This window comes from Musca autumnalis, unplaced genomic scaffold, assembly GCF_047663935.1.
Source record: "Musca autumnalis isolate F117 unplaced genomic scaffold, ASM4766393v1 scaffold_3, whole genome shotgun sequence".
NCBI lineage: Eukaryota > Metazoa > Arthropoda > Insecta > Diptera > Muscidae > Musca > Musca autumnalis.
This window is the reverse complement of record NW_027411866.1, coordinates 61,544,046-62,120,761: the sequence shown is the minus strand read 5'-3', so window position 1 is coordinate 62,120,761 and position 576,716 is coordinate 61,544,046. Positions and strand designations below refer to the sequence as shown.

Below are 576,716 nucleotides of genomic sequence, written 5' to 3'. Positions count from 1 at the left end.
GTTATACAACAAGATAATACATAACGGTGTCTTCCCACATGATTGGAAATTGGCTATTTTATGCCCAATTCCAAAACAAGGTAAAAATCCAAATTCTTTGGAGGGCTATAGACCGATCTCCTTATTACCCGTTCTTTCGAAGGTTTTTGAAAAACTTCTGGCTAAACGTTTACTACGTTACAGTCAGAACCGTTTTTCCAGAATTCAACACGCTTTTCTCCCTCATCACGGGGTGCACACACTATGTCACAACCTGGAATGTACACTACGTGAAAACATAACCCGTAGAAAACATAGCGTGGTTATCTCAGAGGATTTAGAAAAAGCCTTTGATCGGGTAGTATACACCATTATACTAACTGAACTTCACAACTGGGGAGTACAAGGTCAATTTCTATCATTGATGCGATCATTTCTATCATTTCGACGAATGTCAGTCCGAGTCGACGGTTATTTTTCGCACTCTTTGCCTATGGATAATGGGGTACCACAGGGCTCGCCTATCTCAGTTATGCTTTACAATATATACTATGTAAACTCGTTATGCAGAGCTTTAGAAAATGTTTCAGGAATTGATTTTGTAGGAGTATTCGCAGATAACATATTTGCAATATCATCAGGCGATCCACAATTTGTAGAAGAAAATCTAAATAGATTTAATGGTGTGGTACAAAGCTGGGCTAGAGATGTAGGTGCTGTTATCCCTTCTAATAAAATAGAACTTCTTCATGTTTGTCGTAAGAGAAAATGTCAATGTAATTCAATACGCCTCGATCAAAATACCATCAACATTCATAAACGAATGAGAATATTGGGACTTGTATTCAGCAGAAATTTATTGTGGAATGACCATATAAAAATGTTACAGACAAAGTTAGGCAAAATCAACAATCTACTTCGTTTAATCTGCTCCAAATCAAAAGGTCCTCATATTGATATAGCAATAGATATATGTAAATCGTTAGTGTATGGCACAATTGCTCACTGCATTACAATTTATGGATTTACCTCCAAAGCAAATATTTCAAAATTAAATGTTGCCATAAACAAATGTTTTAGAACCGCCACGGGTCTTCTCCGCTCTACACCTCTAGAGTCTCTTTATATAGAGGGAAATTAATGCGACTTCCAAACCCTACTGGAGAAATTTTCTTTTAGTCTAAGCAGCAAAGCTATTACTATATGTGCCCATGGACTCCACAACACATTTTGGAAATACGCTAACTCTAACAACACATCAAATACGACACCCATTGGACATATCTTGACTCTATTTTCGACTTTTCAAATTCCCTTGCCTTCAAAGCCTAGCCCAAACCTAACAATCGGAAGTAATTTCGTTTTGATTGATACAAGCTTATCTTCATTTCAAAAAGGTCATACCAGTGAAGTTTGCTATCAACAACTCCTACTCGAAAGAATTTCTTCATTTAACCCGGAAACTATCCTTTATACAGATGGTACTTTTAATGGTCATTCCACGTCATTCGCAGTTATCAAACAATTGACAAATAATAGTTTCATAACAATTTCCAAATCTAGATTGCCAAACAGAACAGGAATATTTTCGGTGGAACTGAGTGGTGTAAAATCTGCTATAGACTACGCCAAACAAAACAAAAAAACACTAATCTGTGTTGATAATCTGAGTGTCGCAAGAGCTCTTCAAAACAATAAAGGTGGAATCTTCAGTGACATGATGAAAATTCCATACAACTGTAAAGTTGTCGTGTTATGGATACCCTCACATTCACATATTAAAGGAAATGATTTTGCTGATAAGATGGCAAAAGAAGCATTGAATCTTTCTCAAATTGCAGAAATGCCCTGTTTTCATTTCACCTTAATGCATTTTTACAAAAAGACACAGTACTCTAAAAACTCTATTGCGTGGCAGTCATCGTCTACATTTCTTAGACTTGTTAATCCAACACTACCAAGGACTCGCTACAACCCTAATTTTAGTAGATCTGAATGCATTTTTCTGGCCCGACTGAGAGTTGGAAAATGCTTGTTTAATACAAAGCACTACTTCGAAAATGTCATGCCTCCCCGGTGTTCATTCTGTGGAGACTTTATATCAATCGCACACATTCTTGTTGAATGTCATTCTTCTGCAATTAACTTGGGCATCGATAAGATACTTGACTGTTCCACTAAAATATTTCTACCCCAAATCCGATCTGTCCTTAATATTCATAATATTAGTGATATCTAATTCAGAGCCTTTTTGTATTAAATAATAGAATATACTTTTTATCATAGAAATTTGTATACCTCACATTGTATTAATTTGTATTCCTCACATTGAATTAAACATAACACTTGATTATTACTCGTGCGCATAAGGTCTTAGTTACCCGGCGCCTTTTTTTCTATATTTTATAAATTTATTTTATAAAGTATTTTGTAAATAAATAAATAAATAAATTTACTTGACAAACTGTAAATCTCAATTAGCGGCAGAATTAGACATATGTCCAATTTACATTAGCAACTTTTTCGTCATTTAGAGCTGATTCGTCATTTATTTGCTAAAACAGGCAACATTTTGCGTCATTTACCATACAAAAATAAATGACGTAGCTGTCGTAGTTTACATTCGGCGTCGTTTCGTGATTTCGAAGGCGTTTCGTGATTTCGCGCGGAACCAAGCTAAATTTATCATGATTTCGCATACAAAAATGAAATCATCTCATTTCGTGATTTCAGCGAAATCAACATCAAAATCACAGTACACATGATATACAACCCTGTTTTTGCCTAAAAAAGTACCAAAAGTTGCAACACTTTTCACGTATCACAATAAACAAGGTAGATGGTCAATTGCTGCAACAAAAAATTTTAGTATCAAAATTTGTGAACAATGCTATTTTTCATTGTGTTCCCGTACTTTTTTAATGGTAATGTTAGAAAAAAGAGCGAATTGTCAAAAATTGCTTCCCCATACAAATTTCTTAAAAAATTCGGGAACGGAAAAATGACGGAAATTGCATAAATGTCAAAATCAACGTATCAGCTATCATATAAGATGCCAATGAAAATACTTGCTGCTAGTTTCTACTAGGCCAAAATTGTATAGCAGAAAACAGGAGAGGAGGGTGTTTGTTATTCAGCGCTATTTTTGTTTAAAGAGAAGTGCAAGTCTTGCTAGATTTCGGAGTACAGGATTTGTAGCACTAAGCGGGAAAATTACTGCAAGTAGTAATATTTTGCAGGTTCTTAACACAAATTTTATCTATCATTTTTTTTTTTATTTTTTCATTTGTTAGTACTATACACAATTAGTACAATATATAGACAATTTTACGATAATTTTCCAAATAAAGTTGTAAAGTTCTATATTTCTATATTTTTTATGATTAATTCAATTTACAACAACTTGTGAAAATTCATGTTCGATTAGCTGCGCATATGCATCTACCTTGATCATTGTGATATATTTGAAATCAACAAAAAATAAGTGTAAACACCGGGTTGTATTTCAGGATTTCGTGAAATCCAGTGGATTTTGGAGCGCTAGTGTAAACTTGGCATTAAATTTTTTTTAAAGTTTTATAATTAGACTGCTTTATTGTAAAGACATCGGACGTGGACGATAATAAATCCTAAGCAGCATCAATGGGCACAAAATTCGACAAAGTCCATAAGAGAGAAGAAAGGTTAGTGACAAATTCTGTTGATAAATTTAAAATCCGAAGAAGTGAAGTAGAAAATATCTATTTTTGAATTGTCAAGCATAAAGTCCATAAAAAATTGTCAATAAAACTAATTACGACGGGCCAGCAACACGGATCGGGGTCAATACAAAATGGACGTTGAAATAATTTTGGCCAGAAAATTTGCTCTTGAGACATCAACATCAACAATTTTTCGAAAATAAGTCCACCTTTAGTTATAGCCCCCATATAACGGTACCGCCCTATTTTAGATATTTTGGGGGTTTTAGCGACGCTATAACCGATTCGGCTGTAATTTGGTATTTCGACATTTTGGAAGGTAAGAATCCTTCGTACCAATGTTTTGGTTTAGACCACATACAACGGGACCACCCTGTTCAACGTATTTTTACTATTTTTGGTAATTTTGGGGGAAAAAACATAAGAATGGCTGTTTTTACACATTTATTGTAAATAGTAATAAATTTCAATACAAAATGGATGTTGAAATAATTTTGGCCAGAAAATTTGCTTTGAGACCATAGTGCTATTTTTGTCAAGAATAATATTAATGTTACTAATAGTACCATATCTTCTGGAAATCTACTATTCCAGTCTATAACATTAGATTATGGATTTCCTCTACACATTATTAATGTATATAAGGAATATGACATAACTATATCCTCAGATCTAGTTAATTCCATCAACATACCAACTTCCCATCAAACTCTTTTATTAAGTATTTTGAACGCTCAGAACACCCTATGGGGCTCATCTGGGTCCTCTACCGGAGGTCTCATATAGGAAGAGTTTGCTGAATCGCACGGTTTAGTCATCCTTAACGACGGTTCCCCTACCCTTTTAAGTACTCGTAATACACTTACAGCTATAGATGTGTCTATGTGCACCTCTTACTTGGCCCCTACACTGTCTTGGGAAACATTACCCATACCAGAAGTGGGAGATCACTTCCCCATTCTCATAACTAACAACATTCCCGTCGCAAAGAAGAAATTCATTTCCCGTTTTCAGGAGCAAACTGGACCCTTTTTCAAAACAAATTGTTACGTTTCAACTCCGATTTCGCTGAATCGGATAATATCAATAAAGAGGCAGCGCAAATAAAAAGACTTTTAAGAAAATCGGCTAATGAGTCAATTCCAGTTACCCGTCAACCAAAAAATAAAATAAGGCCTATATGGTTTAATAATGAAATCTCAAGGTAATACGTATTAGGCAAAGAGCATAGAGAACATTCAGAAGAGTTAGGAGTACAGAAAATTGTGAATGAAAAGCGTGAATGCAAGAGAGCCAAAAGATTAACATGGAGCAGATTTCTTAATTCTCTTGACCCATCTTTGGATGTTCGTTGTCTATGGAATAAGGTAAACAAACTAAGAAATCCCAAATTTGATAGATTTTCAAGCATTCGATTTGACACTGGCAATCTTACCCACCCCGAAGCCATAGCTGACGCTTTCGCGTCCTTTTGGAGCTCCATAAGTTCTGATGCATCATTTGATCTCTCAGTTCGCTCAGCAAAGCATTCGTTTTCCATTAACCATCCTAATGTTGTAAATAGTAACAACATTTTTCTTACAGAACATATCGACCTCCATGAACTCGATGCCACTCTCCAAACCCTCAAAGGTTCCACCCCTTCTATGGACAAGATAACGTATTCAATGATACGCAATGCTCCAGCTTTAGTAAAAAAACGTATATGTAAGTTATACAACAAGATAATACATAACGGTGTCTTCCCACATGATTGGAAATTGGCTATTTTATGCCCAATTCCAAAACAAGGTAAAAATCCAAATTCTTTGGAGGGCTATAGACCGATCTCCTTATTACCCGTTCTTTCGAAGGTTTTTGAAAAACTTCTGGCTAAACGTTTACTACGTTACAGTCAGAACCGTTTTTCCAGAATTCAACACGCTTTTCTCCCTCATCACGGGGTGCACACACTATGTCACAACCTGGAATGTACACTACGTGAAAACATAACCCGTAGAAAACATAGCGTGGTTATCTCAGAGGATTTAGAAAAAGCCTTTGATCGGGTAGTATACACCATTATACTAACTGAACTTCACAACTGGGGAGTACAAGGTCAATTTCTATCATTGATGCGATCATTTCTATCATTTCGACGAATGTCAGTCCGAGTCGACGGTTATTTTTCGCACTCTTTGCCTATGGATAATGGGGTACCACAGGGCTCGCCTATCTCAGTTATGCTTTACAATATATACTATGTAAACTCGTTATGCAGAGCTTTAGAAAATGTTTCAGGAATTGATTTTGTAGGAGTATTCGCAGATAACATATTTGCAATATCATCAGGCGATCCACAATTTGTAGAAGAAAATCTAAATAGATTTAATGGTGTGGTACAAAGCTGGGCTAGAGATGTAGGTGCTGTTATCCCTTCTAATAAAATAGAACTTCTTCATGTTTGTCGTAAGAGAAAATGTCAATGTAATTCAATACGCCTCGATCAAAATACCATCAACATTCATAAACGAATGAGAATATTGGGACTTGTATTCAGCAGAAATTTATTGTGGAATGACCATATAAAAATGTTACAGACAAAGTTAGGCAAAATCAACAATCTACTTCGTTTAATCTGCTCCAAATCAAAAGGTCCTCATATTGATATAGCAATAGATATATGTAAATCGTTAGTGTATGGCACAATTGCTCACTGCATTACAATTTATGGATTTACCTCCAAAGCAAATATTTCAAAATTAAATGTTGCCATAAACAAATGTTTTAGAACCGCCACGGGTCTTCTCCGCTCTACACCTCTAGAGTCTCTTTATATAGAGGGAAATTAATGCGACTTCCAAACCCTACTGGAGAAATTTTCTTTTAGTCTAAGCAGCAAAGCTATTACTATATGTGCCCATGGACTCCACAACACATTTTGGAAATACGCTAACTCTAACAACACATCAAATACGACACCCATTGGACATATCTTGACTCTATTTTCGACTTTTCAAATTCCCTTGCCTTCAAAGCCTAGCCCAAACCTAACAATCGGAAGTAATTTCGTTTTGATTGATACAAGCTTATCTTCATTTCAAAAAGGTCATACCAGTGAAGTTTGCTATCAACAACTCCTACTCGAAAGAATTTCTTCATTTAACCCGGAAACTATCCTTTATACAGATGGTACTTTTAATGGTCATTCCACGTCATTCGCAGTTATCAAACAATTGACAAATAATAGTTTCATAACAATTTCCAAATCTAGATTGCCAAACAGAACAGGAATATTTTCGGTGGAACTGAGTGGTGTAAAATCTGCTATAGACTACGCCAAACAAAACAAAAAAACACTAATCTGTGTTGATAATCTGAGTGTCGCAAGAGCTCTTCAAAACAATAAAGGTGGAATCTTCAGTGACATGATGAAAATTCCATACAACTGTAAAGTTGTCGTGTTATGGATACCCTCACATTCACATATTAAAGGAAATGATTTTGCTGATAAGATGGCAAAAGAAGCATTGAATCTTTCTCAAATTGCAGAAATGCCCTGTTTTCATTTCACCTTAATGCATTTTTACAAAAAGACACAGTACTCTAAAAACTCTATTGCGTGGCAGTCATCGTCTACATTTCTTAGACTTGTTAATCCAACACTACCAAGGACTCGCTACAACCCTAATTTTAGTAGATCTGAATGCATTTTTCTGGCCCGACTGAGAGTTGGAAAATGCTTGTTTAATACAAAGCACTACTTCGAAAATGTCATGCCTCCCCGGTGTTCATTCTGTGGAGACTTTATATCAATCGCACACATTCTTGTTGAATGTCATTCTTCTGCAATTAACTTGGGCATCGATAAGATACTTGACTGTTCCACTAAAATATTTCTACCCCAAATCCGATCTGTCCTTAATATTCATAATATTAGTGATATCTAATTCAGAGCCTTTTTGTATTAAATAATAGAATATACTTTTTATCATAGAAATTTGTATACCTCACATTGTATTAATTTGTATTCCTCACATTGAATTAAACATAACACTTGATTATTACTCGTGCGCATAAGGTCTTAGTTACCCGGCGCCTTTTTTTCTATATTTTATAAATTTATTTTATAAAGTATTTTGTAAATAAATAAATAAATAAATTTACTTGACAAACTGTAAATCTCAATTAGCGGCAGAATTAGACATATGTCCAATTTACATTAGCAACTTTTTCGTCATTTAGAGCTGATTCGTCATTTATTTGCTAAAACAGGCAACATTTTGCGTCATTTACCATACAAAAATAAATGACGTAGCTGTCGTAGTTTACATTCGGCGTCGTTTCGTGATTTCGAAGGCGTTTCGTGATTTCGCGCGGAACCAAGCTAAATTTATCATGATTTCGCATACAAAAATGAAATCATCTCATTTCGTGATTTCAGCGAAATCAACATCAAAATCACAGTACACATGATATACAACCCTGTTTTTGCCTAAAAAAGTACCAAAAGTTGCAACACTTTTCACGTATCACAATAAACAAGGTAGATGGTCAATTGCTGCAACAAAAAATTTTAGTATCAAAATTTGTGAACAATGCTATTTTTCATTGTGTTCCCGTACTTTTTTAATGGTAATGTTAGAAAAAAGAGCGAATTGTCAAAAATTGCTTCCCCATACAAATTTCTTAAAAAATTCGGGAACGGAAAAATGACGGAAATTGCATAAATGTCAAAATCAACGTATCAGCTATCATATAAGATGCCAATGAAAATACTTGCTGCTAGTTTCTACTAGGCCAAAATTGTATAGCAGAAAACAGGAGAGGAGGGTGTTTGTTATTCAGCGCTATTTTTGTTTAAAGAGAAGTGCAAGTCTTGCTAGATTTCGGAGTACAGGATTTGTAGCACTAAGCGGGAAAATTACTGCAAGTAGTAATATTTTGCAGGTTCTTAACACAAATTTTATCTATCATTTTTTTTTTATTTTTTCATTTGTTAGTACTATACACAATTAGTACAATATATAGACAATTTTACGATAATTTTCCAAATAAAGTTGTAAAGTTCTATATTTCTATATTTTTTATGATTAATTCAATTTACAACAACTTGTGAAAATTCATGTTCGATTAGCTGCGCATATGCATCTACCTTGATCATTGTGATATATTTGAAATCAACAAAAAATAAGTGTAAACACCGGGTTGTATTTCAGGATTTCGTGAAATCCAGTGGATTTTGGAGCGCTAGTGTAAACTTGGCATTAAATTTTTTTTAAAGTTTTATAATTAGACTGCTTTATTGTAAAGACATCGGACGTGGACGATAATAAATCCTAAGCAGCATCAATGGGCACAAAATTCGACAAAGTCCATAAGAGAGAAGAAAGGTTAGTGACAAATTCTGTTGATAAATTTAAAATCCGAAGAAGTGAAGTAGAAAATATCTATTTTTGAATTGTCAAGCATAAAGTCCATAAAAAATTGTCAATAAAACTAATTACGACGGGCCAGCAACACGGATCGGGGTCAATACAAAATGGACGTTGAAATAATTTTGGCCAGAAAATTTGCTCTTGAGACATCAACATCAACAATTTTTCGAAAATAAGTCCACCTTTAGTTATAGCCCCCATATAACGGTACCGCCCTATTTTAGATATTTTGGGGGTTTTAGCGACGCTATAACCGATTCGGCTGTAATTTGGTATTTCGACATTTTGGAAGGTAAGAATCCTTCGTACCAATGTTTTGGTTTAGACCACATACAACGGGACCACCCTGTTCAACGTATTTTTACTATTTTTGGTAATTTTGGGGGAAAAAACATAAGAATGGCTGTTTTTACACATTTATTGTAAATAGTAATAAATTTCAATACAAAATGGATGTTGAAATAATTTTGGCCAGAAAATTTGCTTTGAGACCATAGTGCAACGGTTTGTTTTTTCTTTAATCTTTAATCTTTTTTTTTATTCTATGAAAATGTGTAATAATAAGTGTTAAAATCTACTACTACAGCTTACTTAATTATACCACTTCCTAAAATTCAAGTATAAGCATTTATCCACATTTCATTTTTATACCCTCCACCATAGGATGGGGGTATATTAAGTTTGTCACTACGTTTGTAACTACTCGAAATAATCATTGTAGACCCCACAAAGTATATATATTCTTGATCAGCGTGCAATTCTACATCGATATAGCCATGTCCGTCCGTCTGTCTGTCTGTCCGTCTGTGGAAATCACTCTAGCGTCCGAACGGATTGACGTAGGTTGATGAAATTTTGGGAAAATATGTTATATTTACGTAGGACTTTTGGTATTGAAAGCGGGCTATGTAGGTCCACGCTTTCGTATAGCCCCCATACAAAATGACGCGTGACGCGTCGTCGTTTTAAGGAATTTTTAAGATATTTGGCCCATTTTACCACCGAATTGGTTGTAATTTGGTACTTTGTGTCTCCAAAGGCCAAAAAATATTCCTACCAAAGTTGGGTTATATAGGTCCACGTTTTGGTATAGCCCCCATATAGGGCCCCATATAAAGTACGCGTCATTTTAATATATTTTGAATGTATTAGACCCATTTGACCACAGAATTGGTTGTAATTTGGTATTTTGTGTCTTCAGAGGCCAGAAAATATTCCTACCAAAGTTGGGTTATATAGGTCCACGTTTTGGTATAGTCCCCACATAAGACCCCTTATAAAGTACGCGTCATTTTAATATATTTTGAATGTATTAGACCCATTTGACCAAAGAATCGGTTGTAACTTTGTATTTTGTGTTTCCAGAGGCTAAGAAATATTTCTACCATAAAATGTTTATATAGGTCCACGTGTTGATATAGCCCCCATAATACAATATCTCCCGATTTTCCATATTTTGAACGTTTTAGCCTCATTATCACACCGATTTGGCTGGAATTTGGTATTTAGTCTTCTTTAGGCGTATACAACTTTCCCCCAGAAATTTGTAGGTATAGGTCCACGCCATCATATAGCCCCCATAGAACGGTACCTTCCGAATTTCGGTACTTTGAAGGTTGTGGCCACATTAATCCACCGAAATGGCTGAAATTTGTGGTGGAGGGTATAAAAAGTTCGGCCCGACCGAACTTAACGCTTTTCTTACTTGTTAATATACTAGCCAAGTGCCCGCTACTTCGCATGCGGAAAGGATACAAAAACAAATAAACAATATTTAATATGGAAATGGTGAACATTGAAAATTTTGGTGTACTATTTTATATTTTATTTTTACAGTGTTTTATTTAACTTGCTTTGGTGTCCGTTTAGTTCAAATCTGGTAATTCATTTTTAACACAGTTGCAGTTGACCAATCGAACTGAAACTTTGCACCAGGGTTTAAAATGCTAACGCCATATTAGCAAAAGCACCGAATATTTGCAGCTTTGCCTGCTAAAATTTCTTCGAAATATGTTTAGCAACAATGAACAACGGCAACATGTAGCAACAAATTTCACAAAAATATTGCTAGCGATGCTGATGCTATTTGATATTGTTACTACAATAAAAAAGCGTCGAACACGCATACTCATATTTTGCAGCACACATGATCAACACATATCAGAAAAGAGAATAAGCAACAAAGTTTCAACGGCTTAGCCATGTTTTCAGCAAACAATTGTTTTTGAGATCAGGGTTACCAGTGTAATGCATTAAAAATCACGATATAATTAATTCCACTTTTTGCCCCTTTGGGGCAAAATGATTTCAGTCAGGTAAGAGTTTTGATAGGGCAAATTGAAATATTTTCGGAAACAAAACCCTTTTCTATAATGTATTTAACAGATTTAATGATATAAGTGAATAGTATTATCAGTGGTTTTTTGAAAATAAAAGTTTTGTGAAGGCGCCCAAATTATCAAGGGGACATATAATTAGCACACCCTAAGATTTTTTAATTTAATTCAATTAATATACAAAAATTAATTTATATTGAAGTTAATTCATATTCAAAACGTATTGAACAAATAATTTTTTGAAAGAAAAAATAATTTATCACCCCGGAATCTCAAAATATATCCCAATAGCGGACCATTTTTCGTAATGTGCACTTAAACGTCAGGAAGTCGCCAAAACTTTAAAAACAAATGTACAATTGGATCTGAAATTATTGGAACTGTTAACCGATTACTGAAATTTAAATATAAAGTGCAAAAACTTATGAAAAAGTGTTTAAGGTCGATGATTCATTCAAGAAAATTTTCGATTTGGAAGGGGTTTATAGGAAGAAGATCAATAAAATCCACCCTTATGTGAAGAAGGATCAACTTATAACACCATGTGTTATTCAAAATTACACGTCTGAATAACACCAAAGACCTACCACTACAAAACTGTCAACAAAGCACTAGGTGAACACGTAGCCCATGAGTATGTTTAAAGGTATAACCCCTTTCTAACAATAAAGGATTTTGAGGTTTGCTAAAATTGGTTAAAATCCATGAAAGTAGGCATATACTATTCAAGATAAATGTTTTCTGGATTATTGATTTTAAATTTAATCGTTTTAAGCTCCGGGAAACCTATTATTTTGCGGTCTCACTAGACTATCTCCCATTTCCCTTATGTTTAGAAAATTATTGAAATTTGCGTAGGTCCCATAGAGATGAACATAGGTTTATCATGGCATACATCACGACATATCGGTAAAATTCAGTCCAGATGGATAAGTATTTATAAAAATTTTAAATGAAAATTTTTGTGTCAAACGGACTTTACAGATGCACACTGCTGGTGGGTACATCCCACTATTCGCAAATTTACAAAGATGAACAAGAATATGATGTTTTATTTGATGCTTTTATGAACTACTTGCTTCAATGAATTTGTTACCATGTGAAAAAATCGATAAAAAAAAACACTAAAAAATTGAAATTTCCATCAGTCCTTGGGACCCCCATATAATTCCTTTCTGACACTGAAATTTCGGAGACTGGTGGAGAGTATAACTAGCAGAATGGAACTTATTCCCAAACGAAAGGGATTTAAAACTGAATATGGACAAAAATATTGAAACTATTCACAATATTAGTGATTCTTTTAAGGTGTGCTAATTACGTGTCCAGTGAATTTAGGACATTTTTTAAATTTTTGGAGGTTATTCAAATTGACAGTTATGTTTCAGTTTCTGTATTGCGTTGTATTCTTTAAGCATACTACTGAGAATATATTAGTACAAATACTTTATTAAATACAACTACTTTTGAAGGTCTTTTTAGGGAAAATAAATGTTGGTAGTGGGGTGTGCTAATTATGTGACCAACACTGTAGATGACAATACATGAATATGGAATCAAAACCAATATTGGTCCATTTTATAGTATTTTAATGGTGTTTTATTTAAATTGCATTTCAAATCTGGTAACTCAATTTTGACACAGTTGCAGTTGACAATTCGGACTAAAACTTTGCACACTTTTCAGATTTGGATGACAAAACATGAATATCCCAGCAAAAAGTTTGCCTCCAAAGAGGCAGTTAAATGATATGTACAAGTGATCTGGAAGTGCATCAAATTACGCATTTTCACTCATGATTTTTACAAGAGCGTGACTACTGAAAGAGGCACTCCAACTGCACTGCATTTTAACTGAGCCTTTGGCACTGCATTTAAACTGACCATCTGGCACTGCATTTCAACTGACCCTTTGGCATAGCATTTTAACTAACCCTTTGGGGTAGAATAGGAGACAGTCCAAAGCACGTGTTTTGATACAGGCATTCTGCGGAAATTGTGCAAGCCATTACAAAATATCCCAGAACAAAAAACTGCATTTATTATTTGTGTAAAACAAAAATATTAACACAAATTATGAAAATTCTCCATTGAATTCAATCGCAAACATGCGTGTTTCCTCCGCTATCCATTTAATCCAAGCTGAACTGTTTTTGTTTCATCTGCTAAATGGGTCTTCCCATCACCAGTTAAGTTTTCGACATGTACTCCAACAGCACTCCATTCGGAAATTTTCTTGTCGTGAGTTACCGGAAGAATGTTCACAAATAAAATATTATTTAGTTTGTATTAACAAATGTTTGGAAATGTTAACACGCTTATCTCTTTTTGTAAAATGTATCCGCTGCCTGTAGAGATGTACAAACTGATTTATGTACATGTAGGGATCTCTAACATCTGCTAATAAAATGTAGCGAACGGAGTGCCTTTTTCAGGACTCCGTTTGGACTGCATCCGGATGTTGTTAAATTGTGACAAGTGGATGTGATTCTTTGGATTGCATCTAAATGCAGTTAAAATGTGAGGACTGGAGTGCCTTTTTCACGACTCCGTTTGAACTGCATCAAAACATGCCGTGACAGAACTAGTCCACATTGCACTACTTCCAATTTATTTTGCTGGGATGAAATTAAAACAAAGATGGGTCCATTTCACAGTGTTTTAACTTGATTTATTTAAATTGCCATTTTACAGTGTGTAACGGTGTTTTATTTAAATTGCATTTCAAATCTACAAAAAAACAAACATTGTTCCACAACATTCCATACGGGACAAGGGAGACTTCTCTCATATCAATGAGTGCACCCCGATTCATATTTAGCTCAATGATATGGGACCTACTGTTTATCGCCGAGTCCGAACGGCGTGTCTTAAGACACCACTTATGGAGAAGTTTTTCAAGGCTGAAATACTCAGGAAATGTCGCCAACATTACCGTGGGGTATTTTGCCACCGTTGAAAAATGTTTTGATGTTGCATGGCCGGGGAATCGAACCCCCGACCTTCTGCGTGCAAGGCGGGCGTGCGTACCATTGCACCACGGTGGCACCCGCCTGTTAACTCAATTTTGACACAGTTGCAGTTTTCCAAACAGACTAAAACTTTGCACACTTTTCAGATTTGGATGACAATACATGAATATGAAATCAAAACCAATATTGGTCCATTTTTACAGTGTTTTTACGGTGTTTTATTTAACTTGCATTTCAACTCTGGTAACTAATTTCCACACAGTTGCAGTTGACCATTCGAACTGAAACTTTGCACACTTTTAAGATTGGGATGACAATACATGAATATGGGCCCAATGTTTCCTACAGCCCCCATATAGCGGTACCACCCGATTTCAGGTATTTTGAGGATTTTATGAAAATACATGAATATGAAATTAAAACAAAGATTGGTCCATTTTACAGTGCTTTAACGGTGTTTTATTTAACTTCATTTCCACTCTGGTAACTCATTTTCCACACAATTGCAGTTGACCAATCGAACTGAAACTTTGCACATTTTTCAGATTTGGATAACAATACATGAATATGGGCCAAATTTTTCCTATAGCGGTATCACCCGATTTCAGGTATTTTGAGGATTTTTTTCATTTTTGCCCGAATTAGCTGTCATTTGTCATTTCCAATGATATAGACATTTCCCCACCAAAAATTGTGAACATAAGTCCAGGTTTTGGTATAGCCCCCTTATAGCGGTACCACCCGATTTCAAGTATTATGAGGATTTTATTTTCCTTTTTTAGGCCGAATTGGCTGTAACTTGCCATTTGGAGTCCCCAATTGTACAGAAACTTCTCCACCAAAATTTGTTGACATAGGTTCAGGTTTTGATATAGCCCCCATATAGTGGTACCACCCGATTTCAAATGTTTTAAGGGTTTCATCTTCATTTTTAGCCAGAATTGGCTGTAACTTTGCATTTGGAGTCCCCAATGGTACAGAAACTTCCCCACCAAAAATTATTGGCATAAGTTTAGGTTTTGGTATAGCCTTAAATAACGGTACTACACGATTTCAGGCATTTTAAGTTTTTATCTAAATTTTCGGCCTAAATTGACTACAGTTTTGTTCTCTGTGGTCAAAAAAATGTATTTACTAAAAAGTTAAAAATAAAATATAATTTAAAAAAATTAAGTTTCAGTGTTTTGTTCAGAGTTCGAAAATAAACGGTACACTAACATAGTGTACCGCTCCGAGTACAGTATCACTAAAATATTTTTAGCGTTAGTGTTCCGGAACACAAACACTAAAAAATATTTTAGTGATACTGTTCCGGAGCACAACGATAAACGTAGTGTACCACATTTTGGTACACTAAAAACGTTGGGTACCGCAGTCGGAACACTAAAAATCGTAGTGCTCCGCAGTCGGAACACTAAAAATCGTAGTGCTCCGCAGCCGGAACACTAAAAATCGTAGTGCTCCGCAGTCGGAGCACTAAAAATCGTAGTGTTCCGCAGTCGGAGCACTAAAAATTCGTTGTGTACCACATGTTGGAACACTAAAAAATAACGTAATGATAATGTGCCACACACGAGTTTATTATGATTTACGATGAAAATTAAATATGAATAATTTTTGAGATAAGTACAAATTAAGACATAAAAACTCAGATACACCTCTTAAATCCATGTATGTATACATATTAATTAATAACGTTGGGAACTTAAGTAGAAAATATGAAAAACATTGATTCGGTTGTTGTACAATGGCGCACTAAAAATTGTAGTGTTCTGACTGTGGATACATAAAAAATACCACACAGGAGTTTATTATGATTTGTGAGGAAAATTAATTATTTTATATTTATATTATAATTTTTTTTAATAAATACAAATTAAGAAATAAAATATAATAGAACAGGTGAAAAACGACTAATTTGATTTTTGGACAATGGATCAATAAAAATTGTAGTGTTCGGCTGCGGAGCACTAAAAATCGTAATGTTCCGACTGCCGGATCACTAAAAATCGTAGTGTTCCGACTGCCGGATCACTAAAAATTTTAGTGTTCCGACTGCCGGATCTCTAAAAATCGAATCAATGGAACAATAAAAATCGTAGTGTTCGGCTGCGGAGCACTAAAAATCGTAGTGTTCCGACTGCCGGATCACTAAAAATTTTAGTGTTCCGACTGCCGGATCACTAAAAATCGAACATTTTATCTTAATTTTTATTAATAATATTTAACCAAATATTTCATTTTCCTAAGAAAACATAATTCCTTTGTTATTTTTTAGTGTTCCAACACGTGGTGCACTACGATTTTTAGTGCTCCGACATTCGGAACACTACGATTTTTAGTGTTCCGCAGACGAACACTACGATTTTTAGTGCTCCATTGTCCAAAAACCAAATCAGATGTTTTTCACATTTTCTTTTAATTTTTATTTATTAAAAAAATATATATAAAATATTTAATTTCCTCGGAAATCATAATAAATTCATGTATGGTTCATTACCTTATAGTTTCAAAACGATTTTTAGTGCTCCGGCACGACGATCTTTGTGCTTCATTCCACAAAAACTAAATATTGTTTTTTCATAATTTTGACCAAATTTCGCAATGTATTTAACTAATTTAAACATACATGAATGTAACAGTTTATCTTAATTTTTATTTGATCAAATTTAACCAAATATTTAATTTTTCTAAGAAAACATAATAAATACCTTTATTATTTTTAGTGTTCCAACACGTGGTGCACTATGATTTTTAGTGATCCGGCAGTCGGAACACTAAAATTGTTAGTGCTCCGCAGCCGGAGCACTAAAATTTTTAGTGCTTCGCAGTCGGAGCACTACGATTTTTAGTGCTCCGGCAGTCGGAACACTAAAATTTTTAGTGCTCCGCAGTCGGAACACTACGATTTTTAGTCCTCCGCAGTCGGAGCACTACAATTTTTAGTGCTCCGGCATGCGGTACACTACGATTATCGTTGTGTTCCGGTACAGTATCACTAAAATATTTTTTAGTGTTTGTGTTCCGGAGCGGTACACTATCGTAGTGTACCTATCCACCTTGGTACGGTACAGAACGGTACGGTACGATACCATAGTGTTTATTTTCGAACACTGGTTTTGTTTAGAAATGCACTTAAAACTAGGAAATAATTTGTCGCTTAGCTTCAATAAATATATTTTCTTATGATGGAATCTCTCAAATAAAACGCTTGCATTTAAATTATAAATGGTGGCAAAATTAAACGGCAAGCGTTTTATTTGAGAGATTCCATCATGAGAATGAATATATTTATTGAGGCTAAGCGCAAATTATTTCCTAGTTTTAAGTGAATTTCTAAATAAAACACTGAAACTTAATTTTTTTAAATTATATTTTATTTTAATTTATTTATTTGCTTTGCAATTGAAGCCGTAGCACAATTTTGAGGCCAATTTATATAATAACAAAGAAAAAATTTAGTTCGATGTTAAAAAAAAACGGAATATCTCATCCCTACACATCAACAGCGAGCCACATTTTTGAGTCATTTTAATTAGGTAATTTCTGTCCTCAGAAGTAAAACATTCCTGTAAAAAACACACAAAATATCAAATTTAGTACCAATTAGTACTTTTCCTTATTCCAAATTTCAGGATTCCAGTACTGTCCGTTCACCTAAATCCACATTGTACCACATTTAGTACTTTTCGTACACATAAGTACGATTTTCCAAAACTTCCTCGATTCTAAACTCCAACACAAATATTAATTCCATATCTCAGGATTCCTGCTCTATCTGTTCGCGCAAAATGTACCAAACTTAGTACCATTTAGTACTTTTCGTACACATAAGTGCGAATTTTGAAAACTTCTTCAATTCTAAACTCCAACAGGATTCCAGCTCTATCCGTTCACCCAAATCCAATGTGTACCATTTAGTACGTTTCATACTCATAAGTACGAATTTCTAAAACTTCCTCAATCCTAGACTCCAACAGTATCAGTCGGCTTTGCCGACAGAGATATACCCTCAGCCCGTGTGGATCGAAATACTTTTTTTCCAAAAAAAAAACGTAAAAAAAAATTTTGGGCGTATGCACCGACAAAATTATGGATAGGATTAAAGCTCAAAAAAGTGCGGGGAAAACAAAACATAATATCGCTGTACACAGGGCCACTAGGAAAAAATGTCGAAAGGATCCTCGAACCACACAAAATTGTTGAACATTTGTGTGGGTGGTACCACAAGGATTGGACAGATATGGCCCAAATTTGAAGATAAACTAAGTTTCGACAATATTTAGAGATCCAAAGTTTGGACCAAATCGGTTTCTACGTCTATGAGAAATAGCGCGTACCATCTTAGCGAATATTTTCGAACTTTTGTGGGGGAGGTACCGGAAGAAGTGAATTTATCGAAAATTTTGTGTGGGAGGTACCCGAAGGAGTGGACAAATATAGTCCATATTCGAGCCTGATCTATATCTGGTTGTTATTTAAGGATGTGTAAAGTATGTACCAAATCGGTCACTCCCATCAACAGTTATCGTGCGCACAATTTTTACGAACATTTTTGAACGTTTGTGGGGGAGGTACCTGAAGAAGTGGACCGATGTGGCTTATCTTCGAACTTAAACTAAGTTTGCACAAAATATTACGAAGACCAAATTGTGGACCGAATCGACAGATCCGTTCGAGAGTTATCTTGCGCTTCAACCACTACACACGGTGTCATAGGGCTTTTTTGTACCTTTCAGGCTATTTTCATAGTTAGTTAATTACTACGTATAGACTATTCATTTAAAAATAAAATTATTTTAGTTTTTATAAGGTCTAGGCTCATGGCAAAGTCTACATTACAGTATATAGAATTAAAATCAACACACATTTTGTTGATAGTGTCTCCCATAGAATAATTCGTGCGGTGGAAGTATATATATGAAAGTTGGTAGTTTCTACTTGCTCTAAAAGGAACATTTATTCTAATAGATGAAATTAAGAAACCGATTTGACCGATTGAGTCCATATTGGAACCTCATCAAAGTCTGGTAGAAATTTCACGATGTGCAAAGTATGGACCAAATCGGTTACTTCTTTCAAGAGTTATCGTGCGCACAAATTTTTCGAACTTTTGTGGGGGAGGTACCGGAAGGAGTGGACCGATATAACCCATCTTCGAACTTAAACTAAGTTTGGACAAAACATTACTAGAGCCAAATTTTGGATCGAATCGGTTTATCCGTTCGAGAGTTATCGTGCGCTTTAGCCAGCCAGACGGACGGACATGGCTAAATCAACTCCAAATTGCCTGAAACACATTTCGTCCAAAAATACTTGGGGTCTAAATCCATTATTTCGATGAGGCACCTTTTGCCAGTACGAAATTGTATATACCCTCGTTAGCATATATGCTGAGGGTATAACGAGATCTTAAAACATTTTTTAAGACTGTCAAAGTAAACATTTAATTTTTTAGCAAAAAGTTGTTTTGTAAAAAACGGCCACTTAGAATTCTGTGTAAAACGGAGGAGGAATCCGATAGCTTCGGCAAAACGAACACCACCGTTGTGGAAAGTGAGCGAGAGCATCGCAAAGCTCACGACGAAAAGAGTGCAGTGGTCTGGGGCCCAAAGGAAGAAATATAAGAGGAACCAGGCTAAACTAAAGAAGGAACAACAGCTGGCTGCTTCAAAGGTTACCACAGACAGTCCCTCCACTTCTTCGGAAGCGGCGAAGAGGATAAGGTCTCCTGAGGAGCAGAACGTGGCAAAACCCAGTAAGAAGAAAAAGAGCTTCCCACCTTCAATTGCCCAGTACAAAAGCCAAGGAGACTGCCAAAAGGATCCTTCAAATGAGACTGAAGAGGCGAGTTCTGACAAAAAGAAGGTGAGCGCGACGTCGGAATCTTCTGCGGTGGCCAAGGACTCAGTAAAGAAGCCTACTACCACCCAGAAGAGGAAGATGGACGCTGAAACCGGAACGGAGCCGCCATCGACTTACGCCAATGTAGCCAAGAGATACTACAAGAACGAGCTGTGCTACGCAATAATCGATACTAGTAAAGGATCTGGAAGGCTACACAAAGAGTACTTATCGGAGATCGAGAAATCGATCAACGATAAAATATTGGAACAAATCCTGCAAGGACGAGTCTCAATAAAAATAAACTGCTGTGAGCCAAGGGGGGACCTCCTATTGTACCACCTGGACTCACACGCAAACTCTGCAGCTCTCGGGGAGTCAGCAGTATAGCAACTCCATGGGAAGGTGGCAGACTAAAACTGGTGAGGAAAGACGAAATTCCTCATCTAACCAAAGCATCGGTGCACGTCAAGAGGTATGGCTGCAAGCTCGAGACGGAGCGCATGCTCGAGGCCCTAAAGGTGGAAAGATGGGAGGTCTTCCACAGGGAGGAGAAGGAAGACAAGAAGAGGTGATGGGGATCGACTATCTCTCGCTAGCCGGGCTCGTCAAAACCAAGGGCAAGGCATTCTGCGTCTCGAACTCGGTCTTCTTCAAAATTGGAAAGGCAAGAGTTGGTGAGGAGAGATTGCCAAACCAAACAACCAGGACGTCAACCTACCAAAAGGCTTACAGGAGGGAGGAGCAGACGAAATTAGCGACTCCCAAGAAGCCAACCTACTGGAGGACCAATGATTGAGGTCATCCAGATCAACCTCCATCGGAGCGAAACGGCAACACTAGCCCTGATGGACAAAATAACTAAAGGTAATATACATATTGGTTTAATCCAAGAACCTTGGACCATAAAAACAAGGTTTCTGGAATTAACCATATAAATTATCAACTTTTTTACGCAAATACGGGATCCCGACCGAGGACCTGCATTGTATGCCACAAAAACTTATGCTTTCTTTTTTCTCCAGAGCTGTCATCGTCGGACGTCACAGTATTGAAGCAGGGGAATGGTAACATATACCTAGCATCATTATACCTGCCGTTCGACTCTCCGACATTACCACCTTCGTCGGAATTGCAGCAACTGGTGAGAAGGATAAAGCAAACAGGTAGCGAAGTACTAGTAGGTAGCGATGCTAACTCTCACCACATCTCGTGGGGTAGTACTAACACTAACAAAAAGGGTCAAGCCCTTATAGATTACTTAAATACTAACGACCTGATTACACTTAACACCGGGAATACCAACCTTTGTTAATAGAATTAGGGAGGAAGTACTAGATATAACGACATGTTCAGAAAATTTAATAAACGAGGTACACGAGGAAGGAGGAACACTCCTTCTCAGACCATAAGTATATTAGATTTAAAATAGCTAGGCCATCGCCTAACCCGATAACCTTCCAAAACAAATTGGAAAACGAGTAAAAGAAAGACTTGGGCAACCAGATGAGGAATGCCTAAGTAAGGAGGACATAGAGAGAGATGTCCTAATGTTAACTGAGACACTAGTAAAGTCTTTCGAGGAAAGTTGTCCCCTTCGAGAGAGGAAATCCGCCTACGAAAACCCTGGATGACAGGGGAAATTCGGAATAAAGGCAAGGAGGTCCGCAGACTTTATAATAGGACCAAACGTAAAAAAGCAGCTGTATTCTGGGACAACTATCAGGCAAAATTAAAGGAATACAACAAAATAACAAGAAACGCCAAACTCCTGGAAGCTTTTCTGCGAACAGGTGGATAGTGTAAATGACGTTTCAAAGATTAAAAAGTTTCTATCTAAAACCCATACACAGACCGATCAATTGGTCGATAGAAATGGAAAAAGGATTGAAACAACAGAAGAAACTCTAGGCCTTCTGATTAAAACGCACTTCCCGCAGAATACCATGGTTAACACTGAGGCATCGACGGAATGTATTAACTCATCGGAAGAGACACCAAAGATCGACAGCTTAATGGTCCAACAAGCCATTTTAAGCTTTTCACCATATAAAGCAGCTGGACCAGATCTTTCCTGCTTTACTACAGAGGCAAGTGGACATTATTGCGTCCAAACTGGTCGGGATCTTCAATGCATGCTTAAAACTTGCATACACTCCTATAGCCTGGCAGGAGGCAAGGGTAGCCTTTATACCCAAACCTGGCAAGGCATGTTAAGCTAGGTACACATTGTCAGTTTTGAATGACAGCTTTGTTGTTGCTTGCTAGTATGGCCGTTCATTTTTGACATTCATCATGCAACCACAACATATTTTGTGGTTGCTGGACGGTTGGACAGTTATCGATAATTGCCAAAAATCGTCATTCAAAACTGACAATGTGTACTGTACTTTATGCAACACCAAAATCTTATCGACCGATAAGTTTAACTTCATTCTTACTCAAAACATTGGAACGGACAGTCGACTCCATGATAAAGAGTAAGATCCCCAACGATATGCTTAAATTCAAACAACATGCATACGTTAAAGGCAGATCAGTGGAAACCGCATTGCATGAGGTAGTACACCACATAGAAAGAACCTTGAAAATGTACTTACTTGCTGTATGCATCGACATCGAAGGCGCTTTCAATAACGTAAGCACCGAGACACTTATCCACTCCTTAGACGAGTTTCAGGTAGACAGGGCCTTAAGGAACTGGATAACCACATGCTAAGGAATAGATGGATAAGCTGCGGGCTATACGATGTGAAAATAAGAGACAAAGTTGGACAAGGAACGCCACAGGGAGGGATACTTTCACCTCTGTTGTGGGTTACCACCATAAACAGTCTCTTGAGGACCCTAACCGAAGAAGGATTTGACCCAGTCTGCTACGCAGACGACGTTATAATACTTCTGAGGGAAAAGAATCCGAATCAACTCTGTCGAAGAGCAGAAACGGCTCTAAAAATTGCTTTTAACTGGGCCAGGCCGAGAGGTCTGAACGTCAACCCGGAAAAAACAGAATTATGTATATTCACTAGGAAAACCAAAATGGGACAATACGAGGAACCATTTTTTCTAAATAAGACAATAAATATCTCGTGTACAGTTAAATATCTAGGAGTAATTCTGGATAGGAAACTTAAATGGAAAGACCATATACAAGAAAGGGCCAACAAGGCCCAAATATGTTGGTCAACCTGCAGAAGGGCGATAGGCTCAAAATGGGGGTTCAATCCTAGGATGATACACTGGCTATACAGAAGCGTAATTAGACCAATTCTAACGTACGCGTCTGTGGTATGGTGGACAGTCATGGACAAAAAATGCAATGTGGAAATATTGCAAAAGGTCCAAAGAACATGCTGCCCAAGCATTAGCGGAGCACTGAGGACCACACCGACTACGGCTTTAGAAACAATTTTGTTTGTACGCCCAATAGATATTCAGGTAAGGTATGAGGCAGCCATCGCAGCTGCAAGGCTAAAGTCGATGAGCGAGTGGATCGAAAAGAGCCACCAAACATACCACCAAAACATATTAAAGGTCACAACGGGTGAATCTATAAATCAGGTAGTATCGGACCGTACACCTGAAACTAGTGAAGTAGCCTTGTGTGAAGGTCAATACCTGACAGAGACATGTGGATCGGGGGAGCTCTAGCACAGATTCCCGCTGGAAGCTGTGGGTTTACGGATAGGGCTGTGCTAGGGGGGAGAACCGGACTGGGTTTTTATATAATGGAAACGGAAATCTCCCTCCGTCTGCCGGATCATAACATGGAACTTCGGGCGATAACAGAGTGTCTGCTTTGGTTTGATACTCACACAAGGCCTACCACTGTAAATATCCTTACGGATAGCAAAGCAGCCATTAGAGCTATATCAACCAAGACAGTGAAATCTAGAACTGTCTTGGAATGTATTAAATCTATAAATAATTACTCTCAACACGGTAAGGTAAACATTATATGGGTACCAGGGCATACCGGGATTAGGGGTAATGAAATAGCAAACTCCTTGGCAAAACAAGCCAAGGAGCAACCCCCGGTAAGTCCAGAAAACGCTAAGCCGTTTAAAGCTACGCGACTAGAAATAAAGACACGGGAAAAAATGCACATATATCCCTCTGGAGTAGTAGAGTAGAGAAGGGAAAAAACACAAAAATCCTATGGGGAAACCCAGACGAGGACAAAACAAAAGAATTACTTTTACTAAGTAAAAAAAGATATTAGTAGACTGACAGGAATCCTTACAGGTCACCTAGGTCTAAAAGCACACCTGCACAAAATAGGTTGTGCAGAAAACAGTGAATGCAGAGCATGCGGAGAGGACGACAAAACGTTGGAACATTACCTCTGTCATTGTCAAGCCTTCACAAATCTGAGAACCCAGTTACTAGGGAATGACATTATACCAGGACTCGACCAAATAAGGGCAATCGAATTCAAAAAGATCAGAGACTATGTAAATAGGACAGAGATCCTACACTAAGTCAAAAAAGATAATCTTCCATAACCCAAAATTAGAGCCCACAACAGGCCTACTTATGGCTTAAGTGTATGTCCACATGGGCATGTGGTGATCTAGTATCACCCCTCTTATCAACCTAACCTAACCTAGAATTCTGGATAATGTTTATCGTGTTACCCCCGGACGTACAACTTTTTAGCAAAAGGTTTTTGGTAAAAAATTCCCTCGTTTAAAAACAAGATTTTGATGTACTTAATAAGCCAACAAAAATATGTGATGATCTGTACAGCGGTTTCGAGCTATTGTGGAAACCGATGTCACAAATAGTATGAAAACGCAATTACTTCAAAACAAATAAAAAATTGTGGGTGACTCCATAATATAAATATTGAATCACAGATTGCAGAAAAAATTAACAAACACACAACATTTTGTTTTTTTATTCGTAGGCAAAGAGAAGTACGTTGAAGTTAATAAACAAGTTATTGAAAAGCAAAATATTTTATATTTGTGCGTTTTCATTGCTGAACAATGTTTGTACCTACTTTGGAGTCATCTTGATTATTATATGAGATCTTCTACCATAATGAAGCCTGCCCCAAATATGTATGATGAGCCGGGGAGCAGGAATGGTATGTAAAAACAAAAAATATACATTAAAAATATTTGTTCGAAAACTAACATTTTTATTTATTTGTTGTTTCTTTTTTCCAAAATTTATTTGTATTCTTTAGATACCGTCGATGATTATAAGTATAGCAGCGATGATCTGGATAAATTAAAAAAGAAGCTTGTCTTAGTTTTTAATGAAACTTTTTCGAAGCAATTATGCGCTACATCCGATACGTTTGAGACCAAGGAAGCGCCATTTAATGTTGCACTACTGCGGAGAATTAAATCACTTATTCAATATTTCCCTTCTAAATGAATATGTTGTAATTTATATTAATATCTTGAGCGATCTTTTTTAATAAAACTATTTCTGTTTTCAAGTTGTGTATGATGAAAGTTTGATGGTGGGGAAACAATAAATTTCAAATCAGCCAGTTGGTGTAAGATACATAAAGCCGAAAACACATTAAACGTTTGTGTAAAATTTTCAAAGTTAAAAAAATAATGAAATTTGGTTGGTGTTGTTTTTCTTCTTGACATTTCTTCAATGTGTTTAACATGTAACACATTAAAGAAATGTCAAAAACAACACCAACAGCAATGTCAAACAAACACATTTCCTATTTTTTACCTATATAACAAGTAGATGTGTATATGATGATTGTATATGAAGCTTCGTTAAATTAAAACAAAAAAAAAACATTTTTATCAAGCATTTACTTTAATTCGAGTCAGTATTATCATGGTTTAATAATAAAGGTTAGCTAAAGCTTCCTGTCAATTTAATTTTTTTCTTTCGACTGTTCCTAAAACGTCAAAACAATATACACAATCTTTGTATGTGTGTGTGATGTTTGAATAATATCCCAGCCAGCATTTTTTGGAAATTATAACCAAATTCGAGTCTTTTTTGATCCGACTGCACGATTAAAAAGCTGGAATATGAGCTCATTTTCTGATCATAAATGATTCCTTTGTCGGGAGGAAAACGTAACCTCAGGCGACTCTTCTAAACAAATCACAAATGAGTCTTCCTCTGCATTAGTTTCGAGACATTTTTGCCCATTTTCGTATTTCAATAACACTGCTCAACAAAATTGAAAAAGTTGAATGTTTCAGACGAAGTTGCAGTTGTTTCTAGATGAAATCGGCGAGTTTTTTCAAATCCGGTCTCGGTCTTTCTCCATCAGCTGCCAGTTCTGTGTTAGTCGTCATTCTGAACGGTCGCAAACAGAATTACGCAAAGCAAAATACAAAAACTCTGTGTTTACATATTTACAAAATAACAATAACAAATTATTCGTTTCGGGTTATACGCGCGCGTAGCCTATTGTAACGAAAGTATAAATACTAAGATGCCCCGAGGGGCAAAACCTCGGCATAAAGGCAATTCGCCTTTCAAAAGGACTAAAATGCCAACTCGACTTCTCTCGTCTAGTACAGTTGGAGCTACTTCATCATCTCACAACAGATTTAGTTGTCTGTCCGATATGGATGTTCCGGAAGATACATCGGAAATCAGTGTAGTGCATACGACAAAGGCGTTCAAACCGTCTCCAATTGTTACAGACATCAATATTCCTCTGAGGGAAATTCAACATATCTTGGGCAATGACTGCCTTTATAAGCGTACTTCCATTGGTACTAAAATATTTCCAGAAACTCAAGAAAAATTTGAGTTCTGTATAAATGCTTTGAAAGAAAATAATATAGAATTTCACACCTACAATTCTAAATCGAATCGATTATATACTGTCTTCCTCTATGGACTGAAGATATCCATTCAGAGCTGGTAAACTACAACCTAGATCCAAAATCAGTCACTGAAGTAAATACTAAATTCTCTTCTGCAAATGATGCCGTGTACAAGGTACAATTTTTACGCAATGCATTTAACCCGAGATCTCTTCATAACATTAAAACCGTATGTAAAATAAATGTCATTTGGAAGAAAAATAAACCAACTCAATGTTGGAATTGTTTAATGTACGGTCATGGTGGCGATCACTGCAACCGTAAACCAAAATGTATGACCTGTGCTAAGGAACACAAAACAAATGACTGCCCATTTACCAAAAACAACAAATTACCAGCAGCTTTTTCTTGTTTCAATTGCAAGAAGAATGGATATGGGAGAACAGACCATGCTGCTAATGACGTCAACTGTCCTCTACGTGCCCTTTATTTAGAAATCAGGTCTAAGGCAACAAGTCGTCAACAGCGAAAAGTGAGTAATAACTACGCACATCGCTCTCACAGTAAAACTGTTCCCACAGTCGCCCAGGCAACAACAATGAACGCACCTGAGTTCGTTTCAAACAACAGACCATACTCAAGTGCAGTGCGACCAGCTGCTAACGATCTATTTAGCATAGATCAACTTTTTGATATATTCTCTGCGTCTCTTGAAGAACTAAGCAGATGTACATCCAAAGTACAACAAATTAGTGTTGTAATGTCGCTACTGAAGTATGCTCATGATATTAAATAATAACAAAATATTCAAAATCGTTCACTGGAATTCTAATGGCTTTACTGCGTATCCTCAAATAAAACAATTTGAAAACTTACTAACAACCATGAATATCCAAATTGCCGGATTAAATGAAACTTTTTTAAATGAAACCCACAAACCCTTTTTTAAAGAATATAATTTACTTAGAAACGACAGATTAAATGGAAGCGGGGGTGGGGTTGCTCTTTTGATTCATAAATCTATCAACTTCAATCAAATCCCCATTGCTAATACCTCAAATATAGAAAATCTATCTATAGAAGTTTATATTAACAACAGGAGGACAATAATTACCACAGCTTATTATCCAAGATACATAGCTTCATTTAAAAACGATCTAAAAATATTCACCCACGGATACGGATTTCATTTTACTTGGAGACCTGAACGCAAAACATGAATCCTGGAATTGTCCAACTCATAACTCTGCCGGCATAAATCTTAACCAATTACAACAATCACGTAATTTTTTCGTTTATTACCCCGATGAATACACCTTATATCCTCATCGAACTGGATCTTCCCCCTCCACGGTTGATATAGTTCTCAGTAACATTACACTTCCTATAGAAATTAAAACACTGGGATACGAATTGCCATCCGATCACCGTCCAATTATTTGCTCAATTAAATGTTCCTCCTTTAAAACAGATGAGTCAAACATATTTGATATTTGATTACAAAAATACTATCTGGGAAACATTTCGACGCATCATAGAACAGAATATTTCTTCGAAATCGAATTTGTATAGTTCACGAACCACAATAGATAACGAGATAAACAAATTTATCCAACTTATTCTTACTGCAAGAGACATTACCACTCCCATTTCTAACAAGGGAAAGGCAAAGCCCTTACCAGACGATATATTGGGGTACATACGCCAACGACGATTACTTAAACGAAAGCAACAACGATCCACTGATAACCAGTATGCTATGATTCTCGGACAATCCGTGCAATTTCTTACTAAAATAATAAACAAGAAAATAAACTCTTTGAGAAACCAAGAATGGTCAAACCTTTTAGAACGACTGAAACCAGGAGATAAAAAATTCTGGAAAATTAGCCGTAGCCTTAGAGGTAAAGGTAAACAAAATATAGCTTATCTAAGAGAAGGAAACAAAAAGTTAATAACTGACAAAGAAAAATGTGAATTGTTAGCAAACACGTTCTTGAATTCTCACAATCTCACACTGGATTACTCTCATTCTATAGATACAAATGTCAACTCCGTTGTTCAAAATCTACGAATAGAAAATGCAACAAGCGAGAATATTGGATACATCTCTGCAAATGAATTATCGGCCATACTTACAAAGCTAAAACCGTCAAAAGCGCCAGGCTTTGACGAAATACCCAACATTATACTTAAAAAGCTCCCAGCAAAGGCGATAGATTATTTGAAACGAATTTTCAATAGCTGTTTGACACTTAATTACTTCCCTGCAGTATTTAAAAACGCTAAAGTTATCCCGGTTCACAAACCAAATAAACCAACCAAAAATCCTAGCTCTTATAAACCCATTAGTCTTCTTAGCAATTTAGGGAAGATCTTTGAAAAACTTATATATTCCAGAATTGAAACATTTGCTATGGATAACAACATTATCTCCGACAAGCAATTTGGTTTCAAAAAGGGTCACAGTACAATCCACCAAATCACTAGAATAAAAAATATAATTCAGTCAAATAAAGATATGAGAAGATCAACGGGCCTAATTCTATTAGACGTTGAAAAAGCCTTCGATACCATATGGCACAATGGGCTTATATATAAACTAATCTCATCGAATGTACCAAAGTACTTATGCAAAATAATAGCTGATTTCCTGGAAAACAGAAAATTCACTGTCTCCATAAATAACAGCATCTCGTCTCCAAAAATCATACCAGCAGGTCTTCCTCAAGGTTCTATTCTCTCACCGATACTCTATTCAATATATACTTCGGATTTTAAACCAAACAGATATACGGATGTAGCGTATTATGCTGACGACACAGCTTTAATCACAGAAAGCAAACTGTCCAACGCACTTGTAAAGAAAATGGAATCAAGCCTAAAATCTTGCAGCAAGTATTTCAAAAAATGGAAGATCAGTATAAATCATTCTAAAACACAATGTATAATATTTCCTTTTAATAAATCGCCAAAGAGAATCCCGACGAGACACCTTTACTTCGACGGAAATCTTATTAGTTTACGGGATGAAGTTAAATATCTAGGTGTTACCCTGGATAAAAAGTTATTATTCAGCAAGCATATACAATCAACTTGTGACAAAGCATTAAAGTCTTTCCGTGCTTTGTGGCCGCTCCTGAATAGACGTTCAATTTTAAATATAAACAATAAGAAGCTGTTATACAAATGCGTTATAAGGCCAATACTCTGTTATGCTTCACCAATATGGAACAGCGCAGCAAAACGTCATTTAAAACAGATGCAAATTATCCAAAATAAGTGCCTAAAAATGATATATCAAAAACACTGGAGATACTCCACATTGCTGTTGCACGAGGAAGCGGGATTTGAAATGCTACTGAACCACATTAATAAACTAAACGAAAACTATTTCAATAAGATTCATAATTCACCCTATTCAATAATAAGGGAATGTACACAATAACTCTCACCTATAATGATAAGTAAAATAAAAGTCATCAAACAGAAAATATTGTGTCTATAATAGATTATAACATAATATAATCTACTTATAAACAATAATTTTCTAATTTATGTTTGAATTGCTATTAAAATCTTAAATAAAGGTTTTTTACCCTTTTTACCTTTGAATAGCTATAAAAAAAATAATATGATCTCATAGTAAATATATTTTATATTAGTTACTGTAATATCCTTAGGATAATAACTCAAACATGTAAATACGTATATAAGTAAATGTAATTTGGAGAAATAAACATGAAATGAAAAAAAATTAATTCTCCATCAGCTCTTGTTTTTGAGATAAGGAGATTTTGTACGCTCGATACGATTTTTAGGTTATGGCCGAATCATGAAGGCTATGAACTTTATATTATACATTTGAATACTGGATTATATAGTAGACACCCTAAGCATATCCGGAGTACCATATGAAGATCCTATGACTTCTCCCGAAGACGTAATTACAGCTTAAAGTACTCAAAATAAGCAATTTTTACAAGGTCCGTCGTATATTTTCTATATTTTTTTGATATATACTCGCCATAACTATTTGTATCGAGCGTACAAAATCTCCTTAATATATTAATATCGAAAAACCCACAAAAAATATTTGTTTGTATCCGAAAATAACGAAAGTCTGGGTTAAACTCGTAAAAACCGATTTTGAGCTATATCTCAAAAACAAGAGCTGATGGAGAAAAACCGGGACCAGATTTGAAAATAACTCGCCGATTTCATCTAGAAACAACTGCAACTTCGGTTGAAACAAAAGTCCTGTTGACCAGTGTAATTTATTGGTGATTTGTTGATAATTTGGGACTCTTTTTCTTCGAGTCTTTTTAGAGTCATGTTTATAATCGTTTATGAGTCTTTAGGGAGTCATTTATGAGTCTTTTTATTAGTCCGTGTTTAGACACACGGGAAAGTAAATTCAGTTTTTAGGCAATATGGGGTAGGAAAGAGTATTGAGGAGCTCTTTCCTCTCCGCTCTCTCCCAAAAACTCAATTTACTTTCCCGAGAAATTTGTGTGTCTAAACACAGACTTAGACGAAATAAATTAAAAGAATTTTATTTTTTTTTTTGTTTCTTTCCTTTGTTGTCTTTTCTGCTTTGTTATTTCTTTTAATTATCCTTTATGTTGCGAGGTGGTTAGTATACTGCTTCTTCATTTCACTTGGCAAAACCTGAACATTATTGTGTTTGTCTATACTCTTTATATTATACGTTACATTTATATCAAAGTTTTGTAGAAAGTGTATATGAGAATTATTTACAACCAAACAAAACAATAAGTTTTTAATCACCTAACTGTTCAAAATATGATCTGAAGATACATAATTATAATCACTTTTCAAACACCTGCATGACCCTTTTTTGATTAAGCATTTTTCAATCTTCATGAAGATCAAAATGTGACAATAAATAACGAAAAATAGTCACATTTTAAACGCCTGAATGATTTATTTGTGATTGCTACGCATTTGTTGTTGTATTTTAAATTGAACTCTTTTTTAATCATTACAGGGAGTCACTTTCGAGTCCCTTTCTGATCATACAAGCGACTTAATCAGTTTTTGATCACCAAAAAGACTCCGCAATGTGATTTTTGAAAAAGCAATCTTCCAAATGCTAGCTGGGATGCCAACAATTTTAAAAACAATGGAATTCAATGCTTTTCAAAATTGTTTTTAGAGCATTTGTATGGAAGAAATCCTTCAGCTTATTATTGAAACAATCATTTTATCATATCCACAACTCGACCATGGCCCTTCATACATTTTTCGCGTTTTTTATAAAATGCTGTGCAATTTAAGAATTAAACTTGCTACCGCTCACAAGAAAAAGCCGGAACCAAGAATCAATATTGAAAAACTGAATGACCCATTAGCGAAACAAACGATAAAGGAATAATTAAATGCCGATCTCACTGAAATAAATGCAACAATATGTAATGTCGAAAACCTATGGAACCAAGTGAAAAAATCCATAAAAGATGTCACAAAAAATATAATCGGAACCAACATGCACAAAAAAGAAGATGAAATTCGAGCACTTCGGAAAGAAAAAGTAAACACAAAAATGTAAACTATGAAAGATATTGAGAGATAAACCAAGAAATTAAAATCGCAACACGTGTTGCAAAAAATGAGCAAATAAATAAGCAATGTCAGGAAATTGAACGACTTAAAATACTTCATGACGACTTCAATCTCCACAAAAAATTAAACGAGACATCTGGTATTTATCCAAAGAGATCGTCAACATTTATCTACAATGATAATAAAGTAGCAATTTATGAAACTGCAGAAAAGAAAAAAACTATGGAAAGAATATATTAAGCAATTATTTATCGATCACCAACGAACATCCTTATCCAACTCTGGGGATGAAATTAATTTTACAGGGACACACATTACTGAGAATGAATTACAACTAGCTATTATGTCAGTGAAAGATAAAAAGGCAATGGATCCAGACGAAATACCAGCCGAGGTACTTAAGTTAATAGACGGAAATAACACCAAGCTTCTTTTAAAACTATTCAACAATATATATAAAACAGGACAGTATCCCCAAGATTGGCGCAAATCAACATTTATCACAATACCCAAGAAAAATAATGCGAAGAGCCACGCTCTTAAAATATTTTTAAAAATAATACATAGACGAATCTATCCGATCTGCGAAGCACACATGGGACAAACAGAATTTGGATTCAAGAAAAGCATGGGGACACGAGAAGCGTTGCTAGCTGTACAAGTATTAATACAAAATTGTCGAGAGGTACAAAAAGATGTATTTTTATGTTTCGTAGACCACGAAAAAGCGTTCGATACGGTAAATCATGATAAATTGATAGAGATCCTACTTTCAATCGGATTGGAAGACAGTGACATAAACTGCATTAAAAACCTATACTGGAAACAGATAGCAAACATTCAAGTAGATAATGAATAAACTGACGATGTTCCAATTTCAAGAGGCGTAAGACAAGGCTGCATATTGTCCCCTCTTTTATTTAACATATATTCCGAGAAAATATTCAAAGAATCTGTACGTGGAAAGAATATTGGTATCCAACTAAACAACACCTCAATAAATAACATACGCTATGTCGATGACACCGTATTAGTAGCAAGCAGCTTAGCTGGACTACAAAAATTAATAGACGCAGTAACACAAAATAGCGAAATATACGGATTAAAAATCAACGTTAAGAAGACAAAATATATGGTAGTAAGCAGGAACCATGCCGACAATAATACGCCACTAAAGATAAATAACGATGTAATAGAGCGAGTGACAACCTACAAATACCTCGGAATTCAAATCAACGATAATTTCAAGAGAAATTAAATGCCGAATAGAAATGGCAAGAAAAAATGTTTTCAAACATAACAAATTTTTACTTAGCCACGACATAAGTCTTACTACAAAAATACGATTTGTAGAATGTTAAATATGGTCCGTTTTTTTGTACTCTGCGGAAACATGGACTTTGAAAGCTGTAGATGAAAAAAGACTGAACTTGTTTGAAATATGGATATACCGTCGAATTTTAAAGATCCCATGGACCGAGCGCATTACAATCGACGAAGTGTTATAACGCATGCAAGTCGAACGCCAATTAATAAAAAATATAAAAACACAAAAACCGCATATCTTGGTCACATTATGAGGCATGAAAAATATACAGCCCTATTCTGAACATTCCCATGGGAACTGTTTCCCATGAAATGAAATTTCCCGTTCCCATGTTTTCCATATTCTCAACGACGTGGGAACAGCAAACGATGGGAGCTGAAATTTCGAAATTCGAAATCAGTTACACCAAATTATTATAGCATACTTTTGGGCTGTAATTATGTTTTGTAATACAAAATGCCTATTTGCATTGAATTCGCGGTTTTTGAATTAGATTAGCAAAGCACAACTCACTTAATTCAACAACCGTGCATTGATTTATGGATTTTTTAAGTGAATGAAGTCAACGATGTGTGGTGTTGTTCTAATAAGCACATTTTATTTTCTTCAGAATTTGCGAATTGGTGTAAGCATTTTTTTAATTAGTAGGCAAACATAAGTTTTGTGTATAAAGTAATAGTAACTTTTTAAGTTTGCAACGAATTTAAAAATTGTATGTTGATTCGGAATAATTTTAGTTAGGGGTTTAACGCGTATATCGCTAGTTTTACTTATTCCTAATGATCGCTAGAACTCGTATTTTGCATATTTAAAAAAAAAAAATCAAAAAGATAAATTCGGATATTTTTCTCGATTATTACATATTTCAGAAGACGAATCTCAAAAAAAAAAAATAATAATAAATAAAATACGTTTTTGATTGAATCTAAAACTAAAACGCATGCCCTTGCAAAATTTCAAGCTTCTACGTTCAAAAATAACGATCCTATTCAAGAAAAGGCATTTCGGAAAATGGAATAGCATTGCAATAATTTAGCATATATGTATGTACGTACGTTTGTGTGATCGTTGTCGTGTCGTTGAGGAGACTAACACGTTTTCAATAGAACGTTAGTCGTCTGATTTAAAAAACCCAAAGGTTATTTTACGAAAATGAATTAAAGTTGTAAAGATTGTATATATTATGGTTATTTTCCAATACATTTTAATAATTATTGCCAAAAATTTTGAAATTGATTTGTTTTTACTTGCTGTGCTGCGTTAATAGAATCAACCATGACTCTTTTTCTCGTATTTCAATACATATGGTCTGTTCCAGAACTGCAAAAATCTACTAATGTTTACTACTTTTTGTTTTGTTCGATAACATAAAGGACAATTTTTTATCGGTGTAAAACATGTTAGATTCTTGCAGGTTTTTGTATCATATTAGAATATGCAAAATCCGAAGTCGTCTAATGACATATTTTACAGTACATTTTGAAGGCTTTTATTAAGCAAACACATGGCGATTATAAATATTTGCAATAATTTTGTCGTGTAGATGTCTTAAAATATGAAATTACATAAAAATATGAAATTTCTTGAAATTTTTTTTCAAACTCCCACACTGTTTGCTGGGGAGATTTTTCCCACAAAAAGACACAAAATTCTCCCACAATTCAAGATAGAGAATGTATACTTTTTTCCCATGGGAACAAATTCCCAATTCGAGCTTCATTCAGAATGAGGGGAGATGGGAAATGGGGAAAAAACTCCCACAAAATTTTATTCAGAATACGAAAATGTGGGAATGGGAAAAAATTCCCAACTCCCATGCGTTCAGAATAGGGCTGATAAGCTTCTGCAAACAATTATCCAAACCAAAATCGATGGGAGAAGACCGAGAGGGCGACGGGAAACATCACGGCTCAAAAACATTCAAGACTGGACTGGACACCATAATGAAAGAACTCTTCTAAATGCCGCCAAAAACAGAAACCTATATATAAATTAATAAACTGATTTGTTAAATATACCAAATTATCATTATGTAATTGTATGATCGCTAAAACCCGAATACGGAATGGCAAATAAAGAAGAAGAAACAAACCCACTTGTTGCCTTTTTGTTTACTAATTTTGAAGTTTTATGAATTCAGGAAAAACTAAGGTTCTATAGTTTTTCTTCATTTAAATCTACCTCTTTACTTATACCATGAGTATTATAACAACGACTAATGTACAGAATTTACTACAATCATGAAATTATTGCTCAGGTCTCAATTTTCCGTGTTTATTTTTCCCAGCAAAAATGTTTGGAGGTAGTGCAATGCAGAGTTATGATTTCAATACATCTTTCGATGAAAATGCACTGCGCTCGATGCATTTTGGAAGCACTCGCATAAAGATCCCTAGCCAAGCAAACCAATTGTTTGATCCCTACAGTCGCAGCCTTTTTTTCTGAACACAAGAAAGAGTGTTAAAATTCTAAGAATTTGTTTTATAAAAAAAAAGAAATACAAACTAAAGTTATGAACATTGTTGTAATTCACGAGACGCAAACTATTTTTGAAGTGGAGTTGGAGTTTTTTGGAAATCTGAACTGAAGTAGGAGGAAAAATGAAAAACCATTTGGATGATAAAGCAATATCAATTTCGATGTCATAAAAAGCAAAGTAGAGAAAGTAAACTTAGTTACGATCAAATTTAATGGAGAGTTTTTATAATTTGTGTTAATGTAATAAAGTTAATATTCTTGTTTTACACGAATAAGCAATGTATTTTATTTATTTTGGGATATTTGCAATGGCTTACATTTTATAACATCTTTAGACTGCATTTAAATTCAATCCAAAACACTACATCAAAGGCTGTGATTTGGATCGAAAATGGAGTGCATCCTAGCTGTGTGCCGTGGAAGCAAAATAGAGTGCATCCTAGCTGCGCGCTCTCTTGTAAAATTCATAGGTGAATTCATAGGAAAAGATGTACTCCAGCGGCAATTGTTCTAGTGATTTAACTGCATCCGCGGATGCAAACTTTTTGCTGGGTTTTATACATATTTGTTTTTGCCAATCTTTCATATAATCTTTGTATTTTTATTTATCTTTTATTTTTTCCTTACTTTTTATTGCCATTATTTCTAAATTCGATACTTATTTATTTTGAAACTGCATAAATTTGAATATATTTTTGCTAACCTAGGAATGATTTATATACATTTTCTTTTTGTCTCTTTTTATTTTTTATTCCTGCTTTTATAAACTATCTTCAAAGCAAATACTTTGGTTTTTTCTATTTTTTATGTTTTTCCTTGTTTTGGTTTATTTTTATTTTTTGTTTTGTTGCGACAAGAGTGATCGTCTCATCTCCTTCTTGCCGTTAAGGTTTTGTTCTTTTCCTTCATTTTATGCATATTTTCTTTGTTTTATTTACATCTTCAAAACTCTCTTTGCTTGTTTTTATTGATGCGCCTCGTCGAAAGTACAAACACACAAATTATGAATTATATTGTGAGCTTCATAGAGAAATACAATCGACAATACGCATTGCAAAAATTGAGCACTTAAATAGACAATGTCAGGAAATTGAACGTCCCCAACAGCTTCACGATGACTTCAATTTACACAAAAGACTTAAGGAAGCCGCTGGAGTACGATTTAAGTCAATACCGAAAGTACTATACGTTAACAACAAAGCTGTCTTTGATACAAATGAAAAGAAAATAGTGTGGAGTGAATACATAAGACAGATATTTAATGACAATAACCGATCGGTCAACGTTCCAGCTAACCAACAATCGCTCACTGGGAACCCAATCACTAAATCTGAGGTGGAATCTTGTTACGAGCGAGTCAATACAAAAAAAAAAAATGATCAACAATTATTTTCGACAATCTCGAATACAGGGCATGTTTCAAGTTCTAATCGGCTAGCTCTGCCGTGGCGAGGTTACTGTATCCCGGGTTATCGCCTCGTAACGTAGGAGTTTACATGCCTATTATATCAAAACCACATAATTAAATTCTACAACAAATACACATGCAGTTGGCTTGAGAAACGAACATCATCAACTCATTTGTGACCGATGTAGTTGTCACATGGAGTGCATTTTCCCCGCCCTAAAAGTACGCCTATGGTAACTTGCACACTCACAATTTTAACAGTTACCCCAAAAAACAAATTCACCGTTACCTACCCAACATTACGGTAAGTAACGCCGTTACTCAAGACCGCCCATGGTACAGCTACTCTCTCTCAGAAATAAAAAAATTAGGGATTCATATTTAATTCAGATTTGACACTTATTTAATATAATAATTTCTTATATCTAACTCTTATTATCTACTTACAAGCTAGACCTTATAATTAATTTCGCCATAGCTGCTGCTGGGTAATTGTAGTTTTTGTTGTTGCTGGATGATTGGTTCTTCCACCAGATAAAAACAAAACTCATCTAACGTAACTAACGTCCCTTTTCCCAAGAGGCAAAGGGTGGGAAGTGCCAAAACCTAGTTGTTGGGTGCGTTGCTTGACAATATTTCTTCACAAATATGTGGTTAGGCTGTTATTTCGTATTTTCAGAATATATGTTTTTAATTTGTTTCTTTTGTCTTTGGTTTTTAAGTTTAAGTAATTTCTTTTTATTTTTTTTGTCTTTTCAAGTTGTGTTTTAATTTTCTTTATTTACTCATATTAGGTAATAATTTAGATTGTTTTGTATGTAACACAATAATGTTGCACTTTCCGTACCAGTTTAAGTTTCTTTTGTTGCTGTAGTACAGTCTAATTTAGTGATGCTTTAGTTGATTCGGCTTGCTGATTCTGTTCACATCAGAGGCTCTTTTATTATTTTTAATTTGTTTGTTTTTTCTTCTTCTTTTTCCTCATATTTAATTCAAACTCCAGTTCAAGACAATTTTATTTAATTATTTTAAGCCGTCAACTCTTTAAGAAATTGTCTTTATTCACATTCTGAAACAATGTTTATTATGGATAGACCACCACACAACGATCGACCACCGTGTTCAACAAGTAGTCTTTTTTTCTCTTGATCGTCCGACAAATAACTAATAACCGACTGCCTCTAATCAACGCTCAATATCAAGTGTTTTTCCATTCTCGAAAACAAAACGTGTTTACCAAATCACGTTACACACACATGTGCCCAAACAATGCAATGCAAACCTAACGGCAATAAATTCTTAGAGCAATGTGTGAGAAAAAAACCATGGATTGGCCAATCAAATCATTGCAGAGTATACCAGGTCAAGGCACATGCAGCGTTTTTTCGTAGTTTTAGCGTTTTTGTAGTAATCGTCCAAAACTAATCCCTAACAAAACTGCTTCGTTATGAAAATGCCTAATTGAGGAACGAACAGGAAAAAGGATTGTTTTGAATGAAAGGTACGTGTGGCTCGACCCACGAAAAGCCGGACAAAATAATTAAAAAAAATTGGTTTACACCAGTATACTTTGACGATTGGCTAGGTTTTAATTAGATCAAACGTGTGGCTCGACCCACGAAAAGCCGGGCAAAAAATATTATCGTTTTACAGTAAACTTCTGGATTGGATAAGTTCAGGTTAGAAAAGTACACACATTAAAAAAAACAGTGGTGGAATCCAATTTAGGATGGAAGCTAGTCATGAAGTCTACTAAAGAGTCGACCTTGAAGGTATTACACATCAGACAGGGCTTTATTGACTTTTGCTCGTATTTTGTCTCTATCAGATTTCGGGGTAATTTGCGCATTAACACCCTGGTAAAATTTACTAGTAGTGGGGAACTCTCTAAAAACTTCTTTACCGGCTCTATAAGGTATGGATTTCGCTCTGGTATTGCAGATTTTCATAACCTTTTCACATGACCTCCCCAAATTGTTAGAAGTCTGATTTTGAATGTCAGAAATCTTGCCTAACGGTACAGTTGAATGTTGTGAAGTCTGTTCGGAAGGCAATGCATGAAAACATGGAGAAGTATTGGTTTTGAGAGGTTCTAATTCGACCGACTTGATGGGAGGTATGATCTCGGGAGCGATGGAAAAGCTTCGCCAAAAATCCAAACCTAGATAAATCTCTTGACGCAAAGATGGAACAATATAAAAATCAATGTCTTTAGTGACTCCTTTATATGTAACAGGTAGTTTGCAGTGTCCTAGTACAGAGTTTTTTGATCCATCTGCTGTGGAGATTACAGATTTAAAGGGTCTAATTTTTATGTTATTACGTTCTATAAACTCCCTACTTTTTGTGCCTAGGACAGATACACTGGCTCCTGAATCCAATAAGCCGAAACAAGTGTCATTTAAAATCGAAATTTTTGCGTAAGGCCTTTCATCTGATGTTCCACTTAAAATAGAGGAGTCAATGAAATGACGATATTTCTTACGTTTCTTGTATCGCTCGCGGCAACTTAGAATACGTTTGGAAATTTGGGGTACAATCTGGGAATTTTGGTGAATTGGTAGTAAAGCATCATCACATGGTAGTGGCAATGCAGATTGGTCTTCCTGTGGAAGACTAGTCTTTAGCCCTACTGCAATCTCGGGTGTGTGTCCCCGGTAGCCAACTCGCTCCGAATCCAGTTTCCCGGATGGGGGTTCTTGCAACGAACTGTTGCAACACCACGTTCACCACACTTATAACAAAATAGATTCCGATTTTTTTCGGGACAGTATGGATAAGAGTGCCCAAAGGATAAGCAATTCCAACATTTTAAATGGAAATAATCATGTTTGTTGGAACGGGCTGAAATTTGGATAGCCTCTATATGAGGGTCATCTTCACTCTCTAAATTGTCATCCTGAGAAGATTCTAAGTCCAATTTGTGTACCTGACGAACAATTGTTTTTATGGAATTTACCGATTATGTTTCATTCATGATTGTTTCAGCTTTACGTGCTACTTCTCTAAGAGAATGCAAATTGGATACTTCGGAGTTGAAAAGCATAAACTTTAGCTCAGTACAAACATTCTTTTTTATGATGTTTACCAATCGCTCTTCGGGCAGAGGCTCCTTCATTTTGTAGCTAATAACCAACATAGCTGAGTGGAATTCATCGTAGGATTCGCGAGGCAGTTGCCTTCTGGAATGCAGTTTCAATAAAGGTTGGTCATCAGATTCGACCACTGCAAATTCCTTAAGCAAACTATTCCTAATAAGACGATAAGGTGGATCATTATTCCTCTTAACAAATTCCCAATACCATTTTTCTGCCTTTCCGCTAAGGAAAATTTGAAAACTTGCTTCTAATTGTTCCTGATTGCAACGAGTCCTCTCAATTAGAGTGTCAAGTTTAAAAATAAAATCGTCTACGTTCCATGTACCGTCAAAATTTATCTTCCATTTTTCCAGATCTATTTTGGGCCTATTCGTTCTCTGAAAAGAGTTGAAATCCTGAATCTGTTCTGTAGGTTCCTGGTTAAACGGGTAGTTGTGACCAGTAGGCATATCCAAGGTTGATCTACCTTGAGAAAGGTCTGATACCGTTGTTCTCAGTGAAATCAATTCTGTTGCTAGAGTGCGTTGTTCATCTCTAATTCTTTCTAATACAGATAACAAATTATTGACATTAATGTCTTGTTCGCCTGACCCCAGGTTGTTTTTTGTATTACTACTTGGTACTGAAGTCATTATATGGTGAGACAAAGTTTGAGTTGTGCCAGAGTAGGACAAAATCTTTAAATGCTTTATACACGTTTTTTTGTGCTAATGAGACCAGCAAAGAAATCGAAATAAAATCAAATTTAAATTTGGAAAAAAAATATTAATTGCCTGGAGTTGGTTAATGTGTTGGTTTGCCAAATAGGTATTATTAATTCTGTTAGCAACAAAGTAAATCTTGGCTTTATGTTTTTAGGAAAATATTGACAAAATCTCGCAACAACTTATAGCTTATATGGTATGTGTATATTTTTGTTTTGTTTTTGAACAACATAGAAACGTATTATAAATTATAATTACAGTAAAGTCAATATTATGTTATGAATAATTCAGTATGCTATTTTGGTGCAACCACACTTCACTTATAATGGATTTATACAATAATATTTCTTTCTTTGTTTTAGCTAACTATAATTATTCATTAAAATGAATTGTATTTGTGTATGTATATTTGTATTATCGTGTAGTTTTTTTTTTATATTCGATTCTTATATTTTTCTACACTGATATGTTTTGTTTTATATGTTTACAAAATTTTGTGCAAAATACATATATTTTCTTTTAAAAGAGAGATAGAGAGAGAGCAGTTGTCCACTTGTCCGACAGCGTTGAGTAATTGTAGGATATACCTAGTCAGGTTTTGAAACGAAAAACTACTTAAAACTTCTGTCTGTAATACCGAATCTTATCCGATATAAAGCCTAAATTTTTTTTTTTTTTTTTTTTTTTGCAAATTGTCATGGAAGTAATGATAAATGATTTATGCAGCTTATAAAGCTTTTCATAATGAGTAATTTGGAAAAATATACTGCTATAGAGTCTTAGCTTTTAAGCCAGGTACTCCAGACTCGAACATTTATCCAAAATACATTGTTCATCCATTCGGGTTGGTCTAGTCATCGCAACAGTATAATCCATACAAGAACTAAGACCGAACTTATGCTTTTCCAACAGAACTTTTTTTGAACGTGGTGTTAAATTAAATACATGACAATTTACTGCCGAAGGTCATTGGTTTTACTTATAAGCGAAAACTCAAGACATTAAGCTATGAAATTCTCTTTAAACACTATGATCTTTCATATCATTTCCTAAATGCAAAAAAATCTTTAGTATTGGAACTTAAACATTTCCGAACCCTTTCAAATATTTACAATTGATATTTTGGTAGACCTAGATGCTAAGCAATAGATCCCCAATTATTTTTAAATCTCGCCTCATTGGCCGCAATAATACTTAGCAACTAACATTCACTAAGCTCAGACTGATCAGTGAAACGAGATTTGCCACTCAACCCTGCGCAAAGTGTATCTGCCGCAGAAGCACTTCTAACCTTTTGTATCTTTCAAAAAGAACCGCCAGCAGACAAAATTGAGTGTGTTGAAGATTTAAAGAAGTTCAGAAATGTGATGGCTGGATTTAAATGATCCTATCCTTCGAAGAAAACATCTATCCTCAGCCATGTTAAAGAAAAATGTATGTAGGTTGTTTCAATTCGATCTCATGTTAAATTTATGTTGTTAATTCGCGGCCCAAGCTTACCCTAAAATCTACAACGTTTTCTTACTAGGTGACTTTGACGTCAGCCAGTTTAAAGGTAGGGTAAACTTTGGCTTTGAATTAAACAGTCAAGGCCTCACGTTGGTTTAATTACATTATGTTTTTGTTGCGTTGGGCGCCATCTATGTTACGAGCGAGTCAATACAAAAAAAATAATGATCAACAATTATTTTCGACAATCTCGAATACAGGGCATGTTTCAAGTTCTAATCGGCTAGCTCTGCCGTGGCGAGGTTACTGTATCCCGGGTTATCGCCTCGTAACATAGGAGTTTACATGCCTATTATATCAAAACCACATAATTAAATTCTACAACAAATACGCATGCAGTTGGCTTGAGAAACGAACATCATCAACTCATTTGTGACCGATGTAGTTGTCACATGGAGTGCATTTTCCCCGCCCTAAAAGTACGCCTATGGTAACTTACACACTCACAATTTTAACAGTTACCCCAAAAAACAAATTCACCGTTACCTATCCAACATTACGGTAAGTAACGCCGTTACTCAACACCGCCCATGGTACAGCTACTCTCTCTCTCAGAAATAAAAAAATTAGGGATTCATATTTAATTCAGATTTGACACTTATTTAATATAATAATTTCTTATATCTAACTCTTATTATCTACTTACAAGCTAGACCTTATAATTAATTTCGCCATAGCTGCTGCTGGGTAATTGTAGTTTTTGTTGTTGCTGGATGATTGGTTCTTCCACCAGATAAAAACAAAACTCATCTAACGTAACTAACGTCCCTTTTCCCAAGAGGCAAAGGGTGGGAAGTGCCAAAACCTAGTTGTTGGGTGCGTTGCTTGACAATATTTCTTCACAAATATGTGGTTAGGCTTTTATTTCGTATTTTCAGAATATATGTTTTTAATTTGTTTCTTTTGTCTTTGGTTTTTAAGTTTAAGTAATTTCTTTTTATTTTTTTTTTTTGTCTTTTCAAGTTGTGTTTTAATTTTCTTTATTTACTCATATTAGGTAATAATTTAGATTGTTTTGTATGTAACACAATAATGTTGCACTTTCCGTGCCAGTTTAAGTTTCTTTTGTTGCTGTAGTACAGTCTAATTTAGTGATGCTTTAGTTGATTCGGCTTGCTGATTCTGTTCACATCAGAGGCTCTTTTATTATTTTTAATTTGTTTTTTTTTTCTTCTTCTTTTTCCTCATATTTAATTCAAACTCCAGTTTAAGACAATTTTATTTAATTATTTTAAGCCGTCAACTCTTTAAGAAATTGTCTTTATTCACATTCTGAAACAATGTTTATTATGGATAGACCACCACACAACGATCGACCACCGTGTTCAACAAGTAGTCTTTTTTTCTCTTGATCGTCCGACAAATAACTAATAACCGACTGCCTCTAATCAACGCTCAATATCAAGTGTTTTTTCATTCTCGAAAACAAAACGAGTTTACCAAATCACGTTACACACACATGTGCCCAAACAATGCAATGCAAACCTAACGGCAATAAATTCTTAGAGCAATGTGTGACAAAAAAAAAACCATGGATTGGCCAATCAAATCATTGCAGAGTATACCAGGTCAAGGCACATGCAGCGTTTTTTCGTAGTTTTAGCGTTTTTGTAGTAATCGTCCAAAACTAATCCCTAACAATCTGCAATAAAATTACTACGTAATAAAAAAAGGTGCGGGCCAGACGAAATTCCCTCCGAATTGTTAAATTAATAGATGACGAAAACCTACAGCTTTTGGTGGTGCTATTTAATTACATATATTACTCAGGCCGATTCCCTCAAGACTGGCTGAAATCAACTTTCATCACAATTCCAAAGAAAAGCCACCCAAGACAATGTAGCGACTACAGACTTATAAGTTTAATGAGCCACGCTCTCAAAATTTTTCTAAGAATCATTCACTCCAGAATTTATAAAAAATGTGAAGAAGCCATGGGACTATCTCAATTTGGATTTAAAGAAGGCATGGGTACAAGAGAAGCCCTACTCTCTATTCAAGTGTTAATACAGAAATGCAGAAATGTACATAAAGATGTTTACCTATGTTTTGTGGATTACGAAAAAGCCTTCGACACCGTACAACATGACAAAATGGTGGAAATCCTCACATCTAATGGCATCCAAGGAAAAGAATTACAATGCATCAAGCAATTATATTGGAACCAAACAGCACAAGTCGACATTAATGGAACACTGACAGAATGCATTGCAATATCGAAAGGAGTTAGACAGGGTTGCATATTGTCGCCATTATTATTCAATATCTATTCCGAAAGAATTTTTGAAGAATCAATGTCCAACGCTCGTAAATGCGTATATATTAGTGGAAAATTCGTCAACAATATCCGATATGCAGATGATACCACTTTAATTGCGAGTAGTGTATCAGAACTACAATTTCTTCTGACTCGGCTAAATTCCTATAGCGAAAAGTATGGGTTAAAGATTAATATATCAAAAACTAAATATATGGTGATAACCAGGTCTAGAAACCAAAGTACAACCGAACTATATATAAATAATACACATATCGATAAAGTACGGAACTTTAAATATCTTGGCGTCAAAATAAATGAAAACTAGGACAACTCAAAAGAAATACGATGCAGAATAGACAAAAACAAAAATACGATTTATTAAAACTTATGTCTGGTCGGTTCTGCTGTACGGCTCAGAAGTATGGACACTAAAAACCGCTGAAATGAAGAAATTGGAAGCCTTTGAAATGTGGATCTACCGTCGTATCCTAAAAATTCCATGGACACATTTAGCTCCAAATTCAGTGGTTCTCTCGAGGGTTAACAGTCAACGGGAACTCATTGGAACAGTAAAAAGAAGAAAAACGTCATATCTTGGACATGTAATGAGGAACGCAAAATACAAACCGCTCCAAACCATAATCACTGGAACAATAGAAGGAAAGCCATCGAGAGGACGGAAAGAAATATCATGGATTGACAATATTCTTAAATGGACCGGCATTGGAAATATCTCAACCCTACTGAGTGCAGCCAGAAATAGAGACGCTTTTATGGAGATCATGGAAACTATATGAACATACCTTAAAATTTGTAACAGATAATTATATATAATTGTATTGGTCGCTTATATTCGGAGATCGAATATGCAAATAAAGAAGAAGAGATTGATGCGCCTTATATATTTTATTACGAACGTTCCCAACGCCACACACACCCACCCCTTCCGACCGAGAGGACGACCGTCCCCATACGTAGGGACCGCGTATACACCATGATCCGAATCATAGTGGGTTATTTGTTAGCGTTTAACGACCAGCTACAGAAAATTAATTCATCAGCTAGTTAACTACATATATACATACGAGTATATTGTATAATTTACTACCTATTCAAAAACATAATTATTCTAGATTTAATAACGTCTGTGCTCATTCCAAAATCTATAATACTATATAAAGAATTAAAGTCAACACTCATTCTATAGTGGGGATCACACATTGCATAGTTTGAACGTTGGAAATCTAAGTATGCATAACAATTGGTAGTATCTACTGGATCTAAAAGGTATATTTATTCTAAAAGATGATATTAAAAATCAGATGAGATGGTACAGAGCCATTTAATATCTTCAAAGTTGTAATAGCATTAAACATTATACGTATACTTTTTAAGGTAGGTAACCTGATAAGTTTTAGGGGTCGATCATCGATAACAACTATCGTTGAGTGGCGTTGCCAGTTGTCAAAATTGATCCACGTATGGAAACTCTCAACTGAAGTTGCGAATCTCAGTTGACGAAGCGGCTGTTTTTCAGCAACCACCAATTTTAAGCTGCAGTGAACATTTTTGAAGAAACAAGAAGTAAAATAGAAGGAAAAATAAACATTTTTTTTAACAATTATTGATTCTTTGCATCATTAATTAATTTTGTGTATCAATATGGTGAAAATAACGCAAAGCAACAGTTCGAAATATTAATTGATAAACTGAGTGAAAATCCAAACTTAGCCCGAGGAGTTCGGGAGTTTTGGTGAAACCAAAGCCTCAGCGGATGAAGCGTGGAGGTCCATTTCGGACAGTTTAAACAGCCATGAACCTCCAACACGAATACCTGAAGGAGTGGCAGAGCCTGGATTCACTTTAAACCAAAGTTGAAAAAGAAAATGCCTCAAAATAAAATAAACTTCAACGACACTGGTGGTGGTCCATCACAATAAGTGAATTTATCGCCTTTGGAGCGGACAGCAGCAAATCTTTTGCAAATGAATTTGGTGACAAGTACAGTAGGTTCAGTTTAAGTACAAATGACGAACATCCTCCTTTGGACCATAATGTGCACATGTGCTCCATCTATATAGCCAACTACACCAGGGAATTTCGTTTTTGAATAAAAATGGCTTTTATTTTGCCTTTTTTCTTCCTCTGTCAACTTCGAAACACACAATTTGTCCTCTATCAAGTGGACAATTTCCTTCAATACTCTCGACAATGTAGATTGAGCCATGCAATTGTTGAAATGATTGCCATGGGACTTTTGGAAACTTCCGTCCTCAAAGAATTGCAACGCTGCGCACACTTTTAAAAGTGGGGGTATTGCTGTTGATCTGTAACTTACTTTGAAGTCATCCTTTAACGTTTCCACAACGTAAACTACGGCATTCTTTGGCAATCGAAAATACGCCTTAAACCTGAAATAATTTAATGATTATACATATCTTTCCACATGATCATCAGCTTACAGTGCAGATGGCAATTCCAATGGATTCGACTTGTCCCTCAAATTTCTTCTAATAGATGCAATGTCCTGTACTTCAATGTCCATTCATCATCAAAAAATAATTCCACCGAACTTATCTTTTTTGGGACAGCAAATAAAACTTGACGATCCGAAGATTCAATGGGCAGGTTATATTCCAATCTTGGGTTGTTTTCCAAATTTGCTCGAAAACTCAGCCAAAATATTAAAATATTGTCCAGAATACACAAAAGAGTTATCCAAAGCGCAATTATTTTTAAAATGGTTTTTTTTTTGGCGAATAGAGGTCACGAGTTTGAAAAAACACTGATCGATAACATGTTTATCGTCTCAGTCGCGCAGACAACGGACAACGCAACTCAAGTTTAGTGGCAATACAAGATAGACCCATTAGTCTACTAGTATAAGAGGGCAATTCAAAGTCACTACTCCAATGTAGATTTCGTAATGCAAAAAGTAAAAGCTGTTTCTGTACAGATTCAATTTTATCTGAATAGATTGCATAATCAGAATCCCATACCACAGACCCGTACTCTAAATTGGCCTAACAAGAGATGTGTATAATTGTTTAGTTTGTTTTAGATGTGTATAATTGTTTAAGGTTCAGAAAATTCTTTCGCCCAACGTTTTATAAAACCCAAAACACCATGAGCCGTATTTACCATAGTAATAATGTGATTATTAAAATTTAACTGCGGATCCATCAAAAATCTACTGATGATAGTGCATGTCCATTAATACAATATTGGTATAATAAAGGAGAAGATCGAAAAAAGCACATTTTTTAAGTTTAAATTCATACAGTTTATACTATACCACTGAAAAAGACTGTCTAAATCGTTTTGGAGCAAAACCACGTGATATTGAGACTTGTGTGTCATAAATAACTTGACATCGTCTGCATACATTAATAATTTAGAATATTTTATTGATTTTGGTAGATCATTAACAAAACGGATAAATAAAACTGGTCCGAGGTGACTTCCTTGGGGAACAGCGGATGGAACGTTGAATGATGTTGAGTGACAGCCTTCAAATAAGACTGACTGAGATCTGTCATGTAAATATGATGATATCCACAACAGCAAATTTTGATTGAAGCCAATGCGTTCAAGTTTATAAAGAGGAAAGTGATGAAGTTAAGCCAATGGGGAAATACTCCAGACTTAAACAATCATATGATTGAATCTTCAACTAAAACAGAACTAATAGCTCATTTAGACTAGCCATAAATCCTCGACTGGATTTAATAAAACCAGTACAAGTCTCATTGCATTTAGATATACATTTTGGAGGATTTAAATGGCAGTCAGCTGATTTTTGTTCATAGCACAATTACCAAGGTAGATGCATCAGCCCATCTGAACGAATTTGAAACGTTAAACGAATTTTTTTTAAATTGAATTTGTCTCAAAAAACATACGTCAAATTACAAATTTGTTGTTTAATACTGAAAATGTTAGCACATTATGCTACTAATGCTAACTAAAGAGCAAATCAAGAATTATTTTATCGCAGTTTGCCCATCTAAAATAAACAAACGAATTATTTTATCGTTTAGACATCATAAATATTAGTCTTGGTTGATTAAAATCAACTTTGTATATCAAAACAAATTTAATTTTTCCGCCTTGTTTACAAATTTTTACATTTTAAATTATTTTTAGTGTAGCAATTCACCGATGCATCTACCTTGTTTCTTGTGCCAGCTTGCAACTTTTTGTATTTTCTAGCAACATGTTGCAAAACACAGAGTTGTATACGAGGATTTATGCCAGATTTAAAACAAATCCACTCAATAGGAGGATTTATTTTTGTATGGGAAATCTGGTAGATTTTGGCTGGATTTAGCAAATAAAACCTGATAATGGGCTAAATCCGGCTAATGGTGTCATATCTAAATGGCATATAACAGCGAAGGCACGCGCAAAAAGGAATTTTGTAAATAAAATTCCAACAACATACTCACAGGTAACTGTGCTGATGTTATTTCAACTTAACAGAAATCGATGATTTCTTAGTTGAATCGTGCTGTCAGCTTGCAAATATTTTGTTCTGGTGTTTTTTGGGAAAGCCGAAAAGTGAGCATCATTCTCATTAACATGAGAATACTCGATGCTTAAAGAGTTCAGGTTTTCACTAAAAAAATCATCATTTCAAAAACTGAAAAGCCAATTGATAATTCCCTTCGCCGGGATGAAATCATGATATTGGTAGCGATCAGTAAATTTTGCAAGCTGTCAGTGCGTTTTGTAAACATTTTTCTCTGCAAAGAGGAAAGTGATGAAGTTAAGCCAATGGGGGAATACTCCAGACTTAAACAATCGTTTATAAAGTAATATTCTATGATTAACCCTATCAAAGGCCTTGCTGAACTCAGTGTATATAGTATCAGTTTGCTGAAGCTGAACAAACCCTTTTAATACTTCTGACGAGAATTGAATCAGGTTGGTAACAGTTGAAAGACCACTGCGAAATCCGTGCTGGAATGAACTCAGTATTGGTTGACCTTTGTGAGCAATGATATCAGTAACTAGTTTCTCAAATAACTTCCCAGCAAAATGTTTGTAGCCGAAGAAGTAGTTGAATCATGAGTGCAAGTGATTTCGGACTACATCTTTTTACGTGAAAAAGTCATGAGTTTTACAAGGGCATGATGCAGTGAGAATACTGTCTAATTTGCTTCTTAAGCACACATTTTGCATTTGTTCTTTGTAGTGAATAAATATGCATTCCATGGAAAGTATTTTGAATTGATTTTTCGATTTCGATATGTGAGAGTTAACATCTATTACGCGAGGATTTTTCACTGATTTGAGATCTCAGGCCCATTTGGAAAAATTATTTAAGAGTTGTGGTAACTTTTAATTAATATTTATGACCTGTTTCTCTAGGACGCACTGTGGGCGAAATCCAAATCTAGCGGGGAAAAATTAATAACTCCTAAACTAATTGAGGTAAGCGGCTATAATTTGGTAAAGATGTTACTTATTTGTATAGGTATGATTACACTGAGTATGGCGAATATAGCTCACCGTTAAAGCATATCGTCCTCGTAACGGTACCTCCGCATATAAGGTATTTTGGGTATGTGGACCACATTTCACTGTTAATTTTGCTGTATTTTGGTATTTAGGATCCTCAGGGGATATATAACATCAGATCTAATGATGGGGGTCTTAGGTCCACGTTTTGGTCTATCCCCGAGATTTTCGTTATTTTGAATGTACTCTTTATATTTTCCAATCAAATTGTCTGTACTTTGGTATTTCGGGTTCTAAGTACACACAAAACCTCCATACCAAAAATGTTCGACCTAGATTAACGTTTTGATATAGTGCCCATATATATGTACATAGGTATCTCCCGATATCCAGAAATAAGAAGGTTTTAGCAACATTTTCCAACGGAAATGGCTGCAAATTTTGTTTTCGGGTTTTTAATAGACAAAACATCTACACACCAAACATTATTCACTTAGGTTCACGTTTTGGTATATCCCCCATACAAATGTCCTACTTTATATTACGTATTTTCATGTAAAAATGGGTTTAGAAAATTGTTGATAACACGAAAAAAGGCAAAAAAAGGCAGACGAAATGTTGGGACTAGATACCTCGGAGTATGTAATTTAATATTAAAAAAGTCCTGTAGTGTTTCCCATAAGTTGCACTTTACTCAAAATTCTCTAAGTAGAAAAAATCTCATATAAATGTTTAAAGATTTTTTTCAGAATATTTACAACATCAAATAATGCTACAATTATTTTTTTTAATAAGCACTACTTCGAAACTATCTGAAAAAATTAAATTACAGTCATATTTATTTTTATTTGTCCATATTACTTGTCAATATACAAGTCATCAAAAAAATCGATTTTATCACTTGCAAAAAAACTCCTAGTAAATGTACCGTTATAACGGCCAATAACCATTTAATACAATACTGATTGTTATTTTTAGGTCTACCAGTATTACCAGTATGTTTGGACAAATACAGCCTTAATGATTTTTACTTAGCTCTTGGTCAGTTTTCGGACTTTTTCCCCGCTAGATTTGAATTTCGCCCACAGTGGGACGATTCGAATTAAAATTCGTTCAAATTACTACCAAACTCATGTTTTTGTAGAACATTTTTGTGTGAAAAAACTGTAGTTTGATAATGGTTCGATCGTCTTAATGAAATTGAAATATAATGAATATAAAACAATGAAATATCTCAAATAAATCATTATAAAAAGTGACTGAGTGCAAAATCAAATTCTTTTATTCCAGAAAGTTAGCTTTTATTACTCAAAAATACCAGAAACATCTTAAAATGCTTCTTGCATAGTCATCTAAAATTGATTGCATTCTAGCTGCACCATGTCGTTGCAAAAAACATGACTTCTTTCACGTAAAAAGACATAGCCACTTGCACTCGTGATTCAACTACTTTTTTGTGGCTACAAACAAAGATGGAGTCTGATATAAACATTTTGCTTAGTAATTAAAATGCCATAAAATAAATTGTTTCCTGTGTTCTTAAGAATTTTATTTGCATGTGAAAATTTTATGAAATGTATTCAAATAGGACATTGTCAAAATGTGAAGAACGGAATGCATTTTTCATGACTCTGCGTGGACTCCTTCTAAAAAAGCTATTCAATCACTTCTTCACATAGAACAACTTTAAATAAATTTTGCTGGGTTTGGAATGGCACTCAACTTTGCTATTCCTCTATAATTTGAAACATCTGCTAAGCTACCCGATTTATGTAAGGGGACTAGATAAGATTTTTTCCAAATAGAAGGGAAATGACAAAATTTGAGAGTATAATTAATGATTAATGTTAAAGGACAGATAATATATCCGAACAATATTTTTAATATTATGCTAGAAACACCGTCTGGACCAGGACTTTTTATTGCTTTTAATTTACGTAACCCTTTTGACACATCGTGGATTTTAAAATATGGCACAACTACATTATCAAGCTGAGGAATATCATGTGGATAGGTGCTATTGATTGCGGAATTGTCATTTGAATAAACTTATGCAAAGAAATTAGCAAAACTTTGAGCAATTTCACTATCAGAAGTATGTTCTACATTCTTTACTTTTAATATATGAGGTTTAGAAGATTTCCTTTTAAGATTTACAAATTCATAAAATGATTTGGGATTTGATTGATAATTATCGTTGACTTTATTGAGATAATCTTTATACAACCTGCGAGACTCAATAGTATACTTAGACCTAGCGACTGAATAGTTGGTATATATATTGTATCATTGATAAACGCAATGTGGGATGATATTTATCCTCAGGAAATGATATGGGTGGAATTCTAAAGATTTCAGAGTATTGCGGAATGTTTACAAAAACTAAATCAAGAATTTTATTATAAGGATTTAATAAATTATTTATTTGATAGAGGTTCATTTCGCTACGTTTATCTTCCTTAGTTTTGTTTGCACTTTTCGTGACGGTTTATATTAGCGTCGCCCAACAGAATACCATCAAACTGAAGCAAGTGTTTATGTATGCAGTGGTGGCCAATACATTTGCAACAAAATTGCACGTTTAGGAATTTTTATTTAAAATATTTTTTTTTTTTTTTTTTTTGAAAGTAAAATTAAGTATTTTTTTGCAATTATTAATAGTTCACTGTTTCAAATATAAGAATATAAAAAGCTTTGACACGTTAAAAATTTAAAAAAATATGAAAATACATAACACGCCTTAAAATTTAATGGTCAAAACATATGCAACTGAGCTAAATCCGATGCAAAAATCTGCAATATTTTGTAAAATATAATTTTTTTGTATGATTCAAATCATTTGTATTTGTTTTGGGAAGATTAAAAGTGAATAAAATTTTGAAACTGAGATCAGTCATACGTACTTCTTCGAAGGAGTGGCGGGTCGTACGGGAGAAGCTTGGATATGGGTTCAAAGGTCAACATTTTCAAAACTAATGGAAATTTATACACATTTAAGTTGTCAATTTAATAAAATTCCAAGTTTAGAATGCAGTTGCATCATTTATTTGCAAAAGCCAGAAGTCTGGGTCTTAAAAAACATATGATTGTAGGGATTGGTTTCATATCAGAATGATGGATACTGATGTATTGAAGTTATAACGGGCGGTATCATTGGAAATTTTGGATTCTATAAACTAAAAAAGTTTTAGAAAGCTCATCAAATGATAACTTAACTCAAAAATTGAGTATATAGACACTTTCAGAAAAACGAAACGCCGGTAACAATAGGAAAATCTTTCAAAACATTTAGAACTCGCCAGAGCCCATTAACATTAAGTACAGTACACATTGTCAGTTTTGAATGACGATTTTTTGCAATTATCGATAACTGTCCAACCGTCCAGCAACCACAAAATATTTTGTGGTTGCATGATGAATGACAAAAATGAACGGCCACACTAGCAAGTGTAAGTATCCTCAATTTTTGTGTTTAACGACCAGCTACAGAAAATTAAATTATCAGCTAGTTAACTACATATATACATATATTGTATAATTTACTACTCATTCAAAAACATAATTATTCTAGATTTAATAACGTCTGTGCTCATTCCAAAATCTATAATACTATATAAAGAATTAAAGTCAACACTCATTCTATAGAGGGGATCACACATTGCATAGTTTGAACGTTGGAAATCTAAGTATGTATAACAATTGGTAGTATCTACTGGATCTAAAAGTTATATTTATTCTAAAAGATGATATTAAACATCAGATGAGATGGTACAGAGCCATTTAATATTAATAGTAATAGCATTAAACATTATACGTCTACTTTTTAAAGTAGGTAACCGGATAAATTTTAGTCTACTAGTACAAGAGGGCAATTCAAAGTCACTACTCCAATGTAGATTTCGTAATGCAAAAAGTATAAAGTATACTCTATTATATATATATATATATATATATATATATATATATATATATATATATAAATGTTTAATTAATCACTATTTATCTATTGATCTAGAATCAAAAAAAAAAAAAAAATTCTATAACAATCCAATTAATCATAATAGACAAATTAATCTTTATTATCCATCTATTTATCTATCAATAGTAATATAATGTCTAATATATAGTATACATCATATATGTATTATATCCACGATCAACGACACATACGAGTGGAAGAAGGTTTGCTTTGTTTCGTAAACACTTTCGTCGGAGTTGTGTTAGGTACCCAAAGAAAAACTTCTCATTGAAGGGTTTTCTTTGTTTATGTTTATACTTCGAGCTGACGATTGATGTTTGGGTATAAAAAGTTCCTTGTTGAAGAAGTTATTGAAAAATAACTTCGGTGGAGAATATCGACAAACAAGAAACAAAGGGAACTGATGAGATCCAGTGGCGTGGATCGAAACTAGTCTTCCTTGCCTTACCCCTTGGCGAACAATGCCAAACCTTCTCCACTAATAAACTTGTTGTTTTAAATATTAAAACAACAAAAGGGATTAAGCCAGACTATTTTGAAAAATCAAAATTATAAATTATTTATATATATATATACATCTATATAATATAAATAATATAGATATTATTAAATATTGTATATAGATAAATCTATATATATATATATGCAAAAATTAATTATCTATATACATATATCTAATATATAACACATTTTTATTATATATATATATATATATATATATATATATATATATATATAATTACATTAATTTCATATTATAAAAATAGCTAATAGATTAATTTAATAAATAAATAAAAATTGGTACTAGGTAATATTTTTAACTCTTAACTATAAAAATTATATATTAATTTTTACATAGAAATAAATCAATTATATCCCCTAATATAAAGATACATTCTATTGTAATTTTATTTAATATTTTAATAAATAAATATTAAATTTATTAATTATAAAATAATTTAAATTAGTAAAAAAAATAAAAAAGTAAAAAATGAACCATCAGAATTTTTTAAAAATTCATAAATTTTATCAAAAATTCCGATTTTTTTTTAAATTTTTGAAAAATTTTAAAATTTTTAGTGTTATTTTTTCATATAAAAAATTTTTATAATATATATTTAATGTTTTTAATAACATTAATTTAATATTATAAGGGGTATCTATTTTTTATTTGAAGCGTGCAGAATCTGAAATTAGGTCTATATACTCTATTATATAGATAAATATATATATATATATATATATATAAATGTTTAATTAATCACTATTTATCTATTGATCTAGAATCAAAAAAAATTTCTATAACAATCCAATTAATCATAATAGACAAATTAATCTTTATTATCCATCTATTTATCTATCAATAGTAATATAATGTCTAATATATAGTATACATTATATAAATAATTTATATATTAATACTTAATTAGATGAATATAGTTATATATATAAATTATTTATATATATATACATCTATATAATATAAATAATATAGATATTATTAAATATTGTATATAGATAAATCTATCTATCTATATATATATATATATATATATATATATATATATATATATGCAAAAATTAATTATCTATATATATATCTTTAATATATAACACATTTTTATTATATATATACGTATAAATATAATATATATAACTAATATTATTTTTATTATATATATGCATATAAATATAATATAAATAGCTAATATTTATAATTACATTAATTTCATATTATAATAATTTATAATATATATATTTAATTTTTTTAATAACATTAATTTAATATTATAAGGGGTATCTATTTTTTATTTGAAGCGTGCAGAATCTGAAATTAGGTCTATATACTCTATTATATAGATAGATATATATATAAATGTTTAATTAATCACTATTTATCTATTGATCTAGAATCAAAAAAAAAAATTCTATAACAATCCAATTAATCATAATAGACAAATTAATCTTTATTATCCATCTATTTATCTATCAATAGTAATATAATGTCTAATATATAGTATATATTATATAAATAATTTATATATTAATACTTAATTAGATGAATATAGTTATATATATATAAATTTTTTATATATATATATATATATATATATATATATATATATATATACATCTATATAATATAAATAATATAGATATTATTAAATATTGTATATAGATAAATCTATATATATATGCAAAAATTAATTATCTACATATATATCTTTAATATATAACACACTTTTATTATAAATATACGTATAAATATAATATATATAACTAATATTATTTTTATTATATATATGCATATAAATAGCTAATATTTATAATTACATTAATTTCATATTATAATAATTTATAATATATATATATTTAATGTTTTTAATAACATTAATTTAATATTATAGGGGGTATCTATTTTTTATTTGAAGCGTGCAGAATCTGAAATTAGGTCTATATACTCTATTATATAGATATATATATATATATATATATATATATATATATATATATATAAATGTTTAATTAATCACTATTTATCTATTGATCTAGAATCAAAAAAAAAATTCTATAACAATCCAATTAATCATAATAGACAAATTAATCTTTATTATCCATCTATTTATCTATCAATAGTAATATAATGTCTAATATATAGTATACATTATATAAATAATTTATATATTAATACTTAATTAGATGAATATAGTTATATATATAAATTATTTATATATATATATATATATATATATATATATATATATATATATATATATATATATATATATATATACATCTATATAATATAAATAATATAGATATTGTATAAGTTAGATACTTTGTCCCACAACTTCCCCTGGCATCTCCTCTACAATTCCCTCTGCGGATACCGTAGTGTGCGGATCGCCGCTGGGCATCGGTTGTTGTCGGTTTGCTCGCCTTGTTACACTTTGCTCTCACTGGAATAATTGTAATTGTAGTAGTATATGACATGGGATCCTCTGCGATCACTCAGAACCTCTGCGTTCACTTGTCATTAGTCATTTGTCGAAGAATAACGTCTACGCGTTATTACTTAAAGGCCTCTGACGCCACCACCCGATTACAAAGGTAATCTATTTTGTTGTATGAAAAGAGTCACAAATAAACTTCCAGCATACTTATTATTATATTTAAATTGATACTGCTTGTGTTTTTATTTCTTTGGTTCTTTTTCTCCATCCACTGCTCAACATACGGTAATCCTGAGTTATCGAAGAAACCTATGGATTTCCCCTCCCTCACCTAAACATTGGTCGCATCGAGCCGGATAGAAGCCAGCCTTTTTGTTGTCGCTGCTCCAGTTGCCTATTCCCTCCCTCTTGTATTGTGATACAACGAGATTTGAAGCATTTGTTGTTGTCTTAGAACGGACAAATATTGAAGAAAATTGCATCTCCTCTAAACACCAACAAATTACCATACTAACACCAGGTACGTAAACTCAGATTTCTATCAAAAGTGAGCTACCGCGAGTGTTAATATTTTTCGTTTGAGCAGTAAATAAATAAATCATTGGTCGAATTTCAATTATCCTACGCGAGTGAATTAAATTCGTTGCCTTATTTCGCCTATTATACAGTCCACACAAAACTTGTTGAAATCGTTGTTGTACTGATCACCCCCAATCGCGTTGATCATACAAATCATTATTCGTGTTGTTGTTATTTTTGTTAGATTTGCTCCAAATCATTTGGTCTCACCATAACAACACACTCATAAAACCAATTGCCTTTTCTCATTGCAATTCCTAATTGTAGCTAAAAATCACTCTGGTCGACTATTAACATCACTACGTGTGTTAATTATTTCGTTCCTCCATTTGAAACCCTAGTTGTTGCTAGTTTTATTTTGTTGTACTGATCACCCTACGTCGCGTTGATCATACCTACAAAACGTCTTCGTTTTTCTGCATAGTATCACACAATTCGTTTAGTTGTTGATCTCATTTGAAAGGCCGATACCTTTAGTGAGAATTCGCTGTGATATATACAAAAACAAAACCCATCAAATTTCCAATCGGATTTGCATCGGTTATTACACTCTCCCTTTGGTAAATAATAACTCTCATTGCACCGATTGTTGTTGTTATTCCCCAGGGTTTTTTCTATCGAAGCCCTTCTGTTGAGAATTTGCATTGGCAAATTTACACTAACAACATAACATACATTGTTACACTTCATATACATATTGTTGTTTGGTTTATTGTGTTGTTGCGATCCCCGCCAAGCAAAAAATATTTGGCGTTGTTTTCCCCCTCGGTTTACTTAAAACCCTTTGACAATTTGCACTGCCAAATTTACAATAACAACGCACCATCCAAATTCTCTGCATTTGATTTCGTTGTTGTATAGATCGTCCATCACCAACCAAACACATTCGTTTTTCTATTCTCCTACCTTTGTCGGTCAGGTATTTATTCTAAGTTGAGAAATTACATTGTAATTATACCAACAACTTTCCCGCCCTTTTAAGCGTCCCTTAAAAACCTCTGCTGATCCTCAGCACTCACTTGCTTGGTCGTTTGCAACGACTGTTGTTCAGTGGGAGCTTCACTGTTCACACATAACCATTTCTCTGCTAGCGCCACTTGTGTTGTCGAGTCCTCTTTGTGCTATATTCGTTGATGTCCCAGCACAGTGGGGTAAGATAGTACAAATAGTACAGTGGGGCAAAAGTACAAAAAGTTTTTTTTTAATAATTAATTTTGAAAATTATTTTTCGATAATTTTTGAAATTTAATTAATTGGCAGTAGGGTTTTTGGAATTTTTGGACAAATTCACCCTACACTCGACATTTATTCCTCATATTTCTAGCAGAGAACATACGTGGAAAATATTTATATTTTGACATTTTTGTATTGTTTTTGGAGTCTCTACTTACAAATTTTGGAAAATTGTTTGACTCTCCGTAGGGAATTTCGTATTTTAGGACAAATACACCCTACTTTTGGCATATCTTGCACCAACGTATCAACCAAATAAGATATATTTCTTGCAAATCTTTTATCTGCGTTGATTTTCTTGGGCAAACATTTCTTTTTCGTACAAATACCTTATTTGTCGTTGGAATTTCAACAAATACACCCTATCATTGACATAGTTCACCTCAACATACACCCTACACTTGGTAGCACCATATACATTCTTGTATATTTGAGACTTTTTCGCATTTTTGACCAAATTAAAGTAGTTCTTGTTCGCCCTGAGGAAGTTTCTTTAAATTTTCTTATATTTCGCCCTACTTTAATTTCAATTATCATTACATCTTGATATTTTCTGTGGTATTCGTAGAAATTTTGAGGTTTTTGTGGAAATATTTCCTTTGAGCTATAGCATTTGGTGCTTCAACTGAATTTCCTTTTTTCAACATTCGTTGCAAATTCAATTGTAGATTTTCGCTGATTTTTGTGCATTTAAACTTGGAAATGTCAGTCACTCCACACACTCGTTTTATTAGAGCTTCAGACATATTTTTGAAATGTGTAGCATCCTTTGAACGGATTAATGAGTCCACATATAATGTCTATAATCTCGAAATTCGCAGTTCAGAATTTCAAAAATTGTGGCACAAAGTCAAGTGCGCTTATGACGAGTGCAAAAACTACCTCACGACATCCGAGGCTGCACAGGATGATGTTACTGATGTCGTCGAGGAAAAGTATGGTACATCCTACATGGCCTATATCCGCTGTTTGTCTAACATTGACAAACATCTTAAACGCCTTAGGTCTTCAGGCACTGAAATTCCTTCACCTGATATAGTTCCACTAGTCTTACTACCTCCTCTCACTTCTGGTTCGCACAAGAGTTCTCCACCTAGTGCTTTGTTGATGGGTCCTGAAGTAGGAACTCCTTCCAATTTATCATTGGACGAATCTGTCTTATCGGTTCCTGTGCAGTCTGATTCTCCCATCGTTCTTGCTCAGCCAGAAACTTCCTCCTCCACAACTTGTAGTAGTGACTCTTTTGAAAATAATCGTTTCAAATCTTCACCTCAATTGCCACCAATTTCAACTGACGTTGATCACACTTCTATAGCTTCTCACAAATTGCCTATTTCAGATGACAATTTTTCATCCATGACAGATTCTTCCCAGTCTGCAAGAAGTCTGAATTCCAATGCTTCACCTTCAAATATTTCCAAAGAAATATCACCTCCCAATTTGCTATTGGACGATCCTGTTCTGTCTTCTTCTTCTACGCAGTTTGCACAGCCAGAAATTTCACCACTTTCCAAAATTGTCAAAACGTGTAGTACCCAGACTGACGACATCACCTTTTATTCTGAACAGTCTTCATCTGGTTTGTCTTTGAAGGAGTCTGTCCCTTTACAGATTGATACATTACATGTCAGTCCTTCACCACCACAAATTGTTTCTCTTGCTATCCATTCCAAGTCAACTGTCGATACCCATAGTCTGCCCTTAGCACCTATCGACATTGATATTTTTGCTGGCGATTTTATATCTTGGCCATCTTTTAGGGATTTATTCACCACTATATTCGTCAATAATTCGCAGCTCTCGAATATTGAACGTCTGTACTACTTAGTACGGAAAACCACCGGTGAGGCACGCGAAATCGTTTCGAGATTTCCACTCACCAATTGTAGTTTCCCTTTAGCGTGGAAAGCTTTGTCGGTTGCCTATGATAACAAACGCATCCTGGTGGATAGTCACATAAAACAATTGTTTGCTCTCCCAGCTCTAGAAAAAGAAACAGTTTCAGGTTTGAAAATTCTTCAGCGCGGTATCATTAGTTGTCTAGCTGCAATGACCGTCTATGACGTCATCACGGATCATTGGGATCCACTAATTGTGTATATTTGTTTGCAGCGTTTGCCTAAATTGACTTTGGCTCTGTGGGAGCAAAGCATCAAAAACAAATCGTCTTTGCCTTCTTGGAAAGACTTAGATGCCTTCCTTACAGAGAGGATACAAACACTGTTGTGTATCCAGAACATGTATGGACATCAAGTCACAAATTCGTCAACTAAGCATATTTCTACATCTTGTCGCACCAATAACTCGTTGTTATCGAATGCTGTTCCTAAATCCTCCAATAAATTGTTGTCGGTACATAAATCTGACGATGTATCACCCCCTCGATCCACCAATTTATTGACAAGGACTTGCCCAATTTGTCCTAATCAGAGACATGCTTTGCGCCTCTGCCCCCAATTTTCTAAACTTTCATTTGAGGACAAATTTTTGATTGTTAAAAAGTATAAGTGCTGCCTTAATTGCTTATCTCGTGGTCATGCAGTTAAATCTTGCCAGAGCAAACATAGTTGCAACTGGTGTAAACAACGGCATCATAGCCTTCTCCATCGGCCACAAGTTAGAAGAGTTATTGCTCCGGCCACATCAAAACTGTCTCCGTCTTTTACTGATGTCAAAAGTCGAGATCCCAGTTATGTTCTGTCGCAGCCCAGACACCTCCCAGGCAGTTCTACTATGCCATGCACTTCTCCGGCTTTTACAAATGTCAAAAGTCGAGAGTCTAAGAGTACTGTGTCGACTTGCTCTTCTTCCAAACGCCAAAGCAATCATACAGACACTAATACCTTGCGCAATAGTAAAGTTCTTGCTGCGCCATCTTTGTTGAAACCCACTCCGGCTTTTACCAACGTCAAAAGTCGAGCATTCACTTCTTCATTGTCGAGATCACACGCATCTCCGGCTTTTACGAAGGTCAAAAGCCAAGTATTTAGCCCTTCTTTGTCACGCTCGAATACCTCTCCGGCTTTTTCCAAGATCAAAAGTCGAGTATTTAGTCCCTCTTTGCCGCGTTCATCCTTCTCTCCGGCTTATACTGATGTCAAAAGTCGAGAACTTCGTTTGTTGGATCGGTCTTCGGTCAACGCCAAACTCCTCCTCAGATAATAATTTGCTTTTGGGAACGGCCAAAGATAGTTTTGAATTCGTAGCTTCACAAAAATCTATTTTCGGGTACCTCCTTACGGGTTCAGTTCCTACCGTCTCTAGCACATAACCTCGCAATCGATAGTACTATTGAAAATCGACCACTATAGTCAATTGTAGAAACATTCAGCACTATTATGTCTTGAAAACTAAAATTGAATTGTTCAGTGACTCGTCTCCATATTCTTGAATCAAGCGAATATCGGAGTCGATCCTTTCTTAATTACTCGTTTATTGACATCGCTTGTTTGAACTATAGCTCACTTGAAATCTGAATTTACGTTCATGAATCTTCTTACTGACATATTGATATAATATTATTAATCTTCATTGTAATTATTCCTAGCTTTAATTTGTTGATCCACGCTTACGTGTATCAAGGTGGGCGGCAATGTATAAGTTAGATACTTTGTCCCACAACTTCCCCTGCTCGATCAATCACGGATGCTGATTGGCGCACTGGCATCTCCTCTACAATTCCCTCTGCGGATACCGTAGTGTGCGGATCGCCGCTGGGCATCGGTTGTTGTCGGTTTGCTCGCCTTGTTACACTTTGCTCTCACTGGAATAATTGTAATTGTAGTAGTATATGACATGGGATCCTCTGCGATCACTCAGAACCTCTGCGTTCACTTGTCATTAGTCATTTGTCGAAGAATAACGTCTACGCGTTATTACTTAAAGGCCTCTGACGCCACCACCCGATTACAAAGGTAATCTATTTTGTTGTATGAAAAGAGTCACAAATAAACTTCCAGCATACTTATTATTATATTTAAATTGATACTGCTTGTGTTTTTATTTCTTTGGTTCTTTTTCTCCATCCACTGCTCAACATACGGTAATCCTGAGTTATCGAAGAAACCTATGGATTTCCCCTCCCTCACCTAAACAGATATTATTAAATATTGTATATAGATAAATCTATATATATATATATATATATATATATATATATATATATATGCAAAAATTAATTATCTATATATATATATATATATATATATATATATATATATATATATATAATTTTTAAAAAACCTAAATCACATTTTTAAAAATTTTTAAAAATTATACTAATTTTAATTCACTATAAAAAAATAAAAATATAATTTTTTTCCAAAATTTCACGAAAAAATTACTATAAAGAGAGAGAAAAAAGAGTCAAGTTTCATTGAATGAATTGCCTGATAAAAGGGTTACCTTGATAGGGTAAATTATGTAATTAATATTACATTCATTAATTATATTTAATAGAATTAAACTATTTCTAAAAGTATCAAAAACTTTTGTGCATCGTACACCAAAATATAAAAAGATAAGCTAATTAAGCTACTGGGCTCATACCCCATTTATAAAGGTTCTAATCCTTTTCTTTTTAATTTTTAATAATTCATCAAAAATTATATTTTTAGCTATTTTAATAATAGGAACTTTAATTGCTATTTCAGCTAACTCTTGAATAGGAGCCTGAATAGGGTTAGAAATTAATTTATTAGCTTTTATCCCCCTAATAAGAGATAATAAATTAATATCTACAGAAGCATCTTTAAAGTACTTTTTAACGCAAGCATTAGCTTTTTCTGTATTTTTGTTTGCAGTAATCCTATTTTTATTAAATATAAATAGAGACTCGAATTATTTAATAGAAATAATTATTTTCTCTGCTCTTTTATTAAAAAGTGGATCTGCTCCTTTTCATTTTTGATTTCCTAATGTAATAGAAGGGTTATCATGAATTAATGCATTAATTTTAATAACTTGACAAAAGATTCCTCCTTTAATATTAATTTCTTATGTAATTTTTAAGCCATTAATTATTATTAGAATTATCTTATCAAGCTTAATTGGTGCATTAGGAGGATTAAATCAAACTTCTTTACGTAAATTAATAGCTTATTCATCAATTAATCATTTAGGATGAATATTGGCAGCGATGTATAACAGAAATATCTGATTAGTATATTTCTTATTTTACACATTTTTAACATTCTCAATAGTATTTATGTTTAATATATTCAAAAATTCTTATATTAATCAATTATTTACACTATTTTTCCATGAAAAAAGAATTAATTTTTTTTATTCTTTAACCTTCTTTCATTAGGAGGATTACCACCATTTTTAGGATTTTTACCTAAAATATTTGTAATTCAATCCCTTACTATGAATAATCAATTATTTCTATTGACTTTTATAGTAATAATAACATTAATTACTTTATATTTTTATATACGATTATGTTATAGAGCTTTCATATTGAATTATTACGAAAATAACTGAATAACATTTTCATTTTATAAAAGTTCTAATATAAAGTTATTATTGATCTTTTCTTATATTTCGACCTTTGGGCTATTTTTAACTTCTTCCTTATATTTCTTTTTTTAAGGTTTTAAGTTAAATAAACTAATAGCCTTCAAAGCTATCAATATAAGAATAATCTTTTAAGCCTTAGTAAATTTATTACTCCTTTAGAATTGCAGTCTAATGTCATTATTGACTATAAAGCTAATTGATTAAAGAGAATGATTCTCATAAATAAATTTACAATCTATTGCCTAAACTTCAGCCATTTAATCGCAACAATGATTATTTTCTACTAATCACAAAGATATTGGTACCTTATATTTTATCTTTGGAGCATGATCTGGTATAATTGGAACTTCATTAAGAATTTTAATTCGAGCTGAATTAGGGCACCCTGGTGCACTAATTGGTGATGACCAAATTTATAATGTTATTGTAGCAGCTCATGCTTTTATTATAATTTTCTTTATAGTTATACCTATTATAATTGGAGGATTTGGAAATTGATTAGTTCCTTTAATACTAGGAGCTCCTGATATAGCATTCCCTCGAATAAATAATATAAGTTTCTGACTTTTACCTCCTGCTTTAACCTTATTATTAGTTAGAAGTATAGTAGAAAAGGGAGCTGGGACAGGATGAACTGTATACCCACCTTTATCTTCAATTATTGCTCATGGAGGAGCTTGTGTTGATTTAGCTATTTTTTCATTACATTTAGCTGGAATTTCTTCAATTTTAGGAGCAGTAAATTTTATTACAACCGTAATTAATATGCGGGCTACTGGAATTACATTCGATCGAATACCTCTATTCGTTTGATCAGTTGTAATTACTGCTCAATTACTTTTACTTTCTCTTCCAGTTTTAGCCGGAGCTATCACAATATTATTAACGGATCGGAATTTAAATACTTCATTCTTTGACCCTGCGGGAGGAGGAGACCCAATTCTTTACCAACATTTATTTTGATTTTTCGGACACCCAGAAGTTTATATTTTAATTTTACCAGGGTTTGGAATAATTTCTCATATTATTAGCCAAGAATCTGGAAAGAAGGAAACATTTGGATCTCTAGGAATAATTTATGCAATACTAGCAATTGGTCTTTTAGGATTCATTGTTTGAGCTCATCATATATTTACAGTTGGGATAGATGTTGATACTCGAGCTTATTTTACTTCAGCAACAATAATTATTGCTGTTCCTACTGGAATTAAAATTTTTAGTTGACTTGCTACATTATATGGTACTCAATTAACTTATTCTCCAGCTATTTTATGAGCCTTAGGGTTTGTATTTTTATTCACTGTAGGAGGACTAACAGGAGTAGTGTTAGCTAATTCTTCTGTTGATATTATTTTACATGACACATATTATGTAGTAGCTCACTTCCATTATGTACTTTCAATAGGAGCTGTATTCGCTATTATAGTCGGTTTTGTCCACTGATACCCATTATTTACAGGATTAACCCTAAATAACAAGCTTTTAAAAAGTCAATTTGTTATAATATTCATTGGAGTAAATTTAACATTTTCCCTCAACATTTTTTAGGATTAGCTGGGATACCTCGTCGATATTCTGACTATCCAGATGCCTACACGACATGAAATGTAATCTCAACAATTGGGTCAACAATTTCATTATTAGGAATTTTATATTTATTCTATATTATCTGAGAAAGTTTAGTATCTCAACGTCAAGTAATCTTCCCAATTCAATTAAATTCATCAATTGAGTGATTACAAAATACTCCACCTGCTGAACACAGATATAATGAATTAGTTAATTTCTAATATGGCAGATTAGTGCAATGGATTTAAGCTCCAAATATAAAGTATTTTACTTTTATTAGAAAACTAATGTCAACATGAGCAAATTTAGGTTTGCAAGATAGTTCTTCCCCATTAATAGAACAATTATTTTTTTTCATGATCACGCATTAATAATTTTAGTAATAATCACTGTATTAGTAGGTTATTTAATATTTACTTTATTTTTTAATAAGTATGTAAATCGGTACTTATTACATGGACAAACAATTCAAATTATTTGAACTATTTTACCTGCTATTATTTTACTATTTATTGCTTTCCCTTCTTTACGATTACTATATTTATTAGATGAAATTAATGAACCTGCAGTAACTTTAAAGGCTATTGGTCATCAATGATATTGAAGTTATGAATATTCAGATTTTAATAATGTTGAATTCGATTCATACATAATCCCAACTAATGAATTGCCTGTAGATGGATTCCGTTTATTAGATGTTGATAACCGTGTAATTCTTCCTATAAATTCACAAATTTGAATTCTAGTAACAGCTGCTGATGTAATTCATTCATGAACTGTTCCTGCATTAGGTGTAAAAGTAGATGGTACCCCTGGTCGATTAAATCAAACAAATTTTTTAATTAATCGACCAGGACTATTTTTTGGACAATGTTCAGAAATTTGTGGAGCAAATCATAGTTTTATACCAATTGTAATTGAAAGTGTTCCTGTAAATTATTTTATTAAATGAATTTCGAAGAATAATTCTTCATTAGATGACTGAAAGCAAGTACTGGTCTCTTAAACCATTTTATAGTAAATTAGCACTTACTTCTAATGAAAAAATTAGTTAAATATATAACATTAGTTTGTCAAACTAAAATTATTAATTCATTAATATTTTTAATCCCTCAAATAGCACCAATTGGTTGATTAAGTTTATTTATTATTTTTTCAATTACATTTGTAATTTTTAATATAATAAATTATTACTCGTATATTCCTTCAATACCTAAATCAATTTTAAGCAATAAGGCTCACTCAACAAAGTCATTAAATTGAAAATGATAACAAATTTATTTTCTGTATTCGATCCATCATCAAGTATTTTTAATCTTTCCTTAAATTGACTAAGTACTTTTTTAGGAATTTTGATAATCCCATCTATATACTGACTAATACCTTCTCGATATCATATTTTTTGAAATAATATTTTATTAACTCTTCATAAAGAATTTAAAACATTATTAGGCCCTATAGGAGCTAACGGTTCTACATTTATTTTCGTTTCATTATTTTCTATAATTTTATTTAATAATTTTATAGGATTATTCCCATATATTTTTACTAGTACAAGTCATTTAACATTAACTTTAACATTAGCTCTTCCTTTATGACTATGTTTTATATTATATGGTTGAATTAACAATACCCAACATATATTTGCTCATTTAGTACCACAAGGAACTCCATCTATTTTAATACCATTTATAGTATGCATTGAAACAATCAGAAATGTAATTCGACCTGGAACTTTAGCTGTACGATTAACAGCAAATATAATTGCCGGACATTTACTATTAACACTTTTAGGAAATACAGGACCTTCTTTATCAGTTATTCTACTTAGTTTCCTAATTATTACTCAAATTGCTTTATTAGTTTTAGAATCAGCAGTTGCTATAATTCAATCTTATGTATTTGCTGTTCTAAGAGCGTTATATTCTAGAGAAGTAAACTAATGTCAACTCACTCAAATCACCCATTTCATTTAGTAGATTATAGTCCATGACCGTTAACAGCTTCAATTGGTGCTATAACAACAGTTGCTGGAATAGTAAAGTGATTTCATCAATATGATAATTCTCTTTTCCTATTAGGTAACGTAATTACAATTTTAACTGTTTATCAATGATGACGAGATGTTTCCCGAGAAGGAACTTAACAAGGTCTTCACACTCTTTCTGTAACAACAGGATTACGATGAGGAATAATTTTATTTATTCTTTCAGAAGTTTTATTTTTTGTTTCATTTTTTTTGAGCTTTTTTCCATAGTAGTTTATCCCCTTCAATTGAACTTGGAGCTATATGACCTCCTATAGGAATTACTCCATTTAACCCATTCCAAATTCCTTTATTAAATACAGTAATTTTATTAACTTCTGGAATCACTGTTACTTAACCTCATCATAGTTTAATGGAAGGAAATCATTCTCAAACTACTCAAGGTTTATTTTTTACTGTATTATTAGGAATCTATTTTACAATTCTTCAAGCTTATGAATATATTGAAGCCCCATTCACAATTGCTGACTCAGTTTATGGGTCTACTTTTTTTATAGCAACAGGATTTCATGGTCTTCATGTATTAATTGGAACAACTTTTTTAATTGTTTGTTTAGGACGACATTTAAATAATCATTTTTCAAAGAATCATCACTTTGGATTTGAAGCTGCTGCTTGATATTGACACTTTGTTGATATTGTTTGATTATTCCTTTATGTATCAATTTATTGATGAGGAGGATAAATTATTATCTATATAGTATATAAAGTATATTTGACTCTCAATCATATGGTCTATTATTAATAGTATAGATAATTTTTTTCAATTTTAACAATTAGCTTAATCCTTTTATTAATTTCTGTAGTAGTAATACTATTAGCTTCACTTTTATCAAAAAACTATTGTTGATCGAGAAAAAGCATCTCCATTTGAATGTGGATTTGACCCAAAATCATCATCTCGACTTCCTTTCTCTTTTCGATTTTTTTTAATTACTATTATTTTTTTAATTTTTGATGTAGAAATTGCATTAATTTTACCAATTATTTTAATTATTAAATTTTCAAACCTTATATACTGAACAATTACATCAATTATTTTTATTTTAATTTTATTACTAGGACTTTATCATGAATGAAATCAAGGTATATTAAATTGATCAAATTAATGATAGGGTTGTAGTTAATTATAACATTTGATTTGCATTCAAAAAGTATTGATTTTTCAATCTACCTTGAATATGAAGCGATATATTGCAATTAGTTTCGACCTAATCCTAGGTAAATTTACCCTTATTCTTTAATTGAAGCCAAAAAGCGGCTTATCACTGTTAATGATAGAATTGAGTCTTAAACTCCAATTAAGGAAGTATGATGTTCAAGTAAAAGCTGCTAACTTTTTTCTTTTAATGGTTAAATTCCATTTATACTTCTATTTATGTAGTTTAATAAAAACATTACATTTTCATTGTAAAATTAAATAATTTTATTTTATAAATTACTAAAAAAAATTCAGTATATTCAAAGATTAATTAATCTCCCTAACATCTTCAGTGTTATACTCTAAATATAAGCTATTTGAATAAAAACAAATTATATATATAAATACAATAACAATCCAAAAAACAAAACTTAATAAATAAATTTTTAAATTATTATTTTGTAATATTTGATTTAATTGAGAATTCTTTGCAAAATTATAATAAAGTTGTTGCCCACCAAAATATTCTGACCAACCCTGATCAAATGACTTAATACTTAACTTTCCTAAAATTAAAGAATAATTAATAATTCCATAAGTAGAAATATAAGGTATAAATCATATAGAGCCTAAAAATAAGAACTATTATAATTTATTAAAGCCTTATTTATAAAAAATAAAGAAACATTAGAAATTATATAACCTATAAATCCTCCAATTATACATACAAATAATGTTAACAATTTAAAGGTAAAATAATAACTTCTGGTGTAGGAAAAATTAATCAATTTAACATACTTCCCCCTACAATTCTTAAAATTAATAGACCTATTATACTCTTTAATATTACTCAACCTTCATCATTTAATATATTCAATGAAGAAAAATTAGAATCCCCAGTTATTGTATAGTAAACTAAACGAAAAGAATAACAAACTGTTAAACCGGTAGAAAAAAAATAAAGGAAAAAAGAAAATATATTAATATAAGAAAAATATACTATTTCTAAAATTAAATCCTTAGAATAAAACCCAGCTAAAAAAGGTATTCCACATAAAGCTAAATTAGCTACATTAAAACAAGAAGATGTTAATGGTATTATTAAACTTAATCTACCCATTAAACGAATATCCTGATTATTATTTATATTATGAATAATAGCTCCAGCACACATAAATAATAATGCCTTATATAAAGCATGAGTTAATAAATGAAAAAAAGCTAACTTATAAAAACCTATAGATAAAATTCTTATTATTAATCCTAACTGTCTTAAAGTAGATAAAGCAATAATCTTTTTTAAATCAAATTCATAATTAGCACCTAATCCAGCTATAAATATAGTTAACCCAGATAATAATAATAATAATTCAACTTATTCTTAAAACAATATTAAATCGAATTAATAGATAAACACCAGCTGTAACTAAAGTAGAAGAATTAACTGAAGCAGGTGTTGGAGCCGCCATAGCTGCAGGTAATCAAGAAGAAAAAGGAATTTGAGCACTCTTAGTTATAGCAGCTAATATAACTAATAGCCCTACAATTATTATTTCATTATCAGATTGTATTACATCTAAATAAAAAATATAATTTCAACTCCCATAATTTAATACCCTACGGGGAACCTGTAACCCCTATAGGGCGCGTCCCCAGGTGGCGGATAGGGGAATGCTTCCCAGATATGGGTGGTAAGACGGAAATCAAATACGTCTCGTGGACCAACAGGTGGCTGCGTCTGTCTTCAGGTGAAGCGGCAGCAAACAGCGTCTGAACTCCATGAGGAGCGGCTGAAAAATGGATGGAAAACTATAAACCCTTCAGAAGGCAACGGGAAACCACTAAAGTAATTTTCCCTTGAAAACCATACAATATGAACAACACAAACCAAAACACACGGCCCTCAGTCTCCGGCCAAACGAGGGTGCTAAGAATCCCCGGAGGTAAAAACAACCAAAAACTAAACATTGGAACGTGGAACGTCCGAAGTTTATACGAAGTCGGTAAATTAAACAACACAATCAATGAAATGAATCGACTTAATATTGATATACTAGGTGTGAGTGAAACCTGGTGGACAGAATCCGGCGATTTTCAGTCCCAAAATGTAGTAGTATATCACTCAGGAAACATGGAAGGGATACACAGGAGAGGTGTAGGCATTATTGTCAAAAGAAACATTGCAGACTGTGTAATTGGATCTATCCCAATGTCTGAAAGGACTATGATGATAAAAATATCAGCAAAACCCTTGAATTTAAATATAATCCAAGTATATGCCCCTATATGTGATGGAAATAATGACGAGGTTGAACATTTCTATGAAGAAATAAGTCAATTATTAAACATGACGAAATCACATGAAATAACAATAGTTCAAGGCGACTTCAATGCCAAAGTGGGGAATGATGAAGTAAATGGTATAACTGGAAGATATGGACTTGGCGAAAGAAATGAGAGAGGAGACAGGTTAATTCAATTTTGTCAAGAGTTTAAGATGACCATCACCAATACAACATTTCGATTACATCCCAGAAGGCTTTATACATAGAGATCACCATTAGATAGCAGAAGGAATATCATTCGAAATCAAATTGACTACATTTTGATTAACAGCCGATTTAGATCTTGTGTGACCAAATGCTCAACGTACCCAGGAGCTGATATACCATCCGACCACAATCTGCTGATGCTGAATATACGGTTGAAAATTGCACGAATTAAAAAAGGGAAGAAAAAATATAACAAGATAAATACTGAGATACTCAATAACCCATCAACCAGGAACGAAGTGAAGGTGCAAATGAATAATAAACTCGAAGCTATCGATACAAACAATGTAGAAAATATATGGAATAATATCAAGGACACGATGTACGAAATAACAAAAAATTATCTTGGAAAATGTACGAGAAGAACACAGCAAGAATGGATGAACGACGAAATTATGGAGCTTCGTGTGGAACGAAGGAAATATAAAAACGTTGACTACGAACGTTACTGGGAAATCAACAAGGAAATCCGTACCGCTACCAGAGCAGCAAAAAATGCACTACTAAATCAAAAATGTAGAGAAATTGAATATCTGCAAAACATTCATGACGATTATAACCTACATAAAAAACTAAAAGAATCCGCAGGAGTGTATAGGAAGGCATCACCAGCAGTACTAACGGATGACAACAACCAGCCCATTTTCGAGACATCACACATAAAGGATCAATGGAAAAACTATATTGAACAATTATTCACTGACGACCAACGATCAAGATATGACCAGGACATAAATACTTTTATAACAGGAAATCCAATCACTAAATCCGAAGTGGAATATGCGATTCAATCACTAAAGGACAAGAAATCAACCGGACCTGATGAAATTCCTTCTGAAATCTTAAAACTTATAGATGAAGACAACATATCACTCATTGTACAACTTTTCAATCATGTGTATGATACTGGTCAATATCCAAACGATTGGTTGAACTCAACTTTCATTGCGATACCGAAGAAATCGAACGCAAAAAAGTGTTCTGACTACAGGCTTATTAGCCTTATGTGCCACATATTAAACATGTTTTTGAGAATAATTCACAAAAGAATATACGCCAAATGTGAAAGCGCTATGGGAGAGTCACAGTTCGGCTTAAAGGAAGGTATGGGTACCAGAGAAGCCCTATTATCCCTTCAAGTACTGGTACAGAAATGCCGGGAAGTCCAAAAAGATGTTTATATATGTTTCATCGATTATGCAAAGGCATTTGATACCGTCCAACACGACAAATTAATCGATATACTGAGGGGAATAGAAATACCGGAAAAAGAGATCAGATGCATACGAAATTTATACTGGCACCAAAAGGCAAGAATTGAAGTAAATGGAGATCTGACAGACGAAATTCCCATATCAAAAGGAGTCAGGCAAGGGTGCATATTATCCCCGCTCCTCTTTAATATATACTCCCAAAAAATATTTCAAGAGTCAATTGAAGGAGAACGGATCGGGATAAGAGTTCAGGGTAAAATTATAAATAACATACGTTACGCTGATACCATAATTATTGCTAGCAGTATAACTGGACTACAACAGCTCCTAGACAAGCTCACTCTCGTAAGCGGAAAATATGGCATCAAAATAAATATAAAAAAGACAAAATACATGGATGTAAGTCGAAAAGATGTAAGTTCTGAAACGCCACTAATTATTAAGAACGAAAATATCGAACGCGTAAAATCTTTTATATACCTTGGCGTTTTAATTAACGATCAATGGAACATATCAAACGAAATTAAGCGTCGAGTGGAGATGGCCAGAAACGCATTTTTTAAATACAAAAACACACTTACCAACCACGAAATAAGTCTCGCAACCATGATTAGATTTGTAAAATGCTATATTTGGTCTATATTACTATATGCTGTAGAAACTTGGACCATCAAAAGTGCAGATCAAAAAAAATTGAAGCTTTTGAAATATGGGTCTATCGAAGAATTCTAAAGGTGCCCTATACATCGCACACTTCAAACCAAGAAATTCTAAGACGAATGCATCTCGACAGACAACTCTTCCACACTGTCAAATCAAGAAAAACCGCATACCTTGGACACTTGATGAGGAATGATAAATACAAGTTTATGCAATGTATTATTAAATGTACCATAGAAGGACAACGACCAAGAGGCAGAAGAGAGATATACTGGCTAAGTAACATCCAAGAGTGGACAGGATACAGATGTGAAACAAATCTGCTACATGCTGCTAAAAACCGAGAGCTGTCAATAATTTCATAATATAAAATATTAAAACATATTCAAATGTAATACTATAACATTGTATGGTCGCTTAATATCCGAAAAACGGATCCGCAAATAAAGAAGATAATTTAATATTCAAGCAATAGCTAATAAAAGAGCCACATCTCCAATTCGATTAGAAAATGCAGTTAATATACCAGCATTATATGACTTAATGTTTTGAAAATAAATTAATAAACAATAAGATACTAACCCTAATCCATCTCACCCTAATAAAATTCTAATTAAATTTGGGCTAATAATTAATAATATTATTGATATAACAAATATTAATACTAACATAATAAATCGATTAATTTTATAATCACTTTCTATATATTCCTTTCTATAATAAATAACTAAAGAAGAAATCATTAAGACAAATGATATAAAAATTAATCTTATTCAATCTAATAAAATTTTTATTACAATTATTAAAGAATTTATTGAAACGACTTCTCATTCAATAAAAATTGTATAATCATTTATAATAAAAATTAACCCTATCGTAAATGACAAAAGACTACAAAAAAATAAACTAACGAATCTAATAGAACAAATTGATAAATATTTCACGATTTAAAAAGATTTACTCTTATCATTGACACCACAAATCAATATTTTTATTAAACTATTTAAATTATAACCATAATATACACATATCCCCCTTTAAAATTAATAAATTTAATGGAAATCAATGTAAAAATAAAAGTAAATATTCTCGAATCTTACCTCCTCTAAAAGAATAAATACCTGAAAATAACTTTCCATGTTATCTATAAGCATATAAATATAATGTATAAGCAGCTCTAAAAAAAGATAACAAAGATAGTATTAATATTGTTACCCAAGATCAACTAACAATTCTATTAATTAATGAAATTTCTCCTAATAAATTTAAAGTCGGAGGAGCCGCTATATTTGCTGAACTTAACAAAAATCATCATAAAGCTATAGAAGGTATAAAATTTAATAAACCCTTATTAATTAATAAACTTCGACTACCTAAACGTTCATAAGAAATATTTGCTAAACAAAATAACCCTGAAGAACATAACCCGTGAGCAATTATTAAAGTATAAGAACCACATATCCCTATATAAGTTATAGTTATTAAACCGGCTAATACAATACCTATATGAGCAACCGAAGAATGAGCAATTAATGCCTTAAGATCAGTTTGGCATAAACAAGTTAATCTCACTAATACCCCCCCTACTAATCTAATTCTAATTCAAATAAAACTAAATTTTAATCCTAAAAGTTGTAAAAAAGTGAAAACCCGTAATAAACCGTACCCCCCTAACTTTAATATAATTCCAGCTAAAATTATTGAACCCGAAACAGGAGCTTCTACATGAGCCTTAGGTAATCATAAATGAACTAAAAATATTGGTATTTTTACTAAAAATGCTATAACTAATGAAAAATATAAAATCTCATAATTAAATATATAATTATTTAATAAATAAAAATTCATAGTATTTGTAACCTTATATAAATAAAAAATACCAATTAATATTGGTAACGACACTAATAAAGTATAAAATAATAAATAAACACCAGCTTGTAAACGTTCCGGTTGATACCCCCACCCTAAAATTAAAAACAAAGTAGGAATTAATCTTCTTTCAAAAAATAAATAAAACATAAATAATCTTATTCTACTAAAAGTTAATACTAATATTAATAATAATAAAATAATATTAAATAAAAATAAATTAGTATAATTATTATATTTAAAGACAGATTCTCTAGCTATTAATATTAAACAAACAATTCATAAACTTAGTAAAATCAACCCATAAGAAATCATATCAGAACCAAATAGGTAAGAAATTGACATAAAATAATTTGAATATATATTATTTAAAATAAAAACAAAAGAAATTAAAAATAAAAATCTTTGAACCATTCAATATGAATTTTTAATAAAACATAACGGAAATAAAAATAAAACTATAAAAATAATTTTTAACATTGTAAAATATTAAATCTTTGAAAATAATCATTTCCATGTGTACGAATTATTGAAATTAAAATTGAAAGACCTAAAGCTCCTTCACATACTCTAAAAGTTAAAAATATTATTCTAAAAAAATTCTCATAATTATATATATTTAAATATACAAATAATAAAAGAAATAATCTTAAAACAATATATTCTAATCTTAATAATATAGACAATAAATGCTTTCGATTAGAAACAAAAGTAAATACTCCTATAATAAATAAAATTCTAGGTAAACATCAATTTAAAATTATTAACATTAGTTTTAATAGTTTAACAAAAACATTGGTCTTGTAAACCAAAAATAAGATTAATTCTTTTAAATCTTCAAGAAAAAAGAAATTTCTTTATCATTAATCCCCAAAATTAATATTTTATTTAAACTATTTCTTGACATTATACAATGAATTTTAATAACTCTTCTATTTATTTTTAATTTTATTTTTATAAATATTAAACACCCACTAGCAATAGGTTTAACACTTTTAATCCAAACTATTTTAGTGTCAATAATTTCAGGATTAATAACTAAAACATTTTGATTTTCATATATTTTATTTTTAGTATTCTTAGGAGGAATGTTAGTTTTATTTATTTATGTAACTTCATTGGCTTCAAATGAAATATTTACTTTTTCTACAAAACTTTTAATCTCTTCAATTTCAATTTTTATAATTATAATTATCTCATTATCTTTTATTGATAAAAGTATTTTACTTCAATATACTAATTTAGAAATTCAATCAATTTCAAACTTAAATTCTTATATAATAGAAAATTCTTTATCATTAAATAAATTATATAATTATCCAACTAACTTACTAACAATTTTACTAATAAATTATTTATTAATTACACTAATTGCTGTAGTTAAAATTACTAATTTATTTAAGGGCCCTCTACGACCTATATTTAACTAATGAACAAACCTTTACGACTTAAACATCCAATTTTAAAGCTGTAAACACATACAACGTTTGATTAAAGTTTTGTGTCGTTTTGGCCGTTTTTACACTGTTGGGCATGATGCCGAAAAATTCAAATTCATTTGAAATATATGCCGATAAACAGATAAACGCTGGACTTTGGTATCGTCGTCGCCCTGTTGTTGTTGTTTTTTTCTCGACGCCCAACGCAAAACTTTAATCAAACGTTGTATCTGTTTTTAGCTTAAGAATTGCAAATAATGCACTAGTAGATCTTCCTGCCCCAAGAAATATTTCATCTTGATGAAATTTCGGGTCATTATTAGGCTTATGTTTAATTATTCAAATTTTAACAGGATTATTTCTTGCTATACATTATACAGCAGATAGTAATTTAGCATTTAATAGAGTAAATCATATTTGTCGAGATGTTAATTATGGTTGATTATTACGAACTTTACATGCTAATGGTGCATCATTCTTTTTTATTTGTATTTACCTTCATGTAGGACGAGGAATTTATTATGGGTCATATTTATATACCCCTACATGATTAGTAGGAGTAATCATTTTATTTTTAGTAATAGGAACAGCTTTTATAGGATATGTTCTTCCATGAGGGCAAATATCTTTTTGAGGAGCTACTGTTATTACTAATTTATTGTCAGCTATTCCTTATTTAGGAATTGATTTAGTACAATGAGTCTGAGGAGGATTCGCTGTTGATAACGCTACATTGACTCGATTCTTTACATTCCATTTTATTTTACCTTTTATTGTATTAGCAATAACAATAATTCATTTATTATTTTTACATGAAACAGGTTCAAATAACCCAATTGGATTAAATTCTAATATTGATAAAATTCCTTTCCACCCTTATTTTACTTATAAGGACATTGTAGGATTTATTATTATAACAATGATTTTAATTTTATTAGTACTAATTAATCCATACTTATTAGGGGATCCTGATAATTTCATCCCAGCTAATCCCTTAGTAACACCTGTCCATATTCAACCAGAATGATACTTCTTATTTGCCTATGCAATTTTACGATCTATTCCTAATAAGCTTGGAGGAGTAATTGCTTTAGTATTATCAATTGCTATTCTAGCAATTCTTCCATTTTACCATTTAAGAAAATTCCGAGGAATTCAATTCTACCCAATTAATAAAATTTTATTTTGAGCTATAGTAGTTACAGTAATTTTATTAACATGAATTGGAGCCCGACCTGTAGAAGCACCATATGTACTAGTTGGACAAATTTTAACAGTAGTATACTTTTCTTATTTAATCCTTTAATTGTAAAATGATGAGATAACCTTTTAATCTAGTTAATGAGCTTGAATTAAGCATATGTTTTGAAAACATAAGATAGAAATTTAATTTTCTATTAACTTTTACTACTAAATTTAATTCATTATAATAAATATAATAAAAAAATTTTAAACCCTAAAAAAAATAATAAAAAATTTAACGAAAAAGGTAAAAAACTTTTTCAAGCTAAATATATTAATATATCATATCGAAACCGAGGTAAAGTCCCACGAACTCAAATAAATATAAAAGAAACAAAAGTTAACTTTAAATAAAATATAAAAGAAAATACATCACACCCCAAAAATATTACACAAAATAATATACTTATAAATAAAATTCTCGCATATTCAGCTAAAAAAAATAGTGCAATCCCCCCTCTTCTATATTCAACATTAAACTCAGAAACTAATTCAGATTCCCCTTCAGCAAAATCAAATGGAGTTCGATTAGTTTCAGCTAAAGAAATACTAAATCATACTAAAGCTATAGGAAATATTAAAAATAAAAATCAAATAAATAATTGATATTTATAAAATATTAATATATTATACCCTCCAATTAAAAATACAAAACTTAATAATACTAAAGCTAATCTAACTTCATAAGAAATTGTTTGAGCTACAGCTCGTAAACCTCCTAATAAAGCAAAATTAGAATTAGATGACCAACCAGCAATTATTACTGTATAAACTCCTAAACTTGTACAACATAAAAAAAATAATAAACCTAAATTAAAAGAAAATAACTTAATAAATATAGGTATACATATTCAAACTAACAATGATAAAAATAAAGAAAAAACTGGTGAAAAATAATAAGAAATATAATTTGATAATAAAGGATAAGTTTGTTCCTTAGTAAATAATTTAATTGCATCACAAAAAGGTTGAGGAATTCCTATAATTCCAACCTTATTAGGACCCTTCCGAATTTGAATATATCCTAATACCTTACGCTCAAGAAGAGTCAAAAAAGCAACTCTTACTAATACACAAATTACTAATAATAATCTACCAATAATAAATAATAAATTTTCTAAATAAAACATGTACTATTTGTAATATAAATTACATATATAAATTCTAAATTTATTGCACTAATCTGCCAAAATAGTAATATTAATTATATTCAATAACAAAAATAATAATTTATTAAATATTAGGTCCTTTCGTACTGAAATATTTTAATTTTTTAAAGATAGAAACCAACCTGGCTTACACCGGTTTGAACTCAGATCATGTAAGAATTTAAAAGTCGAACAGACTTAACATTTAAACGGCTACACCTAAATATATCTCTTAATCCAACATCGAGGTCGCAATCTTTTTTATCGATATGAACTCTCCAAAAAAATTACGCTGTTATCCCTAAAGTAACTTAAATTTTTAATCGTTAATAACGGACCAATTAATCATTAATTAATGATTTAATTAATTAAAAGTTTTTTAAATTTTAATATCACCCCAATAAAATATTATTAACAATCATAACAAAAAAAAATCCAAAAAATTATAATTGCCTAAATATAAAGATTTATAGGGTCTTCTCGTCTTTTAAATATATTTTAGCTTTTTGACTAAAAAATAAAATTCTACTATAAATTTTTATGAAACAGTTAATATCTCGTCCAACCATTCATACCAGCCTTCAATTAAAAGACTAATGATTATGCTACCTTTGCACAGTTAGGATACTGCGGCCATTTAAAAAATATTCAGTGGGCAGGTTAGACTTTTTAAATAATTCAAAAAGACATGTTTTTGTTAAACAGGCGAACATTAATTTTGCCGAGTTCTTTATAAAAACTTATCATAAAAAATTATTTATACAATAATAATATACTAATTTTATCATTATTACTTCATTTCTAAAATTAAAATGAATATTTTAATAAAAAATTAAAATTTAAATAAATAATTTAATTTATAAAATAAATTATAACACTTTTACTAATAATAACTATTTCTAAATCTATATTTATTATTTTATTTAAATATTTTTAATAATTTATTTTAAAGCTTATCCCATAAAATATTAAAAATAAATAATTATTTAATTAATTTAACTAACTAAATAATATAAAATTTCTAAATTAAATTTATTTCTTAAAAAAATAGATACCTTTAAAAACGAATAACATTTCATTTCTAATATATTATTAAAAATAATTTTGCCACATTAACTTTTATAATATATTAACTCTTTTAAAATCGAGAAAATTAAATTTTTAATTTTTATTTAATAAACCCTGATACACAAGGTACAATAAATTAAATTTTCTTTTAAAATAATAATTTTTCAAATTATTTCAATTTTCTTTCACAATACTAATTCACTATAATTAAATTTATTTTTTCTTTATAAAATACTAAAACCAATCACTATATAATTATTTTTAATAGAATATACATATGTATATAACAAAAAAAATTAATAAATAAAATCTAATCAATTTATATTGATTTGCACAAAAATCTTTTCAATGTAAATGAAATGCTTTACTAAATAAGCTTTAAATTGCATTCTAGATACACTTTCCAGTACATCTACTATGTTACGACTTATCTTATCTTAATAATAAGAGTGACGGGCGATGTGTACATATTTTAGAGCTAAAATCAAATTACTAATCTTTATAATTTTACTATCAAATCCACCTTCAATAAACATTTCAAATTTATATTCGTTTAAATAAATTTATTGTAACCCATTTCTACTTAAATATAAGCTACACCTTGATCTGATATATTTTCTTTTTAAAAATTTTGAAAATTAACATTCTTATAAAATATTCTAATAACGACGGTATATAAACTAAACAAATTTAAGTAAGGTCCATCGTGGATTATCGATTACAGAACAGGTTCCTCTGAATAGACTAAAATACCGCCAAATTTTTTAAGTTTCAAGAACATAACTACTACTACCTAAGTATTAATATTTACATTTTAAATAATAGGGTATCTAATCCTAGTTTATTGCTAAAATTTCCAAGCTTCAATTAATTTATAATAAAATAATTAATAATTTAAAAATTTCACCTAATAAATTATATTTTATTTTAAATTAAACAATTTAACTTTAACTAACAAAATTTATTTGCATTATTCGTATAACCGCGGCTGCTGGCACAAATTTAGCCAATACTCTTTAATATTACTATTTCTAGATTTCTCTAATTAATAATACTAATTACTGCGAATATAAATTTATTTATTTATTATTTAAATAAATAAAAACTCATACAAAAATTTACATATAAATTAAACTAATAATAAATTTATAAGCTAAAATAAAACTTTATACTTAAAATTTTATTAACAATAACAAAGATTAATAATCTAAAATAATAAAAATAAGAAAAATATTAAATTTATTTAATAAATAAATAAAAATTGGTACTAGGTAATATTTTTAACTCTTAACTATAAAAATTATATATTAATTTTTACATCGAAATAAATCAATTATATCCCCTGTTGGCGTGATACCACTGACCGTCGATAGCTCAGAGATGAAAAGAGAAGAAATAAAAAGACAAACACGAGTGTATAAGTTTCAAATATATTTTCGGTTTATTGTTGGTATAGGGTTTCTGCGATTGAGAAACATTACCTTTTGTATGTGAAGCTACGAAACGATATTGCAATAGGAGTGTGACTCCTTCGAAAGTTAAATAGCAAGTGTAGTTGCAGGTGAGCAGAATAACGTTCACAAGGCCGTGACATCAACTACGACTGCAGCATTGGAAAGCGCCCCTCTGCATCCGAACTATGCGAATAAGGCTTCCAGGAGAGGTAGTAGAAAAGAGCGAACTCTCTCCTACAATGCGAACTAGGCGAATAAGGCTCCTGGAAGAAGTGCAGAGAAGATATCCCCATAGGGCTCGTGAGAGCGGCCAATTAGCGTGGGTAATTGGAATGCTGCAGAAGGGGAAACAAAGTATCGAACGTATACATTGGGGTAACCAATGTATCGAACTTATACATTAGCCGCCCACCTTGACGCGCTATCTGCAAGGCAACAGGGTTAGACTAAATTCGCGAGCAAACTTAAACTAGAGTTAGTAGGTTGTGTTTTAAGTTAGAGGTACGCAAATCAAGTTTCTAGTGAGCATGTTCAAATAATGTGCGAGATTTTCAAATGCAATTAAACTACGATTTAGTTGAAAGTGTTCGCTTTGATCGACTATGTAATTTGACTACGAGGTATTGGACCGGTAATGATGTAACCGAATATAGTTTTCTGAGCCACCAATGAATTCGATACAAAGTGAGGCGACTCAGCCGACAAAATTTTGGAGTATAGATCAGCGCCCAATAACAAATCAATTGGCTTGTCTTCGGATGTATCTGCTAGTTCGAGGTGAGGCAAATTAGAACGCAGACTCGATATGGAAGACAAAGACAATAGGCTTTTCGAAATGTTTGGTAAAATTAAAGCATCTGTTGGTAAAGTAAGAGATGGATCTTTAGGAGACGATAACTTCAGAGAACAAATTTCTTTTGAAGTGCAATTACTAGTTACGCCAGAAAGAGTGGCATTAGCAGGACGAGTTTTAACTCCAATTGTGTTTTGTAGTCTCTTTGTGATGATTGAGACTTCCGACGAAGGATCAATTATGGCTCGAACAGCATAATTTCTGTGACTGTGTACGATATTAACGATGGCAGTTCCCAAGAGCACATCTCTATTTCGTGTTGTGTGCAGAACTTGCCGGTTGACGAAACGAGATTTAGAATTTTGATTGGAATATAAGCGACTAGAGGTGGATTTCGGTGGAATAGAAGGATTGGATGAAGGAGAAATCAACGAGTTTGTCGAAGTGTTACGATTTTTACGATGGAGTAGCGTGTGATGTCTACATTTACAGACCGAACAATTGTGTTTGCTATTGCATTTTTTAACTTGGTGTCCATTCGAGAGACAGTTAATGCAAAGGCCATGTTTTTTAACAAACGAAAACTTGTTCTCAAATGAAAGATTTTGAAAGCGAGAACAGTGTCGAAGCAGATGATCTTGATTTGTGCACATCACACAAGAATGGTTCACCAACGATTTCGGAGAACGAAAGGACGACGAGTTAGTTTTAGAATCTATTGAACGACTAATTGATGAAGAGGATTTTAAAATAGATCGACTACTTTGAGAATATGATTTTACAGGAGTTTCCATAGCAGTGAAGTTTTGAATACACGACAATGTTTGTATTCTTTCCGTTAGGAACGAATTTAATTGTTTCCATGTCGAAAGAGACGACTTCTCTTTGACACTTTGTTCCCACAGAACGACTGTCTGTTTAGGAAGACGTTGCATGCAAATATAAACAAGAATTGGATCCCAATGATCCGTTACAACATCATAAGCAGACATAGCGGAAATGCAACTATTGATTCCGCGCTGAATTATTTTAAGACCAGAGATCGATTCCTTTTCTATGGCGGGAAGACCGAAAAGAAGATTGATGTGACTATGCACGAGGATACGTTTATTATCATACGCATCCGTCAATGCCTTCCAAGCCAATTTAAAACTACAATGGGTGAGTGGAAATTTCGAAACAATTTCCCGAGCCTCACCGCTGGTTTTTTGAACTAAGTGACATAATTTCTCAATGTCACTCAATCGAGAATTTTTGATATAAATTGTACTAAACAGATCTCGAAATGTTGGCCATGAAATGAAATCTCCACTAAAGACTTCGATGTCAATAGGAGGCAAAACTAAATTGTGAGAAGGTGGATCGACCGGAGTGAAACTACTAAGTGGATTTGGCTGGGTGGAAATCGATGCGAGTAATTCGCTTGTATTCAAAGGAGGCGTTTGACTTTGTTTACAAATATTGGAAACAGAAGGTATTGTGTTCGAACAAGTGGAAGATGGAGCAGACGTACTTACTGGGAGTTCCTCCGACGGTGATACAATTTGGAGAACCGTTGGTGGATTGTTGTGTGGGGTTGGTCCATTCAAAGATGGAGAGGACTTGGACGATTTTAGCTCGTCTAGCTTCTGATTTATTGCCGAAAGGCAATGTTGATAAGCCCGAAAGGAGCTGTCGTATTTACCCTCGACGACATTTTTGTCAGAGGGTTGAGGACTCTGGGATGTCGCCAGATGGTCAAGACACTTCTGATGAGTGCTTTGGAATGTTGTCCATAACTGAGAAAGCTCGGAACCGTGTATTTCGAGACTAAATACGGTGTGCTTCTCAGAATTTATACGTTCGAAAAACGAGTCATATTTAACAAGAGCGTCGGCAGCTCGAATGAAACGCACGAGGGGATTTATGGACATGATTTCAACGAATAAGAGAATGGGGACGAAAGAGGGAAACGAATCAGTTCCAAAAAGGAATGTGGGCTCAGAAGTTTAGGACAAGACTAATTAAATCCAAGCGTCGCAAATTTAGAAAGGCGATAACGAGCGAAATGCTGTAAAAGAAGTTGAAGGTATGATCAATACCAATCCAACCAATGGGGATACAAAACAAAGGAAGTACAAACGAGTGTGAATACTCAACCAATGAAAGGGTCGAAAACTATTCTAATTTGCGACAATTAATTGTAAAATGCAAAATTCCACCAGTAGAGTACGTGAGTAGACAGCAAAGTTGCAAGATGGATAAGAAATTGAACACAAGTACCGAACTGGGACAATTTGCCGACTAGAGAATATAGAAATTATCAATATTGTTTCTAAAAGAATTGAAGAATAACGACAGATATGTAATTCGAAAGGAGAATTTAGAGCAACAAACAAAAAAACGAGAAGAAAATTTCCAAAAAATTTCAATTTTTTAAACCTAGATTGAAGGGTGTAGGGGGTACAATGAACAAGACGTCAAAAAAGCCAAACAAATTTCAAGAACGAGATTTCTAAACAAAAGCAGCGGGTAAAAATCGAAAAATGATTAAATTGGTGGATTTTTTACAGTTATTTGCTTTGACCAATGATAAAATGTACCAGTACCGACTGTAGGGTACACGATTTGTAGATGCAAGATTTTTTTCAAAAACGACTAATTTGTATAAACAATATAGATAAATAATATCGATATTATTTGCAATTCAATTCAACCAAATTTAATATAATTTTATTTATAAACTGCAAAAATGCCGAAAGTAGGGTGCCTTAACCGAAGATAGACAACAACAAATGGTATTGTAGCACCACACGAAGTAAAAAGCAAAAAAATCGAATCGAAAATATTCAAAAAAAAAATATAAGAAAAAATAAATATTTTGAGACGATATGTCCCACTGTGCGAGTGTCTACTACGAATATCCGCACAAAACGTAATAAAACAAAAGCAGAGAAATGGCTCTGTGTGGGCAGCGAAGCTCCCACTCAAGTACCGACGCTACAAACGGTCAAGCAGTGATCGACAGAACTTTGTTGGTATGTTTACAATGTAATCTAACCGACGCTTTATAATTGTGCGTATCGAATCGAAAATATTCAAAAAAAAATATAAGAAAAAATAAATATTTTGAGACGATATGTCCCACTGTGCGAGTGTCTACTACGAATATCCGCACAAAACGTAATAAAACAAAAGCAGAGAAATGACTCTGTGTGGGCAGCGAAGCTCCCACTCAAGTACCGACGCTACAAACGGTCAAGCAGTGATCGACAGAACTTTGTTGGTATGTTTACAATGTAATCTAACCGACGCTTTATAATTGTGCGTGGAAAGATGTACGTTGTTATTGCAATTAGAATGCAAATTCTCAAATAGGAATATTACTTCCAGGAGAATAAAAACGAATGCGTTCGGTTGGTGAAGAATGATCTATACAACAAATAAACCAAAGGTGCGAGAATGAGTGTTGTTATTGCAAATTTGGAAATGCAAATTTTCAAAGTGTTTTTAGTAAAACGAGGGGAATAACAACGTCAAATATTTTTTGGTTGGAGAGGATTGAAACAACAAAATAAACCAAACGACAATGTATGACAGTAGCAATGTGTGTTATGGTAAATTTGCCAATGCAAATTCTCAACTAAAGGGCTTCGTTCGAAAAGACCTTGGGGAATAACAACAACAATAACTACTAAGAAAAGAGATCGATGGTGTTAGAAACGAGATTTCAAAATGTAGCCGCAAAGTTATTGGAAGAAAGGGGTGTCGTTATTTCTCACTGCTGGCTGTGGATATCAACAAGAAAGCGGGGGGGTCTATGAAGCCTTTAAGTGAGAAATAAATAAACACTGCGAAATGAATAGCGAATAATTGTAGTGATGTTGTTGTAATTATTTCTCTAAAAGGGTTCTGTCTTAGAAAGCAGAACCAAACGAGAAAAGTAGAAAACAACAAATTCAAAGGAACAGCACTGCTTGAAATGATCTCTGAAAAGATCAACGACAAATGGAAATTTGTTGTTGTGTTAACTATTAAAGTGTTTTATTTTCGAAAATAGAACCAAAATAATTAAGGGACAGCAACAAATTGAAATAAGCAGCACTGTTGGCGAGGATCACTACAATTACTGCTACGACTAAGTGAGTGGACTGTATTTTATGCGATGAAAGCAAAGAAATGACGATGTACAAACAAAAGGACAATATCAAGGCGACCAATGCGCGATGTAGCGAACAATTTTAAACCGAAAAATTTAATATTTTCGAGAGATTATTTTTTTGAAAAACAAACACTCGCGTATGCTCAATTTTTTGCACAGAAACTGATTTACGTACCTGTATTTTGTTGATGGAATGTATGATGATGGATGGATGGATAATCATATGAAATGATGAGTTAGATCCACCACAACTATAGCAAATTGCTCTAATGGCAACAACAAAGAATCCAATGTCCGAGTTTCTTCTCTTCTTGAACAAATGTAATTTGTTTTGCGGGCAACAACAAATGGCTTCGACTGGAACAGATCCGGCTCGAAGGACCAAAATGTTGGCGTGATACCACTGACCGTCGATAGCTCAGAGATGAAAAGAGAAGAAATAAAAAGACAAACACGAGTGTATAAGTTTCAAATATATTTTCGGTTTATTGTTGGTATAGGGTTTCTGCGATTGAGAAACATTACCTTTTGTATGTGAAGCTACGAAACGATATTGCAATAGGAGTGTGACTCCTTCGAAAGTTAAATAGCAAGTGTAGTTGCAGGTGGGCAGAATAACGTTCACAAGGCCGTGACATCAACTACGACTGCAGCATTGGAAAGCGCCCCTCTGCATCCGAACTATGCGAATAAGGCTTCCAGGAGAGGTAGTAGAAAAGAGCGAACTCTCTCCTACAATCCGAACTAGGCGAATAAGGCTCCTGGAAGAAGTGCAGAGAAGATATCCCCATAGGGCTCGTGAGAGCGGCCAATTAGCGTGGGTAATTGGAATGCTGCAGAAGGGGAAACAAAGTATCGAACGTATACATTGGCGTAACCAATGTATCGAACTTATACATCCCCTAATATAAAGATTCATTCTATTGTAATTTTATTTAATATTTTAATAAATAAATATTAAATTTATTAATTATAAAATAATTTAAATTAGTAAAAAAAAAAAATCAAAAAGTAAAAAATGAACCATCAGAATTTTTAAAAATTCATAAATTTTATCAAAAATTCCAATTTTTTTTTTAAATTTTTGAAAAATTTTAAAATTTTTAGTGTTATTTTTTCATATAAAAAATTTTTATAATATATATTTAATGTTTTTAATAACGTTAATTTAATATTATAAGGGATACCTATTTTTTATTTGAAGCGTGCAGAATCTGAAATTAGGTCTATATACTCTATTATATAGATATATATATATATATATATATATATATATAAATGTTTAATTAATCACTATTTATCTATTGATCTAGAATCAAAAAAAATTTCTATAACAATCCAATTAATCATAATAGACAAATTAATCTTTATTATCCATCTATTTATCTATCAATAGTAATATAATGTCTAATACAGTCGGACCTCGATTATCCGTGATGGTCGGGACCGGAGGCATTACGGATAATCGATTTTCCCGGATAATGGAGGCAATGTCTTTATGCAGTTTTGAACATATTTTTAAGTAAAAATGGTATAGTATTGTACAATAATAATAAACTATGCAATTTTTATTATATTTGTTGAGGTTATCCACAAATTTCAGAAGGATACATAAAATTATCATCATCAGATTCATCTGAACTGACTTTGTCCCATGGTTTTTGTGATACCATAAATACAGAAATTGTGTTAAACGACAGAATTTCCAATTTTCTTTTGTTTGCTTAGTCAAATTTATTGGAAAGTGTGTTTTTAATCCCGGATAATGAAGTTTATAACGAAAAATATTGGAAATGGAAAAAAGATCAACATTTCTTTTCTATCCCGGATAATGGAGGTTCCCGGATAATCGATTCACGGATAATCGAGGTTCAACTGTATATAGTATACATTATATAAATAATTTATATATTAATACTTAGTTATATATATAAATTATTTATATATACATCTATATAATATAAATAATATAGATATTATTATATATATATATATATATATATATATATGCAAAAATTAATTATCTATATACATATATCAAATATATAACACATTTTCATTATATATATATATATATATATATATATATATATATATATATATATATATATATAATTACATTAATTTCATATTATAAAAATAGCTAATAGATTAATTTAATAAATAAATAAAAATTGGTACTAGGTAATATTTTTAACTCTTAACTATAAAAATTATATATTAATTTTTACATAGAAATAAATCAATTATATCCCCTAATATAAAGATTCATTCTATTGTAATTTTATTTAATATTTTAATAAATAAATATTAAATTTATTAATTATAAAATAATTTAAATTAGTAAAAAAAATCAAAAAGTAAAAAATGAGCCATCAGAATTTATAAAAATTCATAAATTTTATCAAAAATTCCGATTTTTTTTTTAAATTTTTGAAAAATTTTAAAATTTTTAGTGTTATTTTTTCATATAAAAAATTTTTATAATATATATTTAATGTTTTTAATAACATTAATTTAATATTATAAGGGGTATCTATTTTTTATTTGAAGCGTGCAGAATCTGAAATTAGGTCTATATACTCTATTATATAGATAAATATATATATATATATATATATATATATATATATATATAAATGTTTAATTAATCACTATTTATCTATTGATCTAGAATCAAAAAAAAAAAAATTCTATAACAATTTAATTAATCATAATAGACAAAATAATCTTTATTATCCATCTATTTATCTATCAATAGTAATATAATGTCTAATATATAGTATACATTATATAAATAATTTATATATTAATACTTAATTAGATGAATATAGTTATATATATAAATTATTTATATATATATATACATATATATATACATCTATATAATATAAATACTATAGATATTATTAAATATTGTATATAGATAAATCTATATATATATATATCGGCCTTTTTGTAGAAAATTTACTTCTGTTGAAACTGAGGTATGGGGTATTGTATCTCGCGAATTGTTGTAATATACCATAACTTTTGAACGCATTTAGGTAAAATAAACTGTTTTAGCACGATTCACCGATGGATTTCTTAAAATTATAATTTGAGCGGAAGCTGTGGTCATATTAATGTAAAAAAATAGAAAAAAATCGTTGAAGGAAACGAGTTTTTTTAAGTCAGTTTTCAATTAGTGGCTGTACAATACAATGTAGAGTATAATGTTCAAAGAAGAAGTTAAAGAATACACTTCAGAGATGAAGTTTCTAATGTATGATTTTTTAATATAAACACCGCATCAATCTCAAACGGATGCTGACATTTTGAAGACTGAAAAATTGGGTTTTTTGAATTTTTGCTCTAATCGGAACGCGCAACTGTACTTGTTTAAAAACTGATTATGAGATTGTAGTACTCGCGATTACGCATTTTTTGATGTATAACTAGGGCGTGTAGCCTTCAAAGGTTCACGACAATCTCAGCTTAAAGTCGAAATTTTTGTGCGTATTTTTTTTAAAAAACCAGTTTTTTGGATTCAAAACTTACAAGTGCCTTTCGATTTCAGTGGAAACCCGCGTGAATTTAGTTTTTTTACGTTCTGAATCTAACAAGCCTTTGCGCGTCTAAATCCATCCACTAGATCGGCCGATATGATACCCCTCAAATTTCGAAAATATGTAAAAAATATTTTTGATAATATCCCGTATTTAGACGCGTTTTAGATGTGTGATACCTACTTAGATAAATAAAGCGAAACGCATATTTAAAATGTGCGAAAACAGATATTGAAAAACGTTTGCGAATCCGGAGATATAATAGATTTTTTCTAAAAACTGAGTGCGATGCTACATCCACGGTTCTTGATGGATCGCATTGAAATGACATAGGATGATGTATTTTTTAATGGTGATCATTGAAATCGGATGCGCATAAAATGCAAATATACTTCGTGGAAATTATGGGCATTTTACTGTTTTTTGCACCCTAACATGCATCTTATGCTACATCGTGGTCGTCAAATGGAATTTCACAAAGTGTATATCAAATAAGAGGGATTGATTCGCTGTTTAGGAAAATCGAATGCGCATCATGTCATTTTCACTATTACGCGGTTTATATGCGTTTCAAATGTTGTAATATTCAATATAACATTATTTTAATGTTATGCCACAATTGGAATTCCTTGTGATTTAATATAATGTTCTAAAAATATTCGCCAATAGGAAAACTATAAGTGAAAAAGTTGTTGCAACGGAATATCTTGAAATTTGGACGAAAATGACGAAGAACTCAATCATTTTTTCTTCAACATTTCCTATAAAACCATAAAAAAATAAAATTAGAATAACATAATTTTTATTTTTTTCGTCACATTTTCATTGTATTTTTGCAAATAACACGAATACTATAGCTCCAAACTTCACGACTTAGGTTTTATTTTATTCCTCACAATGTCTGGATGCTGCTATAATTTTTTATATATTTTTTTGTAAGTATAAACGCTATTGTTTCAAAAATATGTTTGTAAATACGTGAAATTATTTAATAAATTTAATTTTTCGCGAATCCATTGAAACTTTTTGAATTTTTTTTTTGCATATTCTCAAAGGGTGCGAATTCAGTTAACGACAATTGGATATAACAGCTTACTATATTAAGCCGCGATTTTTTTTAAAATTTTTTCTAATTAGCATAATTAAAACGGTCATATCTTTTGCGCGCAACAATCAAAGTTGGTAATGAAAACAGATTTGGAATGACGATTTTTTTCTTAATCTATGTACCAAAAATCATAGATGTAGTATCAAAATTTTTTTTTTGATTTTTTTGAAATGGAAAAAACGATTTTAGACATTTTTGCTGATATATATGCAAAAATTAATTATCTATATATATATATATATATATATATCTTTAATATATAACACATTTTTATTATATATATATATATATATATATATATATATATATATATATAATTACATTAATTTCATATTATAAAAATAGCTAATAGATTAATTTAATAAATAAATAAAAATTGGTACTAGGTAATATTTTTAACTCCTAACTATAAAAATTATATATTAATTTTTACATAGAAATAAATCAATTATATCCCCTAATATAAAGATTCATTCTGTACAGATTCAATTTTATCAAAATAGATTGCATAATAAGAATCCCATACCACAGAACCATACTCTAAAATTGGTCTAACAAGAGATGTGTATAATTGTTTACTTACATATGGTTCAGAAAATTCTTTCGCCCAACGTATTATAAACCCCAAAATACCATGAGCCGTATTTACCATAGTAATAATGTGATTATTAAAATTTAACTGCGGATCCATCAAAAATCTACTGATGATAGTGCATGTCCATTAATACAATAGTGGTATAATAAAGGAGAAGATCGAAGAAAGCACATGTGCTTACACTTTTTTAAGTTTAAATACATTCAGTTTATACTACACCACTGAAAAAGACTGTCTAAATAGTTTTGGAGCAAAACCACGTGATATTGAGACTTGTGTGTCATAAATAACTTGACATCGTCTGCATACATTAATAATTTAGAATATTTTATTGATTTTGGTAGATCATTAACAAAAAGGATAAATAAAACTGGTCCGAGGTGACTTCCTTGGGGAACACCGGATGGAACGTTGAATGATGTTGAGTGACAGCCTTCAAATAAGACTGACTGAGATCTGTCATGTAAATATGATGATATCCACAACAGCAAATTTTGATTGAAGCCTATGCGTTCAAGTTTATAAAGTAATATTCTATGATTAACCCTATCAAAGGCCTTGCTGAAGTCAGTGTATATAGTATCAGTTTGCTGAAGCTGAACAAACCCTTTTAATACTTCTGACGAGAATTGAATCAGGTTGGTAACAGTTGAAAGACCACTGCGAAATCCGTGCTGGAATGAACTCAGTATTGGTTGACCTTTGTGAGCAATGATATCAGCAACTAGTTTCTCAAATAACTTCCCAGCAAAATGTTTGTAGCCAAAGAAGTAGTTGAATCATGAGTGCAAGTGATTTCGGACTACATATTTTTACGTGAAAAAGTCATGATTTTTACAAGGGCATGATGCAGTGAGGATACTGTCTAATTTGCTTCTTAAGCACACATTTTGCATTAGTTCTTTATAGTGAATAAATATGCATTCCATGGAAAGTATTTTGAATTGATTTTTCGATTCATTTAAAAATTGATTCTCAAGCGAGGATATGTGAGAAGTTAACATCTATTACGCGAGGATTTTTCACTGAATTGAGATCTCAGGCCCATTTGGAAAAATTATTTAAGAATTGTGGTAACTTTTGATTAATATTTATGACCGGTTTCTCTAGGACGATTCGAATTAAAATTCGTTCAAATTACTACCAAACTCATGTTTTTGTAGAACATTTTTGTTTGAAAAAACAGTAGTTTGATAATGGTTCGATCGTCTTAATGAAATTGAAATATAATGAATATAAAACAATGAAATATCTCAAATAAATCATTATAAAAAGTGACTGAGTGCAAAATCAAATACTTTTATTCCAGAAAGTTAGCTTTTATTACTCAAAAATACCTAAAACATCTTAAAATGCTTCTTGCATAGTCATCTAAAATTGATTGCTTTCTAGCTGCGCCATGTCGTTGTAAAAAACATGACTTCTTTCACGTAAACAGACATAGCCACTTGCACTCATGATTCAACTACTTTTTTGGCTACAAACAAAGATGGAGTCTGGTATAAACATTTTGCTTAGTAATTAAAATGCCATAAAATAAATTGTTTCTTGTGTTCTTAAGAATTTTATTTGCATGTGAAAATTTTATGATGTGTATTCAAATTGGACATTGTCAAAATGTGAAGAACGGAATGCATTTTTCATGACTCTGCGTGGACTCCTTCTAAAAAAGCTAATCACTTCTTCACATAGAACAACTTCAAATAAATTTTGCTGGGTTTGGAATGGCACTCAACTTTGCTATTCCTCTATAATTTGAAACATCTGCTAAGCTACCCGATTTATGTAAGGGGACTAGATACGATTTTTTCCAAAGAGAAGGGAAATGACAAAATTTGAGAGTATAATTAAAGATTAATGTTAAAGGGACAGATAATATATCCGAACAATATTTTTAATATTATGCTAGGTACACCGTCTGGACCTGGACTTTTTATTGCTTTTAATTTACCTAAATTAAAATTTTAAAATATGGCACAACTACATTATCAAGCTGAGGAATATCATGTGGATAGGTGCTATTGATTGCGGAATTGTCATTTGAATAAACTTATGCAAAGAAATTAGCAAAACTTTGAGCAATTTCACTATCAGAAGTATGTTCTACATTATTTACTTTTAATATATGAGGTTTAGAAGATTTCCTTTTAAGATTTACAAATTCATAAAATGATTTGGGATTTAATTGATAATTATCGTTGACTTTATTGAGATAATCTTTATACAACCTGCGAGACTCAATAGTATACTTAGACCTAGCGACTGAATAGTTGGAATATATATATATTGTATCATTGATAAACACAATGTGGGATGATATTTATCCTCAGGAAATGATATGAGTGTAATTCTAAAGATTTCAAAGTATTGCGGAATGTTTACAAAAACTAAATCAAGAATTTTATTATAAGGATTTAATATATTATTTATTTGATAGAGGTTCATGCCGCTACGTTTATCTTCCTTAGTTTTGTTTGCACTTTTCGTGACGGTTTATATTAGCGTCGCCCAACAGAATACCATCAAACTGAAGCAAGTGTTTATGTATACAGTGGTGGCCAATACATTTGCAACAAAATTGCACGTTTTAGGAATTTTTATTTAAAATATTTTTTTTGAAAGTAAAATTAAGTATTTTTTTGCAATTATTAATAGTTCACTGTTTCAAATATAAGAATATAAAAAGCTTTGATACGTTATACAACAAAAAAATTTAAAAAAAAATATGAAAATACATAACACGCCTTAAAATTTAATGGTCAAAACATATGCAACTGAGCTAAATCCGCAATATTTTGTAAAATATAATTTTTTTGTATGATTCAAATTATTTGTATTTGTTTTGGGAAGATTAAAAGTGAATAAAATTTTGAAACTGATATCAGTCATACGTACATCTTCGAAGGAGTGGCGGGTCGTACGGGAGAAGCTTGGATATGGGTTCAAAGGTCAACATTTTCAAGACTAATGGAAATTTACACATTTAAGTTATCAATTTAATAAAATTCCAAGTTTAGAATGCAGTTGCATCATTTATTTGCAAAAGCCAGAAGTCTGGGTCTTAAAAAAACATATGATTGTAGGGATTTGTTCCATATCAGAATGTTGGATACTGATGTATTGAAGTTATAACGGGCGGTATCATTGGAAATTTTGGATTCTATAAACTAAAAAAGTTTTAGAAAGCTCATCAAATGATAACTAAACTCAAAAATTGAGTATATAGACACTTTCAGAAAAACGAAACGCCGGTAACAATAGGAAAATCTTTCAAAACATTTAGAACTCGCCAGAGCCCATTAACATTAAGTACAGTACACATTGTCAGTTTTAAATGACGATTTTTTGCAATTATCGATAACTGTCCAATCGTCCAGCAACCACAAAATATTTTGTGGTTGCATGATGAATGACAAAAATGAACGGCCACACTAGCAAGCAACAACAAAGCTGTCATTCAAAACTGGCAATGTGTACCCAGCTTTACATTACAACTACAGAGTTTTATAATTTTCTGATTGAATTTTTGATTGTATTCTTGTTATTTGAGCATTAAGTAACTGTTTTTGTCATCCTATTCCATTATAAACACATTTTTTAAATTTTTTTGGGATTCCACATGCATACTAGCGAAGCGTAATTGTTTTAAAATATTTTCCGTTTCGTTTTTCTGCAAGTGTAAGTGTCCTCAATTTTTGTGTTTAACCACCAGCTACAGAAAATTAAATTATCAGCTAGTTAACTACATATATACATATATTGTATAATTTACTACTCATTCAAAAACATAATTATTCTAGATTTAATGTTGTATTTGTTGAAAAATGATCGAGTGGAATAATGCACGCTTTGATTATGTAATATCCATTACTTTATTTAATCCAATTATTTTAATATAAAAACGATGTTGATCTTACTAGTGTTGGTGATAAAAGAGAACGATATTATATGTAAATGTCATAAAGAAAGAACAATGATAATGAGAATGATAAATGTCAAACTAATGGCGTTGCCATATGTACAATTATTAGTTACAACAATTCTCCCTCACTTAACTAAAACTTATTTTTAATGTCGAACATAATCGCTAAAATACTGTGGAGCTCTACGCTGTCTTCTTGATGTACGCCGACTTGGTGTTTCTGTTACTTCTGGTTCTTGATTAGCATTTGGTAACTCCTCAGTTTGTTCGTTGTTACTGTTTCCAGTGGGTGGTGTTGAATAAGATGTAGTGGGTAAATCGTTGTCTAAGATCGGAGAATCATATGTTGCACTTGATGGTATGGACGACTGTAAGCTCGGCTGCTGGAACAGTGGTATATAAATTTCATGTTCATTGTTTGAATTCGAATTAGAATGTGAAGTTTCCTCTATCTCTGGAATTGTTGCTCTGCTTGCACGTAGTTGGTTTATGTGGCGTTTGAATATGAATCCATTATCGAGCTTTACAATATAATGAAGATTACCTAATTTCTTGATTACGACTCCGAATTTCCATGTTGATTTATTGGCTGTGTAGTAACGAGCTTGAACTCTGTCTCCCTCACTTAATTGTCTTGCCGGTTGTATATTTGATTTTGTTTTTGATAATTTCGATGGTTTCAATGCATCCAATTGAATCCTTATTTGTCTTCCTAAATACATTTCTGAAGGAGTTTTTCCATTTCGAAGGGGGGTTGCCCGATATCTAAATAAAATTTCTCGAATTTTTGTTGAAATTGATGAAGGATCAGCAGACATTGATGATAATCGTTGCTTTAACGTTTGTATGTTCCTTTCTGCTAAACCGTTTGTAGCTGGATGCCCAGGGGCAATAAATTTTTGGAAAATTCCGTGGTTTGTACAAAATTTTGTAAATTCTTCACTTTTGAAAATAGTAGCGTTGTCAGAAACGACTACATCTGGAAAACCATTCCTTGAAAATATATTTTGTAGAATATTAATTGTTGATGAAGATGTTGGTGCTGAAGATAATACTCCAACCTCAGCCCATTTTGATTTTGAGTCTATGACGACTAAAAAGTAATATCCATAATACGGTCCCGCATAATCCATATGAATACGCTGCCAATTATGTTCTGGTTCTTCCCATGGGTGTAAAACCACCTTTGGGGGACTCTTTTTAACAGCTGCACACACAGAACACTTTTGTACAAATTGTTCGATATCTTTATCGATTGACGACCAATACACATACCTTCTTGCTAATTGTTTCATCTTTGTGATAGCTGAAATTTGTTATTTAGTCTTCTTTAGGCGTATAACACTTTCCCCCAGAAATTTGTAGGTATAGGTCCACGCCATCATATAGCCCCCATAGAACGGTACCTTCCGAATTTCGGTATTTTGAAGGTTGTGGCCACATTAATCCACCGAAATGGCTGAAATTTGTGGTGGAGGGTATAAAAAGTTCGGCCCGACCGAACTTAACGCTTTTCTTACTTGTTTAATTTCTCAAACGATTCATTACATTTGTTTGACCATTTAAAAATTGAATTTTTATGTAAAAGCTGTCGTAACGGCGCTGTAATCGTAGACGTATTTGGTATGAATCTAGCGTAATACGTTACCATTCCAAGAAATCGTCGAACATCATCTACGCACTCTGGTTTTGACATTTTTAAAATAGCTTGCACTTTTAATGAAGACTTCTGCACTTTATTGTGACGTATAACGTGACCCAAAAACTCGATTTGTTCTTTAAAAAATGTACACTTTGAAATGTTTAAATGCAGATCGTACCTCCGCAACTGAGTTAAACATGCTCTTAAATTGGATTTGCACTCTTCCAACGTTGAACCATGGACAACAATGTCATCAAAATAAGATTCTGTTTTTGGGACTCCACGTAATATTTGATCAATGATTCTATTAAATTCTGCTGGTGCGGTTTTGATACCGAATGATAGACGGTTCATTTTGTACGTACCCTTATGTGTTGAAATCGTCTGTATCTCACTGGACATTTCGTCGACAGGCACGTGTAAGTATGCCTTGTATAAATCTAGACGACAAAAGAATTTAGAGTCTCTAAGACTGTTGAAAATTTGATCTATTTTCCGAATTGGGTAATGCGCGTTTACTAGCCTTTGATTTACGCCCACTTTATAGTCCACGCATAGCCGTACACCGCCATCTGCTTTTGGAATTACGACTAATGGTGATCCCCAGTCGCTATTGGACACTTTTGTAATTATTTTTGCTTTTTCCAGCTCATCCAGTTCTTTATTTACGAGCTCTGTTAATGCATATGGTATTTGACATTCTTTAGTGTATACTGGAGTAGCGTTTTCACGTAATTGTAGCGTAACTTTGTAATTGGGTATGCATCCAATGCTTTGTTAAACACACTTGAAAATTCGTTAACAAATTCCTGCACTTCTGTTGTGTGCTTCACAGAATTAATCACCTGGGGAATAATATCACCATAATCTACTTCATTTAGCCTGATACCTAACCGTCGTATCCACGTTCTTCCTACTAAAGCGGAACACTCATCTGGAACGATATAAATCTCATCGGTTTTGTTTTGTACCTAATATTCACCCGAACTTTCCCATCGAATATATCGAAATACTATGTTCGTAGAAGTTATTTTGTTGTTCAGGTTTAATTTTGCAAATTGACTTCTGGGTAAAAATTAATAACCAGAACCTGAATCAACTTCGAATCGCACCAATTTACCTTCTATGAAAATATTAGCATAATACCTTTGCGCATCTGTATGGTCATTTTAATAAACATCCACAATTCTGAAAATTCCATATCCTGAATCCACTCGTTGCACTTGATTTGTGGAGGTTGAATACCTGTTGTTAGACTTACATTTTTGTCCGGCATTAGGACTATCCGCCAAAAGAGAAGCAATGCAGACTTTAGCTACATGTCCTTGCTTGTTGCATAATCTACATTTAAGATTTTTGTTTGAACGGCACTCTCTCGCAAAGTGGTTGTTTTTGCCACATCGTAAACACAAACCGGAAATTCCTAATTGCTCGTAGTTAACTCTTGCTTTTTGTGCTGAGCGTCGACTATTAAATTTCTGTGGCTTGTTTCTGCCAATTACTTTGATGATATCCACGGTGCTGTTAAGCTGCGACAATTCTCTTGCATTAACCCTCGCCGCTTCCAATGCTAATGCTTTTGAAACAATGTTTTCAAATTCGGCTGCACTTGATTGCAGAAGTTGCTCCCGAATACTGTTGTCGTGAATGCCTCGTATAAACTGTGCCCTTAGGAAAACATCAGCAATAGACTTCCTGCATTCGCACGGTGATAAAAATTCACACGACTCAATACCTGCACGTAGTGATGCCACAAAATCAGCTATTGATTGTCCTTCAGTCTGGTACTTCGATAAGAACCTGTGTTGAGCTACCAATACGTTCCTCTTTGGTGCTAGGTGATCTCCCAAAATTTTTAATAATTCATCGTACTCCAATTTTGTTGCAACCTTTGGTGCCGCCAAGGCTGTCACCATATTAAAATATTTTGAACCAATTGAGTTAAGGAGTAACATTGCACAGTACGCCTTATTCTCGTGCACGCCTTTCATGGTTACGTAATTAGAAAACCTTTCGATGTAATTTTGGTAAGTTTCCTTTGATGCGTCGAACATTTCAAAAATTGGCACTAACGCTGTATTGATACTGCTGTTGGGACTGGAGCCGGTGCTACTGCTTTGTTGAATTTGCGTAGAATTATTCCCATTTGTTAAATTTGCCAATTGCGCAATCAACGCCTCCTGCGTCTTTAAAAAGGCTTGAGAATGATAAATGTCAAACTAATGGCGTTGCCATATGTACAATTATTAGTTACAACATTTAATAACGTCTGTGCTCATTCCAAAATCTATAATACTATATAAAGAATTAAAATCAACACTCATTCTATAGAGGGGATCACGCATTGCATAGTTTGAACGTTGGAAATCTAAGTATGTATAACAATTGGTAGTATCATGGTACAATAATACAGGTAGCATTATCAAGCCAGCTGATGGTAACATAATGTGTCAATTGCATTGAATTGATGTCAAATTTTGACATCTTATGTTACCAACAATTGCCGATGCGGCTACCTGTGTATTTGTACCATGGGTAGTATCTACTGGATCTAAAAGTTATATTTATTCTAAAAGATGATATTAAACATCAGATGATTTTTAAGGTAGGTAACCGGATAAGTTTTAGTCTACTAGTATAAGAGGGCAACTCAAAGTCACTACTCCAATGTAGATTTCGTAATGCAAAAAGTAAAAACTGTTTCTGTACAGATTCAATTTTATCAGAATAGATTGCATAATAAGAATCCCATACCACAGAACCATACTCTAAAATTGGCCTAACAAGAGATGTGTATAATTGTTTACTTACATATGGTTCAGAAAATTCTTTCGCCCAACGTTTTATAAACCCCAAAACACCATGAGCAGTATTTACCATAGTAATAATGTGATTATTAAAATTTAACTGCGGATCCATCAAAAATCTACTGATGATAGTGCATGTCCATTAATACAATATTGGTATAATAAAGGAGAAGATCGAAAAAAGCACATGTGCTTACACTTTTTTAAGTTTAAATACATACAGTTTATACTACACCACTGAAAAAGACTGTCTAAATCGTTTTGGAGCAAAACCACGTGATATTGAGACTTGTGTGTCATAAATAACTTGACATCGTCTGCATACATTAATAATTTAGAATATTTTATTGATTTTGGTAGATCATTAACAAAAAGGATAAATAAAACTGGTCCGAGGTGACTTCCTTGGGGAACACCGGATGGAACGTTGAATGATGTTGAGTGACAGCCTTCAAATAAGACTGACTGAGATCTGTCATGTAAATATGATGATATCCACAACAGCAAATTTTGATTGAAGCCTATGCGTTCAAGTTTATAAAGTAATATTCTATGATTAACCACACGCAGAGAAAAAATATTTTTCGCTTTTGTTGGAACAAAAATATCTGTTTTGGTTCCAAAAATGTATTTGTTTTGTTCAAACATTGTAATCCAAATCCAAAAATACCATCTTTTGTTCCAAACATAGAGAACGAAAACAACTTTCGAATTTCCGCAATATTGTAAAAATCGTTAACAATACCGATTGTAGGAACTATCATAATCTAATTTTGTTTACAAAAAGTATTGTCAACCCAGAAAACCAGCCCAGAAATTTTTGATTTGAGTGTATATACTTCTCATATACACTTTTCACATAACTTTGATATAAATGTCGCGTATAATATTGCAATCATTGATGAACACAATACATGGTTTGCTGCATTGGCTGACAACAAAGACAAACAAAAAGCCACAAGCAACCAACCACAACATAACGAATAACTAAACACCATAACAAACTCCGGTATAACACCAAACCTCAAAGCACAATGAAGATAGAAGAATGAAACAAAACAGAAACAAATAAAAACAAGAGTCTCATTGTTGGTATAAATACACACAAAAACAAAGATAAAGGCATCATGTCATACAAACAAAACTCACCATAATTGTTTTTTTCAACACGGCATCGAATAGCGAGAGAAGAGAAAAATTATCGAAGAAAAGAGAGAACTATTGTCCAGTTGACAAAGACTTTTTGGATTTAAGAAAACCCAATTGTTGGAATCATAATACTACATTTGGAATTTAACAATATCTTTACAATACATATTTTGCTCTTCGAGTATTGTTGGATCAATCATATTTTTTTCTCTGCGTGCAGCTGAAGCTGAACAAACCCTTTTAATACTTCTGACGAGAATTGAATCAGGTTGGTAACAGTTGAAAGACCACTGCGAAATCCGTGCTGGAATGAACTCAGTATTGGTTGACCTTTGTGAGCAATGATATCAGCAACTAGTTTCTCAAATAACTTCCCAGCAAAATGTTTGTAGCCAAAGAAGTAGTTGAATCATGAGTGCAAGTGATTTCGGACTACATATTTTTACGTGAAAAAGTCATGATTTTTACAAGGGCATGATGCAGTGAGGATACTGTCTAATTTGCTTCTTAAGCACACATTGTGCATTAGTTCTTTATAGTGAATAAATATGCATTCCATGGAAAGTATTTTGAATTGATTTTTCGATTCATTTAAAAATTGATTCTCAAGCGAGGATATGTGAGAAGTTAACATCTATTACGCGAGGATTTTGCACTGATTTGAGATCTCAGGCCCATTTGGAAAAATTATTTAAGAGTTGTGGTAACTTTTAATTAATATTTAAGACCTGTTTCTCTAGGACGATTCGAATTAAAATTCGTTCAAATTACTACCAAAATCATGTTTTTGTAGAACATTTTTGTTTGAAAAAACAGTAGTTTGATAATGGTTCGATCGTCTTAATGAAATTGAAATATAATGAATATAAAACAATGAAATATCTCAAATAAATCATTATAAAAAGTGACTGAGTGCAAAATCAAATACTTTTATTCCAGAAAGTTAGCTTTTATTACTCAAAAATACCTAAAACATCTTAAAATGCTTCTTGCATAGTCATCTAAAATTGATTGCATTCTAGCTGCGCCATGTCGTTGTAAAAATCATGACTTCTTTCACGTAAAAAGACATAGCTACTTGCACTCATGATTCAACTACTTTTTTGGCTACAAACAAAGATGGAGTCTGGTATAAACATTTTGCTTAGTAATTAAAATGCCATATGTTATTTAAGACCCAGACTTCTGGCTTTTGCAAATAAATGATGTAACTGCATTCTAAACTTGGAATTTTATTAAATTGACAACTTAAATGTGTATAAATTTCCATTAGTTTTGAAAATGTTGACCTTTGAACCCATATCCAAGCTTCTCCCGTACGACCCGCCACTCCCCCGAAGAAGTACGTATGACTGATATCAGTTTCAAAATTTTATTCACTTTTAATCTTCCCAAAACAAATACAAATAATTTGAATCATACAAAAAAATTATATTTTACATAATATTGCAGATTTTTGCATCGGATTTAGCTCAGTTGCATATGTTTTGACCATTAAATTTTAAGGCGTGTTATGTATTTTCATATTTTTTTAATTTTTTTTGTTGTATAACGTGTCAAAGCTTTTTATATTCTTATATTTGAAACAGTGAACTATTAATAATTGCAAAAAAATACGTAATTTTACTTAAAAAAAAAAAATATTTTAAATTAAAATTCCTAAAACGTGCAATTTTGTTGCAAATGTATTGGCCACCACTGTATACATAAACACTTGCTTCAGTTTGATGGTATTCTGTTAGGCGACGCTAATATAAACCGTCACGAAAAGTGCAAACAAAACTAAGGAAGATAAACGTAGCGACATGAACCTCTATCAAATAAATAATATATTAAATCCTTATAATAAAATTCTTGATTTAGTTTTTGTAAACATTCCGCAATACTTTGAAATCTTTAGAATTCCACCCATATCATTTCCTGAGGATAAATATCATCCCACATTGTGTTTATCAATGATACAATATATATATACCAACTATTCAGTCGCTAGGTCGTAAGTATACTATTGAGTCTCGTAGGTTGTATAAAGATTATCTCAATAAAGTCAACGATAATTATCAATCAAATCCCAAATCATTTTATGAATTTGTAAATCTTAAAAGGAAATCTTCTAAACCTCATATATTAAAAGTAAATAATGTAGAACATACTTCTGATAGTGAAATTGCTCAAAGTTTTGCTAATTTCTTTGCATAAGTTTATTCAAATGACAACTCCGCAATCAATAGCACCTATCCACATGATATTCCTCAGCTTGATAATGTAGTTGTGCCATATTTTAAAATCCACGATGTGTCAAAAGGGTTATGTAAATTAAAAGCAATAAGAAGTCCAGGTCCAGACGGTGTTCCTAGCATAATATTAAAAATATTGTTCGGATATATTATCTGTCCCTTTAACAGTAATCTTTAATTATACTCTCAAATTTTGTCATTTCCCTTCTATTTGGAAAAAATCTTATCTAGTCCCCTTACATAAATCGGGTAGCTTAGCAGATGTTTCAAATTATAGAGGAATAGCAAAGTTGAGTGTCATTCCAAACCCAGCAACATTTATTTGAAGTTGTTCTATGTGAAGAAGTGATTGAATAGATTTTTTAGAAGGAGTCCACGCAGAGTCATGAAAAATGCATTCCATTCTCCACATTTTGACAATGTCCGATTTGAATACATTTCATAAAATTTTCACATGCAAATAAAATTCTTAAGAACACATTCTTAAGAACTAATGGAAATTTATACACATATAAGTTGTCAATTTAATAAAATTCCAAGTTTAGAATGCAGTTGCATCATTTATTTGCAAAAGCCAGAAGTCTGGGTCTTAAAAAAACATTTGGCATTTTAATTACTAAGCAAAATGTTTATACCAGACTCCAGAAGTCTGGGTCTTAAAAAAACATATGATCGTAGGAATTTGTTCCATATCAGAATGATGGATACTGATGTATTGAAGTTATAACGGGCGGTATCATTGGAAATTTTGGATTCTATAAACTAAAAAAGTTTTAGAAAGCTTATCAAATGATAACTAAACTCAAAAATTGAGTTTATAGACACTTTCAGAAAAACGAAACGCCGCCAATGGTACCGCCCATTATAACTTCAATACATCAGTATCCATCATACTGATATAGACCGAATCCCTACGATCATATGTTTTTCAAGACCCAGACTTCTGGCTTTTGCAAATAAATGATGCAACTGCATTCTAAACCTTTAATTTTATTAAATTGACAACTTAAATGTTTACAAATTTCCATTAGTTTTTAAAATTTTGACCCTTGGACCCATATCCATGCTTCTCCCACGACCCGCCACTCCCCCGAAGAAGTACGTATGACTGATATCAGTTTCAAAATTTTATTCACTTTTAATCTTCCCAAAACAAATACAAATGATATGAATCATACAAAAAACATTATGGGGTCGATTATCGATAGCAATTATCGTTGAGTGGAGTTGTCCGTTGTCAAAATTACTTTATTTATGGCAACCTTCAACTGAAGTTGCGAATCTCAGTTGACGAGCCGGCTATTTTTCAGCAACCGGTTATTTTCAGTCGCAGTGAATATTTTCGAAGAAATAAGAAGTAAAATTGATGGTAAAAAAAACATTTTCTTAACAATTGTTGATTAATTGCATGATCAATTAATATATATATACCAACTATTCAGTCGCTAGGTCGTAAGTATACTATTGAGTCTCGTAGGTTGTATAAAGATTATCTCAATAAAGTCAACGATAATTATCAATCAAATCCCAAATCATTTTATGAATTTGTAAATCTTAAAAGGAAATCTTCTAAACCTCATATATTAAAAGTAAATAATGTAGAACATACTTCTGATAGTGAAATGGCTCAAAGTTTTGCTAATTTCTTTGCATAAGTTTATTCAAATGACAATTCCGCAATCAATAGCACCTATACACATGATATTCCTCAGCTTGATAATGTAGTTGTGCCATATTTTAAAATCCACGATGTGTCAAAAGGGTTATGTAAATTAAAAGCAATAAAAAGTCCAGGTCCAGACGGTGTTCCTAGCATAATATTGTTACGAATGTAACTGATAGGTTTAATTTAGTTTAGTTTAATTTCCGTTAATTTAAAAATTTGAATTGTAACGTAAAGTTTTTATTACGCAGTTACTTTATTTAAGCAACAACAACTACCATGTAGAACTCTCTTCATTATTCTAGATGTTACTTTACCTTTCATTAATGTGCTTTTATTTTGTTTTGCCATAATCATGTAATTATCGTTTAGTTGCTACTTCTTTCTTGCATTTGTTTGTTGTTGTAATTACGTCATTACTGTGTTTGTCCACTGTATTGCTCTTTCCCATGTATGTGAGTCTGGTTGTTCGCTTAGTGCGAATGTGCGTCAGTGTGTTCGTTGTACAGATTCGAGGTGTTGCCATATGTTCTAGATATTTCTCGAACAGGGAGACTTTGGGATATAAATACAGGGGAACTGGCAATGACGAGTGAGTTGTGTTTTAAGCATTGAACTGAACAGATCGGTTAAAGAGTAGCTGCGTGCTAACTAGAGACTTGCTGTGTGCTTAGTAATTAAAGTCGGTTCTGAATAAGTGTAATAAAGTAAATAAAGCATTGTAGAAACGTAATCTAAAACGAAACCTGTTTTATTCGGTACGAATCGTATCGGGGAATAAAACAACGTCTACACGGAGATTAGTTAAACCTAATTCCGTAACAATTGGTGTCAGCAGTGAGATTACGATCATCCTACAATGAAGTTTAAGGATCTACGAATGGAAGACTTGAAGAAGGAGCTAAGTAAGTTGGAGTTGTCTTCTACTGGCAACAAGGCCGAACTACAAAAACGCTTGTTGGAAGAGTTCGAGCGCCGTGGAATGAACATCGATGCATATGAGTTCGACAGTAAAGAGGAAGTCGAGTTATCGGCAAAGGGCGAATCCAGCGTTATGGAAGTTTCGTCGTTAGCTGCCAGGGGTGACGATTTGAAATCAATGCTGGCTATGATGATGGACAAATTAGATGCTAAAATGGAAGAAAATTCCAGACTTATGATGGAAATGAAAGCAGAAAATTGTCGAATGGTTGAAGAAAATTCCAGACTTATGATGGAAATGAAAGCAGAAAATTGTCGAATGGTTGAAGAAAATTCCAGTAAAATGATGGAGAAATTAGATGCTAAAATGGAAGAAAATTCCAGAAAGAGTGAAGAATATTCCAGGAAATTAGAGGTAAATTCTAGAACAATTAACGAGAAACTCGAGAACATCACGATGGTGATTGAAAAGAGAGTAGAAAACGTGGAGGTACAAATTAAAGAGTTGGATAAAAAGATTTTGTCTGTTGACGAGAAATTTCTGGCTCAAGATGAGAAGATTCTGGGCATAGAAAAGAAAATTTCGGAACTGGAAATTAAAGGCGGTCCAGTGAGAGCTATCCATAACGCGTTAAAAATTAAGCCTCCAGTGTTCGACGGCTCTACCTCTTTCAATGTGTTCAAATTACAGTTCGAGACATTGGCTGCTAGAGATTCTTGGAACGACAACGAAAAGGCGGTATCACTACTTATGGCATTGAAGGGTGATGCTGCTGACGTATTACAGAGTATTCCCGCCGCTTCGAGAAACAACTATGGAGATATAATGGCTGCTCTTGAACGTAAGTACGGTGGTGCACACAAGCAAGAGATCTACCGAATGGAACTGAGGGGAAGAGTCCAGAAGCCAAATGAGACCTTACAAGACTTTGCGGCTGATATAGAGCGATTGGCGCAGCTGGCATATCCAGGAGAGACACATCCATTGGTGGACCGCATAAAGATTGAGACATTTGCTAGTGGTGATCCAGAGGTAAAATTTGCGACGTATGCGGCACCGATAGGAACATTCGCAGAAACCGTGTCATTTGCCCTGGCCCAAGAAACCGCGAGGATGCTGGTGAAACCTAAAGCTTACAACGTGAGGAGGCTGGACGTTGAGGACTACAATTCCCAGACCGTTGTCGACCCGCTGAAAGATGCACTAATGCATGTGAAACGAGGGGCTGCTAGAACGAAAAAGACTTGTTATAACTGTCGGAAAACTGGACACATGGCCCGAGAATGCAGATTGCGGCAAGCAAGGCCCATATCCACCTCACCGCCTTCAAAAAGCGACGACCGACCGGTGTCCAAGAATCTGCAAAGAGAGACATCAGGTGAATCAGATACAGCAAGTTCTGCTAATCACGAGGCGCCGCCGGTAGATGATGAAAACGATGGTCCCACAATTTCTATAGCCATAGTCCAGCAGAAGAATCACAACTTAACGGTTAAAGGCTTCATCAATGGTGTATAGCGCACCTTGACATTGGACACGGGTGCAATAAAGTCCATTATTAGACCGGATTTGGTAAAAGGGAAGGTATTGCCGTTAAATGGAGTCAAATTGCGGACGGTCACAGGCGAGACTACAACGGTGCATGGAAAGGCCTACCAAAGGCTGAGCATGGGTAGAAAATCGGTAAATTTCGATTTTATAGTGGCCGATATTGTGGACGAAGTTATACTTGGTGTAGACTTCATGATTGCCTTCGATATCAACCTGGACATAAAGCACCGTGTGATGACTTGGTCCAATGTGGAAATACCGATAAGTGTGGGCTACAACGAGAAAAGCAAACATCGCCCGAAAGCAGAATCCAGAGAGATCGCTGTCGATGTCCGTACGCTGAAGGTGGAAGCCGCCGACAATTGGTCCGTAGGGAAGCGGAAAAATCCAGCAACGAGGGCGAAAAAGCGAAGATGTACGTCGAGGAAAGATCCATCGAAAAACGGCTGTACAGCAAGGAAGGACAAGTCCGAGGAAGACCAGTTGGCACTTAGGAAGGTGACCACGAAGAAAGAAGGTATAGCGTCGCGATTCCTGGAGAGAAAGCAACGTCGTCCAGAAGAGCAAAAGTCCAAAGCTGACGCAGTAGAGGGTACATCTAAATTGGTTGCCACCACTACAGAACGAGAACTGCGTCTAGTCAAGAGGAACAGGCTTAAGCGGGAGGCAGTGTTACCAATGCCCATACCACAGAGAGGGAACTGTGCCTATTCGGGACGAACAGGCTTAAGCGGGAGGCAATGTTACGAATGTAACTGATAGGTTTAAGTTAGTTTAGTTTAATTTCCGTTAATTTAAAAATTTGAATTGTAACGTAAAGTTTTTATTACGCAGTTACTTTATTTAAGCAACAACAAATACCATGTAGAACTCTCTTCATTATTCTAGATGTTACTTTACCTTTCATTAATGTGCTTTTATTTTGTTTTGCCATAATCATGTAATTATCGTTTAGTTGCTGCTTCTTTCTTGCATTTGTTTGTTATTGTAATTACGTCATTACTGTGTTTGTCCACTGTATTGCTCTTTCCCATGTATGTGAGTCTGGTTGTTCGCTTAGTGCGAATGTGCGTCAGTGTGTTCGTTGTACAGATTCGAGGTGTTGCCATATGTTCTAGATATTTCTCGAACAGGGAGACTTTGGGATATAAATACAGGGGAACTGGCAATGACGAGTGAGTTGTGTTTTAAGCATTGAACTGAACAGATCGGTTAAAGAGTAGCTGCGTGCTAACTAGAGACTTGCTGTGTGCTTAGTAATTAAAGTCGGTTCTGAATAAGTGTAAAAAAGTAAATAAAGCATTGTAGAAACGTAATCTAAAACGAACCCTGTTTTATTTGGTACGAATCGTATCGGGGAATAAAACAACGTCTACACGGAGATTCGTTAAACCTAATTCCGTAACAATATTAAAAATATTGTTCGGATATATTATCTGTCCCTTTAACATTAATCTTTAATTATACTGTCAAATTTTGTCATTTCCCTTCTATTTGGAAAAAATCTTATCTAGTCCCCTTACATAAATCGGGTAGCTTAGCAGATGTTTCAAATTATAGAGGAATAGCAAAGTTGAGTGCCATTCCAAACCCAGCAAAATTTATTTGAAGTTGTTCTATGTATATATATATGAAGTGATATATGAAGTGATTGAATAGCTTTTTTAGAAGGAGTCCATGCATAGTCATGAAAAATGCATTCCATTCTCCACATTTTGACAATGTCCGATTTGAATACATTTCATAAAATTTTCACATGCAAATAAAATTCTTAAGAACACATTCTTAAGAACTAATGGAAATTTATACACATTTAAGTTGTCAATTTAATAAAATTCCACGTTTAGAATGCAGTTGCATCATTTATTTGCAAAAGCCAGAAGTCTGGGTCTTAAAAAAACATATGGCATTTTAATTACTAAGCAAAATGTTTATACCAGACTCCAGAAGTCTGGGTCTTAAAAAAACATATGATCGTACGCCACGCCACTGGTGGTGGTCCATCACAAGAAGTGAATTTATCGCCTTTGGAGCAGACAGAAGCAAATCTTTTGGTGACAAATCCAGTAGGTTCAGTTTATGGTATTGTGGAACCATGGGATGAAGATAAAATAGAAATAATGCCAACTGTTGAAGCGGAGCAAGCCGTTGTTTCTTCTACCCAACCAAAAATGGACAGTGTTCATCCCACTCCGCGGAGAAGTTGCAGAAAACAGCACAACAAAACAAATCTCCTCAACTTACAGTGCAGATGGCAATTCCAATGGATTCGACTTGTTCCTCAAATTTCTTCTAATAGATGCAATGTCCTGTACATTTTCTTCATCATCAAAAAATAATTCATTTTTTGGGACAGCAAATAAAACTTGACGATCCGAAGATTCAATGGCCAGGTTATATTCCAATCTTGGGTTGTTTTCCAAATTTGCTCGAAAACTCAGCCAAAATATTGAAATATTGTCCAGAATACACAAAAGAGTTATCCAAAGCGCAAATTATTTTTAAAATAGTTTTTTTTGCGAATAGAGGTCACAAGTTTGAAAAAACACTGATCGATAACATGTTTATCGACCACCCAGTTGAGTTGACATTAATGGTACAACATTTCATCTCAGTCGCGCAGTCAACTGACAACGCAACTCAAGTTTAGTGTCAATGCAATATCGACAAATTAATTGATCATGCAATTAATCAACAATTGTAAAGAAAATGTTTTTTTTTTACCATCAATTTTACTTCTTATTTCTTCGAAAATATTCACTGCGACTGAAAATAACCGGTTGCTGAAAAATAGCCGGTTCGTCAACTGAGATTCGCAACTTCAGTTGAAGGTTGCCATAAATAAAGTAATATTGACAACGGACAACTCCACTCAACGATAATTGCTATCGATAATCGACCCCATAATTTTTTTGTATGATTCATATCATTTGTATTTGTTTTGGGAAGATTAACCCCCTGGTTTTGTAACTTATTTTTGTTCGTTCGTTTATTTTCGTAATAATTTAGGCATCCATAGCTCTGCCCCCAGGTGACACACTGACCTAATTTTTCGTAGACGCGTTCCATAATTAGTAGAGAATTCCTCATTTAAAAATCAGTGCTGTAAATTTACGCCAAGGCGAGTAAATCGATCTACAAAATTTGACAATTCGTGCGAGAAGAATAAAATTCTTTACAAAAACTGGGGGTAAAAGTGAATAAAATTTTGAAACTGATATCAGTCATACGTACTTCTTCGGGGGAGTGGCGGGTCGTGGGAGAAGCATGGATATGGGTCCAAGGGTCAAAATTTTAAAAACTATTGGAAATTTGTAAACATTTAAGTTGTCAATTTAATAAAATTAAAGGTTTAGAATGCAGTTGCATCATTTATTTGCAAAAGCCAGAAGTCTGGGTCTTAAAAAAACATATGGCATTTTAATTACTAAGCAAAATGTTTATACCAGACTCCAGAAGCCTGGGTCTTAAAAAACATATGATCGTAGGGATTTATTTATTTTTTATTTTTTTTTTTCATTACTTTGCAATCGAAGCCATATGGATAATTCAATGGCCAATTCAGACATAATTACAAAGATTCCACCTTACTTCATAGCTACTCTATAAATAAAATATTAAACATTATTGTTCTTACAAACTATACATAAAAATTAAAAAAAATGATTGCATTGATTATAATTTGCCTCCTTTACATCATAACTACTCATATGTATATTATCAACATATTATAATTAATATAGAATTTTCAAAAATATCATCTGTACAACCAATATTTTCTTCTTTATGCCATAGCTACTCGAATAAATGTTATGTTTTTGTATTTTTTTTTTTTTGTTTTGTGAAGTTTAATAACAATGAATATATATGCTATAAAATTTTAAGTATTTAATTTAATAATAACCCGTTTTTTGAAAGGCGAAATAGGTAAAAATTAATATAGAATTTTCAAAAATATCATCGGTACAACCAATATTTTCTTCTTTATGTCATAGCTACTCGAATAAAAATTATGTTTTTTGTATTTTTTGTTCTGTGAAGATTAATAACAATAAATATATATGCTATAAAATTTTAGCTATTTAATTTAATAATAACCAGTTTTTTGACAAGAAACTCCAAACAGCTTACGGAGCCATAAAATCAAAGAGAATATCAATCCATTGTGATTCCTGAAAAGTGAGTAAAGAGCTTTTTTTTTATATAGACCATTGGAATAGCAGAAAACTTTGAGGTCGTTAGGAAGCACATTAAATAGCCTTACTACTCTAACAGTGAATGATTCATTCATATGGGTTCCAACTCTAGGCAATATTATTTGGTTTAGGCGAACTGAATGCATGAATGAGAAGAACTTTGTTAAAAACAGAGGTGATTGTTGTTTGAAAACTTTGTAAAATAACAATAGCAGTCTAAAACTTATAAATGAAGAAAAAGAAAAACCAAGAAAGCGTTGTACGTATGAGGATACATGCTCAAAAAGCCGAAGAGAATACAGGTAAGGTACAACTCTATTAAACGCAAGTTCTAGCTTTGACAAGTATCTTGCATGTGTTCCTGAATATACCTAAGCAATACAAAATATTAGGCATAATGAGAGCATGAATAAGTTTTTTCTTTATAGGCTGAGGCAAAGCTGAGTCAGTGTTAAAGAATTGTCTAAGAGCATAATTTGTATGAGCGACAACTGTATCAATATGTGGTTCAAATGTCAGTTCGTCATCTAATATAACACCCAGGCATTTCATGCTGTGAACCATATTTATATCTACTCCACGATACTTTAGTTGCAAATCTGGAATAGCCCTATTAGAAAACATCATCGCCTTAGTTTTCGGCGGATTCACAGAAAGACGGTTTACTAACATCCAGTCGCTAAGATTTTTCAACACCAGATCTATTTTTGATTGCAATACTGCAACATGTTGATAATCACCGGCAAACAACAGTTGCACGTCGTCTGCATAGGCATATGGAACACACCAGTTCTCTACAGTAGCATAAAGGTCATTTAAAAACATGATAAATAAAAGGGGTCCCAAGACAGAGCCTTGAGGAACTCCGCTTTTTACAGGGAGAATATCAGAAGATAGCTTTTTGAAATAAACAAATTGCTTCCTACCATGTACGTAAGAATATAATTTACATGCACTTTGGTTGAACTTATATATGTTGCAGAGCTTTTGTATCAGGCAGAAATAATCGAGCTGGTCAAAGGCTTTTTCTAAATCAAGAGATATTAATACACATAATTTGTTATTGGAGAGATAACTTCTTACCGTATCAGTTAAACCTGTCATCAACAAAGAGGTACTCCTACCACATTGACATTGACGGAAACCACATTGACAGTCATTCAGCATGGAATTGCTATGGATGTGTAGAATTATTTGCCGTCGCAAAATATATTCAACCATTTTGGATAAAACTGGCAACAATGCAATCGGACGGAATTTGCACAAAGAATTATCACCATTGGATTTCTTTTTAATAGGATTGATTTTTGCTGTTTTCCAATTACTTGGGAATGTTGATGTACTGATAACAGTATTGATTATGTGCAAGAGGAAAATCGATATATGGGGGAGAACCAACTTTAAAAACTTTTTTGTAAAACAATCACTACCGGCAACATTAGATTTGACACTTGCAAATGCCTCCAACACATCATTTTGTGTAACACATGAAAAAGAAAACCCACCCTCATGATCTGGGAAATTTAAAAGTTCCTCTATTTGACCTTGAGGGTCTGATTGATTATTAATAAATTGCAGATTCATTTCGTTTACATTAACCTCATTGTTTAAGTTAGAATTGATTATTTGATTTAAATTGGCCCTATGAATTGCATAGGCATATTCGTTGAAATCTCTTCATTCCCATTTATTACATCCCTGTAATAGTATGAGAGATTTCAACGAATATTCACTTGACAACCGCCCTTTTGAAGCATCTATGCAGATGTCAACACACAACATAATAAAAAAAATAAATAAGCAAAAAGATTGATCGACCGCTTGACTTGCAAGCAACACCCGCGCTTTATCGTAAGCATCTCTTGTACATATCGTTGTACATAATTATTCGAAAGGTAATATTGTTTACCATTAAATAAACACCGGCAGTTGAGCCAAACTCTTTTACTAAAAACTATCGTGTTTTATTTTCTATTTCGTTTCTTTTTTTATTGACGGCCAATCGTACGCATTGGGCGTACTGGCTCCATTGGGGAGTCTTGCTGCACTTGTTTTCCCCCCAAGTCCCTATAGTGCGGACTAAACATTTGGTCGCTTCGGGCCGAATAAACATTTGATCCAATCGAGCCGGATATTCCAGTTGGCATAATTTTGGAAACCATTACAGTCCACAATCCCATTGGAGCTTACTATTATTGGTACGTATAGTGCATAGTGAGCATCAAAATAAATAAAAATACAAGTGTTCGTTTGTTTGTTTGGTCGTTTTACAACGTCATCGATTCCCTTTCTTGTCGGTCGGTCAAAGTCCAAATCGTGGACAGACGTACATACATACCTACGGGAATAAGAAACCAAAACAAAAATAATAATTTTCGTTTTAAAAATTTCGCATTTGTTTTTGTTCTTCGAAATTGTCATTTACTTTTTTTTTGTTGTTGCAAAAAGTGTAGAAAATATTCCCTAATATATTCCTAATCTACATTGATTTCGTTTTGGTTATCATTAGTAGTGTAAATATACAAACATATATTCATAAATACACTGCTTACATATTTATCCTGCACGGCCTATTCGTGGTCCCTTCTATGCTGGTACACACACGTTTGTATTGATACATACTCCAGCATCGTCGTTCTGTTGCTCTGTCCAGTCGGTCAGCCAGTCAGTTGCATGCGAATGTATACACACACGCATGTACGCGTAAATATTGCATTTTTGGTTATTCCTCTTTCTGTCGTGTCCGTTTTTGTTGCACAGTAACCCGCCGGTGTATTATTACACAGTACCCGGTCAGTAAATTAGTACTGTGACACATATTATTATATTTTATGGTAAATATAATAAATCGGTGTCAGGGAACATTTTAATAATATTTTTGGACATTTTGGAATTGCGTGCACCCTACAATAGGTCAGTTAGATCTTTTCTTGTGTAGGGCGTTATTTAAAAATATTTATTGCGATTTGTATATATTTTGGAATTTCAATATAGTTTGAAATTTTTGTTGCATTATTGGACACATATACACTACATTCGGTAGCTACTTGCACAAATTTAATATTGCATGCACCCTACAGTCGGTCAATTGGAGTTCAAACAGAATTTTCTGAATTTTATTGGAATTTCAACATATTTTGAAATTGTTGCATTTTTTTGGACACAAATACACTACATTCGGTGGTTATTTGTAAATATTTAATATTGCATGCACCCTACAACCGGTCAATTGGATTTTTTCTTGTGTAGAGTGTATTTTAGAAGTTATTTGTGCTAATTTTGTAATTATTTTTCTGGAATTTTGATATCGTTCGAATTTCCCCTTGCATTTTTGGACAAATATACACTACGTTCGGTAGTTATTTCGTGTAATTTTGGTCGATAGTTGGATATTATTTGTTGGTTTTTTACACATATTTTAGCGAATTCTATATTTTTTTGGAATTTTGATATTGTTTGAATTTCCAGTTAAATTTTTGGACACAAATACACTACAATCGGTAGCTAGTTCGTGTAAATTTGGTCGATTTATTATTAGTTTTTAATGCAAATTAATATCGCCTCGAACCGTTTTTGGTAATAATCTTGTAAATTAAATGGTAATTTACAAATTATACATAATTTTTGGATCTTAAATTTCCTATTGTACCTTTTGAGTTGTCATTTGTATTTTTAGTTGCTTTTCGTTTGCAAATTTTAGAGAAATTTTATTAGAATTTTGATATAATTTGCATTTCTAGTTGAATTTTTTAGAAACAAATACGCTACATTCGGTAGTTGTTTGTATAATTTTGGTGGATAAATATCTGTGCTAAATATCGCATATCGCCTTTTTTGGTTTTTTTGTAAATTTATTTTACAGAATTTTGATATTAAATTTTTGGTTTAAAATTATTGTCAATTGCATTTTTGGTTGATTTTCTTTAGAATAATTTAGTGCAATTTGTGGGATTTTGAATATTGTTTCAAGTTTCTGATTTTAAATCAGCACGCTACAATTGGTAGTTTGAGAATTTATCCTTTTGTGGAAAGTACTATATTTAATAGACCTTCATTTTTACTCTTAAATTTCATTCACCATTTTGTTGCTTTACTTTGTCTTTTTTGACTAATATGGCTTTCACTCCTCCATATTTATTAATTCGTGCTTCCAAGTCTATCGTGACATTCACTGAACACTTCAGTATATTAAAGGAAGACGAACTTGACTTTTATGGTCTCGAAGTTTATTGTGAGGAAATTGAGAAATTGTGGAAGAACTTTCAGGAAACTTTTAGTAAATGCCTCTTTTCTGTAGAAAATCCTGAAAATCTTAATTCCATATATGAGGAGTCGCATAAGAAATATACAAGTTGTTCTTCAAAGATAAATAGTTTGTTGTCCAAATTTAGTAGTTCATCTAAAATATCACCGAACACATTGGGTAGTTCGAAAGACTTCTTAACAAAACATCCAGGCGACATTTCTGTGGAAAAGCAGTCCTGTGATGTGAATGTTAAAAACGTGAGTTTGCCGTCCCATCTCTCTCGTGATGTGGGAACACAGGCGTCTAGCTCTTCAATATTGAGTATTGGGAATCCTAGAATAGGCACAAACTTCGTTGATGATCTCCCAGAATTTGATAGCATTCACAATCTTGCGTTACCTCCATGTGATATTGAGGTTTTCGATGGAAACATTTTAAACTGGCCCACTTTTAGAGATTTGTTCAGTGCGGTCTACGTCGATAACTCCCGGTTGACAGATATTGAGCGTTTGTGTCATCTGGTGAGTAAAACTAGTGGTGAGGCTCGAGAAATTGTCTCGAAGTTTCCGTTGACTCATCGGAGTTTCAACCTTGCGTGGAATGAATTGAACTCCACATACGATAATCCACGTTTGCTTGTCCACAGCCAATTGAAATCGTTGTTTTCGCTTCCTGTGTTGGATCAGGAAACTAGTTTGGGACTTAAGTCAATACAGCGTGGAATAAATAGTTGTCTTTCGGCAATGGCAATTTATGAAATACCTACGGATAATTGGGATCCGATCGTGGTTTTCATTTGTTTACAAAAATTGCCCAAGATCACACACGCTTTATGGGAACAAAGAGTAACAAATAAGTCTCGTCTTTCAACTTGGAAAGAATTAGATGCATTCTTGACAGAGAGAATTCGAACCCTTCTGTGTTTGCATGAAATGAGAAGTGTTGGCACTTTGTATAATTCGACTTGTAAAGTGTCTCCTAAATCTTGTACTTCTCCCCACTCTTCTCCCAGTCCCAAACACTTTTCGGCACCTCTTCGTTCGTTTCCTAATTCTTGTTGCGTTCTTTGTTCAGAGCAACAACACAAATTAAATATTTGTCAGCGGTTTGTAAATTGTACACCGTTGGAGAGATACCAATTGGTTAAAAGGCATCGTTTGTGTGTGAATTGCCTTCAGAAGGGACACGAAGTCAAAAATTGTGCTAGTCGTTGTTGTCGAAAGTGCAACCAGAGACATCACACTCTGTTGCACAGAGATCGCTCTATGGCGAGCAGTCCGAGTCAAATTGTGACTCCCAGAAGTTCGAAGGTGTCTGCTTCAGCTTCCACTTTTCGGCCTAGAACTCTAAATGGTAATTGTACTTCTTCCTCAGCTTTTAGCACTCCTTCGACATCGGAAGATAATGTAGTACGACAATCCTTCCACGTCAGGCAGAAAAGAAAAGTTCTATTGGGAACAGCACTCGTGAATATCGTTCATCAGGGAGCTTCTTTTCCTGCTAGGGCGCTGATCGACCCGGCTTCTGAGTCGTCTTTAATTTCGGAAAGACTTCAGAAGGATCTGAAACTCCAAGTTCAATCCACCAAATCGACCATCTCTGGAGTTAATGGGACTGTCGCAGCTACATGTCCTAAAAGTTGTTCACTGAAACTTCGTAGTCGTGGTGACAGCTCGTCTATTTATGAAATTTCGGCATTAGTTGTAGATTCGATATCGGGAAATCTTCCCACATTTTCGGTCACTTCGGACCTTAAGTCGGATTTGTCGAATATAGTTTTAGCGGTTCCTCAATTCGGCGAATCGCGCCCTGTGGATATTTTGATAGGAGCAGATTTGTACCCGAAGATAACTAAAAATCATACTCTTCGACTTTCGTCCGGTTCGCTGCTCGCTCAAAAAACATCATTTGGATGGATTGTTACGGGTCCTGTCACCTGAATTTGGTTTTTCGTAAATCGTACGGAAAAATAGTTGTAAAGCGGCCTCAAACAAACATAACGAACGATAGCTCACGTTGCACTATCGTTCGCAGGGTCCCTAATGGCCCTTTCGTTGGCCAGGTCTATAGTGATCTGCACAACAGCTGGGTCCCTAATGGCCCACTCGCTTGAATGGTCCCTCATGACCATATTTACCGCGGGGTCCCTAATGGCCCGGGGTCCCTAATGGCCCAATCGTTTAGTTTGTAAGCCTATCACATGGTCCCTAATGGACATATTTACCGCGGGGTCCCTAATGGCCTGGGGTCCCTCATGGGCCATCGTTTAGCATGTAAGAATGTTTTTGAAAAAATGATATGCTAAAAAAAGAAAAACCAAAAATTGGAAAAAAAAAGTAAAAGGTTATGCTCACGCCTGCACTATACCAATACTGAATACTTACATATATACATTGCACTTATATCGATTTTGTTAAAACATTTGGATGTTTCAAGGGAGGCGGCAAATGTTTAAGTTAGAATTGATTATTTGATTTAAATTGGCCCTATGAATTGCATAGGCATATTCGTTGAAATCTCTTCATTCCCATTTATTACATCCCTGTAATAGTATGAGAGATTTCAACGAATATTCACTTGACAACCGCCCTTTTGAAGCATCTATGCAGATGTCAACACACAACATAATAAAAAAATAAATAAGCAAAAAGATCGATCGACCGCTTGACTTGCAAGCAACACCCGCGCTTTATCGTAAGCATCTCTTGTACATATCGTTGTACATAATTATTCGAAAGGTAATATTGTTTACCATTAAATAAACACCGGCAGTTGAGCCAAACTCTTTTACTAAAAACTATCGTGTTTTATTTTCTATTTCGTTTCTTTTTATATTGACGGCCAATCGTACGCATTGGGCGTACTGGCTCCATTGGGGAGTCTTGCTGCACTTGTTTTCCCCCAAGTCCCTATAGTGCGGACTAAACATTTGGTCGCTTCGGGCCGAATAAACACTCATTTTCTTCATCATATTGACTGCCCTTGTTGATTAAACCGAAATTTCTGATGGTATTCCACATATGTTTCGGACTATTGCACGCATTGAACATTTCAAAATGTGCCTTTCTTTTTAGCTTCCTCTTGAGTTTTTTAGTTCGATTTCTTAGTTTGCAATACGTTAGCCATCTGGCATCAGATCTATCCTCAAGGAATGCTTTGTAAGCCAAATCCGTCAAGGACTGACTGTTACGGATGGTAGGGCTATTTATCCAATTTTCGGAATTGTAATCAACTTTCCTTTTTTTCACGGGAAACATGGCGTGAATATAATTTAGACATTCCATAAAAACGTTCAATTGATCATCCACAGCGTACTCAGAAAACACTCTGTTTAATCCTGACTGATTTACCCTTTCTTCTAACTCCTCATAAGAAAAGTCACTGTAATCAATGAATTCGAAAAAATTTTCGGTTCGCCTAGGAAAATACCTGAGAGAAACAAAAACAAGAGCATGTTTCGATATATTTGGATTCATGACTTGACCTGATAGCTGCACAGAGTCCCGAAATGGTACAAGGAAATAATCAATGAGAGAAGTAGACTGGTGAAAAGTGTCAAAATGGGTCGGACAATTATTATGAACGATTGACATATTCATTCTTGAACATGCCTGCCGTATAGAAGAGGCCAAAAAAACATCGAAAAGATTGTTATTAAAATCACCCATAATGACAAAGTTATTATAACGTACGAGAAGATCAGAAATTTCATCTTCAAAGGCGTGGAAATTTCCATTAGGCAAATATACCACTCCAACCAATAGTGGGCCACTGTTCACAAAGACTTCAACAAACAAACATTCTACGCAACCAAAATTATTGCCAATATAGACCACTTTGTATTTAATTTTCTTTGATATGAGAAGACCCACTCAACCACCTCTACAGTTGGGCCTGTCGCTCCTACATAACGAATAACCACAAATGTTCACCATGGCGGAGGGTATAGATGGTTTCAACCAAGTCTCGGATATACCAATGATGTCTAAGCAACTACCTTCAACAATATTTTTTATTTCTGAAAGCTTTGACGAATGTGGATTGATGTTCAAGCTTTGGGAATTAAAATGCATTACATTTAAATTGTGCTTCAAATTGAAAAAACGGGAATGAAAAAACTGGTTATCATGAACAATTTCACCTATGTTGTTTAAATCCATAATGCAAAAAAATATATATATAATTTGGCATGGTGCTCAGAAAAATATTAAAGAATTACGAATAATATTTGCATTTGTTAAAACTACTCCCACATTAAGACGTAATTAAACATCTGCTGAACGAGGCACGATTGTGACAGAACCAGACTGATCTAGTAAATCAGCGCATTGAACTATATCGAGCGTACTATTAGTACCATTAGGATAGGTAACAAAAACTTTCGGAATATCTGCATTATTAAGTTTATACTTGACTATCTTATTTTCTCTCCTAAGTTTGCGGCACAAAAACAATAACTTTGAGGCAGCTTGATGCAAGTGATCGTTAAGATACACTTTATTCCTTACTTCGCCACCGATAATATCAGAGAGAATTAAGTGGTTACCGCTGTGATAATTGGCCATGATTGTGTCCCTCATATACACGGAATTGAATTTGACCAAAACAGATTTGCCCTTTGCCATATAGCAACAATGCTGAATGTCTGTTGGTCCGATGACTACATTGCACAGATTGCCAATCTTCATAATTGGCTCTCGAAGATCGGGAATGGCATCAGGAAGTCCATTAATAACAATATCCGCCCTATTTAACCGTCTACGCTGTATGTCATGTTGCAACTCAAGGTCTTGTATTTTCCTCGCATACATGGCTTCAAACTGTTTCGTAACGGCAAAACAATTTCGAATGTCTTCCTCCATTTTAGTCATTTTTGTATTAAATTCAGATTTAACAGTTTCGAAAAGGTCATCCATTTTCGTTTTTACATGAATCATCTGCTCTTGGATGTCATTTGTTAACGCAGAATGCTGCTTTTCCAAAGACGATGCAAATTCTGAAAAATTCCTCACGCAGGTCGACAGTGCTGGATCCAGCTTGGGAACTATTAAGACTGGAGTTAAGGACAACTTTATTGTTCGCGCACTTGGTACATCTATATAAAAACATTTTACTTTTGTGCTAAAACGTGTGCTGTTCTTTAGTTATCTTTGCACAAGCAATGTGGACATATTCATCACATAAGAAGCAGCCAATACTATTTTCGTTTTCCTTAACCGGTTTATGACATTTGGGGCATGTGTATATTTTGGCTGGCATTATTATCAATAAATGTAAACTCTTTTAATGGGTGTATAAAATCAGTACCAACGGTTAAAAGCCAATAATTAAAGCAAGATGTAAAATGTTTGCAACAACAATATCAGAAAACAAACAGCAGCACGCCACAGTGCTAAGTATAAATTGGAAGATACTTCTCCAATAACAACAACAACAGCAAATGCACCAACGCCGAACAAGTATTCAGTATAGATGGATGTTGGCTTACTACAACAACAAGTGTTCCTCAGTAAACAAACAAGCAGATGGGCAATCCAGTAGAGTAAGCAACAAACGTATGACCATATGTTCTGTATAAATGCAGCACAACAATAATTTCTAGCTTCAGTTGTTATTTACACTCCTTATAGTGTTCAGCAAAACAGATGGCGGTGAATAATTCTTTTGTAGTTTCTTTCTCTTCTTTCTTCTTCTATTTTCATGCAGACAGCATAGCAGAAAAGTTCTCCTCAAAAATTTAATGCCATAAAAGCAATAAACAACTCGGATTTCAGTTTATTTTGACAACAATTTACTTAATTATTCGACTTTACTGTATTTTTAGACAGTAACCGATACTTTTAATTAATATTTTTCGAATTTTCTTTAATATTTTACGGAGCGCGAGATTTTTACTTTTTGCTCATTTTAGTGTTGCCAGATTTGTTCCATATCAGAATGATGGATACTGATGTATTGAAGTTATAACGGGCGGTATCATTGGAAATTTTGGATTCTATAAACTAAAAAAGTTTTAGAAAGCTTATCAAATGATAACTAAACTCAAAAATTGAGTATATAGACACTTTCAGAAAAACGAAACGCCGCCAATGGTACCGCCCCTTATAACTTCAATACATCAGTATCCATCATACTGATATGGACCGAATCCCTACGATCATATGTTTTTCAAGACCCAGACTTCTGGCTTTTGCAAATAAATGATGCAACTGCATTCTAAACCTTTAATTTTATTAAATTGACAACTTAAATGTTTACAAATTTCCATTAGTTTTTAAAATTTTGACCCTTGGACCCATATCCATGCTTCTCCCACTACCCGCCACTCCCCCGAAGAAGTACGTATGACTGATATCAGTTTCAAAATTTTATTCACTTTTAATCTTCCCAAAACAAATACAAATGATATGAATCATACAAAAAAATTATGGGGTCGATTATCGATAGCAATTATCGTTGAGTGGAGTTGTCCGTTGTCAAAATTACTTTATTTATGGCAATCTTCAACTGAAGTTGCGAATCTCAGTTGACGAACCGGCTATTTTTCAGCAACCGGTTATTTTCAGTCGCAGTGAATATTTTCGAAGAAATAAGAAGAAAAATTGATGGTAAAAAAAACATTTTCTTAACAATTGTTGATTAATTGCATGATCAATTAATGGGTCGATATTGCATTGACACTAAACTTGAGTTGCGTTGTCAGTTGACTGCGCGACTGAGATGAAATGTTGTACCATTAATGTCAACTCAACTGGGTGGTCGATAAACATGTTATCGCTCAGTGTTTTTTCAAAATTGTGACCTCTATTCGCAAAAAACTATTTTAAAAATAATTTGCGATTTGGATAACTCTTTTGTGTATTCTGGACAATATTTTAATATTTTGGCTGAGTTTTCGAGCAAATTTGGAAAACAACCCAAGATTGGAATATAACCTGGCCATTGAATCTTCGGATCGTCAAGTTTTATTTGCTGTCCCAAAAAATGAATTATTTTTTGATGATGAAGAAAATGTACAGGACATTGCATCTATTAGAAGAAATTTGAGGAACAAGTCGAATCCATTGGAATTGCCATCTGCACTGTAAGTTGAGGAGAGTTGTTTTGTTGTCCTGTTTTCTGCAACTTCTCCGCGGAGTGGGATGAACACTATCCATTTTTGGTTGGGTAGAAGAAACAACGGCTTTCTCCGCTTCAACAGTTGGCATTATTTCTATTTTATCTCCATCCCATAATTCCACAATACCATAAACTGAACCTACTGGATTTGTCACCAAAAGATTTGCTTCTGTCTGCTCCAAAGGCGATAAATTCACTTCTTGTGATGGACCACCACCAGTGGCGTTGAAGTTTCTTTTATTTTGAGCCATTTTCTTTTTCAACTTTGCTTTAAAGTGAATCCAGACTATCTGCCACTCTTCAGGTGTTCGTGTTGGAGGTCCATGGCTGTTTAAACTGTCCGAAATGGACCTCCACGCTTCATCCGCTGTGGCTTTGGTTTCACCAAAAACCCGAACTCCTCGGGCTAAGTTTGGATTTTCACTCAGTTTATCAATTAATATTTCGAACTGTTACTTTGTCGTTATTTTCACCATATTCATTTTCACTGTTCACTGCAACTGAAAATTGGTGGTTGCTGAAAAACAGCCGCTTCCTCAACTGAGATTCGCAACTTCAGTTGAGTGTTGCCATACGTGGATCAATTTTGACAACTGGCAACGCCACTCAACGATAATTGTTATCGATGATCGACCCCTAATTTTGTGTATCAAAAATATGGTGAAAATAACAAAACAACAGTTTGAAATATTAATTGATAAATTGAGTGCAAATCCAATGTGAAAATGGGTTCCAGCTATACAGACGACAACACCAGGGAATTTCGTTTTTGAATAAAAATGATTTTTGTTTTGTCTTTTTTCCTCCTCCGACAACTTCGAAACGATCCAATTTTGGAACAATTTGTCCTCTATCATGTAGACAACTTTCTTCAATACGTCCCTCCGCAAAAAATCTCAACGCAGCGCACACTTTTAAAAGTGGGGGTATTGCTGTTGATCTGTAACATACTTTGAAGTCATCCTTTAACGTTTCCACAATGTAAGCTACGGCATCCTTTTCAATCGAAAATACGCCTTAAATCTAAAATAATTTACTGATTATACAGATCATTCCAACATGAGCTTCAACTTACAGTGCAGATGGCAATTCCAATGGATTCGACTTGTCCCTCAAATTTCTTCTAATAGATGCCATTTTCTTCATCATCAAAAAATAATTCTACTGGACTTATCATTTTAAAACAGTTTTTTTTTTTGCGAATTGTGCCTTTTGGATTTTAAAGTTCACAAGTTTGAAAAAACACTGATCGATAACACGTTTATCGACAACCCAGTTGGGTTGACACCAATGATCAGTTTCATATGTTTTGAAAATTAAATTTTAACGTGTGTTCTGTATTTACATATTTTTTCAAATTTTTTGTTGTATAACGTGTCAAAACTTTTTATATTCTTATGTTTGAGTCAACGAACTATAAATAACTGCCAAAAACTACTTAATTTTACTTTCAAAACTTTTTATATTCTTATATTTGAGACAACGAACTATAAATAACTGCCAAAAATACTTAATTTTACTTTCAAAAAATATTTTAAATAAAATTTCCTAAAACGTGCAATTTTGTTGCAAACCACTGTAGGTGAAAAAACAACAACCACATGATGTTTATCAGTCGTGTTTTGCTCACGTATACTGTGAATGAGGGAGAATGACAAAAGCAAAACAACTCAGTGGGCGCCCGCAGTATACAGATGGGCGACCCTGGTTTATATATTATATTTATATTTTTTTCTGGTCTCGGTTAACAATTGTTATTGTTAATTTCCTTTCGACTTCATCATTCTCCTTTTGTTATTTGGTTGCATTATTTTTGCCGTCCGTATCCATCAACGTTACTGATGCTCCTTTTCGTACTCTTATTTTTGAAATAATCACTAAATATTCTGTTGCATCGGTGTCCAATGTCAAGGTACGCAATACACCATTGATGCAGCTTTTAACCGTTAAGTTGTGATTCTTCTGCTGGATTATGGCTATAGCAGCAGCATTGTGGACCATCGTTCTCTTCATCTACCAGCGGTCTTTCGTAATTGGCGGAATTTACTTTATTTGATTCACCTGATGTCTCTCTTTCTAGATTCTTTGCCACCGGTTGGTCGTCGCTTTTTGAAGGCGGTGAGGCGGATCTGGGCATTGGTTGTGGCAATCTGCATTATCTGCATTATTATTATCCAGTTTTCCGACAGTTATAGTAAGTCTTTTTCGTTCTAGCAACCCCTCGTTTTACTCTATCTAATAACCGCTTTAGCGCATATTTCAGCAGGTGGACAACGGTCTGGGAATTGTTGTCCTCGACGTCCAGCCTCCGCACGTTGTAAGCTTGGGGTTTCACCAATATCCTCGCGGATTCTTGGGCCAGCGCAAATGACACGGTTCCTGCAAATGTTCCCATCGGTGCCGCATATGTCGCAAATTTTATATGTGGATCAGAAATACAACTAGCAAATGTTTCGATCTTTTTTCGGTCCACTAATAGATGTGTCTTTTCAGCCGCAAAATCATGTAAGGTCTCATTTGGCTTCTGGACTCATAACCTCAGTTCCATTCGGTAAATCTCCTGCCTATGTTCGCTACCGTACTTACGTTCGAGTGCTGCCATTATATCTTCATAGTTGTTCCTAGAAGCGGCAGGAATACTCTGTAATACGTCAGCAGCATCACCCTTCAATGCCGTAAGTTGTGATACAGCCTTGTCGTTCCAAGAATCTCTAGCAGCTACTGTCTCGAACTGTAATTTGAACACACTAATGGATGTAGAGCCGTCGAACATAGGAGCTTGATTTGTAGCGTGTTATCAATAGTTTTCACTGGACCGCCTTTGATTTTCAGTTCCGACATTTTCCAGAAATTTCTTACCCAGCTCCTTTATCTGGCTTTCTACATTCTCTACCCTCTTTTCCATCACTAGCGTAATGTGTTGACAAATTCTGCCTTAATTTCCGTCATAACTCTTCTGGAATTGTCCTCATTCTTTCAAGTCATCTCTTCTAATATTCTACTGGAATTTTCTTCACTTTTCCTGGATATTTCTTCTAACGTTTTACTGTAATTTTCTTCGCTCCTTCTAGACATTTCCTCACTACTTCTGCAATTTTCTTCCATTTTAGCATCTAATTTCTCCATCATTTTGCTCGAATTTTCCATCATCATGGCCAGCATTGCTTTTTAATCGTCACCCCTGGCAGCTACAGATACGCGCCTTTCCGATAACTCGACTTCATCCTTACTGTCGAACTCATATGCGTCGATCTCCATTCCACGGCGCTCGAACTCTTCCAACAACCGATTTTGTAGTTCAGCCTTGTTGCCAGTAGAACCCAACTCCAACTTTCTTAGCTCCTTCTTCAAGTCTTCCACTCGTAGGTCCTTAAACAGAATTATCGATATATCACTCCTGACATTGTTGTTCCCGAAGCGATTTATCCCAAATAAAACAGGGTTCGTTTCAGATTACATTTCTACAATGCTTTATTTACTCTAGTACACTTATTCAAACCGACTGTAATTACAAAGCACACAGCTTTTCCTTTATTTCTTCTTTAACCAATCTGTTCAGTTTGACGACTAAAGCACAACTCACTCACTGTTGCTCAATCCAACTGTATTTACCCCAATACCTCCTTGTTCCGGAATTCTCCAGAAAACAAATCTGGTAACACCCCGAATCTGTGCAACGAACTAGAGTTGTTTAGTTCATGAACGAACCATTTCAATTGAACAATTCATTGAAAAGAGCGTATGAACTAGATTAGTCGATATAGTTCATTATAGTTCAATAGTTCACTGAACTATAATCAGTCAGTGACCGTACGATCAACGAACGATTCACAATCTAGTTCAACATGTCGTTCACAAATACATAAAACCTCTGTTCCTTTACGTGCAAGAATCTTAAAGTTTAACTACTTTTTACTCGAAAAGCGTTCCTTTACTTCAGACACAATACAATTCATATATGATCAGTTTACATCTTTTACTACTTTTGCCGGTTTTACCATTTTCAAAAGTAAAGGCCTCGGCACATACGGCGCGTTGAGCGTTGTGTTACAACAACCACATGAAAACTTCAAGAACAAACTTGGCATCACTTACACATTTTTCATGTGGTTGTTGTTTTCAACGCTCAACGCGTCGCACAACGTACCGTATGTGCCGGGGGCTTAAAGGAACAGACCAAAAGTGGCGGCGTCGTCTATGTTATGCCAAGTTTACACATGCGCTCTAAAATCCACTGGATTTCACGAAATCCTGAAATACATCCCGGTGTTTACACTTCTTTTTTTGTTGATTTCATACATATCACAATGATCAAGGTAGATGCATACGCGCAGCTGATCGAACATGAATATTCAAAACAAGTTGTTGCAAATTGAATTAGTCATCAAAAATATACGACAATATAGAACTTTACAACTTTATTTCAAAAATTATCGTAAAACTATCTATATATCGTATTAATTGTGTATAGAACCCGTTCCCGTACTCCGAAGTCTAGCAAGACTTACACCTCTATTTAAACAAAAATAGCGCCGAATAACACCCTATTCTCCTGTTTTCTGCCATACAATTTTGTCATAGTAGAAACTAGCTGATACGTTGACTTGCTGCAGTTTTTGCAATTTCCGTAATTTTTTCGTTCTCGTATTTTTTAAGAAATTTTTATGGCGAAGCAATTTTAGACATTTCGCTCTTTTTTCTAACATTACCATTAAAAAAGTACGAGAACGCAATGAAAAATAGCATTGTAACATAGTAATCTAATATTTTTTTCACATTGTTTAAAAATTTTGATTCTAAAATTTTTTGTTGCAGCAATTGACTACCTTGTTTATTGTGATACGTCAAAAGTGTTGCAACTTTTGGTACTTTTTCAGTCACAAACAGGGTTGTATATCATCTGTACTGTAATTTCGATGTTGATTTCGCTGAAATCACGAAATGTGATGATTTAATTTTTGTATGCGAAATCATGATGATTTTTGCTTGATTCCGCGCGAAATCACGAAACGCCTTCGAAATCACGAAAAGACGCCGAATGTAAACCAAACAGTAAAGCCCTCGGCACATACGTTCCGTTTAGTGACACGTTGGGACGCGCGTTGTCCCAAAACAGTTAAATTATGTTTAACTTTAATGCGTCAGCCATATGGCCCCGGCACATACGGTACGTTGTGCGTTGCGTCACGCGTTAAAAACAACAACCACATGAAAAAATGTAAGTGATGCCAAGTTTGTTCTTGAAGTTTTCATGTGGTTGTTGTAACGCGACGCACAACGTACCGTATGTGCCGGGGCCATAAGGGATGCCTGTGATCAGCTTGTTTATGTTTTGGATCAAAGTACATGGAATACATGGTGGAATAAGAAGGTGTTACATCAAATCATGTCAAACGTCAAATTTGCTCACAATAATGCATTACTGCGAATTGTATGTGATTTTATTCACAATAACGCATTTTGACAACTGTTATGAAGATCAGCTGTTTTTGGCGTTACACCTTGTTATTCCATTAGGCGTATCTAGATTGAATTTCCCAATACAGCAATTTCGTGATTTTACTCTAGTATTGAACTCGATCTAGAAACGCCTAATTTCATGCAATTTTTTAATGAAATTCACGCTAGTGTGGACCAGACATACGAGACATAACATATTACAATATCTGTCTTTTTGGATAGAAAAAAGGACAAAAAAATAAAAAGAAACGCACACGCACAAAGCTTTTTCGCAATGACAATTTCTACACACACACACACAACATAAGATTTTTTGCCAGCCACCTAAAGGTGTTGAACAGAATGAAATACGCCGCTTTTTTCACGCTCAATTTCATGTCAAAGATTAAAGACCATGGCCCATGGTAGAACAAATACAAGGTAAAGTTAATACTACAACAAATACAACTCGAACAACAACCACAAAGGAATTTGTTTTTGTTTGTAAACCTTAGTGTCAACGTAAATGTAAACAAAACAAGGAAATGTCTATAAATTATTGGAATTTAAAAAACTAATAATTTTTCACATTTGATTGAATATTTTGGAAAACATGAATGAAAACTCGTTACATTTTCAATTTTTATGTTCCCACATCATTCCACTAAATGCATAATTTCTCGCAGAAAGTAGAATACTTGCAAAAATGTTTCGGGTCGCTGGTAATTCATTGAAAAAAGAGAAGATGTTTCAATCATTTGCCTTTGAAAACAAAAAAGCACATGTTTATTAGGGCTTCATTCTTTTCAAGTTTAAGAAAATACCACACATATTAACAAATATTGTACCGCCTCTATAAGCGGTGTTTTAGTGTGCGGCATGTCGTTCGGACCTGGAGGAGGTTACATGTCAATGATATGAAGCCGTCTTTATGGGAAATAGTTTTTTTTTCTGATGAATAAATTTGTTCTTCAAAAATATATATCCCTAATATACATCGAACATAGAAATAAATACATAAAATGTCGAATGGAATTTGACACTAACACTACAACCCAGTTCAGTCAGCTGGGTATTGCTGCTACCTTTTCTTGTTCTACCATGACCATGGCCCAATTATAAAGGTCCTCTCAAAAACAAATGATTTTGATTTGAGCTTTCAAAATGCATATTTGTCATTTGAATTCGCTGTGAGGTAGAGAAATGTCAAACTGTAGAGGAACAGGTATATGCATGGTACAATAAGAAAGGTAGATGCCTCAGCCCAGCTGATCGAATCTAAAACGTCAAAAAACTATGAATTCGCCATGAAAAATCAAAACCAAAAACCATATGATTCGGTAAGTAAGAGATAGCATGGCATAGCATGATAGACAAACACAAGCGATAAAAAGACACAACAAGAGACCATTTGGCGAAAATTTTGACAGTTTACATTACAAAAAAAGTTGCTTTTTTGTAGCAATTCGCCGATGCATCTACCTTTCTTATTGTACCGTGGGTATATGTATATCAACTTTATGTTGTACACGCAAAATGTCAACATTTGTTCGGTTTTATATTAGAATTTAATTTACAACAACTTATTTTGGCAGTTATAGATCGATCAGCCAAACAAAATAACTGCGTCAACAACTTTTTCTCGTAAAATGTTATGTATGCATCTACCTTAATTGACAATAAAGACATTTGCCTCATACATATTCCGTGTCGGCGAAAACAAATTTTTCGCCTTTGTTTATGAATTTTGAAGTTTCAAATCTTTGTTTTTGTTTGAATTCGCTTGAGAGAGGACCTGTATAATTGGGCCATGTTAAAGACCAAGTACTACCTAATTCAAATGCTGTCTAATTAATTTGAATTAGGTAGTACTTTGAATTTAGTCTTTTACATGAAACTGAGCGTGATAAAGCGGCGTATTTCATTGCGTTTCTACCTTAAATGAAGGATGTTTTTTCTAAAATTAATTAATCTTTCATTAAGAATGCAATAAAACTATGTAAATGTAATATTTTTATTATGGAGTAGTTAAATTATTGCTCTGTTCCAGAACCTGAAAGAATCTACTATTTTTTACTACGATAACAATTTTTCCTTTATGTTATGGGAAAAAATTAGTAGATTCTTGCAGTTCTGGAACGGACCTTATATTAGTCTTTTGTTTGTACTTAGTGTATGTATACGTTTTTATCAAACGGCCGATTAAGAGCCGGTGAACGATTTTGATCCGCATGATTGAACTGAACGGTGAACTATGAACTAGATTACTGACCTAGTTCAGTTTAAAGAGCTGAGCTATTGAACTAGATCTTTCAAATGAACTAGGTTGTACAACTCTACAACGAGCACACAGGCGCACACTCGCACTAATGGCTATATCACACCATATGCTTTTTCACATGTATTGCATCAGCTGGTCTGTATATTAGTATACCCAAAGTGACAACATACATGTGAAAAAGCATATGGTGAGATACCCTGCAAACCATTTCTATCGCCTAAGAATAATACGCGATTTTCCTGGGCGAATAATTTTTCGCAGGCGATATCGCCTAAAAATCTTCTGCGTAACACCAACCTAAAGTAAGTGTTTATGGAATGCGAATAGCGACCAAGATTCGCTGACGAATCATTTGGAAGATCTTAAGAAGAAGAAAATATAAACAAAAAATTAAAGAACATTTATTTCTCATTTTTCTTTGTTTTTTGTTTCATTAATTTTTTGTCTTTGATTTTTATACTTTTTGTTTTATTTTCTGATTTGTTATAATTTTTTATCATTCCTTATGACATAGTGGTTTATACTGCTTCTCGGGCCTTTCTTAATTCCACTTGGCAAAACCCAGACATGTACTATGTTTGTCAGTACTCAAAATTTAATACCAAAAATATATACCAAAGTTATGCAAAATGTGTATATGAGAATTATAAGCAACCAAATCAAAAATTTTAGCAACAATCGCGTGATCGGGGTTCGGAAAAATAATATATTATTCGCCTGCTCTAACAATAGCGGAACATAACACAATTTCGCGGAAAGATCGCCGAGAAGCATATCAGGTAATTTGTAGTAGCGATTGATTATAAACAATAATTTTTGAGAATCATCTACGAATTGCAAATTACTCGCATGGGTGAATTTTATATAAAAAATCGATAAAAGATCACCGGAAAGAAGCGTTGAAGAAAAATCTGGTCGAAAAATCTTCCAACAATCTTCCAATGGTTTGCAGGGTATAAGCCTAAGCGAACAACCATACTCATATACATGGGCAAAGATCAATACAAGTGGAAAGCACAATAATGACGCAATTACAGAAACATAAAAGAGAGTATGTAGAACAAATGTAAACTAATACAAAAGATAGCAAAATAAGCGATAATTGCATGACTATGGCAAAACAAACGAAAACAAAAGCACATCAATAACACGTAAAGTAAGGACTGGGATGATTAAGACAATTTTGCATCGTAGTTGTTGTTTAAATATGTCCCGGGCCACACTAGAATAGTTTCACTGAAATTTTAACATGAAATTATGAGTCTCTAGATTGAGTTCCACAATAGAGTAAAATCATGAAATTGCTGTAATGGGGAATTCGGACTAGGAATACCTAATTTCATAAAATTTTTTAATGAAATTTACTCTAGTGTGGACCGGGACTATAGTAACTGCGTAATAAAACTTTACGTTACAATTCAAATTTTTAAATTAAAGGAAATTCAACTAAATTACTTTAAACCTATCAGTTCTGTTCTTTGATTGAGCAGCACGCATTTTTTCTTTGATGTCGCAAGTAAGAAGTCGTTTTGTGCCAAGTGCTTTAAAGTGCTTAATAGCACTGTATTTATCAGATGCAAGATATGTTGCTCGAAATTTCATAGATTGCGTGCTGGCATTGTTAATGATAATGGTTATAAACTTTTAAAAGACTCTGCAAATATTTTTTTTAATTGCGATGATTGCTTTGCTGTATCAAGAGAATTAATTGCTTCTATTTCAATTCTCTCCAATGAAATAAGAGAATTGAAAACGCAGTTTCGTTTATTTATGAGTGGTGAGAGTGTTGGTTTACCTACTACTAATGCTTCGCCCAAGGCCAATGCTGCTGCTATTGAAAAAGGTCATTCCCCTATTGGTCACTCTACATCTAATGCTGTTCGTTTTGTTGATGCTCTTTCTAATGATGGATCTATTGTTGGGTTAACTGAGAATGTTCTCAATAATAATCACTCGTATAATGATGGTGCGGTAATCAGTGGTGTTGTTGGTGATGGTTGTGCTGCTACGTCTGCCAATTCTTGCACTGCAATTGTAAATGCGGATTGCTCTACTGTCAATGAAAATTCTAATTCTGCTTCTGCTACTTCGGTTGCTTTGATTGGTTATTCCTCTGCCCGCAAGAGAGCACAAAATAATGTGAGTGATGGTGCTAATGTCTCAAATAATGATATGTTGTTACCTGGGAGTCGTTGTAATTTTGACACTAATACTGATGTATCAGATGCAAATTCTGCTTCGACTGCAACTACGTCACGAGCTAATAATGACCCAGCTAACAATTTGGAATAGGTCAAAGCTAAACCAAAAAGGAGCAGAAAGCGTATTGTTTTTGGTGACAATTCGAATGAGGAATTGGATGTTTTTGCCTCTAAAAAGTGGGTTCATATTTCTTCCTTCAAACCCAATGTTACAAGTGTTATTGAATTATGTGGAGCGACATATTAATGTGCCGAAAGAGAGTATGGAATGCTATAGACTTGTTAAAAAAGATGTTGATGTACAAACCATGAAATTGAATTTCATTTAAGCTTGGTGTTTACCCTCGCTGGTACAAGGAGTTGTTTAAGCTATCGTTGTGGCCTGCTGAAGTTCAAGTTCGACCTTTTGATTTTTTTTGTGAAGCATCGTACTTCAAATACGAAGGAGTGATTAACGCTATTGATTGTCATGACATTAATATATATTATCAAATGTTGGTGGTATGCGAACTAAGTTGGTGGATATTTATAATGGATCTCTTCAATTTGACTTTGATGTTATAGTTTTGGTTGAAAGGTGGCTGAAGGAAGAATTTGGTGATGAAGAGTTATTTGATGTTAACGTTTTTCAAGTATACCGCAAGGATAGAGACTACTCGAGATTGCACTGCACTAAGGGTGGCGGTGTTTTAATAACAGTAAGAAAATCTTTAAATTCATACTTTTGTCGATTTCCCAATTCGGATTCAATTTTGGATCAAATTTGTGTTGTTATTGATGGTTTATACAGAAAATTGCTTATTTCCGTGTCCTATATTTCACCTAATGTCCAATTCACATTAGCAACTTTTTCGTCATTTCGAGCTGTTTCGTCATTTATTTGGTAAAACAGGCAACATTTTGCGTCATTTACCATACAAAAATAAATGACGATAGCTGCGTCATTTATTCTAAACAACGCACGAAAACACCATACTATTATAAGCAGCCCTTCTTTTTTTGTCATAAACTACCAAAAAATGCAACTGTTTTATGATGTCTTTGTTTGTTTGTGTGTGTTGTAGAAAAACAAAAATACTCAAACGATGACAAAAGTGAAAATAAATGTTTAAAAAACTTGCAAAAATTATGTTTTTTTGTTTTTAGAATTAATTTAAGTTATTTGATATACATTTGTATTGTGAAATTCCTATTTCTTTGAATATATATATTGTGTGCGTGTGTTTGTGTTATTGTATAAGTGTGTATGTGCGATTGTGTGCGTAAGCAAATGACGCAAAGAAACATATGTAAATACACTTCATTTGATTATAGAATTTCGTAAAACGAAATCATTTATTTATTTATTTATCAACTTTACAATAATTCTAAGCCATCGGGCCAATTTAAATGAATTACATTATATTACATATGTGTATGTTATCACTACTCAGAGTGCATATAAAACTAGGTATATGATATAATCCTATAATTACAAATACTCCAAGCCATAAGGCTAAAAAAATACAAATATTTATATTCCCACTATATGTAAATTGGACTTAAATCTAATGATGATTTGTATTCTGCGCATGTGCAGAACATTGTTGATTTATATGAAGGCTTTACAAATGCAGAATTAATAATATTTGGTGATTTTAATCTTAGTGACATTATTTGGTCAATTTTTTCTGACAATAAAATATTATGCCCCACTAGTGTTAATAAGGCTTGTGAAATAGAAGTTATCGATGGTTTTTATGGTTTAGATATGAACCAGGTTAATAGGTTTTATAACCGCCTGGGCAAGATTTTGGATTTAGTCTTTATTAGTGCTAATTTGAAGTTTGATATTTGTGAATCAATAACCCCATTCGTCAATTCTGATATGCACCATGTTGCATTAGAAGTACGTCTGAAATTCTATGTTTTTCCTAAAACTAAGTTTAAACATGAAAGTTTTAGATTTAATGAATGCAATTTTGATCTTATTACCAATCTCATTGCCAATGTTGACTGGCTAAATATATTTGATGGATTAAATTTGACTGATTGTTACGACTACTTCTTATATTGTGTCAATGACATCGTTTCTAAAAATGTCTCGCGACTTAATCCGAGACCATATAAATTGCCTTGGTATACACGCGGTCTAAAAAGTTAACGAATCGCAGAAATAAATTACACAAGGAATTAAGGGCTAATAACTGTTTATTTAATCAGCAGAAATATAATGAGTGTAGCAGAGAGTTTAACTTTTTGAATAAATTCTTATATAAGCAGAATATTTCTAATAAGGAATCTAATATAAAGAACAATCCCAAATGTTTTTGGCAATATATAAATTCTAAAAAAAGAATTCTGATTTTCCAACGCAAATGTATTTTAATGATACTTTTTCTGATTCTCCAGCTGATTTGTTTGCGGATTTTTTTAGTTCCAGTTTTGTTGAGGATCATCATCAAAGTTTTTAATACAACTTCGTTGAAACTCCTGTAAATTTTGGGACATTAGAAGTAGCTACTGAGGATTTTCTAAGTGCAATTTCTAATTTGAAATCATCCTTACGAACGGACTCGGATGGATTTTGTGGCTTATTTATTAAACAATGTTCTTTTGCTTTGGCTCTTCCTTTGATGCTTAGGTGGAAAATTGCGTCTATTACTCCAGTCTTCAAAAATGGTGCTAAAGATAATGTTAGCAATTATAGGCCTATTTCTAAGTTGTGTAATAACAGTAAAATTTTTGAGCACATTATTTTTGATAAAATGTACTTTTCAATAAAAAGTTATATTTCTCCCTGTCAGCATGGGTTCGCGGTCGCTCTACCGTAACAAATTTGATGGTTTTTTCGGAATATTGCATATCTAGTTTTGAAGAGGGTTTCCAAGTTGATACGATATATACGGATCTTGCTAAAGCTTTTGATAGAGTTAACATCAGAATTCTTTTAAAAAAGTTAGTTTCTTTGGGCTTCCATTCAATTTTCCTTAATTGGGTTGAATCTTATTTGACATATAGAATTTATTTTGTCTCTATCGATTGTAGTAATTCTTACTACTATACTGCTTCATCTGGTATCCCACAAGGTAGTATTTTGGGTCCGTTGTTATTTGTTTTATTTATTAATGATGTTTGCTCTGTGGTGAAATATTCTTCGATTCTTCTTTATGCTGACGATATGAAAGTATTTATGAGAATTAAGGCTATGGATGACGCTATTAAATTACAGAGGGATATTGATCATGTTTTTAACTGGTGTACCTTGAACTGTTTGGATATCAATGTTTCAAAGTGTCATAAGGTTTCTTATTTCAAATGTAGAAACCCAATTTTCTACCAATATTCGATGAATAATATTACTTTAAACTGTGTCGAAGAAATTAAAGACTTAGGTGTATTTTTTGACTCGCACTTTTCTTTCAATTGTCACATAAATTGCATTGTGCCAAAAGCCTATAGTTTACTTGCTTTCTTTAAAAGCAATTGCAAACATTTCGTAGATCCATATACGCTAAAGTTGTTGTATACGTCAATCATTAGGTCTAGATTAGATTCTGCCTCGATTATATGGAATCCATATTACAAAAATCACTGCATAAGACTCGAACAAATTCAAAAGAAATTCATTAAATACTGTCTTCGACATATTCGTTTTGATGATCCTCATCCTTCTTATGAAGACAAATGCCGTCTTATTCACTTGAAAACATTGGAAAATATGAGAACTTACTCTAGCCAAGTTTTTTTATATAAAGTTATGAATGGGTTTATTGATTGTAATACTTTGCTCGAAAATATTGATATAATGATATAAATGTTCCAGCTAGATTACTGCGTCATAAAAATTTGTTTCACACTTCGGTTCATAGAACGAACTATGCATGTAATGAACCTATTTCACGAGCCCTACAGCCTGTTTTCGTAAAAAGTTTTTGCTCATTCGTTCGTCGATTTCATGAATGAAGACACAATTTGGTTTTCATAGCGGTTGACGTTTGTATTCGTGTGACAAACAAATGAAAGTTTTTTATATTCGTATTTTTTTGGTTTTCGTAACAAAATCGGACGAACGAATCAAAAATAAACGAATGGAAAAGACCCATCGTATTGAATGAAAATTAAATAATTTGAGTAATAAATGGCACAAAACACACGAAAACTGGAAGGGAATGCAATTTTATTTATTTTCCATAGGTGTTCTGAAATTAGGTGTTCTTAACCCATTTCGTACTTGGTGTTCGATTTTTCGAACAGTAAAATCACTTTTTTTCAAAAAAATATTTATGGATGAAAAAGGTTAAATTTTAAACAAGTTTTGGTATATGTATAAAGTCTAATCTGTCAGCAAATAAAAAAAAATGTTCCCTTGAAAACCCCACCTCCCCCTCGATGTTAAGGGTAGATTTTTAAAACCTATATTTTTGGATCTTTTTTAAATTAATTTTAAAAATTATAAAAAAATGAAATTAAAAAAAGTAATCATGGGGAATTATTGCCAATATATGTAGCCGTTTCACGAAATATAGAGAACTTGATTTACATGCGCAAGCGCGACTTTACAGATGTGCAAAGTTGACTGTTCGAAATTTCGAACGCTGGTACTTAACCTACATATCGATGGGTATATCAAAACATGGAAATTTACTGACAAATTGCGGGGAAAAGTTATTATAGCACCATATAAGACTAAATACTAAATTTCAGCCATTTCTAAAGGATAGTGCGGCTAAAAGCCTGAAATACCCTAAAACCGTTAGGTACAATTCAACGGAGGCTATATAAAACGTGGACCTATGCTGGCAAATTTCTGGAGGAAAGTTAAGTAACCTCAAAAAAGACTAAATATGTATTAATTTACAGTAGGATAATGCAGCTAAATCCTTGAAATCTCCCGAAAATCGGGCGGTACCATTCTATGGGGGACAATCCAAAACGTGGACCAGTGCTGACACATATCGGGGAAAAGTTTTGTAGGTCCAAAGAAGTCTCAATACCAATCTTCACCAATTTTTTCATACAAAAATGGTGAAATAAATCAATAAAATGGCAAATAAATCAATTTTGTTTTACTTCTATACATATAGCTGGTGTTCGAAATTTCGAACACTGGCACTTAAGTGTTCGAAATTTCGAACACCACTTTCCGGGAAAACGGAAAATCGGAAAATTTTTTTGAGTTGATTTTTGACATCAGTGGGTCCTAATTACCCTAAAAAGTGCTTTGTTTTTAAAAAAATAAATAAAAAATTTTTCTCGGTACGATATGGGTTAAATCGAATTCCCCACTACAGCAATTTTATGATTTTACTTTACTGTGGAGGTCGATCTAGAGACGCATAATTTCAAGCAATTTTTTCAATGAAATCACTCTAGTGTGGACCGGGACATAGAAGCACACGCGTATATGTACATCCGTTTCTTCAAATTATCACAATTATTTTTGGACAAATTTGATTACAATTTTTTCTTATTTGTTGTTTGTCATCTGTTTATCGGGGTTGCCATCAAGTAACACATTTTACGTGCAGATGCCTATGCAAAATTCACAAAATAAGTAGCATGGAAACCCTGAAATATAAAAGCTTTTATGAAATTTATGAAAGCTTTTAGATAAAAACGAATGGTTCGTAAAATTTTACAAGAATTAAATTTTGAGATTTTTCTGATCAATTGCTGAAATTTATTAACACTTTAGATTTAATATACTTTTAGATATAAGTAGTATAAGTATTGTCTGTAAGGAAATATGTAAATTCCATAGACTAAATAAATAAAACAGTTATATATATATATATATATATATATATATATATATATATATATATATATATATACTAGCATATGCTCGCTACTTCGTTAGCGGAAAATCCCCATGGTATAAAGGTATAATAAATAAATTGACCAAAATTCAGAATATAATGTCTCCATTTCACATTTACAACTTTTTTTATCAAAATAAAAGCCAGTAATGCTACTTACGACAGTTAAGAGTGTTACTATTTATCTTTTTCTAAAAATCAAGTATTTAGTTTTCAAAAAGAACTACATAAATCGAATCGTTCGCGATATAGTTTGACGTAAATCGACTTATCTCCAAAAATTAATGTCTATAATCGTAAAGCAAATATGTCTCTCCCTCCCTCCTTCCCTTCGCCATACCATAATACCATAAGATTTATTGTATTTTTTGAAGGCAAAAAAAAATGATTTCTTTGTTAGTTAATACCAGCACTTTAATGTTAATTAACATTTAGTAATATTCGTACCTCGAAAACACTAATTATCAAAAACTCTACCCGTTTGTAAAAATTGAGCTTGCTTCTAGTTCTGTCTGTTCACACAACCCCAGTGATCCCCATTTGTAAACTTACAGAACTATATTTTAAAATCACCACTTTATCTCAACCAATACTAAATATCAGCTTAGAAGTCTATCTGTTCGCACAAAACCAAAGGTACCAAATTTTGTACGCAAATTAAAACCTTTTTTACATTTCCGTTTTTTATTGAATTCGTTAGATAAGTACCCAACGCAATTTACCCCTCGCAACGCCTCAAAAAACGCATTTAAAAGTTGCACATTTGTTTCATAATTTTTTTAGGGAACAAACGGTATGCACAAATCTATAATTCTTAATATTTTACAAAACAGTTATATTTTACTCTTAAAATCAGAAATGTAAAAAAGTGGAAATTTAAAGTTGAAATTTAATCATTACAAATGATGATTTCTGTGATACTAAGAATCCTCTCGCAAATGAAACGGTAAAAATAGAAATGCAGTCACAACCTGAACTTAATGTAAGACATTCTGTATAAAATTGATGGTATGATGATGAACTAAAGTCGATTGAAAGTTTTGTCTTTAAACTTTAAAATACTTCAAAACCTAAACCTATGTTGCTAATATTTCGCACAGAGGTTTTCTATCTACAAAGAACAACAATTGCCACATTACAACAAAATACGTAGGAAAATGTATCCTAACGGCCGGTATGGTTAAATGAGGGCTATACCAACGTGTATTGAAAATATTTTGTACATATTCCGAAAACGCTATATTCTAAAGCGGGTACACACGATCAGTTTTGACTGCCGATTTTTCGGAAATATCGATAAATGTCAAACTATCCAGCAACCACAAAATATTTTATGATGACTGACAAAAATGAACGGCCACACTGGCAAGCAACCGATTACTTGAGCAAAACAGACAGTTAAAACTGATCGTGTGTACCCCGCTTAAAGGGGAGTACACACTATCAATCAAAAATGACAGCCAGCGTACTTTTAGGACATTTTTCCTGCAAATAACAACTTTTATTTAGCGAAAAACCTTTTAAATACAATATATACGGTATTATTTAGATATTACAAAAGAAATTTTTCAGTTAGGCTTTGATATTCACGAAATAGACCTCGATGACTATCAGTTTTGCTTGCCAATGTGTACTATACTTAATTTGCAGCAAAATTGATTGAATGAGTCTATAACGTAAAAATGGACACTACCGCTACATTAACCGTACAGGAAACCGCGTGTCTATGTGGTAAATATTGAGCCTCGCACTACCAACTAATATAAGTGGAATTTTTGTGTTTTACTGTAAAAATTAGTAACCTATGTCCTTCATATTGCACTGCTTGTGATGCTTAATATTGCCATTGCCACCTGAGATTTATGAACAGTTTCGTTAAGACGATACGAATACAAATGTGTTCAAACTGCTACCTTAGTAGCGTTTTGTTTATATATGAGTTATTTTTGTTTGTTTTTTGTTTTCAGTCGAACAACCATTTTCTACACCGAAAGGCGTTTGGTAGTAATTCGAACGAATTTGATTTCGGATCGTCTTAGAAATCAAATATATTATAGTCATTCATTCAAAACACAAATTTGTTTTTCACTGAACACTAATTTTAAATGTAAGTTATATGCCTAGGTAAGGGTACTTTACACGATATGAAAAAATACATTTCGAAATGTCATATTTTATTGGTATTTTTCCCATTGATCTTTTTTAAGTTTCGCATATTAGTGGAGGGTCTTTTTCCAACTTTTTTCCTCAGGTGAATCCATAAAGTATTTGTAGATAAGATTAACGTCTAGAATGTCTTGGGTTGGTAGATTTTATATTGTATTTACTTTTTTGATTTTCAGGTTCCAAAAACCACAATTTTGACGTTGTCGTTAAATAAGTTGTAGAAGATCTTCAAATAAACCTCAGAAAACTTATTTTACCTAAAGTCATTGCTTCATATACAACACTTTGCCATAGACAAATTAAATGTACATATAGACAAAGGAATGCTCTAAACAATGTTCTTAACATCGAGTTTGTTGACCGAACAACTCAATGAAAACTACAATAAATACAATTCTATAAAGTTACTTTTTGACGGAATCTACATCCTCGGATAAAAATGTAAAAGAAAATCTTGCCATTTTTCTCAAAAATCGCCTTCAAAAATATTCAGTATTTTGGTTTGAGTCTGTTGACAGCACACAGCATGAGTAATCTTTTGTCTATACAATTCGTTTGTCTATGCCAATACCATAACTTACAGTTCTCCGAAGTTTTCAGTATGTATTACATTTTTAGTTTCCAGGGTTGAAAGATGGTTGTGCCATATTTTTTGGGTCCCCTCGTAATAATACAACATAATGTTCGTCTCATTAGAAAATATAACGCCATCAAAGTACTTCAAAGGGCTTGAAATCTTCTCTGTAGAAAATTCGTTTCCCTATATTTTACGGGGAGAGCAGTGGTTTTTCCTATCCCTTTGTGATAATGCCTTCTGACTTTTTCACGTAACGCACATATTCCAAAATCGTTTTCAATTACAAAACCAAAATTTTATTCTGGTTTGTGGTCTATTATTGATTTCCTAAATTATTTGGTGACGAAAAGTTATAGACTCTACATTTCTATATACCAAGAACGCCATAAAAATTCTTAATTGCAAACAAATTGTGGGAATATTCACAATTTTATTGCACTTTAATTGATTTGCAAACATTTAGACCAAGGCCAAGAAATCAAGTACATACACTTTTTGTTGTTGTTATTTCTGGCCGATTTCTGATTTTATTGCCTTAATGATATTTTAAACAGTAAAAAACTTAACATTATTGAACTAAATTTTGTTTTAATCTTAAATTAAAAATTAAATTTTCCAACGAATTTGGTAATAATTTTTTTGTTTAAAAAAGAAAATCTGTTGTGCGACATTTGTTAAGTGAAAACAAAATTACTCCAGACACGTAAATCTGGATCGGTTGGTTTTTTACTGCTTACATTACGTTAATACTATACAATTGCGACATCTGTTGAAACGGAAGAAAAACTTCTAATGTGGTTTTATAATTTAGTGGCTTACGATAAAATGATACGATAAAACCTGCGCCTAGAAGTAAACTACAAAATTTGAAATTATTTGTGATAATTTACGGTATATAATAGCAAAATATAAGGATTTTTGTTGTTGATATTTTTTGTGGTTTCAGGACGAATTTTCTAAAACCCGGCCTTATCTCGCACATTTGCACCAACAGTGACCTACTGGTAAAATTTCAAGTTCATAGCTTTAGCCGTTTTGGCTGGGCGTTGATGATGAGTCAGTCAGTCAGTCACTTATCACCAACCTCAAATATATAATATATATATATATATATATATATATATATATAAGTTAACTTTATTGAATTGAATTCTGTTAAGAACTAAACTTACTTCTAACAAACAGATACTTATAATCATTAATGTCTTCAACAACTTGCTGACACCGCTACACGTGTGGAGTGTTGTATTGCAGAATGTTGATGTTGACTGTTGATGAACTGCTACCCGTGGGGTGTTGCATTACAGAATGTTGGCTTGGCTATTGATGAACAATGTCTCTTGCTGACATTGCAGTTATTATTATTATTCAAATATTAGGGTGAGCCGATGGAGACTGTGTTAACTCCTCCCACACTCAAGTGAGGGCCGTCCTCGGACCTCTTGTAGCTCTCGATGATAGCTTCAATGTCGATGTTCTGTACCTCTTGCTTCTTCCGCAATTTAAGAGCCATGAAAATACCAAAAATTAAGACTGCAGTTGTTAGCCCCGAAATTGCAGGACCAATCATTGCCTTTTCCTTTACGTCGTTGATATACTGAAGATTCTCTATGCTTAATCGTTGCAGGTAAGGAAGACTTAGTATGTCTTGGTGGCTCGTGATATTGAGAATTGCTACTGAGGCCGTCGCAGGTTTTCTCATTATAATACCTTTTCGATTTCTGTAAGTGGATCAATTAATAATAACTTCGTCCTCAAAGGTAATTAGGAATGTGCCGCGAATTGTGGTTGCAGAACCATGTGTGTTGTTGATTACTGCGGTGTTATCGTTAAGAATCATGACGCCATCATCAATAATTACCAAAGGCTCAAGGTGACTAGGTCGCGTACTGCAATGGGCTTGAACGCCTGAATAAATCTGTTGAGCACATGTTGTTTCTGTTAGCTCTTGACAAAATGTTGATGTTAGAGTAGCGCTGCAGTTTCCAATTGCCAACTTACGGGTTCCGCAATCTGCAACATTGTTGTTAGGGAGGTGCAGCGTTGTTCCATTTTGTTGAACAGGAAAAATAATGATTTTCTTACATTCTAAACTAGGCTTAGGGTATTTTATAATAAAATGTAGTTGCTTATTGTCTAAAAGGACTTTAACAATTGATACCTCCAATACGTCTGTAATAGTTGAGTGCATACAATCTATTTTTATTACATTTTCCAAATCAGAGTCTAGAAGTGTAGGATTTATTATTCCTATTTTTGCTAAGGTGACTGACATTATTAATACTTCGATTTCATTAATTATTATTCTATTTCTGGCAAGTAAGGTCTCATACAAGTGATCTGTGCTTGTTTGTTTAGGATTAGTCATCGAAATAATTTTATTGACTGTTTCTGTCAGTTTATTAATCTGTTCCTGAGTTTTTGTGTTTATCGATATCTGTCTGTTCATTGCGTTTGCGATTTCCTGCTGTTTAAATTTTAGTTTCTCGAAGTCATCGAAGTCAGGTGTTCCGGCAATTATTTTAAGAGTTGTTCCTATCACATTAATGCTCCTTGCATGTCTGTGGTGAACTTCTAGAGTTGCTAAAAGGGCTCTTATCCGCATAGTATCGGAATTCAGTAGTTTAACCATGTGTGATAAAGAAAAATGTTTGGTGAGACTTTCTGTTTCGTCTGCGATCTCTGAATAGGACGTTAGATTCGTTGTATGTCTCAAGTAATCAAAATCTCTCCAAATAATAACATTGCCGTCTGTAATAGGAATGTATTTGCTGTATGAATAGTCCGTTAGTGTAGCTGTCATCGGCCGGATGGATAGTATCATTGTCAAAATCAGCTGAAAGAAGTAATTTATTAAAAAGGTGGTAAGGGTGTGCTCGTTTCATCTTAAATTGTCCTTGTGGACCACCCTCCCTTTTATAAGAACAGTTGTTCCTAAATCTGCTTCAACTATTTCCTCAGAATATATGGGAGTTAGTTTATTCCCTAACCGTTTATTGTTTTTTACCATTACCCTGTCTACAACATTAAATGTTCTATTCTGTCGAGAGGCGTTGTTTCTTTCCAATGATGCTAGTTGAGCGCTTGTTAATTTTTCTTTGATTGAGAGGCGCTAACCTTCCCATTTTCTCCTTTTAATATGTCAGTCAGAGGTTTTGCTATAGAAGCAAAATCCTTGATAAAGCATCTGTAATACCCAGTCAGGCCTAAAAATGACCTGATATTATAGAGTGTAGAGGGTTGCTCGTAATTGCGAATCGCCTCAACTTTTGGGCACGTCTTGATGCCACCTCTAGATACTATGAAGCCAAGGTACTCAACACTTTCCTTAAAAAAGTGAGATTTTTCACGAGAAACTCTCATGTTGGCTTTAAGCAATCTAGACAAGACCCACGAAATGTGTCTAATGTGATCTTCTTCATTTTCGGAAAAAAATTATGACATCATCCACGTAAACATAACATGTCTTTCCGATTTGTTCCCTTAAAACATCGTCGATGGCTCTTTGAAAAAGGCTAGGAGCATTTTTCCCGTTTGCCACTGAAAATGAAGTTTTTTTCCCTATCTTGTTCCGAGAGAGAAATCTGATGAAATCCCGATTTGAGATCGAGTGTTGTAAAGTACCTCGCTTTACCAAGGTTTGATAGTATAACTCCAACCTCCGGGATCGGATATTTATCGTCGATTGTAACACTATTCAGTTTCCTGAAGTCTATAACCAGACGTTTTTTTATGTTTCCCCGCTCGTCTTTTCCTTTCTTATCAACAACCCAGATAGGGTTATTGTAAGGAGACCTAGAGGGCCTTATTATTCCGTTTTTTAACAATTCTTTTATTTCAGAATTGACGAAATCAGCCACTCCCATTGGATATGGGTAGAGCTTGGAATACGTAGGATCAGTCGTAGTAGTACGAATTGTGGCCACGATATTAGTATTGTATGGAAGTGCTTCATCGGGGTTTGCGAAAACTCCCGATAATCTTTGCATCATTTCCTTAAATTTTTTTGATATCCCTTGAGGCACCTGAATGTCTTCAATTTTTGTGAAATTTACATTTGCACATCTTAGGAATTGAAGTTTTTCTACTCCTGATTCATTTTTAATTTCTTTATTACTAAAATCCAATGTAGCACTAGTTTGCGTGAGCAAATCCAGGCCGATTATCCCGTCGAATGTTGACAGTGATGGAAGAATAAAGAAAGTACTATTGGTGTTGAATATATTAACGACACATTTTTTGTCGATGGTAGTGAAACCGTGAATTGATTTCACTACGAACTGGTTGTCTACGGGGACCACATGTTTCAAACCTTTTATAGTTTTAATGTAGTTCTTAGAAGCCCCCGTGTCTATTAAGAGTTTTATTGTCTTCCCCGCCACTGTCCTCTCTATGAACGGTAGCAGGGAACTACTTCTAAAAAATTTATCTGATCATATTCGTCCGCATCGTTAATGTCACTTGCTTCATTATCCGCAAGAGTCTGATAGTCTTGATCTGACGATTGATCATTGCTGGCCAAAAGATTGACTCTTTGGTGCTTCATTCCAGTAAATCTTGATGTACCACTATTTGGTCTCTTCGAGGCCTGACCCTCCACACTCACAATAGAATGGATTTTACATTAGACTTATTATTCTACTTTCTCAATCACCTTCACACTCACAATAGAAAATATTTTATATTAAACTTATTATTCTATTTTCTTAATCACATTTACACTCACAATAAAATGGATTTTACATTAGACTTATTATTCTACTTACACCTAGGTACATTTTATTGGTTGATGAATAGCTGGTAAGGTGAATTGATAGGCCGTTGTTCAGTTGATGGTTCCCTGGTTCCTTTTATTTGACTTCACTCGCCGCCCAGGCTGTTTCGAAGCTCTGGTGACTTACTACCTTTTACTTGATTTCACTCGCTGCCCAGGCTGTTTCGAAGCTCTGGTGACTTATTTAGCTTTTATTTTAATTGTTGTCCTTTTACAAAATTTTTGTTAAATTTTTTGCACTCAAGCGTTTCGCAGTGTTCTTATTTTTCTATTTTATTCACCCGTAGGGTAATGAAACACTTTTTCGAAGTTAATTGTTGTCTTTTTTACAAAATTTATTTTGTTAACTTTTTTGCGCTTTGAGCGTAGCGTCATTGTTTTTTATTCATCCCGCAAGGTAATGAGAAATTTCTAATTTAATTTTTGTCTTTTATGCAAAATTTATTTTGTTAATTTTTTGCACTTTGAGCGTATTTTTATTCATCCCGTAAGGTAATGAACAATTTATTTAATGTTTGTCTTTTATAGTTTTTATTGTTTTTATTTTATTCATCCCGTAAGGTAATGAAACACTTGTTGTCTTTCCACAAAATTTATTTTGTTAATTTTTTTTGCACCTTGAGCGTAGTGTCTTTATTTTCTATTCATGCCGTAAGGTAATGAAAAATTTATTTAATTTTTGTCTTTTATGCTAAATTTATTTTGTTAATTTTTTGCACTTTGAGCGTATTTTTATTCATCCCGTAAGGTAATGAACAATTTATTTAATTTTTGTCTTTTATAGTTTTTAGTGTTTTTATTTTATTCATCCCGTAAGGTAATGAAACACTTGTTGTCTTTCCACAAAATTTATTTTGTTATTTTTTTTGCACTTTGAGCGTAGTGTCTTTATTTTTTATTCATCCCGTAAGGTAATGAGAAATTTCTAATTTAATTTTTGTCTTTTATGCAAAATTTATTTTGTTAATTTTTTGCACTTTGAGCGTATTTTTATTCATCCCGTAAGGTAATGAACAATTTATTTAATTTTTGTCTTTTATAGTTTTTAGTGTTTTTATTTTTTTATTTTATTCATCCCGTAAGGTAATGAAACACTTGTTGTCTTTCCACAAAATTTATTTTGTTAATTTTTTTGCACCTTGAGCGTAGTGTCTTTATTTTTTATTCATCCCGTAAGGTAATGAAAAATTTATTTAATTTTTGTCTTTTATGCAAAATTTATTTTGTTAATTTTTTGCACTTTGAGCGTAGTGTCTTTATTTTTTATTCATCCCGTAAGGTAATGAAAAATTTATTTAATTTTTGTCTTTTATAATTTTTAGTGTTTTTATTTTTTTATTTTATTCATCCCGTAAGGTAATGAAAAATTTATTTAATTTTTGTCTTTTATAGTTTAGTGTTTTTATTTTTTTATTTTATTCATCCCGTAAGGTAATGAAACACTTGTTGTCTTTCCACATTTTTTTTTTTTGCACTTTGAGCATAGTGTCTTTATTTTTTATTCATCCCGTAAGGTAATGAAAAAAAAAATTAATTTATTTTTTTTGCCGTAGTTGGGCGCCAGTTAACTTTATTGAATTGAATTCTGTTAAGAACTAAACTTACTTCTAACAAACAGATACTTATAATCATTAATTGGTCTGTTCCTTTACTTTTGAAAATGGTAAAACTGGCAAAAGTAGCAAAAGTTGTAATCTACTTCCATATGAATTGTATGGTGTCTGAAGTAAAGGAACGCTTTTCGAGTAAAAAGTTGTAAAACTTGAAGATTCTTGCACGTAAAGGAACAGGGCTAATGTCTTCAACAACTTGCTGACACCGCTACACGTGGAGTGTTGTATTGCAGAATGTTGATGTTGACTGTTGATGAACTGCTACCCGTGGGGTGTTGCATTACAGAATGTTGGCTTGGCTATTGGTGAACAATGTCTCTTGCTGACATTGCAGTTATTATTATTATTCAAATATTAGGGTGAGCCGATGGAGACTGTGTTAACTTATTTATATATATATATATATATATATATATATATATATATATATACTAGCATATGCCCGCTACTTCGTTAGCGGAAAATCCCCATGGTATAAAGCAGGATAATAAATAAATTGACCAAAATTCAGAATATAATGTCTTCATTTCCCATTTACAACTTTTTTTATCAAAATAAAAGCCAGTAATGCTACTTACGACAGTTAAGAGTGTTACTATTTATCTTTTTCTAAAAATCAAGTATTTTGTTTTCAAAAAGAACTACATAAATCGAATCGTTCGCGATATAGTTTGACGTAAATCGACTTATCTCCAAAAATGAATGTCTACAATCGTAAAGCAAATATGTCTCTCCCTCCCTCCTTCCCTTCGCATCTTATGGTATTGTATTTTTTGAAGGCAAAAAAAATGATTTCTTTGTTAGTTAATACCAGCACTTTAATGTTAATTAACATTTAGTAATATTCGTACCTTGAAAACACTAATTATCAAAAACTCTACCCGTTTGTAAAAATTGAGCTTGCTTCTAGTTCTGTCTGTTCACACAACCCCAGTGATCCCCATTTGTAAACTTACAGAACTATATTTTAAAATCACCACTTTATCTCAACCAATACTAAATATCAGCATTAAATATCAGCTCTATCTGTTCACACAAAACCAAAGGTACCAAATTTAGTACGCAAATTAAAACCTTTTTTACATTTCCGTTTTTTATTGAATTCGTTAGATAAGTACACAACCCAATTTACCCCTCGCAACGCCTTAAAAAACGCATTTAAAAGTTGCACATTTGTTTCATAACTTTTTGTATGGAACAAACGGTATGCACAAATCTATAATTCTTAATATTTTACAAAACAGTTATATTTTACTCTTAAAATCAGAAATGTAAAAAAGTGGAAATTTAAAGTTGAAATTTAATCATTACAAATGATGATTTCTGTGATACTAAGAATCCTCTCGCAAATGAAACGCAGTGACAACCTGAACTTAATGTAAGATGATGGACCAAAGTCGATGGAGAATACCCACAAACAAGAAACAAGGGAACTGATGAGATCCAGTGGCGTGGATCGAAACTATAGTATTCCTTGCCTTACCCCTTGGCGAACAATGCCAAATCTTTTCCACTTATAAAATAGTTGTTTTAAAATATTAAAACAACAACAATGGGATTAAGCCAGACTATTTTGAAAAAACAAAATTGCAAACGCTATCCCAATACAAAAACGCCACAATGCTTCAAAAAGAAAAACGTTTTAAATACAATATATACGGTATTATTTAGATATTACAAAAGAAATTTTTCAGTTAGGCTTTGATATTCACGAAATAGACCTCGATGACTGTCAGTTTTGCTTGTCAATGTGTACTATACTTAATTTGCAGCAAAATTGATTGAATGAGTCTATAACGTAAAAATGAACACTACCGCTACATTAACCCTGCAGGAAACCGCGTGTCTATGTGGTAAATATTGAGCCTCGCACTACCAACTAATTTAAGTGGAATTTTTGTGCTTTACTGTAAAAATTAGTAACCTATGTCCTTCATATTGCACTGCTTGTGATGTTTAATATTGCCATTGCCACCTGAGATTTATGAACAGTTTCGTTAAGACGATACGAATACAAATGTGTTCAAACTGCTACCTGAGTTACGTTTTGTTTATATATGAGTTATTTTTGTTTGTTTTTTTGTTTTCAGTCGAACAACCATTTTCTACACCGAAAGGCGTTTGGTAGTAATTCGAACGAATTTGATTTCGGATCGTCTTAGAAATCAAATATATTATAGTCATTCATTAACCATCATTCAAAACACAAATTTGTTTTTCACTGAACACTAATTTTAAATGTAAGTTATATGCATAGACAAGGGTACTTTACATGATATGAAAAAATACATTTCGAAATGTCATATTTTATTGGTATTTTTCCCATTGATCTTTATTAAGTTTCGCATATTAGTGGAGGGTCTTTTTCCAGCTTTTTTCCTCAGATGAATCCATGAAGTTTTTGTAAATAAGATTAACGTCTAGAATGTCTTGTCTTGGGAGATTTTATATTGTATTTACTTTTTTGAATTCAGGTTCCAAAAACCACAATTTTGACGTTGTCGTTAAACAAGTTGTAGAAGATCTTCAAATAAACCTCAGAAAACTTATTTTACCTAAAGCCATTGCTTCATATACAACACTTTGCCATAGACAAATTAAATGTACATATAGACAAAGGAATGCTCTAAACAATGTTCTTAACATCGAGTTTGTTGACCGAACAACTCAATGAAAACTACAATAAATACAATTCTATAAAGCTACTTTTTGACGGAATCTACATCCTCGGATAAAAATGTAAAAGAAAATCTTGCCATTTTTCTCAAAAATCGCCTTCAAAAATATTCAGTATTTTGGTTTGAGTCTGTTGACAGCACACAGCATGAGTAATCTTTTGTCTATACAATTCGTTTGTCTATGCCAATACCATAACTTACAGTTCTCCGAAGTTTTCATTTGCAAACATTTAGACCAAGGCCAAGAAATCAAGTACATACACTTTTTGTTGTTGTTATTTCTGGTTGATTTCTGATTTTATTGCCTTAATGATATTTTAAACAGTAAAAAACTTAACATTATTGAACTAAATTTTGTTTTAATCTTAAATTAAATTTTCCAAATTCGTTGGTAATAATTTTTTGTTTAAAAAAGAAAATCTGTTGAGCGACATTTGTTAAGTGAAAACAAAATTACTCCAGACACGTAAATCTGGATCGGTTGGTTTTTACTGCTTACATTACGTTAATACTATACAATTCCGACATCTGTTGAAACGGAAGAAAAACTTCTAATGTGGTTTTATAATTTAGTGGTTTACGATAAAATGATACGATAAAACCTGCGCCTAGAAGTAAACTACAAAATTTGAAATTATTTGTGATAATTTACGGTATATAATATAAGCACATCAATAACACGTAAAATAAGGACTGGGATGATTAAGAAAGTTTTACATCGTAGTTGTTGTTTAAATATAGTGACTGCGTAATAAAACTTTACATTACAATTCAATTTCCGTTATTTTATTTATTTATTTTATTTAACAACCGAACATTAATTCAAAGCCATCGGGCAAAAAAAGATGAATTAAATTAGTGCTTCTATTTCTTCGAAAACCGCACTGAGTATCGTGCAGCATGTTACTCGCTTCCAAGTAAGCAGACATTTGAAATTTCAAAATATGTTATACAATCTTGGAACATACATGCAAGATTGAGATCGGACGAAATTCCTGTAGACTGTTGACAGCGCCCCTTTTTTTAACAGGGACAACCTTTGCCACCTTCCAAGCAGCAGGAAATGTTGATGTTGTGAGTATAACATTAATAAGGTGGAGCAAATGGTCTGAAATCATCCCATACACCCGCTTCCAAAACTTGAGTGTGAATCCATCCTGCTGCATTAGACTTAATTGCGAAAAAGGCCTTGTTCATTTCCAAGAGGTTAATGCAACGAAACGAAAATCGGCCGTCTTCAAACTCAGGATTATCATAAAAATAAGTGTTTTGATTTAGTTGATTCCCAACAAACAAACTATTAAGATCATTTGGGTCTAACCCACAGTCATACGACTTGTCTGAAGCAAGGCCATTTGATTTTAGTAAACCCCAAAAGTCCTTACTACTCTTGACATCATCAAACATAACAGAATGCGCTTCCCTTTTGGCCTTACGGACCACGGATTTGGCTTTATTACGAGCCTTACAAAAAGATTTCCAATTAAGAAAATTTCTGTTACGCATATACTCACGAAATGCTATATCTCTCAACGAGACATAATAATCAATTTCACGAGATTTTATCCACTCATCATTATGTTTGAAAACACGCCTTCTCTTCACAGGAAATACACTATGAATTTCACTAATGCAAGATTCAAAACAACACCACAATGCATCAATGTTAACAGCATTGTATATGGGCGAAAAATCAACGGAAGATATAAATTCATGCAGTGATTCTGGGCTAATCGCTCCAAAATCAACATATTCTATAATATCCTGCCTAGAGGAAGATGGAAGATTTATAGATATAAAAATAAATGAATGGTCTGATATACCAGGACAATAAAATTGACTTGACAATGCGATAAGATCAGAGTTGCTCACAAGGAAAAAATCTAGCAGCGATGCGGAGTTATGAGAAACACTGTAATGGGTCGGAAGAGAATTGTGGTTGATAGCAACATTTAGTTTTAGACAAAAACTACGAATCGTGACAGAGGAATCAATAAAAAAGATTGTTGTTGAAATCGCCCATTATTATACACTCAGGGTACCGCACTAATAAATCCGCAATGTCATGTTCAAAATTCAAAAAACATCCATGGGGGAGGTAAACAACTCCTATTAGAACCCTGCGACCACTAACTAACAGCTCTACAAACAGACATTCATATGTGGCATCATCTCTGCTTTTGAAAACAACATTATAAGATAGTGACTCAGTGATATACAAGGCCACCCCACCACCACGCTGAGAGGTGCGATCATTTCTTATACAAGAGTAGCCCGACAATTTAATCTTACTAGTGGAAACATGCGGTTTAAGCCATGTTTCAGTAACACCAACAATTTTTAGAAAACTATCTACCACAATATTCCTTATTTCAGCCAACTTAACAGATTTACTGGTAAGATTAAAACTACGACAATTGAAATGTCCCACATTAAGATTATTAATGAACGCACGTAATGATGAACGTAAAAAGGTGTTGTCATGAACAATATTGCCTAAATCACAAAAATTAGTATTCAAATTCATATCAATGACAAACTTAAGAAATTAATAAAAAATAATCAACAAGGTCGACAGAGCCGACAAATAAGTTACATATCTACTCTCCCATTACATGTGGACAAATTTGTATCCGACGTATCAAAGTAGCGTTCAAGTTGATCAGCATCAAATTCTTCAGGATTTGAATCAGGATATATGGTGACACGAACCTTTGGCAGATCGCCGTTTACTAAAACATACTTTTGTATCCTCTTGGCTTGACGCAGCTTACGACATTTGTAAACCAATTCTGCAGCAGCCGCCATCAATGACCACGTCCTTAAGAAAAATGGATTGACCACGGTGAAAGTTAGCCATAAGCAAATCCCTTGTATGGACAGAAACAAACTTCACCAAAGCCGATTTCACTGCAAAAACGTAGCAGCAATGGTTAATTTCATTAGACTGTAGCGCAAGTCCACAAAGTCTGGCAATTTTTACGACAGGTTTTCGAAGATTAACTATTGCCCTTGGTAGTCCATTGATCAAAATATTAGCACGGTTCATGCGTCTCTCATTTATGTAATTTTCACGTTGAAAGCGCAATAGCTTCTCATTCGAGTCCGCTTCAATTTTAGACAGCTTACATTGACAATTAACAACATCTGCAGCTACTTTATGGTGGGACTCTAAAAATTCAGTTCGAAAATTACGTGCAACATCATTAACCATCCCATCAAAATTGTTCAAACATTGTTGCATATACCCTTCAATTTGTTGTTTCATGGATGCTTCAAAGAATCCGCCAACTCATCAATCATACTTTTCCTTGGAGCTTGACCGTCGCTCCTACTACCAGAATCAACAGCGGAGGAAGAACCTGCAACATTAGTAATATCACTACTACCCTTCGCAGACACAACAGCAGCAGATGTCTTTGGACGCTGGATACAATTTTTGCATGTGTATTTCATCTTTGGATTTGCCTTTAACTCCTTGGTAGGGAGGTTTGCACATCTGTGATGAAAATATGCCCCACATTTTGAGCAACCTACACTATACACTCGCTTTGTGAAAACTCTCATACACGCTGCACATTTGAACGTTGATGACTTAACAGCTTTAGAGGGCGCCATAACAAATGCCAACAGCAGATTTAACACGTGAGGATGCAACAAAATACACCACAGTCAAACAGCAATTTTACCAAAAATTTAAAGCAGCGATAAAATAAAAAAAATACTTTGCCAAAAAATACAATAATTTGTATTTAAACTACTCAAATTAAAAATTTTAATTGTAACGTAAAGTTTTATTGCGCAGTTACAATATTTAAACAACAACTACGATGTTCAATTTTCTAAATCATCTCGGCCCTTACTATAGGTACGTGTTATTGATGTGCTTTTGTTTTCATTTTATATAAGATAATTTATTATAAATTTTATTGAATTTTTAAACATGATAAATTTGGAAACAACTTTGATAATTACTTTATTTATTATTAAACCTATCCCCAACTGTATTCCCATTGTCACGAGCTGCAGCCTCAGCGTTTATGTTATTTCTCATATTGTGTTGAGGGATATGGTATGGATCGAAGGAAGGAACGACGGAAGTGTCATACTCGGACATGGACAGGGATATGATTTACCATACATTATGTACCAATGAAGTATGAAGGGGCAGAATATTGGTTGGCTGCTTCTATTTTGTTAATTCTATGTTTCCCATGTAGCGTAACAGACGGGCAAAACAGTATGGAAGCCATAATCTGTGCCGTCAACTCCATTATTCCGAAACATTAACGAAATCACGTCTTAGTTCTTAGCATCCAACGATTTGAAGTAAAGCGAGTAGCATTAAGGCGGAGTCGACTGTACCTAACATACACGCATGGCAGAACTATCAGGTAGTGGTATCACACCAGCTGATCGAACATGAAAAGTCAAATCCCTTTATAAAAAATATTTTTGTTGTAATTTCCCCAACAACATAAAGAAAGTTCTGACATAACATATTCAAAATTTTACGATGCCACCACCTGGTAAATTGTACCATGCATACCCAGTCAGCATTTTTTGAAAATTTTAATCAAATTCGAGTCTTTTTTGATCCGACTGCACTATTAAAAAGCTAGAATATGAGCTCATTTTCTGATCATAAATGACTCCTTTGTCGGTAGGAAAACATAACCTCAGGCGACTCTTCTAAACAAATCACAAATGAGTATTATTCGAGTCGTATTTCAATCATTTATTGGTGTTTTGTTTGTTTAATTTCGGACCCTTTTTCGAGTCTTTTTAGAGTCATGTTTATAATCATTTATGAGTCTTTAGGGAGTCATTTATGAGTCTTTTTGTTAGACGAAATAAATTAAAAAAATTTTCTTTTTATTCTTCTTTGTTTCTTTCCTTTGTTTATTGTCTTTTCTGCTTTGTTATGTCTTTTAATTATCCTTTATGTTGCTTGGTGGTTAGTATACTGCTTCTTCATTTCACTTGGCAAAACCTGTTGTGTTGTGTTTGTCTGTACCTTTAATATTATACGTTACATTTATATCAAAATTTTGTAGAAAGTGTATATGAGAATTTTATTTTTTTATTTACAACCAAATAAAAATAAAACAAAGCAATCAGTTTTTAATCACCTAACTGTTCAAAATATGATCAGAGTATACATAATTATAATCACTTTTTTGATTAAGCATTTTTCAATCTTCCAGATGATCAAAATGTGACAATAAATAACAAAAAATTGTTACATTTTAAACACCTCAATGATTTATTTGTGATTGCTACACATTTGTTGTTGTATTTTAAATTGAACTCTTTTTAATCATTACTGGGAGTCACTTTCGTGTCCCTTCCTGATCACACAAGCGACTTAATCAATTTTTGATCACCAAAAGGACTCTAAAAAGACTCCTCAATGTGATTTTTGAAAAAACAGTCTTCTAAATGCTATCTGGGTACGTATGCTTCATATACATACGATATGGTAAAGTGGGTAGTAGACAGGATGCTTGGCTGGTGGCTACTTTGGATATAGTAGCAACATAGTTTATGTTCACAGTATCGGTAGTCTTCCCGAGATGTACGGGACAATGAGGCTGGAGGGTAGCGCTTATATGAAGCACGAAGTTGGTGGCAGATTTAAGGTGGGTGGTAACTTGGTGCTCAGACAATTACCTTAGGATAGTAGTAGTGGCGAGCCTGAAAGATAGGAGGGTGAGGTTACAGACAGTACCTGGAGGGCCGGTCTTGCCTTCAGGGTGAGCATGGCAAAAGCTGGCCGCAGGATGATAGTAAGGCGTATCTTTGTTTAGGTATCTTGCACAAGCCCATGTTGATCTGTGCAATGGGGGGCGCAATCTTTTGTTTTTATACATTCCCCAGTTGTATATTTATTTGCGTTTTAGTAATTTTAATAATTTTGTCCATGATGTTTAATAGGCGGGCTGCTGGCAGTTTATGATGTAATTTCTTGGAAAATTGCAGAAGCCCACGCAAATCGGTGAATAAGAGTGCGATATTGGGCGGGCTTATTGTTTTTTTATATTTTCAAGATTATATTTTGTATTGTTTTATTATTGTTAATTTGTCTCGAAAATTTCTAAATGCATGTTGATACCACAAGTGCCAGGTGGTGGTATGAAAACAGCTGATTGTGGAACTTGTTAGTTTGACAGGCCAGGGATGGGAATTGCAATTCGAAGTTTCAGAGTTGTATGGAAGAGCGCACGGTAAGAGAATAACGCACTCATAAATTGAGCGGCGTAACTAAATTTTCAAGGCCATGCGATCGATGAACTTGGACCGTAGTTCAAGCATGGACATTTTGTTGGTAATGGAGAAACTTGCCAAAGGGTACGTGAGAGTATGATGTTGTAGTAAAATGAGTTAAAAAGAGCGACTAATATGTAGGGACTAGCCAAGCATTTGCATATTTTTATGTAGGTTAATGGTCACATAGGAAGCAGCAACACTTTAAAGTGATTATTTGAATTTGTTTCGTGTACATTTTGTGCATTGAGACGGTATATACTTGGATTGCCGAACGTTTGTAATTTTACTTTTATTCTAAAGGCAATTGCTATTAAAATAAATAGTTGATTGTTGGAGTTATTTTGGAATTTTAAAATTTGTTTCGTGAAAAAGTGTGCACAATAGTTTTAAAATCACGAAGTGTCTAAAACCCATTGAGCTATAAAATTTGAAATTTGTCGGAGCGTATCCGTTTGCTAAAAGCGCTTCCGTACGTTGTACGTTTGATTTTATTGCGCACCCTTGTTTCAGGGATACCTGGTGTGGATGAAGTGGAACTCGGAGAGAACCATTATTAGCTACATCCCAATTCCCACTAGGGTCCCACTTGCAGAGAGCCATGTGGATTGAATCCGGTAACAAAGCTAAGTTATAGCATATTTTAAGGAGTTACTTGATAGCGGCGAATTTGTGTTTTGTTGTGCATCTGTGTGTTGTCCTAGTTAAATTTCTGTTAGTTTTAAGTATTGTTATTTTATTATAATATATTTATTAGTTCATTATAATTATTTTTTTTTTAGACATATGGTAATATTCAAAAATTTTTTTCAATCGTTGAAGTTGAGGTTCACCATTTAATAAGTCGCGAACTGTTGATATATGTTATAAAATATGAATATATTTATATTAATTGAAGTGTTTTAGCCACGATCTCATAATATGGATTATAAAAAATAATTTTCGTGGAAGCTGCGTTGGTGGTAATATAAAAAAATGGGGAAAATGTGTTGAAGTAAACAAGTTTTTTTTGTGTTCTTTTTTGATTTCTGGCCAAACCACGCAAAATTCGAACCTGTGCTCAAAGAAAGAACTAAACAATACCCCTTGGCAACATGGTTCTAGTGTATGACTTTTGGATATATATTTTGGCTTTAAAATTTACAACTGTCGTACAGGTACCCCTGAACCCCGCGGGATTTTTGTTTTTTTACGTGCCGGATCTAATGAGCTCTTCCGCGGTCGAATCTATCCACTAAAACGCCGGATATAGATCTGCAAAAATATATTTTGACAATTCCGCGAATTGAACCGCGATTTTCTTTGATTATTTTTGCATAAATGTAATCCTTTATACGCGATTTTAATATTTGCCAAAAAGGTGGTCACAAATTACAAAGATTCAGGAGTGATATCCCTATTTATCCCAAAATAGAATGCGGTGGCACATCCGCAGTTCTTGACGAATCTGTCTAAAATAATTTATATTGACGTATTTTTAATAGGGGGCCATTGAAATCGGATGCACCTTATAATCATATGCACATCGCGTAATTTTTGCCCACTTGAAGGTTTTTTGAATAGTAAGATGCAACTGATGGCACTCTTTGGCCACTGAATGAAACATGGGAAAATCCATGCATATTGATAGACATGGACTCCCTTTATCCGAAAAGCACATGCACCTCAACCGATTTAAACCAATTCGCGAATTATACTGTTTTTAACTTCTATGTTTTTTCTTTGATTGTAATTTCAATATTACTCTCTACTTCTTATTTCTATTGCGTATCACAGGAAGCAAATATACTCCCACGATGACTAATTACTTTTCTAGTAGAAGATTAAGCAAAATACTTCAGGATTTGGATCGAAATTTAGAGAAATAATAGAATAACTCCCAACAAATTTTTCAAATTTTTCCTATTTAACCAAAAATATATTTTTGAAATAATTTCCAACAATAAGTTTCCGTTCTTTGTTGTTGCTGTAATCTGCAAGTTATAAACGCGATCTTTACAATATTGGTCTCACATTCACGCGTTCTCTAGATTCTGTACGTATTTTTAAATTATTTTTTTAGAGATTTAAAAATAAATTTAGCAACTATTTTAGCATCTACGGATAGATATCAATTGCTGCTGACGATTCATATATACATGTTCTTATTACAACACAATAGGAATTTTTAAATATTTTTTCTTTACAAGAGAGTAAAACCGCATATAACTTTTGAGTGCAGCATCCAATTATGTGAACGCGAACAGATTTGAAACCACGATTTTATTCGTAACCCATGTACCAAAAATGGCGGATGTGTTCGCCAAAAAAGTTTTTAATTTTTTTCTATGTAATGCTTGGTTTACATTTACGAAATCCACTCGATTTCAACTGTCAATTCCTTTGCGTATACGTCAAATGAAAACTCATCTGAAATCCATTGGATTTCATTTGACGTTTAAGCAATGGAATTGACAGTTGAAATCGAGTGGATTTCGTAAATGTGAACAAAGCATAATTGTAAAGGTAATTTGAAATTTACCATATATAATTTTTGGTTATTTTTCCATTTCGATAGTGAGATTTGAAGTGTTAGTGATCTACCTTTAAAGAAGGCAAAGTAGTCCGTAGGAAAGAACTGCTAGGAAGAGCTCTAACTGGTGAGGTTTTTCTGAGATAGGACATGGGAAGTCCCAGGTTAGAGTTGTTGTTTGAGTGTGTATAGTCCATTTTGTTGCAGTTTTTTTGTGCTGGTTATGCCCTCAAGTGTCATAGGGTTAATGGACCACGGCCCAAACATTTTAGCCGGGGCGGACACAATTTGAATGGGGAGACATAACAATTGTCACCTGATCGTCACTATTGGTGTGGCTGGACAAATCACCTCATATTGTAATATGATGATCTACGTTGGCATGAGAGTGGCTGATTGAGTTGTTTCCCATGGATATGCTTAGCGTTGAATTATGTTATGTTGATAAATTTCATACGTCTCGTATGAATTTGTTATCGAAGGGAAAGCACTGTCATCAGAAAAACGGGATGTTGTTAAAAATGGTAGCCTTTTTAGTTCTTGTGAAAGGTGCTGGATTTTCTTCAACGGGGGAATCACTGTGTACCTTTGTGCTTTCTGCATTATTCTCGAAACTTCTTTGTTTGCATTGTTGAATGTTTAGTTTGAAATCACCTGTGATGTAGAACAGACAGAGTAAATTGCAATCCTCTTAACAATTAAAAAATAATATAAATCCCTGATGATGATCGTCGTAGACGTAAATACTGATAAACAAAAATCAATATTTGTTTTATTCAAAAGGACCTTGAGCCGAACTAAAACTAAAGAAACACTTCTTTGTTTGCAGAATCTTATTAGAAATAATGAAATCAACAGTATGAACGCCAGGCCTACCGACACATTTATCCAAATATTAGTATGTTTATCTAATTTGAGATTTTCGATGATTTTTGTGTTATTGTTACTAATTGCCTGCTGTTAAAAGAAATGGGGAGCACAAGCCTTATCATTATGGGATGCGATGCCAATGCTCACTACTTCCACTGGGGTAGCAGTGACACGAATGCCAGGGGTGAGTCCGTATTTGACTTTTTATTAAAATATAATCTCAGAATATGTAGTTGGGGAAACGAAGCTACTTTTCAAAACAGGAACAGGGAGGAAGTCATTGACCTCACCCTTATTAACAAGGACGAATCGATCGTCTGTGATTGGAGAGTATCCAACGAGTGTTCCTTTTCCGATCATCGGAAAATATTATTCTACGTCGCTTTAGACGGCATTTATCAAACTCCGCATAGGAATCCCCGGAAAACTAAGTGGCATAAATTTACTGAACATTCTTCTTCAAAACTGGGTATAGTGAAAACTTTATCCTCAGTCAATGAAGTTGAAAAAGCAGTAAATCACGTGACAAGTATTCTGGTGGACAGCTATGAGGCCTCTTGCCCACTTACTTATCCAGGTAAGAGATGCCAACCAGTTTGGTGGGATAAGAATCTGGCGAAACTAAGGAAGACTAGCAGGAAATTATACAATAAGACCAATAAGACTAAACTATCTACAGACTGGGATGCTTATAAAGAAGCATTCAACAAATATAACAGCGAAATCAAAAAGGCCAAGCGAAAATCATGGGTATGCTCTAGTGAGCCAATAGAGACAGAGAAGGACATTACCAGATTCCGCCGAATGCTTTCGAAGGACCCCGAATCCATTGGAAGCATAAAACGTGAAGACGGTACATGGACTAACTCTGGTCTAGAGACCCTCGATCTTCTAGCTACCACTCACTTCCCAAACTGCGCGGACGTATCCGATCCCCAGAGCGATCCAATAATACGTAACGCTGCCACGGTGGACAGGAGTGATATCGAGGAGATCATAAGCCGCCCAAAGATCGCTTGGGCTTTAAACACATTTAAACCCTATAAATCTCCCGGACCAGATGGCATCATACCTGCGATGATGCAGAATGCATCTGAGTTGCTTATCCCTTCTCTGGAGAGTATTTTCAAGCCGTTTGATTTTGTCATACATTTCGGTTCTATGGAGTGAAGTCACAGTGACATTCATTCCTAAAGCAGGAAAACCTAGTCACACACTTCCAAAAGACTATAGGCCGATCAGTCTGTCATCCTTTCTGCTAAAAACTTTGGAAAGACTATTGGACCTTGAAATTAGAGGTAAACTAGCAATTTCATCTATCAGTTCTGCCCAGCATGCCTCCACTAAGGCAAATCGGTAGAAACTGCTCTAAATGATGTTGTCGGGTTTATCGAGAGGAATATGGACAACTCAAATTTTACGTTAGCAGCCTTTCTAGATATAGAAGGAGCCTTTAATAACGTTAATTTGGAGTCAATCCATAATTCACTTGTGGGCTTGGACATCTCCCCTACCCTAATCAGTCGGATTGACAATATGCTTAGTAGTAGGATAATAAATTCGCGAATCGGCTATAATTCCATTAGGAAGTCTGTCACCAGAGGCACACCTCCAGGAGGAGTACTTTCTCCATTACTTTGGCTCCTAGGGATCAATGAAATGCTACAAGAATTTGACAAACTTCGTATTAAAACCACCGCTTACGATGACGTTGTTTTGATGATAAGTGGGAAATTTCCTCAGACCATATCGGATGTCATGCAAGGAGCCCTTATCAATTTAACGGTTTATGCCCATCGGAACGGACTAGGGGTAAATCCCTATTAAACAGAGCTGGTCCTTTTCACAAAGAAGAGGAAAATTGATACATTCACTCTACCAACGCTAAATGGTGCCACTTTAGAGCTCTCTTTGGAAGCCAAATATCTAGGCATAATTCTGGACCATCAGCTATCATGGAAAAGAAATGTGGAAGAACGCGCAAAGAGAGGACTAATAGCACTGTACACTTGCAAGAACTCCATTGGTAAGAGTTGGGGACTGAGACCACAAGTCATACACTGGGTTTTTATGACAGTAGTACGCCCAATTCTCACCTATGGAGCTCTAGCTTGGTGGAATGCTCTAGGCAACAAATCATATCTGCGTGAAATAAACAGAGTCCAAAGAGCAGCATCAATGCTCATAACTGGTGCTGTTGGATCTTACTCCGTTAGATCTCATTGTAGAGGAGCTGGCATCTAAGAGCGCTTTACGTCTCAAGGAGCTTAACCAGTGGTGCGGCTCCCAACAGGGCCACGCTGCGATTCTCAGCCGAACGAATGTGCCAACGAGCATGGAGCATTTAAGTGACTACATATCACCACAAATGAACTTCGAGCATGGACATTTTGTTGGTAATGGAGGAACTTGCCAAAGCGTACGTGAGAGTATGATGTTGTAGTAAAATGAGTTAAAAAGAGCGACCAATATGTAGGGACTAGCCAAGCATTTGCATATTTTTATGTAGGTTAATGGTTCAAAAGTCTCATAGGAAGCAGCAACACTTTAAAGTGATTATTTGAATTTGTTTCGCGTACATTTAGTACATTGAGACGGTATATACTTGGATTGCCGAACGTTTGTAATTTTACTTTTATTCTAAAGGCAATTGGTATTAAAATAAATAGTTGATTGTTGGAGTTATTTTGGAATTTTAAAATTGGTTTCGTGAAGAAGTGTGCACAATAGTTTTAAAATTACGAAGTGTCTTGGCCAAAACCCATTGAGCTATAAAATTTGAAATTTGTCGGAGCGTATCCGTTTGCTAAAAGCGCTTCCGTACGTTGTACGTTTGATTTTGGTGCGCACCCTTGTTTCAGGGATACCTGGTGTGGATGCAGTGGAACTCGGAGAGAACCATTATTAGCTACATCCCAATTCCCACTAGGGCCCCACTTGCAGAGAGCCATGTGGATTGAATCCGCTAACAAAGCTAAGTTATAGCATATTTGAAGGAGTTACTTGAGAGCGGCGAATTTGTGTTTTGTTGTGCATCTGTGTGTTGTCCTAGTTAAATTTCTGTTAGTTTTAAGTATTGTTATTTTATTATAATATATTTATTAGTTCATTATAATTATTTTTTTTTAGACATATGGTAATATTCAAAAATTTTTTTCAATCGTTGAAGTTGAGGTTCACCATTTAATAAGTCGCGAACTGTTGATATATGTTATAAAATATGAATATATTTATATTAATTGAAGTGTTTTAGCCACGATCTCATAATATGGGTGCAACTAGATAATAGAGGGTGCAACTAGATAATAATCCAAACTAGTTTATAGGATTGTAGAACTCGCGATTCCACGTCGTTCGATGTATATCTCATGAGTGTGCTCCGTACAGCTTCCTAGTAATAGGAGTCCAAAGGCGAAAATTTGGTGCGTAAATTTTCTGAAAAAACCTATTTTTTGGCTTTAAAATTTACAACTGTCGTACAGGTACCCCTGAACCCCGCGTGATTTTAGTTTTTTTACGTGCCGGATCTAATGAGCTCTTCCGCGGTCGAATCTATCCACTAAAACGCCGGATATAGATACCTTGAAAGTAGGAAAATCTGCAAAAATATATTTTTACAATTCCGCGAATTGAACCGCGATTTTCTTTGATTACACTATGCAACACTGAAAATGCAAACAACTTCTAGTATGCATTTTTTTGAAAATACGTATTTAGACTACAAAAACCCTAGTAGGGTTTTGTCCTGTCAGATCCAGTTCGGATTTTATGGCCTCATCTAAACCGGGCTAAATCTATACTTTTTTGCATTTATCAGGCCTTTATCTCAGAAACGAATAGGAATTTGGCCTTGCTGTCTTTAGCAATATTGTAGCCCTAAACTAGTAGAACTTATCTTTTGAAAAAACCACATAAGAAAAACTCCATCTAGGGCATCAAAATCTATAAAATATAGAAAATGTTACATAATTGCTGAAATTCTGGTCAGTATCGGCTAAACTATTGGGAGTTGAACCAAGTAACGTTTCGCAAAAATCTTCCAAATAAATTTCTCAACATTTCTTTAGAACATTCTGAAACTCTTAAATGCTTACTTCATGTTGTTTCAGCGGTATTTTGCATCATATCTTTTACAACACGTATTTCAAATACAGTTCACACCAACAGTTTATTCTCGCATTTCGGATTTCAATACATTATTGACATTTTTATTAAATCGTCGTTGAAAACAAAACAATGAACCTCAAAGAAGACACGAATAACATAAGCGTTAGCTACAGAATTGCAATATAGATGCCTGTGATAATAGTTTTTAAGCAGCCGTTAAAATAAATTAAGGCTTTACAATAATTTAAATTTGTGCACTGACGAAAATATACTTCATGTAAACTTTATCTAACTTATTGTAAGTTGTATAAATTAACATGTAGAATTTGATGTAATGTAATGTTTTTAAATAGACGCATCCCCTGAAGATGTCAACAAAAATTGACGAAACGTCGGGATAAATGAAATAAAAGGATTTTTATTTACTCAACTTAGGTCTGCAAGCTTAAAAAAACCCAAACGAATAAATCTAATTGGACCAAGAACATCAAAAATCAACAAATTATCGGAAAGCCTGCCGAAAACACTATTGAAAGAAAACATTCAAACAACCAACAACAATAAGTGCACAAAATGAAGAATTATTTTCAACATATCTCCTTAAAATATGACGAGGCAACTTGCAAAACTATGAAAGAATATTGCAATGAAATTAAAAGGCTAGCACAACAAACGGAACGACTTAAATTTCTACTGATATGTCGAGATTATGGTATCATACCCCAACACACAAAAGCAACAACAACGAAGGTAAATCAACTCTTCAATTGTAATACACTAATAACGAAATTAGGCAAAATTGAAGAACACTTCCACAAAAAACTCCTAAATCTTGAAATATCACAAGCAAATGCCGACATAAAATCAACGAAAAGCAAATTTTTAATATGGACTCAGGGATTAAAACTTTATTACGGATTTCAGACTACACGTCATTTATAAACAAACAAAAAATAAGGCTGAAACAAATATCACAAAAAATCAATAACACCCAACAAGAAAAATTAAACAAATTAAAAAGAAAGCAGTTTGACAAATATGGCATCATCTTCAATGATGACTGGTTTGAAAACAAAACTGATATTTATTTTCCAGTAGAATACAAGTGGATTCTATCGTTAGGGAAAAAGTTTGCAATCCCAATAGATAGAGATAACTTCTCACCACTACATACACTAGCTGACATAGAGCACTGTATACAAATGTCAGAAGAAAATGAAAAGGAGACATGTAGAACAAAAATAGGTAACAGGGTTACCACTTTCAAAAGAAATATAAAAATCAGCCCCAAAGAAAAGTTCATATTGACCATTTATAAAAAAACTTCAAAATTTCTAAAACAATATGACGATGTCATAATTACTCAAACGGATAAAGGGAATAAAACGGTTGCCATGTACAAGGAAGAGTACAAAAATAAAATGGGGAAACTTCTTGAAGATAAAAACACACACAGAAAACTAAGAGAAGACCCAACAACAAAACTTCAAAAATCAAACAACAATATAATTACGGATCTACACAAGAACGATATAATCGATCAATATGAAAAAAAGAATTTATACTGCTCGGCTGCCACAGCACCAATAATGTATGGGTTACCAAAGACACATAAACCTGATATGCCTCTTAGACCCATTGTATCGTCCGTAAACGTACCATGCTATGGTTTATCCAAATACATTGGGAAAATACTGAAACATATTATTTCAGATTTGTACAATATTAAAAATTCCATAGATCTATCTAAAACAAAAACTTAAAGATATACAAATTGAAAGCGACGAGGTCTTGGTATCTTTTGATGTTATTTCGTTATTTACGAACATACCAGTCAATTTGGCGATTAAAATAATTATGAACAAATGGGAATCAATTAAAACACACACAAAAATACCAAAAACAAAATTCCTAAACATACTAAATTTCTGTCTTAAAGACAATAATTATTTCAATTACGACAATAATATATATCACCAGGTATTCGGAATGCCTATGGGGAACCCCCTTTGGATGACCTTCTTGATAACACTATTCATGAACTAAGTAAAAGTAAATTCATAACCAAATATGTGGACGACACATTTTCTATTATCAAGAAGAAAGACATAAATGAAATTCTCAATACACTCAACAAGTACCACGAAAAAATACAATTCACTTATGAAGTTGAAACAAACAATTGTATAGCATATTTGGATACAAAACTAATAACAAACGGAAGTTCCATTAAATTTGACTGGTATCATAAAAACATTGCTTCTGGTAGAATCATGAACTACCACACAACACAACCAAAATCCCAAATAATCAATACAGCCAAAAGTCTTATCATGAGAATACTACGCATAAGCGATCAAGAATTTCATAAAAACAACGTTAAAGAAATCACAACCATTTTAGCTAACAATAGTTTCCCCAAAAAATTAATACCAAAACTTATTCAAGACAGCTTACGAAAATTGAATGATGGCAACCCTACCAACCAAGAAGAAACCAAAAAATACTGCAGCCTAAAATATATTCCTGGCCTAACAGACAACAAAAGTATGGGAATGGTAATAAACAAAACACAAAACATATGTTATGCGTACAAAGCAAACCAAACATTAAACAGAATATTCACTAACGTCAAAACACCCATTGAGAAACAACATAACGTAGTCTACGAAATAGAATGTATGGGCAATGATAAACAAAACTGTGATCTTGTGTACATTGGCACAACAAAACGAACACTTCAAACGAGAATGGGAGAACACATAACTGACATTGAAAAGGGAACACAGAAAACAGCACTTGCGCAACATATTGCCAAAACTGGCCACAAAGCAGATTTTACAAATGTCAAAATTCTTGATAAAGAGAACAAAGATAACAAAAGATATACAATAGAAAGCTTACAGAAAATAAACAAAACAATGAACCTCAAAGAGGACACGAATAACATAAGCGTTAGCTACAGAATTGCAATATAGATGCCTGTGATAATAGTTTTTAAGCAGCCGTTAAAATAAATTAAGGCTTTACAATAATTTAAATTTGTGCACTGACGAAAATATACTTCATGTAAACTTTATCTAACTTATTGTAAGTTGTATAAATTTACATGTAGAATTTGATGTAATGTAATGTTTTTAATTAAATAGACGCATCCCCTGAAGATGTCAACAAAAATTGACGAAACGTCGGGATAAATGAAATAAAAGGATTTTTATTTACTCAACTTAGGTCTGCAAGCTTAAAAAAACCCAAACGGTAACCTTTTTAGTTCTTGTGAAAGGTGCTGGATTTTCTTCAACGGGGGAATCACTGTGTACCTTTCTGCATTATTCTCGAAACTTCTTTGTGTGCATTGTTGAATGTTTAGTTTGAAATCACCTGTGATGTAGAACAGACAGAGTAAATTGCAATCCTCTTAACAATTAAAAAATAATATAAATCCCTGATGATGATCGTCGGAGACGATCGAAATATCGGTAAATAAATACTGATATAAAACAAAAATCAATATTTGTTTTATTCAAAAGGACCTAGAGCCGAACTAAAACTAAAGAAAAACTTCTTTGTTTGCAGAATCTTATTAGAAATAATGAAATCAACAGTATGAACGCCAGGCCTAGCGACACATTTATCCAAATATTAGTATGTTTATCTAATTTGAGATTTTCGATGATTTTTGTGTTATTGTTACTAATTGCCTGCTGTTAAAAGAAATGGGGAGCACAAGCCTTATCATTATGAGATGCGATGCCAATGCTCACCACTTCCACTGGGGTAGCAGTGACACGAATGCCAGGGGTGAGTCCGTATTTGACTTTTTATTAAAATATAATCTCAGAATATGTAGTTGGGGAAACGAAGCTACTTTTCAAAACAGGAACAGGGAGGAAGTCATTGACCTCACCCTTATAAACAAGGACGAATCGATCGTCTGTGATTGGAGAGTATCCAGCGAGTGTTCCTTCTCTGATCATCGGAAAATACTATTCTACGTCGCTTTAGACGGCATTCATCAAACTCCGCATAGGAATCCCCGGAAAACTAACTGGCATAAATTTACTGAACATTCTTCTTCAAAACTGGGTATAGTGAAAACTTTATCCTCAGTCAATGAAGTTGAAAAAGCAGTAAATCACGTGACAAGTATTATGGTGGACAGCTATGAGGCCTCTTGCCCACGTACTTATCCAGGTAAGAGATGCCAACCAGTTTGGTGGGATAAGAATCTGGCGAAACTAAGGAAGACTAGCAGGAAATTATACAATAAGGCCAATGAGACTAAACTATCTACAGACTGGGATGCTTATAAAGAAGCATTCAACAAATATAACAGCGAAATCAAAAAGGCCAAGCGAAAATCATGGGTATGCTTTAGTGAGCCAATAGAAACAGAGAAGGACATTACCAGATTCCGCCGAATGCTTTCGAAGGACCCCAAATCCATTGGAAGCATAAAACGCGAAGACGGTACATGGACTAACTCTGGTCTAGAGACCCTCGATCTTCTAGCTACCACTCACTTCCCAAACTGCTCGGACGTATCCGATCCCCAGAGCGATCCAATAATACGTAACGCTGCCACGGTGGACAGGAGTGATATCGAGGAGATCATAAGCCGCCCAAAGATCGCTTGGGCTTTAAACACATTTAAACCCTATAAATCTCCCGGACCAGATGGCATCATGCAGAATGCATCTGAGTTGCTTATCCCTTCTCTGGAGAGTATTTTCAAGCCGTTTGATTTTGTCATACATTCCGGTTCTATGGAGTGAAGTCACAGTGACATTCATTCCTAAAGCAGGAAAACCTAGTCACACACTTCCAAAAGACTATATGCCGATCAGTCTGTCATCCTTTCTGCTAAAAACTTTGGAAAGACTATTGGACCTTGAAATTAGAGGTAAACTAGCAATTTCATCTATCAGTTCTGCCCAGCATGCCTCCACTAAGGGCAAATCGGTAGAAACTGCTCTGAATGATATTGTCGGGTTTATCGAGAGGAATATGGACAACTCAAATTTTACGTTAGCAGCCTTTCTAGATATAGAAGGAGCTTTTAATAACGTTAATTTGGAGTCAATCCATAATTCACTTGTGGGCTTGAACATCCCCCCTACTCTAATCAGTTGGATTGACAATATGCTTAGTAGTAGGATAATAAATTCGCGAATCGGCTATAATTCCATTAGGAAGTCTGTCACTAGAGGCACACCTCAAGGAGAAGTACTTTCTCCATTACTTTGGCTCCTAGTGATCAATGAAATGCTCCAAGAATTTGACAAACTTCGTATTAAAACCACCGCTTACGCCGATGACGTTGTTTTGATGATAAGAGGGAAATTCCCTCAGACCATATCGGATGTCATGCAAGGAGCCCTTATCAATTTAGCGGGTTCTGTCCATCGGAACGGACTAGGGGTAAATTCCTATAAAACGGAGCTGGTCCTTTTCACAAAGAAGAGGAAAATTGATACATTCACTCTACCAACGCTAAATGGTGTCACTTTAGAGCTCTCTTTGGAAGCCAAATATCTAGGCATAATTCTGGACCATCAGCTATCATGGAAAAGACACTGTACACTTGCAAGAACTCCATTGGTGAGAGTTGGGGACTGAGACCACAAGTCATACACTGGGTTTTTATGACAGTCGTACGCCCAATTCTCACCTATGGAGCTCTAGCTTGGTGGAATGCTCTAGGCAAGAAATCATATCTGCGTGAAATAAACAGAGTCCAAAGAGCAGCATCAATGCTCATAACTGGTGCTGTTGGATCTTACTCCGTTAGATCTCATTGTAGAGGAGCTGGCAGCTAAGAGCGCTTTACGTCTCAAGGAGCTTAACCAGTGGTGCGGCTCCCAACAGGGCCACGCTGCGATTCTCAGTGACTACATATCACCACAAATGAACTTCGAGCATGGACATTTTGTTGGTAATGGAGAAACTTGCCAAAGGGTACGTGAGAGTATGATGTTGTAGTAAAATGAGTTAAAAAGAGCGACTAATATGTAGGGACTAGCCAAGCATTTGCATATTTTTATGTAGGTTAATGGTTCAAAAGTCACATAGGAAGCAGCAACACTTTAAAGTGATTATTTGAATATGTTTCGCGTACATTTAGTACATTGAGACGGTATATACTTGGATTGCCGAAGTTTGTAATTTTACTTTCATTCTAAAGGCAATTGGTATTAAAATAAATAGTTGATTGTTTGAGTTATTTTGGAATTTTAAAATTTGTTTCGTGAAAAAGTGTGCACAATAGTTTTAAAATTACGAAGTGTCTTGGCCAAAACCCATTGAGCTATAAAATTTGAAATTTGTCGGAGCGTATCCGTTTGCTAAAATCGCTTCCGTATGTTGTACGTTTAATTTTGGTCCGCACCCTTGTTTCAGGGATACCTGGTGTGGATGAAGTGGAACTCGGAGAGAACCATTATTAGCTACATCCCAATTCCCACTAGGGTCCCACTTGCAGAGAGCCATGTGGATTGAATCCGGTAACAAAGCTAAGTTATAGCATATTTTAAGGAGTTACTTGATAGCGGCGAATTTGTGTTTTGTTGTGCATCTGTGTGTTGTCCTAGTTAAATTTCTGTTAGTTTTAAGTATTGTTATTTTATTATAATATATTTATTAGTTCATTATAATTATTTTTTTTTTAGACATATGGTAATATTCAAAAATTTTTTTCAATCGTTGAAGTTGAGGTTCACCATTTAATAAGTCGCGAACTGTTGATATATGTTATAAAATATGAATATATTTATATTAATTGAAGTGTTTTAGCCACGATCTCACAATATGGATTATAAAAAATAATTTTCGTGGAAGCTGCGTTGGTGGTAATATAAAAAAATGGGGAAAATGTGTTGAAGTAAACAAGTTTTTTTGTGTTCTTTTTTGATTTCTGGCCAAACCACGCAAAATTCGAACCTGTGCTCAAAGAAAGAACTAAACAATACCCCTTTGCAACATGGTTCTAGTGTATGACTTTTGGATATATATTTTGGCTTTAAAATTTACAACTGTCGTACAGGTACCCCTGAACCCCGCGGGATTTTTGTTTTTTTTACGTGCCGGATCTAATGAGCTCTTCCGCGGTCGAATCTATCCACTAAAACGCCGGATATAGATCTGCAAAAATATATTTTGACAATTCCGCGAATTGAACCGCGATTTTCTTTGATTATTTTTGCATAAATGTAATCCTTTATACGCGATTTTAATATTTGCCAAAAAGGTGGTCACAAATTACAAAGATTCAGGAGTGATATCCCTATTTATCCCAAAATAGAATGCGGTGGCACATCCGCAGTTCTTGACGAATCTGTCTAAAATAATTTATATTGACGTATTTTTAATAGGGGGCCATTGAAATCGGATGCACCTTATAATCATATGCACATCGCGTAATTTTTGCCCACTTGAAGGTTTTTTGAATAGTAAGATGCAACTGATGGCACTCTTTGGCCACTGAATGAAACATGGGAAAATCCATGCATATTGATAGACATGGACTCCCTTTATCCGAAAAGCACATGCACCTCAACCGATTTAAACCAATTCGCGAATTATACTGTTTTTAACTTCTATGTTTTTTCTTTGATTGTAATTTCAATATTACTCTCTACTTCTTATTTCTATTGCGTATCACAGGAAGCAAATATACTCCCACGATGACTAATTACTTTTCTAGTAGAAGTTTAAGCAAAATACTTCAGGATTTGGATCGAAATTTAGAGAAATAATAGAATAACTCCCAACATTTATTTTTCAAATTTTTCCTATTTAACCAAAAATATATTTTTGAAATAATTTCCAACAATAAGTTTCCGTTCTTTGTTGTTGCTGTAATCTGCAAGTTATAAACGCGATCTTTACAATATTGGTCTCACATTCACGCGTTCTCTAGATTCTGTACGTATTTTTAAATTATTTTTTTAGAGATTTAAAAATAAATTTAGCAACTATTTTAGCATCTACGGATAGATATCAATTGCTGCTGACGATTCATATATACATGTTCTTATTACAACACAATAGGAATTTTTAAATATTTTTTCTTTACAAGAGAGTAAAACCGCATATAACTTTTGAGTGCAGCATCCAATTATGTGAACGCGAACAGATTTGAAACCACGATTTTATTCGTAACCCATGTACCAAAAATGGCGGATGTGTTCGCCAAAAAAGTTTTTAATTTTTTTCTATGTAATGCTTGGTTTACATTTACGAAATCCACTCGATTTCAACTGTCAATTCCTTTGCGTATACGTCAAATGAAAACTCATCTGAAATCCATTGGATTTCATTTGACGTTTAAGCAATGGAATTGACAGTTGAAATCGAGTGGATTTCGTAAATGTGAACAAAGCATAATTGTAAAGGTAATTTGAAATTTACCATATATAATTTTTGGTTATTTTTCCATTTCGATAGTGAGATTTGAAGTGTTAGTGATCTACCTTTAAAGAAGGCAAAGTAGTCCGTAGGAAAGAACTGCTAGGAAGAGCTCTAACTGGTGAGGTTTTTCTGAGATAGGACATGGGAAGTCCCAGGTTAGATCCGAAACACCTTAAAGTTTGATTGTCGTAAATTTCCAATTTGAATTTAAAAAAAGAAAACGGAAGTCATATAAAGTAATTTTCTTTATTCATTCATTTTATTAAATTGTTTTGTTTTTAAGGTTTTAACATTCATGTTGTATAGAGATCTGTAAAAAAAACTAGATTTATTAGAATGTGTTATAGTACGTTTATATATAACCGGATTTAACAAACCCACTGGGCTTCAAAGGTTAACCCTACAAAAAGGCTATAATATAAACATGGTCTTACTTATAGGTTTAAATATTTTTATACATATGTAATAAAGGTTAAGATTAGTATTGAAAATGGTGTGTTAGTTTGAGTTTAAGGGAAGGGGAAAAGGGATAAGAAGGGATATGTAACGACATTATGTTATATACGACGTTGGTGCTCAGCTAAATGGGGCTCTGAAGAGCATTCGGTTGGGTGTGTTATGAAGGGGACCAGTATCTGGATCCCCGATAAACGGTGGTTATTGGTTCGTGTTTCTTGAGTGTGTATAGTCTATTTTGTTGCAGTTTTTTGTACTGGTTATGCCCTCAAGTGTCATAGGGTTAATGGACCACGGCCCAAACATTTTAGCCGGGGCGGACACAATTTGAATGGGGAAACATAACAATTGTCACCTGATCGTCACTGTTGGTGTGGCTGGACAAATCACCTCATATTGTAATATGATGATCTACGTTGGCATGAGAGTGGCTGATTGAGTTGTTTCCCATGGATATGCTTAGCGTTGAATTATGTTATGTTGATTGTAGGTATTTTGTCTTAACTCGTCACCTTTAAATTTCATACGTCTCGTATGAATTTGTTATCGAAGGGAAAGCACTGTCATCAGAAAAACGGGATGTTGTTTAAAATGGTAGCCGTTTTAGTTCTTGTGAAAGGTGCTGGATTTTCTTCAACGTGGGAATCACTGTGTACCTTTCTGCATTATTCTCGAAACTTCTTTGTGTGCATTGTTGAATGTTTAGTTTGAAATCACCTGTGATGTAGAACAGACAGAGTAAATTGCAATCCTCTTAACAATTAAAAAATAATATAAATCCCTGATGATGATCGTCGGAGACGATCGAAATATCGGTAAATAAATACTGATATAAAACAAAAATCAATATTTGTTTTATTCAAAAGGACCTAGAGCCGAACTAAAACTAAAGGAAAACTTCTTTGTTTGCAGAATCTTATTAGAAATAAAGAAATCAACAGTATGAACGCCAGGCCTAGCGACATATTTATCCAAATATTAGTAAGTTTATCTAATTTGAGATTTTCGATGATTTTTGTGTTATTGTTACTAATTGCCTGCTGTTAAAAGAAATGGGGAGCACAAGCCTTATCATTATGGGATGCGATGCCAATTCTCACCACTTCCACTGGGGTAGCAGTGACACGAATGCCAGGGGTGAGTCCGTATTTGACTTTTTATTAAAATATAATCTCAGAATATGTAGTTGGGGAAACGAAGCTACTTTTCAAAACAGGAACAGGGAGGAAGTCATTGACCTCACCCTTATAAACAAGGACGAATCGATCGTCTGTGATTGGAGAGTATCCAACGAGTGTTCCTTCTCCGATCATCGGAAAATACTATTCTACGTCGCTTTAGACGGCATTCATCAAACTCCGCATAGGAATCCCCGGAAAACTAACTGGCATAAATTTACTGAACATTCTTCTTTAAAACTGGGTATAGTGAAAACTTTATCCTCAGTCAATGAAGTTGAAAAAGCAGTAAATCACGTGACAAGTATTCTGGTGGACAGCTATGAGGCCTCTTGCCCACTTACTTATCCAGGTAAGAGATGCCAACCAGTTTGGTGGGATAAGAATCTGGCGAAACTAAGGAAGACTAGCAGGAAATTATACAATAAGGCCAATAAGACTAAACTATCTACAGACTGGGATGCTTATAAAGAAGCATTCAACAAATATAACAGCGAAATCAAAAAGGCCAAGCGAAAATCATGGGTATGCTTTAGTGAGCCAATAGAGACAGAGAAGGACATTACCAGATTCCGCCGAATGCTTTCGAAGGACCCCAAATCCATTGGAAGCATAAAACGTGAAGACGGTACATGGACTAACTCTGGTCTAGAGACCCTCGATCTTCTAGCTACCACTCACTTCCCAAACTGCGCGGACGTATCCGATCCCCAGAGCGATCCAATAATACGTAACGCTGCCACGGTGGACAGGAGTGATATCGAGGATATCATAAGCCGCCCAAAGATCGCTTGGGCTTTAAACACATTTAAACCCAATAATTCTCCCGGACCAGATGGCATCATACCTGCGATGATGCAGAATGCATCTGAGTTGCTTATCCCTTCTCTGGAGAGTATTTTCAAGCCGTTTGATTTTGTCATACATTCCGGTTCTATGGAGTGAAGTCACAGTGACATTCATTCCAAAAGACTATAGGCCGATCAGTCTGTCATCCTTTCTGCTAAAAACTTTGGAAAGACTATTGGACCTTGAAATTAGAGGTAAACTTGCAATTTCATCTATCAGTTCTGCCCAGCATGCCTCCACTAAGGGCAAATCGGTAGAAACTGCTCTAAATGATGTTGTCGGGTTTATCGAGAGGAATATGGACAACTCAAATTTTACGTTAGCAGCCTTTCTAGATATAGAAGGAGCCTTTAATAACGTTAAGTTGGAGTCAATCCATAATTCACTTGTGGGCTTGGACATATCCCCTACCCTAATCAGTCGGATTGACAATATGCTTAGTAGTAGGATAATAAATTCGCGAATCGGCTATAATTCCATTAGGAAGTCTGTCACCAGAGGCACACCTCAAAGAGGAGTACTTTGGCTCCTAGTGATCAATGAAATGCTCCAAGAATTTGACAAACTTAGTATTAAAACCACCGCTTACGCCGATGACGTTGTTTTGATGATAAGTGGGAAATTCCCTCAGACCATATCGGATGTCATGCAAGGAGCCCTTATCAATTTAGCGGGTTGGGCCCATCGGAACGGACTAGGGGTAAATCCCTATAAAACAGAGCTGGTCCTTTTCACAAAGAAGAGGAAAATTGATACATTCACTCTACCAACGCTAAATGGTGTCACTTTAGAGCTTTCTTTGGAAGCCAAATATCTAGGTATAATTCTGGACCATCATCATGGAAAAGAAATGTGGAAGAACGCGCCAAGAGAGGACTAATAGCACTGTACGCCCAATTCTCACCTATGGAGCTCTAGCTTGGTGGAATGCTCTCGGCAAGAAATCATATCTGCGTGAAATAAACAGAGTCCAAAGAGCAGCATCAATGCTCATAACTGGTGCTGCTAGGAGCACTCCACAGGCAGCCCTTAACGTGCTGTTGGATCTTACTCCGTTAGATCTCATTGTACAGGAGCAGGCATCTAAGAGCGCTTTACGTCTCAAGGAGCTTAACCAGTGGTGCGGCTCCCAACAGGTCCACGCTGCGATTCTCAGCCGAACGAATGTGCCAACGAGCATGGAGCATTTAAGTGACTACATATCACCACAGATGAACTTCGAGCAAAAAGTTGTGCATATTCCCAACAGAGAAGCCTGGACCCACAACACTCCACAACTAGGTCTATACCGATGGATCTAAGATGGAAAATGGAACAGGGACAGGTGTATACAGCGACATTCTTAACCTTCAACTCTCTTTTAAGTTGAATAAAGAGTGTAGCGTTTTTCAAGCAGAGATTTTTGCAATCAAAAAAGCTGCAGAATTGATTAAGAACATTAAAGGGGACACCAATGGACCGGTGACTATATACGTCGATAGTCAGGCGGCCCTCAAATCACTTATGTCCTATTCCATCAAGTCTGCAGTTGTTTTGGACTGTATAAAAGTATTAAGTGACCTAAAATTAGCAGTGACACTGTGTTGGGTCCCAGATCACTGCAAAATTGTAGGAAATGAAATTGCGGATGAATTGGCACGCCGCGGATCAGAGTCACAAGATATCATTATCGAAAACTCAGTCAAGCCACCCTTGTGCTACTTCATGCGGCTGTTAGAACAGGGCTATCGGAATAAGGCTAGCCAGATTTGGCAAAACGAAACTGGTTTTAGGGTTTCCAAAGCAATCTGGCCACTCCTTTCCAAGCGCAGAACATCATCTCTACTTTCATTGAAAAAGATCGAACTCAGACTAACAGCTGGCCTAATCACAGGTCACTGCAATATCAGAGCAATGTCTTATAAATGGGGTAGAACCGAAGGCGCCGACTACAGCAGACTTAGTGAGGATGAGGAGGAATTAGAGACAATCGAACATTTACTGTGCCGCTGTCCAATGCTCACGAGCAAAAGACTACGGATAACGGGTGAACACACGATCCAGTCTCTCTCATCCTTTTGTGAAACCGAACCAAGAAGTCTTCTTCTTTTTGCCAAGAGTCTAAAATGGCTGCAGCAAGAAGAACGGTTACGCGTCCTTTAACCTAACCTTACCTACTAATTGCCTTCATCATTTCCAACGATAAGGTTTCCTCTTTTAGATTAGATTTCATCAGTTGCACCAGAGCTGGTAGCGGTTTTGATTTGACAATCTGAGTTTTTAAAAAAGATCTGCCATCGATTTTTGGCTTAGTGTTCGAATGGTAAATGAGAAAAGTTCCGTTTAAACCAATTGGGAAGTCATCAGCCAATACCTCTCCTTCGAATTGATTCAAGAACAGCAATCCTTCTTCAATTTCCTCGAGCGAAGGTATGTTGTCATTGTTTGCTACCGTGTATGATGATGGCTTGCTGGTTTATAGTTGGGGAATAGAGTTTGAGTTTGTAATATTTACTATATAATTATTATTACAAATATTTACATAAATAGTCAAAATTATTACAATTATTCTTTAGACCGTATATTTGGTTATTAAAAATTAAAATGTTACTGAAATTTATTTTATAAATATTGTTTTGAAATTTTACAGGTTTAATAATGTTTTTTCTACAATTTTTCTCATCTGTAGTAGGTATATTTATGATATAGAGAGGTGTTTCTTGATTGGAAGCAATTTTTATATTGGCAAATTTCAAAAGTTCATCAATGTTGGAAAATGTTATTTCAGATTATTCGAATATGGTTTCAAATATTTTTATTTATACATTGGAAAACACAACTGAATTCATTATGTTAGCTTTCGCCCATTGGATGGCAAATTCTATATTTGATAATTCTTCTTGAATTATTTCCAATTTATATTTGAATTCAATCACCTTATCCAATGTTTGTTGTTCTTTAATTTCTTTTATTATTCTATTTGTTAATTGATTTATGTATAATGGCTTGGTTATTATTATTTTGCAATATATTATTTATCTTTTGTAGAATTATTTCAAAGTCATGGTGATCTGGTGTTCCAGAAAACCACTTCTAAGCAAATCTATAGATCTCTTAGGTATAAGTTTTGGTTTTTAGCGGGATAGACAAGATTTTATTCGGGATGTATAGTGAAGTAGGTAAGGAAGGATGGGATGGTGAATGCGAATATTTTTTTCAATTAGAGTTTCCATATTTATAGCAACATCTTCACAGATTTTCAAATCAAACACGTGTACTAGTTTGAATGTACCAGACTGGATTTTTGCTAAACCAGCATCAATTGTAACCAATCTTGTGTTGGAATAATCCAGTATTTGAATTTTTCCGGCACAGCTGCCTAGAATCAATATAAAACTTAACGAAAATACTTTTAATTTCTAGTCGGCCTTATTCTGAACAAAAATTCCCCGTGAATTTTTTCGCATTCCCCTTTCGCCTTATTCTGGACAACATTTCACAGCGAATTTTTTCGCATTCCGTCTTTCACCTTATTCCAAACGATGTTAGAAAGCGGAAAATTTTCACAATTTGTGAGAAAATTTTCGCCAGTAACTTGAAAGCGGGTTGATCAATATATCAATCAATAGGAGTTAAAATATAGAAAATAGGAACATTTTAGAGAAGCAAAGTGTAATAAAATATTTCTTATATATTCTAATAAATTTATGCCCGTAATTTCTAGCCCTAGGTAACCTGGTAGGTAGCTACCTATTAGTTATCTTTACCTACGCGTTTGGTAATTTCTACGTGCCATTTACCGAGGCGTGTACATTTTGAAAACATGTGTTAACATTGGTGATTTTCATTCATGGTTTCGTAAAAACATTGCCACATATAAGTGTTTTACAATTTTTAACACATTGGCAACGATCAACCAGGCAAAATCCTTGGTGTAAGTAACACGACCGTTTACCTATGGATTGAAATTATGAAATTTTGCTTACACGGGGGATATCTATGATCTCATAGATAACTACGAGTAGAAATTACGGGCATTAATGATATAAAAGTAAGTTATTCGAAAATATTTATAACTTCGGTCAATACTTTGCCTAAACTAGATTGACCTACTAAAACGTCTGAATCCTTTCCAAAGCTTTTTTGGTAACCTCCTTCAGCAAAAAACACAACGCCGAACTTAGCAAATGATTTTTGTTGACCTTGAATGTTGGAAGTTAAGGTTTCCAACAATTATTTAAATGCTGGTTTATTTACTCTATAGCTTTGTTCCTTTACGCGAAAGTTTCTTCCAGTTTTACCACTTTTACCATTTTTAACTTGAAAAGCGTTCCTTAAAGCCAAAAAGTAGTAAAACTGGAAGCGATTTTTATGAGAGTGAGAAAGTGAAGAGTGGCGAAATTCCTTTCTCTTTTACTACTTTCTGCTCGACAAATTTCGTGGTGTAAAAAGTGGAAAATCTGTCAAACTGCTTTGACATTTATTTGACAATTAAGGCAAAAACAAAAAACGCGCACAGCCAAAACAAATTAAAAAGAAATTAATCCAGTGAAATAAAAAACAGTGAAATGGAGAAAATATTATTGAATGCCCTATTGGACGACGACTCCAGCAGTGATGATGAATTTCTGTTGGAGGATTCCGATGACGACGAAGTTTTGCAAACGCTGATGGAAATGGGAAGAGGTAATTAGGACACGTACGTTTACCTCAAGTGGTGGCTTAAGACAGGTCAGCTTGATCGCGGATCACCTAGTCAAATGTATAGGTTGTTGCTTTGTTGGCAACCGCTGGGCGAAAAACTATGGATTCGGGTCAATCCGGTACGAAAGAACTCGCTGCCGTGGAATTGTTATGGTATGGTTAGCCGTTCTGACCCTGATTACAACGATATCCAATTTGTGTTGAGGAAGTTCGTCCATACTTCCCGAGATATGGACCTTTACAGTTCCGTAGCCGGTGTTGGACTCTGTCCATTGAACAATGTTTTAAAATTTGGGCCAACTTATATCAAGCCCTAAACCTGAGTTGTTTAATACAAGCTTCAAGTTTTGTTTATGTTTGTTTCATATTCAATTTTCAACTTCATTTATTACCCTCTATTACAGAGAGTAATGTTTTTCAAAACGAACTGAGAGTGTTGCAAAATTTTACTGATCGCTACCAATATCATGATTTCATCCCGGCGAAGGGAATTATCAAGTGGCTTCTCAGTTTTTGAAGTTATGCCTTTTTAGCAAAAACCCGAACTCTTTAAGTGTCTAGTATTCCCATATGGATGAGAATCACACTCACTTTTCGGCTTTTCCAAAGAAAAACATTACTCTCTGTAATAGAAGGTAATAAATGAAGTTGAGCCAATGGGGGAATACTCCATTCAAGCAATGAAATGAGATTGAATCTTCAACAATAAACAAAACAAACAATAAATTGAAGATATGTATGTATTTTTTAAATTTTTCTTACCGTAATCCATTTCCTATTCGATAATATGGTATTTTGATAGTTGTTTATTTTGTTCATTTGTTGTTATTTTTTTAAGTAGCCATGTTTGTTTTGTCATTTGACATTGCTGCCAGATCTACTATTTTTGCGTTCCTTTACTTTTCTGGTAAAACTGAGAGGGAGAGAGCAAATTTGAGAAATTTTTACAGTTTTCTCTTTTACCACTTCTACTATTAAAAAAGTAAAGGAACAGAGCTTATAATAGTTTTGAAATCTGGAAATCAGTTAGGATAAACAATATTCGTTGTTTTTATTAATATACTAACATTCCGGCATCTCAACGGGATTGCTCGAATCTCGAAGAGTTCTTCTAATAATTCGTTGTTCCTTTTTGTGCTTCTTTGACATTGTTCAATGATTTTAGTTTCTGCCATCATCCAAAAAGCAATATTAGCCATTTTATTCTGTTTATTGACAACTTTTTAAACAAATTTATTACATTTTCTTATTGCATCAAAATAAACAATTGCAACAAAGCGTATGCGTTAGAACAATAAACAGCTGATTCACATGCCGTATTGTATGTTGCCAAATATTAAAACATTCGTTTATTTTGTTTTAATTACAAAGCATTTTACAATGAATTGCTGTTATTTCACATTTCTATTGGTAGAAAAGTTTTAAAATAATAAAAAACAAAGTTTTTTTGAAAACAAACATTAAATTAAGTTATGCAAGTATTATAAGATTCAATTACAATGGGGCAACACACAGTATACCTTAAATTAAAATTTGGCAGCATTTCATTTCCATTTACGAAAATTCGAAATAAATCTCGCATTTTTTCCGAAAGCGAAAATTTTTTCACTAGTGAATTTTTTCATTGGCGAATATTGAGAATAAGGCTGAATATTTATTTTTTTTTTGTATTTTTTTTATGGGCAACCCTATGTCTGAGTAGACGCGTGTTTATTTCGCAGCTGATCGTGTGCTAAATAAACAACGTTTTCGCTGTTGTATTTTAATCAATTGCTTCTGTTTAACTTAAATGTGATTTCTGTGCTGGATCGCATTGAAGTTTTTTTGCAGAAACTCAATTGAAGTATTGCATTTATAAATATACTTTTGTCTGGTGTTGCGTCACTTTTTTTTTGCAATTTCTTTGGTGACATTCGTTTGGTTTTTGTTGCTGCTGTTTGACTGGTTGCTGTTAATATGCCGGGTACAAAGACAAATAAAACGAGTGCCAAATGTGGACTGTGTTCTAATAGTATAACTAAAGGCAAAGGAAGCATTGAATGCAAGATATGTTCCCAATGGATTCATAGGACGTGTGCTAACCTTACTGAGCATGACTTTTCTGTGCTGAAGTCTATTCGTATGTTCTCTTTTGTATGTTCAACCTGTGAAAAGAACCCAGGTAGTGCACGGGGCAATGCTGTTGTTGATGACATGCGAGATCTTAAAAGGCAACTTGATAATTTTGTTGTTACCCATCAAAATGAGCTAAATTCTATTAAAAATTCAATTGATGGCATGAGAGTAGAAGTAACCTCAGGCCTGTCTGAAATCAAGTCTGATATTGTAAAGTGCAATGACCGTATTAACATTGTTGAAGAGTCAGTGTCTACCAAAATGTCCGTTTTGGAAACAGAGAATAACATCCTGCATCGCCATTTGAACCGAGCTGATTTCATTATTGGGGGTTTACCCGATGGAATTTCTTATCTTTTTGTGCCTGTGTTCTCTATTGCTGCTTTCTATAACGTCACAATTAGTAAATAAGATGTCAACCATGTCTGTTATATACGTAATAAGAAGCAGATATTGGTCAAATTAAACAGTGTTGGGATACGAGACGAAATTATGAAGCAATATCTTAGAACACACAATCTACGTGTGTGTGACGTGTTAAAGGATGGTCCTGGTAATGATGTTTCTACTCGTGTGTTTCTCAATGATCACTATACACCTGCGGCTTCAAATCTCAGTACGATATGTGGCAAACTTCGTCGATTGAATGTGATATCAAAATATAGAATTCTTAATGGAGACCGGGTTTTTGCAGAAATTACTGACTGTAACGGTGTTAAGTCGAAGAGAGATGCCAATTATTGCACTTCCTTACTGCGAGAATCAGAGGCAGCGGAATCTGTTTAATATAATTTTTCTTTTGATTGAAATTAATGATCTCATTATCTTTTTCCCCATGATCAGCTGTGAATTAGTATGTGAATTAGTATTTGAAATAGTATTTGAAGTATTTTATATATTAAATATGTATTTTTATAAAACATTGATGCATTTCTTCTTTGCAATATATTTCTTTTGGTCCCCCTTCCATTTATTTCATAAAACAATATGATGTCTTCTAACTGTAATTTGGGTCCTATAGTTAGCAGTAACACTTATATTAAGACAGTCTTACACCAATGTCCGAATCAAATGAAAATAGCTCAATGGAATTGTAGTAGCCTTAAGCCTCCCATGAAAATGAATGAAATAAGATGTATTATGAAGGATAATATATTTGATGTTATTGCGATTTCTGAGACATGGCTTGTTCCGAGTAGTAGGAGGCACTGTGTTCTGTATCAATTAAAAACTTAAATAAATAAACAATTGTAACTGAAAGTATCAAATTACATATCTTAAATAAACAACCCTTTAACTCAATCAATTAAAAACTTAAAAAACTAATTAGTGTCAAATTACACCAAAATAATAAAACTCTTTGATGTTTATGTTTAAGGTAAAGTCTATGGGTAAGATATTTTCAGAGTCCGAAGCAATCATGCATGGGATTTTAAAGATTCAGTGTCCTAGGCAATTGAGTTTGAGGTTTGTAAACGACATACTTTAGAATTGTTTATTATTGTGGACCACCATGTTTTGGATTGATGGATTCATGGTGGTCTTCAAGTGCAAAGATTTTACGACAATATTTATGTTGTATGATACAATTTTTAGTTTGTTTAAATAACTAAATTTTTCTTATTGACGACAACGAAGAGTGAAACTAATCAATATATTTTGTTGTTGTAAAAAATTCTTCTACATCATACATTGTGAGTTGTTTGGAAGGCAACTATAAGGTATCATTTTTCTTCATACAAAAAAATAATTTTCATCTTTAAAATGCCTTCGATGAAATTTCAATGCAAATATTGCCTCACGCAATGCGTAGTGCTGTTGCTTATAAAAAGCATTTCCTCAAATATGTTGTTTAGATTGATGGATTCATGGTGGTCTTCAAGTGTAAAGATTTTTCTTATTGGCGACAATATTGATGTTGTATGATGCAATATGTTTGTTTAAATAGCTACATGGGTTTGTTCTTCATTTAACAGTATATTCTTTATAAAAAAAAGTAAGAAGAAGAAAAGGATTTCTTTGTATAAAAGTGATATTCGTTTTCGAAAAATCATTCAGTTTAGTTATTCCATTCAAAGTAAAAAAACCATGCCTTCAAAAATTTTAAAAACAAGTTCCTCAAAGAATACACTTGGAATTAAAAGGTCATCAACGATGAAGTCCTACATCAACAAAGACTATAAAAACGTACCCCTCATCTGGTTAGATGATGAATATATATGGTATAACCCTGAAGCGGCAGCCGAATTGGACAACAAACTAGCTCGCCAAGGACTAATAATACATCCAAGTGTATGGCTGATGATAAATGAGGGACTTTCTATGGAAGGAGGAGCAGAAGATTTTGAAGAAGAGGATGTCGAAGAAGGCACAAAAGATTCTAAAAAGGAAGAGGACACCAAAGATGAAGAAGAGGCACTTTCCATAGAAGTAGAAGATTTTCAAGAAGAGGACGTCGAAGAAGACATCAAAGATTCTGAAAAGGAAGAGGACACCAAAGATGAAGAAGACCCCAATGAAGGGGCAGAAAAAGAGAGCCAGGAATCAGAGGCTAGCATCTGGGATATACCGAGGGAGGAACTAATAAGTGAATGCCTCCGGGAATATGGTATGCATGAGGGGCAAGATTTAAATAATTTAGAATTTAGTGACTCATTTCTCAATAATGAAAATAATTTTATTCTACCTGAGGAGCCTGTTATCCTAGAGGTGGAAATTTTACCGAATATAAATGAGGATTCGATTATAAGTAGTATAGAAAATAATGATAATAATGTAATAGATTTAACCTCCGAAGATGAGGAAAGCAAAGAAAATGTTAAAAACTTTTTAAATATATAAGAATTAGTTTAAATTATATTAATAAAAGAAAATAAATACTTTACTATTAATATTTTTATCAATAAAAGAAGAGAAAAAATCTACAAGACATGCGTAAACAATATTAATGGGGGGAGCTAATTTGGGCTAAACATACAATATCGTATAAATAGATGAAGCATTCTGTGAACAATATACAGTTAAAAACAAGTCTCATACGATGAATTCCTATACAGAATTAGTGAATTCCTTCAATTTCTTACACTTTAAGAAAGTTCTTACCATGAAGGAAATGGAGTTTAGTAAGGAATATTACATCAATGGTGCATATAAAACACAAACTAAATTTGGAATGAAGATAGTTTTAAAAGTGGATGACTACATTTTCTATCTACCAACAATATTCTCAATAATCAAAAAACCACTACACGAGTCGGGCGATGGCAACACATATAAATTGGAATTGAATCACATTTTACCAAATGAAATGTATTACTCCTCATACACACCATAATAAACAATATACAAACAAAAACAAAAACTCTTCTTTTTATTTCTATAAAAGGCATTTCACATTTTCAGAAAAAAATTAGTATTGAAGAATAAGTTTCAGCATAAACATGCTACTCTCTAGTTTCCAAAATTTAAAATCATTAAACTTTTTCAAGAATTGTTTTCATAGAGGAGATGAACGATTGAAGGCATTCGACGCCTGGCCATTAATAAATCCTAAACCAAGGGATATGGCAATGTTTGGATTTTATTATACCGGACTAGCAGATAGAGTTGAATGTTACTTCTGCGGGGTCGAAATTTGTTGTTGGAAAGAAACAGACTCACCACTATCGGAACATATACGTTGGTCTAGCAATTGTGCTCTTATGTGTGGAATTCCAACCAATAATATTCCTTTAAACTCAAAGGAATTGAATAGTCTCCTACCAGAAACCAGTTTTGACACATGTGGTATGCATAATATTACCATATCAGAGCAATCTCATTCCGAGGAAGTGGAGCGTTTAAATTCAAGGATTATAGCATCATCATCATCAGTACTGAGAACTTTAACAATGGATCATTTATTATTATTCTTCATATTTTTGCTGACAATTCTTGCATGCATTTATACTTTTTTAATATATACTTTTGTAAATAAAAATCAATAATATATAGAGAATGAAACAATTTGTTTTTTTATTTATTTTTTATTTACATATAATCAGTAGTCTTAAATATTACACAATCTATTATATCCTTAGTCTATTTTTCAATAGAAACTCCAAACATAAATGTCCGCAGTTAAATGAGTTAAATTTTTGTTTTCTTGCATAATTGTAACATGTATCCGTTCCTAAATATCGCAATATTTCCATAGGGGGCTGCAGATTGCCAAAACTATCAAAATATTCCTTTTTCTCATAATTTCTATAATACGCTACCCAATGGGTACCAGGGCCTTTGTATGCATCCAGATTTACGATACCGCATTCCACCATTTGTGGTTTCTTAGGGAGTTTATCACGCATGTAAACTCCTCTAAAATGAGGAAGTATTGAAGAATAAGTTTCAGCATAAACATGCTACTCTCTAGTTTCCAAAATTTAAAATCATTAAACTTTTTCAAGAATTGTTTTCATAGAGGAGATGAACGATTGAAGGCATTCGACGCCTGGCCATTAATAAATCCTAAACCAAGGGATATGGCAATGTTTGGATTTTATTATACCGGACTAGCAGATAGAGTTGAATGTTACTTCTGCGGGGTCGAAATTTGTTGTTGGAAAGAAACAGACTCACCACTATCGGAACATATACGTTGGTCTAGCAATTGTGCTCTTATGTGTGGAATTCCAACCAATAATATTCCTTTAAACTCAAAGGAATTGAATAGTCTCCTACCAGAAACCAGTTTTGACACATGTGGTATGCATAATATTACCATATCAGAGCAATCTCATTCCGAGGAAGTGGAGCGTTTAAATTCAAGGATTATAGCATCATCATCATCAGTACTGAGAACTTTAACAATGGATCATTTATTATTATTCTTCATATTTTTGCTGACAATTCTTGCATGCATTTATACTTTTTTAATATATACTTTTGTAAATAAAAATCAATAATATATAGAGAATGAAACAATTTGTTTTTTTATTTATTTTTTATTTACATATAATCAGTAGTCTTAAATATTACACAATCTATTATATCCTTAGTCTATTTTTCAATAGAAACTCCAAACATAAATGTCCGCAGTTAAATGAGTTAAATTTTTGTTTTCTTGCATAATTGTAACATGTATCCGTTCCTAAATATCGCAATATTTCCATAGGGGGCTGCAGATTGCCAAAACTATCAAAATATTCCTTTTTCTCATAATTTCTATAATACGCTACCCAATGGGTACCAGGGCCTTTGTATGCATCCAGATTTACGATACCGCATTCCACCATTTGTGGTTTCTTAGGGAGTTTATCACGCATGTAAACTCCTCTAAAATGAGGAATATGTTTCCTCGCAAATATTTTAATGTCTAAATCAGTAAGAGGCCTATTGGGTAGCTGACTAATTAGTTTTTTGTCGATAATTTATTTTTACATATTATACCCATTCCTCTTTTAAATGGTTTGAGATAGAGTCCTTTTCCTATAGCAATCTTTTCCATGGATTTATTATGACGAATATTTTCTTCAAGTTGTTTCTTTGCATCTTTTGTTGCGTTTATTGCTTTTACTATAGATGACCCACCATTAGCCAAAGCTCCTACAGCGCTTAGAGCGGTCAATATTGGTATTATTGGTAAAAAACCACCAATTTTCGGTACTCTTATAACTCTAGGAATAACAACATTGGATTTATTCCCCTTGAATGATTTTCCAATTGCTTTTCGAGCAATTTTTATAGCGGTGTTAATATCATGTGGCTTCTTCTTTTTTAAGTTTGATGTTGCATTTTTCACCGCCTAAGAAAATAAATTCTTTTTACATATTTTTTTATTAGGTATACCCATACCAAATTTAGATTTGGCTTTCATTGTGTTGGTCACCAAATACGCACTAATTTTTTCTCCCCAAGTACTATCTTTTGCTTTCACTCTACTCCAAGCCTTTTCAGCTAGTTCCTGATCGGCTTTATTTCGTAGATTTATATCAGTTGTTTTGGAATATTCAATATCATGTAGTTTACAAGCAGCATCTAAACCATTTATTCTTTTATCACCTCGTTGTAATCTTTTTTCCAACTTTGTTCCGGGTCCGCAATATTGATAACCAGGCAAATGAAGCTCAAAAGGAAGTGAATTTATAATATTATTTAGTAATCCTCTTCCTTGAATGTTTCGAATGCGATTGAGCTTATTTTGTAAATAAACAATCATTTTATATTTTAAGATATCTAGAAATAAAGAATGAAAATATATATCTTTCATGATATTTCATAATTATATATAGTATATAAAATGCGTTTGATGGAACAAGATACAAACATCAAAGTGAGAAACTTTGATTTTAAGCAATATAATAAAGAAAAACCCAAGCATGGTCAATTGTTACCAAACTCTATCAGAGCTATGATAGTTGGCCCCTCTAATTGTGGAAAAACAAACATTATGATTAGTTTAATTGAAAGTCCTAATGGATTGAAATTCGAAAATATATATTTATATTCAAAATCACTTCACCAACCAAAATATAAATATTTAGAAGCGCTTGTCACACCGATAAAAGGAATGGGGTTCCATACATTTTCGGAAAATGCTGATGTAATACAATCAAATGATGCTAAAGAAAACTCTATAATGATATTTGATGATGTCGCATGTGAAAATCAAAACAATATTCGTGCCTATTTTTGCATGGGGAGGCATAGAAATATAGATTCTTTTTATTTATGTCAAACATATACGAGAATACCAAAACATCTTGTGAGAGATAATGCGAATTTCCTGATTATATTTAAACAAGATCATGTTAATATGAAACATATTTTCAATGAGCATGTTGGAGGAGATATGTTATTTAGTAAGTTTGTTGAGATTTGTCGAGAATGCTGGAAAGACAAATATGGATTTTTGGTTATAAGCAAAGATGACAACATTCAAAAGGGTCGATATAGAAAAGGATTTAATGTGTTTATTCACATTTAGTATTCTTCAACACGTTAATTTAATCACACATTCAATAACTGTTTAAATCATACCGGTTTATTATAAAAACATAAAACCACCAGTTTAAAACAACCAGTTTACAACCACGGGTTTAAAACCACCAGTTTAAAACCACTGATTTAAAACCATCAGTTTAAAACCACCAGTTTAAAACCACTGGTTTAAAACCACTAGTTTAAAACCATCAGTTTAAAACCACCAGTTTAAAACCACCAGTTTAAAACCATCAGTTTAAAACCACCAGTTTAAAACCCCCAGTTTAAAACCAATAGTTTAAAACCATCAGTTTAAAACCACCAGTTTAAAACCACCAAAAACCATAAAATGGATGAGGATGTCCTAAAAGAACTTATAAAGTCAAGAATTATTTTAAAAAGAAAATTTCAATCAATCAAGCAGGGGGAAGATGAAATAGGAAAACGATTGGAACACACCTTCAAACCTATAATAAAACCATTAAATGATGTTGTTAAATTATCACATTTAAATTTGGCAGAAACCAAAAACACAAGGAATACCATCAAAAAAGAAGAAATGTTTAAACCTAAAAGCGAAATAAAAGAAGAGACCAAGTTTAATATCAAGGGCAAAGATCATGATGATTCTGAAGATGAAAAGTTTTATTCTGAAGATGAATCAGATGAAAAGGAAAAGTTCTATGAGAGTGGAGCTGAAAGTCTGCATACATTACTTGAAAGAAATTCATTTGATACAACATACGGTCCTCGCAAAGATGAAAAAGGTGATTGGAATTTCGGCAATAGCAAGATGTATTTCGTTGATGATAAAATAAAAATTGGAAACCAAACTTGGGCTCTTACACCAGGCTTATATAAACTCCTATTTCATAAAAATCCAAAAGACTATGACACATATGAACTGGATATATAAGAAGATTTTAGAGAATACATGCGTACATCGAAAAGATAACCAACCTAATGGAAATATAAGAGGAAACAGAGGTCCAAAATATACAAAATCAAAAAACTATTTGAATCAACTCACACTGGTGAAGGTTTAATGACTGTTAATCTCAACAAACCCAACTATATATACTGGGATGATCCTAACGAATTAGTTGATCGTTTAAAATTATTAATAGCATCTAAAAATGCTGGACACACAAACCAAGACAACGAGATTGCATCTATTATTGAAGAGTTGAGAGAAGCTAATATAATACATTAACTTTAATGAAATGTAATCAATTATGAAATGACCGTCGATAAATTCGGTCACTATTCCAGTTCTAATATTTTTAGAAAAAATGCCTCAAAACTTTTGGGGATTTCTATTGACCAGCATTATAACATCGATATCAAAAATAGGAAAATTAAAAACTTGGCGCCGCCATCGGAAAGTAACGACGCAGTCAACAAAGCTTACCTACAAACACAAATCTTACACACTAAAGAAATAATAAAAAGAGATTTTACAGCTGAAATAAGAAATCTACAAAGTGAAATAACTCGATTAAGGAAAGATTTCAGAACTGTTCGGGACCAACAAGATGTTAGATCACTTATGTCAATGCCTCAAAATATTATTCTCAACAGTGTTCTTAAAAAGTGAATAATGGAAAGACGTGCTGTTGTAAACGAAGTCCATTCTCAAGCGAGAAAACATTTTCCTCGCCGTCGAGTAATAACAAAAGGTATTGATGATTTATGGCAAGCAGATTAAGTTGAAATGTTAAATTGTCAACAAATAGAGAAAGACCTCGTTCTGTATTATTAGCACTAGAAAATGATGGTAAATTTATCCACTCTAATTTAGTAAATGTGAAAGTTCATTTAAATTCCGAAACATACCCCTATGATGATTTAAACCTAAAATTTGAAGATGACAGATATGCAGTGCTTTACGACATGTATGTAAAGTTTCAACAAAACTACTTTTTTAAAGAGCCTCAACCAATTCTGTCGTGGGAAAAATTTAAAAATGCACCGATCGCAGTTATTGATGTTAGCTATCAAAACGAAGTCGTTAAAAGTGGACCAATAGAAGTAAAGCTGGAATTTGAAACAAATACACCAATACCATCTAAAACTTCGGCATACTGTTTGGTACTTCATGATCGATTAATTGAATATACCCCACTTACTGGAATTGTTCGAAAGATAATTTAAGCGATTGCTGTTCTAATTATTTCTTTTTTATTATTATATATATTATATATTTTTTACTTACCTCTTATATAAATTACCAATAAAAATAAAGAAACATTTTTTTAATTTATTGTAAAAAAAAATCATATATTTGTTTTATTTCTTTTTTCTTTTTATAAATATCTTAGTAATAAAAAACTTATAAATTAAAATAATAATACAATTTATATTCTTAAATCATGTCAAGCAAATCATCAAGTATACTATTGAGTCTGTCATTCTCCTCCTCCTCCTTAATATGATAATGGCCCCATGCATATGTATTCACTTTATCTTCTCTTACCATTCTCTTACTATCTTTAAAATTTAAAACTACTTTATACATCTTGGTAGTATAAAGTTCAATTTTGATCTAAAATTCAGCATATAATCACTAGTGGTTTGTTCGTTATATAATGTGTTTCTATAATTATCAATATTATAACGCCCAATGACACATTTTTTGACACCTTTAGCCTTCTTTATTTCTTGACCGTCTTCTACAGTATATGAATACATTTTTGGTCCTAACCCCACAAATTCTGTCATGATTTTCCCACTATTCTCATCCTTCATCATTCCAATAACCTTTTTGTTGCGTCGAGGTATATTGTATACATTATTTTCTGGATACGATGATGTATCGAAGAAATCATCAATGTCAGGCCTAATTTCTTCGTAAACATCATCTGAATATATTGTATAAATAAAGGAGTCAGTATCCATATAATTTAAAAATACACGCTCACCGAATTTCTTCTTTATGTATTCATAGTGGAAATCATACATTTTCCACTTGGCTAGTTCAAGTATACAAAACCCTAAATATATTGGTTTATTATAGATCACTTTTATTCTATTCATTTGAATAGCCCAAAAATTAGTACAAAATTCCGTCACACTATGGAAATTTGGTCTTGAAATTAAAGTTCTAGCGCCCGGTTCGTTGGTTACTCTATCTACCCAAGTTGTTACTAACATTATGTCTTTCCTTTTGTCAACATTCTACATTGTTTTACCAAATACTGCATTATTCAACAGTTTGAAAAAATTTCTAAGAAAATCGTTCGTTGCCTGTTGTCTTTCATTATTATTTTTCTCAATATATGAGGCCAACCATGGAGATTGGGTAAATGACAGAATCCGATGAACTTTTTTCAATACCAAACCGTTATCCAAACATTGTTTTAAGACCATATAATGAATTGGATATTCTATTTTGTCGGCAAAATCTGCGATAAGTTTTGGATACTTTGAACCTACAATTTTCTTATTTTCTGGACAGAAGGGTAAGTCATTGTGTTTATCATGAAGTTCTTTCGGATAACCCAAGTCAACCACATACATGAACCCAGTTTTTTGATTTGGCTTAAAATTTCTAATTGACAGCACATCAATAATCATCTTATCAGGATCTACCCATGCAAAATCTCCTGAGGGAAGAAATTGTTGCATAGCCCAACCGTATAAATTGTTAGCATCTATATATAATAGATAGCTAGATGGTTTGCTTGCGTCAAAATCTGCCATATATTTATTGTTTGCCTTGGTATGTCTTTTAGAACATTGTGTCAAACCACCTCTAATACCATTTTTAAATACATTAAACATGTCTGAATCTGTTAACAAATCTAATTCTATTTTGGTATGTCGAAGCATTGCATCAAAAGACAAACCTGGGGCGGTATAATATTGGCAAGGGTCCAGTTTGTGAATACGTTTACAAGATTTTCTGAAATTTTCAAAAACATCCGTGAGAAGAAGCACGTCAGTTTTTAAGTATAATTCCATGTAATCTCGTATTGTTTTACATTTAAACGTCTTCCACACTTGTTGTGCGTGTTCATAATCTTCTATGCTACAACTTGTATTATTTAGTTCACTGTAAAACGATTCTATTGGGGGAAGAGCAGTTTCGTTTAATTTATCAAAGTTATTGATATATTCATTGCAAAATATACCCTTCCTCCTCATTAAATTAAATTCTATATCGTTTGGAAAATGTCTTCTTATAGATACTAAGTCAGCATCATCGCAATAACTAGCTAAAGCATCTAAGCTGGCTGCCATAAAACGTAAAGAATCTAAAAATCTAAATTCCAACTTGTTGTATCTACCTTTACCCATTGTTATTGTATGTGATAGAGAAGTATACAATTCTTTATTTTGAGGTATAACATTTGTAGCACCATCAATTGTATTCAGCAAATTCTTTATGAATAAATGACAATCATAAGAAGAAAAGTTATGGAAGAATATCGGAATGAATTTGGAGACCTTATAATTTATATTGCACTCATTATGAGCTGCCCCCCTATATTGTCCTGTTATGTGACAGTGATCCCGAACTCTATCAACACCTAACTTTTTACTACATATATGACAATCTCTAGAGGAATAAAAAGATTTTCGTTCATCTAAGGTTAGTGGTGTCATTGGGCGATTTACATTTAGATATTCATTGTAAATTCTCCTACCTTCTCTATCTAATGTTTCTACAAACACTTGAGCAGAATCTTCACCGGTATATGAAATATATTTATCTAACGTGCTATCGAAACTACACTTAATATTTAAACCAAAAGCACAGGGAACGTGCTTATTTACATTATTACCCACTACCCCTATATTTACTAAAGCGCATTCAAAACCAGCGTAAAATATAAATAGAACATCCATTTGCTTTTGGTAGCTTGAATACTTCAGCTTATCCTTACCAAGTTTAGGAAATTCTGTCACAACGCCACTGCAGTTTTTATAATCATGTTTCTTATAAACATCATAATCTTTGGTATAGTATAAGCATTTGTTGCAGACATATAAATGCATTTTTTCGGAAGTGAGTTGACTAGTCAATAATCTAAAAAAAGTAAGTAATAATAATTATGATTTATATAGATATTGAAGATTAATTAATTACCTTGAAATATTATTCACTAATATGTAGTGAGCCTTGCCATCTTTCTCCAACAACACCAGATTGATATGAATACTCTTCACTGCCTTTGTTGTGCGGTATGGTCCAACAACAGAATTATTTTCGAATCCAAAAACGTTTACGCTTATATTGGGATTATTCTTTTCGAACGTGCTTATGGATCTCAAGTCTAATGGAAATTGCAATCCACTAAAATTTAGTACTACACCATTTGCTAGTATAATTATTGAATCCGCAATATTTTTGATTTTGTAGGCTGATGTTCTGTTAAAATTGATCAAATCATGATTTCCAAATGCAGCAATTATGCACCACTTGAAACAATATTCATTATTATTTTGAATATTAAGGCATGCTTTCTTATTTTGTAGTTCCCATGGTGTTTCTATATATTGTGATCCTTTAAGTGGGCACGATTGGTTGATACTTATTTCCAACGTCTTTAATTGGGATAGAGCCCATCCAGACCCCCGTGTTTGGAACTCTGACATTTGATTTTTGATATAATCAATATTTTTTTTAGTATATCCTCTATATCATCAGAAAATGTAATTTGGGTTGTTTTACTGTTGTGGAATATTTTTTCGATTTCAGCAATTTCTGCAGATTCCTTAAAGTATTCGCCAACAAGATTTAATTGAAATTTCAGCAGCTTGTGTTTGCTTAACCTGTCATTTATTAGTACAATGATGGGTTTTCCAGAGTTGGAAACGACTTCATCGAAATCAATTATATTATTATTTATTTTATACTGAAACTTTTCAATACGACCTCCGAAACCGCTACTGGTTGTTGGCAGGTTTTCTTTAATTATTTGGTCACTTTTAGTTTTATGAGAAACCGATTTACAATGAAGTCTCCAATGTTTCAATAAAACATTTTCATTACATGCATAACATAATTTTGAATATTTTTTCGATTTCAGCAATTTCTGCAGATTCCTTAAAGTATTCGCCAACAAGATTTAATTGAAATTTCAGCAGCTTGTGTTTGCTTAACCTGTCATTTATTAGTGCAATGATGGGTTTTCCAGAGTTGGAAACGACTTCATCGAAATCAATTATATTATTATTTATTTTATACTGAAACTTTTCAATACGACCTCCGAAACCGCTACTGGTTGTTGGCAGGTTTTCTTTAATTATTTGGTCACTTTTAGTTTTATGAGAAACCGATTTACAATGAAGTCTCCAATGTTTCAATAAAACATTTTCATTACATGCATAACATAATTTTGAATTTTTTAAATCTGGTTCATTTTGATTCTGTAACTGTGGTTGATGTTGCTGTTGTGATGGACACCACTGCTGGTTGAAATATCCGTGTTGTTGGTGATGTGCTCCATTAAATTGAAGATTATTAGAGTTGTGATTATTCAATGGAGGCTGTTGTGGAAGATTCCATTGTTGGTTGTTATATTGACTATGTTGTATGTTTTGTTGTTGTTGCTGATTATCTTGTTGCAAGGTATAATGTTGTATGTTTTGATGTTGTTGTTGGTTGTTAAAATTTTGATTTTGCACCTGTGGTTGTTGTGTTATATTCCATTGTTGGTTGTTATGCTGGTTATATTGTTGATTAAACTGTTGTTGATTAGATTGTTGCAAGTTTAAATGTTGCTGTTGTGTATACCCCTGCTGGTTGAAATATTCATGTTGTTGGTTTTGTGCTGAATTATATTGCTGATTGTTAAAATTGTGATTTTGCAAATGTGACTGTTGTGGTAGATTCCATGGTTGGTTGTTATGCTGGTTATACTGCGGATTAAATTGCTGCATGTTTTGCTGTTGTTGAAGACAGTGCTGATGTAGTTGATTAGCTTGTACGTTTTGCTGTTGTTGAAGACCTTGACCTTGCTGCTGTTGGTGGAGGTTTTGTTGTTGAATTGAATTCATTTGCTGGTGATCTATTTAGTTGATTTCTCCACATATTTAACTCTTGACGAAATTGATTTTCTTGTTGCTCGTACTCCCAAAGAGTTCTCTCTTGTTGTTGGTTTGCTGATTGTCCTGGATGTTTAACGAGATAATGCATTTTTAGTGCCAGGGTATGCTGACACCATTCTTTGCAAATATTGCATATTTTGTGCGATTCTAAATGCTTTTTATAAGCAACAGCACTACGCAATTGTGTAAGGCAATATTGGCATTGAAATTTCATCGAAGGCATTTTAAAGACGAAAATTATTTTTTTTTGAGTTCAAAGAAAAATGATACCTTATAGTTGAAGTCTCAACAGAAAGTGAATTGAGATTGCCTTCCAAACAACTCACAATGTATGATGTAGAAGAATTTTTTTACAACAACAAAATATATTGATTAGTTTCACTCTTCGTTGTCGTCAATAAGAAAAATGTAGTTATTTAAACAAACTAAAAATTGTATCATACAACATAAATATTGTCGTCAATAAGAACAAATCTTTGCACTTGAAGACCACCATGAATCCATCAATCCAAAACATGATGGATGCATGGTGGTCCACAATAATAAACAATTCTAAAGTATGTCGTTTACAAACCTCAAACTCAATTGCCTAGGACACTGAATCTTTAAAATCCCATGCATGATTGCTTCGGACTCTGAAATCGCTAATTGTCGCCACCAACACTCAAAACACTACCGAAAAATAAACAAATATTGCATATTTTGTGCGATTCTAAATGCTTTTATAAGCAACAGCACTACGCAATTGCGTGAGGCAATATTTGCATTGAAATTTCATCGAAGGCATTTTAAAGATGAAAATTATTTTTTTTTGTATGAAGAAGAATGATACCTTATAGTTGCCTTCCAAACAACTCACAATGTATGATGTAGAAGAATTTTTTTACAACAACAACAAAATATATTGATTAGTTTCACTCTTCGTTGTCGTCAATAAGAAAAATGTAGTTATTTAAACAAACTAAAAATTGTATCATACAACATAAATATTGTCGTCAATAAGAACAAATCTTTGCACTTGAAGACCACCATGAATCCATCAATCCAAAACATGATGGATGCATGGTGGTCCACAATAATTTTGAATTTTTTAAATCTGGTTCATTTTGATTCTGTAACTGTGGTTGATGTTGCTGTTGTGATGGACACCACTGCTGGTTGAAATATCCGTGTTGTTGGTGATGTGCTCCATTAAATTGAAGATTATTAGAGTTGTGATTATTCAATGGAGGCTGTTGTGGAAGATTCCATTGTTGGTTGTTATATTGACTATGTTGTATGTTTTGTTGTTGTTGCTGATTATCTTGTTGCAAGGTATAATGTTGTATGTTTTGATGTTGTTGTTGGTTGTTAAAATTTTGATTTTGCACCTGTGGTTGTTGTGTTATATTCCATTGTTGGTTGTTATGCTGGTTATATTGTTGATTAAACTGTTGTTGATTAGATTGTTGCAAGTTTAAATGTTGCTGTTGTGTATACCCCTGTTGGTTGAAATATTCATGTTGTTGGTTTTGTGCTGAATTATATTGCTGATTGTTAAAATTGTGATTTTGCAAATGTGACTGTTGTGGTAGATTCCATTGTTGGTTGTTATGCTGGTTATACTGCGGATTAAATTGCTGCATGTTTTGCTGTTGTTGAAGACAGTGCTGATGTAGTTGATTAGCTTGTACGTTTTGCTGTTGTTGAAGACCTTGACCTTGCTGCTGTTGGTGGAGGTTTTGTTGTTGAATTGAATTCATTTGCTGGTGATGTAATAGATTTGATCTATTTAGTTGATTTCTCCACATATTTAACTCTTGACGAAATTGATTTTCTTGTTGCTCGTACTCCCAAAGAGTTCTCTCTTGTTGTTGGTTTGCTGATTGTCCTGGATGTTTAACGAGATAATGCATTTTTAGTGCCAGGGTATGCTGACACCATTCTTTGCAAATATTGCATATTTTGTGCGATTCTAAATGCTTTTTATAAGCAACAGCACTACGCAATTGTGTGAGGCAATATTGGCATTGAAATTTCATCGAAGGCATTTTAAAGACGAAAATTATTTTTTTTGAGTTCAAAGAAAAATGATACCTTATAGTTGAAGTCTCAACAGAAAGTGAATTGAGATTGCCTTCCAAACAACTCACAATGTATGATGTAGAAGAATTTTTTTACAACAACAAAATATATTGATTAGTTTCACTCTTCGTTGTCGTCAATAAGAAAAATGTAGTTATTTAAACAAACTAAAAATTGTATCATACAACATAAATATTGTCGTCAATAAGAACAAATCTTTGCACTTGAAGACCACCATGAATCCATCAATCCAAAACATGATGGATGCATGGTGGTCCACAATAATAAACAATTCTAAAGTATGTCGTTTACAAACCTCAAACTCAATTGCCTAGGACACTGAATCTTTAAAATCCCATGCATGATTGCTTCGGACTCTGAAATCGCTAATTGTCGCCACCAACACTCAAAACACTACCGAAAAATAAACAAATATTGCATATTTTGTGCGATTCTAAATGCTTTTATAAGCAACAGCACTACGCAATTGCGTGAGGCAATATTTGCATTGAAATTTCATCGAAGGCATTTTAAAGATGAAAATTATTTTTTTTTTGTATGAAGAAAAATGATACCTTATAGTTGCCTTCCAAACAACTCACAATGTATGATGTAGAAGAATTTTTTTACAACAACAACAAAATATATTGATTAGTTTCACTCTTCGTTGTCGTCAATAAGAAAAATGTAGTTATTTAAACAAACTAAAAATTGTATCATACAACATAAATATTGTCGTCAATAAGAACAAATCTTTGCACTTGAAGACCACCATGAATCCATCAATCCAAAACATGATGGATGCATGGTGGTCCACAATAATAAACAATTCTAAAGTATGTCGTTTACAAACCTCAAACTCAATTGCCTAGGACACTGAATCTTTAAAATCCCATGCATGATTGCTTCGGACTCTGAAAATATCTTACCCATAGACTTTACCTTAAACATAAACATCAATAAGTTTTATTATTTTGGTGTAATTTGACACTAATTAGTTTTTTAAGTTTTTAATTGATTGAGTTAAAGGGTTGTTTATTTAAGATATGTAATTTGATACTTTCAGTTACAATTGTTTATTTATTTAAGTTTTTAATTGATACAGAACACAGTGCCTCCTACTACTGTTCCGGATATTTCGGACATGACGGTTTCTATTCCAGGGTACAAAATACTACGTAATGATCGATTGACTTCTCGTAGGGGTGGAGATGTTGCCATCTATATATCAAACAAGCTCCGTTTTAAGAAAGTTTTTTCTGTTTCTGTCCGGAAATGTGAGTCTCTATTTATGAATAACATGTGTGTCTTGTTTGGGGTTGTTTATTTGCCTTCGGGCAACATGGATGATTTTGAAGATCTTCACAGTAGTATCTTTTCCCGTTATAATAACATTGTAGCAATTGGAGACTTTAATTGCAATCTATTTAATACATTAAGATCTGGTTCACTTTGGGTGTGGACTGTATTCCAATATCTTTCATTAAGATGATTTTTCCTTACGTGTCACATATTTTAACTGATTTAGTTAACTGTATATTAACGACTTCGTCATTTCCACAGGCATGGAAGCAAGCACGTGTTGTGCCTATACCTAAATCCAAGGCCGTTCATGGACCCGAAGATTTCCGTCCCATTTCTATTCTTCCCGCTATATCGAAAATCGTTGAACATATTATTAAGTGCCAAGTTATGCAGCAATGTTTTGATAAAATTTGTGCTTCCCAGTACGCTTTTAGACCTGGTTATAGCACTACACATTTACTCATTGGCCTGACGGACGGTATTCGGGAGAACATGAATACAGGCAAGCTCAGTGTACTAATATCTCTTGACCTGTCTAAGGCATTCAATTCTATCAACTGCAATCAATTGATTACCAAACTTATGCATGAGTATGGTTTTTCTGTTTCGGCATGCATACTTATTATGTCTTACCTCAGCAATAGAATACAATTAGTAAGCTATAATGGTCTTCAGTCTGACTTTTTGCCACTCTACTCCGGTGTGCCTCAGGGTTTCGTTTTAGGTCAGCTCTTGTTTATTCTTTATGTGAATGATTTAGTTGACTACACTAGACTTCCGGATTATAGAACATATATGTATGCTGATGATATATTTTTGCTGTTTTGTGGTAAACCGCCTGTCTCTGAGATATGGGAGAGTAGTGCAAACACCTGTCTTCGAAGTATAGAGAACTGGGCTGGTATGAACTCTTTGTCTATAAGCTCATCCAAGACCAAAGCTATGCTTTTTCGACCATCTCATCGGGTTAGTCCTGAGCCTAACATATATATACAGGATGAAAGAATACAATTTGTGGACAGACATAAGTGTCTAGGCGTGATTATAGATAGTGAGCTTTCATTCAAATACCATATTGATGCATTATATGGTAAGGTTTTGTCTTCATTACGTAGAATTTATGCTTGTAATGCATATCTGCCAACCCATGTGAAGTATAGAATTGGCCATTCACTATTAATGTCTCATGTGAACTATTGCTTTGAGGTTATTTGTGGTACTGTGGGTTTATACCAGGCTAGGTTAAGGAAACTTGTAAACACTATTACTCGATTTGTTTACAATATTCCGAGAAGAAGTCATGTTTCTGAATTTGTTAAAAAATTTTTAAAATTCTCATTTAATGCTTATATCGACGTTCGTAATCTGTCTTTATTTCATAAGATTATTAAGTATAAAAACCCGGTTTTGCTATATAGACAATTCGAATTCTTCCACATCCCTAGGAATCCTCAAATATTCATACCTAGAATTTGGAAGGATATATTTAGTAAATCATTTCTTGTTCGTATTGCACGTACATGGAATATATTACCCCTGGAATTACGTATCTTTTCCCATTCTAATAATGTTTTTAGGTTAAAACTTTTGGAACATTTTAACAGACCTTTGATCGTGTTAGAATCTTAACATTAGTGTTACTTGTAACTAGGACTATTTCTGATTATATCTTTTTCCTTCTTCTTGTATTGTTATGGTGGGGACCACACTGAAATGAATATTGTATAATACGTATAGTTCAAAAACTTTTCATATTTTTCTTTTATATAATAAGTATGTTGTAGTCAAGCTTAATCTCATATTTGTTGTTTTCAAATTTAAAAAACAACAAGTTTAAAGTGGGAAGTAGTTAAAATTGATTACTTTTGGGGATGGCAGAGAATACTAGTTTCGTCCAACGCCACTTGGACTCATCAGTTCTCTTAGTTCTTTGTATTGAAACAAAGAACCCTTCCCCAATTTTATGACGACTCGAGCTCAAGAATAAGTGTGACTGATGAATTCGTTTCAATGCGAATTCAACCGAAAACACCTAAAAACTCTCGTAGCCGCATATGAAAACCAAATTAACTACTCCCACTGTCATGTGTCTCCACATTGCAGAGAATGCACATAACTATTTTGATAGTTGTCGAAAAATAACAACAACCAATCGTCCACGGTGCTCTGTGTCTATATTTAGATTCGCTTTGGCAGTTTTGTTGAGATGTGTGTTTTACTTACTATTTGTTGTAGTCAAGCTTAATCTCATATTTGTTGTTTTCAAATTTAAAAAACAACAAGTTTAAAGTGGGAAGTAGTTAAAATTGATTACTTTTGGGGATGGCAGAGAATACTATTTTCGTCCAACGCCACTTGGACTCATCAGTTCTCTTAGTTCTTTGTATTGAAACAAAGAACCCTTCCCCAATTTTATGACGACTCGAGCTCAAGAATAAGTCGACTGACTGACTGATGAGTCCAAGTGGCGTTGGAAGCTCGAGTCGTCATAAAATTGGGGAAGGGTTCTTTGTTTCAATACAAAGAACTAAGAGAACTGATGAGTCCAAGTGGCGTTGGAAGAAACTAGTATTCTCTGCCATCCCCAAAAGTAATCAATTTTAACTACTTCCCACTTTAAACTTGTTGTTTTTTAAATTTGAAAACAACAAATATGAGATTAAGCTTGACTAAAACAAATAGTAAGTAAAACACATATCTCAACAAAACTGCCAAAGTGAATCTATAATAAGTATGTTTATTCAGATGTATATATTTGAAATGTAATGTTTTTGGCCTTAAAGGCTTTGTATTGCATAAATGGATTAAATAAATAAATAAATATGTTTCTTATGGACAACTCTTCCACTTTGTGTTACTATTGTGGAAGTTCCATCTTCTTTTACTATTTCTTCTTTATATTTTTGTGTCAATTTAGTTCCCCATCTTTTATTAATTTTGACAAAAACTGTTTGACCAGGAATATAAGTTTTAGGTTCTGATTTTTTTATTATGAAATTTTTAATCACTTTTCTGTTTCTTTCGTAGCCTTTCCATATTTGTCTCGCGTGTCCGCTCATAATCCCCAGGTGAAAAGTCGACTGTTCTTCCAAAGAACAAATCTACTGGTTTTTACCCACAGTCGAGTGAACAGAATGATTATATTCATTCACTGTTCTTTCTACCAATTCATCAAAATTCCTGCATATTTCCTCTTCCTTAAGGCATCTCATAATTTCTGCAAGCGTAGAATGGAAACGTTCAGTCTCTCCATTGGCTTCGCTTCTGTATGGTGGTGTTGTGAATACATTTATGCCTAACTCATCCTTCTTCATAAAGAGTATAGCAGCAGAATTTAAAGATTTTTTATTTTTATTAAAAGATTTATTATTAACGATTGTTTTAGAATATAAGATCCCTTAATGTTCTCCTTATGTCTTCAATTGATTTTCCATTTAGTATTTTCGCTTGTGCGTATTTAGAAAATCTATCCAAGGATGTCAAAATTATTTTTTATCTGTAAAAAACAAACCTATGTGTATTACTTCTCCGGAATATGAAGGAATTGGAGTTTCACTTAATCTTGTTTCATTAGGGTGTCTATCATATTTGCTTTTCTTACATATGGAACATAGTTTTACTATTCTTTTGATTTTGGACAACATACTAGGAAAATAAAATCTTTCTAATATATGGGCCTTGCTTTCTACTGCATTTCTATGGGCTCGCTTATGAGTGTCGATTGTTATATCCTCTTCTCCATCCTCCTATGTAACGTCCTCAAAAAATTTTTGAGTATAACGTGCCTTATAATTAACGAAATGGTTTGGATATAATACCTGTATTTTTCCCATTACTGATTCTAGAGCATTAATACCACTTATAACCGAAGGATATCTTTTTAGAAAATTGGTTAAATTTGTGCTACTAAATAATAAATAAATTTTTCCAAGTGTAAAGTAATGACTTACACTCGTAAAAACTTTTCAATTGTATTTAACTATTCCTACAACTCTGGTACCGACTTTACTCGAGTAAATTTAATTCAAGACTTGGGTGTATTTTTCGATCCAATTCTCTCCTTTAAACATCATATGGAGTATATTATTTCGAAATCTAATTCCCAATTTGGTTTTTGAAAGTCTGGTTAGACCTCATATTGAATATTTATCCATAATTTGGGATCCTTATTACAATGAAGGAATAAACAGAATTGAAAGAATTCAGAAACGTTTCACAAGATTTGCTTTAAGAACTACTTATAACATTGATAATATGCCTCACTATATTGAACGATGCCGAATCCTTGGTATTCAGCAACTATATCAAAGGAGGAAGCTGCAAGGTATTGTTTTTATAAAAGATTAAAGCAGCTTGTTGTTGTGCTCCACGTTGGTGCGCCTATAAAGCAGCTTGTGAGCGGAGCTGATATGGATTCATACGAAAGAACAATACAAGATTTCTTTTGAATGAATACTTTCACTCCTTGTTTAGTGTTTGTTTATTTAGAGCGGTGGAGGGAGAAAATAAAAAGAAATAAAACACAAGCGGTATCAATTCTTTTGTATAAAATTAAGATTGGTTTTATTGAGTTCAAGAAGTTATTTTCTATTACAACAAACAAAATTACCTTTGTAATTTGGGGTGGCGACAGAGGCCTTTTGTGCTTTCGATGCTAGTCGACAAGTGAACGCAGAGGTTCTTGCAAACAAGGATTGCAGTGACCGCAGAGGATCTTTGTCGTTTTCTACTACATTTACAATTAATTTCCAGTGAGAGAAAGAGTATCAAATGTACCAAAGTGAGTAAACCAACAACAACCACCGCCCGTTGGCATCAACACTCTACGGTCTCCGCAGAGGGAACTTGCTGAAGTGATACCTGATGATGTCAATCAGCATTCGTGATCGACTAGGCTCGGGAAGTTGAAGGCCAACGTATCTAACTTATACATTGGTACAATGATATGGTCGGGACGTAAACAATTGTAGCAATACCGATAATAGGCTACTGCGCGCAATTGTTTCTCGGGCATCTTGAGATGCCATAACTAACACAAAGGACAGCACGAAAGAAAGAACAGATAAGATGCTTAATTAGGCAGCACGACTAATTTCGCTACTGGTCGCCTAACAATACCCTGAGAAGTTCGAATATCTACAACGCGAACCTTACCATCATCGCCGGGATGAGTTTCAACGACCCGACCTAACTTCCAAGACGTAGGTGGCAATTTCTCGTGACGAACTACAACTATATCATCGACCTCAATATTTCTCTGGGGATATTTCCATTTGTATCGTTTATTCAAATTGAATAGATATTCTTCTTTCCATCTAATACACAATTGATGGGTTAAAGCTTTCAGTTTTCTATATCTATTGATCAAACTAAACGGTGCTTCTTCAATAAGGGGTTCAGGTGGAGAAAGGAGGGGTGCACCTATGAGAAAGTGACCCGGAGTGAGTGCTACTAATTCCTCGGGATTATCCGACATAGGATACAGGGGTCGAGAATTTAGACATGCTTCGATACGGGTTAGAATTGTAGAAAATTCTTCGAAAGTATAAGACATGGACTTTACATGTCGATAAAAATGCTTTTTGAAACTCTTTACAGCTGCCTCCCAAAGACCACCCATGTGGGGAGCGCCAACTGGTATGAATTGCCATGTAAGTTCTTGATACCCTAAAGTAGACGACACAGTATCACGACTTTCTCGAATAAAGCGCCTAACATCCTCTTCCAATTTATGTGAAGCACCAACAAAATTAGTCCCATTGTCTAAGAACATTGATTTGGGACAACCACGACGGCCTATGAAGCGATAAAAAGTAGCCATAAATGCAGCCGACGAAAGATCAGACACAGCCTCTAAATGGACCGCTTTAGTTGCAAAACAAACAAACACGCAGACGTACCCTTTCGTAATACGACAAGCACGTCCGGTAAATGACTTAATGTCAAAGGGACCAGCAAAGTCTACTCCAGTTGTGGTGAACGGCCTATTCATCATAGTTCTTTCTGGCGGTAGTGCACCCATGATCTGTGGACACGATCGATTTTTATCTAACCAACAAACCTTACAACTATTAATAACGGTGCGGATAAGTGTTTTAACACGAGGAATCCAAAACTCTGTTCGAATGATACGCAACATAAGCTGGTTTCCACCGTGAACGGATTTTGCATGTGCAAATTCAACTAAAAGGCGGGAAAACCGACAATTATAAGGCAAAATAATGGGACGTTTTTCGGTCTCGGATAAGGTGTGAGAGTTGACTAAACGCCCATTGAAACGCATAACTCCAAAATCGTCTTAAGCTGGGTTTAAAGGTAGGAGGGAGCTAGAAGATGGCAAAGGACGTCTATCAAGGATATGTTTGTACTCCTGTGCGAAATAAGCCTTTTGTGTCAATATGGCTAAATTATTTTTGACCATTCTAATTTCCGCGGAGGTCGGAATTTTTGTTGAGAAACGATATGGGCTAAGATTGGAGACGAGTTTTATGTATGAAACGATACATATATGCCAAAGATCGCAACGCTTTATCAAGAGAAGAAAAACGATCTAACAGGTCTTCGAATTCCGAGAAGAAAGAATAATGAACTTTGTTTCAAGGGGAGTGATGTCTGAGGTTCTCCAAGCGGAGTTATCTAAACTCAGCCAACTAGGACCCTTCCACCAAAGGGAACTGTTAGCGAGTTCTAAAGGCGAAGTTCCACGACTTCCCAAGTCTGCCGGGTTGTCTTCAGACCTAACGTGAAACCAATGACCATTCCCTACATTTTGTTGGATTCGGCAAACCCTATTTGCCACAAAAGTGGTCCAAGTAGTGGGTGTTTTTCGCAACCAAGCTAACACAATGGTCGAGTCGGTCCAACAGTAAATTTTATGGATGGTGTAAAGGCGCCGAAATTGCGTTTTGAAAAAGAGATAAATAAAAACACGAACGTTTTAATTTTCAAATAATAAAAAGCAGAAGCTTTATTGAGTAAATAAATAAATATAATTAAAGTAAAGGGAAAAGTATCAAGGCGAACACATTACCTGTGTTACGGATGGCGATCGAAAACGAAGAGTCAATAATAATGCCGAAAGGTCGCGTAGGCGCAAAAACAACACTCATTAGAAAACCCCTAGATGACAGATCACTGTTGCAACAAAAAAGGAGTAGGCCGTTTTCTAACAAGTATGCAAATCGAACACAATGAATGTAAGGCGAAAAGCGGGCATTTCCAAACAATGCACATTTAAACTAAATATTAATTCTTACTTAAACATTGGCGCCGACCTTGCAACATTATTAATGTTGTAACACAGACCGATAAAGATTTACAATAACAATAAATGATATATAATAGAATAGGTGGTGCAGTGTTTTGTGAGCAAATTCGAATTTTATTCAATTGGTTCCGACATAACCGATAACAATATTTATGAGGCGTGTACGAATCGTCCGCAGTAACGGACGTACGCTCTACCATACCATACGAACATGGTGTGAATTGCCCGAAGACGCCAAGGTCGCATTGGAACCCACAGTTATGGATTCCGACCTGGAAGGTACGAAATTCGAGTTCGATGCCGATAACGAAGAACCCGCAGTTACGGATTCAGATGTCAACTATTTTTTTTTTTTTAATCCGCAGTGACGGATTTGGACAGATCTCCATTTTCTAGCAGAACCCGCAGTGACGGATTCAGATGAAGTGTGCATTATACTACGAAAAAATTAATATGTTACTCCGAGTTCAAAAGAGTACAAATGAGCCGCTTCACAACGCGCTTACCGTACTAACATCCGGTACACAAAAATAAATGTACTTGAACTACGAACATTACGAAACCGATTCACAAGCGATAACGGTTCGTCAATTACGACAGGTTCAGGATGAGCGATAAATGAGCACCTATAAACAAATTTATCACCAGCTCCAAAGACCACCTATATGTGGAGCACCAGCTGGAAATAAATGCCACGTAAAACCAATATGAAATAACGAAAATTTTGACGTAGACCACGAGAGGCACCCACAAAATTCGTAACATTGTCCGAAAATATCAAGAAGGGACAACCACGACGTGCTGTCATGAGTGACGAAACTTTTCCAGCACCTCTTCTAAGTCAGTCGAAAAGTACGATAATTTTAGACCCAAGCGGAGCGAGATCTCGACTAGACCAATCCGACTTGTCTAGACAGCCACCAAAGTAATTCCATTCACCACGAATCTATTCGAAGAGAAAACCAGAATGTACCAACTAAGCCACGACTACACAATTGTAGAATCCGTTCAACAGCGAAATTCCAAGTCGATTTTCTTAACAATAATTTTCAAAGTTCTGACGTTAAAAGTGCACTGAAAACTCTAGTCGAGGGAGTGCAACCGATTTTAGGGGAGCGATAACACGATAATAGATGCACGAGCACATCTACGAATTTATGCCACTCCGAACGAGTAGCGAACAAGAGAGATTCGTCCCAAACAATTTAATAAATTCACAGCTAATTTCGATTTTCCGACAAAGGAATCGGTCCAGTCACAAGCCATCCGAAAACAGAATTTTGGGCGAGCAAAGTTCCCGACAAAATTGACTGACAACCATCTACCAAGATTTTTGGATACAAGTCTGCACCCAACAACAGATCCACAGGACGTGAATCGAACAAATTAGCATCTGCCAGACGAATACTTGGCATTTCAGCTCTTAAATGAGAGGAAACAGAAAACGACGGCAAGTTACCAGAAATTGACGGCAATACCAAAGCACGAGTTTCTAATAACACCGAAGGATCGCAAGGGCTTCCAATTTTTATGGGACAAACTTTTTGTGAATTTGCCGAAATTGCACAATTCACACCCGAAATAACCGCATTCGTTGAACATACCGGAAGTTTCAACCTATTCTGCAATCGCTCTGTTAGAAAAGAGGATTCAGAGGCGGGGTCTATTAAAGCCCTAGCTGGGTACGCAATGCCACAATGCTTTATGTTCACCATCGCTGTTCCCACCAGAACCGACTTATTCTGTGAGGTATGAAAGACCTGACGAGCTACAGATGCCGAGGATGTGGATGGACGAGAAGGGTCGAGAGTTGGAGGGTTGGAAGGACGAGCTACAAATGCCGAAGATGTGGATGGACGAGGAGGATTGACGGGTGGAGGGTTGGAAGGAGTAGGAGTGTTCCTGCTGACCGAGGAAACACTGGAGATCGAACTATTTGGAGACGAGTCGCTACGATGTAGCAAGGTGTGATGACTTCGATTACATTTCGAACACCGACGATAACTACTGCAAGTTTTTACTTCATGCCCCGTACGCAAACAATTCACACACAATCTACGACGTTTCACAGTGGAAAACCTAGCCGAGACAGACATATTTTTGAATCGAGGACATTCAAAAAGCAAGTGGAACTGCTGGGGACAAAGAAAGCAATCATTTTTCTGCGAAACCTTTGGAGAAGGAGAAGAATTCGTATTAGTCATATACGAGTGAAGTTTATTCACGTTAGACTTTTTAACCGGATCCTTTCCTCTCATATCGTGAAGACACATGAGCGTCTGAATTCGCTCAGTTAGAAAACTGTCGAGATCTTTCCACAAAGAAATAGACGATTTGTCTTTCACGCTTTGCTCCCACAAAGTTTGTGTTAATTTTGGGAGCCTTTGAAGACAAATAAAAACTAAGAACGGATCCCAATTTTCCGTACTAACGTCGTAAATGGACATTGCAGACACACAACCATTAATACCACGCTGGATTTGTTTGAGACCCGAACACGTCTCGATTTCAAGTACCGGAAGCGAAAATAATACTTTGAACTGACTATGAATTAACAAACGAGGATTGTCATAAGTCGATTTCAAAGCATTCCATGCTAGACTGAAGCTACGGTGAGTCAAGGGGAATTTAGAAACAATTTCACGAGCTTCCCCACTAGTTTTTTGCGTCAAATGACAAAGACGCTCAATATCCGACAATCTCGAATTTGTAATATATACCGTGCTAAATAAGTCTCGAAAAGTAGGCCACGAGAGAAAGTCACCTTCGAAAACGGGAATATCGCATGGAGGCAAAGCTAAATTATGGACAATGTCTAAATTTGAAGGGTTAATAGCAAAATTCGAGCTATCCCTAGAATTCCCAATACCTGATATTGGGGAGCTAGAAGCTTGAGTACCCACACTTCGAACAGTGTGAGTAGACGAATTCGTGTTGTTTAAACCGGGATCGTTTCTCGAGACTTCCCTTGGAGTGGCAGACAAACCCTGCTCACCCTTAGAAATGTTGGAAGGATCCTGGTTTAACGAAACCACTGAACTGCTGTAAGAGCTCAAGGAAGATTTTCGAGACCGCCGAAACTTATTTAAATATTTATTAATTATGGCCTGACATTCCATAAAAAGTTCATAAACAACCGCGTATTTACCATCGACAACACCAATGTCTTCCGCAGTTGTATCCTCAGCCGATTTCAAATACTCGAGGCAGTTATCAAAGGAACTTTCCACCTTGGACCAATTTTTAACTAACTCGGTACTTTTTACTTCTAAGATAAAGAAATCCAAGTCTTCTTCCTTCGCGTCTTTAATTTTGGCACAAAATTTTACCAAATTATCCGAAACACGAGTAAAATCATTGAGAGGAGTGAAAGCCATTTTGCAAAGATTTTCTTTAAGATCACGCGAAAACTTCAAAATTTACGAAAAAATAAAAAACCAAGCTTTTCAAGCAGAAAATGCGACAAAAAACGATAAAAGCGAAAAATTCCAACTCAAATAATCGAAAAAGTTTAAATTCTTGCGAAAAGATCAAATTTCTTTTCAAATCCAACAAGAATTTTCAAGATTTTTCACAAAAAAATCTACCAAAAATAGCAAAATTTACGAAAAAATTGAGAAAAATCAACAAAAATCGCCGAAAATGTTCGATAACAAACGAAAACCCAACTTTTTCCCTTTAATAATTTCGAAAAATGTTCAAAAAGTGTATAAAATATCGAAAATAGCAAAAATATTTCGAAAAAATTCAAAAAATAATTTATAAATATATAATATTTATGTCAAAATATTCAATAAATAAGCTTGAAATATTTTTTACGATACCAAAAATATTAAAAACGGCAAAAAATTACTATTTTTATGTCCAATTACAATAAAATATCGATTACTACTATCGTAAATGCGGACTGTAGGGTGCACGATAATCGAAAATGTCCAAAAATGTATTTATTTTTATATATACACACACTGCAATTTAGTATGCAAGCAATTTTCTCTTTTGTACCCAACGTGTAAACCAGCCCCAATCGACCGACCCGATGTGTGTAGCGTACACGCAAACAAAAGAGAAACGAAAAAAATTATTTTCACTAGGCTAGCTACAACTGCCTAAAGCAATGGTATGTATGTAAGTGATGTGTGTGTATATAACAAGCAAGAGACCGACGACGACGTACGTATGTCACTAGCGTATGTATGTTTATATTATTGTGTATTATTGAACAGGGATTAATGCGAGAATAGAAGGAATAATTTTGTGTATTTTTCGGTGGTTTATTTCTTTTGTTAGGCACAACAAGACAGTGGTAACCCGATGGAAATAATAAAGTAATTAATTTTCAATAAATAAATGAATTATTTTATTAATAAAATTATCGAAATTTAACACGACTGTTAATTAAATTTTATTAATAATTACACCACCACTCAATAATGAAAAATACACTGTTTTTGAATAAAATGTTTGCACTTTTTTCACAATAAATTTTGCAACAAAAATTATTTTATATTGGTTTTCACTGTTCAATAATAACACCGAAAAAATCAGAAACGACAAAAAGGAATACGCGACGCGTTGTAAAGCGGCCGTAATTGTTGTTGTTGTGGGAACGAAAAGAATTTTTGGACGATGGATATTTATGTTTGTTTATATTTTTTATTATTATTTTTTCACAACGCGAGCTCACAATAATGAAGAACACTGCACTCACCTGTTGGTTTGTTGATGTTTTAATGATAATGATGTTAATGACGATGTTGATGAGGATGATTAAGATGTTGTTGATGCTGCTGCGAGAATAAGCAAGACGAAAACCAATTAGAAAATAAATCAAAACAAATCCAAAGGCTCGTATCCGGCTCGAAGGACCAAAATGTAAAGGCGCCGAAATTGCGTTTTGAAAAAGAGATAAATAAAAACACGAACGTTTTAATTTTCAAATAATAAAAAGCAGAAGCTTTATTGAGTAAATAAATAAATATAATTAAAGTAAAGGGAAAAGTATCAAGGCGAACAGATTACCTGTGTTACGGATGGCGATCGAAAACGAAGAGTCAATAATAATGCCGAAAGGTCGCGTAGGCGCAAAAACAACACTCATTAGAAAACCCCTAGATGACAGATCACTGTTGCAACAAAAAAGGAGTAGGCCGTTTTCTAACAAGTATGCAAATCGAACACAATGAATGTAAGGCGAAAAGCGGGCATTTCCAAACAATGCACATTTAAACTAAATATTAATTCTTACTTAAACAGATGGGAATATCTAAATCATTCAATATGGGCTTTAGAAGTTCCGACGCTAACACAGCCCCACACAATTCTAATCGAGGTAATGACACCGATTTTATAGGCGCTACTCTCGTCTTGGAGGCCAACAAATGAACATGAACTTCTCCGTGCGGGCTCCTAATGCGGATATAAATTACCCCCGCGTATGCTTTCTCTGAAGCATCAGAAAATACATGTAGCTCTGCCAACGAGTTTGGTTCATACTGAACCCAACGCGGAACTTTTATTGAGTTCACCTGAGGGTAATTTTCAACGAAGCTTTGCCAGGAGTTTCTTGTAGCGGTAAGAAGAGAATCATCCCATCCTATATTGTCTAACCACACTTCTTGCATTATTATTTTCGCTCCGACAATAACAGGGGCTAACCAGCCTACGGGATCAAACAATTTTGCTATATGAGAAAGCACTTCCCTCTTCGAATAATTAGCTTTGCTAGGGATGGGATTTACAGAAAAATAGAACGAATCCAAACTGGCATTCCATCTTATGCCCAATGGTTTGCAACTACTAGCCTCTACAAATGAAAGAACCTGAGCGTCAACTAAATGGTCAGGAGGCAAACGAGCAAGTACAGATTTATTATTTGAGGTTCACTTCCTCAACTCAAATTTAGCAGTGGATAGAGAAGCAATTAGCTGGTCACGAGCAAGCACTGTGGTTTCTAAATCATGTGCACCAGCGAGGACGTCATCAACATACATGCTGCTGCGCAGAATTCTCGAAGCTAAAGGAAACTCTGATTCACAATCATCAGCAAGTTGTAACAAAGTTCGAATTGCTAGAAACGGGGCACAATTTACACCAAACGTTACAGTTTTCAATTCGTAATCACTAATAGGGTCATTTGGGGACTCTCTAAACAGAATTCTTTGAAGTGGAGTATGTTGTGGGTGGACGCGTATCTGACGATACATTTGCGTGATATCACAGTTAAATACGAACCGGAATAAACGCCATCTTAATATTAGCAAGACTAAGTCTGCTTGAAGGGTAGGTTCTACATGAAGAATGTCGTTCAGACTTATACCATTAGAAGTTTTGTTCGATGCATTGAATACTACGCGCAATTGGGAGGTCTGTTTTTCTAGATTGACCCCTGGATGGTGGGGTAAGTAACAGACAAGTGGCGCTTGTGAGGGGGAGACTGGATGCATATGACCTAGGTCAAGATACTCGCGAACAACTGCATCATACATTTCTTTGAGAGAGGGTTTACGCAAAAGCGAACTTTCATTTCTAAAAAATTGATGTAAGACATTTTGCCGAGAATCACCAATTTGCAGACTTTGCGGAAATTCAGAACGAATGGGGAGTGTGACAACGTATCGACCCTCTGAATTCATCGTAATTGTGGACTTATAGTTCTCCTCGCAGAACTTGTCCGATGGCGAGAGTACTTTACGTTTGGGAACCTCCTCAAGTTCCCAAAACCGCAGAAGAGTGTTGTTGAGGCTATCCTCCTCACTAAAGTCTAAAGTGGTTGTGAAGATCTGCAAAGGGGTACAAGGAATTGGACCAGAAAGGATTCAACCAAACACCGTATTTTGCGCCAACAGAGAACCTAGTATGTTTTGTTGTACCCCAGGCAACAATATATGAGGATATAAGTCCGTACCCAACAACATATCTAAAGAGCGACAATCAAAAATGTTTGGATCAGCCAAACGGATATTAGGCAATTTACTTGCTAAAACGGGGTCAATAGAAAATGATGGAAGGTTACCAGATATTTTAGAGAGAACAAAGGCATCGGCTTTCAGTAAAAGGGAAGGGCTAAAGCGAGAGCTTATACAAAGACGACAGTTTTTCCAAGAGGTAACAGAAGAACAATCACTTACACCAGAAATCTTTGCAACAGTGGATCTAGACGATAATTTTAGGCTATTGAGAAGGTTTTCAGTTATGAACGTAGCCTCAGACGCAGGGTCAATGAGGGCTCGAACAGGGTAAGTAGTTCCTTCATGAACAACATTGACAATTGCAGTACCGAGCAGAACCTTTGAGTTGTGGGACGTGTAATGAACTTGACGGTTCATTACAGTAGGATTAGCACCAGTGGAGGTAGAGGCAACATTATCCAAGTTAGAATTTGATTGAGTTCTAGTGTCTGAACGTGGGGTTGTCACAATCGACGTGATACTACTTTGGGAGGGCGATCTATTGAGTTTATGCATAAGCGTATGATGCCTTCTACGGCATACAGTGCAATTATGCTTGCTAGGACATTCGCTAACCGAATGACCTCTACACAGACAATTGAAACACAAGTCTTGTCTTTTCACAACAGAAAGTTTTTGTTCGAATGTCAACTTTTTGAAACGAGGACAATAGTATATCGCATGATTTTCAGAGGAGCAGACAACACAACGATGTTTTGCATTTGATTTTAATGCATCAGCGGAAGTTTTCGCCAAATGTGCCTTAACGTTGCGATTATGTGGCGAACTTGAGGAATCTATACCTTAAAGGTCACGCAAACAGGCAAGCGTCTGAATTCGGTCCGTGAGGAAAGAATCGAGCTGAGACCATAACGATAAGGACGACCTATCAGTGAGACTCTGTTCCAGAGTGTCACTGTAAGCTTTGGCAGACGCTGAATGCAAATAAAAACTAAAATTGGATCCCAATGATCCGTAACAATGTCATAGACTGACATGGCAGACAAACAACCGTTAATGCCCCTTTTTTAAAGTTTTGTTATGTAACTATGTCGGGAGTGTAAGGGGGAATGAGGCATACCAAGATGTCGCTGGTATACACTTGCCATTGAAGAAATTCGGTCTAGCTCAGTGGCCACTCCTGACTAGCTATAAACAAAATTGATTCATTATCAATCACAAAAAAATGCTTATTTAAATTCAAAAGAATTAAAGTTGTTGTTGTTGTTGATGGTACCCAAGATGTTTGCTGGGTTACCTTGCCCTCCCAATGGATTTCTACGCAAATCCCCAATGAGTCTTAATTGACTCCCAAAAAAAAACTTCCATTGGCTGAACCTCCCTTCTACATTACCTTATAAAGAAATATTTACCACATATTCAACAAATATGGTTTCATATTATAAAGACAATTCAGGTTTTATTTGGATACCCATATGGTCCAAAAATATTTACATATTCATTAGTTTCCAAGGAAACATTTATAAAGACTCTACAAATTATAATTAAAAAAAAAAATGATCAAAAGCAGATGAATTGGTTGTCAACCACAATGCCGGTGCTAATACGCACTTGTACTATGATATCAAAAGGAATCACTAACCCTATTGAGCTCAATTGGAATGATCCAGACTTATCAAAAAAAAAAAAAAAAATTTTGATGCTTAATTTTTATCAAACTTTGATTGGGATCGACATCCTCAAATAAATGACAAGGGTTTAAATCAATGAAAAGATTAATTAAGATTTAAATCAACAATAATAAATTTAAAGTCAGAATTGATTCTAGACTATGCCTTAAAATTCTAAATTATATAAGTATAATTTTTCATGTATAAATTCTAATGGTTATATACATATATACACCATGTACATATATGTATAAGGTGGATAAAAAGATCCAAGGCGGTTTTGTTAAGAGTGATTTGTTAGTATCCAAAATTGAATACTAAATAGTTTCAAAGTTACTAAAAGAATAATCGGTTACACCTGTCAGCACAGAATTCACAAATACATTTTCAACGAGTAAAAGTAAAAATACTTAAAGAACGATTAGAGGCCAAAACGCACTTTGAGACCAATGAAAGCTTATGGCGTTAAAAACAAACGCAGTGTAAAAATAAATCTTACACCTTGCTATAGATGATCTTAATTATTTCTCATTTTGCGTTCCTCTTCTGTTTCTCTTTTCTTTTATGTTCTACCCTTCTGTACTCGCGAATACTGCACGTGGTGATGCACCGCTATGTTCAGAAATTTACCGCTATAAAAGTCAATTTACATATGTACATACATGTATATATGTAGTACAGACATGTTCACTTAAACATATGATCAAATTCAGAAAACCTTTTTTTTATAGAAAAAAAAAATTTAAGCAAAGTTAATTAATTTCAATTTATGATCGGCTGACCGTCGATCTCAATGAATGTAGAAACGTAGTTCCTTATCTCCCTGCCTTTGGCGGAGAAATAAGGATACTACTTTTAATACTAATAGGCAAACAGATCACACTGGTGGTGTACACGTAAGTATACTACAGACAGATTTCACAGGCACTACACTGGTTTCTACTTATCTGCATTCCAGCTGGGTTATTCAGCATGTGGGAGGCCGGTACAGTTTGAATGGACAGCTAGTTGTAGTTTGTAACCAGGTCAGCTAAATCCACTGCAACAAAATCCGGGCGATGATGCACGGTGTTGTGGTTAGGAAAGGTATTTTCGTCATAAACACGTTGACATCGAATTCGGCAAAAAAATGCAATACCGCTATGCGTGTTTGGTTGGACTGCAACCATTCAAAAAAAACTTGCGGTGGCGGTAAATTGTGCTGGTGTAATTCATCCAAGGCCACTGATGTATATTTATTAGTGGGAGCCAAGTTTGGTTTACCCTTCCGCTCAATATCTTGAAACGCTTTTACTTCCAAAATTTCTCACAAGTGTTTGCGAAAGTGGTGGATGGGGTATAAAACACTTTTATGACGGCCGATGATCTTGCGATGGAAACTCCATGCGTTTATAAAAATGATGTAACCAGCACAATTACCGTTTTCGCCAAACCTTAAGAAAACGAAACACGCACTTTAGTAACACAATCTAATTTCTTTATAGTACTGTTGTACTAAAAGCTTACCTTCTGGTAGAAAAAAACAAATGGAGCGAAAAATTTCTTATTGGAACTATGTTCCTTTAGATATTCCACGGCACAACACTTGCAAAAATTTTACTGTAGTACAGCCACGCGAATTTCACAACTGCTCGGTTGTAGTGGTGTTGACGATGTTAAAGCGGCCGTGGTTTCTAATGCAAATAAAATTGCATTTTCAAGTTGGCTTCATGGCCCGGAAAAAATTTGCAAATGAAATGAAAAGAATGTCCGCCATTTGCATGCCGGGTTGCCAGCTTCCAAAAATTGACTGTCAAAGTTGTGTTGACCAACTCCACTGAATGGCGTTCCTTACGCCGTCGCCACCTAGCGTACGTTTACATTTATGAAATTTGTCCGGGTTGCAATGTAAACGGTTAACATAACAAACCCGAACACGTTGGCATAGGCCTGCCGAAGCCATACTGATTCGGGAAGTTAACCGATGGATGTTAAGAGTGGGGAAGAACCGCGACCCTGAGATTAAGAGTACAAAAAAAATCATAAGAAGGTAAAAGCCGGGCTGATTATTTTGTTGGCACCATGTGCTGTAAATCTTTGCAATGGTAGACGCCTATCTTCCTACCACGTAAGTCCTCAATCTCATATAGGGATGTTCCAACCTGTCTGGCAACTCTGCACTTTACGAACTTTTGACACAATTTTGAGTTAAGATGGCGCGAAGCGTCACTTAAAACAAAATTGCGCCTAAGTATTTCCTGCCCCGGTTTGAAACTGACGTCGCGAGTTCTAGTGTTATACCTATCCGCAGATTTTTCAAAAGAATCGTGAATTTTCGTTTTAATCTTTTCGCGAACTAAATTCAAAATATCGTGTTTCGGTACTACCTCAACTAAACCATCTTCCAAAACGCCTAGTCTGTGTGCTAAGCCATAAGTGCTCGCGTGTGTAACCATATGGGTGCCGAATAACGCAAAATATGGAGAACAACCAAGTGACGTGTGAAAGGTGGACCTCAAAGAACATTCTATGGACGATATATTTCGGTCCCAATCGCGTTGGTCTTCCGAAACATAAGTCCGAATCGCCGCAATTATAGTTCTATTTACGCGCTCCGATGCATTCGCCTGTGGCGAATACACGGCATTTCTAATCGGTCGGCATCCATATTTATTTAAAAAGGAAGAAAATTCGGTTGACGTGAACTGTTTCCCGTTGTCGGAATGTACAATCTGTGGCACACCGAATTTATGAAATACCTCGGATTCCAAAAATTTTATAACGTTTTTCGAGTTAGCCTTAGCAAGTGGCTTCAGCAAAACAAATTTAGTTAAGTGATCTAACACAATAAAAACATATGTGTTTCCCAACGTTGACCTGGGAAAAGGTCCAATAAAATCTATAAAAATTTTTTGAAATGGTCTATCGGTTACGGTTTCGGTTCCCATCTTGGGTCTTAAAATATGATTTGGGGCTTTCGATTGTCTACAAACAATACAGTGATTAATAAAGTTTCGGACTTGTTGAGCCATCTTAGGCCAATAAAAATATTGCCTCAGTGCAGCGATCGTGCGTCCTATTCCGCAATGACAATACAATGACGAAGTGTGTGTCTTTTCAATAAGTGATTCGGTTAATGAACTTGGGACCCAAAGTTTCCAAATAAAATTTTCATGTACCGGAGTACCATCAGACGGAATCGTCTTTTTATATACAAATGAGTCAACAATTTTTAAGTCCGGAAGACTGTCTTGGTTCTCGCGTACCATTTCTAACAACTGAGTGTACTCTTCATTCTTGAAATCGGGCGAATCTAAATCAATCAAAGGCTTTTCATCAATGAACATGTTGATTTCATCCATGTGTAAACGAGATAAAGTGTCCGCGACTACATTTTGCGATCCCTTTCTGTGCTGTATATCGAAGTTAAAGGCCTGAAGCTTCAAGCTCCACCTCGCCAACCGACCACTGAGATCTTTCTGCCCCATCAACCATTTCAAAGCGCTGTGATCAGTGATAACCGTGAACGGCATCATCTCAATAAAAGGACGGAATTTCTTTATTGCACTGATCACGGCTAAGCACTCTCGCTCAGTGACACTATAATTCCGTTCAGCATTCGTCAACTGAGCGGAATGAAAGGCGATGGGGCGTTCCAGACCTTCAGCGTCTAGCTGGAACAGCACTGCGCCTAACCCAAGATTGGAGGCATCGCATTGGACGTAAAATCTTTTATCGAACACAGGATGGTTCAAAACAGGACTTGTAGTCAGAGCTACTTTTAATTTGTTGAAAGCCTCGATTGCGGAATCACCGAATGAAAAAGTTCTGCCCTTCTTCAAGGTGCTAGTCATGGGAGCGGTTATTTCGGCATAATCTTTGATGAAGCGCCTAAACCAAGAAGCCATCCCTAGGAACCTACGAACATCTCTAGCGGACTTTGGAATTGGAATATCAGTGATTGAGTTAACCTTTGATGGATCAGGCTTTAATTTTCCTGCCCCGACAATATACCCGAGGTATCTAAGCTCTCGACGACAAAATTTGGATTTCTTGAGATTGATTGTCAAGTTTGCCCTGGTCAACATTTCACCTACCTGACGAAGTAGTTCGACATGTGAGTCAAAATCCGGAGAAACTACTAACAAGTCGTCGAGGTATACGAAAACCTTGTTTTTCAGTTCCGGTGAGATCACTCTATCCATTAACCGACATAACCGTTGGGCTGCATTGCACAACCCAAACGGCATGACAGTGAATTGATAGTGTGGTCTCCCCGGAACTGTGAACGCAGTCTTCGGACGGCTTTCTGTTGCCAGAGGCACTTGCCAAAATGCATCCTTCAAGTCGATGCTTGATATAAAATAAGTGTCTTGAAGCCTGCCTAAGAGTGCGTCTATAAATGGTAGCGGATACGCATCTTTTACGGTAACTTCGTTTAGCTTGCGTGCATCCAAGCAGAGCCTGTTCTTTTCGCCTCTACGTACGAGTGTGACTGGCGAATTCCATGGACTTGTACTTGGTTCTATAACACCTAGACTCAACATGCGATCCAATTCCTGATATATAAGAGACTCGACAGCTGGCGATACTGGATAATGTCGCTGTTTTACTGGGACAGCATCCCCCGTGTCAATGACATGTTCCTCCAGATCTGTCTTGCCGAGACCATGCTTCTCAAAATCTCTAAAACTTTCCTTAGCTTTCTCCAGCAAGGCTAATTGGTCATCGGACAAGATATGCATATCGGAATCTACTTTATCGGAATGGATCTCTAAGCTGCTAATAAGTTTTGGTGCTACGCTGAACTCTTTCCAAAAGTCTACACCGCAGTACATGGAATTCTCGAGACCAGGAATAAGATAAACATCCATGGTCTTCGTCTTACCGTCGTACGAGAGCTCAACACTAACTTTACCAGAACAGGAAACTCGCTGGCCACTAGCTGTACCAACGCTACATTTATATACAGGATTAACCTTCAGATTTAATTCATCAATCAAAGAAAAACAATTTTTACCTAAGCAGGTGACACTGGCTCCACTATCAAAAAGAGCTAAAACTGATACTCCATTAACAAGAACTTCTCTAAATGGTCGAGGATCATTGGGTCTAAAATCAGAAAATTGAGCAGACGATATTGATAACCTTTTAAGTCGCCTACGTTTATATCGCTGACGGGTCTTCATAATACGTTTGGAAACAAAAACAGTGGTATCGGCAGTTATTTCGGAATTGAAAATTCTATCACGAGTCTTCATATAATTGGCCATGCGGACGTGAAAAGGTAATGTCAAATCAGGTTTGGTTTTGGCTAAGTTATTGGAAAGTCTGGGTAATACTTTACATGGATCAGAAAAAATTGGATCTGTATGAGTGGAAACATCAGTAGAGGCTAGTCAATCCACTGTCTGAGTAGCTATTGATTCGGATTTAGAAACATTAGAAGGACGACTAATTTGTTTGCATTGATTGCATTGTGGAGTGGTAACCCCTGGTGATCCACAGCGGAAACAGAATATTGAACGATGTGAACTAGAGCAGTTCTTAAAAATGTGGCCATTGCTGCCGCAATTCCAACATCGTGAAGGCTCACTCTTGGAAACACCAGTTGGCTTCTGCCGTAAACGCAACTCCTCAACATCATGGACTAAATCATCAAAATCAGAATCGTTAATTTCATTTATCATTCGAGGGGGTTGGCCTGTTCTAAATCTCATCGACGATTCCCTTTCAAGAAACTCTTCAGCTTTTCTAACTTCATTTCGGAATTGTTCAACAGAATAAAAGGTGCCACTGAAAGTTAAATGGGCAAGTCGGGGTTTTAATCCCGCTTTGAGAATGTCTATAACTTCAAAATCTTTCAAAGGTTCCCTCAACTGAGTACGCAGGCTATTTATGGCATCTATGTATTGAGTAGCAGATTCATCCCTACCCTGCTTTCTGTCCATAATCTGCCTCATCACATCAAGATTTGATTGAAAACGTTGAAATTCATGGACTATACTGATCTTTAACATTTCCCAGTTCATGCTTGGATACTGTCGAATCTTTCCCCAATACCATTGGCAAGGACGACCTTCCAATAAATGATGAAATTCATCAACCAATTCTTGTTCTGGGCAACCATAACTATTCCGAAGTCTTTCTACTCGAAAGATGAAATCTTCGACATTTGGTGTCTTTGGGGTAGCATCAAACTTAATGCCCCACTTACTGAGATATGGATACCTGGGCCTACTAAAATCTTCCCTATTTCGATTTGGAACTTCCTGGTTTCTACTACCCGAACCTGCATGTCTGGTATCGGTTTGTAGTGGTGGCAAATCATGAGGCCAATCAATGCTTTGAGAATGTAGTTCTTGTCTGTTGATAGGATTAGCTGGAGGAACAGAAGATTGAGAAAAAGCAGCTTGAACTGCAGCAGCAACCGCTTTCTGCATTTCCTTTTTCATGGTTTCAACCATTGATGCTTGGGTGGCCTCTAAGGCGGACTGAACTACCTCAAGAACTCCTGTGCTACTAAGCCTATCAACCTGATCTTCATCATTGCCACGAATAGTCAAAGGGCTAAAGGAAGGTCTAGTAATTGTGCTTGGTTGCTCATTTACTTGCGAAAGAGTAGGTGGACTTGCAAATTCGTTTGGTGTAGGCGGATCATTGCCATCAGCGCTAGCTGGGATACCTGATCCGGTACCTTGTTCTGTTCCAGCAGCTTCTCCCACTGCTTGACTTGTCGACCTAGTCATAATGCCGTAAGTTTTTGGCTTAGCACCCGTAGCAGGCTGCATGTTGTTCAAATCAAAACCAAATCTCAACAAAAAAATATTGAAGAACTTTCCAAAAATGTACTTTTATTACTCAGTACAACAATAAATCTTAATAAAAAGCTCAAGAAACAATTTCCAAAAAAAAATATGACTTTTCAAATGATCAACAGGTTATTCAAAAGGTAGGTATGATACCATATATTCAAAAGAGAAATAAAGATATAGATATGTATCGCCGAGATAGTCAAAGTCCAATAGTGAAATGGTTACGACAGGTCTGGTACGTCAAAAAGAATCGAATCTAAAATCAATAAATCATGAAAACTTCCTCAAAAGCAGAAAAAACTCAAAAATCCTGTAAAACAGAATAAATTGAGACAATAGATTATCTAGGCTGTGGTAGTTCAGGGTAAAAGTTTGTAAGTCCGGGTAAAATTAATTCGAATAATATTCGAATCAGAAAAAGAAAGGTCTTAGCTGGTGAAGGAAAAAAAAAAAAAAAAATATAGGACTTCGATAGGCTCTTCAGTCCTCTTCGCCTACCCCTATTGTTCTATGAGGTAAACTGTTCAAAACGTAGGAGTGATTGTTGCCGGTTAGAATTTCCTCAAAGAGTTTCTCGAGGTCTCTTCAGTGTATCTTTAGTTAAGCATAGAACGGCTTTCTAAAGATACACTGGGAAATCGACAACCAGACAACAACCAGTCCTACGGAAAATGCTCCAACTCAAGGTTGAGCGCTGCCGTCCGAAGGCTCTCCAGACTAACCGCCCCTACAACCTTAAGGTACTTCAGCTGACCTCGAGTCGAACTGAAGACCAGTCTTCGGAAACAGTTAGTCCAGTTCTGTGTACACCCTGTGTGTACGTGAAAACAAACAAAAATATATTGCTACTCAAAGCGTATATATTTTAAAAGTAAGAACTAGCAATCAGTAGTTTGAGCCTATCAAACCCCTCCTGCAGTCTTTTAATCAAAAAGAGAAAAACAAATGTCTTGAGGGCGACGACCCTATGCCTCACGCAAACGGAAATATAATGGTAACTACCACTGTAAAAAAAAAAATATGCCAGCAAAGTGAATAGTAAATTACTATCACTTCTGAAAAATGTAACAAAAACTAATGCACCACCGATTCCAACTGAAATCTCGAAAGGTTTCCCCAGGTTCCACGACGATGCTCTATAATCAAATCTCAAACCAGAAACAGGAAAAAAAAAGTTTGCCAAAAGATCTTATCAGTGCAGGTGCCAGAAAAAATGAAAACTAATACGTCTTAAATGCGCCAACAATCGAATAAAAATCAATAATTTAATTTCCAAAAATTTCCAGAAAAATTTCCAATAATCTCGGGTCAAAATTATTTCATAAAATGTATAAGGTAATTGGTAGAAGGTTAAGGTATCAGCCAGGATAAAAAAAAAAATAATCAACAACAACAAACAATCTTCATCATCTTTCAAAAGCGTGGTCAAAATTTTCCCCAAAAATTTCAATTCCAATAAATCAATATATTAAAGCAGCTATAATATAGCAAATCATGCAAAAGATCATAAATAATCAACTGCAGATGACAATATATTATAAAGCTTTAAAGAAAGTCGAAGTATGAACTTAATAACATAGAAGTTTCGTCACAAAATTGCAGCTTGACATAAACTCAGGCTTGCAAGACGACTAAAACTCTTTTCCTTTAAGTTGACATTCAAGAAATGATGTTAAAATTTAATTGACCTTAAGTCGCAATTGGTATGTTGTAATATAACAACAACTCAAGACATACTGAAAACCAATCAAACAAAAATTCATACACCTAATGTTCAGGAACAATTCCCATTGATGGGAGTTGAACCCAAGACATTGGCTTGTACGTTGGGCGCCATTGTTATGTAACTATGTCGGGAGTGTAAGGGGGAATGAGGCATACCAAGATGTCGCTGGTATACACTTGCCATTGAAGAAATTCGGTCTAGCTCAGTGGCCACTCCTGACTAGCTATAAACAAAATTGATTCATTATCAATCACAAAAAAATGCTTATTTAAATTCAAAAGAATTAAAGTTGTTGTTGTTGTTGATGGTACCCAAGATGTTTGCTGGGTTACCTTGCCCTCCCAATGGATTTCTACGCAAATCCCCAATGAGTCTTAATTGACTCCCAAAAAAAAACTTCCATTGGCTGAACCTCCCTTCTACATTACCTTATAAAGAAATATTTACCACATATTCAACAAATATGGTTTCATATTATAAAGACAATTCAGGTTTTATTTGGATACCCATATGGTCCAAAAATATTTACATATTCATTAGTTTCCAAGGAAACATTTATAAAGACTCTACAAATTATAATTAAAAAAAAAATGATCAAAAGCAGATGAATTGGTTGTCAACCACAATGCCGGTGCTAATACGCACTTGTACTATGATATCAAAAGGAATCACTAACCCTATTGAGCTCAATTGGAATGATCCAGACTTATCAAAAAAAAAAAAAAAAATTTTGATGCTTAATTTTTATCAAACTTTGATTGGGATCGACATCCTCAAATAAATGACAAGGGTTTAAATCAATGAAAAGATTAATTAAGATTTAAATCAACAATAATAAATTTAAAGTCAGAATTGATTCTAGACTATGCCTTAAAATTCTAAATTATATAAGTATAATTTTTCATGTATAAATTCTAATGGTTATATACATATATACACCATGTACATATATGTATAAGGTGGATAAAAAGATCCAAGGCGGTTTTGTTAAGAGTGATTTGTTAGTATCCAAAATTGAATACTAAATAGTTTCAAAGTTACTAAAAGAATAATCGGTTACACCTGTCAGCACAGAATTCACAAATACATTTTCAACGAGTAAAAGTAAAAATACTTAAAGAACGATTAGAGGCCAAAACGCACTTTGAGACCAATGAAAGCTTATGGCGTTAAAAACAAACGCAGTGTAAAAATAAATCTTACACCTTGCTATAGATGATCTTAATTATTTCTCATTTTGCGTTCCTCTTCTGTTTCTCTTTTCTTTTATGTTCTACCCTTCTGTACTCGCGAATACTGCACGTGGTGATGCACCGCTATGTTCAGAAATTTACCGCTATAAAAGTCAATTTACATATGTACATACATGTATATATGTAGTACAGACATGTTCACTTAAACATATGATCAAATTCAGAAAACCTTTTTTTTATAGAAAAAAAAAATTTAAGCAAAGTTAATTAATTTCAATTTATGATCGGCTGACCGTCGATCTCAATGAATGTAGAAACGTAGTTCCTTATCTCCCTGCCTTTGGCGGAGAAATAAGGATACTACTTTTAATACTAATAGGCAAACAGATCACACTGGTGGTGTACACGTAAGTATACTACAGACAGATTTCACAGGCACTACACTGGTTTCTACTTATCTGCATTCCAGCTGGGTTATTCAGCATGTGGGAGGCCGGTACAGTTTGAATGGACAGCTAGTTGTAGTTTGTAACCAGGTCAGCTAAATCCACTGCAACAAAATCCGGGCGATGATGCACGGTGTTGTGGTTAGGAAAGGTATTTTCGTCATAAACACGTTGACATCGAATTCGGCAAAAAAATGCAATACCGCTATGCGTGTTTGGTTGGACTGCAACCATTCAAAAAAAACTTGCGGTGGCGGTAAATTGTGCTGGTGTAATTCATCCAAGGCCACTGATGTATATTTATTAGTGGGAGCCAAGTTTGGTTTACCCTTCCGCTCAATATCTTGAAACGCTTTTACTTCCAAAATTTCTCACAAGTGTTTGCGAAAGTGGTGGATGGGGTATAAAACACTTTTATGACGGCCGATGATCTTGCGATGGAAACTCCATGCGTTTATAAAAATGATGTAACCAGCACAATTACCGTTTTCGCCAAACCTTAAGAAAACGAAACACGCACTTTAGTAACACAATCTAATTTCTTTATAGTACTGTTGTACTAAAAGCTTACCTTCTGGTAGAAAAAAACAAATGGAGCGAAAAATTTCTTATTGGAACTATGTTCCTTTAGATATTCCACGGCACAACACTTGCAAAAATTTTACTGTAGTACAGCCACGCGAATTTCACAACTGCTCGGTTGTAGTGGTGTTGACGATGTTAAAGCGGCCGTGGTTTCTAATGCAAATAAAATTGCATTTTCAAGTTGGCTTCATGGCCCGGAAAAAATTTGCAAATGAAATGAAAAGAATGTCCGCCATTTGCATGCCGGGTTGCCAGCTTCCAAAAATTGACTGTCAAAGTTGTGTTGACCAACTCCACTGAATGGCGTTCCTTACGCCGTCGCCACCTAGCGTACGTTTACATTTATGAAATTTGTCCGGGTTGCAATGTAAACGGTTAACATAACAGTTTTTAAACCAGAACTAGTTTCATGTACTAAAGAAGGGAGGTCGAACAATAGCTTTAAGTGGCTGTTAACAAGGATTCTCTTATTTTCATAAGTATCCGTAAGTGCTTTCCAAGCAAGACTAAAACTCTTGTGAGTGAGCGGAAACTTAGACACGATTTCCCTAGCCTCACCTTTAGTTTTTTGTACTAAGTGACACAACTTCTCGATGTCACTTAGCCGAGAGGATCTAATAAAGATGGCCGAAAAAAGATCACGAAATGTGGGCCACGACAAGAAGTCTCCGTGGAAATCATCAATATCACACGGAGGTAAGTTAAGGTTATGCGTGGTATCAGAAACACAGGGTGGCAACCTCCAATGGGAGATCAAAATATCCGCAGAATTCTGAATATCAGAGTTGACCGTATTAGAAAGATGAGGCAAATTCAAACTATTATTAAAATATTTTCCGAATTAGAATTTGCATATTAGATATGTTTTGAACATTTTGAGTTGAGGTATTTTGAGGGGTGCTATTGTGAAGTGCAATTGGAGCTACAGGAGAAGTTTTCAACGACTTCAATTTTTTTAATTTTTCATTTATATTAGAGAGACAAACGACATATTTCACACAAGTACTGTCATACTTGCCGTCAGCAGAAGCAATTTTTTCGGAGAAAGCCCCCTCAACAGTAATTAAGTGTAGAGTTGTGTAGTTCCGGAACGAACTAGTTCCAAGGAACTATTCCGAATGAGGAACTATTGGAACTATATCCAGCTCTTTCTTTTATATAGTTCCTTTTGTTCATATAGTTCCTTTTGTTCACCTCGTTCCTTTAATGTACCACCTCACCTACGTCGATCTTTTTTTCGTTACGTTAATTTTTATTATCTTACATTGGCAAATAAACATAAATGACATGCACCTAACATCGCTGCAATTCATTTATTATTATATCAATTTCACAAAACAATGAAAACAAAAGGAACGATATATGTATTTCGCTCTCGGAACTATTTTTAAACGAAGGACACAGAAAGAACGGTGGAAGAGAAAGATTCATGGAACTATATCGCTCTCGGAACTATTTGGAAAGAAGAAAACAGAAAGAACGATGAAAGAGAAAGATTCATTGAACTATATCGCTCTCGGAACTATTTGGAACTATGGAACTATATTAAGGAACTAGTTCCTTTTGGGAAAAGGAACTAGAAAGATCGATCCGCTCCGGGAACTAGATTGCCCAACTCTAGACTAGAGTTGTGTAGTTCTAGAACGAACTAGTTCCAAGGAACTATTCCGGACAAGGAACTATTGGAACTATATCCGGCTCTTGCATTTATATAGTTCCTTTCGTTCTTCTCGTTCCTTCAATTTAAAGCTTACGTCCATCATTCGTCTTTGTTATTTTTTCGCTGCAATTTATTTATTATTATGTCATTCATCCACCAAACCATGAAAACATTTCATTCTCGGAACTATTTGAATCAAAGGAAACAAAAAGAACGACGAAAGAGGAAGATTCGTTGAACTATTTCGGTCTCGGAACGAAAAGAACGATAAAAGAGAAAGATTCGTTGAACTATATCGGCCTCGGAACTATTTGGAACTATATTAAGGAACTAGTTCCTTTTGGGAAAAGGAACTAGAAGGATCGATCCGCTCCGGGAACTAGATTGCCCAACTCTAATTAAGTGGTCTATATACTTATCATAAGTGTCAGAAGCTTTGCTCCACAAATTCTGGAGTTCGGTCTTTCGAACGTCCAGACTTAAGACCGTATGATCTTCCGTTCTGATAGCACTAAAGGCAGTAGTAAATTTGACTACCTTATCAGAAGCACGGATAAATTGAGCTAGAGGAGTGACTGACATTTTTCTAAAGAATATTTCAACAACTATTATCAAAAAACTGAAATAAAATGGAGCAAAGTGATGGGAAAATCAAAGTTTAGTTATAAAACAAAAGCAAAATTATAGCAAATCAAAGCAAATTATGAAATAATAAAAGTAAAATAATATGATGGAAAGAAGAAATCACAAATTTTTCTAAAAATCAGCAAAATATCACAAAAACAAAAAAAAATAGCAACCAAAGCGGTGTTTTTCTCTAAAGGAGCGAAGATGGGTAGCGAATTTTCAATAAAAAAAAATACAAATAAAAATTTAACTAATGTAATAAATGTTTAAAATATTTGAAATTCAATCAAAAATATTCACGAATAGCGTAAAAAAATAAAAAATACCAATTTTTCGGTATGTACCGGGCGAAGGGTGCACGAAGTGGGAGCAAAATTTCAATACAATGTTCAAATAAATATTCAAATATTATAATAAAAAGGTTAAATTTCAATTAAATTCTATCAGAAATAATCAAAAGCGAGAAAAAAAAAAACAAAAAACTAAAATTTTCAAAATTTCGGTGTCTACCACGCGTAGGGTGCACGAATTTTCAACCGATTTACGGAATATAAAGTAAAATAACTTATTTGTACACGTGTACTAAAATTTTTTCCCAAGAAAATTGATCCAAACTTTAAGAACAACTTATTAAAATATCAATATTTTCTCAAAAAGGAACGCAATAAATAGTGCAAATAATATACCGTGTGTAGGGTGAATTTAATTTAAATCAAAACGTAATTTAAAAAATTCAAATTTTTATTGTGCCAACTGTGCTGTGGTGAATAACGAATACCACACAAAAGGTAGAGAGAAACACACAAGTAGCGGGGGTGTGTGTGTATGTAAATACCTCGCTACGAACAGACCAACGACGACGACCAAGCAAGCAGTGAGAGTTGGAGATGCGAATATTGTTGGTACGTTTATTAGGGCATAGACTGACGCTATCAAAAAATAAAAAAAGCGCGTATTCTTGTTGTTGTATTACACGACAAATAGAAAAATAACCAACAGTGAGAGCTGGGGAGATAAGTATATTGGTGGTATGCTGGAATTTCAATAACAAAGGGCACTGGGAATATGAAGATTATTGTTGTTGGGAGTATTAGAAAATATGATCTCTCAACAGAACAAATGTGTGGGGAATTATTGCAATGAGCAAACAAAAATAAATGCACTCTACGAAGGCAAATCGGTTTAACCAAACAAGATATTTTTATGCGTAAACTATTAATCAAATGATGGCAAATTTATTAGGAAAATCGATTATTTCGCGACGAAACGGAAATTAATACGATTGTAACTCAATATTAAGTCAAGTTCAACGATTTCAGAGACAATATTTTATTGAAGTGGGCTGTATTTAATTTGATACCGCGAAATAGGGTGGAACAAAGGCGACCAGTACCGCGGAACAAACTAAAAACCCAACTTTTTCACTTTTTTTTCTTCGAAAAATAGCACTTTAAAGCTCACAAAAACAATTCACTGAACTTACGTACCTGGTTTTTTGATGACGATGGTATGAGGAGATGGATTTCTGATGCAAGGTGTGAGGGGGGATGTGTTGTTGGTGATTTTTTTCCCTTGTAGAAGAAAAAGAAAATACAATTATTCCGGGCAACTTCTCAATTTTAGCAAATCCGGCTCGATGCGACCAAATGTTTATTTAGAGCGATGGAGGGAGAAAATAAAAAGAAATAAAAACACAAGCGGTATCAATTCTTTTGTATAAAATTAAGATTGGTTTTATTGAGTTCAAGAAGTTATTTTCTATTACAACAAACAAAATTACCTTTGTAATTTGGGGTGGCGACAGAGGCCTTTGTGCTTTCGATGCTAGACGACAAGTGAACGCAGAGGTTCTTGCAAACAAGGATTGCAGTGATCGCAGAGGATCTTTGTCGTTTTCTACTACATTTACAATTAATTTCCAGTGAGAGAAAGAGTATCAAATGTACCAAAGTGAGTAAACCAACAACAACCACCGCCCGTTGGCATCAACACTCTACGGTCTCCGCAGAGGGAACTTGCTGAAGTGATACCTGATGATGTCAATCAGCATTCGTGATCGACTAGGCTCGGGAAGTTGAACGTACCAACGTATCTAACTTATACAGTGTTTATTTCCAGCTTATGAATCTATATCCATCAACTTGGGCAAGCGTGGTAGATTATAAACTTTCAATGTTGGCTAAACAAGTTAGAGTGACCTTATTGACATTTGGATTCGCTTAAGTACTCAACGTGAGAAGCGAGTAAGTCGACTAGTATTGGATGTATACAAAAGGTATCAAGATCAAAGATGTAAATTAATAGTAATGTTTGTATGGTTGTATTTTTTAGCTGTTAAATTCAAATATTTAAATGTTGTTGCGTAATAATAGTATCGATTAGTGAAAACGTAAACGCAAGCTTAAGCAAAATATGTACATAAAGGGCTGTTTACACCATCTATCAATGTCGTATGAGATGTCAAATTTTCTACCTGCGAATGTTGTACACATAGTGTGACCACTATGAAAATTTTCATCTATCAAAATGATTTGCCAACTCATATGTAAATTTTTTCATTTAGGGGGCGCTCTATTTGATACGGCATTCTCGTATGTAAACAAAAATTAATCAGCTGTTTCCTGGCATTCTCAAAAAAAAAAATTGAAAAACAAAATCATTTAAAAAAAGAAAATGGAGAGTTATGTATATTTAAATATTTAGAAAAGTAAATAAATGGTGTTTATAATGTTATTTTCAGATCGATTGGTCGAAAGAAGCAGTCTTGGAAATGATTGCTTTGTGCCAAAAACATAAATGCCTCTATAACCCCAAAAGCCTATTATACCACAACAAACATGCTAGATATTCATTTTCCTTCAACCAAAATTAAAATTTGCGCAAATTTGCAACTCAACAATAAATGTAAACAATGACAAAAACAGCTGTTTTTATATTTATAGGTTATGTCATACGAAAATAACACTTGTAGATATGAACGCACAAGTTGAATGTTGAATGTTCTGAATTTCCCGCAATACTTTTGGAGTTGGTGGTATTGGAGAAATCTTTTCCTGCCCTTCAACGAATTCAATAAATTTTTACATTCCAGCAACGGCTTTAGTTTTAGGCGAGTCTTCGTGACCCTGGACATCTAATGAATAGACTTGCATCTCCAATGGATTGGTAAACGAATATCTTGTCTTCGGCTCATCTTCGAAATACCAATATCGTTGCGCCATCTTCAGAGTGATGCCGGATTGCTCCATAAAATCTGCACAAAGGAGTGTTCTGTTTTTTGTGGCATTGGGTAAACAGATAAATCTAATTCTTCGTGTCCTCTTTCCAATACGTATGTCGCATATTGTAGATTCGACGTTTTCAGTTGTTGATGAGTCATCTGCCAAACTGACATCGGCTCGTACCTTTTGGAAATTACAACCATTTTCTCTCAGAATGTTCTTCAAGTTTAAGCTGGCAACACTAATGTTTGCGCCGGTGTCGAAAACAGCTTCTACCAATAAACCAAACACCTCGACATGAGTTGTAGGAAGAGCGCGACCAATAGTACCAGCGGCAATGGTGTTGAATGAAAGTGGCTGAGGGCTGTCCTTGTTGTTGTTGCTACATGTAGTGCAATTCGCTCTGTATACACCAAGCGCACCACATCCATAACAAGCAACTGTTGGTTTTCTCTGCTGCACACATTGAGCTGACGCTGCGGACGTTGTGGATCTTGCTGCGAGTACTATTGTCGTTGTTTCTGCTCTTGCCGTTTCTTCAATTTCACACAAGCATTCACTGTATGGCCTTTTTCTCGACAGAAATTACAACGCACAGAATTTGCTTCGCTTTTCTGCTTCTCTTCTTTAGTGTGAGCTTCCAATAATATTAGTTCTGCTTCTCTGCAGGCAGATAACAGTTCTTCAAATGTTTTCACATTTTCTCGACGCACACGCTCTCGCATATTCGTGTTGAGCAAACCAAACACAATATTCAATTGCCCCTCTTCGGCATTTTCAACTGCGAAAACAGCAACCTTTTCTTGGAAATGAATGTGTCTGTGTGCTCTTTTGCTTGTTGTCTGGTCTCATAAATCGACGAAAATATGCGCCAGTCAGGTAGTGGCGGAGAAAATGTGTTTTTTATGAGTTTAGTTGCTTCGCTAAACGTGGTCACCGTGTTTTTCACCCCTATCCACCAGTTAGCAGCATAATCCTCAAAAAGCAATTCTATTTCTTTGTAAACCGATATGGCGGTTAGAAACTCCTTAACAACGGCGGCATCTCTCTGCCCCCGAAAACGCGAAGTACAATGCGAAAACGAATCAGTCCGGTTATTGCTTTGCATTGCCTGGATCAGTTGTTTGAATTGGCTGTCTGTAAACAGCGCCATCTCTGCTTCTTCGCCTGACACGTACTCGTCGCTATCTGCTTTGGTTTTTTCTTCGTCTTCAATCTTGGTTTCGTTGTTCGTGGCCACTTCGTTGGGCGTCAATAAAGCAGCTTTTTCAATAAAGCAGTTTGTGAGCGGAGCTGATATGGCTTCATACGAAAGAACAACATAAGATTTCTTTTGAATTAATACTTTCACTCTTTGTTTAGTGTTTATTTCCAGCTTATGAATCTATATCCATCAACTTGGGCAAGCGTGGTAGATTATAAACTTTCAATGTTGGCTAAACAAGCTAGAGTGACTTTATTGAAATTTGGATTCGTTTAAGTACTCAACGTGAGAAGCGAGTAAGTCAACTAATATTGGTTGTATACAAAAGGTATCAAGATCAAAGATGTAAATTAATAGTAATGTTTACAAAATATGTACGTGGTTGTATTTTTTAGTTGTTAAATTCAAATATTTAAATGTTGTTGCGTAATAATAGTATCGATTAGTGAAAACGTAAACGCAAGCTTAAACAAAATATGTACATAAGTAAACAAAATAGTAAAGTAACATAAAACAATTCATTGAATTAAAAGTTGATCAGCTTCAAGATCTATTTGATTCAAATATTGATTGCTCTGAGCTTTTGTCTTTGTAACCAACGTTCCAAATCGATTTTTAAGAGAACATCTATTATTTAATATATCTTTTCATAGAACTAATTATGGGAAGAATGAACCGTTAACACGATGTCTTTGTTTATTCACCTCCATTGCAAACCATATAGATTACCACATAGAACGTCATGTTTTCAAGAGATTAGTTAGATCTTTGCTTGAAAATGAACCTTGGCTATATATCTAATGTTTGCCAATTTATTAAAATTCTAGCTTTTAAGCCCAATCCAATGTAATCTGTGAGAGCATAGCTCGGTAGATGAAATAAATAAATAAATTATTCCAATACAGGCTCTACAATGGTGTGTCTATGAAACCCATGGAATATTATTTTAAACTGATAAGATGAAATTTCTCCAATAATTAAAAAGATCTGATTTTTAAATACGGATTTCTACACTAGGTATTACATTTTCAGATGAACTTTCGTCGCTGTGGACAGTACCGGTCAGAGTATTTATGCCATAAGGCATCTGCAACTATGTTAGTGCTGCCTGGTTTATAGCTTATTTCATGATTGTATTCTTCAAGTATGGCTGTCCACCTTTTCATTTTCATATTACTCTTTTTGTTGCTAAGTGCAAACGTTAGGGGCTGATGATCAATGAAGATGATCACTTTTGATTTGCCATATAGGTATTTTTTAAGATTATCTAATGCCCAGACTATTGCTAATATTTCTCTCTCATTTGTGGCATAAGACTCTTCTTCTCCTGAGAGAGCTCTTGAGATAAATGTTATAGGTGGATCCATCTGTTGTTAAGTGAAATTCTTTTTTGAAATTTTGAGAATTTTTTTTAAGTCAATGACTTTCTTTTATTGCTCCTTCAGATATATTTTGATTTTAATAGATTCATTTCTAGAAACCCTTCCATTATTTCCTCTTAACAAGTTTGTTAAAGGTTTTGCCATTTCAGCGAATCCTTTTATAAACCGTCTGTAATAATTAAAAAGTCCCAAGAGTGGGCGAAGCTCTTTCAAGGTATTAGGATAAGGGAAATTTATGATAGCTTCTACTTTTTTGGGATTTGTCTTGACTCCGTCAACAGATACTACAAAACCTAAGCATTCTAGTTCTTGTTTGAAGAACTCACACTTGTCTATCTGAACTTTCATTTTTGCTTTCTCTTTAGTATGAAAGATTATGTTAAGATGTGTAATATGATCTTCTTCGTTTTGCTGAAAATTATGATATCGTCTATGTAAACACAGCATATTTTCCCTATAAAGTCACGTAGAGTCTAGTAAATTCATATTTTCCATTACATGTGGAAAATACAGTTTTTTCCCGATCGTCTTCTTTAAGTGGAATTTTGTGGAACCCACTTTTTAGGTCTATTACCGAAAACAATTTATTTCCTCCAAGATTAGACAGAACTTTTGTAATCTCGGGAATAGGATATTTGTCTGAATTTGTGATAGCGTTCAATTTCTATAGTCTATTACTACCCTATATTTCTTTTGACCAGACGCATCCTCTTTCTTCGGTACCACCCATATGGGAGAATTATATGAGGATCGAGATGGTGGTATTATTTCATCCCTAAGTAACTTTTTTATTTCCTTGTCAACAACTCCTCGTACGGAAAGTGGGTGGGGATAATTTCTAGTGTACAATGGCATATCTGAAGTCGTTCTTATTTCAGCAACCACTTTTGTAATATAAGTTAATTTTTCATCAGGATCTGTAAATAAGTCAGGATGCTTTTTTATAACTTCCCCTAAGTTTATTGATTGATCCTTAGTCAGGTGTCCTGTTCTTAATTCTATGTTGTTGACGTCTTGGAAGAAATGTTGAGATGTAGCTATTTTTCCAATATGTTTTACCCAAAAATAGTTCTCAGATGTGTAAATAACAGCGGATAATTCTCTCATAGTATCACTACCTAGTATTGCATCAAATGTTTTTAATCCTGGCAAAAGAAAAAATTTTAAGGTCTCTATTTCTGGTCCGAAAATATCTAGAAATGTATGATGGGTTATTTTTATATTTTCACTTACTGAATTTGCTGTAAAATGTCTTTGATTACATATAGGATTCTCTACTAACTCGGGTTTAGTGTAATTTGTATTGCTTCCTGTGTCCAAAAGAATTTTCAACATTTTGTCGTTCCTCCTTATACAAAAAAATTAAGATCCGCATTAAAATCTTCATTGGAGTATTTATCCAGGATATTATCTGGTACACCGATTCCATATTGATTGCTAGCAATATCCTCAACGAATTAATTTTCAATAGCTTGAGCATAATTTCCAAGCACTTATTCATAATTTTCATTGCCTTCTGGGATGCAGGAGTCCCTTCTTTCATCTATATGTTCGGTCCTTTTTTCTCCTGTATTAATATGAAAATTTTTTTGAACCTTTGGTGGAACCTGAAATGATCCTGCTGCAGGCCTTTTGTTCGCAGGATTTAAAGCAGACCTCTTGGCGTAGTTTATTTGTCTTGTTTGCATGGAATGATCTATGTCCATGGGTACAGATCGTTGAAAAGTCCTTTGACTTTTTGGAAAATTGTTTTGGTATTCTATATTCGGTGAAGAATAATTTCTAGGTTGGTATGGGGTTTGAGTATAAAAATTATTTTGGTATCCTGGATTTGGTGAAAAGTTGTTTTGGTATCCTGGGTTTGGTGAAAAATTATTTTGGTATCCTGGATTTGGTGAAGGATAATTTCATGGTTGATATGGCATTTGAACATTAAATGACTGTTTGTGACGGTTGTGCTATTATTTTGCTCCACAATGCACAATTTTTAGAAAACCCCCTCATTTGCCCTTTTATGCATCATTTGTCACTACTCTGGTTATTCTGGATTATTTCTTTTCTAATTCTCTCATATTTTCTAATACTCTCATCTCTACCTTACAATATGTTCCGTGGGTTGTGTGATATGTGAGGAGTGCAAAATATCATTTATGAATGTTCTCTCTGCCCTGTCCTTCAATGCACTTGTTAGTCTTGCTTTAGTAATATCATTTCTTCTTTTAATTCAATAATCACCAATGAATGAAGAGGATAGATCATCAATAAATGTTATTGTTGTTGCCAACTTTGATACTGTATTGCGCATGCCCTCTCATTGTTAAAGGTTGAAATCACTCCATAGGTAGGGTAGGAACGGTGTGAACGAAACACACCAGTTTCTCCTAATGCCCATCATTGTTTGGAAATATCAGCTTATGTATGGGGAATCGAATAGAAAAGGAAGGGGTCATTCAATTTTTAAGCTTGAACTGAATGGTTGTCACAAAGGAAAGAATGTTACGTTTTGAGAGATTAGAAAAAAAGTACACCCTGCCAGAAATAATGGAAAATTACCAGAACACATTTTTGAGAGATTAGAAAAAAAGTACACCCTGCCAGAATTAATGGAAAATTACCAGAACACATTTTGTGGAGAACACCTGGCTTGAATTACGATGGGTTTTTACTGCGGAGTTTTGCTGCTTAATTAAAACTACTTGGCAAATAAATTGCTGGTGCTTTTTTATCCTAAAACTGATCCAAATCATGGAAAGGAAATCGTAATTAAATCCAAGCAGAATTGTGACGACAAATCACAATGAAATATACTATATAATAATCCTGATGAAAATTTTTGATTTGTATCACATCATTTGATAATGCATTAATTAATAAAATGCATTGAAATATTAAATTATTTCAGTCCTCCATAAATGAAATACTAAAAATTTGAATAAGATTAATCCACCATAATACACAATAATATAAATTTAAGTAATAATTTTAAGTCACATAAATAACTTTCATTTCACATACAACAACCTTATAATTGTGATACACGCATAAGATCATCCTCACCTCAAACACCAGGCCTGCTGTACAGAGTTGCGGAATAAATAGTGAGTACATAATTTCATATAAATATAGTATTATGAATTAATGTATGGAAATGAATTTAATACATATAAGATATAAGTAATTGACATAAACGTTAGTGTTCAATGCAAACGCATTGAACCACATTTTAACCAACAACAATATATACATATGAAATCATTTTCAAATAAGATTTATTTAAGCTTAAACATGAATTCTATTCCTTGTACTATAATCTTTATTGTTCTCAACAATTCCTCAATTCATTCCCTTTTTTTTCTTTTCTTCAATTTTTCTTGCAAAATAATAAAACCAAAACAACAACGTTTCATTTACAACCAGAATTCACATTTAACGGGGTGCTCGTGTTGTTGTTCCTCTTATCCTAAGGTTCTTGCATTGCCAAACCAAAGCATAACAACGATGAGTAGAGAACAACAACAGCAACACTTCCAACTTCAAACACATGAATATAAAGAAGAGAGTAACAATTAGTTTTCTAGTTTTCTTTGTTTGATATTCAATAACAGAAACGCAACAAGTCAGTTGCAATTGGAATTCGTGTTAGATAGATCGCTTTTGTCAACTTTGCTTGAAGTAAAATTATCAACAAACATCAATTAAATTGAAGTGAATTATCATTGTATATTAAACAACCATAATAATTTGAAGTTAATATTACTTATTATAAGCCTACGGCGAATATAATAAACCAAATACTGTGAATTAAATTGTAAATACATACGTATATTTTTTTCAATAAAACTGAATAAAAATCAAATCAAAGTGCTTTGAATTAATAAAAGGAAGTCGAAAGGAAAAATATTGTACAAAAAAAACTTATCAACAATCTCACAGAACAAACATTCTTACGATAAACATTTGGTCCCCGCGAGCCAGTGAAAAAAAAAACAGTTGCAAATTACAAAAAAAAAATATACCAGTGACAGCAAATATAATAGAATTAAAAATACAAACTTTAAGTGGAAAAGACGTGCAAAGTGCAAATAAGCGAAAATTACAAAAAGTGCATATCGCAATATCCAACCTTAAAATACGCGCCAAGATATTGTGCTAAAACGTATTTTACCTTTCAAGAAAGAATTGAAAAAATTCACCGCTTTTCTTAACGGGATATATTTACTCAAAATTTAACATTGAACAAACTCAACGTCAAAATATTTCGAGTTTAAAGACCTCAACCGAATAACGGTAACCAAAGGCGCAGCAAACTCTTAAATAACGCTCGCAAAAGGAGAAACACAACAACAAAAAGCAAAAAACCATACATTTGCAAAGTAAGTACGTCCCACCAATACTTACAGACATATACATACATAATTTTTTCGTCACGTACAAACCAGAGAGTGGTTGACATTAGACTTTTTAAACTCCTTACCTGCCGTAAAAATTGGGGGTTGCCATTCCTAATAATTTATGAAATATTCGGTGAAAACATTAGCTGAGCACTTGAAAATCTTTATCGATGTTCCGGGTATAAATACAGCACACGTTGCACGATTATTCTTACAAATAAATAATTTTCTACAATCTAAATCCCTGACATTTCTTAGTCATTTTTTCTAAAAATTCTGCACGGATCTGCTGGTTTTTAGACTCCTGGAAAATTTTGTTTAATTCTGGACAATCCGCAACACAAATGAACTTTTGATCTATCTGTGATAAAAACCACCATTCTACAAACCTGAATCAATTACTATCTACTCTTTACAAATACCCGATTAAAAAAAACTATTTCGGATTTGCTCATTTTTAAACATTGTTAGAATTGACTTCTGAATATTGTTTTCCTGTGGCATTTCCTTGCTGACTTAGTCGATTTTTTGGATATTCCCAACGTTTATCTGTTTGCGCTGAAACGCGATTAATCCACCAGTTGGTCACTTTAAGAAAGTTGCTCAATTTGGTACAAAATTTTAAACACTTCGTCGTTTTGGTCGGACTGACCTCCTCGGTCATTTTGGACATTTTTTGATCGCACTTTCTGATTTTGGTCAACATTTTGCGTGTTTTTGCGGTTTTAATCAAATATCATTGACCTTTTGAAATTTTTTGGTCGTTTTTTATGATTTTGGTCAACAATTTTGCGCATGTTTGCTGTTTTAATCAAATATCGTTGACATTCTGGACATTTTGTTGATCGTTTTGCTGACGGTGATAATTTTTTTGCCCGTTTTTGAACTTTTGGATCTTGTCCGGTTGTTGGACAATTCACTTATTTTCGGAAGGATTGATTGAATTTTGGCATCCGCTTATTTTCGGATCTTTATCTTTTTCTCACAATGGAAGTAACCAAGAAATTCACAAATGCGTACAACGACTTGATCGACTTCAATGAGTTACAAGTCGGAAGTACCTCGGAGGACAATGTGCACGCCTTGGAAGCACTTCGTGTCCATTTGGATTACGTCTGGACTCAGCTACGAAGATGTTATGAAGAGTGCCGGGATTATGTACCCACGGAAGGGGAAACTCCTGTTGACCTCAAGAAACTACGGTCTACCTACAGAACGGCCATCACTGTATACAAAGATACATTAGGATCAATAAATGCAGAAATAGACGTCCTCAATAACAAGTCTTCGGAACAGCAGGATAAAACGGTGTTAGAAAATCCAGTACACCGTTCAATTAAGCTTCCTCCATGCGACACAGACGTTTTCTACGGTAGCTACAAGACATGGCCAACGTTTCGAGACCTTTTTTCTGCCATCTACATCGAAGGTTCCAAGATTAGTAAGGTTGAGAAATTGTACCACCTAAAACAAAAGACTGGGGGCGAAGCTCGGGACCTTATTGCGCACATTCCTCTCACGAACGATGGTTTTGACCTTGCATGGGAAGCCCTAACCGATAGATATGAAAACACTCGTATGCAGGTGAACGAGCAATTAAAAATTTTGTTCAATCTACCGTCAGTAACCATCGACTCAAGCTCCTCATTGAAGTCACTGCAACGCTCAGTCACAGGTTGTCTTGAGACTTTAAAAATTGACATTGCCACTTGGGATCCAATTCTTATTTATTTATGCTCTCAAAAAATGCCTAGAACCTACCTACAGGACTTTGAGAATACATTAAGTTCTAGTTCGGACATACCTACATGGGGCGACTTTAATAATTTCCTAACACAGAGGTTCAAGATGTTAGAATCGGTAGGAAACATACAATCATCCACACCCAAGCCGGTTCAATTCTCTAAAGAAAATTCAAGACCTCAAAAGGACAAAAGACTTAATACATTTCAAGCAAATATTACTCCAAAGCAAAAAGTTAATATAAGTTCAGCTTCAAATAGACCTCAAAGAACCACACATATTAAATGTCCATTTTGTACAGAATGTCACATACTGAGAAATTGCCCTAAATTCTTGACAAAAAACATAAATGACCGTATTCATGTTGTGAAAACAACAAAAACGTGTTACAACTGCCTCTTAACGGAACATGGAGTTAACGAGTGTAAGAGTAAATACAATTGCAGACACTGCAACCTTAGACATCATACGCTGTTACACAAAGGAGACACCTCACAAGCTCCTCGTGAATCGCAGCATGATGTACCTAACACAAATGCTCAAGTGCTTACTACAACTATACAGTCCACACCTAGCACCAAACCAAATCATCTCACATCACTAGCTCTTCTCGATGAGAATAGACCTCATTCGAAATCGGAAGAGACTTTGCTTTTCACAGCTTTGGTGGAGGTTGAATCGAATTGTCACAGGATTGAAGCCCGAGCAATCATCGATTCCGGCTCTCAATCGACTTTTATTTCAGAAAAGCTGAAAAATCGACTTCGACTTCCTACCAAACGGAACTTAGTACATGTTTCTGGTCTTAACCCAACAATGGTGGAAACATCAACGCAAGCTTGCGTTTTCACACTTCGATCGCGGTTAAACTCCGACTTTAAACTTGATGTATGGGCGCCTGTCTTGAAAACCTTGACCTTCAACTTACCACCAAAGAGTATGGATATAAGCAATTACGATGAACTAGAGCTTCCACTTGCAGATCCACATTTTAATAAAAGCAGCCCCATTGACATTCTCATTGGTTTAGATATATGCTCAAGTATTTTCGACTTAGCGGTTCCGATGCGTTCACATGGCTCACTTCTTACTCAAAAAACCGTTTTTGGGTGGATTGTGGGAGGGCCTGTGGAGCGATCAACCCAGTCCAATCGAAATTTATCATTATTTAATGCGGTGGCATTAGATAACCTCCTCACACAATTTTGGGAGGTGGAGGAGACACCATGTAAGACTTTGCGGTCCAAAGACGACATCTTTTGCGAAGATTTGTTCAAGTCAACGACTTCTAGGACTACGTCAGGGAGATATATAGTCGACCTTCCTTTCAAAAAAGATGAGGAAATTGGAACATCGCGGAACATCGCGATGGCTCAGTTTCTTCGTATGGAAAAGATTCTTAGTGGAAAAACGGACGTCAAGGACTTATATGATAAAACCATCATGGAGTACTTGGACTTAGGACACATGAGGAGAATCTCGAAAGAAGACATCAACACTGGACCTAACTATTATCTTCCGCACCATGCGGTAATAAAGCCGGAACGTGTTACTACCAAACTTAGAGTAGTGTTTAACGCCTCGTCACCATCTGATAATAGAAAAAGCCTAAATGACATCTTATATCCTGGGCCTATTCTCCAGCAGGACCTCATTCTTCAGACATTAAAATGGAGGTTTTACAAATACGTGTACAATGCTGACATAACGAAGATGTACCGACAGATTTTGGTAAATCCTTCACAAACAAAATATCAACGGATATTATTTCGTACGTCATCTAAAGGGCCAATTGAAGACTTTGAGCTATTGACTGTAACTTTTGGAGTAAATTGTGCTCCATTTTTAGCAATTAGGACATTACTTCAGCTAGCCGAAGACGTCCAGGACTCGTATCCTTTAGCGTCTCATATATTACGAAACAATATGTATGTTGACGACGTGTTGGCAGGTGGACATACCATCGAGGAAGCAGTGACATCTAGAAATCAACTCAACCTTGCATTAGCCTCTGCTGGATTTTACCTCAGAAAATGGTCACCAAATAATCCTAAAATTATTAAAGACTTGCCACCAGAAAAACTTTTATCAGATGATTGTTTACATCTTTCGGAAAACTTGTCTACAAAGACATTGGGCATTAAGTGGAACGTTAGTAGCGACTCGTTCACATTTCCTCAACCTGACGTCGCTATTAAGTCCAATTACACAAAAAGAGAAGTCCTCTCTATAATAGCCCGATTTTTTGATCCCTGCGGTTGGTTAGCTCCGATCATTATCGTTGCCAAACTCATCATGCAGCAGATTTGGCTCGATAAAGTAGGATGGGATGATGGACTTAAGCCTTTGACATTCGTCGCTTGGGAAAACTTTATAAAAGGCTGCCCAGACATCCAGCATCAAAAGATTCCTCGTTGGATACAATACACACCAACGTGTAACATCGACATTCACGGATTTTGTGATTCTTCTGAAAAGGCATATGCTGCGACTTTGTTCATTCGTCTTGAGAAAAATAACGACATCCATACACATCTTCTAGCTGCCAAAACTCGTGTGGCGCCTGTTAAGAAAATCTCTTTACCTAGATTGGAACTTTGCGGGGCTGTTTTATTAGCGAAATTGACCTCCACTATTGTACCAAGTTTAAATATTGGGCAACATGACATATATTTTTGGACAGACTCAACCATCGTGTTGGCGTGGCTTCGAAAACCACCGTGCGCCTGGAATACATTCGTTGGAAACCGCGTATCTGACATCATGGATAAAGTTGGAACAACAAATTGGAATCATGTTGATTCACATGACAATCCAGCTGACATCGCAACAAGAGGATGCTCAGCCAATGACCTTCAGAATAATCCTTTATGGTGGCACGGACCTCCATGGCTTCAAAAACAAAGAAATTGTTGGCCACAATCTAAACAGATTGCTAACACCTTGCTGGAACAAAAACCCATTAAAGCCCTTGTAACCCCATTTTTGCGAAGATGCCGCAACATAGGAGATGGACCTCAAGTATCTTCTGAAGATCTTCTGGCAGAAGAAATTCAGCACGCCAAAACCAAAGTAATTCTTCTTACCCAATTACATTACTTTGCTGAAGATTACAACTTATTGGCCCAAAAACAAAATTTACATCGTAACAGTTCCCTCTTGACTTTAAATCCCTTTATTGATGCCAAAGGAATAATGAGAGCAAACGGACGTCTTACAAATTCTCCCATGTTGACTTATAACGAACGACACCCCATACTCTTGCCACACCATGCAAAGCTCTCATATTTGCTTGTTGAACATACACATAAATATACACTGCATGGTGGGAACCAACTGATGGTCCGCATCTTGAGGTCCGAATTTTGGATTTTCAGACTAAAGCCCCTGGTTAAAATGGTCATCAACCGCTGTAAACCGTGCGTGTTGTACAAAAAACATACTCTAAACCAAATTATGTCCTCTTTGCCTCCCGAACGTACTCAGTTTACCAGACCTTTTCTGAATACCGGCGTTGACTTTGCTGGACCTTTCCACATTCGAAATTTCACAGGACGAGCATGTTTAATTACAAAAGGTTACGTATGCATATTCGTATGTTTTTCTACCAAGGCGGTACATCTGGAAGCAACCAGTGACCTTTCAACTCAAGCATTCTTAGCTGCATTCACTAGGTTTATTGGCAGACGAGGGTGTCCTGCAAAAATGTTTTCCGACAATGGGACAAACTTCACGGGGGCAGCAGAGATGCTTAGAAAAGATAGAATCAACTTTTTGAAAAACATAAAAAATGACCTAATACATGTATATGCTCATCAGAATCTGGAATGGGAGTTTATACCACCTGGGGCCCCACATATGGGAGGATTGTGGGAGGCCGGTGTAAAATCTTTTAAAATGCACTTAAAAAAGATAGTCCCCAACATGACATTCACTTTTGAAGAACTATGCACCATTCTGGCACGCATAGAATCTTGTTTGAATTCTAGACCTCTTTGTCCTGCAAGTGATGATCCAAATGACCTTTCACCACTCACTCCTGGACATTTCCTAATTGGTGCTCCGCTGTTGTCTCCACCTGAACCCGACATTTCCGAAGAAAATATCTCAGTATGCAATCGCTGGAGACGTTTAAAGATCATCTCACAAATTTTATGCCTCAGGTGGAAAACAGAATATTTTAAAGAACTTCATCGTCGTTATAAATGGAAACGGCAACAAAGAAATGTCCAGTTAAACGATCTTGTCATTGTACAGGATGATCGCACACCACCGAATGAATGGAAGTTAGGGCGTATTGTCAATTTACATCCAGGGGCAGATGAAAATATCAGGGTCGTTGATCTCCAGACTTCTAATGGCGTTATTAAACGCCCAATCACCAAACTAATTCCACTTCTCTCTGACTGACTTTTAACAAATTCACCCTCATCATATCACACTAAACATCACTCATTTTCATCTCTTGCAGATATGCCTAACTCTAGAAGCACCGAATCAAGACCTCGTCACTGGATCTACACATGTGGACTCTGCAGAGCCGATCACCCCCTCAAAAAATGCAAACAATTTTTAGACCTAGATCCTAAAAAACGTTTTGAGGTTGTGTGTGATTACCCATATTGTGTAATGTGTCTTGCTGCCTCTCACACTAGAATCAACTGTCCCACTGACCATAGATGCCATATTTGCTTTAAAGATCACAATGTACTTCTCCATTTTGCACCACAACTCAAAACCGACTACATGAGTTCACACACACCAAAACGCCAACAACTCGCAGAGCGATCAAAATCTCCTACCATACCCCAACCAGAAGCCAAAAGGAGTCACGAACGGCACTCACGACAAGTGGAGCGAAAACCACCTGAGGTTCAAAAAAGAGTTGTCCGTAGTGCTTCGGAGTTCCATATGATGCCGAGAACATCGAGACCCAGCAGCCCTTTTAAATGTAATACTGTCTTTATACCAACAGCGCACATAAGCATAGCGATTCCAGATGAAGTCAACATGTGGCGCACTTGCCGAATTGGTATCAACGTGTTTTCAACCGTTTCTAAAATATCTGCAGAATTGCAAGACAGTTTACGTTTAAAAACAATCATGCACAACAACACTCGGTTTGCAATCTTCACAGCCAAAGGCCGTCTACCTCGTTTTTCGTGGAGTCGTGAAGTTCGGGCCCTTATTACTAACGACCTTCCCTGTCGCCCATACAGTGCGGCAATAAACGAAGATCCAACTACTGGCTTCTCCCCGAACTCGTTAGCTGATCCCGATCCTCAAAGTAATTTGGCAATAGAAATCGTGTTAGGCGCCGAAGAGTTCTACCATCTCCACCGGAACGGATCCATTTCATCCGACATTAATGGTGTGATTCACCGACGTAGCCAGGGGGGGGGGGCCCGGGGGGCCCGGGCCCCCCCGAAATGATTTTCGTTCCCATAGGATATTGGCTTATGTTACACAAATTTTTTTTAATTTTTGAGTAAAATGTTAAACTGTTTTAAATTTTTCAAGAAACATGTAAAGTATTTAAAACAAATTTTACAGAGAATTATTTAACTACATTGGTATTCATTATTGTCCAACATATTGGAAAGTATAAATATAAGGAACACGTTAGGCTTTTTTGAGCAATTTTGTTACTGTTACTGAGTTCAGAACAAGACGTTTATTTGTATTTGTTGAACGTTTGCAGCATATTAGTCCAATACTTTGGCTTTAAAAACAACATCTGGAAAAAAAAATCTTCCGATCTTTTGCTTTTGCAATTTTTGAAAAGAGCATTAAAAGATAAAATTTTTTTCTGTCGAATTTTTATGTTTTGTTCGACCTTTTGAATTATAATAAAATCAAGATTATTGAGCTTTAGGTCAATGTTTATATTTTACTAGCTGAACCCCGTGCGCTTCGCTACCCCGAATAAGGTAAAATATATTTTGACAAATTTATTTGTAGGCCAATTTTCGTCACTGTGTTTGGTTTATCAAATACATGAAATCGGAAGAAAATATATATGGGAGCTATATCCATATCTGAACCGATTTCAATATAATTTAAAAAAATTATTTTTAGACCCAATCCCGTCGCACATTCCAAATTTCATTGAAATTGGACATACATAGCGTGTTTAATGCATAAAATCGGCGGAAAATATATGATTTGGCAAATTTATTTCTAGACCAAATTCCTGCACACATACAAAATTTGGAGACATTATCTGTTACCATTATATAGATATTTGCATAAAAAATCTAAATTTGTTGGAGGTAACTCCGATTCTGATGCTATATCTCCAGATCAACGCGGAATTTAAAAAATTAAAAATGTTACCTTCAGGCCATGTAGTGATATACTCTGAAAATTTCAGGAAGATCGGTTCAGCAGTTTTTGAGTCCATAAACTTCAAACAAACAAACATTTTTCTACTTTATATATATATTGATTTATTACATATTATTTCCAATATTTCAAAATTACAATGAATTTCATCCTCAGAGATTTTTCTGTCGATTACTCTTTGAATAAAACCAGAAGAAAATGACATAGAAACCCACAGCAAGTATTTTGGGAAGTACTTTCAATGGATGCACATTTCTAGAAATGTTAATTTTTCCTCCTTCGGTAAAGGACCTTGTGACGACAAACGAAAGCTAAAAACTGATCGGAAACAGGTTCTTCTTCGTTAAAATCTTAACAAGTACCACTCGACTTTGCGGACAGGAATATACCCTGAGCCTGTGTGAATTGAAACGTTCATCTATAGACAGATCGAATAGCGGCTACACAGCCAAAATCCTAAAACCCAAAAGCTATGCATTAGGAAATTTTCAGAAATTTGTAGCCATTTTCGGACGTATGAACTTGCAAACAAAATATGGATTTGTATCATTGATCACAAGTGTTGCGGAGGAGGTATGGAGAAATGGACCGGACCGAAATAGTTCAGTTTGGAAGTAGATCTTATTTTGGGAGTCATTCCTTTCAAAAGATATTGCGCCCACAAGTCATTTCAGTTCGCCACAGTATAATTTTCACCTTTTGACTCTTATGCCAGGAAATATAGACTTGCCCACCAAAAACAAAATACCGCTCTAAACACAAGGAATACCTTCAGTAAAAATGTCTAAAGATCCTCAAGTAGACCTAAAACTGCACTAAAACAACCATTTTCGAGCAAAAACTAATTTTGAAAAAAATATTACTAAATCCAAAGTTTGGACCAAATCTGTTGCTCCGTTCAAGAAACATCGCGCATACCATTTTAGCTAAAATTCTTGAAATTTGGGGAGGAAATACCAGAAGAAATAGACCGAAAAGCACCATCGCTGAAATATTGCGATAAACAAAGTTTGGACCAACGCAGTATCCGGTTCGAAAGTTGTCGTCGCACTAGCCACTACACATGATTGCCTTAGGAGTTCTTTACAGCTTTCGTGCCATTTTCTCTGGAACTTGCCTCTGAAAAACTTGGACGGTAGTAATAGGAGCTCGAGAACACTTGTTGCAAAAAAAGCAAAGCGTTTCCAGAGAGTTTTTTTCCTTTATTAATTTATTACTTTCATATTTATACCCTACACCACTATGTGGGGAGGGTATTATAAGTTGGTTTTGGCCAAAAAGTTTGTAACGCATCGAAATAATGGTCGTAGACCCATACTTATATATATCAAAATGAATGTCTCGACGAGCTGAGTCGATCTGGCTATGTGTGTCCGTCCGTCAGTCCGTCCGTCTGTCCGTCTGTCCATCTAAACATTGTAATCACGCTACAGGTCGCAATTTTGATCGGATCGTCACGAAATTTTGGGTGTTGATGGGGGTCCCTGAGGGGAAGACGCCTATTGATTTTGGTGATGGTCGGATAATATTTAGGGGTTGGAATGGGCAAAAAACTTATGTGGATAAAAAGACAACGTTTTTTTCCAAAGCGAATATCTCAGCTTCTATATGGGGTATACCAAAAGCAAAACCAGACGATGAAAGTAGAAAATATCACCTTTCTAATTATGTAAAGTAGGTTCTTGTAGGTGATCAAATAACGAAGATATCACAATAGTCGCAAATAAACCCCAAATTTTCATGCTTGCGATTTTTGTTATAATGACGAATATCACAGCTTCGGCTGGGGACTTTCCAAAAGCAAAGCCTTACTATGAAAGATCCCATCTTTACAATGATGCAAAATAGGTCGACGTAGGTGACCAAATAACGGAGATATCGCAATATTCGATAATAAATCCCATTTTTCCATTTTTTTGGAAATCACGCTACTGGGCGCAATTTTGATCGGATCGTCACGAAATTTCGAGGGTTAATGAGGGTCTCACAGGGGAAGAAGCCTATTGATTTTGATGATGGTCGGATAATATTGAGGGGTCGGAATGAGCAAAAACTTTATTTGGAGAAAAAGTCAACATTTTATTCCAAAGGAAATATCTCAGCGTCTATAAGGGATCTACAAAAAGCAAAACCTGGCAATGCAAGTAGAAAATATCACCTTTACAGCGATGTAACGTAGGTTGTCGTAGGTGGTCAAACAACGATGCTATCGCAATAGTCGCTAATAAAACCCAACTTCTCATTTTTGCGATTTTAATAGTAATGACGGATATCACACCTTTGGTTGGGGACCTTCTAAAAGCAAAGCCTGACTAAGAAAGTAGAAAATCCCATATTTGAAATTATGCAAAGTAGGTTGGCGTAGGTAGTCAAATAATAGAGATATCGCAATAGTCGTTAATGCATCCCTTTTTCCACCTTTTCTGCAATCATCACGAAATTTTCTCACAGAGATAGAAGCCTATTGATGTTGGTGATGTCGACAGTAGTCAAATATAAAATTAAATATTAACTATTTTGGTTCATTTCGCCTTAAGTCATTTGGTATAAAAACCAGATAGGTGAAAACTTTCGTATCTCCATAAACGAAATTTTTTCGTGTGAAAAGATTATTCACAGAGGTAGTGGTGTAGGGTATCACATAGTCGGCCCCGTACCGACTATAGCCTTTTCTCACTTGTTTTACTTATAACTAAATTATTAGCATAAAGGAAGTGAAGCCATTGAGATCTTAAGCTTACACAGCTTATCCAGAGAGGTCTTAAACTGCACTTGGCTGAACATTTTTGAAATACTCTGCGGAAGTTTGCCGAAAGAGTACCGATCTACTTCCATCTGGCCCATCTTCGAAGTTGATCAAAATATCACGAAGGCCAAATTTTGGACCGAATCAGTAGATGTGTTTGAGAATTATAGTGCTCTCCAGGCGGCTACCCAGACGATCGGACATAGCTAAGTCAACTCCAAGTTTTCTGAAACAGATTTCTTCCAAACACACTTTGGCGACATAATTTCATTTTAAAAGAAGTAAAGACAGGATTCCAGAGTTTCCCTTGTTTCTGATAAATCTATGAGAAGATCCAGAATTTCTATAAGTGAAGTCCGACGATTGGACGCCAAAATTAGTCTATTGACAGATGCACGATTTGGCGACAGAATTTGCTAGAATTTCTTGATGGATAGACTAACTATTGCTCAGCATTAGTTCCCGGCCATCAGAAATTCTTTGTGATAAGTAGACATCGGATGTTGCAAATTTTGGAAAATTATAATGTTAAAATATTTGAAAATTAAATGATATTTCTAAGGGTTTCCATTGTATTCGCTTTCTTTTGGTCTTACCTTTCTTTTGGTCTGAATTTCATAACATTCACTGTAGTTGTGAATTATTTGATAAATGATACGCCCAAAAAATATGGGATTATTAATATTTTCATTGTTTTGACCATATATTAACTGTCACATATTGTCAAAAAAGTTCTAAAAAGATAATATTGACCAAGAAGTCTTACGTTATTTGAAATAAGAAAAGGAATGAAAATTATTTCATCAGTAGAATAAGTCTAAAATAAGGTTTACATCTTTGCTAAATAAGACATGTTCGCTAACATGAACTTTCAAAATTTTGGTCAGGTGGGCCCCCCCCGAAATGAAATCCTGGCTACGTCCCTGGTGTGATTGCACAGCAGACGGCCATCGGCTACATATTTACCGGCCCTTCCCAACGGCCCTGGTAAACTCTTCACCAAGGGGGCGGTATGTTCAATGCAAACGCATTGAACCACATTTTAACCAACAACAATATATACATATGAAATCATTTTCAAATAAGATTTATTTAAGCTTAAACATGAATTCTATTCCTTGTACTATAATCTTTATTGTTCTCAACAATTCCTCAATTCATTCCCTTTTTTTCTTTTCTTCAATTTTACTTGCAAAAAAAATAAAACCAAAACAACAACGTTTCATTTACAACCAGAATTCACATTTAACGGGGTGCTCGTGTTGTTGTTCCTCTTATCCTAAGGTTCTTGCATTGCCAAACCAAAGCATAACAACGATGAGTAGAGAACAACAACAACAACACTTCCAACTTCAAACACATGAATATAAAGAAGAGAGTAACAATTAGTTTTCTAGTTTTCTTTGTTTGATATTCAATAACAGAAACGCAACAAGTCAGTTGCAATTGGAATTCGTGTTAGATAGTTCGCTTTTGTCAACTTTGCTTGAAGTAAAATTATCAACAAACATCAATTAAATTGAAGTGAATTATCATTGTATATTAAACAACCATAATAATTTGAAGTTTATATTACTTATTATAAGCCTACGGCGAATATAATAAACCAAATACTGTGAATTAAAGTGTAAATACATACATACATTTTTTTCAATAAAACTGAATAAGAATCAAATCAAAGTGCTTTGAATTAATAAAAGGAAGTCGAAAGGAAAAATATTGTACAAAAAAAACTTATCAACAATCTCACAGAACAAACATTCTTACGATAAACAGTTAGTATCTAAATGCCTAATTTTGAATTAACTTTCGGAGTAAAATTTAGCTTATTTAAAATGGAATAAATAAATATTTTGTAACCTGAGGTAAGCGAAGTTTATCAATATTGTGTGGGGTTATGAATGAATTTAGATTGGAGTTAATTCATAACTAGGTTGGGTAGGGTCCGGGAATGAACATCTTTTCCCGATAACGATTTTGAGCCGTAAAGCAGGTATAAGAAATACCTTTTAATTCAAACAGCACGTGATTTTTTTTGTAATGTCTGATCACAGTTGCATAGCAAGAATTCAACCCAATCCGACGAGCTAGACCTTCTAAGCAAGCACATGCTGGCCGCTATAGGAACTGTGTTAGAATTTGTAAGCAAATTTTCATCACTAGCAAGGCTTACCGTTACAAAATGGCGCCCAACGTGGGGAAATAAGGGATAAAAATTATCATTAGTAGTAATAACATCTAAACTCCGGGAAATCCTCTTATTGTTCCACACATATAATAGTGAAATCTACAATTTCTACATAGACTCTAACTTCTGGATTTTTAATAAAATATGTTTAAACAACTACTTTTGTTTTACCGAATACGAGTATATGAAGAAATATAGTGGATTACATATCAAATGTTTAGTATTTCCTTCGAAATTCTTTGAATGCGCTTGTCTGGTATATTTGTTTCTGGATTATAAGAACTTAGCTTTCTCTTACAAAGTAGTTACTTATCCGAAATAGATATTCCGAGACGGATTTGCCGCCACACAATGAAAACAGATAATCAACGGATTTTGAAGATTTATTTGTTTTATATGCTCAAAATTGATTGTATATATTAAAATTATTGATAAACTTTGTTTACCAAAATGGTGAAATTTATATGAAAAATAACTTATATATTGTCACATTTCTAGTGGGTTCGATCCTCTAATATTGATTTTGAATTATACTGATATTTTAAGAAACATTTAACCTTTTGTACAATGCCAGTACAACATAGTCCAGGAAGTTTTCCTCCTGCTGTTTACGAAATAGCAAACTCGTGCATAATTTGTAAAATTGAGTACAACTCAACCAGCACCTTGGTAACAACCAGATGCAAGCATATTTTCCACAAAGAGTGTATATTTCAACATATCAATACTTCTCCATTTTGTCCCCAATGCAAAGCTTCAGTTACTAAAAATAGCTTATTAGAATACCAAATTCCTAGTATGAACGATAGTACCATGCAGAACGCGGTCACTTTAAGTAACAACAATGAGGGCAGAATTTTGACGGGGAAGAAAAAGCGGAACAAACGTTTCACTGAAAATAGGAACATTAGCTCTCAACAGGCAAGTGGAATTAATAATAGCGCTGAATCTATGGGTTTACAAGCAAGCCACAATCAGTCCAATTTAGAAAGTATATTGAACAACAAAATTAATCAACTTCAAGCTGTGGTTAATCGTATTTATCAGCAATTTGAAAGCCTGACCTTAAATCGTAATATTGAACCAGAATGGCCTAGGGATGATTTTCCCACTTTTGCCCAACAAAATAACCCACAATCTGTTCCTAATATTCATAATTCAACGGGTCCAGCTTTGAATAGAAATATTGTCCATCAAGATATTTTGTCGCCTCGAATTAATAGTCATGGGAAGATTGCTAGTCTTATTAGTAGTTGGAATATATCCTTTCATGGCAGTAAAATAGGCTTGCCGGTAGACAAGATTATTTACATGATCAATTCACTGACTGAAGACAGTTTGGCTGGAGACTACAATTTATTATGTCAACATTGTCACATATTGTTCAAATCCAAGGCATAAGACTGGTTTTGGAGATATAGAAGTTCTGTACAAAGAGTAGAATGGAGGGCACTTTGTAATGCATTGAAGGCTCATTTTGGTAATTTATTATCCGATGTAGACATCAGAGAAATGATAAGGGAGAGAAAACAAAGTGCGAATGAAAGTTTTGACGACTTTTATAATGAAGTAATTCTCTTAGGTGATCAACTCCAATACAAATTGTCTGAACAGGAATTGGTAGACATTTTAAGAAGAAATTTAAGGCCCCATCTAAGGCGGGAAATGTTTTACCTCGAAATCGGCAGTGTGTCACAACTCCGACGATTAGTATTGAGAAGAGAGGCTTTAAGTATGGAATTAGAAAAAACTCAGAAAATTTTTAAAAGGCAAGTAAGTGAAATAGAACTAGAAGAAGAAATTGAGGAAACACTGCCATTAGAAACTATCTGTGAGTTGAAGCGAAGCAATGGTGATAGTAAAAATGCGGAAAGATCTATTTGCTGGAACTGTCGGAATGAGGGGCATGGATACGTAGACTGCCTCGAAGACAGAACCGTATTTTGTTACGGGTGCGGGGCTAAGGGAGTATACAAACACCAATGTGAGAAATGCCAGGGAAAAGCAAAGAGGAGCGCCAACAACAACAGCAGTTGCCGCTCGACAATGAAAGAGATGCAGTTTTAAATTCCAATAATATATACTCAACCCCTGCAGATCACATAGAAACAGCAACACAGACTCCAGTAATAACAAATGCTTCCGATGAGGAAATGTTGGGTTCTAAATTACATCCTATTAGGCCTTATCACGAGAGATTGCGACTGTATAACATAGCAAAAAGAAGAATTTTCTGCAGCAGTATAGACGAATTGTGCTTTGTTAGGAAGAAGACCAAAAGAAACAGCTTACGCATTAGCTAATTCTACCAAAATCTGAAGCGTAGGAATAGTATGTTGAAGGCTGCGGTTGAGGTAATTAATGTAGGAAAATCGGATATAAGACCCTATGCTAAAATTAAGTTATGGGATATGGAATTTCTGGGATTACTTGACACCGGTGCGTCAATATCATGTATTAGTGGATATGCTGTAAAGGCATTTTTAAGTAAGAACATTCCATATAAACAGTTTAATAATTTTGTAGAGACCGCTGGTGGAGACAAATTTAAAATTTTGGGTTATGTGGATACTGGCATTACCTACAATAATCAGACAAAATCAATTCGCTTGTATATTATTCCTGATCTCAAACAAGATATATATTTAGGAATGAATTTTTGGCATGCTTTTGGACTAATGAAAATTATGGACGAAAATATATTTACCCAAATAGAGGAACTATCTCCTACAACCGATGGCAATATTTTATCCCCAAGCCAGATTAAAAGATTGAATCAGGTAATATCGTTATTTCCGGACTTCGAAAAAGAGGGACTAGGAAAAACGACGCTTATAGAACACTCAATAGAACTTTTGCCAGGAACCAAGCCCATTAAGCAACGGTATTTTTCTGTATCTTCGGCTGTGGAGAAGAGAATACACGATGAAGTCGACAAAATGCTTGAATTAGGAGTCATAGAACCCGCTGCTCCTACTTGTTCTTGGAGTAGTCCCGTTGCGTGCGTCCAAAGAGAGGGAAAATTTCGATTATGTCTCGATTCAAGAAAATTAAATAGTGTTACTGTACGGGACGCATACCCACAACCTAAGATAAATGGTATTCTGTCGCGATTACCAAAGGCGCGTTTCATTTCGTCTCTCGATTTGAAACATGCTTTTTGGCAAGTTGGTCTTGAGGAGAGTTGCCGAAATATGACCGCCTTCACTGTTCCCAATCGACCATTATACATATATAAAGTTACGCCCTTTGGTCTAACGAATGCTCCACAGACTCTTTGTCGTTTAATGGACGCTATTATATATTATATATTATATCAAATCTAAGAAACAGAGTATTCGTCTATTTAGACGATTTGCTTCTGCTGAGTGACAATTTTGAGGAACATTTATCTTTATTAATGGAAGTCGCACAATTAATAAGAAAAGCCGGTTTAACTTTGAATATTTCAAAATGTAAATGGTGTATGAAGGAAGTAAGATATTTAGGATATATTATAGGCGACGGTTGTATAAAGCCCGATAATGAAAAGGTGTCGGCTATAACTAAATTATCACCTCCACGATCTATTAAAGAAGTCCGACAATTTTTAGGACTTGTAGGGTGGTACAGGAGGTTCGTGGAGAATTTCGCTTCTCTCACGAGTCCCCTCACCGATCTTACACGTACCACTAAACGCTTTCTATGGAACGCGGACGCTCAGAAGGCATTCGAGCTTATCAAAGAGAAACTCACAACAGCTCCTGTGCTAATAGCACCTGATTTTGAGAAACCTTTCATTATTTCTTGTGATGCTTGTAAAACGGGAGAGGGTGGGGTTCTCGCTCAGGAAGATGGAAATGGTGTAGAAAAGCCCATTGCTTTTTTTTCGCACAAATTAAACAGAGCCCAAAAAAATTATTCTATAACAGAATTGGAATGCTTAGCGGCTGTTTTAAGCATCACCAAATTCCGGGAATATGTTGAAGGTCACCAATCCAGCGTGGCAACCGGATCTTAATGGACGTTTGGCACGTTGGTCGCTCAAGCTCCAGGGCTTTAACTTCTCCATACTTCATCGAAAAGGCAGTGAACATATAGTGCCGGATGCCCTATCCCGTTTGCCATCAGAAAATGTAGACCTGTTGTTAAAAGAAATAGATTCCTTGGATGTGACAGAACCAGATATAGACTTAACGTCTCCCTATTTTTCATCTGAAGAATACTGCCAATTAATTAAAAACATTGAGGAAAATCAAAGTACTTTGCCGGATCTTAAGGTTGTCGACGGATTCGTTTATAAACGAACTGAATTTGCTCGTCCAGAACTATCAGAGGCTCGATCATGGAAGTTGTGGGTTCCACAGGAACTTGCTTCTTGTGTGATCGATCGCTCATAACCCACCAATGGCTGCACATGGAGGCATTGGTAAGACCATTGAAAGGATTAAGAGAAATTTCTTTTGGCCGAACATGGCATCCCATGTTAGATCTTATGTTTTGAGTTGTGACATTTGTAAACAAAGTAAAGCACCGAATGTGATACTTAGACCTCCAATGGGTATACAATCTAAATCTAGTCGTCCCTCAGGGACTTTATTTAGATTTTATTGGACCATATCCCCGTTCCAAACAGGGAAATGTTGCCATATTTTTAGTGTTAGATCACTTCACGAAGTATCCATTACTCAAGACCCTAAAGAAAATTTCTACTTCGGCCATAATCGATTTTCTGGAGACTACTGTTTTTCACTTATTTGGGGTGCCAGAGACCATAATAACTGATAATGGACCTCAATTTCGTTCCACACTATTTGGCTCATTTCATTTCTGAAGTATGGGGTGGAACATACATTCACCGCCATATACTCACCCCAGGCAAATAACTCAGAACGAGTTAATCGGTCCATTGTGGCGGCAATACGTTCATATGTTGGCAAAGATCAACCCAATTGGGACTGCACTTTGAGTCAGATAGGTGTGGCATTGAGAAGTTCATATCATAGCTCGCTAGGGTTCTCACCTTATTATGTTCTTTTTGGTCAACAGATGGTCACTCATGGCAAAAGCTACGAATTGCTTAAAAAATTGGACTTACTCGAGGAAGGGTTAGACGTCATCGACAGCAATGACAAAGCTAAGCTAATTCGGAAACAAGTGGTAGAAAATTTAGAACGCGCCTATCAAATCAGTAAAAGCACTTATAATTTGAGAAGTAGACCGACTATTTTTTCTGAAGGTGAAATTGTATTTAGAAGGAATTTCGCCCAGAGCAGTAAAAAAAGATGGATTTAACTCTAAGCTGGCCCCAAAGTTTTTGAAATCAAAAATAAAGAAGAGAATAGGAAATTCTACCTATAAAGTCGTAGATATGAACGATGTAGATGTTGGTCTTTATCATGCAAAAGATTTGCAAAAATCATATACCTAAAGTGTTAAACAACGCGTTTTCAGTCTATTTTCAGTTTAAGAAACTTCCAAATCGCCTGCTTTGTGACGGTTGTGCTATTATTTTGCTCCACAATTCACAATTTTTAGAAGACCCCCGATGTTGTTGTTGCTGTCTGTCTGACTCTGTCACTACTCTGGTTATTCTGGATTATTTCTTTTCTAATTCTCTCATATTTTCTAATACTCTCATCTCTACCTTACAATATGTTCCGTGGGTTGTGTGATATGTGAGGAGTGCAAAATATCATTCATGAATGTTCTCTCTGCCCTGTCCTTCAATGCCCTTGTTAGTCTTGCTTTAGTAATATCATTTCTTCTTTTAATTAAATAATCACCAATGAATGAAGAGGATAGATCATCAATAAATGTTGTTGTTGCCAACTTTGATACTGTATTGCGCATGCCCTCTCATTGTTAAAGGTTGAAATCACTCCATAGGTAGGGTAGGAACGGTGGAAACGAAACACACCAGTTTCTCCTAATGCCCATCATTGTTTGGAAATATCAGCTTATGGGGAATCGAATAGAAAAGGAAGGGGTCATTCAATTTTTAAGCTTGAACTGAACGGTTGTCACAAAGGAAAGAATGTTACGTTTTGAGAGATTAGAAAAAAGTACACCCTGCCAGAAATAATGGAAAATTACCAGAACACATTTTTGAGAGATTAGAAAAAAAGTACACCCTGCCAGAATTAATGGAAAATTACCAGAACACATTTTGTGGAGAACACCTGGCTTGAATTACGATGGGTTTTTACTGCGGAGTTTTGCTGCTTAATTAAAACTACTTGGCAATTAAATTTCTGGTGCTTTCTTTTATCCTAAAACTGATCCAAATCGTAATTAAATCCAAGCAGAATTGTGACGACAAATCACTATGAAATATAATATATAATAATCCTGATGAAAATTTTTGATTTGTATCATATCATTTGATAATGCATTAATTAATAAAATGCATTGAAATATTAAATTATTTCAGTCCTCCATAAAGGAATTAAATGAAATACTAAAAATTTGAATAAGATTAATCCACCATAATACACAATAATATAAATTTAAGTAATAATTTTAAGTCACATAAATAACTTTCATTTCACATACAACAACCTTATAATTTTGTGATACACGCATAAGATCATCCTCACCTCAAACACCAGGCCTGCTGTACAGAGTTGCGGAATAAATAGTGAGTACATAATTTCATATAAATATAGTATTATGAATTAATCTATGGACATGAATTTAATACATATAAGATATAAGTAATTGATATAAACGTTAGTATCTAAATGCCTAATTTTGAATTAACTTTCGGAGTAAAATTTAGCTTATTTAAAATGGAATAAATAAATATTTTGTAACCTGAGGTAAGCGAAGTTTATCAATATTGTGTGGGGTTATGAATGAATTTAGATTGGAGTTAATTCATAACGATTTTGAGCCGTAAAGCAGGTATAAGAAATACTTTTTAATTCAAACAGCACGTGATTTTTTTTTTGTAATGTCTGATCACAGTTGCATAGCAAGAATTCACCCCAATCCGACGAGCTAGACCTTCTAAGCAAGCACGTGCTGGCCGCTATAGGAACTGTGTTAGAATTTGTAAGCAAATTTTCATCACTAGCAAGGCTTACCGTTACATGTTGTATTGGTGTTGGAGGAGGTCGTGGAGGTAGTGGTGGTCCTGCAGCTCTACCTATATGAGCTAACTGTGGATACAAATTTGCTAAAATTTCTGCAGTATATTTTCTTACATTTTCCATCCTCTGAGTATGTCCATATGTCATGTATGTAGCGCTTGGGGCAATGAAGATAGTTCTCTAACGCTTAAAAGTCTCGGAAGATTCCATCATAAGCCCCTTATGAATGTATCAAGGGCCTTATCTCGATAGTCGTTAGTCATGGCCAACATCCCAGCAAAAAATTTTGGAAGTTGTGCATGTGGAGTTATGATTTCACAACATCCTTCGATGAAGTCCACACGGAGTAATGAAAATGCACTCCGTTGGATACAATTTATAAGCAGTTGCTTTAGAGATCCCTACAAAAAAACAGTTGGTTGATCCCTACCCACCGCTGGCGAAATCATTTATTCTAAAAATAAGAGAGAGTGTATACATTTCTAAGAATTTGTTATAAAATAAAGAAATAAAAACTTAAGTTGCAAACATTTTTGCGGTAATTCACGAGACGGAAATTTTTAATGGAGTGGAGTCCATGTCGAATGCTGAACTAGTGATGGGAAGGCAACATAAAAAACCTTTAGGATGATGAAGCAAAATAAAATGCGCTTGGATTAATTGGAGAACGGAGAAAGTAAACTCAATGAGATTGAATTTAATGGAAACTTTTTTTAATTTGTGTTTATATAATAAAGATCTTTGTATTATTGTTTTACACAAATAATAAATACATTTTATTTATTCCGGGATATTGCAAACTTTTTGCTGGGATACTACTATCATCTAAATCTAGACAAGCAATCTTGTCCAGAATAATTGATAGATGCTGATATACGGCTTGATAATATTCCGTTATGCGTTATACAAAGAAGGTCCGCGCTAAGAAAATGCCTCCCTTTTAACTAGAACTGGCAAAAAATCGATTACACTATCGATAAAATCGATTACTTTTTAAAAATTTAATATCGATAGATATCGATATTATTGGAACAAAAATCCGCAACCTAAAATTCATTGAAATAAATAGAAGTTTCGCTGCTTTTCGGTTTTGTGTGTGAGAAAGTAAGTCCATAGTTACACGTACACATTTTTCGGGAAAGTAAAATGCATTTTTTTAATATTTTTATAAATGTTTATTCCCCTTTACAATTCTGTGAACTACTTGTGCAAAATGTCAAGAAAAGCATTGACGTTTCCGTCATTTTCATCTCCACATTAATAGTGTTGACAACTTAACGATAATATCGATAGCAATCGGTATTTTAAATTATTATATCGAAAATATCTAATGTTGGGAATATCGATGGTTTGCCAGCTCTACTTTGAACATACAAAGAAGGTCCGCGCTATGAAATCGCATCCATTTTAACATACAAAGAAGGTCCGCGCTATGAAATGGCATTTTTGACATTTCGTCATGGTAGAATAAACCAGGGGCTCAATTCTGTTTCTATGAAAATGTAAATGAAAACTTTCAAATGAAAAAAGTATAAAGGAAAAATGTTTCATTTCAAATTTTCATAGAACAAGAATCCAGTCCCAGGCAAAGTAAATACTACAACAAATCAACAACAACCACATAGAAAATTTGTTTTTGTTTGTAACGCTAGTGCCAAAAGTATATGTAAACAAAATAAGGAAATGTCTATAAATTATTTGAATTTAACATTTGATTCACATTTGATTGAATATTTTGGAAAACGTGAATGAAATTCGTTACATTTTCAAATTTATAGTGCGGTTACACTACAGTTTTTTGCCGGGTTAACCCACTTTATGAGGATTTATTGCTTAATCTGGTCAAATTTGACCAGATTTGCCATACAAAAATTAAATCCTCTCATGACTGGGTTTATTTTAAATCCGGCACAAATCCACCAAAAGTACAGTGTTGTATTCGGTATTTGTGCAAAAAAATCCAACTCTACTCGAAAAGTACCAAAAGTTGCAACTGTTTCTGCAACAGAGTTTGTCGTGTTTTACACATTTACGATTGGTCGCATGCGATGTTATGGAGTTAATAAATCTAAAATTATTTGAAAATCATAAAATTATTTATTTTTTTACATTATACAATTTTTTAACAAAAAGTACGCTTGATACCAAGTTACAAAAAATGTATCCCTGCGTGTAAAATAATCGAATATGACCAAAGTGGGACGATATCTCATACGAGAAATCGTAAAAGTGTAAAACACGACTTTATTAGTTATTTTGTATGTATACGTAAACAAACAACAGCTGACAGTTTATATCCTCGAAAAGCTAAGTGTAACCAGCAAAGATTAACCCACTGGATCTATTAAACCCAGTGGGTTAACCTTCAATAGTGTAACCGGGGTATTAGATGTTTCCACATCATAATTTTGAAGATGCAAATACAAAAAAAAAGAAAGTAAAGAAAAGAAAAGACGTTTAGGATTACCTTGAGATTATATACGGGATGCGCCGATGGTTTGCACAAATCCCTTTTACCCAACCTACCATGTTACTCAGCATCCACTTGCTAAATTCGAGTAACCCATGATCAGTATCTCCCACTAACTACTGGTGCCTATCTTAGTCAAACTCAAATAAAGATTCAATTCATGGTTAATTCAACCAAAGTTTTAATAACAATTCCAAATACCATATTCTAAGAAAACTTAAACAGAATATATTATAATCTAAGTTGCTTAAGACATTGGCAGCAATGACAAAAACATAATTCAAAAGCAGAATAATGATCTATTTGGTAATACATTATATTTTGTTTCAGCTAAAAATTCGATATTGGTTTGTGTGTATGTTCGGTGTATGAAGAAAGAGGACTTTAAAACTGTAACAGCTGGTTTAGAAGCTGAGTTCAATGACCTTCTTTTTGGGAATGGTAGTTTTATTTCGGTAACAATTATTACGAGAAAGCAGAGGCAAAGTTACAAAAAAAAAGAATATCTAAGCATAGAGTGTACAAATGGAAACAGTTATAGCTAAATTATTATGATCTCTATTAAATGAGTTTTTAAACGGGGTATATGTTGCTCTCTATGTTACCTAGGCAAAATACCCAGATGTATCAGTGACTTTTAAACTGTACTGAACAATTGTAAGCTGGTAATACTGACGTTTAAGCAGTCTTCCAAGACCATAAAATATGTTTCATTTCCGGGAAAAGGAATATGAAAATGGAAACTTAACCTATTATTTAGGTATGTTCTTCAATGTCTACAATATTTTTCACAAAATTTTAATAAATAAAGTTTAATTAATTAATTATCAACAAAAAATAGAATAAATTTTATAACAATTTAAACATAAGAGAGGGGCTTGAAATTGATTAATAAGAGATGTTACCACATACATACATACTGTTGGGTTCCATCGATGAAAGGCCTTTCATAACTGGTTGCCCGAAGTTGATGAGGTATTTTAATGTTGATGATGTTGACTGCGATTTCATGCACATCGTATTTATGTAAAATGTGTGTTTTTCTGTATGATGATGATTTGGTGTTAAATATATAAATGAAGAACAATAACCAATTATTTGCCCATTGCTTCTGCACAATAAAATTTGATCGATTTTTCTCCAAATTTACGACTGCCGGCAATTTTGTTTCTTCTTCTTCTCACTGCTTCATACACACAGACACACTAGATAATGTAACTTCTTAAATATTAATACTTAGTATATAAAACCTTCTTCGTTAAATTATTCAGGGTATTTCCAAATGCCACAACTCCTTAATTGCTCCGAACTTCTTTAAATAGCAACTTCAAAGTAAATCTATTTTCCACAGATTCGCAAATTTAATTCACAGACCACGAATGTAAAATATTGAGAGAGCACCGACAGCTAGGCAAAACACTATGTAACTGGTGTATATCATAAACTGCATAGAAAAAAGGGTAGCTTGTCATGTGGACAGACGAATAGCGGAATGGATCGATAAATCTGGTACAATAAAAACAGAGTGAATAAGAGACAATTTCTACAAGAGAATTATTACAGTATTCACCTTGATCAATTGGAGTCCGCAAAGAAGGGCATCTAACGTCCCCTCTGCCACGGAGGCGTTGACGAAAAAAAGCAAATTTGAAATAAGGTTATCTCAGCTGCAGACTTTGCCCTTAGGTTAGGTTAGGTTTAGGATGCGTAACTGCCGTGCCGGCAGCCACTCGGAGACCTTGAGGTCCATTGTGATCATCCTGACTATTGAAATGTATGTGTTGTAGAGATGATGTAACGGTTGTGGATTTGATGGATGGATGATGGATGGTGTTGAAAAGAGGATTCATTGTAGACTATGAATGAGATGATGTTGGATGCAGCTATGTGGTGATATGTGAGTGCAGATGGTGTAGATGTGTAGTGGAAAGTGTGATGTGTTTCGTGCTGTGAGCGAGGCTGTATAATGTTGCGTGACTGCGGATTGTGGTAATATGTGTCTGATGGGTATATGGTGATTTGTGCATACGGTGACGATATTCTGAATGATGTTAGATGCAGCTATATGGTGATGTGTGAGTGCAGATGCTGTTGATGTGTAGTGGAGAGTGTGATGTGTTTCTTGCTGTGGGCGATGCTGTATGATGTTGCATGACTGCAGATTGTGTTCTGTTGATGAGTAGTGTAGAGTGTGATGTGTTTCTTAATGTGGTCGATGCTGTATGATGTTGCATGACTGCAGATTGTGTTCTGAATGGTGCTGTAAGCCTACAGATGATGATGCAAGGCTGTTTATGATGATATGGTGAGCTATGTGGGAGGAAATTGTGGATTAAGTTGGAAAGATGGGAAGGAGGAAAGGGGAAAGTGGTTAAACAAAAGAGACAAGAATAAGAAGAATGAACAGTTGTAAAGACGAGTAGTAGATTGTTTTAAGAAGAAAGAGATTATTTTCCTAGACTGTACTAAGCCTGTTCTGACCCGCCCCAGAGCCACTTTAGACTCTTGTAGTAAACCACCAGGATAGTAGGGTCAATAGAGGAGAAGTAAGAAAGAGAGTCAATTACACGTACACCAAATAGTCTATGCCTTTTGACCATCAGTCTAGGACATCTACATAAAAGGTGCTCGATTGTCTCCGTTTCCTCCTCATCCTCACATAACCTACAGTACTCAATGTTGTTATCATCCCACTTACAAATCAAAGATCTTATTCTACAGTGGCCAGTTATGACCCCTGTAGCGATTCTGATTTCCGACTTGCAAAGTGAAAGAAGGGACGCAGTCCTACGCCCTGAGATTGCCGGCCAGATTGACTTCGATACCTTGCAACCAGGTACGTCTTGCCAAATTCTTACGGTTTTCTCTGCATAAAACTGGCAGAGTTTGCCGAGGAAGTAGCAGAGCGGTGGCTTGACATAGTCCTCTACCATAAGGTCAGATGACTGGGAGCCTCGCCTTGCTAGTTCATCAACAATCTCATTCCCTTCAACATTACAGTGCCCTGGAACCCAACAAAGGTTGAATTGCAAGTTTTTAAGGTGGACCTACAATCTTGAACGATCTTAGATTTAATAGTGTAAGATCCTAACGCCTTAAGGCAGCCTGACTATCTACATAGACCGTAACTGTACTGCCTGCGTTGTCCGTCATTCCTGCTACTAATTCTAAGGCCTTCAATACTGCAAAGACTTCAGCCTGAAAAACACTGCAGTTTGCATTAAGCTTGAACGAGCGTTTAATGTTTAGCTCTTCGCAGTACACCCCCGCTCCAGTACCTTCATCCATCTTTGAACCATCAGTAAAGATGGAAAGGCTATCGGGTAGTGGTCTGCCATGCTTCGATTCACTTCTATCAGGGATAGTTATCTTCGCTACATCAAAATCCAGTGAAGGCGAAATGTAGTCGGTTACACTCCCCCCTCTTAGTCCGATCCGACTGCTTAGCTGTTGTAAAATGCTAGCATGTCCAGACCCTGAAGAGCGCCACTGGTTAAGCTCCTTGAACCTCAAGGCACTACGGGATGCTTGGTACTGAACAAGAATATCCAGAGGCTGGATGTACAGTACTGCATTCAGTGCAGCCTGAGGGGTGATCTTCACTGCTCCTGCAATTAGAATTGAAGCAGATCTTTGCTAGACAAATTTGACTTACTGTTCAGGGCCTGCCACAAAACAAGACCTCCATAGGTCAAAATTGGGCAGACCACTGTCATAAACAACCAGTGTATCACATGCGGTCTCAGACGATGGTCAAGAAACACTCCCAGGTACTTCGCCTCCGTAGAGAGATTTAGCCGCACTCCATCTAGTGTTGGCGGTACGAACTCGGCGGTATTTCTTTTTCGGGTAAAGAGCACCAGCTCTGTCTTCGCCGGATTCACACCAAGGCCGTTGATGTGCGCCCAGCGCGAGAGTTTGGCAAGTGCTCCCTGCATTAAATCGGACAATGTAGACAAAAATTTCCCACTAATCAGGATAACTACATCATCCGCATAAGCAACTACCTTAGTTCCTAGTTTGTCTTAATCAGTGAGTATCCCATTTATCACCAGTAGCCAGAGTAATAGAGACAGAACTCCCCCCTGAGGAGTGCCTCTGGTAACAGATCTCCTGATGGAGCTCTCCCCAATATTAGAATTGATTAGCCTGCTTCTAAGCATGCTATCGATCCAGTTTATTAGGATAGAGGGGACACCCAATGATTCTAGAGAAGAATGGATGGATTCGAGTTTCACATTATTAAAGGCGCCCTCTATGTCCAGAAAGGCTGCCAGAGTGAAATTCGATTCATTCAGATTTTTCTCTATGTACCCTACGACACTATGTAGTGCTGTTTCTGTCGATTTCCCTTTAATATAAGCATGCTGTGAATTACTTATAAGGTCTTGGCCTATGAATGCTCTTATTTCTAAATCTAATAACTATTTTTGTGTTTTCTTCGACCTTTTTATTTGTTGATAAATAAAGTTTACTCGAGCTTGAGGTCTATAAATTTGGTTTATTTATTTATTGTCTCCAATATTTCGAAATTCTATGAATTTCATCTTCAGGGAGTATTTTAGATCTACAAAATAAATAGATGTACGTCTTAAAATCTATATCACAGCAATGTAAATTGTAAAATTATTTCTTTTTTGTAAAAACACATAAAAAAGGACGATCGCTTACATGTAAATAATAATAATAATCAAACTTAAAAACTAGTGTAGTGTGACTACAACCGTCGAATGTTTTTATTGCACTGATTACTATTTCTATTTATTGCAACAATCTCCCTCTCCGCGTTAAATGTCTGTAGCAGTATGCTGTGTTGTCGGTGTCTGTTTTGCTGTTGATTCTCCTTGTTGTTGGTAGACTATTAATGTGGAGCATTTCTAATGTGAATCTCTTGTTGTAGTTGTTCTCAGTTTGTAATACTTTTACGTCGTCAATCAAAGGCTCGTGGTTATTTTGTTTACAGTGTTCTGCGATGGCTGTTTTTTGTGTTAAGTTCGAGTTTCTCAGTTTTATGTCGGATCTGTGTGCTGACATGCGTGTTCTTAATTTGTTCTTTGTCGTACCAACGTAAAGCTTTCCGCAGTTCTCTTGCTGATTACCACCACATTCTATTTGATAGATCACATTATGTTTGTCCATTCTTGGTATCTTACTTTTTAAGTTACTAAATATTCGTTTTGTTGTATTGTTTGAACTATGGGCAATAGTGTATTTATTTTTGTCGTAAATATCAGACTTTTCAAATCTCTCTGATATCTTAGGTACATATATCAGTGATTTGTATATTTGTTGTGTTTCAAGCTCTTTTGGTTCTTGTATACGTTTTGGTTTATAGTTATTTATTAAAGAATTAGTTATATGTGTAGGAAAATTATTTTGGGTGAGTATTTTTCGAATTTTCATCTTACTTTCTTCATGGAATTCTTTATCGCTTATATTCATCACTCTGTTAATTAAATTGTTTGCTGTATTGATTATAGTCCTTTTGGTATGTTTAGAGTAAAAGTTGATAAGTCTCCCCGAGGCTGTGGGTTTTTGGTACCAGTTTAATTGTATTTGGTTCTTGTTATTCCTTATAACTAACGTATCTAAATATGGTATTTTTCCGTCACTCTCTTCTTCTAATGTAAATTTAATGTTTCTGTTAAAGCCATTTAGTGTTGTCAATGTTTCTTCTATTGCATCTTCCCTAATTATTGCAAACAGATCGTCTACGTATTTCGTCAAGATTTTTGGTTTGGTTGAAAGTGATCCCAGTGAAGACTCCAATAATGATTCCATGACCAAATCTGCTATTATGGGTGAAGCTGGGGAACCCATTGGCAAGCCTGCCTTCTGTTTGAATATTTTTTCCTCGTATTTAAAATACCTGTTTTCTTTTATGCAGAACTTTACAATGTTTAGGAACAGTTGTTTTGGTATTTGTGTATATTGTTGTATGTCACTCCATCTTTCTTCCATTATTTTTAATCCCAAGTCTACGGGAATGCTGGGAAATAATGACACAACGTCAAACGAAACCATTTTCTCATTTTCATTGATTGTCATATTCTTTACCTTATCTCTAAATTGCACGGAATCTTTTATATTGTAGGTTGAATTTTTAGTCAAGTTTTTTAGAATAGACACAATATATTTACACAGCTTAATTGAAGGGGAGTTTATAGAAGAGCAGATTGGTCTGAGGGGATATCCATCTTTATGGATTTTCGGTAGTCCGTATATTCTTGGTGCGGTTGCCACTTCTGTTTTTAATCGTTTTTTCTCAATCATCGTTATTAAATTATTTTTAAACAGCTCTTCCACGAATTCGTTATTTTTCCTTTGTAAACTAGCCGTGGGATCTTTGTTGATTCGCTGGTAAGTCATTATATCTGACAATATGGTCCTCATTCGTTCTTCGTAATCTGTTTTGCTCATAGCTACAGTTACGTTTCCCTTGTCTGCATTAAGTATTAATATGTCTTTGTTTTGTCTTATGAAATTGCGGGTGCGTTCCACTGTGCTTATAATAAATTTGTCTCTAGGGTTCTCCCTCATTTTGTTTGTGTGGCTTTCTATCATTGTTGTTAGTTTTGTTCTCCCCATTTCTTGTTGTTCCTTGTCGTTGTTGCATTGTATTATATCTTCAGCGTCGGCGATGAATTTGAATAGAGGGAATTCTCTCCTTGTTGTTGGTAGACAGTGTTTGTCACCAAGCGAGAGCAACCATTTAACGTCCTCGGGGAATGTTGTAGTTGTCTTATTGACGAACCAATGGTCATTGTGTTGTATATTTAGTTCTTCAATTCTTCAATTTTTAAGTTAAAAACAACGAAAATGCATTAACAACAATAGACAATATGTTAAACAAAAATCTTCCCCAAGAGGAAAGAATCAAACTTAAGTTTAACGAAAAGATCATTGTAACAGGTTCACAGAAAAAACAAGACGAAATCCATAAACACAAATTCAATAATCTTCAAAAAACTCTAATTGAAGAACTAAACATACAACACAATGACCATTGGTTCGTCAATAAGACAACTACAACATTCCCCGAGGACGTTAAGTGGTTGCTCTCGCTTGGTGACAAACACTGTCTACCAACAACAAGGAGAGAATTCCCTCTATTCAAATTCATCGCCGACGCTGAAGATATAATACAATGCAACAACGACAAGGAACAACAAGAAATGGGGAGAACAAAACTAACAACAATGATAGAAAGCCACACAAACAAAATGAGGGAGAACCCTAGAGACAAATTTATTATAAGCACAGTGGAACGCACCCGCTATTTCATAAGACAAAACAAAGACATATTAATACTTAATGCAGACAAGGGAAACGTAACTGTAGCTATGAGCAAAACAGATTACGAAGAACGAATGAGGACCATATTGTCAGATATAATGACTTACCAGCGAATCAACAAAGATCCCACGGCTAGTTTACAAAGGAAAAATAACGAATTCGTGGAAGAGCTGTTTAAAAATAATTTAATAACGATGATTGAGAAAAAACGATTAAAAACAGAAGTGGCAACCGCACCAAGAATATACGGACTACCGAAAATCCATAAAGATGGATATCCCCTCAGACCAATCTGCTCTTCTATAAACTCCCCTTCAATTAAGCTGTGTAAATATATTGTGTCTATTCTAAAAAACTTGACTAAAAATTCAACCTACAATATAAAAGATTCCGTGCAATTTAGAGATAAGGTAAAGAATATGACAATCAATGAAAATGAGAAAATGGTTTCGTTTGACGTTGTGTCATTATTTCCCAGCATTCCCGTAGACTTGGGATTAAAAATAATGGAAGAAAGATGGAGTGACATACAACAATATACACAAATACCAAAACAACTGTTCCTAAACATTGTAAAGTTCTGCATAAAAGAAAACAGGTATTTTAAATACGAAGAAAAAATATTCAAACAGAAGGCAGGCTTGCCAATGGGTTCCCCAGCTTCACCCATAATAGCAGATTTGGTCATGGAATCATTATTGGAGTCTTCACTGGGATCACTTTCAACCAAACCAAAAATCTTGACGAAATACGTAGACGATCTGTTTGCAATAATTAGGGAAGATGCAATAGAAGAAACATTGACAACACTAAATGGCTTTAACAGAAACATTAAATTTACATTAGAAGAAGAGAGTGACGGAAAAATACCATATTTAGATACGTTAGTTATAAGGAATAACAAGAACCAAATACAATTAAACTGGTACCAAAAACCCACAGCCTCGGGGAGACTTATCAACTTTTACTCTAAACATACCAAAAGGACTATAATCAATACAGCAAACAATTTAATTAACAGAGTGATGAATATAAGCGATAAAGAATTCCATGAAGAAAGTAAGATGAAAATTCGAAAAATACTCACCCAAAATAATTTTCCTACACATATAACTAATTCTTTAATAAATAACTATAAACCAAAACGTATACAAGAACCAAAAGAGCTTGAAACACAACAAATATACAAATCACTGATATATGTACCTAAGATATCAGAGAGATTTGAAAAGTCTGATATTTACGACAAAAATAAATACACTATTGCCCATAGTTCAAACAATACAACAAAACGAATATTTAGTAACTTAAAAAGTAAGATACCAAGAATGGACAAACATAATGTGATCTATCAAATAGAATGTGGTGGTAATCAGCAAGAGAACTGCGGAAAGCTTTACGTTGGTACGACAAAGAACAAATTAAGAACACGCATGTCAGCACACAGATCCGACATAAAACTGAGAAACTCGAACTTAGCACAAAAAACAGCCATCGCAGAACACTGTAAACAAAATAACCACGAGCCTTTGATTGACGACGTAAAAGTATTACAAACTGAGAACAACTACAACAAGAGATTCACATTAGAAATGCTCCACATTAATAGTCTACCAACAACAAGGAGAATCAACAGCAAAACAGACACCGACAACACAGCATACTGCTACAGACATTTAACGCGGAGAGGGAGATCGTTGCAATAAATAGAAATAGTAATCAGTGCAATAAAAACATTCGACGGTTGTAGTCACACTACACTAGTTTTTAAGTTTGATTATTATTATTTACATGTAAGCGATCGTCCTTTTTTATGTGTTTTTATAAAAAAGAAATAATTTTACAATTTACATTGCTGTGATATAGATTTTAAGACGTACATCTATTTATTTTGTAGATCTAAAATACTCCCTGAAGATGAAATTCATAGAATTTCGAAATATTGGAGACAATAAATAAATAAACCAAATTTATAGACCTCAAGCTCGAGTAAACTTTAAATCTAATAACCTTTCTAAAGTCTTTAAAAGGAAGAAGGAGAGACTAATCGGCCTGTAGTCCTTCGGCAACGAGTGACTTGTTTTCCCAGCTTTGGGAATATAGGTCACTGTTACCTCTTTCCACAATGCTGGAATGTGCGATAGTCGTAGACATGCCCTAAAGATCTTCTGAAGAATGGTTATCAAAACAGCAGGTGCGTTATGAAGCATCGCTGGAATAATACCATCCGGTCCTGAAGACTTGTAGGGCTGAAAAGTACTAATCGCCCGTGAGATTTTGTGATAGCTTACTAGCCTGTCAACAAGTGCCAACTCCTCTGAGGTATGGGTCCCACTCGCGTCCACACTGGGTTTACTCGAGCAGGCATCCTCATCTAAAGTCTCTAGAGCAGAGTTGGTCCAGGTACCATCATCCCGCTTGATGCTCCCAATGTGTTTAGGATCCTTTGAAATCACCTTACGCTATCTAGCTGCTGCATTAACACCCTCTATAGACTCACTAAAGCTAATCCACGAATTTCTCTTAGCCTTCCTGATTTCACTTTTATACCTATTGAAGCTCTCCCTATAGAGATCCCAATCGGCATCGTAAGGGTGAGATCAATGACCTTCTCCCTTACCCTATTATGGAAGGTGGCAGTATTACCCCTATTACATACTCGTAGATTATTAGTTAAAATAAAATCGAATATGGACTCACCACTCGCATTGGTGTCTTTGCTTCTCCAGTGGAAGTGATGAGCATTTGCATCACAGCCCATCACTAACCTGCATCTGCCCGTCGTCTCCTCCACTAATTTGCGCACCAATCCGCTTGGTGGGTCGGGTGCCTCGTACGGCATGTAGACCGAGGCCAGAACTAAAGCCCTGCCGGTAACTTCGTCTAGCCTCACTACAGTCGTATCGCCATCACTGTAATTGTAGAGTTGAATAAGATTTAGACTTTTTCTAGCTACAATACAGGTTATTACCTTGTCTCCATTATTCGTAAAGAATAGTGAGAAATGCTTATTGTGTAGTCCAGAAACCCTATTTTTTATAAATAGGGTTCCTGGACCAAAGCAATATCTACTGCAGAGTCTGTGAGGGATAGAAGGAGTTCAGCAGCCGCAGCCTTACAATGATGCAGATTGATCTGCAGCACCCGAAGGCCACGCTGCTGAACTACCTTACTGCGACCTCGAGAACCGGAACTGAAGTTCACCGGAACCGAAGAACAGCACTCCCCCACAGTCTCTAATGTAGTCCGCACTCTCACTGTCAATGGTGAATCGCATCACCATGCCGTCCCTCTCCTTAAAAGCTTAAGAAGCCTCCAGCCATTCACAGAAAGTCCCCTGTTCTGCTTCCTCAGCATTTTGACTACTTCCCGCCGTGACGATGGCTTTACAGTGGTCTGTTGCCCAGTCCTCTCCACAGTCGCCCCTGCTTTGCCCTTAGCAAAATCTTAGCTACCTTTAACAACACTTTCACGATTAACCAGGAATATTTTCGACCAACTGCACCTTTGGAAAATAGCAAGCTGACGTCATAATAGAACCAATAAAACATTTGGTTTACTTACACACAATTGTTGATTGAATTTATTTTAGGTCATTCAGACAAAAGCTTGTATATTATAATGCAATCAAAAACACTCAGTAAAAAAACTGAAATTTTTCTACAAATCAAAACATCAAAACTTCATAGAGTGATCTGTGCTGGCGAATAGTTGAAACCAAAGCTTCGTTGCCGTACTTTTTAGTAGTAAAACTCGTAAAAGAGAGAACTGTGAAATTTTTTTTTCTCACACAAAAGTTTTTTGAGATAGTTCGGGAACGGAAAAATGGAAAATACGTCAAAAAACTGGAACAAATGTCAAAGTCGGCGTATCAACCAATCAGACGCCGTCAACCATGTTACTATTTTTAACACGCTCAAATTTGTCGAGTAAAAAGTTTTTAAAGAGAGCGCCATTCAGCGCAATTTTTGTTCAAAGAGAAGTGAACATTTTACAACTTTTTTGTGAACGGGAACGGCGCAATGTGTAAAAATCGTAAAAATTTTAAAAACTTTTTAGTTCTGGAACAAAGTTCAAATGAACAAGATGGGGATCACGAACCTACTTTTCTAGTCTAGGAAAAAACTAAATACATCTACATACCGGAAATTCATCACAAGCGCCACTACAGCGTTGAGCGTTGAAAACAACAACCACAGGAAAAATGTGGAAGTGATGCCATGTTTGTTCTTGACCTTTTCATGTGGTTGTTGAAACGCGACGCTTGTCAAACTTGTCATCACTTATGGCCCCGGCACATACGGTACGTTGTGCGTTGCGTCACGCGTTAAAAACAACAACCACATGAAAAAAATGTAAGTGATGCCAAGTTTGTTCTTGAAGTTTTCTTGTGGTTGTTGTAACGCGGCGCACAACGTACCGTATGTGCCGGGGCCATTACACATTTTTCATGTGGTTGTTGTTTTCAACGCGCAACGCGTCACAAAAAAGCCCTCGGCACATACAGTCCGTTTAGTGACACGTTGGGACACGCGTTGTCTCAAAAAAGTTAAATTATGTTTAACTTTAATGCGTCAGCCACATTGTAGTTTTTCAAAAAACTTGGCATCACTTACACTTTTTTACACTTTCGTATGTGCCGAGCGCTAAAGGATTGTATGTATTTGGCCCATTAACGTTACAACCCAGTTCACACAGCTGTGTATTGCTGTTACCTTTTATCATGGCTCAATTAACTGGTAGATGCATCAGCCAACAACTACAACAAAAACCAGTTCAGTACTGTGAAATGTCAAAAATGTTTTCCAAAAATAAAGCGATTCACACAATTTTTTCAACAAAATTTTGTTAGGCAGATATTAATAAAGGCATTATTACAAAATCCTACTAAAATTCAAAATTTTTCGTTTTTTTAATTTGATGTGTTTCAATTACAACTTTTTTGACAGCTCGCAGTACATCAGCTGGGCTGACGTGGGTACCCGTATGATTGTGCCATGGTAGAATAAAGTAAAGGTAGGCCACAGCTAACAGCTGATTACTTTTCTTTCTTTTTATGGTATAATCTGTTAAAAGCAGCGTTGACATTTTGTACTGTTTTTGACATTATGTAATCATAAAGGTAGATGCATCGCCGAATTGTTCAAAAAAAAAAAAAAAATCTGCTGTAATGGCCCCGGCACATACGGTACGTTGTGCGTCGCGTTACAACAACCACATGAAAACTTCAAGAACAAACTTGGCATCACTTACATTTTTTTCATGTGGTTGTTGTTTTTAACGCGTGACGCAACGCACAACGTACCGTATGTGCCGGGGCCATTACAGTATATCTTAAAATTTAAAACCATTACAAAAATGTGTATTCGCGTGGAAAAATAAAATTGTTGATTTTTTAGCAAAACTTACGAATGAACCATTTATCAAATATTGATTTTAATTTAAATTTGTTCCAAAAGTACGGGAATGTAAAAATTAAAATTTCGGATGCCAGCAATCACGATATCAGATTAGGCAAACTTATCAAGTAGAAAATAATTGAATGACTTTTGGTCACTGTCATAAGTTTGGGAAGAACTTTTGCTATTTTTGGAACACTTTTCCAACAAGAATATTCTGGAGCCTAGCTAAAGAATTTTTTTACTCTATTTGGCACTTTTAACATATAAAAAATGAAGCTCTAAAGGTAGAAACACAATGAAATACGCTGCTTTATCACGCTCCGTTTCATGTAAGAGACTGAATGCAAAGTACTATCTAATTCAAATTAATTAGGCAGCATTTGAATTAGGTAGTACTTGGCCTTTAATCTGTGACATGAAACTGAGCGTGAAAAAAGTGGCGTACTTCATTCTGTTCACACCTTAAGTTCCACATGTTTTTGTAAACCTGGCCTACCTCTACTTTATTGTACCATGGATTGTGCCATGCCTTTTATTGTTCTACAATGCAAACAGCTGGCATGAATCAGCTACCTTATTAAATATGCATTGACCATCCAATCTGCAGTGATAGCATATCGTATGAAATACAAATAAAGAGTTGTTTTGCTTTCAAAGTTAATACTGAAAACATGGCCAATGATAGGGAAGTTTTGCGGATGATTTGGGAAGGCCAATTAGCTTTATGTTTTCAAGCTGATCCTGATGAAATAGTAGGACTTCAACAGCCCGAGAATTTTTACTTGATGGTGTCTCGTCTAAGTTATTTACCTCTAGTCACGGATAAAGTAAGTACGTACATACAGTTAGCAAACTATTGGCAAACATAGAAATAAGCAAAGGCTATAGTCGGGACGGGACCCGACTATATGATACCCTATACCACTACCCCTGAGCATGAGCTTTTCACGGTTAACCTTTTTGGTGAAGATACTAGATATGTATAATTTAATTTTTAATTTTTATTTGACAAACACAGTAACCTAGCCCATAGGGCCATGAGCGGTTCCAAAAACAGCTATACAATAACTACTCTCAGATACTTATATCTAACAATATTTCTTAGCATATCATGAATAGAATTAAACATAAATAAAAGCAAAAGCATGTAAATTAAGAAATGAAAATATATAACGAAATAATCATTAATAGAATCAGCTATGCAACAATATATCATTACAAACTAAGGCAACATTTGTGAACGCTGTATTTGATTACGATTAAAATGAGCACATAATATACTTTATATATACTTTTATATACTTTTTTATATACTTTGTATATACTTTTATACTAGACTAGCCAACCCGGTTCGTGTTTCTGGCCCTTGAAACAGTTTTATGTTACCTTTTCTGAAGACATCAATTATATTTTTCTTGCATCGGGATCTGCAAGTAACCATAAATAAAAAATCTTCAGAAAATGTTGGTGTTGATATGCAATTTTAACATACCGCCAAAGAACTGAAGACTTGATGTATGCATTAATTTCATCTGCTGGAATAGTATAACTGGAAGTGTTTGTCTGAAATCTAAAAGTGAATTGCTTCTTAAATCCTTCAAGAATCGATCTAAAGCTTCTTGGGAATTTGTATGTGCCATCGTGCATTCGTTCCAGATGACAACTTCTATTTAATATTGCATGTGTGCCCTTCATTGAAATGAATGTCCAGTGGCAACTTAAGGGCCGACTGTGTCGTCTTTCCACCTTCATATAATGTGTCTTTTATACCTGATGAAGCTTTAGCTATCAATATATTGCCTTCTAATCTAAACACTTGGTTTCCAGTAAGACCAAAGCTTCATTATGCATAAGATCTGGTATTTCCATTGATTTGTAACATATTTAAGAAAGTGGAAAATTTAGATTTTTAAATAGGAATTACGGAATAAATAGAATACTCTCCCACCTGGCGGAAAAATTACCACAGGTAGATCTTGTTGTCCTGATCACAAATATATAAACTTTTCCGGGGGGAAGTCCATACTTCCCGAGATATGGGCCTCTTAAGTTCCGAAAATTCCCTTGTTAAAGTAAGAAAAAATTTTAAATTAAAAAAAAAATTTGTTTTGCCCTAAAGCCCATAGGAAAAAGTCTGAAATCCCCGGCCGAAGCCCGGGTACTTAGGAAAAACTTACAATTTAAAAAAATTTTCAATTTTTTCTGTCAGCTGGTAGAGTATTCAATTTGTTCCGGAATTACTACAAGAAATTCTTTCAATAATGTTTGGCTTTTTGTAAATATCTGTTGATTTACCTGTTAATGACAACATCAAGCAAATAAATGCAGAAATCGGTTGGAAATAACAAAAACAACGTGCAAAAAGGATAGGTACCCGGTTTTTGTGGTGTCTAAACTAAATAATTGCAAACTGAATTAATGTGCAATAATATCGTGCATTTAAAGATTTTTAAGACTTTTATGATCCATAATTGTTGTGTGTGTAGCATAGACGGTATATTCAGAAAAAGAGAAAATCTGGTAAACGGTTTCGGAAAATATGGTACATTTGGTATATTCCAATTATAATAATGGCAAATCCGAAAGAGAAATCCCTAAAATCACCTCTCGTAAGCTAAGAAGTGTATACAACATCATATACCGCACCGAGAAAGAAGCCAGGCTCAAACTGAGGGCGTTACATGGCAGGTCCAAAATAGTAACCTCACGAATTGACTGTAGAATCCCAGCAAAATGTTTGCCTCCAAAGAGGCAGTTAAATGATATGTACAAGTGATCTGGAAGTGCATCAAATTATGCATTTTCACTCATGATTTTTACAAGAGCGTGACTACTGAAAGAGGCACTCCATTGCACTGCATTTTAACTGACCCTTTGGCACTGCATTTTAACTGCCCCTCTGGCACTGCATTTTAACTGACCCTTTGGCATTGCATTTTAACTAACCCTTTGGGGTAGAATAGGAGGCAGTCCAAAGCACGTGTTTTGATACAGGAATTCTGCGGAAATTGTGCAAGCCATTACAAAATATCCCAATTTGTGTAAAACAAAAATATTAAGAACTTTATTACAATAACACAAATTATGAAAATTCTCCATTGAATTCAATCGCAAACATGCGCGTTTCCTCCGCACTCCATTTAATCCAAGCTGAACTGTTTTTGTTTCATATGCTAAATGGGTTGTCTTCCCATCACCAGTTACGTTTTCGACGTGTACTCCAACAGCACTCCATTCGGAAATTTTCTTCTCGTGAGTTACCGGAAAAATGCTCACAAATTAAATATTATTTAGTTTGTATTACCAATGTTTGGAAATGTTAACACGCTTACATATCTCTTTTTGGAAAATGTATGCCGCTGCCTGTAGAGATGTACAAACTGATTTATGTACATGTAGGGATCTCTAACAACTGCTAATAAATTGTGAGGACTGGAGTGCCTTTTTCACGACTCCGGTTGAACTGCATCAAAACATGCCGCGACAGAACTAGTCCACATTGCACTACTTCCAATTTATTTTGCTGGGATGATTAATGAAATGAACGATATAGCCCAAAGCAGGAACAGAAAATAGCTTTTTCTAATTAAAAATGATTTTGGAGTAAGTGTGTCACATAGAAAAGTCAGAAAAGAGCTACATAATAACAAGCACTCATCACGAGTGACTAGGTAAAAACCATTGCCCTCCCATCACAATATATAGAAACTATTCAGACTTGTTATAGACAACTTTTCACGCCATCTTTAGTATTGGGATGGCGTTATATTTTCCGATGAGACTAGAATTATGTTGTACTATCACAATGGACCTCAAAAAGTATTGGGAAAACCCTTGAAATCCATGGAAAACAAAAATTGAATACATACCGTAAAGTTCGGAAAACTGTCACTTATGGTATGGGGTAGTATACCAAGCAGTGACGTTGGTAAAATCCTGATTTTGGAAGAAACAATGACATTGGAGGTTTATTTAGATGTTTTAAGAAAAGATTTAACCAAAATCGTCAAGAAATTTGGGAATGTTGACCCTGAAAATTCAAACAAATTGCAATATAAGTTCTACCAAGAAAACGACCCTAAGCATAAATCTAATTAATGTAAGACTTAGTTGCTATACAACTGTACCCAAGACATTTACACCCCGTTCCAGTGTCTAGATATTAACCCCATCGAAAATTCATAGGTACACCTGAAGGAAAAAGTCAGGAATAGGTCGCCCACTAACCTGGGGGACTAAATAAAATGCAATAAAGAAGAATGGCTGAAAAATACCATTGGAATATGACATTCCGAAACTTATTCATAAAATTCAGATACGTTTACAAGCTGTTTTTGATGCCAAATGTGAGCATACGAAATATTAGAACCAACTTTTCGAAAAATACCGTGAAAAACTGAAAAGTTGTGAATTTTGCAATTCTTTAGTTGACAGTGCAAATAATGAGTTGTACTCATTTTTGTTAATTTTAAGAAAATGTTTAGTGAAATTTACCTACTTTTTATTTTATTATATGTATAAATAAACATGTGTAAGAATTGCATTGTTAACAAAAATATTAATAATGGTATTTATTTATATCAATAAAATGATGTTTTATTTAAAATTTTGTAATAATTTTGTTTTTGCAATAATTAAGTTGACTAACTGTATATATAATTGTTCGACAAACATCCCATACGGGACAAGGGAGACTTCTCTCATATCAATGAGTGCACCCCGATTCATATTAGCTCAATGATATGGGACCTACAGTTTACCGCCGAGTCCGAACGGCGTGTCTTAAGACACCACTTGTAGAGAAGTTTTACATATTCTAATTTGAAAGGAAATGTAACACTGGCCTTTACAATGATACCCATATTGCCTTGGTCGGCTTTAAAAATTTGAGAAATATCATTGATATTTACAGAACTTTAAAGGCCCATATTTTCGGAAGTATGGACATGTGCAAAAGCCCAAGGGCTATCTGTGGTATATATGGGAAATGTTGCCAATTATTTTATATTCCATTTCCAAAAAAAATGATTTTTTTCTTTTCGCGCTACATTAACGATTTTTGGTACATAGGTTAAGAAAAAATTCCCCAGTACAAATCCGCTCGCGAGCAAATTTTTGGTTGTTGCGGACAAATGTTGTCCCGGTTTTACTTCTGCTTTTAAGAAAAAAATATTATAAAAACGCTAATTATTTTATTGAGCACAATTGTCACTAAAAAGTTATCACGAAGTGACATCATTAAGTAGATTGCATAATATTTGTAAAATGTTACAGAGCATTCGCGGAATTTACAAAAAATTTAGAACATTTTAAATGTAATCCGAATTTTTTGAAAATACAGGTCCATTTACCCGTAAAAAATTACAAAAAAATTACAGTTTTAAATAAAGACTCCACGGGGAATCAAATGAGACCAAACTTATTATAATCATCGGGATAGTATTTAGGATAATATAGCCAAAATAAGCACATATTTGTGTTACAAAAAACAAATTTGGGTTTGGAATAATAGTTTTCACATGCATTCTAGAATTGAAAATATCGGAAAATTTCTATAGGAGTACTTCTTTTATTTTTCTTGAAACTCCCAAGAAAATTTTGCTTTATCTACATTCACATAGAAGGTTTCCCTTTGAGGAGAGTTATCGGGTTGTTGAAATAAATCATTAGATTTCTTAAACGGAAATAGAGTTCAAATAAACCGCTTTAACTTGTATGCATTATTAAAATATGTGTAAATCGCGAAATTATCAAACTCGTTTTGTCCGCATGTGATTTTCATGTACAGCAAGACCATATCTTTTAATTTGTATATATTTTTCGAAATATAACTTGGACGCTTAGATGTAGCATTGGCTGCATCTAAGCATTAAAAAACCTATAAAAGATCTCCAATAAATTTTGTCAATCCCACGGCAGTGCACAGTGGTTCGCCCATGGACAAAAATCAAAAAATTGATGGCGACAAATTTTATTGCGATTGAAATAAATATTCTCTAAACACATCAAATGTTTAACATCCAGCCTTATTTTTGTAAATTTACAGCGGTTATACCAAGTTAAGTCGAAGAAGTTGTGATTTGTATGTGAGGCCTTAAATACGAAAAATACATCCGCAAAGCATTCGTAGGTTATGAGTAAAATTATAAAAAATTGGAGAGCTAAATGTGCAATTTTCAAAATTAAACTAATAGGTGATGGCATTGGCAATGTTTTTACGAAAAAAAAAAACAAATTCATAATTCGTTTTCTAACTTCATTAAAAACAAATTCTTTATAAATGACTTTTTCTGCTATTTTTAATATAATTACTATTAATTTATGTCGAGTTTTACTAATGTTGTGAGAATCAAAAAAATCAAAATACCGAAAATCTGAGGGTATATTTATATGGCGACTATACCAAAACGTGGACTTACTCGTATATTGAATATTTCTTGCAAGGATGTAGTTTATTCACTCAGAACTCAAAATGCAAAATAACATCCAAATCGGTTAGTTAATTTTGCCAAAATCGTGTAAATACCACAAATCGGGCGGTACCTTTCTATGGAAGCTATACCCAAATATGGACATACATCCACTAAAAATGGTTTTCTATCATTTCGGCTTGTTATAAACCTAACGTTTTCCATACAAGTGGGACCACTGTGCAGTGGGTTCTTTCTTTCCGGTGATCTTTTGTATTGGCAAAGTCATCTCCGGTGAACTTTTGTATTGGGAAAGTCATCTCCGGTGAACTTTTGTATGGGAAAAGTCATCTCCGGCGAACTTTTGTATGGGAAAAGTCATCTCCGGTGAACTTTTGTATAGAAAAAGTCATCTCCGGTGAACTTTTGTATGGGAAAAGTCATCTCCGGTGAACTTTTGTATTGGGAAAGTCATCTCCGGTAAACTTTTGTATAGGAAAAGTCATCTCCGGTGAACTTTTGTATGGGAAAAGTCATCTCCGGTGAACTTTTGTATTGGGAAAGTCATCTCCGGTGAACTTTTGTATTGGCAAAGTCATCTCCTGTGAACTTTTGTATGGGAAAAGTCATCTCCGGTGATCTTTTGTATTGTGAAAAGTCATCTCCGGTGAACTTTTGTATTGGGAAAGTCATCTCCGGTGAACTTTAGTATTGGGAAAGTCATCTCCGGTGAACTTTTGTATTGGGAAAGTCATCTCCGGTGAACTTTTGTATTGGCAAAGTATGGGAAAAGTCATCTCCGGTGAACTTTTGTATTGGGAAAGTCGTCTCCGGTGAACTTTTGTATGGGAAAAGTCATCTCCGGTGAACTTTTGTATGGGAAAAGTCATCTCCTGTGAACTTTTGTATTGGGAAAGTCATCTCCGGTGAACTTTTGTATTGGCAAAGTCATCTCCGGTGAACTTTTGTATGGGAAAAGTCATCTCCGGTGATCTTATGTATTGGGAATTGTCATCTCCGGTGAACTTTTGTATTGGAAAAGTCATCTCCGGTGAACTTTTGTATTGGGAAAGTCATCTCCGGTGAACTTTTGTATGGGAAAAGTCATCTCCGGTGAACTTTTGTATGGGAAAAGTCATCTCCGGTGAACTTTTGTATTGGGAAATTTATCTCCGGTGAACTTTTGTATTGGGAAAGTCATCTCCGGTGAACTTTTGTATGGGAAAAGTCATCTCCGGTGAACTTTTGTATGGGAAAAGTCATCTCCGGTGAACTTTTGTATTGGGAAAGTCATCTCCGGTGAACTTTTGTATGGGAAAAGTCATCTCCGGTGAACTTTTGTATTGGGAAAGTCATCTCCGGTGAACTTTTGTATGGGAAAAGTCATCTCCGGTGAACTTTTGACCCGGAACCACGCAACATCAGCGTTCCGACCAGCGGCTGTCCCCTCAGTGTACATATGTTTGTATTTGTTTCGTTTTCTGTGTTGGGAGCATCATATCCCGGAATGCCTGCTCCGAATTCCTTTGGTCCGTGCCTGGACGGATTAAAAGCCAGGACCAATATAATTGTGCTCGGTTTGTCACATCCGCATCTTCACCCATATCCAACCTTCGGTGAGATGCAATAGATGTTAGGAGTGGGTGCATCTAAGGGGTTGCTCTGGACTTGTCCACGTGAGGGACTACGACAGGGACTATATTGCTACATGCTGCGTGAATACAGTCCCCAGTGAGTAGTCATCAGATGACGAAACTCCGTCAGATTATGAAACTCCCCCGCACTTCCTCGACAGCAATCGCACACGCAGCCTTTAACACCAGCCGTTTTTGTCACAATTCCAGAAAATGCATCCTTTTTGCAATGGAATCCGAGGTAAGATCGATGAAATAGTGGAATTTATGAATCGGAAGAAGATCAAGATGGCGGTGTAGGAAACCAAGCTCAACAATAACTGTAGCTTACAACATTGTGATGGTTACAACGTGCTAAGGAAGGATCGCACCAGAAGTGGTGAGCCTGTCTCTAATGACCCGTACATGGACTGTATGGGGGTAGCAGTCAGGTGTGGAACTGCCGAGGTAGAGTTGCTGAAAGTATACATCCCGCCGAGAAATAGCTGTATCTCAGATTACGAGACTGACGTAAGCCCGCTTTTGGAAGGTCATAATCGTCTGGTCATGGGGAACTTTAATGCGCATCATGAGATGTGGCATTCGGCCCTCGGAAATGACCAGGGGCATATAGCGCTGGCTGAGCAGATTGATAGCTCTACGTTTTGCACGGTCAATGAGGACGTCCGTACCAGAATTAGAGTAGAGTGTCAGAGTTCGCCAGACATAACCATCGTGTCACTGGTCTGACAAATGACGTCACCTGGCAAGCCATAATTTCCCTTGGATCAGACCATCTCCCCATAATTGTCTCCATTAGCAGACCACCCGATTTCATCACCTCTGAACGCCGCACGTTCGTCAATCATAGGAAAGCTGATTGGCCGAGTTTCAGAGAGTTCGAAAATCACCGCTCCAGAGAACTGCCCAGTCCTTCTGATGTTTGGGAAGCGGAAAGGACGTTCCGAGACATAATCAATGTTATAGCCGACAGTTTGTTGAGCACCCCGAGAGTGACAGGGCGAAGAGGAGAGTATTACGTCGCATCAGATCTCTTCCTGCCGAGGATGAACCACCCACAGTTTACAATGGATGATGTTGCGAATGCCATAAGGAACGCTAAATCATCCAAAGCGTTGTGCCCTGATGGAATCTCCATGGTAATGCTGAAGCAGCTGGATGAACCGGGAGTGTGGAGGATCTCACTGAAGTTCTCAACTTGTCGCTAGCCACCCTCATTGTTTCCGAAGTCTGGAAAATGGTCAGGGTGGTCCCACTACGGAAGCCAGGCAAGGATGCCAGCAAAAGTGAATCATGCAGGCCGATTTCGCTTTTGTCGCCCGTAGCAAACCTTGAGGCCCTAGTCCTTCCCAGTATCAGAAATAGATATCAAGTTGCCGATAATCAGCATGGATACCGTAAGCAGCACGACAACAGCGCTGCACGCCATCTCCACATATATTTGTCAAGGACTCAACCAGAGACCGCCGTGTGATAGGACAGTGATGGTGGCGCTTGACTTATCAAACGCCTTTGATACAGTCAGGCACTCCACGCTGTTTGAGGACATTGAACAGACAACCCTCCCGCCAAGCTTGAAACGTTGGGTAGTCAATTATATGTGTGGACGCCAGTCGTACGTGGAATTCAGGAACAAGAAGTCCAAACCCCGTAGAGTGAAACAGGGAGTTCCCCAAGGTGGAGTGATATCTCCGGAACTGTTTAACCTCTACCTCTCCTGTATGCCGCCCCCTCCTGATGGCATCGAGATCGTAACGTATGCGGATGATTGCACGATCCTGGCGTCAGGTACCTTCCCTGATGACATCTGTGAGAGACTGAACACCTATTTAACCTATATTACCACATTTTTCCACTCAAGGAATATGCAGATTTCCGCCTCAAAATCTGCATCCACTCTGTTCACCATAGGGATAGCGCAGTTTGGAAGAGAGTTGAATGTCGTGGTCGACGGTAGCAGAATTCCGACCACAAACTGTCCCAAAATTTTAGGGGTCACATTCGACACTAAATTCAAGTCGTGCTCACACGCCGCAGCTATCTGCGACAAACTTAAAAGTAGGAACAAGGTCCTCAAGTCCCTAGCCGGCAGCACTTGGGGTGCAGATAAAGAAACCTTGTTGACCACATACATATAACGCGATAGGTCGGTCTGTGGTAAGTTATGCGGCTCCAGTTTGGTCCTCGAGATTATGTGATACGAATTGGAAAAAGATTCAAACCTGTCAGAATGCCACCTGAGAACAGCAACAGGGTGTCTCCTCAAGTCTTCAGTGGACCATCTTCATGAGGAAGCAAAGATTCTTCTAGTACAGCAAAACAATGACATGCTTTCGTTGCAGTACATGCTTTGGTGTTACCGTGAGAGCCATCCAATCACCACCTGGTGGTAGGCCCCACACATTCAGGCACATCAGGAAGGATATCCATGATCTAGAGGGAGAGGTCCAACGATATAGGAGAGAACCCCTAGATCAACAAGCATATCAAGCATGTTTAAATAGTATTCACACGGATGTGGTTGCCAAGGCGTTAAGCAATTATAGTGTGAATAAAGTCCTCGAAATACATCCCCCATTTATTGCAGTTGTGGAGCGTCAGAGTAGTTTTGGCTCAACTACGCTCGGGATATTGCTGTCGCCTAAATTCTTATTGGGCGGAAATCGATCGAAGCAGCCATTTTCCTGGAACTGGAGACAGACCCAGAGCCAGGTTGAACAGAAGAACGAACATTCATGTAATGTAATTATTTGGCTGCCTTCAGCTTTTGCATTATTAAGTAAATAAAAATGAAATGAACATTGAAACATAATAATAAACACTGTTACAACAACAACAAATAATGTAAAAACTGTACATATCTCTTGCTATTAGTCCTCAAAACTATATTCCGTCAAAATATACAAAATTTATCTTTTAGTTATAACAAATACAGACGAAAATAAGAATTACCTATTACTTTGAGGTCTCAATAAAAGCATTGCAACGGGAAAAGCAGTACTATAAAACTAATCATTTTTCAAAATTTTGTAGTTTTGTAGTTTTTATGACTTTTGCGACTAATAATGATCTAAAAGCATTAATTGTGATAAAGTTCATTTATAAACAAGTGAGCAATTGTTGTAGTCGGGACGGGCCGACTATGTGATACCCCATACTACCCCTGTGCATAAGCTTTTTGCTAGTAAACATTTCTTTAGGGAAATGTGTACTAATGTTTTCACCTATCTGGCTTTTATATCAAATGACTTAAGGCGAAATGAACCAAAATAATTAATATTTAATTTTATATTTGACTACTGTTAACATCTACTTGGTACTGATTCACAGCTTTGTTGGTCTTCTTGATTAGCATTTTACATGTCTTTAATACACCAAATAGAAGCAGAGGTATTTGTCATTAAAGTAAAAACTTCAAAATGTTAAAATTGTGATAGCTTAGCGCATTTTGGAATAACTCTGATATTTTACCGTAAATGCCACATTTTGTATTAATTTAAAGCACAGATAAAAACCCTGAAAATATGAACTTTGACCGCGATTAATTTGAAAATCCTCCGGCGATTTTCGTCTATGAACATTGTAGTTTCAGAATGAGCAAAAACTTCCCAGGTGTAAGCCCCTCTCATTTAAAGTTAGATAAGGCGCACCGCGGTAAATAAAATTCCATAAATTGGAATTTGGGATATCCCAGCGTCATTTCATCCATTTTGGTAACGCAATTGGGAACATTTTAGAGCTCAGAATGACTACATTGTTGAAGCGCATCCTACCAAAGCTGAGATACTCGTCAGTACAATTCAAATAAAAAAATGGGAAAGTGGATTCCAACCTATTTTGGCTTTCCCTTTCTCTGTCCCTTTCCCCTTTCGCATAAGAATAAAACTTTGAATTTTAATTTAATTTATTTCATATTTTGGTAACCCCCTGTTTTTGTAACTAATTTTTGTTCGTTCGTCTATATTCGTAATAATTTAGGCATCCATAGCTCAGCACTCAGATGATATACAGACCTAATTCATCGTAGACACATTCCCTATATAGTTAAGGATTCGTCATTTAAAATTCAGCGGTCTACATTTGCGCTAAGGCTAGTAAATCGATGTACAAAATTTGACAATTGGTGTGAAAACCATACAAAATTTTACAAAAACTGGAGGTTAAGGAGCACATATGCATAACCTTGACTACTCTAGTTAGATTAATACCCTAGACAGACGGCATCGTTAATTTGCATTAAGAACTGTATTTAATTTCACCCTGACAGACGACAGTTTCTGCACAATCCCACGGCAGCGGGTTCTTACGTGCCGGATTGACCCGAAACCAAAAGTGTTTCGGCCAGCGGCTGCCAACCCAGCATTATATGCTGCTACAACAACAACAACAGTTTCTGCATTTACGAAACAGCTGATTGCTGTTTTGTTGTTGTTGTAACAGTTCGGTTGTATTCGGAAGCTCTTTCCTGAAAATTATAAAGGAAGAATGGAACAAGAAAAGAAAATGGAATATATTATTAATTAGTTGTGTGAACAGGATTTGATGTTGGCAATTGAAGGAATTGTGCTACTTCAATTGGATGTGACCACAAATCAACAGGGGTTAGATTTGTGGGGGCGGACGGACAGTTGAATAGATGTGAAGTATCGTGAGGGCTTTGATGGCAGGAGGGGCACCTGTTTATGGTACCGGGAACAATGCGTTCTCTGTAGGAATTGAGAATGCTACTGTAACCAGACCTAAGTTGTGCCAGTATGGAACGAGTTTGCCTTGGAAGAAGCCTCTCACTATCCGAAATTGCTGGAGGATGTTGATTTAGGACTTTATTGTTTTTGTACACACTTATGGCTTCGGAGACCGCCCGTTGGTGCACAATGTTCAGGGAGTCCGTGTAAGACAATCGGTTGACGTCCGATGGAATGACGTCTTGGATGTCATCACGGTAACACCTGAAGTCCTTACGGATTAGTCTAGGTGGTGGATCTTCCATCACTACGTGATGGTTGGGGTGACTCGGCTGATGACTAGCCAGCAGGAACTGTCTAGTCAGCAACACATTATGTTGCCTGACTGACAGCATCCTGGTCTCCTCATGAAGATGATCCACCTGTGACATCTGGACGCAACCCGTAGCAATTCGGAGAGCATTATTTTGCGTCGTCTGCAGGATTCTCCATTGGGTGTCACTCAGGAAGGAAGTCCAAACCGGGGCAGCATAATTGAAGACAGACCGACCGATGGCCTTATAGGTCGTTATCAATGTCTCCTTATCTCTGCCCCAGGAGGTGCCAGCTAAAGCTTTAAGGACTTTGTTCCTGGATTTCACTTTCTGGTTGATGTAGGTGGCGTGCGAAGAGAAGTGGAGAAGATTGTCGAAAACTACCCCAAGGATCTTTTTGCTGTTTTGTTGTTGTTTGCACTGTAATTTTTAGTTTTCCTTGTGTATCAGAGCATGAATATGCCCTCTCCCTCATATGAATATAAGCTCTCTTTTACGGTATTGCCATATTGAAATACCTAAATGCCTTTTAAATTCAGTTTGATTTTGTACATTAAGAATGTGAATAATGCACGAAATAATTTGAATTAATGCAGTTAATGTAAATTAACGCTGCCGTCTGTCTAGGGTATTAATCAGTTGGTCACTGACATTCAAATAGTTCTGACGTGTTTCTAATGGATCTGCGCTCGAATACTGTCTGCGCGAAGTGTTTTAAGGATTTAAATGGAAAATTTATAGCTTGCCACATTTGCAGATGTAAATTCCATTTTTTCTGTGCCAGCATCGATATAAATGTTGGCGAAGTGTTTGTTAAAAATACTAACATTGTTTATAATTGCAATGACTGTTTGTCAATTTCATCTGATCTAATCACACACATCTCTTCCTTAACAAATGAAGTTAGAGACCTAAAATTCTTAATAAACTCCTCTCTGAGTGTAAGAGTGCAAGAAAATTTAAAAACAGTGGATAATAATAAACAACCACAATGCAATGAAAAAGTGCAAAACGTAGAGAATCAACATTCGACTTGCCGTAATGTTGTTGGTACGGTTCAAAGTCTAGAATTGCCTACCATAACTTCAGTAGAACAACGTGTCTTATCCAATGCATCATTTCCTATTATTGTTATTCTGTTGATCGAGCCGTACACAACACCAGCACACACTGCAGATACAAATGCAGCCAACAAGTTTGCTGTCGAACCAGACCAACAAACAGACGAGTGCTTTCAACCTGTGCAGAAGCGTAGAAGAGGAAGTGGTGGCTTCAAAGAAATGGATCCATATTTCTTCGTTTAAGCCATCTGTTTCTTGCGATCAAATAATAAATTATATCACAGCGAACTCTAAAATTGAAAAATCCAATATGGAGTAATATAAGTTGGTAAAGTAAGATGCCGATTTAAGCTCGTTAAAAAGGGTGAATTTTAAACTTGGCATTTCAACTAGTTTATATAATTAAATCTTTAACTCTAAATTGTGGCCTTTAGACATTAAAATACGTCCCTTCAAAAATTTTCAGAAAAAGGACGTGCAGTTACAGAACCATTGATAGCTTTCATGGTTTGAAGATATTTTATCAGAATATGTCTGGTATTCGTACAAAAGCTTTCGATATTTTGAGTTTTACGTCCCAGTGTGACTTTGATGTCGTAGCCATAGCAGAAACATGGCTAAATAATGATTTTTTTGATGCAGAATTTTTTAATCTTAATCTCTTCAATGTTTACCGGAAATACAGAACTGGCTGTTCACGTGGTGGAGGTGTTCTCCTTGCCGTTAAATGTAAATTTAATTCAAGTTTGTGTAAAATCGATGATGATTATGGTCTACTTGATCAAATTGCTATTAATATTACCTGTCATAATCAAAAATGTCTGTTATCTTTATCATACATACCACCTGGAAGTCATGATGACGTTTATTCCAAGCACGTGTCTAATATAGTTTCTTTGGAGGAAAGGTCAGATTCAAATACTTTTTTATGCGTATTATATGTTGGTCAATGATAGATGGAAATTGCTTCTTAACTCCAAGTAATATCAATAGAATCTTTGAAATTAACTTTATTGATATATTATCCAGTTTAGGATTGTTTCAAATTAATCATATATGTAATAAATTGCGTCGATTTCTCGACTTAATTTTCATTTCGTGTGACTGTAACGTTAGGATATATGAGTCCCTAATATTGGTCTCCCCTTCTAATGTTCACCACATGCCTATAATTATTGAAATAGATTGCTTAGTGTTTATAGTAAATACATCTGATTATTCCCCCGATTTTAACTACAACGCCTGTAATTTTGATGAGCTAAACTCAATACTCGCTGCCATTGACTGGTCTTCGATACTTGCTCGTTTTGGTGCATCTGTTTGCTATGATTTATTTTTAAGTACAGTTTTAAATATCATTAAAGAAAATGTTCTATTGAAAAGAAAAAAGCCCTATAAGCTTCCCTGGTACACTAAAGGTCTAAAAAAGCTTAAAAATCGCCGCAATAAACATCATAAACGATACTTAAATTCTGCAATTCTGACGATCATGCCAAGTTTTTGCACTTTTAAAGAGAATTTAACTGTTTGAACAAATTTCTTTATAAGCCATACATTCTTTCTAAAGAATCCGAAATTAAGGAAAATCCTAAAAGTTTTTGGTCTTTTGTCAAATCGCAACGCCAATGTTCTGATATTCCATCAACCGTTAACTACAATAACTGCAGATCTCAATCTACTCATGATTTGGTTAATATGTTTGCTAATTTTTTCAAATCTAATATCCAGATATCAACGAGTTGTAATACGACATTTCCTGAATTCAATACTGTCATTAATGTTGGCAACTTTCTTATACATATGTGAAAATGATGTTTCCGAAGCAATTCATAAAATCAGGAATAGTCTTAAAAGAGATTGTGATGGCTTATGTGCATACTTTTTAAAAATGTGTCATTTAAGCATAGTTTCTGTTTTAACTTCAATATTTCGCCTATCTCTTGAAGAAGGTATTTTTTTTTATCGATAAGTGGAAAGTGTCAACAATTACTCCCGTTTTCAAAGAAGGAAGGAAAGATGATGTAACCTGTTACAGGCCAATCTCAAAACTATCATGTGTATCCAAGGTATTTGAGCATATCATTTATATTTTTATATCAAAATCTATTATTTCGCCAAACCAGCATGGATTTTATTCAGGGAGATCCACCACGTCTAATTAATTTATCGCTGTTCACCGATTACGTTATTTCCGCTTTTGAGCAAAGTAGCCAAGTAGAAGTAATCTACACTGATTTAAGCAATGCGTTTGATATAGTCTCACATAGCATTTTATTAGCTTAGTTTTCTCGCTTGGATTTCTTCTTACTTAAGAAATAGAGTTTGTAAGGTTGAAGTTGAAGGTTATGTGTCTAGACCGTATTTTTAGAGTTCTGGTGTTCCACAATGAAGTGTCCTAGGACCACTTCTTTTCAACTTATTTTTTAATAACATTTCGACATGTTTTCTTAATTCTAAATTTCTTCTATACGCGGATGACCTGAACATTTTTTCGGTAGTACAATCTTTGCGTGATATTGTTAATTTACAAGTTGATTTAGATAGTTTAGTATCGTGGTGTGATGCAAATAAACTGTTTCTCAATCTTTCAAAATGTTTTCAAATGTCTTATTCCCGATTAACGGTGATCGTTATAAGATAAATAAACATCAAAACATAAATATCAAAACAATAACAGCTGACGCTGCCATTGATGACATTTCGATAAAATAGCCGTGTTTACACAACTTTAATAAGAGCAGAGTTGCATTTAAGTTACGCTGTCCGTTGATTTGAAATTTCAGTGCTCGAAAGAAAACAAAATTAGGAACAAACTGGAAAAAAGGAAAGCTAGCAACCTGTCTCCGGAAGGAGAATCGTTGAATAATAGGAAGCAGTTCAAAATGAGTAACGAGCAGAAAGTTGGCGATTTAAGTGTGGCCAGCCTGAAAGCCATTATCAAGGAATGTAATGAAGAAGTATTGGGAAAAATATCGAGTCTTACCGAAGAAGTGAATAAGTTACGAGCAATTAACGATGACCTGAAACACAACATAGAACTTCTAAAAGAGGAAAATAAGATGATGAAGAGAAGACTGACGGTTTTGGAGAACAGCACTAAAGGAAAAAACTTAATAAGAGGTCTGAATCCGCGAAAATTTTTCTCGGAAACCCTAAAATCTGAAATGGACTCAAGTGTAAATTCAGTAAAAACCCTGTATCAAAGGAATGGAATAGTAACAGTTCTAGTGGAATTTGAAGCTGAAAGTGATGCAGAAAGTGTAATAAAAAAAAAAAACTAGTAACGTAAAAGGCACCCCGATCTACATTGAACGTGATTTAAACGCAGAACGTAGGCTAGATAAGATAGTTATGATAAAGGTGAGGAGACTATTGGCGGATTTCAGCAAGAAACAACAAGTTAAAGTTCGAGATGACAGGCTGAAGATTGGTAATAAATGGTTTAGATGGAATTCAGAGAAGAAATTGGTGTGCGGTACTGAGGACGCTGTACAAACGTTGTAGAACTATACGGAAATGGTTTTTTTTCGATCGTTCCCAACGCCATTCTTTCCCGCCCTTGCCGACCGAGAGGGCCACCTCCCCTTAACGTAGGGAGCGCGTACACCTCATATTCCGGAATATGGGGGATTAGTAGACTAGGGAAAACCAGCTACAGCAAAACATCAGCCGGTTAGAAAGTTACATTTTAAAGACAAACACATCAAAAAATAAAATAGGTCTAATCTAACATATTGCCTGGCAACTGCTACAACAATACTAAGAACGTAAGATAAAGTTTTTTTATGACATGCAGAGGTTCCGATAAAGACATCCTATTATATAATTTGTTATATTCATCACATAAAGATCGGAGTGGATTACTTATTTCATAATTAGATTTCGCTAACATTAATTTAAGTGGTATGTAGTTTCGAGTATTACGTGAAGGTATATTAAAATTGATTTCGCCAATTAAAAACTGTGATTCAATTTGTCCATGCAAAAGTTTAATAATGAATATAGATCTGAGCATTAAACGTCTTTTTTCCAACGTTGGAAGGTCAATTAACTTTAGACGGTTTTCATATGGTGGAAGAGATTCACTTGTGCTCCACCCTAAGCCTCTAAGAGCAAATAAAAGAAATTGAACTTGTACTGATTCTATCTTATCAGAATAACATTTGTAAAAGGACTCCAAAGTACACAACCGTATTCCAATGTTGGTCGGACAAGGCTAGTGAATAAGCGTTTGGTCACGTATGGATCGTCAAATTCCTTAGACCAGCGTTTTATAAAGCCAAGTAATGACTTGGCTTTATTAACACAAGACTCTATATGTAAGTTGAAACGCAATTTACTATCTAAAATAACTCCAAGATCCACAAACGAGTCTACATTATCCAATTTGTGCGAACCTATGAAGTAATCGCAAGAATCAGGACGAGATCTATAAAATGACAATTTTTTACATTTTTTTAAGTTTAATGACATACCGTTGACACTACACCAGTTGGAAAGAGAATACAAATCATGTTGCAGATTAATTGATTGATTATAAGAATCATGATTGCTAAACAGTTTAACATCGTCAGCAAACATTAATACTTTAGAGCAACGAATAACAGATGGAAGGTCATTTAAGTAGAGTACAAAAAGTAATGGACCTAAATGGCTACCCTGAGGAACACCAGAATGCACAGTTATATTTTTTTGACAGGATATCATTAAAAGAAACCCTTTGGGTACGGTCCTGTAGATAAGAACGTATCCAAGACAAGAGTATTGATGGGAACCCCATAGAATCAAGCTTATCAGGCATGTCACAGAAACCAATTCCAATCGAAAGTGGAATTGATTCCGTATTTAGCTTCTTCAGAAACCGAAAAACGAAAAATTCTTTCGGAATGAAACCACTTTTGGTTTATCAAGTGGAATTGCATTTGTTTGGTAACATGTCACTTTAAAACACTGCAAAAGCACTTAAAAATAATAAAAATATTGTTTTATTAACAAAATCGCATTTAGTCTCATATTTTTTGATCATTTTATTGAAAAAATTCGCAAATTTCCATTATTTCTCAATCAACAAAATCAATTATTAACAAAGTGTTGCCACATAATTTTTTTCGTGAAAATCACGTTTTTCTTCGAACAAAGATTTATCAGTTCTAAAAACTAAACAATCTGGCATTACGAATGATAACTTAAAGCAAACATAAAAAAGAACAAAATAAGAATGAACTCAAACACGGCATTTTTCAATGTTATGTTGATTTTTTGAGCCTCAATTACATTAAAACTGAATATCCAATATAAATTAACATTCTTTTCACACAAAAAAAGCTTTCTTTAAACACAATATTTTCACAATTCCCACTTTCATGCTGTTTCCTAATCATATGTTTTTGTTTTGTTTCTTTTGATTCCTCTAATGTTGCCATATTTATACCAAATAATATGATTTTCGGAATTCACCAAATCGATCGGAATCTGAAGAAGCTAAAACAGAAACGATCGAAATGAAATTACGGAATTGAAACCATTCCGATCGGAATCTGTGACATGCCTGTATATATTAACAATTCGTGTACAACGGTGTCACGAATGCCTAACTGAAATCTGTGTATATAACATCAGTTTGACATTTATTTACGAATCCATTGTGAACGTGACATGTAAGTTCCAATAAATTTGTCAAGGTAGACCTACCCTTAACGAAACCATGTTGATAAGGTGATATTATAGATCTAGCGAAATGAGTTATTCGGCGTGAAACCAGAAGCTCAAAAAGTTTAGGAATTGCACTTAGTTTTGCAATACCTCTATAGTTTTCAATCACACATCTACTATCAGATTTATGCAAAGGAATAATAAAGCTAGATCTCCAGACAAGTGGGAAATATCCCAATGTCAACGAGTCATTGAAAATAATTGTTAGGGGACGATAAAGTTCATATGCACATGATTTTAAAATAGAAGTCGGAACACCATCAGGACCTAGTGAGTTTGAATATTTCAATGACAATAAACCATTTAATACTTCATCCTCAGTGAGAATAATGCGAGGAAACTGGTTAAGTTTATGAACATTATAAGGGTAATTAAGGGAGTTAGTTGAAAATTAGGAGTAAGTATTTTGAAAAAAGTCAGCAAGCATATTTGCAATGTCATTTGGGTCACATGATTCACTACAACCAAGTCTCATGCTCTTAAGTATAATATTTAAAAAAAATCCTTGAATTTAAAAAACTGAAAAACTCAAAAATCCCCTGCCAACAAAAAATAATTTAAGTGTTATAAAGAGAAAAATATTAAAATACTATCCTATAATATAAACGGGCTTAAAAACAAGGGTCTTCATCCTGAGTTCTTTCAACATGTGAGGGACTTTGATATTTTTGCATTAAGTGAGACGCATATAGAAGAGAACGAAACAGATGGATGGGCAAAATACTTTAGTGGAATCATTTTATATTGGTAGAATGCAGAGAGAACTAATGTGTACGGACGAGCAAGTGGTGGTATCTTCTGCGGAATCAAAAGAGATCTACGAAGTAGTGGAATAGTCCATGAGTTTATACAAACAAATAATTTAAATGCAATAAGAATAACAACATCGGATACTGATTTCTTGTTGTTCCTGTTTATATAAGAGGCGATAATTGGTCAATCGAATTTGAAACTATAAAAGAAACCGTTAAAGACTTCAAGGAAAATAAAATACTACTGATGGGAGATATGAATATCAGAATAGGAAATATGCAACAAAACAGGGAAGCATACTTTCTCAAAGACTTCGTGGCAGGAAGAGAAACGAGAATGTCTAAGGACACAGTGGTAAATAGAAAAGGCAAACAATTTGTAGAATTCTGTGAGGACATCGGTATTGTAATTCTAAATGGCAGAACAGAAGGTGACTACACAGGACATTTTACCTTTATAAATAGTATAGGTAGTTCTGTCAATGATATAGCGGCTATGTCATATGATGGGCTAATGATGGTAAAATTATTTGAAGTTGAAGCGAAAATATGGTCAGACCATGTACCTTTGAAAGTAGAAATCGAAACAGTGCAATCTTCGAATAATGTGAAATCGCTAAATTTGCTGCCGACATTACAATGGAAAAAACAAATCGGTAATTATAATCAAAAGCTCAATCAAAACTTACAAATAGCAAAATGCAATAACAACGTGAATAGCTTACAAGACCTAACAAATATATATAAATCGGCCACAAAAATAAATAATCCGACAGGACCAAAAATCTACAAATCGAGGTGGTTTAACTTTGCTTGTGAAAAAGCCCGTAGTAAGTCCTTTAAACTACTCAAAACATTTCGGAAGACCAACAACACAAAAGAAATTACACAGAAGCTGCTAGATCTTACTCAAGAATATGCAGAAACAGGAAGAGGGAGTATGAGAGAGAGCTGCAGGAAAAACTATCCAATACCGTCAATGCAAAAGAGTGGTGAAGGGTCGCAAAAAAGATACGAGGCCAGAACTTTAAAATCGGAGAAAATATATCAGCTGCAGAATTCAAATCGTTTTTTGATATGCTCTTAAACAAGGAAGAATTCGCAAATGACATCACTATGCAGCACCTTTTCAATCCGACCCTACGTTGGACAGGGATATCGAACTAGCCGAAATACAAGATATATTAAAAACAGTCAAGGAAAATAAGGCTCCAGGAATTGACAGGATTCCATACGAATTCTATAAACACGCTTCCCAACAATTTCTCACTGAATTAGTACACCAATACAACATAATCTTTAATACCGGTCAAGTGGATAAAATAATGGAAGAAACAGTTATATTTCCCATTCACAAAAAGGAGACATTAACGATCCGAGTAACTACAGAGGGATTTCATTTATGAATTTATCCGCAAAAATTCGTATGGGAATCCTGAATAAAAGGATTAAGTTGTGGGCAACAGAAAAAGCAATTCTAAACGAGTTTCAAGCAGGCTTCAGAACGGGGTATTCAACAACAGACAATATTTACAATTTAGCCGCTATTGTCCATATTAAGCTAAATGAAAGGAAAAAAGTGTATGCTTTCTTTGTAGATTTTTCTGCGGCTTTTGACATGATATCTAGAAAACTGTTGATCTTCAAACTTTACAACATGGGTATGTCAACAAAAGTTGTTAAATTGATTGAAAATATTTACAAAAACACAATGTCAGTAGTATGGACGGGAAAGGAAGTTTCAAAACATTTCAAAACATATACTGAAGTAAGGCAAGGCTGCTTGCTATCACCTATGTTGTTTGCGCTCTATTTGAATGACTTACACGATTGGTTAGAAGGAGGTCTAATGATAGATGAATTGAATATTCGAGTGTTGTTGTATGCGGACGATATTGCGATATTAGCGGAAGAAAGACAAATACTTAAAAAAATTATACTAAATCTAGAAAAATATTGTAGGCGATGGTGGTCAATTTAGAAAAATCTAAAATAATGGTATTTCGAAATGGTGGGCGAATTTCGGCAAACGAGAGATGGCAGTATCAAAATCGCGAAATTAAAATAATCAACGAATATTGCTATTTGGGTGTCATTTTAACACCAAAGATGTCTTTCACGAAGTACGTAGAAACGAGAAATATCAAGTCGAAGGCATGTATCAACGCAACGTGGTCGAAACTCATATCGAACCTAAATATATCATTGGTGGCGAAGTGGAAAATATTCCAAAGTGTATGCAGGACAACACAAGCATACGCAGCACAAGTTTGGGGATTCTGATGGTTTGAAGAGGAAAATAAATTACAACGGTACTTCCTTAAAAGAATACTAAAACTGCCAGACAATCTTCCAAATTATATACTTTCTCTGGAGATTGATATACAAGATTACCACTTCTACACCTTGAAGTTACACTTAGATTATATTTCGAAGGCAGTCTATAAATAATAGGTTACCCCACATTTTAACTATAAAAATATGGGAGAGAGGAATATTTTGGGCGAAAACGTTAACAAGATTGTCAGAAAACTTTAATATGCAAATATCAAATATAAATTATAACCTCAAATAATTGAGGAAATAAAATAAACACCATGTTGAATCAGCTCAAAAGTCAAAGTTATATGCAAAAAAGAGAAAAAGCAAACACAAGTGCAACAAGATTCTACCGCTTACTAAATCCAGAAGTAGGAATAAACTACATGGCAAATATATGGAATATAGAAAAGATTTCTATCATCATGAGAACCCGAGATGACGTACTACCCTTGAATGGAAATAAATATGGAAATGAGGAAAATAAGCAGTGTACGTTTTGCAATACAAACGAAGATGAAAATATGCAACATTTTATCGCCAAATGCCCAATATTGAGAGAACTTAGGGTTAGATATTTAGGAGATATTTGTCTACAGGAAGAGGAACTAATAAATATTCTAAATGGATATGTAGAAAATGCATGGGATAATTTATACAACTATATTAGAAACGCATTAAAATATAGAAGTCGAATAATGCATGAGCAATTTTAAGGCAAATGAAAAATAATGTGTTTTAAAATAACTGCAGTCAAAACAATTGAATTAAAAATATCTTTAACAGAAACTAAAATTATCTGGTGACAGACAACTTTCATAAGTTATAGTCAAGACATTATATTTTGTTAGCTTTAACTTCACTATCCACAAATTTATTTGTTAAAATATGTATTGAATTGTAATTATGAGAGAAACAAAATAAAATCTAAAAAAAATCTATTCCCGATTAACTAATCCCATTCAGGATAGATAGTAATGCTCTAATAAAATTAAGCACAATCCGAGATCTCGGTATTGTATTTGATACATCTTTGACTTTCGTGCCTCATATTGATCACATTATTCCTGAGGCCTATAAGGTACTTGCTTTCGTTAAACAGAATTGCAAAGACTTCTCTGATCCATATACTATAAAATTTATATATACGTCATATGTTAGATCCAAAATTTAATACGGTTCATTTATCTGGGATCCTCAATGCATTACTCATATTAACCGTACTGAAAAAATCCAAAAGAATTTTACAAAGTTTGCGCTCAGAAAGTTGTTTCCAATAGAAATTCCGGATTATAAATCCAGGTTTTTGTTACTAGGACTTCAAAGTTTGGAATCCGGTCGAAAGTTGCAATCTGCTTGCTTCGTCTACGATTTAGTAAATAATTTTATTGATTGTCCAGATTTGCTGGCTTTAGTGCCCTTATTTGTACCACCACGAAGCTTACGCGTAGTGGACTTGTTCTATATCCCTTTTCATCGAACTAATTATGCCCTAAATGGACCAATAACTCGCACCCTTTTGCACTTGAATGCAGCAAACAAAGCACTTCAAAGAGAATCTAAGCCTGGTACTGACTTTAGTACATCAAAAGATATGTTTAAATCATTATTGTACTATGTTTATCCAAATTTGTAATTTTAATATTTACTATATTTGAATTGTTATCTTAGTCTGTAAGGATTTTTTGAATTGCATTGACTAATAAATAAATATGTAATAATAATAATCATTAAAATTAAAAATCAAAATTTGAACAAACAAAATAAAAAATAATCACAAGTTTTCTAGAAAAAATAATTGTATCACTCAAACTACTCCGTACAAACTAAAAAAATATGATGAAATGACAATCAACCCAGCTGTGCAAAACTCAAGCACAAAAACTAATTCAAATATCATGAATTTTGGTTATAAAAAATTTGAAATGTAAAATTTTGTTCCACATAAGGTTTTTGCCCATTCCGACTATTATCCGACCATCACCAAACTCAATATGCTTCTTTCTCTCTGGGAGCCCTATTCGTGACCATCCTCTCAAAACTGCGACCTGTAGCGCGATTACAAAAAATGGAAAAATGGGATGCAATATCTCCGTTGTTTGACCACCTCCGTCAACCTACTTTGCATCAATGCAAAGGAATTTTTTTCTTCTTTCATTGACGTTGAATGTTCTCCACAGTATGAGTATTAGGTCAATGTTATTCTTCTATAAGGTATATAAAATGGAGACACCTTCTACTATATTAGACCTTTTTACATTCTCCAGATCGGAGAGGAACAAACAAATGCTTGTGCCGTGTTTGACTCCATTGATGGAGAAGTCTTTTTTGTAAGAGTTTCTCGTGTGTTTAACACTTTTTCACCAGAGCAAAAGGTGTTTGATTCCTCTTTCCATTGTTTCAAACGAAAGTTATATGAGCATTTCAATAGAAATGTAACATACAATTCATGGTTTCTTATGTTAATTTGTTTTGGAACTACAATGCACGGCTGATTTAAGACTTTTGCTTTCACATTTATTCTTTTATTAGCTTTATTATTTTAAGAATCAAAACATTGTTAAATTAAGTTTTTCAGAGTAGTAAATGTATAGTGGTTTTTCATACCGATCATGGCCATATGGGCTAGTTTTTTTGCATAGGAATAAATAAATAGATAAAATAAGTTGTTGCCCTTTCCGACCCCTGAATATAATCCGACCACCACCAAAATCTTCCCCATTAACCGTCAAAATTGAAAAAATGGAATGTATTACCGACTATTGCGATTTCTCCGTTATTTCATTTCATTTATTTACTATGTAATATAAACAAGCCAATATGGCCAATATCTTATATTAACAATATACAATTCAAATAAAATTAACAATAAAAAAAATAGAAATTAAAATCTAAAATTAATTACCTATCATATATATAAAAAAAATATTCATTTAAAAAAATAGGCATTCTGAGACTATCCCAACACCACTGTACCTTCCTAAGCCAATACTTAGAAAAGTAGAGCAAGAGAAGGGATCAGGAAGAAATAATCATTCCCTATAATTCGCTCCACAAACATGGAACAAGTATAGCACTACAACACAAAGTGAATATAAAAATAAATCTAAGGCAAATTTAGCAATGCAAATAAGGCTTCCCAGCCCAACAATAATAAAATTTTAAAAATATAACCCATAATTAAGTAAAAAACACAACTCATAAAATCATAAGGAGTTATTCCGCAAGTACTCAAAGCACCTTGCTCTAAATTCTCCTGTCAAACCATTAAAGCATCGAAGCTCTAGCGGCAACTGGTTACATAATCTAGCAACCCGAACAACAAATGATTCCGCTAAATTCCGACCACATTCCAATCCTGGTCACAGTGGAGAAACCTAGCGATTTCGTTGAGCCCGACAAGCGCACATTCGTGAACTACAACAAAGCCAACTGGCATGGCTTCACGAATTTCATTGACGACTCCTTACGTCACTTGCCGCCGCCCTCATGTGCCAGAAAGGGTGAGAGAATACTAAGGGAAGTAATCCTCAAGGCGGCAAAGCGCTTTATTCCAGCGGGCAGAATTCCTCTCATGAGACCAAATTATCCATCCAGGGCATCCCGTTTGGCACAACAGCGCGATCAAATACGTGTCGATGACCCAGCTGACGAAAGAATTGTGCAATTGAACGCGGAAATTGAGAACCTGGTTCTCGAACACAGGCGTTCCTAGTGGATTCAACATCTCGACCACTGCACAATTAATTCCAAGCAACTTTGGTCCACAATTAAAAATCTATCTGGTTCCAACAAGAATGGAAATCTCCCTGCTATAGCCTTCAATAACATTACATATTCCGATGCCAAAAAGTGTGCAACACAGTTCTGCCGCCAATTCATTGAGCATCCATCTTCGCAGAACAGGTCCAGGCGAGCCGTTTTCCGGAGATGCAAGTCACTAAAGCGTGATTTGCAGCCCACCTCCTTCACATCCAGTGAAGTCGAGAGAATTATCTCCAAATCCAAACCATCTAAAGCCCTTGGGCCAGACGGCATATCCATGGTAATGTTAAAGAAGTTGGGAGCAGTAGGATTGAGCTACTTGACAAAGGTCCTGGAACTATCAATTTCGCAATTGGTAATTCCGGACGTTTGGAAAGTGGCTCGTATAATTCCTATTCTAAAGCCAGACAAATCCGCTACAAATGGGGAATCCTACCGCCCGATCTCCATGCTTTCACCGGTAGCAAAGGTTTTAGAGTCCCTATTGCTCCCATCCCTGAAACAGCATTTCCACCTTGCTTCGCACCAACATGGTTTCAGGGAAGCTCATAGCACAACCACGGCTTTGCAAGAGATAACCACAAAGATTGCGAACGGCCTAAATCAGCGACGACCACCCAAACGGACCAGCAGCGCTTGACTTGTCCAAGGCGTTTGACACGGTCGACCATTCCATGCTGATTTCTGACGTCATGAATTCACCCTTCCCAATGACGCCAAGCGTTGGATTGCCAATTACCTTAATGGTAGGCAAGCCTTCGTTGAATTCCGAGGCCAAAAATCCAAATTCCGCAAGATTAAAATGGGAGTACCCCAAGGTGGAGTACTATCCCCCATTTTATTCAACATCTATCTTGCTAATCTCCCTCCTCCGCCAGCAGATATTTCGGTGGTGTCGTATGCTGATGACTGCACCATAATTTCATCCGGTGTTGACATCGACGACGTAAGTGCTAGAATTTCCAACTACCTAGCCACCATCACAAATTTCTTCCGGGAGCGCAATCTTCAGCTATCCCCTACAAAGTCCTCAGTGCCCTTATTCACTTTCTGGACGAAGGAAGTTAACAACCAGCTTGATGTATTTGTCGAAGGCAGGCGTATCCCCACTGTTCATAGTCCAAAGATCCTTGGGGTAGTTTTCGACAATCTTCTCCACTTCTCTTCGCACGCCACCTACATCAACCAGAAAGTGAAATCCAGGAACAAAGTCCTTAAAGCTTTAGCTGGCACCTCCTGGGGCAGAGATAAGGAGACATTGATAACGACCTATAAGGCCATCGGTCGGTCTGTCTTCAATTATGCTGCCCCGGTTTGGACTTCCTTCCTTAGTGACACCCAATGGAGAATCCTGCAGACGACGCAAAATAATGCTCTCCGAATTGCTACGGGTTGCGTCCAGATGTCACAGGTGGATCATCTTCATGAGGAGACCAGGATGCTGTCAGTCAGGCAACATAATGTGTTGCTGACTAGACAGTTCCTGCTGGCTAGTCATCAGCCGAGTCACCCCAACCATCACGTAGTGATGGAAGATCCACCACCTAGACTAATCCGTAAGGACTTCAGGTGTTACCGTGATGACATCCAAGACGTCATTCCATCGGACGTCAACCGATTGTCTTACACGGACTCCCTGAACATTGTGCACCAACGGGCGGTCTCCGAAGCCATAAGTGTGTACAAAAACAATAAAGTCCTAAATCAACATCCTCCAGCAATTTCGGATAGTGAGAGGCTTCTTCCAAGGCAAACTCGTTCCATACTGGCACAACTTAGGTCTGGTTACAGTAGCATTCTCAATTCCTACAGAGAACGCATTGTTCCCGGTACCATAAACAGGTGCCCCTCCTGCCATCAAAGCCCTCACGATACTTCACATCTATTCAACTGTCCGTCCGCCCCCACAAATCTAACCCCTGTTGATTTGTGGTCACATCCAATTGAAGTAGCACAATTCCTTCAATTGCCAACATCAAATCCTGTTCACACAACTAATTAATAATATATTCCATTTTCTTTTCTTGTTCCATTCTTCCTTTATAATTTTCAGGAAAGAGCTTCCGAATACAACCGAACTGTTACAACAACAACAAATGATTTTTCACCAGTTCGGGACGAAAATCTGGGGTACAATAATTGAGGGTTACGCAAAGACCTTAACATTACAAAGTCACTACATAGTGGGATATCAATATTCCTCATTATACTATAATGACACTGAAGAAGGAGAAAAATTATATACTTTTCAAAGGACAATCAAGGAAAATCAACATCATACAGAGATACATGGTCCCAACGACACAAACCATACACATAACGAACAATAGAGTTAACAATTCTAGGAATTCGTTCGACTTGGCCAGAATATGCACCACATATAATTTCCAAACAATAGTGAACATGGGTCATCAAAAGCGACTGAGCCACTCTCCTCTTAATATCCAAAGGCAAATATGCACTAAGGCTGTACAATTTCCGATGCCTCATATTGATCACATTATTCCTGAGGCCTATAAGGTACTTGCTTTCGTTAAACAGAATTGCAAAGACTTCTCTGATCCATATACTATAAAATTTATATATGCGTCATTTGTTAGATCCAAAATTTAATACGGTTCATTTATCTGGGATCCTCAATGCATTACTCATATTAACCGTACTGAAAAAATCCAAAAGAATTTTACAAAGTTTGCGCTCAGAAAGTTGTTTCCAATAGAAATTCCGGATTATAAATCCAGGTTTTTGTTACTAGGACTTCAAAGTTTGGAATCCGGTCGAAAGTTGCAATCTGCTTGCTTCGTCTACGATTTAGTAAATAATTTTATTGATTGTCCAGATTTGCTGGCTTTAGTGCCCTTATTTGTACCACCACGAAGCTTACGCGTAGTGAACTTGTCCTATATCCCTTTTCATCGAACTAATTATGCCCTAAATGGACCAATAACTCGCACCCTTTTGCACTTGAATGCAGCAAACAAAGCACTTCAAAGAGAATCTAAGCCTGGTACTGAATTTAGTACATCAAAAGATATGTTTAAATCATTATTGTACTATGTTTATCCAAATTTGTAATTTTCATATTTACTATATTTGAATTGTTATCTTAGTCTGTAAGGATTTTTTGAATGCCATTGACTAATAAATAAATATAAATAAATTTGAACAAACAAAATAAAAAATAATCACAAGTTTTCTAGAAAAAATAATTGTATCACTCAAACTACTCCGTACAAACTAAAAAAATATGATGAAATGACAATCAACCCAGCTGTGCAAAACTCAAGCACAAAAACTAATTCAAATATCATGAATTTTGGTTATAAAAAATTTGAAATGTAAAATTTTGTTCCACATAAGGTTTTTGCCCATTCCGACTATTATCCGACCATCACCAAACTCAATATGCTTCTTTCTCTCTGGGAGCCCTATTCGTGACCATCCTCTCAAAACTGCGACCTGTAGCGTGATTACAAAAAATGGAAAAATGGGATGCAATATCTCCGTTGTTTGACCACCTCCGTCAACCTACTTTGCATCAATGCAAAGGAATTTTTTTCTTCTTTCATTGACGTTGAATGTTCTCCACAGTATGAGTATTAGGTCAATGTTATTCTTCTATAAGGTATATAAAATGGAGACACCTTCTACTATATTAGACCTTTTTACATTCTCCAGATCGGAGAGGAACAAACAAATGCTTGTGCCGTGTTTGACTCCATTGTTGGAGAAGTCTTTTTTGTAAGAGTTTCTCGTGTGTTTAACACTTTTTCACCAGAGCAAAAGGTGTTTGATTCCTCTTTCCATTGTTACAAACGAAAGTTATATGAGCATTTCAATAGAAATGTAACATACAATTCATGGTTTCTTATGTTAATTTGTTTTGGAACTACAATGCATGGCTGATTTAAGACTTTTGCTTTCACATTTATTCTTTTATTAGCTTTATTATTTTAAGAATCAAAACATTGTTAAATTAAGTTTTTCAGAGTAGTAACTGTATAGTGGTTTTTCATACCGATCATGGCCATATGGGCTAGTTTTTTTGCATAGGAACAAATAAATAGAAAAAATAAGTTGTTGCCCTTTCCGACCCCTGAATATAATCCGACCACCACCAAATTCTTCTCCATTAACCGTCAAAATTGAAAAAATGGAATGTATTACCGACTATTGCGATTTCTCCGTTATTTCATTTCATTTATTTACTATGTAATATAAACAAGCCAATATGGCCAATATCTTATATTAACAATATACAATTCAAATAAAATTAACAATAAAAAAATAGAAATTAAAATCTAAAATTAATTACCTATCATATATATAAAAAAAATATTCATTTAAAAAAATAGGCATTCTGAGACTATCCCAACACCACTGTACCTTCCTAAGCCAATACTTAGAAAAGTAGAGCAAGAGAAGGGATCAGGAAGAAATAATCATTCCCTATAATTCGCTCCACAAACATGGAACAAGTATAGCACTACAACACAAAGTGAATATAAAAATAAATCTAAGGCAAATTTAGCAATGCAAATAAGGCTTCCCAGCCCAACAAAAATAAAATTTTAAAAATATAACCCATAATTAAGTAAAAAACACAACTCATAAAATCATAAGGAGTTATTCCGCAAGTACTCAAAGCACGTTGCTCTAAATTCTCCTGTCAAACCAATAAAGCATCGAAGCTCTAGCGGCAACTGGTTACATAATCTAGCAACCCGAACAACAAATGATTCCGCTAAATTCCGACCACATTCCAATCCTGGTCACAGTGGAGAAACCTAGCGATTTCGTTGAGCCCGACAAGCGCACATTCGTGAACTACAACAAAGCCAACTGGCATGGCTTCACGAATTTCATTGACGACTCCTTACGTCACTTGCCGCCGCCCTCATGTGCCAGAAAGGGTGAGAGAATACTAAGGGAAGTAATCCTCAAGGCGGCAAAGCGCTTTATTCCAGCGGGCAGAATTCCTCTCATGAGACCAAATTATCCATCCAGGGCATCCCGTTTGGCACAACAGCGCGATCAAATACGTGTCGATGACCCAGCTGACGAAAGAATTGTGCAATTGAACGCGGAAATTGAGAACTTGGTTCTCGAACACAGGCGTTCCAAGTGGATTCAACATCTCGACCACTGCATAATTAATTCCAAGCAACTTTGGTCCACAATTAAAAATCTATCTGGTTCCAACAAGAATAGAAATCTCCCTGCTATAGCCTTCAATAACATTACATATTCCGATGCCAAAAAGTGTGCAACACAGTTCTGCCGCCAATTCATTGAGCATCCATCTTCGCAGAACAGGTCCAGGCGAGCCGTTTTCCGGAGATGCAAGTCACTAAAGCGTGATTTGCAGCCCACCTCCTTCACATCCAGTGAAGTCGAGAGAATTATCTCCAAATCCAAACCATCTAAAGCCCTTGGGCCAGACGGCATATCCATGGTAATGTTAAAGAAGTTGGGAGCAGTAGGTTTGAGCTACTTGACAAAGGTCCTGGAACTATCAATTTCCCAATTGGTAATTCCGGACGTTTGGAAAGTGGCTCGTATAATTCCTATTCTAAAGCCAGACAAATCCGCTACAAATGGGGAATCCTACCGCCCGATCTCCATGCTTTCACCGGTAGCAAAGGTTTTAGAGTCCCTATTGCTCCCATCCCTGAAACAGCATTTCCACCTTGCTTCGCACCAACATGGTTTCAGGGAAGCTCATAGCACAACCACGGCTTTGCAAGAGATAACCACAAAGATTGCGAACGGCCTAAATCAGCGACGACCACCCAAACGGACCAGCAGCGCTTGACTTGTCCAAGGCGTTTGACACGGTCGACCATTCCATGCTGATTTCTGACGTCATGAATTCCACCCTTCCCAATGACGCCAAGCGTTGGATTGCCAATTACCTTAATGGTAGGCAAGCCTTCGTTGAATTCCGAGGCCAAAAATCCAAATTCCGCAAGATTAAAATGGGAGTACCCCAAGGTGGAGTACTATCCCCCATTTTATTCAACATCTATCTTGCTAATCTCCCTCCTCCGCCAGCAGATATTTCGGTGGTGTCGTATGCTGATGACTGCACCATAATTTCATCCGGTGTTGACATCGACGACGTAAGTGCTAGAATTTCCAACTACCTAGCCACCATCACAAATTTCTTCCGGGAGCGCAATCTTCAGCTATCCCCTACAAAGTCCTCAGTGCCCTTATTCACTTTCTGGACGAAGGAAGTTAACAACCAGCTTGATGTATTTGTCGAAGGCAGGCGTATCCCCACTGTTCATAGTCCAAAGATCCTTGGGGTAGTTTTCGACAATCTTCTCCACTTCTCTTCGCACGCCACCTACATCAACCAGAAAGTGAAATCCAGGAACAAAGTCCTTAAAGCTTTAGCTGGCACCTCCTGGGGCAGAGATAAGGAGACATTGATAACGACCTATAAGGCCATCGGTCGGTCTGTCTTCAATTATGCTGCCCCGGTTTGGACTTCCTTCCTTAGTGACACCCAATGGAGAATCCTGCAGACGACGCAAAATAATGCTCTCCGAATTGCTACGGGTTGCTTCCAGATGTCACAGGTGGATCATCTTCATGAGGAGACCAGGATGCTGTCAGTCAGGCAACATAATGTGTTGCTGACTAGACAGTTCCTGCTGGCTAGTCATCAGCCGAGTCACCCTAACCATCACGTAGTGATGGAAGATCCACCACCTAGACGCATCCGTAAGGACTTCAGGTGTTACCGTGATGACATCCAAGACGTCATTCCATCGGACGTCAACCGATTGTCTTAAACGGACTCCCTGAACATTGTGCACCAACTGGCGGTCTCCGAAGCCATAAGTGTGTACAAAAACAATAAAGTCCTAAATCAACATCCTCCAGCAATTTCGGATAGTGAGAGGCTTCTTCCAAGGCAAACTCGTTCCATACTGGCACAACTTAGGTCTGGTTACAGTAGCATTCTCAATTCCTACAGAGAACGCATTGTTCCCGGTACCATAAACAGGTGCCCCTCCTGCCATCAAAGCCCTCACGATACTTCACATCTATTCAACTGTCCGTCCGCCCCCACAAATCTAACCCCTGTTGATTTGTGGTCACATCCAATTGAAGTAGCACAATTCCTTCAATTGCCAACATCAAATCCTGTTCACACAACTAATTAATAATATATTCCATTTTCTTTTCTTGTTCCATTCTTCCTTTATAATTTTCAGGAAAGAGCTTCCGAATACAACCGAACTGTTACAACAACAACAAATGATTTTTCACCAGTTCGGGACGAAAATCTGGGGTACAGTAATTGAGGGTTACGCAAAGACCTTAACATTACAAAGTCACTACATAGTGGGATATCAATATTCCTCATTATACTATAATGACACTGAAGAAGGAGAAAAATTATATACTTTTCAAAGGACAATCAAGGAAAATCAACATCATACAGAGATACATGGTCCCAACGACACAAACCATACACATAACGAACAATAGAGTTAACAATTCTAGGAATTCGTTCGACTTGGCCAGAATATGCACCACATATAATTTCCAAACAATAGTGAACATGGGTCATCAAAAGCGACTGAGCCACTCTCCTCTTAATATCCAAAGGCAAATATGCACTAAGGCTGTACAATTTCCGATGCCTCATATTGATCACATTATTCCTGAGGCCTATAAGGTACTTGCTTTCGTTAAACAGAATTGCAAAGACTTCTCTGATCCATATACTATAAAATTTATATATGCGTCATTTGTTAGATCCAAAATTTAATACGGTTCATTTATCTGGGATCCTCAATGCATTACTCATATTAACCGTACTGAAAAAATCCAAAAGAATTTTACAAAGTTTGCGCTCAGAAAGTTGTTTCCAATAGAAATTCCGGATTATAAATCCAGGTTTTTGTTACTAGGACTTCAAAGTTTGGAATCCGGTCGAAAGTTGCAATCTGCTTGCTTCGTCTACGATTTAGTAAATAATTTTATTGATTGTCCAGATTTGCTGGCTTTAGTGCCCTTATTTGTACCACCACGAAGCTTACGCGTAGTGAACTTGTTCTATATCCCTTTTCATCGAACTAATTATGCCCTAAATGGACCAATAACTCGCACCCTTTTGCACTTGAATGCAGCAAACAAAGCACTTCAAAGAGAATCTAAGCCTGGTACTGAATAGTACATCAAAAGATATGTTTAAATCATTATTGTACTATGTTTATCCAAATTTGTAATTTTCATATTTACTATATTTGAATTGTTATCTTAGTCTGTAAGGATTTTTTGAATTGCATTGACTAATAAATAAATATAAATAAATTTGAACAAACAAAATAAAAAATAATCACAAGTACAAATAATTGTATCACTCAAACTACTCCGTACAAACTAAAAAAATATGATGAAATGACAATCAACCCAGCTGTGCAAAACTCAAGCACAAAAACTAATTCAAATATCATGAATTTTGGTTATAAAAAATTTGAAATGTAAAATTTTGTTCCACATAAGGTTTTTGCCCATTCCGACTATTATCCGACCATCACCAAACTCAATATGCTTCTTTCTCTCTGGGAGCCCTATTCGTGACCATCCTCTCAAAACTGCGACCTGTAGCGTGATTACAAAAAATGGAAAAATGGGATGCAATATCTCCGTTGTTTGACCACCTCCGTCAACCTACTTTGCATCAATGCAAAGGAATTTTTTTCTTCTTTCATTGACGTTGAATGTTCTCCACAGTATGAGTATTAGGTCAATGTTATTCTTCTATAAGGTATATAAAATGGAGACACCTTCTACTATATTAGACCTTTTTACATTCTCCAGATCGGAGAGGAACAAACAAATGCTTGTGCCGTGTTTGACTCCATTGTTGGAGAAGTCTTTTTTGTAAGAGTTTCTCGTGTGTTTAACACTTTTTCACCAGAGCAAAAGGTGTTTGATTCCTCTTTCCATTGTTACAAACGAAAGTTATATGAGCATTTCAATAGAAATGTAACATACAATTCATGGTTTCTTATGTTAATTTGTTTTGGAACTACAATGCATGGCTGATTTAAGACTTTTGCTTTCACATTTATTCTTTTATTAGCTTTATTATTTTAAGAATCAAAACATTGTTAAATTAAGTTTTTCAGAGTAGTAACTGTATAGTGGTTTTTCATACCGATCATGGCCATATGGGCTAGTTTTTTTGCATAGGAATAAATAAATAGAAAAAATAAGTTGTTGCCCTTTCCGACCCCTGAATATAATCCGACCACCACCAAATTCTTCTCCATTAACCGTCAAAATTGAAAAAATGGAATGTATTACCGACTATTGCGATTTCTCCGTTATTTCATTTCATTTATTTACTATGTAATATAAACAAGCCAATATGGCCAATATCTTATATTAACAATATACAATTCAAATAAAATTAACAATAAAAAAATAGAAATTAAAATCTTAAATTAATTACCTATCATATATATAAAAAAAATATTCATTTAAAAAAATAGGCATTCTGAGACTATCCCAACACCACTGTACCTTCCTAAGCCAATACTTAGAAGAGTAGAGCAAGAGAAGGGATCAGGAAGAAATAATCATTCCCTATAATTCGCTCCACAAACATGGAACAAGTATAGCACTACAACACAAAGTGAATATAAAAATAAATCTAAGGCAAATTTAGCAATGCAAATAAGGCTTCCCAGCCCAACAAAAATAAAATTTTAAAAATATAACCCATAATTAAGTAAAAAACACAACTCATAAAATCATAAGGAGTTATTCCGCAAGTACTCAAAGCACGTTGCTCTAAATTCTCCTGTCAAACCAATAAAGCATCGAAGCTCTAGCGGCAACTGGTTACATAATCTAGCAACCCGAACAACAAATGATTCCGCTAAATTCCGACCACATTCCAATCCTGGTCACAGTGGAGAAACCTAGCGATTTCGTTGAGCCCGACAAGCGCACATTCGTGAACTACAACAAAGCCAACTGGCATGGCTTCACGAATTTCATTGACGACTCCTTACGTCACTTGCCGCCGCCCTCATGTGCCAGAAAGGGTGAGAGAATACTAAGGGAAGTAATCCTCAAGGCGGCAAAGCGCTTTATTCCAGCGGGCAGAATTCCTCTCATGAGACCAAATTATCCATCCAGGGCATCCCGTTTGGCACAACAGCGCGATCAAATACGTGTCGATGACCCAGCTGACGAAAGAATTGTGCAATTGAACGCGGAAATTGAGAACTTGGTTCTCGAACACAGGCGTTCCAAGTGGATTCAACATCTCGACCACTGCATAATTAATTCCAAGCAACTTTGGTCCACAATTAAAAATCTATCTGGTTCCAACAAGAATAGAAATCTCCCTGCTATAGCCTTCAATAACATTACATATTCCGATGCCAAAAAGTGTGCAACACAGTTCTGCCGCCAATTCATTGAGCATCCATCTTCGCAGAACAGGTCCAGGCGAGCCGTTTTCCGGAGATGCAAGTCACTAAAGCGTGATTTGCAGCCCACCTCCTTCACATCCAGTGAAGTCGAGAGAATTATCTCCAAATCCAAACCATCTAAAGCCCTTGGGCCAGACGGCATATCCATGGTAATGTTAAAGAAGTTGGGAGCAGTAGGTTTGAGCTACTTGACAAAGGTCCTGGAACTATCAATTTCCCAATTGGTAATTCCGGACGTTTGGAAAGTGGCTCGTATAATTCCTATTCTAAAGCCAGACAAATCCGCTACAAATGGGGAATCCTACCGCCCGATCTCCATGCTTTCACCGGTACCAAAGGTTTTAGAGTCCCTATTGCTCCCATCCCTGAAACAGCATTTCCACCTTGCTTCGCACCAACATGGTTTCAGGGAAGCTCATAGCACAACCACGGCTTTGCAAGAGATAACCACAAAGATTGCGAACGGCCTAAATCAGCGACGACCACCCAAACGGACCAGCAGCGCTTGACTTGTCCAAGGCGTTTGACACGGTCGACCATTCCATGCTGATTTCTGACGTCATGAATTCCACCCTTCCCAATGACGCCAAGCGTTGGATTGCCAATTACCTTAATGGTAGGCAAGCCTTCGTTGAATTCCGAGGCCAAAAATCCAAATTCCGCAAGATTAAAATGGGAGTACCCCAAGGTGGAGTACTATCCCCCATTTAATTCAACATCTATATTGCTAATCTCCCTCCTCCGCCAGCAGATATTTCGGTGGTGTCGTATGCTGATGACTGCACCATAATTTCATCCGGTGTTGACATCGACGACGTAAGTGCTAGAGTGCTTCTTCCGGGAGCGCAATCTTCAGCTATCCCCTACAAAGTCCTCAGTGCCCTTATTCACTTTCTGGACGAAGGAAGTTAACAACCAGCTTGATGTATTTGTCGAAGGCAGGCGTATCCCCACTGTTCATAGTCCAAAGATCCTTGGGGTAGTTTTCGACAATCTTCTCCACTTCTCTTCGCACGCCACCTACATCAACCAGAAAGTGAAATCCAGGAACAAAGTCCTTAAAGCTTTAGCTGGCACCTCCTGGGGCAGAGATAAGGAGACATTGATAACGACCTATAAGGCCATCGGTCGGTCTGTCTTCAATTATGCTGCCCCGGTTTGGACTTCCTTCCTTAGTGACACCCAATGGAGAATCCTGCAGACGACGCAAAATAATGCTCTCCGAATTGCTACGGGTTGCTTCCAGATGTCACAGGTGGATCATCTTCATGAGGAGACCAGGATGCTGTCAGTCAGGCAACATAATGTGTTGCTGACTAGACAGTTCCTGCTGGCTAGTCATCAGCCGAGTCACCCTAACCATCACGTAGTGATGGAAGATCCACCACCTAGACGCATCCGTAAGGACTTCAGGTGTTACCGTGATGACATCCAAGACGTCATTCCATCGGACGTCAACCGATTGTCTTAAACGGACTCCCTGAACATTGTGCACCAACTGGCGGTCTCCGAAGCCATAAGTGTGTACAAAAACAATAAAGTCCTAAATCAACATCCTCCAGCAATTTCGGATAGTGAGAGGCTTCTTCCAAGGCAAACTCGTTCCATACTGGCACAACTTAGGTCTGGTTACAGTAGCATTCTCAATTCCTACAGAGAACGCATTGTTCCCGGTACCATAAACAGGTGCCCCTCCTGCCATCAAAGCCCTCACGATACTTCACATCTATTCAACTGTCCGTCCGCCCCCACAAATCTAACCCCTGTTGATTTGTGGTCACATCCAATTGAAGTAGCACAATTCCTTCAATTGCCAACATCAAATCCTGTTCACACAACTAATTAATAATATATTCCATTTTCTTTTCTTGTTCCATTCTTCCTTTATAATTTTCAGGAAAGAGCTTCCGAATACAACCGAACTGTTACAACAACAACAAATGATTTTTCACCAGTTCGGGACGAAAATCTGGGGTACAATAATTGAGGGTTACGCAAAGACCTTAACATTACAAAGTCACTACATAGTGGGATATCAATATTCCTCATTATACTATAATGACACTGAAGAAGGAGAAAAATTATATACTTTTCAAAGGACAATCAAGGAAAATCAACAACATACAGAGATACATGGTCCCAACGACACAAACCATACACATAACGAACAATAGAGTTACCCCCAGTTTATGTATTTCGAAACGAAAATGTGTGCGCATGAAACACACCCAAACCTTAGTTTTGGAAATATTATTTCCTTTGCTTTTCTTCAAAACAAAAAACAAATTTGAAAAACACACTCAAATTTGGTAGTTTTTCTTGCGTATTCATTTTCTTATCGACATACATAAACAGGCCCTTAACAATTCTAGGAATTCGTTCGACTTGGCCAGAATATGCACCACATATAATTTCCAAACAATAGTGAACATGGGTCATCAAAAGCGACTGAGCCACTCTCCTCTTAATATCCAAAGGCAAATATGCACTAAGGCTGTACAATTTCCAAAGCTGGAACCTCACACGAGATAGGAGCATATCAATATGCACATTGAAATCCAATCTACTGTCAATAACAACACTCAGAAATGTTATGCAATCAGCAAGCTCAACATCCATCGAATTAACAGAAATCCTTAAAGCACAATTAACGCCATGATTATTAAAAACTTCTGCTTTAGTTTTAGACCAATTTATTACAAGCCCATTAGAATCAATCCACTGGGACAACGAGTTAAGATTTGCGTTCACCAATGCCTCTAAACAATAATAAACACTAAACATAATGAAAAGTAAGGGTCCCAGGACAGAGCCCTGGGGAACTCCACACCGAACACTACGACACTCAGACCAAACACCATTATGAGATACAAATTTAGATCTTCCAGATAAGTACGTGCCCACCAACTTTCATGCAGAAACAGAGAACCCAAATGCCAACTAACATACCCACTTCAGAGCCATTAAAAACATCCCTGATTAAGTCCACACGCGCTACCTTCCACGCCTGCGGAAAGGTCGAGGTCATAAAGATACAGTTGACTAAACGCAGAAAATGACTGGATATAAAAGGAAATACACTTTTGAAAAACTTTATTGGTATACCATCAACACCGACAGCTCCTGACTTAACTTTACGCAGCGCATCAACAACATCATGCATAAATATACAATAAAATCTAAATACATCCTGCTCACAAGTGGCATCAGTACCACCAAGTCTACAATTTATAACCGAAGCTTTCACACTAATGAAGTAATCATTTACAATATTAACATCAATATCAGGAACATCATCCACATTATCCAAATAACGAAATGATCTGAGTGACTTCCACAACATTTCATAGGACCAAATATTCTATTGTAAAATTTTCTTCTCTCATTTCGCATTACTCCCTTACAACGGTTTCTATACAGGCAAAAAATACGCCTGTTAATATCCGTAGGTCTTCTACACCACTCAGCATATGCAATATCCCTGAGAGCTCGGACTGATCTCACAACATCATACTGCAACCACCCATCACCTCTGGGGTTGACACTAAGTGTAACCATTGGAACAAAAGATATCAATTCTGCAAATAAAGTATTAAACAGAGACATCTGCAAGTCAACTTCAGTCGTAAAATATAACGGGCTAAAATCAAAATTGCTCAAAAATTGACATCTCCGTTGTTTGACTACCTACGACAACCTACTTAACATCGTTGGAATGGTGATATCTTCTACTTTCAATGCCAGGTTGTGCTTTTGGTAAACCCTTATAGAAACTGAGATATTCGCTTTGAAAAAAACGTTGACTTTTTCTCCAAATAAGTTTTTTTGCCCAAATCGCTTTAATAAAACCACTGTTTAGACGGCATTTTGCACTATACATACAAAGTTAGTACTCTTTAAGATGAAAAAAATTATTAGAAAAGTTTTTCCTTAAAAAAAAATAAACAGTACCCGAATGAAAAATTAAAAAAAAATTAGGGAGGAAACACTATCCCCAATATTATAAGTCTTCTTTTGTTGTAGTTTGGATTCTACGACCAGGTTTATAGCGTTCCGATTAACTTAAAGTTAAAAGTGATCATTAAATATCAAGGAGGACATTCTCGGCATTAACTTTTAATGTCAAAATTATATTTTTTATATTTTAATACCTTAAATGGTTTATTTTGCGATTTCAAATCTATCCAATAGTAAAAGAAAACATATAATAATGACCCTGTGACAATTTGCCAGCATATTGTTTGGTTGTCGAGTGTAAAAAAATAAATAGCAAGTGCGGCATAATTTAAATATGAAACTGGTAATCCTTTATTATTTTACCTCATAAACCCAAGCAAGCAAGGAATATACATGATTTACAACAACTGACTACTTTACAAAAACAACGTTGTTATAGAAAAAAGTCGAAAAAGTACTGAATAATAGGAGCTATCATTTTAAATATGTTCATAGGAAAAATATAAAAGAATTTTGAAGGTTCTCCAATTTGAATCAGATGTAAAAATAATGTAATAACTGTAGGTTCTTGAAACATAGACATTTTTGAAGCGAAAAATCAATTGTCAAATCAATATTACTATTTTTCCTTATTATAATTTAGTGCTAAAAATGTTACTTAATCACAAATTTCCTTATTTTTAATAAACAAAGAAATATTGTTAGATATAAGCAAACTGCGAGTAGTTAAAATTTAGATGTTTTTTGGAACCGCTCATGGCCCTATGGGCTAGGTTACTGTAATAAATAAATTAAAAAATAAAAATAGTATGCGAAATTCGGTCATAATAATGATTGGGAAGACTTCCCCACTGACATCATTAGGAAATATGTAATAGCCATTATTCTGAATGTCTATAAAACGGATCCAGAAAGCTCAAACAATATCAACTACCAAAATTCCAAAGACGAACAAGTAGTTGCTGAGGGGGCGGCCCCTGGCCGAGAAGATGTTTCCTCCGGTCAATCCGGTACATAGAACCGGCCGTCGCACAGTGTTACCGCAGTGGACAAAAATTGAAAAATGTGATGTTAACTTTTATACATGTTTACGTTTCTTTCTTACTGTAAACCAAGCATGGTCACATTTGGCACGGCGGTGCCGATGATTTTCGGCAATTTACACGCACACGACCCGAATGCACAGAAAGAGCGTACAAAAGAGAACAAATGTTTTGATTTGTTATTGTTTTACATCTTGCGTGAATACAAACTTACTAACATACTGTTATAAGTTGCCAATATTTTGAATACATTCACATTTCCTGCGTTCTCTTTTTGGTCATGCCTGCTGTAAACACATCAGATACGCCGAATCTGAAAGAATTTTGTTGATATGTGCATCCATAATGAAGTTATAGCTCTTTAAATATGAAAAATATTTTCGGGTAATCCGAAAATTTTGTTGATAATATTAAAAGTTTTGGATGTAGATTTGATGGGTGGGCTATAAATATACCATTTTAGTACAATAAGTTGACATCAACTGGACATGGGCAAAGTACCGTTATCAAGATTTAAAAGTTTAGATTTGATAGAAAATATAAATTCTTAATATTTCGTAGAGTAGATCTTGCCACTTGGCTCATGGTTTCCGTTAATTGGGCATCTCTTCCGAAGCAAAATGTGTACAAACTTTCTGCCCATCCCTTCAACCTTCTGAGATATATCCAAGTACATTAATATCAAATTGACCACTCATTAGGTCAATTTGATATTAATGAAAATCTATACATTTTCTTTTATTTAATGACTGTGTTGCAGCTTCATTTTAAAATAGAAGGAGTTGACCTAGGTTGACGAATTTTTGTACAAGTACTTATGAGGGCACAGGAATAAAAAATTATAAATATTTCTTTCGGTCGAAATCGGTCAATTAGGCCCCTGTTTCGTTTTGCCGATTTTTGCAAAAATCGTCTCCGGTTTGTATATAGCTCCCATATACAAATTCGCCCGATGTAACTCAATTGCGAATAATTATGTCACAATATGTCACATACATTGGATCGAATACATAAAATCCGACGAAAATATATGTATATGAGAGCTGTATCCAAATCCAAACCGATTTTGTCAAAATCGGAAAACTGAAATTGGGCCTAAGAAAAGATCCTTTATTGAATTTGAGGGCTATTTATTAAAAATTGACGGATTTTTAGTAAATTGCGTGAATGATATATATGAGGGGCTATATCCAAATCTGAACCCATTTTTGCAAAAAACTGATCAGGGGCCTAAGCAAATATCGCATATTAAATTTGAAGGCTATTCGATTAAAATTGACCGAGTTTGTGAAGATCGGTAAAGCTACTCAGGGGCCTAATAAAATAACACGTATTGAATTTGAACACTATTCGATCAAAATTGACCGAGTTATACCAAAATCGGGGAAACATATATGTATATAGCCCCCATCCAAATCTGAACCGATATGGGCCAAAGTTGAAATTTTTCATTCCTATGCCATCATAAGTACTTGTGAAAAAATTCATCAACTTAGATGAACTCCACATCACCCTAACAGGCAAAATTAAAAAAAAGATGAACTCCTTCAATTTTTGTCCACTTTTGTATGGAAGCGGCAATACGTGCGTCGTGGGATTGATTAAAGAGCAACAGCTGACAACGCAAACGAGAGTCGTGTTGGCACAACTAAGAGATTGGTGCAGCCGCACAGTGGATGCGCCCAACGACAAAAATAAAACATCATGTCACTATTTTAAAAATGTCAAGATGCAAATTGCATTTAAACATTTCAAATTTTTTTAAACCCAACTGTTTTTTTGCCATTTTTCGCTGTTCTTTAGGAGAAAAAGGCTTACAAATATGACTGAAGCAAAGGACTATTATTCAGTCATGGCATCTTGCTCCAGTTCATTGTCATTGCATTTGGCACAGTTTATGGTCATGGCATCTTGCACCAGTGCATTGTCATGGCAACTTGCATCAGTTCATTGTTATGGCATCTTGAACCAGTTCTTTGTCATGACATTTTGCACCAATGCTTACCTAGTGTTGTTTTTAGGCAAAAAGTCGATTTTTGCACTTTTAATAACGCGTGTTTTCTAATTTGATTCTAAGAAAGAACATGTCAAATTCTATGAATGTGCAATTTGTTTTCAAAAATATTCAAAACTCGCGCTATAATTCGAAGTTAAATACAAAATTTCGGAGAAAAAATGAAAAATGTTAAACAAGATTAAAACTCAGAGCAGAATTTAAACACAATCTGTGAGAGTTTGGTAATAATGATACATAGATATGATATACAGCGGAATGGTGGAGGTGTGTTCTTTTATGTTTTAAGAAATAATTTTATTCAAAATGTTTGTTACAGGGGAAAAATTCGTCATATAGGATACAACCTAAGAACTTTTTTTAAAATATAGTTTTATATTATAGACTTATATAAAATTGTCCAACTTTGTCTGAAATTCTGCCACCGGGAATATCTTCAGCAAAGGGTTCTGAATCAACTATATAATATACAAAGGTGCGATTTTTTGAGTTATACCACTTTTTTGAAGGGGCCCTCCTTGCAGAAAAATATTTTTTTATTTTTTTAAGGAAATGTTAAACACAAAAAATATCCGGTTTGAACTAAAAAGACATTTTCTTTAAATAAATATTCACCATGTGTTCTGAAAATGTACAGACGTGTCGTGGATCATGATTTCGTGATTTATTTGGTCCTTTTAAAAAAATAATATTTTTTAAAGATCTCTTCGCGAATCAATAGTTTAAACTTTATATTAAAATCGCAAAAATGAAAAGTTGGGCCTCATTAGCGACTGCCGTGACATCTTCGTTGTTTGACTACCTACGACAACCTACTTAACATCGTTGGAATGGTGATATCTTCTGCTTTCAATGTCAGGTTTTGCTTTTGGTAAACCATTATAGAAACTGAGATATTCGCTTTGGAAAAAAACGTTGACTTTTTCTCCAAATAAGCTTTTTTGCCCAAATCGCTTTAATAAAACCATTGTTTAGACGGCATTTTGCACTATACGAAAGCGAAAAATCAATTGATTGATTGTAACTTCTACTTTTTTAATACATAAAATGTCATTTTCACTTCTTCAGCGTGTAGAAAAACTGAACATCTATAGTTGGGTTTGATGGGTTAATATTATTAATGCTATGCTATGTCGAAAAGTTCACGCATAGCTCAGCGCAGCAATCGTTTTTTGATTCCATGACTATTGCTATGTGCTGTCCTGTAAAACAGCAGTGCTGTCGGAGTGTGTCAATTTGCTCACTCACACATTTAAAAAAGAGAGATTTTGTTTTTGACAGCTATACCCAACCCTCAGCGCGAGGTACAAAAATTATTCAGCAACCTACCACAAAAACGCTCTCTGAGCGTCCGTATTACCCAAATACGTTGAGTCCAAAATCACATTTAAAACACAAAATCCGCGACCGAAACTTAAATGTTTTCATTCGTAAAACAAATAATTTTCCTTTGCAATTAATTGTATTTCATGATTTGTTTAGCTTTTGTTTTTAAAATACAAAACTCACACACATACAAACAATAACATTCTGTCAAAGTTAAATTTTTTCAACTTACAAAAAGTATACGCTCGACGTATTTCGGTAGTTCTCATAACAATACATGTGTTCTTACTTTTTTCACCACACACGTCCTGGGTATACGGACGTACATACACAATTTTTTCGATTACAGAAGACAACCCAACAAACCAACATTACTCGAAAAACCTTATATTAGAATTGTAATTCTGGTGTAGCCACTTGAGAATAAACGAAACTTGATCCTTTTGAAAATAATGAATGTGTATGCTAATTATTAGCTTATCCGTGTATTGTAGAATGTTTTTATTCGTAAATTTTATAAAATCAGACTGAATGGTATGTTGGGAAGCTATCAAAATGTTTGTGATTCAAAACCAACACAATAATAAAATATTTTTGTATTTGTATGAGCAGGCATGCTGTAAAATTATCATAGCCACAGCATAGTCCAAAGCATTTTATGTAAAAATGTTCGCAGCAAAGCACAGCAATAGCATTCGTTTTTGTTTTTTGATGTTATGGCTATGTGCTATGCTGCGACACTTTCACAGCGTCAGCGTAGAACCTGTGCTGTGAATTTGCTGTAGCAAACCCTGGTTTAGATGGACAGATGGACGGGCTCGGCAAAAAACGTCAAAGTAACTGTGGAAAGTATAGGGGAAAAATAGGCCATCCGTGCAGTATTTTGAACGACCTTCAATAGCACAGTATTTCCTATCTCTATAGTATTGGAATGACTTCATTTTTACTAAGTGGATAGATATTATCCTCTACTATCATAATAACTCCCAAAAAAGTGCCAAATCCAATAAAACCCATAAAATTATGGAAATTAAACCCTTACCACAATTCACTTATTTCTATTCCAACGAACATACTAACATAATAATAAACACTGTTACAACAACAACAATACTGGAATACCGAATTTCTGGGCACGACTGCCAGATTGGGCGATTTATCGTCATTTTGACGATTTTTGGTCAAAAATTGATATATGACGATTTGACGATTTTTACCCAAATAATGAGGTTTTTTTTTTGTTTTACTAATACAGTCGTAAGTAATTTTGTAATGCGGCCCATACATTTACTGCCAAACTGCTGCGCTGATGAACCCTTTATGTACGTGTGAGATTGAGTAGTGTGTGGCATTCCTTCAATCCACATTCCAGAAATGATAAATTTTCCTCCAAAACATGGCCTTTAGTTGAAGTTTTCAAAAAAATTTAATTTCCCCACAAGCCATATTTATTATTTTCAATAATTGTATATTGATTATTTCGAAAATAAACAAAATGCATCGGATTGAAAGGGTTTCATTTCCAAAATCAAAATAGTTTTGATTTCTACCCTGCAAAAAATATTCATACATACATTGACAAATGCTTCAAAATTTACTAATACTATTACAAATGCTATCCTGCATGCCCACAGTGTATGGGCCGCATAATAATAAACCCACTTAACGTCACAAAAATTGATTTTTATGGGTTTTTTGAATATTGTTATATTATTGTCTGTTATAGTACTGTCTGTTATCTGTCTGTTTATAAAATTTAATTTGGCGTATAAATTTCCACCCATTTGACCTGAAACGCAAGCAATTAAAAAACCGACTTTTTGTAATTTTCGCCCTTTGATGAAAAATTTATATATGCCATATACATTTAATCATAAATGTTATATTCATATGAATTTAGGGACTTGTTAGGAATGTAGTAAGATAATTTTCTTTATCAAAAAGCAAGGGATTCTCATTTATGTAAGAATATACCTGCAATGAATATACTTCAAAGTTTTCGGTATTTTTAAAAGAAGAACCGATCTTTTAAATGCTTAAAATGTCTGAAAAATATAATTTTCATATAAAATATTAAGTTTTCTTTAAAAAAAAAACATGTCGGCGCTAAGTGGGTAAATAATAATCAGATATATTAACTAATGATCAATTATATTTAGGTGTGCATGCAAGGGACAAATTGTTATGACCCATTGATTAAACCCGACTTGAACAAAATGTATAACTTTTTCGTTTAGTTTACTGATTTGAAGTTTAATAACATGCTTAAGAACTTATTTTATGTTTCTTTCAATAAAAAATATATCTAAATGTGCGTATTTTAATTTTTGACGATTTTTCATAAAAATAATCTGGCAGCCCTGTTTCTGGGTACTATATTTTGTACCATATTTCATTTGTTTTCATATTTCATTTGTTTTCTACTGTGTTATATTGCAAAACTGGGATGTTAATTCAATTTTTAATATTACTATTTTTCCTTATTACACTGTGCAAGAAAATGGAGCTCAAAGTCTGGGGGTGGAAAATTCCTATTGGAGATGAAAGCCCTTGGTGAGTATATACAGAACCCCGAAGGACAGATTCGCCGTGAGTCGAACTTTCGCGATATGGCGTGATGTATATTTTGCAGGAGACCCTAAAAGCCATCTGGAATCAGCGTTATATCATTGTTCGCTGTTGTTTAAGCTGTTATTTAAGATGACATGTCTTCAGTCAAATCGAATGAGGATTATTTTCGTAGAGCACTTCGAACTTCTAACTCGCTTCCTTCTTTGTCCTTTTCGTCCTTTATTTTAAGAGCCGCTATAAAAGTACCACAAGATGACGTTTTTCAGCTTCAAAATGTTCTGCAAAAATGTGGGTCAGAAATTTTTAGGTACGGCTCTCATTGACAACAAATCGATTTTGTCGCGTTTTTGTAGTCGTTTTGTGCATTTACCCCTGTTTGCTCCGAAAAAAACTGTGTTTTGTGTTTTTGTAAGTTCTGTAACGAATATACAAAAAACAAAATATAGTCTTTTTCTGAACAAAAACAGGGTAAATGCACAAAACGACCACGAAAACGCGACAAAATCGATTTGTTGTCAATGAGAGCCGTACCTAAAATTTTCTGACCGACATTTTTGCAGAACATTTTGAAGCTGAAAAACGTCATCTTGTGGTACTTTTATAGCGGCTCTTAAAATAAAGGACGAAAAGGACATTGAAGGAAGCGAGATAGAAGGTCGAAGTGCTCTACGAAAATAATCCTCATTCCATTTGACTGAAGACATGTCATCTTAAATATAAGCCTTAACAACAGCAAACAAAGATATAACGCTGATTCCAGATGGCTTTTAGGGTCTCCAGCAAAAACTTCATCACGCCATATCGCGAAAGTTCGACTCACGGCGAATCTGTCCTTCGGGGTTCTGTATATACTCACCAAGGGCTTTCATCTCCAATAGGAATTTTCCACCCCCCAAAATTTCGGTTCACAGTGTTATAATTTAGTGTTAAAAAATATTACTTAATCACAAATTTCCTTATTTTTAATAAACAAAGAAATATTGTTAGATATAAGCAAACTGCGAGTAAACGTTTAGATGTTTTTTGGAACCGCTCATGGCCCTATGGGCTAGGTTACTGTAATAAATAAATTAAAAAATAAATAACAAGTGAGCCAAGGGTATAGTCGGGTCGGGGCCGACTATGTGATACCCCACACCACTACCCCTGTTCATAATAAAATTCAAAATATTAAAATTGGGATAGCTTAGCGCCTTTGCTCTGAATGTCTTCATTAGCACAGGTCAATTTTTTTCTCTGTTAGACCCCCATCAACCCCCAAAATTTCGTGAGGATCCGATCAAAATTTCGTATTGTGATTGCACAAAAAATGGAAAAAGGGATGCATTACCGACTATTGCGATATCTCGGTTGTTTGACCACAAATAATTTTCCTTTGCAATTAATTGTATTTCATGATTTGTTTAGCTTTTGTTTTTAAAATACAAAACTCACACACATACAAACAATAACGTTCTGTCAAAGTTAAATTTTTTCAACTTACAAAAAGTATACGCTCGACGTATTTCGGTAGTTCTCATAACAATACATGTGTTCTACTTTTTTCACCACACACGCCCTGGGTATACGGACGTACATACACAATTTTTTCGATTACAGAAGACAACCCAACAAACCAACATTACTCGAAAAACCTTATATTAGAATTGTAATTCTGGTGTAGCCACTGGAGAATAAACGAAACTTGATCCTTTTGAAAATAATGAATGTGTATGCTAATTATTAGCTTATCCGTGTATTGTAGAATGTTTTTATTCGTAAATTTTATAAAATCAGACTGAATGGTATGTTGGGAAGCTATCAAAATGTTTGTGTTTCAAAACCAACACAATAATAAAATATTTTTGTATTTGTATGAGCAGGCATGCTGTAAAATTATCATAGCCACAGCATAGTCCAAAGCATTTTATGTAAAAATGTTCGCAGCAAAGCACAGCAATAGCATTCGTTTTTGTTTTTTGATGTTATGGCTATGTGCTATGCTGCGACACTTTCACAGCGTCAGCGTAGAACCTGTGCTGTGAATTTGCTGTAGCAAACCCTGGTTTAGATGGACAGATGGACGGGCTCGGCTAAAAACGTCAAAGTAACTGTGGAAAGTATAGGGGAAAAATAGGCCATCCGTGCAGTATTTTGAACGACCTTCAATAGCACAGTATTTCCTATCTCTATAGTATTGGAATGACTTCATTTTTACTAAGTGGATAGATATTATCCTCTACTATCATAATAACTCCCAAAAAAGTGCCAAATCCAATAAAACCCATAAAATTATGGAAATTAAACCCTTACCACAATTCACTTATTTCTATTCCAACGAACATACTAACATAATAATAAACACTGTTACAACAACAATACTGGAATACCGAATTTCTGGGCACGACTGCCAGATTGGGCGATTTATCGTCATTTTGGCGATTTTTGGTCAAAAATTGATATATGACGATTTGACGATTTTTACCCAAATAATGAGGTTTTTTTTTGTTATACTAATACAGTCGTAAGTAATTTTGTAATGCGGCCCATACATTTACTGCCAAACTGCTGCGCTGATGAACCCTTTATGTACGTGTGAGATTGAGTAGTGTGTGGCATTCCTTCAATCCACATTCCAGAAATGATAAATTTTCCTCCAAAACATGGCCTTTAGTTGAAGTTTTCAAAAAAATTTAATTTCCCCACAAGCCATATTTATTATTTTCAATAATTGTTTATTGATTATTTCGAAAATAAACAAAATGCATCGAAATGAAAGGGTTTCATTTCCAAAATCAAAATAGTTTTGATTTCTATCCTGCAAAAAATATTCATACATACATTGACAAATGCTTCAAAATTTACTAATACTATTACAAATGCTATCCTGCATGCCCACAGTGTATGGGCCGCATAATAATAAACCCACTTAACGTCACAAAAATTGATTTTTATGGGTTTTTTGAATATTGTTATATTATTGTCTGTTATAGTACTGTCTGTTATCTGTCTGTTTATTTAATTTGGCGTATAAATTTCCACCCATTGGCCCTGAAACGCAAGCAATTAAAAAACCGACTTTTTGTAATTTTCGCCCTTTGATGAAAAATTTATATATGCCATATACATTTAATCATAAATGTTATATTCATATGAATTTAGGGACTTGTTAGGAATGTAGTAAGATAATTTTCTTAATCAAAAAGCAAGGGATTCTCATTTATGTAAGAATATACCTGCAATGAATATACTTCAAAGTTTTCGGTATTTTTAAAAGAAGAACCGATTTTTTAAATGCTTAAAATGTCTGAAAAATATAATTTTCATATAAAATATTAAGTTTTCTTTTAAAAAAAACATGTCGGCGCTAAGTGGGTAAATAATAATCAGATATATTAACTAATGATCAATTATATTTAGGTGTGCATGCAAGGGACAAATTGTTATGACCCATTGATTAAACCCGACTTGAACAAAATGTATAACTTTTTCGTTTAATTTACTGATTTGAAGTTTAATAACATGCTTAAGAACTTATTTTATGTTTCTTTCAATAAAAAATATATCTAAATGTGCGTATTTTAATTTTTGACGATTTTTCATAAAAATAATCTGGCAGCCCTGTTTCTGGGTACTATATTTTGTACCGTATTTCATTTGTTTTCATATTTCATTTGTTTTCTACTGTGTTATATTGCAAAACTGGGATGTTAATTCAATTTTTAATATTACTATTTTTCCTTATTATAATTTAGTGTTAAAAAATATTACTTAATCACAAATTTCCTTATTTTTAATAAACAAAGAAATATTGTTAGATATAAGCAAACTGCGAGTAAACGTTTAGATGTTTTTTGGAACCGCTCATGGCCCTATGGGCTAGGTTACTGTAATAAATAAATTAAAAAATAAATAACAAGTGAGCCAAGGCTATAGTCGGGTCGGGGCCGACTGTGTGATACCCCACACCACTACCCCTGTTCATAATAAAATTCAAAATATTAAAATTGGGATAGCTTAGCGCCTTTGCTCTGAATGTCTTCATTAACACAGGTCAATTTTTTTTCTCTGTTAGACCCCATCAACCCCCAAAATTTCGTGAGGATCCGATCAAAATTTCGTATTGTGATTGCACAAAAAATGGAAAAAGGGATGCATTACCGACTATTGCGATATCTCGGTTGTTTGACCACCTATGACAACCTACTTCACATCGTTGTAAAGGTGATATTTTCTATTTTCCTTTCCAGGTTTTGCTTTTGATATACCTCTTAAAGAAACAGAGATATTGGCTTTGAAATAAAATGTTGACTTTTCTCCATATAAGTGTTTGCCCATTCCGACCCCTGAATATTATCCGACCATCACCAAAATCAATAGGCTTCTTTCTCTGTAGGACCCCCATTAGCCCCCAAAATTTTGTGACGATCCGATCAAAATTGCGACCTGTACCGTGATTACAAAAAAATGAAAAAATGGGATGTATTGCCGACTATTGTGATATCTCCGTTATGTGGCCACGTACGCCAACCTGCTTTGCATCACTGTAAAGATGGAATTTTCTACTTTCATAGTCAGACTTTGTTTTTGGAAGATCCCCAACCGAAGCTGTGATATTCGTCATTATTATTAAAATCGCAAAAATAATAAGTTGGGTTCAATTAGCGGCTATTGCGATATAATCGTTGTTTGATCACCTACGAGAACCTACTTTACATCATTAGAAAGGCGATATTTTCTACTTTTGATGGCCAGGTTCTGCTTTTGGTATACCCCATATTAAAGCTGAGATATTCGCTTTGGAAAAAAACGGTGTCTTTTTCTCCAAATAAGTTTTTTGCCCATTACGACCTAAATATTATCCGACCATCACCAAAATCAAGAGGCTTCTTCATCTGTGTGACCCCCATTAACCCTCAAAATTTCGTGACGATCCGATCAAAATTGAGACCTGTAGCGTGATTTACAAAAAAGTGGAAAAATGGGATGTATTACCGACTATTGCGATATCTCCGTTATTTGGTCACCTACGCCGACCTAGTTTACATCATTGTAAAGGCGGGATCTTCTACTTTCATAGTCAGACTTTGCTTTTGGAAAGTCCCCAACCAAAGCTGTGATATTCGTCATTATAATTAAAATTGCAAAAATGAAAATTTGGGTTTTATTTGCGACTATTGTGATATCTTCGTTGTTTGATCACCTACGAGAACCTACTTTACATCATTAGAAAGGCGATATTTTCTACTTTCATTGTCGGGTTTTGCTTTTGGTATACCCCGTATAGAAGCTGAGATATTCGCTTTGGAAAAAAACGTTGTCTTTTTATCCACATAAGTTTTTTGCCCATTCCGACCCCTAAATATTATCCGACCATCACCAAAATCAATAGGCTTCTTCCCCTCTGAGACCCCCATCAACATCCAAAATTTCGTGACGATCCGAACAAAATTGCGACCTGTAGCGTGATTACAAGGTTTAGATGGACAGACGGACAGACGGACGGACGGACTGACGGACGGACACACATAGCCAGATCGACTCAGCTCGGCGAGACATTCATTTTGGTATATATAAGTATGGGTCTACGACCATACGGTCATAATAATGATTAAGGAGACTTCCCCGCTGACATCATTAGGAAATATGTAATAGCCATTATTCTGAATGTCTATAAAAGGGATCCAGAAAGCTCAAACAATATCAACTACCAAAATTCCAAAGACGAACAAGTAGTTGCTGAGGGGGCGGCCCCTGGCCGAGAAGATGTTTCCTCGGGTCAATCCGGTACATAGAACCGGCCGTCGCACAGTGTTACCGCAGTGGACAAAAATTGAAAAATGTGATGTTAACTTTTATACATAAGTTGACATCAACTGGACATGTGCAAAGTACCGTTATCAAGATTTAAAAATTTAGATTTGATAGAAACTATAAATTCTTAATATTTCGTAGAGTAGATCTTTTGATTGCCACCTTGGCTCATGGTTTCCGTTAATTGGGCATCTCTTCCGAAGCAAAATGTGTACAAACTTTCTGCCCATCCCTTCAACCTTCTGAGATATATCCACTCATTAAGTCAATTTGATATTAATGAAAAACTATACATTTTCTTTTATTTAATGACTGTGTTGCAGCTTCATTTTAAAATAGAAGGAGTTGACCTAGGTTGACGAATTTTTGTACAAGTACTTATGAGGGCACTGGAATAAAAAATTATAAATATTTCTTACGGTCGAAATCGGTCAATTAGGCCCCTGTTTCGTTTTGCCGATTTTTGCAAAAATCGTCTCCGGTTTGTATATAGCTCCCATATACAAATTCGCCCGATGTAACTCAATTGCGAATAATTATGTCACAATATGTCACAACTGATCAGGGGCCTAAGCAAATATCGCTTATTAAATTTGAAGGCTATTCGATTAAAATTGACCGAGTTTGTGAAGATCGGTAAAGCTACTCAGGGGCCTAATAAAATAACACGTATTGAATTTGAACACTATTCGATCAAATTTGACCGAGTTATACCAAAATCGGGGAAACATATATGTATATGGGGGCTATATCCAAATCTGAACCGATATGGGCCAAAGTTGAAATTTTTCATTCCTATGCCATCATAAGTACTTGTGCAAAAAATCCATCAACTTAGATGAACTCCACATCACCCTAACAGGCAAAATTAAAAAAAAGATGAACTCCTCCAATTTTTGTCCACTTTTGTATGGAAGCGGCAATACGTGCGTCGTGGGATTGATTAAAGAGCAACAGATGCCAACGCAAACGAGAGTCGTGTTGGCACAACTAAGAGATTGGTACAGCCGCACAGTGGATGCGCCCAACGACAAAAATAAAAAATCATGTCACCATTTTATAAATGTCAAGATGCAAATTGCTTTTAAACATTTCAAATTTTTCGAAACCCAACTGTTTTTTTTGCCATTTTTCGCTGTTCTTAAGGAGAAAAAGGCTTACAAATATGACTGAAGCAAAGTTCAGTTCATTGTCATGGCATTTGGCACCAGTTTATTGTCATGGCATCTGCACCAGTGCATTGTTATGGCAACTTGCATCAGTTCATTGTTATGGCATCTTGCACCATTTCTTTGTCATGACATTTTGCACCAATGCTTACCTAGTGTTTTTTTAGGCAAAAAGTCGATTTTTGCACTTTTAATAAAGCGTGTTTTCTAATTTGATTCGAAGAAAGAACATGTCAAATTCTATGGATGTGCAATTTGTTTTCAAAAATATTCAAAACTCGCGGTATAATTCGAAGTTAAATACTACATTTCGGAGAAAAAAATAAAAAATGTTAAACAAGATTAAAACTCAGAGCAGAATTTAAACACAATCTGTGAGAGTTTGGTAATAATGAAATACATAGATATGATATACAGCGGAATGGTGGAGGTGTGTTCTTTTATGTTTTAAGAAATAATTTTATTCAAAATGTTTGTTACAGCGGAAAAATTCGTCATATAGGATACAAACTAAGAATTATTTTTTTTAAATATAGTTTTATATTATAGACTTATACAAAATTGTCCAATTTTTTGCGTTTTTTGAGTTATACCACTTTTTTTAAGGGGCCCTCCTTGCAGAAAAATATTTTTTTATTTTTTTAAGGAAATGTTAAACACAACAAATATCCGATTTGAACTAAAAAGACATTTTCTTTAAATAAATATTCACCATGTGTTCTGAAAATGTACAGACGTGTCGTGGATCATGATTTCGTAATTTAATTGGTCCTTTTAAAAAAATAATATTTTTTAAAGATCTCTTTGCGAATCAATAGTTTAAACATATCAATGTTTATAAAAATCTTTTGGCGGATCAGTATTTTAGTTCATTATAGCCGTTTTTCTTTTGTTTTACCGGTGCTCATTGGGTTGGAACGAATAAAATGGGTAAATGAGAATAGGGGGTAGGAACTAGAGATGGGCGGGTGCCTAAAAAATTAGGCACGAACATGCACGAACACGGACCAAAATTTTTATGCACATTCACGCACAAACACGGCGTTTTTCAAGAAGGCACGAACACGCACACTCACGCACGAAATTGCAAAAAAAGAAGCGAAGAGAAATCGATATAAGTGTACATTTATTTGTTCAAAAAATATTCATATGGAGTTTTCTGAGTAAAACCGGACACTTTTTCAATATGAGGTTTTTGATTTCCTTTATTTTTTTGCTGTGGCGATGCTGTTCATCAACGAAGCATTTCAGTATATTTTCTGATTTTTTTCGACCAACGGATCCAGAAATATCGCGCCTTGAAAAAGTCGAATTCTGTAAAAACCATATGTAAAGAGATACTCATAACTTCTTTAATATTGGTCCAATTTGAAAAAATCTTTTTTTGTTGTATTTAATAAAAAATAGAAAATAATTTAGACATATGTGTGTGTGGGACGGCTTCGCTAACATGCAACTCTTCCTCTTTCAAATTCAATTTGTTTTTTACAACGCTGAATATTTTTTCAATCATTGTATGGCTTTCATGACAAACGCTTAGCGTAGTCTTTGAAGTTTGTCCTTTATACTAGTGCACTATAGGTAATTTGGCCTATTTTTGAGGCAAAAACTAATAGCGGTAAACGTATGGGTTTTTTTTATAAATTTTTAATGCTTTATATGCAAAAGCAAGCTAGAACAAAGAATTACACAGTAGAATTCGGATATAGCGAAAATCTGATATAAGAAACTACGTTTATAACGAACAAAGTTTTGTGTTCCAAAAGATTTTTTCTTAACATTTGTACAGACATTCAACTTCTTAAAATGACCGCGATTATAACGAACAAAAATTGTCACCCCGCGAGTAGAATTTCTTACAATTTGTTAGAAGGTACAGGCCAGTTTTTAAGTACAAGCTGATAGCGACGAATTTAAGCACCGTTTTAAATATATTAATATATAATAGTTAAAAGTAAGCTTTAATAAGAATATTACAGTCGAAAACGGTTTTAACGAACGGCGGATATAACGAACACATTTTCTTGTTCCTACCCCCTATTTTAATTTTAACTATTTTATTCATTACAACCCAATAAACGCAGTTAAAACCATAAATAGGGTATAATGAACTAAAATATTGATCCGCCAAAACATTTTTATAAACATTGATATGTTTAAAATATTGATTCGGGGATAGATCTTTATAAAAATTATTTTTTTAAAAGGACCAGATAAACCGCGCAATCATGATCCCTATGTAGAACGTATTACAGATATAATAAACAAAAAAGTTGACCACGACACCTCTGTACATTTTTACAACACATGGTGAATGTATCTTTAAAGAACATGTATTTTTAGTTAAAATCGGATGCTTTTTTGTGTTTAATATTTTCCTCACCAAATCAAAAATTAAAAAAAATATATTTTTTCTGCAAGAAGGGCGCCTTCAAAAAAGTCATATAACTCAAAAAATCGCACATTGGTATCTTATGTAGTTGATTCAGAACCCTTTTCTGAAGACATTTACGGTGTCAGAATTTCAGACAAAGTTGGACAATTTTATACAAGTCTATAATAAAAAACTAAAATTTTGTTTTCTTAGGTTGTATCCTACATGACGTTTTTTCCGCTGTAACAAACATGTTAAAGAAAACTATTTTATAAAACAGAAAGTACACACCGCCACCATTCCACTGAATATCATATCTATGTATTTGATTATAATCAAACTCTTACAAATTGCGTTTAAATTTTGCTCTGAGTTTTGATATTTTTTATTTTGTTTTCGAAATTTTGATTTTAACTTCGAATTATACCGCGAGTTTTGCATATTTTTGAAAACAAATTGCACATCCATATAATCTGACATGTTCTTTCTTCGAATCAAATTAGAAAACTAAGAAATGATTGTTTAGTTTTAGCTTTCAAATCTTTCATGAATTGAGTCAATGGTATCAATTGAGCAGACTTTCAAAAGTTTTTTAGATCGAAGGGCAAAAATTTGCATATTAGGGTACTTTTCCGAGCTTAATTTTTTGGAACACTCTTTGAATATTTTATGAAAACCCAATAGAGGTTCTAGCACACTTTAAGTCAGATATACGATTCAACTCATTCTTTTGTTGCAAAATACTCTTAATCTCATTCAGGGCTTGGTGTATGCTCTCAACCAACATGTTCTTATATCTTGTTTTAACATTTTCTACAATTTGTTGTTTAGCTCCCAATGTTTAAAATATCTTCTCAATTCGGGAAGAGGATGTTTTTCAATAACATCATCCATAACAGATAATACAGTTAGATAAACATCTGATATGCAAAGAGTGTATATTGCGTTGACCCTCTGAGTAGTTTTTGTGTTTGCTTCTCTCATGAACAAAACATCTTGCAAACAAACGTCATCTTTTTACAGTGTTTTTTTTTACTCATACTATTGCCTCTCCATAACAAAACGGCAATAAGTATCAGACTACAAAAACGAAGCAAATAATTTTAGGCATTTTTGGTCGGTTTTATATTCTTGTTCGATTTTCGTGTTTTATATGGTCTCTGGCACGACTTCTAAAGGGAGACCAAAAATTTAGCACGATCGTGTCACATAGTGCAGATCGTGTTTAGTCGTGTCGTGCAAAATCGTGTCGAACAAAAAAACACGATCACGCACGGCCAAAAATGTATTCGGGCACGACACGCACAAACACGGCGTTTTTCGAGAAACCACGAACACACACAAACACTGCGTTTTTCGAGAAACCACGAACACGCACTACTCACGGCACGACACGCGCCCACCTCTAGTAGGAACAAGATAATTTGTTCGTAATATCTGACGTTCGTTAAAAACGTGTTCATCTGTAAAATTCTTATTAAAGCTTACTTTTAAATACCATATGTCAAAATATTTTAAACATTGCTTAATTTCGTCGCTATTCGCTTTTGCTTTTGTAAATCCTAACATATGGAAAAAAATAAACTCGCGGTGTGACAAATTTTGTTCATTATAATCGTGGTCGTTTTAAGAAGTTGAATGTGTGTACAAATATTAAAAAAAAATCTTTGGGAACACAACACTTTGTTCCTTATAAACGTAGTTTCTTATGACTGATGTTCGCTATATCCGAATTTTACTGTGTAATTCTTTGTTTTAGCCTACTTTTGTATATAACCATTAAAAATGTATAAAATGCCCATAAGTCCACCACTATTAATGTTTGCCTCAAAAACAGACCAAATTACCTATAGTGCAATGCATTGGATCAGGATTTTCCACAATCAGAAATAAAATTTGCGGCCAATTATGTAATTTGTTGAATACAACACACAAATGATTTCTACCACTAGATGTCATTTTTCTTACTTTTTATGTTATTTTCAAGATCTGCCAAAATCATAGTTATATCTTCCCATGGCTGCAAGATATTTCATTCAACTTGGGGTTCCCGTTTTTCAATATTCGACAAATTATGTGTCAATCTCTGCACCTGGCTCATCATTTGGGAAATCTAGTATAAATATTAATTCTATTAGGTCGGTTGTGTTTTTCCAATCAAAAACGAAAAAATATAAAAATTTGTAAAAAATAACTTTTTCAATCTTTTCTAAATAAATCGTTAAATAAAAGAACAATCAGCAATATATACAAACGTTTAAGACTTTTATTTCTTGCATAAATCATGGGAAAACTCCCTACGCTTTTGCAAGCTGGAAGGAGACCTCCTAATATTTCTGGGCTGTTGGAAGAAGATCGTCCTCTTTGTCTGACGCAACAAAAATTCGTGATTTGTATTAAGCATTCCCAGGAGTTCAATCCAAACAATCTTTGTGCGGTAAGAAATCCGAATCTGTACCCAAAGCACCACGAGCTACGCTTTCAGATATAAGCAAATTAAAAAGAAACCCAGACTTGGACCAATCGGTCAATATGTTACATGAAGTTTTTAATAGAAAATGTATTGAGCGACCTGAATAATCCAACAATCTCAACTACTTCAATGGATCAAGGTTTTCAAAAGGTTAAAAACAAGAAAAAGCGCAAGCATGAAGTTGACGTTGAAATAAGATTATCCCAAAGTATCTTAAATAACAATTCGCACGATTCAAATAGGTTTTCCTTGTTAAGTGATTTGGATATAGAATCAGATTTTATTGTAAATGATAGTGTTCCTAGTGTTAAAAATAATATGCAGACCAAAGCAGATAAGAAAGATTCGTTTTGTCCGCCTATTTTTCTGCAGAACGTTAATATAATGTGTGTTCGTTTACTCAAAATTTGTACGAATTGTTACTGAATGTTGTTCGTTTACTCTACAGTACAATGCAAAAAAACCTTAGTCGTTTACAAGAAGAGCTTAAACGTCAAAGCTTAATCTGCAGATTATAAGACAAATCCCGATGATTATATAAAGTCAGAAATTGAATATTTTGTTCCCGATACTGTTGAATCAGTTACTAAGTTTTCTATTGACTTCTCAAAAAAGAATGGCATTGATACCGGACTGTTTTTAGTTACTTTAAAGGTAAATCACAGAATAAACGAGGTCATTGGGCTCCATACTATCCTTGGTCAAACTGCATTTTGGGAAAAACCCAAAAGTTCGACCAAAATTCCACAGTGCTAAAGGTGTCAACAGTGGGGGCACTTTTCAAAAAATTGTAGTCGTCCCATCTCATGTGATAAAAAACATGAACGCGGTGCCTGTGAATTAGGTTCGGAATATAAGGTTTTTGCGTTAATTGCAATACCGCTTACAAAGATTATGTGTTACATAGGAAAAAGGCCGCTGAAGATCTAAAAGCACGAAAAACTGCTGCAATCGACAATGTTGCTAGATCTCTCAATGCAACAAATACAGTTACAACACACCAGCCATTTGCTACAATTCTTAGGAGAACTGATACTATTTGCAAAAAACCAGGGAAACCTAAATTTATTCAAGAATTTTTAAATGTAGCACAAATGTTATATGATCCGGAGCAATTAACGATTGAAGAAAGGATAAAACGTTTTCTTAACAACTTCAAAACATTTTCAAAAGATGAAGCTAAAGCTGTATGCTTGAAGTTAGTAAAAGTTGTCCAAGATGTCTACTGTCCATAAATGTTTGAACTTAATTACGTACAACGTTGGATCCCTGGTCCGCGTTAGGGGGAAACTTGAACTTAATGAAATGCTGCGCCATTCTAAGGTTGATGTGGCTTTCCTGCAAGAGTTACACTTACCTGAAGGAAATACCTTCTATTTAGACAACTATGTTGTTTTATCTCTATTGGAGATAGGAGACGTATTTGTAATGGGTTATCCTCTATTCAGACATTCTCGGAAAATGTCGATGGTTTAATAGTCGGTGGCGATTTAAACGCCAAAGATATTGCCTGTGGAGACACCAAGATAATTATAATGGCGAGGTTATTTCAAATTGGATTGCATCTGAAAATTTGAACGTTTCGAGAATTTGCGATTCATATCCCACTTATCCGGGTGGTTCTTCCCACTTAGATCATTTCATCGTTAGTACCAATTTGATATACAACCAAAATTGTACAACTACCCAGAAAAAAGTCGTCCAAAATCATGGGTTTTGTAAGGGATTTTTGGCAGCCGTAACTACTTACAAGGGCATGTCGCACTCAGTTTCTAGTTATTTTATGACCACTATAATAACTATTTATTCTGTGGCCACTAGAAGTTGAAAAGTAAGGTGAAAAAAATTCTATTTAATTTCATCACACTTCTTACTTTAATTTTACTTTATTTTATTTCGCTGTCTCCCCGAGTTGAACCCACAAACCCTCTGATTTCTAGCCAAAGACACTACACACTGTGCCACGCACACGAATATTAAGGGTTGCTTAAGAACTTAAATGTGCAGTGCACATGTGCACCACGAACTGTTATTTTTAATTAACAAAAACTCGCGTGCCGACGGCGAAAATTAAATTAAACCTGGTCCTTGGGCGCATAAGCTAATTTTCAAGATCATAGGAAATACGAATAGATCGAAAATGACAGAAATTTCGGTAAACGGAAATAGAATAACGGATTTAAATGAAAAATTAAATGTACTGAGAAATCATTTTGCCGCCGTATATCAAAGTTCTACATCATAGACCATATCTAGTGCCCCTGATACTATGACGGATTTTGATGACATTACTACAGCATTAAACAATCAGAACAGTTCTACATTCACGACTTTAAATTCACTTCAAGAAATTGTAAAGCTCATCAATAACAAGAAGTCTTGTGGTGTGGATAATGTATCCAATTACCTAATTAAAAACAAGTGAGCCAAGGCTATAGTCGGGTCGGGGCCGACTATGTGATACCCCACACCACTACCCCTGTTCATAATAAAATTCAAAATATTAAAATTGGGATAGCTTAGCGCCTTTGCTCTGAATGTCTTCATTAACACAGGTAAATTTTTTTTTCTCTGTTAGACCCCCATCAACCCCCAAAATTTCGTGAGGATCCGATCAAAATTTCGTAGTGTGATTGCACAAAAAATGGAAAAAGGGATGCATTACCGACTATTGCGATATCTCGGTAATTTGTTGAATACAACACACAAATGATTTCTACCACTAGATGTCATTTTTCTTATTTTTTATGTTATTTTCAAGATCTGCCAAAATCATAGTTATATCTTCCCATGGCTGCAAGATATTTCATTCAACTTGGGGTTCCCGTTTTTCAATATTCGACAAATTATGTGTCAATCTCTGCACCTGGCTCATCATTTGGGAAATCTAGTATAAATATTAATTCTATTAGGTCGGTTGTTTTTCCAATCAAAAACGAAAAAATATAAAAATTTGTAAAAAATAACTTTTTCAATCTTTTCTAAATAAATCGTTAAATAAAAGAACAATCAGCAATATATACAAACGTTTAAGACTTTTATTTCTTGCATAAATCATGGGAAAACTCCCTACGCTTTTGCAAGCTGGAGGGAGACCTCCTAATATTTCTGGGCTGTTGGAAGAAGATCGTCCTCCTTGTCTGACGCAACAAAAATTCGTGATTTGTATTAAGCATTCCCAGGAGTTCAATCCAAACAATCTTTGTGCGTTAAGAAATCCGAATCTGTACCCAAAGCACCACGAGCTACGCTTTCAGATATAAGCAAATTAAAAAGAAACCCAGACTTGGACCAATCGGTCAATATGTTACATGAAGATTTTTAATAGAAAATGTATTGAGCGACCTGAATAAGCCAACAATCTCAACTACTTCAATGGATCAAGGTTTTCAAAAGGTTAAAAACAAGAAAAAGCGCAAGCATGAAGTTGACGTTGAAATAAGATTATCCCAAAGTATCTTAAATAACAATTCGCAAGATTCAAATAGGTTTTCCTTGTTAAGTGATTTGGATATAGAATCAGATTTTATTGTAAATGATAGTGTTCCTAGTGTTAAAAATAATATGCAGACCAAAGCAGATAAGAAAGATTCGTTTTGTCCGCATATTTTTCTGCAGAACGTTAATATAATGTGTGTTCGTTTACTCAAAATTTGTACGAATTGTTACTGAATGTTGTTCGTTTACTCTACAGTACAATGCAAAAAAACCTTAGTCGTTTACAAGAAGAGCTTAAACGTCAAAGCTTAATCTGCAGATTATAAGACAAATCCCGATGATATAAAGTCAGAAATTGAATATTTTGTTCCCGATACTGTTGAATCAGTTACTAAGTTTTCTATTGACTTCTCAAAAAAGAATGGCATTGATACCGGACTGTTTTTAGTTACTTTAAAGGTAAATCACAGAATAAACGAGGTCATTGGTCTCCATACTATCCTTGGTCAAACTGCATTTTGGGAAAAACCCAAAAGTTCGACCAAAATTCCACAGTGCTAAAGGTATCAACAGTGGGGACACTTTTCAAAAAATTGTAGTCGTCCCATCTCATGTGATAAAAAACATGAACGCGGTGCCTGTGAATTAGGTTCGGAATATAAGGTTTTTGCGTTAATTGCAATAGTTTGGTCAAACTGCAAATTATAGGCGATGTACCGCTTACAAAGATTATGTGTTACATAGGAAAAAGGCCGCTGAAGATCTAAAAGCACGAAAAACTGCTGCAATCGACAATGTTGCTAGATCTCTCAATGCAACAAATACAGTTACAACACACCAGCCATTTGCTACAATTCTTAGGAGAACTGATACTATTTGCAAAAAACCAGGGAAACCTAAATTGATTCAAGAATTTTTAAATGTAGCACAAATGTTATATGATCCGGAGCAATTAACGATTGAAGAAAGGATAAAACGTTTTCTTAACAACTACAAAACATTTTCAAAAGATGAAGCTAAAGCTGTATGCTTGAAGTTAGTAAAAGTTGTCCAAGATGTTGACTGTCCATAAATGTTTGAACTTAATTACGTACAACGTTGGATCTCTGGTCCGCGTTAGGGGGAAACTTGAACTTAATGAAATGCTGCGCCATTCTAAGGTTGATGTGGCTTTCCTGCAAGAGTTACACTTACCTGAAGGAAATACCTTCTATTTAGACAACTATGTTGTTTTATCTCTATTGGAGATCGGAGATCTATTTGTAATGGGTTATCCTCCATTCAGACATTCTCGGAAAATGTCGATGGTTTAATAGTCGGTGGCGATTTAAACGCCAAAGATATTGCCTGTGTTGACACCAAGATAATTATAATGGCGAGGTTATTTCAAATTGGATTGCATCTGAAAATTTGAACGTTTCGAGAATTTGCGATTCATATCCCACTTATCCGGGTGGTTCTTCCCACTTAGATCATTTCATCGTTAGTACCAATTTGATATACAACCAAAATTGTACAACTACCCAGAAAAAAAGTCGTCCAAAATCATGGGTTTTGTAGGGGATTTTTGGCAGCCGTAACTACTCACAAACCCCCTTTCTTCCCCATTATTTTTACAAGGGCATGTCGCACTCAGTTTCTAGTTATTTTATGACCACTAGAATAACTATTTATTCTGTGGCCACTAGAAGTTGAAAAGTAAGGTGAAAAAAAATTCTATTTAATTTCATCACACTTCTTACTTTAATTTTACTTTATTTTATTTCGCTGTCTGCCCGAGTTGAACCCACAAACCCTCTGATTTCTAGCCAAAGACACTACACACTGTGCCACGCACACGAATATTAAGGGTTGCTTAAGAACTTAAATGTGCAGTGCACATGTGCACCACGAACTGTTATTTTTAATTAACAAAAACTCGCGTGCCGACGGCGAAAATTAAATTAAACCTGGTCCTTGGGCGCATAAGCTAATTTTCAAGATCATAGGAAATACGAATAGATCGAAAATGACAGAAATTTCGGTAAACGGAAATAGAATAACGGATTTAAATGAAAAATTAAATGTACTGAGAAATCATTTTGCCGCCGTATATCAAAGTTCTACATCATAGACCATATCTAGTGCCCCTGATACTATGACGGATTTTGATGACATTACTACAGCATTAAACAATCAGAACAGTTCTACATTCACGACTTTAAATTCACTTCAAGAAATTGTAAAGCTCATCAATAACAAGAAGTCTTGTGGTGTGGATAATGTATCCAATTACCTAATTAAAAACAAGTGAGCCAAGGCTATAGTCGGGTCGGGGCCGACTATGTGATACCCCACACCACTACCCCTGTTCATAATAAAATTCAAAATATTAAAATTGGGATAGCTTAGCGCCTTTGCTCTGAATGTCTTCATTAACACAGGTCAATTTTTTTTCTCTGTTAGACCCCCATCAACCCCCAAAATTTCGTGAGGATCCGATAAAAATTTCGTAGTGTGATTGCACAAAAAATGGAAAAAGGGATGCATTACCGACTATTGCGATATCTCGGTTGTTTTGAAATAAAATGTTGACTTTTCTCCATATAAGTGTTTGCCCATTCCGACCACTGAATATTATCCGACCATCACCAAAATCAATAGGCTTCTTTCTCTGTAGGACCCCCATTAGCCCCCAAAATTTCGTGACGATCCGATCAAAATTGCGACCTGTACCGTGATTACAAAAAAATGAAAAAATGGGATGTATTGCCGACTATTGTGATATCTCCGTTATGTGGCCACGTACGCCAACCTGCTTTGCATCACTGTAAAGATTGAATTTTCTACTTTTATAGTCAGACTTTGTTCTTGGAAGATCCCCAACCGAAGCTGTGATATTCGTCATTATTATTAAAATCGCAAAAATAAAAAGTTGGTTCAATTAGCGGCTATTGCGATATAATCGTTGTTTGATCACCTACGAGAACCTACTTTACATCATTAGAAAGGCGATATTTTCTACTTTCATGGTCAGGTTCTGCTTTTGGTATACCCCATATTAAAGCTGAGATATTCGCTTTGGAAAAAAACGTTGTCTTTTTCTCCAAATAAGTTTTTTGCCCATTACGACCTAAATATTATCCGACCATCACCAAAATCAAGAGGCTTCTTCATCTGTGTGACCCCCATTAACCCTCAAAATTTCGTGACGATCAGATCAAAATTGAGACCTGTAGCGTGATTTACAAAAAAGTGGAAAAATGGGATGTATTACCGACTATTGCGATATCTCCGTTATTTGGTCACCTACGCCGACCTAGTTTACATCATTGTAAAGACGGGATCTTCTACTTTCACAGCCAGGCTTTGCTTTTGGAAAGTCCCCAACCAAAGCTGTGATATTCGTCATTATAATTAAAATTGCAAAAATGAAAATTTGGGTTTTATTTGCGACTATTGTGATATCTTCGTTGTTTGATCACCTACGAGAACCTACTTTACATCATTAGAAAGGCGATATTTTCTACTTTCATTGTCGGGTTTTGCTTTTGGTATACCCCGTATAGAAGCTGAGATATTCGCTTTGGAAAAAAACGTTGTCTTTTTATACACATAAGTTTTTTGCCCATTCCGACCCCTAAATATTATCCGACCATCACCAAAATCAATAGGCTTCTTCCCCTCTGAGACCCCCATCAACATCCAAAATTTCGCGACGATCCGAACAAAATTGCGACCTGTAGCGTGATTACAAGGTTTAGATGGACAGACGGACGGACTGACGGACGGACACACATAGCCAGATCGACTCAGCTCGTCGAGACATTCATTTTGGTATATATAAGTATGGGTCTACGACCATTATTTCGATGCGTTACAAACTTTTTGGCCAAAACCAACTTATAATACCCTACCCACATAGTGGTGTAGGGTATAATTACCGTGAAAGCTTTAGAATATTTAACTATTTTAATTTTGTTTTTTTCAAAATAGTCTGGCTTAATCCCATTGTTGTTGTTTTAATATTTTAAAACAACTAGTTTATTAGTGGAAAAGATTTGGCATTGTTCGCCAAGGGGGAATACTATAGTTTCGATTCTCGCCACAGAATCTCATCAGTTCCTTTGTTTTTTGTTTGTGGATATTTTCCACCGAAGTTATTTTTCAATAACTTATTCAACAAAAAACTTGTTATACCCAAAACATCAATCGTCAGCTCGAAGTATAAAGGTAAGCAAAGAAAAAAGTTCAATGAAGTGTTTTTCCTTGGCAACCTCACACAACTCCGACGAAAGTGTCTGCGAAAACAATTCAAACCTTTTCCATTAGTATGTGTCGTCGAATTTCGACGAATGCACACACCAAAATTTGGTTGGTCTGCTTTACAGCAAAAACAACACACGTCGTGCCAGTGTCTTCAATTAGAAACATTGCACACTGGTCCCAAACTGCGACAAAAATCGAAAAATCTATATCAGCAAATCTCTGCGACAATTCAGCAAATTTTCTCTAAACATATTATATTTTAATATTCCAGCACTGTTTTTGTAATTTATAACGGTATTTAACAAAACAAAACAGAAGAAGTTGACATTTACGTATGATCTCTTAAAAACTTTAATAACATTAGTACTTACTAATACATTTTTATATACTATTCATTTAAAAATAAAATTATGTTAGATTTTATAAGGTCAAGGCTCATGCCAAAGTCTACATTACAATACATGGAATTAAAATCTACACACATTTTGTTAATAGGATCTCCCATTGAGTAATTCGTGCGGTGGAAATCTCTAAATAAGGGTTGATAGTTTCTAATTGTTCTACAAGGAACATTTATTCTAATAGATGATATTAAGAAATCCGAGGGAATATTACCCATTAAAATTTTATGCACCATCATAGTGTTTAACATTGTGCGTCTGCTTTTTAATGTAGGTAATCGAAGTAATTTTAACCTGCTTGTATATGAAGGCAAGACAAAATCGCTATTCCAATGTAAACCTCTCAGTGCAAAAAGCAAAAATTGTTTCTGCACTGATTCAATTTTATCAGAATACATTGCGTATTGAGGGTCCCATACAACAGAACCATATTCTAATATAGGTCTTACAAGTGACGTAAATAGTTGTTTTGTTATATAGGGATCTGAAAATTCTTTGGCCCATCTTTTTATAAATCCTAAAACTCCATGCGCTTTATTAACAATAGAAATTACATGATTATTAAATTTTAATTTTCGATCCATCAAAAGGCCAAGATCAACAAATGATGCTACAGTTAATAATTGAGAACCGTTAATATTGTATTGCCTTATTAAAGAAGAAGATCTGGAAAAACACATATGTTTACATTTTTTTAAGTTTAAGTCCATACAGTTGATTTTACACCATTGAAAAAGGCTATTTAAATCACTCTGGAGAAGATCAGCTTGCTTTTCCGATTTATGAGTAATGAATAGCTTGACATTATCAGCGTACATTAGCAATCTAGAATGCATTATTGAGTTTGGCAAGTCATTTATAAATAAAAGAAAGAGAACCGGTCCGAGGTGACTTCCTTGCGGAACACCCGATGGCACGTCAATCGATTTTGAGACACATCCATCAAACAAAACTGTTTGTGATCTATTTTGTAAATAAGAAGATATCCATCTTACTAAATTAGTATTAAAGTCCATATAATCTAATTTATACAACAAAAGCCTATGGTTAACCCTATCAAATGCTTTGCTGAAATCTGTATATATTGTGTCAGTTTGATTATGCCGAACAAATCCTTTTATTACATTCGATGTGAATTCTATAAGGTTTGTTATGGTCGAAAGACCACTACGAAAACCATGCTGATATGGACTTAGCATGGGTTGAATTTTATGGGAAATTACAGAAGTAATTAATTTTTCGAACAATTTAGGAATTGCACTTAATTTTGCAATTCCTCTATAATTGGATACATTAGTCAGACTGTCTGACTTATGTAAAGGTACAATATAAGACTTTTTCCATATTGCGGGGAAATGACCGAATTTAAGGGAATAGTTAAACAATAGAGTTAAAGGGGTTGACAATGCAACTGAACAATGCTTCAGAATTAAACTAGGTATTCCATCGGGACCTGGACTTTTAATGGGTTTTAAACATCGCAGACTTTTGGAAACGTCTTGGTATTGTAAGAAAGGCATGTCAATTTCATCAATCTGAGATAATTTATAAGGATATGTATCTCTAATTTGGCAAGATGCACTTGAATAAGTTGTAGCAAAAAATTCTGCAAAACATTCAGCAATATCTGTGTTTTTAGTAAATTCTTGATTATTGAATTTCAATAAAGAGGGCTTAGAAGGTGTTTTTCTTTTTAAATTAACAAAGTCATAGAAGGACTTAGGATTGGACTTAAAATTTTCTTTAATCTTGTTAAGGTACTCATTATATGATCTACGAGATTCAAGCGTATACTTAGACCTAGCTACAGAATAATTGGCGTAGTCAATTGAAGAACCTGACTTTTTATATTTACGAAAAAGTTTATTTTTGGAATTTTTTATAGTTGATAACTCAGGAGTAATCCATGGAAATTTATAAGAATTTGTGACTTTAATAGTTGGAATACATTCAAGCATAAATTTATTTATGATCTCATAGAATTTGTTAATTTTAATATCAAGATCAATATCACTGCTGCAAAGACATACCGATGTCCAGTTAACAGAAGAAATAAGAGAATTGAGTTTCCGAAAATCTGTTTTTTTATAATTAAGGACAGTTTTTAACACTTTGGACTGATTTTCCCCAAAGGAATGATTATGGGTCATGGTTATACATAATGAGGGATGATGAATATCTTCAGGAATAGAAATTGGTGGAATTCTAATTATTTCAAAATATTGAGTAACATTTACAAATGCTAAATCAAGGATTCTATCGTAACTATTCAGTATATCGTTTATTTGATGAAGATTGAGGTCACAAAATCGACTAACAATTTCGAATGTATCTGGATTAGCATTCGCCCGGGATGTTAGTGGTGTTAGAGCTTCAGAATCTGGTAATAAGAGCCATTTAACAGAGGGCATATTAAAATCGCCCAGAACCAAAATTCGATCGGTTTCATTCATATTTCCAACGATTGAACTGATTGCGGATATATGTTTTTTATATATGTCAAGTTGAGAAGAAGGAGGAATATAGGAACAAGTTATAAATAATTTAAAATTGCCTAGTTCAATGGATATACTTAAAAATTCAATATCAGGAATATTATTTATTTCAATTAAATTAGTGGAATAAGAGGAGTCAACTGCAATAAGGACTCCACCACCTTTTTTAGCAACACGATCATTTCTGAATATTTGATATTTCGGACATAAAACTTCACTATTTAATACAGCTTTTTTTAACCAAGTTTCAGATAAAACAATTACATCATAATTAAAACCGAAGCTATCAGTATATAAGCGAGTTAATTTTGTATTTAAACCCCTTACATTCTGATAGCATATAGAAATAGAATTTTTTAGTTTTTTGAAACTGTAGCTGTTCGCGGAGGCAAATGTGCTAACTTGTCGTTTCTTTCCACAAATTCTTTTATAAAAGCATTTACAGGCCAAAATTCTCTCGATATAATTTGATTAAATATTGACTGATTAGTAACAATCCTGAAAGAAGATCTACTTTCCGAAAATGCTGAACGAAGCTTGTAACATTTAAGAAAGTAATCTCCTTGAATACTTGATCTTATATAATCATAAATTTCGTCAGCCGTCGTTTCGGGAGGGAACCTTGACGCAAATACCATTTTCATAGCTGGAGGCATAGGTAATGATCTTTGCACAGGTTGTTGGGTATGGCCTACATTGGCAGATGAGCCCCTTGAAGAGACAACAGGCAAGGATGTTGCCAACTCCTGAATACCTTGAGCAGATTGTGAGGTCTTTTCAAGACTAGCACCACCAGTACTCACTAACTCAGGAGATGCTACAACCTCCTTTAACTGCTTGCTTACTTCCAAAGGCTTATCCATCACAACATTGGCGTATAACTGAGCACGACCAGATTCAGTTGTATCAGAAATATTAACTGGATCCGATTGTACTACAGTATCCCGAGAAACACTAGGTTTACGACTAGAAACAGTTTTACCTGTACTCTTTTTCGTCGACCTTTTGCGTTTCTGCCCGATAACCGATGGTGACGATGCAAATTCGTCCAAATCCGGATATTTGCTAAACAAATTTGAAACTTTATCAAAACGGGACCAAATTATGGAAAGTTCCCCTTTAATTGAAACTAGTTCGGAAAACGTATAATGAACAAGATAATGTTTATATAGATATATTATAGGATATATTGGGTAAACATTATCAAAAGGTTAAAAAGAAATAGGTACAATAGATTGAGTTTAACACAAAAAATAGTGAAAAGGATATTCAGAAATATTTTTAGGTCCAAAACAAGACCTAAACCGCATTAAAGATTTACTTAATATGAAAGGCATTCACAAACAAATATTAGATAAAGGAAATAACAAAATGGTAAATCATATGTGGTACCTTAGTCCTGAACTTATTGGTCTGGCATTGTTTGATCTGATAGTGCAAAACACCGTAAAGAACCAAAAGACGACAAAAATCTTAACAAAGCAAAGATAGAAATTTCTCCAGAAATAATCGATCCAAACTTACAAAAATCAACTGCCGAAATTCCTAGAAAAAGGTTTACCAGGCATAATTACAAGTGAGACTTAATTGTTGTTCAAGAGATTACATTTTAACTCCGAATTTCTTGAAAAAGATCCTGCACCTTGACCACAGAACATCAGGGTAAAGGATGGTAAATGACTTGAAAATTGTTAGCGACATAGCAAGGAGTCGAGTTCATCACCAAGTTGTCATATGTACCCAGATGGCTCCAAAACCACATTATGTCAGCCCCTTAATGCCCGTAATTTCAACGCGTAGTTATCTATGAGTTCACAGATATATCCCGTGTAAGCAACATTTTATAATTTCAACGCATAGGTAACGTTACTGAGTCAAAAACGGCCGTGTTACTTACACCAAGGATTTTACCTGGTTAATCGTTGCCAATGTGTTAAAAGTTGTAAAACACTTCTATGTAGCAATGATTTTGCGAAATCATGAATGAAAATCACCAATATTACCACATGATTTCAAAATTTACACGCCTCGGTAAATGGCATGTAGAAATTACCAAACGCGTAGGTAAAGATAACTAATAGGTTCGTTTACCCAGACGTTTTCGTTTACCCAGACGTTGAAATTACGGGCATAAGTAAGTTAAAATATGTATGAACAAAATGTAAGCGTCTGTCATTGAACCCATACAATGAATGTACAAATGTCCATCTTTGTAAAAAGAAAATTGCATTTGAAAAGGAAATGTTTGATGGATAGCGATGCCATTCCAAGGCCGATATGTCTGATAGTCTCTACAAAATGCGAAACATGTTACATAATGGTGGTTGTGGGGTTCGAATCTTTGGATTTCCTTTTTCACTTGCAAACATCATCGGTCATTAAGCTCGACTCCAACGAGAAATGCATTAAAATTAATATTAAAATAGGTCTTCGCCCTAATAGGCAACATTTTCAAATAAAGTAAAAAATATTTTTGTTTTCATTCGCAAAAATTAGATAATATAGGGTATGAATGATACCAAGCAACGGTTTTGACCGGCTTTAACATGGCAAAGCCCAGGATTTATCTTGGTCCCTCTTTCATCTCAAGTGGACACTGACCTCCCCGTGGTGTCACCTGGGGAACTGCCTTTAACACTCGTCAAAGGTAGTGAGCTAACATGTGCCGCGCGTTCACCCATAGGAACGTTAAAAACTTGGGTTTGGGCGTCGGGTTAGTAACCCTCCCCTAGAAAAAACAGCCTACTATGAAAAAACGAAAGAAAAGAAAAACAAACCTCTCTAAAGTTGACGAACCCCGCAAACGTTTTAAGGACCATGATCTGCGAATCTGCACCTGGAATGTTCGCACTCTTTATAGAGAAGGTGCAGTCTTCGCATTGGCAGACGTACTTGAAAAGTACAAGGCCGATATTACTGCCATACAGGAAATACGATGGATTGGGAAAGGCGTCACAACAACACCTAAAGGTGACGCACTGTATTATAGCTGCCATGACGTAAAGCATGAGTTTGGTTGCGGATTCGTAGTTAGTCGGAGACTAAAACATCTGGTATCCAGCTTCACCCCAGTGAATGAAAGACTTGCTGCAATTCGAATAAAAGCTAAATTCTTCAACATCAGCTTTATTTGTGCTCATGCTCCCACTGAAGAAAAGGACGAACAGACCAAAGATATATTTTACGAGCGCTTAGAAGAAACATATGGCCGTTGCCCTGCCCATGACATTAAAATCATTCTAGGCGATTTTAATGCCAAAATTGGAAAGGAGAATATCTTTGGCCCAACAGTCGGGAAATTCAGTCTCCACAGTGAAACAACTGACAATGGTATGAGGCTGATAGACTTTGCAGCTGCAAAAAACATGGTAGTTAGCAGTACTAGATTTAATCATCTCAATATTCATAAGTGCACCTGGCTGTCTCCAGATCAAAGAACAAGTAATCAAATTGATCATGTTGTAATAGATGGAAGACATTCATCCAGCGTGTTGGATGTACGATCGTTCCGAGGCGCAAACATTGATTCGGACCAATACCTTGTTGCAGCAAAGGTACGTACCCGTCTAAACGTTGCAAATAAAGCACGAACAGACTCAACGCGGAAGTTGGACATCGATAGGCTGCAAACACAACAGATAGCCACAGCATATTCCACTCAACTAGCCCAATTGCTTAACGCGAGCACTCCTTGTCCCGATAACATAACAACACAATGGCAACATATTGCCCACTCCATGCAAACAGCCGCAAAATCCATACTTGGATTCCAGAGACCTCCACAAAGGAATTCATGGTATGACCAGGAGTGTCGTGCTGCTACCGAAGAGAAAAATGCGGCATATAGAGCTACTTTACAATCAGTAGCAACGCGTAGCGCGCGAGAGAGATATCGGGAGAAAAGGAGAGAAGAGAAACGTCTTTTCCGCAAGAAAAAGAGAGAAATGGAAAAGCGGGAGTGTGAAAAAATCGAGATGTACAGGAGCCAGAATGAAGTCCGAAAATTCTACCAAAGAGTGAAACATCAAACAGATGGCTTTGGTACAGGCACATCCTCCTGTAGAGACCAGCAAGGTAATCTGGTAACAGATACAGATAGCGTGCTCAGGATATGGAATGAACATTTCTCCAATCTGCTGGTATCCAATAGTAGCGAAGACGATGATACCACAGATCCAATCCCAGAAGATGGTATAGAATGTATACCGCCCGGCCAAGATGAGGTAAAAACAGCAATCAACCGGCTGAAGAATAATAAAGCAGCAGGAGCCGATGGCTTACCAGCCGAGCTGTTTAGTTAGCACCATCTGGCAGGAAGAACGCGTACCCGACGATTGGAACCTGAGCATCCTATGTCCCGTCCACAAGAAAGGAGATAAGACTGTATGCTCAAACTATAGGGGCATAAGTCTTCTCCCTATTGCCTATAAGATAGTGTCAGGGATATTGTGCGAACGACTAAAGCCAATGGTCAACGAAATAATTGGACCATACCAATGTGGCTTTAGACCTGGCAAGTCCACCATTGACCAGATATTTACCCTGCGGCAAATCCTAGAGAAGACCCAAGAGATGCAGATCGACATATTTCACCTTTTTGTCGATTATAAAGCAGCATTTGACAGCCCCCTCCGATCAAAGGTATTCCACGCAATGTCTGAATTTGGTATCCCCGCAAAGCTCATCCGGCTTTGTAAGATGACTTTAACTGATACTAGGTCCTCAGTTAAAATTGGAAAGAACCTCTCCGAAGAATTTTGTACCAAAAAAGGTTTCAGACAAGGAGACAGCCTTTCGTGTGACATATTCAACATTTTGCTGGAAAAGGTAATACGAGATGCAAATGTCAAAAGAAATGGCACAATTTACACCAATAGCCACATGTTACTTGCCTATGCTGATGACATAGACATCATGGGACGATCAGTAAAGGAAGTAACTGATACCTTTAGGAAGGTCGAAGCAGAATCTGCGAAAGTGGGTCTGGCGGTAAACGGCGAAAGGACCAAATTGATGGTGTCGACGCGCAAAGCGTCCATAGAGCTCGGACCAACTGTGGAAGTTGGTACCTACAATTTTGAGGTAGCTAAAGACTTCGTCTACATCGGCACTGCCATAAACACAACAAACAACATCAGTTGTGAAATAAGAAGAAGAATTGTATTGGGCAACAGATGCTACTATGGTCTAAGTAAGCAATTTAAAAACAAAGCCACATCTCGTCAAACAAAAATAACACTATACAAAACGCTGATACTACCCGTGCTAATGTATGGCTCCGAAGCATGGGTACTTGCGCAAGCAGATAAGGCAGTGCTTGGTGTGTTTGGGAGGAAAATTCTTCGAAAGATCTACGGGCCGATTTGCGTTGACGGTGTATATCGACGTCGTATGAACCACGAGCTATATAAGCTATACAAAGACATGAATATAGTTAAACGTATCGAGATGCAACGATTGCGTTGGCTAGGCCATATCATGAGAATGAGCGATGATGAACCCGCTAAAAAGGCGTATGAATACATGCCACATGGCGGTGCACGCAGAATCGGCAGGCCTAAGCTTCGATGGAGCAAACAAGTGGATGAAGAAATGGAAAGGCGCGGTATTCCAAAAAGTCAATCGAAAAACAGAGAAGAATGGTGATCTTTTCTTAGTTCGGTCTATGGAACAAATGTTCTGTAATGGGCCAACTAAGTAAGTAAGTAAGGAAGAAAACATTTTTTTAAATAGACTCCATTTTTGCCCTAAGGCCGTTTTCGGGACATTGGGTTTATTATCTCGAATTCAGTGACACTTAGTCGATGGTCAGACTAACAAGGTTTCTTGAAACCAATTTCGTTAAAGTTTCTTTTCAAGTTTCGTTAGTGTCCACACACGTTAACGTGAAATTTCAGATTTTTGCCTCTCCTCTTTATTTTACCCTTCGCGTTTGTTATGTTTCTCATACCAATAAAAACCAAACAAACATAAATGAACTAAAAAACAACACAAAATAATTAACATCAATAATTAAATTAATATTAATAGTTAAATGTTGACTCTTTCATTAATCAAATGTTTTTATTAAATCTTTTTATGTTTGTTTGTTGTTAACGTTTGCTTGAGAAAATAAAAATTAAAGAAAATGGAAGAAAAAATCTTGCAACGAATAACAAGAAGAGGCAACACCACAAACACAGAAAACCATGTACACGGGTTTCACTACTTCATACCCCTCGCCTATAAACTTGACGTCGCCATGTTGAAATCGTGCTAGTCTGACCATCGACTAACGTACATTGTTGTTCAGCAAGAAATGTTAAGAACAGAATAGCTTTTAATTAAATGCGTAATGAGGGCAAGTACATAGGTTGAACCGTTCCACATATACGGGCCGTCGAAGTCGCCAAATAGCAAAAAAAAAAAAAATAGATTTTCATAACTTCGAGACCCAGTACCACGTGTTAACATATTCGAATTGTGCTCAAACTTTGGCAATCTTAAAATCTAACAAAACTAAAAGGTTTAGGCTGCTCTCCGGCTAAAAAATCCGAGATCGATTTTGTCCTTTGAGTTAAAACCAGCCCAATGCTACAAATTAAATTAAGATGCTACAAAAAAGAAAATATTGAATTTTACATAAAACGTTTGATATTTTATCAAATTTTATATTTTTACATAGTTTAATAGTAACCAAGCCAAGGATATAGTCGGACGGGGCCGACCATCAAAATCGGCTACTTTGCCGATATATGTCCTTAAAGAATTAAAATATCGACCAAAAATAAAATTTGTATATTTTTCATACAAAAGTAATGGTCCATTTCACACGCTAAATAATATCAGATTATCATTTAAAATTGTAGGCATCTTCTTTGACCTAAACTCTTACCCGGTGAAAATTTCCGTGACTATTGGGGTAAAATTGCGACCTCTAACGAGTTTATGATTACACTACATACGAATAACTGAAAATATTGGGATGTAACGCTGTTATCTGATCATGCACACCAACACAACTGGCATCAATTGAAAGGTCAAGCATTCCATTTCCAAGGGTAGCTTACTTGTCCGGAATGTATCTTCCAGGAATAAAGATATAAGTTGTATATTAAAAATTTTCACACAAAAGGTGTGGTCCATTTAACCCTCTCATATTGCAAGCTTCTTCTCTGTCATATACTCTTACCTTATATAAAATTTCGCGTTGATCGGACTATTATTGCAACCTACAGAGCCGCTAGAAAATTGAATAAATATTATTTTTTTGGTCCATTTCACTCGCTAAATATTTTTCGATCATCACCAATAAGAATAGGGATCTATTCTGGCCTGAACCCGACCTGAATACAAAATTTCGTGACGATCGGTCCATAATTGCGGCCTGGAGCGTGTTTACAATTTATAATGGACATACGGACGGACACACATCTCAAAATCGCTTTATCTCGTCGAGATATGAAGATTGGTATACCACATTGGGGGTCTCCGACGAATATTTCGCTGTGTTACATGAATTTTTACCAAAACAAACTTATAATACCGTTTCCACATTGTGGTGTAGGGTATAAAAAATTGTATTACGATACCATATTTTATACCCTACACCACACTGTCGTAAATGGTCTCAATAACATAATACGAGTAATCTGCTGAAAAAAACGATGTTATACGGTCAACATTCTTAGTTTAGAACACTGTTATGTATTTTTTGATGGTTTTTCCAACTATAAATGATAATTTTACGACTTTTATGACGATTTTCGGCCAAAATCTGTTTGCATATTTTGCATATTTCTTTGCATTTTTTTGCATATTTTGTGCATATGTAAATATGCAAAATAAATACGAAATATGACCCTGCCATTGAATTTAGATTTCTTTGAAACGAATTTTGGTCCAATCAGAATCTTCGTATCTTTAATATTAAAAAATATGCAAAGTCCGATGTCTAGTAATGAGAGCTTCAGGGATATGCTGCCCTTGTCTTTGCGTAAATTTGCCTTCTATGCCTACGACTTTAAATTACGTTTTATAGATTATCTCCGTAGTAATATATAATTTTTTGCCTTTGTTTATGAGTGTTCCAAATTTTTTTGGTCCTTCGTTTTATTACGATTTTAAATATATTTTTCCTTTTTAATTTCTTAATGGCTGGGGGCCATAACATACATATATGCTTATTTTTATATTTTTTCTTAAATGCTATATTTATTTTCCTTTCTTCTTTTGCGTTGTAGGGTTATCAATTCTTGTTAGAATATAAATTTTTTGGCCATATTAGCCTTTTTATATTATTGAAGTAAATAAATGAAATGAAAAATGAAAAATATTTCTATGTCCACGAGACAAAAGAAATAAGTACTCTAAAATAAATAAGAGCTGGGGTTCCTCAGGGCAATGTTATGGGTCCAATATTGTACTTATTATACACATCTGATTTCCACAAACTGAATCTACAGTTGTCGGAACATTCGCTGAAGACACTTCAGGTCGCTGACAAAAATTGAACAATCCTCTAAACTGTCTCTAGAAAACAAACTACTTGGTTACAAATTCATTATAAAACCAGCATCCAGCTATGGGAACCCGCCTCCAACACAACAATAAAAAGTGAGCCAAGGCTATAGTCGGGGCTGTGCATAAGCTTTTGACTGGTAAAATTCAAAATATTAAAATTGGGATAGCTTAGCGCCTTTGCTCTGAATGTCTTTATTAATACAGATCAATTTTGTTGAAACGCATGCACTTAAATGCGTTAAATCGTCAGTACAACTCAAATAAAAAAATGGAAAAGTGGGATGACGGCAACCATTAATAGGCTTCCGACCTTTTCGCCACACTTAAATCACTTTAACTTAGCCATTTGTTAAACGATTTTGAAAATCTATAGCTTGTTCGAAAGACAATACTCTGCCCTTTCATAGGCTGTAGAAATCCGTTGTGTAAAAAATAAGATATAACCGTTTAAGGTTGAAAATCCTAGAACCCCCGTTTATCACTAGATTTTCCGTTATAAAATCTAAAAACGAAGTGACCCATAGAAACCAAAGGTATTTTCGTCTTCCATGGACTCCCACAAAACCGAATTTACGAATCAGAACCCCTGCAAATTTTTCGTGTAGCACAGTGTATCCGACGATTACCAAAATCAATAGGTTTTCCTCTGTGGGACCCCCGTTAACACCCAAAATATCGTGACGATCCAATCAAAATTGCGACGTGTAGCGTGATTACAAAAAAAAATTGCGACCTGTAACGTGATTACAAGGAAGAACGGGCGGCCGGACACACATAGGCAGATCGTCCCAGCTCTTCGAAACATTCATTTTGGTATATATAGGTATGGGTCTACATAGTGGTGTAGGGTATAAAAACGTTAGAACAATACCAAGCAAAAATATTAAGAAAAAAATACTGATGCACCCTACTATATAACTAACCGAAGATTACACCTGACCAAAATTTTGAAAGTTCATGTTAGCTAAATTTATTATTTACCAATGATGTACACCTTATTTTAGACTTTTATTACTGATGAAATAATTTTCATTACTATTTTTTTTTATTTAAAATGAGTTAAGAATTCTTGGCCAATTTCCTCTGGTTTTCTGAACTTTTTTTTGACAATATATCAGAATTAATATATGTTCAAAACAATGGATATATTAATAATCGCTTATATATTTTGGTGTATCATTTATCAAATAACTCACAACTACAGAGAATGTTATGTAATTCAGTGATATCACTTCGGTAAGACCAAAAGAAAGAGTATACAATCGGAAAACCTTAGAAATATCTTAACATTTAATTTGTTTGTTTACATGGAATGTTGAGGACCTTTCCTTTGTTTCCTAATTCAAAAAAGTTCAAAATCACGGCTTCAGTTTTCCACTCCAATTATTGAGTAATTTATAGAAGGAAAATGGAATTATTTGAGAATTGATTTATGCAGATGGAACGTTTGGATATCCAACTGCAAACAAGGACATTAAGATATCCAAGCTGAATGGAGTTGAAAGTTGGACGCTGTGAAAATTCCAAATAAAGGTAATTTTACGTTCCAGCGATTTATGGGGCATTGTGGATGGAACTATCCAGAGACTTTCCGAACGTTCTGCGAATGAATTGAAGTATTGGAAGTCAAAGGATGCAAATGCCCAGAAGATAATTTTTGTTTCTATGGAAGAAGAACCGCTGATGCATATAATTAATTGTGAAACAACTGCTGATATGTGGTCAGTCTTGGAGAGCGTTTATGAACAAAAGTCGGCAACATCAATTCATCTACTGCAACAGCAATTCTTTCAATATTCAAAGGATCCTGGAGACAGCATATCGGTACATACATATGTCAAAATTGCAGAAGATAGCAAAACAATTGGGAGATTTAGGTGAACAGATTCTTTCAATATTCAAAGGATCCTGGAGACAGCATATCGGTACATATGTCAAAATTGCAGAAGATAGCAAAACAATTGGGAGATTTAGGTGAACAGATAACAGACAACATGCTCATAACTAAGATTTTGATGACTCTTCCGGATGAATACCGCCATTTCTTTTCATCGTGGGAAGCAACGGAGAAGAAAGAGCGGACTTTAAAGAATTTGTCAAGTCGCCTTTGTATGGAGGAATGCAGATTGGGTATCAAACCAGATAAATCAGAAGCGTTTGTTGCGAAGCATGATAAGAAAAACAGCACTCGAAACAAATGCACTAAGAAGGATACCAAGAAAGAAAACTGTTTCCATTGTGGCAAACCGTGACACTGGAAAAGGGATTGTCCGAAAAGGAAAAATTTCAAAAAGAAGCAAAATGGAGGTATTGCTTTTATGAATGAAATAATTGTCGTGACTGCTGATGAAAACGAAAAGTGGTACATAGATTATTTTTTGTTGCGCGAATGAATAAATATAAGCCTAATAATAACTATAATAACGTTTATTTCATTCAAATATTAAAAAAGTCGCGAAAAAAGTCATTTTGAAAAAGTTTAAAATTTTTTGTTTTTTGTTAAAAAATTATATTTTTGAATAAAAGCGTTTACGACATTTTTACGATTCTCAGAATTGAAGAAAAATAGTGAGAAATAAATTTTATGTCATTTTAATTATCTCATGTGGCTCTAAAGTTTATTTTCAATTATATATCTGTTTTCAGTGACTTCAAAAAATTGTCCATAATTTTGATAAATTCAAATTTTAAAATCATTTTGTGCGTGAGGTTTTTTCACCGAATGACCTTATAATTAAGATTTTATGTAATCTTATGGCAAAACTCATCACGCTGTGATACAGGGATATGAGGTTGTAAAAAAGTCATAACCCTAGTGATCATATGAGCCAAAATTTGTCGTGGTTCCAAAACTATGTAAAATTCTAAACACCAAAGAATATTCGAATCGGTAATGGTGCAGTAATTCCGGCTTATGATAAAGGTGACATTTTGATTAAAGCTTTTAACGGTAAGGTTTGGAATCCAATGCAGATACTTGGCTTTTTATATGATCCAGATATAAAACTCAATTGGTTTTCGTCAAATACATGTCAAGATAAGTGATATGCCATGAAAGCAGAGGGAAATCAGTGCGTGTTCGCATATAATGGAAATGTGGTATTACAAGGAATACGAAAACAGTCCAAACTTTTCGACTTGATGATAAGGGTGAAAATTCCAACGATTGCTGAAGCAAATGCAGGTGAGCAGGTGAATAGTTTGCGCGTTTGGCATGAAAGGTTGTGTCACTAAGGAAAAGCACACGTAAAGGACGTATTAAAGAGGAATAACATTGTTTGTACTGGAGAAGATTTCTTTTGTGAAGGTTGTATGATGGGCAAGCAACAACGAAAACCATTTCAAGAAAGTCAAAAGAGAGCTTGTCAGCCTGGTGATCTAATACATACAGATCTTTGCGGTCCCATGCAAGAATTGTCTCTTGGGAGGATCCCGGTATATGTTATTGTTCAAAGACGGTTATTCCAATTATCGTCACGTGTACTGTATTAAAGAGAAATCTGAAGTTCCGTGGGTCATGAAAAAGTATTTGGATCAAGTGGAAGCAGAAACTAGAAGAAAAGTTGGCACTATTCGTTCTGATGATGGGTCTGAGTTTTTTAACAAGAATGTATGTATATGAAATATTGAGTTCCTATAAAGTTATGCATCAAAGGACAAAACCATATACTCCGAAACAAAACGGTCGAGCGGAAAGGGATATGCGAACTATTGTTGATGGATGATCAATGATCCTTTATTGTGGATCATCTTTGATGCATAACTTTATAGGAACTCAATATTCTTTCTTTGAAACATTGGGGTGAAGCCGCGAACAATGTTGTTTATCCGCTAAATAGGACTGGTCGATGTCCCAATAAAGACAATGTTGCATATGAATTGTGGTTTGGCAGTACTCCTGATATTTGCGGCTTACATACATATATTCGGATCAACCGTTTATGTACACGTTCCAAAGGAAAAGCGACGGAAATGGAATGCAAAATCAAAAAGAGGAATTTTCATGAGTTATGAAGAATATTGTAAAGGGTATCGCATATGGATACCAGACGAGAAACAAATCGTGATATCTCGAGATGTTTTCATAAAAGAAGAAGACTCACATTGTACACCGGATAGTGTTCAAAAGAAAGAAAATTATGCTGAAATGAAATTTACTGAAAACCATGATCACATAGAGGATACTGCGATACAGTTTCTGAAATAAAAAGTAATGAAAATTCTCAAGACGTTATTCGGTCAAATCGGCAAGATGTCAGTGATTCTGTTCAACGTGTTCCAGAAGTGTTAAACCATCAATCCGCAACAAATAACAACATCCATCCTTATAATCTTCGTTCGCGGACATTTGCTGAGATTGATGAAATGTTTTACGCATTCATTGATGAAACCAATGAACCTAACACCTATAAAGATGCTATTTCATGTGAATATAGTGCGCAGTGGAAGCAAGCTATGGATGAAGAGTACAAGACTCTAATTAAAAATGGAACTTGGTAGTTGGTAGATTTACCAAAAGGAAAAAGTACTATATCTAATAAATGGGCGTTTAAAATAAAGAAGAACAAGGATGTTACTATTGAACGGTTCAAAGCACGATTAGTTGTTCGTGGATTTTCACAAAAATTTGGACAAGATTACGAAGAAACATTTAGCCCAGTGGCTAAGTTCACGTCAATTAGAATGATTTTGGCATTGTCAAGTTTGAATAATTACCACTTGTCACAATTTGATATAAAGACGGCGTGTGCCGATGGGTGTGTTTTCAAAGGAGAAATTAACAATAAAATCATTATTTTAGCCATTTATATTGACGATGGTATAATAGCTGCAGAATCAGAGGAAATCGCGTATATATTCCTCAGCTATCTGCAAAGTGAATTTGAAGTCAAGAGAAGTGATCCATTATATTATTTGGTGATAGAAATAAATGAAGAAAATAACAAAATTCATATATCAGTCATCGTATACCCGGAAGTTATTACGAAAGTTTAACATGGAAAATGCAAAACCAGTAAGTACACCAATAGAAGATACTTATAATCCAGGACAAATGAACAATGTAATGAAGTTCCCTTATCGAGAAGCAATTGGTTCACTAATGTATTTAGCTGTTGTGACGAGACCTGATAAAGCTTTTGCTGTGTCTTATTTAAGTCGTTTTCTAGATTCATATACTGATAAACTCGTAACATTAGTAAAACGTATTTTCAAATACCTATGTGGAACAATCAATGATGGCATTATTTTTGAGAATAACAGCGACATTTATCTCATGTGTTATACCGATTCTGGTTATGCTGGAGATAGCGAGAATAGACATTCAACAAGTGGATATGTTTGAACAATTTCATGGTTTTCTCGCAAGCAGTCAATTGTAGCTCTCTCAACTACGGAAGCAGAATATGTTGCTGCTTGTGAAGGTGTCAAGGAATTGTAATGGTTACAAAGGCGTTTGGATAAACTTATTACAATTACAATTTCTGTGCCGAAAATGTATCTAGATAACCAAAGCGCCATAAAACTTGTAAAGAATCCCCAGTTTCATAAGAGGACCAAACATATTGAAGTGAAATATCATTATATACGAGAAGTCTATGAAAGCAATTTTTTTATTTATTATATGTACCAACAACAAAACAATTGGCGGATATTTTTACAAAACCTTTAAAAAAGCAGCGATTTAATGATATTAAGGAAAATTTAGATAAAAGTGGAAGTGTTGGAGTAATTTATTTATATTGTTCACTACCTTGCTACATTGAATGCAAAATATGCCAAGTAGTTTTTGTAAAATATCTTTCATGTTTACATATTTTTCAATAAAATGTTATAGTTTTGTTACAAACTTCCAACTGCAAACAAGGCCTTTACAATCTCTTAACACCAATATTGGGTTTCTTGATAGAGAACTAATGCTGAGCTATAGTGAGTCTATGAACGATGAAATTCAAGCACCCAATCGCGGGTGTATATACGACAAATTCTGTCGCCCAATCTTGCATCTGTCAATAGACTAATTTTGGTGTCCAATCTCTTATAATAATTCTGGTTTCCTATCGTGGATCTTCTCATAAATTTGTCAGGAACTAGGAAAACTCTGGCAAACAGTCTTGAATTCTTTTAAAATCCATGGTCTATACATGTATACATTCTTTTAGCAAAAATTCATAAACACATTTTTTTCAAATCTACATTTTTTTACTCTCAGCTTTAGTCAAAATCTGCCTTATCGAAATAATGGTTTAAGGGCCAAAGTGTGTTTGGAAGAACACTTGGAGTCGACTTAGCTATGTTCGTCCGTCTGGGTGGCTGCCTATAGAACACGATAATTCTCGAACAGATCAACCGATTCGGTCCAAAATTTGATCATCGTGATATTTTGTCCAAATCTTGATCAACTTCGAAGACGGATCATATCGATCCACTCTTTCGGTAGCCTTCCACAGAGTATTTCAAAGATTTTCAGAGAAGTGCAGTTTAAGACCTCTCTGGATAATTGTGTAAGCTTAAGACCTCAGTAGTCATTGTTTCAATTCTTTTATGCTAATAATTTAGTTATAAGTAAAATAAAAATATGAAATAAATAAAAAGACCTCTTTGAAAACGCTTTGCTTTTTTGCAACAAGTGTTCTCGGGGCCCCTATTACTACAGTACAAGTTTTTTCAGGGGCAAGTATATACTTCCAGAGAAAATGGCCCGAAAGCTGTAAGGAATACCTTCGGCCATCATGTTTAGTGGCTGGTGCGCACCACAACTTTCGAACCGGATACTGCGTCGGTCCATACATTATTTATCGCAATATTTCTGCGAGCCTTATATAAAGTTCGAAGATGGTTATTTTCGGTCTACTTCTTCGGTCCGGTCCATTTCTTCAGTTACCTCCTCTGCAACCCTTGTTATCAATGATAAAATCCATATTTTGTTGGCAAGTTCATACGTCCGGTAATGGCTACACAATTCTGAAAATCGCCTAATACATAGCTTTGTGTTAAAGGATTTTGGTTGTGTACAAGCTTTTCGATCTGTCCATAGATGAAAGTTTCAGTTCACACAGGCTCAGGGTATTTTCCTATCCGCTAAGTCGACTGATACTTGTTGAGATTTTAACGAAGAAAAATCTGTTTCCGATCAGTTTTTTTCGTTTGTCGTCACAAAGTCCTTTGCCAAAAAAGGGAAACTTCTAGAAGTGTACATCCATTTAAAGTACTTCCCAAAATACAAATCAAAGAGTAATCGACAGAAAAATCCCTGAAGATGAAATTTAATGTAATTTCGAAATATTGGAAATAATATGCAATAAAAAAATCCTTTTTTACAATAGACATTTACTAATTTGTAGCAAGAGACCAGTTTCAACCTAACGTGTTCATTATTTTTATACTTTCAAATATGTTGGACAATAAGTATACCAATTTAGTTAAATAGTTCTCTGTAATACTCCCTAAAAATACCTTACTTAAAAATTAAAAAATGTGTTAGAAAAGCTAATATCCTATGGGAACGAAAATCATTTCGGGGGGCCCGCTCTTGAATACCCGCCGAAGACAGTCTATTGAGAGAACAAATTATAGTTTAAAAGAAAATTTTGTTACCGTTCCCTAGATTTGCACCTGTCCAAAGGAGAAAGTCGTAAATCCCCTCACTTGTTAACAAAATTCGTCCCGAAATAAAAATAAATCCAGTGTTGTAATGTAGTTACACATGATATATTTAAGATGACATAGTTTTTTGTATAATATACCTTAGTCATTAAACCTTTGAACACCGAATTTTTTCCGTAGAGATAAAAATATTTTTCATATTTATTATGATTATTAGTCGCAAAAATAACTCCTTTGCGAAAAATTCTCATCAATTCCTATCGGTTAAGTGGTGTTTACACTATCCATCCATGTTGTATGAGATGTCAAACTTGCTACCTGTGAATGATGTACATGTGTGTGTGGTCTATGTCATGTGGATCACTATGAAAAACTGCATCTATCAAAATGATCTGGCTGCTCATATGGCAATTTTTCATTTAGGTAGCGCTCTATTCGGATATGTATTTTTGTATGCAGTTGAGAAATAAATTCCTGGACGAAAACAATTCTACCAAAAAATTAGAGAAACTGCCCCGCCAAACCTACTCATCTAACATCATCCAATCGATATGTGGTTACATACCATCGAAACAGCCACTTTCCTGGAACTGGAGATAGACCCAGAACCAGATTGAACATCAAACAAACAAATCTGTTTGTTGCGTGATTTATATTTTGTAGTCATACGAAATTGTATGCTAGTGTGAAAGCAAAAACTAAAAGTGTTATGGACTTTGACAAACATAAAGAATGTCGCATGGATAGAAAACGTGACAGCTCTTGCGACATTGATGGCTAGTCCAAACCCGCCTTAGGGAGTTACCAAATGTTGCCTTTGGGCAACATTGTGGTTATAAAAATTAACAAAGTTTGTCTCTTAAGTCTTTGTATTATCGTTGTATTTGTTATTATTCACGATGCGGAAAAGCATAATATGATGAGATTGTTTAATTCTAGAGGAAAATTGTTGGAAATGAAATGGAAAATTTGTCTATATTTATCATATATAGTTCACAAATAAGCCAATTTGCCGTATTGAAATGCTCATATAGACATTTGTTTGAAAAATATTTTCTATTTTGTATGCAGAATACCATGCAGAATACCTCTTCCAGTGAAGTAACCACTTTATTACCGCAATGGCCCAATGTTGCCCACAGGCAACTTTAAAATTCCAACAAATTACCATTGCTATTTGGAACTGTAAATTATAGTTTAGTTTTTTTATATTTTTATTCAAATTAAGTTGGCTGCAATTATTCATTTGACATTAAATCACATTGCATGAAATCACTAAAATGTTTCTTGTTCTTGTTGGTCCATACATTATTTATCGCAATATTTCTGCGAGCCTTATATAAAGTTCGAAGATGGTTATTTTCGGTCTACTTCTTCGGTCCGGTCCATTTCTTCAGTTACCTCCTCTGCAACCCTTGTTATCAATGATAAAATCCATATTTTGTTGGCAAGTTCATACGTCCGGTAATGGCTACACAATTCTGAAAATCGCCTAATACATAGCTTTGTGTTAAAGGATTTTGGTTGTGTACAAGCTTTTCGATCTGTCCATAGATGAAAGTTTCAGTTCACACAGGCTCAGGGTATTTTCCTATCCGCTAAGTCGACTGATACTTGTTGAGATTTTAACGAAGAAAAATCTGTTTCCGATCAGTTTTTTTTTTCGTTTGTCGTCACAAAGTCCTTTGCCAAAAAAGGGAAACTTCTAGAAATGTACATCCATTTAAAGTACTTCCCAAAATACAAATCAAAGAGTAATCGACAGAAAAATCCCTGAAGATGAAATTTAATGTAATTTCGAAATATTGGAAATAATATGCAATAAAAAATCCTTTTTTACAATAGACATTTACTAATTTGTAGCAAGAGACCAGTTTCAACCTAACGTGTTCATTATTTTTATACTTTCAAATATGTTGGACAATAAGTATACCAATTTAGTTAAATAGTTCTCTGTAATACTCCCTAAAAATACCTTACTTAAAAATTAAAAAATGCGTTAGAAAAGCTAATATCCTATGGGAACGAAAATCATTTCGGGGGGCCCGCTCTTGAATACCCGCCGAAGACAGTCTATTGAGAGAACAAATTATAGTTTAAAAGAAAATTTTGTTACCGTTCCCTAGATTTGCACCTGTCCAAAGGAGAAAGTCGTAAATCCCCTCACTTGTTAACAAAATTCGTCCCGAAATAAAAATAAATCCAGTGTTGTAATGTAGTTACACATGATATATTTAAGATGACATAGTTTTTTGTATAATATACCTTTGTCATTAAACCTTTGAACACCGAATTTTTTCCGTAGAGATAAAAATATTTTTCATATTTATTATGATTATTAGTCGCAAAAATAACTCCTTTGCGAAAAATTCTCATCAATTCCTATCGGTTAAGTGGTGTTTACACTATCCATCCATGTTGTATGAGATGTCAAACTTGCTACCTGTGAATGTTGTACATGTGTGTGTGGTCTATGTCATGTGGATCACTATGAAAAACTGCATCTATCAAAATGATCTGGCTGCTCATATGGCAATTTTTCATTTAGGTAGCGCTCTATTCGGATATGTATTTTTGTATGCAGTTGAGAAATAAATTCCTGGACGAAAACAATTCTACCAAAAAATTAGAGAAACTGCCCCGCCAAACCCACTCATCTAACATCATCCAATCGATATGTGGTTACATACCATCGAAACAGCCACTTTCCTGGAACTGGAGATAGACCCAGAACCAGATTGAACATCAAACAAACAAATCTGTTTGTTGCGTGATTTATATTTTGTAGTCATACGAAATTGTATGCTAGTGTGAAAGCAAAAACTAAAAGTGTTATGGACTTTGACAAACATAAAGAATGTCGCATGGATAGAAAACGTGACAGCTCTTGCGACATTGATGGCTAGTCCAAACCCGCCTTAGGGAGTTACCAAATGTTGCCTTTGGGCAACATTGTGGTTATAAAAATTAACAAAGTTTGTCTCTTAAGTCTTTGTATTATCGTTGTATTTGTTATTATTCACGATGCGGAAAAGCATAATATGATGAGATTGTTTAATTCTAGAGGAAAATTGTTGGAAATGAAATGGAAAATTGGTCTATATTTATCATATATAGTTCACAAATAAGCCAATTTGCCGTATTGAAATGCTCATATAGACATTTGTTTGAAAAATATTTTCTATTTTGTATGCAGAATACCATGCAGAATACCTCTTCCAGTGAAGTAACCACTTTATTACCGCAATGGCCCAATGTTGCCCACAGGCAACTTTAAAATTCCAACAAATTACCATTGCTATTTGGAACTGTAAATTATAGTTTAGTTTTTTTTATATTTTTATTCAAATTAAGTTGGCTGCAATTATTCATTTGACATTAAATCACATTGCATGAAATCACTAAAATGTTTCTTGTTCAATTTTTTTTTTGAGATTGAAGATGGTACTTTGATAAAATAAACTGTAATAATATACATTGTAGTTTGCTTTGTTATAATGTTTGTCATACATAAGATTTATATGTATATATCGAAAATAAAATTTTCATTCGTTTCTTGAATGCGTAAAAGATTTTAATTTGTTAGACTTTTTTGAGATTACAATATCGATCTGTAATGGCAACGAACAATAACCTTATTGAGAAGCTCCGCGGAAATGAAAACTTCGAGGTTTGGAGGATTTTTAGGTTATGGGCGAATCCTGGGCGCTATGAACTTTATATTATATATTTCAATACAGGACTATATAGTAGACACCTTGAGCATATCCGGAATGTCATATGAAGCTCCTATGACTTCCCCCGATGACGTAATTACAGCTTAAGGTACTCAAAATATGAATTTTTTACAAGATTCATCGTATGTTTTCTATATTTTTTGATATATATTCGCCATAATTTTTTCAAAAAACGTTTTGTATTGAGCGTTTAACATCGTCTCAATATATTAGTGTCAAAAACCCCGCAACAAATATTTGTTTGTATCCGAAAATAACGAAATTCTGCGTAAAACTCGTAATAACCGATTTTGAGCTATATCTCAAGAACAAGAGCTGATGGAGAAAAACCGTGACCAGATTTGAAAATAGCTCGCCGATTTCATTTAGAAACAACAACAACATCCATTTAAAGTACTTCCCAAAATACAAATCAAAGAGTAATCGACAGAAAAATCCCTGAAGATGAAATTTAATGTAATTTCGAAATATTGGAAATAATATGCAATAAAAAATCCTTTTTTACAATAGACATTTACTAATTTGTAGCAAGAGACCAGTTTCAACCTAACGTGTTCATTATTTTTATACTTTCAAATATGTTGGACAATAAGTATACCAATTTAGTTAAATAGTTCTCTGTAATACTCCCTAAAAATACCTTACTTAAAAATTAAAAAATGCGTTAGAAAAGCTAATATCCTATGGGAACGAAAATCATTTCGGGGGGCCCGCTCTTGAATACCCGCCGAAGACAGTCTATTGAGAGAACAAATTATAGTTTAAAAGAAAATTTTGTTACCGTTCCCTAGATTTGCACCTGTCCAAAGGAGAAAGTCGTAAATCCCCTCACTTGTTAACAAAATTCGTCCCGAAATAAAAATAAATCCAGTGTTGTAATGTAGTTACACATGATATATTTAAGATGACATAGTTTTTTGTATAATATACCTTTGTCATTAAACCTTTGAACACCGAATTTTTTCCGTAGAGATAAAAATATTTTTCATATTTATTATGATTATTAGTCGCAAAAATAACTCCTTTGCGAAAAATTCTCATCAATTCCTATCGGTTAAGTGGTGTTTACACTATCCATCCATGTTGTATGAGATGTCAAACTTGCTACCTGTGAATGATGTACATGTGTGTGTGGTCTATGTCATGTGGATCACTATGAAAAACTGCATCTATCAAAATGATCTGGCTGCTCATATGGCAATTTTTCATTTAGGTAGCGCTCTATTCGGATATGTATTTTTGTATGCAGTTGAGAAATAAATTCCTGGACGAAAACAATTCTACCAAAAAATTAGAGAAACTGCCCCGCCAAACCTACTCATCTAACATCATCCAATCGATATGTGGTTACATACCATCGAAACAGCCACTTTCCTGGAACTGGAGATAGACCCAGAACCAGATTGAACATCAAACAAACAAATCTGTTTGTTGCGTGATTTATATTTTGTAGTCATACGAAATTGTATGCTAGTGTGAAAGCAAAAACTAAAAGTGTTATGGACTTTGACAAACATAAAGAATGTCGCATGGATAGAAAACGTGACAGCTCTTGCGACATTGATGGCTAGTCCAAACCCGCCTTAGGGAGTTACCAAATGTTGCCTTTGGGCAACATTGTGGTTATAAAAATTAACAAAGTTTGTCTCTTAAGTCTTTGTATTATCGTTGTATTTGTTATTATTCACGATGCGGAAAAGCATAATATGATGAGATTGTTTAATTCTAGAGGAAAATTGTTGGAAATGAAATGGAAAATTTGTCTATATTTATCATATATAGTTCACAAATAAGCCAATTTGCCGTATTGAAATGCTCATATAGACATTTGTTTGAAAAATATTTTCTATTTTGTATGCAGAATACCATGCAGAATACCTCTTCCAGTGAAGTAACCACTTTATTACCGCAATGGCCCAATGTTGCCCACAGGCAACTTTAAAATTCCAACAAATTACCATTGCTATTTGGAACTGTAAATTATAGTTTAGTTTTTTTTATATTTTTATTCAAATTAAGTTGGCTGCAATTATTCATTTGACATTAAATCACATTGCATGAAATCACTAAAATGTTTCTTGTTCAATTTTTTTTTTGAGATTGAAGATGGTACTTTGATAAAATAAACTGTAATAATATACATTGTAGTTTGCTTTGTTATAATGTTTGTCATACATAAGATTTATATGTATATATCGAAAATAAAATTTTCATTCGTTTCTTGAATGCGTAAAAGATTTTAATTTGTTAGACTTTTTTGAGATTACAATATCGATCTGTAATGGCAACGAACAATAACCTTATTGAGAAGCTCCGCGGAAATGAAAACTTCGAGGTTTGGAGGATTTTTAGGTTATGGGCGAATCCTGGGCGCTATGAACTTTATATTATATATTTCAATACAGGACTATATAGTAGACACCTTGAGCATATCCGGAATGTCATATGAAGCTCCTATGACTTCCCCCGATGACGTAATTACAGCTTAAGGTACTCAAAATATGAATTTTTTACAAGATTCATCGTATGTTTTCTATATTTTTTGATATATATTCGCCATAATTTTTTCAAAAAACGTTTTGTATTGAGCGTTTAACATCGTCTCAATATATTAGTGTCAAAAACCCCGCAACAAATATTTGTTTGTATCCGAAAATAACGAAATTCTGCGTAAAACTCGTAATAACCGATTTTGAGCTATATCTCAAGAACAAGAGCTGATGGAGAAAAACCGTGACCAGATTTGAAAATAGCTCGCCGATTTCATTTAGAAACAACAACAACTTCGGTTGAAACATTCAACTTTTTCAATTTTGTTGAGCAGTGTAATGTAAGTGGATAAATGTGTAATGTAAGTGGATAAATGTACATATGTATTCTCATATTCTAGAGTGCAGCAGTGCCAAAGAAATATGGGATACATTGAACGAAGTATTTGCTGATTCTGGTCTAGTAACAAGAGTCGGCCTTATCCAGAGGTTCTGTTCAGCGAAACGTAATAGCTTTGCGTCCGTGGAAGGGTATGTAAACGTTATATTGACGAGTGCGCATAAGCTAAGTAGTGCTGGATTGAAGTTAGATGAAGAATGGGTCGGATCCATGATGCTTGCTGGTCTTCCAGAGGAGTACAAACCAATGATCATGGGCATACAAAGTTCAGGAATGAAAATCACTGGTGATTCTATGAAGCTGGAACTTCTGCAGGATGTACGAACCCGTGATGGGTTCTTCAATGGGAAGCTGGAACCCAACACTGCCGAAGTGACAATTGCGAACAATTCAAAAATCAATGTTAAAGGAGTGGGTAAGGTGGAATTGACAACTCGTGTGGATAAGCAACTCGGAAGCGTTGTGCTCAATGATGTACTGCTTGTACCTGCATTGTGCCTTAATCTTTTGTCGGTGTCAAAAATAGTGCAAAATGGTCACGAAGTTCACTTTAATAATAATGGCGGCAAAGTTATCAACGAAGATAAGGAAGTAATTGCAGCTGGATATCATGTGAATGACATGTTTCAATTGAAGACTTCAAATCATGGTGCTTACATGGGCAAAACTCCACAAGATGGTAAAATGTGGCACAAGCGAGTAGGACATGTGAGTAGTGAAATTTTAAAGAAAATGGTGAAGGAGCTGTAGCTGGGATCACTTGTGAGCCATGTAACATTGAGTGTGTTACGTGCTACAAAGGAAAATTTTCGAGGCATTCATTTCACTAATCAGCAAATCGTACCACTGATGTCCGTCTGTTGATACACAGTGATGTTTGCAGTCCAATGGAATGCAGTTCATTTGCAGGCTCAAGATACATGCTGATTTTTGTTGATGATTTTTTCTCAAGAGTTTTCGTATATTTTTTAAAGGCGAAAAGTGAAGGGGCTAAGAAGTTTTTGGAATTCAAGAACAAAGTCGAAAACGAGACTGGCAAAACAATCAAAATTCTGCAATTCTAGAATGAAATCTATCACCGTGCAAAGTGGGATTCAGCATCAAACTACCGTGCCTTACACACCGTAACAGAACAGTAAGTCAGAAAGAATGAATCGTTCTATTATCGACAAAGCAAGATGCCTCCTAATAGATGACAATCTGCCTAAAGATTTTTGGGCAGATGCTGTTAATACTGCGGTATATTTATTGAATCGCACTCGTTGCAAAAGCCAAAATTTCAAGAGTCCTAATGAAACCACACCATAGTGAAGCCTAATCTGAAAATTTTTAAAGTTTTTGGATGCAAAGCTGTCATTCAGATTCCAAAGGAGAAACGCAAGAAGTTGGACCCAAAAGGCAAAGGGGTTATTTTTGTTGGTTATTCAAAACATCCGACTTCTTACAGATTTTACGATTCCAAAACCAACAATGTAATCTTAAGTAGAGATGCAAAATTTTTTGAGACAGATTTCATGTACGAATCGGAACCTAAACAAAATGGAGTTTCATTTAACAAAATTGATCTCGGATGTGATTCAGTGGAGGAAGAAAGTCCCATCATTCAGGAAGTACACAACATTGAAAATATTACTGATCCGAAAGATAATTCCGAAGAGTTTGAAGAATGTACTGATTTGACAAACGAAATGAATGATGAAGTTGGAATCACATCTCCGCAATTAAGAAGGTCTTCCAGAGCTATGAAACCCAATCCAAAATAGGCGCAAGTGAGTCATATTGAAGGCCCGACAAGTATGAAACAAGCTCTAAAAAGTGAACACTGGAAAAGAGCTATCGCTGATGAACTAAATGCTTTAGCTAAAAATGGTACTTGGGAAATTGCAAATTTGCCTCCAGGAAAGAATGCAATTATTAGCAAATGGACATTCAAAATAAAAAGAAATTCCAGCGGTGAAATTGAACTATACAAGTCGAGACTCGTAGAAAAAGGATACTCATAGAAAGAAGGGATCGACTACAGTGAAACCTTTTCTCCCGCTGTGCGCTATTCATCAGTTCGACTCCTCCTGAGCTTGGCAGTGCGTTACGATTTGGACATAGATCAAATATATGTGGTGACTGCATTTCTACAAGGCGATCTCAAGGAAGAAATATACTTGAAGATTCAAGAAGGGTGCAAAGATGACAAACGCAAAGTTTACCGTCTAAAGAAATCGATATACGGCTTGAAACAGGCACGTAGGGTTTGGAACAGAAAATTGGACGAAGAGCTTAAGAAAATTGGTCTTACACAATCCAAAACCGAGCCATGTATTTATTTCAAAACACAAAATGGAGAGAAAACTTACGATGCAATTTATGTCGATGACATATTAATTTTCTCGAATAATCAAAAACGAAAAGTGCATATAAAGGAAAGTCTCTCAATATGTTTCAAGATGAAGGACATTGGTCCGGCGCATAACATATTGGGGATGAAACTTACAAGAGATAGAGAAAATGGAAAGCTATGGTTGGATCAGAAACTATATATAGATGATATGCTGAAAAAGTTTAACATGGATCAATGCAACACAATTTCAACTCCAATGGACCTTAATCAGAAAATTACCAAAGATATGTGTCCTACAAGCGAAGAAGAAATAAGTGAAATGGCAAGCGTACCATATCAAGAAGCTATTGGAAGCATTATATATGCATCCCAGGTAACAAGACCAGATATTTCATATGCTGTGGCGGTGCTTTCGAGATTTAATAAAAATCCGGGGAAAGTTCATTGGCAAGCCGCCAAGAGAATTTTGCGGTACTTGAAAGGCACAAACTACTAAGAATTGGAATTCGGCAAAGATGATTCAAGCCAAATAGATGGATTTACCGACGACGATTGTGCTGGTGACGTGGACGATAGAAAGTCAACCACCGGTTATGTTTTCAAATTTCAAAACGGGCCAATATCCTGCAACTCAAAGAAGCAACAAACCACAGCACTTTCTACCACCGAAGCTGAGTACATAGCACTATCGACACAAGAAGCTATGTGGTTGAAATCACTTCTCACAGAGCTTAATGGATTTCAATCTATCGAAATCAAATGTGACAACAAGAGTGCAATTTGTCTTTCTCGAAATAGCTAGTTTCATGCTCGGTCTAAACACATCGACATTCGCCACCACTATATTAGAGAATTAATTGAAGAAGATCAAATAAAGATATCATATATAAAAAACAGGAGATATGTTAGCAGACGTGATGACCAAAGCATTGCCATCCTCCAAGCATATCGACTGCTGCAATTTACTTGGAATCAAAGACCAATCTAGTGAGGGTGATGCGATTGAAGATTATACTTTGATAAAATAAACTGTAATAATATACATTGTAGTTTGCTTTGATATAATGTTTGTCATACAAAAGTTTTATATGAATATATCGAAAATAAAATTTTCATTCGTTTGCTTGTTTTCAATATTAAAATACGTCTTTTAACATTTTTTGAATATAAACAAGCACAGCTTCCCTAATATTGCTACTTCTTTAAAAGTACTTTCCAGTTTTACATTCTTCAAAAGTCAACCTACCAACATCTACTTAATATTAATAAATATCTCAAACGGCGTGGGGGCACAAGGGTTAATATATGTGATATTTTCTTAAGCAAAGCCGTAATAAACACGTGTATTTTGATTTAGAAAAACAAAAGTTTGAAGCCGCTTCTCCTTTTAATGAAGTTTTAGCGATCCCAAACATTTTTGCAATGATTATAATTTCTGCGAGCAATCTATCTATCTATATTAATAAAAGAGTAGAGTGACTGATTCACTGACTGACTGATTGATTCATCAACGCCCAGACGAAACGGCTGAAGCTAGAATCATGAAATTTTGGGTGAGGGTCACTCTTGGTCCGAAGGTGACAGATAAGGCTTGGTTTTTGGAAATTCGAACTGGAAGGGTACTAAAAGTACTAAAAGGTACTAAATATGGTACCGTTTGTATTTGGCGAACCGGTAAAGCTAGAAAGCTTGAAATTTGGAATGAAGGTCACTGATGGAGAGTTAGAAAGGTGTACCAAAGGGTTTTTAGAAATTCGAACTATAAGTGTACGAAAAGTACTAAAGTGTACCAAATTTGGTGCCAATTCGTACTTTGCGAACGGATAAAGGTTATAGGTTGAAATTTGGTGTGAGAATCAAGGTTAAAAGGTACGATTGACATAAGGAGGTGGTTTAGGAAAAGTGTACACATGTGTACGAAAAGTACTAAATGGCACTAAATTTGGTACAATTATGATTTGTGCGAACGGATAGAGCTGGAATCCTGAAATTTTGAATTAAGGCTACTGTTGGAGAGTAAAATGGATGTAGTTTTAAAAAATCGTACTCATGGGTACGAAAAGTACTAAATAGTACTAAATTTGGTACAATTCGGATTTAGGTTGAACAGATAGAGCTGGAATCCTGAAATTTTGAATTAAGGCTACTGTTGGAGAGTAGAATGGACGTAGTTTTGAAAATTCTTACTTCTGGGTACGAAAAGTACTAAATGGTACTAAATTTGGTACAATTATGATTTGGGCGAACGGATAGAGCTGGAATCCTGAAATTTTGAACTAAGGCTACTGTTGGAGAGTAAAATGGATGTAGTTTTAAAAAATCGTACTCATGGGTACGAAAAGTACTAAATAGTACTAAATTTGGTACAATTGGATTTAGGTTGAACAGATAGAGCTGGAATCCTGAAATTTTGAATTAAGGCTACTGTTGGAGAGTAGAATGGACGTAGTTTTGAAAATTCGTACTTCTGGGTACGAAAAGTACTAAATGGTACTAATTTTGGTACAATTATGATTTGGGCGAACGGATAGAGCTGGAATCCTAAAATTTTGAACTAAGGCTACAGTTGGAGAGTAAAATGGATGTAGTTTTAAAAAATCGTACTCATGGGTACGAAAACTACTAAATGGTACTAAATTTGGTACAATTTGGATTTAGGTTGAACAGATAGAGCTGGAATCCTGAAATTTGTAATTAAGGCTACAGTTAGAGGGTAGAATGGAAGTAGTTTGATAATTCGTACTTATGGGTACGAAGATTACTAAATTTGGTACAATTACGATTTGGGCGAACGGATAGAGCTGGTATCCTGAAATTTGAATTAAGGCTGCTGTTAGAGAGTAGAATGGAAGTAGTTTTGAAAATTCGTACTTATGGGTACGGCAAGTACTAAATTTTGTACAATTTGTATTTAGGTTGAACGGATAGACCTGGAATCCTAAAATTTTGAATTAAGGCTACAGTTGGAGGGTAGAATGGAAGTTGTTTTGAAAATTCGTACTTATGGGTACGAAGAGTACTAAATGGTACTAAATTTGGAACAATTACGATTTGGGCGAACGGATGGAGTTGGAATCCTGAAATTTTGAACTAAGGCTACTGTTGGAGAGTAGAACGGAAGTAGTTTTGAAAATTCGTACTTATTCGTACGAAATGTACTAAATGGTACTAAATTTGGTATAATTACGATTTGAGTGAACGGATAGAGCTGGAATCCTGAAATTTGGGTTAAGGCTGCTGTTAGAGAGTAGAATGGAAGTAGTTTTGAAAATTCGTACTTATGAGTACGACAAGTAGTCCACATTTACATTAGGCAATTTTCTTTGAAGCAATTGTCAGTTTGTCGGTGAGAGAGGGTGTTGAGAGGCAAAGGGTTACCATATGCCTCACCTCTCTCACCTTCAAACTGACAATTGCCAAAAGGAAAATTGCCTAATATAAATATGGACTTACTAAATGGTACTACATTTTGTACAATTTGGATTTAGGTTGAGCGGATAGAGCTGGAGTCCGGAAATTTTGAATTAAGGCTGCAGTTGGAGGGTAGAATGGAAGTAGTTTTGAAAATTCGTACTTATGGGTACGAGAGGTACTAAATGGTACTAAATTTGGTAGAATTACGATTTGGGCGAACGGATAGAGCTGGAATCCTAAAATTTTGAATTAAGATTGATGTTGTAGTATGGAGACAATTTGGAAATTCGTTCTTATGGGTTACGAAAAGTAATAAATTTCGTACAATTAAGATTTGGGTCAGCGGATAGAGCTGAATTTCTGAAATTTGGAATAAAATTTGCTGCTGGAGTATAAGACTGGCTACTGTTGGATTGTAGAATGGAAGTTGTTTTGAAAATTTGTACTTAAGTTTACGAAAAGTACTAAGTGGAACTAAATTTGGATTTAGGGTGAACGGCTAGAGCCCTGAAATTTCGAATTAACATTGATGTTAGAGTATGGGATTGAGATAATTTGGAAATTCGTACTTCGTAGGCTACATTTGGAGTGTAAAATGGAAGTAGTTTTGAAAATTCGTATTTATGAGTACAAAAAGTACCAAATTTGGATTTGGGTGAACGAACAGAGCTGGAATAATGACATTTAAAATTAAGCTTGCTGTTGGGGTGTAAGATGGAGTTAGTTTTGGAAATTCGTACTTAGGGATACGAAAAGCAATAAATTTGGTATAATTTGGATTTGGGTGAACGGATAGACCTAGAATCCTGAAATGTGTTATTGAGATTTCTGTTGGAATGTAGGAAATTGGAAATTTGTTTGGAAATTCGTACTTATGGGAACGAAAAGTACTAAATTTGGTACAATTGGGATTTGGAATCTGGAAACCTTGAAATTAGAATTGAGATTACTGTTGGAGTATAGGATTAAGGTAGTTTTGGAAATTCGTACTTGTGGGTACGAAAATTACTAAATTTGGTACAGGTGAATTTGGTAAGACTACGGTTGGAGTATAGGATTGAGACATGGAGGTAGTTTTTGAAATTCGTACTTATGGGCACGAATCCTGTTATTGGAATCTATATTAATAAAAGAGTAGAGTGACTGATTCACTGACTGACTGATTGATTCATCAACGCCCAGACGAAACGGCTGAAGCTAGAATCATGAAATTTTGGGTGAGGGTCACTCTTGGTCCGAAGGTGACAGATAAGGCTTGGTTTTTGGAAATTCGAACTGGAAGGGTACTAAAAGTACTAAAAGGTACTAAATATGGTACCGTTTGTATTTGGCGAACCGGTAAAGCTAGAACTTTGAAATTTGGAATGAAGGTCACTGATGGAGAGTTAGAAAGGTGTACCAAAGGGTTTTTAGAAATTCGAACTATAAGTGTACGAAAAGTACTAAAGTGTACTAAATTTGGTGCCAATTCGTACTTTGCGAACGGATAAAGGTTATAGGTTGAAATTTGGTGTGAGAATCAAGGTTAAAAGGTACGGTTGACATAAGGAGGTGGTTTAGGAAAAGTGTACACATGTGTACGAAAAGTACTAAATGGCACTAAATTTGGTACAATTATGATTTGTGCGAACGGATAGAGCTGGAATCCTGAAATTTTGAATTAAGGCTACTGTTGGAGAGTAAAATGGATGTAGTTTTAAAAAATCGTACTCATGGGTACGAAAAGTACTAAATAGTACTAAATTTGGTACAATTCGGATTTAGGTTGAACAGATAGAGCTGGAATCCTGAAATTTTGAATTAAGGCTACTGTTGGAGAGTAGAATGGACGTAGTTTTGAAAATTCTTACTTCTGGGTACGAAAAGTACTAAATGGTACTAAATTTGGTACAATTATGATTTGGGCGAACGGATAGAGCTGGAATCCTAAAATTTTGAACTAAGGCTACAGTTGGAGAGTAAAATGGATGTAGTTTTAAAAAATCGTACTCATGGGTACGAAAACTACTAAATGGTACTAAATTTGGTACAATTTGGATTTAGGTTGAACAGATAGAGCTGGAATCCTGAAATTTGTAATTAAGGCTACAGTTAGAGGGTAGAATGGAAGTAGTTTGATAATTCGTACTTATGGGTACGAAGATTACTAAATTTGATACAATTACGATTTGGGCGAACGGATAGAGCTGGTATCCTGAAATTTGAATTAAGGCTGCTGTTAGAGAGTAGAATGGAAGTAGTTTTGAAAATTCGTACTTATGGGTACGGCAAGTACTAAATTTTGTACAATTTGTATTTAGGTTGAACGGATAGACCTGGAATCCTAAAATTTTGAATTAAGGCTACAGTTGGAGGGTAGAATGGAAGTTGTTTTGAAAATTCGTACTTATGGGTACGAAGAGTACTAAATGGTACTAAATTTGGAACAATTACGATTTGGGCGAACGGATGGAGTTGGAATCCTGAAATTTTGAACTAAGGCTACTGTTGGAGAGTAGAACGGAAGTAGTTTTGAAAATTCGTACTTATTCGTACGAAATGTACTAAATGGTACTAAATTTGGTATAATTACGATTTGAGCGAACGGATAGAGCTGGAATCCTGAAATTTGGGTTAAGGCTGCTGTTAGAGAGTAGAATGGAAGGAGTTTTGAAAATTCGTACTTATGAGTATGACAAGTAGTCCATATTTACATTAGGCAATTTTCCTTGAAGCAATTGTCAGTTTGTCGGTGAGAGAGGGTGTTGAGAGGCAAAGGGTTACCATATGCCTCACCTCTCTCACCTTCAAACTGACAATTGCCTAATATAAATATGGACTTACTAAATGGTACTACATTTTGTACAATTTGGATTTAGGTTGAGCGGATAGAGCTGGAATCCGGAAATTTTGAATTAAGGCTGCAGTTGGAGGGTAGAATGGAAGTAGTTTTGAAAATTCGTACTTATGGGTACGAAAAGTACTAAATGATACTAAAATTGGTACAATTATAATTTAGGCGAACGGATAGAGCTGGGATCCTGAAACTTGAATTAGAGAGTAGAAGGGAAGCAGTTTTGAAAATTCGTACTTATGGGTACGCAAAGTAGTTTTGAAAATTCGTACTTATGGGTACGAAAAGTACTAAATGATACTAAAATTGGTACAATTATAATTTAGGCGAACGGATAGAGCTGGGATCCTGAAACTTGAATTAGAGAGTAGAAGGGAAGCAGTTTTGAAAATTCGTACTTATGGGTACGCAAAGTACTAAATGGTACTAAATTTGGTACAATTACAATTTGGGCGAACGGATAGAGCTGGAATCCTGAAATTTGAGTTAAGGCTGCTGTTAGAGAGTAGTTTTGAAAATTCGTACTTATGAGTACGACAAGTAGTCCACATTTACATTAGGCAATTTTCTTTGAAGCAATTGTCAGTTTGTCGGTGAGAGAGGGTGTTGAGAGGCAAAGGGTTACCATATGCCTCACCTCTCTCACCTTCAAACTGACAATTGCCGAAAGGAAAATTGCCTAATATAAATATGGACTTACTAAATGGTACTACATTTTGTACAATTTGGATTTAGGTTGAGCGGATAGAGCTGGATTCCGGAAATTTTGAATTAAGGCTGCAGTTGGAGGGTAGAATGGAAGTAGTTTTGAAAATTCGTACTTATGGGTACGAGAGGTACTAAATGGTACTAAATTTGGTAGAATTACGATTTGGGCGAACGGATAGAGCTGGAATCCTAAAATTTTGAATTAAGATTGATGTTGTAGTATGGAGACAATTTGGAAATTCGTTCTTATGGGTTACGAAAAGTAATAAATTTCGTACAATTAAGATTTGGGTCAGCGGATAGAGCTGAATTTCTGAAATTTGGAATAAAATTTGCTGCTGGAGTATAAGACTGGCTACTGTTGGATTGTAGAATGGAAGTTGTTTTGAAAATTTGTACTTAAGTTTACGAAAAGTACTAAGTGGAACTAAATTTGGATTTAGGGTGAACGGATAGAGCCCTGAAATTTCGAATTAACATTGATGTTAGAGTATGGGATTGAGATAATTTGGAAATTCGTACTTCGTAGGCTACATTTGGAGTGTAAAATGGAAGTAGTTTTGAAAATTCGTATTTATGAGTACAAAAAGTACCAAATTTGGATTTGGGTGAACGAACAGAGCTGGAATAATGACATTTAAAATTAAGCTTGCTGTTGGGGTGTAAGATGGAGTTAGTTTTGGAAATTCGTACTTAGGGATACGAAAAGCAATAAATTTGGTATAATTTGGATTTGGGTGAATGGATAGACCTAGAATCCTGAAATGTGTTATTGAGATTTCTGTTGGAATGTAGGAAATTGGAAATTTGTTTGGAAATTCGTACTTATGGGAACGAAAAGTACTAAATTTGGTACAATTGGGATTTGGAATCTGGAAACCTTGAAATTAGAATTGAGATTACTGTTGGAGTATAGGATTAAGGTAGTTTTGGAAATTCGTACTTGTGGGTACGAAAATTACTAAATTTGGTACAGGTGAATTTGGTAAGACTACGGTTGGAGTATAGGATTGAGACATGGAGGTAGTTTTTGAAATTCGTACTTATGGGCACGAATCCTGTTATTGGAATCTATATTAATAAAAGAGTAGAGTGACTGATTCACTGACTGACTGATTGATTCATCAACGCCCAGACGAAACGGCTGAAGCTAGAATCATGAAATTTTGGGTGAGGGTCACTCTTGGTCCGAAGGTGACAGATAAGGCTTGGTTTTTGGAAATTCGAACTGGAAGGGTACTAAAAGTACTAAAAGGTACTAAATATGGTACCGTTTGTATTTGGCGAACCGGTAAAGCTAGAACTTTGAAATTTGGAATGAAGGTCACTGATGGAGAGTTAGAAAGGTGTACCAAAGGGTTTTTAGAAATTCGAACTATAAGTGTACGAAAAGTACTAAAGTGTACTAAATTTGGTGCCAATTCGTACTTTGCGAACGGATAAAGGTTATAGGTTGAAATTTGGTGTGAGAATCAAGGTTAAAAGGTACGGTTGACATAAGGAGGTGGTTTAGGAAAAGTGTACACATGTGTACGAAAAGTACTAAATGGCACTAAATTTGGTACAATTATGATTTGTGCGAACGGATAGAGCTGGAATCCTGAAATTTTGAATTAAGGCTACTGTTGGAGAGTAAAATGGATGTAGTTTTAAAAAATCGTACTCATGGGTACGAAAAGTACTAAATAGTACTAAATTTGGTACAATTCGGATTTAGGTTGAACAGATAGAGCTGGAATCCTGAAATTTTGAATTAAGGCTACTGTTGGAGAGTAGAATGGACGTAGTTTTGAAAATTCTTACTTCTCCAGCTCTATCCGTTCGCACAATTATGATTTGGGCGAACGGATAGAGCTGGAATCCTGAAATTTTGAACTAAGGCTACTGTTGGAGAGTAAAATGGATGTAGTTTTAAAAAATCGTACTCATGGGTACGAAAAGTACTAAATAGTACTAAATTTGGTACAATTGGATTTAGGTTGAACAGGTAGAGCTGGAATCCTGAAATTTTGAATTAAGGCTACTGTTGGAGAGTAGAATGGACGTAGTTTTGAAAATTCGTACTTCTGGGTACGAAAAGTACTAAATGGTACTAATTTTGGTACAATTATGATTTGGGCGAACGGAGAGAGCTGGAATCCTAAAATTTTGAACTAAGGCTACAGTTGGAGAGTAAAATGGATGTAGTTTTAAAAAATCGTACTCATGGGTACGAAAACTACTAAATGGTACTAAATTTGGTACAATTTGGATTTAGGTTGAACAGATAGAGCTGGAATCCTGAAATTTGTAATTAAGGCTACAGTTAGAGGGTAGAATGGAAGTAGTTTGATAATTCGTACTTATGGGTACGAAGATTACTAAATTTGGTACAATTACGATTTGGGCGAACGGATAGAGCTGGTATCCTGAAATTTGAATTAAGGCTGCTGTTAGAGAGTAGAATGGAAGTAGTTTTGAAAATTCGTACTTATGGGTACGGCAAGTACTAAATTTTGTACAATTTGTATTTAGGTTGAACGGATAGACCTGGAATCCTAAAATTTTGAATTAAGGCTACAGTTGGAGGGTAGAATGGAAGTTGTTTTGAAAATTCGTACTTATGGGTACGAAGAGTACTAAATGGTACTAAATTTGGAACAATTACGATTTGGGCGAACGGATGGAGTTGGAATCCTGAAATTTTGAACTAAGGCTACTGTTGGAGAGTAGATCGGAAGTAGTTTTGAAAATTCGTACTTATTCGTACGAAATGTACTAAATGGTACTAAATTTGGTATAATTACGATTTGAGCGAACGGATAGAGCTGGAATCCTGAAACTTGAATTAGAGAGTAGAAGGGAAGCAGTTTTGAAAATTCGTACTTATGGGTACGCAAAGTACTAAATGGTACTAAATTTGGCACAATTACAATTTGGGCGAACGGATAGAGCTGGAATCCTGAAATTTGAGTTAAGGCTGCTGTTAGAGAGTAGAATGGAAGTAGTTTTGAAAATTCGTACTTATGAGTACGACAAGTAGTCCACATTTACATTAGGCAATTTTCTTTGAAGCAATTGTCAGTTTGTCGGTGAGAGAGGGTGTTGAGAGGCAAAGGGTTACCATATGCCTCACCTCTCTCACCTTCAAACTGACAATTGCCGAAAGGAAAATTGCCTAATATAAATATGGACTTACTAAATGGTACTACATTTTGTACAATTTGGATTTAGGTTGAGCGGATAGAGCTGGAGTCCGGAAATTTTGAATTAAGGCTGCAGTTGGAGGGTAGAATGGAAGTAGTTTTGAAAATTCGTACTTATGGGTACGAGAGGTACTAAATGGTACTAAATTTGGTAGAATTACGATTTGGGCGAACGGATAGAGCTGGAATCCTAAAATTTTGAATTAAGATTGATGTTGTAGTATGGAGACAATTTGGAAATTCGTTCTTATGGGTTACGAAAAGTAATAAATTTCGTACAATTAAGATTTGGGTCAGCGGATAGAGCTGAATTTCTGAAATTTGGAATAAAATTTGCTGCTGGAGTATAAGACTGGCTACTGTTGGATTGTAGAATGGAAGTTGTTTTGAAAATTTGTACTTAAGTTTACGAAAAGTACTAAGTGGAACTAAATTTGGATTTAGGGTGAACGGATAGAGCCCTGAAATTACAAAAAGTACCAAATTTGGATTTGGGTGAACGAACAGAGCTGGAATAATGACATTTAAAATTAAGCTTGCTGTTGGGGTGTAAGATGGAGTTAGTTTTGGAAATTCGTACTTAGGGATACGAAAAGCAATAAATTTGGTATAATTTGGATTTGGGTGAACGGATAGACCTAGAATCCTGAAATGTGTTATTGAGATTTCTGTTGGAATGTAGGAAATTGGAAATTTGTTTGGAAATTCGTACTTATGGGAACGAAAAGTACTAAATTTGGTACAATTGGGATTTGGAATCTGGAAACCTTGAAATTAGAATTGAGATTACTGTTGGAGTATAGGATTAAGGTAGTTTTGGAAATTCGTACTTGTGGGTACGAAAATTACTAAATTTGGTACAGGTGAATTTGGTAAGACTACGGTTGGAGTATAGGATTGAGACATGGAGGTAGTTTTTGAAATTCGTACTTCTGGGCACGAATCCTGTTATTGGAATTAAGATTTCACCAGTAATTAATTAATTATACCAGTGAAGGATTGAGGCAGTTTTGGAAAATCGTACTATTGGGTGTAGGGACAGTGCTGGAATCGGTATTTTTTGGATTTAGAGTATTGCTGTGCAATGTTGGTCTCGCTGTTAATTTTCAGTGCTCGGCATTTCCATATTATATATTGTTTATATGTTTTTTATATCCTTTCCGCATACGAAGTAGCGGGCACTTTGCTAGTATATATATATAAAAGAGTAAAGTGATGACTGAGAGATCTACAACGCCCAGACGAAACGGCTGAAGCTAGAATCCCCAAATTTTGTGTGAGGATTAGTCTTGGGGCGAAGTTGCTCGATAAGGCTGGGTTTTTGGAAATTCGTCCTAGAAGGATGCGAAAAGCACTAAAATGTACTAAAAATTGTCTCATTTGTGTGGCTGACCGCCTTATAATCAATGCCCAGACGAAACGGCTGAAGCTAGAATCCCCAAATTTTGTGTGAGGATTAGTCTTGGGGCGAAGGTGCTCGATAAGGCTGGGTTTTTGGAAATTCGTCCTACAAGGGTGCGAAAAGCACTAAAATGTACTAAAAATTTTCAAATTTGTGTGGCTGACCGCCTAATAATCAACGCCCAGACGAAGCGGCTGAAGTTGGAAACCTGAACTTTTGTGTGAGGGTTAGTTTTGGGGCGAAGGTGCTCGATAAGGCTGGGTTTTTAGAAATTCGTCCTGCAAGGGTGCGAAAAGCACTAACATGTACTAAAAAATGTTAAATTTGTGTGGCTGACCGCCTAATAATCAACGCCCAGACGAAACGGCTGAAGCTAGAAACCTGAAATTTTGTGTGAGTGTTAGTCTTGGGGCGAAGGTGCTCGATAAGGCTGTCTTTTTGGAAATTTGTCCTACAAGGGTGCGAAAAGCACTAAAATGTACTAAAAATGGTAACATTTGTGTGGCTGACTGATTAATAACACTGCTCAACAAAATTGAAAAAGTTGAATGCTTCAGACGAAGTTGCAGTTGTTTCTAGATGAAATCGGCGAGTTATTTTCAAATCCGGTCCCGGTTTTTCTCCATCAGCTCTTATTTTTGAGATATAGCTCAAAATCGGTTTTTACGAGTTTAACCCCGAGTTTCGTTATTTTCGGATACAAACAAATATTTTTTTCTGGGTTTTTCGACATTAATATATTAAGGAGATGTTGTACGCTCGATACAAATCGTTTTTGAAATAGTTATGGTGAGTATATATCAAAAAAATATAGAAAATATACGACGGACCTTGTAAAAATTGCTTATTTTGAGTACTTTAAGCTGTAAATACGTCATCGGGGGAAGTCATAGGATCTTCATATGGCAATGCGGATATGCTTAGGGTGTCTACTATATAGTCCAGTATTCAAATATATAATATAAAGTTCATAGCGCCCATGATTCGGCCATAACTTAAAAATCATCATGAAGACTGCCATTGAAAAGTAAGTGGCTTTTGTGGTAATGATATCACTGGTAAATTATTTCCCTTTAGCAGTCTTCATGGCGATTTTTAGGTTATGGCCGAATCATGGGGGCTATGAACTTTATATTACACATTTGAATACTGGATTATATAGTAGACACCCTAAGCATATCCGGAGTACCATATGAAGATCCTATAACTTCCCCCGATGACGTAATTACAGCTTAAAGTACTCAAAACATGCAATTTGTACAAGGTCCGTCGTATATTTTCTATATTTTTTGATATATACTCACCATAACTATTTCAAAAACGATTTGTATCGAGCGTGTAGCATCTCCTTAATATATTAATGTCGAAAACCCCACAAAAAATATTTGTTTGTATCCGAAAATAACGAAAGTCTGGGTTAAACTCGTAAAAACCGATTTTGAGCTATATCTCAAAAACAAGAGCTGATGGAGAAAAACAGGGACCGGATTTGAAAATAACTCGCCGATTTCATCTAGAAACAACTGCAACTTCGGTTGAAACAAAAGTCCTGTTGACCAGTGTAATCAACGCTCAGACGAAACGGCTGAAGCTAGAATCTTGAAAATTTGGGTGAGGGTTAGACTTGTGGCGAAGGTGCCCGATAAGGCTGGGTTTTTGGAAATTTGTCCTAGAAGGGTGCGAAAAGTACTAAAATGTACTAACAATGGTGCTTTTTGTATGGCTGACTGATTAATAATCAACGCTCAGACGAAACGGCTGAAGCTATAATCTTGAAATTTTGTGTGAGGGTTAATCTTGGGGCGAAGGTGCTCGATAAGGCTGGGTTTTTGGAAATTCGTCCTAGAAGGATGCGAAAAGCACTAAAATGTACTAAAAATTGTCTCATTTGTGTGGCTGACCGCCTTATAATCAATGCCCAGACGAAACGGATGAAGCTAGAAGCTTGAAATTTGGAGTGTAGGTTGGTGTTGGTATGTAGGCGTGAGATAAGGCTCGGTTTTTGAAAATTCGAACTGGAAGGGTACGAAAAGTACTAAATATGGTACCCTTTGTATAAGGCTAACGGGAAAAGCTAGAATTCTGAAATTTGGGATGAGGGTCACTGGTGGAGAGTTAGAAAGATGTACCAAAGGGTTTTTGGAATTTTGACCTAGAAGTGTACGAAAAGTACTAAAAGTTATAAAATTTAGTACCAGTTGTATATTTTGAACGGCTATAGCTAGAATCTTGAAATTTGGTATGGAAATAAAGGATGGGAGGTGGTGTTTATGAAAGGAAATTCGTTCTCATGTGTACGAAAAGTACTAAAGTGTACTAAATTTAGTACAATTTGGATTTGAGTGAACGGATAAAGCTGGAAACTTGAATTTTAAAATTAAGACTACTATTGAAGAGTAGGATTGAGATATGAGGGTTTTTTTTGGAAATTCGTACTTATGTGTACGAAAAGTACTAAATTGGGTACAATTTGGATTTGAGTGAATGGATAGAGGTGGAATCCTGCAATTTTGAATTATTATTACTGTTAGAGTATAGGATTGAGGTAGTTTTGAAAATTTGTACTTATTCGTACGAAAAGTACTAAACGGTCATGAATTTGGTACAATTCGGATTTGGGTGAATGGATATATGTAGGTGGAATCCTGTAATTTGGAATCAAGATTACTGTTGGACTGTAGGATTGAGTGAATCTTGGAAATTCGTACCTATGGGTACGGAAAATACTAAATTTGGTACAATTTAAATTTAGGTAAACGGACAGAGCTGGAATCTTGAAATATTGAATTAAGATTTCTGATGGGCTGTAGGATTGAACAAGTTGTGGAAATTTGTACGAAAGTACTAAATGGTACACAATTTGGATTTGGGTGCACGGATAGAGCTGGAATCCTGAAATCTGGAATTAAGGTTACTGATGGAGTGAAGGATTGAGGTAGTTTTGGAAATTCATACTTATGGGTACGGAAGGTACTAAATGTACTAAATTTGGTACAATTTGGATTTGGGTGAACAGATAGAGCTGGAATCCTGAAATTTATAATTAAAGTTACTTATGGGGTGTAAGATTGAGGTAGTTTTGGAAATTCGTACTTATGGGTACGGAAAGTACTAAATGGTACTAACTTTGGTATACTTTGGACTTGGGTGAACGAATAGAGCTGGAATCCTGAAATTTGGAATTAAGATTACTGTTGGACTGTAGGATTGAGTTAGTCTTGGAAATTCGTACTTATGTGTACGGAAAGTACTAAATTTGGTACAATTGAAATTTACGTGGACCGATAGAGCTGGAATCCTGAAATTTATAATTAAGATTACTTATGGAGTGTAGGATTGAGGTAGTTTTGGAAATTCGTACTTATGGGTATGGAATGTACTAAATGGCACTTAATTTAGTACAATCTATATTTGGGTGAACGGATAGAGCAGAAATCCTGGAATTTCGAGTTAAGGTTATTGTTGGAGAGTAGGGTTAAGGAAGTTTTGGAAATTCGTACTTATGGGCACGGAATGTACTAAGTGGTACTAAAGTGGTACAATTTATATTTGGGTGAACGGAGAGAGCTGGAATCCTGAATTTTAGATTACTGTTGGAGTGTAGGACTGAGATAGTTTTGGAAGTTCGTACTTATGGTTACAAAAAGTACTAAATGGTACTTAAATGGGTAGTATCCTGAAATTTGGAATTACTGTTGGAGATAGTTATTGAAATTCGTACTTTCATACGAAAAGTATTAATGGTATTATGAATAAAGATGGAATTCGGAAATTTAGTATTATAGACCCTGTTGATGTGTAGGGTTGAGATATGGATGTGGTTGTGGATATACTTACAAAATTACAAAATGGCACAGAATTTGGTTCAAAGTGTTATTGTGTAAATTAGTAGAGTTGAAATTGTGAAATTCGATATTATGTGTACGTACATATGTATACGAAAAATACTAAATTGCGGTTGGGATTATGTTTTGGATAAAAGGCAGTAGTTTTTTAACTTATACATATTATAGGTACTGAATTTGGTACCAGTTTGGCGTTGAAGGGATAAAGTGGAATTTCGAATTGTTGTTGAGGGATGGTGTTGGTGTTTAGATAAGAATTTTCTTTAAATGCATACAAATTCTGAAATTAGGCTTAGGGCTGGCTGACTTATTGAGAAATACACAATGGTATTAAATTTGGCGTTGGTGTAGCAATGAAGCTGGAATAATATAAGTAGTGTGTGAAAAGTACAAAATTGCAATCAATTTGGTATTGGGCTAAGGAATAGGTATATTATCTATTTGACAGGTTCATTTTTAGAAGTGGTCGTACAATAAATGTACTAGGAGTATTAAGTAATACTAAATATTGAAGCACTGGTATTGGGTGAATCGATAATTGAAATTTGTTGTGAGGATCACTGTTGAGATTGGATCAGAATGTTTATTAAAATCCACCTTTAAATGTATGAAAGGTTTCCACATGTAATACTATTGACATTGGGTGAACAAGTAGAGCTAAAACTGTAACAAGCTAATGAGCTAAGGTTCTGGATTCTAAAAATTGTACTGAATAATGTTCTATTGTTTCTATGTTAACACGAATTCGGTTTCTAAATAATGTAATAATTGTTTCACAAACAGACGGGACAAGGGAGACTTCTCTCATATCAATGAGTGCACCCCGATTCATATTAGATCAATGATATGAGACGTACTGATTATCGCCGAGTCCGAACGGCGTGCCAACATTACTGAGGGGTATTTTGCAACCGTCGAAAATTTGATGTTGCCTGACCGGGGAATCGATCGGTTTTCTACATTTTGATATCACAAATTCCAAAATTCCGACTGAAATTTAAAATGTAGGTCGCTGTTGAAGTGTAGATGTCCTTTTTTTTGAGATTCGAACAAAACATGCATGAACAGTACTTGATAGAAATTAAATATCAATTTAAATAGCTATAAGTACATAAAAATGTTCAGTGTTCACCATATTAAATGTTTATTTGAATATTATTTCTTTTCCGCATACGAAGTAGCTGGCATTTTGCTAGTTAACCATATAAGTGGAATGATATGGAAACATTAGAATTGGAAATATAAAGATTTTTTATTTAATTTCAGTATATTTAATCAATTGTATGAAATATTATATAATAACACTGCTCGTACATTTTTGGCTTAGAAAACATTAAGTTACCTAACTGTATTATGTATGTCATACTCGTATACCCAAATGGATTATTCAATTTTTTCTAACTTGAAAATGTTTGTTATTATAGGTAAAAAAATATTTTAGTCGTTTTATTTCTGATAGTCAACAAGATGGAACAGTATGGTTTGATTATAATGGCACCCCACTAAAACTTCATTATCCAATAGGTGAGTAAAATTAAGAGTATTTGTACATCTCACGTTTTTATGTAAGTAAACATTTCCCTGAAATTGCATGTTCAAATTTTGCTACATTTAACAAAAGATCAAGTACAACAAATAATAAGTTATATCATAAGCAGTATGACCAAACTCTTTCTGCCATTTTTTCATCTTCTGAAAGCTTTTAGAAATAGCTAGCCAACAAGTTGCCAAATAGTAGCGTTACATTAACCGGTAACGCGTATAGCACGTAAATATGTAAATATAAAAAATATAAAAACCATAAAAAGTGCCTGACTTCCGTATCGCCAGTTGCTTTAAAAATCACTGAAAATCTGCGTAGTATTATGTTTCTTAATGCCGTTGTATTTAACAAATGCGAAGCTACGTGTTTCAAAATACACATGTTTAACGCAGGTAAAACGCAAACATGTATAATTTTTATTTCTGACACATTTAGTTGCATTTTCGAGGAACAATGTATGAGTGTGCAACTAAAATTTTTTGACGAAGTTTAAACAACGCAAAGCAATTGACGATACGGAAGTCAGCCAGTGGCATTATGGTAGAATGACCAAATTTTTTTGTCTCCACTCTCCAATCCATTGAAGACTTCTCGACGACTGCCCTTTGCGATCATCGACGACATTTTCACACAAATGTCGCAAAACTCGTGCACGATAAGTTGAGCGACAAGGTAACCGAATTTGTCTTCATGGACGATAGAATGAACATTAACTTGTACCAAGGTACATTACAAGACATTTTCGTTCAGAATGTCACACATCGCACATGAAAGAGTGACAAATTTGGTGACACCGTCTTGTTTAAAGACAATTTTGAAATTTTTCGTTGATGAAATGGTCATAGCAGATTCAATTTCCTACTGGGTTGTTTTTGACGCCTAATGCAGCCCATACACTATCAAATTGGCTTGTCCAGTTGATGAACTCCTTTTGTACGTGTGTGCATGATAAGTGTGTAGCAAAGCACTCAATCAGCCTTCAATCTGCAACCGAAATCTTCAAATTTTTCTCTAAAAATGAATGATCTTAATCTTTTTTATTTCTTCACAAACACAACGTTCTTTTTTTTAAATTGCTTTTTGACAATTTTGAAAATAAACCATATTCATCGGATTGACTGAGTTTCATTTTGAAAATCAAAACTATTTTGATTTTCCTTAATCCATAAAATTCACACACACATTCTCATATTTTGAAAAATGTACACATACTTCTTCAAATACTGACATCAACATTTTATAGTGTATGGGCCGCTTAACCCGTCACTCAACGGACCGTATGTACCGGAGCCTTTATCGTTTAACGTGAAGAACGCGTACTCCCAGTCTTTGGTCGGTACGCGTTCCCCGTCTTATCAAGAATTAGTAAATAGCACGAACTTCATATCAGCTGGTTAAACATACATAAATAAATACACGATCATACAATATGTCAAACTTCTAAGTGTAAAATAACGATCCTATTCAAGAAATGACATCTCGGAATATTTGGCAACATTGCAGATGTTGTTGTAATGAAGGATCCGAAAACCAAGCTTTTGTGCGTTTTTCGTTTCATTACTTACCCCCATTCGTACACGATTGATCTTGTATCGATATGATACTTTACTTCCTGAAGGGAAGATCTAAAATATCAAATCGGGGAAACATTTTGAGATTCGTCCAATAAAATAATAACCTTAGCAACTGCGTCCGTGTGAATGTTATTCAGACCTGCCTGATATGCCTGTTGATCTAGGGGTTCTCCTATATTCTTGGACCTCCCTCTCTAGAGCATGAATATCCTTCCTGATATGCTTGGGTGTATCGGGGCTAGCCAGTAGATGGTGATTGGGATGGCTCTCACGGTAACACCCGAGTACGTACTGCACCGAAAGCATCTCATTGTGCTGTTGTACTGAAAGAATTTTTGCCTCCTCATGTAGATGGTCCACTGAAGACTTGAGGAGACACCCTGTTGCTGTTCTCAAGGCGGCATTCTGAGAAGTTTGAATCTCTTTCCAATGCGTATCAACTAAATTCGGGACCAAACTAGCGCCGCATAGCTTACCACAGACCGACCCATCGTGTTATATGTAGTCAACAAGGTTTCTTTATGTGCACCCCAAGTGCTGCCGACTAGGGAGGATCTCGTTTCTGCATTTCAGTTTGTCGCAGATAGCTGCAGCATGCGCGGAAGTTCAGTCTCTCCCAGATGTCATCAGGGTAGGTACCTGACGCCAGGATCGTACAATTCGCATACGTTACGATCTCGATGCCGTCAGGAGGGGGCGGAATACAGGAGAGGTAGAGGTTAAACAGTTCCGGAGATATCACTCCACCTTGGGGAACTCCCTGTTTCACCCTACGGGGTGTGGACTTCTTGTTCCTGAATTCCACGAACGACTGGCGTCCACACATATAATTGATTATCCAACGTTTCAAAATTGGCTTGACAGTCTCAAAGGCTTTTGATAAGTCAAGCGCCACCATCACCATTCTATCACACGGCCTTTCCTTGTTGAGTCCTCGATGGAGATGGCGTGCAGCGCTGTAGTCGTGCTGTGCTGTTTACGGAATCCATGCTGATGATCGGCAACTAGATAGCTATTTCTGACGCAGGGGATTACTAAGGCCTCAAGAGTCTTTGCTACAGGCGACTAAAGCGAAATCGGCCTGTACGATTCACTCTTGCTGGCATCCTTGCCTGGCCATTTTCCAGACTTCGGGAACAATGAGGGTGGCTAGCGATAAGTTGAGAACTGTAGTGAGATACTCCACTCCCGGTTTATCCAGCTGTTTCAGCATTACCATGGAGATTCCATCAGGGCGCAACTATTTGGATGATTTTGCGATCTGATGCGACGTAGAACTCTTCTCTTCGCTCTGTCACTCCCGGGGTGCTCGACAAACTGTCGATTGAATAACTAAGGTAGCCAAACGTGACTGAGCTCCTATCTTTCTTCCTTCCGGGCTTCGAGAGTGACTTAACCGTTGCCCACAATTCACTTAAACCGGCACCAATGTTGCAACTCTTCAGATGATTTAACCATTTGCTCCGCTTATGTTCGCCGACCAGCCTGTAAACTTCCAGTGTCAGCTCCCTGACTCTGGGGTCACTGGAGTTGGCTCGACGAAGCTCATCACGCTCATTTGCTAATCCCGTTGCCTCTGCTGGGAAGTTTGGTCTTCGGGTAATCGACCAGCAGGTATATGGTGAGCGGCTGCATCCTTTCCGCTACCCGAACATCAGAAGGATTGGGCAGTACTCTGCAGCGGTGATTGGTGAACTCTATGAAACCTGGCCAATCAGCTTTCTTATGATTGACGAATGTGCGGCGTGCAGAGGTGATGAAATCGGGCGGTCTGCTAATGGAGACAATTATGGGGAGATGGTCTGATCCAAGACAAATGACGGGCTGTCAGGTAACGTCATTTGTCAGACCCGGTGACATGACTGTGACACTCTCCTCTAATTCTGATAGGAGCGTTCTCATTGGCCGTACAAAACGTAGAGAATCTGCTCAGCCAGCGCTGTACCCCTCTGGTCGTTTCCGAGGGCCGAATGCCACATCTCATGATGCGCATTAAAGTCCCCCAAGACCAGACGATTATGACCTTCCAAAAGCTTGCTAATGTTAGGCTCGTAATCTGAGATACAGCTATTTCTCGGCGGAATGTATACGTTCAGCAACTCTTTCTTGGCAGTTCCACACCAGATTGCTACCCCATACATTCCAGTCTTTAGAGTCAGGCTCAAGCGAGATAGGTCTGTATTGAACAGACTGGTGCAAAAGGAAAGCTAATCCCCCACCTGCGATCCTTCCTAATTACGTTGTAACCACCACAACGTACTGAGCTGTGGTCGTTCAGCATGGTTTCCTGCACCGCCGCGACCTTGATCTTCTTCCGATTCACAAAAGTCCACTATTTCATCGATCTTACCTCGGAGCCCATTGCAATTAAATTGCAAAAAGGATGCATTTTCTGGGATTGGAACAACAACGACTGGTGTTAAATGCTGCGCGTGCGGCTGCTGTTGGGGGGACTGCGGGGGAGTTTCGTAATCCGACGACGAAGGAGTTTCGTAATCTGCCGACGGCGACTCACTGGGGGCTTTGTTCACGCAGCATGAAGCAACATAGTCCCTATCGTAGTCCCTCGCGTGGACAAGTCCAGAGCAATCCCTTAAATGCACCCACTCCTGACATCTATTGCATCTCACCGAAGATTGGATATGGGTGAAGATTCGGATGTGACAAACCGAGCACAAATATATTGGTCCTGGGTTTTCCTCCCTCCCGGCGCGGACTAAAAGAATCCGGAGCAGACATTCCGGCATATGCCGCTCCCAGCACAGAAAAACGAAACAAATACGAACACATGTACACTGAGGTGGCAGCCGCTGGTCGGAACGCTGATGTTGTGTGGTCCCGGGTCAATCCGGTACAGAGAACCCGCTGCCGTGGGATTGCCCATACATGATGGCCTAACTGTGGTTAATGAAATGTTTTATTTACTGAATCCTTTATATGCTTTGGCCACAAGTCTTTTTAATATAAAATAAAACGCAAATTACAAAAAAGACAATATTTAAATGGTTGGGTATAAATTAAATGTGTATTCTCGTACTTTTTTTTTATCGATCGTTCCCAACGCCACTCATTCGCACCCCTACCGAACCGAGGGGGCGACCTCCCTTTGAACGTAGGGATCGCGTACACACCAAAATCCGGATAATGGTGGATGCTAAGTGATCATTGAATACCAGCTACAGATTATATATTTCCAACAACCGGTTAGTTTATATAATTACTAAGATTAAGAACTTATGGGTTCAAGAAAGAAATTCGTCTAGACTTAATGATGTCAATGTTCATGCCAAAGTGTATGTTACTATACAAAAAATTTAGATCACTGCACATTCTACTGACAGGTTCACATGACAAATAATTCGTGCGATGAAAATCAGTATACAATATTTCATAGTTTCTACTACATCTAATAGGAACATTTAATCTAATAGAAGAAATAAGGAAGTCTGAAGATATGTCGCCATTTAAAATTGTAAGTACAAAAATAGTGTTCATCATCATGCGTCTGCTTTTTAATGTGGGTAATCGTATTAATTTTAGCCTGCTAGGGTATGGAGGGAGGACAAAGTCACTATTCCAATGAATTTAAAATTGTAAGTACAAAAATAGTGTTCATCATCATGCCTCTGCTTTTTAATGTGGGTAATCGTATTAATTTTAGCCTGCTAGGGTATGGAGGAAGGACAAAGTCACTATTCCAATGAAAACTTCTCAAGGCAAAGAGTAAGAACTGTTTTTGAACAGATTCTATTTTATCGGCATAAATTCCATAGTAAGGATCCCATATTACTGACCCATATTCTAATATGCTTTATTCACCATTTGCTTTATTCACCATTGATATAATGTGATTATTAAAATCTAATTTTGGATCCATTAAAATGCCGAGATCAATAAACGATACTACGGACATCAAATCTGTCCCATTAATGTTATAATAACATGAAATTGGATAATTCCTGGTAAAGCACATATGTTTACATTTTTTAGGTTTAAATCCATATTGTTAAAGTCACACCACAGAGCGAAGCTATTTAGATCGTTTCTCTCTTTTACTACTTTTAATGATAAAAGTAGTAAAAGAGCGAACTGTAAAAAATGAGATACACATACAAGTATATATCGTCACCATAAATGCCGGAAGACGTAACCTACATGAAAATCGAAATTCGGTTTTTGATGGAATCAGATACATAAAGCTAAAATACATGCTCTGGCAAATCTGCAGTTGGGGCTGCGGCGGAGTTTCGTAATCTGACGACGACTCACTTTGGTCTGTGTTCGCGCAGCATGCAGCAACATAGTCCCTGTCGCAGTCCCTCGCGTGCACAAGTCCAGAGCAGCCTATTAGATGCACCCACATCTGACATCTATTGCATCTCACCGAAGTTTGGATATGGGTGAAGATGCGGATGTGGCAAACCGAGCACAAATATATTGGTCCTGGGTTTTCATCCGTCCCGGCACGGATCAAAAGAATCCGGAGCAGGCATTCCGGAAATCCAATAAAACCCATCAAATATGGAAATTAAACCCCTCCTGGAAAACCTGAAATTTTTGGGTAGTATATTCTTTCCCAAGCAAAAATTTATGCGAAATCGGGTTCACGGACATAACGATTGAGGTCCCCACTGACATAATTAGGAAATATTTAATAGTCATTATTCTGAAAGTCAGTAAAAGGGATCCAGAAAGCTCAGACAAGTTCAACTACCACCATTTCAAAGGTCAGATCATGACATATTAATCTTATTTGTTTAAATTGCTGATGTAATTAACAACACTTAACTAATAAATACCTCGGGCCAAAATCTTGACATCAACCCTTACAAAATTTTTGGGTCCATTTTAAGAAAAAAAACTGTAAAAAGATCCCCCAACGATGTAGAGTGGAACATGCCGTGCCTTAATTTTTAGTTAACTAAGCTCATTAAAACTCCAATGAATGTCCAAAGTGGATAAACAACTTATTGAGGAACACTACTTTGGCAGTTCTCCAAGAAACCATAGATTTTGTAATTTCTGCAATTCTTTGTCAACCCCAAGTACTAGATAATTCTTATTTTAGTGTGCATTTGCTATAAATCGCAAAAAACCTTTATATATTTTGACGGAATTTTGTTTTGAGGACCAATAGCAAAAGATTTGCACAAAAAACCATATAGCTTTTACCAGGTCTTCGGAGTCGATCCATTTTTCCTTCGACTCCGAATCCAGGCAAGTTTTTTTCACGACTCCGACTCCGAGGGTAATTTTCTATACCACTGAAAATGAATAAAACCTGGACCATTTTTAACTTTTTCCTGTATTTGGACCATATATGTATGTTTATATGTTGTTTCCCTAAGGTATTTTCTAATGTATGTTCCATAATAATTTTGCTATATCTTACATCGAAAAGTAGCAGCAGAAACAATTGATTTCATAGACAGAGCGACATGACATTGAAATTATTATATCATCCTTGTGAAGGTAATGGCAATGCCGATACTTTAACATGCAAGGAGAGATCGCCATGATGTCTAAGCATTTCTCTGCATATTTCATCAAAAATTTAACGCTTTCGGAAGTAGACATGCTTTGTTCGGGACTATGATATATGAGAACAAAATCTTCTTTGGATTGTTTGTTGTAGAAAAGCAATCATAGTAGTTATTATTTAGTTGGCCATGTTAATAATAATCATAGCAGCCTATGAAATTTAATGATATATAGTAATGTTTCATGAAATATGTATTCAGTCTTCTCTCTGTTTTTCTTGTCAATAAATATCTTTTCATATATAAAACATTCTTGTTAGAACCAATGAAATCTATAGTAGGTTATGAGCGAACAAAAGGATAACGTTGGTATACCGCAATTTAATGTATGCGGATATGATGAATGGCAGTTTCGAGTTTTTTTTTTTTTTGTTTTTTTTTTTATTTGACTTTATTCAGTGATATTAATTTACAAATTTCAAATGTTGCCCCAGCGCCTAAAGGCTTTTTTGGGGCGAATTATTTAAATATAATCTAAAGGACGTTAATGTAATTCATTAATTTGAAGATTATAAGATAATATTAATATGATATTTTATCTCAACATTACAATCTACGTCAGAAGCATTTCAATGTTGCTTAATAAAAATGACTTAATCGCTGCCTTGAATGATGGTATGCTCGCGAGGTTCTTTATGGAATCAGGTATGTGGTTATATTCGTTGCAACCATTATGCTTAATTCCTTGTTTGCATATTTCCAATCGGCACCTTTCAATTTTAAGGTTTGAGTTATTTCTGGTGTTTATTGCAGTCTGATTTCTTTCAAATCTAATTGGGTTTACTCCTGTGTTATGCAAGGCCTTATATATATATGTCAGTACTTGCAGTTTATACAATCCAAACAAGGGTATAATGTTTGTAGCAATGTTTTCATATAGCTCTTTTGTCGGATATAACCGTGGTAAATTAAATACTATTTTAAGGGCTTTGTTCTGTGATCTTTGCAGGGACTTCAATTCCACGCTGTTTTTGTAGCCATATATAATTGCCATGTAGTTTAAGTGGCTTTGAATTAATGAATTATAAAGCAAAAGCTTTGTTTTCACATTAAAAATATTCTTGAATTTATACAATATTCCTATTGCCGGCGCTATTTTCGTTCTTAACTCTCTGATGTGTAAACCCCATGTTAAGTTTTGCTGCATATTTATACCCAAATATTTCAATGTTTGGCATTCGAAAATTTCTGTATCTCCAATAGAGACTCTGAAAGATGTGTCATTTTGCGAACAACGGGGTCGGAAACGAATAATTTTTGTCTTCGAGGAATTAATTATCAACTTGTTCAATCGACAATACTCCAATATGAGTTCAGCATCATGCTCTATTTGAAATTTTAGTATGACATCGTGATTGTAGGGATAGAGAAGGGTAATATCGTCAGCGTATATAACTAATTTACCAAAGAGTCTCAAATTAGATATATCATTTAAGTATAATGTAAATAACAGGGGTCCCAACACGCTTCCCTGCGGCACCCCATGTTCAATGATTCCACTATCTCCTTTCACTCCATTAATCTCCACATATTGTTGTCTGTTAGTTAAATAACTTTCAAATAGTTGGAGTTCATTTCCTTTCACACCGTAGTACGGAAGCTTGGCTAGCAGAATACGATGATCAACAAGATCAAATGCCTTTGAAAAATCATAAAATGCAGCACCAACTCCTGCATTTTTATTTAGAGTTCATATTCATTTTGAGAATTTGAACCTGGTGGATGTTTTAACGGATAATCCTCCTGCAGAAAACTTCTGCAAAGCAAGAATTTTTTAAAGAAGGATAAGAAAGCAAGAGACAAATTGGTATCGTTTATAGGCAATGATTGTCTGGGATACGTTCGTGAAAAGAAGACAGCCAAAGAGATGTGGGAGAGTCTGAAGAACGTATTTGCTAAGAAATCCATTACAAATCAAGTCTTGACCAGGAAGCAGATTCTGAACCTACGTTTGAAAGAAGGAGAGTCTGTAGCGGAACACCTAATGAAATATGAAAATTTAATCAGGAATCTTAAGATGGCTGGGGCTGAAGTTGGAGTCAGTGACGTTATTACGCAGCTTTTTATGACATTGCCAGAGAAGTTTAATCCATTAATAACAGCTTTACAAAATTTGAACGAATCTCAGTTATCCTACAATATGGTAAAAGAGCGACTACTCTTGGAAGAAACAAAAATGGCTCATCGTTCAGAAGGGGACGAAATTCTAGCAAAAACAGCATTTGAAGGGAAAAAGAATTTTAGAGGAAATTTCATGGTCGATGTCATAAATGCCGCACATTTGGACATAAAGCAATTGATTGTCGCCAAAGAGAGGCTAGAAGTACCTCAAAAGGATGCAAATTCACACAAAAGTAGAATAACAAATCAGTTTGTTTTATGGCAGATGCAGATCTTTCAAATTCTGGTAAGTCTTGCGTAACATTTAAGCTAGATTCTGGTGCAAGCGATCATTTGGTGAATGAGAAATGGTATTTCGATTCAATGTCAATGTTGGCAACTCCCGTGGAAATAAAAGTCGCTAAAGATGATCAATATCTGATTGCCAACCATAAAGGCGTAATCAAAGGAATGAGTAATCGAGATTTTGATGTCGTACTGAAGGATGTATTATATGTACCCAATCTCAGAGACAACTTACTATCTGTAAAAAAGATGACATCAGCCGGCATTGAAGTGCGATTTGTTAAAGAAAAGGCATATATAATGAAGGGGAAAGGCCACATAGGAACAGCATACTTACGTGGAAGTTTATATGAGATCAGTTTTAACATTAACGATCATGTGGTGAATTATTCAAACGTCGAAAAGAATCAGCTGTGGCATAAAAGATATGGTCATCTTGGATCAAGCTCCTTTAATGAACTGGTAAATAAAAAGATGTAATGGGCATTGATATAAAACCAGAAAAAATCGACCACTCGTCCACTATAAAGAATTCACTCTGATGTATGCGGACCAATTCATTCTGTAGCTTGGAATGGTTCCAAGTATGTTGTATCATTCGTCGACGACTATACCCATTTTACAGTAATATATCCCATCGCCAAAAAGTCTGAAGTATTTCAAAAATTTGTTGAGTATGAAGCCATGGCTGCTGCACAATTTGGTGTGCCAATTTAAAAAATAAGAGTAGACCAAGGCCGAGAATATTGTTCACATGAGCAAAGGAAGTGGTATGCCATGAATGGAATTCAAGTAGAGGAAACAATTGCCTACACCCCTCAGCAGAACGGGGTGGCCGAAAGATTCAATAGGTCGCTGATGGAAAAAGTAAGAAGTATGCTTCTAGAATCAAATGTACCAAAGAATATGTGGAACGAACCTGCTTTGACAGCTTTTTACTTAATCAATAGAAGTCCAACAAAATCTTTAATAAATACAACTGCAGCAGAAATGTGGTACGGCAGCAAGCCAGATGTTGGGAAATTCAAGGTGTTTGGTTGCAAAGCTTATGCTTGGGTACCGAAACAAAAGCGAAAGAAACTAGATTCGAAAAGTCAAAGATTAGTTATGTTCCGAACGGATACAAGTTATGGAATATGCAGGAAAAGAAGATAATAATTCCAGAGATGTCAAATTTGATGAAACGTGCTTTCCATATAAGGAAGATATCAACATAGTAAATCCTTTGAAAACACAAATTATAAGAAGTAACATGCAAGAAGAGGATGATGAGATTAGCGTGTCTGTTACTCTGACACCTATCGACATTACAGAGAGCACACCTGACATGGAGATTATTGATAATGATAATGCAGATTTACCACCACCAGTTACCACATCAAATGGAAATACTACTGAATCAAGTGACAGTGTAGAGGATACACCCAGAAGTCAACGTACTAGGCACGTTCCCAACAGATTCATGGGATTCAAGTTAGGATTTTCGGCATACATTAAAGAGCAAACACCTATGGACATTCCAGAAAAATTCTCGAATATAGCTGGTAGATCTGATGAAAATGTGTGGATTCAAGCAATAAATGACGAACTGCAATCACTGGAATTAAACAAAGTTTGGAAAATTGAACGACCTCCCAAAACAGCAAAATTATTGAAATCAAAGTGGATTTTCAAAATCAAGTATGATGGAGATGGGAAGCCATTAAGGTACAAAGCGTGGTTAGTTGTAAAAGGGTTTCTACAGAGGAAAGGTGTGGATTATAATGCACCTGTGATCAAGCTTTCTACTGTCCGTGTTTTATTAGCCATCGCTGCAAATAAAGATTTATTTTTATATCAAATGTATGTAAAGACTGCCTTCTTGAATGGTGAGCTGAAAGAAGAAATTTTTATGCAAGTACCAGAGGGGTTTCAGCACTAGGGTTATGACTTTTTGACATTTTTCCTCAAAAATGATTTCCTGTAGCAGGGATGAATGAACTTTTGCCTATTAATCACTATGCTATCGTTTATTCCATTGAAATATAAAAAAAGTTCACGCACAAATCGATTTTAAAAAAATAATGTTTTGAAAAAATATATGAAATGAAAAAAAAAATTTTTTTAAAAAAATTATTTTTTGTTGCGCGAATGAATAAATATAAGCCTAATAATAACTATAATAACGTTTATTTCATTCAAATATTAAAAAAGTCGCGAAAAAAGTCACTTTGAAAAAGTTTAAAATTTTTTGTTTTTTGTTAAAAAATTATATTTTTGAATAAAAGCGTTTACGACATTTTTACGATTCTCAGAATTGAAGAAAAATAGTGAGAAATAAATTTTATGTCATTTTAATTATCTCATGTGGCTCTAAAGTTTATTTTCAATTATATATCTGTTTTCAGTGACTTCAAAAAATTGTCCATAATTTTGATAAATTCAAATTTTAAAATCATTTTGTGCGTGAGGTTTTTCACCGAATGACCTTATAATTAAGATTTTATGTAATCTTATGGCAAAACTCATCACGCTGTGATACAGGGATATGAGGTTGTAAAAAAGTCATAACCCTATTCAGCACACAAAGATATGGCATCTCAACTTTTAAAATCTATCTACGCACTATACGTAATTTGCCCTATTTTTGAGGCAAAAATGAATAACAGCGGAATTAAAGGATTTTTTAACTTTTCAAATTATTTATGATTAGATAGGATTAGATTTCTCGGATATAAGGAACAACGGCTATAAGCATCTACGTATATAACGAAGAAAGCTATTTCTTCCAATGCCATTTTCATTAGTTTTCTTATACACAACAAACTGTTGAAAACGATCACGGTAGTAAGTAACAAAAATTTTGTCCCCGCGTCTAGATTTCCAAACGAATTATTAATACAATTTTGTATATTTTTTGGACATACGTTAATAAAGCCGACTTTAGTACACCTATAAAACGTATTTAATGATTCATATGTAAAAGAGAGATAAAATAAAATTTACTACTACCGCGCCGTTTACAAAAACCACGGATATAACGAACAATTTGTCGCCATTACTTATTTACTTGCAATGAAATTTTAAACAACAATATTTTTAATATTCATTATTTATTTCCTCAAACCAAACTTACACAATTTTAAGACTTTTTATTGAGAAGTAACTTTATAAAATCTGATAAATATCAAAAAACGGGCAAAATCGGGTTTTCAAACCTAGTAATACCAATGCAGAAGACTTTCAGTAATGTGTTCTAGGTGGCCAAACCACGGCCAAGCACGGTCAATTTAGTATAAGTCTATATGAAGTGGGTTTAAGAAAAATAAAATATTTGTTTCCGACTTTTTGTGTTTTTTGGTCGCTACCCAAAATGTTTATGCTAAATTATATATATATTAAATAAATTCCTCCCGCAATTGCCAATATATTCCATTTTACATATATTTATATTTGGTTTATTTTCCCGCGGTTTTAAATACATTGAAATAAGCCTTATAATATATATTTTTGTAAGTTTTCTTCGAAATTCTCACTTTGGCGGCAATTTAAACCGCGATAACGGCGATATTTTGAAAAATATCATTCTTAATATGAATTTTGACAATGTTCTTTTGACATGTTCTTTTTTCAATACCAACTAAAAAATTATTATTATTAAAATTTGTAAAATCGACTTTTTGCCTCAAATACTGTGCAAATTACCTACCGGTTTACCGGTTAAAATCAGGCACCGAAGTGTTGGAACGAGACTCTTAATAAATACCTTATCACATTGGGATTCAATAGATCAAGTCATGACATTGGCAAGTAGCTAAAAGGGTGTTGAGGTATATAAAAGGGACATTGCAAACAAAATTGAATTATGAAAAAGAAAAGGATGAACCTCCCTTGGTAGGATTTGCAGATGCAGATTGGGCCGGAGACGAAGTTGACCGAAAGTGAGTAAGTGGTTGGTTACCTTGGTTAAGTATTCGGATGTACCGTATCCTGGCCAAGTAGAAAGCAGCAGACTATGGCTACCTCATCGAGTGAATCTGAATATGTCGCATTGAGTTCTGCTGTTTCAGAAGCAATTTGGTTACGTGGCTTACTTCAAGATTTAAATGTCATTCAAAATTAACCTGTGACAGTTTATGAAGATAATAGGGGATATATATTCATGGCGTCAAATGTTGAGACTAAGAAATCGAAGCACATAGACATAAAGCATCATTTTATAAGAGACTACATTGATAAAGGAATTGTCAAGAAAGATCCTATCGGAACATGTGATCAATTGACCGATATCTTCACGAAATCCCTAAATAATAAATTTAAAAAACTATAAAAATGCATTGGCTTATATGATTGAGAAGGTGTGTTGTAAAAAAACAACCATAGTAGTTATTATTTAGTTGGCCATGTTAATAATAATCGTAGCAGTCTATGAATTTTAATGATATATAGCAATGTTTCATGAAATATGTATTCAGTCTTCTCTCTGTTTTTCTTGTCAATAAACATATTTTCATATATAAAACATTCTTGTTAGAACCAACGAAATCTATAATATTGTTTAATGCAAATGCCAAAACTTTTAAATGTATATAAGTGTTATCCGTATCATAAGTATTTAATGAGGTAAGCAATCCAAGACCAGTTTTTAAACTGGATCCAATCCAAAAGTTTGTAGAACCTAACATAAGCCCACATATTTTGAACTTTTGTGTAATTGTACCCGAAAGATCAAAATAAGCAAATAGGCAGACCAGTAGGTCTTTGCATAGAAATTGTTGTGATCTCTTCATTGAAGTCCAGTATGTTTCTTCATAAAAGAAACATATTGGACTTTATGTTGATGATCAGTACGATTTCTCATAGAAGACCACAAGATCGTTTATAGTAGTCCAATATGCCCTCTCATAAAAGAAAATATGAAAAGACCAGTAGAACTTCTAGCAGAAGATATGTAGGACTTCTATAAATTAAAACAAATGAGATCAATAGAGAGCTACATCTGGACACTAGCTTTCCACGAAATGTCGTGAAATTAAATTATATTAAAAGGTATATGCTAAATGCTTCATATTTCTAAGTTACATCGGTAAGGACTACACTTTGATCCCAATATATTGCCCACATAATGTCATAGTATATAGTAAGATACATAACGAAATATAATAAAGGACATATCATCAAAATGAACCACTTTAATAATATATAATATCAAATTTGGTACTATTAATCATGCGACAGGAATACTGGTAGGTTAGAAAGTTTGGGTATTATTCATTAGACATCGATTCCAAGAGATATGTTGCTTATTAGAGGCGGCTGCATTCCATACAATACATGTTAGAGGTCCTTATTGAAAGAGAAATATATTATCGGCTTAATTTTTGGAATTTCAATAAGTTACCTGAAAACTTTACATAATATTTTAAGCACATGTCCTAGAATTGCTGACAGGTAAAGCCAACTATTTACGAAGGCTTGGGTCATAATCTTGTACATAACGTTGCGATCCATATCCTGGTGGCATAAAAATCTGTAATTTTCCTTTTATATGAAAATATTTGTCTTAAAGTTCATAACTATAATGGAGGTTATTCTGAACGAACATTATCGTGAGTTTGCCCACTTTCTCCCTTAAGTTGAAACGGCGTAAAGACAAAAACTCAGGGGGAATTTTAGATCAGAATAACCCCCCTCCCACCTTTTTCGACGTTATTTGCCGCTAAGTTTCCGTCCATAAAGCGATATAAGACGATATTATTACGTCGGTATTTCATATTAAACTTAATACCTTAAGTCTGGATCTCTGAGTTTTTCAGTTTCCTGAAAATATAATAAAGTTTTGTCAATATGAATTAAATTCGCAATTAAAAACCATATGTAACAAAATTACTACAAAATCCCTCTAATATAGTTGACTTTATCTATTCTCAGCCATGTGGCTAAAATATGATGTAAAGTTTTCTAGCACCTAACGTCAGTAAAGATCCAAAAATTAGGCCGATAGTGTTTTCTTCTTTTAATAAAAGCCTTTAACAACAATAGGACATTGTCACCGTGTAAATTCTTATATGAAACTTATATCTTAAAATTGATGCCATATGGATAAAACTAAAGCTTTCTAACCAAAAGTCATTCTATGAAATGTTCAATAGTAACAAAATTGAGGTTTCATTAAATTGGTTCACTTTGACTGTGACCTCTGTGTTTAATGACAATGAGAATTACAATGATAATGCGTGGGTAATATATTTGGATCGAAGTGTATTACTTACCGATCAAACTTAGAATTATTAAGCATTTAAAGTATTATGAAGGTGGTTCAGCTTCAGCGTGAGTTACTGTATTTGTTTGTATTCTTATCGGAACCTGACCTCCATACAGAATTTCGTAAATGTCTTTAATTTTGCCTGGAGTTTGATTAAAATATTAATGGACATATGGACTGGACGGACGATCTGGCACACATAGCTTGATCGTTACATTTTGTCGATATATGAAGATTGGTATACCAAAAGGGGACCCCCTACGACTACTATTTCGTAGTGTCACATCCTTTTCACTTTCCACATTATAGTGTAGGGTGTAAATAAGTGGGATCTAAAACCAGTGTTCCAAAGTGTATATAAGTTTTGCCATAAATGTGATGGTATGTTAAATCGTTTCAGTTTGACGAAAAGGTGCAATCATAATTATATTGTCATCGAACTTTACATATCGTTGCAAAAATGATGTGGATCAATTGGATCAAAAAATAATTATAATAAAGTCTTTGCTTACATTTTTTCTCATAGTTTTCTTATAAAATGAATAAACGATTCCCAAAATTTATTAATGTTCATCTTTCTACCATATACAAATAAAATAAAAATTCTTTTGATAAAAGCTTCGTTCCCGTACTTTTAATGGTAAAACTCGTAAAAGAGAGAACTGTAAAAAATTTTTTCTCACACAAAAGTTTTTTGAAATAGTTCGGGAACGGAAAAATGGAAAATACGTCAAAAAAAACTGGAACAAATGACAAAGCCGGCGTATCAGCCAATCAGGCGCCGGCAACCATGTTACTATTTTTTACACGCTCAAATTTGTCGAGTAATAAGTTTTTAAAGAGAACGCCATTCAGCGCCACTTTTGTTTAAAGAGAAGTGAACATTTTACAATTTTTTGTGTACGGGAACTGTTTTTCGTGTAAAATGTGTTAAATTCGTAAAATTTGTAAAAACTTTTTAGTTCTGGAACAATTATTAGAAAAAAACGAATTTTGACCGGAGTCGGAGTCGAGCTTTTTTCACGACTCCGACTCCAGCAAAATTTGTTAGACTCCGCCTCCAGACGAACGATAAACGAACAATTATTTACTTAGCTGGCCCATTACAGAACATTTGTTCCATAGACCGAACTAAGAAAAGATCTCCAATGCTCTCTGCTTTGTGCTTCGCTTTCTGGAATACCGCGCCTTGTCATCTCTTCATCCACTTGTTTGCGCCATCTATTCTTTGGCCTACCAATTCTGCGTGCACCGAATTTATACACATTTTAGGCGGTTCATCATCGCTCATTCTTATGATATGGCCTAGCCAACGCAATCACTGCATCTCGATACGCTTATCTATACTGATGTCTATACAACTCGTGGTTCTTGCGACATCTATATTCACCGTTAACGCAGATTGGTCCGTAGATCTTTCGAAGAATTTTTCTCTCAAACACGCCAAGCACTGTCTTATCTGCTTACGCAAGTACCCGGGCTTCGGAACCATACATCAGCACGGGTAGTATCAGTGTTTTGTAAAGCGTTATTTTTGTTTGACGAGTTGTGGCTTTGTTTTTAAAGTGCTTACTTAAGCCAAAGTAGCATCTGTTGGCCAATACAATTCTTCTTTTTATTTCACAACTGATGTCGTTTGTTGTGTTTACGGCGGTGCCGAGGTATACGAAGTCTTTTGCTACCTCAAAATTATAGGAACCAACTTCAACAGTTGGTCCGAGCTCGATGGACGCATTGCGCGTCGACACCGTCAACTCGGTCTTCTCGCCGTTTACTGCCAGACCCACTTTAGCAAATTCTCCTTCGGCCATCATAAAGGTATCGGTTACTTCTTTTACTGATCGTCCCATGATGTCTATATCATCAGCATAAGCAAGTAACATGTGGCTATTGTTGTAGATTGTGCCACTTCTTTTGACGTTTGCCTCTCGTATAACCTTTTCTAGCAGGTTGTTGAAAATATCGCATGAAAGGCTGTCTCCTTGCCTGAAACCTCGTTTGGTACAAAACTCTTCGGAGAGGTTCTTTCCTATTTTAACTGAAGATCTTGTGTCACTTAGAGTCAATTTGCAAAGCCGAATGAGCTTTGTGGGGATACCAAATTCAGACATGGCTTGGAATATCTTCGGGCTGTCGAAGGCTGCTTTATAATCGACAAAAAGGTGGTAGGTGTCGATCTGCATCTCTTGGGTCTTCTCCAGGATTTACCGCAGGGTAAATACCTGGTCGATGGTGGACTTGCCAGGTCTAAAGCCGCATTGGTAAGGTCTAATTATTTTATTGACCATGGGCTTTAGTCGTTGGCACACTATCCATGACACTATCTTGTAGGCGATAGGGAGAAGACTTATGCCCCTATACTGGAGCATAAAGTCCTATCTCCTTTCTTATAGACGGGACATAGTATGCTTAGGTTCCAATCGTCGGGTACGCGTTCTTCCTGCCAGATGGAGCTAACTAGCTGATGCATACACCTTATCAGCGTGTCGCCTCCGGTTTTAAACAGCTCGGCTGGTAGGCCATCTGCTCCTGCTTTCTTATTATTCTTCAGCCGGTTTATTGATGTCTTTACCTCATCTTGGCCGGGTGGTATACATTCAATACCATCTTACGGGATTGGATCTGTGGTATCTTCGTCGACTTCGCTACTATTCCATATCCTTAGCACACTATCTGTATCAGATACCAGATTGCCTTGCTGGTCTCTACAGGAGGATGTGCCAGTTCCAAAGCCATCAGTTTGATGTTTCACTCTTTGGTAGAATTTTCGGACTTCATTCTGTTTCCTGTACATCTCGATTTGTTCACACTCCCGTTTTTCCATCTCTCCCTTTTTCCTGCGTAAAAGACGTTTCTCCTCTCTCCTTTTCTCCCGATACCTCTCTCGTGCGCTACGCGTTGCTACTGATTGTAAAGTAGCCCCATATGCCGCATTTTTCTCTTCGGTAGCAGCACGACACTCCTGGTCATACCATGAATTCCTTGGTGGAGGTCTCTGGTAACCAAGTACTGATTTTGCGGCTGTTTGCATGGAGAGGGCAATGTTTTGCCATTGTCCTGATATGTTATCAGGACGAGGGGTGCTTTGATTAAGCAATTGCACCAGTTGAGTGGAATATGCTGCGGCTATCTGTTGTGATTGCAGCTTACCGATGTCCAACTTCCGTGTTGTGTCTGTTCGCACTTTGTTTGCTACGTTTAATCTGGTACGTACCTTTGCTGCAACAAGGTAGTTGTCCGAGTCTTTTTTTTTCATTCGTTTGTTTCATAGTAGGCTGCTTTTTTCTAAGGGAGGGTTGCTAACCCGGCGCCCAAACCCACGTTTTAACGGATGTTAAAGGCAGCTACCCCAGGTGACACCACAATTTTGGACTTTACAATACATTTGTTGTTGTTGCAAAGACCAACATTGTAAAAAATTTCATATTAATTGTTCGTCAATGGCAACAAATTATGTAAAAAAATGATGCGGTTTTTGTGGAAATCTCTTGCTATTGGTCCTCAAAACAATATTCCGTCAAAATATGCAAAGACTATTTGCGATTTATAATAAATCGGTCAAAAATATGAATCACCTACTATATGGGAGTGACAATAAAATTGCCAGATCTATGGTTTCATGGAGAATTACCATAGTTGTGTTCCTTAATGAGTTGTCTATCCACTTTGGACATTCATTGGAGCTTTAATGAGCTTAGTTAACCCAAAATTAAGGCTCGGCATGTTCCACTCTAAGGGTACTGGTTTCCGTGATTACCGTTATGCTTAAGCTCTCAGTAGCCAGAGCCGTTACGCACATTATATTTGTAATTTTCACTTATAAATATATTTGTTAAATAAATAAATAACCGTTATTTCTTTGCATAATAGCCGTTCCAAAGTCTCAGCAACACCCAGAGAAAGAATGACAGCATACGTTGGTCGAAATGAGCACGTCGTTGTCAATTTGACAACGAGATGGTGTCAACGGTTTCGAGAATAGACGACGTACCGTGTTCAAAGTGATATTAACACCATTCGTGGTCAGATTAAAAAAATTACAACAGCAGTGGTCAAATAAAATTGAGCACTCATGTGCTCTTATTGGCACCGTACTGTATTGATTTTGAACCGACTTTTTTCCCTCTGTGTAACTATGATAGTTTTTCACTTCATTGGTTGTAGATCAGCTATACGAGCTACAGGTTTCCAAACGTCGGCTTCTGCATTAGTATTCCTGCAATACCTACGGGGTGTAGTTTATGGCCCAGAAATTCTATAGTTTCCTTTAAAAGTATGATTTTAAATATAGGGCCTAAAGTATTTAAATTGTTTTATGTGTTGCAGTTGTTCTTCTTCTGTTGGGAATCCGATTTCGCTGATGTCTCTTCCAATAACGTCTCTATATTCGTTTATCAATTTATGTAACATTATCCGGGGTTTCGCAATTAATTTCAGATAAGGCAATTGGTTTTCATTCCGTTTACGTGTCGTTAATACATTAGCTTATTCCAATCGTTTATCTTGATCGTTTACTGTAAGCAGTATTTTGTTGTTCGTAAAAATGTTGTTTCCAAGAATAAAGTCTGGGGTAAAAATATGATCATCCGCATCGTAAACGTCTGCCGTAATTTTAATATCGATAGCAAGTTTTGTTGTCATAACTTCTCCGATGACAAACGTTCCTCCACACACTCCCTTATTGCGTAAATTACATTTTCTGCATTCACTGCCGGTATCAATCATATGATATTTTAAACCATTTATCGTTGGTTGGTGTGCCTTTAGCATGAACTTTGTGACAATCTCGGCATCGTTCTTTACGATGCGGTTTTGGGCATTTACTGAAAATATGTCTAGTTTCGGAGCAGTTGTAACACACTATCTTTGGGTCCGCTTTCTTAGGTTTATCGGCATCATCCTTTTGGTATGAATCGCGTTTCACCATTGGAGGTGTTTTGTTTCGCATTGTTCTAAACCGTATTGGTGTAATTGCTTATTGTAGATCTCGACGCTTCAAACCGTCATGAGTGTATTTAACTACTGCTGTTTCGCTTAACACATATCGTCTTCCTAGTGTTCGCATTCTAAAACAATAATCGCTGATGGACTCGTCTTGATTTTGTACCGTTCTTGTCATCTTGAAATAAATGTTTGCTCCATCCGGGTTCGTTTCGAAAAAGTTTGGTGTTGAATCAATCTACAATTTTCCTGGACCTTTTAACTTCCCGTATACGACTAATAACAGAAGGGTTTCTTCGCATTCGTTGCATTATCTACCATATCGATGAAATGTTCTACACTGAGTGTTGAATCTTTTGTTGGATCGTTCTCCGGTCGTAATTGGTTTTCTGTGTAGTGACTGGCTATCGTTGCTATCGTTTTCTGCTAAACTTACGGTGGTGGTGTTATTTGATGTTGTTTCTGTACGACTGTTTTCACATTTTCCAACATTTCTTTTAAAGTATTGATTTGAGATTGAATTGACACTTCTTCGTCTACACAATCAATATCTTCACACTCACCTCATCACTACCAAGAGCTTCTTTTTTGCCGCCGCGTTTAAATTTCGTTCGCGGAGTAACCGTTTTAATACGTGAACTTTTAATGTAAAATGCCAAAAAATAATGCTAAATGTTAGGTTATTTTTTAATAAAATAACATCTTCATATAGCGCCCATAGAACGTTCCCTTTCATTTTCGGTATTTTGAAGGTTTCAGCGTCAACCATCCGAAATGACTGAAATTTAATATTTAGTCTTTGAAAATTGTCAGAATAGGTCCACTTCTTCATATAACCCCCATTGAACGCTACCCCCGATTTTGGGTGTTTTGAAAGTTTTAGGCACATTATTCAACAGAAGGACAATGATGCCGCGCCATGTGAGCTGTTTTAAAGAGTTTTGCTACATTTTTCTTCTGATGTGGACGTAACTTGGTATTTTGGAATCTCAATGGATGGAAAACCTCCCCGCAGAAAGTTATTAACATAAAGTGATTAGCATCAGCTAAGATATTCAGTTCCTCCAAGGAATAAACCTTTCATAAACGATAGGAAACAAATTTTTCCTATTTACTTCAAAACAGTTCGTGGTGGAGGGTATAAAAAGTTCAACCCGGACAAACTTGTCTTTTAATCACTATGCAAATGGTTGCCATGATTACACTATGCAACACTGAAAATGCAAACAACTTCTAGTATGCATTTTTTGAAAGTACATATTTAGACTACAAAAACCCTAGTAGGGTTTTGTCCTGCCAGATCCAGTTCGGATTTTATGGCCTCATCTACACCGGGGTAAATCTACACTTTTTTGTATTTATCAGGCCTTTATCTCAAAAACGAATAGGAATCTGGCCTTGCTGTCTTCAACAATATTGTAGCCCTAAACTAGTAGAACTTATCTTTTGAAAATACCACATAAGAAAAACTCCATTTAGGGCATCAAAATCTATAAAATCTAGAAAATTTTACATAATTGCTTAAATTCTGGTCAGTATCGGCTAAACTATTGGGAGTTGAACCAAGTAACCTTTTGCAAAAATCTTCCAAATAAAGTTCTCAACAATTCTTTAGAACATTCTGAAACTCTAAAATGCTTACTTCATGTTGTTTCAGCGGTATTTTGCATCATATCTTTTACAACACGTATTTCAAACACAGTTCACACCAACAGTTTATTCTCGAATTTCGGATTTCACTACATTATTGACATTTTTATTAAATCGTCCTTGAAAAATGTACTGAAAACAACGGGATAGAGGCATTTTACAACAATGACATGTTCTGAAGAGTTGTGTATTACATTCCAGGGAATATTTTTCCAAAAGAAAATATTAAGAAAAATTAAGGGTTTTGGAGATACGGTGCGAAATGTATAAAAATTGTGGAATTTTTGCATATATTTTGAAATTTGAGGCAATAAATGTAGTTTTTCGAGTTTATTATGTCTCCAAATATTTTATTCTTGTCCTTATCTACAAATTTGCTTTAGTGGTCAGAAGAAGATTCGCATTGGTTTCAGAGATATAGCCTCGAATTTCTTTAAAAACTCAATATTTAGCCATGTTTAGATGGGGCCATAAAATCCGTGCTGGATCTGACACAACAAAACCCAACTAGGGTTTCTTGTCGTTTGGGTCTGTACTTTCAAAAAATCCTCAGTTCGAATTGTTTGCACAAGATCACCTTAAAAATGTTGCACAGTGTTATATTTTTAAATGTAAAGTCAACCAAAAATTGTATTTTTTGTAAAAAAAATGCAAAGAAAAATTCTAATTGCTAAGTGGAAATTCATTCTAAATTCTAAATTCAAAAAATAATGCTACATTTAGCTGCAAAAATGCTATAGTGGTGACACTGTTATTTTTCGTTTATTATATTAATGTTTACGTTCGTTTTGTTATGATCACTTTTCTATTGTCGCTCCGTTTATTAATCCTTTGTCCTTTTTCGTTCGCAGTCGTTAATCGTTTTTATTATTCCTACTACGTTCAATAATTATTGTTTTGTTTTCGTTACGTTCACCACTCACGATCCGTTTGAGTTTTTTAATTATAGTTTCGTTTCGTTTCGTTTCATTACGTTTGAGTTTTTCTTTACATCTGTGCTAGTTTTACATTTTCCGTTTGAGTCGTTTCGTTTGATTTGAGTTGTTGCACTTCACATCACATTTCGTTCTCTCCGTTCGTTTTTAATTGTCGTTAAATTTTGCAAGTACGCTAATCCTCTCTTTCCTTTGACATTCCAAATCGTTATCCCGTTACTTTACATTTCCCACGTAGGCAATCGATCACATTTGATGTTCTTAAAGGCGTGTATGGTCGTATGTATGTTCACAAGAATTTGTATACATATTTGCGTATGGGATGTTGATGTGTAACAATGTGTTCCCACCCAGTTGGAAGTTGTCTGCTATATGTCTTCAAGGTTGTTTCCAATCCATTGAAGACGGCTCGACGACAGCCCTTTGCGATCATCGACGACATTTTCACACAAATGTCGCAAAACTCGTGCGCGATAAGTTGAGCGACAAGGTAAGCGAAGTTGTCTTCATGGACGATAAAATGAACATTAACTTGTACCAAGGCACATTACAAGACATTTTCGTTCAGAATGTCACACATCGCACATGGAAGAGTGACAAATTTGGTGACACCGACAATTTTGAAATTTTTCTTTAATGAAATGGTCATCGCAGATTCAATTTCCTACTGGAAACAACCACATGATGTTTATCGTTTGTTTTTATTCACGTCATTGGCGCTTAGAAAAGTTGGTGTATTAGTAGTGGTAATATACTCTTTTTATTGCTAAACAATGGCATCCCAAAAATAAAGAGAGAATGTTTACACTTTTAAGTATGAGGGCGAACATCGCTGATTCAAGTACACTCTAAGTAAGAGAGAGGACCAAATGCAAAAACAACTCAGTGGGCGCCCTCTCTATACTTCTTTGCAAGGAAGCCCGTCTCAGGTGTAAACAGACAACATTTGGTAACATTTTGTAATAATTATTACACATAATACATAAAAAGACACAGCAGATACTTAGTCTTGTCTACGCTCCAGAACTATCACGTTATCGATCGATAAGTCGCGTATCTTAAGGTAAATCAAATAAACGAAAAAAATACACAATTAAATTCTTCAATTGTATTGAATACTATATTGTATTGTATTGACAACTCATTACATTATTTTTTATTTTCAGGCATTCTATACGATTTGTTTCAGGAAGACGGTAATCATCCGTGGTGTTTAACAATTCACTTCTCTAAATTTCCTGAGGATTTATTGGTCAAGTTTGAGACGAAGTAAGCATTAATTTTTTTTGTACAAATAAAACAAAAATTATTCAATATAAAGATCGAAGAGAACTGATGAGTTCAAGTGGCGTTGACCGAAACTATAGTCTTCTCTGTTTTTACCGCAAAATAAATCAATTTTAACTACTTAACATTTTTAAAATATGTTGAAAACTAAAAACAAAGCTGAGATTAATCTACATTACTTTACATATAACAAGCAATAAATCTGGCAACAAAACTACCAATGTGAATCTTCAAATTTACATTTTGATAATATATAATACTGAAAAGTTCTTATAACATCTCAGCAAAATGTTCGATTCCAAAGATGCCATTCAATCATGGGTGCAAGTGATATGGCATGTCATCGTTTTAGCATCATCATCGATGAATTTTATATGAGCGTGGACGCCAAAAGATGCTATTCGTTTTTGGATTCAAAGCATGCCATTTACACCAATGCTTTGACATGTCATTTTCACCAATGCTTTGGCATGTCATTTCCACCAACCCTTTGCAATGACATTAACATTTCGACGAGAGTTTTAACAACATTGGTTGTTATTTCGAGTTTCCGACAACATCAAGCCTATTGTAAATAATTAATCTTATATATTAAGAAAAATGTGTATAAATAAAAGCACAATATTTATCCCTATTGGATCGATGGAATGAGTTCAAATGCTGATGAAAAGATCGGATCTTTCACGACTTCGTTTAAACCAATGCAAAAGATGCCATGAAATCACGTCATCGCATGAAGGGGTTCCATGTGATGACGTGATTTCATGGCATCTTTTGCATTGGTTCAAACGAAGTCGTGAAAGATCCGATCTTTTCATTAGCATTTGAACCAATGAAAAGGAAGTCGTGAAAGATCCGATATTTTCATCAGTATTTGAACCCATGCAAGAGAAGTCGTGAAAGATCCGATATTTTCATCAGCATTTTTATTTATACACATTTTTCTAAATATATAAGATTAAATCTTAACAATCACAACGAAATCACAACCAACGTTGCTAAAACTCTCGTCGTAATGATAATGTCATTACATAGTGTTGGTGAAAATTACATGCCAAAGCATTGGTGGAAATAGCATGCCAAAGCATTGGTGAAAATTACATGTCAAAGCATTGGTGTAAATAACATAATTTGGATCCAAAAATGAATAGCATCTTTTGGTCTCCACGCTCATATAAAATTCATCGATGAAGATGCTAAAAAGATGACATGCAAGATCACTTGCACCCATGATTGCATGGCATCGAACATTTTGCTGGGATATTTATTAATTATAATACGACAAATTAATCTCTTTTTATCGAGAGTTGTTTTAAAAACCAAGATAATTGAGCTGCGGTAAATGTTTATATTTTTATTTATTTACTTACTTACTTAGTTGGCCCATTACAGAACATTTGTTCCATAGACCGAACTAAGAAAAGATCTCCATTCCTCTCTGTTTTTCCCTTGACTTTTTGGAATACCGCGCCTTTTCATTTCGTCATCCACTTGTATGCTCCATCGAAGCTTAGGCCTGCCGATTCTGCGTACACCGCCATGTGGCATGTATTCATACGCCTTTTTAGCGGGTTCATCATCGCTCATTCTCATGATATGGCCTAGCCAACGCAATCGTTGCATCTCGATACGTTTAACTATATTCATGTCTTTGTATAGCTTATATAGCTCGTGGTTGATACGACGTCGATATTCACCGTCAACGCAAATCGGCCCGTAGACCTTTCGAAGAATTTTCCTCTCAAACACACCAAGCACTGCCTTATCTGCTTGCGCAAGTACCCATGCTTCGGAGCCATACATTAGCACGGATAGTATCAGCGTTTTGTATAGTGTTATTTTTGTTTGACGAGATGTGGCTTTGTTTTTAAAATGCTTACTTTTTTTGTACAAGTTCCGATACAGGCGTATGTACTTGTAGGGGTTCTAAATCTACAGAGTAGTTTTAGAACCGAAATTAATTGTTGTCCAAAGACGAACAACAACAACAATTTCAATTATCACCTCAAGTGACATTCACTCTTCAAATCTTTTCTCATTACACGGGAGATTTGCCAATACCTAACCACCAGTTAATATGTCAACGACACTAGAATCATTGGTGCCACAAGGGACAAAATAAAATATATTTTATATTCTTCATAAAATCTTTCATATACAAACTACAACTTTTTCTTTATTCTTCATCATTTGTACACATACTGATACAATCGCTAATGAACATACAATATTTGGTCTTCAATACACTACATCATTTTCAACATCACTTTTATCATGTTGTTATGACATCAATACAGTGTAATGAAATTGTACTTTTTATATAAATCAATTCATTAACATAATTCCACATCTCGAATTAGTAGAACATTTCTTCTGTTCAAGTCGAACAATACTCTTTTATTGTTTTATGTCTCTTTTTGTTTTATTTGCCATACTTTCCATATTTCTGTTTTTATTTATGGGTCCATAGATATACCATCCAAAGATGGAATTTTGGAATGCTCGCAACTACATTTCTTTTAGTTCCATTTAATATAATGGATGTTATCAAATCACTGCCGATTAATATGTCCACTTGATCTGACTTTAGGAATCCTGGATCGGCAAGTTTCAAGTTATGAACTTCTCTCAAATTTGAAATATAATATGATTTATTTGGAACTAAACTAGTCAAGTTTGGAATGACTACGACATTTGCTTTTATATCGGAGTTACTTTTTTCTCCACACAATGTAATGCTACACATTTCATTACTACAAGCTACCACAGACCCACTAAGTCCACTTATATTAACATTTGATTGAATAGTTTTAATACCAAGTTTGTCTTTGATTTTTCTTGTTACAAAAGATCGTTTAGATCCGGTATCTAACAAAGCCCTTACAGTTAAGCTTTTCCCAGCAGTTTTAATTTTAACCAACGCTGTTGGCAACATAACGTCATCATCACTCATTGATAAATGCGTTTCTGTATTATGAATTTGGACTGCACCACTGGAAGTACATGGCATGTCATCTGTCGTGACATGTGATATAGTTTGTCTATTTGCCTCCGAACGAGGACTTTGAGAAGCACGTGTTGGTGAATTCGTACTCGTTGGAAATTGTGGCACATTCCCAATATGCAACTTCGTATGGTGCTTCTTCTTGCAATATAAGCATCTATGCATACTAGAACATTCTTGTGTTACATGTCCACTTTTAAGACAATTATTACACGAACAATTCTCCTGCGAAAATTCAATTCTTTCATTCACTGACATATTATTGAATCTCACACAGTTCTTTAGTATGTGGTTTTTACCACACATGACACATCCATTAGATAGTGTCGTATGCGCATTTTGATGCGCTGTAAATGCGTATTCAACATTGGTCGGAGGTACTTGTCTTCTAAGACTATCGATTCGCTCAAGAACTCGATGTCTGTTTCTTAGGGAATCTTCCATTTGAGACCATTTGGGTAGCTCTGAATGTGATTCGAGCGATTGTTCCCAAAGGGTCAAAGTCTCAATTGGAAGTTTGGTTGCACACAAATAAATTAATATCGGATCCCACTGATCCACTTTTACATTGTGTACTTTCAAAATAGCTAGACAGTCGCTAACTGTGGATTGTATTCTCTTGATATCTTCACTAGATTCAACCTTTGCTGGCGAAAGATTGAATAAAATTTTCAATTGATTATCCACTAATACTTTTAGATTTTCGTATCGCAATGATAATGCTTCCCACGCTAACGAAAAATGTTGATCACATAAAGGGTAACGATCCACAATTCTTCCAGCTTCGCCCTTGGTTTTACTTTTCAAATAATATAGTTTTTGGGCAGAAGTGAGTCTGGGATGATTACCATATATGGCCGTAAACATATCTCTAAGTGTTGACCATTCTTCATAACTTCCGTAGAAGTCTTGAGTGTCACAAGGTGGCACTTTTATGCAAATTTCCGACATATCAAAAGCAGCTGAGCTGTGAAATGGTGACGGATTTGTAACATCGCCTCTAGCGGTATTACTTTGATTTTTATCTTTTCTATTCTTTAACATTTCTAATAAATTGGCCTTTGTCGTTTGATAAATGTCTCTGACGGACTCAAACATTTGTTAGGCTTTCAATTAATATTTTTTCTCTTTCTCATCTTCTGTTGCAGTAAAAAAGACACATTCAAATGAACTGCGTACATTGTGGAAATCTTCATCAATCGATTCTATTTTAGTTTCTATTAAAGAATCCGAAAGATTTCTGGAGTATTTCCTAGTTTTCTGCACGTTTGCATAAGGCTGTCGGTTTTATAATTTTTTATTATTTATATTATACTATCAAACCATAACTATCGCTTTATTTATTTTAAAATAAAGTGTAATTATTTCGTAAATTGGTTTGTGTTTGTAGTATAATTTCCGTATTCTCAATAAAAATTTAAAATTATAAATTTTTATGAAAAAATTATATTATATTTTTAATTATTTGTAAATTTTATGTTATCTATTTATTTATTTATTATATTTTATTAAATTATTATTTTATTTTTATTGAAACTATTATCGTTTTAATTATTGTTTCGAATTCAATAATTTATGCTACGTTTTATACGTTACGGTCTACAACCTTACGTTACGTTACACTAACTCTCCCCAAGGATTTTGTCCACACTAAATGATAAATACTCGATATGGCAACAATTGACTGCTGACAGATCGATCAAGCACAACAATAAACATATGGCAATATTCGTTTATATGTTGTAAATGACAAACGAAAACAAAATAAAAACAAATGTAACAAAATGATGATGAGAATAAAGTGATGAGTGAAAATTATTGTTTTTTATTAAAACGATGTTATTGTATGTGTTAGATCTTCATAATATACAAACAAATCTGTTATTCTTTCTTTTTATTTCAATTTGCTGTGTTTATTTGTTGACTACTGTGTTAGTGTGTACAACAAAAAATGCAAAGGCGCCACATTCAAGCACTGAATATGGGCGAAAAATTTTCAATTTTTTCTCCAACAATTCGAATACAAATTTTATGCTTTTTTTGGCAAATCAGCCGGATCGTTTTTAAAGGCTCGAAGGACCATGTACAAGTTCCGATACAGGCGTATGGACTTGTAGGGGTTCTAAATCTACAGAGTAGTTTTAGAACCGATATTAATTGTTGCCCAAAGACGAACAACAACAACACTTCAATGAGTATAGACAACACAACAAGTATTCAGGCGATACTTACGTGTTGCTATTACGAAACTGGTGGTGTAGGTAAAATGAAACACTTAATTTAACTTTATAGACACAGGCGGTCTGAAACTCCGCTTTATTTATTTTGCGGCAAAGATGCTGCTTTCTGCTTCAAGCTTTACAGATAGATTGATTAGAATGAGTTGTCCTTTTGACATATCATTTGGCGCCGATAAATACAGATAGTCGAGGTTTTGGCAGGTATCGATATCGCCTTCCGATTGGCTCCAAACCTCGACATATTTATTTCCAATACAAAAAATTGGTTTGTGTATGCCTCAACGAGGTGTCGAATTCGAAAATAAATTGCACCACTCAAAATGTTTTAAACACCCGATGATAATACAAAATCCAAATTACCTTCGAGATGCGTTACATAGGAAGGCATCCAGAATACAAGGTAATACCCACTTCTGCATGTAAATATAGCAAATCGTTTCAAAATAACCAAAATCGGAAGATATTGTTATATAATTTCTATATGGTAAAAGCAAAAAATGTTTGTGTGGGCATCAATGTAGAAAAATGGGTTGAAGCCCAAAGAAAGTATACAGTGGTGGCCAATACATTTGCAACAAAACTGCACGTTTTAAAAAATTTTCTGTAAAATATTTTTTTGAAAGACAATTTTGGTATTTTTGCAATTATTTATAGTCTAATGCTTCAAGTATAACAAAATAAAAAGTTTTGACACGATATCCAACAAGAATTATGAAAAAATTTTAAAATACATTAAACGCATTAAAATTTAGTGGTCAAAAATATGCAACTGAGCCAAATCGCATTCAAATATCTTCAATATATTGTAAAATATCATTTATAATATTCAAATTATTTGTCTTTTTGTTTTGGGAAGTTTTAAAGTGAGTAAAATTTTAAAACTGGAATGGCGGATTTAGGGGAGGGGCATGAGCATGGGTGCAAGAGTCAGGAACGTAGGAAATAATCGAAATTTCTTGACATTTATGTTTTGGGTTTAATAAAATTCAGTGTCCAGAGTGCAGTTATATCGTTTATTAGCGAAAGTCAGAAGTCTGGGTCTCCAAAAATATATGAGCGTGGGGATCGGACCCTTATCAGAGTGAGTACTACTGATCTATTGACGTTATATCGGGCGATATCATTGAAATTCTATAAAGGCAAAACATTTTAGAAAGCTCGAAATTTCCTCAAGACAAAAGTTAAACTCTTCTCCGGACATGTAAAGGTAAATAAGCCTGTAAACAGTATAATCGACGAAGCTGGAATCTAACCCGCAACAAGGGCTTATCAATGTGCAACTCAAATTCCAACCTACTGTCTATATGACGTAGGGGATGGAAGATACCAAGGAACGGTCCTGACCGCCTTTAACATGGCAAAGCCCAGGATTTATTTTGGTCCCTCTTTCATCGCACGTGGACACTGACCTCCCCGTGGTGTCACCTGGGGAACTGCCTTTAGCACCCGTTAAAGGTAGTGAGCTAACATGTGCCGCGCGTTCACCCATAAGAACGTTAAAAACGTGGGTTTGGGCGTCGGGTTAGTAACCCTCCCCTAGAAAAAAAGCCTACTATAGAAAAACGGAAGAAAATAAAAACAAACCCCTCTAAAGTTGACGAACCCTGCAAAATTTTTAAGGACCATTATCTGTGTTTGCGCCAATGCGGGGAAATATGCAACGCCCAAACCAATAAATAAATCAAAACACAATAGTGGGGTTTTAGTTTTAAATAATAATGGCAAAGGCCGAGTTTAATAATAATAATAATAAATAAGGGTTGTTAAGACAGATTACCTGGTTTGCACAATAGCGGGGGAGCGCGACTTCGTATCGAGCGATAGAAGAGACGAAAGTAAGTCAAGTGTCAACGATCATAACATGAAGGAAGGGGGAGGCTTTGGCGCCATTCGCCAGTCGTTGAAATCTGTTGACATTGACGTTGACAGATCTAAACGAGGTTAACCCTTTAAGCACTAAAATGTGTTAACCCATTGTAAACAAACAATAATTTAAATCCAAATTATTCATGCCGGCCACCTTACAACACATTGCGATGTTGTAACTAAATACAATACACGAGTATAAATGTTTTAAATTGAATTAATTTTTTTGTTTTATTTTTTTTCCATTCATTCTATTTTTTTCAAAAAACATGTTGGTAACACTATATGTTACATATGCCCGACAACACCCAACCAAAAATGGTATAGTGGGCTATCGGCAACCCTGGCGTCGCTTGCACCCGATGAGTTATGACCCTGGCATAAACTTCCGGCCCGAGTACCAAGGCCACCCGACAAGTAGGCCTATTCTGTAACTTTTATTGATTAAAAAGTTGTTAAAATTTCCTTTGTTATTGTAACAACTACAAAACAAACAAATGAAATTGTTGTAAAATAAACAATGAGTAAAGTTGTTAAAAAGATACAAATAGGTACACAGGCCTATTAAAATCGGGATCTGCCAATGGAATACCTAAAAATGAGTCATGAATGCGCTCTGGGATTGCCGCTGTAGGCGTAATCGCATGGTCCAAATTGGTCACCATAGCCACAATTGAAATGGACTGACTCCGGTCATAGATCGAACTAACGGTCAGGCGACATATTTGGCTACCTTCGATCATAGAAGTAGAGAGTCGAAGACTATGCACCAGAGAGGAACATATATGACTCTGCCTACTGCATTGGTCCAAAACCGCCCTCACAATAGTGGGTCGATCGGACGACACAATCTTGACTATCAAAGTCGGGGATAGGCAGATACCTGTCTGGAGGGACAACAAGCCGACCAATCCTATCTGCGATGAGGGAGCGTTATCTGACGGACGACTATACGGACTGTTACGTGGCCGATATATATAATCGGTTTGCGGACGACGCTGACGATTATTTGTGGGTGGAGCCGCAGATGAACCCACAGAGATGGTTTCGGACTCGGTTTGCATGGTGTCGCTGGTAGAGGCGGGGCCGCAGATGAATCCTCATTATTGGATTCGGACCCGAGCTCGGATATTTTTACAGCCGCGATTGGCTCAACAAGGGCTTCTTCCACTGCAGCCGACGACATTCCAGTTTGGGGATCGGTGGGGCGAGGTTCTATAACAATACTGTCATCAACGTTCAAAAGTTCGTCATCCGAATAGATTTTCATCGACATACTATATAACGAGAACAGAACCATATTATTCGATTGCGGGGGTGTGGTCGGTCAGAACGACCAACTTTGTAATGGGCCGTCTTACAACGCCGTTTTCAGTTCGAACGTCCGCGACTCGAACGTGCCCGTCGGTGCCCGGAAAAACATTTTCGATACGTCCTTATTTCCACGACGTGGGCAGAAGCTGATCATGACGAACTACAACTAAATCGTCTATCGCTATTTCTCGTTGTGGAAATTTCCACTTATATATCATATGCAAATGCTTGAGATATTCATCTTTCCACCTCAAACTAAACTGGTGGGCAAGGGCCTGAACTTTCCTAAACCGATTAACTAGATTTAATGGTTGCTCTGTTATGAGAGGTTCAGGCGGGGCTAACAGGGGGCACCAATCAAGAAATGACCTGGCGTTAGTGCCACTATTTCGTCTGGACTGTCCGACATTGGACATAAAGGACGAGAATTAAGGCACGCTTCGATCCTAGCCAACACCGTAGCTAATTCCTCAAGTATGAATTTTAAATTTCGAGATTGCTTTCGAAAATGTAACTTGAAGCTCTTGACTCCAGCTTCCCATAACCCTCCCATGTGAGGGCACCAGCAGGTATAAAATGCCACGATAGGCCCTGGTCTGATAAAGACGAGGAGACGGAGTCAGCGCTTTTTCGGAGGAAATCTTTAAAATTCCTTTGAAGTTCTCGCGAAGCTCCAGCAAAATTTGTTCCATTATCCGAAAAAATGGAATGGGGACAACCACGTCGAGCAATAAATCTATGTAACGCAGCCATAAAATTAGCAGTCGACAAATCGGACACTGCTTCCAAATGAATTACCTTTGTAGAGAAACACACAAAGACACATACATAGCCCTTGGTTATTTTACAAGACCGACCTAGATAGGATTTTACATCAAATGGACCACGCCAGTATTTGTAAAAGCCCGATTAAGATTTGTTCTCTCTGGGGGAAGGGCAGCCATAAATTGACTGCAAGCACGTTTCTTCAACAAAAGGCACACTTTGAAACGCCGAACGACCAACCGAACCAATTTTTTCATACGAGGAATCCAATATTCCAATTTCAAAGTTCGCATCATTAACTGAATATCACCATGAACACATTTTTGGTGAGTATATTCTACCAACCGTAGAGCAAAGGCACTCCTATAGGGGACAATAATAGGTGTATAAGTTAGATACTTTGTCCCACAACTTCCCCTGCTCGATCAATCACGGATGCTGATTGGCGCACTGGCATCTCCTCTACAATTCCCTCTGCGGATACCGTAGTGTGCGGATCGCCGCTGGGCATCGGTTGTTGTCGGTTTGCTCGCCTTGTTACACTTTGCTCTCACTGGAATAATTGTAATCGTATTAGTATATGACATGAGATCCTCTGCGATCACTCAGAACCTCTGCGTTCACTTGTCATTAGTCATTTGTCGAAGAATAACGCCTACGCGTTATTACTTAAAGGCCTCTGTCGCCACTATCACCGATTACAAAAGGTAATCTACTTTGTTGTTTGAAAAGTATCACAAATAAACTTCAATTATATTTATATTAAGAATAAATACTGGTTGTTTTTATTTCTTTTATTCTTTTCTCCCTCCACTGCTCAACAAACGGTATCCTGAGCTATCGTTGTAAATACCTATGGATTTCCCCTCCCTCACCTAAACATTTGGTCGCATCGAGCCGGATAGAAACCCGCCTTTTTGTTGTCGCTGCTCCAGTTGCCTATTCCCTCTCTCTTGTATTGTGATACGAGATTTGAAGCATTTGTTGTTGTCTTAGCACGGACAAATATTGAAGAAAATTGCATCTCCTCTAAACAACAACAAATTACCATACTAACACCAGGTACGTAAACTCAGATTTCTATCAAAAGTGAGCTACCGCGAGTGTTAATATTTTTCGTTTGAGCAGTAAATAAATAAATCATTGGTCGAATTTCAATTTCCCTACGCGAGTGAATTAAATTCGTTTCACAATTATTACTTATACAGTCCACACACAAATTTGGTTTAAATCGCTGTTGTACTGATCATCCGACGTCGCGTTGATCATACAAATCATAATTTGCTCTAACTTATTAGTTCTCACCAAAACAACTAACACTCATAACTTCCAATCGTCGTTTCTAGCCTTGCAATTTGCACTTTGGTCGACTATTGTCATCACTACGTGTGTTAATTGCTTCATCCCTCCACATAAAGCGTCTTAGTTCTTGCTAAACTTGCTAGTTTTATTTCGTTGTACTGATCACCCTACGTCGCGTTGATCATACAAAGCATTCGGTGTTGTTACTTCGTAATATTCGAATTGTGGCTCTTCTCATTCTAACTGAGAACTTGCAAATATATGTATTTGTAATATTTGCAATAACAACATCCTAAAATTCCAATCACTTTTGCTCTGGTGTTGTTAAATTATTACACGCACTGATTTAACTCTCATTACACTTAGCTGTCTGAGTGCTGATCATTTGAAATTTATTTATTGTTGTTGTTATTCCACTAGTTCTTTTCTAACGAAGTCCTTTTTGTTGAGAATTTGCATTGGCAAATTTACACTAACAACATAACCTACATTGGTACTCTCCACATATTGTCGTTTGTTTCTCCAACCACAAAATATTTGGCGTTGTTATTTCCTCGTTTACCCTTTGAAAATTTGCCTGCAAATTTACAATAACAACGCATCATCCAAATTCTCGCTGCACTGATCGTCCATTGCCAACCAAACACATTCGTTCGTTCTATTCTCATACTAATTATTCTACTTTGAGAAAATACATTGAATTCTAACAACAACGTTCCCGCCTTTTTGCCGCGTCTATTAGTAACGTTGCAAAAATTACCAACAAAACTCTGCTGATCCTCATCACTCACTTGCTTGGTCGTTTGCAACGTCTGTTGTTCAGTGGGAGCTTCGCTGCATACACATAGACATTTCTCTGCTAGCGTCGCTTGTGTGTGCAGCACAGTGGGGTAAGAAAGTACAAATAGTACAGTGGGGCAAAAGCACAAAAAGTTTTTTTTAATAATTAATTTTGAAAATTATTTTTCGATAATTTTTAAAAATATATAATTAATTGGCTACTGCTACGTTGGGGTTTTGGAATTTTTGGACAAATTCACCATACACTCGGCATTTATTGCACATATTACTAGCAGAGAACATACGTGAAAAATAATTGTTTTTCGACATTTTTATATTGTTTTTGGCAATATTCGTTAAACATTTTGGAAAATTGTTCGACTCTTCGTAGGGGTTTCGGTATTTTTGAATAAATACACCCTACTTTTGGCATACTTGCACCAACGTGTCAACCAAATAAGATATATTTCTGACAAATTATTTTATCTGCGCTGATTTATTGGGCAAACATTACTTTTTCAGACAAATAGCTTATTTGTCGTCGAATTTTGGACAAATACACCTTACCAGTGGTATAACTCACCTTGCTGTACACCATACACTTGGTAGCACCATATACATTCTTGTATATTTGAAATTTTTTTGCATTTTTTGGCCAAATTAAAGTAGTTTTTGTTCGCCCTGAGGAAGTTTCTTCAAATTTTCTCTTTTTTCGCCCTACTTTAATTTCAAATATAATTACACCCTGTTAAGATTCTGTTGTATTCTTAGAATTTTGGAGGTTTTGTGTGGGAATTTCTAATTTCCTGTGAGCTATAGCCATTTGTTCTTCAACTTGAATTTCATTTCTTCACCTCTCTTTGTTGTTTGTTGCAAATTCAATTGCAGATTTAACTTACAAAATGTCTGTCACCCCGCTTATTCGGTTTATTAGAGCTTCAGACATCGTTTTGAAACGTGCGGCTTCCTTTGAACAGAAAAGTGAAACCAAATATAACATACATTCTCTAGAAATTCACAATTCTGAGCTTCAAAAATTGTGGAACAAAGTTCATTGCACTTACGAGGAGTGCAAAAACTGCCTCACGACATCCGAGACTGCACAGACTGATGGTATTGATGTCGTTGAGGAAAAGTACGCCACATCCTACATTGCTTACCTTCGGTGCATTAGCACAATTAGTCGGCATCTTGAGCGCCTTAAACTCTTCTTCACCTGCTGTAGCTCCTGCAATCTCACCACCTCCACCAAATGAATTGTTGTTCGTTTCAAAGGAAACACCATCTCCCAGTTTGCTTTCTAGCGAGTCTTTGGCCCCTGTTTCTGTGCAGTCTACTCCTCTTGGTGTAATTGTCCCAACAGAAACTTCCACCACCACAACGTGTAGTACCCAGACTGACGACATCACCTTTTATTCTGAACAGTCTTCATCGGGTTTGCTATTGAGGGAGTCTATCCCTTTGCAGGTTGATGCTTCACATGTCTGTCCTTCACCTCCTCAAATCACCACCACCACAAATTGTTCTGCTGCCCCTATTGCAAACCACTCCAAGTCAACTGTCGATACCCATTATCTGCCTTTGCCTCCTATCGACATTGATGTTTTTGCAGGTGGATTTATGTCATGGCCCACGTTTAGGGATTTATTCACCACCCTTTTCGTTGAAAATTCGCGTCTGTCAGACGTTGAGCGCCTTTGCTATTTGTTGCAGAAAACCACCGGTGAGGCTCGCGAAATCGTCTCGTCATTTCCACTCACCAATTCTAGTTTCCCCTTAGCGTGGAAAGCATTGTCGGATACGTATGACAATAAACGTATCGTGGTGAATAGTCACATCCAGCAATTGCTCAATCTCCCTTCCTTGGATAAAGAAACTTGTTCTGGTTTGAAAACCATTCAGCGTGGGATTAGTAGTTGTCTAGCTGCAATGACCGTCTATGACGTCGTCACAGATCATTGGGATCCAATAATAGTTTGTATTTGTTTGCAGCGTTTGCCTAAATTGACATTGACTCTGTGGGAGCAAAGCATCAAAAACAAGTCGTCGTTGCCTTCTTGGAAAGACTTAGATGCTTAGATACAAACATTGACTTGTATCCAAAACTTGTATGGAAATCAGGTCACAAAGAAAGTTGTCTCATCTCGCTCCTCCAATAAAGTGTTGTCGGTACATAAATCTAACGATGTATCACATCCTCGATCTACAAATTTGCTGACAAGTACTTGCCCAATTTGTTCTGGCCAGAGCCACGTTCTTCGTCTCTGCCCGCAGTTTATTAAACTATCATTTGAGGACAAATTCTCGATTGTGAAAAAGCATAATTATTGCATAAATTGCTTATGTCGTGGTCATGCTGTTAAGAAATGTAACAGCAAATATAGTTGCAACTTGTGCAAACAACGGCACCATAGCCTTCTCCACCGACCACAGGTTAGAAGAGTTATTGCTCCGACCACATCAAAACTGTCTCCGTCTTTTACTGAAGTCAAAAGTCGAGATCACAGTTGTGTTTTGTCGCAGCCCCGACACCCTCCAGGCATTTCTACATTGCCCTGCACTTTTCCGGCTTTTACAAATGTCAAAAGTCGAGAGTCTAAGTGTACTATGTCGACCCGCTCTCCTAACAGACGCCAAAGCAATCATACAGGCACTGATACCTTGAGCGATAGTAAAGTTCATGCTTCGCCATCTGTGAATTCCCCTCCGGCTTTTACATATGTCAAAAGTCGAGTATTAGCTTCAACTCTGACAAAATCAACTCCCGCTTTTACGAAGGTCAAAAGTCGAGTATTTAGCCCTTCTTTGTCGCACTCAAATACCTCTCCGGCTTTTTCCATATCAAAAGTCGGGTATTTAGTCCCTCTTTGTCGCGTTCAACCTCCTCTCCGGCATTTACTGATGTCAAAAGTCGAGAACTTCGTTTGTTGGATCGGTCTTCGGACCACACCAACCTCCTCCTCAGATAATAGTTTGCTTTTGGGAACGGCCAAAGATAGTTTTGAATTCGTAGCTTCCCAAAAGTCTATTTTTGGGTACCTCCTCACCAGTTTGGTTCCTCTCGCCTCTAGTTCGTAATCTCGTACGTTATGTTGAAATCGACCACTATAGTTATTATATCTTGCAAGCTAAAATTGAATTGTTGAATGACTCGTCTCCATATTCTTGAATCGAGCGAATATCGGAGTCGATCATTTCTTAATTATTTGTTTATAGAAATCGCTAATATGAACTATAGCTCACTTGGGAATCTGAATTTACGTTCATGAATCTTATTACTGACATATTTGTATAATATTATTAATCTTTATCGTAATTATTCCTAGCTTTAATTTGTTGATCCACGCTTACGTGTATCAAGGTGGGCGGCAATGTATAAGTTAGATACTTTGTCCCACAACTTCCCCTGCTCGATCAATCACGGATGCTGATTGGCGCACTGGCATCTCCTCTACAATTCCCTCTGCGGATACCGTAGTGTGCGGATCGCCGCTGGGCATCGGTTGTTGTCGGTTTGCTCGCCTTGTTACACTTTGCTCTCACTGGAATAATTGTAATCGTATTAGTATATGACATGAGATCCTCTGCGATCACTCAGAACCTCTGCGTTCACTTGTCATTAGTCATTTGTCGAAGAATAACGTCTACGCGTTATTACTTAAAAGCCTCTGTCGCCACTATCACCGATTACAAAAGGTAATCTACTTTGTTGTTTGAAAAGAATCACAAATAAACTTCAATTATATTTATATTAAGAATAAATACTGGTTGTTTTTATTTCTTTTATTCTTTTCTCCCTCCACTGCTCAACAAACGGTATCCTGAGCTATCGTTGTAAATACCTATGGATTTCCCCTCCCTCACCTAAACAATAGGATTACGTTCCGAAGGTGCAAGTGTGGGCGAATTTACCAGTCTACCATTCATTCGCATGACGCCATTGTCATCTACGAAAGGATTTAGGGGAGCCAACAAACTCTTACTATCTAACGGCTTCTTGTCTAAGAACTTCTTATAATCGTTGGCGAAATATATTTTTTGAGCTGTAGTTGCACAATAATTACGTGCGTCAATAATATCTGCCGAAGAAATGCATGTAGGAGGATAGTAGAAACGGTTTCTATACCGGGGATGCGTTTGACGAATGAATCTAAACGCGTACACAATGATGTGAAGAGCTCTACGCAAACAAGAAAAATCTTCCAAAATCTCTTCAAATGGCGACGGAAAAAAAGAGAAGTGACATTTAACTGGGCGCGTTTCCATTTCAGTACTAATCGGAGCCAGATCACGAATAGACCATTCCGATTTTGTTTTACCTAGCCAGCTAGGACCGTTCCACCATAGGGGGAGGCAGACAATTCTGCCGGAGACAAACCTCGACTTCCTAAATCCGCGGGGTTATCTTCTGATTGGACATGGTACCAGTTGTAATTGCCAACATTTTCTTGGATTCGACAACCCTATTGGCTACAAATGTCGTCCAAGTATAGGGGGTTATCTTCAACCAAGCAAGAACTATCGTCGAATCTGTCCAACAATAAATTTGATTAAATTCCACATCTATTACCCGCACAATAGTTTTCAATAAATCTGATGCTAAGACTGCTCCACAAAGCGAGGCAGCGAAATTGATTTCAAAGGGGCGACTTTTGTTTTGCACGATAGCAAATGAACGAAAATGTTTCCATCTGGGGACTCGACACGTATATAGACTACCCTTGCGTATGCCTTTTCCGAGGCATCGGAAAAGACATGAAGTTCAGCAGCAAATCCTGGAACGTATTGAACCCATCTAGGTATCCTAATCGAGTTAACATGGGGATATGTTTCAATAAAACTTCTCCATTCAGCCTCAGAAGAACTTCCATTTTAGTGAAGAGAACTTCCCTTTTAGTGAAGAGAACTTCCCTTTTAGTGAAGTTTTTATTGACAATAGGACTCACTTCGAAGAAGAAACAATCTAAACTCGCATCCCACCTAATGCCCAAGGGTTTAGAACTACTAGCTTCTACAAACGATAAAAGTTGAGCATCTACTATTCGCTGTCCATTTTCTCAGCTCGAACTTTGCCGACGATAGTGCCATAATCAACTGGTCCATAGCTGCCAATGCAGTCTCGATGTCGTGAGCTCCCGTTAAAACGTCATCAACGTACATACATTTTCGCAATATATGCGCCGCGAGGGGAAACTGTGACTCAGTATCATCTGCCAGTTGAAGAAGCGTCCTAATCGTTAAGTATGGCGCACAATTTACACCAAACGTCACTGTCTGTAGTCTTGGACATGTTTTGTTGTTGAATCCCGATACAAATTTCTCTGAAGAGGCGAATGCTTTGAATCCACACGAACTTGCCTATACATTGGAGTAATGTCCGAGTTAAAAACGAATTTGAAGATACGCCAACGGAGGATCAAAAGAACTAAATCTTGTTGTAACGTTGGACCTACGTGCAATATGTCGTTAAGACTCTGCCCATTTGAAGTTTTATTTGAGGCATTAAACACTACTCTAAACACTACTGTTTTTCAAGGTTTATCACGGGGTGATGGGGTAGATAACACGAAAGGACATGGATTGAATTATTTGCGGATACTGGCCTCATGTGGTCAAGTTCCAAATATTCCGATAATACTTGGTCGTAAACTAGTTTTACTTCAGGCTTTTTCATTAAAGAATTCTCGTTCCGAAAATATTGCTTGAGGACGTTCGTGCGAGACTCTCCCAACTATCCGATAGCGCTAATCTCAGATTTAATCGGCAGCGTAACAATATACCTACCCTCTGAGTCCCTACGAGTAGTTCGGACGTAATTCTCCTCACAAAAACGGTCCGATGGGGATAATATTTTGCGTTTGGGAGTCTCCTCGATTTCCCAGAATCTCAAAAGGGTTTTGTTTGTTTTTGTCTTCCTCTGCTACCTCCACAGTCGTGGCAGAAGTTCGGACTTGTGTTGCAGGGACAGTACCCGTAACAAGCCAGCCAAATACAGAAATTTGAGCCAGTAGTGCTCCAGACAAAATGGGACGACCACCATCTAGCAATATTTTGGGATACAGATCAGCACCTAACAGCAAATCGACAGGACGAGATTCAAAAAGGCTAACATCTGCAGAGCGAAGATCGGGAATTTGCGACCTTAAGTCAAAATTAACCATAAAATAGGGGAGATTTCCTGAAATGGTAGGCAAAACTAAAACGTTGGTTTCCAATTCCAGAGAAGTGTCGAAGGGACTGCTAATTTGAATACGACAAGCTTTACTAGCAGTGGCCGAGAGTGAACAACTAACTCCTGAAATTACATCATTCGCAGAACGAACAGGAAGCTTCAAACGAGTTTGGAGTCGTTCGGAAATAAAAGAGGAAGCAGGATCTATCAACGCCCTAGCAGGATACGAAACGCCTAGATGAACAATATTCACCATTGCGGTACCTAAAAGTACAGCTTTGTTCTGCGCGGCGTGAAAAACTTGTCGGGGCAAGCAACCAGCGGACGTGGATGGTGCGCAATTTTCCAAATTAGGGGGGACAGTCGAAGAAGTAGTACTAGAATTTTGGGGGACATTGCTAGTCACGGTGGAAGTTCGAGTTGAATTATTCGATGTAATATCATCCCGATGCAACAAAGTATGGTGGGTCTTATTACACTTCGAACACCGACGTTTGCTATCACAATTCTTTACTTCATGATCGTTCCTAAGACAATTAATACAAAGATGATGACGTTTCATCACTTTGTACCGATCCGCGGGTTTAAGACTCTTAAAGCGGGGACAGTCATACAATTTATGACGCTGATTTTGACAAATTATACAATTTGAACCTTTCGAAGCGCGGGGAGAACGCGATGACTCTGAAACTCTGGTGTTTGAATGATGCGCTTGAACTTTACTATTATTTGACCGCTTGAACTGATCTGTACCACGCATATCACGAAGGCACATGAGCGTACGAATTCGCTCAGTGAGGAAGGCATCCAAGTCTTTCCACGACGAAAGAGAGGATTTGTCTTTAACACTCTGCTCCCAAAGAGTCTGAGTAATTTTTGGCAATCTCTGGAGACACAAAAATACTAATACCGGATCCCAATTTTCCGTATTGACATCATACACGGACATCGACGATAGGCATCCGTTGATACCACGTTGGATCGACTTTAATCCCGAACTAGTCTCACTATAGAAGACCGGAATATCGAACAAAACGTTCAATTGGTTGTGAACAAGAAGCCGAGGATTATCATAGGTTTCGACTAGTGCCTTCCACGCGAGCTCGAAACTACGATTAATTAAGGGGAACCTCGATACAATCTCGCGAGCTTCACCAGAAGTCTTATTAACGAGATGACAAAGTTTTTCTACGTCGCACAATGGTCCAAGAAACGATTTTCCTGGCCAAAAATCAAAATTTTGTTTTGTCACAGTTATTTAATTTCGTTGTTTTTTTGTTAGGTACGTAAAATTATGGTCTTTAAAAATAGTTTAAACAAATTACCGTAGCGTTTACACAACTTGAGCTACTTTATTTTTCCTCAGGTACTAAGTTTTATGAAATTCCAAATTTAGTGGACTACAACTATTGTGGAACAACATGGAACAATGTTTTGTTTTCACAGAAAGATGCCCGAGTGTCTACTCTTTCAGCCCATATATACTTTCGTTCCCCGGTCCGTCCGTTTAACACTTTTTTTAAATTTATTGAAATTACATGGATAAAATTTTGTGTTTTTCCATTCCATTTCCCATATGAATTACAGCTTTTTTACACAAATTACATTTTTTTGGAGTATATGAGTTTTTATATGAGTTATATAAGTTTTATGAAAACCCAACGTAATTTTTTTTTAATTTTTTAAAATTTTTTAATTTTCTGTATTTTTTCTTTTTGAAAATTTTTTGAAAAAAAATAAAATTTTTTTTATGTTTTTTTGCATTTTTAGTTTTTTATTGGCGTTTGACCATCTTTAATATACATAAAAAGATATAAAAAACACAAAAACACTGATATTTTGATGAAAAATAGTAAAAAAAATTAAAAAGTTCAACTTTGACCTTGAATTCCTCTGCAACTACCACACCGAATTTGACCGCTTATAATTCACCGGAAAGCTAATTGTTTTATCTGTCTAACAAAAAAAGAATTGTGAAAATATCTCTATCCGTTCAAAAGATACAGAATTTTGACCAGGAAAAAACGATTCTGAACCACTGTGCGTCGGTAAGACGACATTAACAATATATATAGCCGTAAACAAATCCCTAAAAGTTGGCCACGAATGGAAATCGCCTTCAAAAATGTCCGTATCGCACGGCGGTAGGGCAAGGTTATGGACACAATCCAAATGAGAAACTTCATCAATAGTCCTAAAACTGGCACTATTATTTCTCACCATAGAGGAAAGCGGAGTTTCTATCTGCGAATGATTTTCGCGAGAAGCGTGAGTCGAAGTACTCAAATTGTTGTGCGTTGCTTGCGGGTTAGACGACTTAGCTATATTCTCTCCCGGCGTTTCTATCAACGAAGCAACCGAACCACAAATGCTACCATTAATAGAGGAGGTACGATATTTCTTGAATTGCCCTAGTTCCCTATTAATTGCTGACTGGCAGTCGACATAAATTTGAAATGACGAATTGTACTTCTGATCGACCGCATCGATAACCTCTTTCGTCGTCTCTACTGACGACATCACATAATCACAGCACCGTTCAAATTTTTCCTGTGCTTGTGTCCAAAGTTTTTCTAATGCACTAAGATGAAACTGTAGCGCATGAATATCAAGCTGCTCATTACGCATCGTATTGAAACGAGCATTAAACTGGATGACCGCATCCGAAGTTCTACGGAACATATCTATTGGGGTGAATGGCATTTTGAACAAGTTTCCCGAATCAAGAAGGGAAGGACTAAAGCACGATTTGCTCTTATAATGTATCCAAAAACCAAGAATTAAACTGATTCTACTTCGCACGATATACGAATAAACCACAAAAGGATCAAAAAGTTATCCACAAACTCCAAATGTTTCAAAAAATCGACCGAATTTTTCAAAGGTCCAAGAAAAATACCAAAAACTTCAGAAAATCAAACAAAACCGCACTATAGGGCCAAAGAAATCGAACATTTTCGCGAAATAAATGCCTTAAACCTCTCACACAAAAGTAAAATAGCAAAAAAATTGGTGTATAATCACCAAAATTATAATCTGCGATGAGATATTTAGCAACCAAATGCAAAGATACGACGCAAAATATGTGAAAAATTTCAAATAAATAAATATTTCAAATATGTTGTTGTTTGTTATTGTTGACCTGTTGAGTTCTAATTTTTGTTGACGATCGTTTGGCTTAAGGTCATTAAAAAGCTGTTGATATTTTTGTTGTTAAATTGTTATTTTATTTTTATCCAATATTTCAATTGTCTTCGACAATCATCTTCAGGGACCTGTATTTTAAAAACACAATTTTTCATTACAACAAGTTAAATATTAAATATAACACAATCAAATTACATGAATTTCTGGAAGAGTATCCGTTCCTTTCTAGTGGTAACGTCAAACTAAATTTTCTTTCGTCCGTGTTTATGCACTAAGTTTCTATACATATGCGCACGGTGGTCTGTGCCTGTTTTATAATTGATTCTTTTGTCATTCGGTATATTAATAATGTGTAGCATCTCTAACATAAAGCGTCTTTTATAGTTATTTTCCGTTGCTAGTATCTCCACATCATTCAAATTGGGTTTATGTCCAGTTAATGTACAATGCGCTCCTAATGCTGTCTTCTGTTCTACAGGTTTGTCAGGTTTTTGATCGGACTTGTGTCCAGAAATTCTTGTCTTCAGTTTGGTTTTTGTCGTGCCAACATATACCTTATGGCATATGTTGGTTTCGTCCCCATTACATATTATCTTATATATTAAATTGCACCTGTCCTCTTTTTTAGTCTTTGTTTTTGTATTGCTTAACATATTCTTAACATTGTTATTAGTTTTTAAAGCTAGTTGGTAGTATTGTCTATTATATGTGTTTGATTTGCAGAGCCGCTCGGAAAATCCAGGGATGTACGTTATTGGTTTGTATTTTCTTCCTTCTTCTGTTTCTTTCTTTATATGCTTCGTTTTGGAAAGTTTGATCAAATCGTTAATGGTTTTGTGTGGAAATTCATTTTTGGTTAGTATTTGGCGTATTTTCAGCTCATTTGCGGGATGAAATTCTGGGTCACTTATACTAAATATTCTATTGATGAAGTTTGTACCTGTGTTTATTTTTGTACGTCGTGGGTGTTTGGAATGAAAATTGATCAAACGTCCAGATGCCGTTGGTTTTTGATACCAGTCTAACTTAATAGTATTGCCTTGTCGAATAATGACTGCGTCCAAGTACGGTAATTTATTATTTTCTTCGAGTTCGTGCGTAAATTGTATGCTCTTATCAAATGAATTTAATGCTCTTAAAGTATTTTCGACTTCCGTTTTCTTCACTATACAAAATATATCATCTACGTACTTGGTTAATAACTTTGGTTTCGTCGTCAGTTTTTTCATTGTAGCGTCTAATAACTCCTCCATTACTATGTCTGCAATTATCGGTGACGCTGGAGAACCCATGGGAAGCCCCTTTCTTTGTTCGTACACCTTGTCTTCGTATAAGAAATATCGTGAGTCTTTTATGCAAAGAGTCAGTATTTCTAAAAATAAATCCTTGGGTATTTTTGTGCGTTCTTTGAGTACATGACTTTAATATTTACATGGAGAGCGAAAATATTCTTCGTATGAAATATGACAACAGCGACAAGACGAGAAACTTCAACAAATATCAAGCACTGAAGCAAAAAGAACAAGCAGCACTTCATATACAACAACACGACGATTGGTTCAATAACAAAACCAATGTAAACATACCTAATGATGTTCAGTGGCTGTTATCTATGGGACCGAAGTATGCTTTGCCAACAACAAAAACAAGCTTCCCCTTACTAAATGTAATCGCAGAGAGTGAAGATTGCATTCAAACATTGGACAACAAAGAAGAGCAAGAAAATGCCAGAATAAAAGTAGTCTCTCTCATCGACGACCACTTAAAACATACCAAATTGAGCATTAGAGATAGAATCATAATTGACACAGTGGGTAAAACAAAACGATTTATAAAAGAAAACAAAGACATATTAATATTGAATGCAGATAAGGGAGGGAAGACTGTGGCCATGTATAAAAATGATTATGAAACTAAAATGAAAAATATTCTACAAGACATGTGCACATACAGAAGACAAAAAGGGATCCAACTACGGCACTACAAAATAAAAATAATAAATTAATTGACAAATTATACAACATGAATATTATAGACGCTATCGAGAAAAAACAAATTAACAACAAACACAGCGATTGCACCGAGGATTTACGGCCTCCCGAAAGTCCACAAAGATGGAACACCTTTACGACCTATTTGCTCCTCGATAAATTCACCCGTATATGGTCTTTCAAAGTATATTGTGGAGATACTCAAACATCTAACAAAGGACTCGACATTTAACATTAAGGACGCGTTAGATCTTAGAACTAAAATTGGCAATATAAACATAAACGACGATGAAATCTTAATATCCTTTGACGTAATTTCTCTCTTCCCAAGCGTACCGATAAATTTAGCTGCAAAGACGATTAATGAAAAATGGGATGTACTCAAAGAACGCACAAAAATACCCAAGGATTTATTTTTAGAAATACTGACTCTTTGCATAAAAGACTCACGATATTTCTTATACGAAGACAAGGTGTACGAACAAAGAAAGGGGCTTCCCATGGGTTCTCCAGCGTCACCGATAATTGCAGACATAGTAATGGAGGAGTTATTAGACGCTACAATGAAAAAACTGACGACGAAACCAAAGTTATTAACCAAGTACGTAGATGATATATTTTGTATAGTGAAGAAAACGGAAGTCGAAAATACTTTAAGAGCATTAAATTCATTTGATAAGAGCATACAATTTACGCACGAACTCGAAGAAAATAATAAATTACCGTACTTGGACGCAGTCATTATTCGACAAGGCAATACTATTAAGTTAGACTGGTATCAAAAACCAACGGCATCTGGACATTTGATCAATTTTCATTCCAAACACCCACGACGTACAAAAATAAACACAGCTACAAACTTCATCAATAGAATATTTAGTATAAGTGACCCAGAATTTCATCCCGCAAATGAGCTGAAAATATGCCAAATACTAACCAAAAATGAATTTCCACACAAAACCATTAACGATTTAATCAAACTTTCCAAAACGAAGCATATAAAGAAAGAAACAGAAGAAGGAAGAAAATACAAACCAATAACGTACATCCCTGGATTTTCCGAGCGGCTCTGCAAATCAAACACATATAATAGACAATACTACCAACTAGCTTTAAAAACTAATAACAATGTTAAGAATATGTTCAGCAATACAAAAACAAAGACTAAAAAAGAGGACAGGTGCAATTTAATATATAAGATAAGATGTAATGGGGACGAAACCAACATATGCCATAAGGTATATGTTGGCACGACAAAAACCAAACTGTAGACAAGAATTTGTGGACACAAGTCCGATCAAAAACCTGACAAACCTGTAGAACAGAAGACAGCATTAGGAGCGCATTGTACATTAACTGGACATAAACCCAATATGAATGATGTGGAGATACTAGCAACGGAAAATAACTATAAAAGACGCTTTACGTTAGAGATGCTACACATTATTAATATACCGAATGACAAAAGAATCAATTATAAAACAGACACATACCACTGTGCACATATGTATAGAAACTTAGTGCATAAACACGGACGAAAGAAAACTTAGTTTGACGTTACCACTAGAAAGGAACGGATACTGTTCCAGAAATTCATGTAATTTGATTGTGTTTTATTTAATATTTAACTTGTTGTAATGAAAAATTGTGTTTTTAAAATACAGATCCCTGAAGATGATTGTCGAAGACAATTGAAATATTGGATAAAAATAAAATAACAATTTAACAACAAAAATATCAACAGCTTTTTAATGACCTTAAGCCAAACGATCGTCAACAAAAATATTTCAAATATATTCCAAAAATATCAATAAATATATAAAAATGGTTATATTTTTATTAAATTGTGTATTTTTCCCGGTAATTTTCCAAAAACAGTATTTTCGCGCACAAAAAATTCAAAATATTTTAATTTTTATTATTTTCTACCGAAAATATTGAGATTTTATAACTTTTATTTCCACAGTTTACCTACTATTTAGGCAATCGAACTACCAAATGTAGCGTATTTTCCAAAAATAAATATTAAAAAATAAAAATTTTTATCAAAAATCTCCAAGAGTAATTAAAAATTTCAAAAAAACTTCACGAAAAATATCAATTTTAACACCTTTTCATTTAAAAATGTCGTGTACGCGTTATTAATTTTTTCAAAAACGTCGTTTTCTAGCACCCAATTATCAATCAATAATAATCGAAAATAAAATACAAAAATTTTTAATATTTTATGTTGGTTCCGTTTATCGAGGGTCACCTGTAACACAACAGACAATACCAAACTTATGTATGTATATTAGGGTTATGACTTTTTGACATTTTTCCTCAAAAATGATTTCCTGTAGCAGGGATGAATGAACTTTTGCCTATTAATCACTATGCTATCGTTTATTCCATTGAAATATAAAAAAAGTTCACGCACAAATCGATTTTAAAAAAATAATTTTTTGAAAAAATATATGAAATGAAAAAAATTTTTTTTTTTCAAAAATTATTTTTTGTTGCACGAATGAATAAATATAAGCCTACTAATAACTATAATAACGTTTATTTCATTCAAATATTAAAAAAGTCAGGAGGGTTGGCGTTTTTTTGTTTGGGATGACGACTTCTATTTTGTTTTTCAAAATAGTCAGGCTTAATCCCATAGTCGTTGTTTTAATATTTTATTAAAACAACTTTAATTTATTAGTGGTAAAAAATTGGCGATGTTTACCAAGGGGTAAGGCAGGGAATACTATAGTTTCAGATCTCGCCACAGATCTTCATCAGTTCCCTTATTTCTTGTTTTTCAACAAGAAACTTTTTATACCCAAGTGTCAATTGCTAGCTCAAATAGATACGTGCGCAAAGAAACACTCTGATCGAGAATTTCTTTGGCACTACCTAAACTCTAGCAACTTCAACCCTCCTAATTGTGAGACCGGGCACCGTCAAAATGTTGTTTATTGCTGTAGTATGCAATACCAACAAACTAGTTATGTGCTTTTTCGTCGAGAATCGACGAACGCATAGCAGTGGGAAAAATTTGGATTTGTTTGCAAGTGAAGTTGCTAGAGTTTAGGTAGTGCCAAAGAAATTCTCGATCAGAGTGTTTCTTTGCGCACGTATCTATTTGAGCTAGCAATTGACACTTGGGTATAAAAAGTTTCTTGTTGAAAAACAAGAAATAAGGGAACTGATGAAGATCTGTGGCGAGATCTGAAACTATAGTATTCCCTGCCTTACCCCTTGGTAAACATCGCCAATTTTTTCCCACTAATAAATTAAAGTTGTTTTAATAAAATATTAAAACAACGACTATGGGATTAAGCCTGACTATTTTGAAAAACAAAATAGAAGTCGTCATCCCAAACAAAAAAACGCCAACCCTCCTAATTGTGAGACCGGGCACCGTCAAAATGTTGTTTATTGCTGTAGTATGCAATACCAACAAACTAGTTATGTGCTTTTTCGTCGAGAATCGACGAACGCATAGCAGTGGGAAAAATTTGGATTTGTTTGCAAGTGAAGTTGCTAGAGTTTAGGTAGTGCCAAAGAAATTCTCGATCAGAGTGTTTCTTTGCGCACTTATCTATTTGAGCTAGCAATTGACACTTGGGTATAAAAAGTTTCTTGTTGAAAAACAAGAAATAAGGGAACTGATGAAGATCTGTGGCGAGATCTGAAACTATAGTATTCCCTGCCTTACCCCTTGGTAAACATCGCCAATTTTTTCCCACTAATAAATTAAAGTTGTTTTAATAAAATATTAAAACAACGACTATGGGATTAAGCCTGACTATTTTGAAAAACAAAATAGAAGTCGTCATCCCAAACAAAAAAACGCCAACCCTCCTAATTGTGAGACCGGGCACCGTCAAAATGTTGTTTATTGCTGTAGTATGCAATACCAACAAACTAGTTATGTGCTTTTTCGTCGAGAATCGACGAACGCATAGCAGTGGGAAAAATTTGGATTTGTTTGCAAGTGAAGTTGCTAGAGTTTAGGTAGTGCCAAAGAAATTCTCGATCAGAGTGTTTCTTTGCGCACGTATCTATTTGAGCTAGCAATTGACACTTGGGTATAAAAAGTTTCTTGTTGAAAAACAAGAAATAAGGGAACTGATGAAGATCTGTGGCGAGATCTGAAACTATAGTATTCCCTGCCTTACCCCTTGGTAAACATCGCCAATTTTTTCCCACTAATAAATTAAAGTTGTTTTAATAAAATATTAAAACAACGACTATGGGATTAAGCCTGACTATTTTGAAAAACATTAAAAAAGTCGCGAAAAAAGTCACTTTGAAAAAATTTAAAATTTTTTGTTTTTTGTTAAAAAATTATATTTTTGAATAAAAGCGTTTACGACATTTTTACGATACTCAGAATTGAAGAAAAATAGTGAGAAATAAATTTTATGTCATTTTAATTATCTCATGTGGCTCTAAAGTTTATTTTCAATTATATATCTGTTTTCAGTGACTTCAAAAAATTGTCCATAATTTTGATAAATTCAAATTTTAAAATCATTTTGTGCGTGAGGTTTTTTCACCGAATGACCTTTTAATTAAGATTTTATGTAATCTTATGGCAAAACTCATCACGCTATGATACAGGGATATGAGGTTGTAAAAAAGTCATAACCCTAATGTATATACGTATCAAGTGGCTGACCGTCTAGGCAACGATATTAGCCGTATGATTTCTATGGCGTTTGTGTGTAGGTACACCTATTACTGATCACTAGTAAACGAAAGAACAAACAAACAAACCAATGCAATTGAAGTGCGTGTATTTTTTGGAGGTGATTTATGAATAATATATTAATTATTAAAAATGCAATTTTTCAAAAAATTTAACAATTTTAAAATTTCAATTACACCAATCGATGGGGAATTTTATGCACATTAAAATGACACCGCACATCAATATTTTATTTTCGACAGAAAAACCAAAAAATACACTTTTCTTCAATTATTTTGCTTTTTCTTTATTTTCAATTGCCGTCGGCAAAACAATATTTGCAATCAAGACGGAGGGAGACGGGGTACGCGACGCGTTGTAAAACGGCCACCAAGAATATCAACGACGCGATTGCTGTTGTTTTCACAAATTTTTTTTTCGATATTTATTTCTTTTTAAGAATATTATTTATTTAATTCCACCGGCACTTTTTTCACTGTACGTACCTGTTTGTTTTTAATGTAAAAAGATGATGGTGATAATGAGATGATGTGGTGGTGGACTGCACTGATGGTGATGATGATGTTGATGCTTTGCAATTAGATAAAAAGAAGAAAACAATTACTTCTTTTGACAACAGCTCGTTCGTAATCCGGCTCGAAGGACCAATGTTTGCGCCAATGCGGGGAAATATGCAAAGCCCAAACCCATAAATAAATAAAAAAACAATAGTGGGGTTTTAGTTTTAAATGATAATGGCAAAGGCCGAGTTTATTAATAATAATAATAAATAAGGGTAGTTAAGACAGATTACCTGGTTTGCACCCTATTGTGCAAACCAGGTAATCTGTCTTAACTACCCTCCCCCTATTGAGGGGAGAGCGACTTCGTATCGAGCGATAGAAGAGACGAGAATAAGTAAAGTGTCAACGATCATAACATGAAGGAAGGTGGAGGCTTTGGTGCCATTCACCAGTCGTTGAAATCTGTTGACATTGACGTTGACAGATCTTAACGAGGTTAACCCTTTAAGGACTAAAATGTGTTAACCCATTATTAACAAACAATAATTTAAATCTAAATTATTCAATCTGCGAATATGCACCTGGAATGTTCGCACTCTTTATAGAGAAGGTGCAGCTTACGCATTGGCAGATGTACTTGAAAAGTACAAGGCCGACATTACTGCCATACAGGAAATACGATTGAACGGGAAAGGCGTCACAACAACACCTAAAGGTGAGGCACTGTATTGTAGCTGTCATGACACAAGGCATGCGTTTGGTTGCGGATTTGTAGTTGGTCGGAGGTTAAAACACCTGGTCTCCAGCTTCACCCCAGTGAATGAAAGACTCGCTGCAATTCGATTAAAAGCAAAATTCTTCAACATCAGCGCTCATGCTCCCACTGAAGACAAGGACGAACAGACCAGAGATATATTTTACGAGCGCTTAGAAGAAACTTATGACCGTTGCCCTGCCCATGACATTAAAATTATACTAGGCGATTTGAATCCCAAAATTGGAAAGGAGAATATCTTTGGCCCAACAATCGGGAAATTCAGTCTCCACAGTGAAACATCTGACAATGGTATGAGGATGATAGACTTTGCAGCTACAAGAAACATGGTAGTTAGCAGTACGAGATTTAATCATCTCGATATTCATAAGGGAACCTGGCTGTCGCCAGATCAAAGAACAAGAAATCAAATTGATCACGTTGTGATAGATGGAAGACATGCAACACGCGTGTTGGATGTACGATCGTTCCGAAGTGCAAACATAGACTTGGACCACTACCTTGTTGCAGCAAACGTACGTACCAAATTTAACGTAGCAAACAAAATGCGAACAGACACAACACGGAAGTTGGACATCGGTAAGCTGCAATCACAGCAGATAGCCACAGCATATTCCATTCAACTGGCCCAACTGCTTAATAAAAACACTCCTCGTCCCGATAACATATCAAAACATTGCCCACTCAATGCAAACAGCCGCAAAATCAGTACTTGATACCAGAGACCTCCACCAAGGAATCTATGGTATGACCAGAAGTGTCATGCTGCTACCGAAGAGAAAAATGCGGCATATAGGGCTACTTTACAATCAGTAGCAACGCGTTGCGCACGAGAGAGGTATCGGGAGAAAAGGAGAGAGGATAAACGTCTTTTCAGCAGGAAAAGGAGAGAGATGGAAAAGCGGGAGTGTGAACAAACCGAGATGTGATGAAGTCCGAAAATTCTACCAAAGAGTGAAACATCAAACTGATGGCTTTGGAACTGGTACATCCTCCTATAAATTCGAGCCACATGGCGGTGCAAGCAGAATTGGCAGGCCAAAAAATAGATTGCGAAAACAAGTGGATGACGAGATGACACGGCGCGGTATTCCAAAAAGCGAAGCACTAAACAGAGAGAATTGGAGATCTTTTCTTAGTTCGATCTATGGAACAAATGTTCTCTAATGGGCTAGCTAAGTACGTAAGTCTATAATAACACCCAAACACTTCATCTCAATAACAAAGCAAGGCTTTGGTTTTACTCCAATTGATAGAGAGACCATTAGAAGATATCCACACAGAAAGATATTGCAAGGCAGAATTTACTAACCTTTCCAACTCAGGGACACCAGTACTCCTTGCGAATATGTGCACGTAATCGGCATACAGAAAAAGACGACAACTACCGCCAGGGACTGAATCAACAATATCGTTCACAAACATAATAAACAATAGTGGACCCAAAACTGACCCTTGTGGAACCCCGCAACGAAAACCACAAACATCAGACCTGGTCCCCTTATGGTCAACAAACTGAAATCTGTTCGCCAAATATGACGACAACAAAATACAGGCAGACTGAAAAAACCCATACCTCGACTTTAACTTGTCAAAGTTCGCCAAATACGACGACAACATACCTCAACTTTAACTTGTCAAGTAATAGCAAATGATTTATTGAATCAAAAGCTTTCGACAAATCAAGTCCAACAAGCAACATCAGTTGAATTAAAAAATCCCGAATAAGGTCAGTGAGGCACAACATATGGGTATCTATTTTGTATGTACTATCTGATGAACAAATAGTATTGTATAGGTTGAAGTCTTTGTAAAGTAGGCCGTCATGCCATACTTTATCAGAAGTTTGTGAAATATCCAGAAATGCAAAAGTGCAATTGTGCATTGATTCGAATTCAGAATTAATTGATTCTACTAGCCGATGAATCTGTTTTCTGTTTTCCGTGTTTTTTTTTTTAATTCGTATTAAATTCGTTTCCTCTATGACAGGCATTAATCTTTTTAAGAATAATGACTCATTACCAGGCTTTTGGATCATCGAAATTTGGGTGACTTTACATTTAGGTGAGCATTTGACTATACATCTGATATATGTATCTATCAAGGCAAATTGATATACCTTGCATACAATTATATCCATATTTCATTTGCATGCCCTGCATACAATTATGTCCATATTCGATTTCTAAAACTACAGTACTGCAGTGCAAAATAATAGCTATGCGAAACTGTTATGTACATTTACATTTAAATAATGCGGTTATAAATCCTTAAAACAATTTAATTATCTGCTTCAGTCGATGGCTTATAATGTGTCAGAACTCACAGGCTAAAATATTTTACATAAATATGCAACTATTAAGAAGCTCCGTTACAATTGTCTGTTCAGAAAGATTTTTTGGTGTGTAAAATAATAGTGTAAGCCAAGTAAGAGGATCATGTTAAAAGCTATTCATTTATAACTTCTTACAGTAGAAAAGTATTTTGGAATGAAAATAGATGAAATACAGACAATATGTGGATCGTCACTGCATTTAGTACATCACTGACCACAGATGGTCATAAACATAAAAAATAAAAATTTTTAAGGAAAAACATACCATCTAGAATTTTTACTGCTTTAGTCCCATTTCGATAGGACTGGCCGTTTCCAACCAAAATCCTGAAAACCTAAAAAAAAATAAATAAAAATGTGAACTTTGACTGCGATTTATTTAAAAATCCCTCCTGCAATTTTTTGTTTTTTGATTTTTCTCATCTATGAACATTGTAGTTTCAGAATCCGCAAAAAGGTAGTTCAGTCGCACCGTGGAACATATTTAAAAGTTATTCATTTATAACTTTTTACAGTTGAAAAGTATTTTGGAATGAAAATAACACCAAATACAGAAAATATGTGTACAAATGTGGATCGTCACTACCTTTAGTACAACACTGTTGCACAGATGGGCATAAACATAAAGATATGAATTTCCCAAAGAAAAACTTACCACCAAGTTGAAGATATTTGTGGTACTTTCTCCAAAATTATTTGTAATGGTCGAAAATTGTCCTACATATCCTCAAAGCAACAAACATGCATAGTATACATATTATTTTTGGAATTTAATGTAAAAAATCTAAGAAAGTGAAGGAAATAGGACCAAATCTTATGGGAATATGCTAAATAACTACTTTTATGGGTTGACAGGGCTTTCATTTTTGTTCTCCAGAAATTTGTTCTCTACAAATTTGCCGCAACTTCTTTCCATTAGTTACGGCTTTAGGAAAAATATTTTTTATTTGTAAATTATTTCTAAGTAGATAGACTTTGAGCACCGGATCAAGATTTTCTTTTAAATTGTAATTTTTGTCCATGTAGCTGGTCTCTAAGCAAGGGTGTCTTGGAATACAGAGGCCCATATCTCTGGAAGGATACATTACCCAGAATAAAATAATATATAGTTGGAATCAGCACAAAAAATACTACCTGTGAAAGTTTTTTCGAGAGCGACAGCTAAAGGAAAGATACGCTAATTTGCCAAATATACAGAAATAAAATCCCATCGATTTCCGAGGTATGATTAAGCCATAAAGTGACCTGGCTGTTAGTGCTGATAGATTTCACTATTTACCACTAAAAAATCGATATCGATTTTTATAGTCTAGACCAGGGTTTCGGAGTCGAGGTATTCTTGGTTCGACCGCGACTCCATACGGGTTTTTTCATGACTCCGGCTCCGGGCCGACTCCGGCTCCGGGCCGACTCCGCGAGCGAATTCCTATACCACTAAGAATGAATAAAATGTGCACAAATTTTTAATTTTTTCCTATATTTTGACCTATATAGGCTAATGTGTTAGTTTTTCCTTACATATTCATTAGAAATGGCATTCGTTCGAATACACTCGAACTTATCAATATTGTTTCTGCCGAATCTTACATTGAAAATTAGCAAACTTGGAAAGTTTTTGTCGGTTTTCCTTTTTTTGCACGAGTATATTCTGGACGGAATTCTTCCGCATGAGAAAATCTTTAAGCTTTCAAAATATGTGAAAATTTTGGAGCCAACTCAAGCTCGAAAACTAATAAACAAATAGTCATATATTTTTGTGGCCGATTTCGAGAAAAAACACAGTTTATACCCTGCATACAAAATACTAAGGCAATATTGTTCCTATAGACTTAAAATTTGGCCACATATTCTATGCTATTTATACTTTCTACTTTTGTCTGAAATATATATGTTGGGATCGCCCCTTAAACTAAAATTCAGCGTTCATATTTTGAACTTTGGTGTGTAGTGGATAATTTTATTGAAATATTTGAAATATATTGTGTACACCACTCAGCACGAAGGCAGATGGATGTTTTCTGGAACTGAAAAATTAGCACACTATGAGAGTTCGTGCATGAAAATATTCTACAAAAACGTTGCTAGGAAAATTTTATGTAGGGTCGGTCCACTAGAACAAGAAATTGATATTGTCATGTTTTCATTGTTCTTTCACTTTTACCGGATGCTTTCTCATGAAAACTTTATGATTATGTATTTCGTTGAATTTCGTATATTGTATTGATTGTGCAGAAAACTCGTTTACACATGAACTATATCTGTTCCTGGCGGACAGATCCGGTTATTTGAATGTCTACATCTAAAGCCCTCATTGAGTATATAATGAATCCTAGAAAAAGATTCGTCGTTTGTCAAACTACTGAGTTATGGCGGGATGAATCTGTCGTTGACCAACAACAAATTTATGATGCCCTAATTCAGAAGCGTAACCATCCGAATTTCATATACAGTTGAAATAAAAAATGTAAACGTTGATAACTTGGAAACGAGTAGACATCTTTTAACGAAATCAACGCTCAAACATTGGTTATATGGTATTAAAATATGCTGTAATTTGGATTGTATACTGTACCCTCAGCCTTTAGGCTAACGATAAAAATTTACCTCATCGAAATAATCGTCTTAGACTTTTCATATGTTTTGGAGTCGATTTAACCAAGTTCGTCTGTCTGGCTCGAGCGCATGATAATTCTCGAACGGATCAACCGATGTGGTCCAAATTTTGGATCTCGCACCTTTCCCAAAATACTTCAAAGTTTCGCTATAATAGTGCTTACAATAAATATCGAAGGTCCAAATCGACTTCTTCGAGACATAGATTAGGTTCGAATATGAATTATATTGGTTCACCCCTTCCGGTACCTCCCACACAAAATTTCAAATATCCTATTTCACCTAAACTTTGAACATCCTAAAAGTACTTCCAGACGTACATATATCAAGTGCCAAGAAGGTCAATATGGGACAAAATCTGCTTCACAAAATTTCAACATAAGGCAGTTTAACGGCTGTTCGAGGATCCATTGGACATTTTGACCAATGGTACTGCTTGTGGTCTTGTTTACAGCGATATTCAATTTTTTTAATTTTTTATTCCTGACAGTGACAAACTAAAATGACGGCTTGACACGATAACTATAAAAATCAATGACTTTCAAAATTAGGTCTATATTGGTCCATTCTTTGAGGTATCTTCTCCACAATAGTGAAAAACGTTTGCGCTTTTATCGAAGTCAAATTAATGTGAAAAAAAAATTATTCGAAATGCCCACAATCGTGAAATTATATATCCCAAATGTTTGAATATTTTTATTTTTGTCGGAAAGTTTAAACGTTAAAAAAAGGCTACGAAATTCTGCAACTCCCTGACTACAAATTTTTTTAGAAAAAACCTCCCCTGTGCAGGCAGAAGTGATTAATATCGAGTCCATGAACATCTACTCGTACAATTAAGATAGAAATAAACCGAAACAATGATCATTGGGGTATCAAATGGTGTTTTTTCAACTTAACCATTTTGTCAGGAGAGCTAAAATTTTGCCGAACTTTTTTCAGAGATATTTTTCGCTTTGCATTGGAACAAGCATTTCATCATGTCTACAATTCGATTATGTGGAGTAGCTTGATACTTCATTCACTTTCGCGTTTTTTATAAAATGCTCTAAAATGTTTTGTAAACAAACCCACTTGTTTCTTGTGTGTTTAGTAATTTTGACGTTTTAGGAATTCAGGAAAAACTGGGTTCATCTAGACCTATCTCTCGACTTATACCATGGTAAATAGTAAAAATATGCAATTCATTTTGATAAATGCAAATGCGAAAGTATGTTAGTTAATTGAAATCCAAACTTTTCATGTAATCCAACTTGGTAATCCCATTTATTAATAGTACGTTTATATATAACCGGATTTAACAAACCCACTGGGTTTCAGATGTCAATTCCTTTGCGTATACTTCAAATAAATCCTCATTAAGAAGGTTAACCCTGCAAAAGGCTATAAGAAATACTATGGTGAGCTTTATTCTTACGTTATTTGTATTTGCTCTTCTATGTCAGAAGATTTGTTTATTATCAATTATTGTCTACTAAAGTTTTGACAAGTTGATGGTGGCTCAGAACGCTAAGACACCTTCAACTTTGACTCATGCTGAAATCAGAAGATTTGTTGATTATCAATTATTGTCTACTAAAGTTTTGACAAGTTGATGGTGGCTCAGAACGCTAAGACACCTTCAACTTTGACTCATGCTGAAATCATTTTATTTGTGCCTTATTAAGGCGAAGGTCATTTGTTTCGTTCGGGCCGAACTGTTTATATATATTCCACTACATTAAGACACTGTATATATCTTTTCAACATATTCGCGAATGCAATTCCTGTTTTCAAACGCGGATCTATTTTTACCACATTCTGTATGGAGGTTCTCCCACCAAAAGAATTTCCGACTCCGTATTACAGACTATATTTTTATAAATTAGGCTAGTAGCTTTGAACTACTGAAAATTTTTCGATGGCGAAAACGTTGACCTACTTATATTAGCAATACTCTGAGGAATTTAGAAGCCAAAATGGCAAATATGAGCTAATGTCGTTGAAAATTCTGGGATACACCAAAACGTAAACCGTAATCATTCGAACGATTTTTTACATATTGCGTCAATTCTGTTGGAGAAATTGGTTAAAAAGTTGAAAATACCGGGGGAACTTTTGTATGGTGGCTATACCGAGGACTAATGTGTTCCAAATTTTAAACTTGTATCTTAATACTGTGGACCTCTATTCAATTTATATACTTCGTGTCAATATAGCATATAAAATCATCTAAAACCCTTTAAAATTGCGTTACGTAACTATACACAACATTTTAACTTTCATGATTTTTAGCCTTTAGGCTAACGATAAAAATGTACCTCATCGAAATAATCGTCTTAGACTTTTCATATGTTTTGGAGTCGATTTAACTAAGTTCGTCTGTCTGGCTCGAGCGCATGATAATTCTCGAACGGATCAACCGATTTGGTCCAAATTTTGGATCTCGCACCTTTCCCAAAGTACTTCAAAGGTTCGCTATAATAGAGAAAACTAAGCAACTTTTTGGCAGATTTTTTTCTTTATCTGAAAGAGAAAAATATTACGAATAATTGAGGCCGCCTGTTTTTATTAAAGCATTTTGCGGAGCCAACTCAAGCTCGAAAACTAATAAACCAATTGCCATATATTTTTGTGGCCGATTTCGAGAAAAAACACAGTTTATACGCTGCATACAAAATACTAAGGCAATATTGTTCCTATAGACTTAAAATTTGGCCACATATTCTATGCTATTTATACTTTCTACTTTTGTCTGAAATTTATATGTTGGGATCGCCCCTTAAACTAAAATTCAGCGTTCATATTTTTAACTTTGGCGTGTAGTGTATAATTTTATTGAAATATTTGAAATATATTGTGTACACCACTCAGCACGAAGGCAGATGGATGTTTTCTGGAACTGAAAAATTAGCACACTATGAGATTTCGTGCATGAAAATATTCTACAAAAATGTTACTAGGAAAATTTTATGTAGGGTCGGTCCACTAGAACAAGAAATCGATATTGTCATTTTTCATTGTACTTTCACTTTTACCCGCTGCTTTCTCATGAAAACTCTATGATTATGTATTTCGTTGAATTTCGTATATTGTATTGATTATGCAGAAAACTCGGATACACATGAACTATATCTGTTCCTGGCGGACAGATCCGGTTATTTGAATGTCTACATCTAAAGCCCTCATTGAGTATATAATGAATCCTAGAAAAAGATGTCTCAAACTCCAATCACATCAAAACAAAATCAGATCTTTCAATCGGCAAAACAAACACTGACAGAAACTTCTCCAGATGAAATTCCGTGCTCATCGAAGAAACTGGTGGGAAATATTGAGGTATCAGACTTGATGAGTATGATGCAATCATCTATGGAAACAACAATGGAGAAAAAACTTATGCATGTTGCCACAAAAGACGATATTGAATGCATTAAAAACCGTCTCTCAGATGTCGACAGGAAGTGTGAGGAACTTAAGAACGAAAATAAAACACTTAAATCTGAAATTGAAAATCTTAAAGCAGAACATTGAAAAGATCAGCAAAATTTAAAGCATCTTATTGAACAGAACAAACGCAAGAACGTCGTATTCAAGGGTATTAAGAAACAAGGCTCCCCGAGAAAGTCTGTAGAAGATGTATGCAGAAATATACTTAAATTAAGTGATTTTAAGATTATGAGTGCACGAATCATATATTCAAATGATGGGAAGATAAGAGCTGTGGCGGAAATGGAAAATGAAGAAATGGCCTCTAAAATATTAAAAAATACAAAGAATCTCGCAGGAACAAACATAAGAATAGAAAAAGATTTGACTGAAGAAAGGCAACAGAACAGAAAAGTACTGTTGCAGCTTAAGTCAGACATTCTCAATATTGATAAAACCCACCGCATTTTTGTTAAAAACGATGCTATCAGAATCGGGACAAAATGGATGTCATTTTCAAAGGATGGAGTGTTAATGTCAGGGAAAACTAGAGCTGAAAGCATAATTAAGGAATTATACAACAGCAAACTGGACAATATCAATATGGATTATGAGCACTTATTAAATATTGTGAATCAAAAAAACTAAGCAATTGCAATATATCTAAACAAAACAGTTCAGATGAAGATTTTACACTAAAAATATTATCCTATAATGTTCATGGTCTTGCAAATAAAACGTTATACTCAGATTTTTTCAACTTTTTAAATAAATTCGACATAATTGCTTTACTAGAAACGCATATATGCACAGAAAATATCCAACAATTAAATAAATATTTTAAAGACTTTCATCTACACTGGCAACCCGCAACAAGAAGTAGCCGTTTTGGGAGAGGAATCGGTGGATGTCTAGTTGGCGTTAAAACATATTTACAAAATACCGATCTAAAATATAAATATGAAAGTAAATCTGGTATAGATTACCTTCATATAAAAATTAAAAACCACGATTTCAATCTCATCCCAATTTACATGAGAACAGCTACATGAAATGAAGATTTGTTAAAGCTTGATAATTTTTTGAATGAAAAACGACATTGAAAACCCAATAATAATTGGAGATTTGAACATTCGTATTGGAAGTATGCAGACTGACATAGAAGAAATATATAGGTCAACGTTTATAGCTGGTTTGGAGGAAAGGAAGTCTAAAGATTTAGAAATAAACGCGAGAGGAAAAAAGTTTATAGAATTTTGCTATGATCATGGTTTACTGGTTTTAAATGGAATGACTCAAGGAGACAAAGATGGAGAATTTACATTTGTTAGTGCAAACGGAACATCCGTTAACGATATATGTTCAGCCTCACAAAACATACTCGATAAAGTTTATGAACTTAAAGTCGGGAATAAACCATGGCCTGATCATATGCCATTAAATTTATCATTGGCTTTTAAAATATGTAAAACAGCTTTAAATAAAACTTCACTACTACAAAAACCTAAATGGCAAATGCATAAGAAAGCAGATTACCAGGCAAAGGTTGTGAATCTTCTTGCATCGCGACGTGAAAGTGAGATTACAAACTTTGCTGACATTACAAAATTGTGGAAACACAATCCAGTTCAATAAAAAAGAAATGTGGTTTAACCTACAATGCCATAATGCAAGATCAAAAACTTGTAAATGCTTAAATAAATTCAGAAAGAATAGTACAAATGGAAATAAGCAGAAATATATTGAAAGCAACCATCGTTATAAAAGCATATGTCGGAACGCGAAACTCGAATATCACGCCATCTTAGAAAGGAAAATAGAAAATGTACGAGATAGTAAAGACAGGTGGAAAATAGCAAAAGAAATAAGAAATGATAACGATATATTGAGTATATCAGCACCGTTGGAAGAACTAAAGACATATTTTCAAAGCCTGCTTAATACACCACAAAAATCGCCAGATATACAATATGCTCCCAAATATAATATAGATGAAGAACTAGATAGTCCAATTACAATACAGAAGTAATCAGTGTTCTTAGGAAAGCGAAGTCAAATAAAGCTCCCGGCGAAGACCGTATACCTTATGAATTTTACATACGTGCACCACACGAACTCTTACAAGGAATAGCTAAATGTTGCAATAATGCCTATAACCAGGGAGAAGTAGACTCAGCTTTCATAACAGGTATAATTTTTCCAATATTTAAAAAAGGGGATGCCACAAATCCACAAAACTATCGTGGAATATCATTTATGAACAGCTTACCTAAAATAATGATGGGCATAGTGACGGATAGATTATACAAATGGACCGAGAAACACCAAAAACTTAATGAATACCAATGTGGTTTCCGTAAAAACTACTCTACTTCAGATAATATTTTTAATGTAACATCAATTATCCATTTAAATTGGCGGAGAAATAAGAAAACATACGCTTTCTTTGTGGATTTTAAGGCGGCCTTCGACAATGTGTCCAGAACGTCAATGATATACAAACTGAATACAATAGGTGTGTCGACAAAAATGGTGAAATTTATAGAAAGTGTGTATAACTATACAAAGTTCATGGTATGGGATGGTAAAGCTCTATCTGAACAATTCTCTACATTTGCCGGAGTTAAACAAGGCTGCCTGTTATCACCACTGTTATTCGCCTTGTATCTAGACGACCTACATCATTTTATTGGAGGTGGTATAGAATTGGATGATTTAAATATACGAATATTGTTATATGCTGATGATATTGTTATATTAGCGGATGAAATTGACGTGTTGCAGCAAATGATTCATAAATTAGAAGACTACTGCGATATGTGGAATATGACTGTCAATTTAGACAAGTCAAAGATAATGGTGTTTAGAAAAGGTGGAAAGATCGCAAAAAACGAAAAATGGATTTATAAAAATTAACCGATAACCATAGCGTCAGAGTTTACATACCTGGGAATACTGCTAACTCCAAAACTTACTTTTAAGAATCATATCCAGAAAAGAAACAATGCATCTAAAACAAGTATCAACTCTACGTGGAAAAGTTTTCTAAGCAAAAGTAGCATATCAATGGCATCAAAATGGAAGTTGTTTTTAGCAGTATGCAGAGCTATACAGCAATACGGTGCACAAATATGGGAATTTTCATATTTTGATGAGACTGATAAACTAGAAGTATATTTTCTGAAGAAAATTCTTAAATTGCCAAGCTTCACACCGACTTACATACTTAGATTAGAAACATGTGTGGAACAAAGCCATATAACAGCTTTAAAAACTCATATGGATTACATAATTCGTGTCCTATTTGATTATCCAAGTAATCGATTACCGCATAAACTAGGAAAAAAAAAATAATACAAAAACAGATATATTAATTGGAAAGAAAGATCAACTCATACAAACATTGCAACTAAAATACTGGAGCACCGCTACTAACATGGCGAGGCAGACATACCGTTTTTATTCAAAATTGGATCCAACAGTAGGCAGATTACACATAACATCTCAAACCACAACACAAGATCAAATGTGGATATTTAAAGCCAGAAGCGACATGATAAAACTCAACCTAAACAAATTCGATCCAAATAGAAATCCCTTATGCTCGCTATGCAACACGCTGGAAATTGAGAATCTTCAGCATTTTCTAGGACGTTGTCCAGCTTTGAAAGAATTCAGAATTAGAATCTTTGGAACTCCCTTTTTAAATGAAGGGGATTTAATAAACGTATTGAACGGATATATTGTAAATTGGAGCCAGTTAGCAAATTACATACGAATTTGTGTAGAATATAGAAATCAATTATTAATGGAATTTAATTTCTAGCTTAACGTAATTTTGTACAGCATGTTAATAATACATTAATGTATAGTAGGCAGACGACCATAGGTCAGGGCCTCATAAGAAATATTAAAACTTATTTTTTATTTAACCTTGTTTATATATATTGCTTTAATATTAAACAAACATGTACTATGAATTTGAAACAATAAAAAATACTACTACTACTAGAAAAAGATTCGCCGTTTGTCAAACTACTGAGTTATGGCGGGATGAATCTGTCGTTGACCAACAACAATTTTATGATGCCCTAATTCAGAAGCGTAACCATCCGAATTTCATATATCTATATATGAATGATGTGTGAGTGAGTGAGTGACTGACAGATCATCGCCCAGACGAAACGGCTGAAGCTAGAAGCTTTAAATTTTGAGTGTGGGTTGCTGTCGGTGTGTAGTGGTGAGATAAGGCTGGGTTTTTGGAAATTCGAACTGGAAGGGTACAAAAAGTACTAAAAGGTACTAAATAAGGTACTCTTTGTATTAGGCAAACGGGAAGAGCTAGAATTCTGCAATTTGGAACGAGGGTCACTTATGGAGAGTTCGAGAGGTGTACCAAAGGGTTTTTGGAAATTCGACCTATAAGTGTACGAAAAGTTACCAAATTTGGTACCAATTGTATATTTTGAGCGGATATAGCTACAGTGTTCATATTTGGTATGCGAATCAAGGTTGGGAAGTGGTGTTGATATAAGGAAATGATTTTGGAAGTTCGTACTTATGTGTACGAGAAGTACTAAATGGTACTAAATTTGGTACAATTTGGATTTGGGTGAACAGATAGAGCTGAAAACCTGAAATTTGTAATTTAGATTACCGTAGAAGTGTCGATTGAGATATGGGGGTAGTTTTGGAAATTCATACTTATGTGTACGAAAAGTACTAAATGGTACCAAATTGGGTACAATTTGGATTTAGATAGACATGGAAACCTGAAATTTGGAATTAAGATTACTGATGGAGTGAAGGATTGAGGAAGTTTTGGAAATTCTTACTTATGGGTACGAAAAGTAGTAAACGGTACTAAATTTGGTTCAAATTGGATTTGGGTGAACGGATAGAGCTGGAATCCTGAAATTTGGAATTTAATTACTTTTGGAGTGTAGGATTGAGCTAGTCTTGGAAATTCGTACTTATGGGTACGGAAAGTACTAAATGGTACTAAATTTGGTACAATTTTAATTAAGTTGAACGGATGGAGCTGGAATCCTGAAATTTTGATTTAAGATTACTATTGGGGTGTGGGATTGAGCAAGTTTTTGAAATTCGTACTTAGGGGGTACGAAAAGTGCTAAATGGTACGCAATTTGGATTTGGGTGAACGGATAGGGCTGGAGTGCTGATATTTGGAATTAAGATTACCGATGGAGTGTAGGATTGAGGTAGTTTTGGAAATTCATGCTTATGGGTACGGAAAGTACTAAATGTACTAAATTTGGTACAATTTATATTTGGGTGAACGGATAGAGTTGGAATCCTAAAATTTCGAATTAAGGTTACTAATGGAGTGTAGGATTGAGGTAGTTTCGGAAATTCGTACTTATGGGTACGGAAAGTACTAAATGGTACTAAGTTTGGTACATTTTGGATTTGGGTGAACAGATAGAGGTGGAATCCTGAAATTTATAATTAAGATTACTTATGGAGTTTAGGATTGAAGTAGTTTCGGAAATTCGTACTTATGGGTACGGAAAGTACTAAATGGTACTAAATTTGGTACAATTTATATTTGGGTTGACGGATACAGCTGGAATCCTGAAATTTCGAGTTAAGGTTACTGTTGGAGTGTAGGATTGAGGAAGTTTTGGAAATTCGTACTTATGGGTACGATAAGTACTAAAATTGGTACAATTTGGATTTTGGGGAACGAATAGAGCTGGAATCCTGAAATTTGGAATTAAGATTACTGTTGGACTGTGGAATTGACTTAGTCTTGGAAATTCGTACTATAGGGTTTAGCTATGGATGTGGTTGTGGATATACGTACAATAAGTGTACGAAAATTACTAAATGGCACAGAATGTGGTTCAAATTGTTATTGTGTAAAGGGGTAGAGCTGAAATTGTGAAATCCGGTATTAGTATAGCAGTTGACGTTTAGAGTGGAGATAGAGAGGATGTTTTGGAAATTCGTACTAATGTATACGAAAAATACTAAATCGCGGTTGGGATATAGTTTTAGATAAAAGAAAGTAATTTTTGAAACTTATACATACTATAAGTAGTAAATTTGGTATCAGTTTGGTGTTGCCTGAAGGGATATACATAGGTGGATAGGATTTTTTGAAATGCATACGAATTCTAAAAATAGGCTGAGGGCTGGATGATTTATTGAGAAATGCTAAATGTACTAAATGCTATTAAATTTGACGTTAGGTGTAGCAATGGAGATGGAACTATATCATTAGTGCGTGAAGTGTAGAAAATTGCAATAAATTTGGTATTGGGCTAAGGAATAGAAGTGAAATTCTGATATATTGTTGATATATATTGATATTGAAGCAATGGTATTGGGTGAATCGATGAATGAAATTTGTTATGAGGATCATTGTTGAGATTGGATCAGAATGTTTATTTAAATCCGCCTTTAAATGTATGAAAGGTTTCTACATGTAATACCATTGGCATTGGGTGAAAAAGTAGAACTTAAACTGTAATATTTGAGCTAAGGTCCTGGATTTTAAAAATTGTACTAAATAATGTACTATTGTTTCTAGGTTAACACGAATTCGGTTTCTAAATAATGTACTGAAATCAAAAAGTCAAACGTACCTTTTCAACAAAATTGTTTTTATCTTTGTTGTCTATTCTGAACGTTATAGTAAGTTCATTTGAAAATTTAGATTAATGCGGCTAATATTATACAAGAAGGTTTTTACATCCTGAGAAAAAAGGCCTAAAATAAAATGTCTAAAAAATTAACTGTTATATAGGGTAACATCTTCTGAACAATGGTTTTCTACATTTTGATATCACAAATTCCAAAATTCGGTTGGCAAATGTGGATAAAATTCTAATCCGTTCTAATAAAACATGGACTGGAATTTAAAATGTAGACCGCTGTTGAAGTGTAGAAGTCTTTTTTGAAATTCGAACAAAACGTGTACGAGCAGTACTTGAAAGAAATTAAATATCAATTTAAATAGGTATTAGGACATCAAAATGTTCAGTGTTCTCCATATTAAATATTGTTTATTATTCATTTTGTATTATTTGTATATTATTTCTTTTTCTGCATACGAAGTAGCGGGCATTTTGCTAGTAGTTGAAATAAAAAATGTAAACGTTGATAACTTGGAAACGATTAGACATCTTTTAACGAAATCAACGCTCAAACATTGGTTATATGGTATTAAAATATGCTGTAATTTGGATTGTATACTGTACCCTCAGCCTTTAGGCTAACGATAAAAATGTACCTCATCGAAATAATCGTCTTAGACTTTTCATATGTTTTGGAGTCGATTTAACCAAGTTCGTCTGTCTGGCTCGAGCGCATGATAATTCTCGAACGGATCAACCGATTTGGTCCAAATTTTGGATCTCGCACCTTTCCAAAATACTTCAAAGTTTCGCTATAATAGTGCTTACAGTAAATATCGAAGGTCCAAATCGATTCCGGTACCTCCCACACAAAATTTCAAATATCCTATTTCACCTTAACTTTGAACATCCTAAAGGTACTTCCAGACGTACATACATATATCAAGTGCCAAGAAGGTCAATATGGGACAAAATCTGCTTCACAAAATTTCAACATAAGGCAGTTTAACGGCTGTTCGAGGATCCATTGGACATTTTGACCAATGGTACTGCTTGTGGTCTTGTTTACAGCGATATTAATTTTTTTTATTCTGTTCTTCCTGACAGTGACAAACTAAAATTACGGCTTGACACGATAACTATAAAAATCAATGACTTTCAAAATTAGGTCCACTTCCAAAATAGTCTATATTGGTCCATTCTTTGAGGTATCTTCTCCACAGTAGTAAAAAACGTTTGCGCTTTTATCGAAGTCAAACTTATGCGAAAAAAAAATTATTCGAAATGTCCACAATCGTGAAATTATATATCCCAAATGTTTCAATATTTTTATTTTTGTCGAAATTCTGCAACTCCCTGACTACAAAATTTTTTAGAAAAAAACCTCCCCTGTGCAGGCAGAAGTGATTAATATCGAGTCCATGAACATCTACTCGTACAATTAAGATAGAAATAAACCGAAACAATGATCATTGGGGTATCAGATGGTGTTTTTTTTAACTTAACCTATTTTGTCAGGAGAGCTAAAATTTTGCCGAACTTTTTTCAGAGATATTTTTCGCTTTGCATTGAAGCAAGCATTTCATCATATCTACAATTCGATTTTGTGGAGTAGCTTGACACTTCATTCACTTTGGCGGTTTTTTATAAAATGCTCTAAAATGTATTGTAAACAAACCCACTTGTTTCTTGTGTGTTTAGTAATTTTGACGTTTTAGGAATTCAGGAAAAACTGGGTTCATCTAGATCTATCTCTCGACTTATACCATGGTAAATAGTAAAAATATGCAATTCATTTTGATAAATGCAAATGCGAAATTACGTTAGTTAATTGAAATCCAAACTTTTCCTGTAGTCCAACTTGGTAATCCCATTTATTAATAGTACGTTTATATATAACCGGATTTGACAAACTCACTGGGTTTCAGATGTCAATTCCTTTGCGTATACTTCAAATAAATCCTCATTAAGAAGGTTAACCCTGCAAAAGGCTATAAGAAATACTATGGTAAGCTTTATTCTTACGTTATTTGTATTTGCTCTTCTATGTCAGAAGATTTGTTGATTATCAATTATTGTCTACTAAAGTTTTGACAAGTTGATGGTGGCTCAGAACGCTAAGACACCATCAACTTTGACTCATGCTGAAATCATTTTATTTGTGCATTTTTAAGGCGAAGGTCATTTGTTTCGTTCGGGCCGAACTGTTTATATATATTCCACTACATTAAGACACTGTATATATCTTTTCAACATATTCGCGAATGCAATTCCTGTTTTCAAACGTGGATCTATTTTTACCACATTCTGTATGTAGGTTGTCCCACCAAAAGAATTTCCGACTCCGTATTTCAGACTATAGTTTTATAAATTAGGCTAGTAGCTTTGAACTACTGAAAATTTTTCGATGGCGAAAACGTTGACCTACTTATATTAGCAATACTCTGAGGAATTTAGAAGCCAAAATGGCAAATATGAGCTAATGTCGTTGAAAATTCTGGGATACACCAAATCGTAAACCGTAATCATTTGAACAATTTTTTTACAATGCGTCAATTCTGTTGGAGAAATGGGTTAAAAAGTTGAAAATACCGGGCGGAACTTTTGTATGGTGGCTATACCGAACGTGGACTATACCAAGGACTAATGTATTCCAAATTTTAAACTTGTATCTAAATATTGTGGACCTCTATTCAATTTATATACTTCGTGTCAATATTGCATATAAAATTATCTAAAACCCTTTAAAATAGCGTTACGTAACTATACACAACATTTTAACTTTCATGATTTTTGGTCAAGGTTTACTTAGCTAAATTGTTTTTGTACTGCTTCTAAATTACGACGTCTTGTAACCCCTCGTACTACCTCGTATTTATTACCGCTGGCACATTGATGCGTTGTTTGCATTCATTCGTCTGTTTGTATACGAGTATGTGTGTATGTGCATCTGGATATCGTTTGAACATTGAAGAACCTCCCAGATGAAGGGTGCTTGAACAGTCTATGTATACGCAATCGGATATAAATACGGCTGTGTAACGGGTGGGGTGTTAGTTGTAAATCTATTCGCCAAATAAGTCGTCAGTGTAATCTAAAGAAAGATACAAATCGTATCGGGGAATGATACAACGTCTACAACGTCTACCCTAATTCCGTCACAATACATTTGGACCTTAGCGTAAATCTATTGACAAATTAACCCCAATATGGGTATTCCGTTTAATCGAAAATTCATTTGATCTCTTCCAATCAAAGAACAACAGGATTTCTCATAGCATACGAGTAGCACTTTTCATAGAGAGGCAAAAGTGATGTAGGTTTTCTTACATACGACAACATGCTCTTCTGTTATAAAAAAACAGACTTCCTCATAAAATACTTTGGTTTTTCAAAAGTCCATCACAAGACCAAAATTTCTTCTTAATATAAAAAATGGCGGGAAGATTCTAACGTTTATCATACAAATTCATCAAGAATTCTAGTAGGATCAGTATCACTTCTATAAACGGCCAGTTGGCCTTCAGTACGATTTCTCTTAAAGTACCACAAGGTCTTTCTTAGAAGTCCAACAGGTCGACATTAATGACCTCGGTCAATTCTTTTATAAAATATATTTTTACTAATGTAACTGATAGGTTTAAGTTAGATAAGGGGTAGTTTACACTATATGTAAATGTCATATGACATGGGTAGATATGGAATGTTTTTATTTGGTGCCATATAATATACCGTTTAATAATACCGTTTGTAAGTAGTCTGTAAGAGTTTATCTCGATAGATGAATAAATAAATAAATAAATTTACATATAGTGTAAACTACCCCTAAGATGAATTTCTGTTAATTTAAAAATTTGAATTGTAACGTAAATTTTTATTAAGCATTTAGTTTCACAACAACAACTATTACTGCAATCATGAACTTATTGCTTAGTCTTAACCATTCAATTATGATTATAAATTGTGATGTCATTGTAACCCCTCGCACACGTATTTATTACCGCTGGCGCATTGATGCGTTGTTTACATTCATTCGTCTGTTTGTATACGAGTATGTGTGTTTGTGCATCTGGATATCGTTTGAACATCGAAGAACCTCCCAGATGAAGGGTGCTAGAACAGTCTATGTATACGTAAGCGGAATAATATGGGTGTGTACGGGTGTGAAGTTAGTTGCAAATCTATTCGCGAACTAAGTCGTCAGTGTAATTTAAAGAGTAATGTACAGAGTAGAAAAAAGTAACCTGAATAGAGTAAAGCTGTGTGATTACTAGTTACTAGAGATACGCTTTGTGCATAGTAGTAAATAAAGTCTTGCGTGAATAATTGAATAACGTAAATAAAGCATTAAAGTATCGTAATCCGGAACGAACCCTCGTTTTATTTAGTACAAATCGTATCGGGGAATAAACCAAAGTCTTCACTTAATCCTAATTCCGTAACAATTGGTGTCAGAAGTGGGATTACGAAAAAATCTTACAATGAAGTTCAAGGATCTACGAGTGAAAAACTTGAAAAGGCAGCTTCGTAAATTTGGTTTGTCAACTACCGAAAATGAGGCGGAAGTACAAAAACGTCTATTGGAAGTGTTGGAACGCGTCAGAATGGACATCGAAACAAGCATTTTAGATTCGAAGTGAATCCTTAGATGCGGCGGCGAATTGTTGTGAGGAAATAGAAAAGCTGACATCAATGTTGAAGGAGCTGAAAGAATTAGGTGCTAAAGTGATTCAGGAAACTAATGAGAAAATGGAAGAGAACTCTAGGGAAAGGGAGGACAACTCCAGGAAAATGAAAGAAAACTCCAAACTTCTGAGGGAGGAATTGGAAAAAATATTGCAGAAAAAATCGAAGAACAGTTCGAAGAAAACTCTAGAGAATATTCCGCAGGTTATTGAAGAGCTATTGGAGGTTGTAGAAAACGAGATAATGAAATTGGATAAGAAATGTCTGGCCCACGACGAGAAGTTTGTGATCCTGGAGAAGAAAATGTCCGAATTGAAAATCAAAGGGGGTCCAGTGCGAATTATTGATAACCCTACATATGCAAATCAAACCTCCTGTTTTTGATGGAACTACGTCATTCAATGTCTTTAAATTAGAGTTCGGGAATGTTCCTCCAGAAGATAGTGGAACGACAACGACAAAGTTGTATATCTCCTTCTTGCATTGAAAGTCGGGTCGGCTGATGTAATACAGAGTATTCCCGCTGCATCTAGAAACAACTATGCTGATGTTATTGCTGCACGCGAAAGTAAGTACGGAAGTGAACATAACCCACGATAATTGCTGAACGAGGTAAAACAAGGAAACAGAAGAAAGAGAAGCACATATTTGCTTATGGCCTTGGCAACTGCGTCCGTGTAAACGCTATTCGTGTAAATGATATTCCTGTTTATCTAGGGGTTCTCTCCTGTATCGTTGGACCTCTCCCTCTAGAGAGTGGATATTCTTCCTGATGTGCCTAAATGTGTCGGGCTTACCCACCAGATGGTGATTGGAATGGCTCCCACGGTAACACACGAGCAAGTACTGCAACGAAAGCAGTTGCTGTACTGGAAGAATCTTTGCCTCCTCATGTAGAAAAGTGGGACATATCGCCCTAGAATACAGGTCAGAACCAAAAATGACCAGATCTGCTTCCCCTCTTATGAAACCGATGAGCAAATGTTGAACAAGAAGGCGAAGAATGAGACACAATGTGAGCCGAAGAAAGTCGAAACAGCAAAGCGCAAACGTGCCAGATCGCTGACGCTACCGCCATTAAACAGCAGTAATGATTTAAAAATAAATAGACGATGTGTGGGCCATCTCCATAGCGATAATTCAGAAGGAAAATCACAACATAACGGTTAAAAGTTTCATTAATTGTGTAATATACGTTGGACATTGGAGCATCAAAGTCCACAAATAGACCGGATTTGGTAAAAGGAAAAGTACTGTCGCTAATTGGAGTCAAATTGCGGTCGGCAACAGGTGTATGGAAAGGTCTATCAAAGATTTGTGACAAATCTAAAAGTTTCGAGTTTGTAGTGGCTGATATAGTGGACGAAGTAATAATTGGTGCGGACTTCATAATTGCTTTGACATTGGCTTGGACTTGGAGCACCGCGTGATGACCTGGTCCAATGTCGAAATACCGATAACTGTGGGCGACAGGAGAAGAAAAGCAGGCATATCCTGAGTGCAGAATTGGACGAGATTGCCGTAGATGTCCGTGCGCTGAACGTGGAAGCTGCCGATAATTGGTCGCAGAGATGAAAAGGGAAGATGTTCATCTAGGAGAGGTCCACTGGAAATACCGAAAAGCGACCGGAAGAAAGACATGGGACCAGGTGGTACTTGGAAATAGTGATACCACGAGAAAAGAAGACATTAAATCAATTTCCCAATGGGCATTCGAAACATTCCCCCATAGACCTGCTGAACGTAACCAACGTCGAGTTATTATCCAGAGGAGCAAAAATTAAAAGTCGAAGATGAAAAGGCTACATCTAAAGCGGTTACCACTACGGAACTACAATTGTGTCTACTCAAGAGGAACAGGCTTAAGCGGGAGGCAATGTTACTAATGCCAAACCCACCGAGCGGGAACTGTGCCTATACAGGACGAACAGGCTTAAGCGGGAGGCAATGTTACGAATGTAACTGATAGGTTTAAGTAAGTTTAGATGAATTTCTGTTAATTTAAGATGAATTGTAACGTACATTTTTATTAAGTATTTCGTATATTCGTTTCAGTTTGGCAACAACAACTATTACTGCAATCATGAAATTATAGCTTAGTGCTAGCTTACATTCTTTACTTACCTAAATTGTTTTTGTACTTTTGCGTCTACATTGCGACGTCATTGTAACCCCTCGTACTACTTCGTATTTATTACCGCTTGCGCATTGATGCGTTGTTTACATTCATTCGTCTGTTTGTATACGAGTATGTGTATGTGCATCTGGATATCGTTTGAACATTGAAGAACCTCTCAGATGAAGGGTGCTAGAACAATCTATGTATCAATAGGATATAAATACGCCTATGTAATGGGTGGGATGTTAGTTGTAAATCTATTCGCCAACTAAGTCGTCAGTGTAACCTAAAGAAAGATACAAATTGTATCTGGGAATGATACAACGTCTACACGGGATTGCGTTAAACCCTAATTCCGTAACAATACATTTGGACCTTAGCGTAAATCTATTGATAAATTTACCCCATACTCCTGATATGGGTATTACGTTTAATCGAAAATTCATTTGACAGGATATCTCATAGCATACGAGTAGCCTTTTTCATAGAGAGACAAAAAGTCAAGTAGGTTTTCTTACATGTAACCACATGTTCTCCTGTTATAAAAACGGACTTCCCCATAAAATACTTTACTTACTTACTTAGCTGGCCCATTGCAGAACATTTGTTCCATAGGCCGAACTAAGAAAAAATCTCCATTTCTCTCTATTTGTTGCTTCGCACTCTGGAATACCGCGCCTTTTCATCTCACCATCCACTTGTTTGCGTCATATATTCCTTGGCCTGCCAATTCTGCGTGCACCCCAAGCGGTCCCTATTTATACGCCTTTTTAGCGGGTTCATCATCGCTCATTCTTATGATATGGCCTAGCCAACGCAATCGCTGCATCTCGATACGTTTAACAATACTCATGTCGTTGTATAGCAGATACAGTTTGTGGTTCATGCGACGTCGATATTCACCGTCAACGCAGATTGGTCCGTAGATCTTTCGAAGAATTTTTCTCTCAAACACACAAAGCACTGCCATGTCTGCTTGCGCAAGTACCCAGGCTTCGGAGCCATACATCAGCACGGGTAGTATCAGTGTTTTGTAGAGCGTTATTATTATTATTATTATTTGTATTATTATTATTATTATTATTATTATTATTAAAATACTTTGGTTTTTCAAAAGTCCATCACAAGACCAAAATTTCTTCATAACGTCAAAAATGGCAGGAAGATCATCTTAAAGAAGATTCTAACTTTTATCATACAAATTCAACAAGAAGTCTAGTAGGATCAGTATCACTTCTATAAAAGGCCAGTTGGCCTTTAGTACGATTTCTCTAAAAGTACCACAATGTCTTTCTTAGAAATCCAACAGGTCCTTTTACAGAAGACATTAATGACCTTGTTAACAATGAAAACAAGAGGAGAAGACCAGCGAACCTTCTATTAGATGACTAGTAAATCCTCCAGAAGGTCTTCCCCAAGAATATGTGAGATATAAAACTATTATTCCAAAGTGTATTATAAACAATCAATTGACCAAAAAATTTTTGCAATATGCATTATGTGATCAACATAGAAATTAAAAGTGATGTATTTAAGTTATGGTTATGTAACTGACTTTAAGAATATTTGATTTAACAATTTTTTGATAAATCGAGTCGCTTCGGGATTTTTTACGATACCGGCTCCGACTCCGAAACCATGAATGCCAATAATATAAGGTAATGGGGGCCATTAATAAAATATTACAAAATATATATGTACACCAATGTTATGACTTTTTTACTACCCCCTATTTGATTTGATAAAAAGACTCTTGCACAAAATTATTTGAATGTTTTTCTATATGAGCGTATTTTACAAACTTTTAAAGTCACTACAAATAAAGAAAAGGGAGCTTTCATTTCCTCATCCTAACAGATGCCACACAAAAAGTTTTTCGCATTCAACTGGTTCAGCTTTTTTTGTTTGAGTGGTCAAGTTACTCGGCTTCGAGAACAAATAATGTAGTTTTCTAACAAATGAATAGTTTACATGAAAACCCGAACTGAACATATTAATCGCCGAACAGATGTTTGTAATTTTGTTAGTTTTTTCGACATTTATCATTTGAACGACGACCCCTGCTCTAAAACTTTTTTTCGAACAAAACAGATGAGAACATTCCGGCATCTATATCTTTATTTGTCTACGCTATATGCAAATATATAACTGCAAATAAGCTTTCGAGCCACACGGCATAACTAAACTGACATAACCTTTTGTTTCTCACTAAATTTATCATCATTATATACAGTTAGGGACAAAAGTTAACGAGCTATACAAGAAGTCTGTCCTTAAATAACGGTATTTAACCCCCTAAAAATTATTTTTTTCCTCTAAATATATCTCAGACACCCAGAGACATTCGCCAAAATAATAAGATGTATAAATTTTGCTGCTAATTCCATAAATTGCACGGTAATACGCATATTTCCTTGTGGTGTATGTAAACGTTTGTCCTTATCATTTGTAAGGTTTTGCAAAATTTACCGTTATTTGTATTATAGAATATTGTTCTGAAGTTAGACTTTATTGAACAACTCAATTCGCTACGCTATCTTAATCTACTTATTCTATTGCACTGGGTTCCGCACGGCTGGTCCGTCTTGAATATGGGCTGCTTCGGTGCTGTGGCGGTGGGAATGACGTCGGCTCTGCGGGTTATGTCGGTGTTGTAGTCGGCGATCCGCCAGACCCACGACGGTTCTGGTGTCAATTCTCGGTCGGCAACAGGTGAGACTACACCGGTGTATGGAAAGGTCTATCAAAGATTTGTGACAAATCTAAAAGTTTCGAGTTTGTAGTGGCTGATATAGTGGACGAAGTAATAATTGGTGCGGACTTCATAATTGCTTTGACATTGGCTTGGACTTGGATCACCGCGTGATGACCTGGTCCAATGTCGAAATACCGATAAATGTGGGCGACAGGAGAAGAAAAGCAGGCATCTCCTGAGTGCAGAATCGGACGAGATTGCCGTAGATGTCCGTGCGCTGAACGTGGAAGCTGCCGATAATTGGTCGTAGAGATGAAAAGGGAAGATGTTCATCTAGGAGAGATCCACTGGAAATACCGAAAAGCGACCGGAAGAAAGACATGGGACCAGGTGGTACTTGGAAATAGTGATACCACGAGAAAAGAAGACATTAAATTAATTTCCCAATGGGCATTCGAAACATTCCCCCATAGACCTGCTGAACGTAACCAACGTCGAGTATATTATCCAGAGGACCAAAAATTAAAGTCGGAGATGAAAAAGCTACATCTAAAGCTTTTTTGTTTGAGTGGTCAAGTTACTCGGCTTCGAGAACAAATAATGTAGTTTTCTAACAAATGAATAGTTTACATGAAAACCCGAACTGAACATATTAATCGCAGAACAGATGTTTGTAATTTTGTTAGTTTTTTCGACATTTATCATTTGAACGACTACCCCTGCTCTAAAACTTTTTTTCGAACAAAACAGATGAGAACATTCCGGCATCTATATCTTTATTTGTCTACGCTATATGCAAATATATAACTGCAAATAAGCTTTCGAGCCACACGGCATAACTAAACTGACATAACCTTTTGTTTCTCACTAAATTTATCATCATTATATACAGTTAGGGACAAAAGTTAACGAGCTATACAAGAAGTCTGTCCTTAAATAACGGTATTTAACCCCCTAAAAATTATTTTTTTCCTCTAAATATATCTCATACACCCAGAGACAATCGCCAAAATAATAAGATGTATAAATTTTGCTGCTAATTCCATAAATTGCACGGTAATACGCATATTTCCTTGTGGTGTATGTAAACGTTTGTCCTTATCATTTGTTAGGTTTTGCAAAATTTACCGTTATTTGTATTATAGAATATTGTTCTGAAGTTAGACTTTATTGAACAACTCAATTCGCTACGCTATCTTAATCTACTTATTCTATTGCACTGGGTTCCGCACGGCTGGTCCGTCTTGAATATGGGCTGCTTCGGTGCTGTGGCGGTGGGAATGACGTCGGCTCTGCGGGTTATGTCGGTGTTGTAGTCGGCGATCCACCAGACCCACGACGGTACTGGTGTCAGCTCTCTCGGTAAAGACTGACGTCAAGGCCCACGACGGTTCTTGCCAAGATAACGCACTCTTTTCTTATGTTCTGGCCCACGACGGCTCTTGACCAAGTTTGCGCACACTTTATTCTTTGTTCTTGAACTTCGCGGGAAAATCTATTAAAATCGCTTAAATTCTCAAGTTCAGACCAAAGACGGTTCTTGAACTTCACGGGAACATCTATTAAAATTACTTAAACTCTCAAGTTCAGGCCAACGCCGGTTCTTGAATTTCGCGGGAAAAATCTATTAAAATCACCTAAATTCTTAAGTTCAGACCAACGATGGTTCTTGACCTTCGCGGGAAATAATCTATTAAAATCACTTAAATTCTTAAGTTCAGACTAACGATGGTTCTTGACCTTCGCGAGAAATAATCTATTAAAATCACTTAAATTCTTAAGTTCAGACCAACGACGGTTGTTGAACTTCGCAGGAAAATCTATTAAAATCACTTATTTTTTAAGTTCAGAACAAGGACGGTTCCTGAACTTCGCGATAATTTCACAACACGTTTCCCGTGACCCACGACGCTACACTCTAGATAGTAATTTCGACCCAATAATTCACTCACATTTAAGACTGGTAACACTCTCGTATACTCCGATTGAAGGCTATTCCGTTTTGCCTGGGTCTGGTATCCATTCGACCACTAGTGTTCGCCTTTTAGCACCGACTGAATACCCAGCTTGGTTTGTCTCTGCCTTTTATACCCTCGGCAGCGGCTACCAGCAGCCTTCCCGACGCCGCTGCTCTGCTGCTGCCTCGACCACGTGGCTTCTCGGTTAACGGGAACTTGTTTACAAAAGCCAAGCCAAGTGTAACGGGAACTTGTTTGTTTCTTCATGATTTTAAATTTATTTTGATTTTTAAATACATTTATTAAGCACAACTGTATCTAATGCATTAAGATTATTTCTGCTAGTAGGATCTTACAAACAATTGTTATTAACTTGTAGCTTCGTTTTGAGAACACATGTCTTCAGTCAAATCGATTGGCGAATGTTTTTGTAGAATATTTCATATATACAATTACGATTGGATGGAAGTGTTATGTATTAAGATGTAATATTATTTTCCGTTTTAAAGCATCTTTATATTCAGACAGATCGATCTGATTATAAAATTTATTGAACTGCAAAAGAAGGTAGCGTAGTGGATCGTTATTGGCATAATTCCTCTGAAAGTATTGAATTTGAAGCAGTTGAAAATTTCTTGTTTGCCTGATGGGAGTTTTTATTATGATCCTACTCATTATCAGGTCTGAATAAATTCTTCCTTGAATGATATTTAAAACAAAATTTAAACCCTGCGTTACTCGACGATTTTTCAATGTAGGCAGTTTAATCATATTAAGTCTTGTCTCATACGAAGGTAGGTTCTGATAGTTCCATCCATGATGACGCAGACAGAATAAAAGAAATTGTTTCTGAACCGCTTCAATCATGTTTTCGTATATAGTGTAATGAGGATCCCATATTACTGCACCATATTCAATTATGCTACGAACAAAAGATATGTAAAGACGTTTGGTGATTTGCGGATCCCCAAATTCTTTACCCCATCGTTTCATAAAGCCCAGTGCTCCATTGGCTTTATTGACCATAGAATTAATATGCTGTCGAAAGCTAAGACGATGATCCAATAATATACCAAGGTCATTGAATGATTCGACAGTGTCTAACTCGTGATTATCAAAGTAGTATTTAGTACGTAGTTGATGAAGTCGATAGAAAGATATATGTTTACATTTTGGTATATTCAACTCGATTAATTTCTAATTACCCCAGGTATAAAAATTGTCTAAATCTGACTGAAGAAGAAGCTGATCGTCCGGGTCATTAAATGAGCGGAATATTTTCACCTTTTCGCATACATTAACAAATTAGAATTTTTAACAGTCGTGGGTGAATCGTTTATGAAGAGTGTGAAAAGAATTGGGCCAAGGTGGCATCCCTGTGGAACACCAGAGGAAACGGATATACTTTTCGATACAGCGGAGTTAAATTTCACCTCTTGAGTTCTTCTAGACAAATATGATTTCAGCAAATGCAGTAAATGTGAACTGAAGCCCATTTTATCCAATTTTATGAGCAATAGAGTATGATTAACTATATCGAAAGCTTTAGTAAAATCAGTGTATATAACATCAGTCTGTAATCTAGATCTAAACCCATCATCATCAATAGTGGTCAATTCATATATATTTGTAATCGTTGAACGAGATTTCCAAAATCCATGCTGACTGTTAGATAAAATATTAGAAACATCAAAGGACAAAGTATCTGTAATAAGTTTTTCTAGAAGTTTCGGTATGACACTAAGTTTAGCGATATAATAATAATAATAATTGTTCCACAAACATCCCATAAGGGACAAGGGAGACTTCTCTCATATCAATGAGTGCACCCCGATTCATATTAGCTCAATGATATGGGACCTACAGTTTATCGCCGAGTCCGAACGGCGTGTCTAAGACACCACTTTTGTAGAGAAGTTTTACATGGCTGAAATACTCAGGAAATGTCGCCAACATTACTGAGGGGTATTTTGCCACCGTTGAAAAGTGTTTTGATGTTGCCTGGCCGGGGAATCGAACCCACGACCTTATGTGTGCAAGGCGGGTGTGCATACCATTGCACCACGGTGGCACCCAAGCGATACCTCTATAATTTGTTACGTTGCTCTTACTGCAGGATTTAAATAATGGTATTATATATGATTCCTTCCAAACAGGTGGTAAATAACCTAAATGTAACGATTTATTAAACAATTTTGAAAGTGGAATGGCAAGATTATTAGCACAGTGCTTAAGAATATTCGCAGGTATTCCACCCGGCCCCGGACTGTATGTATTTTTTATGGTTTTTAGATTTTTTAAAACAGTATCTATACTAAATGTAGATACATTTATTACAGAGGATTCGTTGATTTTGGTCAGATTGGTCATATACTTTTTTCGAGTATGTTGTAGCAAAGAAATCAGCGAACAAATTGCTTATTGTGACATCATCAACTGCAACTACAGATCCATATTTAAAGGAACTTGGATATGTACTCGATCGTCGCTTAGAGTTTATAAAATTATAAAAGGATTTTGGGTTACGTTTTAATTTTTCTTTCATTGATAAGATATACATTTTATACGCTCTTTTATTTTCAATATAATATATTTAGATCTTGCGATAGTATAGCCAGAAAAATCAACGGATGATCCGGATTTTTTATATTTCTTAAATAATTTATTCTTCTTGTTTTTCAATTTGGCTAAAGTAATGGAATTCCAGGGTGGCCCTGAAGAACGTTGGGGTAAAGTTTTGGGAACGGATTTTGCAATACAATCGTAAAGAATTGAATAAAATGTATTTATTTGGATGTCAAAATCTTGATTAGATAAAATAACAGACCAGTCAACAGTTGGGAGTAAGGAATTCAACTTGCAATAATCGGTCTTCGCAAAGCATTACTGATTGTGGGATGAAAGCGGTCTTCGGGTTGCGTTAGAGGGTCGCATGAGTTAATTGACACATCTAAGGGATTGTTGACAAAAACTAAATCCAAAAGCTTACCAGAAAAATTGAAAATGTTATTTACTTGTGACAATCCAAGGTCATACATAGCATTAACGAAATCTTTTGAAGAACTATCTAATGTACGGGGAATTAAACAATTCATATCTGTAGCAATGTCCCAATGAATTGTAGGGCTATTAAAATCACCGAGGGCAATCAGAGTATCGCATGCTTTCGACGAGCTAAAAGCTAATCTAATAGCAGTTGCGTGTTTCACATAAACATCAATATTTGAATTGGGAGCGATGTATGAACATGTTAGAAATATGGAAGAGTTACCAATTCGAATTTTTACTGCAACAAATTCAATGTCAGAAACTAAGGATAAAATTATTTCTTCTGTAGCAAAATCGGAAGAAACTGCAATAAGTACACCACCTCCAGTTTTCTTTGAGGTATCGGATCGATCGCGTCTGAAAATATTATACTTTTTACACAATATTTCGGAATTAAAGATGTTTTTCTTAAGCCATGTTTCGGTGAATACAAGAATATTATAATTGAAATCAAAACTATCTATATATAATGAAGTTAATTTAGTATTCAATCCTCTTACATTTTGATAGATTACATTTAAGTGTTTCAAAGATGGAAAGTTAATTAGTTTTTTGAGGGATTTGATAGCGGAGGTAAAACGGCGGCATTGGTAGTAGGGCGATCTTTGTAGATATACTCTAGAATTATTGCTTTCGATGGCCAGAATTCAGGCTTCACAACGGTTTCAAATATTTCTTCAGGGACAATTACCCTAAATTATACTTTTCTTCTCTTCGTTGCATAATTGAATTTGAAAACTTTGATGTCGATATCATGATTAAATTTGGATTTAACATATTCAGTTACTTGCTCAGGAGTAGTTTCCGAAGCAAAGCGGGCGGCAAAAATAGTTTTCATATTAGGTACTACTTTTAATGTGTTATTCAACGATTTTGAGGGAGTAAAATATGGAGTAGTTGATGGCGGGAGGTGTTGCTTTTGTTTCAATGGCGTTTTTGTTGCAGTTGGTTCAGGTATTTGATTTGACCCAGAAGATATAGCATCATTTGGTCTCGATGGAGTTTGAGATACATTTTCAAGTTGTGTAGACTGAGATATTGCGGTTCAGTGCCATTTGGTAATTGCGTTTTTGAAGGAGTTTGAATAATAATTTGAGGGGTTGAGACAGGATCAATCATAGAAACATCAGATGTTTTTTTTTTTCTCTTACGAGTATCCGAAGGAGGTTGAAGAAATTGTTCTAAACATGATGATTTATAAAAAAACTCCTTATACTTGGAAAACTTTTCAGTAATGGATATTAGATCATTTTGTAATGCAGTAAATTCAGTACGTGTTTTGCTAAAGAATGAATAAAATTCCACATCATAAATTTTACATTGTCTACAGCACCAATGAAGCCCTTTATCTTCTCTTAGGTTGTCCACTGTTCGAGCAGCAAGTTCAACACAATTAGCATGATAGCAGGAAAAACAGATCCAACATGTCACCATCAGCTCTTTAAAATTGGCAGGATCAATTTTACAGATAGGCTTTGAACAAGACATATTTGTTTTTTTTTTTTTTGTCTTGGTAAAAATTATTCGAATTGTTGAAAATGTATTATATTATTTATTTATTTTTTTATTTTTGTTTTGTTTTATTACACTGTGCAACATTTTTAAGTTGATCTTGTGCAAACAATTCGAACTGAGGATTTTTTGAACGTACAGACCCAAACGACAAGAAACCCTAGTTTGGTTTTGTTGTTGTCAGATCCAGCTCGGATTTTATGGCCCCATCTAAACATGGTTAAATATTGAGCTTTTGAAGAAATTTGGGGCTATATCTCTGAAACCAATGCGAATTTTCTTCTGACCTCTGAAGCAAATTTGTAGATAAGGACAAGAATAAAATATTTGGAGAAATAATGAACTCGAAAAACTACATTAATTGCCTCAAATTTCAAAATATATGAAAAAATTACACAATTTGTATACATTTCGCACCGTATCTCCAAAACCGTTAATTTTTTCTGAATACTTTCTTATGGAAAAATATTCCCTGGGATGTAATACACAACTCTTCAGAACATGTCATTGTTGAAAAATGCCTGTATGCCGTTGTTTTCAGTACATATTTCAACGACGATTTAATAAAAATGTCAATAATGTAGTGAAATCCGAAATTCGAGAATAAACTGTTGGTGTGAACTGTGTTTGAAATACGCGTTGTAAAAGATAAGATGCAAAATACCGCTGAAACAGCATGAAGCAAGCATTTTAGAGTTTCAGAATTTTCTAAAGAATTGTTGAGAACTTTATTTGGAAGATTTTTGCAGAAGGTTACTTGGTTAAACTTTCAATAGTTTAGCCGATACTGACCAGAATTTCAGCAATTATGTAAAATTTTCTATATTTTATAGATTTTGATACCCTAGATGGAGTTTTTCTTATGTGTTTTTTTAAAAAGATAAGTTCTACTAGTTTGGGGCTACAATATTGTTAAAGACAGCAAGGCAAAGTTCCTATTCGTTTCTGAGATAAAGGCCTGATAAATGCAAAACCCTACTAGGGTTTTTATAGTCTAAATATGTAATTTCAAAAAATGCATACTAGAAAGGGTTTGCATTTTCAGTGTTGCATAGTGTTATTATTATATACCTCAAAATTGGCTAATTCGTGAACTATATATGATAAATATAGACCAATTTTCCTTTCCATTTCCATCAATTTCCCTCTAGAATTAAACAAACTCATCAGTTAATGCTTTTCCACATCATGATAATAAAAAATGTAACGATAATACAAAGACTTAAGAATCAAACTTTGTTAATTTTTATAACCACAATGGCCCACAGGCAACATTTGGTAACCACGAGGAATTTTTAATAATTTTTTTTTGCAGAGGAGATATTTTTTTGCGACTACTAATCATAATAAATATGAAAAATATTTTTATCTCTACGGAAAAAATCGGGGTTCAAATGGTTAAGTATTAAATAAAAAGAATTTAGAAAATTAAGCTACAGTGTTTAGTTTATAAATGCACTAAAAGCTAGAACATAATTTTTCGCTTACCATCACGTGGTATATTCTTCTTCATGATGAATCTCTCAAATAAAACGCTTGCATTTAAATTAGAAATTGTGACAAAATAACATTAAAAAAAGTAACAGTAACATTAAAAAATCTTAAAATTTATGCTAGAGTTATTTAACAATAACTATATAGGATATAGGTTTTTCAAAAATAAAAATTTTTGTTTTGATTTTTAATGATTTATTTTATTTCCAGTGTTTCGAACTACAAGTATAAAAGTAAATCAGCACTTTTAAAAAGAAAAAATAATTATAAACTTCCTTAAAGAAAGTTGGCGTTGCCTAAGTGTCGGCGAACTTACTTCAACTAAAGTTTGTCGGGTTTGTATTTGTTAACTAGCTGACAATTTTTTCCGAGGTCTTTCTGAATATTTTTTTTTAGAAATTTGCTGATTTCTCTAATATTTTCGTAGAAATTGCACCGATTTTTTTAATTTTTTTTTTTTAAGAATTTCTGCACATTTTGAGAATTTTTAAAATTTGTATATAAATGCAACATATAATAATAATCTAGTGGTGATAGCTTCAACATACTCGTGCACTTTGTTCTAGAAAAAAGATTCTGTCCGAATTAAAAAAAAAAATTTAGCTGGGTAACTATGAGCCCAATTGGAATGTTAATAACGTGCAACATCTTAATAGTGAATCGCTTTTCTCTTGAGTCAGAACTTAAATATTAGTGGGTCCAATATTTCGCTTTGTGAACTGTTCTGGAAATATTCGGAGTAAGGTTCCTCGTAATCGTTGCATTTTAGGTATATATTGTCTTTGGCAATATTACCCTCTAACGTCTCGCTAAAGGGGTATTTTTGGACACTTTTCTATTATAGTTTTTTAATCTCCTTCAAGGTTGCCTCGCAGCGGGTTCATATATTCCACAAAAATGTCCGCCATAAGATTTTACTGTAGGTCTCAGAATACACCAAAACTAAAGGTAGAAAATGTGAAAAAATAAAAACTATTTTAGGGTTAAATACACACTTTTTCCGAAAGAAAGTACCAAAGGCGAAAATATTCTACATCAAATTATAATATAAGTTATCGAAGACATGAAATTTGTATATATAATATTTACTAGTTCAATATCGAAATCAATTTTAGTACAAAAAACTCGAATTTTGCTTGCAATTATTTGGCATTTTTTTGAGTTGACGCATGAAAGTAACATGAAACTTTATGCTGGACATATTATTTTACTATAAATCTCCGAATAAACTATATATGAAGACGTAACGAATTTTAAGAAAACTACAGCAATACCTGGACTATAATAACAAGAGTTATTATTTTGATTTCCTGTTTTTGATTATTTAAAATGTTTTAGATTTGAGCCAAAATCGGCCATAAAACGTCATTTTTTGAGGTGAACGTGAAAGAAACAAAGTGTTCCGCAGTAAATTTTAATGTAAGTTTCTAAAGAAAATAAATATATAAACGTAACCACTATCATGAAAAAACTTGATCCAGTTTGGGAAAATACACAACATTATTTATTAAGATTCACCCTTAATAAATAATGTTGTTGTTCTGAATATATTGGATGTTCCCCCACAAATATCCACTTTGGGAGAATAGTGTAAATGAAAAAAAATATGCAAGATTAAATTTCACAACCAAAGTCAAAACAAATAAATTTCCAGGTGTAATATATGTATGTATATGAACAAATATGGGAAAGTGGTATATACCAAAATTTTGATTAGTTTATCTAAAGCTTTTCTATTCATATTTTATATTCAGATGCCGAAGCATGATAGAAGGCCAGAAATACGAGTATATTTACAATTTTCCGAATTTGACTTATTTATTTTTTGAATCATTAAAAATTAACCATTTTCTAATACCGCAGCGTGATAGATTACAAAAAAAAAAAACGTGTCCCGGCGTATTTCCCCTTCACTTACACTTTCGCGGTTATGGGCTCCAGAAGATTTCAGGTCTCGATGTCAAAAGGGATAAAATTTCAAATTGTTAAGAATTTTGATTTATTCTCGGAGGCAAAGTTGAAGCTCATGTCTAAAGAACAAACATTGTGAACAATTTAAATACGTCAAACTTCATCTTCAAAGTTAAAATCGTCAAAGCTAAATTTCTTTTATAATTTTTTCTCGGGCTTTGGTCAGTAAACAATTAAAAATTCAAGAAAACTACCAACAACAACAAAAAAAAAACTTAATAATATAATTTTTCATATTTTTTCTCAGGTTTTGGTCTACAGATACCAAACCGTTCAAAATACAAGAAATTAAACAATCAACAATATAATTTCTAAAAAATACGAATATGAATAGAAAAGCTTTAGATAAACTAATCAAAAATTTTGTATATACCATTTTTCTCACATTTGTTTTGAATTTTGGTTGTGAAATTTAATTTTGTATATTGTTTCTTTGACTCTATTCTCCTAAAGTGGATATTTGTGGGAGAACATCCAATATATTCCGAAATTCACCCTTAAAAAATGATGTTGTGTAGATACACAAATTGGACCAAGTTTTTTTCATGATAGTGGTTACGTTTACAAATTTCTTTTCTTTATTGCGGAACACTTTTTTCTTTGACGTTCACCTCAAAAAAATGACGTTTTATGGGAGATTTTGGTTCAAATCTGAAAATTTTGAAATTATCAAAAAAGGAAACCAACATCGATATTCTTGTTATTATAGCCCAGTTATTGCTGTAATTTTCTTAAAACCCGTTACGTCGACATATACGAGCCCTAACCACTTTTAATTCGTACATCAGGTATTTTTCACTTTTTAACATCAAACGCCAGAATAAAGGTTTAATTATTATAATAACACCGACATATTTATACTTTTCGGAAAGGTCATTTTATTTCCTCTAAACTTACATAGAAATAATATTAAACTCAGTGTTAAAATATTGAAAATATTGAGTGAACAAAAAGGCCTTTAATTATTGCTGCAAATTACTTGACCACTATTTATTCGTTCAGCAAAAATGAATCAAAAAATGTAACTTTATCGTTACAATGAGAGAATAGAAATGCAAAGGAGTCAAAAAAGATAAAATTTTCACATTATTTTATTTTAATTTTCATCGCTTCTGAATTTGAATTTTAATCGTTGATAAATTCAAATCTTGAGCGACATATATGAGAAAATAAAATATGAAAAAAGTGAAAATGAAACTATAATGTTTCAAAGGGATGCCGACTTTCAAAATAAGTCCTCGCGATAAAAAAAGCTTCGGCAAATATCATTAAACTAAATCGTAGAAGCACTGTTCGAGATATAGCCATAAAGTGGTCTGAAGCAATTGGCATATTCTAACAGGATGGTGTTTTTCCGATACTGCTAAAAATACGAACAAGTAGCTTGAAGAAAATAGAATCTAGGTCTTGGATTGGCCATCCTCTTGTTAAGACCTTAATCCAATAGAAAATTTGTGGGCTGTTATGAAAAGAAAGCTTCGAAATGAACCCCAACGGACTGTTAACGGGTTAAAGTCCAAAATTCAGGAAATTTGGGACTCGATAACCCCAGAAGATTGTCAAAAGCTAGTCAGTACGATGCCAAGGTGGGTCGAGACCGTTTAAAAACAAAAGATGACGTAACATAATTCTAACAGCGATAATTGGTGACTGTACGAATTAATAGTGGTCACAATGTTTTTGTTTAAAATAATGAACGTTCGTATTTGTTTGTTTTTTAAAAGGACCTATTCTTTATATGTATTTTTATTAATATATGTCTAAAGAGAATAAAATGATCTTTAAGAATAATAAAAATTTGTTTGTGTAGTCATTATAGGTCTGAAGATATGTATATTTTAATATCACATTGTTGAAAAATGCTATGTGTACGAATTAATAGTGGTTAGGGCTCGTATAGTTTATTCTGAGATTTGACATAGAATTTTTAATTTTATGACACCATATGTCTAGCATAAACTTTTATGTTACTTTCATGCGTCAACGCAAAAAAGTTCAAAATAATTACAAGCAAAAAATTCAACAGCAAATTTCATATGCTAAATATGCAAGAATGTTTTTGACGAAAATCGTCAATTAAATTTGAAAAATCATTAAAAAGTGTTCTAAACTAAGTTTTTTTGTCGATTAACGTCGATTATTTGCAGATTATTATGTTATTGAGACTCTCCAGTCATTCCGCCACAGAAATAAATCTGGACTAATGAGGCTTAAATATAGACGTAAACAAAATCAGTTTTCACAAGGTGATACAATTTCCTATAATCCAGCGTTCCTATAACAAATTTGTTCAAAATGTACGGTAATGGAAAAATTACAAAAATTTCAAAAAACCCAATCAGAAATGTCAAAATCTACGTGTCCAAATATGGTGATAGTTTCTACTCGGCCAAAATTGCCCAGCAGAAAAACGAAGGAGCTAGAGTTAATCATCGCCATTTTTGTTTAGAAAAAAGCACAATTTTTTCTAGTTTTTGGAATACTTACTTACTTAGCTGGCCCATTACAGAACATTTGTTCTATAGGCCGAACTAAGAAAAGATCTCCAATTCTCTCTATTTGTTGCTTCGCTTTCTGGAATACCGCGCCTTTTCATCTCATCATCCACTTGTTTGCGCCATCTATTCCTTGGCCTGCCAATTCTGCGTGCACCGCCAAGCGGTCCGTGTTTATACACCTTTTTAGCGGGGTCATCATCGCTCATTCTTATGATATGGCCTAGCCAACGCAATCGCTGCATCTCGATATGTTTAATAATATTGATATCGTTGTACAGCAGATACAGCTCGTGGTTCATGCGACGTCGATATTCACCGTCAACGCAGATTGGTCCGTAGATCTCTCGCAGAATTTTTCTCTCAAACACACCAAGCACTGCCATGTCTGCTTGCGCAAGTACCCAGGCTTCGGAGCCATACATCAGCACGGGTAGTATCAGTGTTTTGTGTTTGTTCTTGGAATAAGGATACGTTTTTAGCACAAATACTAGAATACCATTTAGTACATAGTAAGTATCATTTTGCAGGTTCGGGAATATAATTATAATTAGAAGTATACGTTTGTATAGCCTCATATAAGATTTTAATATATTTTATAGTTTTTACTCCTTTGTTCACTATATACAGACATAAATTGGCAATTTTTGCTCTCTGTGGCCAAAAAGCTTCTGTGGAAAAATGCTCGAAATGCTGCTTTAATATTGATGACATGGTTTTAGTTTAATACACTAATTATTTTTATACGTTATTGTTAAACTCATCTACGACGAATAATAAGCAAAATGAAGAACATCCAATGATTAGTAGGTATGACATCGCTTAGAAAAACCACACAATAGCATGGTAAAAGAAGTTAAAAATCTTAGAATTGTCTTTAACATTGCAAAACCACTCACAACTTTCTGCTGGAAATGCATTTGGAATGCTCAAAAAATATAATTTTAAATTTGTTTGTGCGTGACCTTCTTAATATTTAAAAATAATGAACGTAATTTTAGTCAAGTTCATTCATTTCTGCTACAGGAAAATAAGTTTCATAAAACAGTCGAAAAGTCATCACCATGTATTGTACACACAATTAATTCATTTATGACACATTAGTTTTGTATTAAGGTTATAAATAAATATTATTTTTTAGGAAAAATATTCGCCGCAATCTTGTCAGTAAAGTGTCCAAAGGTACTATACACCTAAATGGTTTCAAGTAATCCTAATTTTAAAAAAAGATGCAATTTTACCTGATGTAAATTTTAAAAACGACATATTTCTAGCTCTACTTTCACAATCTGATGAGCTTTTTCCGTAATTTGGGAAAATTTGACCCTTGTTGCACAGTAAATTGGTAACCAGTAAGGGAAGGACCAAAGACGGGCAATGTCGACTATACGGATGAAAATTAATAATGTCCGGATTATCGAGTAGAGTAATCTCACTATTTTTTCACGTAGAGCACTTTTTGCTTCTACGAGTAAATTTCATTAAATTTACAATTTAAAAAGTAGTATACGAGAAAAAAATTATTTTTACTATTCGGTAATTTGGACACCGTCGTAACATGTGCTGTCCAGATTATCGAGATTATACTGTATATATGGGAGCAATATCCAAATTCGGTGACACATTCCAAATTTCATCAAAAGTGGTGAACCAAATACATAAAATCGAGAGAAAATATATATGATAGGTATATCCAAATCTGAACCGAATCCTACCAAATTAATTTGGGTTCGTCCTAAGCCCAAAAAATGATCTTCTCTAATTTTTAGGCGAATCGGACAATAAAGCGACCTGTATTTTGTTTACAAAAATACATGGCCAGATGGACGAAGAGACGCACATGCCTAAATCGATACTGAAAGTGAATCTATGCAGATCACCGAAAATAAGTAAGGGTCCATTTCGTTTCCTTTTGCACGTTGCAAACTAATTCACTAAGACATAATACCCTTTCATAATGTGGTGTGGGGTATTAAAATATTTTTATATGTATATTGTAATACCATTTTTTAATATTAAACTATGCAAAAAACATAAAATTTAATAAAATATGAAAGATTTTGTGTAAAATTTAATGTTTTCCCTATCTTACTGCATTATATACATATGTTGCATATTTTTTTGATCATTTTGCATATTTTTGGAATATTTGTACATAAGCAAAAAATATGAGGCTGTCATTGAATTTAGTTTTTTTCACAACGAATTTTGGTCCAATCAGAATTTCCGTATCTTTATTAATAAAAATATGCAAATATGCAAAATCCGATGTCTAATAATCTGTAGGGGGTTTCTTGTAATTTATAAAAAGGTTAATTTTGTAGTACAGTGTTATCAAAATCAGGAGTATGTCCCATCAATGTGCAGTGAGCTGTCAGTTCCGTCATCTGCGCCTGCGGCCTACTGTGAGCTTTTTGGTCAGATTTGTGCGCGGATACCCTTGACTTTAATTTAGTCTTCGTAGTGCCAACACGTAAATTATGACATATGTTGGACTTGTCTCCCTTACAATGTATACCGTATACTTAGTTGGTTGTGTCCTCGTCTTTTAATGTATTTTTCAATTTACTAAACATGTTGTTTATTGTTTTGTAATTTTTAATGCTATTTCGTATTTGGTGTAGTCAGATATATTTGAGAACTGCAGCCTTAAACATTGTGTTTTTTGTTTAGCTGCGCGACTAGGTGTTACGCATTAAAACAACACCTAGTCGTACATTTATTTGATATAGCCATGCCCGTCTATTGTAATCACTCTAGCGCGCAATAATTGAGCTAAAGCGCAATATCTTTGTACCCGTGTGTTTTTCCATCAAGTTCGAAGATGGGCTATTAGCTATTTGACCGAACTCCCTGTAATTTGACGTTTTTGGATTCCCAGTGGTCACAAGACTACTCCATCAAGGTACCTCCCGATTTTCGTTATTTTGAGGATTTTAGTTACATTCTTTGACCAAACTACCTGCAATTTGAAATTTGACCTTCCAAGTTGTCACAAAATATCTCCACCACAAATTGTCTACCTAGGACCAGGTTTTGGTACGATACCTCCCGATTTTCGGTATTTTGGACCAAACTACCAGTAATAAGGCGTTTGAGGTTCCCAGTGTTCACAAAACCCCTCCGCAAAATTTGTCCATATAGGTGGACACTTTGATATAGCCCCACATAAAAGTTTCGACCGATTGTTGAATTTTTTATATGAATTTTGTTTACCTTATTTAGGTATTAGTGGTCACAAAGTATATCCAACAAAAATTGTGGACAGGAAATAAAATAACTATTCCTTTTTAGTTCGGAATATTTTATGGTAGAGTGTATAAAAAGATCGGCCCTGCCGAACTTAACGCTTTTTTACTTGCTCTATATTATAAAAAAAAAATGTTATCGTAGTAAAAATTTGTAGATTCTTGCAGGTTCTGGAACATACAAATAATTTAAAGAGGTTAATTAAAGAGGTTATAGATTTATGTATAGTTGACTTTTATATTGTACCAAAGAGATCAGTGCTACCATTTCTGAAATGAACTCTTTTTTTATTTAATCAAAGGTAAAAATTGCGAATGCCCACTTTTTTGACGGTACTCACCTTACTAATGAAGATGTTGATGACGATTATTATGAGTGATGATGATCTTTAGTTGCATTATTGTTGGTAGCTGACGAAGTCAAAGCGCCTTTGTAAATAAATGAAACCAATTGATGTTGCATTAATAGGAAAATGAATCCGAATTTCCTTTTGTAGGAAGCAATTATCCGGTTCGACCAAAGTTTGCGATGGCAATTATAAAAATAAACCAAAAGAAAAACAAAGCAAAAATAGTATAAATTTCATTACATAAAAATCAATAATTCCTTTATTAAATAAATATTGTTTGAAAAACAATATCTGTACATTTTGCTATCAATCTTGCTTGCCGATGAACCCCTACTATGTGTAGAAAAGCATTCAACCCATCTTCAATCTGCAATCGAAATCTTCAATTTTCTCTCAAAAAAATTATTAATTAATTTTTTTTATTTCTTCACAAACATAATTTTCCATAAACCCTATTCACCGGATTGACTGAGTTTTATTTTGAAAAACAAAACTACTTTGATTTTCCTCAATCCATAAAATTCGCACACACATTTTAAAATTTTTTAAAAATGTACGCATATAGTCATAGATATTGACAAGCAAATTTGATAGTGTGTGGGCCGCTTTACAATGTTGTTGTGGACGAATATCCAAATTTGTAGCAGGTGGAAATCCAAATGTTACAACATAGTACATTCTCATTAGAATTTGACATCTATCCCTAATGAGCCGGATCTAATGAGCCCTTTCGCGTTCAAATCCTACCACTAAAACCGCGGATATATGTAGATACTTTGAAAATAGCAAAATCAGCAAACATATATTTTAATTAATTCTAAACCACGAGTCTGCCACCGTGGTGCAATGGTATGCACACCCGCCTTGCACACATAAGGTCGTGGGTTCGATTCCCCGGCCAGGCAACATCAAAACACTTTTCAACGGTGGCAAAATACCCCTCAGTAATGTTGGCGACATTTCCTGAGTATTTCAGCCATGTAAAACTTCTCTACAAAAGTGGTGTCTTAGACACGCCGTTCGGACTCGGCGATAAACTGTAGGTCCCATATCATTGAGCTAGTATGAATCGGGGTGCACTCATTGATATGAGAGAAGTCTCCCTTGTCCCTATGGGATGTTGTGGAACAATTTTTATTATTTAAACCACGAGTCTTTTGAATATTTTTATATAAATACATATACAATTTATACGCGATTATAATATTAGTGAAAAGGTGTATCTAAATTATGAAGATACGCTTTTATAATATGGGTGTTTTACCCAAAATAGAATGTGTTTTACCCAAAATAGGATGTAGATGTTTATTAACGTACTGAAATCGGATGCGCATCAAAATCATCGTATGCAGAACTTTTGCACACTTTAAGGTTTTTTACATTGTGTGATTCAAATGACGCACACTTTGGCCGCCAAGTGAAACATTGAAATGCGCTTAGATATTGAAAGAAATTGATTCGCTGTATCCGAAATCGGATGTGCATCAATTCATTTTAACTATTTTTAACATTTCTGTTTTGATGGGGACCACGGAAGACTAAAATGCTTTTTATTTTCCAGATGTGATTTTATAACGGTAACTAGAAAATGACATGTGTTTTAACATTTTGTTTTTTCACTCTAGCGTCCACAAAAATTGAGATAGGAAGCTGAAATTCGAAGATGGTCTATGTCGGTCCACCTTTTGGTATAGCCTCCATATAGCGGTACCGCATGATTTCAGGTATTTTTGGCGATTTTAGCTACATTGTCAAAGAGAATTAGCTATAATTTGAACGTCTCCACTAAAAATTAAAAGAAAAATTAATAGTGTTATTGTATGGGATGTTAGCGAAATAATTGGAGAACTTCCAAATACGTTTATACATTTTTTTCTAATCAAACCAAATACTATACAATTAATTCTCTTTCGAGTTGAGCTTATTAGACCTATTATATACATTGAAAAATTAGGAGTCCACCGAAGTCCCTCGCATTCAACCATTACGCTACGTTTCACGGGTGGTTAAGCCGATCTTCAGGCGTATTGAATGTTGTTTTGTGGCAGACGAAGGCAAAGCTTGGGAACTAGTATATATATCGCACTTCATTAGATAAATGCGTATGCGAAATTCTGTCAGTTAATTGAAACTCCAAATTTTCCTATAGTCCTGCTTAGTAATCCCATTTTTCAATGATCACAAATACTATGGTAAGTTTTATTCCTACGTCATTAGTAATTGTTCCCCTATATCAGAAAATCTTTTTTTTTCATCAGTTATTGTCTACTAACGTTTTGACAAGTTGATGGTGGCTCAGAACGCTAAGACGCCGGCACCTTTGACATTCAGTTGTCGGAGACCCAAATTCGAATCCCAGCCTGGCTCATGCTGAAATTATTTTTTATTTTTGCCTTATTAAAGCGAAGGTCATTTATAGTGATATTTAATTAATTCTCTTTCGAGTTGAGCTTATTGGACCTATTATATACATTGAAAAATTAGGAGTCTACCGAAGTCCTACGCATTCAACCATTACGCTACGTTTCACGGGTGGTTAAGCCGATCTTCAGGCGTATTGAATGTTGTTTTTTTTTGTGGCAGACGAAGGCAAAGCTTGGGAACTAGTATATATATCGCACTTCATTAGATAAATGCATATGCGAAATTATGTCAGTTAATTGAAACTCCAAACTTTTCCTATAGTCCTGCTTGGTAATCCCATTTTTCAATGTTCACAAATACTATGGTAAGTTTTATTCCTACGTCATTAGTAATTGTTCTCCTATATCAGAAGATTTTTTTTCTTTTCTTTTTTTTTTTTTTTTTTTTTGATCATCAATTATTGTCTACTAACGTTTTGACAAGTTGATGGTGGCTCAGAACGCTAAGACGCCAGCAACCTTGACACCCTGTTGTCGGAGACCCAGGTTCGAATCCCAGCTTGGCTCATGCTGAAATTATTTTTTTATTTTTGCCTTATTAAGGCGAAGGTCATTTATAGTGTTATATTATTAATTCTCTTTCGAGTTGAGCTTATTAGACCTATTATATACATTGAAAAATTAGGAGTCTACCGAAGTCCCACGCATTCAACCATTACGCTACGTTTCACGGGTGATTAAGCCGGTCTTCAGGCGTATTGAATGTTGTTTTTTGTGGCAGACGAAGGCAAAGCATGGAAACTGGTATATATATCGCACATCATTAGATAAATGCATATCTGAAATTATGTCAGTTAATTGAAACTCCAAACTTTTCCTATAGTCCTGCTTGGTAATCCCATTTTCAATGTTCACAAATACTATGGTAAGTTTTATTCCTACGTCATTAGTAATTGTTCTCCTATCCCAGCAAAAATTTTGCATCCGCGGATGCAGTTAAATCACTAGAACAATTGCCGCTGGAGTACATCTTTTCCTATGAATTCACCTACGAATTTTACAAGAGAGCGCGCAGCTAGGATGCACTCCATTTTGCTTCCACAGCACACTGCTAGGATGCACTCCATTTTCGATCCAAATCACAGCCTTTGATGTAGTGTTTTGGATTGAATTTAAATGCAGTCTAAAGATGCTATAAAATGCAAGCCATTACAAATATCCCAAAATAAATAAAATACGTTGCTTATTCGTGTAAACAAGAATATTAACTTTATTACACTAATACAAATTATAAAAACTCTCCATTAAATTGTATCATAACTGAGTTTACTTGCTCTGCTTTTTGTGACACCGCAACTGATATTGCTTCATCTTCCAAATGGTTTTTCATATTTCCTCCAACTCCAGTTCAGATTTCCAAAAAAAAATCTAACTCCACTTCAAAAATAATTTTCGTCTCGTGAATTACAGCAATGTTCGTATCTTTAGTTTGTATATCTTTATTTTTTTAAACAAATTCTTATAATTTTAGACACTCTTTCATGTGTTCAGAAAAAAAGACTGCGACTTTAGGGATCAAAAAATTGGCTTGCTTGGCTAGGGATCTTTAAGCGAGTGCTTCCAAAATGTATCGAGCGGAGTGCATTTTCATAATTCCGTGTGGATGGCATCGAAAGATGTATTGAAATCATAACTCTGCATTGCACTACTTCCAAAAATTTTTGCTGGATATATCAGAAGATTTTTTTTGTTTGATCATCAATTATTGTCTACTTACGTTTTGACAAGCTGATGGTGGCTCAGAACGCTAAGACGCCGGCAACCTTGACACTCAGTTGTCGGAGACCCAGGTTCGAATCCCAGCCTGGTTTATGCTGAAATTATTTTTTTATTTTTGCCTTAATAAAGCGAAGGTCATTTATAGTGATATTTAATTAATTCTCTTTCGAGTTGAGCTAATAGGTCTAATTATATACATACATTGAAAAATTAGGAGTCTACGAAGTCCCACGCATTCAACCATTACGCTACGTTTCACGGGTGGTTAAGCCGATCTTAGGCGTATTGAATGTTTTTTTTTTTGTGGCAGACGAAGGCAAAGCTTGGGAACTAGTATATATATCGCACTTCATTAGATAAATGCATATGCGAAATTATGTCAGTTAATTGAAACTCCAAACTTATCCTTTAGTCCTGCTTGGTAATCCCATTTTTCAATGTTCACAAATACTATGGTAAGTTTTGTTCTTACGTCATTAGTAATTGTTCTCCTATATCAGAATTTTATTTATTTTTTTTTTTTTTTTGATCATCAATTATTGTCTACTAAGGTTTTGACAAGTTGATGGTGGCTCAGAACGGAATAAGGAATAAACATAAGGAATAAAACTTACCATAGTATTTGTGAACATTGAAAAATGGGATTACCAAGCAGGACTATAGGAAAAGTTTGGAGTTTCAATTAACTGACATAATTTCGCATATGCATTTATCTAATGAAGTGCGATATATATACTAGTTCCCAAGCTTTGCCTTCGTCTCTTGGTTGAATGCGTGGGGCTTCGGTAGACTCCTAATTTTTCAATGTATATAATAGGTCTAATAAGCTCAACTCGAAAGAGAATTAATTTAATATCACTTTAAATGACCTTCGCCTTAATAAGGCAAAAATAAAAAACTATACATATTTGCCACAATATTCCAACAATAAGTTTCCCCTTTCACTGTTGGTGTAATATGTATATTCAAACCCAATCTTAATAATTTTGGTTTCATATTTTTGTACGCGTTGTCTATATTGTGCACGTATTTTTAATTTATTGTTTAGAGGTTTGTGACGACAAAAATCGTCCCTAATTTTTGCGTACACAGGCACTACGGAAATATTATTTTTGTTTTATGTAAGAAAAATGAAGAATACATATTTGAATTTGTTGATTTTTCCATAAATATTATAAATTCTGTTTATTTTGTTTTGGTTGAAGTTTCAATCTCATTTGATTGTTTTTAAGTCTGGAATGTTACCCCAATGGCTTAAACTACATCTTTACTTTCTGACTGAAGGACTAGAACTTTATGTTCAAAACAAGCTCATAAAAATATATGTCGATCGTGGATCCACTTGTGTGGTGGATCCACTTGTATGAAACTGTGGCCAAAAATATTAACAGTTGAAATATCAACCTAATGCGCTGGTTACAGCTTTGTGCTGCTGTGAAGATTGTTTTAACAAACCAGGAGCATAGCATTCTCCCCTCTGGAGGGGTTATACAGTATGAATTGCTTTATGACAGTGATGATTACGAAGTTTTTCGGCAATTCACACACACTCGACCCAACCCAATGGAAGAGCGCAAAAAAGAAAACAAATGTTTTGATTTGTTTTGCAGTTTGCGTACATACAACCTTACTAACACACTATCAAAGTTTGCCAATATTTTGAATACATTCACAATTTTGTGTGTCTTCTTGGTCGGCAGTGCTTTATGCTGTTAATACAAAATGTCATAAACAAAAGTGACGATTATCTTATGGCAAAAATAGGCAAATCTCTAAAAGAACATAAAAACCAACCACTTTAGCGGGTTAAATAGATCATAATTTTTGTCTGGAAATTGGTAACATTTTAAATATAGACCCTATAGCGTTCTTCCTGGGGGACACCTTCCACCCACGTGAGTCATATTTGGAAGAAGAATTCTTGACCTTTCCACTGATGCCAATTATGTTAATGTACCTGATCAGATAACAGAGTTATACCCCAATATATCCATATTAACCATATTCTAGGGCAGCTTTAGTCTACTACCCACCATATAAAGTCTGGCACTAGATGGCAGCTCATTTTAATACTGGATAATCTTAAACCCATGACCTACACTGAAAAATTATTTCCGCGGTGGGCACTCGTATGCATCATGACTTAAACTTTAGGTAAAATTTAAGTATATGATGGAATTGGCATCACAAAATACGCTAGGAAACCATACAGCTAACTGGAATTCCACAAAACTTTAAAACACTTTTTTTTAAATTAATCCATTACCTTCTCTTTCAAAATTGTAATAATAATATTTTGCAGTATAATATTTTGCAATACGTATTAGTTTCGCGATATTTTGAATATATGTATTTAGTTGTACGTAAATTTTAAGTTGCACTCACTCCAGAAAATAATCAAATGTTCCTACTTTTGGAGCTATTTTTATGAGAAACAATTGAAACAAGAACTAATATATTTTTAATAAGTTCCATGTCATAGCTCTAAATTGCCAGATGTTGTAACAAAAATTTTACATTAATTTCTTATTTTTGGCCAATGGGTTGATTTTTTTCAGAAGTAAAATGAAGAGTTTTCTTTAATTATATTCCAAAAATCTTTAAGGCAGCAGCAACAAAATTGTCTTGAATTTTTAACAATTTTGATATGTATTCTTTATTCTTTTGCAGGGATTTGCTGGAATCTTATTATATGTCTTGTTTGAAGGAGGCCGATGTCCTTAAACATAGGGGCCAAGTTATATCTTCAATGCAAAAAAAAGAACATAATCAGTTGTGGATTGGACTAGTAAATGATAAATTCGATCAATTTTGGGCAGTTAATCGTAGGTTGATGGAACATAATGGCGAACAAGAGTGTTTCAAATATACACCCATACGATTTTATAATGAGGTAAATACTGGTAACATTAATCTTTATAAAAATGAAAACAGAATAATCTTATATTCGACGAAATTGTTTGGGGTTAAACCCACGTATTAATAATAAATTCAATTTTATTTATTAATTACACTGTGATACAAAAATGTTAGATTTTCAACTTAAAACGGACATACTTCTTTTTTCACAACGGATTTCTCTTTTTATTTTAAATTTAATCGATCAATGGCTATGTTATATTGGTTCGGCATGTCACAAGAAATCAGTAGTTATATTTTGACAACTAAAATTTGACGAATAGGAAGTTACGGCTTGTTGTAACCAGAGAGTAACTGATTTTTTTCCACTTTTTAGTGGCCAAAAAATAACTAATGATTTCTGCAGACATGTCCTTGTTGAAATAATGTTGTTGTAACTATATTTGCACTCTAAACTCTTTGTGTTGAATTTCACATCGATAATGATAGGCAACCAAATGCGACACAAATTTGCGTAGCTTTCAACAGCTTTATTGTTGTAATATTTAAAACTTTACACATTTTGAGTTTTAATTTTAGACACAAATTATTGTAATTTTATGCACTTTTATATGTAAGTGTAAGCAGATGTATCCAAAGGTATACATAAGTCTTGAACGTGTTAATAAAAACTACATTTTTATTACGGAGAAAAAAAAATAGTTTTATTTATATAAAAACATAACTTATTTCATTTATTTCATTAATGTAATATGTATAACACTAATAAAAGTATATATTTATTTAGTTATATATGCAATCCGGTTGAAGAATTCTCTACTTTTATGATAATTAAAATTATTTATAACATTAAAAATTATTTTACACATTAATACACATCTTTTTTTGGCTCTTAAGAACTTTTTAACAAATTTGTTTACTGACTTTTTTTATTTACTTCTTATTTTATTTTGATTTATTAAACAAAAACAATCAGCACAATCACAAAGAAAATTCCGTGCGGAATTTTTTTTCTTTTCACTTGTCTGCTGTCACAAACATTGTACAAAACATGCAAAAAACCCATTTTGTTGTGGTTTTGTACTAAAATCTTCAATTTGTGGTTGAAAATTTATTAAGAATTGAACATATTTTACAAAATATCATTAGTCTGCAAAATCAGTCACTTTCAACTTTTTGTACCGATCAACGATGGGATGGGGGAATTTTTCACATACAGAACATCGGTTCGTTATTATTGAAAAGCACTGGATAAATGCATATTTTCATTTATTTTTATTTCAAAGTTCAGATTCTTTAATTTTTTGCCATATTTTTATTTAAAGTACTCGTTTTTAACAAATTCATGACAGTAACAGTTCCATAGCTCAATGCACTGTGTTTCCTTGGAGTTTTCCAATCTTATTTGATGTTTTTCATAATAAGTAAAATCTTCTGAACGTCTTTGGTGTATAGAAGTGTAGTTTATTTGATTAAATTTGTTTATTTTGTCTAAAAACATAAACACCCAACATTTTCTCTTTGTTTTCACAACCATTAGGGCACACATGGTAAAAAAGGCCCTTCAGTTCTGCCAAATTTAATGATTATAGCTCTTTAGTTATTCATGATTGGAGGAATTTTTTCTCGAGAAAAATTTATTCCGCGGGAGTTGAATTCCGCAAGAATTTTCATGATTGGGCTGAATATCTTCAAAATTTTTCATCCGCCTCGAAAACAAATTTGCTACTATTTGTGTTTAGTTTTAAGCTCACTCTGTTGCAGTTGCAGTTTTTGCAACACTTTGTGTTTGAAATAAGACAGATTGTATTTAATTTCAAGAATATTCTGTTGAAACTACTATTTTTGCAATAATTTGTGTTTGAAATTACGCATTTCCATAAATTGTACAATAATTTGTTGATTTTTCATCACCGCCTAAAAAATCAACAAAAACTCACAGTGCTTTTCATTGCAATTTCATCGCGAACCATACTGGCGCCGCATACCTTACAACAGACGGACATATCGCATTATATGTGGTCAACAAGTTTTCTTTATCATGGCATTGCACTATAGGTAATTTGGACAGGGTTTTAGACAAAAAGTCGATTTTTGTTCTACTAAAGCGAGTTTTATAATTTGATTTGAAGAAAGAACATGTCAAATTATAGAGATAGCCAATTTGTTTTCAAAAACATTGTTACGGAATTAGATTTAACTAATCACCGTTTAGACGTTGTTTTATTCCCCGATACGATTTGTACCAAATAAAACAGGGTTCGATTCAGATTACGTTTCTAAAATGCTTTATTTGCTTTATTACACTTATTCGGAACCGACAGTAATTACCAAACACAAAGCTTTCCTTTATTTCTTCTTTAAAACACAACTAACTCGTCGTCGCTGATCCCACCTGTATTTATCCCAAAATCTCCCTGTTCGGGAACTCTCCAGAAAAGAAAGCACAACAAATGGAAACAAATACAAAAGATAGCAAACTAAGCGATAATTGCATGATTATGGCAAACAAATGAAAACAAAAGCACATCAATAACATGTAAAGTAAGAACTGGAATGATGAAGATAATTCTACATTGTAGTTGTTGTTGCTAAAATAAAGTAGCTGCGTAATAAAACTTTACGTTATGTCATTTATTTTCGTGACTACCTTGTAGGGGCCTTCCCAGTGCGTTTGTAGTTTGGGGCATAATCCTTTTTTTCGTTGTGGAACTTTGGCTGGGGTTCGAGATGTGGCGTCATGAATGACCGATCTGTAGGCCAGTAGGAATTTTGGAATATGCTCATCCCAGTCTCTTTGACCGCTAGCTGTCACCTTCCACAGATGCTCTTCCAGGGTGCCATTAAATTTTTGCACCATGTCATCTGATTGTGGATGTAGAGGCGTTGTCCTGGTTTTCTTGATTCCGTAGGTGTTACACCTTTTTTTGGAAATCGCTGACTCAAAATTTGTTCCTTGATCGGAATGAACCTCGGATGGCACACCATAGCGAAAAATCCAGTTCTTGCTAAACACATCCACTATTGTCTTGGCTTCCTGGTTTGGGATGGCATGAACCTCGGCCCATTTGCTGAAGTAGTCCATGACCACCAATACATACCGGTTCCCGGAGTCGCTTATTGGGAACGGTCTAGCCACATCCATTGCGATTCTTGCAAATGGAGCAAATGCTGCATGTAGCCTCGACTTTTCCGGGTTGGACCTTTAGCTCTTATACACCTCTCACAATTGGCAATCCAGTCGGCAATAGATGTCTGACAGCCGACCCAGTAGAACCTCTGCTTTATCTTTTCAGCAGTCTTTTTATACCAAGATGTCCTCCACTTGGCCCATCGGGTGTGTTTTCACCGTAGCCAACATTTAATGGAATTTCGACGTTATACAAGGTCATTACACGTTCTTTCATATCCAGATTAAGACCAAAGGCAATTATAAAATCTGCGCCTATTATAACTTCGCCTACGATATCAGCCACTATAAACTCGTTTTTGATTTATTGGCAATAGTTAGCCTCGTGGTTATCTTTCCATGTACTGCCGCGGGCTCCCCTATTGCTGTGTGCAGTCTGACTCCATTAGTGCCGTTATCTTTCCCGTCGCCATTGATGTAACCAGTTGTAAGGTTGTGGTTTTTCTGTTGTACTATCGCTATGGAAATAGTGGGTCCCCGCTGGACTGGCTTGATTTAATTTTAATTTAATTTTACTTTCTTTTCGGAGGTGGTGACGATGACTTTGATCGTTTGCGCTTCGCTCTACATTCACGTGCAATATGACCCACTTTGTCGCAAATGTAACACTTAGTTGGTGCTGCCGTATTAATTCCTTCTAATACCCGCTTCAATGCAGCCTCGATCTCGTTCATTGGGTTCATCGCACTCGGTGTCCAGTTCGCGGATCTTGTAGGTCTGGGGCTTGGTAACTATTCTTGCCGTCTCTTGTGAAAGAGCAAACGACATGGTTTCAGCAAATGACGATTTTACGTTGCACACTTGATCTCGTGGGTTACGTATACCATTCACAAATGTTTCGATTTTCATACGGTTCCGTTGCGAAGTCCTGTAATGCTTCGTTTGTCTTCTGTACTCTTCCCCTTAATTCCATTAAGTAGATGTATTTATTGCTTATGTTCACCATCGTACTTACAGCATTTATATGTCCATAGCTGTTTCTAGAAGCTGCAGGAATAGTCTGTATTACATCAGCAGCACGCCCTGCAATGCCATAATGAGTGATACAGCCTCGTTCCTAGAATCTCAGACACTGTTTCAAACTGTAATTTAAACACATTAAAGGATGTAGACCCGTCCAACACAGGAGGCTTGATTTTTAGAGTGTTATGAAGGGCTCTCACTGGACCACCTTTGATTTCCAGTTCCGACATTTTCTTTTCTATGCCCTGAATCTTCTCATTTTGAGCCAGAAATTTCTCATTAACAGACTGAATCTTCTTATCCATCTCTTTAACTTGTACCTCTACGTTTTCTACTCTCTTTTCAATCACCAGCGTGATGTTCTCGAGTTTCTCGTTAACGTTTAATTTTACTGGAATTCTCTTCATTCTTTCTAGACATCTCTTCTAACAATTTACTGGAATTCTCTTCATTCTTTCTAGACATCTCTTCCAACATTTTACTGGAATTTTCTATCATCATTCTACAATTTTCTGCTTTCATTTCCATCATAAGTCTGGAAGTTTCATCGCTCTTCTTCTTCATTTCCATTATCATAGCCATCATTAATTTCAAATCGTCACCCCTGGCAGCTACCGACGAAACTTCCTCAACGCTGGATTCGCCCCTTTCCGATAGCTCGACTTGATCCTTACTGTCGAACTCATATGCGTCGATATCCATTCCACGGCGCTCGAACTCTTCCAACAGGCGTTTTTGTAGTTCAGCCTTGTTGCCTGTAGATGACAACTCCCATTAACTGAGCTCCTTCTTCAAGTCTTCCACCCGCAGTTCCTTAAACTTCATTGTAGGATTATCGCAATCTCACTTCCGACACCAATGGTTACGGAATTAGATTTAACAAATCTGCGTGTAGACGTTGTTTTATTCACCGATAAGATTTGTACCAAATAAAAAGGTTCGTTTCAGATTACGTTTCTACAATGCTTTATTTGCTTTATTACACTTATTCGGAACCGATTATAATTACTAAACACAAAGCTTTCCTTTATTTCTTCTTTAAAACACAACTAACTCGCCGTTGCTGATCCCACCTGTATTTATCCCAAAATCTCCCTGTTCGGGAACTCTCCAGAAAAGATCTCGTAACACCTCGAAGCTGTGCAACGAACACACAGACGCACATTCGCACCAAGCGAACAACCACACTCGCATACATGGCCGAAGATCAATACAAGTGGACAAGCACAACAATTACGTAATTACAAAACAAACATAAAGAAATCACAACAAATGGAAACAAATACAAAAGATAGCAATAAGCGATAATTGCATGATTATGGCAAAAAAATTAAAACAAAAGCACATCAATAACATGAAAAGTAAGAACTGGAATGATTAAGAAAATTCTACATGGTAGTTGTTGTTGCTTAAATAAAGTGGCTGCGTGATAAAACTTTACGTTACAATTCAAATTTTTATATTAACGGAAATTCAACAAAATTAACTTAACCCTATCAGTTACATTCGTAACAATATTCAAAATTCGCGGTATAATTCGAAGTAAAAGTCAAAACTTTTTGCGTTTATGAGATATATCACTTTTTTGAAGGTGCCCTTGCGGAAAAAATATTTTTTTTAATTTTTGGTTTGGTGAAGAAAATATTAAACACAAGATGCATCCAATTTGAACTAGACATTTTCTTTAAAGAAATATTCACCATGTTTTGTAAAAATTGACATACGTGTCGTGGTCAACATTTTTGTTATTTTTATCTGAAATACTTTCAAACTATGGATCATGACTGGGCTTTTTTTGGTCCTTTTAGAAATATTTTTAAAGGTCTCTACTTCAATCAGTATTTTAAACATATCAATGTTTATAAAAATCTTTTCGCGGATCAATATTTTATAACTGTTATTTTTTTTAACTGCGCTCATTGGTATGGCAGTTTCTTCTGACGTTATTGTGTTCCAAAAAAGATTTTATCTGCGAGTTGACGCAGGATCTCCTTTTTTTCTGCGGATTAAAACGCAGGAATTCTTGCTGATTATAAAGCAGGATCGCCATGTAACATAAGTTAAAACAGCTGTTTTTGTGTTTTCTTTTGCTCATGTGAACCAAGTCCAAGTCAGGAACAAGTCTAACTTCTTTATTTTTTGATCTCCTTTTATATAAAAAATTCTTAAATCTAACATTGTGTTCTTATTCTTTAAGATTCACATATCACTCGATATTGAGTAACTCCCAACCAATAGGAGAACAGTTCAATATCGTTACTATTGCATCAGTGTATGTATGTCTGTGTGTATGTATTATTCCATATATGTATGGGGTCATGCATTTGAGTCTTGCACTCATATTCATATTTTAGAACTTTACTATTGGAACTCTAAAGCTTTGCCCTACATATGAGTGAGCGGCGAAACAAAACATGAATACAATGAACTCGCTGTGGCGCTGACCAACTCAACAAATCAATATATTGAACTTCAAAATGCATGGCAACATAATGTGATGGTGACGCACTACACCTTATTCTGCGGCCTTAACTCCAGATAATTTTTCTATTGAGACTCCTATTCTGGTTCCTTTTGATCCGTCGGGGAACATTCTTCCATTTCCATTCTAAATCATTGGAAAAAACTTTAAGCTATTCACCAAACTTTTTGTTCTCGTCGATTCTTTAGTAGTCGTCACCGATGGCAATCTTCCACCGAACGCGTGTCGTCTGGGCCGCGTTTCGAAAGTGTATATGGGTTCAGACGGACGTGTACGAGTCGCGGATGTAGTTGCCCAACGGGGAACTATAACCCGGCCCATCACGAAACTCGTCATAATATCCGCCCAAAACTAAAAATTTCTGCCGATACTATTTATTCGTTCTGATATCCAATCTATAACTTTCCGTTATATTCGTTCTAATGTCCAAACTACAACAATCCATTATATTCGTCCCTGCTACGTCTGGTGGAGCAATATGTCCAGCAGATCTAGCCATTCAGTGTAAATCAATCGCATGTTCCAGAGAGCCAGAATCCGGCATATTCTTGCCGCATCTGCCAAAGCCGTCACCCGTTGTTTCCGTTTGTCGCATTGAAGACTCCTGCGGCGACAATACCGGAGACGACCAAGGGCACTTCCAGAACTTGTACATTGACGATTCCAGATTCTTTGGGTACTCCTTCATGGACATCATCATTGGCGCTGATATATAATCTGTTCCAAGGAACCATAGTCAACGTAGTTCCAGTCCTGCTGTTATTATAGTTACTTCTATTCTGAAGTAATTCGTTTCTATTCCGAAACATCATTATTTTTATTCTGAAATAATCTGTCTCTCTTCTGAGACATCAACTACTTCATTTATTCTGAATTGTAATAAAAAATTGCACTAATTGTTATAACTTCTACTCTATGAACGAAACACAAACTTCAATAACTTCAACTACCTCCATATTCCATTGTAATCCGCAAAAGTGCACACGACATGAAATTTCTGTCTTTTCTTTCATTGCAGCCAGACTGTAAGGTGGGCGGTGATGTTAATGTCAAAGTCATATGTCATAGATGTCCTTTTTTGGCTTCTGGCAACTCTTTGACATTATCTGCATTAATACTCCATCATACTACCACTCACCTATACATACATGTATGCCTTTTGTCGTCTGTGCTTTCTCGGGCTTTTCTTACTTAATTTGTTCAACAACAAATCACTTGCTATTCAATCTTTGTACAATTCGGTAAGCATCGATTTCCATCATTCTTACTTCCTACTCTTTTTAATAAAAAGAGAAATTTTTCTGTTCAAAATCACAAGTTGATTCCGTTTGTGTTTATATTTGATTTTACTTTCACGCAATCCATTCTGGGAGAAATAAATTGTTTCCAACAATTTATCTTTGGTTCGGGTATCAAGTTTCTTGGAACGTCCATTCTTGGTGTTTTCAAATATTTTTGCATTTTTGGCACAAGCGAATCGGGATATTTGTCCATCACTGCCGTCGCACAGTGGTTAAGAAATCGATTTTTCTGGCCAGCACCCCCATTTTTTGTTGTCACCAATTGTTACAGCCTGTTCATGTATGTCGCACGAAAACTTGTACGAAAGGAATGCAGTCACTCACTTCCGTCTAAAAAGGCGTTCGTGTATTTCGCAAACTATCGTGCGACTGCCGTTACGTATCCTATGCGAAATACTACTAATTTGAATGTACATTTGTACAACTATGTTCCATAATTGAGAGCCAAATGAGAAATAAAAACAAAATCCACATATACATACAAACATTGGAATATGTGTGTTTTGTTTTTTTTTATGAGAAAATAAAATGTGTCGGTATTTTGAATTATTTTATTTGATTGTTTTCTTCAAAGTAATGAATGAAACGGCCTTTAAAACGTGTCTACAAAAATTTTATTTTGTTTCAAGAATGTGTTGCATAAATTTATTTCAAGATTTTCGGTGTTATTCGCGAGTTTACGTACTACTCAACAGCTACAAAGCAAGTGAGTGATTTTGACATTCTCTTTCTACAAAAGAAAGTCCTTTCGAAATACATAAACCCAAATTTATATGGAAAAGTGTACGTTTACGTGTTATTTCGTATGGCTTGCCGGTCGCATAGATTTTCGTTTCGAAGGTGTTTACATGAACAGAAAATTATTTTTTTTCCACTTCGGAAGCGCAAGAAACCTTTCGGTCGACATACATGAACAGGGGGTTAATTTCTTTATGGGATTTGATAGTAAACATATTGAAACTAAGGAAAGAAGAAAACAAATAACATATTTTTATTTTTTTGAAATAACATGGGTAAAAAAGAGTGTTTTTCGATACCGTTTCCCATATAAATTATAGATTTTTCACACAAATGGAAATTTTTTTAATATATGAGTTTTTATAGGAGTTTTATAAAACCCCAGAGTATTTTTTCAATTCTGGAAAAATTTTAAATTCAAAAAAAAAAAAAAAAAAATCGTTCAGTTTGATTATCGGGGTTTGACCTCTTTTAACTAGTTAGAGGATATGAAAAAAACTCTCATATTTTGATCAAAATATGTAAAAAAATTTAAATTTTTAACTTTGACATCGAATTCCTCTTGACCAGGGAAAAAAGCGATTCCGAGCCACTGTGAGTCTTTTTGAGTGATCAGATTCCTCACAAATATAGTTGCAGCAAATGCAATCATCGACACTCCCTTCGTTCGTGTAAGGAGCAATGCCACTAGAGCTACGGGTCCAAACCATTGCAAAACATAGGGTCTACCAAGATTGGGAATTTCGTAGTATCAAAGTCTGTCATGAGTGTGGAGGTCACTTCTTATTGCATGATGATTGGAAAAGTAGCAGCGACACCCAAACATTCTCATCCCGTTTTCGTCAAAGTTCCAGTCCTCGTCCGTATCATGTTTCAATGTCTTGTCCGAGCGGTAGTCCGTAGATGGCAGAACTATTGGATATCCAGTAAGTTCGTCTATCCATAACCCGTCCCTTCAATTGGTGGCAATTTTATCACCAAGTCTGGTGGTTAATATTAATAGTGACAGGCTAGTGTGCCCTGTTCGCTCAGTATATGCAAAGCCAAATATGTGAGACGATGGTAGACAATTAGAGTCTACCCACATCGGATCTTGACGGCGTCCGATTTTGTCGTATTGCTGTAACGTCGATGTATGTATCAACGACGTGTTCATTGGATTTTCTTTGACAGATCCATTATTCTACAAACCTAGCCGCACTGCTAGCATTTGGAAGTGAGTTACTCACTCTATCTACAAAAAGCAATCGTAATCGACTCTTATTTTCTGTAAAAGTACGACACTTTAGCATTTTATAAAAACAATTTTATTGCAGTGCAGTTTGATCGTCTTGAATAACTACATAGTGTCAGCGAAAAATATGGAAATGCGATTATTGATTGTTTACACAAACAATCCTTACGGCGTACGACTATCGCGAGTGCAGACACTTTCTATCGCCTATGCAGACACTTTCTATCGCTTATGCAGACACTACTGATTGTTTACATTCATTTATGAAGTGTGCAAACCTGAATTGATATAAGCCATTAGTCTACCCGATGCTTATATGACACGGTGGCGCAGTGGTACACATGTTCGCTTTGTACTCTTAATGTCCCGGGTTTGATTCCCAGGCCAGTCAACTTAACATTTTAAAATTACATAATTAAATTAGGTGACAACTTCAAAAAGAAAAGTTCTTTAAAAACATATGTACGTTGGAAAAATAATTATAATAATAAAAAATACAAATTAAAAGAATAATAATAGCAAAGAAAAATAAAAAGCAAAATAAAAAAATATATTTTTTCGTCACTACCAATTTGTATCGATAATATATCTTTTAGGAGCCACTAAATCGACATTCACAAGTAGTATCTAGGCCGTGGTTCATTTCTTCCCGCACTGTGAGCCTTCATCTATAAGAATGCGAGCTCGCGGACTAGTGTTTCTATCGTCATGCTGTGACTATTTCGAGTAATGTGCGATCGGAAATGCGTGCAGGGCGTATTGCCTTAGTTATCGGTCCAGATGTATATGTGTACAAGTTTTGTCGGACTTGCCTGTTTCACATTATACCATATATAGATGGATATTGTCGGGTGTATGCTAAACTAAGCTCTATGTATCTTGAATATGAAAAAAAAATAAAAAAATTGAATTGTTTTTAAAATGCTCACATACACTAGCGGTCATCTGAATAGGTTTGAATTTTTTTCTTTTTATATGTTAAGGTATCTTCTGATGTGTTCGTATTGCATATCCATACTATTTTATACTATGCCAACATTCCCAAGAAAAAACTTGACGGTGTTGCCATATTTTCGGAAAATATCCCAATTATAATAAAAAATGTACAAAAAAGTGCCCAATTTTTGCGATCATCAGAATAGGTTTGAATCAAAAAAAAATTGAAAAAGTTGTACTACCCAAGCAAATATTGCGCTGTTTTTTGGTTTAGTTTAGTAAAATGGAAGATTCTGATAAATCCTACAAAAAATTTGACCCGCATTATTTGGAACGTGGGTTCAATTCTCAACATGGAAAAGTTACCAAGAACTTTCAGATAAAATCAAGAAATATTCAAACAAAAACGTTTTATAAACTAGCTTTAAATGACTTTTTGAGTTCGTTAGATCTCTTCTGAGCTTCGAAAATTGTCTGAAAGCAAATACCAAGTGTAGCCATATTATTAGGATCGATAAAATAGAAAGATCATTGAAAATAGTTGGTATTTTAGTTCAAGTTTCATTTTTTAACTATCCTTGCAGTACAAATTTAAGTATTATCATGCTCACAAATCCACCATAGGTGACCACATGTATCCTAAATGTTCGAAAATTGGTCTGGAAGAATGTTTCTTCGACGACAATAAAGTAGAAAATTGTAATTCAAATTTAAGTCAAAGGGCATGATATCACCGACTTTTATAGTGCTGTAATACCTATATAGTCAGGTCAAACAGTTTTTTTCTGTTCACAAGTCATAAAACAAACACGAATAAGTACAAAAGAATGGACTACTGAGGTTATACAGCACTATAAAAGTCGGTGATATCATGCCCCTTTGACTTAAATTTGAATTACAATTTTCTTCTTTATTGCCGTCGAAGAAACATTCTTCCAGAACCATTTTCAAACATTTATGATACATGTGGTCAACTATGGTGGATTTGTGAGCATGATAATACTTAAATTTGTACTGCAAGGATAGTTAAAAAATTAAACTTGAGCTGAAATACCAACTATTTTCAATGACCTTTCTATTTTATCGATCCTAATAATATGGCTACACTTGGTATTTGCTTTCAGACACTTTTCGAAGCTCCGAAGAAATCTAACGAACTCAAAAAGTCATTTAAAGCTAGTTTATAAAACGTTTTTGTTTGAATATTTCTTGATTTTATCTGAAAGTTCTTGGTAATTTTTCCATGTTGAGAATTGAACCCACGTTCCAAATAATGCGGGTCAAATTTTTTGTGGGATTTATCAGAATGTTCCATTTTACTAAACTAAACCAAAAAACTGCGCAATATTTGCTTGGGTAGTACAACTTTTTCAATTTTATTTGATTCAAACCTATTCTGATGATTTTTTATTATAATTGGGATATTTTCCGAAAATATGGCAACACCGTCAAGTTTTTTCTTGGGAATGTTGGCATAGTATAGGACTCTCAAAAACTAAATAGTATGGATATGCAATACGAACACATCAGAAGATGCCTTAACATATAAAAAGAAAAAAATTCAAACCTATTCAGATGACCGCTAGTGTATAATGCTGTCCACCATTAATTAGTATGTCAATCTTATAACATAGTCTTAATAATTCTTTATCGTGTCAGCATTAATGTTGGAAGGTGGCCGCCAATAATTTATCTAGAATTTTCATTAACTTTACTTTTATCTTAGTTTTTCTTTATTTATTGATTAATTTTTTATTCAGTAGATACTACAATACACAATAGTTTTTATAACAATATTTGTAAATATAAAAAAAAACCTAAATGTAAATATTCTAGTATAATCTTATATTCTAAATAATAGTTATTATTTATACAAAAAATGGTTAATTTATTTATACTATTCCTTTTTTTCAGTCCGTCCTTATGTGGTAAATGCTCTAGCATCCACAAAATAGAGATTGAACGCTGAAATTTGGGAAAGATATGTTTTGCGGGCTGGTCAAGTTCGAAGATGGACTATATCGGTCCACGTTTTGGTTTGGAGAAGTCTCCATATAATGGTACCTCCCGGGTATTTTCGAGTATGTTTACTTTTTAGGTACATTTTCGAACCGAATTAGCAATAAATTGGCATTTTCAGACCGAATGAGCTATACAGGGTGATTATGAATCTAAACTCACCATGAGTTTTGTCTTTCTGCCCTTTCAACTTAAGGAAAAAGTGAGAAAACTCACGGGGAGTTGATATTCATAATCGGACTGGTAATTTAGCATTTATGGTTCCATTGATCGAGAAACTTCTCAACCAAAAATTATGGACATAAATAGATCCTCGTTTTATAATAGCCCCCATACAAGTGTACCAATAACGGAACAAGATATCATGTCCCCTTTTAAAGAAAAAAATAACACTGGAAGTCCGTTGTGAAAAAAAGTTCTGCCCATTTAATGTTGAAAATTGAAGAAACCCCGTTTTCTCTACATTTCCTTTATAAAGGGTGTCCCAACTAGAACTCAATTTTTAAATGTCATTGTTTGACATTTGAACAATTGTTATTGTTTGCTAGTAGAAGGTACGAGGTTAGTAAAAATGGAGCGCTACACGAATGAACGACGCATTCTCATTGGCATTGGATAGACAACATGAGAATGCTGATTTTGCCGATAAAATCATCTTCAGTGACGAGGCCCATTCCCATCTTGATGGCTTCGTCAGTAGGCAGAATTGTCGCATTTGGGGTGAGGAAAATCCTCGAGTGACTCACGAGAAGCAAATGCATCCTCAACGTGGCACTGTGTAGTGTGGTTTTTGATTCGGACCTTTTTTATGAAAATGAGGCAGGTCAAGCGCAAACAGTCAATGGTGTTCAGTATCGTGAAATGATAACCAGTTTTTTCTTGCCTAGAATTGAAGAAATGAATTTGGAGGGCATGTGGTTTAAACAAGAAGGTGCCATATGTCATACAGCCAGAGAAACAATTCAATTGCTGCATAAGTAATTTCCCGGTCGTGTTATTTCGCATTTTGGAGACCAGAACTGGCCGCATATCTTGTGTTTTTTGAAGTCGATGGTTTACGCGAATAAGCCGACGACGACTCAAGCCTAAAAAGAGGAAATTGGACGCTGCACTAATGATTAGCATTTATGCAAAACGGTCATTGAAAATTTCATTAAAAGATCGCGTGTGTGCCAGCAAAGCCGCGGCGGCCATCTGCACGATATCTTGTTCCATACATAACCTTATTCTGTCTACTTTACGATATAATAAAGCTTCAAGATTTCTTAAATATCTGTGTTTTATTTAAAATTTAAAAATTTCGTTCTAGTTGGGACACCCTTTAAAATCAAAAAATTAAGTGACCCTAAGAAACCAAAGGCATTTTCGTCGTCCGTAGACTCCAACAAAACAGAATTAATACGTAAGACCCCCAGCATATTTTTCGTGTAGCAAATTGTTATTGGTAAATGGTATTTTTATTCTTAACGCTCAATTTTAAATTGTATAAATAAAAGAAGCAATCACCATTATTGCGGTTGGCGTTAAATATGGATTATTGGTGTTTTTTGCGCTAATAAACTTACAAATGAATACAAATGTTTTTGGTAATTTTTTGCCATATGACTGTGTAAAGGCGCCGATATTGTGTTTGGAAAAAGAGAAATAAAAACTCGAACGTTTTAGTTTCTGATTCGATAAATAATTGAGTAAATAATAAATAATTATAAATAAACTAAAGGGACAATTAGCAAGGCGAACAGATTACCTGTGTTACGGATGGCGATCGAAAACGAAGTGTCAATAATAATGCCAAAAGGTCGCGTAGGCGCAAAAACAACACTCGTAAGAAAACTCTTAGATGACAGATGAATGTTCTAACAAAAAAGGAGTAGGCAGTTTTCTAACGATGGAGTGAATCAAACACAATGAAAGTAAAGCGAAAAGCGAGCATTTCCAAACAATGCAAATTAAACTGGAATATATTAATTCTTACTTAAACATTGGCGCCGACCTTGCAACATTATTAATGTTGTAACACATATCGATAAGTAAATACAATAACAAGTAATAATATATGCTAGATCATATATGCTAGTGGTACAGTGTATTTGTGAGCAAATTCAAATTACATAGCCGATAACCATGTTTATGAGGCGTGTACGAATCGTCCGCAGTAACGGACGTACGCTCTCATTCCCCATATGAACATGGTGTGAATAGCACGAAGACGCCAAGGTCCTAGTGGAACCCACAGTTATGGATTCCGACCTGGAAGGTACGAAATTCGCGTTCGAGGTCGATAACGAAGAACCCGTAGTTACAGATTCAGATGTCAACTATTTTTTTTACTAAAATCCGCAGTGACGGATTTCGATAGATCTCCATCTTCAATAGAACCCGCAGTGACGGATTCAGATGAAGCGTTCATTTTACCACGAAAAAATTAATATGTTACCCCGAGTTCAAAAGAGTACAAATGAGCCGCTTCACAACGCGCTTACCGTACTAACATCCGGTACACAAAAGTAAATGTACTTGATCTTGAACATTATGAAACCGATTCTCAAGCGATAACGGTTCGTCAATTACGACATGTCCAGGATGAGCGATAAATGAGCACATATAAACAAATGACCTAACACAAATGACCTAACACCAGCTACCAGCCCATCAAGACTATCTGAGATAAGCGCAGAGGACGCGATTCGAACTAATACGGTGGCCAATTCTTCAAATGTAAGCCGAACGTTTCGAACCTGTTGTCGAAAGTGTTGCTTAAAACTTTTCAATCCAGCCTCCCAGAGTCCACCCATATGTGGAACGCCTGCTGGAATGAAATGCCAAGTAAGGCCCTGAGCTGCGAATGTAGAGGAGACACGATCATTTGAATCCCCAACGAAATGAAGAAAATTTTGACTTAGATCACGAGAAGAACCCACAAAATTCGTACCAATGTCCGAAAATATCAAGAAGGGACAACAACGACGTGCTTTCCTGAGTGACGAAACTTTTCCAGCACCTCTTCTAAGTCAGTCGAAAAGTACGATAAGTAATATCGAACCGAACGTATTTAAATTTTAGACCCAAGCGGAGCGAGATCTCGAATAGACCAATCCGACTTGTCTAGGCAGAGCCATCTCGGCCCAAGCCACCAAAGGAATTCCATTCGCCACGAATCTAGTCGAAGAGAAAACCAGAATGTACCAACTTAGCCACGACAACACAATTGTAGAATCCGTTCAACAGCGAAATTCCAAGTCGATTTCCTTAACAATAATTTCCAAAGTTCTGACGTTAAAAGTGCACTGAAAACTAGCCGAGGGAGTGAACCCGATTTTAGGGGAGCGATAACACGATAATAGATGCGAAAAAGAGAGTATCGTCTCAAACAATTTGATCAATTTTGAATTCTCGACGATGGAATCGGTCCAGTGACTAGCCATCCAAACACAGAATTTTGGGCAATCAAAGTTCCTGACAAAAATGATTGACAACCATCTAACAAGATTTTTGGATACAAGTCTGCACGTGAATGGAACAAATTAGCATCTGCCAGACGAATACTTCGCATTTGAGCTCTGAAATCAGATGAAACAGTAAACGATGGCAAGTTACCAGAAATTGACGGCAATACCAAAGCACGAGTTTCTAGTAACACCGAGAGATCACAAGGGCTTCCAATTTTTATGCGACAAACTTTTTGTGAATTTGCCGAAATTGCAAAATTCACACCCGAAATAACCGCATTCGATGACCTACCGGAAGTTTCAACCTATTCTGCAATCGCTCATGATAGAAAAGAGGATTCAGAGGCGGAGTCTACTAAAGCCCTAGCTGGATAGGAAATGCCACCATGCATTATATTGACCATCGCTGTTCCCATCAGAACCGACTTATTCTGTGATGTATTAAAGACCTGACGAGCTACAGATGCCGAGGATGTGGAGGGGCGAAAAGTTTCGAGAGGTGGAGGGTTGGAAGGACGAGCTGCAGAAGATGTGGATGGACGAGGAGGATCGACGGGTTGAGTGTTGGAGGGAGGTGAGGTGTTCCTACTGACCGAGGAAACACTTGAGGTCGAACTGTTTGGCGACGAGTCGCTACGGTGCAACAATGTGTGATGACTTCGATTACATTTCGAACACCGACGTAGACTAGTGCAATTTTTCACTTCATGCTCACTACGCAAATAATTCGCACACAATCTACGACGTTTCACAGTGGAAAACCTAGCCGAGACAGACATATTTTTGAATAGAGGACATTCAAAAAGCGAGTGGAACTGCTGGGGACAAAGAATGCAATCATTTTTCTGCGACACTTTTGGAGAACGAGAAGAATTCGTATTAGTCATATACGAGTGAAGATTTTTTACGTTAGACTTTTTAACCGAATCATTTCCTCTCATGTCGTGAAGACACATGAGCGTCTGAATTCGCTCAGTTAGAAAACTATCGAGATCTTTCCACAACGAAATAGAATTTTTGTCTTTAACACTTTGCTCCCACAAAGTTTGTGTTAATTTTGGGAGCCTTTGAAGACAAATAAAGACCAAGAACGGATCCCAATTTTCCGTACTAACGTCGTAAATGGACATTGCAGACAAACAACCATTAATACCACGTTGGATTTGTTTGAGACCCGAACACGCCTCGATTTCAAGTACCGGAAGCGAAAATAATACTTTGAACTGACTATGAATTAACAAACGAGGATTGTCATAACGTTGGTGTCATGCTTAAGTGTTCCATACGCCATTTTTGACTTTTTGAGATACACGTGGTTTGTAGGGTTTTCCGGTATGATCTTCCTGAATTTCTAGTCGGCTTTACCCTATCAGCTCTAGTTTCCGAGATATCCACGCCTCGACAGGAAAACATAAACTTTTTTCAGTTATGAAATTAATATTTTAAAAACTTACAAGTTTAAAAACACATTTCAAAACTCAGAATTTCAATTTTCGATTTAGAAGTATTTAATTTATTGTGGCAAAGATGAAATTTTTTTTTGTCACTTTGTTCCATGTGATTTACAATATTTCACATTTGTGTCATAAGTGCAGATATGGAACAAATCGACAAAAATTATTTTTTTATAAAAATCTCTATAACTTTTATATTCCAATACATATTCCTCGAAATTTTTGCAAATATTTTCTATACACTGTTACTAATATTTCAAGTCAAAAATATAAATATTTGCTTTAGCCAGCTCCATACAGTTGTGACGCAAAACATTAAAATGCGATTATCTCAAAACAGGCAAATGGCGTATGCATTCCATGCTAGACTGAAGCTACGGTGAGTCAAAGGGAATTTAGAAACAATTTCACAAGCTTCCCCACTAGTTTTTTGCGACAAATGGCAAAGACGCTCAATATCCGACAATCTAGAATTGGTAATATAGACCGTGCTAAATAAGTTTCTAAAAGTAGGCCACGAGAGAAAGTCACCTTCGAAAACGGGAATATCGCATGGATGCAAAGCTAAATTATGGACAAAGTCTAAATTTGGCGGATCAATATCAAAACTCGAGTTATCCCTAGAATTCCCAATACCTGATATTGGGGAGCTAGAAGCCTGAGTACACACACTTCCAACAGTGTGAGTAGCCGAATTCGTGTTATTTAAACCGGGATCGTTTCTCGAGAATTCCCTTGGAGTGGCAGACAAACTCGGCTCATCCTTAGAAATATTGGAAGGATCCTGCTTTAACGAACCACTGCTGTAAGAGCTCAAGGACGATTTTCGAGACCGCCGAAATTTATTTAAATATTTATTAATAATAGCCTGACATTCCATAAAAAGTTCATAAACAACCGCGTATTTTCCATCGAAAACACCAATGTCTTCCGCAGTTGTATCCTCAGCCGATTTCAGATACTCTAAACAGTTATCAAAAGAACTTTCGACCTTGGACCAATTTTTTACCAACTCGGTACTTTTAACTTCTAAGATAAAGAAATCTAAGTCTTCTTCTTTCGCGTATTTAATTTTGGCACAACATTTTACCAAATTATCCGAAACTCGGGTAAAATCGTTAAGAGGAGTGAAAGGCATTTTGTAAAGATTTTCTTTAGAATCACACGAAGACTTCAACTATAACGAAAAAAGCAAAACCCCAAGCTTTTCAAGCAGAAAATGCGACAAAAAACAATAAAAGAGAAAAATTCCAAATCAAATAATCGAAAAAAGTTTAAATTCTCGCGAAAAGATCCAATATCTTTCCAAATCCAACAAGAATTTCCAAGATTTTTCACAAAAAAATCTACCAAAAATCGTAAAATTTACGAAAAGTTAGGAAAAATCAACAAAAATCGCCGAAAATGTTCGATAACAAATGAAAATCCAACTTTTTCCCTTTAACAATTTCGAAAATTTTTCAAAAAAGTGTATAAAATAACGACAAAAGCAAAAATATTTCGAAAAAATTCAAAAACTTATATATAAATATATGATATTTATATCAAAATATTCAATAACTAGGCTTGAAATATTTGTTTACGACACCAAAAATTATTACAAACGGCAAAAAATTACTATTTTTATGCCCAATTACAATAAAATAATAATTTTTTTCAAACCGATTAATACTAACGTAAATGCGGACTGTAGGGTGTACGATAAACGAAAATGTCCAAAAATGTATTTATTTTTATATATACACACACTGCAATTTAATATGCAAACTATTTTCTCTTTTGTACCCAACGTGTAAACCAGCCCCAATCCAACGACCCGATGTGTGTAGCGTACACGCAAACAGAAGAGAAACGAAAAAAAAAATATTTTCAATAGGCTAGCTGTCGCTGCCTATAGCAATGGTATGTATGTAAGTGATGTGTGTGTGTGTATATAACAAGCAATAGACCGACAACGACGTAAGTATGTCACTAGCGTATGTATGTTTATATTATTGAACAGGGAATAATGCGAAAATAGAAGGAATAATTTCGAGTATTTTTCGGTGGTTTATTTCTTTTGTTAGGCACAACAAGACAGTAGTAACCCGATGGAAATAATTAAGTAATTAATTTTCAATAAGTAAAACATTAATTTTCGTTAATAAAATTATCAAAATTTAACACGACTGTTAATTTAATTTTATTAATAATTACACCACCATTCACTAATGTTTTCATTACACTGTTTTTGACTAAAATGTTTGCAAATTTTCCACAATATTTTTTACCACCAAAATGATTTTTTATTGGTTTTCACTGTTCAATAATAACACCGAAAAAATCAGAAAAGATCAAAAGGAATACGCGACGCGTTGTAAAGCGGCCGTAATTATTGTTGTTGCAATGGGAACGAAAAGAATTTTTGGACGATGGATATTTATTTGTTTGTTTATATTATTTTTTTTCCACAACGCGAGCTCACAAATAATAGAACACTGCACTCACCTGTTGGTTTGTTGATATTTTAATGATAATGATGTTAATGACGATGTTGATGAGGATGATTAAGATGTTAATGCTGCTGCGAAAATAAACAAGACGAAAACCAATTAGAAAATAAATCAAAACAAATACAAAGGCTCGTGTCCGGCTCGAGTGGACCAAATGTAAAGGCGCCGAAATTGTGTTTCGAAAAAGAGAAATAAAAGCATGAACGTTTTAGTTTCTGATTCGATGAAAAGCAGAAGCTTTATTGAGTAAATAATAAATAATTATAAATAAACTAAAGGAAAAAGCAGCAAGGCGAACAGATTACCTGTGTTGCGGATGGCGATCGAAAACGAAGTGTCAATAATAATGCCGAAAGGTCGCGTAGGCGCAAAAACAACACTCGTTAGAAAACTCCTAGATGACATATCAGTGTTGTAACAAAAAAGGAGTAGGCAGTTTTCTAACGATTGAGTGAATCAAACACAGTGAAAGTAAAGCGAAAAGCGAGAATTTCCAAACAATGCAAATTAAACTGAAATATATTAATTCTTACTTAAACGGACTGCTTTTGGTAACAAAAATTAATAGAATTGCTAGTAGACCATTTTTAAAATTTTAATCCAGAAACAACAGTTTTTACAATCAAAATAATCGTTCAGTGCAGACGTATGTATGTGCTATCGTTGGCGAAGTCGATAGCGTAGTGTTGTTTTTTGGTACCACGTAAATCTCACAACGACAAATGTTTGTACAAAAAAAAAAAAAAAAAAAAAAAACAAAATATATTTTTAAATTCTTTGAAATCTTCTTTTGCACAATAAAAAGTTTGACATCTGATAAAAAACGCAAACTATGGCTGACTTCCGTATCGTCATTTGCTTTGTGTTATTTAAATTTCGTCAAAATATTTCAGTTGCACACTCATACATTGTTCCTCTAAAATTCAACTAAATGTGTCAGAAATAAAAATGATACATGTTTGCTTTTTACCTGCCTTGAAAATGCGTATGTTTGATGCTTTGAAACACGTAGCTTCGTATTTGTTAATTGCAACGGCGTTAAGAAACATAATACTTCACAGATTTTCAGGCATTTGTAAACAGTTGACGATACGGTCAGCCTATCTTACGAAAATAAATAAAAGTATTCAAATTAGTTCTTTCCAATATATCTCAATAATTTGAAATTTTGAAATTGGTTAGTGTTTCATTTTACATCATTGATGGCCAAAAACACACATTTGCAGATTATGCATTGCGCTTGTGTGAGTATAAAAAATCCGAACGACCAACATTAGCATTAAACTAACAAACCAACGTTCTTCTCATCTACTGATTTGCAAAATGTAAACAATACGCCAACCTAACGAAGCCACACGAAGATGTTTGCTCTATGCGTGTGAGTACGATCACTCTGCCTATACCCGCGGGCATAGGAAATTTGTTGTCGCTAGTCATCTCTGTTTTACATGCTGTCGTTAACAAAATCGGTCACGACTCTTTTCTCCCATACATAAAACCGATTTGTCTTATCAACAAAATAAATTTTATTTTTAACCCGAAATATCCGTCTTAGGAATGACGGATGTGTTTCATTCGACATTTTATGTATATAAGATGCTATAAAATACAAAAATTGTCGTAGTATTTAATTTTTCATAATAAGAAAAATATATACTACGACTACGCATACGACACTTGCAAGCCTAACCCTAATAAGGGTTAACGGTATGATGTTAAAAGTAGAGTAACTATGATATTAGTTGAATTCTTCATAATTATATATATTATAGTTTGGCTTTAATTAAAAAGCAAATAAATAAAATAAAACGTAGACTGACTGAGTCGAATTTTATAGATACCCTGGCCGAAACATATTTAAAATTAAAATATTTCTTTTATTTGTTTACTTTAAGGATGGTACATACATGCAGAAACTTATGTCTCCAATCGCGGAAAGTGGAAGAAAGAAAACAGTAAGAGATTTGTTAGAAGAATTGTCCACTCCCGAACGGAAGGCAGGTATGTATTAATAACACTGCTAATTCTCAATTGCTTAAACAAGAAAGCCGCTTATGTACCGATGCCTTTAGTTAGCAAAAAGATAACACAAATAACACAAAAGATAACATTTCTCAGTATTGTACGTCCCTGGCATAATTATTTTGACAAAATCTACATTTGTTTGAAAAGGCATATAATTATTGTCAGCATTCATAGAACGGGATATTAGCAGCTTACGGGGTTTCTTTGACCTCTCATCTAAATAAACATTAATGGATCAAAGAAATTCCAGCTCAATTTGTGATTAGGTAGGCGAATGTTTAAAAATTGAGGCGAGAGCAAAATTGCCAAGTATTTTGACACGTAATAATTATGTTACTTTTGGTACTTAATCGTACCTTTTGGTACCAAAATTAATTGCTTTAGCAATATTATTAACATTTAATGTTGGTGTCAAAAGTTGCAACGAAATTTAAAATGACAGTTTCGGTGATAAATGTAGCTAAGGATTAGATATTGCTGGAGTTATCTATTTATTTTGTAACGAATAAATAGCAAAATACTGAAAATGCTGTAAATAAGCTCGATCTAGGCTGAAAATGTGAAATTACAGATGTTGCTCTCCGGTAAGTAGAGTAGAATTACAAATCTAATCTTACTTATGCACACAAATCCTCATCTTCTGAGCAATTTCGATGTCAAAACAAGTTCTCTATTAAGACTAGAACCACCAGACATTAGAAAAAAAATTAATTTGGAGTCATATTTGTTGATAAGGCATAGCAAAAAAATTGTCAATTTGGTTTTCAATAAAAATTATTTACACCCCACAATTATTGTGGCAGAGCATATTGCGGATTGATAAAAAATATATTTGAACATAATTCATGTAAAAATACACTTATCTGTAAGCTTGAGTCAAAAATGAATATTTTGTCACTTTGAACGATCTTTAAAAACAACATGGTAGTAAACTGATCGAAGTGTTATGTACTCATTTGCAGAACACTGCTACAATGGTAAAACTGAATTTTGTGGAGCAAATTTGGATCGTATTTCGGGTTCAAACTTAAAGTTATTTCCTTCAAATATCATATTTGTAAGAGAAAAAATGTTCTTACTCTCATAAAAAAGTCGAAATCCGATAAATATTCCGAGATAATGGGAGAATATCATCGAAAATGTTGTTTAATGATAAATCTCTTTTTCAAAATGGTCAAAATAATTATGCCAGGCACTGTACATTGCTTATCTTTTTCGAACTTTTACCTTATACCTAGTGAAAGAGGAGAGAGCTCTTCGCCCAGGGATCTCTGGATGAAATGCGTATATGTATATTCAGTTTTTTTTTTTCCTTTATTGTTCCTCTTGGGAGCATAGGGCTTCTACAAGAAAATTATATCTTATTTTATCGATACATATTTTTTTTTAAATCATTGATTGATTTATTAATTCGTGATAATTCATTTTGGATTGTTCTGCGCCATGTGTTTTTTGGACGTCCTGGACGTCGGGATCCTTGAGGGTTCCATTCAAGAGCCGCACGAGAAATACTGGTGACCGGCTTTCTTAAAGTGTGTCCAATCCATCTCCACTTCCGTCTAGCGATTTGCTTAGTAATATATTCTTCTCTCATCCTGGTATGTAAATCTATGTTTGAAATAGTGTTTGGCCAAAATATGCCACAGATTACTCGAAGACATTTGTTGATGAATGTTTTCAGTTTTTGGGCTAACGTTTTTGACATGAGCCATGTTTCACTGCCATAAAGAAGTGTTGACTTCACGCATGAGTTGAAGATTTTTAATTTGGTATTCTGGGATATTTGCGTTGCTCTCCAGATTTTGTTTAAACTGCCAAATGCTGACCTGGCTTTTTTCAGCCGGTTGTCAATATCGTCGTCAACACCGTTGTCAATCGACATCATGCTACCCAGATAACAAAAGCTTTTGACAAACTCGATAGGATGATTTGAGATCGGGAAGCTGCAGTCGGACGAGTTGTTTATTCGCATTGCAAAAGTTTTACCAATATTAATATCCAGCCCTGCTTGTTTTGCCATTACAGCTAAGTCGTTTAATTTTTGTTGCATATCAGAAAATTTGTGTGATAATAAGCAAATGTCATCTGCATATGCTAGGTATTCTAGGTGTTTATGCATGCCCCATATTATTCCCCTTTTCCTTTGGGACAGCTTCAGCATGATATCATCTAGTACTACGGCGAAGAGTAGTGGTGAAAGAGGGCAACCCTGTTTTACCCCAACATTGGTGTAAAAGGGGTCACTAATGGTTCCGTTGTGTAGTACGTGTAGGGCGGTGTTGTCGTACATTGCTTTTATTAAGCGGATAAGCTTCATCGGCGTTCCTTTGTTTTGCAAAGCTTTCCATATAGCGTCTCTTTTTATGGAATCAAAAGCTTTTTTAAAGTCAATAAAGACGAGGTAAAGTGATGATCGCCATTCAATGGATTGTTCGATTACAATACGGAGAGTGTTGGTCTGGTCTAAACAGCTTCTATGTGGTCTGAAGCCTGCTTGCTCTTCTTGAAGTGATTGCTCAATACACTGCAACCTATTATTGATTATTATAGCCAGTATTTTGTATATTGTGTTTAGAAGTGTTATACCTCTCCAGTTATTGCAGTCCTTGAGGTCGTTTTTCTTTTGGTGTTTTACTATGGTCCCTTTTGTCCAAGCTTCTGGTAGTTGTTCTAATAACCATGCTTTTTGTATATGCGGCGCTAGAATTTCTGTTTTCAGTTTTACAGTTCCGTTATTCTTTTGCATAAAACATTAACATTAATAATTGTTTGGTTCAGCTAAATCTCATATTTTCTTGTATTCATTCCATTTCAAACACAACGAAATATTCGTCGGAGACATTATACAGTACATGTATTCCTGATCAGTATAAAGTTTTGGCTCTATTGAAATAAGACAGACAGAGTTTTTTAATTTGGCACAGATGTTTATATTACTCCTAGGTTGTTTCGTATTGAACTGTTTTTGTGTATATTTAAATATACTAGCAAATTAAATAAATTTTATTACATTTTTCATTACAAAACAATTAGTTTTATTTAATTTAACAAACGAAGAGGACATTGACTGATTTTAAAGAAGAAATTGGACTATGACACCTTACCCGCCTATTTTTGACCGTTGAATGTTGAAAATTGTCTTTCAGTTGTGCGTGCAGTAGCGGCGAGAGTGTCTCATAGACAGAGAGTGTCTCTAGACAGACAATTGAAACACAAGTCTTGCCTTTTCACAACAAAGAGTTTTGTTCGAAAGTCAACTTTTTAAAACGAGGACAATAGTAAAGGGCATGATTTTCAGCGGAGCAGACAACACAACAATGTTTTACATTTGATTTTAATGCAACAGCGGAAGCTTTCGCCAAATGTGCCTTAACGTTGCGTTTACGTGGAGAATTCGATGATTCTATACCTTTAAGGTCACGCAAACCGGCGAGCGTCTGAATTCTGTCCGTGAGGAAAGAATCGAGCTGAGACCATGACGAGAAGGATGACCTATATGTGAGACTCTATTCAAAGTTTTTAAACCAGAACTAGACTCATTTACTAAAGAAGGAAGGTCGATCAGCTTTAAGTGACTGTTAACAAGGATTCTCTTATTTTCATAAGTATCCGTAAGTGCTTCACCTTTGGTTTCCTGTACTAAGTGACACAGCTTCTCGATGTCACTTAGTCGAGAGGATTTAATAAAGATGGCCGAAAAAAGCTCACGGAAGGTGGGCCACGACAAGAAATCCCCGTGGAAATCATCTATATCGCACGGAGGCAAGTTAAGGTTATGCGTGGCCTCGGAAGCACATGGCGGCAAATTCCAATTGGAGATCGAAATATCTGCATCATTTCGAATATCGGGGTCAGTATTTGAAAGGGCAGGCAGATTCAAACTGTTATTAGCAATATTTTCCGAATTAGAAGTACCTTACAGCCTATTTGATCTGTCGGAAACTCGAGTCTCCCGATTATGGCCGGTTGGAGCTGGGGTATTATGAGGGGTGCTAAGATGAAGCGTTGTTGGAGTGCCTTGAACAGACTTCAGTGACTTCAAATTAAGCAGTTTTTCGTTGATGTCAGACAAACAAATTACAATTTTTTCTCGAGCACTCTCGAATTTCCCATCAGCAGAAGCAATGTCTTCCGCAGAAGCACCCGCTTCGGTGATCAAATGATCAATATACTTGTCATAAATATCCGCAACCTTACTCCACAAAGTTGGAGTTTCCTTCTTCGAACTTCTAGATTGATCACAGAGTGATCTCTCGCTTTTATAGCACTAAAAGCATTAGAAAATTTTACCACCTTGTCGGAAGCACGAATGAATTTGGTGGGACGAGTGACCGACATTTTCTAAACTAGATTTGAAAAACTATAGTCTAAAAAAACTCAATAAAGAAGAAACAAGCGATGGGAAAACCAAAGTTGTATAGAAAAACCCAAAACAAACTTTAACAAATCAAAGGAAATTATGAAATTTCAAAACAAATTAATATGGTGGAAAGAAGAAAGCACAATTTTTTTCCTAAAACTCAGGAAAAACTCACAAAAACCGAGAAAATAGCAAGCGAAGCGGTGGTTTTATCTAAAGGAGTGAACATTGATAGCGAAAAAAAAAAATACAAATAAATATTCAAATAATGTAATAAAATGGTGAAATAGTTGAAATTCGATCAAAAAATATTCAAAAATGGCGAACAGAATCAAAAAATACAAATTTTCGATATGTACTGGGTGTAGGGTGCAAGAATTTTCAATAAATTTACAGAATATAAATTAAAATAATTTATTTGTACAAGTGTACTACAATTTTTTTTCCAAACAAACTGATCCAAACTTTAAGAAAAATTATTAAAATATCAATATTTTCTCAAAAAGGAACGCAATAAATTGGGCCGATGATATGCCGAATGTAGGGTGAATTTAATTTAAAAATCCAAAAACTTTTTTTCCAAAAATTTTCCAAAAAATATAAAAAAATATTAAAAAATTCAAATTTTTATTGTGCCAACTGTGCCGTGGTGAATAACGAATACCGCACAAAAGGGAGAAAGAAACACATAAGTAGTGGGTGTGTGTATACGTAACTACCTCGCTACGAACAGACCAACGACAACGACCAAGCAAGCAGTGATAGCTGGAGAGGCAAATATGGTTGGTATTCTTATTGTTGTATTTACACGGCCATTACACCCACAGCACTTACCCAACAATGAGAGCTGGGGGAGATAAATGAATTGCTGGTATTTTGGAATTGCAATAATAAAGTGAGTATGAATATTATTGTTGTTGGGAGTGTTAGAAAATATAATCTCTCAACAGAACAAATGTGTGGAGAATTTATTGTAATAAGCAAACAAAAATAAATGCACTCTATGACGGCAAGTTAGTTTAACCAAACAAGATATTTTTATGTGTTAACAATTAAGGAAATAATGCCAAATTTATTAATTAGGAAAATCCATTATTTCACGTCGAAATGGAAATGAATGCGGTTGTAACTCAATTTTAAGCAATGTGGACAATTTTAGCAATAATATTTCATTGGAGTGGACTGTGTTTAATTCGATACCGCGAAATAGGGTGAAACAGAGGCGACCAGTACCGCGGAACAAACTGCAAAACAACACTTTTTCACTTTTTTCCGAACTAAAGCACTTTGAAGCTCACAATAACAAATCACTGAACTTACGTACCTGGTTATTTGATGATGATGGTATGAGGAGAAGATTTGTGATGCAAGTTGTGAGATGATTTGTGATGCAAGTTGTGAGGGGGGATGTGTTGTTAGTAATTTTTTCCTTTGTAGAAGAAAAGAAAAAACAATTATTCCGGGTAACTTCTCAAGTTTAGCATATCCGGCTCGATGCGACCAAATGTTTATATAGAGCGGTGGTGGGGTAAATTGAAAAGAGATAAATAAAAACAAAGCGGTATCAATTTTTTCATATAAAATAATAATTGGTAGCGATAGAGGCCTTTGTGCTTTCGCTTTCAATGCTAGACGACAAGTGAACGCGGAGGTTCTTGCAATCAAGTATTGCAGTGATCGCAGAGGATCGTTGTCGTTTTCTACTACATTTACAATTAATTTCCTGTGAGAGCAAGAGCATCAAAGTGAGCGAAACAACAACAACCGTTGGCATCAACACTCTACGGTCTTCGCAGAGGGAACTTGCAGAGGTGATGCCAGATGATGCCTATCAGCATTAGTGATCGACTAGGCTCGGGAAGTTGAAGTCCAACGTATCTAACTTATACACTCTCTCTATTTACATCTTGTGCACACTCTTTCCTACTTCTCTTTATTTCTATTATAGCTATAAAAATAATTCGGTGGAGTATTAAAGGTGATACCAACAACTACAACGAACATCATAACCTCATTAAAATGCATAAACCTAACATCATATCTTTACAAGAAACTCATTTTAAAAATACAATAAATATTCCAGTCCCAGTAATGTTTCGTATTTATCACACAAAAAATTCAGCAGTCTTGATTCTTAAATCTATGCAACACGAATATATTGGTTGTGACGATAATATGGATTCAGTGGTAGATAAAATTATATCAAGATTTACATTCTACTTACATTCTACTTATTTAAACCCTTCGAAATCATTCAGGCCCCAGAATAAAGATTTTCTAGATCATTGATAGAAAATCTTTATTCTGGGACATGAACGGTTGGCATCCCTTATGGGGATCTACAACTCAAAAGAAAAAATAGTTTATGTTGGGAAACTTGTTTCCTTTGCGGCTATTAAAAGGAAGTTAAATAAGAGTTGTTCCAGCCGACCAACATCGAGATTTTAAAACCTATCGAGCTAGAATATTCCGATGCCGCCGCCAAAAAGACATATTTACGAATACTTGCCATCTTATGGTATTCGACCCGAAGGAAGGATAAAACTCCAATGGAAAGACCATCTTGAATATGACATCCACATTGGAAAAGCAAATTAGAAGATCGGTGCGTTTGGAAATATATTCTTAGCTTGGTATAGGTTAGGTTAGGTTGATAAGAGGGGTGATCCTAGATCACCACATGCCCATGTGGACATACACGTAAGCCATAAGTAGGCCTGTTGTGCGCTCTAATTTTTTTTTTTTTTTTTTTTTTGGGTTATGGAGGATTATCTTTTTTTGACTTAGTATAGGATCTCTGTCCTATTTACATAGTCTCTGATCTTTTTGAACTCGATTGTCCTAATTTGATCGAGTCCTGGTATAATGTCATTCCCTAGTAACTGAGTTCTCAGATTTGTGAAGGCTTGACAATGGCAGAGGTAATGTTCCAACGTTTCGTCGTCCTCTCCGCATGCTCTGCATTCACTGTTTTCTGCACAACCTATTTTGTGCAGATGCGCTTTTAGACCTAGGTGACCTGTAAGGATTCCTGTCAGTCTACTAATATCTTGTTTACTTAGTAAAAGTAATTCTTTTGTTTTGTCCTCGTCTGGGTTTCCCCATAGGATTTTTGTGTTTTTTCCCTTCTCTTCACTACTCCAGAGGGATACATGTGCATTTTTTGCCCATGTCTTTAGTTCTAGTCGCGTAGCTTTAAACGGCTTAGCGTTTTCTAGACTTACCGTGGGTTGCTCCTTGGCTTGTTTTGCCAAGGAGTTTGCTATTTCATTACCCCTAATCCCGGTATGCCCAGGTGCCCATATAATGTTTACCTTACCGTGTTGGGAGTAATTATTTATAGATTTAATACATTCCAAGACAGTTCTAGATTTAACTGTCTTGGTTGTTATAGCTCTAATGGCTGCTTTGCTATCCGTAAGGATATTTACAGTGGTAGGCCTTGTGTGAGTATCAAACCAAAGCAGACACTCTGTTATCGCCCGGAGTTCCGCCTGCAGGATCGTGTTATGATCCGGCAGACGGAGGGAGATTTCCGTTTCCGGTTCCATTATATAAAGACCCAGTCCGGTTCTCCCCCCTAGCACAGCCCCATCCGTAAACCCACAGCTTCCAGCGGGAATCTGTGCTAGAGCTCCCCCGATCCACATGTCTCTGTCAGGTATTGACACTTCACACAAGGCTACTTCACTAGTTTCAGGTATACGGTCCGATACTACCTGATTTATAGATTCACCCGTTGTGACCTTTAATATGTTTTGGTGGTATGTTCGGTGGCTCTTTTCGATCCACTCGCTCATCGACTTTAGCCTTACAGCTGCGATGGCTGCCTCATACCTTACCTGAATATCTATTGGGTGTACAAACAAAATTGTTTCTAGAGCCCTAGTCGGTGTGGTCCTCATTGCTCCGCTAATGCTTAGGCAGCATGTTCTTTGGACCTTTTGCAATATTTCCACATTGCATTTTTTGTCCATGGCTGTCCACCATACCACAGACGCGTACGTTACAATTGGTCTAATTACGCTTCTGTATAGCCAGTGTATCATCCTAGGATTGAACCCCCATTTTGAGCCTATCGCCCTTCTGCAGGTTGACCAACATATTTGGGCCTTGTTAGCCCTTTCTTGTATATGGTCTTTCCATTTAAGTTTCCTATCCAGAATTACTCCTAGATATTTAACTGTACAGGAAATATTTATTGTCTTATCTAGAAAAACTGGTTCCTCGTAGTGTCCCATTTTCGTTTTTCTAGTGAATAGACATAATTCTGTTTTTCCGGGTTGACGTTCAGACCTCTCGGCCTGGCCCAGTTAAAAGCAATTTTTAGAGCCGTTTCTGCTCTTCGACAGAGTTGATTCGGATTCTTTCCCCTCAGAAGTATTATAACGTCGTCTGCGTAGCAGACTGGGTCAAATCCTTCTTCGGTTAGTGTCCTCAAGAGACTGTTTATGGTGGTAACCCACAACAGAGGTGAAAGTATCCCACCCTGTGGCGTTCCTTGTCCAACTTTGTCTCTTATTTTCACGTCGTATAGCCCGCAGCTTATCCATCTATTCCTTAGCATGTGGTTTATCCAGTTCCTTAAGGCCCTGTCTACATGAAGTTCGTCTAAGGAGTGGATAAGTGTCTCGGTGCTTACGTTATTGAAAGCGCCTTCGATGTCGATGCATACAGCAAGTGTGTACATTTTCATTTCGAAGGTTCTTTCTATGTGGTGTACTACCTCATGCAATGCGGTTTCCACTGATCTGCCTTTAACGTATGCATGTTGTTTGAATTTAAGCATATCGTTGGGGATCTTACTCTTTATCATGGTGTCGACTGTCCGTTCCATTGTTTTGAGTAAGAATGACGTTAAACTTATCGGTCGATAAGATTTTGGTGTTGCATAACTTGCCTTGCAAGGTTTGGGTATAAAGACTACCCTTGCCTCCTGCCAGGCTATAGGAGTGTATGCACATTTTAAGCATGCATTGAAGATCCCGTCCAGTTTGGACGCAACAAAGTCCACTTCCCTCTGTAGTAAAGCCGGGAAGATCTGATCTGGTCCAGCTGCTTTATATGGTGAAAATCTTAAAATGGCTTGTTGGACCATTAAGCTGTCGATCTTTGGTGCCTCTTCCGATGAGTTAATACATTCCGTCGATGCCTCAGTGTTAACCATGGTATTCTGCGGGAAGGGCGTTTTCATCAGAAGGCCTAGAGTTTCTTCTGTTGTTTCAATCCTTTTTCCATTTACATCGACCAATTGCTCGGTCTGTGTATGGGTTTTAGATAGAAACTTTTTAATCTTTGAAACGTCATTTACACTATCCACCTGTTCGCAGAAAAGCTTCCAGGAGTTTCGTTTGGCGTTTCTTGTTATTTTGTTGTATTCCTTTAATTTTGCCTGATAGTTGTCCCAGATTACAGCTGCTTTTTTACGTTTGGCCCTATTATAAAGTCTGCGGACCTCCTTGCCTTTATTTCGAATTTCCCCTGGCATCCAGGGTTTTTCGTAGGCGGATTTCCTCTCTCGAAGGGGACAACTTTCCTCGAAAGACTTTACTAGTGCCTCAGTTAACTTTAGGACATCTCTCTCTATGTCCTCCTTACTTAGGCATTCCTCATCAGGTTGCCCAAGTCTTTCTCTTACTCGTCTTCCGAACTTTGTCCAATTTGTTTTGGATTTGTTTCGGAAGGTTATCGGGTTAGGCGATGGCCTAGCTATTTTAAATCTAATATACTTATGGTCTGAGAAGGAGTGTTCCTCCAGGACCCTCCACTCGTGTACCTCGTTTATTAAATTTTCTGAACATATTGTTATATCTAGTACTTCCTCCCTAGTTCTATTAACAAAGGTTGGCGTATTCCCGGTGTTAAGTGTAATCAGATCGTTAGTATTTAAGTAATCTATAAGGGCTTGACCCCTTTTTTTAATGTTAGTACTACCCCACGAGATGTGGTGAGAGTTAGCATCGCTACCTACTAGTACTTCGTTACCTGTTTGCTTTATCCTTCTCACCAGTTGCTGCAATTCCGACGAAGGTGGTAATGTCGGGGAGTCGAACGGCAGGTATAATGATGCTAGGTATATGTTACCATTCCCCTGCTTCAATACTGTGACGTCCGACGATGACAACTCTGGAGAAAAAAGAAAGCATAAGTTTTTGTGGCATATAATGCAGGTCCTTGGTCGGGATCCCGTATTTGCGTAAAAAAGTTGAAAATTTATATGGTTAAGTCCAGAAACCTTGTTTTTTATGGTCCAAGGTTCTTGGATTAAACCAATATGTATATTACCTTTTGTTATTTTGTCCATCAGGGCTAGTGTTGCCGTTTCGCTCCGATGGAGGTTGATCTGGATGACCTCAATCATTGGTCCTCCAGTAGGTTGGCTTCTTGGGAGTCGCTAATATCGTCTGCTCCTCCCTCCTGTAAGCCTTTTGGTAAGTTGACCTCTTGGTTGTTTGGTTTGGCAATCTCCTCCTCACCAACTCTTGCCTTTCCAATTTTGAAGAAGACCGAGTTCGAGACGAAGAATGCCTTGCCCTTGGTTTTGACGAGCCCGGCTAGTGAAAGATCGTCGATCCCCATCACAAGGAGAGTGCCGTCTTCCTTCTCCTCCCTGTGGAAGACCTCCCATCTTTCCACCTTTGGGGCCTCGTTTTGTACGCCAAAGACATCGAGCATGCGCTCCGTCTCGAGCTTGCAGCCATACCCCTTGATGTACACCGATGCTTTGGTTAGATGAGGAATTTCGTCTTTCCTCACCAGTTTTAGTCTGCCACCTTCCCATGGAGTTGCTATACTGCTGACTACCTCCCCGAGAGCTGCAGAGTTTGCGTGTGAGTCCAGGTGGTACAATAGGAGGTCCCCCCTTGGCTCACAGCAGTTTATTTTTATTGGGACTCGTCCTTTCAGGATTTGTTCCAATATTTTATCGTTGATCGATTTTTCGATCTCCGATAAGTACTCTTTGTGTAGCCTTCCAGATCCTTTACTAGTATCGATTACTGCGTAGCACAGCTCGTCCTTGTAGTATCTCTTGGCTACCTTGGCGTAAGTCGATGTCGGCTCCGTTCCGGTTTCAGCGTCCATCTTCCTCTTCAGGGTGGAGGTAGGCTTCTTTACTGAGTCCTTGGCCACCACAGAAGATTCCGATGTCGCGCTCACCTTCTTTTTGTCAGAACTCGCCTCTTCAGTATCATTTGAAGGATACTTTTGGCAGTCTCCTTGGCTTTTGTCCTGTCGAGGTTTGTCCTGGGCAATTGAAGGTGGGAAGCTCTTTTTCTTTTGGCACGTTCTGCTCCTCAGGAGACCTTGTCCTCTTCGCCGCTGCCGAAGAAGTGGAGGGACTGTCTGTGGTAACCTTTGAAGCAGCCAGCTGTTGTTCCTTCTCCTCCCCCTATCCGCCGGTGGGGACGCGCCCGGTAGGAGAACTAACAAACTCCCGCGGGTAGCTTGGTACATAATTTGGCACTTAATTTACCGAATATTAGAAAAACGGAACCCAAGTTGAATGAAGATCATTTATGTAGATGTAGAATAATAAGGCCCAAGACGGAACTCTGTGGTACACCATTATTTCCTGGTAACTCGGAGGAAAAATTATTATTGTTGAAAACTATTTGCGAACGGTTGCTAAAGTAAGAATTTAGTAGACGGCATGCCGAGGTCGAATAATTAAACAGTATTTCAAGCATTAGAAAAAATTAAATGATTGACCGTATCAAAGGCTTTGGTAAGATCTAACAGCACCAGGAAGGAATCTTGCTTATTATCCGTATTGTTCAGATTTTCAGCAACATTTATAAAGGTAGAAATACAACTTCTACTCTTCCTAGAGCTGGATTAAAGATTTGTTATTAGATTATTGATCGTGGGATATTTATTTGCTTACTCGTCAATCTATGACTTTCGAAATTAATGGTAACAATGCAATCGGACAATGTATAATTTTTGTTCCATATATCAGAGAAATTTGATTTCGTAAGAACTCTGTTCCCATATGGGATGTTTGCGAAACAATTATACATTATATCGACACCTCCAAATAATAGTATGCTAAGTCTAAAAAGTGAGTTTTGCAGCAGAAGCTCTCAAAGTTTGGAAATTTTTTTGAACTTCAGTACTATGCTAAGTCAATATTTGTTTATAACTTCTGTTCGGATTGACTGATCATTACCAAAATTAGACAGAATTTAAGTTAAAGGACGTTCGACACCTCCAAATAATAGTTTGCTAATTCTGAAAAGAGAGTTTTGCAGTACAAGCTCTAAAAGTTTGGAAATTTCTTTGACCTTCAGTACTATGCTAAGTAAATATTTGTTAATAACTTCTGTTCGGATTGTCCGATCATTACCAAAATTTGACAGAATTTAAGTTAAAGGACGTTAAATATAAAAATGTAAAGAACTTGAAAACATGCTAAGTCGACTTAGCATACTATTATTTGGAGGCGTCGATATAAGAACTGTGTTTAAAATATGTTTTATTTTTTTCTGTTATGGTTTTATTGTCGACCTTTGATTTTCACCTTTCTTTTTGTGATTTAGTTCGGCTGTAGGTCTTGTTTAAATAAAAAAAAGAAATTTTCGTTTTATTTTAATTATTTATTTCCGATATTTCGGCCGTCTCCGACGGTCATCATCAGGGATTTTTGAAAAACAAACATAAAACATTGATTACATAAATGTTTTAACAAAAATACTTAACAATATCATACTTTTGGTATTATTTAACAAATATCAACTGTCAATCCTGCATCACTGGTGTTGTTAAAGTGAAGCTTTTCTTAGTTTTTGATGCTTCTGTACGACATTCCGATATATTTGGGCACAGTGTTCTGTATCGGTTTTGTAATTTATTTTTTTCTGTTGGCACACTTATTATGTGCAACATTTGCATCATACATCGGCGTTTGTAGTTATTTTCTTGAGTGAGTATTTTAACATCTTTTAGATTCGGGGTATGACCTGTTGTAGAACAATGAGCAGCAGGAGCTGTAGTTTGGTTTGTGTTTGGCTTTTTGATCTGATTTGTGTGCACTAACCCTGGTTTTTAACCTAGTTTTTGTGGTGCCAACATAAACTTTTTCGCATATGTTGGACTTATTCCCATTACAGGCTATTTGATAGACTACATTTGACTTATCGTCGTTAGATATTTTTGTTTTTGTAAAGCTGAAAAACTTTTTCTCTATGTACAAAATTCTTATTTTTGACTTGTTTTATTAAGTCATTAACTGTGTGCTTTGGAAAATCGTTAAATTTTAGGATTTTCCGAAATTTCTCTTCATTTTTGGAGTGGAATTTATGGGTCGATTCCGTATTGCGACGCGAGTCGTGTCGCGTTGCCAGTTGTAATTTTTCCATTACGTATGGCAAAAGTCGCCCAACGACGTCAAATTCTGTCGCCATAAAGTTCATTTTCCGGCGACAACAAATTAGCTGTCGCCGTGCCTTTTTGCAAACGAATAAAAACGAAAAATTGAAACGAAAGTAACATTTTCATTTATTTTAAGTGAATTTACTTAATATCATATACGTTTTTTGGTGCTTCAGTACTTATATTGGTAAATTACTAGAAAACAGCAATTTGAAATGCTGCTTGAAAAAATGGAAGCCCCCCCAAACGTAGCTCGTGGAGTCAGACTTTTTGACGAAACTAAAGCCACTTTTGATGAGGGGTGGAAGGATGTTGCGGAGCAATTAAATAGTTGTGCGCATACGCCAGATGAATGACATACGAGTATGGACTCATTTAAAATCGAAACTAAAGAAAAAATGTCCTAAAATAAGAAGAACATTATACCTACTGGAGATGGACCATCACAAGAAATATCTTTGTCGTCGATGCAGCAAGCGGTTTCAAATCCTGCAGGTGCGATCTACGGAATTGAAGAGACATGGGATGATAATAACAGTGAAATTGGACAATCTGCTGAGGTAAAAAATGAAAACCCTCAAAAATGAAGTAGAAATTGACAAAGTACTTGCCAACAAAACGTTTAGACTAAAATATCCTTTTCTATTCAGATATAAATGGCGAACATCCTCCTTGGGTCCCATTATATGTACGCGGGAAATTTGTTTTTGAATAAAAATAATTTTATTTTGACGCCTTTCCTCTTCTGTCAATTTGGAAACAATCCAAATTTTACACAGTTTTTCTTCTATTAACTCCAGAACTTCACTTAATACCTTTGACAATGTGGGCTGAGCCATCCCGAGGTTAAAGTCATTGCCATGGGATTTTTAAAAGCTTCCTTCTGCAAAAAATCTTAAAGCAGCACACACTTCAAGGAGTGGCTGTATTGCTGTATTGATCTGTGGGTTTTTTAAGTCATTGTTAATGCCTCTACTATATAAATAACAGCGTCTTTTGGAAGCCGAAAATAGGCTTTATTTATTTATTTATTTATTTATTCATTTATTGCGATTAAAGCTTTTAAGCCAATAAACATCGCAATGCGCATAACAACTACAAAATCATATTCTGCATAACAAAAAATCTTAAAACTATTATTAAGTAATTAAAAAATTAAGTAATTAAAAATTTTTAAGCAAAAACAAAATATAGTATAGGCTCCCCAGCCATAAATAAATAAATACGTACACAAACTACATATATTGCTGATGGTTCAAAAATGATCAAATCAATGCCAGAGCAAACAAAATCTACTCAGCAACATCAGCCGACGCTGCTATAAAACATCATTAACATACATTCAGCTGTTCTGAGAGCAAAGCTTTCAAACTTGCTACGAAATACTCTTCGGGAAAAATAAAATTGACGTAGCTCAGTGGGAAGATCGTTCCACAAACGCACAGAGCGAACAATAAATGATCTTTCGTAAACGGATGAAGAAAATCGCGGATAACGTAATTGTGTATTCCTAGTAGATCTGAAAAAACACAGTCTTTCTCGTAGAACACCAGGTAGGTCCAAAAGCACAGATTTGTAAAGAAATGATATAACACGTTCTTTAACATATATTTTAAAGGGAACTACAAGAAAGTTACTGGCATGAGCAGAAACATGTTGAGATCTACGCAAATTGTAGACAAATCTAATTATCATATTGAAAAGTCTTTCTAGTTTATCAATATTCTCCTCCGTTGTACTAGAAATGACTTCTATGCCATAAGATAAAATAGACATTAATATGGAATAAGCTAACTTTCTCTTAATACTAAATGGCAAAAACAGTTCTGTAGAATACAACCTTCGAAGTATACTTATTACCCTATGGTATAAGCCATCAATATGGGCAGAAAAATCCAGCTTTGAATCTATAACAACTCCTAAACATCTGTCAACAAACCAACCGTTGAGCCATCAATCTGTATATTCATACTACCATCCATACGCCATATTGGACCGAATAGCATGGCTGTAGTCTTAGAAGCATTTACAATTCATTTGTTGTTTCGCAGCCAATTTGAAATGGCGCATAAGTTAATATTGACGTTATCTTCCAATTGCAACAGCAACAGATTTCCCATTAAAAAATAAATGTATGTCATCTGCATACAAAAAAGGACGGCTTTAAATCTAAAAAATTAACAATTATTTTGATGAATTTTGGAAACCAAAAATACTCACAATACTGATGGTAATTATAGAGGATTCGATTTATCTCTTAAGTGTCGCCTGATAGATGCTACGTTAACTATATTTTCTTCACTATCATAAAAAATAGTTCCACTGAGCTTTTATTTTAGAAAACTATAACTTTTGTGTACAACTTGCTCTGATATTTTTTTCTGATTTATTCAAATCAAAACAAAAAATGCTCCGCTACATCACCGATAACTTGTTATCGACGATTATTTTATATAGCTTTAAGCAGTACAATTTTTAAATTTTGTCGCAGAGACGATTGACGACGCGACATGACTCGCGTCGTAATACGGAATCGACCCATTATTGTCACTTGTGCTCAACACTCGGTTTATGAAATTTGTAGCCGTGTTTATTTTTACTCTTCTGGGATGCTTGGAATGAAAATTGATTAGTCTTCCAGAAGATGTAGGTTTCTGGTACCAATCTAAATATAGACGAATCTCAGCATCAAGATATGGTAATTTATTGTGTGATTCACATTCCATTGTGAATTTTATTTGCTTATTGAAATTATTCAGTGCCGCAAGTGTGTGTTCTACCTCATTTTTCTTTATAACACAATATATATCATCCACATATTTCGTTAATATTCTAGGTTCTGCGTTCAGACTTGCAATTGATTCATTCAAAAGATGTTCCATTACAATGTCAGCCACGACTGGGGAGATCGGCGACCCCACTGGCATCCCTTTCAGTAATTCATAGACCTTGCCGTTGTATACAAAATATCTAGAATCTTTGATAAAAATTGTTAAGATTTCAAGGAATAGGTTCATTAGTATATTTGTGTTTTCTTTGATATAAGACCATTTTTCTTTTATTATATTTATAGCCAGATTCACCGGTATGCTGGGAAACAACGAAATTACATCAAAGGATATCAACATTTCATCGTCTTCGATGTACTGGTTGTTGATCCTTGTTTTAAACTCCATAGCATCTTTTACGTTGTATTTTGAATCATTACTTAAAATTTTTAAAATGTTTGAGATATATTAAGATAGTCCATTCGTTGGAGAATTAATGCTGGAGCAAATTGGACGTAGAGGAGGGGTGTCCTTTTTGGGAATTTTTGGCAGTCCGTATATTCTGGGTGCTACTGATGTTTTGTTTATTATCCTGTTTTTGTCCGATTCGTTTATAAGATTTAAATCAAACAGCTTCATAACTAACAAATTGCTTTTGTCCTGTAGACCATTCGTTGGGTCCCTTCTTAATCGTTTGTATGTGCACATCTCCATAAATATTTCTTTCATTTTCAAGTAAATATGGCTTTGACATTGCCACGGTTTTCCCTCCTTTATCTGCATTAAATATTGTTACGGAATTATATTTAACTAATCTCCGTGTAGACGTTGTTTGTACGATTTGTACCAAATAAAACAGGGTTCGATTTATTTACTTTATTACACTTATTCGGAATCGACTTTAATTACTGAGCACACAGCTTGTCTCTTGATTATGGAGAAATAACAAAAGCACATTAATAAAAGGTAAAGTAAGAACTAGAACGATGAAGAGAATTCTACATGATAGTTGTTGTTGCTTAAATAAAGTAACTGCGTAATAAAAAAACTTTACGTTACAATTCAAATTTTTAAATTAACGGAAATTAATCTAAATTAACTCAAAGCTATCAGTTACATTCGTAACACTGCCTCCCGCTTAAGCCTGTTTCTCTTGACTAGACACAGTTCTCGTTCCGTAGTGGTGGCAACCAATTTAGATATACCCTCTACGCCGTCAGCTTTAGACTTTTGCTCTTCTGGACGACATTGCTTTCTCTCCAGGAATCGCGACGTTATACTTGTCCTTCCTTGTTGTACGGCCGCTTTTCGATGTACCTTTCCTCAACGAACATCCTCGCTTTTTCCCCCTCGTTGCGGGATTTTTCTGCTTTCGTACGGGCCATTTGTTGGCGACTTCCACCTTCAGCGTACGGACATCGACAGCGATCTCGCCGGATTCTGCCTTCGGGCGATGTTTGCTTTTCTCGTTGTAGCCCACACTTATCGGTATTTCCACATTGGAGCATGTCATCACACGGTGCTTTATGTCCAGGTTGATATCGAATGCAATCATGAAGTCTACACCAAGTATAACTTCGTCCACAATATCGGCCACTATAAAATCGAAATTTACCGATTTCCTACCCATACTCAGCCTTTGGTAGGCCTTTCCGTGTACTGTTGCAGTCTCGCCTGTTGCAGTCTCGCAATTTGACTCCATTTAATGGCAATACCTTCCCTTTTACTAAATCCGGTCTAATAATGGCCTTTGCTGCACCAGTGTCCAATGTCAAAGAACGTCATACACCATTCATAAAGCCTTTAACCATTAAGTTGTGATTCTTCTCCTAGACTATGGCTATAGAAATTGTGGGACCTTCGTTTTCTTCCTCTTCCGGCGGCGCCTCGTGATTGGCAGAACTTGCTGTATCTGACTCACCTGATGTCTCCCTTTCCAGATTCTTGGCCACCGGTTGGTCGTCGCTTTTTGAAGGCGGTGAGGTGGATCTGGTCCTAGCTTGTCTCAATCTGCATTCTCGGGCCAAGTGTCCAGTTTTCCGACAGTTATAACAAGTCTTTTTCGTTGTAACAGCCCCTCGTTTCACACATTAGTGCATCTTTCAGCAGGTCGACAGCGGTCTGGGAATTGTTGTCCTCAACTTCCAGCCTCCGCACGTTGTAAGCATTAGGTTTCACCGGCATCTTCGCGGTTTCTTGGGCCAAGGCATATGACACGGTTTCTGCAAATGTTCCCATCGGTGCCGCATACGTTGCAAATGTTATCTCTGGATCACGAATACCACTAGCAAATGTCTCAATCTTTATGCGGTCCACCAATGGATGTGTCTCTCCTGGATATGCCAACTGCGCCAACCGCTCTACTTCAGCCGCAAAGTCTTGTAAGGTCTCATTTGGCTTCTGGACTCTTCCCCCCAGTTCCATTCGGTAGATCTCTTGCTTGTGTTCACTACCGTACTTACGTTCAAGAGCAGTCATTATAATTAATTTTTAATTTTTTAATTTTTAACGCGTTATGGATAGCTCTCACTGGACCGCCTTTGATTTCCAGTTCCGACATTTTCTTCTCTATGCCCATAATCTTCTCATCTTGAGCCAGAAATTTCTCATTAACAGACAGAATCTTTTTATCTAAATATTTAACTTGTACCTCCACGTTTTCTACTCTCTTTTCAATCACTATAATTTTATTCCTTTTTAATAGGAATATGTTTTTTTAAAACTTAAGTGAGTTTTAATATTTTATTCCTTTTTAATAGGAATATGTTTAAAAAAAAAAAAAACTTAAGTGAGTTTTAATCCGTTTAGCGAAACTCGCGTAACAATAAAAACGTCCGTAAAAGTTTGCTGTTAGAATAGAACTAAACTTTATTGATGAATATAAATGCAACATACATGTTTGTTTACTTTAATTTTAAATAAATTGGATATTATCGTATGATTATTGTAATATGATTATTCTTAAAGCATAATTGGACTTTTGATTCGATCGTATGATTTCAAATACGATCGATCGTATGATTTGCAAAAGGGTGTGTCTTTATTGGAATTTAAAATGACAGTTGGTACAATTATTAGCTGTGTCTTTTTATGTGATAACTAGTAATAATTATTACAAATGTTGCAGATTTTGACAGCTGTATAAAGGAAAAGTTGCTGAAAAAAATGTTTCAGCAACATTTAGTAAGTAAAAAGACACACCAATTGTAATATGAATATGTTGCCAAGTCATTGAAAAGGCATTTTGGTTTGGGTTATAACACCCCCGGACGAAGACTCTTTCCCGTGATCCAATGGAGCTAAGGTGAAGGGCATAGTTACTTCTACTTTTACTTTGCTTGATCTATGTATTACATACAGATACAATGCTATAATAATTACAATAACAGCTGTCAAAACGATTATTGTGTAATTAGTTAGTACTTCCTCTAAAGAATCATGCGAATCGTTTATCATATGTATGTCTCTGTAGGGATTTGGAATTATTAACATGTTTTGAAACATTATTTTATTGTACCATTTGTCCAATTTTACTTTGCAATTTTCTATGGTCATCATGTGATTTCCAGATAATTTTAATGGGTATTTATTACATGTATGATTAACAATTTGATTTGTATTTATAGCAATTATAATATTTAAGCCAATCTCAATAACTTCTGTTTTAGTATTTTTTATATAATGACATTTCATGAGCTTATAATTAAATAGATTAGATATACTATCGTCTTCAACTTCCCTTAGATTTGGAGTTTCATTTACATCATAATACATTTTAATATCCTTTGTGATATACAATTTTTCTACAATATCATTTTGCATTTTTTTCTTATTAGATATTGGTTGGATATATATCACTAGGAATATTTTAGGATTATATTGGGGTACTTTTAAAATGAATACTATATTATTTTTGTAAATGGCTAAATTCATCTTAATTTCTTTCATTTTGTCTATGGTTATATTATATATTCTTATTTCTTCATCACTCAGGATGCCTCGAGTGAGAATATTTAATTTCGAAGCCAAGATTAAGTCTCTTACTTTATCTAATAGTTTACCCATATGATCAATTTGGTATTTTAGACGGTAAATTTTATCAGCTTTTGCTGTGTTATCTTTAATTGACTTAACGTTCGAAATGCTCTTAATTAACAGTTTCGTTTGGTCAATATATAATTTTGTCAAGTTAGATAATTGATTATCAAATTGGGTATTTATGTGTATTTGGCTATTAGTTTGAGTTATTATATTATGTTCATTTTCCTCTAAAGTTTGCAGTTTTCCTTCAATATCTTCTCTATCATTATTATCCATTGTACCATATAGATATTTTAATCCTGTACCGAAAAGATTAATTAAACCTCTTTTGCTTCTTGCTTGATGGGGAATAATACTTTTAAGTCGTAAGTCTATATGTTCGATTTCATGCGATAAAAATGAATCATTAAGACGCGAAACTTCTTCTCCCAATTCGTTCAAGAAATTCATATATTTTGTGGTGTTAAATATGTGAAGAATTTTAATATAGTCATCTATTAAAATTTTTTCATTAAGTTGTATCATTGCATATCCATTACCTTCATTCAAATCGATTACCTCGAGTTTCTGCGCTACAACTAGGGATATCATGAAGAAAATCGCCAGCAAGGACTTCCAAAGACCTGGAAAGACATTTCCTTTTAATGAACTGGGCTTTATGAAGTATTGTGTTGCGGTTATATAATTTATATTTCTTGTCATTAATTTTTCGTGTAGTCAATTGTTTTATTTTAGTCTCTGTCTTAAGAGGGATTGCTGTTCTTCCAAATTTAGGATTAATATCTTCATCCTTCCTTTGTTTATTTCTGTATTTTAACATTTTTTCTTTTGCCGTTTCAATTTCATTATAATTTTTTTCCATGTGAATATCTGAGTTATAAAAATGATGGTCAATAGGTTTCTGTTTAGTAGAAAGATGTAAACTATTGTTAAACTATTGTTGTATGCTTGTACTGCCTGCAAGGGTAAATCATAGTTGTAGGCTATATCATTATTTTCCTCCCTAATTTTTAAAATTCTAATATTCTCATTTAAACTACTATGAAAATGTTCAATGTCCGAATTACCAGTATGTCTATGAAGTGTCGTAAAGTGATTCTGAATATCATTATTTTCAAGGTGTCCTGTAAATACTGGATTAGAAAACGTCGGGTCATTATCCATAGTAATTTTTTGGGGTTTCTTCATGATGAGGAACAATTTATTTATAGCTTGTAATGGTGTTTTGTCAAATAATTCGTCCATTGCTGCATATTTTGTAAATTTATCAATCATGGTTAAATAAAATATTTGGTTACTAAGATACCAAATATCCAAATGGTAATGAACATAAGGTCCATGTGGTGTTTCTGTTTTCTCGAATGGTAATTTCACAGGGTTTCTTTCTATTTTGAAATTGCATATAACACAGTTATTAATAATCTTAACGATTTCCTTTTTGATATTCGGATAATAATATTTTCCTTTCAATTCAATATATGTTTTATCTATTCCTGGATGATTGTTTTCAAATCGGTGGTGTCTATTTATGATTTCTAGGAGTTCTTCGTATCTAACATCTTGCAGAAATTTAGTTGTTAATATGATCTCAAATTGTTTTGTATTTAAAGGATTATCTTTTATGGTTTTATATTTTTCCTGTAACTTTAATAAAACTTCCGTATCTTCGCAATACAATGCTGAAAGATTATTTTCCATGGCTTCATTCAATATTCTTGTTATTAATTCGTCTTCGAATGTTTCATAAGCGTATATTATCCTATTTTTATCAAATATCAATTCATGTGTCGTCTTATTGTCTTTGGAAATATCAATTCTGATTTGGTTCTTGTAATGATGAAGAGGTTTCTCCGATATCTTAAAGAAATTATGGTCATCTTCGTCAGCACTGTGTACTGTAGGAGTAGGTGAAGGGGGTCTTTTCTTTAAATGTTCATCTAAATGTTTCCTGAGCAGATTCTTCTTAGTGAACATTTTATTACATATTTCACATTTATGTTTTCCTTTAGCAGTGATTGCATTAACTTCTTTAATTCTTGAGAGAGCATCAGCTACCTTGTTATCCTTTCCTTCTACATGTTTGATGTCAAATTCGTATTCGTTTAACTTATGGTCGGCTCTCAACTCGAATTTTCTTCCGTAAAGATAATGTCGAAGTTGCTTAACTGCCCAAACAATTGCAAGTAATTCCTTTTCAACTGTAGAATAATTAATCTCGTGACTGTTTAGAGTGCGTGAAGCAAATGCTATTGGCCCATTGTTTTGGGATAGAACGGCTCCTAATGCATAATTACTAGCATCGGTAGTCAGAGTAAAATTCTTTTCAAAATACGGGTATTGAAGTACCATATCAGACATCAAGATCTGTTGTAACTTCTTAAATGCTTGTACATAGTCAGTATCTTTGGTATTAATAATTGCATCTTTTTTAAGTCTCATGGTCAATGGTTTTGCAATTCTCGCATAACTTGGTATAAACCTTCTGTAGTAACCTGTTAATCCTAGAAAACTTTGTATCTCCTTAACATTTTTTGGTATGGAGAACTCCTTTATATATTTTATTTTATTCTGGTTAGGTTTTTTCCCATCATTAGTCACTACATGTCCTAAAAATTCGGTTTCTTTCTTCAAAAAATCAGATTTGTTTAAAGATACTTTTAGATTTGCATCTTCTAACGTTTTCAAAACTTTTCCCAAGTTTTCCAAATGCTCTTGTAATGAAGTTGAAAATACTAGAATATCATCCATGTATACTACACATATCCTGTTTATATGTTCTCTGAGTACATTGTTCATCATTCGCTGAAAAGTTGCCGGAGCATTCTTTAGACCGAATGGCATAATTATAAATTCAAAATGTCCATTTGTTGTAGAGAATGCTGTTTTTTCCCTATCTTTTGGATGTACCTCAATCTGATTAAAACCTTTTGTTAAGTCCAATGTTGTGAATAGTTAGCTCGACCTAATTTGTCTAAGATGTCATCAATTACTGGTATTGGATATCTATCATCTTTAGTGATAGCATTCAATTTCCTATAATCTATAACAATTCTTCACTCCTTATTTCCTACTTTGTCTTCCTTCTTAGGTACTACCCAAATAGGAGAATTATATGGAGAAGAACTATGCTTTATTATACCTTGCTCTAGCATTTCATTCATTTGTCGATCTACTTCTTCTGTATGTATTGCTGGATATCTATATGATTTGGTGTATACAGGACCATTGTCTTCTGTTTCTATTTTGTGATTTATCTCATTGGTGAATGTGAGATCATCTCCTGGATGGTAAAATGCATTTTCATATTTAGTTATTATTCTCTGGAGAACTGATTTTTCTTCTGTGTTAAGATGGTCTGTCCTTAACTGCTCAGTAATTCCTAGTATGTTAATATGATGGAGTTCTGGCAATTTTTGAAGTGAAAACTCTTCATCTTTAGAATCTCCTTAAAAATATTTCTTGAACTTTTGACCGTTAATACTTACTTCTTTTTTACTATAATCAATTATAGAACAATTTTCTTGTAATGTTTGATTGCCAAATATTCCATCGAAGAACTTGTGAAAGGTATACACTCTAAATGTTGTATCTGAATTTAACGGAATTTTAATAGTATTTTTTTGGAAAATTTGCATTGCTATCAACCGTAATGACACCTGCTGCAGTTTTAACGTGTATTGGAGTGTGTGAATTTTTTATATATTGTGGGGGACAATGATCTTTACATAATAAATTTTCTGTTGAACCTGTGTCGATTAATAATCTTGTTTTTCTTGATCTTCCTCTGAGTATAATATAGGGAAGTCCGGTGGCTCCTTATAAGGAACTAATCGAAAATTTTCCGCTTTGGCTTCAAAATGTTCATTAGTACGATACTCATATTCAGAACTGTATTGATTTTCTTGACAGTATTGATTATTATCTTTATATACATTATCTTTATATACATTATCTTGATTTACATTATCTTGATACACATCATCTTGATACACTTCATTTATAAAAAACAACAACAAAACATTGTTCCACAACATCCCATACGGGACAAGGGAGACTTCTCTCATATCAATGAGTGCACCCCGATTCATATTTAGCTCAATGATATGGGACCTACTGTTTATCGCCGAGTCCGAACGGCGTGTCTTAAGACACCACTTGTGGAGAAGTTTTTCAAGGCTGAAATACTCAGGAAATGTCGCCAACATTACTGAGGGGTATTTTGCCACCGTTGAAAAATGTTTGATGTTGCCTGGCCGGCGAATCGAACCCACGACCTTCTGCGTGCACGGCGGGCGTGCATACCATTGCACCACGGTGGCACCCAACACTTCATTTATAACACTTTCTAAATTCTTACCAGAATTCTGCTCCTGTTGGTGTGTCTGCCTTTTTGATTGCTGAGATGCATCAACATCCATTGATTCATGCCTTTGTTGATACGCTGTTGGTGGCTGTTGTCTGATTTGTTGTTGCTGAGGCTTGTAGTAAGTTTGCTGCGGTTCTTGTTGTCTGTATTGTTGTTGGAAATTTGGTTGCACCATTCTCGGCTGCCAATGTTGTTGTTGTTGGTAATGTGGCTGCATTATCTTCTGTTGTTGTCCCTGAGAATTTGATTGTGGTTTTCCTGTTTCTTCTCGTTGTTCAGGAATCCTGCAAAGCTTAGTTCATGCAGAGCTTCTTCCATAGTTGCTGGTTTTAATGCGCATAACACAGTCCTCATGTGTATTGGAAGACGTGTTATAAAAGTCTTCAACCCAGTTTGGATATTCCTATCCACTTCATCCAATCGATCCTACTGTCGACATTTTTGGTTAAGGATTGCTAGTTTGTGTTGGATGTGGTTGTAGAAATCCATTGTATCTCCTTTATACTGTGCTGCTCTTAGTTCTTGATATAATTGGTCAACAGTGCCAAAGCCGCCAAAGTTGGAATTCAGCATTGCTTTTATGTCAGTCCAAAGAATCAAATGGGGATGGACTTCCCTTGCCCTTCTAGCTTTGCCAGTTAATTTTGATTTAACAATGTTCATGCACATTCTTTGTGCTTGTTCGTTGTATAAAGTGCAGTACACATTGTCAGTTTTGAATGTCGATATTTCACAATTATCGATAACTGTCAAACCGTCCAGCAACCACAAAACTTTTTGTGGTTGCATGATGCATGACAAAAATGAACGGCCACAAGCTAGCAAGCAACAACAAAGCTGTCATTCAAATCTGACAATGTGTACCCAGCTTAACATTAATGTAGGAATTATATCATCTACATTTGTTATGGATGTTTTCAGGTCTTTTTTCCCATCAAATTCTCTTAATTTCTCAATATAGGTAAGGGGATTGATGTCTAACGTACGTAATTGTATGTTGTTTTGCGCTAGGTTTGGGACTGGTTGATTTGCTGGATTCATTTTGTTTAATTTTTTTAAATTTTATAAATGTTCAAAATTTCACTTTCTTACTATTTTTTGATAATTTGTTAGTTTTTTAATGTCTTAAAAGTTTAGTTTTTCCTCTTACGTTTGATCACTTTCACTTTTTAAGTTTTGTAATTATTTTTTATATTGTAATTATAATTTAAGTTTTATAATTATTTTGTCCTTTTGCGGAGGACTTTTTTCCTTTTCCGTAGGAACGTTTCGCGGATTACCTGACATATTGGTAATCCTACCGACTGCGCCAATTTTATTCCTTTTTAAAAGGAATATGTTTTATAAAAACTTAAGTGAGTTTTAATATTTTATTCCTTTTTAATAGGAATATGTTTTTAAAAAAAAACTTAAGTGAGTTTTAATCCGTTTAGCGAAACTCGCGTAACAATAAAAACGTCCGTAAAAGTTTACTGTTAGAAAAGAACCAAACTTATTGATGAATATAAATGCAACATACATGTTTGTTTACTTTAATTTTAAATAAATTGGATATTATCGTAGGATTATTGTAATATGATTATTCTTAAAGCATAATTGGACTTTTGATTCGATCGTATGATTTGAAATACGATCGATCGTATGATTTGCAAAAGGGTGTGGCTTTATTGGAATGTAAAATGACAGTTGGTACAATTATTAGCTGTGTCTTTTTATGTGATAACTAGTAATAATTATTACAAATGTTGCAGATTTTGACAGCTGTATAAAGGAAAAGTTGCTAAAAAAATGTTTCAGCAAAATTTAGTAAGTAAAAAGACACACCAATTGTAATATGAATATGTTGCCAAGTCATTGAAAATGCATTTTGGTTTGGGTTATAACACTATCGTGATGTTCTCGAGTTTCTTGTTAATTTTTCTAGAATTCTCTTCCAACTCCTCTTTTAAGTTTCTTGAATTTTCTTCAAACATCCTAGAATTCTCTGCCATTAAGTTTTCGGTGATTTTTCTAGAGTTCTCTTCTAACTTTTGCTCTTATTTTCTGGAATTTTCTTCGCTCATTCGACAATTTTCTGTCTTCATTTCCATCATAAGTTTGGAGGTTTCTTCGCTCATTCGACTGTTTTCTGCTTTCATTTCCATCATAAGTCTGGAAGTTTCTTCATACTTCCTGGAATTTTCTTCCATCTTATTATTCATTTCCATGGAGCTTCCTTCTATTTTCATAATTTCCACCATCATCATAGCCAGCATTGATTTCAAATCGTCTCCACTGGCATCTACCGACGAAACTTCCTCAGCGCAGGATTCGCCCTTTGCCGATAACTCGACTTCCTCCTTACTGTCGAACTCATATGCGTCGATGTTCATTCCACGGCGCTCGAACTCTTCCAACAAGCGTTTTTGTAGTTCGGCCTTGTTGCCAGTAGAAGACAACGCCAACTTTCTTAGCTCCTTCTTCAAGTCTTCCACTCGTAGATCCTTAAACTTCATTGTAGGATGATCGTAATCCCACTTCTGACACCATTTGTTAGGGAATTAGACTTAACTAATCTCCGTGTAGACGTTGTTTTATTCCCCAGTACGATTTGTACCAAATAAAACAGGGTTCGTTTTAGATTACGTTATTACACTTATTCGGAATCGACTTTAATTACTGAGCACACAGCTCGTCTCTAGTTAGCACGCAGCTATTCTTTAACCGATCTGTTCAGTTCAACGCTTAAAACACAAGTAACTCAATTTTGCCTTTCCTACCGCTATTTATACCCCAAAATCTCCTTGGTCAAGAATTATCCAGGACATCTGGCAACACCTCGAATTTGTGCAACGAACACACAGACGCACATTCGCACTAAGCGAACAACCATACTTACATACATACATGGGGGAAATACAAGTGGACGACAAGCACAGTAATGACGTAATTACAACAACAAACAAATGCAAGAAATAAAGAAGTAACAAACTAAACGATAATTACATGATTATGGAGAAAAAACAAAAGCACATTAATAAAAGGTAAAGTAAGAACTAGAACGATGAAGAGAATTCTACATGGTAGTTGTTGTTGCTTAAATAAAGTAACTGCGTAATAAAAAAACTTTACGTTACAATTCAAATTTTTAAATTAACGGAAATTAAACTAAATTAACTTAAACCTATCAGTTACATTCGTAACAATATCAGTATGTGTTTATTCTCTTTCAAAAATCATGTTGTCTGGCTCACTGTGCATTAGATTTGGGTTAATAGCATCCAGTTCTTCGGCATTCGAGGTAATTTCTTTAAATGTAGCTGGAACTTCAGCCTGCTCGAGACATCTGAATGAACATTCATTTCGAACAATGTTCAATTTGAAATAGCTGATTTATGAAAATGATACCTATTAAACTATTTGAGGAAGCAGTTGCTGATTTAGTGTAAACAGAGTGTAGGTCAAGCATTTGAAAACAGTCAGATTAAGTATTTTCCGTATATAATGATGCCATTGTATCGCATTGAAATGTTTTGTAAATCTGATAGATAGACCTTTATGACTATTTTTAAAGTGAGTTCAAGGAAAATGTATTTATTTAAGGATCTATAGTTAGATTTAGCCATAATTTTACATTTGATTCCACTTTTCCACCTGCATGTGACTTACGGTCAATTCGAAACAATGTAAATCCAGGAATATTATAAATTCCATCTTGAATGCCGCAACGAACCATGTTTCAGAGACGCCTCTAATATAAACACCAGGTGATACGAAGATTCATGTGAAATTCATCCCTTTGTTGTAGAGACTTTGGGCATTGAGATGAAGCAATACAGGTCCATTCCTTAGTTTGGAAAGGATTCTTACCATGTTAAAAAGTTCGTCGTTGAAATTAAAGCAAGTATCATATATCAAATATCACTGAGTTATAAGCAACAAATACATGTAGCATAGGATTTGGAAATAAGTCAGAAACAAACAAATATAAAATATACTGATTGTTTACGTCAATTTAAATAAAAAGAAGAGAGGAGAAAAATAAAAGGCAGTTTTTTGTATTGATGATAGTTGACTAGAAGTCAAATGAGCTTTATTTATTGAATAAATAAAAGAGGGCTTTGGTAACGATATTACCTGAGATAATTGCAACGATTTTGCCAAGGCTTACAATAAAGCTTCGATAGAGTTCAACGGTCCGATGGAAAGTAAAAGTACATGATGGGAAAATATCAAAGGAACTCAACGAAAGAATTATCGTTAAAATCTGCAATGTAAATGTTACTAGGGTGCAACAATAAGGAGCTTGCAGATTTGAACGATAATGTAGGCCACAACAGATTGGCCGTTGTAAATGAAATTAGTAATAAAACTAAACTATTTAACTTAAACATTTGGCGCCCACCTTTCAACATCGTAGGGATGTTGAAATGAAAAGAATACAAATTATTTCAAGTTTTTTTTTTGTTTTTTCTTCATTAAATTCATTTTTTGTTCGTTTTTTTTTGTTTTTCATTTCATAAAAAAAAAACACTTAAAAACTAAACGATGGGGCCATTAGGGATCCCGCGGTAAATATGGCCATTAGGGACCATATGATATGCTTACAAACTAAACGATGCACATAGGTTTCAATCTGGAAATTTTTGGGCCAAAACCTTATTTTTGAAGTTTCTAAATTATATCGGCGAGTTATTTTCAAATCCGGTCTCGGTTTTTCTCCATCAGCTCTTGTTCTTGAGATATAGCTCAAAATCGGTTTTTACGAGTTTTACCCATAATTTCGTTGTTTCCGGATGCAAACAAATATTTTTTTTGTGGATTTTTCAACACTAATATATTAAGAAGATGTTGTGCTTTCGATACAAGCAGTTTTTGAAATAATTATAGTGCATATACATGGAAAAAATTTAGAAAACATACGACGGACCTTGTAAAAATTGCATATTTTGAAAACTTTAAGCTGTGATTACGTCATCGGGGGAAGTCATAGGATCTTCATATGGCATACCGGATATGCTTAGGGTGTCTACTATATGGCCCAGTATTCAAATATATAATATATAGTTCATGGCGCCCATGATTCGGTCATAACCTAAAATTCATGATAAAGATTGCTAAGGAAAAGTAAATGGCTTATGTAGTAATATGCAATTTTTAAATGATATCCCTTTATCAGTCTTCATGACGATTTTTAGGTTATGGCCGAATCATGGGCGCTATGAACTTTATATTATATATTTGAATACTGGACCTTATAGTAGACACCCTAAGCATATCCGGTATACCATATGAAGATCCTATGACTTCCCCCGATGACGTAATCACAGCTTAAAATACTCAAAATATGCAATTTTTACAAGGTCCGTCGTATGTTTTCCATATTTTTTGATATATATTCACTTTAATAATTTCAAAAGCTTTTTGTATCGAACGCACAACATCTCCTTAATATATTAGTGTCGAAAAACCCACAACAAATATTTGTTTGTATCCGGAAAACTCGTAAAAACCGATTTTTAGCTATATCTCAATAACAAGAGCTGATGGAGAAAAACCGAGACCGGATTTGAAAATAACTCGCCGATTTCATTAGGAAACACCAACAACTTCGGTTGAAACAAAAGTCATGTTGACCAGTGTTAATTTTTAAAAATATTTTCTAAATATACTTAAACTTTTAAAAAATGTCCAAATATGTCCACCTCCAAATCGAATTTGAAAGATAGCAGGGGGTTTGTACTAATAAATTCAGAAGTCAAATCGTGCTCAAATTTGCCACAGTTAAAATAAAGTGGATTTTTCTATTTTAAGATGGGAGAATTTTTTGTAAATACCTGTTGTGACTGTACGTAGTATCCAATTGAAATAGAACGGTAATACCCACATCTATCAACTGATTTTTTTTAAAATTCATATTTAAGGGTTTCAGAGTGTAGAAAACAAGCATGTATAAGTTTTTGAAAATAGGTCAATATGACAACATAGCCCCCACATAAAAGTACCGTCCGATTTTAGATATTTTGTGGATTTTAGCGACACTTTATGACCGATACGGCTCAAATTTGGAATTTTGACCTCTTGGAAGATATGAATCATTCGTACCAAAAATTATTAACATAGGTCAATGTTTTGGTTTGACCCCACACAACGGGACCACCCTGTTCAACAAATTTTGACAGTTTTTGGTCATTTTGGTCGACAAAACGTAAGAATTGATGTTGGTACACATTTATTATAAATAATAATTAATTTCAATACAAAATGGACGTTGAAATAGTTTTGGCCAGAAAATTTGGATTTGGGACCATTGTGCGATGGGGCCATTAGGGACCCCGCGGTAAATATGGCCATACTGATGCGTTGGGCCACTAGGGACCCCGCGCAATATGATCAATAATACCACGGACAGGGATAGACGACTTAGCAGTTACTAAGCGTACTACCAGGCTCGGGGAAAGGGGAACTACACCGACCAGGGTAGGCTTCCAAAGGAAGGGTTGGTAGAAGCTATCGGAAGATTGCTTCCTACGGGCGGACGGGAAACAGACTCCTTTTGCGGACGGACCCTGGGCTTTTTATATGGGTGATGCTTACGATCAGGACGAGAAGTAGGAATTTTTGATGGTATCGATTGAACATCGTGAAGCAGCGTATGGTGCTTGTCGTTACAAATACGCAACTGCTCCTACTTCTACAATCCTTTGCCAGGTAAGACTGTGCCAGACAACGAGTACAATAGCTATACTTCACAACTGCCCTATGCCGTTTCTCCAAAGGTAGATTTCTAAATTTACGGATAGGATGTCTACCATCACACGATCTGCATTTAAAACTAACCGGTTTATCAGAAGCCGGTGGGGCTGCAGTGACGGACGGCGATGCGAGAGGCGTTAGTGGCAAAGGTACCACAATTGGAGGGTTAGGAGCGACGTTATTCTCCGAAGTATCCATGTTTTCGGAAATAATGGAGGGGGGCGCTATGTTAGCAGCTGGGTTTAGACCGGGGGTAGGCAACACGGCGGGAACCGGAGTGGAAAAACCCGTGGCTCTATCAATTTCCGCCATCAACTCGTCGTAGTCCTTTAGTCCATCAGCGAAAAATGGCACTTTGTCCATATTACTAAAGAGAGAAAACTAGGTTAAAGAGATCGAAATTTATTCGGTCAAAACGACCAATTTAGTTATAGGCCGCCTTACAACGGTGTTCTCAATACGAACGTCGGCGACGCGAACATGCCCATCGGGGCCGGGAAATACGTTTTCGACCCTACCTAGTTTCCACGACGTTGGAGGAAGAGTTTCGTGCCTAATCACGGCGATATCATCTTTTTGAAGGTCACGTTGCGGAAATTTCCATTTATACCGCATGTGAAGACTCTTTAAGTACTCCTCCTTCCATCTCAAACAAAATTGATGAACCAATGCCTGAACTTTTCGAAACCTGTTCACTACAGACAAAGGCTGTTAAATTATTAGGGGCTCTGGAGGAGCGAGCGAAGGGGCACCGATCAAGAAATGTCCTGGAGTTAAAGCAACAATGTCAGTAGAACTATCTGACATAGGACAAAGCGGTCGAGAATTCAGACAATGTTCGATTCTCGCTAAGACCGTAGCTTACTCTTCGAAAGTGTAGCGGAGATTACGAGCCTGTTTTCGAAAATGCAATTTGAAACTTTTTACTCCAGCTTCCCAGAGCCCAACCATGTGTGGAGCTCCAGCTGAAATAAATTGCCACGATAGGCCTTGAACTGAATAATTAGAAGAAACAGTTCCTGAACTTTATCTCTTTCTATTTCTCTGGAAGCCCCGACAAAATTCGTACCATTGTCCGATAATACGGACCGAGGACAACCACGACGAGCAACAAACCTATGAAATGCCGCGAGAAGCACACGAAAACGGAAACGTACCCTTTGGTAATTTTACAGGCACGACCAGTGAATGATTTGACATCGAAAGGCCCAGCGAAATCTACACCAGTTGTAGTAAAGGCCTATTAATCACGGTCCGTTCCGGCGGAAGCGCAGTCATAACTTGACTTCTAGAACGCTTCTAATATGCAAATTCTGCAACGATTAATAACCGAACGAATCATACTTTTCAATCGAGGAACCCAATATTCAATTCGAAGAATCCTCAACATCAACTGATTTCCTCCATGAACGGAAATCTTGTGGACAAATTCCACTAAAAGCTTTACGAATCGACAATGGTAGGGCAGAATAATAGTATGTCTTTCCGTATACGCAAGAGTAGAAGAATTAACTAATCTTCCATTCAAACGAATTATACCAAAAGCATCCAAGTAGGGGTTAAAAGGAACCAAAGGACTCTTACTTTTAAGTGGATTTCTTTCTAATAAATCCCTATATTCGTCCGCATAGTACATTTTTTGTGCGAAAATTATCAATCTATTACGGGCGGAATTAATTTCCGACGAAGCAATAGTGGTGTAGGTGTAAACAAAATTACTTCTATGTCTTGAATGAGTACGATGGAAAAATCTAAATATATACGAGACAACACGAAGCAAGAGAACCTAGCAAGAAAGTCATCAGAGCTCGGTTTCAAGTGCCGACAGATCACGAATTGACCATTTAGATTTTTGATCACTAAGCCAATGTGGGGTCCATGCCACCAAAGAGAAGAATTGGCTAGATCAGCAGGAGCAAGACCGCGACTTCCAAAATCAACGGGATTGTCCTCCGATTTAACGTGGTACCAATTGTGATTACCAACGTTATCTTGGATACGACAAACGCGATCAGCTACAAACGTAGTCGAAGTCGAAAGAGTATTTCGCAACCAGGAAAGAACTATAGTTGAGTCCGTCCAACGATATACTTGACGAAACTCAATATCAATCTCACAAACAATAGTTGTTATTAGCTCAGAAGTCAAAACAGCATCACAGAGTTCTAAACGAGGCAAAGAAATTGATTTTATGGGGGCAACCCTAGTTTAACACGATAGTAAATGGACGAAAATATCTCCACTATGGGACTCAATCCTAATATAAATTACCCCCACGTATGCTTTTTCCGAGGCATCGGAAAAAACATGGAGTTCAGCCGAACAATCAGGAGTATACACATCTGGGAATCCTAACCGAATTAACATCCGTGTAGGAATCTACAAATTTGCGCCAATCGGCATCTGTGGCTGACGAAAGGGCGTCATCCCAACCAATATTGTCCAACCACACCTTTTGCATAACCATTTTAGCAACGGCAATAACTGGTCCTAACCAGCCCACAGGATCAAACAATTTTGCTATGGCTGAAAGAACTTCCCGTTTAGTATACGAAGCCTTTTTCGCGATTGGAGCTACCTCAAAGTAAAATGTTTACATCTGTGCATTCCACCTTATTCCTAACGGCTTAGATCCACTAGATTCTACAAAGGGCAATATTTTCTCATCTAACAAATGATCAGGAGAAATACCTTCAAGAATCGGTCTATTGTTCGCTGAAGAAAGCGCGGAAACTAATTGATCCCTAGCAGATAAGGCTGTCTCCAGGCCATGTGGTCCCACCAACACGTCGTCAACGTACATACATTTGCGCAAAATGTACGCTGCGAGTTGGAAATCGGTCTCGGTGTCTTCCGCCAGTTTTAATAGCGTTCTAGTTGCTAAATAGGGTGCACAATTTACACCAAAAGTCACCGTATGTAATTCAAAGTCTTGGACCGGTTTCGTGGGGGAATCACGGAAGAGAATTCTCTGAAGCGAAGCATGTTTTGGATCGACGCGAATCTGCCCATACATCTGGGTAATGTCCGAATTGAAAACATATTTAAAAACTCGCCACCGCAGAATCAACAAGACTAAATCAAGCTGCAAAGTGGGTCCGACATAAAGCAAGTCGTTCAGACTATTCCCGCTAGATGTTTGGAAGGAAGCGTTAAAGACTACCCGACGATTAGTGGTCTGTTTATCAGGGTTTATGACGGGATGGTGAGGCAAATAAGAAGATAAAGTGTCAGTAGAGGAACTGGGGGATACTAACCTCATGTGGTCAAGATCTAAATATTCTTGTAGGACCGCGTCATAAACAACATTAACGTCCGATTTTCTCAATAAAGACGATTCATTTCTAAGGTATTGCTTTAAAACGGTTTCTCGCGACCTACCCAAAAATTCCTTAGGATCTATGTCAGGTTTAATTGGCAGTGTTACTATAGTAGTTTTTATATAATTATCTTCGCAAAAACGGTCTGAAGGAGACATCATATTTCGTTTTGGAGGTTCCTCTAGCTCCCAAAAACGTAAAAGAGTTTTATTAATGTTGGCTTCTTCTATAACGTCAATTTTAGTCACGAATGTTCGAACCTCGATCGTGGAGACAGGACCGGTAACTAACCAACCAAACACCGAATTTTGGGCAAAGCAAAGTACCAGAATGAATGCTTCGACAACCATCTAAAAAGATCTTCGAATAGGGATCAGCACCTAATAAAAGATCTACGGGTCGAGGGACAAATAAGCTTACATCAGCAGGCCGCAAATCAGGTAGTTGTGCTCTTAAATCCGAGCTTACAGTAAACAAGGGAATATTTCCCGAAATAAGAGGCAAAACTAAAGCTGCAGTTTCCAAAATAACACGGCTATCAAGAGGACTTCTAATTTTTAACCAACAAATTTTTCGAGAAGTGGCCGATACAGTACAATTCACATACAGTACAATTCAGGTTGCTCAGATGAGGCAGAGGGATTGCCCGACCTATTGTTTGTCGCGACTGTATTACCCGGAGCCGAAGTATTTGACTGGGTATCTACGCGATGTAATAAAGTGTGATGAGGTTGATTACATTTGGAACAACGATGACTACTATCACACTTTTTTACTCCATGTCCTCTACTCAGACAATTCACACACAATTGGTACCGTTTAACTATTTTGTACCGTTTTTGGAATCGCGGACATTCAAATAGTCGATGACCTTTATTGGGACAAAGCACACAACCAGATTTTCTCGATGATTTAGGATCGTTTTAAATACGAGAAGGTTGAGAGGGTGCCGAAGAATCTGCATTAGTATAATGCGATTGCAATTTTTTAGCTATGCGTTTTGTGTCATTTCCGCGCATGTCATGAAGACACATGAGTGTTTGAATCCGATCCGACAAAAACGCATCTAAATCTTTCCACGAGAACAAGGAAGATTTATTCTTCACACTTTGTTCCCATAAGGTTTGTGTGAGCTTAGGAAGCCGTTTCAGGCACATAAATACTATGATCGGATCCCAATTATCCGTCGAAATATCATAAATGGACATTGCCGACAGGCTTCCATTTGTGCCGCGCTGTAACGATTTCAAATTCGAACAAGTTTCACTATCAAGAACAGGAAGAGAGAAAAGGATTTTTAATTGATTGTGTACTATAACACGAGGATTGTCGTAAGTGTCCTTCAAAGGTTTCCACGCAAGAACGACACTGCTATTAGTTAATGGAAATTTAGAAACTATCTCACGAGTCTCTCCACTATTCTTCCGAACCAAATAACATAAGCGTTCAACATCGCTAAGCCGAGAAGATTTAATATAAATGGCTGTGAACAGGTCGCGGAACGTGGGCCAAGAATGAAAATCGCCCTCAAAAATATCCACATCACACGGTGGAAGTGCGAGGTTATGAACGCTATCACTGGAAATATCATCTAAACCAAGACTCCTAAAAGACAAAGTATTAGAAGGATCAACTTGGGTTCCCACTTCACGTGAAGCCTGAGTAGAAGTACTAAGGTTACCTCTCGCTTCTAGTGGACTAGCAACCGATGGTTGCGCTAAAGAGACAACCGATTGTTGCGCTAAAGAGGCAACCGAATCGTCCTCGTCGATTTCAACGAATGTCTATGCGACCTTTTAAGTTTACCTAACTGACTTCGTATAGCGGACAAACATCTCAAGTAAATCTGATAAGCCACATCATACTTACTGTCGATCGATTCAATATCCCCCTTTTTCGTATCACCGGAAGACATCTCAAAATCAAGACACTTTCCAAACATCGCATGTGTCTTTACCCATAACTTTTGAATTTCTTCTTTACGGACTTCTAACCCATATTCGGCTATCTCTTCAGGCTTAAGAGCACTGTAATGAGACTCGAATGTTACTATAGCGTCCGATGATCTGATAAAAAGATACAATGGAGTGACTGCCATTTTGAATTATCAAAAAAATTCAACTAAAGTCCGAAAAAATCACTCAAAAGAAAGTTCAAAGCGAAAGAAGCACAAAAATCGCTAAACTGCCAACTTCAAAACTCACTATAGTGTCACGAAATATCGGAAAATGGATTAAAATCTCAAACCAGCAGACAATTTTCACAAGAAAGCAGTTTAGAATTACTCAATTAGTATCTAAACGCACGGTCTTTCAGAGATTCCACCAAAAGAATGCAGAAAATATAAAAAATCCACAAAGTTTCGGCAAAAAAGTTAAAAAACACCAAAAAACTTCAAATATGTTCTTCTCAAAATTGAAAAAAAAAACAGTAATTTCACGTACCGAAACCGTACAAAAATTCAAAATATTTAATTAAAATTATTATTTTCAACTGAAAATACCGAGACTTTATTATTTAATTTGCGAAAATACCTCAATTATACTCACTACTACCGATTGTAGGGTGAATATGGACCAAAAACACCACAAAGCAAATTAAATCAAAATAAAAATTCTCGAAAAATTTAATGAAACAAGTGAGCCAAGGCTATAGTCGGGTCGGGGCCGACTATGTGATACCCTACACGACTACCCCTGTTCATAAGCTTTTGACTAATAAAATTCAAAATATTAAAATTGGGATAGCTTGGCGCCTTTGCTCTGAATGTCTTCATTAACACAGGTAAATTTTTTTGAAACGCATTTAAGTGCATCGACAGTACAAAGCAAATAAAAAATGGAAAAAAGGGAGGTATACCAACCATCAATAGGCTTCTTTCTCTGTTAGACCCCCATCAACCCCCAAAATTTCGTGAGGATCCGATCAAAATTTCGTAGTGTGATTGCACAAAAATGGAAAAAGGGATGCATTACCGACTATTGCGATATCTCTGTTTTTTGACCACCTATGACAACCTACTTCACATCGTTGTAAAGGTGATATTTTCTACTTTCCTTAACTTACCGACTATTGCGATATCTCCGTTATTTGGATACCTACGCCAACCTGCTTTACATCATTGTAAGCGGAGATATTCGCTTTTAGAAGCGGAGATATTCGCTTTGAAATAAAACGTTGACTTTTTCTCCAAATAAGTTGTTTGCCCATTCCGACCCCTGAATATTATCCGACCATCACCAAAATCAATAGGCTTCTTTCTAAGTAGGATCCCCATTAGCCCTCAAAATTTCGTGACGATCCGATCAAAATTGCGACCTGTAGCGTGATTACAAAAAAATGAAAAAATGGGAGGTATTGCCGACTATTGTGATATCTCCGTTATGTGGCCACCTATGCCAACCTACTTTGCATCACTGTAAAGATGGGATTTTCTACTTTCATAGTCAGACTTTGTTTTTGGAAGATCCCCAACCGAACCTGTGATATTCGTCATTATTATTAAAATCGCAAAAATAAAAAGTTGGGTTCTTTTAGCGGCTATTGCGATATATTCGTTGTTTGATCACCTACGAGAACCTACTTTACATCATTAGAAAGGCGATATTTTCTACTTTCATTTTCCTTAAAATTCAAAATTTCCTACTGGGATACCACTACTCAACGAAAAAGAAAAAACACCACACAGCTGGTATGGGGGTATACAGTGTGTGTATCACCAAGCAAGCAAACAAGTAAACGACCAAGCGACTGACCGACCGACTGACTCAACGATATGAGTGTAAGTATGTATGTTTATGACCGTATCACAGTGCGAAATTTGAGCACCTTAGCGGAACTTTACTAATAACTTTTAAAGGAAAGGGCGCAGATTCCTAACATTTTGCAACCGCCGTTTTTACGTTTTACATTCATTTTTCAATCGATTTTGCTGCAAATTGGTATATTCAGTTTTCAGCGAATAGAAAACATATGTACCAAATATTTTCAATATAGGTTCGCGTTTAGGTATAGCCCCCATTGAACGGTACCGGTAGATGTCACCTATTTTAAATGTTACAGACACATTTTCCAATGTATTTGGTTGTATTTTGGCATTTTATGTTCTTCGTAGATAGAAAACCACTGTGCGAAATATTAGCATCGTAGATACGCGTTTTTGGTATAGCGCCCATATGAAGGGTTCCTTCATGTTAGGTATTTTAAATGTTGAAGACAAAAAATTGTAACCGATTTTGATGCAAATGATGAAATTTTAAGATGATGGCGAATTAACATCCTCCTCACATAAAATCTGTCAACATACATATGTCCAATGATGTGTGAAGCCCCACAGCCCTACACATTCATTAAGGAGTAAAATGTCAATAATTTGTTGTTTTCTTTTGTACCTACAATGTTTATTGGTCTTTTTAACAGGTCTGTACCATTAATTTCATTAATAATGTCTCTCAGATCAAGTTCAGGTTGGAACTGCATTACAATTTTTAACGTATATTGGTTAGGGTTATGACTTTTTTACAACCTCATATCCCTGTATCACAGCGTGATGAGTTTTGCCATAAGATTACATAAAATCTTAATTATAAGGTCATTCGGTGAAAAAACCTCACGCACAAAATGATTTTAAAATTTGAATTTATCAAAATTATGGACAATTTTTTGAAGTCACTGAAAACAGATATATAATTGAAAATAAACTTTAGAGCCACATGAGATAATTAAAATGACATAAAATTTATTTCTCACTATTTTTCTTCAATTCTGAGAATCGTAAAAATGTCGTAAACGCTTTTATTCAAAAATATAATTTTTTAACAAAAAACAAAAAATTTTAAACTTTTTCAAAGTGACTTTTTTCGCGACTTTTTTAATATTTGAATGAAATAAACGTTATTATAGTTATTATTAGGCTTATATTTATTCATTCGCGCAACAAAAAATAATTTTTTGAAAAAATTTTTTTTTTTCATTTCATATATTTTTTCAAAACATTATTTTTTTAAAATCGATTTGTGCGTGAACTTTTTTTATATTTCAATGGAATAAACGATAGCATAGTGATTAATAGGCAAAAGTTCATTCATCCCTGCTACAGGAAATCATTTTTGAGGAAAAATGTCAAAAAGTCATAACCCTAATATTGGTACTTGTACCACAGCCTCCAAAAATGTTGCACTATATATAAATCACCAACATTTACAGGTCAAAACTATAAAAATTGCGAGAGGATTCTTAATTAAACATAAATCATCATTTGTTAGAATTAGTGAGTCCATTTCTTCAAAACACCGTCAAAAAGGGCGTTCATTGCCGCGTATACCTTCAACTTTGGGAAATGCAATTAAATGAAATTTCCGAAGTCATTTAAAAATAACTTGAATTTCTCCGAAGACCGCACGTTGCCGCAGCTGTTTTATGGCTTTGCGAACAGAGGAGACCCCGAACTTTCAGATCATATCGACACCTCCAAATAATAGTATGCTAAGTCTAAAAAGTGAGTTTTGCAGGAGAAGCTCTCAAAGTTTGGAAGTTTTTTTGAACTTCAGTACTATGCTAAGTCACTATTTGTTCATAACTTCTGTTCGGATTGACCGATCATTACCAAAATTAGACAGAATTTAAGTTAAAGGACGTTCGACACCTCCAAACAATAGTTTGCTAATTATGAAAAGCGAGTTTTGCAGGACAAGCTCTTAAAGTTTGGAAATTTCTTTGACCTTCAGTACTATGCTAAGAAAATATTTGTTTATAACTTCTGTTTGGAGTGTCCGATCATTACCAAAATTTGACAAAATTTAAGTAAAAGGACGTTAAATATAAAAATGTAAAGAACTTGAAAACATGCTAAGTCGACTTAGCATACTATTGTTTGGAGGCGTCGATATATATCTTAACATTTCACTTTTGAAATATCCACGGAAAATAAAAATAATTTTGAAAACTTCAAAAAAAACACTTCTTTCCAATTAAAATTGCATGAAAACAATAAGAGTTTTTCGCATTTTTTAAGAGTAAATTATCATAATTGTTTTGTAAAATATTAAGAAAAATAAATGATGGCATACTGACTTCCCATAATGAACCCAAATTATATTTCTTTGAAAAAAAATTATGAAACAAAAGTGCAACTTTAAGTGCATTTTTAACCCAGATATGCCCAATGTCATATATATAGGACACAAAAAAAAATCTTGTTTTCATGACATGTAAGCTTTATCAAAGTAACGTTTTTATTTCTGACCTTAAGGATATAGCTAGAAATATATCTGGATACCATTTCGGAGTGGCCCAGTACAAAAAATTTTAATTTTTGTGAGAAAAATATAGAAAAAATGTGTAAAAAATGATCATGGTCAGTATCTGGGTTAAGTAGTTTTTTTATATTTATTTTAGTATTCATAAGTATGTAACAATTGATATAATATTGCCCCAGCGCACCGGACATTATTGGGGCGTTCTACTATGTGCATAATATACTATTTCAAAATGTATTAAAAGTGATTTATAAAAAATAAATGAAAAAAAGACTTTAATCACACTAGAAGCACTTCGATATTATTCATTAAATATTGCTTTAACCTGGATTTAAACAACGAGATTCTGGGAATATTTTTAATGCTCGCAGGAAGATGGTTATATTCTAAACATCCAGAATATTTAATTCTTTGCTTGGTAGTTTCAAGCCTACACCTTTTAACATGCAGATTCGAGCTAGTCCTGGTGTTGAAACCTGTCTGAGTTTGATTGAAAGTTATGACATGATAACCGATTTTTTTAACAATTGATATAATATTGCCCCAGCGCACCGGACATTATTGGGGCGTTCTACTATGTGCATAATATACTATTTCAAAATGTATTAAAAGTGATTTATAAAAAATAAATGAAAAAAAGACTTTAATCACACTAGAAGCACATCGATATTATTCATTAAATATTGCTTTAACCTGGATTTAAACAACGAGATTCTGGGAATATTTTTAATGCTCGCAGGAAGATGGTTATATTCTAAACATCCAGAATATTTAATTCTTTGCTTGGTAGTTTCAAGCCTACACCTTTTAACATGCAGATTCGAGCTAGTCCTGGTGTTGAAACCTGTCTGAGTTTGATTGAAAGTTATGACATGATAACCGATTTTTTTAATAATTTATATACGTACATCAGCACTTGCATTTTGTAAAGGCCGTGAATAGGTAAAATAGTTCTTGATACATTTTTGTACAACAATGATGAGGAAAACCTTTGCGGAATATTGTAGACCATACGGAGAGCTTTGTTTTGAGTTCGCTGTAGGGATTACAAATCACAACTCGTTTTGTGTGCATAAACCATAGGTAAGTAATTATAGTGACTATGAATCAGTGCATTATATAACAACAACTTAATTTTTTCATCAAATTTATACTTAAATTTATAAAGTAAGCCAATGGCTGGAGCTACTTTGGATTTTATATACTGTAAATGGGAGTTCCATGATAGATTACTCTGAAAATTGATTCCTAGGTATTTTAGGCAACTGCTCTCAACTACATTTTGCCCTCCAATAGAAACGTTGAATGTGTTTTCAGCACTAACAATGCGGGGTCTAAAACGTAAAATTTTAGTTTTTTAGGAGTTTATGACTAATCAATCCCACGGCAGCGGGTTCTAACGTACCGGATTGACCCGAAACCATAGTGTTTCGGCCAGCGGCTGCTAACCCAGCATTAAACCTATGCTTCTACGTAGGTTTCATGCTGCTACAACAACAACATCAATCCATTTATTCTGGAAAACTTATGAATTGCTTGCGCATCTTCTTCAATCTGACCTTTTAAAATTGCATCATGACAATAAGGATAAAATAAGCTCAAATTGTCAGCATAGATTATAAGTTTACCGTACATTTTTATATTTGCAATATCATTTAAATAAATTGTGAACAATAATGGGCAAGACACTACCTTGGGGAACTCCATATTGAATGGGTTTCATACCACTACAACAATTGTTCACTTGAACAAATTGTTGCCTGTTTCGCAAATAGTTTTCTATGAGTCTATACCCATTACCAACGATACCATAGAACTGAAGTTTTTGCAGTAATAGTTCATGATCTACCATATCAAAAGCCTTTGATAGATCATAGAAAACTCCAGCTACTCCCCCAAAACCATTGTCCAACCCATCGCATATTGTATTAACTACATTCTCTAAGTATGTAGTGAGCTGTCTATGTAAGACTTTTTCAAAGATCTTATCAAAAATCGATAACAATGCAATGGGTCTAAAACTGTCAACATTGCATGCATTTCTCTGTTTAGGTATCGATACGATTTTAGAGACTTTCAATACATCAGAATACATGCATGAGTCAATAATGGTGTTAAATATAGTTACCATTTTTGGCACAACTGAATTCCTACATACTTTTAACATCTTTATGCTTATATTATCGTGACCAGGGGGCCTATTCTGTAACTTTTTAACAACTTTACTCATTGTTTATTTTACAGCAATTTCATTTGTTTGTTTTGTAGTTGTTACAAAAACAAAAGAAATTTTAACAACTTTTGAATCCATAAAAGTTACAGAATTCCTATACTGGACTTTTATTTTTTGGCATTTTGGAAATTATTTCTGAAACTTCCTCCTCATTAATTGTACAAAAATTAAATGACGTTTAAACTTGAGTTAATGTATTTAATAAGTTTATATTATCACCAGGGCAAAGCTGAATGTTTCCATTTAATATTATTGGAATATCTGCAAAGAAGTTATTGAACATTTCACACATTTCAGTGCTTTGTTACATTTTCACCAGCATCATTCATCAACTTTATTTCTGAACGAGTAGCCCTTTCAAGTTGTTCGTTTAAAACTTCCAACATTTCTTTGGGTTGTGGTGAAGTTCTTTTAGTTTTGATTGGTAAAAAATGTTCATATTGATTTTCGAAGCTTTCTTTATGACTTTACTTAGGTTTCTAATAGTACTTTCTAAACTCTGATTTGTACCTTTTTTCCTTCTTTTCAATAATAATTTATTTTTCCATTTTATAAGAGCAGATAGGTATCCGTTAATCCATGGAGTCATTGAATCCCTGGAAGGTTCTATTTCTTCCCCTTCTATTGTAGTCTTTTCACACAGTTAGAAAATGTGTTCAATAGTAGGGTCATATCCACGGAAGCCTCATTACAAAACTGCAAGCCCAAAAAATCTTCCCGAGTAACACAAACATTGTTCCACAACATCCCATGCGGGACAAGGGAGACTTCTCTCATATCAATGAGTGCACCCCGATTCATATTAGCTCAATGATATGGGACCTACTGTTTATCGCCGAGTCCGAACGGCGTGCCTTAAGACACCACTTGTAGAGAAGTTTTTCAAGGCTGATATACTCAGGAAATGTCGCCAACATTACTGAGGGGTATTTTGCCACCGTTGAAAAATGTTTGATGTTGCCTGGCCGGGGAATCGAACCACTGACCTTCTGCGTGCAAGGCGGATGTGCATACCATTGCACCACGGTGGCACCATTGAATCCCTGGAAGGTTCTATTTCTTCCCCTTCTATTGTAGTCTTTTCACACAGTTAAAAAATGTGTTCAGTAGTAGGGTCATATCCACGGAAGCATCATTACAAAACTGCAAGCCCAAAAAATCTTCCCGAGTACATTCCTTTAATTTATCATAATTACATTGACGATAAATCCTTAACGTTCGTTCACATTGACCAAATTCCAAATAATTTTGCAAGAAATTAAGTTGTGGTCCGATAATTTGCATTCAATTGAATCAACCACTATTGTATTATAAAAGTTCCTGAATGCATTGTCTATTGACTTTCCACTATTAGGACGCGTGATCAAAGAGTGACAACTTTTATAATCAAAATGATGTAGTATGTATAAAAGATCAGATGAAGGCGATGTATCTAAGAAATGTATGTTTGAGTCTCCCATAATGATATTGGGAGAAGTACCATTTGTCTGAAGCATATCCTCAATAAAACTATAAAACGTATTTAAACCGCATTTATCAGAACGATAAAAAATTGAAAGTTTCAATGGCTTTCCTCTTATCTTAAGGCTGTTTATAGAGATGGTTATTGCATCAATGAAATGTCTGCTTTCGCAGTACTCAACACTATATGCAATATCATTCTGAATGAACACAGTTGTGCCACCGTACGCATCACTTCTGCAGCAATGTACTGCGCTATAACCTGCAATATCGTAAATTTGTTTGAGATCATTTTGAAACCATGTCTCGTGCACGGCAACTGTATTCGGCAGAATCTCAAATTGCGAAAGCAAAATCTTAAATTTATTAAATTTATTTATAGACGAAATGCTTCGCATGTTTACAGATAATACATTCAAGAAGTTGCTGTTAAAATTTGCTAAAGAAGTATTATAAATAAGTATTAAACGTATTAAAAGTATTATTGGCGAACAATGCCAAATCTTGTCCACTAATAAAATAGTTGTTTTAAAATATTAAAACAACAACAATGGGATTAAGCCAGACTATTTTGAAAAAAAAAAAAAAAACAAAATTGCAAACGCTATCCCAATAAAAAAAAACGCCACAATGCTTCAAATTTATAAAATATTATAATATATTCCGATAAAAAATTTTAAATCATTTAATCTATATTAGATGGTGAAACAAACTGAGACTCAGCTTCATTTTCTGATAAATCAGAGCTATCCAAAACAGGCACAGGTTTTTGGTAGTTTCTTCTGCTCTGGCGTTTACTAGTTGTGGCATCCAAAAGAATGGCATCAACATCCTCCTCCGATCTTATTAATCTCGGCTTCGTAATCTCACTCTTTCTAACAAATATTCTGCCGGCCAACATTATTGAGGGGTATTTTGCCACCGTTGAAAAATGTTTGATGTTGCCTGGCCGGGGAATCGAACCACTGACCTTCTGCGTGCAAGGCAGAAGGTCATAACCAATTGATCTCAGAAGGTCATAACCAATTGATCATAACCAATTTGTTTCCTCTTTGGTTTTCAATAGTGGTTTAGCTGACATAAGTTTGCCTTTTGCCGATTTTGACGTAAATTTTACCACCAAACTAGTTTTTTGTTTAGCTTCATTCTTGTTTCTCGAATAATACGCATCGTCAATATTTTCTGCTGCTATATCAACACAAGCCTTCTTTGAGAAGTCAATGACGGTTTGAGTTGGATTCACTTCAGAGTTGTACGCAATGCCGCTAATTAAACAATGATTTTTTAAACGTTGATCGTTTAAATATTTTATCGGCTCTATCAAGGATTTTACTTCCTTTTTAAGATTTTTATTTTCGTTTTCAACACGTTCAATTTTTTTTCGCGTTTCCCGACATTCCTCTCAATATTTCATCGAATTTTGTGGACATAAAGTTCATAGAGTCCTCCAATTGGTCTAGCTTATTAAGTTTCGCTTTTATTTCATGTAGTTCATCTTTTAACGTACCATCAGTTTCATTAGTGTCATCACATAGATGGCAAACATATTGTTCATTTTTATTTTTTGGCAAGTGATTATATTGACTTTTGGTTAATTTAGTGCACTCAAAGTGTAGCCACTTCTCACAGTTTTCACATTCAATGCTGTCGTGTATGTCCTCTTTTATTTCCAATTTACATTGGGCACAAAATATCTTCGTATTTTTTACGCTGCGACGGCTTGTACTGTGCAGTTTCATTATATTCGTACTTTGATTATATTCGTACTTATCAAAAGTTTTACTTAAGTTCACTGTTCAAAATTATGTTTGTTTTCGAACACTGATTTTAATAGTTGCAAGTTACTGTATATTATTTGTTGAAAAATTATTGCATACCTTTAGGCGCATTTATTACTTGAATTCACATTCACAATAGTTTTTTGTCGCGAATCGTTTAGAGCATACTCTTAAACATTAGTAATGCAAAAAAGCTTTTGTTTAAAATGTTTTTAACATTTCTTAAAATAATGTTCTCTTTTTAGCACAATTTTTTGTATAATATGTAAAAGAAAACGTCAAAACTGGTAAAAATTCTCTCAATATTCGGCTTTGTTTTTGCTTTTTGTTATGCACCACTTAAATTACACTCTGATTATTATTATTATTTTGAAATATTGTTGGTTTAAAATAAACACTTTTTAACACTGCTGTGAATGGAGCACTGTTATAAAACAATTCAGAGACACTTTTATAGAAAATCCTTCAGTTTTTTATGACTTGAAAGTGCTTAGATCTTTGTAAAATAACTTTTTCACTGGAGCTTAACGAAAACACGTCTGTCTTGCTACCTTGTTTAATTGTCGCGTTTCGCGGAGTAAATCGCCAAACTGTGTATGGATCATTTGCAGTGGAGTACTTAGCTAACGAATTCAATAAAAATTTAATTAATTTTATGTAATTCAAAATTCCTTAAAGTTCCACTAAACTTCCCGTATTTCGCACTGTGCGTACGTAGTATAAACTAATGTATGTCGGTCGCTTGCTAATAACCACACAAACGTAAAGAAATTTTTATGCAAATTATGTGGGGAATGGCAAAAATGCATATCAAGTTGAATAGAACTTTTTGCGATTATATTAATGCACTTTTAGGTAAATATTTAAATTATTATTTTGCACTGTTCCACCAATATTTATAGGAAAAAATAAAGAATATTTTATGACAAAAAAATATCAAAAAATAAATGTCAATTATCCCTTTTGGTTTTATTTGGATATTAGAACTTTTTTTCTTTTTCATTTGTAAATTTCGTGGTAAAGGTAAAGGCTCACGATAAAACGATTGATACGGGAGGGGGATGCGCGACGCGTTGTAAGACGACCAAACAGCGATCACGACACAAACAATTGTTGTTATTTTTTACTTTTATATTTTATTTATTTTTATGTTCTCACATAAAACACTTTACGTACCTGTTTTTTTGATGAGATTAAGGGTGAAAATAAAATATGTAGATGGATTGATGGAGATATGGATGGATGGATTTTTGTTGTGTTGTTTGCTGTGAAGGGAGAGCAAGCAAACCAATTAGAAATGGTACCGACAACAACACCGACTCAATCCGGCTCGAAGGACCAAATGTTTACGTCAATGTAAATAAAAAGAAAAGAGGAGAAACATAAAAGGCAGTTTTTTTGTATTGATGATGGTTGACTAGAAGTCAAATGAGCTTTATTTATTGAACAAATAAAAGAGGTTTGTGGTAACGATATTACCTGAGATAATTGCAACGATTTTGCAAAGGCTTACAATAAAGCTTCGATAGCGTTCAACGGTCCGATGGAAAGTAAAAGTAGATGATGAGAGATGGGAAAATGTCAAAGGAACTCAACGAAAGAATTATCGTTAAAATCTGCAATGTAAATGTTACAAGGGTGTAACAATAATGTGCTTGCAGATTTTAACGATAATGTAGGCCACAACAGATTGGACGTAGTAAATTAAATTAATAATAACAAGCAGGAAAAGCGTTAAGTTCGGTCGAGCCGAACTTTTTATACCCTCCAACACAAATTTCAGCCATTTCGGAAGGTATCGTTCTATGGGGGCTATATCAAAACGTGGACCTATATAAACATTTTATGGTAGAAATGTTTCTTAGCCTCTGGTAACACAAAATACAAAGTTACAACCGATTCTGTTGTCAAATGGGACTAATACATTCAAAATATTTAAAAATGATGCGTACTTTATATGGGGCTTTATATGGGGGCTATACCAAAACGTGGAGATATAAACCAACTTTGGCCTCTGGACATACAAAATACCAAATTACAACGAATTCGGTGGTAAAATGGGACAAATATCTTAAAAATTCCTTAAAACGACGACGCGTCATTTTGTATGGGGGCTATGCGAAAGCGTGGACCTACATAGCCCGCTTTCAATACCAAAAGTCCTACGTACATATAATAGATTTTCCCATTCACCTACGTCAATCCGTTCGGACGCTAGAGTGATTTCCACAGACGGACAGACGGACGGACAGGGCTATAATGATGTAGAATTGCACGCTGATCAAGAATATATATAGCTTGTTGGGGGTCTACAATGATTATTTCGAGTAGTTACAAACGGAATGACAAACTTAATATACCTCCATCCTATGGTGGAGGGTATAAAAATAAACTATTTAACTTAAAAACTGATAATAAATGTGTATTTTTTATAATGCAACATTAGTAGCATAAGTAAATTGATAATTATGATTGAAAAAGGTATTTTTTTTTTTGAGTGCACCAACTTCAAAATATAACTGAATAATTGGCAACATTAATATGAAAGAAAATTTGTTCTGGTGACGCAGCGACATCTTCGTTTGGAAACACTGTAGACAGATGACAGATGCAGTGTCAATCAGTTGGCAAGTTCGGTATTGTGTGGGAGAGCTGTGGTTGTCTGTTAAAATGAGCGAAAGAGACTATTAAGATTGACAAACAAACAATGCGGATGGCGGAGTCAGCATCAAAACACTTCACGTAAAAAGTAATGTGACTGCAGACGAAATGATTTTTCCTTTTCATAGTCAGTGCATCTTTTAATATTTAATTTTTTTGTGAGATCTTCAATAATCTAAAAGGGTACATTGCTGTCAAAGCTAAGCTGTGTATGTTTGCCAATATAACACCATCGTTTATTGTTGTTGTTGTGTTTTTGCCATTGCTATGTTACTTCAAACGTTATATAGTTTCGATATTAGGAGGCATAACATTTAGGGGCATTTGTATATTGCCACAAAACATGCCATCGCGACTGAGATGAAATTTTGTATAATTGATGTCAACCCAACTGGGTGTTCGATAAACGTGCTATCGGTCAGTGTTTTTCAAACATGTGAACTCTATATTCAATCCAAAGTACACAATTCGCCAAAAAACCATCTTAAAATGATAAGTGGAATTATTCTTTGATGATTTTAAAAATGTACCGGACATTGTATCTATTAGAAGAAATTTGAGGCACAAGTCGAATCCATTGACATTGCCATCTGCACTGTAAGTTGATGCTCATGTTGGAAAGATCTGTATAATCAGTAAATTATTTTAAGTTTAAGGCGTATTTTCGATTGCCAAATGAGGTCGGCGCTTACATTGTGGAAACTTTAAAGGATGACATAAAAGGGTGCATTGTGTTGGGAAGTTTCCAAAAGTCTCGTGGCAATGATTACAACAATTGCATGGCTCAATCTACATTGTCGAACATATTGAAGGAAGTTGTCCACTTGATAGAGGATTCATTTTGTCAAAATTGGATCGTTTCGAAGTTGGCGGAGGAGAAAAAAAGACTGCGTAGCAATAAAATATGAAAAGAGAGTAAATGAAACACAAATTTTTCGGCAGTAAATAATTCAAAATATTTTTGGCTTTTATTGATCAAAATGGTTTGTAAAATTATCGTAGATAATATTTACCTTTGTTAAGCTGTTGCTTGAGAGAGATTCGAGAACGAATTAACCAGTGTAAACAACGAAAAGAGTACGTGTTGCAAAGTGGCGCACAATGCATTAGTTACTCGTTAGAAGTTTGACAGTACTTCTTTGTGCCGTAAGCGCAAAGTTGTACTTCAAAGTAGTAAAGAAATTCTAACGTATGCAAATTTATGAAATTAATATAATGACAACAAAACCAAAGTTTGATTTTTAAATTAAACATTGCCGCCAGCATTGCAACATCTAGCCATGTTGCAACAAGATAGTAGTATTTAAATCTAAACATAAATAAAATTATGGTAGTTAAAAATTTCAATGCAAGATATATTTTTTAATTCATTATTTTTTCAAAAATAAGATGCTCGGAGAGCCAACGTAATTAGATTATTGCTTTCAAACTACATATAAAATAGGAGCTTGTAAAGCACGCAGGTCGCGGAACACCGTATGGCTGACATCAAATAGAGGTCACATGGGACATGTGCCGGAGACAACCCACCCAAAATTGGTGAGCTGTGCCCATGGGAAACTCGGACTCGAATATCTTTACGCCTCCACTGCGAACAGTTGAAAAATTGGGGATCAGTCAACATCATGCTACCGTAGTGGGCCTTGATGGTCTCCGAGGCTGTTGCTGATGGAGTTATGATGTGGTGCAAGTCGGAGACCCTTGCGGACACTAACAGTCTCTCACTCCGACTGTAAAAGTACTCCAAGTTGAGGGGACAGACTGGTCCTGGTCAACATTAATTGGAGTGAGCCGCATTGACTCTACCAAGCATCGACATATACGACTGTTACCCGCACACGGATCCAACAGCGCCCGTACTGGATAACGTCGATCACCCAACACCAAGTTGCACACTACGGTGGAACCCAGTGTTATCATTGGTTGGATGCTGAATGTGTGTACAGGGTTGTGCCTCACAACAGACGGACAGGGTAGTGATGGCGGACTTAAAGAGATGGTCTGACCCGAAGAAGACAGACGAACATGCTGAATCTTTTTAGATTCCTCTCGAGACGAACAGTGGTTCAGAAGAGTATGGTGCTTCTCATTACATTCTCGACACCTCTGCTCACTAGTGCACTCTCGAAAGGAGTGGGATGCGCAAAGGCAGTCGGAGCAGATGTGTTTCGAAATCAATGTTCTGACCTTTTTCTCCAAGGACATGCCTCGGAGTCTTCTGCTCCTCCGTAACGGATGAGCCTTGTGACAAAGGGGATATCCCGACGCTTTTAAAACGCTATTTGAGCCAGAGTTTCTTGTTCCCGGTTTTGAACCCTTCGTCGGCCCTTGACGATACCTCCTGAGATGGGGACATTGGAACGCCAACTTCTCTCTCCTCGTCAGACATAAGGATGAGATCCAACCAATATTTTCCATTCTGTGAAAATATAGAGAGGCCGCGAAGTCACGAGAGTTAAACAATTTGTATATGTTAATTGGTCAAAATGACCAACTTGACTACTGGCCGTCTTACAAATCCGTTTTCGGTTCGTACATCGGCGACTCGAACGTGATCGTCGCTCCCGGGATAAACGTTAATTACACGACCTAAAGTCCACGATATCATCCGTTTGTATATCGCGCTGTGGATACTGCCGTTTATGGAGACTTTTTATGTACTTTTCTTTCCACCGTTGGCAGAATTGTTGAGTAAGCGCTTTTATTTTACGATACCGATTCACGTTATGCAACGGAGCTTCGTCAATTAATGGCTCTACAGGAGCAAGAATTGGAGAAATGACCCGGTGTCAGCACTACAGCGTTTTCTGGAATATCATTCATCGAATATAGAGGGTGAGAGTTTAGATTCAATTCGAGCGAGTATCGTTCATAACTCTTCGAAAGTATATTTTTGGTTGCTAGTGTGTTTCCTAAAGTACAACTTGAAACTTTTAACCCCAGCTTCCCAGAGCCCACCCATATGTTGAGCTTTAGCTGGGATAAATCTCCATGAAAGTTCCTTATAGCTATATTGTGAACGAACTCTATCACGACCTTCATGAAGCACAGCCTTAAAATCACGCTCTATTTCTCTAGAAGCACCAAAGAAATTGGTACCGTTATCCGAGAAAATAGTTTTTGGGCAACCACTACGTGAAATAAATCTGTGAAATGCCTCTAACGACCTGTAAACGACTTGAGATCGAAAGGCCCAGCTAAATCTATACCTGTAGTGGCAAATGGTCTTGAAATGCCAGTTCTCTCCGGAGGTAGAGATGCTATAACATGAGAACATGATCTTTTCTTTTCTAGAATGCAAGGTTTGCATTTTCTTGTAACCTTACGAATCAACGATGTTGCTCTAGGTATCCGATATTGCATGCGCAACATACGTAGAACTAACTGAATTCCTCCATGAAAGGAAATACGGTGGAAGTAATCTACCAAAAGAAGAAAAAATCTGAAATTGTAGGGTAATATAATTGGATGTTTATCTGCGAGAGGCAATGTTGGACATTGGGCTAACCGTCCATTGAGCCGCATAACTCCCATATCATCTAACATAGGATTAAGGGGGAGCAGAGACTTTTGGAAATCAATGGCCTTTTATTTTTAAACAATCACACTCATCCGGAAAATGAACATTCTGAGCTACTATAGCAAGACGCAATCTTGCATTTTTTATTTCAGTGGCTGTTGGATATTTCCCATCGAAAGTATATCGACCTTTATGTGAAGGATGAATTTTATAAAAGTAACGGTAGACCATTGCAACAGCGCGTAGCTCCCTATCTAGGCCTGAAAAATCATCCAATATATCCTTATGTTCCGAAAAGAAAGAAACATGATACCTTACTAGGCGCATCTCAATGTTCGTATCCGGAACAGGAGTATGTTGAATATCCCATTCAGAAGAATCCTGACGAAGCCATTGTGATCCATGCCACCAAGTTTCTGACAATGACAACTCTGACGGTGAAAGTCCTCGGTTGCCTAAGTCAGCAGGATTGTCTTCAGATCGTACGTGATACCAATTACTTTGACAAACGTTTTCATGTATCCTACATACCCTATTTGCAACGAATGTGGACCATGTCGAAGGGGGTTTCTTTAACCAGGAAAGGACGATCGTAGAATCGGTCCAACAGTAAACTTTTCGAAAAGATATATATATTTCAGCTACAATCGATTTATACAGTTCTGAAGCTAAAACTGCACCACATTATTCTAATCGAGACAGTTAAATTGATTTGATCTGTGCTACTTTTGTTTTGCTAGAAAGCAAAAATGTAAATATGTTACCATTGGAAGCAATGATATGGATGTATACCAACCTTTTCTGAGGCATCAGAAAATAAATGAAGTTCGGCTACACAATTAGGCACATATTTGACCCAACGAGGTATTTGAATCGAATTAACACCCTGATAAGTTTCAACGAAATTATGCCACTCATGTGCCGTCGTAGACGGAAGCGAATCGTCCCAATCAAACTTATCTAACCAAATACGCTGCATAATAATCTTGGCTACTACAATTACTGGGCTCAAACAACCTATAGGATCGAACAACTTAGCAATTGCAGAGAGAACTTCCCTTTTCGTATAACTATCTTTGATGGCAAGGGGCTTGACATTAAAATAGAACATATCTAGCTGAGCATTCCATCTGATACCCAGAGGCTTGGAGCTACTAGCTTCCACGAAGTTAAGAAGCTTAGAGTCTATCAAATATTCAACGGGAAGGGGGTCTAGGATTGAGCGATCGTTAGATGTCCATTTTCTCAACTCAAATTTGGCGGAAACTAATGCATTAATATGTTGAACCCTAGACCTATGCGCAGTCTCCAAATCATGATATTCCGCCAGGACATCGTCATCGTACATGCAAAATGTGTGCCCCCAGCGGAAAATCAGATTCAGTATCTTGAGCTAACTGTAACAAAGTCGGAATGGCTAAGTAAGGAGCGCAGTTAACTCCGAAGGTTACACTTTGTAACTCATAATCCTATATAGGATTATTGAAGAGAACTATGAGCTGGGTCTACCTCCTACATATTTATATAATCTCCATCGAATTATGAGGAGGACCAAGTCCGGTTGTAAAGTCGGAACGACGCACAAAAACCTCATTTATAATCCGATTGATATAATATTTTGCACAAATCATATCTTTGGTCCAAGGACTATTTTTGTAGAAAATAATGAAAATCGGTCCAGACTTGGATATAGCTCCCATATATATTAGCATCGGATATGAGGTAAATAATGCACTAAAAGCGCAATATATAACCGATCAAGCTAAAAATTGGTACATGCATACTGCAGAACTATCCCAGAAAACAGTATGTCAATTGTGTTCAAATCGGTTCAGATTTATATAGTTATATCTCCATTCGATTTTTTATTTCTATTATTATTTCTAAATTATTCCACTTTTATATGAGAAAAAACCGTGATTTTTCGGAATGGCGCAAACCAATATCAAATGTTATGATACATTACGATAAATAAGAGACCCGCTTATAACACATACCAAAAATTAGTGTTGGCAAACGTTGCCAAAATATTTTTTAAATTGTTTTACATAAACTATTTGAATTTTACTTCGGAAAAAACGTGATTTTTCAGAATGGCGCAAACTTATAAAAGAAATTATGATACATTCTGATCAAAAAGAGCTCCGCTTATAATTTTTTTTAATTTTTTTTTTAAATTGTTTTACATAAATTATTCCAATTTTACTTCAGAAAACCAGTGATATTTCCGAATGGCGCAAACATTTATCAAAAGTTTTGATTTAGTCTGATAAATAATAGCCCCGGCTATAAGACAGATCAAAAATTGGTGTTGGCAAACGTTGCCAAAATATTTTTGTAATTTTTTTAAAATTGTTTTACATAAATTATTTAAATTCTACTTCAGAAAACCAGTAATTTTTCCGAATGGCGCAAACATTTATAAAGTTTTGATTTAGTCTGATAAATAAGAGCCCCGGTTTAAGACAGATCAAAAATTAGTTTTGGCAAACGTTGCCAAAATATGTTGTTAATTTTTTTTAAATTGTTTTACATAAATTATTCCAATTTTACTGCAGAAACAAATGTAAATGTTTTCATGATTGCAGTGGAGAAAAATATGATTATTTCTGATTGGCGCATCTATGCGTAGTGTATTTTATCTTTGAATCAGCATAATCTGCAGAATCTTGCATAAAACATCAAAAGTAACTATGGCCCGCAAACGTTCGCATCATGTAGTATTTCACCAATGAATTTTGAGTTATCATAAAAGATATCTATGAATGACGGGATGTATCACAATAAACTAATAGTGAAGATGCAAAAACAAATATCTTTGGCGATTTTTATGAGCTCTAATACACATGAGTACAAATAAAATAAGTAGATTTGGCGAACGCTGGAACCAAAATATACTTCTATTTTGTAAATGTTTTTCTTAAATACTTCCATATTTAAATATTTCAATGGTTTTAGTTTATAAAAATGAGATTTTTCAGAATGGCGCAAATATGCGCAATATATTATGATTGGATCTAATGTTGGAGACTTCAGTGCAAAAATCACCAAAAGTAATTATGGTCCGCAAACGTTGGCATCATGTACTTTTTCACTTTTGAAATTTGAGTTATCTTAAAAAGTATCATAAAAAATATGCATGAAGGATGGGACGTACGACCATTATTAAAGAGTGAAGCGGCAAAAACAATTTGGAACTTTTATAAGCTTATCTTGTACGGAGAATATACAAAAACAAAAAAACCTTGAAAAATATAAATTTTCGCGAAAATATTTTTATTTCAATGTTCACTTCATTTTATAATATTTGAACATGTACTTTTTTGCTTTAATTATAGCTGAGTTCAATCGGCTGCTGCTTTGGATTGGTTAACCGCAGATAGTTGCAGATTGTCATAGCGAATGGGGAAAAGGGTCAGGTGACTGTTTATCAATAGTTTGTTTTTAAAAACGCGATTTTTATATGTTGAGTTCTGATCAGCTTTTGGCCTATATTACCCGTATGTGCGAAGCGAAGAAAGGGTTTTCCCATTAGGTGTTTTATTAAATACTACCCGTAATTTAGTTCTTTGTTTATCGGGATTGATAACTGGGTGATGAGGCAGATAACAAACCGAAGAGTTTGTCGACATTGTCGAAACTGTCCTCATATGATCTAACTCTAAATATTCACGAACCACCCCATCGTATATTTCCTTAACTTCTGGATTTCTAAGGAGTGATGCCTCATTACGAAGAAATTGTCTTAGACAATTCGTCCTGGAGTGTCCGAGGTCGATTTGACCTATGAATTCTTGTTTAATGCGAAGTGATACGAAGTATCTTCCATTAGAATCCCTATATGTGGTTCGTTTAAAATTATCCTCACAAAATTGGTCTGAAGGAGACAATAATTTGCGCTTTGGGTCTTCTTCTAGGTCCCAGAAACGAAGTAGAGTCTCTTTGAGCTTCTCTCCGTGGGAATATTTCACATTTGTTGAAAACGTTGCGACGTTACTAGAAGAAGCGATATTACTACTAGGGACCGAAAACGGTTTTCTATGCGACTAATGACCCTAGTATATTGGACTCTATCCCCTGTAGAAGTATTTGCGGATACAAATCTGCTCCTATTAACATGTCTACTGGACGACAGTCAAAGAGGTTTCTATCTGCCAAACGTAAATTTGGCATTCTAGAGGCAAGTGCTCTGCTAATGGAGAAGGACGGAAGATAGCCTGAGATAGTGGGAACTACTAATGCTGTCATTTCCATAAAAATCGTAGTATCTACAGGGGAACCTACACATAAGAAACATGATTTTCGTGACATTATCGAAACAGCCTGATTTACTCCTGATATTGTAGCTTGAGTGGAGGATGTGGCTATACCACGACGCTGTTGTAATCTTTCAGTTATAAATGATGCTTCAGAAGCAGGATCTATTAGAGCTCGAGCTGGATACGTAATACCTTGGTGAACAAGGTTCATTATAGCTGTGGCCAATAGAGCTGTTCTGTTTTGCGAAGTATGGAATACCTGCCCATTTGCGCTCAAAATCTGACCTGATGACATTGGAGCGATATTTGGGTTAGATTGACTGGATTGGGAAGTGGTTGGAACAAATTCTGACAGCAAAGGGGGTTGTGACGTCATCGTTCTATTATTGGAACTGTTAGTTTGTACCGTATCATGATGAAGTAAAGTATAATGACGTTTGTTGCACCTCGAACAACTGTGGGAGCTAGTACAATTCCTAACGTCATGACCTCGAGAAAGACAATTAATGCAAAGCTTGTATCGTTTCGCTATTAAGAATCGGTCCGCCGAAGAGCGCTTTCTAAATTCTGGACATAATGGTAAATAATGAAATTGCCTGGTACACAGTATACAACACTTTTCGGCAGACGATTGTGTAGATTCGGATGGAGCCGCATTCGTAAAATGGGTCCTAACTTTCTTCTGCTCTGATCGTTTGTTCGAATCGATTTCCTTTATATCCCTTAGAGAAGTAAGAGCTTTAATTCTTTCCGTTAGAAAGAGATCAAAATTTTTTCACGAAGACAACGCAGGTTTATCCTTTTTGCTTTGTTCCCACAACGTAACTGTAATTTTGGGAAGCCGTTGCAGAAAAAGAAAAACTAATATTGGGTCCCAATTTTCAGTAGCAATTTCATACATTGTCATGGCAGAAATGCACCAATTTATACCTCGATGTAAACCTTTCAAACATGCACTCGTTTCATTGTCAAAAACTGGAAGATCAAAAAGAACCTTGAGTTGGTTGTTAACCAGAATGCGCACATTATCGTAGGTTTCTTTTAAAGATTTCCAGGCTAAACTAAAACTTCTATGAGTGGGAGGGAATTTTGACATTATATCTCGTTTTCATGAGCAGATGACACATTTTTTCAATATCGCTCAGGCGAGAATTATCAAACAAAGTAGTCGAAAAGAAATCCCGGCACGTTGGTCAAGAATGTCGCCATTAAAGACATCGATGTCACATGGTGGAAGATTAATACTATGCAAGCAATGTCTTCTTCTAGAGGCGGTGCTGCGCGTGGAGTGCTTGCTTGATTAGCGACTTCAGCTGGAGTTTGATTCTTCGAAGAAGGACGCAATTTGTCTATTTTCTTATTAGCAGCCGATAATATTCTGACATAGGACTTAAATGCAAAATCATACTTACTGTTAAGGGACGTAAGTTCACCGGACGAAGGCTGTTTAGCTGGCTGAATGTCATCTAGGCACTTGCCAAAGAGAAATTTAACTTTATTCCAAAGTACCTTAGCTTCATCCCCATGAATTTCCAAGGAATACATGTGAAGATCTTCATCGTGTAGATTTTCAAAGTTCGCAACGAACTGAACCAGAGAATCACTGGTTCTGATATAAGATTGTAGAGAACTCAAAGTCATTTTGATTGGCTAATTAAGCTTTAAAAACAACTCAAAGACTAAAAACCACAAGTATGCAATATATTTTCAACTAAAATTGGCTGAAAATTCAGTAATTTATCAAAAAACTTTAATTAATACAAGCTAGCGAAGAAATAAACTTCAATTAAACAGTAAAACCCAAGAAACAATGTGATTTGTATCTCAAACAAAAAAGAATTGGACAAAAACTCTATTAAAAACCAACAAAAAATATTTAATAGACAGCAAAAACCAATAAACTGCACGGTAAATATGAAGTGGAAGAAACTTTTCCTTAGAATGTAACGAAAACTACACTAATCAGAGATAAAAGTTGAAAAAAAAACAAAATCAACTTTTTTCAGTGTGTGAAAAAACTATAATTTTCTCTCAGTGTATGCGGAACATGCAATCACTGATTAAAAAATACCAAAAATTTCCAAAAGGTTTAACACCGACATTTTTTGTAGCAAATTCAAAAAAATCACCAAAAACACTAATTGAACGAATAGGAGGATGTAGTGTCCACGGACTGTAAGATGAACACGACCACAAAATTTTAGAAGTATTTAAAATTTTTTCCAAAATGTAATATTCAATAAAAAATCAAAATTCGAAATATATAAATTAAAATTTAAGGAACAAAAAAATAATATAATATTTATTCGACCGACTGTACAGTAAGTACACCACGATTTTCCAACAATTTTTATTCGCGTACGTATTCGTAAAAATACCCGAAAATATTTTCCTAAAAAAAAATTTTAATTTTATTTGACAAAAACTTATTACCAAACAATTCATCACGCCACTTCGGTAACCCTATTCGTGTGCGTACAAAAGTTCAATGTGGCAACAGTGAGAACACCATCCAGCACAAACAACAACAACAGTACTGGCTAATGCAGTCAATGCGTGGTTCACTGAGTGCCTGTATATTTTGGTTTTGTATTTTTTCTAATTTCTTTTTGTTCTTTAGCCTTAAATTTTTTGTTGTAAAACACTAAGTAGGCTTTTTGTATGTGGATAATAATACAAAAATACTAATAAATCAGTTGTTTTAAAATAATAAAAAACAACAATGGGATTAAGCCAGACTATTTTGAAAAAAAAAAAAACCAAAAAAGATAAAAAATATTAATAACCACTGAAGGATATTTCGGCACTTTTTCACTGTTCTCACTTGTTTTATATTATTTATTTTGGAATTATCTTCAGGGAATATCACTGTGTATGCGACCGATTAGGTTTGACGGGCAAATGAAAACAACAACAATCCGCGTATTGTAAGACGACCGTAGGTTATGCGATTTATATATTTTTTTAAATATTTTTTAGAATAATTTCGCAGGTGCACTCTTAAATAGAGATACGTACCTTGATTTTTTGATATTATGAGCGATATTATGCGTTTTGATTGCTTCTATGGAAATAGAGAATAAGAGAAAACCTTTCGTAATTGTCGTAAACAATATGCGCTCCGGTTCGCTCAGGGCCAAATGTTTGCGTAGCAATAAAATATGAAAAGAGAGTAAATAAAACACAAATTTTTCGCCAGTAAATAATTCAAAATATGTTTGACTTTTATTGATCAAAATGGTTTGTAATATTATCGTAGATAATATTTACCTTTGTTATGCTGTTGCTTGAGAGAGATTCGAGAACGAATTAACCAGTGTAAACAACGAAAAGCGCAGGTGTTGTAAAGTGGCGCTCAATGCATTAATTACTCGTTAGAAATTTGACAGTACTACTTTGTGCCGTAAGCGCAAACTGTTGTTTTGTCGTTATTTTCACCATATTTTTGATACACAAAATTAAGTAATGATACAAAGAATCAAGAATTGTTAAGAAAATGTTTATCTTCCTTTCTATTTTACTTCTTTGTTCACTGCAACTGAAATTAGGTGGTTGCTGAAAATAACCGCTTCGTCAACTGAGATTCGCAACTTCAGTTGAATGTTCCCAACATAAAGTAATTTTGGCAACTGGCAACGCCACTCAACAATAATTGCTATCCATAATCGATCCCTTAAAAATGTGCATTAATTGTGAAAGAGATTAGGTAAATTCCCATTTTTGCAAAATGATATTCCACATAGGTGTACATTTGAAGAGACATATAAATGCTCATGGTGATATAACTGTTGTCTCAGCATCGAAAACTCGTCATCCACTTCTGAAGATAATGTTGATATTCTCGCTTCCATTGCTTTTATTACTTCATGAAAACTTGTTTTACCTACTATGTTATGGTGGCAGTCATAATTTCATTTTGAAGATTTAATGTCTATTAGTTGGAGATTTTTTACTGTTTATTTTTTTACTGTTTACAGTTTATTTGTGTTGTTAGAGTTGAAAACTTTTTTTGGTTACTTTTGTTGTTTTGCATTCTAATATTTTTATATTGAAACTAAGGCGGATAATGAGTTATTGTTTGTTGTGAAAGTCTTTGCAGTTTATAAAAACGAACCACACGTATTCTCTCTTTATTTCTGATTTGCCATTGCTTAGCAATGGAGAGAGTGTCTTACCACTACTAATACAACAACTATTCTGAGCACCCCTGGTTTATAACTATCAAATGCAATGTGGTTATAAAAAGTATATACTGAAGTATTATTTTCCTTAATAAAGATGCAAATAACTTTTAATTATAGATTTAATTTAATAAAGATTCTCTTTTATTTTGCTATAACTTACTGAATTCGATTTAACTTAATCCCTTGTAAAAGCCGTTTAATTGTCCGATACGATTTGTCCCAGGAAAAACAAAGGTATTTTTAGATTACGATTAATACTGCTTTATTAACGTTATTCACTTATTTACTTTACCTACAAAAACACAGCTTTACATCTTCTCTAATTGACGGTTTTAGTATGCGAGTAGACTTACGACTCACTCACTGTCTCACAATTCCTCGTTTTTTCAACCCAATCTCTTCTCGTTACCAATGTGTCTAGAGTCTAGACGGAAGATCTGGTAACATCTCGTATATCAACAATTTATCAATGCAACAAATACATATGCAACTCGCATAAGGCGAACAATAACACATACATAATTGAGTAAAATGGGGAAAAATACATTTCCGAAAAGAACCTTGGCCGATGCTCAGGATGTGGAGTCATGAATGACTGATCTATAAGTCAGTAGGAATTTTAGAATATGCTCACCCAATCTCTTTGGCAACTATCCACCAGCTTCCGTTTTCTTAAATCCATAGGTGTCACTCATTTTCTTGCAAATCGCTGACACAAATTTTCTACCTTGATCGGATGTAACACCATAGCGGAGAATCCAATTCTTGCTAAACACATCCACAATTGTTTTGACTTCCTGATTCGGGAGGACGGTACAACCAAATCCATTGACATTCTCTTAAACGCGGCTCCTGAATCATACCGCTGCATATAGCCCACATGTTGGACCCTTACCTCTTATACACCTCCTACAATTGGCAATCTAGTCGACATCCGACCCTGTAAAACCTCTGTTTTACCTTTTCAGCAGTTTTTGTAATTCCAAGCTGCCCTCTACTTGGCCCATCGTTAAACTCCGCCAATGTATCTTTTATTTTGAAGGGAACCATCTATTAGAAGTAGACTGCTCCATTGGCCCCAATAAGATTTAAAAAAAAATCGGAAGATACTTTTCCCACTTCTATGGCGGAAATTATTTTCTCTAGAATGGGATCTCTTCGTTGTTCAGCCGACCAATCCTCTCCTAACTCAACCTGCAGACATCGACGATACTTTCTTGCTTTCAGCCTTACAGCAATGCCTGCATTAAACTTGTTTAAACTCAAAGGGAAAACCCGATGTCGTATGTTTTTATGCGGCACACTCCTAAAATGTTTAGTTTTGTTAAAAATTAAGATTCCCAAAGTCTGAGCTCAATCGGAATATGTTAACACGTGCCACTGGGGCCTCAAAGTTTCCATGGGCCCTATGTATAGCTAATATTAAAATCTGACCCGATTTTCAATTTTTTTTGTAGGATTAGTTGTGTAGCCACTACAAAGAACTGGTAAACTGAAAATTCACCTTTGGCCCCATTCAATGTCCAATCGATGAAAACAGTTTACCAGTTCTTTGTAGTGGATACATAAGTAATCCTACAAAAAAATTGAAAATCGGGTCAGATTTTAATATTAGCTATATAAAGGGCCCATGGAAACTTTGAGGCCCCAGTGGCACGTGTTAACATATTCCGATTGAGCTCAGACTTTGGCAATCTTAATTTTTAACAAAATTTTTTAAAACCACTCTAGCCTGCATTCTATCAGCATTACCGTATTTTAGACCTTTTCTGTGCTGCAGCCTTTTGATCCAAATAACCAGTTGACCTTCTGGATTCTTAAAATGAAGCAGCCATGGGAGAGCACACTGATCGTCCTTAACAGGAAATGCTGGCCATATTGGTATTTGTGATTGTGTTTGAAACAGTAATTTCTCTGAAGTTTCGATAATGTTCGGCTAAAGTACTCGATGACTTTTTCTTGGCCGTCGATTTCCTGGGAAAGGACACCACCGATATCATATGCACTGGCGTCAGTATCCAGAACAATCTTTGAGTTTTTGCAATGCCTTTTGCTGGTCTTTGCTCCATTTAAACCTCTGCCCTTTCTACGTCGGTCGGTGTGAGCTGGCGGCGAGGCTGGCAAAATTTGGGACTAATCGTCGGTGTATGTGCAGAAGCTCAGATGGAGATGTCGGATGTGCGGCCAGTCTCTGATGGCTTGGCATGGTGCCCCAGGAACTTCAATTCTTCATATATTCAATTTTCAAACATATGTTGGATACTTCGTATTACATGCAGTTATTTGTTATTATTGTTGTACTATTTTGGTAATTTTTTTTATGCATCCAATTTTGTCTTAAACAAGTATACTAACTTATTTTTGCTAAAAACCTGACATTTTCATTACAATTGATTTAAAACATTGCCTCTATAATCTGTATGTATATCAACTGTTCGCTACGACTTACCTTGTGGCAATTGCACTTTGTTCATCTTCATAATTATACAGCAAATTGTTAAATTATAAACAAATAAAATCTATTTTTTTTTCTTTTTTCAGTCGGCGTAAAAACACATGGAATAGATGTACACTCTGAAACACATTTGCAGTGGATGTCGGAACATCTTAGCTACCCTGATAACTTTTTACATTTAGTAATCTTTTACGAAAATGTTTAAGAACATAAAACATGGCAAAATGTAAAATTTCTTACAAATACACAATATTTAAATAATTTGTCGAATGTACTTTTTTTATTTATGTGTTACTTTGTGGTAACTTAATTGGCAACAAAGTTATGCAGAACAGTCCTGAGAATTAACTGTGTTTGGCACTATCACTAAAACTTTCTTACAAAAATTGGCAAAATCTAATATTTAAAAATAAATAAAATAAATCAACGACCATTTTCTGACCAAATTATACTTTTTACTGGCAAATAGATTTTAACTTTACGTAACATTTTGAAATATTTATATTAAATAATTGAGAATATGGGTGCAATACAAGTTGATATTAAAAACACCGTAAAATAGATTAAAATTGTTTATTAACGAAAGGTGTTTGCTTGTGCTGTACGGAATGATTGTCTGAAAATGTAAATGATCCAGAAATGAAATAACAAAAATTCCCATAATACTGATTTTTGGTGGAGAGCTAGAGGTTGCCATTCGGAGCAATGTCCCAAATGTCCCCAACAATCCTGAGTGCATTCAAAAAGTTCTTTGGGGTCAAAGATCAAAATTGAAAAACGATGGGTCTAATCAGTAAAGTAAAAAAATGTTTAGTATGAAAGTTTTTTACAAGTTTGAACTAGAATAAAAGCCCCTATTACCGGTCAGTAACAATAGTCGGCCATTTTTGTATTTAAACTCAAATTAATAATTATTACAACAAAATGTGAAAAATAAATTTATGTACGTGTAAAATGGAGATATGATCATTTATTATGCCAGAATTTAGGATTTTTATTTTCAAAACAAGTGTAAAATGTCTCTCTTACGGAAAAAATAGTGATGATGTCGACTTCGTACCGTCGGTAATTATACTAAAATAAAAGATTTTTCTTCAGAACTTCATTTATTATAGTAAAGAACTGTCTAAAGAATACATTTGGCAAGGAAATCATTATAAAATATTTTTAATTTTGCTATTTCTATGGGGGCCGACTTTAGGAACCACAAGTGTATATTTTCTCGATTATTATTAGCTCAACTTTACTTTAAATAGAAAATAGCGTTAAGTATGTACTCTAAAGCCAGATTAAAAACATTTTTTGAATAAAAACTATGTATGTATATCGTGATTTATTCAAATAGAATGCATGGTTTGACATTAGTCCGTTATAAATGACCGACTATTGGTGCAATCATTTTTGATAATGTTTCTAAAGTCGGCCACTTAAGACGTCATTTAGCTAATTGATTTATAATAAGTCCCTATATTTCGTTACATATTTGACGAAATATGAATGGAAATATGTACTGTTAGTGTAAAAAGTGTTTATTGTTTAAATATAAATAAGGAATTTTGATTTGAGGGCCGCTTGACTATCGACCTAAATAGTCACCGGTCCAACGATGTGCCCTTTCATATTGCTTATCAGTTCTGCGGTTTTCCTGACCGCAAACATTCTGTCTGGAAGACACTACAATTTTCGTTCAGTTTGATGGAGAGTCGTAAGTTAAGGGTATTGATGTAGACGCCTGCTCCTGATGTAGACGCCTGCTTGATTCCATCATGGAGCCGTCGGTGTAGATTAGAGATGGGCAGTGGGTAAATACCCAATGGCTAAATACCCGGTAAATTGGGTTAATATCGGGTAAATACCCATTTGTGGGTATTTATTTGGGTATTTACTATATTGATTTGCAATTACAGCATCTTACTAATTTTTCTTGGATTTCGGTTGTGAAATCTTTTCAAAATTGACAGTTTTATAGTGTTCTGAACACGTGGGTAAATACTTTTTTTCTTCTTTATTACAAAATAGGATTTCAAATACATGGGTTTATGTAGCCCCAGCGCCACATGGGCATTTTTGGGTAAATACCCGAGTATTTACCCAAATGGTGGGTAAAAACTATTTAACTGCGGAGCCAATTGACGTAGGGCGCCCAAAATTTCCCTCAAATGTTTTTTATACCAACAGAAATTTAGGAATTGCAAATGGGGGTTTTGGGTCCCCCATATAACTGTACCTCCCGATTTAAGGTATTTTCCCCAATTAGCTACATTTTACAATCATATTGGCTGTAATTTGGCACAGTGAGTCCTCAATATACACAAAATATCCTTGCAGAAATTTGTCAACGTAGGTGCACATTTGGGGGTAGCCCCCATATAACCCCCAATATCGAGTATTTACCCAAATGGTGGGTAAAAAACTATTTAACTGCCAAACCGATTGACGTTGGGTGACAGAAATTTCCTCAATTGTTTTCTATACAAATATAACTTTAGGAATTGAAAATGGGGGTTTTGCGTCCATGTTTTGATATAGCCCCATATAACCGTACCTCCCGACTTAAGGTATTTTTCCCAAATTAGCCACATTTTACAATCATACTGGCTGTAATATGGCAGAGTGAGCCCTCAATATACACAAAATATGCTCGCAAAAATTTGTTAACGTGGGTCCACATTTGGGGTAGCCCTCATATAACCCCCAATTTCGAGTATTTAACCAAAAGGTGGGTAAA

At 35.1% G+C, this 576,716-nt stretch overlaps 6 protein-coding genes, 1 long non-coding RNA gene and 2 pseudogenes across 13 annotated transcripts in view; 6 read left to right on the top strand and 3 right to left on the bottom strand.

Moving 5' to 3' along the window:
* Nup205 (nuclear pore complex protein Nup205) overlaps positions 1 to 25,700 on the top strand; it is a 273,611-nt gene extending 247,911 nt beyond the window's left edge. For both annotated transcript variants that reach the window (XR_012411979.1, XM_073979163.1), the window contains exons 15-16: positions 25,158 to 25,340; positions 25,443 to 25,700. Coding sequence is in view for 1 of the 2 variants with exons in the window: in XM_073979163.1 (XP_073835264.1) it covers positions 25,158 to 25,340; positions 25,443 to 25,636 (377 nt within the window). In the remaining variant the exon portion in view is untranslated. The remainder of the gene's footprint in view (positions 1 to 25,157; positions 25,341 to 25,442) is intronic.
* A 36,131-nt stretch (positions 25,701 to 61,831) lies between these two features.
* On the top strand, positions 61,832 to 65,374 carry LOC141396698 (NADH-ubiquinone oxidoreductase chain 2-like; annotated as a pseudogene).
* Positions 65,375 to 76,854: 11,480 nt separating this feature from the next.
* LOC141396679 (NADH-ubiquinone oxidoreductase chain 6-like) lies at positions 76,855 to 77,595 on the top strand (annotated as a pseudogene).
* A 74,353-nt stretch (positions 77,596 to 151,948) lies between these two features.
* On the bottom strand, positions 151,949 to 273,410 carry LOC141399801 (uncharacterized). Of its 6 annotated transcripts, none has more exons than XM_073979107.1 (5): positions 273,019 to 273,395; positions 272,426 to 272,959; positions 272,155 to 272,366; positions 259,683 to 260,142; positions 151,949 to 152,304 (listed from the first exon to the last, which is right to left on the bottom strand). In XM_073979107.1, exons 2-4 carry the CDS (start codon positions 272,434 to 272,436, stop codon positions 260,138 to 260,140), a joined length of 228 nt encoding a protein of 75 aa, XP_073835208.1. In that variant the 5' UTR covers positions 272,437 to 272,959; positions 273,019 to 273,395; the 3' UTR covers positions 151,949 to 152,304; positions 259,683 to 260,137. The 6 variants fall into 6 exon arrangements, with proteins under 6 accessions (XP_073835208.1, XP_073835203.1, XP_073835202.1 ...); XM_073979103.1 differs by lacking the exons at positions 151,949 to 152,304; positions 259,683 to 260,142 and adding exons at positions 262,311 to 263,664; positions 263,729 to 264,468 and having other exon boundaries at positions 273,019 to 273,362; XM_073979104.1 differs by lacking the exons at positions 151,949 to 152,304; positions 259,683 to 260,142 and adding exons at positions 262,311 to 263,664; positions 263,729 to 264,468 and having other exon boundaries at positions 272,426 to 272,953; positions 273,019 to 273,362.
* Positions 169,182 to 170,216, top strand: LOC141398204 (uncharacterized). The gene is made up of 2 exons (XM_073975436.1): positions 169,182 to 169,242; positions 169,534 to 170,216. The coding sequence occupies exons 1-2, from the start codon at positions 169,182 to 169,184 to the stop codon at positions 170,214 to 170,216; spliced, it is 744 nt and encodes a 247-aa protein (XP_073831537.1).
* Positions 192,501 to 197,343, bottom strand: LOC141397873 (uncharacterized). Its single transcript, XM_073974692.1, has 2 exons — positions 195,184 to 197,343; positions 192,501 to 195,123 (listed from the first exon to the last, which is right to left on the bottom strand). Exon 1 carries the CDS (start codon positions 197,094 to 197,096, stop codon positions 196,086 to 196,088), a length of 1,011 nt encoding a protein of 336 aa, XP_073830793.1. The 5' UTR covers positions 197,097 to 197,343; the 3' UTR covers positions 192,501 to 195,123; positions 195,184 to 196,085.
* LOC141396668 (uncharacterized) lies at positions 198,143 to 199,835 on the bottom strand. The gene is made up of 2 exons (XM_073972295.1): positions 199,787 to 199,835; positions 198,143 to 199,017 (listed from the first exon to the last, which is right to left on the bottom strand). The coding sequence occupies exon 2, from the start codon at positions 198,935 to 198,937 to the stop codon at positions 198,143 to 198,145; it is 795 nt and encodes a 264-aa protein (XP_073828396.1). The 5' UTR covers positions 198,938 to 199,017; positions 199,787 to 199,835.
* A 2,039-nt stretch (positions 273,411 to 275,449) lies between the features above and the next one.
* On the top strand, positions 275,450 to 574,249 carry Atg5 (autophagy protein 5). Its single transcript, XM_073979162.1, has 6 exons — positions 275,450 to 275,683; positions 387,162 to 387,261; positions 411,737 to 411,839; positions 487,747 to 487,969; positions 510,089 to 510,194; positions 574,075 to 574,249. Exons 1-6 carry the CDS (start codon positions 275,528 to 275,530, stop codon positions 574,191 to 574,193), a joined length of 807 nt encoding a protein of 268 aa, XP_073835263.1. The 5' UTR covers positions 275,450 to 275,527; the 3' UTR covers positions 574,194 to 574,249.
* Positions 313,308 to 316,768, top strand: LOC141399835 (uncharacterized). Its single transcript, XR_012411978.1, has 2 exons — positions 313,308 to 314,155; positions 314,336 to 316,768. It is a non-coding gene; the product is annotated as an uncharacterized lncRNA (long non-coding RNA).
* Positions 574,250 to 576,716: the final 2,467 nt, after the last annotated feature.

Excerpts from the sequence above, each read along its gene's own strand:
- LOC141398204 (XM_073975436.1), top strand. The coding sequence starts at position 169,182 with ATGAGATGCGATGCCAATGCTCACCACTTCCACTGGGGTAGCAGTGAC. Across the intron at positions 169,243-169,533 it reads CAGTGACACGAATGCCAGGG|TGAAAACTTTATCCTCAGTC; the intron begins GTGAGTCCGTAT and ends AACTGGGTATAG.
- LOC141397873 (XM_073974692.1), bottom strand. The coding sequence starts at position 197,096 with ATGAATTCAATTCAACAACAAAACCTCCACCAACAGCAGCAAGGTCAA.
- LOC141396668 (XM_073972295.1), bottom strand. The coding sequence starts at position 198,937 with ATGTGGAGAAATCAACTAAATAGATCAAATCTATTACATCACCAGCAA.
- LOC141399801 (XM_073979101.1), bottom strand. Across the intron at positions 189,345-272,154 it reads CAAAGACACCAATGCGAGTG|ATATCTTAAAATATAAAATG; the intron begins GTGAGTCCATAT and ends CTTTATTTCTAG.
- Atg5 (XM_073979162.1), top strand. The coding sequence starts at position 275,528 with ATGGCCAATGATAGGGAAGTTTTGCGGATGATTTGGGAAGGCCAATTA. Across the intron at positions 387,262-411,736 it reads AAAACTTCATTATCCAATAG|GCATTCTATACGATTTGTTT; the intron begins GTGAGTAAAATT and ends TTTTATTTTCAG. Across the intron at positions 411,840-487,746 it reads TTGGTCAAGTTTGAGACGAA|GGATTTGCTGGAATCTTATT; the intron begins GTAAGCATTAAT and ends ATTCTTTTGCAG.